We start from the raw sequence: 477,041 nt of genomic DNA, 5'->3' as shown, positions 1-477,041 counted from the left end.
TTTTTTACCAGTTAGACCTGAACCAAAGTATTTTGGTGATAGAGTTTGGTTTCAGCTTGGAAAATCTTATTTCGTGTTTATCTTGTTCAACTACAGAGATATCTATATAAAAAGTAGGCAAATATGCTTCCCAAATGTTACTGTTTGTCAGAAAGTTACGCACTTGTATTTCTTTTATCGCACTAAACACAAAGAAATAGCAGGAGAAGACAGTAAGATGCCCCGTGCAGTGCTTGGTGGTGGGATGCTGAAATGACGGCGCTTATGCCCAGCACACAGCCACCCTGTGCCGCTTGGCAGCCAGAAGGCCCCAGAGGCTGCAGACCCTCGTGGCTTTATGGCCCAGGGGCAAGGGCTGGCATAAAGATGCTTCTCAGGTATGCCAATTCATTTAAAATCTATTTTTGGTTTTGATTCTGAAATGATCAGCTAGGAATTTTTAATTTGCATGAATGTAGAAATTTGACTCCATTTGCTTCACTAAAACCTGGCATCCCCTGAGGGTTGTTTGTGTTGGGTTTTTTTCCACAGGTTTACAGCTTACATTGTCATAGCCATACATCATATTGTGAAGTGGTACAATCTATAGTGGAACTGACACTGTAGTTTGGAGATTAAGAAGTCTGACGTGTTTCATGTTTCCTAGGAAACCTTAGACAGCCTGGAATCACCAAACTGTATTACAGTCTGCAGGACAACATTGCTTTGGATGTACATTGGGGATCTGTCCTGGGATCTAGCCTAGGCCTTGGGTCACCTCTTGCCTGATAGATTCATAAAAATCTAGCTGACCCTAAAAGACAGATTCTGAAATACTTAACAACTTTTTCTATCTCATCCCAGTTAAGTGGCTGGGTTATTTGTGACACTTAAAACTTTACTACAGAAACAATTCAAGCCAAACAAATTCTCTATGTTGGACTTTGACATTGTCTGTACCAGGCTTTATGCACCGGAAAGCTTTTAAAGCTGAAACTTAAAGCTCCGTAAGAGGAAACTAATCCATAAACCCATGTTAGAATGAAGGACAGACACAATCAGTCAACATAAACAAGTTCTCCAAATGTCAGTTATTTAAGCCTCCTTATCTTTTGACTCATTTGAATAAAATACATTTTGTTTCTTTGAGAGAAAAGTTCTTTCTACAGAGGGATTGAGAAACTTCAGTGCAATCAACAGCACCACCAACAAATAAACACTTCTTTCTGGACTTCACTAAAGAAATCCAGTTTTATTGTTAACAGGAATTTCATATTTTTCATAGAATTGTCATGCAACAAAAATACAAAAAGTATAAAATTTCTTAATGTTCCCTAAGCAACAGTAAATTTGATCTTGAGCACACACGTGGTCAGTGTATCAGATAAAACAGCAAACTCAAACTATTATTTAAGCCTGTGAGAACACAGATGTGCTTGTACATGTAGGTGAAAAAACAGTTCTTAAAAATTATATAGCAAATTGTGTTAATTATGACTTCCAAAAACACAATGCACAGAATTTTTTACCAGACTTAAAGAATAATCTACTGTTATTATGAAACTTAAGCTTTCATCAAGAAGCACGGCATCTATTATTCTTTCTGCACAGAAACATTATTTTTTAAAAAATCGCAGCTATATGTTAATTCCTAATAGATAGGGAGGTTTTCTGACCGGTTTTCTCTATTTCCATGCCATTTCAGTACTTGTGAAGAACATAAAAAATAATTGAAGGAAATCTATTGATTGATTGAGTCACCATTTTACTGACTGACTGAATACCGAGCAAAAATGAACTCCAAATCAAATATAAGAATAAACGTAGTTTATTATATTACAATATAACAAAGGAAAATAGAATAGAGTATGGTAAAGGGAAACAGTACTAGTTATTACACACAATGTGATAGAAGACCAATAGGAGCAAAGCAACAAATCATTACTGCAAAGTGTTAGACTAAGAAAAGGATACATCACCAATTACCACCTCAACATCATCCAGGCCCACACTGTGGCTGGGAAGCCCCATAGCAGCTGGTGCCAGTCTCTTGGTACCTGGGAAATTCCTACACAGTGCGTCCACCTGTAGGCAAGGTTTCTGGCCCAGTCCTGGAGCTTCCCACTTTTATATTCGGTGAAAAACTTGTGAACTTTTAAGTTCATGCTAAGTGTAGGCGTGCACTCTCATGATTTATAAGACTCACACATGACAGGGATGCTGGCCAGACATCTGAGCGTGGTGGAGTTACCATCATGACACAGCTGCACATGGTTTACCATCTGGATGGTCCTGCTCATGTTTTGCTTGTTCATGGGGCTCAGGACAAACACCACTTGCTCATTAAAGTTGTCCTTGAGGTGACTGTCCAAGTTAAACAATTCCTAATTAAAGATAAAGACTTTTTCATAAGCACTGATCAATTTAATAAATTTTCACCACAGTCATCTTCTTGGGATTCTATAGAAGTTCCTCCCAGGTGTTAGCACCCTGGAATCCTTGGAAGGAGTTTATGTACAGAAAAAATTAATACAGACTCAGTACCACTCATTTCCCCGTGGTTTAGCTCCAACATAAGGACTATTTAACTGAATAGTGCACTAACATACTTTGTCAAATATCAAAGAAAACCACTTCTGATGATGTATAATAGATGATGTATAATAGAATTCATTTGTTAGTCTAATAATTTCAGAAGAAAGACTGTAAATTTTTGGAAGGATGAGAACACAATTGCTTTTAACTCTGTTTTGAACATAACAATCAAGACTATATGGGGTTTGGATGATGAGGTTTCTGGCTCTCCTCTCTTTGCAAAATGCGTTTTAATTAGTGGCAGTTTTATAAAGGGAATACAAGACAGGTATTGGCCACAGGGTGCCTTGGAAAAAATTCAAACTGTAAACTATAGACATCTAATTAGGGTTTAATAATAAAAATGCAGTCATACAGTACCTTCTATCAAAAGTGCTTTATAAATTCTAATTAAGCTATGTGATACAATTCTCTCATTTTACACAGGTTGTTTATTATTCTGAACTGTAACAGCAGCACCGACAACCTAAGCAACCTTCTCAAGAAGATACAAAAAGCGATGAAAAATAACCTCTCTGTCCCTTCTTTGCCAGTGTTTCCATTTGTACCAGAAAAACATTTTCAAAGGTCATCAGCCTTTTTTCCCCTTCATTCACTTGCAATTATAATTTTATGGAAGAGAAGGTCCATTCAAAGCAGTTTCAGTTCCAAGCCCCTATATCTTGGTACTACCATTACCCTTTTTGTCTGTAGATTTAACAGCTTATTTGTTGCTTAGGGAGTTAAAAGTTTCAAGTTAACAGCTTCACTGCAAATGTATTTTTAAAAAAGCGTCTTGTCCCGTGTTCAGACATTATTTGTTTAGATATCTGGGCAGTGTTTATATCCCAGTGCTTTGTTTGTTTCCTTGTGGTGTTAAACAGCACCACTCTTGAGATTTTACTTCCGAGTCAACTCGGGTATCATGAAGGATGCAGAGCCAAAACATCTTCCACAACAAACGCAGCTCAGCTCTCCACGCCGCCCCCTCAGCAACCTGGGCCGGCAACTCAGCCAGTGCCCAGGGCCAAGGAACAGACAACCCAGGCCGCAGCCCCGCCGCAGCCCCTCCTCGTCCCCAGCCCCACCTGAGCCCACGGAGCAGCCCGGCAGCGGCGGATGGCCAGGCCAAACCCGCCCAGCCCGGGGGGACGCCGTGCCAGCGACGGCGCTCCCCGTCGAGAGAGCCCCACAGCTCCCGGTGCCCAGCCCGCCCCTCCGCCGAGCCCAGCGCCGCCCCTCCGCCGCCGGGGAGCGGGGCCCGTTAAGGCCGTCTCTCTAACCGCCGCGCTGCGAGGACAGCCTGCCGCTGCAGGGCGGGAGCACGACAGCCTGCCCCCAGCGCGGCCCGCGACCCCAGCGCCGCAGGGAGGGCGGGATGGAGAAAGCGGGCGGGGGGAGGCCTGAAAAAAGAGCAGCGGCGCCCTCGCCCGCCGCGCCGCGTCCGCCACACCCCTCCGCACCGCCAGAGCCCCGCCTCCCCCGTGACGTCACCCGCGGTGCGCCACGCCAGCCCAATCAGGAGCCGGGGAGCTGGCGGCGCCAAAGCTGTAAAGGGCGGGGGTGTAGCCGCCAGCTCGGGGAGGGGAGTGGGCTGGGGGTTCCCTCTTGCCCCGCCCCCGGGGCTCCCCCGCCACGTGACAGGGGACGTGGCCGCCTGGTCAGGGGGCGATGCCCCGTAGGAAGGTACCTGCGCGCGCGCGGGAGGGGGGGGGGCCGCGCGGGCGGGCTGGGGGCTCCGGCGGGCCGGGCGCGGCGGGTGGCGGCCGCCCTGGCCTCCCCTCGGGGCCCTGCCGGCAGCGGCGCTCTGTGCTGCAGCCTCGCTGTGCGCCCCGGCCGCCCGCTGCGCCTTGCGGCCCCGGTGTGAGGGGCGGGCAGCGGCGGAGCAGTCCCGTCCTGTCCCCGTCCCCCCCCCCCGTCCTCATACCCGATCCCGCAGCTCGCGTTGCACGTCCTGGCCCGCCCGGGCCCGGGCCGGCGGCGTAAGGAAGGCAGCCAGCCAGTCGGGTGGCTCCGCGGGAAGGGGGTCTGGGCGGCGGGTCCTGTTCCCTGCGCCCTGGCCGGGCAGGCGGGGGCAGGGCCCGCCGAGGTCAGCCTGCGAGGACGCGGCTGCCGGGGGGGCGGCTCGGCGGAGGCCACGCTGGGCTCTGGCTGCGCCGCGGACCCCGCAGGAGGAGGGTTCGCTCCGGCTTGTTCCGAGGCACGACGCGTGTGCTGGCGGCCCGCCGCGCTGGGGCGGGGGGCGGGAGAGCGGGTCCGCCGCCCGCGCGGTGTGCTGGGTTGCGCAACGCTGACCATCGCCACGGAGTGGAAGCACAGCTGTACTGAGGGGAAAATGTGCAATACAGCCTGGTTTTTAGATGACCATCGGGGACAAAGTGCAGGGAAAGTAAAACTATGAGAGGAAAAGAGACTTGTCAACGTTGCCTGGCTTAATATTCTCTCGAGTAGCTTCGCTGCCTGGTGCACGAGTGGGAGTGGAGGGAGGAGAAGCGCCCGGCGCTTGCTGTGGGTCTCCTCACACTGGCGGTTCGCTTGGCAGCTGGCGGTATCTGCAGGACGGCGATTCGGGTGCTGCCTGTGACTAAGTGCTTGTGCTAATACTGAGATGCTGCTGAAGGGCAGACTGCAAGTGTCATTTGCGGCGTAAATACAAATCCAGTTCAGATGGATCGGGATTCTAAAACCTTTCGTTTTCTATTTAACGTACGAGTACAATGGTGTGAATACACCGATTTTAAAATAATCACACTTGAAATCGGTTTTCACGGAAGAAGATATCAAGTTTAAAACAACATCCTACATTTAATTTACCTTGTAGCACTGATGTGATACGTATTTTCTTCTAAAACTTAAAGTTTTTGACCAGTAAAAGAACTGCACGCTTCGACTGCCGAGGTTTAACCAGCTCTTGTTGCAATGTGATGGCAGCTTTTGATAATAGTACTTTCTTTTGCGGACGAAGATAATGTTCCTCATTACTATATCACTGGTCAAGTGAAAAGACAGCAGTCTTCTCCACTTGCTGACTATTAATTAAACCATTCAGAAAAACAAACCAACACAATACATAACAAAATAGCATGATACTGTTACAGTATCCTAAACATTTTTGATAACTTAATCTTGCAAAATTTTTTCTGGTTTAACCATTTTGATGGAGTGAAGATTTCAGTCTTAACTGCTTGCCACCAGTTATTGACACAAAATGCATTTCAATAGTATTCTTATTCCTTGAGGGTGTTTATTTTTTTCCTCAATGTAGGCTTATAGTAATTTATATTCTTGCTTAAATAAGCTTGTATAGGTTAAAAAAAATCCTGACATTCAAATGGTAATGTTAAATACATATATGTATCAGTCAATGAGAATAGCCTTTCATTGATTAGTAAACATCGTGAACACAAAGAAATGTTTTAAAACAGTGTTCTAAAAATATCAGTCTCCTATACCAATATCAATAAGAAAAGTATTTTGAGATTTTTTTTTTTCCTCTTTCCCACATGCATGCTGACAGCTTGGAGGGAGGGATGCCAGGTCATTGTGACTATGGTCATACAGTTTAGACTTTTTCATGAATGATTACAACTTAACGAGGTCCTTTCTCAGGTTCATATGTATTCTTGCAAATTGCCTTTGGAAAATATACATACTGGTTTTCATAGGAATAAAAAAAATAACCTTGGCTTGAAAAAAATATGACTGCAGTTTTAATTCTGTAACCTTTATTTGAATCCTCACTTGAGGGTTTCAAATGCAAGGATGTTTTAATATTAAATTAAAACTGCACTTTCTATCTAGGCAGGAAAAACAGTAATTATACTTTCAGGAGCTCAGTAGTGTGTTCAGCTGAGTTTTGCCGAAAATGAGATGCATGTTTTCAAACTGAGTTTTGTGCTATCTTAAAATTGTGCTTTTGAAGCCCAACACTTCTTCTAGTTTGAGTACTTTTATGTGAAGTCTCTTGAGGACGAAGGTGAAAGGTGCGGATGGTTATTGGTCAGTGTTTGGTATTTCTGTGTACTTTTATGCAATGGTTCCCTTTGTTTTTAAAAATATGAAAAGTCTCTGGAAACTAGAGCTGTGATTTTCAGCACTATTGTTTGTTCTGCTCTGTTTGGGAAGAATGAATAATTGTATCTGAATACTTCTGAGGTGCTTAAGTGACATGACTAACATGGATTTGCATGTCAGTAGCAGGAGGAGTTCATGTAGTAGAACATTTTATTATTATATTTGTCCTTCAGCTAATGTTGCTTTTAGTGTTAGAGAAGATGAACCGTCAAAGAAATGCCACTTGTATATGAAGTAGATAATATATTGGTTCATGTTTTCCTGCGGGTTCATTCTGTGGTTTTTGGAGCAGCCCCAAGAAAGTGGGATTGTCTGGGGTGTAAAGGGCTGTGATATAGTCCCAGTGATTTAATATAGGGTATTTCTGGGTAACAAGTATTTGGCATAGTTAGTGATATAGATCAGTTGAATGGAGGTGTTCTAGATAGGAACATCTATTTAAAAATCAGATCCAAATCCCTGGCCCCATATTTCTTGTATTCTGTTGCATAATCACTATGTATATTTCTTGAATTTTCAGAGAGTCTCTCCCTTTTCCTCATACCTGTACCCACGTAGGCTGACTTACCTTTATTCTCATCGGAAATAACTAAAGAAGTAATGGGAGAAGGATTGCTTGCCATGCTTTTTACGTGAAGGGCTTGATCCTAATTCCACTGACACCATCAGGAGTGACTTAATTTTATTTCACTTCTTTAGAAGGGGCTGCTCCAGTGACAAAATGCAGTGCTTCTGTGAACAGAGGTCTACAGACAATTTCAACATGAGGTAGCCATCCTAGCCTCCCCTTTTTTAACTCAGAACTTCAGAGGTCATATTTTGTCTTCAGATGCTTTACACAATTCACAAGATTATTTGCCTGACTCTTTGTTTTGTAATAAATCCTGATTTTTGCAGTACACCAGGTGTGTGTGCTCTAGCTCTTTTGAGCCCAATTCAGTGATACATATTTTTTTAATACCAATACCTTGTTTCTAGACACTTCATGCATAACATTAATAAGTTACACAAGATCTTTTTTGTGTGCCCTGTTTTTATGCCAGAGGAAGAAGATGAGGGTTAACCTTGTGACTCAAGATTAAGAGAACTCACTGTTGCTGCATTTCTTTGGGAACAGCACGGCCTTCAGATTAGCTTAATTATAAATATTTATTCCTGAGAAGCAAGTTACTTAAAATATTAGTTTCTCTGTTGCCTTGAAGCAGGCTGGAGTGGAAGCAAAGAGCCTTTAAAACTTTACATTTCTGCATGCCAGCTCATGCATTCCTGCAGAGAGGTCCTTGGACACCAGACCTCTGGGCCAGGGTGTCAGGGAGCAGCAGACGCTGCAGCTCTGCAGGGGAAGGGTGAGGGTGGTCTCCCCAGCAGAGGCACCATCCCACCACACCCAAAGGTGAAGAGCTGAACAGAGGCCCCGCAGAGCTGCCTCCAGATCACACGTACCCACTCCTGGGCCTCGCAGCTGGCCTCCCTGCTGCTGTACTGCATTAGTAATTTGAAGCACGGTGACACTAGCTGTATGTGGAAAGTATGGTCACCGTGTTTTGCTTCCGTTCTTTGCATTGTAACCTTCAGCCAGAGGGAACCCTCTGGTGTTGGTGGTGTCCTTGAGAATTTTTCTCCTGAATTGCATGTCTTGTAACCTCCTATCTATGTATATCTGTAACTGCTATTGCACACTGTTCATATTTTTAATAAAAATACATTTGTGTGCTTTACATTTGTATCTGCACATAAACATTATTTTACACATGTTGAAATGATATACTTTTGCATGGCATATTTTTCTTTTAAAAATATGCTTAGGGTGGGTGTGTATATATGTGCACCCATACATGTGCATGCATGCAGTGCTGCTTTGACAAACCTCCCCTTCAGTAACTGTGGGTTGAAGCTGTAGGTCCACTTTCCCAAGTTCACTTCAGTTATTTACATGGAGAGATTGAAATTGTCAAGGAGTTTGGGATGTGGGTAGCTGTCTTTAGGGTTTGTTTTTTCATTTTTTTTTTTTTAAGGTGGAGTAGGATGTGGGAAATGGTGGAAAGGTATCTGCATTAAAGGCATGGAGCTGTAAGTCACTACTGTCAATATCGACAATCCTAAGTCCTCTTTCTCTTCCCTCCAGATGGTGTCTGTCAGAAATTTGCAGTAGCTGAAGAACATCTCATGTAAAGGGTGTATTTCCTTACTTTGTTGTTCTGGAACTTCAGGAACTGTGTTTTTCTCAGTAACTATAGTGGCTATAAATTTCTGTGTGGTGGTAGCAGAAACTCTCAGATTTTCCTGTATCTGGGGAGAAGAAAGTGTGGTGAGATAAAGAGGTAATTATCCAGAGCTGCCAGCAGTACTGATGGTTATTCAGGTTGTAATTAAACTGCCATGGTGTCAAGCAGCTGCAGGAGTGGTCCCACTGGTCCTTGTATCCTTTCTTCTGCTGCTGTGCCAGCTGTAGGTAACTAGTGCTTCTTCCCAAAAAAGTTTTCTGGCTGTTTGGTTCCTTGTCACAGTGTCTGCGCGGTCTGGCAAGTGCCAGGTGCTCGGGGAGAGGGGACTCCAGTTACTTCTGATTTGCCATGAGACCACCTGCACAAAGACATCCCTGTAGTGCTGCTCTGAAGACCTGAGCAGCCCTGCCTGTATCCAAGCTAGCAAAGTGCAGGATTAAGTAACATTCTTCTTCATTAAGTCATTAACTATTAAAATTTGCTTTTTGCCTGTCACTGTCTAGTGCCTCTGAAGGAGTATTCCAGCTATTTGAAAGTCACTCCCAGTGCCACTTCACGTTGCACTCCTAATGATCTAAATGTAAGCGTAACTATCTACATCCTCTAAGCATAAAACCAGCTATTTATTCTACTCATATTAGTCTGGGGTTTTTTAATCTTGTCAACTGTAAGTATACCCTTCTTATATCCATCGTAACCCTTCTTACTTAGGGAGAGGCAGTTAACATATAGCTTTTATCCTGCCGACTTTTATATGGTATCCCCTTCCCGAATCTTGTCAGTTGTGCGCCACTGGCTGTACCTCAGCTGTCACGTGTGTTTTGTTTGTCCCCTGTGCCTTATGCTGTGCTCCTTCTTCACTCTGTTGGTATTGGACAGCATACAGAAATAGAGGGATTCTGTGTGTCCGGGGATTTAATGATTTTAAGAATAATGTGGATGAGAAACTTGAGAGAGTAGTTCTCTAGTGCTATGTTCATTAGGCTTTCTAACAGCAGAAATATATTACAAAGCCTGTTTCATGTAACTCTTTGTGCATGCATTTTTGTGGCTTTTTCACTTATTTTGCAATTGTTTCTGCTTTTAATTGACTATCAAAAGCAGTGTATTGTAAAGTTGCATGCAAGTTGTAGTGCTACTGTTGGCACAGATCAGCATTTTTCAGCACTGGATTGTCCTATTTAAGAAGCAAGCTTAGATAAACCATATTTTATACTGTAAAGTTTTGTCTGTGAAATGGATCTTGCAAAATCTTCCAGAAGCTATGAAAATCGACAAAAAACCCCCCTAAACTAGAGCCATGGCATGATTTTGAGCCTTGGTGCACCATTGGCTGTACAGTCAGCTCTGAGCCTGAGAGAAGTCATCCAGCCTGAGGGACATGCAGGTGAAACAAATGTCTCCAACTAAAGTGAGGTCTTGCTGTGACATGTTGCTGCAGAACCAAAAAAATGGGCCTTGATGTGTTTCAGTGGTTAATATTTGCCCTGTTCATGCTTTCTGCTGTGCAGAAGTACTTACCAAGAGCATAGCACAATGTAAAGGTTCATGTCTAAGCACTCTGGACATTGAGGCTTGGGCCAGCATCTTCACTGGGAGGAAGGCGAGGTTTAAATTCCCTTCATGTCATAATATTAACCTTTCTTGTTTAAACTGCTGTAGCCGCCTTACTTGATATCATGTCCCTATTAAAGCACTTTGGACACCTTATACCACATAATATTCAAGATTTTACTTTTCATTTATACTTCTGTGGGGGTTGTTACATGGACAAAGTTCACGTTACAAAGTTTGACTTTGGTGATAATGAGCTCTTGTAGTAGCTGCTTTGCAGTGTCAATACCCCCAGCAATTTTAGAAGAGGCTTTTAGCAAAGTCAATTACTGTCTGAGGAAACTGACATTTGTTTTACTGTCATCATTTGACAATAGGTCAGGCTGACTGAAGGGGTGAAGATGCTGTTCACTGCTCACTTTTGAAAAGTGCTTGTTTCATTCTTGTGAGCACTCAAAAGGTCTAGAGGAAACAAATATGCATTATCAGTTACAAAATGGATAAAAGTTGCCAAAGACCTTGGTGGGGGTTTTGGGCATATTTTTCTCAGTTCAAAGTATGTATGGTTGAGCAGCCTGGCTGAAAATATATGTGCTGATTAACATAACTTTGGAGTAGTTATTAAATATGGGTAGGAACTTTGTTACTTGAGAGAAAGTATATCAGAAGAAGAAAGATGTATTCAGGCAGATAATGTAGTCAACATATTGTAAGATAAGTTTCAGTAACATAGCGGGCTAAGATGTTTGTTGTGCTAAATATCAAATTATGTGTGTAAACTGGTGTAGAATCCACAAGATAACTTTGGATATAACAGGCAATTCTCTCATCTTCAGCTATTCTCAGGCGTGAAAATCTACTGCATGAAATTAGCACTGGAAGGCTAGTCAGCATCCTGTTTCATGACTTACTTAAGAGTCCAAATGACTTCCAGCATCCCACATAAGGGGAAGGCATCATTCATCTACTGTTTTTTGTGAAATGATTATAAAGCCAAATGTAATGGAGATAAACAGAAAGTAGTGTACTTCCAAAAAAATAAATTTAGCTATGGCATTGGTGGTGGTGTTATTATTTAGCGTTGCATAAAAAAATGGTTGCAAGTATTCAAAACTTTTTTTGCTCAGGTCATTAAAAATTGGTATTTAGGTTTGTAAGTATTCAGAAAATACTTAGGGGCAGTCTAGATTAAGTACAGTTAACCTGAAAAGAATTATGTGTACACACTGTTTTTAATGGATTTGTTTTCCTTTGTAGCGGAAGCGATTTTGGAATGCAGAATGTGCACGCTTCCCAGATGAGACACTGCTACAGCTGAAAAAATCAAATGTCAGGCCATCAGTGGCTGCTGCTTCGATTTCCAATGCATGGCTTAGGTGTGGGGATGGTTTTCAGAATACTTCAGTGCTGGAGGTAAAATGCTGGCTTAACGGTGTAAGAAAGAGATGCAAACTGACAGTTAAACCAATTTCCATGCTTGACTGAGTTATAAGATGTTGCCCTTTTTTTGTGTTGTTTCCCAATTAACAACATATTGTTATAACTGTCAAAGTAGACAAAAATGGAAATAAGGTTACATAAGAGCATTGTCTTAGCTTGTTAGTGTAATTTTCCAAGCTTACATTAACATATTATGTTCTAGATAACGTTTATCAGTTTGAAAATTTCAATAATGCACCGAAAGATGCAAAAGTAATTTCACATTTGGGATGGAGTACTGCATTTCCTAAAAAATATGGAACAAAAAGACTCAAGTTTGCTTCTGAAGATTTTTTTGCTAGATCTAAAGAGTATGTTTGCAATAATGAATTCACTGTAGAAAATCCTGCTTTTTGATGACCCATGCAGATGTGGATCTTGGTGCAGATGCTCTTTTAGATGATATATCTAATTATGCTTATTTTTTTGTGTTTGTGTTGGTCTTGTTGGTCATAAACAGAGATGTTCAGTCAGCTCTGAGTGAGAAGTGCTCGGTGCTGAAAATCTTCAACCAAGTTGCTCTCTATTTCTTCTGGTACTTAGCAGTCACAGTGTAGCATGGCTTGTGTGATTTAAGAAAATTAGAGACAGAGCCACTGAGCGCTTCTTTCTGTAACTTTGAATAGGGCACATGCTTTATCAAGCGTGCTCTTCTTCCCTGCTTTTGATTCTTAATGCTGAAAATACTGGCTCTTGTTCTTTGCAAGGTTAGATGTGATTCCTGTCATAGTTACAGTAAGTTTATGTTTCCCAAAACAATGAAAATTAAGCTTTTATGTTACTATTCTCATGCTTTATTACCTTATTCGTTATACTGCAGTCTAGTAGAAGATAGAAAAACTAAATTGAAATTGTGCTACTAAGTTGTGGTGTACTCAAAACAGTAGTTTTGAGTGTATTACTAAATGTTAAAACTGCCTTTAATGTCTTGGTGATTGAATCTGTCTTTTTTTAATATAGTCCTTGAGACCTACTGGTAAGAAATCCAGGATTAAGAAGCATCTTGGACCACTGTTAACATCTGCTGAAAGCGCAGCGGGTACGTTATAACTATTTCATGTTAGCATTGTCAGCAGATTGCCACTTTGTTTTGCCCTTTATCAAGGTAGAAGCTGGCTCAAAATACTGCTTGCTTTCTTCTGTTATTGTCATCAGAAGCTAATTTTGATAAGAGACACAGTTGTGATGCTATTGTGATTGGGCTCCTCTGTTCACCTAGAGTGCCACAAATAACATTCTGCAAAGCTTCAGCTATTGGTCTTGAACAGGTGAAAGAAGCATCACCAATGGTGTCTATAGTGTGTGTTCTAGCAGGAAGAGGATATTTAAATTGTCCACATATTTAAGAGGAGGGAATGTAAAGCAACTCTTAGATGCCTAGTTAGAGGGTAAAATTATTTACTCTAATGCTAGAGACAGACAAGCAGGCATGAGAGAAAATATGTATTTTCTAAGAGCAATAGATAGAAAAACAGAATTTTGCCAACATCCTGCTTTCACAGTCTTCTGTATGCACCTGAGTCTGTTTAATTTTGTGATTTTTAAAAAAGAACTCTAGGCATAATAAACAGGAGGAGGACTTACTGACTCATTCCAGTTCTTTCTCTTTTTGAGTCCAGAGGAAAGGAAAGAAAGAGGGGGCAGTAGTTTCTTCAGTCTTTGTATTTCTACTTGCTTCAGCAGTTGTGCTGCTTCTGTTGGGGTGAAGTAGGTGACCTGCTGGGCACCTTTTGAGTACCTTTTAGGGTTCAAAAATCACACCTTTCTAGATTTCTGAAAAAAACCAACCCTAAAACTCTGTGTTGCAGGAGGAGATGTGGTTATGTTTCTCTTCTGGGCCCTCCTGCCTAATTCCAAACCCCCAGTAATTGTCTGACTTCCCATTTACCTAATAAGCTTTAGATAGTGGTAGGAAATGGAAGTTCTGCCTTCCTATGGTTGCTAATTCTGTGTGCTCCATGTTAAGTATTAATCCTTTTCCTCTTGCTTTTGTTATGAAAAATTATGGAGAAAGGTATTTGGAATTTAAATGTCTCCCTTCAAAAACGCGCCAGCTGTTCTTTGTTACTCCTGAAAAGTTGAATTTTTTTTTCTCTTGGGATAAGACTGGAAAGTAATCTCTACTGATGGAATACTTTTATTTGTTTATTATTCATTGTATAAAGTCAAAGAAAGCCCAGTCCCAGAATTCTAAGGACAGTCTTTATTTAAACCACTTACCATTTTAAAAGAGCATGTGTGAGAGCATTAGGAGGGCTGTGTAGAGGGCTGTATGTCAGACAGCCATTACTTGTTCTTACTCGGCCAAAGGACAGAACGATAGCCTCCTTGTATAAAAAGAATTGTTAGCATTTATTGTGGAGAACCAAAATGAAAATAATGCATGCATGTATAAGAAATAGGTGTGAGTTAATACTCCAGTATTAAACTCTGAAGCCTGGTGACAGAATTGGTAATGTTTTTTCCAGTTAAAAAATAGTATAGTTTAATTTTTAAGAATTTAAAATTCAACAAAATTACATTTCTGTAACAATCTTAACACTTTACAATTCTTTTTAATAGGATCTGCTGCCGCTGAAAGCTCTAAGGAAGCTGAGGACATAATATGGACCTCTAGTGGCAGTGATTTTTCAGGTGATGAAAAGAAAACATTGATTCCAAGGTCACACAGCAAAAAAGGTCATGCTTCCAAAATAGATGAGTCACCTAGCAGACATGATTTATTGTTAGAGGACAGAAGTAGTGAAGGTAAGTTCAAATGCAAGCAGATTTGTCAAGAAACCTTCTCTCAGCTTCAAATGCTGTAATGAAAATACTCTGAGATCATTCTGACAAAATGACATGATCTAATCCTATTTTGGTTAAATCACTTCTTTCATCAGTTTCATCTGAGTGTAGAATAAGTTCTTCGTATAAATTATGTACAAAAATTTTAAACCTTGGCGTAAAGGAGTATAGTTTGGCAGTTTGTACAACACAGAGTAAAGGCGCGTCAGTTCATTTTAATATATTATAGTTTCTTTGTACCATTTCCTTCTCTGTGCTGTGATACAGACTGAGGTTGTGAACAGCTTTCTCTGCCCACCCTGTTCGACTGGTGATATCGCTATTTGCATCTACTGACTAATGTGGCCGACTTTGCAGCGGCAGATAGCATTACGCTGTGGCGTGAGTTTTTGTTTCTGTACACAGTATTCCTCATTTCCCCTTTTAGCTGTATTGTGTGAACAACCATGGGTTTTGTTTTTAGTTCTTGCTTGCTAATTGATGGAGCAGGGGATGACAGAGGGGAGAGAAATTGATTAAAAAGTGCAGCTGAAGACAGAAAAATCTTGACATATGTACTCTTATATAAGTATTAGTTAGGATATTGTTAGGACGTAATTTCAATGTGAAAAATAAATCAGGTTAGCTTTGTAATAGTTCGGCTATATCTGAAGTATTACAGCTAAACTTCACACCCTGATGTCTAGCAAAGTGTTCAGACACCACTGTGAGGAAATAGACTGACTGATTTACTTCTTGTTTTGGTTGCCACCCTGGTTAAACGTGCTCCATAGGTTTACAACAAAAATGCAAAATTTTCCTCATCTCATCCATATTTTTGTCATTGATTTAACGCTGTCATTGACATATCCGATAGTAATCTTTCGTAATTTCGAGTGATTTTCTTTCCTTCTTTTTGGAATGGAAGGACTGGCCATTTTCTAGATTGCAATCTAATGCTCACCAGGAATCTTTTAACCTGCCACTAATACTCTATTGCACTTGTCTCCTGCAAGTATATTCTGCAGGTTTTCATCTGTAATTATCTTTTTTTTTTTTGTAAAAAAAAAAAGAGAATATCCACAGACTTATTTCTACTCTTCTGAGACAGCAAAATTTGGTTGCTCTGTGCAAATGAAGAAACCCTGATGCATTATGTATCTGCTTGAAGTTACTGAGGGAGTCTAGTTATCTCCTGGTTTTCTTCTAAACCCAAAAATATATTGAAAGCAATAGGGAGTAAAAGAACTGTAATTTGCATGCTTTTTCAAGTAAACATCCTACACGCTAGTTATAGTATTGTGTATGTATATCTCTGTGTGTGCATATATAGGCACAATTGTAAGTGTGGCGACAATAGCCGAAAAAGTATTTTTAAGTGACATGGCCTTCCATGTGAAGTTCACCTTCAGAGGGCTGAGTGTTAGTACTTGAGGGTGACAAGATAAAACTTGATAGTCTTGTATGTTGTTAAGGAATTTATACTGCTGTCACAAGTTACGTGCAGCTTGTCACACAGCTTCAAGAGACCCATTACTTGGTTACCAATGTCTGTGTTTAAAATTTCCTATGAAGCTTTCTCATAGATAGACAGAAATACATTCATGTGTGTGAAAAAGCAGGCAACACCGGAGCTGTGTGTTTATTTCTCTGGGTGACTTCAGAGTTTAGAAGTTTGATGAAGAGAACTAGTGATTTGGACTACAGTAGCACTGCCAAGTCCGGAAGGTACTGCTACAGTTCCACAGATCTGTGTGGATGCCTAGCACGTTCTGGAGGTGCCTCCTTTCTCTGCTGCCTCTCCCCATACATGATTCTTTCAATGTCAGAAATTTGACATGTACAAAAGCAAAACAAAAAAAGCTTTCATCCCTCCTCCTCTAAACATGCTCATTTATACAAAATATGATGAGATTTTTCCTCTCAGTACCCTGTGGCACTTGGACCTGAAGGGTGGTGAGGCTGCTGTGGCAGCTCAGGCTTCCATTGCCTTCAGGAGATCCTTGGAGGTGTGAGTGGACTTCTGGAGTTGCATTAAATACCATCTGGTTATAAGGATGGTGGAAGAACAGTTCTGCATCTTGTTCAGCATCTCTTAATTTATTGTAATTTTTTTGTGGATTTTTTTGGAAAAAATTGTCTCTTTTTTGCCTGTTTCTATTAATTTATCCTAAACAATCCTCTGATGTGTTTAGAGGTTCGATTTGCAGACCTGTGTGTTTAGCCGTGGTGTTTTAGGAGGTGACCATTTTGACTAGCTTTTTCATTTCTCTGTGAGGGTTACCACTAATAGCAGATGTTAACTTACACCAAATTTTCAGCTGTTCCAGCTCACTGCGAGATATTTGCTTAGAGTAGTTAATTCTAAATGAGTACACTTGGAAAATCCAACACGACTGGGCAAAATAAACCCTACCTAACTAAACCCTAGGAAAAATAATAACAAAACTAGAAAATACTTACCTACCTAAACATTTAAATATATTGCCTTTTTCCAGGCAGTGCCTTTGAAATCTATTTTTTGTATGTAGTTTTTATATTTTCACAGATATTGTCTGCTAGTAGGATTTAGCTTTTGTGAGGGACAGGATTACAAAAGAGTTAAACATAAAGATCAGTTGAACATACATGAAAAATAACATTTTGGTTTTCCCAAATTTGGGATAACTGTACTATTACTCTGACTTCATGCTTATGAATAATACATGCTGATTATAATAACTCTTCTTACAAATATTTTGTTTTAGATGAATTGGAGTTAATTGATTGGGAGAAGGATAGTGATTCCACTGATTGGTGTGACGGATCAGAAAAAGATGATAGCTCGCTGGAGATATCAGACTCGGACTCTTGCACAAATTTTAATTCTCTGCTTGTCAAAGAGGAGAATGATGAACTCTGTAAGGTGAGAAACTGTTTCAAGTTTAAGGGGAGAAAAAAAGCTTCTACTATAATTATGGAGCATATTCATATTTGATTGCATTTAATTCAGAGAAATGTGAGCATTTTGCTTATCTCTTCAGAAGGAATTCTGTACATAAGAATTTTTCAAGGTGTTTTCTCTGACTGCCAAACCTCAAAACCAAGCAGTGCCCCACATGTATAGCTTGGTAGAGTTGTCACTGAATCATGGGATGACTGGAGTGGGAAGGCATCTCTGGACACTGTCTAGTCAAACCCTTCTGCTCAAAGCATGTTCATCTGGAACTGGTTGCTCAGGGCTGTGCCTGGTTGGGTTTTGAGTATCTCCAAGGATGGAGACTCAACAGTTTCTCTGGGCTACCTGTGTAGGTCCTTGGTCGCCCTTGCAGTAAACAAGCTTGTGCTTATGTTTAAATGGAATTTGTGATTCAATGTTTGTGCAGAAAGTGATCAAGTGGGTAGGTTTCTCACCAGAGATGTGATGATCTGGATTCTCTACAACCCCTGGATGCCTGTAGCAAGTTGATGTCAATCAAACAAATTTTCTGCAATGTGGTGGGTGAGGCTGTTAACCTATTTCTCTTCAGCACTTTGAGACCTTAGCTATATAAAATCCAGGTGTAGTGAATAGACCATGTTCTGAGAGCAGCTGTGAGGTAAGGGGATCATTACAGGGCTCCCTTTTCAGCGATGAGGATTGCAGAGCTCAGGAAAGAGACAGCAGTAAATGCTGAATCTGAACAGCCAAGATTTGGCACTTTTATTTTCTACAGAAAAAAAAAAAAAAGCTTTATTTCTAGAGATGGCGTGCTGTATCAAGTACAGAATACGTGGCAGAAATGTTGATCTTTGCTTAGTGTCTTACAGTGAAATGACTTGTATTAAGAGGCTCCAGATGTGGCAGGATCCTGGGCAAAGTTAACGTTTAACCCTGGTGCTGGAGGCTGGCTGCACCCGCAGGAGCCTCCCCCGCCACCCCGCGCCTGCAGCGCTGCCGGGGCCGGGGGGGCCGGGGCGGCACCCGCGGGTGGAGCGGGGGGGCCGGGGCCGCCTGGGCCGGAGGCGGCCTGGGAGGACTCTGACCCTTCTCGGAGGAGCCCAGCGAGGGGGCGTGGGGCAGCGGCCGGCGGGCAGCTGGGGAAAGTTCAGCTGGGCGCGGGGCTGGTGGCGGAGCGCTGGCAGGGGGCCGGGGCGCGGCGAGGCTTGGCTGCCGGCGCGGCCCGCTGGGGACACGCACCGCCTCCCGCCGCCGGGCCGCGCCGCACCGAGCCGTTCCGCTGGGCGGCGCTGGGCTTCCGGGGCTGCGGCCAGGCGTTCCCGCGGGCCGCCGGCAGGGGGCGCCGCAGGCCCGGTCTGCGCGGCCCCGGCCTCCCGTGCCGATCCGGCCCGGCCGCCGGGCGCTGGGAGGGCGGCGGGCACGGGCCCGGCCAGGCGCGCAGGCTGAAGCTGTGCCACCCCTGCGGGAGGGGGAGGGAAACGGGCCGGGCTTGGGCAGGGGAAAGCTGTTACCGAGCTGGATTAAAGCCTTACTAAAATTCATTTAAATTTAGGTATCGATTCTTTAGTAAAATTAGTGTGAGAGTATGGATGGAGTATGGCAGTGAGTTTTGCTCGCAAAGGAAGAGCAGCCTCCAGTTTCCCAGTGAATCGGCCCCGTAGCAGGGTCCTGCTGCCTTGCTGGGGCCGCAGCGTGAAGAAAGTGGGTCTGGACATCACGTGTGGCAGCATGCCGGCTGCTGTGGCACCGCGTGCCGCCCAGCTTTCGGCCACCTCACGTGGGTGTCAGTAGCAGTTTAACAGCCGTAGTTGAGAGTTCAGCAACGGTTACTCAAGTATTCTTCAAGTTTATGAAGAATTGCTTTAAAATGGCCCGAGTCCTGTGTGGCAGTGTCAGAAGAGACCATGCTGTGCATAAACCTGGGAAAACTAGTTGTCCACGGGCCAGCAGTGTGCCCTGGTGGCCAAGGAGGCCAACGGGATCCTGGGGTGCATCAGGAGAAGCATGGCCAGGATGGAGGGAGGTTGTCCTCCCCCTCTGCTCTGCCCAGGTGAGGCCCCATCTGGAGTGCTGTGTCCAGTTCTGGGCTCCCCAGTTCAGGAGAGACAGGGAACTACTGGAGAGGGCCCAGCAGAGGGTTACAAAGATGATGAGGGGTCTGGAGCATCTCCCTTGTGAGGAAAGGCTGAGGGAGCTGGGGCTGTTCAGCCTGGAGAAGAGGAGGCTAACAGGGGATCGTATCAATGCATACAAATATTTTAAGGGTGAGTGTCAAGAGGATGGGGCCAGGCTCTTTTCAGTGATGCCCAGCGACAGGACAAGGGGCAACAGGCACGAACTGCAGCACAGGCAGCTCCATCTGAGTATGAGGAAGAACTTCTTTACCTTGAGAGTGACAGAGCCCTGGCACAGGCTGCCCAGGGAGGCTGTGCAAGTCTCCTTCTCTGGACACATCGCCTGGAGGCAATCCTGTGCAACCTGCTGTAGGAGAACCTGCTTTAGCAGGGGCTGGCCTAGATGATCTCTAGAGGTCCCTTCCAACCCTGACCATTCTGTGATTCTGTAAAGCAAAACTGAGTTTTATGCAAGCAGTAAGTTGTTCTGCTTTTATTATAGCAGAATGACTTACCCCAGTGTAGATGGAGAGTTGGATAAACATTATGAGACACACTTTTATTAGTAAATGGTGCTCGTGAAAGGGCTTTTTTGATGCAACCATACTGTAATAAAAAGTTTTTAACCCTAACCAGAATAGTTACCAGAAAAGATGTGGGTATGTTTGGAATCTGAGGATGCTTTTTCAGATTTTCCCTTCCCTCTTCCCAGCTGGAGTGCCACGCTGTGGGAATTTTCATGGGTGGTCAGCCTCACCAGTAAACTTTCTTCTGAGAATCTGGTGCTTGCAGGAGGGTAAATCCCCAGTGATTGTGGTGTCTGTTACAGTCTTTGTTTTTCTTTACTTGGGATATGCTGTTTTCCTAGAAAAAAATTACAGGCAAGATGTTTGAGAAGTTTCTAAGAGAGAATAGAAAAGCAGTGTTCACTATAGGAGGTCATTTGCTGTGTGAGTGTACCTTAAAAAGGCCTGTTAATTTTGTGGCCTGTTTCATGGTGGGGGAAGGAAAAAAAGCCTAATGTTGATATATCATAATTTTTGTGGTATTTACTAAACCTCTGGAACCTAATAGAGTGTGTGGATAATCAAAAGACCATGAAGTTTATTTTACCCCACTTCAAAATATGCCAAATACCAAGAGGTTCTGGAGGCTTAGGATTGCTGCCAGAATATCTTTATGGTAGTATTTACCCATGATAGGAGTGTACTAAGTTTCTAATGGGAAATCTCAAAAGTTTAATAACTTCATGGCTTTTCTTCTCCCTTTATACACCAATACATCTAATTTGAAAATTACTTCTATTCATTGATAATTAACTATGCAGAAAGACTTTGTGTGTTGTTTTTGGTATAAAGATTAAACTCCTGCTTATCTGTAGGGTGTGAAGCTACAGTCCCGATTCAGTTCGTGTTCCAAGTCCTTGTGCTGTGTCTTTCCTATCAACTAGTCATCTCTGACATGTAAAGCTGCTTGATAGAGGATAATGAGGAAGGCAAGTTGAAGCTGGTCTTGTGGTGAGCAGCTGTTAGCTAGTTTTTGGGTTCGGTTCAATCCAGAATTTTTGAAGAAAACATGTGCAAGATATGACATAGTCATGCTTTCCTTTGTATATTTTTAGGGGATGGGAGAGTTATTTTTTTAATTAACTTTCCTTTGACCTATAACTGGTTGAATTTTTGCTTAAGGTGATGCAGGACAAAGATCTGGCAAGGTCTGATCCCAGATGGTTTTATTCTGAGAGTTCCTCTGCTTTCAGTTGCCTATGGTGGATACGTCGCTCTCCTTTTTCTTGGAGACTATGATGCTAAAACAAAGATTAACCATTAATGTTAATTTTTTTGGTATACATGTTTTCCAGAAGAGCACCATGTAATCACCTCAAAGTTGATCTAACATATTTTTATGCCTTGGTAATGACTGCTCTTTGCCAGACTTGTGCAGAGACCTTGTCTGGTGGGCTGAAGATCCATATTTTATAAGAATTCTTCATCTCTGAATTATTTTCAGCTTCTAAATGTTTTAATGCTAGGGATTAAATGAAACCTAGTGGTCTTGTAGGTGGATTTATGTCTCCTGCTGTATTACCTCATAAACTGGGGACTTTCTCTGGCCCTGCGCACCGAGTAGCATCATCTTCTGTACTCAGATCCCTCCTTAAAATATCTTCTGTAATTTAATCCCTTAAAGTAGGCCAGCATTTTTATGGAGTATATGATTTTGGTATCCTATAGAGTATGGTCTTTTCTTTTTGTCCTGTGTGTTAAATCTACTTAGCAGTTTCTGATGGGTAGCCAGATTTGCTTGCTTTATATGTAAGGCAAGTGAGATTTATCTTAGAGTGGTATGAGAAGTTTTTGCCCTTTATATTGCTAATGTGTAGGAATTAAGGTAGTGTTCTGTACTCGCTATGCAACATTAATAAAGCTTAACTGTTTATCACAGACACTTTTTATTGCAGAGCACACTAATAAGCTTGTCAGTTGATCTTAACTTCTAATTTGGCTGAATATTTATCAAAAATCCACATGGATAAGAGCTTGTTTCCTTTAAATACATATAGAATGGTAATATCCCTAAAGTATCTTGTTGTATGATGATAGACAACTGAAAAAGAGAATTGCCGTATTTTATGTTTCAAAACTTTGTTAAATGGATCACCACTGTGTTTTCAGTGCTTTGTTTTGTTACGGTCTGCGTGCCCTGACAGTGGGTGATCTGATGTGATGTTGTTGAGTCTTGTGCAAAAATTGTCATGTTGTACAAAAGGTTAATTTTTGGGTTTTCCCAGAGTAAAGAACATGCTATTTGAGAAGTTGTTCCTGTACGTGGATGTATGTAGGTGTATGTCTTTCACCTGAGGCCTTCTCATCTGTCAAAATAAGGTTCCCTCAATTGCTTGGTTCATGGATTTATTACTGCCTTAATTTTGCTTTTAAAAAAATCCCCACTCTGTCGTTCTGTGTATTACATTGAGGGGAATTTAACATACCTAATGAAATTCTGAAGAGATCACTTAGAAGATGAGTAAGCCAAGATTTTGCTGTTATTTCTGGGCCTGCTTTTATGTCCTTGTTCTCTTGATCCATTATGATAGTAATAATAACTATCATTGGCTTGGTGATGAGAATTGAGTCTAGAACTATAGTTGTGTAAGAGAATTTAAGAGGCTAGCTCAATGTAGGGAATCATTATTATGGCAAATGGGATTTGTGTCATCCTGTCAGCCTGATGACATTACACTGATAAAGGGCGATGATACAGCCATGTTACTGCAAGCACTTATTTTTGTCAGTCCATTACCGAAGGAAGTTTATTACAATATATACAAGAATACCTACAAACTTACTATTATTTCTAAATGTGTACTTCAGGGAATAATTCACATTGGAAGGGACTTCAAAATGTCTGCAGTTCAACATGCACAAAGGAGGCTGAGGTTCAAGGTCATTCAAGGTTGCTTAGTGCTTTATCTAGTTGGATCTTTGAAAACTCCAAGGATGGAGGCAGCATAACCGGTCTGGGCAACATCCTTCTTGCTCCCGTGCCTCTCTCCTCCCTGTCTCCCCCAAAAAAGGAACCTTACTTTTCTGTGTAGAACATGTCTCTTACAGCAGGGCTCTTCAGGCAGGCTTTTTAGGTCAGACCTATTAATCCTAAGACTGCAAGTCAGTAGCAGTACAGAAACAGATGCCTTTTGCATTCATGTCAGTCAGGTGGAATGATTTATACCTGAACTACAAGACAAAGCTGAATTTGTGTACCAGCTGCTTTCCGCTGCATCCCATTTGCAGGGACGTCTGCATCTTCTGATCCAGAAATGAAGCCTTGAAACTTTTGTCCATGGTCACAGACAATAGCTCCCCTCTCAGCTTTGTTTCCATGATTTGCTCAGATTATCAGAATAGCTTATCAGCATGTTTCTGGGTGAGCTGTGGCTATCTGTATTATAACTAGCTTCTCTTAAGCCTCCAGTTAAACAATGATGCCATGAATTTTAAATCAGGATTGCAGATACTAGTTCAGCCTTGCTTTGATAGTTTAAAGTACCCTGGGAAGATTTTTCTTTATAGTTCTGAGACAGGAGTTCAGATCTCCTAGGGTTAGCTGAATTGGCTCATTATCCTTCTCAAGACTGTTGTCAGTCATATGAGTGTCTTGACACTCATTAAGTGTCTTTTTGGTGGTGTAAAAATGTTGCAAGTGTGTGGTGCCCATTTTGAAGGTAGTGTCTTGGATCACAGTTGTCATACAGGTGCTTGCATGTATGAGAGTGTGCTCTTGTAGGGGATCCAGAGTGTCACTGAGGTCACTGTACTTCTTTGTGCCTAGTCTGTGAAATTCCTGGATGTCTTATTAACTACGTATAACAGACTCCTGTGTACCACACTCTGGGTGTACAAAATCTGATGGATTGCAGGAGCTCGCTCAGTGACATAAACAGACTTTAGATCTTGCTGCCTTGTGCTGTCATTCTCAGACTGTATCTTTACGTTGTTTGAAGCACCGGGTTGTTTGTGCATGCTAATCCAGCCCCTCTGCTTTGTTTAACTTAAAGCTTCATCTGAGCCCCATATTCTTTCTTGCACAGCTCTGGAGAGCAACATATTTAAGTGCAGCTGACAGCATTGCTATCTCAGCATCCATGTATCGAATGCCCCCCTCTTTGCTGTCTTCCCCTCCTCCTCCCCACATTTGCCTGGTGTTTTGAACAAGATTCAAGTGGCCTGTGTTAGTTCTCCTGCGGCTGCGTGAGGCATCTGCTTTTCCTCAGTCTGGCACTTCTCTGCAGTGTGGTGCTCTTCACAGCACCACGGAAGGTCTTCAGGGGTACTAGGGAGAAGCAAAGCAGTATGTTTGCCCTGTCAGGGCCCTGACCTCTGTCTCAAGAGCTGAAGCAAAGAAAGAGGGTGTCATCTGTCTCTTGTTGGTAGCCTGCCTGGTGCTACAACAACAGAGGCTACAGGAATGAGCAGAACGTGCAGTGCTGGGAGTGCAGTAGTCTCCTCTGAAAGGAGAGAAAGGATAAAACCAGAGGAATTAACATTAATAAGAAGTTGAAGGCTTTTGTCTTGTTTTCCTATGTGTGATGAGGTGCTCTGTCGTTCGCCATTATGAATAATTTGCTAATAGTTTTGTGTTCTCTGAAGAGCTGTGAGGACAGTGAAAAAGCTGCTGAGTTTTGATTTGTCTAACTTTATCCTCCAAACTGTCTCAGGACTCTTGAGGCCAAATTGGAGGAGAGATTGGTTTGAATTTGTTTGAAATTCTTCTTGAAGGAAATGGTGGAAGAGGAGTTTTAGTGGAATACATGGGACCAGTCTTAATCATTTCATGTTCTGTTAAATGTGATTTCCACAACCACAGTATTTAGGAGACCTGAACAGAGTAGATTGGCTAAAGGCTTGAATTCTCTCAAAGCCTTTGGTTCTGTCTTTCTCGTAGGTTGTCACTTTGTTTTAAAAATAATTTTATGATCTTTGTAGTGGCTGGTTCTGTCCCCCATCATGACAGTTCATTATGTCAGGTGAAGGCCTGAATATATGAGAGGAAGTAAAATGCTCTTTCACTACCAGGCATGTTTGTTGCATCCAGTGGTGAAAACATTTCTTGTCCTTTTAAGGTACCTAGTGTAGTTGCAGCTTGCACCTTTTCACAAGTGAACCTCACTGGTCTAGGGGTTTGTGGCAGCAAGACAAGACAGACATACACATGGCTAACTTGGAAAAAAACCAAATGTGTAATACTGCTTATAGAATGGCTATTAAGTGAAAATAAAATATTTAAATGTTCAAGGTCATCCAGTTCCTGGTGGAACAAATAAAGCATGAGATGTACCAAAATCATCCAACTATCCCTGTAGGGTTCATCATCTTAGGAGTTTCTGATCCCTCTTCACTGAAACAGAACTGTTCCTTTTGTGGTAAGGGTTCTTGTATACTGGGTCTTTGTAGAATCTACTGAACTGTGAAGATCTGGAAATAAATTTAGAATGCCTTAGAAAACAAGAGAAGACCAAAGTTTAGAAACTATTCTATACTAACCTTGGGGTTATTAAAACCCCCTGAGGTTTTTCCAGTGTGTTTCTCCCTGTCTTTAATGGATGAAGATCCTGTATATCTGTGCTTTTTGCATGGAAGAGGGCAGCTATGTGGGTTTTTTGTTTTGTGGGGTTTTTTTTAAGTCATGCCACTGTATTTTTCCTTAGAGAGAATGCAGTTTATTGGTATGGTATGGGGAACAGGACATTTATTCCTGGCTTCCATTGCAATGCAGAAGTGTGTTGGATAGGTAACAGAGGAGTAAATGGGGGCAGAACAAATGGAATAAAACTGAGAATGTTTATAGTAAAGCTTAAGAAATTTGGAGGTGGGAACTTTTGTTGGGCGAAGAGATTGGCTTTCTTGGGGACAATGAGATGGGACTGGGGTGGGGTAAAATATGTGTCTCATATCCAGTTTGGCAGGGTCTGTGTCATGTTTTGTTGGTATTGCTTTGTGATAAACAGTTTCTATACAAACCTCTGAATCATCTGTAGGTGATAACAAAAGATTTGTAAATCTGAATTATCAGGACACTTACATTCCAGACTAATAACCCTGGTGACTGATTAACCCTTTCTGTGGAGATGGTCTGTAACTCTAATTGTAACACGTTAAAGAGAATTTTGCCTGTTCTGCAGGAATCTGTTGGCATACTGTCACGTATATGCCAACTGCATACAACCCTGCTCCTATACTTATCCCTGCTCCCCCCACCCTCTCTATCCCTGTTTGCCTTCAGACCAGTGCAGCAGTCTTGACTACTGGATACTTTTGTCTTTGTCCTTGGTGTCTCTGGCAATATGCTCATCAGTTGTTACTCCATGTGATACCTCTCTTCCACTACTGACAACTTCAGCCCAGCTTTATTATTCCCACTTCCTGGACACATGCAGTAGCTGTTGCACCTGACTATTGATTCAGTGTTCAGTCCCAACACAGTGACATACTTTTTGACTCAGTCCCAGTCATTCTCCTCCCACACTGTCTCCTCTTGCCGGCATGGTCACTATTTCACTTGCTTGTCCCCATTCACCCTTACCTGGTTATTGCTTGGTCTCAGTTCACCAGCTCATGTTCGCTCTTGCCTAATATAACTACTTAGCTCTGTACCACCAAGTACTCTCATCTGGTTGCAACTCTTCAGAAATGGTGGCTGTGGCAGCTTCTCATGTAAGGTGTCTCGCCGGTGCAGTGCTGTTGTGGCAGCCTCCAGTGTTCTGCACACAACGACTCTTGTTTCTCTACCTGTATTCTTCTCATTGTTATGCCGTTGGAGGAAAGCCTTGTTCTCCCTTTGTTAGGGATCCTGGTGGGGCTGCTGGGAAGCCTGATGCTTCTGGGAAGAATGACTCATTGGTATTTTGTAGATGGCTTGACACCTTGCGCGTGGGAAAAGGATCATTGACGCTAAGTGAGAAAAGTAGGTTGGAACTGTCTTGCTTGTGAAGGCAAACATGATGGATGGGCAGAGCAGCTTCATCCTGACATAAAATAGTCATGGATGAGAAGGGCTGATGTTTTTGTTGGGATTTAAATACTCTCAAATGCTGCCAAACACACTGCAACTTTAAAAATCCATTAAGTTTGCGCATCAACTGTACTTAGGGATAGCAGTTTTGGTCCTCCCATTCACAAAAAATAATGTGGGATGAAATGAGAAAAGCTTCAGATCAAGTTGGTAAAAGTAGTCAGATACATGGGATGTTTTCTGCATGAGAAAACTTCTTTAGAATAGAAACCTTCAGCCTCAAAAAGAGGTTGCTGTGGAGAGGACATGAAAGAAACCCGTGAATCACAAATAGAAGTAGTAAACAAAATGACTAGATATTGTATAGAGCTAGGAGACATCAAGTGGAAGTAGCAGGTCTGTTCAACATTAAAAAGTAGTTTATTCATCGCACCATATGAGCTGCAGAGCTCCTTGCCACAGGATGATACGGATGCTGAAAGATGACATGGGTTCAAAACTAGTGGGACCAACTCACCGAAGACAAATCTGTTAAGGATTAGATGCAAAGATCTTGCCTCTAGTTGAAACCACAAACTGGAATCAGGGAGACTGTTCTGTGGCAGCATTGCCACATGCTTGTCCTGTTTTAAACTCTTCCCTGAACATCTGGCACTAATCATTATTGGAGACAAAAGTCAGGGTGCTAGAATGATCCTTGGTAGATTCCTCTACAGCTATACTCATGTTTGCGTGCTGTGGGCTTTTCAGTGTGTATGAATTCTGTCCTCTTTCCGTCACCACCCTCGGTGCTTTCTCTGCAGAGTAATTGACAAGTCACATACCAAAAAGTGACGTTGCAAATGGATGTCCACTTGGTGCAATGCAGGGGATACCCTTTGTAGCTCTAGTTCTCTGCCACCTGCTGCTCTGTGTGGCTTCTGCAGAGTGTTTTTTCATGTAGTCTACTTCATGCTTACCTCGTGTTTTTAATAAAGCTTTCTGAACAGGCATAGGGATGGAGAGGAGCCTTTGAGATGGCGCAGATTTTGTAGAGGATTGATGGCTGTAGCCAGACTTTTCTAGAGAAGCATTTAGTTTCCCTGAAGTGAGCTGGTGACAGGCTTCACAGGCTAAGTTTCTTTAACTTGCTTGATTGCATGAGGGAGAAGTGCAAAGCGAAGTTGGTTTTTGTTTGTTTTTTTATTTTTTTAATTGAAATCTTTCATTTTTATGACAAATTGAAAAGCACTATAGTTATCTTTTTTAAAAAAATAAGCATTTGTTGAAGTACATCTAAGCATTGTGAAATTAAAAAAAAAAAAATGGTGTTGCTGAGTTTCGTTGTGAATCTGGTATGTTCCAGTAATGAAGTGATTTGTCTGGGATATGAGGCACTTCTCCCATTCCAAAAGATTATGTATAACTAGCGGTATAAATAGTGTAAATCCATGATACTTACCCTGCTTACAGCAGAAAGAAAGTTAATTGCAGCTCCATTTCAGGGCATGTATGTGAATGCATGAGTGTATAATGGTGAGGGCTGAAACTGGAAATGGGTCCATAATGCTAAAGTAATAAAACAAAGTGTTATTCATAAACTGATGACGCAGAATTGTTATATAGAAGGTTTATCTAGCTCGGGTCCTGAATTACAATAGTGTAGGGGAGAAAAGTGTAAGACTGTTAAATGTTGTGCAGTAGAAGAAGGAGAATCTCTTGCAGTTTAGGTGTTTTCTGAGCCAGAAGTTATATTGAGATTATTAAGTCTGAGAGACTTAATTGTGAATTTTATCCTTCAGTAGCTAGCTCAGTCCCTTTCTGAACCAACTTATGTTCATGGTCTCCAGACGTTTGGCAAGGATGGATTCCCCAATCTAATAATGCATTATGTGTTTAAGACAAAAAGAAGACCTTTTAGTTGTGGCAGTTGTAGATAAAGCATCATATGTCTTTTGCTCTGTCCTTTGCAGGCATGTACAGGGAAAAGAATTGACAATATCACAGACAGTAATGTAACAGTTTTACAGAGCTGCTTGTAAAACCAGATTATATAGCTGTATACCAGGAAGCTTCACCAATGGTGAGCTTTGGCTAATGTGTTCATCCTGTGCAGGACTCAACAGGATCCTCCTTATAATGTGAGATACTTGTGGTGTGTTGGGAGGATATAAGGGGTTTTGTATGGTGTTTATTTACTGATTTAGAAAGGAAGGGTGAAGGCAGTCCTTGCACTAAGAGAATTTGTCATCAGCCTTAGCCTGTAGTTATTGGAGGAGGAGGTGAGGAAACAAAATGTTTTATTCTTTTACATAGTTTTGTGGTTTAACCAGCACACAGTTTGTGGAGAAAGTTTGGATTAAAAAATACCAGGTTATGTAGATTTTTCAAAGAGTATAACTTTAGGATGCGGAAATAAAATAGGAAATAATTGCCACTGTCATATGCCTAAAAAGCAATGAGCTGGACAGCAGAGAAGATTGTCAGTTTCAACAATAACGAAGTCAGTGTTTTTACAAGAAACAAGTAAAAAAAGCAGGAGGATTAATTATCCCCATCTACTTGCTAACCTTTAGATGCACTTGAGTCTCATTTTCCACATTTTTCCCCCCCCCATGCAAACAGTAGAGCTAGTTTCTTACATTATTTTTCACTTGTGGCTTGCGTTGCTTATAATTTAAAGAATCTGTGATTGCTTTTCTTTTCTATAAGAGCATTTAATTGTTAAAAACTTAGCACTAACCACAGGAGGGAGTTGTGAGAGAAAAAGTAGTTAAGTGGGCATCAGAACAGGGCAGAGAATGCTTTTACATGGCTTTACAATTTTAGGTAAATGGTTCACACACATATTGATGGATTGTTAAATCTAATTAGATCAGAGGAGAAACCAGGTCCAGGAGAATATCTGGTTCTTTCTTCAATGTTTAAAAAAAACCCCAACAACAACAACAAAAAAAACCCAGAAAGGTGAATGCATCATTTTTGTTAATAATGAAGATGCTGAGTTGATTAATCACTTTTGTATATGAGTCTAAGTGAAAAATGTTGCATATATCTCCTTGGTTCGCATTGTGGATGATGAGTGTAAAATATTTTGGTTAAACATCATCATAGTTCATTGTGTTGGAAGCTAAGTGGAAGAAAGAATTGGGGAAAAGATGGAAGGAAAAGTATAATGTGATTTTATATAGTATTGGAAGGCAATGTAACTTCTATGCCACACTTACGCAGTGCAAGTCACTTCTGGAAGACAAGAATGACATTGATATCGGGGGGGGTGGGCGGGAGCGCAGGGGAAGCTGTACTATGTTATTATAAAGTAGTCCACCTAATTTTTTGTTGTATGTATAACTTCACAGCTACCTCGAGCATACTCAGGTTGGCATTTCTGCATGTTTGATGCAGCAGTTGCTTGTTGGATCGTGACTTCAAAAATCTGGTTGTGAGGAAGCAAAACTTTTAAAATTCTCTGCATGTGAATTGCATGTTTTTTTAATGCTACTCAGCTATTTCTTAATTGCCATCAATTAATTTGTAAGCATTTTCGAAAGTGGTGGTGGAAGTTTTCTATTGGCCTTGTGTGCTCCAGACCCCCTGAACAGTCTAAAGTAGTAATATAGACAATCATTCAGCTTTGACTCAGTCATGATCTTTATCGTCATCGCAGCACCAGAAAAGTAAGACTACTGGTGATATAATGTGTAGTGGTTTATTTTCACATTTTAAGCAGGGAGGCATGATTTAAAGAGACCACTGAATGCTAATTTCTGTTGCTTTGTTACCATGCATATTTTAAATGGAAGAACAGCAAATGGTTTTAATTTTTGAGATCTGCAGCCAGTAGATTGTAAAAAATTTCCATCTGCTTGTTAGCAGCACTATGCTCCACTTTTAAGAAGAAAGTTGATAATGTAGCTTATGTATTCTTACGAACTAGAATGAATTGGAATGAATGAATGAAATGTTCTGATGGAGGTCTCCAAGTGTTGGTAGTATTGTAAGGTTTAACTGCAAGAACAGTATCTTTCAATGTATTTTTTTCCTCCAGCACTATGACTTTCTTAAAATGCGCTTCATTGCTCAGGCTCTTGAGCTGGCACAAAGTCATTGAACAGAGGTTGCGGCTTCCTTTTGCATTTCTTGGTACAGGTCTCAGCATAATACTCCTTAACTTTTCTGAGGTTTCTTTAGGTGTTGCACAAACCACGGCAGCTGGACTGGAAACCTATGGCTGGTGACCCACCTGTTGTCCCTTCTGATTACTTTCTTTGCTGACATTAAAAATACTGAGAAGTTCTAAATTACCAGACCTCTACAGGGTTTGGTTTAAAAGTGATTGGACAGGGTTTTTTTCTGGAGAAAATCCATCAAACTAATAAGTCAAATGCTGCTTACTTGGGAACTTTTGGAGTTGCAGATCACTTCAATGTGGAGGAGTATATCAGGGAAGAAGTATTCACTTGCTTTGTACTACTACTTTGCTTTATGGCTTTATGCATCTCATATAGGCTATGTACCAGAGAGAATGCTGAGTTCAACACGTCTCTGGCCTGACTTGTTCTTGCTGTTCTTACTCTTGTTTCCTTGATCTCCACAGTTTTTTTAATTGCTGTTTTATTGTGCATTTAAGTCCTCAGCTTCCAGTCTGGTTAGCATGTTATCTTATGTGGCATTATGCCAGTGTTTATGGGATATTAAAGCAAAAGGAAGTTCTGGTTTGCTGTCTACATCTAAAACGCAGAGTGAATCTGATAGGCTATTTCTATTTAGTGAAACTGAAACTTCATACCTGGTGCCTCAATCTGTCTGGTAGGCGTTAGTCCCTGTATGCTCGGTTTCTAAAATGAATAATGCTTTAATTTTTTCTAGATAAAGCTAGACTATTTGCGTGTTTAGAAATATAAACAATCAATGCTGGAAAAAGAAAGGAATTCTTTTGTTTGGTTTTATGAGCTTAACTATGTAATGTTCTAAAGAGAGGAAATTGTACTGTGGAAAATCAATACTTGATAAAAGTCTTTAAAAACACACAGAGGACATAATAGGGCAAACTAGTGCATAATGTAATGGAAGCATGAAACTGAAGAGAAGAAGGTAATAGTTACGGATATAAAGGAATTAACAAAAAGTGAGAATGAAATTAGGACTGAAGAAACCAACTTGAAATTTTATTAAAGTAACGTATGAGTACAAGTCTGTTTTAACATTGTAAAACTGTAGAATCCAGAAGCCTGATGGATTGTGTGACATTGTTACTGTGGTTAAAATGTGGTCAGTACAACAAGTGTGTGTGTTTGTTTTTAGAAAAATACATCAACCTGCACTGGCTTTTGAAAAAAGAAAAAAACCGCGCGCACACCACACCCCCCAGCCCTAAGCTGAATTGGTAAAAATAAAAACAAGTATCTAGAAGTATGTTGCCATACGCAGGTGGCAATTAACAGCATCTCCTTCACTGCAAACAGTAATAACTTACATTTAATAAATCGAAAGGTCTTGAGTTTTATTGCATAGTCAGATAGGTGCAGTTTGTCTGCCTCTCTGCATTTATTGTAACCACAGATCACGTAAATCCTGTTGTGTTGCTCCATAGGTAGCTAGACATTTTTTCCTTTCATCTGTTTTCTGTGCTTTTCATCTGGTAATAAAATTTCCAGACCAGAGTGTTATGAGGACCGATGGATCAGGTGTTATAAAACAGCAATAGAATTAAAATGCTTTGACTATGAATATTGCAGAAGCTCAAATGCAATGCTGACTTAATTCTGGCTTTATCCTGGTTTTAATCACCTATGGATGTGACTGTATCTCTCACTTGCTATTGCACTTCCTGCTCCTCAGAAGTCGTGTTTTTATGCAGCTTCTGTACTTACGACTTACTGTTGTTATGGATCTGTCCTAGATTCTTTTCTCTAACCCTCTAAGCAGATATTTTAACTATGTTTAAAACTGGGAGAGTAGAAAGTAGGCAAAATTGTTAGATTGTCAGGTTCTGCAGCATTACTGACGGTAAGTGCTCTTTGCTTTATTAGTAAATGACCCAGATCTCAAATGAATAACTTGACACATTAATGTAGCTTAGAAGGTATTGCTGTTCTTCAGTATATGTCTTGTTTACACTTGCTTTTAAGGAGGGTGACCCATCAGTTATAATCTTCCTTCTTTTAAATTGACAAACAGTGTTGTATTTAAGAAAATAAAAGTATTCCTCTCACCTAGATGTATTTTTCCCGCCACCTGGCAGGTACGTAACTAGCTATAGTTGTGTGCTGTCGTGGTTGCTTTCATATGTATATAGTTGGATGGTTAGAGACACATTCGTGGTTCAGGATTCAACCGTGCTTTGAAAATGGGGCTTTACCATGAAAATTATTGGTGGATTGGGGTTTTGTTTTGTATGTTGAATAAAAACATAATGTGCTTCAATTGAAAATTTAATTTAAACAGTATGTACTAAAGTCAGGGAATGTGTTACTCTGGGTTTGGACCTGGTGCAGCTAATTGCATCCAATCACCTGAGATTCCCTAAACCGCAAATGAAAATATTCCAGGGCTTAACAAACTGAAGTATTTCATGTTCCAGAGAGGTGAGGTGGTTTAGAAGAAGGGCAATGGAGCACAGGCCTTACAGGCTTTTGTGTTCAGCTACAAAAATATAAGGACTTCTTGCTTTATCTTTTAATTGTAAGAGACCCCAACTCTTTTTTTCTTTTTTTAACATCCCGTTCACAGTCTTGAAGGGTGTAAGAACGAACTACCTTACTGAATATTTTAACAATACAATAAAAAATTAATCTCACCCTGTATGAACTAATAGTCCTGTGCATTTGCTTAGAGGCTGTAAACCACCCTGTGTGTCAGGAAGACAAGTAGCCTGCATGACTGTGGTAAGTGTGTCACATCCTGCCCTCAACTTTGCCCTCCTTGGAGGCTCTGGCAGTCTCGCTGTGGTTTGCCCACTATCCAGCTGGGAGTGGCTCGAGAAAACTTCTCCAACCTGTGGATCTGGTTCTCAAGCAAACTTACAGACTTAACAGTATCTTGGTGCTCCTTGCCAAGCCCAATTAGGAGAGAGGCGAGGGTACTGGGGCAGGCTTTCAAAGTTGGGTGGAGAAGTCATCTGTAATGTTGTGACAAATTTGTGTGTATTCAAAGCATGTTGTGTGGAGATCACTGTGGATTTTTCTTTCCTTGACAACCCAGTCAGCTCCTTTATAAACATGGGACTACTGAAGAGCTTCCCTCTTCTGTGAAATCTTCCCCCCATCTCTGCTGCTTGAGTAGTGTTTCTGGCTGTGCTTGGAGGGGAATGGGCAGGTAACTGCTCTGACATTAGATGCATATGGTGTGAATGCCAGCATGTCTTCGTTAAAAACCCTACGGAAGGAGCAGATCATATTTATTTTAAAGATAACCTATCAAGTCAAGGCATGTCATTGGAAATTTACATGTCTTGATATGAATTCCCTGTCATCTGTGTCATCAGCAATCTGTGTATTTCTTATGTGAATTACATTTCTTATTTCTTTTTCTTCTTGAAGTTACTTAACTCTGAATTCACTTTCTCTCTGCTGATTTATAGGTAGCCTCTTTGGTCTGGAACCTGACCATAGAAATACAAGATTAGAAATTATCTCCATTGCTGTTTCTCTTGCTCTGTGGAAATTTTCACTTATATCAAATGTTGTGTCAAATGATTGTTAATTGTTTATAGAGAGCTTTTAAATTATTCAGTCTTCCAGTAGTCCCGTCCTCTACTTTGTCCTGATGAACAAAGTGGAGTTGTTTTCCATATGTGAATGTGTTCTTGATGTATCCCATAGAAAGGCAAAAGAAAGTGGTATAAGAATTGTATTTTTGATATCTCCTTAGATTATTTTTTTTTTACTTTAGGATGCAGTTACTCAGAAAATGGCATTTTGAGCATCAAAAAAAATAATACATATTTTATAAAACATCAGACACATGACTTCTTTCTCATTATTTTTTTTCCATCCTTGGCACGCAGACTTACTTTTCCCAGTGTTATAGTATTGGGGGTAATACTATTTTAATTTAAAAGGCATAAGCAGAGTTCTGGTTGGAAGAAAAGAAATTTTGAAATTATATTCTGTGATGCTAAACAGGGACTACTAAAAGGGCCTAATTGCTTCCTATATGAGTTTTATTGTCTCTTTGGTTAGCACGTAGTTTATTTCTGTAGTCATAATAGCAGCTTGCAGTATGTAAAAGTCGAGGTGAAAAATAATCAGTGCAACTTTCACATATAACACAGGTTTCCCATGTTGCAGAGACTGGGCAGAGCTGTGGATTATCTCCTAGATCCATGTGTTCCGTGTCTCATTAGAGAATCTGTAACTAGACAAAAGTGTTGTCATCTTTCAGCTGTTGAGTGAAGGGTGGTGGAATGCTGGGTTAGCTATTTGATGTGGCTTTTCAGGTTTGCACTGAAATGGTGGAAGCAGCTTCAGTGGGCTGTCCAGGTAGGGAGCATGTTTGCATTACTGTCTCCTGTATGTCCCTTTAACTGCAGGGACTGCGTGCTAGGCTGAGGATGTGTGTGCAGAAGGTAATGAGGATGAAACTGGATCCATCTTCCTGTTGCTGTGGCTGACAGTCTGGTTGGAAGGTTTTGCTGGAAGCTTGCAGGCGGCAGGTGTGGGCCCTGAATAGGTGACTGGAGAAAGCCGGTATCTGTGAGCTGGTTTTGAACCTGCACCTACAGGTGTCAAATGTCTTGATCAGTCACTGAAGAGGAGGACAGGACAATAGGGAGAGAAGAGTGGGAAAAGGGACTTGAGGCTAGGCTTTGGAGAGAAAGAAGGGGAGTCCCAGAGGGAGAAAATGCAGAAAAGGGAGACAATAGCCATACAGTATGTGGAGGAAGGACATCAAGTTCATGGTTCATTAGGTTTGTTTTGCTTGTCTTCCTCCTGCTTGTTTGCTTTTCATCTCACGACAGAGCGTTAACATAATCCATTTGTGAATGACATAACTCTATAACTGATCATTCCGTGTAGAAGTATTGCATGAGGTGCCCGCTGTGTCGCCTCCGTGCGAGGGCTCGGCACGGAAGTGAGTCAGGGGCAGCCCTGGCGCAGCGCCGCTGTCTGCCCTCATTGCCTGGCTGAGCACTGCACTGGAATTTTCCAGGTAGGACACAGATAGAGGTGAGAGGGAGAGCATGTGGGATTGGATTTGGATAGGGAAGGGCTTGTCCTGGGGAGAACTGCCTGTGCGCCGAGCTTCTGGTACACACGGGAGCACCAAACGATATGAATGGATCAGGGGAAGAATGCAGTGGATGCATTTAAAAATATCTAATGCTGCCTTTGTGTTTTATTACCTTTTCATTACCATTTTCCTTTTTTAATTTGAAACATACACTGACTTTTTTTCCTCTCTCTCTCCAGCGTGGATTTCAACACATTTTTGTGCAGGTGCCAGGAACACTGTGTTCTGTTAAGTCACAGGGTGACGTAGGGTGCTGGCTGGCTGCCAACCTGGGTCAAGTTCATTCAAATAAGTTTCGGTGGCGGCTCTTGCTGCTTGAGCCCTGTCAGTCCTGCCTTTGCATGGTAGGTGGCTCTGTTGTGTTAGTTTTCTGAAGAGCTTGGGTTTTCAAATTTTACAGGCTTTTGAATTTGATGTTTGCGGAAGGATTAAGAAAAAAAACCCAACCTGACCTTGCATGAATCTTGTGAGGAGAGAAATGGACATGGCCATGGATTTACGGAGCAGAACAAGGTCTGCAAGCTGTAGCATGTGTTCAAGTGTTTTCCTTTCTCTGCCCACTGATATTTTTTTTTTGATTCCTGTCCTTGTGACTGCTTTTAATCATAGTATATACTTTGTGTCTTTAAAGCAGGAATGACTTCTGAAGTTCCAGTGACAAAATCATGCTCGTGACAAAATAGATGAAATGGCACATAGCGCGTGAAAGTGGCAATGGCTCTGCTAGGTTAATCACTTCCCTTTCCTACAGGATTTTGTGTTTTGCTGTCTTAGCCCTGGAGCTTTGGACTGCTCTTAAAAATGTATTAAGATGCCTTATTTAGGGCAAGCTTCCCATGTACAGGATTGTCCCTGTCTTGGTGTTGAAAAGTCAGACCAGTTTTCTTGGTCTCTATATTGCAGCTTCCCTTTCAGGGGACTGTGTTGTTGCTACTTTGCATAGTAGCATACTTTTCCTTCCTGTAACCCTACCAGAAATCACACTAGATCCCCTCCCTTTCACTTCCAGTAACTGCTCTGTGAGCAATAATTTTGGAACTACTGGCAAAATAAGAGTCTTTGACATGCTCATAAAATCCTTACAACAGGATAGCAGTTACAATGCCAGAGACATCACTAAGTGGTCTCTAAGACAACTGTTGATATTTTAGTATTTGATGAGAAACCCATTCTTCCCGTTTGCTTCTGGGATATATATTTCTAATTAAGACTGAGATCTCTGGGAAAACTTGGTGTTTCCAGAGAGAGGCGATTAATTTTAAAGAGGATGGAGAAGTGAATTTACAGGTTGTGATTTAGATCTGTTTTAACTATCTCTTATTTGGACGGGTTAGCCATTTTATTTTTATTCTGTAGCTGTGCACCAAGCTTCGAGGTCTTGGCTCACTTGATGTTTGGCTCTTAAGGGAGAGAAACATAGTAGTGTCAGGTTCCCATGATTCAACACCTACTCCTGGGTTACCTGTCGGTGCTTGCTGGCTTATCTTCTCTGTGTGGGAGAGTGGAGGATGATCAGATTTGTATTCATCACTAGGTGTCACTCACTTGCAATTACTTAAAGAATGTTTCAGGGCAAAATTAAATGAAACAAAGCCCTCTCTTGCTTCCTACCTCACCCAAATTGGGTGGGGGTGATGGAAGGAAATGGTGTGAAATCTAGAAAATAATTTTTTCCCATTCTTCTTTCCCATAAAACTATTGTATGTGGTGTTTTGTAGTTTTATTGCTCTATAGCGTACCTTAATCTGTATTTTGTTGTTCTTGTGTAGTCCTGTTGATGCAAGATAAAATTTTCTTGTATATTTTCAATGATGTTTTCTTCCCTCTATTATCAAGTGTGCAAAAACTTAAAGAATAGTAGATAGCATTATGAAAGATATGGAAATCTAGCTCAAGGGAGGTGTAGCAATAGAACTATGGGATCACTTGGGAGAATACTTGGAAAAAAAAGTTGAGATGATAGGACTCATAAAATTGTTCTTGAGACTTGACCACTGCTGTGTTGGGCAAAGGATGGTGATTAAGAACTGTTCATGCCTAAAGATGATTTATATTTCTGTTATCTAACAAATTATATGGAATGTGGTGCCTTGGCTGGGTCCTGGTCAGCCTTCTTCCTCGGCAGGTGATTAAGCATGGGGAATGTATGTTCAGTTGCTGAACTACAGAATGTTTCAAAATTCTAACACCAATTCTGAAAAAATAAAAGTGGGGGAAGAGGAAGGTTAAGCAGTAAAACTCAATAGATTTATTCAGGGCTGTCAAACGCACACCAAATGCTCTAAATGTTTTGTCCAGAGGGAGAGTTTCCGGAGAATGTGCAAGTGTCCATGTGGATAACTGCAAATTTTATTGGCAAGGGTGACTATTTTCTTCTGTATGTCCCACCTTTCCCCTTTCTTTTCCCCTTGAAATGTGATGTGTCTTTTATCCAGCCTGGTTCTGTCTTTCCGTTTGGGGGCTGGCACTGCTGCGGATCAAGATGTTGCGTAGACGCTGCCTCTCCTCCTTTAGGTTCCAAGTGAACTAGGTCTGTGTTGTGTCTGTCTCCTCTGGGAACTGAACCTCCTGGAGGGTCTCCAAGCATCTCTTGCTGGGGAAGGTTCTCTAAATGGTTTCAGTGGTGTTAAAGGTGGCCTTTGAGCATCAGTAAAAAACTGGTGAAAGACTAAAGCTTGTCTATTGTGTGTTTTCTTTTTCACCCTCTCTTCTGTGTAACTAGAAGTGTTAGTTTAAAAGGTATGGCTATATACAGAAATTACCTTTCCTCATATTTTCTTATACATCAATAGTAGTGGCTATTTGAGATCAGCTACTTTTCTGTTAAAGCTGACTTCAGCCAAGGAAATGCCTTCTAGGCAAAACCTCATTATTCCTGTGGACCTGGAGTTATGACTTGCTGGAGGTAACAATGGAGCAAATCTGTTGCAGGGTTGAAAATACAGTGAGACGAGAATGAAAAGATTTCTGTTTTGTTTGTGCTGAGTAAGATTCTTAGCACCAGCCTACCCCTCTGTGCAACATATATGTGGATATCCATAAAAGTTATGCGCTAACTGTCCAAACAAGTAGATCTCTTAAGCTCTGTGTCAGACCTTATATTTGTAGTGTCTTTGCTCATATTTAAGCACTAAAACCAGCATGAGTTTCTTACGACAGCTGAGAAGAAAACACACAGCCTCCACTGATACCTGCACAGATATGACAGAACTCTTAATCATAAGATTTAGTTTCCCTTTGTGAAGATTATAGGTTAAAAGGATTCATCTCCTTGTTCTATCTTGGATTACTAAGTGTTTGTGGCTGTGTGTCACTGTATTTATCTAGTCCACATGTTGTATTTGAGTTTAACTGAGAGTGTGTTTGGATGAATAAAGTAGCATAATTTCCTTCCCTTCCCCTGAAGGAAAGGTGGGTTTTTCTTTTAAAGTATGGCAGCTATTATGACTAACTGTGTAATTACACCCTTAATCAGAGTGAAATATTTCAGATACGCAGTAGCCCCATTTGGCCCCTCAGTGTTGAATTGAAAACCCTCTAAAGATGCATAGTATGGCCTGTAGTCATCATCATCACCTTTAATCACTCAGCATATTAAAGCCACTGTGCAGGAGTGTACACGGTTGTGTGATTTGCTTTTGGAAGGGGTGGTGGTGAGGGCAGGGAAGAGAGGGGGACGTTACTGTAAATTCCTTTTTCTGCCTCTAAATTTGCAAAGGCACTACTGTTTGTCTCTTCTTATTGTCTCTGATCATCATTTTGTCAACGTTCAATGGGTTTCTTCTGCTGTTGCCTTGTGTTTGAAGGTAGATGGGGCGCTGAAGATGTGGGGAGTTTTTAGTCCATTTGGGCTACTGAAGCTTTTGAGAGGCTGATGGGTGTGGAAAGCACCTTGTTCAATGCATGGTTCAGTGGCATGGCCTCCAGAAAGGCACTCCAAACAATGGGCTAGGTGAAATGGTGCAAGCTAAATACGAGTCTCTAATTTTTGGTGAGTTGGTATTCATCCTCAAAATAAGAAAAATGTACTGCTGTAACTTATCAGTTTTGCAATTTACACACTCCACCCCTGGTATTAATCCTGTAATTTTAATAAAGCTAATAAGTGCAGTTTCTTACAGACCTTAAGTATGCTAGCAGCTATTTTTGAAAAATCTTTTGCTCCAGTTGAAATACAAGTACTTCCAATATTTACTTCTGCTCTGTTCATGGTTTGCCTGATATGTTTAATTTACATTTTTTTTTTTTTTTTGGGGGGGGGGGGGGGGTGGCGAAGAGGATGAGTAGAGGAGGAAAGAAAGGGGCAGATGTCACCTCACGAAGAAGGGACAACACCAGAATGGCAGTTCTGTCAAATAGAGCCAGATGCGCAGATTTCACAAGGTGGCACATATGGTTCATTTTTGTTATCTCTGAAACTGGTGTAGGCTAGCTTTGGGCTAAAAGGTTAAATGTTGTTGGGAGAAGAACTGAAAGTGGATGAGAATACTATTTGAGAAGGTTAGGAAGAGCTTAGGGCTGTGCTGTAGCCACACAGATCTCACACTGAAAGGCCTGGAGTTCAGAAGTGAGCAGATTTGTGGTTCTAAGACACATGTGCTTGACAAAGTTTTCAGGCTTAGTTATGCATGGTCTACTTTACTCCATCAGGAACGAAAAATTTTGAGCATCATGTTTGCAAAACGATCATGACAAGGCTAGTGTTTGTTGTTTGTTACTACATGTTTTCTCACAACTTACTGGGGATACAAACATTGCATAGGGATGTTGGTACAGCACTAAGATAAGGGCAGTAAATTAAAAAAACCATAAATGTGGAAGCCTTTGTAAAAATGTGCAGACAACTGCATTCAGCACAACTGTTGATGGCTTGGCCTTGAGCTCAGTTGGTGGAGCTGCTGCTGCCTGACTGCTAGGATAAATGTGCATGATGTAATCATGCCAAGCCCACACTATGATGGTGTTACAACAAAAGCTGTGGCTGTGAACTGGGCACATTCCCAGTTACATTCAGGTACAGTAACAAGGTAATTGGAAAGGTTTTGCCAGTACTGTATGTGTGTAGTTACATCTTGAAGTTGGTGTTTTGGGGCATGACACGTAAAGTCAAGTCTTTCTTGCTGGCTAGGTACCAGGGAGTATAGTCTTTGGTTGGTACCCTTTTTATTTAAATCTTGTATTAAATGACCCTACATCTGTATGCTTCTTCCCCAGCTGCCAAGCAACTTTTTCTGATACAACGTAAGAATGGCTATATAGGATAGACTAAAGATTTGTCAAGCCTATTGCTCTTTCTGAGCCTGTGGCCAGATGCCCACAATTTGGACACTGGATATAAACGTAGGTTAAGCTAAATGGATTAATTGGCCAAATCATAATACCGGTTGCTTTGCTGCTGGCTGAATGTGCATTAAAACAGTCTCTGGTCTTCAGCATGGACTAGATATTTGAATGCTAGAAAGTTGTGAGTGGTAGGGAAAGCCTCAACAAAATATAGCAAGTGTTCTGGTTTTAAATACATTTGTTATGTATTCCGTAACTAGGAAAGTGCATAATATTAGATGTCTTCGTATTAGCCAGTTTGAAGCATCTGCATCTAGCCTGTCCAATGGATAAATAAATAGGTCCAAATGTGACAACTGCAGGGATGTCCTTTCACAAATATGTGCAACTTAATGGGGACATTTTTATTTGTCTGTTTTGGGTTTTGGTTGTTTGGCTTTTTTTTTGTTGGAGTTATATTCTTAAGATATTTACTTAGTCCTAAACTGAGCTTGTTTATGTGGTTGTATGCAGTTTCTTCATGCAGCCTTCACAAACGCTTCCTGCTTTCTGAAGTTTTTGGAACAATTAGTTAATTCTAACTCTCCATCTTCTTCTGACTGAAATTTGCAATTTCCTTTCGAGAAACAAACTTCCTATTGAGTATTAACTTATCTGACTGCTTTGATGTATTTGGGGGGGGGGGGGGGGGGGGGAAGTCCTGAATGCATTGCAAAATCCAGTGTTGTCTTTATAGCTTGAATTTCTACACTGCCTGAATTGAGGAAGTATAGAAGTGGATAGGAACTCATCTAACTAACAAATGAAAATCCTATTAAATTGTGCTTGATCATGCCATGTCACTGTAAAAATTCCGAACTGCAGTAATTGAAATCTGGTTAGGCAGCTAAAGAAGACTGAATTATCACATATTTGCTGTGATCAGCATTCACTTTGGGAGATTTGCCTTTTGGGAGTTGTGCGGATTTCCAAAAAATGCTGTGGCATATTTGGAGGCAGATATAGAAATGGGCTTATTTCTGCGGTGCAGCTAATTGTCATGCCAGAACTACAGGAATCTAAGTCCTGGCCTGCAAAATAGCCATTAAACTTAGATTTAGATGCCTGTGTTTTGTATACAATGAACAGAAGAGCTGAAGTGCAAAATACCAGGTTTCCCAGCTACTGTCTTTCTTACCAAGGAACACTTAAGCTCCCTGGTGCTCCTGCATTTTATCTAATGCCTGTTTGATGTGGAGCAGGGACTGGAACTCGTAAAGACCCTTTGATTCTCATGTTTTTTTCCGCAGTGGCCCGGCCCTAGAGAGAGAGGTAGAAATGACCTCCTCATTGCTTTGTTTGGTACTTGAGTGCTTTCCTGAGAGGGAGTGATAAAAACTCCCTTAAGCCAAAGATTTTCTTGCTAGAATTTGGGTTTCTTGCTGCTTAGGCGGAAATGTCTGGCGTGTTACAGAGGAGTTATGTGTTTACTCTTGTGGATGTCCTTTTCAATGCAAGCAATGCATGCAGCATTCTGTGAGTGGAAATCTCTGCAGAGTATAGATCCACACCTACTGAATCAAGCCCCTGAACAGGCTTAGCGGCAGAAGTACCAACTCACAGGCTTAAATGCGATATAAACCATGAGCCTGCAGAGTTGCATTGCATCTGGGTATGTCCAGATGTGCTTTAAGAAACTCATGAAATACTAGGTACTGAAAAAGCTGGGTTCATCAGGAGACTTTGGGGACAGGAGCGGAAGATTTTGTGACTGACCCCTTAGACTTTGATGCCTAAATGCTATCAAAGTGCCTCTTCAAGTCTGAGTCTTAGCTTTTATAGCTGATGATAATGCATAGAACACTTTTAACAGTTTTTTTTTCTTTTGCAGTGTGCCTGAAGTCATCCAAGTGATCCATAGTCTCTTATTTTGAAGAGTTAAACAATTAAGTGAGGACTTTCAAAAGTCTTTAAATTTGAATGTCTGCTTATGCTAAATGCAAGTGTAGATGCTTTGCAGTTATGCTTCCCTTGCCCCTGGACGCTAAGCCTTAGTGGTTCGTGGTGCTTTTACATGGGAGTTGGTGTCTAGCACTTGTGCAAAATAAGCTTGAGAGCCAAGTTGCCAGATACAGTTGAGAGTCACTTGTGAAAATTTTGTGTCCCCAAACCACAGGAACTGATGTTAGATCCAGTCTTAAATGTCAAGCTTTTAGACTCAGTCCTGTGCTTACGCCACTAGGTGATATTTTTTTTGTGATCTATTACATTTTAAAGCAGATAATTGGGTTCCTGTTACAGCTATAGTTTCCTCTTCTGTATCTGAAACAGGGAATTCCCCAGATTTCTCCCAAGAGTATTTTTTTATTTATAAGTTCTTGGTTGTGCTCTCTTCCCTGGAAATCTTCTGGTTCAATTTTACTTCATCGATCACAAGCAAACTCTGTTGGTGGTGGTTGCTATCTACAGCAAATAGCATTCCTCTGCTTCCACCAAAGTGGTTTTATGTATTGTCTGTCAAACTACTTTAGACATCTTCTGTGCTTCTTTCTGCCAGGTTTTTATCCACAGAGAGGCCATGTTTGTACACCCAGTCTCTGCTGTCTTGACCATGATATGTGGTAATATGATAATATCTAGAAAACCCATGCACATAAATCCAGTGGTGTTGCTTTCATAGAAAACCTGATTTACATGATTTCTGCATCCTTACCCTACACTGTGCTTTTTAAATAATTGTCAAATGAAATAGAGGAGCTTTTCTGGTCTGCCACATTTTTTCCTGGACTTATATACAGGATGTGAATAAGGCATTGGTTTAATGTCATCGAAGTCCTAGTTTATCAGTATAGCATCACTGGAAACTATAGAACCTCTTGGTTTATTGGCCTTTGAGTATATGAAAGCATTACTGCTTTTGCTCCCTATTTTTGTGAGGTATGTTTCTGTAATCCTTCAAATGTAAAGTTAGCTGCCTGCAAATATTATTATTCTGTATTTGAAACCAGTTTCTAGAGTATGTATGCATGCGCAGTGGATTGTGGAGTGCAGTTTTGAGGCAAAGAGGAGTGGATGGGGAGGTACATGCATCTGCTTTCTACACATGCTGTTCTTCCTTTTCTATTTAGTAAAATGTATGTTGAATTATTACAGCTTTACATAGAAGTAGTTAGTGAAGGTAACTGGAGTTGCTATTCTGCAAAAAGCAGGAATTCAGGAACCTCTTATAGCCAGAGTTCTCACAGTTCAGGCAGAACAAGCTAACAGGTTAACATTATGTGTATAAAAATACAGAAAGACAAACCTGAAAGTGGGGAGAAGAGTATGTGACATTTCCTAAATGGAAAATGACAGGTTTGTTTAAACAAACAAATGTAAATGCTTGTGCTTAGAAGGTAGTGGGGTGTGTGCATATACACGTGCATTTTTTTCACTGTGGTGTTTGAGAGTGTGTGACTTGTTAAATTGAATTTTCAATTTCTTGACTGCCTTTTCCTTAAGAAGTGGTTGTCTCATCAGGTAGTGTAAATGTAATTGTACACTTCTGCTGTTTTGCATAGGGTAGGCTTTGCATTCCAGGAGTAATACTACTTATATTTGGCTGTAGTGATGCAATTTCCCAGGACTTCCCCCCCCCCCCCCCCCCCCCCCCCCCACATTTTACTATTAAGAAATCATTTGTTTGATGGTACTTTTGCAAAATGGCACAAATGATCCACTTTTGATCTAGAAACTCAACTCCTTCTCCCTGTAATTAATGAATGTAATTACTAAGCGACTAGTGTGTCACAGAATCTGTTCACTTGTAGCAATTTGAGGGGAAAATGCATTTAAAACGTCTAAGATTTCCAAGTGCAAATTTGGCTGTAGTAGATGTCAATAAGCATGTCAAAAGGATTTTTATCTTGAAGTCTTAGTAAGTGTTACTGTTACATTGATGTTCTGAATTGCAGTAGCTCCAGAGGAAATCTTAAGTCAGCATTTTGGAAACCAAGAGGGTTTAAATGGTGCACCTGTGAATGTATTTTTAACATTATTTTGACAGAGGAGTTTAAAACTGAGAAACATTTTTTTCTACAAGAATATTCAAATTCTTGCCTTAATGCTGAAGTTAGTCCCCTTTATGCCTAGACTAAGTCATCTTGCTCTGTTACATGACACAGCTGTATTTGCTTTTATTCTGTATTTTCTTAAGTATTTTTTTTGCTTTAATAACATTTGTAATTAGTGTGTAGTTTGCTTTTAATAAATTGATAACTTGAGGAAAAAAAACCACAATATGGTACCTACCATTCTGCCCTTGTTGAAAAACTTGCTCTAACTTTAGCTCTCCTTACTTGGGAAGAGTTATAATACGTTGATAGATCTGTGTAGTTACTGTCCTATGCACTGAACAGAAAAAATACTGTGTGAGTTGGAGCTTAAATCATTAAAACGACAATATAGGTAAAGTGATTGGGCTTTTGGCAAGTAGGAAACAACATCTTGCTCAGCTGCAGTTCTGCTCTATATCGTACCCTGAAAAATGATCTTTGAAGCATGTGAAAGTTTTTAGATTTTAAAAGACTGTTTTTTCTTTTCTTTTCTTTTTTTTTTTTTTTAATCAAACAGCCCCAAATGGCTCTGCTGCAATGTCTTGTCCATCTTTCTGACCAAAATGGAATTACCATTATTGTGAGCTGGGGAATACAGATCATCCAGACAGCAGTTTAGGTTACTATATGTGAAGTATGTCTTTGGTGATTTGGAGTGGGGAACAGAAGATGTAGCATTTTAAGTAGTTGTTTTAGACTCTGGGGGTCATTTATTGCTACTGAAGTAATATGACTGCATGCTACATTGCTGTCGAACCACTACGAAACGTTTCCGATTAAAGTAGTTGCCAGTAAGACAAGCAGAAAATTGATACAGTGGATGACAACGTTGGCACGTCTGCATATAAGCAATAAAGCCACCCAAAAATGGTGCAGCCAGAGGCCCAAAACTGCCTGAGCGCTTCCTTCAAAGCTGCTGTTACTGTCCCTCTCTTTTCTCAGTGTGGCTTTTTCCTCTCCTCGCACCCTAGCTTCTCAGTGCTGAGCACAGCTCCCAGAGTGAGACCTCCAGTTAGTGGTGTATGAGAGTTAACTGCTGTTTAATAAAAAATATTTTTCTAACACTCTAGAACAAACTTTGGGCCCAGGTTTGTGGCCCCAGACATTTCAGGAAATTGCAACTTGCACAGTATTTTCACTTGTTTCATGTGTAACGTGTAAGTTTTGTTACTGAATGCTAAATAGGTCACAAGTTCAAGAAAAAAATGTTACATGCTTTTAAAATCCTGCTAGCTGCAGAGTTCAGTATGAAGCGCAAATATCACATGAGTACTTTTACTTTGGGAAGAGAAAAATAAGCAGAGATTGTTTAATAGTGTCTTGAAGGGGACATTTTATTTTTAAATGCTCTTCCTAGAAGCTGAATTAACATGTATTATTTTAGCATTATCATGTCAACTTTGAGCTTCTCCTATATTCTTTTAAAAAAGGTGTAGGGGGAGGATGACACACTCTAGCCTTTGAATTTTGCAGAGATTGTATTTTCCATGTGTAAGTATGCATTGACATGTGCTAACCTAATTGAAAAGAAAATGACAGTTCTACATGGTTGCCCCCCCCCCCGCCTCAGCTTCCTGAAGTGAAGAGTAGAGTAAGCATTGATTTAAGCATGGAAGTGAAATTGAGCCATCACAATCTCTTGATCTGAATTGAGACAGTGGAGTCATGAAGCCAAAAGCTATTGGTGACTGCTGTGCAAACCAGTTAACTATAGCTTTTTGAAGTGTGTTAAAGCATGCAGACATGCATTGAGGCTCTCTTTTTCTCTTTGCCTGTAATTGAGAAGCGTTACCTTAATTCTTTTTTAATCTTCCTACTTCATGCAAGCTTTATAATGCTTATAAGGAATTGCTGAGCAGAAATTGCAAATGTTTGTATTTCAGGGCTCTTTTCTTTGCAAGATCTCTATGCCAGTTACTAGCCAGTTCTTACAGATTTGAAGTCCATTTAGTTTAATTGTTTAAAGATTGTATTTAATTACTGCCTTACTAGGACATTTCCAGTGTGTTTTTCCTGGTATGTTTATGTGGTCTGCTTATTTGCTAATAAAAGTTTTAAATATCTGTGATTTTCTCCATATGTCCTGTAATGTATGTCATACCCATTTTATGGCAATCATGTCACTGTATGCAATGTAACACATGTTACAGCACACACATGTTTTTATTCTAATCTGGATCTCTAAGGAGTTTTACTTGGTCTTCACTTTGAAATCTTTCCATGTACTGTGAACAATCAGCACAACTAAATTTGTCAAACTTAAGACAGTATTGCAGCAGTTAGCACCCCTGAATCTCTCTATAAAATGTGTATTTATAATAACGTTAACAATTTTCAGTTAAAATGTCTTACCAAATTGATTATTACTTTCTTTTCCTTCTGTTCCTCCGAAGTTTAGGCACGTGATCTGAAAGAAAACCTGTAGACTTAATTTTGGGCTCTTTTTTCTTTGTTCTTTCTCCAAACAGAATTAATTTTAGCAGAGTACACGTAATATATTTTTTTAGAAAACAGTTTTCTTACTTGTTGTTCTTTGGCTTACTTGGAAAAGCAATTAAATGGTCTTCTGTTCCTTCAGTCCGTGTATAGGTGCTCTCATCATTGTTAAAAATCAGTCTAGGTAAAGGCGGTGCTTTTGTGTGCATACACATGCTGTCATCGCTAACACAGTATTTCAGACGTGGTAAGACATTTCCTGCCCTGAAATGTTTGCTGTTTAAAATAGTTTTAACAGCGCAAAAAATGTGAAACTGATCTAGAAAAGGTAGGCTGTGGAAGGACTTCTGGAGAGGAGGGAAAGGGTCGGAAGAAGTTAGAAACGAAGAGGAGGGAAGAAATGAAGTGACTATTTTAGGCTTTGGGGGCAGTACCACAGGCGCTGTGAAGCAATAAATGGAGCAAAGGGGAGAACAGTCAAGTGAGAAGAATGTGGAGTGAGTGGGAGTAGAAGAAAATGAATGTAATGTGCTGCACTGCCTGGCAGCCTGGTGTCTCCTTAAGCTGCCAGTGCTGTAGCTGTGAACGCTGGCACAGCTGGAGCTGGAAGCGCAGAGTCTGAATTTCAAAATGTGTCTACGTACCTCTGTGGAAATTATCAACAAAAAAATTTCTGCTAAGTGCCAAGCACCATTGCAGAAATGATGCCTGTATTCCATTTGTGTGTTATACAACACTGTGCCAGTTACATTTCCTCTCTATCATTTTCTTCTTTTTTTTTTTTCCTTTTTTGACAAGTGCTTTTCTAAGGGGTTTCACAGGAAACAGCAGGCAGATCAAAGAAAGACAAGAAGTCAGCGTGCATAATTTGTACTTCACTGAATATCTGTGTGCAATCTCTCATTTAGTTAGTTATTCTGGAATTTCTTCCTTTCATCTCAAAAATAAGGTGCTTGCAGTTATCACCTACTTTTTGAAAGAGAATGCATAGTATAAAAGATGTTTTACAGTCTTTGACGGTTCCGTGTTCAATCTAAACAGTGACATGATTGTGAGAGGCATTTTCTCATGGTTTCTTTTTTAGAAAGATTTTTTTTTAAAAGCTTTCAGGGTTGTTATTCTTAACTGTATAGGCTAAACATACAAGAGAAGCAATTTTATAAGGGAAAATTTTATTTATTTAGACCAGATGACCTATTTGAAGTAAAAAAACTTGACAAACTTTTGGGACCTATAGAAGGGCTTAATGCTGAAAGCTCATCTGTTTTGCCACAGTTGTATCTGTTTGTCTGCCTATTAAAAGAGATTGCCTCGTTACAAGTATTTGTCCTTTCTGAAGGCTTAGAACAAAACAAAAGAATGGCTTGAACATGGGAATGTATTTCCTCCCTTAACAGTTCCTACTGAATCCTGCAGGTGTTTATAGTCTATGTGCTTTAAGATTTAACTCATAAATAATAATTTGACTTTTAATCATGCCTTTCAGTTGAATCCTTTTGTTACATCCAAGCTTTTAACCTGGATGATTACCATAGCATCACCTAAAATAGAGACAATAAAACTGAGGTTTCATGGCCTGAATCCACTAACTTTAATAAATGAAACAGAGTGCATGGCTGTAAACAGAGAATGTGAAAGTAGGTTATCAAACCATGTGATAACATCTGTTCCTTGGAAACATGAAAGTAACTATTTCTGTGTCAAGAACTAAACCCTGTTTAAGTGGTATTATAAGCTGACTACAATTTTCTTGTGTGCCCGAACTTCAATGCATGATGGTGAGGCTTCTGTGCGAAATGATGTAATTATCTGCATGCCCTATCAGAGTCAGGTATTTATATTTTAAAACCTGGGTCTCTATCATCTGGAGGATCCTTATCTAGATGAGAGCTCAACTGCGTGGGATAATACACAGTTGCATGAGAGGAGACCTGGTTCTGTCCTTGAATAGTTTGCAAGATGCAACATGTGAAGTGGCATCTCCCCCCTCCCCTCTTTTTGTAAAGAAGGAATGAAGAACAAAGGTTATGGTAATTCACTTGAATGTAACATTGGCTAACAGTGCGCATAAATTGGTCCAAATTGTCTTTAACAGGCAGGCAGCTTCCCTGGGCGAAAATGAAGATGTTCTTGTATGATAGACAAAAAATTAGAGTAGAAAAAGCACTTGTAGGTTGTCTGTATTGAAATTCTTCAGCATTGTTTATCTATTAGAAGCTGGCTTACTCTGATCACAGGCTGATGAAGATGTTCAGTGGTAACGCAGAATATTAGGAAGTGATAGATTGACTTAATGCTAAAGTTTAATGAAAACTACTAAAATTATGCTTATGGATATGCATAAAATTTGTGCCCATTTTGTACCTTAATTGCTTACTGTCCCCTACTATTCTTTCATGCCCTTGTGCCCAGCAGACAGACGTTTGTTCCACCTTACCTTCAGAATGCTATATAATTCTACATCTAAAGAGTATGCTTACAAGTAAATGCAGTGCTTCTTGCTTTACTGACTTATTTTGTATAAAAATGCACTTGGGCTGAGAAGACAGCCTCACCTGTTTCAGTTGGCTGATCCATGCCTTAGAACAACCTGTTCTGGGAGAGGCTGGCTGGAACAACTTGTGGATGTATCTCTAGAGGTATAGCCTGCTAAACCTGTTTGCCTTGTAAAAGCTGAGGTTTCTGTTCAGGATTAGAAGTTATGGCTTTGATTTCATCTTCCTTACCACTTGTGTATTCTTTATTTGGCTTAAAAAAAAAAAAGTTGGTAAAATACTATCTTTTCACTAGGTCTATAAAAAGTCTATTTTGTTGTAATTTTAATCGCTCCTCTCCCTAAGTTTTTCTTTCAAAGATCAGATATTCTTGTTGATCTTGTGTGTATGTGTGCGAAATCTTATTCTAATATTATTTTTTTCCCATTTTTTTTCTAAAGTGACTAGTATTGCATGCAGGATACTGCCTGCCAATGGTGTATGTGTACAGGATTATGTGCAAGAGAGCTCAAACCAAACACAAACATGCAGCTCTCCCTTTACAAAACAAAATGCACAGCCAAACATACTGCATGTAATCCTAATCATCACCTCATTTTCCACTTAAAGGCAGAATGATCTACACAAGATATGTGAGCAGATAAGTGGTAATACAAGTTACTTATTTTGTTAGTTATTTCATGTGTGATATAAAACACAATTTTGTGGGCTTGTGTACTGTACTTCAACTTCCTCGCTCTTTGAAGTGTAAGAGGGAGTTTTCCTGTCCATGTCACCCTCCACACCTTTTTTTTGCTTTCAGAAATCGTGCAGGAAGCCCAGCGTCAGAGGATAACTGGCAGTTATACTTGACAGCAGCCATATCGTTCTATTAATTTCTGCAGTTATGTCAAAGCCCTTTCAGCTCCTTCAGTCCGTTAAAGCATCTCTGAAACTGTCCCATTTGTTTTTCTTTTGATAACAGCTATTGGTATTTTTCCTTTGAATTTAATCATACCAGGGTAACCTTTTAAGACAGTAGCTAATGCAGCTATAATTTTTGAGAGAGCTTGCAGAATAAATGGGGTCAAACATGGGTAAGACCTCCCCAGGAACTCTCCAAAGGGAAGCCCAGCCATGTAAGCAGTGGTGTTTAAGGTTTAGTAGCTGGCCTCCTTTCTCCAGAGGTAATAGTGAATCAATTTCCTCTACTATAGGAAGCACTGGGCTGCTGGCTGCACTGAGTCCTTTTTAATTAGTCATAGAAGAGAAGACCTAACCACTTGTTTAAAGGTCTCTAAACACCATTAAGAGGAGATGAGGGTGCAGTCTGTGACCAGATTCTGCTTTGAATAATTACTGTGTTGCTGCCTACACTTCTCCATATTCCAGTAGATACAGCATTCTTCTTTGCTACTCGGCATAAATGATTTTGTGTGCTAATAACTACTGCATTCCAACCTAGGGGTGGTGCATCTAGGAGATAGCAAAAATTCATTCCTAAGCCTGTGTTAAAGGAAACGTTGCTGAAGTTTAGTGGTGGCCAAGCAGGGAAACAGAAGCAAACCCTTTGTCAGCTCAGTGGTAGTTGCTCTTGGAGAGTCGCAGAGAGATGCTCAAGGTGGCTGTTCTCACACCCTTGAAGAGTGTATATCTGTTTCCTGTAATGGCAGCCACAAAATGCTAATGTGTGTGGAGCAGGACATGTCATTTCCTAGTTCACTGAACCAACACCACTGATAAATATTTAGGACAGATCAGATGGTCTTGAGCGCATGTGCTGTGGAGGAATGCTGTACTTTGCTAAACAACTAGGCATTATCTGAGATCCATTTTAAATATATGCTGTCTCTGTAATAACACTGGGTGGTTGTTCCAGATACAAAATTTCAGTTAATCTGCTGTGTCAGTTTGGGCTTGCAAGTCCAAAAATATCTTACTAGTGTTTTATGTCTTTCATTGTTCGTTTATGTCATGCATTTATCTCTGCCCACGCACTGCTACCTAATCTTGTACATTTTGCGTGCTGTTCCTGTGGTTATTCCGTGAGAAGAAAGCTTGGTATCACCCACAGAACGGCACACGCCTAGCTCTGCACTTGAACATTAAGTTTCTTGTGAAGGTATATCTGAATTTTATCTCTCTGGAGTGAAAGTAGCTAGCTTACCAAAACCCAAATTATTTGTCAAGATACTAGGGAAATACCTGGCATAGACTTCAGTGCTTCAGTTAAAGCTTTAGAAAACACAAAGCTCTGAAGAGAACTTCAAGCTTTAAATCCTTTATATTTTTAATTATCTTTATAGAGCTGAATAATATCCTGTACTATCTTTGTGCACAATGCTTGAATTAATTTTGTGTTGATTAATTAAGTGGAAACTTACTTTCTTTTACCTTTACCCTACTACCTGTAATCCTGTAAACCAGCTTCTGGTGGAGTTAGCTTCAAGCATTCATTAGCATAGCCCGGGCCTTTGACATACTGCAGTGGTGATTTGTGCTTGTGAATATTCATTGTAGTAAATCCAGTGGCTTTTCTGCTCGCTCTGGTTTTTGGAGAGTGCAATGCAAGATATAAAATCTACTTGCAACCTGTAACTAAATCCCAGGGTAGAAGTTTGCTGCATTTGAATACTCTTGCACGATGACTAGCAGAATACCAGTAGTGTAAATGTAGCATTGCTTATCAGAAAGAAGAATGTATAAAAGGAGAGGTAGTAGGATAGTCACCTAAATTCACTCTGTGTGTGTTATTACCAGTCAGCTTCCATCCATCTTGAAAGCTGTCATGAGAAGGGAGTTCGGAGAAATATAAATTAATTCTGAAAAGAGTAAGGGAATTAGAAAAGAGAAAAAGGTAGCCCATGAGAGAACAGGCAGGGGGTAATAGAAAACACTTCCATAGTTAGAGGCAAAGATACGTGAAAGAACAAGTAGGAAAGGAAATGTCACAAGATTAATCTTCCTGTGTATGTACAGTGATCAAAATCTGAAACTCTCAAATACTTTTTCCATTTCTGACGTAACTTGGCTCTGTGACCTTGAGAAACCTTGGTTCCCTAAGGGTGCCGTCTGAGAAACCGTATTAGTTCTTCTGCCATTTGAGCTAAGCTGTGGTAAGATAATAGGAGGGAAGAAATTTATTATTTTTAGGGAAGGAAATGACAGACTACGTGACCTCCATCTGCAAAAAGTTATTTCAATGTATACAGAATTTGATAGCCATTTTTTTTTAATCAAGTGGAGATTTGGTTGTACTGCAGGAAGCTGAAGCTTCTTAGTTTCAGCTGATGAACTTATTCAGAATACCTGTGAGCTTTTATTGAGCAAAATATCTGCAAAGTATCTTCATACCAACTGGACAATATTTACAACATTGTCTGAATGTATGATGACTGAACAAGTGAAGGTGTTTAACCAGCACAAAAGCAGGGTGTATATACTGGCATTTTTCAGCAGAAAAGTTTCAATAAGTGATGTGTCTTGGGAGGAGAGCCAAGGGGGATGAGAAACTCTCCCAACTGCTCATGTCCTTGCCTCTAATTAGCAATCATTTTATGAGAGAGACTTTTTTTTTAAATAGATTTATTATTTTTTTAATAGGATTGACATGTTAGCTTTCTTCTTCTGCAGAAAGTTTTGCACAGTTCTATTTTCTCTGCTGAAGTTGGAAACTACAAATGGGAATTTAACACCTTGTATTAACTTACTGCTATTTTATTGATAAGAAATAACAGGTGCTTATTAAAGTGGTCAAATAAAGATATTTCTTGCTTCCATCATTATTGAAGTGAGAAGGTAATTTTTTCAGACCTTTCAGACAAATGCTGGGCAGATTGCAAAGGTACACACAAAGTGTTCAAGGCAAAGCAACAGGCAGCTGAAGCAAATCTCATGAGGATGAGGGAGGGAGTACTTGGTCACATAAGTAACAGCATGGTGTCTTCTGTGCTGCCTGCCTGCCTGCAAAATCTACATGCTTATGGCAAGCTCTCATCATTTCACTGAAGTCAAGAGTTTTGTCCTTGAACAATCTGGGCCAGAATTTTATCATTTCAGGGTGTGGGTTGGGGTTTTTATCATTTGGGGGAGGGAGGTTGGGGGTTGGTTGCTTGGTTTGTTTTTTGTTAATGCATTTAAAATTACACTGCTAATCATGTATTCTTCAGCAATTTTAACTGCTTAGTCAGGGGGGATATTTGCTGTTTCTCATTCTGGTTTGTATTTTACATTTGTAGCATCCTCTACATTAGCTAGTACTGGTGAGTGCTGTCAAAAATACATCATAAATTTATTAATCATGAAAGCTCTCTTTTGATGCATTTTCATTTAAACACACATGCCTATTATTGGGTAATCCCAAGCACAAATACAGGCTGGGTAGTGAATAGATTGAAAGCAGCCGTAAGGAGAAGGGCTTTGGGCTGTTGGTGGATGAGAAGCTCACCTTGACCCAGCAATGTACGCTTGCAGCCCAGAAAGCCAACCATATGCTGGGCTGCATCAAAAGAAGCATGGCCGGCAGGTCGAAGGAGGTCTACTCTACTCTGCTCCCATAAGACCTCACGTGGAGTACTGCATTCAGCTCTGAGGCCCCCAACATAAGAAGGGCATAGACCCGTTGGAGTGAGTCCAGAGGAGGGCCAGGAAGACTGAGAGGTGCTCCAGTCCCCTGACCTATGAAGACAGGTTGGGAGAATCACAGTTGTTCATCCTGGAGAAGAGAAGGCTCTGGGGACACCTTATGGCAGCCTTCCAGTGCCTAAAGGGGGCCTGCAAGGAAGCTGAGAGGGACTTTTTGACAAGGGCCTGTAGCGACAGGACAAGGGGGAATGGTTTTAAGCTGAAAGGTGATAGATTTAGATTAAATATTAGGAAGAAGTTCTTGACTGTGAGGGTGGCGAGACACTGGAACAGGTTGTCCAGAGAAGCTGTGGATGCCCCATCCCTGGAAGTGTTCAGGGCCAGGTTGGATGGGGCTTTGAGCAACCTGGTCTGGTGGAAGGTGTCCCTGCCCATGGCAGGGGGATTGGAATGAGGTGACCTTTAAGGTCCCTTCCAACCCAAACCATTCTGTGATTCATTCTATGATACTTAAAATATAGGGTCCTGGATGCTCAGTTGCTATACTCAATGATGTGTGTGTTTTCCTGTAGCCAAATCTTATCAGAAAATATAGCAGTATTTTGTGCATTTATACTAAAGTCATTTTTTCCTTAAAAGAGCAAGCCATAAAAGGGGAGCATTTAGAATCTTTCAAATGGAACCAGTCACAGAGCAAATCAATCTATTCTAAAAGTGAACAAAATGAGCCGTGTTTGTCATTTCAGTGACAGATAGATTGGGGTCAGCCCCTGCATATTTTTTTTCCACTCAGCCCTTGGACATGTAAAAGTGGTTAGCGTGATTTAAAAGAGGGTGTTGTCGCAAGGCCATCATTGGAAAAGATAGGTAAATCTTAGTGAACAGTCCAGTACCGAGTATTTGGAATGATTGGGATATATGGGGGACAGTCATGGAAAACTCCAGGATGAGGATGATTAGTTGGGCTCAGGGGTTGGAGGAGGGGATTGAGGTGGGGAAACAGCCTCCGTGTGTTGCGAAGCATTGCACCTTTAGCCACCATAACCAGAAATGACTGTATTTTGAAATAATAAGCAATATGGAAAAGTCAACTCCTTTAAATTTGACATTTCTCTGTGCTTAGCAATGATGCTCTTCAGAAACTCTTACTGATAGTACTGGGGATATTATTTTAAAAAAGACTAAAACAAAAATTCAGCTTTATGATGTTTAAAATATCAATAATTGCTGAACAATTTCTTCACTATTTATCAATGAGTATTTTAAAGTGAATCTAAAAAAATAATATTTGTTTTGCCAGCTGTCCACCACCATGATGTTGGTGGATACTTGAAATAGCATGTTTGTATGTTTTGAAGTTTTTTCCTCTTCAGACTGTGTTTCTGATGGGGACTACAGTTAAATAATGTACAGAATTGGAAGGCTGAGGTTTTGTTCTTTGTTTTTCTTCTTTGTATTTGTAGCTTCCTCTCTTAAAAAAAATTGCCAACTGACTGATTTAAAAAACCTCCACAACCTCTCACAAGCAAACAAAACCAAACCAAAAACCCTGAAGTATGGTTTCCTTGGGGAAGTTAAGTCTAAAGAAGTATACAATAATAAATATTAGCAGAAGAATTTAATGATTTATTAGACAGTGCTTACCTAAGAAAGCTTCTTAACTCAGAACAGTCAGTGGGATTAACACATGTGCTTAACTTGAAGCACATCCCAAGAGCTTTCCTCATTTGCATTTTACTTGCTCAAAGAACTTGAGGTTTGCATCCTTTTTTTAGGTTCAGTGGGTATTGTAGTATTCAAGCAAAATTAAAGCATTTCTAAAGCAAAAGAGTGCATTGGAATGGTGGTCTAAGAGTAAAGTGCTTGCTCATTGCTTTCGTACTGTTTGAAACCTTTTATTTCTGGCTCTTTTCCAAGATGGAAGGAGTTTGTTTTCAGAGAAATATTGTTGCCAAGGGATGAAATGTTGACCGTGTTGTTTTTAAAACAGGCTGATATTAATTACATTCTTTTAGCTGTTCTCTTTCTCTGGATAACTTTAAAAGTCCTTCCAATTTCCAGAATATTTAGGTAAGCTCTCAGAACGTGAACATAGTGTCTCATCATTTACGTGAAGAATGTATTAAAGAACTGGCAAGACCTGAACTCATTTTTGTGCACAGTTGAGAAATGTTGGTTTCAGATGATTACACTAATTAATAACATACAACAGCATCAGTGAATGCAGTGATTTTCCTCCCTTTCCTCTTTTATCTTTAAACTCTTTATCAGAGCCAGCTGTCAGACAACGTGTGAGGAGAGCTGCTTACTGCATTAGACTAGAGGAACAGGCTAATTTTTTTCAGGACCTCTTCTGTGATCGGGGCAGCAGATCTGGAGCAAAGTCCATCTTTCCAGTTCCCTTGATAATGTGAACCTAATGTTTTGCATTGGGTTTTGGTTCTTTCAAGGATCAGGTTGAGTTACTTAATTTGCCTCTTCTACAGAACAGTTTTGTGCAGGCCTCCTTGAGCTGAGCCAGTGCTGGTGGTCCTAGTAATGGGACTGTTCTTATGTTCACCCCACCAGAACTTGCATGGAGTGGGTTTTGTTTTTGTTTTGTTTTTTTTCCCAACCAGCTCCTGAAGACTGAGACCAGCTCATATTTCTTAGTCTTCTGCCTATTTCAGAGTCTTAGATCTTTTCATTCTTTACTAGGTAAAGTGCCACCTTCCAAGTAGTTTTGCTTAATACTCAGTACTTCAAGAACTACTGGGTCAAGAGAGCATAACATGCATTACAGCTGTGCAGAGCTCACCTTAGGGTGCCAACCCAGCTGCCTTGCCCTGCTTGTGCAGGAGCCCTAGAAGAGAGTAAAACAAGCTGAGCTGAAGCAAGTGAATTTTCCCTGCCAGCCCTCTCCTAAGCCTTCCATGTCCCTTTGCAGACTTGTTTTTGGGGCTTCTCAACCTCTCCTCTCATCCCTCCTTCAGTGGGATGAGTTCAGTGTGTCCTGGGAGTTTCTGGGAGAAGACCTCCAGCAAGGTTTTATGACTGTGAACTCCAGCCCCGCTTGCTCACGGCCCTGGCTGATGACCAGTGAGCAATCCTCCCTGGAGCTACCTGGATGCGGTCCGATAGCTTATGCTCCACTTCTGAAACCTTCTTGGGAAGCTGTTGGCCTGCTTGACATGGGGGAAGGCCAGCATTAGTGGCCAAAATCTGATTTTAACAAAAGGCTACATACTTTTTGCCAGCTACGAGTTCTCAATGGAGGCATGTGTTTCTTCCCTTTGTTTCCAGACTACAGAAACCAGCCTTCCTACTTACTTGAATCCCGATGTGAAAGCTTGCTTTCTCTCAGGGTTCCTGCCAGTCATGATCCCTGCCATTCATTAGCCCCTTTCTGTTTTTCTGAAAACTTGCTTTAATCCTGACACCTGTCTGGAAACTTTTCTTGATAGAGATAAGCATTGGCTTATTGTTTTGGTAAGTTCTGTAGATAAGTTGGTGGAAAAAATAACTGTTCCTCGTCCCAGTTGTCCCTCAAGAGATGGTCCTTATGTACAGGAGTTTACGTTGACTCACAAAAGGTTAATGTGCACTTACAGTGAAATTGTCCAAGTTATATTACTAAATTGCCATGAAATTTATGGATTACTAGGAAACATAAATAACTGCCTGTGTAAACCTGTACTGTCTCATTAGCATTCTGTTTTAAATAGCTTTACATTTTTATTTGTTTAGACAACTTCAGCAGAAATTTCTGAGTATTCATCTGATAATGACAGCATGGGAGAAGGAGAGATGAGCCTGGCGAAGACTATTCCAGGATCCATTGAGGAGTTACAGCTGAGGTCAGGAGGGGACACGGGGGATGTCACAGCACGACCAGCCGGCGAGTGGCTGAGGTCTGCGCAGGCCCTTCTCCGCACCCCCGGGAAGCAGGCGGGCAGGGCCCCCCGCGCCCCCGCCGAGTCTGCGAAGAAGAGGAAGCTGCTGAGGTAAACGCACTGTCCACCTTAAGGAAACTTTTTTTTTTCTTTTAATTGTAAGTAAAAGAATACTTACAGAAGAGTAGGGATGCATTTCAAGGATAAACATTTTAGAGAGGAAAATTCCAAAAGCTTAAAGAATGTCATTTATCTGTAAACAAGGCAAGAAAGAACTCAATTCACTTTTTAAATCTGTGGTGAAAGCTCTTGATCTTGAACTCCTGTATAAAAATCAACATTTTTGCATGTTTTTGCGCTTCTAATAATGCTTTACAGTGCCTTACAGACGTGTGAGTGGACATACTTCTGTTTTAGCATGTGATCATTTCATTGCTTTGTGCCTCTCTAGTCTGCAAAAATGCTGTACCTCTGATTTTTCTATTTTTAATTTTTTTTTTCCTCTGCAGATTTGTCAGGGCAAAATTATCCAAAATACTATAGGAGAGGAGTAGATGAGCAATACTGCTGAATAGCGTAGGACAGAGTGATATTTAGGCAAAGGTGGGATATATTTGTTAACCTGAAATTTAAATCTCTGTGACTAATCAAATACATCAAAAAAGATATCTAACTGCTGAAAGAAAACAGCCTGAGCAGTAGAAGCCTGATGTTCAAAATTCACTATTTCTCTAGCTAGTTACAGTGCAAAAATGGCCACTTCCTATACTGAATGAACGAATGTTGCTTTAACTTCAATGGTGTATGTGAGGGTGTGCCTCAAATGGAGACTGCAATTATGAACAGTGCTGTTATAGATATCTATTGTATTTTTAACAATGTGGTTCTTTCTTACTTTTTTTTACAGCAGATTCCATGTACAGTAATCAGTCAATTACTTAAAAAGTAAATCTTCACTTTGGTTAAATAGCCATACCTTATTTTTCTCTAAAAATGTTCTTGGCTATTTCAAAATGCTGACTGAGGGAACAGAGTTGAAAGTCCTTTTTACTGAGGATCTCTGTACTTAAAAGTGCTTTGCTTTATTTGTTGTTACTTTAAAAACGTAAAGACACAACTGTACTAGGTTAGTCCAAAGCTGTAAACCCCCAAAAACACCTGTTAGCGGCCAAAAGCAAGTACGTGTGTAGATAATAAGAACAGGACAAGCATACAGTTTTGCCCAGAAGCACTTACAGCCTTCAGCAGTTTGCTGCTCAGGAGCTGTTTGTTACATTCAGTGGGTTTGTGAGTTTGGCCAGTAGTTTTCTGAAGCCATGAAAACTTTTGGTTGCTGCAACAACATCCCAGAGCGAGGAGTTCTGTAGCTTAAACATGACTTGAATCTGTACCTACCAGCTTCATTGATAACTTCTATCAACAATCAGTGCAAAAATATATTTTACAGCAAAGATACACTGAAACAAGTGTTTAAGAGAATAAATAGCTTTAAAAACAAATGAATAAACAAAACCAAACCAACCACAATGATGAAGAATGTAATCTGTCTGGAGTGGCCAGAAGAGCAGAGCTCCTAGGGTTTTCCATTCTTCCATCCTGTGGTTCCACCTTGGGTTCCTTTGAGAACAGGGAAGCAGGCAGGAAATTCCTTAGTTATGAGTTTTGTGTATCTAGTTATTTTGCTTGTCCAGGTAATTGCCATCTTTTCACTCTTCCTGTTCAGGGCATTAATTCCACATGTGTCTGTTTCCCATCCTTCCCTTTACTGTTGATGGAAAACTTTTTCATTGGTGTGCTAACAGTGAATATAAGAGTCTGCATCCTCAGTGGGAAAGCTCAGGTTTTCAGTGCTGTGAATTGACAGCCAGTTCAGGGAAAGGTTTCTCAGCTTCTTGATCGATGAAGTGACAACCCCTTCTTTCTGGTTATATAGCTAGAAGTCACGTAGCAGTTGTTGGCTTGTCCTTTCTCCTTCCTTCCCACCTCTGCTGCAGGTTGAGGCCACAGCAGAAAAAGCAGCGAGCAGGAGAGATCATCCTGCAAGCTGGATCTGGCCCATGCATTCTCACTCGGACCATTTGGAACTGAACAGTAGGTGGAAGAGAGCTGAAAGCCTCTGCTTAGCTGGGCTGTCTTTTTCCCGGCTGGTGCCTAGGAAAGCATGGGTTGGGCAGAGATGATGCAAGTGGTAGAGCTCCTGTCTTCCTATGTGAATTCCTGTGCAAGAAGTTCAACTCCAAATCCATATTAATCATACTTACTTCATGGAAGAGTCCTGATGTAAGTAGAATAGGTCTCTGTGCAGGTAGAATAGGCCTCTTATGGTTTTGTTTTTACTTTTAGGAAAACAAAAATTATTTCTATTTTAATCTCTTTTTGTTGTTTGAGACAACTGAAGCTATCTTCAAGCAGAGATAATATTTTAGCTTATAATTTCTGAAAAAATATTATACCTCTTCCAAATTTTTTAGGCACACTGCAATCTGCATTTATATTTGCATTACCTGTTTGCAGCTGTACTCTTGTTACCTCAATTGATACATTTTTCTATGCAGCCTCAAAGAAAACCCCCTAACATTACTACATGCCTCGCAAACCCCAACCAAGACTAAACAAAAACCCCAAACAAGCCGTTAGTGTCTGTGGAAAACTTGAGATAACTGTAGATTCATAGAATGGTTTGGGTTGGAAGGGACCTTAAAGGTCATCTCATTCCAATCCCCCTGCCATGGGCAGGGACACCTTCCACCAGACCAGGTTGCTCAAAGCCCCATCCAACCTGGCCCTGAACACTTCCAGGGATGGGGCATCCACAGCTTCTCTGGACAACCTGTTCCAGTGTCTCGCCACCCTCACAGTCAAGAACTTCTTCCTAATATTTAATCTAAATCTATCACCTTTCAGCTTAAAACCATTCCCCCTTGTCCTGTCTCTACAGGCCCTTGTCAAAAAGTCCCTCTCAGCTTCCTTGCAGGCCCCCTTTAGGCACCGGAAGGCTGCCATAAGGTGTCCCCAGAGCCTTCTCTTCTCCAGGATGAACAACTGTGATTCTCCCAACCTGTCTTCATAGGTCAGGGGACTGGAGCACCTCTCAGTCTTCCTGGCCCTCCTCTGGACTCACTCCAACGGGTCTATGCCCTTCTTATGTTGGGGGCCTCAGAGATGAATGCAGTACTCCAGGTGAGGTCTTATGGGAGCAGAGTAGAGTAGACCTCCTTCGACCTGCCGGCCATGCTTCTTTTGATGCAGCCCAGCATATGGTTGGCTTTCTGGGCTGCAAGCGTACATTGCTGGGTCAAGGTGAGCTTCTCATCCACCAACAGCCCAAAGCCCTTCTCCTTACGGCTGCTTTCAATCTATTCACTACCCAGCCTGTTTTGATACTGGAAATTGTCCCAACCCACATGCAGGACATTGCACTTGGCCTTGTTGAACTTCATTGGGTTCGCACAGGCCCACCTCTCAAGCCTGTCAAGTTCCCTCTAAATGGCATCCCTTCCCACTGGTGTTTTGACTGCAGCACTCAGCTGGTGTCATTATCAAACTCTCTGAGGGTGCACCCAGTCCCAGTGTCCGTGTTGCTGAGGAAGATGAACAGCACTGGTTCCAGCATGGACTCCTGAGGAGCGCCACCATCACTGGTCTTCACGTGGACAATGAGCCGTTGACCACAACTCTTTTGAGTGTGACCATTACAACCGATTCCTTACCTACCAAGTCATCCATCCATCATATCCAAGTCTCTTCAGTTTAGAGACAAGGATGTTGTGCAGGGCAGTGTCAAATGCTTTACCCAAGTCCAGGTAGATGACATCATTGCTCTTCCCTCATCTACCAACACTCAACACCATTACAGAAGTTACTTTCTACTGTCCCCTCCTCTTGGAATCTTCCTGGTGCGAAAATGGAAATGGATAGTTGCTTGGATGGGAGGAAAGGTATTGTTTGTTTGATCCTATTACAGATGTTATTTTCATATGCTACAAAAATCAAGATGTAACCAAAACAGCAGAAAACCTTCTGAAGTAAGCTAATTATGGATGATAAAAATGAATTCCGCTCATCCTAGTGTTAAAAATTTGAGTGTAAATTCAACACCTTTATGTGGGAATAAAATGAGAAACCCATCTATGTCCCCAAAAGAACATGCACATTATACAACGTCACTTATGATGAGTGAAATTTGAAGGAACATGTTGCAGTCCTCCGGTTAGGAGTTAAGTGGGGTTTTGGAAAGTGATTAGCATCTGCAGGTGAGGAAGGCATGACAGAAGCTATTCCTCCCCCACCACGCCTACTGACTGGTCTATTCTGTGTCCTTTTGCCAAATTCTTATATCTCTTCATGTATCCCCTGTAATGTTAGGTTTTGGTTTTAGAATTGTTCTAAATAAAGATTGTTCTTTCTAACACAGTCCACAGGGGAGAGCAGGTATTCTGTGTAGTGGTGTTTGTCCTTCAGGGATGTTGGTGGTCCCAGGCAGGTTCTGAAGCAACCTGAAGGGCAGTGCTGTAGAAGGTGCTAGTTTCTCATGCTAGTAGCAAAGTATCATTCTTTCATTCACAGCCATCAATACCACTGCTCCTGGACGTCTTCACCTTAAACACTGGTTGTGTATACCATCTTGTGTAGCTACCTTCCTTTATTTAAACAAAATTGGTGACGGGTGGATGGAGTGGGAGTAGTGTAATTTTCCCAGGTACACTGAGAGATAAATGTCATTGTACTGTGCGCATGAGCTACTAAGAAAGTTGATAAGGAGGTGCTCCTAGTGGTATTTGATACTGAGGTGAATTGCCTTGGTGTCAAGAGGTCAAGAGCTGTTGGGTTTAGATGTTCCTGCCCTTTTATTCCACCACAAAGTTTCATTTTCTCAGCTTCAGTCAAAACTGCATGGGAAAATAACGCAAATGATTTGCAAACCTGAGGGGAGAGAGTATACGCTGCAAATAACAATTTTCAGGAAGCTCCTCTTCTTAGATTTGGAATTAATGTTAATGCTACAGGCTGAAATGTCTAAACTGCGCTAGTTGCAAGTCTCTCAAAGTTCCTTTGTGAAAGAAGGGACAAATAAAGAGTATTGAACATCTAAAAGTGTGTTATATAGGTTAAATAACAGCTCATTCAATATTTGTAAAGGAGAAAACTCAAAATGCATGCACTCAGCTTTTCTTGTCTACAAGTAAACAAGTAAACCTTTCCTAAAGGTTTTATGAGTTGTATGCTTTTTCTAGTAAGATTTTATTTCTATAAAAAAAAGTCTGGGTTTTAATGCAGGAAATATATATCTTAAATTATATAATGTTAACCCTACTTCCAAATCTGTCACATTGTAAGAGCTTTTATTTGTGACGAATAGATGCTTTAGCTTTTTGTTTGAATTTTTTTTATATATTTGAGTGACTGTTTTTAGTTTACTAGTAAAATAAGATCTTAGGAAATTCTGTTTCATTATCTTATATCTACTTGTATGTAGACCATTTGCAGATCTGATCTGCTAAAATTAACTTTTGTTATCGAAAGAGGAGAAAATTACAGAATGTCCTGTTACTATGTGCAGTAAAATGAAACCCAGTTGTCACATGAGGCCAACTGAGGTCCTGAAAATAAAGGAAATTGCCAAGGGAGGAGGAGCTGGCACAAATGAAGGAGGCTTTTACTTTAAAATTGGGTCTGTTCTTTCTTACATGCATCTACAAGTCGCGTGAGGGTGTAACAGCAACAGACTAGCCCTTTTGACAGTCATATTCTTACGCTTATTTTAACTATTGGATTAAGTTTTCCTTGCTAGTGAATTTCTTGTTGGTTTAGAAGACTATAACTGAAAAATATCACAGCTGTGCTACAGATGTATCACTTGTAATCACTGGCAATGTAGACAGGCAAATTATTTTGCACTTTCTGAAAGTCAAAATGCCTTATTTCTAGTAAGTGTTGATGGTTTCACTGGGCCAGATGCTTGGTGTTAAAAGGAAAAAAAAACACTTTTAGTAAAAAAAGTCCCAAACCACTTTCCTTAATATGGCAGATTTCTCCAGTTTCACATGTAATCTATTTTACTGATCAGAATGGTCTAGCAGGGTACAGTTGTTCCCTATCAGAGAGAAATAATTTTGGTGCCTTTGGTCTGTTTAACCATGGAGGTTGCTTTTCTATGCAAGGTCTCTGCTCAGAAAAGGCAAAACCTTCAGAACTGAAGCGAAGGCTCTTCCCTTATCTTGTGGGGCATGGCTGTTCGCACATGAGAACTGGTCCACACAGAGTCATCATCTAAATTTTGTTACTCTATTCTGCGAGATTGTGCATGTGAGTCTGGCACTTGATTTTTTAATTTTTTTTTATTTTTAGTATTAGCCAGAAAGGGGATAACTTATTTCTGGGAAGACTCTCCTTCTTGAATCATCTTACTTCTGCTGAGAGCTTCTTCTGTAAGAGAAGCAGGACAACCTGAAATACTTCTTTTCTAATAAGGAGTCTTAAGAGCCAGAGAGCTGTGGTAAACTTTTCAGCTGTGGTTTGGTGGGGTTTTTTTCAGTGGCTGTTAAGAAGAGGTGATCAATGTTTTGAAAACTATGAAAAGAGCAGGCCCCAAAAGCTTACCTATTTCCAAAGATGTTCCTAAATTATTTCAGGTGTTTTCTGTGAGATAACTTGGGTAAATACAGGCATGGGAAAATCAATCACCTATTTCCCTGGAGGCCATATGGGATGCAGAAACTGCTCACTCACCCTGTTCTCAGCAGCCACAATTGTAATCCCCCTTACATCTCTTCCTCTGTGCTGTCCAAGACAACTGGGACCTGGAAACCAAATTTCACAACACAAGAATGATGAAGTTTTGGTGTCTATGACAAAGAATTATTTTGGATTTGCAGGAGTAATTGTGTTATAGTGTCCAGACACAACTTGCAAAAATTTAATTGTTAAAGGTGTTATTAAGGATGTTTCTAGTACACGCTGGTTGGAATTTACAGCTGAAGACAAGGTAAATTCTCTAGATGGTTACTTTAGTCTAACGCAGTTGCTGAAAGATACCTTGCGCTATGGGGACTCACAAAAATGGTATCTTTGTTCCAAATACGTTTTATGGAGGTGACTTCCTTCGTGGTACATTAGAAAAAGAGTGGTGAGAGACTACATGGACTCAAGAAGATTTTGGCTTATTGAACTCTTTTAAGAGAGGCTCCAGATCCTTGAATCCTTAAGACTTTGGAAGAGGCTCTCTAAGCATGTCTGCCTTGTTGATTTGGCTAGTGTGAAAAAGACACAACACCTCTCTGGATGGGTACAACAGATCAGAGTATTGAAATGTGAGCAACTGCTGTGCAAGAAAATCCAGCGTCCAGTGCAGTTTACTAAATCACTGCACTGCCTGTCTACTCGGTATATTTTTGAAAAAAATATGGAGGGTCTTCTGTATTTTTGTGTTGGCAGATGCAGCTGGCCCTTGGTAGTTGTGTGTTAGAAATTATCAATTGTGTTAGAATACAGATCTTCCATTTTCCTTTCATTTTAGGTGTGTACCTCAGATGCTGTTCATTTGACATGGAAATTTTGGGTCAGGAGAAACACTTGATTCCTTTCCAAGGGAAAGACCCCAGAACTTGTAGCAGAGTGTAATTGCTTGACAAGTTTTATAGGGAATTACAGTTATCGCTGCCTACTTTAATCTTTGGTTGTTCTATCACATAGGGAAAGAAATTGTGTTATGCTTTGATTCCAGAGAAGTATCCCACATTCAACAAAGAGAATAATGCCAGCAATGATGGTAATAGTGGTTCATCCAACATGAAACTTTATAAATCTAGTTGTTGAGTCAGAGCTTGAGTGGGACTGATCTGTAAAGCTAAAATTACTCTTTCTGATCCCTTGTTACTTTATGAAGTCAACGGCTTCTCTTCTGCACTGGAGAGGAGGTAGGCCTCTGTAGAGGAGGCTTGCGCTTGCGAGGCCAACATTCTTCAATCATGTCTTTCACGTGTACCCATGCTCTTTAGTACCCTAAGGGAGCACTTGGTAGTGACTGTCAACATTCAGTGTTCCTTATTATTTTGCAGGTTGTAAACTAGCTGATAATAGCTTATGGGTTTGCAGGTTGACAAATTAAATGCCAGCATGCTTAGGAGTCCTTTTTAATTCATTAGCCAGTACACCGTGGGCTAGAAATATGGAGCGGAGCATTGCAAAAGTCAGTTACTTGACCAGTGAACTTGGAAATATGAGAGGAGTTCTGTCCTTGCTTTGAAAAGAGAGGAGGGAAATTGCTGAGTCCTGAGATGGGGATATACATTTGTGTAACTTAGGGTGTTTTGAAATACATGGTGTATATGAGGAGACATGTCAGTAATGAGATGCTTAAGTGTTCATTGTTCTTAAATTCAAATGAAGTCTGGAAAGGAGTAAACTTAGGTGAATGAGAGCTTATTTTTGGTAAGTGCCATGCCAAATGAAAGCCTTAATAAATGAACATAGATCTCGAGAAAGATCGAAGATGACTTCAAAACACAGCCTACTCACTAATGCTCTTTTCTTTTGTCCTGTCTGTCGGTCCCTCTCCCTCATTGGAATTGGAAGCTAGGGACCAGCAGCCTGAGAGTTACAGATCAGGCTCAGTGTTGCCTTTTGGTGATACTTGTTACATGGTGGCATAAAACTCTTCAGTCTTGCTGTTGAACTTTGTGGAAAGGGACAGTCACCAGAAAGTGAGCTTTTGTAGTACATGCTACACTTTCTTGTGGTCATCAAAGCTGTCTTTCATGTTGATATTGTTGGACATGGACAGTAATGGCAATGTGGTGTTTTAAATACGGTATTTCAACAAGCTTAGATTTAGTACAAAAATAGGACACGGATTTCTGCTTGTTAAATCTGTCCACCCTCAGGGGTTTAAAGGAACAAAATAGTTGTACTGAAAGTTTCGTGATTAAAAATAAAAAGGTTGTGGGCAGTGGAGATTGTATCTGAGCAGTTTGGCTTCCCTAACGGCCTTTGCTTTAACAATTTGCCAAGTGCATTCAGTTTGCTCATATTGAAACATTTTGGGGGCAAGTTTGAAGTGTTGGTCAGTAAAGTATGCATCTCAAATTACAGTTTTTGTTATTTAAATACAGTCTGTCAGTTTCCTTGATTACAGAAATTGTACATTACTAATTAAAATGTATTTGCCAATTATACACACATACACACACACACACACACAGAGATGTTGAGTTCGTCATGGAGGACAATTAAATGCATCATAAGGGCTAATCTCTGCAAAAGAGAGAACTGAATATCTTTTTCTAAAGTTATTTAAATGGTTAGATGCATAAATAAATACAGACTGCAGATTAACCAAGACTGGTACTGTAGAATCCAGTCTCCGCCCTTGATGGCAACAAACCTCTCCTATCTGGCAAAACCAAGCCAAACAGTTTCTGGAGCTTGAAAAGCCAGGAAAGCTAGGGGATATTCTAGCTAGTGAATATTACCCATTTCTACCTTGTAATACCAAAATAAGCAAAAAGTTTCTTCCCTATGATAGAATCCATAGCAAAAAAAAATTGCTGTTAGTCCCAGTAAACCTAGTTACTACCAAAGACTGAATTTAAAAGCTCATTCGGTATTTAACAGTCCACAGATGTGCAGTTGGGAATAAAATAATAGTAATTTTCACCCTGTAGCTTTTTTCAAAACATGGGGTTGGTTCTTACACTGAAGCTGGCAACTGGTTAATAGCATGCTCTGCTTTGAGTAAGCTCTGTGTAACTCCATTTTATCTTTCATCTGCACAGCCAGGAGTGACTGACTGTATAGTTCAGTGTCTCACAGCACAGAGAGAGGCATTTTTAAGTGTGGGCACCTGTGCTGTATGAGAAGGAACTGGTAGTTTTCAAATGCCGTTGTCATCAAATCTGTTAGAATACGTAACAGAAAGCATGTTTTTCTTTGTTTATGTGTTCAAGCTAAAAAGGGGATTAATCCTCCTAGGTTTTGGGTGGTGGTTAAATGCCTTTGTTTCTACCTTTTAAAGGAAACACACCATAAACTCTCTCTCTTGTCATAGAAATTCCTTTTGTCCATGGCATGTCCTTGAATTTTATTTTCAAATTTCACAATATGAAACAGACATTACAAAAAAAGCATTTCCAATGTCCAGCTGAGAACTTTTCATAAATGCATTCTTGGTTAAATTTTATATTCTGCAACCAAGCAGATGTGGAATATTTTATGATGTTTTCTGTTTAAACTATTTTTAACTGCATTTGGAATGCAAATGGAAGGATGATAATAAGTATCAATAAATTTTAATAGCCCAAAGGGCTGCTAAGGAAAGGCACCGTTTTACTTTTCATGGACCTTTGTGATAACTATTATCCTAATACAGATGACTAGCAAATTAGTAATGAAGTTATAAGAGCCAGTGAGACTCTCACTGGTAGGCGTATCAGGCCTGGAACGGGAATGGTGTATTCCTGTTGTGTGCAATAGCCACGAAACCAGGAACTTGAGTCCTTCATGCTACAGGCTGTTCCTGCCACAGGTGAAACGGTAGTGGGCTTACAGAAGAGTAGGAATTGTTTGACTGGACACAATTGTAGCCCTGATCAGGGAAAGGTGGGGGGAAATGAAGATGTGAACCAGTAATAGCTGCCCTCTTCTGCAGGTACCTTAAGATTTTCTAGCATTATTTGAACTATTTGAACTATTGTTTGAACTAATATTGAATAATATTGATGTATTTGAATATATCAACAGCATATATTGAAAAAAATAAATTTCTTTGACTGTTGTCTGTGGAAGGCGTGGAGTAGGGTTTTAGAACACTCCTGTTGAACAGTTTTCTTTCAGCAAAACAAGTTTTTGAGCTGCTAGCTGTATTGTGTATTGCTATAGTCCAACCACAGAGTTCAGCTGCAGGCTATACACGCAAGACTTAAGTAAGCAAGCTCAAAATGCATTTAACTGCTGCATTTCTAACCCTAGCTGAGCTGGCATCTACCTGTTCCATCATGGCTCATGTAGAGCACACAGCCAAGATGAATTACCAATGCATCTAAGAACAGTTTCCTGGCAAGAAGTCTTGCCCACAAGTGTTGTGGTGCTGTAATTGCTTGAGTGTTCAAGTTTGGGGGAAAACATGGATGAGCAGTGTTACTAGCGGAGTAAGTTATCCTGTATGAAGTTAGGTGCTTGACTGTGCTGCTTTTGGTACCAAAGCTTCCATTGCACTTCTCTGTATTAGTTGCCCCTGTGTCTAAAATGTCCATGTTGAAAGCAGGATTAAACAAGGCTGTTAAGCTTACCTGGAAGTTCACTGGAGCCCAGGACTTCCTAAATATTTGTTTGTTTTCCTCCTTAATATGGCAGGGTTTATATATAGTTTAAGTGTGTGTTCTCTGTTTTGGGCGTTTGGGGAATTTTTCCTCCTCTGAAGAGAGTCTGAGTTTCTCTCTTCCGTGCCTGAAAGGAAGAGAGAAACTCACACCAGCCATAGAAGAGATGCAGTTATGTAAACTACAGAAATTTTATGGATCATTCTGGGTCAAATGTGGCTCTTGTATTTCAGAGTGTTCATTCTGTGATCTTTACTACTAAGGTGCTTAACCATGCCATCTAATAATTCTTGGGATAGTTTGCAAGTATATGCTTGTCCATCAGAAATTCAGCTGAGACCGCTAATGACCTTTCATGTAACCTGTTGACTTGTCTGCAGGTGAAATTGCTTAGTAACTGCTAAAGAGATATTTTTTTTTACATCCTGCCTGAAGTGCTGCTTAGCCTTTTTAGCTCCTTCTTGGTTTCTACAGGTGTGAGTCCTCCCAGTTTCACATTTGTAACGTGAGCTTTACCAATCTATTTTGCTTTTTTTTTCTAAACCAAAATAATCTATTCACATGCGCAAGTAATCATGAGGTGGTTGTATCTTATCTCTGCTGATTCCTAAACCAGTTTAACCCAAGGACACATTTTACCATAGCAGAAGTCTTTATTGATATACTGGATAGTACTTGTTGTGGAAAAACGTACTCTATAAAGAAAGAACAAAGTAGGTTTTTATGCAAATAACTTCTTTGAAGCCAAAGAAAAATGCTCAAATATGCCCATAGTAGTCCAGAGTTCTTTGTAGTAGCCCAAAGACAGCTTCCAACACATTCGTCTTTTTGTTCTTAAAGTGAGAAATTATGTCTTCTGGCTTTGAATCCAGGTGTAGGAATTTCTTTAGTGTTACCTTAAATGTATTTGTACTAGATGCCACTCCTCTGCTCCTTACCTTGGGAATGCTAAATTAATTTCATCTTGGAGAGTGTTCAGACCACTGAAACTGCACACTTGACCCAGCTTGTGAAATGAATCATAGGGTCAAGTATGGGTAAAAGAATATTTTTGTGATCACTCCTTGCCAACAGACAAACAGATCTGTGAGGAAAAGAATCCCGACCTGTTATAACTGGTGGTTACATTGGTTTGTTTTGAATTCGCAATGGTCTGTAGTATCTATCAGGGTATATGTATAAATGCAATGAAAAGTTGGGAACCTTCCGGTACAGTCCTTGTGTTGGAGACAGGACTGAAAATATGAAGGTTTTGGACACCCAGAATATGTTTTATTGTATGTATTGACCCTAAGTGTATGTTCTATTGGGAGTACATCGATTCGAAAATCAAAATTAAGAGAACTACTCTGCAAAATTTAATTTTACCGTATGTTTCTGTCTCTAAGGGTCAAAACATACATATTCCATCTGTTCTATGGCTTGTCACTTGGCAAAACTGAATACCGATTCCTGGCAAAACTGAACATTCCTTTATCCTCTGCAGGGGTGGGCTAGCTGAGAGGTTATGTCGACTGCAGAACAGAGAAAGATCTGCCATTAGCTTTTGGAGGCATCAGTGTATTTCAGATGCTAAAATCCCCTCAGGTAAGAAACATTATACATACACTATTCTGTGAAAGTACATACTTACATGTGTGTATTTATGGCCCACATTGGGGTACAAATGAACTTTATATTATTTGTGGGTTTTGCCTGACTTGAGTTGAATGCTGTCTTGATTGTCTTCTGACCTAATATTGCATTTCAGTGAAATACGATGGTTTATAACATCTCAGTCATCAAAGTCTTTGAACGTTTAGGGGTAAAGGAATTGTTTTAAATAGCATCCATCTGGACTCTTCACAACTCCTTTATTTCCAGCATCACCTAGGGAAATGGTGTTGCCAGCAGGTTGTAGGACAACTCAAGGTTTAATTTATGAGTGTGCATATGGGTTTTTTTGTTCTTGTTTCTTTATAACCACCTTTTCCTCTTTCCATGTTCGTTTTTCTTTGGTTTGAAGTCATGGGTAAGTGCTGAAATTGTTAATGACAGCAAATATGGACAAACCGAATACAACCATGAAATGAGTGTGAAGCATGACTACAGTGGGCACTTAGAGAGAAACGGTGGGAGTTATGCACGTTAGTGACAAATGACTGATAGCACCTTCTTTCAGTAGTAGTTCTTGAGAGGTAATGGTTTCATAGAGCTTAAGTGTAAAGAAATGTTTAGGCTTTTTTGTCAGCTTGTGTGTGTGTGTAGGTTACAAAATTTCAAGCATTTATTCTGTATTAAGCTGACTACTTGTTTCTGAGCACATATTAACTTCCATTTATTTTTCAGTCCTCTGGTCTTAATTTGAAAACATGCAGATCAGGAAGTCTATCACTTGTCTTGAGAGTTTGTCCTTAATTCCACTCCCAAATTTTTAAAAATGAGTTCTCTTCCAAATCTGAGTTTGTCTGGCCTCAGTTCCCCTCTTTAATTTCTTGTAAAGCCTTTCTCCATTAGATTAAAGAACTCTTTAGTATGTGGCATTTTCCCTTTCTGGCACTTGCATTGCAAAATCATGCTGCCTCATAATTTTCATAAACTAAACAGACTGAACTCTTTAAGGCTTTCTAAAGCATTTTTGCCAGTTTTCAAGTGATTTTCATGGCTTTTTATTGCACCCTTTCAAACTTTTCAACATGGTCTTAAGAACAAGCACAGCTACTTTGTATTCCTCCAGTTTTAGTCTCGTCAAAACCATTGGCCAGGTCCAGTTCACTACTCAGCCTCCTGTATGTTCAAGGCCTCTAGTAAGTATATGAGTCTGGTCTGGCTTTGGTCACAGCATGATGCTGGGGACTTCACATTGAATTGATTGTCCGATATGGTTTCATAACATCTGTAGCTGTTTTCTGAGATCCCATTTCCCACCAACTACCATTTATGTTTTGTCTACCTAAACACAGGGAAGTATTTGTACTGTATCCAGGTCTGCTTCATTTGAGTATACCCAGCTAACACTGCAGTTCAGGTCATTGTGTATGTCACTCCTGTCCTCTTTTAGTCACAATTTTTCTTGAATTAATGGTATCCACACAGTTTCTTATATTATTTTTTTAACTTGTCTTTATGTCATTGATAAAACCATTTGATAGCATGAGTGTTTATTTTCAAATCCTGCTGGAACTGCTCTTTACTTGGTTGTGATTCTCCACTGATAAAAAGCTCTAACTGTAATTCACAAAGTTAGTTCTCTGAAATTTTTTTTTGTATTTTTTTTTTGCATTCCACTTAAAGGGTACGTTACTTATAGTGAAAAGGGTTGGTTTTTTGTAAGCAGGCTGTATGATTTTAAGTCATACCCAAACTATTGGCTAAAACTACTCCCACCGTTTCTCACTGGAGCTTTAGAGGGCTTATATTCTGTGGCAAATTGCATACTATGTGTTCAAAATGCCACCCATGCGGAATGGCACGTTATATTTCTGACCTTAATTCTTTACTTATTTTTCCAGTCACTTTGCCTAGATCTGATGTCAAGCTAGCTGATGTCCAGTTATTGTAGGTCACTTTGTTTGCCCTTCCTGAATTGTAGCACAATATCATCATCCTTTCAGTTTTCTGGAATTTCTCCAGTGTTTGAAGACTCACTAGAAAGTAACATCAGGGAACCAGGAATGTCTTTAGCCAACTCTTTTCAGAACTGCTGTGTTGAAAATTATACAGGCACGCTGACTTAAAAGCAGCCAAGCCTTCTGCATGTTTATCCTCCACCTGAGTTACTAATGGATAGGAGGTTACTTTATCACTCTTGTGTGGTATGAGGACATCCTCTAGCTTCTGAAATATGGAACAGAAATTGATATTGAATAGTTCTGTCTTTAAAAGAAAATTAAAATCTGTAGTGTTCTCTACAGTAATGGACTTGTAACATCGCTAATATGCTAATATTCTTTTTGTCCTAGCTTCACAGGTGTCATTACAAAACGCTGTGTTTGACTGCTCACCATTTTGTTAGATTTTAACTCCTAGGCTGAAATATTCCATGCTAAAGTCTGCCTCTGGCTGAATTCCTTTCTTTGATTATTCTTCTTTCAGAAAATGAGTCAGAATTTGTTAGCATTTTATGAGAAAAAGGCTATGGGAAAATACCTTGCTCTGTTAAGTACATTTTAAAAATTCTGATGAGTGTCTTCAAGATGATTTAGTTTTGGCAGAAGATGAACCATTTCTGGGATATCCCTTTTGTCATCGTAGTGAAAATCTACAAGAACTTGGGCAAGTTAGAAGTCTTTTAGACAAACTACTGTTTCATTTACCTTATGAGCATTTGCTAAAATTTCTGAAAGATGCTGAACATGCCATAATTTAGGAATACACTTCAACTTCACAGCCAAAATTTCACTTCCAATTCCCAAACCTTATTCCAAAGCATAAAGATGATAAAATAATCATTAAAATAGCTTTGATAATATTTGGGGGATATTTTTTTATCTGGGAAAGAATTTATTTTTGACAGTTTTGTTCTTTGAATGGCCATACCATTTCATGTCACTGAAACAAAACTGGTGTTTGGTTTGGAAAATGTCAGTTAGAATGGTTGAAATTCTAGTAATGTAACTAGATAACCTTCTAATTGCTTCTAGTCTAGAAATGTGAAGTGTCAGCACAGCAAATGCATACCACTTTAAGCTTTCATCTTTTAAGGTTCATACTAAGGGTGTCTAACTAATCTGAGGTACTTCTGTTTTGCCCCGTAATATTTCTAAACCACATTGTTTCCAGGATTGTTTCTGACTTTGGCTACAAAAGTAGAGGAAAGAACTTCTCAAATGACAAGCTTGAATGAGTTATCAAAGGAGCCTGAAGATTAATGCAGAGGATTGAAGTAACTTAGCTGCTGGGAGAGCTGTTACATCATTTTGGATATCCCATAGACATGCAGACCAGAATTTCATTGCTAAAGCAAAGGGGACCGATTTCAAATGAGATCAGTTTGAAGTCGTCCTTCCATTTGAGATTTAAGGAGAAATGTTTCCAGAAGTGCGGGCCCTTCCCCCCTCGTTAGGCACTTCATGTTACAGAATTTTATGCCTTTGTTTTGCTGTTGTTTACTTTTATGTTGTATCAATGTCCACATTGTCCAAACCCCCCTTGTTTTGGCTTTTTTTTTTTTTTTTTCCTAATTTCTTTCTGTTTGCTCCCCTGACCCCTTTCTGTAAGTAACCATTGTGGTTTGGCTGCCTCTTGGTCACTGGGATGAATCACTACCCCAGAAAAGAGCGCCGCCTTTCAGCACGCACTTTCTGGTTTTTATGCAGTGCGTGGGGGTCTCATTTTTGGCCGACTCATTCTGCAGGGCAGAATAAATCTTTTTGGGTCAAAATTGCATTTGGCAGCCGGTCCCTGTGTTTTACTAAGGATATGTGTTTTTGCAAGTGATTGGTCATTCCACTTCTGTAACCAAGCTAACCATATCAGACAGAGGCCTGAAAGGAGAGAAGACGAAAGCTTGCCCATGCTATGCAGTGTTTGTTGGATGCTTGCTGTGGTTAGTTCTAACGGAGATGGATGTTGGGCTCTTTGCCACAAATCCTGAATTTTTTTTTCTTGACAGGATGTAAGGGAGGCTGAGAGGTGTGCAGTCCCCATAACAGCAAGTCTCTGATCAGTCAAGCTGATGGTTTGAGAGTACTATGTGCAAGGGCTTTCAGACCATTTGCAAGGTTTTTTTCCTGCATGCAGTGCTGCAACTTCCCTGTGAAGTTTCCTGTTTGGGCAAAGAGGAGATCTGGACAGTTGAGAGAGGAAAAAAAACAATCAGCAAAACCCCAAACCTTTTTCCTGTCTACTTGTTATACGGGGATTGCATGATGCAGAAGTAAAAACAGTGCTTTTCTGAGTTACATTCAGGCAACATTCCTGTCTATAGGACAGGACACCAACAATATTTGAAGCAAACTCATATAAATTTCTTCTGTAACTTCAGATATTTTTCTTCCTATACTTTTTATTTTCTATTGGTTTTTTATTTTCCTTCCAGTTATTAAACAGTTTGTTACCTAAAATACATAAGCATATTATTCCTTAGCATTTGTAGTCTGATACAAGATATTTAGTATTTGTTGGCCTGAGATTGAGTTTTGGGATTGGACTAGAATTGAATTTCAGTAATAAACCCAAACTGTTGATGTTTCCTTCCACGCTGCTCCTTCCTCTCAGGGGGAAGTGACCTTCAAGGAGCAACAATTCTTCAGTTTGCTGAGGCAAGTGGAGCACCCACATGAAGGGAGTAGGATGAAGCCCTGGAGATGAGGACAGGGTTTCACACGTAACAACACATTTTCAGGAAGGCAGAAAGACTTGCAGAAGAGGACATAAACAATCACTCCCCCTGCTTTCAGTTTCAGTGACTATTAGGTGATAGGAAGAAAGGATTTTAACAGCTTGAATGCCATGAGACTTGCATAAAAATTTATCTCTATGGATGAAGAAAAGAAGAGTAGTCCTTAACGGTGTTTCTTCTTACCATGCAGAATTCTTCTGCAAGCATGAAAGTCTGAGCTTTGCTAGTTGTTACTTATTTACTTAGTTCTTGATAGATTTTTTTATAACTTAAGATTTAATACTATAAATTACAGACAAAATTTGGCAAGTGGTGAAATTTATGTTTAATTTTTTTTATTTTACTAGTCAACTGTCTGAACTTGTTACAGCATTGGGAAGGAAAAAATCAAATGTAAACTTGTCTTTTTCAAACAAGAATTCTTTGTATTGTTTTGGGTTTTTTTTTTATGAGAAACAATAATGGCATGCACAGTCATTTTAAGTAGCTTACATATGTTCTTATAAAGAATGTATACTGTTTAAAGCACAGCCAAATTCAGCAGCCTTTTTAAAATGCATATAGATGTGGCAAGAAGCCATCATGCCTGCAAGACTTGGTGTGTCTTTGAGAAAAATATTTTTGAATGGCTTCAGAAGTTACCAGCCCGGGAAGAATAACAACATGTATAGATCAGAATAGCAACCAGATGTTTTTGTACAGGCTGTGAAAACATTGGAATCTCTACCTGGTTTTCAACATTGACTTTGGATTGCAAGGGTCTGCTTGGTATCTACCTGCTTGCTGAATTTGTTAGTAACTGCACCTGCAATCTTTTACAGAAGGGAGGAGGAGGAATAATAATGGGATGCCAAGCAAAAGAATGTTTTACTTTTGATTTATGCCTGTATTTTGATATTTTTACTTTTTACACTTGAGATTGAAAGTAAAATTTTATGGCCTGAACTAGAAAATGCAGGCTTGGCTGTTCTTCCACTGCAGATAGTAAATGCTGTCCCAGGAGCATGTCCAGCAACTGCAGTTTTGGAACCCACATTAGACAATTAGAAGTTAAATGATGTTGGGATGAAATAATGCCTGGGAAAAAAATAACTGAGGGAGATAAATTTGGAAGTGTGTTGCTGGTTTGCTTTATTAAACAAGGCATAAATTGGGGTTTTCTTTACTTCATACTTCCATAAGGTGTATCTGATCCACCCATCCGAACCAAAAGAAGAAATTTACTTTCATTCTTAGTGCAATAGGTGCTATTCCCAACATTAATGGTCCATTGTACTTTCAGCGAGAAATAGTATTTTATAAAGGCTTTTAGCTAGGATTAGTAGAAATTTGACTTGGGTCAGACCTGGGTAACACCTGTATTTCTTGTAGTTCATATTTCTAAAGAACTTGCCAGTTAAGTATGATTTAACTTTTCAGCCATGTTGTTTAGAAAAGTCAACTATGTCTGGTACAGCACAAATTTGCTTCTAAACTGCAGTTTGTAGATATGATTTGTTTGATAGCTTTTTGACAAAAGTAATAGTAATTTGTTTTTCTTATAAGGGAGAAAGACAGATGCTTTTAATTCAGATATCATTAAGATCAAGAATTGTGCATTTTGACTGTTTAGCTGGCAAGAACAAATACAGGTTGTCCTGACTGCCTTTGCATGAAACAAGTATTTGTTAGCAGTTTTTCAAATATTAATGTGACTTCAAGCAGTCTCATCTTCTTCCCAATCCCTCGGGTTTTCTTGTTTGTCTTGTTTTTCAGAAAGCTCTACTTGCATGAGTATTGTTTTTTTTTAGCGATTTAAAAGGAAGGTGTTGAAGGACTGTTTCTTTTACCTTTTGCCCTGCTTGCTTGGTTTCTTTTATCCATGTGACTTATGGGGTAGGTCTTGTGGCTGAGAAGTTTCTCTGTTATTTTGTCATTCTTGCTTTGCATGATAGTGCACATGTATTTAGTGATAGGTAGGTGCCTGTCCTTTATTACTAGAGGCTTTTTACTATCACAATAATAATAATTTCTACTATTCTCTTCTTCATGCTAGCGTATGAAGGTTTTTTGTTTGTTTGTTTGTTTCTTTCTTTCTTTCTTTCCAGAATGGTCAGTGGGGCAGAGCTGTACACTGCTTAGCATTTTACTAAACTCCAGTTTTCTTCTGTGTTTGTAAGATCTGTTCTGTGTGTTTGTAGTTCACTGTTTTCTGCACTGTTACTGTGGCCTTTATGGAAATTTATTTCTACTGTGTGTCATGTATGATTGTTATATTCAGATGGGCACATCAAGTCCTTCAGCCCTGTGGGTGAGATGCATTCCCTCAACACTGCAAGATTTTTAAATCCTTATGGAAGAATGGAAGATTGAAAAATTCAGGAGTACCCACCATCACAGAGTCAGCCTGCGTTTGGCTTGCTCGTGTTGATGTGCTGGTGGTGTTACTGTTGTTACTTCTGCTGAGCTGATCTGCGTGGAGGTGCCCTGGCTGTCCCAGCTAACACATTCAAATCATGCAGAATGTGGTAAATTACCTTCTGTCCCAGCTTCCTCTGCAGGACCTGGGAGATGTTGCATACCCCAGGTTGTTGTCCTAAAGCACTTTTCCTCACCCTGTAGGTCTTGTAGGGCCTCCTTTGCTGCTAGAGTTCTATCAGCTGTCAAAAGAGAGTTTGTTCCCTTTGAGAGCTTTCCGTTCAAGGCTACAGGTGTTCTTCTGTATCATTTGAACAGTAACACTTCAGCAAAATTCACTCAAGTGAGGTGAAACTGCATGTAGTCTTACTGATGTTAACATCTGATGCAGTTCCCATACAGCAGGTCCTATGGATCCTCTCCCTGCCATGTGTTCAGCTTCCTGTGACAGTGTAGCAAGAAAAACATAAAATGTGCAGTCCCCAAAAGAGCATAATTTCTATGTTTTTCTCCTCATTTGTCTTCATTATTGGTAGTTATGGAGTTATTAAAATGAAGTTTAGACTTGTATGTCAGGCACTGAAGTCAGAATGTCTGAACTTTTTTTTTTTTTAATTCTCCTCCTCAATGTTTTTCCTTTTATTCTTTCCAAACTGCTTTTTGGTTGTTAAAGAGTCAAAGGAGAATGGCTTTCTTCTTAGACTCCCTCCTAGTCTGCCCTTGGCATGACCAGTGCATCATCATCTGTGACCATGTACATTTGGTGTTGATGTGGCTTAAATATATGCATCTGCTGTGAAGCCACTTTATTAGGTCTGAAGATTAAGGTCATTCCCTCTGCCAGAGATGTAGAGTCATGTTGAAGTTTTCCAAAGGCTCAAGATCTCAGGGTCCATGATCTCCAAAGGAACAGGGAATTATTTTTTTTTCTTATTTAACCCTCCTGGAATTCAGGGTAATGCAGAACATCTGCAAAGTACTGCATCAAAACATGTTTTGATGACATGGTATATGACTGAAGGGCAGCATCACCCTATGTACTGAAATAATAAACAGAAATGAAAGGAACTAACTGGGGAAACTGATGCATTCAGCATGAAATTTGTTTGTTCATCTCCACGCACTTGAAATATGTTCATGGATTAATTGAGCTACTTCACGTCTGGATTGCAAACTGGAGTGAGACACCAACATCCTAGAGGTCAATTGGAATTAAATAATTGACTATGGATGTAAGAACAGATCTCCTAGGTGATCAAACAAAAAATTACTCTAGCCTAAGATCCTGTTTCTGGCAGTGACAAGAGCTACCTAAATGCCTAGGAAAACCTGTAACAGGGCTAACACTTGATATTTCCCCAAAGTATTCTTCCGATGATCTCCTAAAGATCTCTAACTTAGGGACTTTCTGAACCAAAACTAACGTCTGTGGTTTTAGTAATTCTAAATAATTTTCTTTCTCCTACCATGAAGCTACTTGTTGCTTTTCTGAACCCATGTACATAACATAGACTTGTTTTGATCACACAATTGTGAAGCATCAGGCTTTTCTGGAAATTATTCCCAAGGTCTTTGCCAGGTTCATTCTGTTACTACTGTTGCCAAAAAGACCTTTCCCTGTGATTTCAAAGGTTCTCCTAACAGTAGCAATGAGAGGCTAATGTCCCACTTGCCTAGGTTTGGATCGGGATTTTTTCATCTGTGTCTGAGGAGCTTGAAGATGTGGCTCCAGCATGTGCTGGTGGGGTGGTGCTGAATCTGCCTGGCCGACCCCTCATGGCAGGGCTGCTGGATGGTTTTTGTTAGACCTTCTTGTTTCTTGGCTGGGAGGGAGGTTCTTGTCAATCATAGAGAAGCTTCACCAGAAATACTTCCCTGCTTAAATGGCTTCCTCCTCCCACCAGTCAGTTGCTCCTGCTGGTTTCACTCATTCTGGACCACTTGTGAGGTCTAGAGGAATTAATTTGTTTGATCACGGTCCATCTAGCAATGATTTCTGTCTGTTGCCTTCCAGTGGGCGGCACTTACTGCAGCAGTGTTCTGCAACGGGCTGATGTGACCTCTAAGGGTGGAAACTAACCCAGCTCATCAGTGGTACCTGATTTTCCTTGTACTCCAGCCCTTCTGTGGCCAACATTTTGAATCACTAGTAGCCAGCATGTTGCTGCGTGTCTTTGTGAAAGTTTTTTTTTTTTTTTCTTATGGAAAATTCTGTTAGAAGTGACGGAGCCTTACAGGCCCTGTTGGCTGATTTCCCCTCCTTTTAAATGGTGCTCTTTAAAGGAGGCACGTTGTACATTCCAAATACCTCTTCAAAATTCACACTCAACCAGATTTATCAGCGCCTTTCTATCTCTCTTTGTGGCACCTCAAGTGTTGCGTATCAGGGATTGAATTTATACTTCATGTCCCTGGGATGAATAAGCTCTCTGTTTATATTCATGGGGCCAGATCTTTCAAATGATCCTTGAGCCTGTGTCAGTGCATGTTTTCTCTGACTTCCCAGCTGACTGTGAAGGCTGCAGAGAGGTGCCAGAAGGGGCAGCTGTCTGTGCTAGGCTGTCTTCCAGGACTGCTGAGCTGCAGCAGCCCTCTTGTCACCAGGAGCTCACAGTGCCCAAGGCTTTCCTGAGAAATGCACCTATGTCTGATGCTGATCAGGCAGCAATTTGGGTTTCAATCTTTATCTCCCTCAAGCATTGCGCCGTTGCCAGAGTGCAACAGAGGCATCTGGCACCAAAGAGCTGCTTTCTTAAGCAGTCCTCAAATTGCTGCTTGAATGGAAGATTTCTAAACACATCCAGGCAGCTGTATGCTCACTCTCTGTGTGTGTATGTGGGCTTGTCTTTCAACGGGGGAAGAAAGGTTACCTTCAAGCAAACAAGCTGAAGCTTTTTTAAATGAGCATTCCATAGGTACCTGCAGTTCTTACTCTTTCTCAAGGTCCCTCCAATGTATAGCATTATGCCTACAGTTGGCAGTTGAAAGTTAACACTAGGTATGCTCTGACCTATGTTTTCATTGCTGTAGCATGTGTCTATCCATTGCGGACACTAAGGCTCAAAAAAGATGAGAGTCTGGCCAGGAGTTGCAGAACATGTGTATGCTTATGGAATCAAATGTGCCTGTGGACCACGCACCTTGAACAGCTGTATCTCTGTTCGGTAACCTCATCTTGCCTGTCCTTCCTGTGTGCTGAAGGAGCTTCTTAAAGACAGTCCAGCCTGAGCACCTTAAGGGAAAAAAGAAGTAACTAGATAGTGCTTGAAACTGGCTTAATCCAGCTTGGTTGGGCTGCTACTGAAAAGAACCATCATCTCTCAGTCCCTTCCTGCCCCACATGCCCCCTTTCCATTTACTTGATCCTTCCTCTCCCTAATACCTGCTCGTGTGCTTTGGTGGCTTTGCAATTAGCTGGATTAGCTCATTGATTTTGTTAAAAACTAATCCTGAAGAAAGAAATCCTTAAGTGCTTTAGACAGCAGAATGGGAAATGAAGGAATATGCAGTGTAGGAACGGGCAGGATTGCAGCACAGTTATTGCTTGCACCTTTTTGAATACATGTTATTTTAAGATATTCTTCCTTGGTTTAAGATTACTAGGTATTGCCAGGAAACCTGTGCATCTGTGAATTTTAATTTCTTGGGCTGTAATTTTGCTTTGCAAGTGAAATTACATGAATGAGGATTTCACCAAGGAAGTAAGAACTTCTGTGAATTATCCAAGGGTGAAAGAGAACACTGCAAAATGTTACAGTAAGCTTTTCATGCAGATGAACAAACAAGTAAAATTCTCTGGAAACTGTAGAAATTGCAGTGATCCAGCCTATCTCCTCGCCCACAAATTATCCCTTAAATGTGCAGCCACATATATTTGATTTATTTTTGATTGACTTAACAATACAAGAGCCAAATGAATTAAAAATGAAGCTACTTTCTGAACCTCAGTGTTTCATCACATGCCAGGAATCCAAAGTGCTTTGCCATGCTGTTTGAGAGAGCATTCTATCATCATCAGTAATAATTTCTGAGTAATTACATTAAACTATCTCTGTGCATCTAAATAAACAAATAGTCTGTGGTTCTGTAGAATGTGCATGTGTGCCAAGTGTGAGACTTGGCTAGCTGAAATTGTGATGCTTTTAACATAGAAACATTCGGCTCCATTTAGTATCAGCTCTCAGTGTTTGCACCAACTTTAAGACTGGCTTGCAAGAGACGCTGGTACTTGGTAGGGTTTTTTCCTCCAGTGCCTTTTAGAAGCTTTCATATAGGTATAGTTCTTGATTTACTTACTACTTATTAGTGTTTTAGAGGTATTTAAAAGAAGAATGTTATTAGGTTGTCACTCATTTTCTTCAACCTGCTTTATCAGCTGAGTAACATGTACGCTGTTGACCAGTAAGAATTGTCATAAAATTCTGTGTGTAAGAAATGTGTAGTTCAGAAGTGATGAACAGTCTCTCTCATAAGCTGTCTTAATACTTGGTTTTTATAGACTTTTATTGTTTTTTAAAATTGAAGCTGATTATTTTGTTACTTGGTTTTTAAAGTGGATGAAAATGCAAATTATGCAGTATGTCTAGAGGGGAGAGGTAAATGCTCACTTTGAAAGCTGAGAATTTTTGTGGTTAGGGGCATTTGTTTCTGTGTGCCAGATGACTTGGGGTTGACAGAGGACCACAACTGCAGCTAGTCAGGCAAAACACAATTCAAGTGTGAATATTCTAAGTCCTTGCCTTTAGGCATAGAAAACTAGTCTGCACTCACGCTTAGCAGAAGTTTGCACATAAGCAGACCTTAACACAGTGCAGTGAGTATTTAGAGTGGCACCATGATGTTGCAGCCTTCCCTCAGAAGGTGACAGCAGTGAGGAGTAATAGCAGTGGCAACCACTTCTTTTCATCAGCCAGTCTCACAGGACTTGGCAGAAAGCATCGATTCTCCTACTGCTGTTTCTCAGATCTGGAAAAGGAGGTTGAGCTGTAATGCCTTGAGCACCAATGTCTTGTGTACATCACATAGAGGACTTTCTGGTGGAACCCTTTATGCTGCTGAAAAATACCAGTTCATGGGAAACAGAACACTTTGCAGAAGTATGTTGCATGTGATGAAAATTTGATTCACATAAAAGTGGTTTTGAGAATATTTCAGTTTTATATTTCAAAATTACTTTATTTCAGTTTCAGCATAAAATGTAATAAAGACTGGGGAATACAAACAGGGAAAAAATATTTTAAAGTTTCTCATAAACCGTAACTAAGATATTTTCATTTATTTTCCAAAGGAAAGACATTCACAGTTGTGAAATGGGCCTTAAAATAAACAAACAAATAACTAGTACAGCTCTGCCATTAAGTTCCAGTATCATGTTCGTAGTTCCTCCCCTGCTTCTTTGCTGTGGGAAGACTATAATTTATTTCAGCTGTTTTTCTCAGGATGCTGTGTTTTTCCCAGTGCAGCTTGTGAATCAACATGGGTAGAATTAGGGTGCTGCTGCCCTGTCCTCTGGCACCATCTTTCTCCACTAACTGCTCGTAGCATTTGGCAGGTAGATAACAACAATTCTTTCCTCACTGACCAGCGTGCAAATCTGAGCAGGGCTAGGTGAGAAAGCGAATAAATTTTACATAATCTTACAGTGCGGACTCAGGTCTGTATGAGTAGCTGTTACCCTGTGCAGACTGCAAAGGGAGGTAGAAGTAATATCATTTCTGTTGTTTCTTGTTCAGCATATCAAAAGTGCTTAGAATTGAACTGTGGGGATGCTGGTATCTATTCTTGTTTCTTTAAAATGAGAGAGCCTTCTGTGTCCTGATAGCCTCCTGATAAAATGGATGATAAGTTTTGTGATAATTATTTTTAGGCAGTGAATATCTTACTCCCTCTTTCTCCACATTCATCCTAAATGTGAATCGTCAGCTTTTAGATGCTTTGTACCTAACAGAAACTCTTCTAACTTGGTCCCTGACAACTCTTGCTTTGAGAAAGGTCAAGGAGGGCAATCACAGCTTCACTTTTAACACAGTGTGATTATTCTTTTTTAAAATAAATTTATTTTATGCAGTATCTAAGAAAAAAAGACTGAATAAAGTGAATGAGTTGCAATATTAAAAAGTTCAGATGTGGTGGGAGAGGACTTGTTGTGAGGAGTTTGTGATTTCATTGGTGTTTAGAAGAAGTGCAGGTAGGCTTTCGTCTCCACGGTTAATAGTATTTATGAAGAAAAGAAAAATGGCCACAAAACTTCAACGTAAGTCTTTTGGTAGGGCAGTGTATTCTACTCACGTAGATTTTTCACACTCAGACAGATCTGCAGAGGGATGCACATCTTTATAATTTCTTTCTCCTCATCCAGATTTTGCATTTTTGTTTTTCATTTTAATTTACTTTCCAGATAAAACCGGTGTCTTAATTGTGAAGATCTTAGAAATGTTTGAAGAGTGTACAATACAAGTTGCCATCTGCCAGCAGCTGGAACAGTCTCCTGCTATGCTTTCATCCGATGATGCTGTCATCAGTGCAGGAGAACCAATACTCAAAGTCCTCTTTGCAAGAGAGACAGCAGCTCACCTGAAGAGCAAGCCACAGGATGTCATCCACATCTACCCTCCATGGTGAGTAGGGAGAACGGGCCACGCTTGCTGTAGCACTGCAGAACAAAGTGGGGTTGGTGGCATGCTGGCTGCACTCTTGTAGGAAAGACCTTCTGGAGTAAGGGGGGGGCAGGGCTTTCTTCTGGTCATCTGTCTCTGGCAGATGGAGAGACTTTGACAGATACCTTAAAGGTATCTCAGATAACAACTAAATGTGTATCATAATGCCTTTAGTGTTGCTCAGGGCTTCAGTTTTGTTTTTACTTAATATTTTTGAGTTTAGAGGAATGGAAAGGCCTGAGCAATGTCTTATCAATGATAAGGCCAATAAAGTGCATACTTTCTGGTAGCAAAGTAGTTCAGGAATGCTCATCTGTTGCTGTGAGTATGGGTATAATGTTTCAGTGGAAAAGCCTGTATTAACTGTACAGCATTCAGCAAAAACAACATGCAGCTAAAAAAGGGGGGGGGGGGAGGGGAGAAGAAATGAGAGTTTCATGTTGTTCTTAAGGAATCATTAGACACATTTTTAGTAGTTCCATGTTGCTGCTGCTGTCACTGCCTTCAGTTCCCCAAATTCCTCTCCGGTGCAACCCTTTCTGGAATTCTTCAAAATGTTTGGTCTACATTTGTGATTTTTTCTGAATTGGATTACTTTGCTGATTTCAAGGGGTAGCATAAAGCGATGCTTTTCTAGAAAAGCAGTTGGTTGATGGTGGCTGTAGGCTGGAATGTCTGCTCTTTATAAAACTTCAAGAGAACTTCAAAGTGGGAATATTACTTCTTCTTTTCACTCTTCTCCACCCAAAGTATAAAAGAGGAAGTATTTTTCTTCTTATGTATTTCAGCATTCATTACCAGAGTTTTAACCTCCAGCTGCAGCAGAATCCTGCCTCTAGTGTTTGTCAATATCCTTTTGCAAAATAGCTCTTCCTGTTTTGCAGAGGTTCGTACCTGGTTTTTATCTTTATTGATAGTTGCAAATCTTTTTTAGGTTCCCCAATTTGTAATCTTTCACTTCTAAAATGTTGGTTAGCTCTTTTTGGAGGTGATTCAAAAATTAATTACTTAATCTGTGGTTTATTATGGCTACAGATACAACTATTGATATTTTACATGTGAAAAGATCAGTAGCTAAGGGAAATACAGTTGAATAAATTAAGTCCTAGTCTAATATGAAATAAGTCACTGCTGCTTTGGTTTTTTTCTTCCTCCCACCCCAAAGGTACTAACGTTTGTTCTTTTTTACCTCTTCCTTCAACAAGTTTCCTTTCATGCTTTACATTTGCTTTTGTTTCCCCCTGTTTTCTTCTTGTTTCTCTCTTCTGCAAACTGCCGTCTTAGTTCTGTTTTCCTCTTTATAGACCTTAACCTACACAAAGATTTTTGTACCAGCAAAGCTGTTTTAGTTAGGGTGTGATTCAATCTCTTTTGTCCCCTCCTTTTTTCTTTCCCCAAATGGTTACTGTCAGTATGCTTAGCATGTTTAAGTCCCAGACTGCTCCAGCTTGTTCCGTGTCTGCTTTGGGGAGATGTAACAGATCCTTTCCAGACTACAAGCACCCATAACTGTACTAGTGTAGTCTTCTCATTTGTTTAAATTCTAAGATGTTCTGGACATAAAACTCATTCATATATATATGTGTATATATATATATATATATATATATATATATATATAAACTGAGATTTCCTGAGAAAACTTTATAGCTGACTATTGTTCCAGAAATACCACTTTTTATTTGCTTTTGTTTTTTATTTCAGTAGGATGCACTTTTCATGTAAGCAAAAGGTTACTTCATAAACCCAGAATGTTTTGGCAGGGGATATGTCTGTGTGGTCAGAGTTGCTGTCCTTACCAATGTGACTCTCAAGGCGTTTTATAAAGACATTAGTCAACAGTGGCAAAACTGCATTATCTCTAGTCCTATTTTCTATCGTTTTGGAATTATCTTAATGTCAGTCGTCTCTTTGTTTACTTGCCAGAAGTCCAAAGAAGTTGGGCTGGATACTGTTAAACTAAACCTACTGGAGGCGGGGAGGGGGGAGGGTGAGGAGTGGTTTTGTTTTAGATTATTATTTGGCACTTCTAGTTTACATTAATTGGAAATTGGACTTCTACACTTAATGGAAGTTTCCTCTATCGCATTTCCAAGCTTCTATTCTGTTAAACTCTTATGTGAGAGCTGTGCTGAAATGTAGTTTCTGTTACTCTGCGTTGAATTTTCTGTCGTTAAAAACAAATACTATTAGGGTTAAAATGCTTTCCTGTTGATTCAAATGTGTGACCAGTGTAAAAACGAATTAACTAACTCTAACCTTGACATAATGAAATAAGCATATTTATATATCTTACTGATAACACCAGTCAGAAGCAAAAGGGAACAAATAAAGAAGTAAATGCAAGGGGGGACAATCTTTAAATGATCTGTGTGCACTTGGACACACAGCACATTGTGCGTCGTTGTCCTGTATTTTGAGATATTTGTATGGTAAGGCAGAATGGGTTGACATGGGGTGGTTTATAAGTGGACTGCTTCTACTGCTGTAAAGTAACGTCCTGAGAGTAGAATTCTTTGCTTTTTGCTTTCTCACCAGGCAGCTGGGTAGGTTAAGATGCAGACACACAGGCTGCTGCTTCTCTATGTGACTATTTATAAGCAAAATTTGAATGTATAATTTTGGAACCTTTGTAAAATTACTTTGCTTTTTTAACTGTATTTGTATGTGTTGTGAACTCAGTGCACAGCTTGGTATGTGAAATGTCTCTGGCAGTAGACGCATAAATACTTTGGGAAGCAGTGTTTAGAGATGTGTTGATATATTTGTTGGTATTTGTTTGCATACAGAATCCCATGATACTTCAGCACTAGAATACAAGCCATTGAATTTAAAAAAAATAAAGTATTGACAGGAGTCTGGTTATAAGAATCTTACCAACCTGGACATCGCTCATGAAGAGTGGTCCCACCAGCTTTTAGAGGAGCTTTGTGTCAGAGTAAGAGTTTGCAGCACTGAGCCCTGATTTCTTTATAACTGGATATGGATTTCTTCAAGTTTAGTGTCTTAAGGTACCTATTTACAGTATTGAATGAAAGGGATTTCGTGTGAGAATTGTCACTTGCTACAGGGAAACCAACCCTGACAGGCTGATTAACATTTTCAAACCAGCGTGCCTGGTGGAGGAAGGAGCTCAGCTACAGTGCCTCTGAGCTGTCTGATGGAAGACTGCTCTGATCTTGGGGCTGTGTAGAAGTATTATTGCAGTGTTGTATCTAAATAAAGCCTATTAACTTGGACACATCACATGAAAATGGTTGAGTGTTTTGGGCTGGAGCTGGTTTGTGTCTGGCGAGCTGGGAACACAACAGGCAAAAGTGCTCAGCCCTGCCAGCCCCTGCCTGCGCAGGCTTGCCTTTGGTTGTCTTTGCAGCACCTGAGCAATTTCTTGGATTAAGATTTTAAATGAACACCTCATAATTTTTACAAACTGAATCTGAATCATTAAGTGGTTTTAACCACTGGAAAATAAAAAGCTTATTACTAAGTCTAATTAAATTGATTCCTAAGTCTTTATTCACTTTGTAGAAATACATATCCATCAAAAAGCAAAGACTGCTTGGTACTGCAAAGATGTGAGTGAATGGCAGCAAAGGCTTCCTGGTTCCACTGGTGGTGATTTTATGGCTTCAATTTATCTGAGGTTAATTTGTTTGTTTAATTGTAAAAATGATAGAAGTAATTTACCATACCTAACAGAAAGTGGTAAAAGTTGGCATTTTTTGAGACTTCAGGATTCATTTTTCTGTTGACAGCAGGGCTCGAGGACGGTTTCCTTCAGATACTTCTGCCTTCTGCTCATAGATATGCCTGCTGTTGAATATTCAAGATAAATTAACCTGAAGAAAATGGTGCAGATTAGAAGTCTTCCTTGCAATTAAATTTAATGACTCTGAAATGTTTTTCATGTGTTTCTGAAGTTAAACTACTAGAAGTGTGTTGATATTAATACAGCTGTTGGCAATAGCAATGTAAACCACAGACGAAGTTTGATTTGGACAGGCTCAGATATCGATCTGTACCTACTGAATGTGATGGCCTGGTATGAAACCACTAGTTCAGGAGGTTCACGTGCTGCTGGTAACTGGAGGGCTGGGACAGTATGAAGGAGACAGATCCACTTTGTGTTCTGTTCTTACATTGCCTGTAAACATTGGCAGTTATGCACTGGCAGCAGACAAGATCCTTGGCTGGATAGCTGCTCTTCCCTGTGCAACTTCTCTTCTCTGTGCTTAAAAAAAGGTGAAGAGGGGGAAAAAAAAAAGAAGAAAAAAAGTAAGTTTATTTTAGGAACTCAGTATGGTAAGTATATAAAACACTCTAACTCTGTGACATCAACAAGCAACTTCAGAGTTGTTCTTTAGTTTCTCATAACCTATGAAACCACAGGGAATCATAATTACTCAGCTTTGAAAGTGTTCCAGTGCCTGGTGAAAGTGTTTAATGTAGACTTCGCAATTCTACTTGCATTACACTAGATTCAGTTTCTCCTTAAAAGAGGTTTAGAAGAGTTTGAATTATTTACTGCCAAGAAGAGCTTGTACAAAACATTGCTGCAAATCAGTTGATACACAGCGAGGAAACCTTGCATCTCCATCCTTGAAGGTGGGCCAGTGATGGAAGTTGCAGTAGAAACATGCAGGCAAGCTGAACAAGTTTATGTACGGGAAGCGATCTACTTTTGTGGACTTACGTATTCTACTTTAGAATTATCCTGGAAATGCTGTAGTCTGTTTTGTTGGCTCAATAACAGGACTTAGGATAAGTGGATATGTTGCTGTGATTTGTCTGTTGTCTTAATACACTGTCTTACATTGCATACTCTTACATAATCCTGGTGAGCAATAACAGTACCAACACGGGGAGCTAACATGAAGTAGGTGCTTTGACCTAGCATGTGTGACTGGTGTTGAAGAGGGTTTGCCTTCCATTTGATGAAGATGGAGACTTTTTATCACTGTTGCTCTCACCCATCAAGGGAAGCATTTAAGAACATTGTTACAGAATACCTCCCTATCACAAGAAAGAACATGTGAAAGTAGGATCTTGGGCTTCATATATTAATGAAATGCAAAAATGACCTAATGCTGCTCTGTAAGAAAGAAAAGCATCTATATCCTTTGAAATTTTCTTTTTCCACAAAGGTAGAAAATGAATATGAATTAAAGACATGTATGGAACATCTTTTACACAAATTCAGCTTCTCTACTTACTCCACAAAGAGGCAGCTTCTTTGAATCTTGATTGGTCAGTTGGACAAAACTGATCAATGTTCACAATCTTCCTTTGATGAAATCTAAGCGTTTACAAATATATATATACACATACATATAAAAATATTCAAATGGATGGAAAAGAGGGGAAAAAAAGATCCCTCCCATCAGAAAGATGTCAGCTCTGCCTTTACATTCTTTCTTTGAAGATGTTACAATAGCAGAGTGGGAGGACCCTGATAAGAGGGACAAGGCTCACTCAAAAGATAAAATTCTACAAAACTTCAGAGCTGTAAAGCCAGTGTGGGCACTATTTCTAAAGTACATATGGGAATGGCCTTGGAGCCAAAGATCAGATCATATCTGCTTGGAATTGCTTCTCGGAGGTCATGCAGTTGTGAAAATAGAAGCTTCTTTCAGAAGAAGCTGAAGCAGCTGCAGGTTTCTTGCAAGTGTGTATATTTTTTTTTGTTAGGATATACCTTTCTTAGTGCAATCAATTCCAAAGAGATCAGTTCTCTTTTGAGAATAGGAATACAGATACTTTTTGTGAACAGAAAGTTGTCTCTAACAAGCTTTTAATATAATTTCTTCAATGCTTCTGTTGCTTTGTCCATTCTGACAGAGCAGGCCTTGGGGTTTTACTAATTTTTCTATTTTTAAAAATAAATTTGGTTTTTTTTTGTCCATCCCCTCATGTAAAGGGAGAAAGTTGTATCTGTAGAGCTGCTTAGGTATATCCTATTTTATGTCTCTAGAACTAAAGACATTAAACTATTAGTATTATTTGTGTTTATTCACCTTGCATGTAGAATATCAAAACACCACCCTTTCTTAGTAATCAGATCAATGAATAATTATGATCCTTCGTAGGTGGATGACATAATTGGGGGAAAAAAAAAGCATTATAAAGCTTTGATTCCAAGAGGAGAATAAATCATTTATGTCATTTCTATGATTTGTCACAATCGCCTGCAGCAACAGATACCTGGTATTTTGGATATGGGTTATGTCTAAGAAACATAGCAACATGGTTGCACTTTTACAGGGAGATAGATGTGCTTGTTTTTATAACATGGCATAGATAGATGTATTATATGGATGTCATACATAAAACATTAGTACCCTGAAAAACAAAGATGAAAGAACTGCTCTCTATGAAAGGGTTTTTCCATGGAGAAAAGAACAGAAGCATGTTTGGGGAAGATGGGAGCCTCAAGAAAATAGATTGAGAGTTCTGTAGAAGATTAAAACTGGATTTTTAAATAGGACTGTCTGTCTCTGGGTTCATAGCTGGTGGCATCTTGACACACTGAAAAAGGGGAATTTCCACTGTATTGTACCAGTGAAGCACTGGGTTTTGTTGATATGTTTGCTTTCGGCCAAATCAGAGGGGTCAAAAGCAAGTGGTGTGTTTGCGAAGCAGCAGCTTGGTTTTTAGGTCAAGGTTGAAATGCATTGTTGTCAGCACAGAAACCTCCTGCAGGGGTAGAATATGTCTGTGTGTCTGTCCAGATAGCTGTCTGAACTGGGTACGTGCAGCCAGCTGTTATGCTGCTGGCTCACACATGCAGCAAGGGCTATCCGGGTAGCCTGCACAGAGCTCGCCTACAAGGAGCATTGTGTTGTGCTCAGGAGGTAGTTCCATGGTCCAGAGGGAGCCTCCACCAGGACAACTTTCTTCAATATGGGCCATTTCACTTGTAAGAATAAAGAAGGAGGCAGTGGATGTAAATAGCCTGGTTTATGCTGGGGGGCTGGTTTTCCACGTTTGTGTCAAATATGAGAGATGGATCCAACATCGGTCCTACTAGAATGATTGTATTGTCCAGTTAATGAGAAAAATCTTAATCACCTTACCGTGGTGCTTACATGTTGAGGAATTAGCATACATTTGAGTCCATGTTTTTTTGGATCAGAAGAAGAAAATTATGGCTTTAAACATCCGTTCCTTATGGTCAGTGATGCTGTTTACATTTGATTTTTAGGTTACTGGAAAAAAATACTCGGTGAAAATGTCCTATCCTAATAATCACAAAATATTCTCATCCTGAAAGCTAATAATGTGTACTTTTTTTTTTTTTTAATGAAAGGTCTATACTTGAAACTTTCCAGCTTTTATAAGTGAGGAAATTCCAAGCATTTTGTAGTGACAGATACTGTTAGTGGGTAGTTGTCCACTGACGTCAAAAACAGAGGATGGCGAACAGCTTTGTTCAAGTCAACAAAAAATGTACCGTCTTGGATAAACTTTGTGTTAACAACGGAGCTATCAATGATATACGAGCAGCTTCACATGAGTTCCCATGTGCATTCAATCCAATGCTAAATTCCAGATCTTGTTTAATGAGCAACTGATGGAGCCAAGACCTGGCACTGCACAAAATCCTGCAGTCTGCTTTATCCAGTCATGAAGGAAAAACAAGCTAAATAAGTTCAGATGAACAAGTTCAGAATTACTGCAGGGTTATTAAAAAGTTGTGATTTGTATTCCTCTGCTAATGTTTATGACTAACACATTTGGGACGTGTAAAACAATACTTAATTTGTAAAAAGACTATGTGCCAAAATTCCTGCAGTAGTTTAACCACTAAAGAGCAAGTTTTGACTGTATGAATGGGTTTGTTTAAATGTTTAAGATTATTAGCAATCAGCTAATCTTTTTTTAAAAATTTACATTTTGAAAAATGATTATTTTTTCCTGTTGGATTGCTGTTCAGCACTTTCACTTTGTGAAATACAATGTATTTCCATAGCTTATCATGGAGAAGCAATTTTAAAGTCAAGTGCCATTCTCTTTAGCAGGTGTGGTTTGCTACTGTAATGGTAGGTGTGTAGTAAGATTTTTGCATGCAGTTGTGTATGCAGTTGTGTTGGGCTTTGAATATGCTGGATATTTTATACCACAGTGGGTTTTCATGCTAAGCATGCTGGTGCCCTTATTCAAATTTGTGTGGGCGAAGAGATGGATAAAGTGTGAGTTTACCAAATTGTCATGTCTGGTCATTCCCTTCCACATGAAGGTATACTTTCTCAGACTCCTCCTCCTGTATGTCATATTTAGCTAAGCAAAAGTTAATGACTATACTCCTAGCAGAAATAATCATTAAAACCCCAAGTATTACAAAAGGGGAATGTTGCTTTCAAGCATTTGAAAAATTTGGAATGTTGCTACCCATAATGCAGTATTTAAAACATCCCTGCTATCCTGGGGGGTGGGGGCATGGGGAGAAGGGGGAAGAACAAATTTCGCTGTTAATTCTACCAGGCAGATCGCTTTCCTTTCGGTAAAAGCTCGTGGAAAAAATGCCTGTGGTTTTATGTATTTTTGGCAGCAAGAACGTACTTTGGTATATAAAGCAGTTCAGCTGTGAAATATTCAGTGCAGCCTTTTGTGTGTTTCATGAAGCTTCTCTTCCTACCATTCTTCTGAGTCAACATTAACCATGCATATTGCAATGTATTACTTCTCCCTGAGTGGTAGGCTCCTTTGACAGCTTCCCGAGATGTCTTGGAAAAGTATTCCTCTTGTTACTGTCCCAGTATAGCCTTCTGGCAGACCAACTTTCTCCCAGCAGAAGTATCAGAACAGTATCCATGACATTAGAAGTGGTGTACAACCATTAATTTTACCTTTGAGGGATTCACTGTGTGTTTTGAAAGCGAAGCAACTGGTGTGGCTCCAAAAAAATCATACTTGGCAGTATGTGGGAAGGTTGGAGGGTTTTTTTGTGGGTGTGGTTTTTTGGGTTTGTTTTGGGGTTGGTTTTTTTTACCCCGTCTTTAACCTCTTTGGACTCTGAAATGATATCTCTTGGCTCTCTCCTTGATAAAAGAGTTAAGAAGCCTAGTGAACATTTCTGTGGCTATTTCTGGTTTTGATGGTTCTTTCTTTCCCCCTTTCTTAAGTCTTGGGTTTTTATTTTTTTTATTGTGTGGTGCATGCTTGTTGTAGAGCACATCATGATGATGGGCTTTGCACAGTCTTCCTGGGAATTGCTATCCTTAGTGTCCATGTTCCTTGGGTGGCATAAAAGAGAGGACTGCATGTCCATCTTGAAGCTTCTGCTGCTGTTCACAGCACAGCTGTTAGGCCAAACCCAGGTCTGTCAGCGTCTTCAGCTAATACCTTGTAATTTGAAGTGAGGCTGTGAAGAAATACCTACCCCCTTTTGCCACCTCTGAAGTATTGCTGGGACAGACATTATAGATCATAACGTAACTACTCTGGAAAAAAATGGCAGAATATCTACTAGAACGCTGTGTGCTACTGCACACTGAAAGCACTGAACTTGAGAACACCTTAGATTCAGTATAAAACCAGAAATTGCATTGATTGTATTTGTATTTTCATTTGTCTTCCTAGCATGGCACAGCATGTCTGCCTTTTGCATTTCCCAGAAACAAATCACTTCTCCAAGTTGAGGTTTGTTTTTGAGAAACATGGGCAATTCAGCTAAGTGAGACTTGTACATTGCATCTGTGCCTTAGCAAGTACTGCTTGTCTTCTGGTTCCCTGAGCTTGTCATAAATAGTAATTTAATAGGGCTGATACTATTTTATGCATTGTGAATGTCCAGATTGAGGAAGAGATAAATTTTATTGATATAGGCTGTTGCTGGAACTTACAGGGTTTCTAGGCTTAAGGGAGCCCAGATTTACAGTAAATGTATATTATAGTTGTTCTTCCAATTATTTGAAAACTTTTTATGTAGAATAGGATAGTTCGTTATTATCTTCCCTAATATTTCTTACCTTCCATCTCTCGGACAAAAATAAATAAGCTTCCCAGTATTTTCTTTGTCTTTTTGCAGACTCCTTTGTCCGACACTCATGGCGTGCCATTTGAGAAGTTGTGCATGAGGTGATTGTTTAATTTTGCTGGGAAGATATGTGACTCCAGGAGTTCACTTTCCAATCTTGCTGTACAGCCGGGAGCTATTTGCTAGCTATACTCAAAGCCAAGCCTTTTTTTTTTTTTTTTTTTTAAATAAAATCAACTTACCATGTTATCAGCTTTTAGAACAGTCCACCTAAACCTTGAGAATTGCCTTTGGTTGCTGGTAACTTCAGATATGGCTGTAATTTCCTGATTTTTGAGGATGGCCATGCAGGAAGGAATGGAATCCCATTAGGTTTACTGGTTACCCTGAAACAGCCCTTAGCACCAGCTGATCTTAGACAGGAAAATAAGGGGGGGAAGTTATTTCCACAGCCTAAATATAAATAAAACCTTTTGGGGTGGGGGGGAAGGCAACTCTTATATGTATTTATTTTTTAGATCAGACTATATATAAAAGTATTCTCTTCCTGTGTCTTCAGTTGTTAACTGGTCCAAATCCTTACCTGTGATCACAAATCTTGTTCTTACGCAAACCCTACACCTTCATGGAAGAGATCTAAGATTTGGAAATGAGTGTAATCTTACATGGAAAGCCCCTCTATGTCTCTTTAGATTAAACTCTCAACCAACATCTATTTTATAAATTAATATAGCTATTACTTGGTTGCAATGTTGGGTTTTGAAAGCCTTTATTGAAAAAAAATTTCCTATCCCACATTATCAGCTGTGTTGATGTACTGTGGCTATGTCTAGGAAGAGCGATTTCCATCCAGAATATGGACTAAATTTATTTAATATATCAAATTTATTATTAGATGTAGTTTGCTTATTTAACTGCTATCATAATGCTACGGCTTCGTTAACTACATTTATTGTGGACAGTTTGGAGGAGAATACTCCCTGCAAGCTAGCAAGACAAAATCCAGCCTTACTGTACAACCGCATCAGATGTTAAAACTTATACAAAATGCATATATTGATGTGTAAATTCTACATTATAAAAACACAGGAGCCAGGGTAGCATGCATGGTTTGTTATTGCTCTTGACTGAAACTGGGCATGATCATAATCAAATGTGTTAGGGCTGGAGTCTGGAATGAGAGGCCTTTGGGTCTGGGCATCAAAAGAGCAGAACTCTCCTCCCCTTCACTTCTGCTTTGGCTTTCCTCAGCTTCCTGAGCTATTTTGGAAGTGACACAAGCAGTCAGTCGCACTGGCGATGCATTCAATGCCACCTTCGTTGTACTCAGAGGTGAAGAACGCTTTTCCTCGGCTGTATTTCCCTTCTGTGTGCTGCACCCGTCCCTTGGCTGTACCAGACCAGTGGTTCTTGGGACTGCTGTATGCCGAATCAGTTAAATCATTTGCTTTGAACATGAAATATTTTAAGTTAGAGTTGTTGCGCAGTATGGCTCACGGTGTGGCCTTGCGGTGGCACCGAAGACCTGACTGAACAGGCACACGGCTGGGCACGGGCTGGGGCTGAGCCTCACAGGGCGGGCGCGCTTCGGGCAGCCTTGTGAACATTACATGAAAGCCACATCTTTCTCCTTGAGAAACTCCTGCCCACAGGAATCATTTTCACACAGCACTGTGGTGGGAAACCACTTTGCTAAATAGCGTTCCCAGGGTAATTCCCAGGGGCGGTGGCAGGCCGGCCGAGCCCCCGGCGCCGACAGCACCCGCTCCCCTTCCCTTCCCGCCGGCCGGCCTCGGGAGGTGGCGATGCTGTCAGCAGAAGCCCAGGTAAAACTGGTCTTGGTGACTGATCTCTCCCAGATAGCCTCGGTGCTTGTTTGCCCAGGACTTTTTCTGGCGTCCAAGTTTCATGTCCGTAAAGTGAAAGTCTGCAAAAGGGGGATTTGCTCAGGTTTGTGTGCTATTACTTTTGCCCAGCTTTTAATAAGTCTGTACATTATCTGTTCTAAATGTAGGGACGTCCATGAGACAGTCGCCGCACTGTTTACACAACCGTCTCCTCTGTAATGCTGAAGAAGGCCACATGCCATTTACTTGTAACAGGCTTAAAAACTTCACCAGACTGGTTGTCATTGGCCTTGAGTACTGACGAACCGTCCTCCACCTGGAGAGCAAAACTGATCGTGTTACCTGAGGTTTTATTTCTGCAAAACACTTGTAAATATTTCTGAAACTTAATTTTCTGCCCCCCTTCCATAAGATGTTTACGAACTTTGCTTTGCAGTGAGCTTCTCAGGGAGAAACTGAGACCTTTCCCTGCATGCCACGAGTTTTGTTAAGAGCTGTCTCCTAGCTATGACAGGCTTTTAACTTGTTGAAAGCCTAACATACACCTTTGTGGATTTGGTGGGGATATTTTCTTCTCTTTTCATATGTCAAATACTCCTACAATCTTTTTAACTGCTTCAGATGATCTTAAGACTTTTGTGTCTTGTGATCTTTAATGTTTTGTCTAATGCTGATTCTCCACCCTCGGGGGAAAGTACACAAGTTCTTGGTTTATGTTATCCCATTGCTTTCCTCTTCACGCTTTGTCTCCTGATTCTGCTGTGGTAAATCCATCATTGATTTTAAATTATCATGGAACTTTTCAACTTATTTAATTACTGGGTTCACCTCTCACTCTGTGTTGCTTACCAAGCCCCTCTGACAGATGTAATGGATTTCATCCATTAGAAGGTCAAATGGGGCAAAACATACAAATTCTTGGTGTATTTTACGGTAAGCAAAGAGCACATAGGATGACATTACCTTGTCATCCCCCACCTTCCTGTTGAACTTTATTTGCAACACAGATGCAAATCTATTTTTAGATTTCAAAGCTAAGATGAAATAACTTACCTAGCTATTTCTTGTTTTTCTCAAGGAAGGAAGGCAGAGTTTAGGTGCCTAATGCCGTACAATTTCTAGGAGGTTCAAATAATCAATCTGTAAGTGTCCGTCCTGTCTGCATGTGTGTCTGTGTGTGTGTCGCCGTCCTTGTTAAACAAAGATTGTTTGCTGGGTAGCAAACCTACCACCAGTCTTCTCTCTGTTGTGCAAATGGTCCAGCAGTGAACCCTGGAAAATGACTGGCTCCTTAGTATTACAACAGAGTAAAGATGGGCTTTCAGAAGCCCGCCTGGGGTTTTGAGCAGTTTGTCTGGCAGAATTTGCTGTATTCTGTCTCTCCAAATCAAATGGCAAGCCGGTGAAAGCTTTCTTCTGAGAAATCTGTTTTGCTGAGCTGTATGGGAGACTTTTTCAAAATTGAAACTGGAAAACCAATAATCTTAGACTCCAAAGAGGAAACAAGATATGGTGGGTTATTATCACCATAATTTCTGTCATTGTTTCTTTTTGTAGTCATTGCATTATCAGTCTTCTTATTGCTTGAACAATAAACTGAATATGAAGAAATATTTCACCTTGGGACTTTTATTTCTTTAAACACTGCTAAGTAATGCACTCTCATACTGTTGTGATAATAATAATATGGCTGCCCAAGCAGTAAAGCTTTGTGATCGTAAAATTTTCACATTAAAGGAAGTAGATGCTACGTGCAAATATAAAACATGAAAATAAACACATTTAGAATTTTTGTTTTCTCCTTCCAAACCAAAGGGAAAGAAGAGACTTTCCTGTGATTTCAGAGTATTGTTAACAAGCCCTCATAGCCAGTAGGCGCCTGGAATGGTAAACAGCTTAGTAACAACATATTTTGATGTTAGGTTTATTGATATAATTTACTCCCCAAATTTATGTATAGGTGGTTCTATTTTACATTACAAAAGAAGTTTTCTGAGGTCCATTTGCCTAAAACAAAGTTTTTCATGGAACAGTGTAGCAATTTGACCTCATATCTGTGTATCCTTTTTTTGAATGTAAATATGAATACAAAGGCAATTAACTGGGTAATTTACCCAGCTGGACTGGGTTTGAAGTTCTGTAGGTAGGTATTGCTTTAAGTGCAGTTGGCATGCTGTCTCCTGCACACTGATGGGCTTTTGCTCAAGCGTGTATGGGACCTCAAAGTGTCTTAGTGCTAGGGATAGTTCACCCTCGGGAAGTTTGGTTTAGATAAGTATCTCAATTTTTTTGGGTACCGAAACCTGGAATGCAACAGCGAAATCTGAGGAGCACAGCCTCTCAGATCTGAGTCAGCAATAGGGCTAGACCTGCTCCTGTTGTTCACCTCTTCCACTGTCAGGTCTAGCCAGCAGCAGCAGAGATGCATGAAAAGAAAAACCAGAGGGGAAAAGAAGGAGCATACTTGAAAACAGTATGGGCAGAATTCAAAACAGGGTTTGTGTCTAGGTTGTGCAAAAGTGAGGAGAAATTGCCACCTTCTCCCAGTATGGCTTTCCAAAACCTCAGGATGAGTTTAGTTCTCAGGGGCCTCTGCTTTTAGCCCTGCGTAAACAGGACTGTGCATCGTTAGCAGCTGGTGTCTGGTGTCACTTTAGAGACATAAACGTGAATCTATAAAATTAAAGCTATTTTTTTTCCTTGCTTCCGATCCTTTGCAGTTAAAGGTATTTCAGGTGTTACAGGGCACACTGCTATCAATTGAAATTGCAGTCTTGGAGAGTTATCCACTCAACAGCAGTGTAAGCAAGTGTGGAAAACTAACCACGAGAAGAGAGTCGATGTATTCTTCTTACTGATGTCTGGGTATTACTCAATTTTCTGATCTCTTTTTCTGTGCACCCGTTGTTTTCTAAACCTTGTTACTCATTAATGAAATCCCTTTTCTGTAGGTTCAAGAAAAGAAAGATGCTTCTCCCTCTAGAAATCAAGTGAACTGCTGTGGTTCTTCCAATTGGTAGTAAATGTATATCGTTCTGTGTTACTCTTTTGGTGAAAAACAGTATTTTTGTTAAAGTAGCTGTAGTCTTTGGAGGCTGAATTTCCAGTCTACCATCCACTTCATCTGTAGGTGAAGATCAAATCACTTTCCAGGTTTTGCCAGGAGAAAGTTGGTCGTGACTGAATGGCAGTGTGTGCTTGGTACAAGGCTTGTGAGTCACAGGTTCTTGAGGGGGAACTCCTGAAACACACCTGAAGCTTAATTCTGTGTGCCATGATAGAAGGAAGTTCTCACTGTGACTTCATTTACTTTTTTGGCATCCCAACATTATTGCTGGTGATAAAAGAATCGTGGAATGAATAAGTGGCTAAAACACGGGAGAGGAGAATGAGTTTAAGCTTTTGGGGAAGCTGAGAACACACCCCGGTTCTCATCACTTGTGTACGCTGTGCCCCTTCTAGTCCCCATTCAGACTTCAATACTAGGGATTAAAGACTCAAAAATTTTAAAATGTTTGTTTTTCAGAAATTCTAAAGTCTGCTTTTCAGAAGTGACCTATTATGATTTGCATGTATTTACATTTGGTAAGATGATGATTATTTTTTAAAAAAATCATTTCTGAAGAAAAAAGGGAGAACTTTTTAATCCTTAATATATAGCTGAAAAAGCTCTGGGCATATGTATCTCTGCATGTAGTATAAAACAAAAAATAGAAAACGGAGAAAAGATGTCAAGAACCAAAAAGTGTATTCTTCAATGACTCCAGGCCACCTTAGCTTGTGCTTAATTTTAGAAGGTACTTAAGGACATATTTCACTTTCTTTGTCTTTTAGTTTAGAAAATGGACCAGTTCTACAGAGCCACTGTTTCTGTTTAGGTAACAGAATATTTTCCTTTTATTTCCTCCTAGTTCTGTTTTTCAGTCATAGAAATTTCTTGCACTTTCTCTCATTTCATTGCAGAACATGAAAAAAGGTACTGTTTTTAAGTCATGTACACTGATCTGTTGCCATCAGTGAACTTCACTTAAATTTATATATGTATATAGAATGACAGATCAGCTGTTTTTTTCAGTAGCCACTGGCTGCAATGGCAGCAGGAAGCTGACTAGTGCTTTTCCAGCTCCCCATTAAATTTTATAAAATAAAATTAGTAAGTCTTCTTGATGTCACACTTTCCAACAATACCGATTTGTTTATATGATACATCATCTGAATATTAGTGATCTCAGGAGAAGAGGGAATAAAAGGTAGGTTTGGGTTTTCTGGCTGGTCAGATGCGGCCAGCAGGTGTAGCCAACGCTTGCGGGCAGGCTTCTTACCAGGAAAGCAATGTGTTTACTTACCATGCCGTTCTTCAGAGAGCAGGCTTCCTTTAAAGTTGTAGGTGGCATGAGGTTGGTCAGAGGGTAGACATTTGTTTGACCTTTTAGTTACAAGTGCCTACATTAGGAGAAACCCCAAATATATTCTATTTCTTAAATTGCCATGAGTGGAGTGAGAAGATGGGGAACGGAGACTGACAGACAACCTGCAGGTTTTGGAGCCATCTGGATCTTGATGCATAGCACTGTAGCTGAAGAGAGAGAATAACCCTAACAGCACATAGCTGATTAATTATGATTAATACTGAAAATTGTGCAGCAGTCTTCTAGTGTTTCCAGGTCTTTATTTTTTCATTGTGGTCAGTCAACATTGAGAAATTTATATTTGTTATCTAAATATTGGGGGGGGGCGGGGAGTGATATATGCGAACACTTTACTACCACCAGTCATACTTCTCAGCTGTTCGGGATGAGTTTTGGCTTCCTCTGTAGTCCCTGGAAAATAATGATTAAGCTAACATCCATACATTAGGGTTTTGTTGGTTTTGGAGTGATGAAATTACATATTTGAAACTTTTTATGAGATCAAAGACACATGAAATGGAAAAGTGTTTCTTGAAGAGCTCTTTCTTCACACCTTTTAGAAATGCAGGTTTTTTCATACTAACTTTTTTTCATATTCCCTAACCTACCTTCCTGCTCCCTTGGCACGGTGGAATTGGGGAACTATCCTTCATCTTCATGGATCTGGTAACAACTACTGTTTATTTTCACTTTTCACTGCCTTTTTTCCAGGCAGGACATTTTCTAGAATTTTAAAAATCAATGTCTGAAAAAAATCAGACCTACTGTAAACATACTGAAAGGAGTAAACTCACAGTGTGCAACGCAACCAAAAATGTCTCTTGTAGAATTTTGGCTAACTGTTAATTTAAGAGTAGAATAAAATAATGCCATATATTGTTAATGTGTTCTGAGAAGTGATATGCAGAGTTGAAATTCCACCATCTCGTGTTGTTACATGGTCAAAGGTAGGTGTTGTATGAGAAGAGGAAAAAAAGAAAAACCCAGCCGAGAAGGTCTGTGTTCCAGAGGCGCGTTTGATGGTGGCTGCCAGCCCCAGGTATCCTTATCACATCGTGATCTCTTGGGAATGTCTTGTAAGTGAAAAAACAAACCACCCCGCGGCAGCGCGTCACGGTTTTCCTTGGCACCCCTCTGCAGCGTGCCTTCGTGTGAAGAAATGAGAAGCAAAATGAAAGAATCGTACAAGTCCGTATCTAAGCTGAGTTAAACTTAGCAGGGACCTGAAGTTTATCCAAAGCAGAAACTCCTATTTAAGGGCCAGGAGGGGTATGCGGAGCGACTTGCGCCCACGTAAAGACGCCTGGCAGGGGCACTGTCGCCCCTTCCTAGGTTTATTTAAGCTCTGTTATGTGGGGAGAGCCAAGCGAACACCGGGAGCGATATGCCAGCTCTACAATCGACGCCGTTTTTGCGGGACCGACAAGTGGGTGGCTGCCGCCGCCTCTGGCTTTAGCGGCGGGGAGCCGGGGGGGGGGGGGGCGGTGGAGGAGGAGGAGGAGGAATGCTGCCGCCCTGACGTCAGGAGCTGCTCCTGGGAATGTTTTGCATTCCTCTTCCTGGCAGTGGTCAGGTGGCTTCCAGCAAGAAGGAAGGAACAGTCGCTTCCAAAAAGAAAAAAGAAAAAACCCTAAAATAAAAAAAAAGGGGGGGGGGGGGGGGGGGGAGTTCGCGAGGAGGAAAAGAACACTTTATAATAAAAGTATTGTGGGGGAGGCGCTTTTATTAAAAGCCAGATTGGGAATTGGAACCAGATGTTCTGCATTCGAAAGCTGCACGAATGTTAAATGCGTTTATTAATGACTGTGATGGCTGAGGTATTTGGCCATCTGCCTCACTTTAATCTCATTGCTCTGTATTTAAAAACAGTTCAAAAAACCATACCTTTTCTTTTCTTTTTTTTTTTTACCTGACTTTAGGCAGCTTCCTTTATACGAATGTTAATTTTTTAAAAAAGGGGACGCAATTTTTTTATGAGAGAATGGCCACATGTATGAAAGCAAGAAACTGCCAGTAAGTCAATGTTTGCCTTCTTCCTGTGTTAGTTTTAACATACGTTTTCTGCTGAAAATTAATGTCTTTAAATTCGGTTTCCTTCTTGATTTGTGGTTGTTGGATAATGCATATGATGTAAGCTGGAGAGGTCAGAACATGCAATTACTCTTGTTTCCAAAGTACTTCCTATTCCATTAACTCTCTCTTTAATGTCCTTGTCAAAGTGTGTGTTTCAAGCAAAACAAGAGTAGATGCTCAGTCTGAGGTTGGTAATGTAGGTACCGCGTTCACCATGGGCAGTACTTGTGAAATAACTGCTTAATATCTACAACCAGACCCGAGCACTTGTTACATCTCAGTTTCAAAAGCAGTGTTTCCACCTTGGTGGTTGTACACATTTGGGAGTATTGAGCACCCGGAGTTTTCCTGGGCATTTCTGGTTTGTGCATCAGTGGGGCGAGATCCCTGAGAGCACTGTAGCCTGTACAGACACAGGCAGGTTTGGGGTGTCTCCCAGGCAGGCATGCATCCTTCTCCCATTGCGAGGTTCCATTGCACGTGGGTTGTAAGATTTTCTGTGTAAAGCGAGGACTGCTACAGGGAGAGAGGAAGCTGCGGTCATGTCTGCCTTCAACTCAGAGGCATGGCAACGGCCAGACCCCATGGCTCCTTTGCCATCTTGAGAGGGGAGAGCAATCGCTTTCACTGTAGCCCACTGAAGAGCCCCCTCTTTACTTGGTGGGGCATGGCTCTGGTTTTTAAGAATTCAGACTTCCTCAGGCAGGGGACAGATCCTGCCCGGGGCTGATGGGGCAGCACTGCCTCTGGATTCGGGCTGGGAGAGCCCATACGATTTAAATTGCACCACGGAGACCTACCAGCATCCTCATCTGACTTGATTCTTTTTTTCAGTAATCTTGTATGTTCCTGCTCATCAGCTATGCGTGAAGTTGTATTTGTCTGCCAACCAAGGACTTAGCAGAGCTTATTCTTCAGGCAGTGTAGTCTGCAGGGAGTGGGGGAAGCTGGCGGGACAGGGAGCGTTTGGCGGTGTCAGTGTAGTTTTCTTGAGCTGTGTGCTTAGCTCAGGTGAGGCCCGTGACCACCCACCCCTTTCCTGGTACCAGCTGAAGTGGACAGGCGGCTTCCTGATACAGGGTGGATGCTCTACTGAGGAATTTCCAGAAATGCTGAGAAGTGCTGACTCACAGCTTACAGCCTGTCTGGGCTGAGGGGAGTTTTCAAGTCCTTGGCTGAAGCCAGCAAAAAATGTTGCTGTAATGTACTGTTTTATTTTTAGCAAGGGGGGAGGTTGTGTTGCTTAGGATGAAATGCTTGTGAGTGGTTTCAAAATGACAGACACTTTTAATTTTTTTTTTCTATTTTTAGAACTTGGAAAACAGGTTGTTTTGCTAAAATACAGACACTTCTCTGTTTCCCCAGTAAATGGGTTGTTGTAAAGGAGCCTTAAGGAGTTCATGCAGAAAGGCTTTTACCACCACTGCAGTTCAAAAAGTTCTTCAGGGTAGGAGATACTAAGGCATTTGAGACTGAAACTCAGTTGGCATCTGCTTCCATGTATTTCTCACTTCTGCTGAGGTGGGACTGCAGCTCCAATTGTTGGAGCTGAAATGTAGCCAGATATTTGATTGCTAGTATTACGAGCTCATTGTAAAAGCTTGGTGCTTGAGTTTCTTCCTCCCTTGTTTTTAGCAGACCCTTCACAAGTAACTGGCTGTGCATTTTCTTTTTTCTTTCTTTCTTTCTTTTTCTTTCTTTCTTTCTGAACAAAAATGCCCTATACTGTTTTCTGCTAATGTTAGCTAGGAACTAGCATGAGCTAGGAGTCATTTCAAGCTGTACCACCTCTCAAAATAAAATTTTGGTGATTAGGTTGTTGGGACAAAGTTAAATTTTTTTTGGTTGCATTCAATATGGTGGGTTTTTTTAATGTATTCTTGTGGGTACGTATTGTTTTTCTGTTCAACAAGCACTGAGTACTTTGGGGTGATCTCCAAATGTATGCGCTGTCCCACAGAGTATCATAAATGGAATACAAATTTGTAGAAACTCTTTTACACTTGCTTCTAATTTCTGAAATTTTATACTAGTTATTGTTCATTCACAGCTCTGTACCTCTGCATACAAAGTTGTTTGGAGCGCTTTTTTACATCTTGCCTAGTGCACTAGGTAACAATGAAAGATCTGCAGACTACTTCTAACCATAATGCCAATAATTTTTGAACCTGCAGCATAAACCAGCACATTTTTCACACACATGAAAAAAAAACAAACAACAAAATTAAACCCATGCCTCTTACAGCAATCTTACAGTGCCTGGCTTGAGAATAACTAATGCACAGCTTTGCTGAGGAAGAACATTTACCTTTTGTAGGTGGGTCATGTTTAACGGTTCTCCACGTTTTTTGCCCTGGGACTGAGTGATGTTACGTGTCCAGCAGGGTCCTTATCTGACAGTAACAAAGAGAAAAAGGATACTTCTGTGCAGGAAGTACAGGAGCATAGGACAAGGCTTTCTCCATGATATGCAGTGAGCTCATTTATTAGCTCAGCACTGTGAAAAAGTCCCAGTCTTAGTCATTTTCATGGAAATAACGTCCTTGCATGTGAGCTGCTGCTGATTTTTGTGGACAGAAGTAATTGTAGACTGCACATATGTCACAAAATTCTCAAATCAAGTCCACTTTTACTAATGACTCTAACCTTGCCAGCTACTCATCTCCAAGAGAAAGCTGTTCTACCTGTATCAGCCAGTTCCCTCCAAGATTTTAAAGCAGCTGCACAATCTCTTCTAAGAGTTGCATAAGCTTCTTTTCTTTGGTTGTGTCCTGGCATCCACCACTATACTGGGAAAAATAATACAGGTCTTACATTATTTCTAGCCACCTGTCAGTAAATTCAAGACAAGAGCCATGAACTAATAGTCTTACTTGTGCCCCCTTTAGATACGTAATCTGACCTGCATGGGCATGCTTCAGCTGGACTGCCTGACTCCAGATAACCCCTCCTGCAATCTGCTGCTGCCTGACCATGTTCTAGTTTGGAAGAGGGACAGAACATAACTTTTTACAAAGAGTCTGTCCCCAAACTTAAAAAAAAAAATAAAAATAAATCGTGCATGGATGTTGTCCAGCTTTCCAGGAAACATGCTGGTACGACGTGTATCAGTGTAGTAAGAACATCTACTCATTTTACGGTCAGCTTTTTGTAATTGAATCTGCCCTAGTAAAATCCAAGAGCCCTTTCTAGTAATATCATACTTCACAGTCTGGTTCCTATCTGTAATACAGACATGCCCTGCAAAGAGCATTCTGCTTGTGGCAGTGTAAGCTTGTGCCTTCTCGAATATCTTGGTCTTCTCGTGCTACCTGTTCTTGCATAGCTTTCTGATCTCTCCACTATTTGATACATTTTGCTGCTAGTTGCTCTACAGTCTTGGTAGCTGTGTGAAATCTCAGCAATTTGTGTCTATGCTTCAGTTGTCCTACTAATTTTTGTTATTGTGTCATTGTCTTAAATAATGTTCACTTTTGATCTTGAAAAATTTCCTATACCCTTCCTGTACCTTCACTTAGGGTCATAATGGCAACCTATTTCTTGTGATTATAGTGGGTGCCCAAAGAGAGCAAAAAAGCCAGATTAATGGTAAACCTTGTGTAGTCAGCTGCTTTATCATTATCACCACTTACATGATAAGTGATTAAGTCATTAACTGTCTTGTGCTCTGTCTGTAGTAGTCTCTGTTGATGTTCAGAACAACTCAGTTCAAAAACTGCATTGCATGTTACTTTACTGTTTACTGGGTAGGGTGGATCATACATTGATTTCTATGTAAAGATGAGATTATGGTGGTGAAAAATAAGACATTTTAAAAAATTGCTAGTCAGCATCTGAGTATTTTAAGTAGCACAATTAAGCCAATCCAATTGTTTTAGTAAGGATTAGAGGAACCCTTTGTGAGAAATTCTAAAGAATATGCACAGTAGACCCATATGTATGTGTGTCTGAATATATGAATGATAAATTTCAAGGATACAGACCAATACTTACAAGCAGTTTGAAGTAGTGAATAAAAATCAATCACATTTTGTTTGAACCAGTAAATAATCCAGAGAGACCGAGGATATACAATTGGACAGGTGGTTAAGGAAGAAATAGTTTACCATTATTTTGTGATGGTCTCCAGCTCTCTCAGCCTGATCTCAACTCATAATAAGCCTCTTCAGTCACCTTTTCAGTTCTCCTGGGTTTAAGTCATTGAGTTTTTATCTTTTTCCTTTATTTTCTTTTGATTACCATCATGACTCCGTGATGTAATCAAAATTAGAAGCTGGGTCACAAACTATCATTTAAAACTTAAATGAAGTCCAGGTTTTGCTTCTTCCAAGGTAGCAGTGAGTTGAATGTGATGTCAGTCTGCTTCGGGATTCCCATATGGCTGTTGCAGCCTCAGTAACCAAGATGTCAAAAAATGAATACATCTGCAGCTGTCAAGAAGACATTGCCAACATTGCTGGCTGTAGGCTGGCAAGGGCTTCATTATTAACACATATTCACATCAAGAGCCTTGTGGAGTATGGAGCCTCAGTGCACACCAAAATCCAACCATCTGTGTGCCTGACGCTGCTGGGTACCATGCACATCATAGTTTGGTGATTTCTTTCTTGTGCCATTGATTCCAGCATCCATTTCAAAACATCTGTGCTGCTGTATAGCTGGGAAGATTTGTCTGTGTCTGCCTTCCTGGACTTCCACAGTAATATGTCCTTCTGAAATAATCAAGCTATCAGAGGATGCAGGTGGGATGTGTGTATAGAAGACAAACTTGCTAAGGAACAGGAACCTGGTTTTGACAAAGATGTGATGTGGTAGGACACAAGTAGTGTGATGTGGTAGCAGCAGCTATGTGGAGTAATAGTTGGTGTGGGAAATTTGGTCCTGCTATGTGCATTGTGGGGTTTTACTCAGGATGGGTTGTAGGCTGGTCGTGGCGGACCAAATGCCTTTTAGCAGTTGGAGCACTTGTTCAGTTTTAGTTTCATCTAAAGAGAATCCATTTTTTTAGTTCAAATGACTGCTTCATAAGCCAAACCAAAGTACATGGAAGGCTGAGAGATTTGCCTCAAAAGCACACCACTGATCTGAACTGCAGGACTGCCGTGGATACTCCCGTGGATGACCAGATATCAGACCAGTCCATCTTTCTCTTGAGAAATCTTGCTCTGAGAATTCCCATTGTCATACATGTACACAGACACACAGTTGTAGACAGATAAAATCCAGGCAATAAGCTGTTTTGTTAACACTGAGAAGAAGAGAAAGAAAAAGTGGATGTTCAGCGCTTTGCCTTTTTTTTTTTTTTTTTTTTTTTTTTTAACCTGGATGTTGCTCAGTCTGGTGATGGTAACTGTGTAGCCATTGTTGCAACTGACGAAGTTCTGGACCTTGTCCTTCTGCATCCTTTCTCTTCTGGAGCCTCTAAGACTATGCTAAAATATTAACATTGTTCCCTTGTAGCTGGTATGTATTAACTTGAAAAGAGGCAAGTTTTCATTCCCTGGAAATCTCTGACAGCTTGTACCATACCATATACTTGATGGTATAGCAAACAGATACTTGGAATGACAAGTGGGGAAACCGGTCTCAAACACTGTAACTATAGAGTTACAAGTTCAGACCTTACTGCAACATGGACACCTAGAAGAAACTTGTATATGTTAGCTAAGGAATGTAAGATGCTGGTACTTTACCCTGTTAATGTAAATAAAGAATTTCTGGTTCTTTCAGGCTCCATTTTGGTGAAGTGATAGAATAGAGGAGTCACCTAGACAGAATGAGGTGCACATACCACAGCAATTGCAGACTCTTGATCTGCCCAGCATCCAGCTCGGATGCCGAGGTTTCCTTCCAGCAGAAGTAAGCAGGCTCATGTGGACTTTTACTTTGTTCCTCCACAGGGCCAGCTTATGGCTGGGAAGTATAAGGAGGTCACAGCAACGGGTCAGCCAAACCAAGGCAGGTTTGGGCATCTTTTTTAGCACTATTACAGCTTGCTCTTCTGAATAGAAGCTGCAAATGGCCAAGTTCCAAGTAGCAGGCTTTTACAAACATTTATTGTATACAAGTGAGAAACTGAGCTGTCAATAGTATGTGAATATACAGTTGCCTGGAGAAAAGTTTGCAGTAAGCTTAGGTAATAAAAACTGGGCTGAGAAAACAATTGGTGTACCGTACAGAACGGATGGTTGCTTTAGAAATTTTTCCTTTTCCTGTTTTCCTCTTTCCATAGAGAAACTACATTGCGTTGAGGACAGAGAAACAGAAAGTCTTGGCAACTTCTAGTATGCCAGAAACTTTGTTCTGCTCAGTGAGGAGGGGTGCATTTCCCAAGAAAGATGTCAAATACAGTAATTAATGTTCTTCCTTCATGCGATGGATACCATCTGTATTTAGAAACATGTGAGCTTGCGCTTGAATACAAGTCACGTAGCATTTTTATTGGTATAGTGAAGAACTTGAGTGTGTTTATTCATGATACTTGAGGCTTTGCTCCCAGACATAGTTCAGAAATGCGTGACATTCCTTTTACGTTTCAAAGTGAAAAGTGAGCCAGGGTGAGCAGGAAGGACATTCCGTAGCTCGGCGAATCTTTTAGCAGTTTTTCATTGTGTCATATTTGTTTTTATAGAAGCAACTTCAAACTAGGGCAATATGAGCAGCAAATAAGTTTTTGCCTCATATGAAAACAAACATGATCAGAATGTGCTCATCTGTGAGGGGGTATTCGTGGAGGCAGTTATTATCAGGATATACAACTTTCCTCTTTTGACAGCCTTCCTTCAGACTGGTCAAAATGTAGTGTCTTCAAAATAAACAATGTTTTCAGTTTTCCTTCCTTCTTAGCTTCCCCTGTTTCCCTAACAGTGAAATGCTAGTAACCTCATCTGAAATAATCTCAGTGTTTGTATCCATGTCTGTTACGGCTGGGATGTGGCTCCAGTAATTCTGCTATGTAGCAAGTTACTTCCTATCTTAGTCATGTAATACATTGTCTCATATTTTTATTGCCCTTTGTTTCGGAATATAAACATCAGCAAATATTACCTTCATTAATCCTCTCCCTGTCCTCCGTCTCCTCTTTCCCTCTACCTGTTTTGAGGAAGAATAATAAAATGCAAGTTTATCCTTTTACAGCCAAAGACTACTAGTTTCTGTGAGGAAGAATGTCCTCTTTGCCTTAAACATACTTCTTTTGTTTTGTTTTAACCTCTGCACGAAAATAATTGCTATCTGAATCAATACACCTTTTCTGTAACCCCTCTAAACTGCTAAGAAAGTTAGTGGCCTGGAACAAAGAGTTTGGGTGATAACCTCATATTTCTTAACAATATAACGTTGCAAATGGATAAATCCATGGTCTAGCAAATGTATGTAAAAAATTTTTAAGATACTGTAAGCCTGATCTGGGGGTCGAGAAGAGACATGCCAGCTAGCCCAGATACCTAACTGTGACAGCACAGGGCCAGAGTTTTCTCTTCAAACAAACCTAAATTTAAGACAGTGAATGTAACCTCAACTCTGCCAAAGCCCTCCTGGGTTCACAGTTTGTTCGAGGACAGAGGAGGATCGTATGCCGTGACCTCGTACACTGCCACCATGTCGTGGTAGTCCGTATCATACAGCTGGACATATGCCAGTCACGTGGTTCAGATCTCATCCCCTTCTCCGCTGGCTCTTGACCTGACACACACTTGAATGTCTTGTAATATAAGGAAGAAGCATAATCCAAGATTAGTAGACGAGGAAAAACAGACTTTGTATTCAAAATACTGTATCCATTCCTGATTTCATATAGCTTATGCTGCAAGCTCCCTGTAAAATCTCCAGCAAGTTATCTGTTGTGAGCCTTGATTTGGCATATAACAAATGAAAATAACGGTGCTTCTCAGTTTCGCTGGATTATTAGTAAAGAAAATTTATGTTAGTGAAACACTGTCCCTTGAGGGAAGGCCAGAAGAGGGGCCAGGGGGAAATCCCCTTTTCTTAGGGAGTTTGGATGAGCAATGTCAGAGTCTGCTGTACTTCCCAAGAGCAGCAACACAGCGAGAGAGACTTAAAGATGCTTTTGGCTGCTTCTTTATTGAGCTCTGAATCTTCTCCATGTCTCTGGAGGCATGTGCAGACTCAGCCTTAGGATGTATTTTCAAAAGGGATGTGAGAATATAGAATACATATAAATTTATTTACTGCCAATTGGCTGGAAAAATTCACTTTGGATGTGAGAGGAAAGAGGATAACTTCAGGTCAGACCAAGTTTATTTGTCTGTGTTGTAAGCAGCTAAAGAGACTAATTAAGGAAAGGCTAGGTGGAATATAAAGAAAATTGGAATTTAGTATGTGTCTGTGTCAAATGGGATAGATTTTAAAGCAGAAAATGAATACACTGTGAATGTGGAGACATCTTCATGTGTAAATATATGTTTTACTGGCTGCTTTAATTTTCTTTAATATTTTCTGAGTATGTACCCTTAACCATGTTTTTTGCCAAAATCTTCAATGTAAAAGCCAAATCTTTAAGACAACATGTAATGTTCAGAATATCACTGCATGAAATCATCGTAACAAACTAAAAAAATAGGTCTTAAGGAATTTTTGATGCTTCTTTACAGGAAAGCCTTTCCTGTGGGAGAATAGCTTTAATAGCCAGGTGTGAAAAGGGAATGAGGGGATAGCCCACCCCTGGTTTTGAGCTAGGTTTCCTGTTAAAGCGGTGGTGGAAAGTGTTCTTCCTGGAGGAGGATGTATGCAGTTCTGCTGTATTTGCCTGAAAAAGCTGAATCCAGTCATTGTGTCTGTGTTTTGGCTTCTTTCCCGCTGTGAAAGTACAGAGCAAACTCCTGCCTGCTACTCCCTGGGAGCTTGATATCCTCATTAAAGATCAGGGAAAAGAAAGGGGAAAACCCAGGGAGGTGAGTGAGTTCATCTATATACTGTGCCAGGGCCAGCACATGGCTCAACACGTGATAATTGCATCACGTGTTGAACCTTTTTGGTGAACTTGCGAAAGCCGTCGAGAGGCATTTTGTACTGCAGAGATCCAAGACAGAAATACCTTATTCACAAGCAAGAGTGAAAGTGCTTTGTAACTTAATTACATAACATAAATAACACATTTTGCATTTGGTAAAACAGACCTGTGATAATATTTGATGTTTGTTTTGTTCCTGTTATTGTTATTACTATTAATGCTTGAACTGTTTGGTACTTGTTATCAGTCCTGTCTTAAAGATCTGTGTTCTTGGGAGTCTTACGGACTAGCTGATGACTTAGCTAGAAGGAAGGGGCAATGGCAAGCACCTGAAATGAGTTACATTCAAGCAGGTGTCACAGCACAAGATGAACATGGACTCTTTTTTGGCTTTTGAAACTGGATTCTTTTAGGGTGCTGCTTAACTCCATTCCTGAGCAAAAAGCCCTGGCTGCTGCCTGGAGGTGGAGGATGTGTTTTTGCCATTTCACTGTGCTGTCTCCAGCACACATCGCTCCATTTGGGGAGCAGTTTCCATTCACTGGCTCTGCACCAGTGTTTTCCTGGGTTGGCGAACTGAACCAGCTCACAAAGTAGGGAGCAGGTCTGGGCCCTCTCCTTTTTAGGGTTAACCGGTCCTTAGGTACACTTAGCTGAATTATTAGCCTTATGCTTTTGTCTAGGAAGTTTTTTCTGAATGCAGAAAGGGTTTCAAGAAAACATTTTTATTTTCTCTTCTGAATTTACTTACATCCTTTTGAGTGAAAGTTGACTGTAACCTGTTACAACTGGTTGACACACAGGTGGAGTACTAACCTCTTAACATCAACCAAGCCAAAGAAGAGGGCCTTGTTATAAAAGATGTTGTTTAGTAGTACAGCAGACTTAGACTTGGGAAGACTGTAGCTTGTAGTACACCCTGTTTAAGAATAAATTGCATTGGAATAGTAACTACACTTATAGTAATATATCTATGTCTGTATAATGAAATACAACATTGTAACCAAACTGGTAAAGGCAAAGAAGTGCAAGTTCATGTTGACAGATAAGAGGTTGAAAGGCATGCACGAACACAGGCCCCTATACAAGTATATTGAGTCTCAATATAGATACAGCACTTGTTCATGCACTCAGATCTTAGAAGGTCTGTAGTGGGTTTGAGGGACTTCTGGAGAAAGAGGATACTTTTGTTTGGGCTGAGGGAAGATGGAGCTGAGAGGAAAAAACCAGCAGTGTGAGATACGGTGGGAAAAAGTTTCCATATGCAAATTTGGTGAAGTGAGGTATTTCCTAATTTTCTGTCTTCATAATTTTTTATGTTCAAGGATACCTTCAGAGGACATACATCACTGAGATGATTGTTTCTGGGTAAGAAATCTCCCTAGTTTCCTGAAGTAAAATTCCAGGTCTTGCATGGCTGCATGTAACTGGTGTACTTACTGCCTGGTCTCCTCAGATTGTTTTGCATCTTTTTGGTGGTTCTCCATATGCATGGTTAATTTTCAGTATCACTTCTTTTCTCATTTGGAGCATATATAAGAGGGGGGAAAGAGTGAAAATTCAAAGTAAATTAAGTCCCTTCTCTTCTTCATGTGTGTTTAGAACGTTAATTGATTTTATGTGTGCTTTAAGAAACTGCATCTTCTGAGACTTTTCAAAGAACTGTGAGCCTTCTCTCTGTTTGGACTCAACTGAAAATATGAGACGTGTTTATTATGATCTCAGTTGTTCCTTAAAGGTCAGAGCACCAGTTTAATTTATGACTCAGCACTCTAGTTACTAGAGTCTAGGTAAAATGGAGACTGTAAATAATTTTCACTACCATTTCTTTATTTGGAAGCAATGTGTTCTGTTTGCACAAAAAAAAGCTTGTTTTCTGTCAAAGTGTTAAAATTTCAGCAAAAAATTATAAATTTCTCCTCTGTCACAATTGAGTAAAGAAGAAAAGAATTCAATCACTGCTTGTTTTTCTTTGTGGCCATACACTTTTAAATAAGTGATTTAGGAGGTTGTATTCCAAAATCCAGACAGATTTTGTTTCTGGTTGTTGGAAAGCTGAATTTTTGTCCTGTGCTTGGGAAACTGTGTCTGAGTTTAAGTAGAAATAAAAGCTTATCGCAAAGATCAAGACCTAGAGGGAAAGGTTTAATCACAAAATAGTAAAATATATTTAAAAAAAAGGTCTGTGTAGGCTGATCACAGAATTTTGGACTTTTTGTTTGTTTTATGGTTACCATTAAAGCAAATCATCACCCTTTTTCTGGGAATCTTGCATGATCAAGGATTATAACACTGAGACCATGTTTATATTAATTTTTCATTGAAATGTTAAAAAGCAACTACTTATCTGCTATATAATTAAAGCCCCTGTTGCCTGCCACCAAGCACACACCTAGCAATTTTTGCTCTTGCTGAATTTTTCACCATTACCGTGAAGGGAGCTCCCTTCCTCATTATCATTGTTTTGAATGAAGTAGTTCAAAGCTGGTGGCTGGATGACAGTGAAATGAAGAAATAGCTTTAAACCATTGTAGTTGACCCAATTCCAAATAAAGATAAAACTTTCTGATTTACAAAGTGTCATTTTAACTTGATCTGCTCTCTCAGGGTTTTTTTCTGAAAAAATGGCACGTGAAGTATATGCTTAGCTTGGTTTTAATTAGAAAATCTCAGAAACAGCAGTTGTCAAAGCTCACTTTGGCTGTACATGATTTTGGCCTGGGCAAATCAGCTTTCTGCTGAGGGAAAAAAAAAAGAAACTGGAAGCCTTACCAGCTTTACCAAGCCCTAATACGAGGCTAATATGTGCCAACCTCAGCAGTGTCAAGGATGCTTGCTCAGAGGGAGGTGGGGGTTTGCCCAGGTTTGCTGCTTCTGGCTGACAGTTTTGGGAAACCAGGCTCTTAGTTTCCCTCTTGCAACACAGCACTTTCCTACTCTCCCTTGAAAACTTGGACAGTGTCATAGAGGTGTGCTGTGTTGCTTGTGAGGTATGCAATGCCATTGTTGATTCCTTCACCTCGAAGGCATCTTGAGAACAATCTGTCCTTGTATCTTTTCTCCAAGGCTTAAAGCGTCTTTACATTTAGTAAGTGCTTCCGCAAGGAAGCTGATGGAAAGTTTTGTGTAATGAACTGTCAGTAGCCCAAACTGAAATATTTGCGATATGAAGCTACTTGAACAATTTCACTGTTCTTTTTTTCCTCATACTAGTGAGGGAGGGATTTTTACTTTTTTCCTGACCATTTTGAAGTTTTTTCAGCACTTATTGAACACTTAGCCCCAAAAGTACACTAATCGCTACTAGAGGTTTAAGATCCATTGCAATGATAACTGTGTGGTCTCAGACCTTTAAAAAAATAAGGCATTTTTTAATGCAAATATTTTGTAGGTGTCTCACTGCCTGATACTGAAGCTCGAGGCGTCGTGTTATCATGAATTACTGTGTTAAACCTTTGAGTGAAAGCTTAGAAAGATAGATGACCATACCTGTATACGGAGTAATTATCTTAGTCAAAATATATGTGATCATTATATATGGACTTAATGACAACAATGTAAGTTATACTATTGCAACTTTGACTATAAAGCAGTGTTATTTGTCTTGCACCCTTTACTCCTTTGTTTCCACTGGAGTTGACTGCCTGCCTGCCCTTGATCTTTGGTTTGAGGAGCAGTCTGAAGCTTGCTTTGTTTTCCTTGCAACTTCTCCCTTGGGCTGCCACATCCCTTTGTGCTTCATTTATTGCCAACTTGTTTGATTAGATTGAAGAAGGATTAAGGGATACAGTACCCTTAACAAAAGGCAGCCCATCTTTTATAAATGTATAAACATAATGTAACTACTTCTTAATTCCTTGTGTTAAATAAAAAAGGGGATTCTTCAGCAGATAAACCCTGAGAAGTTTTTTGAAAATCAAATGAAGGCAATTTTCTGACTCAAAAGATGTGTATGCCAAAGATGAGTATCCCCTACAAAGCTCAGATTTTAGTTGATATGAAGAACTTCAGCTACTTTGATCCTCTTGCAATCCAGATAATACACCTTGTCAGTCTACATTGATTTCTAACCATTTCTGACTTCCCATAATGAAAGGAGGTTTCGTCTCCACTTGGACAAGTTAGAATTTACCATTAATTGGTAGTTCAGCTGTCTTTATATTATCAGTGGTAAAGGATACAGCTAAGAGAGATCCAGCTTTTATTCAAAAAACTAATGTTCAAAAGCCCTAGCACCCATTTTGCTTCTGTTTCTACCGTTAGCAGAGCTGTACTAGTGGTGACTCTGGGTAAAGAACCATCACAAAAGCTTAGCAAAAAAACCCAAACAAAACCCCAAACGTAAATGCCTACCTGTGAGCTCAGTTGCCCTCTTTGGATTTGGGGTTTTTTGGTTTCACAAATTAAAGTAAATAAACCTCCTTAAAACAAGAGTAAATGGGATTCTGTTACATGCTGGGGTAACATACAATGTGCATCTGTGTGCAGTTTGTTCCATAGATGATTTAAAGGAGCATTTCAATGATGACCATTTCTGTGAAAGTCCTGTCAGTTTTAATTTTATAATATTTTACTATTTGAAACTTAGCCTCTCAATTTCTAGGTTTCTTGTGAGCAATTTTTCCTGCCTCTCATGTGGAAGAGGAGTCGAGAAGCATTTCTCTAGACAGCACCATCCCCTTTACACTTTTGTAACGGACTAGCAGTAGAACGTTTCACCTACTTTATTCTTTTGTGGTTTGACGTGCATTATTTTTCTTCTTTCTCTGGCTTTGTTATCTATACTCCATATTGTAATTGGGACTGTTTATTTTTATCATACCTCACAGGTAACTGGCTAATTCTGAGCTGGCTACCTGCAAGAAGCTGGCTGTGATGATTAGAACAAACAGCAAGGCTTTGCTTACAGGTCTCTGCCAGACTGGTGTCAAAACACTGGTATCAGAAATAAGCCAATTCAGTGTCAAAGGTTTCTGTTGTCTTGGGTGGTTTTTTTTTTTTTTGTTTTTGTTTTGGTTTTTTTTTTTAACCAAAGACCCTGAACATGATCTGCTAAGAGGCCATTGAGCTCTTGTCATGAACACTCACATTTTACCATAGAATAAGTATCTGCAGCTTCTCTGCTGGCCACAAGACACTTGAAAGGAGTTGCTGAAAGGTTTGGAGCACTGCCTTGGTTGTAATCACTAGCTTCCTTATAACAAGCTCTGTTTTAAAGAGTGTGTAAATCCTTGCTGTAAGAAGACTGAAATTAACTCTGGATAAATTGTGAATGACTTGCACTAACGTGAGATTAGGCAGAACAGTTTGAGAGCAGTAGTCAGATTGTAGTTTTAATGTTTGTGCTACCTTACTTCTTTGACTTTCGCTAGCTTGGGATTAAGGGGGGCTTTTTTGGTGCTTCAGTTTTGACAGAGCTAGGGTTACATTAGAAGAACAATGATGGAAGCAGCTATTGCACGCACAGGCAGTTCCTGGCCATCTGCTGTGACTGCACAGGAACAACTCACAATTAGCATAAGCGTTGAAGAGCGTGTTTCTTTTGGAAGCTGGCTTTTGAATATACTTAGAGGTGTGGGGAGGGGGTTTAAAGCAGTTAAAGAGTATGAGGTAGAGGATGTTACATTAGAGTATTTCATGGTGGGCCAGGCACTCCCGGCACCCAAGGCCAAGACCCATGGTACACCCTTGCCTCAGCTGTTCCCGCATCCTCCTGACTGTTCCCGTTTGTTCCTGCCTCTGGACTACAGCACACCTCACTTCTGCCAGTGTAACGGTGATGGGGCTCTGCCATGACCTGGAAATGACCAAGAGGACTTCTCCAGCTATAAGATTCTTTTCTTTCCTTCCTTCCTTTCCTTCCTTTCCTTCCTTTCCTTCTTTCCTTCCTTTCCTTCCTTTCCTTCCTTTCCTTCCTTTCCTTCCTTTTCCTTCCTTTCCTTCCTTTCCTTCCTTTCCTTCCTTTCCTTCCTTTCCTTCCTTTCCTTCCTTTCTTCCTTCCTTCCTTTCCTTCCTTCCTTTCCCTTCCTTTCCTTCCTTTCCTTCCTTTCCTTCCCTTTCCTTCCTTTCCTTCCTTTCCTTCCTTTCCTTCCTTTACTTCCTTCCTTTATTTCCTTTCCTTCCTTTCCTTCCTTTCCTTCCTTTCCTTCCTTTCCTTCCTTTCCTTCCTTTCCTTCCTTTCCTTCCTTTCCTTCCTTTCCTTCCTTTCCTTCCTTTCCTTCCTTTCCTTCCTTTCCTTCCTTTCCTTTCCTTTCCTTCCTTTCCTTCCTTTCCTTCCTTTCCTTCCTTTCCTTCCTTTCCTTCCTTTCCTTCCTTTCCTTCCTTTCCTTTCCTTTCCTTCCTTTCCTTCCTTTCCTTCCTTTCCTTCCTTCCTTCCTTTCCTTCCTTTCCTTCCTTTCCTTCCTTTCCTTCCGGCAGGGGTTTTCATTTACTTTGTTTCTCAAGTTGTATGAGTTCTTGTTCTGGTTTGCAGCACAACCTGCAGACATCTCAGCCTAAATGAGGGTTGGGGGGTAGACCACAGGGTGAGGGTGTTGTGAAGCCAGAGATTCCTTTCTGTGTTGCTTTGGACAAGCTACCATTCTCTCTACCTTGTTTTCTTATTTCCTGAGGTAAAGGGAGAAATACTTTAATTAAAGCAGGAGTTAAAAAACACCTGCTTATTAAAACCATTGTGTGAGCTTTTTAAATTTTGTGCAATACTCTAAAATCTTCAAGGAAAAGGTACTGTTAAAGAACTAAGTACTGCTTTCAGCTGGCTTGCCACTTGCATCTTTAGATGTTGATGCAGTAGCAGTTTGAATTTATAAAATGCATTTTCAGTAGAGGAGACATTCTGCACTCTTAGACACAGGGCTGCCCGTGCTGGGTTTACAGTCGTCATGCCAGTAGCTCATTGCTGTTCTGAGGACTAAAGCTACGTGCTTAGAAAAATGTTCACTTGGCTCAGCAAATCTGCCTGTTTAGCAGAGATTCAGAGAATCTGATGTTCTCCTTTCTGTTTTGAATCTATGCTAATCATGACTGCCCTCTTAAAATCTGCAGGACTAGCTTAAAACAACTTGTTCCCCTGATTTTCTGTGGCATATCAGCTACAGTGGAGCACTAACACTGGTGAGCAAAAAAAATTATTGTTTAATATCATGAGATACAAGTTTTTTGTATAATGTATATTTTATTTTGTATGTTGTGTGTATATAAATAGTATATGTATTGTATATATAAAATATTATATATTTTATATATAAATACAAGGTTATTGCATTTTGGAAATGTGACTCCTGAGCTGCACTGCAGCATTTTTTATTACAGCGAGTTAAGTGAAAGCACTGGAACTAGTAAGTTTTCAGTCTTACATGTGAAAGTCTTTTTTCAGTTTAGCTTTACCTTAATTTCCTTATGCACTTTCTTTGTTTGATAGAGGTCAATACACCCACATAAGTCTACAAACAATCGACAAAGCGATGAACTGATGAAGGCACTTCTCTCGAAGGCTGGGAAGGGAGGGATTGGTAACGCCAAGACACACCGACACCAACAGGTTTATGAAGCCAGATAAATCTGTAATTAGTGAAACATGAAACTTTATGCTTAACAACTGTAGGGTTTTTTTAGTAGACTAGTAGACTTTTGTTGAAAATAAGTGGTTTAGATTTGTGTGCTTGGTTTCATTGGGGAGGGAAGAGTTGGCAGAGTGTCTGGGTGATTAAGACTTTTGCTGTGTGAATAATAGGTAGCAGAGGTAACAGCTTGATAAAGGTGGGGTTAAAATTTTCCTTAAGCTGTATACTGGCCTCTTAAATACTAAAATATTACTTACGTTGTACTCACGGTAAGCTTCCCTTTGATGTATCCGGCAGAAGACTTAGACTTAACCCTGTCTTTGTGACTTGCCGCCTCACTAAGTTGAGCGGGCTCACGACCGAACACTGCCGAGGGCTCGGGCAGGCCGTGAGAAAAACATCGTGTTTTGGTTTGTGCCTGCACGTCTGTCTCAACACTTCTTTCTGTAAAGCTGCAATTGCAAAAATAAGATTGTCTGAATAAATACTACCAATTGCTTTTCTTCTTTGTTGTGTTGTAATGACATGAACCTAAATAATTCCTTCTCCCTTCAAGAATCAGCCACCCTGATGTTGAAAAGTCAGTGAGAATCTGAAGCCAACCCCTAGGTGAAAAAGGGAGCGGTTATTTTCTTCACAACTTTAAGTTTCAGTCATACAAATGTAATAGGATCAAAAATCAAGAGAAATTGCAGAAACAGTCATAATGCAAATCCTGAACTTCTGATTTTTATCAAACAAAAAAGTAAAGAAATCTCTAGTTCTTAGTATTCATTAGCATTCCTGAAAGCAGACAAGGAAGGACCCTGTTCTAGATAATTAAATGAGAGCAAAAATGTAATAAACCAACAGTCTTCCATTTGCCATCAGCCAGCACAGGGCTTATCTGTGTTAAAAATTTGGGTTTAATTTTTACGTTGGAGCAACTAAACTCTGATGCAACCTCTCTGTTTGACTTCCCGTGGTTGTGAAAAAGACAGTGCAGTGGTGGAACCTCGGGCTGAATCAAGGCAAAGCACCCTTACTTGTTTTGTGTATAGCCGTACTAGTGTAAAAATCCCTAGGGATGGCTATGCCTCTAAGATTTTATTGCATTATATTAATTTTGTGCAGTAAAGTAGTAATTTCATGGGTGATTTACATTTTGATTATAAAGTAAAAATAAATTACTTGGGGTTTGTTTCTTAGGCATCAAATAACTCAAACCTGAATCTTGCCAGCATAACTGATTAACCTTGTAATAGCATCTTTGAGATATTAATGTACCCACTACCTTACCTTGTGCTTTATCTGACCTTTGTCTGTTGATTTTAGGATCATTTGTGGTTGCTAGTGACGTGTTTTTGTTGTAGACGGTGAGGGATTTTGGCTCCTGTTTATTTCTCTGGTTTATCCCCATTCACACTGTTCTGTCCTCTCAAAGAAATAACTGCATCAAGCAGAAAAAAACCAAAATGATAAACTATAGCCCAGAAGCAGGAGTCATGTCTGCTTGAAGCATTCAGAAAGCATGCTGCGAGCTGCACGTACAGTTACCACTCTAATGTGGATTGACAGTGAAGAAATGAATTGCTTATCCTGAACAAATGCAGAAGAATCTTTTTTTACCCCTTTCCAGCATAATTTACTTCTCTGTAACTTATGTATAGTATTTATATAGGGTAAAGTTTAGCCATTGCATATGCTTGCAGCATTGTATCATCTTGCAAGGCTTGGGTGCTCGTGATTCCTATCACTCAACCAGTAGAAAATTAATCCGAAAATAAATTAAAAAAAGATGTGAAGGGCAGAAGAGGATGACTTTGTTGTTCTACTGCATTAAATTGGCTCAGCAGGATCAAGCATATCCTAGAGTAGGAGAGGCAAAAGGCAGAAGGGAAGCGAGGCGGCTGCTGCAAGTCTCTGTGGTGTGGATCGTCGCTCGCCGCTGCCTGCTCTGCGGGTGGCAGACGCCCGCTCATGCCTGCCGTTTTGCTGGGGATCATTGCCCCACGCCAGCAGATAGTGGAGGTGAATGTGTGAAAGTCCTTTGTGTATGTTAGTGTGAAATCTGAGCGCTGAGCGGAGACTGATGATTGAAGGCAGTTGGTGCTAACCTGGCTGGCTTTGCACTGAAAGGATTAGAGCCCTGTGACAGGGGCGGTGAAGTCCTGGTGGTACCCAGGGCTGAGCGGCTGTGAGGGGCAGGTAGCCTGTTCAGCCACTGCAGCTGGGTCTGGAAGAGAATGAACTGCTTGCAGGACACCACATGCTCACGGATATATTACAGTTCTTGGCTGTATGGCCATGACTATAACCTCACTGTATCTGTTGTGCTGCTCACTTCTTCAGGGTCACTTGCGCTTTTTCTGCGTGGGGCTGTGCTGAGCACGTGTTATTCCCATTTGTGCAACCACTTGTCGGTTTAGCTCCCACAGTCTGGAGATACACAGGAGGATGTGGAGTGTAATTCTGCGTGATATCATGCTAGTTTCTTTGTGGGTGTTTTCCTTGATGCATGACATCTAATTTGGCTTTCAGGGACAGCAAAAGCCTATGTGGTTTCTCTATGAGTGATTTAGTTCAATTTTTGTGCAATTTTACTACAGTATTCTTAGGGTTGAATAGTAGAAGAAAGCAGAAATAGGAATAGAGATCTCTTCTCTTTAGCCATACCGCTCTATCCTCAAAAGTACATGATGAGAAAACCTCCCTCTTCCCAGCATCAAGGAGACAGAGATGTGGAAGATCCCCATCTTGGGCAAGAGGTATGTTTAATTACAGGAGGCAGGGAACAGCTTGCAGTAAGGTTTCATTATGATTATTCGCGACCCAGTGAAGCCTTCTGTGATGTGATGATGGGGCTTGCAACGCATGAGAACCTCTGCAGAACTCATCTCTCCTGCTTTGGCAAGGGGATTGCTGGGTTACAGGTTGCTTCTGTGCAGTGCTGGCCCTGCCTGAGCAGCGTGGCAGGCAGCATGCAACAAAAGGCACCTGTGGTATGGCTACGCAAGTATGGGCCCCTGATCATTCTGTAGGATGCAGGGAGAAGGAAACTGGCATTTCTGGAGTGTATCTCCTCTCCCCTTAAGGTCGTCCAATGAACCTCATTTTGAAGTTGTTTGTTTCTGCTCCTCAGCTGTAAAGAGAGTCTAGGGGACTGGTTGATAAAGTAAGCTAGATAAATCCCAGTCTTAAATGTCTGATAAATGTTTTAGGCTTGAAATGTTTCCAACTATTTACAGATATCTTGGTGTCTAATGTAATGCTTTACATTTCACTGCAGGCTATGCTGCTCCTACCCATCCATGTGACATAGTATATTTTAAATGTTTAATTTTATGGGTATACTGTAGCTGAAGTAAGCAGCAAATGTTTTTACCATGTACCTAATACATGTGCTGTATCTTATTTTAGATATAGAAATAATTCACTGGTTTTATAAGCAACCATTTTCTTTTGGCATGAATTACTTGGGCGAGCAAGGCATCTAGGATTGCATTTGGAAGGACTGCAGCTTTGTTTATACTACCTCTTTCTGTTTACAGATGTGCCTAGATTTAAGGTATTATAGCTATAGAGAAAGAAAGAGCTAATTGTAATCCCCCAAACCTGATAAGACAACTACCATCTTGTACTGCTGACTTGTAGTAGATATGCTGCAGATCGCTTCATTATGTCTATGTGAGGTTAGCAAATTCTCCTTAGCACCCAGCCTGAAGAGATGGCAAACTATAGAATAAACTTATTAACGTAAGCATTTTTTGTTTGGATGCAATGATTGTAATTTGCTCTCTTGAAGAATTACATTCATGTTACATCCTGCTCTTAGAAGAGCTCATGGCAGTTGCAATTTGTCAAAATTTGCCTTCTTTATGAACTTTGGTTTTGCTGACAAATTAAATTCAAAATTAAAACAAAAAATTGAGTTTACACTCCTTTGCTGCCAGGATCCTTCCCCAAAGATGGTTAGTCTAAGCATCAAGTTCTCAGGAGAGGCTTATATCCTCTTCTTTTATAGGAGGTGTTTTAATGAGCCACCTGAAGGCACAGAGTAAGCAAAATTACTTCCTTTTTTCCATCAGGATTATCACTTCGGGCAAGTGTTTTCAAGAAAACATTAGAACCCTCTTGCTATGTTTACAGTTTGGGAGGAGGGCATCTGCAGGTACTGTTTTTTCTATGTGTAACTTTTATATCCAGTTTCTGTGAAAAGAATAGGGATATTTCTGTGGCATAAAACAAATACATATGTATATGCCAGTAGATAGAATTGCTTTAATCAAATAATGTGTGCCCCATAGCAACCGTAATTTGGCAGCAAAGAGCACTGAAAGTAGAACTAGCTGAATTGATTTTCAAGATAAATAGCTGAGATTAAGGGACATAGCAAAGGAATTTATTTTATTTATTTGCTTACTGTAAATTATGGTGATTTAAATGGTAATAATTATTGAAAAGAACTATTTGAAGAACACACCAGCCTCTGCCTGGAGTATTTTCCGTATTGAGCATGAGATACCATGGCTATGCATACCTGTGGTCCTTGTCCTGCAGGTCTCCATCTGACCTGCATTTCTCATGCTAAGGTTCCCTGTGCATGTCTGGGGATAGAGCTGAATTATGTCCTTTGCCTGGGAAACCAGGCAGTGCTCATAGGTCTCAATGTCAAAACCCTTTTTGTCATCCAAGGGTGACTGTGTTCTGTTCTTTCTGGAAGTGCTATCCCTTTCCCTGGTGCAGAGGGGAAGAGTGTGAAGATGTCAGCGCTCGGGGGGATCCTGAGTGGGACCCTGAGCTCTCAGCCACAGAGTCTGGTTTTGTGGCTGCACCTGTTTACCTGACACTTAATAATAATACTGTTAATCATAACACTGCCTTTGAGATCCAGCACCACGGGGTGATGTTCGCTTGTTACAATACTGAGAGACAGCAAAACAGCTGGCAAGAATCTTTCTGTGAAGAAAGAAAAAAAGCAAGAACAAAACAAAAAAAGAAGGCAGCGTTCAATACCGAGTCTGTGTTAGATGAGTTTGGGTTGTTTGTTTTTTTAAATCTGCTCACCTGCGGTGTGCTCTGTATGCCTGAGTATGCCTGAGTGAAAAGGTGTAATTGCCCTTTCAGAAAGTGCAGCACGCTTGATACAGCCCAAGCCTAGGCGTGATGGAAGCATGGTAAAGGCTCAGCCTCAGAGAAGTTGATACAAGTAAGAGCAGAGGCAAAGTATTCACTTGAAATTTTACCAGCCGTTCATTCTGCTGCATGAATTACTAATTTTCAACATTCTTTTGCTATGTTTTCTGGTCTGGCATAGACTTTTTTTCTTGTCTATGCCTACTCAGATAGTTGCACATATTTTTGCCCTTCATGTGTCCTTGTTACCATTACAGTATTATTAAAATGCAACAGCAATCTCTATGTGGCCGTATTACCTAAATAGAAGTAAGCCAACCTTGCACATAAGCACATATTTTGTAATGGATGTGTAATTTTACCACAATTTTTAAATTGTTTGATGGCTGTTAGGCCTGGTTTTTGGTAATTTAAGAACTGGAAAATGTAGCTTGGAGTACAAATGACTGCTAAGTTGCCACAGTTGTGTTCAGTGTGTGTCCTTAAGCCAGATACCCTCTGACAGCACAGAGGAGAAACTCCCTGGATGACTTCAAGAGGCTTTCTAAACTAACATGTTCTCTCCTGATCACATGTAGCTAGATGTTCAGGGCACCCCGTAAAGGCCACCTACCTTCTGAAATGAAAGGGGGAGGGTTGGGGTTCGGAGGGTTTAGCTGTACCAAGAGCTATTGTGGGTGGTACGTATTTTGCTGCTCTCTGTTGGGCAGGCACACTTGGGTTTATTAGGGTCTTGAATTTTTTCAAAACTTTTTTTTTGTTAACCTTTACAGAGTAGACTTAAATAAAAATGGCAGTCCCAGAACAAGTTTAGAACAAAATAATGTGAAATCTGCTTGCATCTCAAGCCTTTCATGCATTCTGTGGTGAGTTTAAAAAATTAGGGATTTGTAGACTCTTATACATAGCCATGCAAATATACATTTGTTACTGTCATTACACAATCACTTGTGGTCATGGTCTGTGGCTGCCAAAGGTATTTTACTGAATGCTGTGATGACGGGATGAGCTTGAGACATACTGAAAATGCACATAATGCTTAACTGCTTTTCGCGATCTGCATTTCTGTTGGGCTCTGCCTTTATTGCCATGGAGGCAAAATACAGTGGGATGAACAGACCAGCCCTATCAGATGAGATAGCAGCTCTGCCTATCTGGGTACCCTATCTCCAGGAGCGCATGTTGGTGGGAGAATAGAAGGACTGGGCAAACGCAGACAGATTCTTCTGTGGATTAACCTGCCAGCCTTCAGCAAACTTCAGTTCAAGGACTTCCAAGCGCAGAGGTTGCACTTCTGCACTCAGCAACCTTTCTTTTAAAATGCACTTAAGCAAGTTTTTATGGGAAGGACAGTAAGTTAGATTCACTGCAAAATGAGTGCTGCTGTAGTTGAATCAGGCTTTGAAATGAGATTCTGTAATGCTGTTTGGCGCTATATAGGTGGTTGCCGAAACAGTATCTGAATGATGAAGCTGTGTTTAAATAAGATTCTTCATAAGATTTTCAGCCCACATGTGCATGTAACCACAATGTAGAAAGCAGATACGAATGTTTTGGCAGATACTTAAAGAGGGTGGTGGTGTAGGAATTTTGAGGACAACAATGATAAAGAAGTAATGGAAAGACAAGTGATCTGGAGGTAAGGTTCTCTAAGGAAAAAAACAGTATTCTCTCCCCAAATTTAGGACACCAGTGTTTTTGCTGTGTACGTCAGTATCAGGTGTAAGGCTGTGGAAGGCAAGCTTCCCATGCGTGCCATTTACCTTCTCAGCAATTAGCCGGAGGGACTGCTACCAGCCTTAGCCAAAGGCCGAGGGATCTGACCCTCTACTCTGAGACGGCAGCACTGTTCTCTGGCGGGCGTCCCAGGGGTGCTGGAGATCAACGCGGTCTGCACAATCTCTCTGCCTTTTGACCAGAGACAGTCAGGGTCACAGACGTGAATATTATCTTTGTGACGCTTCAAGCAAGCAAACAGATCTTTTTTTTTTACAGGAATGTTGCATGCAGTCAGTTGAACGTAAAAATGCCGTATCAGATCTTTCAAGAGCTGTTCCCTTGAGGGGATGTTGCGCCAGCTCACCCGCCCTGCCGGGGCAAGGCAAGGCAGGGAAGAGAAGGGAGCGCACACGCATGTGCATGCACTTTTGTGTGTATGTGCATGCACATACCAGAGTCATGGAATGGCCTCTTTTCCCTTGATGAGTCCCTTGTGTCTTCCCTCTGATGTAAACTAAGCCAGGGAACTCCTCGTTTTTCCTGTATTGTAGTCCGGGAATCGTGCCCTGGACATTTTTTCAGCTGAGCACATTTACATACAGGAAATCAGCTTCTTCAAACAGTATTTGTACTAGACTGGTTTCAGGTATGCTGCCTTTTTTTTTTTTTGTTAACTGATAAAGAGGAAAATACAGAACACAAGTAACTTAGCTTTAAAAACGGGTGTCAAAATATGTGTTAAAATAAAATATCCTAAATATATTTACTTGCACAATTTCAAGCAAGAATGCGCTAGTATTATTACATTTATCTATGGTTTTCCACATCCTGTTTAGTGATGCAGTTGAGTAAGAGAATCAGTTTTATTTAGGTCCATCTTGAATTGCACGTGAGTATGAGTGTGAACTCTCTCCTCCCTTGCAGAGTACCAGCTCCCGGAGGAGCCCTGCAGGCAGGGCCCAGCAGGGTGGCTGCGGACCAGGGTGCACTCCTTGGGAAGGGAAGCTAAGAAAAGCCAGCCCTTTGCCTGGCTAAACAAGAAGAGGACACTTTTAAATTAAAAAATCAAAAAAATAAGAAAGCAGGTAGGGTCCTGCCACTAGAAGGGGTTAAAAAAGGAGAATTTCAGCTTACACAGGGATGAGTATCAGCTGAAACAAACATATTTCTTTGGAGTTAGATTGTTTCTTGCCAATAGTACTTCACTAGCAGTGGGAGCACTCGGGAGGGAAGGCAGGTAGTTTTGCTGGAACCTGATTGTTTTCTCAAAGACTTTTTTTCTTCTGTTTTTGCCTGTGATGGCGTGTGACTCATCTCAAAAACAGGGACCAGTTTGATCCTGTGTATGTAGCGTAAAACCTGGCATATTGTAAAGTGATACTGTATTTGCTGTTATTTTAGTGAAGGTACCTATAATGCGAAAAGTATAGAAAATTAAAAAAAATGCACGATGATTCCTTTGTAAGAAGTCAGTCAGCAGTCCTCCTTTAGGTTCATATTTCTCAGGTTTTCAAATTTGGCAGCAAAATCCCTGCTTCTGAAACTTGGTGTGCAGCTTCCACACCTGAGAATAGGGATGCCATCCTTCGTTAAACAATACGGGATATATTTAAGCCCCTGATTAGCTTATGGTTGTTCGCTTGGGAAATGTGTAAAGGAGTGGTTTCACCCTGTATTGTATAAACACTTCTCTGTACTGGCTAATTTCACTATTGTTCTTGGAACGTCGTTCTCACTTCAAATTTAAGGGTTTTTTTGCTTTGCCAGGGCCAACTTCTCCATGATGGCACACCTTCTCCCTTCTGTTTCTCTCGTCAGTTTCCTCCAAAATCAGTATGTTTTCACAGGTGTTTTCCCATAACTTCAAATGCTTTGGTTCTGCTCCTTTCGGCAGGGGAGGGCTGGGTGCAATAGTGAGTGAGAGTACCCATACTCCAAAATGCTTCTTTCCCTTGGAAGTGGTTGCTTCTGCAGAGCTCTTTGGCTGAAGTGGGTTGTCTAAGAAGTGGCCCTTCATGTGTGACTGTATGTCACAACCTCACTGATGCCAGGACTTTTCCAAGTTTTTAAAGGTTATTGATGGCCCCCTGTTTTGGTGGGTATGTTTGTATCAGGCTTGTAGTTTTATTATATTTATGATAGTAGTTCAAGCAATGGCTCAGGTTGCAATACTGTTTTCTTAGGTCCTCTAGGAAAATACAGATCTCACTTTTGTTCTGAACAAGTTGGGTTTAGGTTTTATTTCTATAATGCTTTGTCGGGTATTTTCTCCCTTCTTTCAACTTGGCTGATAATCAGTTTCAAGGATCTGTATTCCTATGACTGCACAACACAGAATTACGGTGGGTAAACTGGACTTACTCAGTTGGTAGCTGTTGAAGTATTTTAAAGAAACTTAGGAGCAGAGCTGTGTGTACTTTTTTTTAAATAGTAAGGCTTTCATCTTTCCACTATACCTCTGTAATTTTCTTCCATTTGAAGCAGAAAAGAGAGTTTCCTTCTAGAAATAAATACCCTTTGAAACTGAAAAGTAAACCTAGAACATGGTGAAGCTGTTGAAACCTCTGAAGGCTAATGGGATCACAAAAAAAACAATTCAGGGGTTCATCCATCTCGTTGCATTATGGAGTCTGCTCTGCTGAGTCATCAGTCCTCTTAGATGAATCTGATAAAGAAACTTGTGTATGTAAGAATAGTGTGATACAGTATGAAAATTCTCCCAGATGTGATCTGGTGGCTAATTGTCATTGCAACTGTTCAGTGAAATAAAATAAACCAAAAGTGAAGCAATGACATGGAGACCATCAGTATAAGATTTCAATACTAGAATTAGAAGTTTTTGCTTGTTCTGTACAATTATGTCTTTAAAGTAATGCATAAATGTTAAGATTGTTCTTAGTTAAAAAAAAAAAAAAAAGACAACATTAAGGAGAGTGTTGAATTTAAATGTTGTTTCTCAGAGGGTTTTTTCCTTGTTCCAGCTGAGAGCAATGACATAGAATCCATCTACGGTGATTTAATTGAGAAGATATGTACTATTACATTAGAAGCAAAATGAAGCTCTGACAGTAATTCTTGTGAGTGATAACTTAAAAGTACAAACCCTATTGAGGGCTGTTTTACACCCTGAACAGAAAGGTGTTTTGTCTATCACAGAAGAGCAGTGTTTCTGTCGGAGGCTGAGCTACCAGGTTTCCCTTGCCCAGAAAGTTTCACTCAGGCTGCATCTACACCAGGATGTTTCATTAAAAATTTTAAGTTCCCACTGTGGCCTCTAGCATTGCCATCTTTTCACCAATGGCTGTGGTGAGTGGATTACTGCAGGCAGGTCTTTGCCTAGAACAGAGTTTTGTGGTACCTGTCTTGTCCATACCACCTTTACCTTTGTTACCCATTTATCAATGGTAGCTGCAAATACAGTGAAAAAATAGGTTTTCCTCAGCTCAGTAAGGCTGAAGTGGACCACAGTGCAATCAAACTTGGTCTGCAATGTGGCTAAGGACCTCTGGAGCTCTGCAGAGCAGCTCTGTGTGCTAGGGGTCCAGCCACTTCCATCTGCCTGGTGCTGTTCATTGAGACATCCAGGCTGCTGGCCACCTTCTTGCCAGTAGTTTGACCAGCTCAGAGGGAGTCCTCTGCTTTGCTGTTGCACTCTGTGGCACTGAGCAAGCTCTTGCTACCTTTTGTGATCCCTCTTGTGTTACCAGAGAACCCAGAACTGCTTCTCCTTTCAGCTACTCTCCCTGTACTAATGTGCTGATAGCACTGGATTTGCCTGTATAAGAAGTGACCTCACCAGGCCAGACCAGAATTTGGTTTTGCTCCGCGTCCTGGCTAAGAAAAAATAGGAAACGAACAATGTGTTTTAAAATGGAGTACATTTGTCAAAGTTTCTCTGAAACTTGCAGACCTGACTCACGCAACCAAGTACCCTGACTTGTACCTTGGTCAGAAATTCTGGGCTCAAGTTCTTTAACACATGGCCCTCAGCTGCTTGGGTGGATATTGCAGATCTGTTCTGGCCTGAGAAGCATCTTCTCCTGATACATCATGACTGGTGATGCTGTGTAATGGTGGTAGAGTGGCCGCACTCCTTACCTTTCCACCACAGGCAGAGTTGTTGGTGTAATCTGTTGCCTCCAATCTCCATTGTGTCATGGTGCCTACGAAGGAAATAGAGAACTGGACACCTTGTGTATAACAGAATATTATGCAGGTTTCCTTCCTCTTCAATGGCGCACTGTGGTCCTCACAATCCTATGGACAGGGGAGTATGTTCATCCTCCTATAGAGTGCTCTAGAACTAGGGCTGGAGGAAGGATTTGACCTCTCTTACTAGGAAATTGTAGGTAAATGCATAGTGCACATATAAAATGATGGACTCTGGATTGTTAGTATCTGTGAATGTGTTTTTAGTGTTCTGATAGGTTCATTAATGTATCAGCTGATTAGAAGACTGAATAATGATTAGAAGAATATATAGAATGGTAAGACTTAACAGAAATGGAGTCAGAAACATCATGATGTCACTGTAGAAATTAATGGTGTATTTTTATATTGGAATTTCAGTCTCTCAAATCAAAAATATGTAGCAGAAGTGGAAAAATATCAGAGTGACAAGGAGGGGTATGGAGCAGCTTCCCCATGAGAGATGACTAAGATGACTAGGGCTCCTCACCTTGAAAAAGCAGTGGCTGGGAGAGGATGTGATCAAGGTCTGTATTAGGAAGTGCATCAAGAGGGATGATTGTTCATTGCCTCTTAAAAGCAAGAAGTGGGGGGCAGCAATGTAACCACTAGGTGACAGATCAAAAGAAATAAAAGGAAGTGGTTTCTCACGTGCGTGTAATTAGACTGCAGAGGACTACAGATGCTGCAGGATGTTGTAGATGCTGTAAATGTACAGATGGTCAAAAAGCAGGCACCTAAGTTCCTGGAAGAAACGTCCAGGAACTTGTGTCTGCAAGGACTGTATCCACAAAGATATTATTTCTGCATTAGGAAGTCCTGAAGCTGAAAGTTTTTACGAGTTACTAGAGAGTGTTCTGGAGAGCTTTCACTAGATGCTTGCTTTTACTTTCATGGTCTTCAAACATTTGCTGTTTGCTGCTGTAAGCTAGAGTATGGGGTAGATGGGCCTCTGATCTCACACCAGTATGGCCATTTGTATCTCTAACATTCACCACAAGTTTTAATATGATGTCACTTTGCAGTTTGGTTGCTTCCTTTTTTTTGCCTTTCAGAATCCCTTCAACATATCCCTGGACTTTCTGGTAGCTCCAGCTATCCTCCCTCAGCCACCTCAAGCCCTACGTGCAGTTTAGCACTGGGAGCAGAGAGAAATCATCGTCTGAGTAATGAGCTCGTGGCTAGTCAGACTCAAGTTCATATATGGGGTAAACACACAGATTGGAATTCTTTCATAACATCTTGATTATGAAAAGATAACCATGATATTTATATCTCCCTAGTCACTTGTAACACCCTCATACTGTGTGTGGGGATGTTTTTGTTTTTAAAGCAACTTTCTCATTTAATGCTGTATTGTGTGCAGTTTTTTAAATAATAGAACTTTAAATCTTTTAACAATTATTTTGTGCCCAACTTACATGTTAGGTGTTAAAAAAATCTCAGCATCATAGCTGTACTAGATTTTCAGCAAATGCTCTCAAAAGCATTACCCAACAAGCTCAAGAGATTGTTTTCATGCCAGTTTGCACATAAGCACAGCCTGTGAGTGGAACTTTATGCTTGGCAGTGCCAAAGGTTAAGCTCTGTTGTGATAACTTGTGGTCCAGAATGCTAGAAATTTCAGGTGCTTTCTTCGTAGCTGAAGCATGTGGCTGGAGAGCTCTGAGAAATTTCCCTACTTTCCAGTCTTGGTGAAGCTAGGTATTGCAGTAATTTCCTGGAGGTGGATGAGATTTGCTTTGATATCCATCTGTGCTTTCCTACATCAGAAGACCTGTATATCCTCTTCACTTAGCACACGGTGCACCTCACTGCAGAGGTGAGGGCACTGGGTGTGTGATATAATAGTGCATAATGTTAACCACAAGCTTTTTATAGCAGAGCGCTTCTTAAATGTGAAAATTTCCATGCAACTTTTTTTTGTGCTACAAGGTGTCACATTTCAAAAGGCAGTACTATGGCAAGCCAGTGGTTAGTTTATATGATTCCTTTGAAATTAGTAAAATGATATGGTGATTAAAATGTTGGCTTTGTGTACCATAATTTCTTGCTGGAGTGATTTCTTGTGTTTACAAGTATTTTTGTTGAAAAGTACAATATTATTTTGCAGAAGGAACTTTTGCCTCAATAAAGAAGTGGGTTTTTTTATTACTTGTGTTGTTTTAGTAATTTCCTTAGAGTTTGCTTTTTACTTAAGGTTGAGTGACAAATGCTAACAGACTGGATTATAACAACATATACATTTAATAGCTACGTATTCTTTTTCTTTGTGTGTTGTATTCACGGAATGAGACCTCAGACAAAATATTTTTCCAGTAGAGGAACGAAACAAGTATCTTAACTATTCACAAATCAAATACATCATACTCAAAAAGCAGACATTTTAGATGTGGCTTGAGCAGCATTTTATTGTTACGTCTTCTGCAGAGGCGCTATTCTGATGTGTTACAGCTACATTTCTGTGGAAGCCTGACACAGCTGAGAATTGTGTATTTTACATTTATGACTGGACATTGGTCTCAACGGTTAATACTCTTTCTTCATGGAGAAAAGAGTGCAATCAGCCTTCAGAACTTGTCCCACGATAATCTGTTGCTTTGAATAAGATTATTTCAAAGAAAGTGATACTAGCTGATTCTTGGTTTTTTGAGGTGAGGGCAGGGGAAGAAGTTTTGCGTTATGAAAGTGTGAGCTTGCAAACACCGTGTTCATACAGATCATTCAAACAATGATAAATGATCCTGATGGAAGTTCACATGTGAGTAGTGAGATTACTCACTCATGGATGAAAATTCTGTGTTTGGGCAATCTCTAGGCATGGCAGAAGGTAAATCTCTTCCAAATGGCTTTTCAGTTTGGGCTACGTGTTGGGAAGATAGTTATCATGCTTGGGTGGTAGGTGGGCAGGGATCTGTCTGAACTCGTGAAATTTGGGTGTTGGTTTTTTTTTTTAATTATTATCATTATTTTGGTGCTTAGGCATTTATTAGACGTGTTACAATTTTTCACAGGTAAATCATTGCAAATGGCACTCAACCCCAAGCGAGAGGCAGCGTGAGCAATTTCTTCCACATTGGACAAAATAAGCAGTTCATAGGAAGTTAGGGATGGGCCCTGTAGGGTGTTCCTGTGGGGGATGACTCCTCACGCTTCTGGGCAGCAGTGTAAGGCTCTGGAATGCTCTTATCCTGCATGTACTACTGTTGTTCTACTTGGTGGGTGTTAAACCTTCTTTACACAGAAATCATTGTTCTGAGGTTTGAAATCAGCCTGTTTCATAATTACAGTGTATGTTGTAGGTCGGTGAAATGTTAAGAGTGTTCAGTTAATGCAATGTACTCTTAAAGAAAAAAATGCTCTAGGCACTTTACACTTTGTAAAAGAGAGGGGGGGGAAAGCACAATAAAATACCCGGGGAGAGCAAACAAAAAAAATATGTTCTCTAATTTAAAGTGATCCAGAGTTTTCTTGAGTTCATGAACCAGCACCACCGTTTGATGTCAGCAGAACTGAGCGGAAGCGTGTGGTTTGTGAGCTAGCTGCTGCCATAGAGTCACAGCTTCTGCTGCCTGAGCCCGTGGATGGGCTGCGCGGGGCAGACCGCAGTGCGAACCTGCTGATGGTTCAGCGGCAGGATTAAGCTCCTGCCTCAAGCTGAAACTTCAGCTGCTTTACACTGTGGCGTGCTGTAAATTTCTGCAGTGTTTTGTATCTCAAATGGTGATAGACTATGATTAACAGAGAAGTAGGCAAGGACATCTGCTTCTACTTTGCCAGATAGCCATTTCATCATAGGGGGGAGGAAGAGAAAAAGCAAGCTACATCCTTGGAGAGAGAAGCAAGCTGCTGCTGGAAAAGAAAAAAAATAACATTATTGCCTCATGTTTCTTTAGCATGTGACCAGTTACGGCAATTGCTGATTGTCTACATACCAGGAAAAAAAATGCCCTGTAGTATAAAAAGTTCAGGTCATTACAGACGACCTTTCCTCCAAAGGCAGTTATTAACGAAGTTGATTACTAATCCAACATTTCAGTATACTTTGCTGAGTGATAAGAAAATCAGAGAGTACAAGAGGTGGTGGTGGGTTTTTTAAGTTTATAGTGAACTTTATTTTCTTTCCATTGTCTCTGTGTGATTTGCTGAATGAAATGATGTCTCTCATTCTTTGAAAATAAGCTTTAAAATATAACGAAGCAGATAGAAGAAATTTAAGAGAGGTTACAGAAGACTTGAAATGCCCATTTAACACTTTATCTGTTAAGAGGATGCTACAGAGTGTACTTTCTATCCTCCAGAGTAGGGCTGCCTCTGGCTGTAAAGAATCTGCAGCTGTTCCAGCTGCAGAAGGTTGATGTGACCCATTACGGTGTCTTGGTCACAGGGCCAATACTGCAGGGATTGCTTGGGGAAGTGATTTTTTGTTTCCCCCTAACTGTTCCAGCTTGATAGGCTTTCTTTGTCCTCGTCTGTACCTTTCGAGCAGACAAAAAGAATTAAGGCGTATGTGTGTGTTTCTAACATGGTTGCCTTCGTCACAAAGAGAACAGTATGAGCAATGTACAATGGCAATGCAGAGTTTTCTGCCATGATGGTGATCAAAATTCCCATCCTGCAGAACTTGTTTGAGCTGAGCAATACTAGGAAGAACTCCTGGAACGGGTCAGAGGTTTCCATTCAATTAATTCATATTATATTAGTAATTCTTTTCTTCATATTGAAGACTATACATATAAAAACTTGGGAAGCATATATATAGATATAATACAATATAATTATTATATATTATATAGGGAGAGTATACATTGTTTTATGTATTATTTATATCTGTATATAAATGTAAAGTATTTCCAATCGTGAGTTTATTACAAACTTTTTTCTTATTTCTTTTATTTCAATTCATTGCTATTTCTATTTATTGCTGGTCCCTTTCATTTCTTGTTGGGAGGAATCTGTCCATTGAGAAATAGGGAAGATTTAAGTAGACTCCTATGATTATTCCTCTGACCTAGCTGAAGAGTTACTGCTAAGTCTGTGGACACCTATGCACATCTAAAACAAATGATTACTTAAGGAGAGTGGTTTTAGTGAACTCATTGCAGGTAAGAAATGGGAAGCTTCTCCTGAAAGTGTATACATGTCCCCTTTCTTGCTTGTGGAAATGCCAAGTAGCCATTAATTTATGCCTTACTTATGTAAAAATACGATGGAAACTGAGCTGAGAAAGCTCTTAGTAGTTATAAAAGTACTCGAGGCATGGAATACATAGGCATAGCAAAACCCTGGTACACGTAATTTGGGTATCAGTAAAACCTACCTGCCTCAAAAAAAATAAAATAGCTGATCACATATCTGCACAGGAAAATAAAAATAAAACCATAAACCTCAGAGTTCCTGCGAATGATTTGCTACTAACGTCAGTATTTTTTTAGAGAATGAGATGATTTAGATCAAGCAAACATTCTTCTGACATTAGTGACGTAACAGTCTCGTGTTCAGATAGATTTCCTGTTTACTTTGGGTCTGAACACAGACTTCTGAAAAAAGTAGGTGCTAAAATTTTCATTCCACATCTGCATATGAAGACAGCCCAAACTGTTCTGAGATCTGTAGCAAACTTTATATACGTTTTTGTTCTTTAGAAAAAAGGGGGTAGTGACAGTTTAAAAATCTCATAAGATCAGAGATGTCTTAATTTGTCTGACCAAACTAATTCCTTGGGTTTAATCCTGTAATGCAGAAAATTACCAGGCAATGTCAATTTGGCAGCCTAGTAAGCTACTGTCATGCTTCTCTTAACTGGGACCTTTGTTAGCAAATTCACCTGGAGTCAAGGGACTCAGTGTCCCATAGGGATGAACTACCTCTCACTTAGATCCAAAAAGCTCACAGATGGCACTAAGGCATCATGGTGAAGTTCAGTACTTAGTTTTATGTTGTAACTTTTCACAAATTTTTATTTCAAATCGTAATTGCTGCAGCTCTTCCTATGCTTTTGAAAATATGAATGCATTAATTTCTGTGTAGCTATCTACTCTCTAGGGAATGAAGGGGTCTGTTTTATAACAGACCATGGTCAAGGTCTTGTATGGACTGAGATCAGAAATAAGTATTTTGAATGGGCTTGTTTTGGTTTGGTTTGGTTTTTAACTTTCATTGGTTGCCTTTTGGCAGACAGTGTCATAGAGGTGAAAACTTGCTTCATCTCCGTAGTAGTTGAGCAGTCTCGAGACTGAAGTCCTGAGGTTACTTCTGAACTCAGGTCAGCTCAGCTTTGCTGCCAAGGCAGGAGGCCTTGTTTTACTCCCAAGCGATAAAATCTAATAGTAGAAAAACACAGCCTGTAATAAAGTCACTAAGTGAATTTTGTTTCTGTTTTGATGGTCTCTAGAAAATGAGATTGCTGATTGTTTTTGTTAGCTGACTTCATTGGGTTTGTATCCTGTGAGTATAAAAAGCATATTTCTAAGTGTATGACGGTGATACTAGCACATGAAAAAATCCCAACATCGAGACATGCTTTGACATTAAATTATTGCGTATTTAGAGGTTCTGTAACCATTACCTTAATCTGTTAGATTAAGCAAGAAATTGCTGCATATGAAGCTGTTTGGGAATTTACATTGGCACTAGAAACCAAAACTGGGTCTTGGAGAGCACTTTTATGGCAGCAGCAAACACACAGGCAAAATAATACACAGCATATCATAGGAAAAACATAAGATTTGGCTTTTAGAAAAAGAGACGAAAAAGAGCGGAAAGAACAGCGTGGTGCTGGCTGCAGTGAGAATGGCTTTGGGTTGGTGGGAAACGCTCACCAGATGTCCTGGTCTGCCAGGGCCAGGCTGGGTCCAGCAGGGCCAGTGTTCTGAATTAGCACAGAACAGGACTGATAACTTTCATCCATGGCTTTTACCTCAGTAGCTGTATGCAAGGGTTCCTGGTGCTCTTGGTTCTGTGCTGACAATGTGGAGACACCGAGAATCATTTGTGTGAAGCCAGATGGGGTTCAGGGGCTCATCAGCTCAGCCCCCTCCCAGGCGTCAGTTGTCCCTGCACACAGTGAAGTTCCACTCGCCCAGGGCTATGCCTGAGGTGGTAGGGCTGACCCAAGCTGAACATGTCCACGGGCAGGGTTGTTTGCAATTTGGGCAACACACCTTTGAGTGTTTTAGTGGTAACTATAGAAAAAATGGGAGAGAAATACAACACAACACACATTTTAAAATAGTGCTTATTGGTAGTTTTACCTTGTAATGGATCTGATGCCACTTAAATTATTTTTTTCCAGGCAAAAACTGCTGCTCAGAAATGCAGATGTTCCTGTTATCATGAATACGTATTTTAGTCAGAAGGTGCTACTTAGTGAACATTCAGAAACAAGAGAGAAGACAAGTGGTTTTACAAAGATGCTTATTAAGAAGAATATTATATCTTTGGCACAGAAGTTCAAACTAGATGACCTTGATGATGAGTTACACCAGGAATCTTCAGATCATCAGGTAAGGTCCATTTGGTTCACAGTTTAGCACGTAGCAAGAAGTCGGTGAGCAGATGTTTGGAAATTGTAACAGAAATTCTAGATTACTGACCTGTTCAGTTTCCCCTTTCATTTAGCCAAGGCTGAATAATATGCTGTGTTTATTTTAATAATATTTTCTTAACGGAGGCTTTTGGCCTATTCAAATGCTGAACTGCTGTGAGGTTATTGTGCTGCAGTCTCACTACTGTGCTAAATTGTATCTTGGTTTTTCATTGATTTTTCTCTTATTCTTTGTAGCTGAAGAGCTGAACATTATTTGAAGTAAAAATCTGTTTTCTGCTAACTCACTCAAGATATTATTTTAAATAAACATTCCCTTTTCCCACTCCTATTTTTTAACTCATTTCCTAATCAATCCTATAATTTCTTTCAAGCATCAATTGGTACCACCACCACCCTTTCCCACCCCTTCAATTTGTTTTCTTTCCTGTTTTGGCTTGGTTTATATTAAAATGACTACTAATTGTGCATGTCTAGCTGTGGGTGTACAAGCTGAGGTGTTTAGCTGAAGAGCTGAACATTATTTGAAGTAAAAATCTGTTTTCTGCTAACTTACTCAAGATATTATTTTAAATAAACATTCCCTTTTCCCACTCCTATTTTTTAACTCATTTCCTAATCAATCCTATAATTTCTTTCAAGCATCAATTGGTACCACCACCACCCTTTCCCACCCCTTCAATTTGTTTTCTTTCCTGTTTTGGCTTGGTTTATATTAAAATGACTACTAATTGTGCATGTCTAGCTGTGGGTGTACAAGCTGAGGTGTTTTAAGGGATCTGGTTTTCTGATAGTCTGTGCCAGCATTTTCTGAAAGCAAGGCTCTTGTAAAAGCTTTATATTGGCCAGCCAAAATAATTCTTAATATTTGAGAAGTTTGGCCCTACAAGTTTGATGAACAACACTGAGTGTCAGCATTTTGTATTTGCCTTATATACAATTCCCATTATAGGCCTGGGAATTAAAAAATTACATAACTCAAATCCTGATCTCCTTCCTCGCTTCAGTGCTACCTTGTAAGAAGCTTCTACTATGGCATTCAAAAACCAGAACAATTTACTTGTTCCCCTCATGGTTCCTAAGAAAAAAATTCACTTCATTTAAAACTCAGTAGACAATTTTTATTGGAACCGCTTTGTAGACAAAGGGTAGTGTCCTATCACGATTTTCTTTGAAATACTGCAAATTTTCCTTCTCTACTGGTGAATAATACTTATGGCACAGCCTGTAATACTCTGAAAACCTTTCTTGGCACCTAGCTTTTTATAAAAACAAGTTTCATTGTAGAAATAGAAATTTGATTCATGCTTGGAAAGAGCATGCATATATATATATAAATATATATATAATTTTAGTCTATACTTGCATGCATTTTCTACTAAGATATTTATTTAAAAAATAAAATAAATGAAATTACTTGTTTAGATTAAAGCAATATGTAGCATAATTTTATTCATAAAATTTATTTTGAAAGTTTGGAAGATTTTATTCTTAAAATATGTTTTGGAAGTAGTGGAAGAATAAATTAAGGTTTGTACTTTTGAAGTTTTATACTTTTCATTAATCATCTAATTCTTTTACATTGAAACATTTTACATTGAAATGTGTAAGTTGAGGACTAACTTTATTGTCCTATAAAAGTAGGCAACTGTTCATTTTCAACTTAATCTGAAAGTCCGTAAGCATTCAAGGTGGATTTAACCCCTTTTTTAGAAGAGGAAGGAACAGAACATCAAAGAACTAAAAAATGAAACTCAATTCAAAGGGAAGAATCATAAATACTAATATCAGTTCTGTTTTCCTGCTAGTGTCACCCTCATCGCTCATTAATTGATTTAGCTCAGTCCAGAGCACCAGTTAAATACAGGAGAGCACTCTTCTGAGTGTTCATTAAAAATCCACAATAAATGCTGGCCATTAGTCTGTAAGTTAGTTTACGTGCTGTAAGTATTTTGAAAGTGATTTTGCACTTCTTGCAGTCATTTTTTATGCTGAAGTTTTACTAACACTAAATAGTTTCAAGGTCCCCTGAAATGTTTCTGTTTATGGGATTTCCTTCACCAGGTTGCTTGCGCTCCACAAATCCCTAACAACTGTGATTCGAAACAGCATCCCTTAGCACAGAGTGCTGTTAATGATTCTCTGCTTGAAATGGTGGAAAGCCAGGGAGCAGTGGGATGGAGAGAAATGCAGGTGCGAGTCATTATCCAAAGGGTGTACTGTTTGCCTGCAAGAGAAGCTTACAGAAGCCACGTTCAGGGAAACAAGCCTCTTTGTGCAACACCCGTCATAAATTCAGATCCACCGAACGTTAGGTGAGTAATAAGATGCATGGGAATTTTCCTGTTGAGGCTGTGATATACGAGAAACCAAAGAGGAGGGAGTTTGGAAATGTCATTCTTGTCAGCTCACAGGGAATAAGCACTGTCAGCAAGGCCCAGGGCTCTGGATGGAAGTGGTGTGGTTTTTTAATAGGTATAGTGTGACACAGAAGCAGTCTTGCCCAGAGGAGGGGAAGGATCTGTCTGTAGTTCATGTCACCAACAGGCTTTTCTAAAATGAGGATTTTTGCACAGATGCCACTGGAGAAACATAGGTGTACACATGCAAACTTCCATTGTGAAGCCACTGGAGAAAGCTCTTGTTGACTTCTGGTAATCTGGAGGTCACAGCAGTTCAGCTTCTGTGCAGTAAAAAGTGATCTGGTTTCAAAACATTATCAGCAATGCAGAAATCTTATGTGCAAAACCCGTGGAGCATACAGCATTAGACAAAAGGTTTTACCCTCTGCATCCTAACAGTGGTCTGTTTTCAGTGTAGGGAATCAAGAATGGGACCTTGTTCTCATAAGTACAAAAGCTGTGCCAGACATTTTCCCTTCTGACCAGTACTGAACTGTTGGATCCTTTCCTTTTATGATCCTTGAAGTTTGAGACCAAAGACTGATTTCAAAGTCTTTCTCAGCAACTCTGGGTCTGAGATCACTGTGTCTATTATTGAATTTCCTTCCTCTGGTTTTGCACTAACTTTTGGTTCATGCTGGCTTAAAATTTTGGAAGGTAAGATACATTTGATTTTGTTTTCACTCAGGAAGCTTATTAATGTGAGTTGCAGTGGCAGAACTTATATAAAGCTGCTAAGTTCAGCCTTTCAGGACATGAGGAGATCTCTTTTCCTGCAGTTTAGGACCTGAATGGAGATATGCAATTAGTTTAAAAGGTCCCGTTGAGAACTCTCCAGGTGTGATTTGCAGTAGGCTTTGAAGGGATTCTTCAAAGGTTTGAAGAATTTGAGTTCCTCTAAGCCACCCTGCTGGTGGATAGTAGCATGCTCACGGGTCCTTCTTCCTGAGCTTTTGGAGTATCAGAATTCTCCCAGTTCTTGCTACCTTGTAAGCCACTGGATAGTTCACAGCGCTCATTGATCAATAAAATTACTCCAGGAGGAATTGAGGAAGATTGTTCTTTCCTAAAATGCAAGCTTGGTCATCACCCACAGGAAAGTGATTACCAACAGCCTTGTCCCCAACATTTTTTTTAAAATCCTTTGCATATAATAGTTATATTGACCTTAACATGCATTATTTTTTAAAAAAAGTAATTGATACATCTTGTTGTTTGAGCTCATTGCTTTATATTTAATTAATTCTTGCTAGATTATATATTTTTTTAAAAAGTGAGAGGAAAAGTACTTTAGCAGTCCCACATCAATACATGATTTTGAGGACAGCATAGATTTTCTTCCAGAGGGCTATGTTTGATCAGAAATCAGGTAGCTGATAGTCTGTTCTTCAAGCTCATTTTTAACAACATCAATTCTAGCAGAGTTCAAATGATAATACTGTCTCCATATTTCCTTCCCAACTTTTAACCAAAAGTATACTTAACTTTCAGTCACACAGTTTGAGGCAGTTAACCTGCCTGAGCCCACACCCTTCACAGGAATGGGGTGAAAGAAAACAGAAATCTCAGATTGCACGTCTTATGTCAAACTTGAGATAGAAATAAAATAAAAAGTGAGAGTCCATTGCCTCTGAGTACATGCTATAGTTGCGTATTCTCACATGCAGTTGTTAAACTGGCCTCTTGGGAGTTCAAGTGTTATAGATGTCCCTGCTCACAAAAGAGCTTGGTTGTTGTTGTTATTTGCAGCTATCAGACAGTCTTTTGGACCCTGAAGAGAAAAATCAACTTACTTTCTCTTTTGCAAAGAAGAAAACTAATGCTTCTTTTAAAGACAGGAATGGAAAACACCTCATACTGCTTTATCAGCTGCTATTTTCATGGCTGATAAGTATCCACATGGGACTTTTCTTCTCTATCAAAAATGTCTGTGTCTGTCACCTGATAATGAGCAAAAGGGTCCAATGCTCTTTGGCAGTTCTTTAAACCAACTGATGGCTCATTCTTTCGTAATGAAAAACTCTCTTTTTTTCTTTCTGAACTTCTTTTAGTAAAGTAAAATTGCTATGAAAGCAATGTTTGTGTTTTATCAGGCAAGATGTGTTAGACAACTCATTGTTTTGTAAACAACAGTTAATTGATTTGTATTTTAGACGGGCTGTTTTATTGTGTATCTTCTTTTGCAGCACTCCACAATAACCTACATGTTGCCACAGGGAAGCATTAAAAACCACAGTAAGCTGAAAAGAGGCAGGAAATTAAATGTGGAGCAAGGGAAGTGACACATTTTGTTCAAGGCATCCAGTTTCTAGAAAGAGTGGCAGACTGTGGAGAAACCTCTATTTTCATTGTAAGGAAATGGATTCATTTCATTGGTTAAAACGAACACCGGTAAAGCATAGAAATTAGAGTAATGCCTATATGCATCCGGGTTTATTATTCATAAATACAGATATACAGAATATGGCCTTTTGCTGACAGAAAAATGGATATGTCCGATGGGTTTAGATATGCTTAGCTGAAGTATCTGAAGTATTTTCCGAGGGCACTGAAAATTCAGTACAGAGACTGAGATTTTTTCCAGCTTCTGTTGTACGTAAATTGGACCCGTGTTCCCTGCATTACTGTCGAATCATTTGCCTTTCCCCCTGTAATCAATTGCTCTCTCAAATGGAATTTTCATGCTGAAGGAGTTTCATTGGGGGGAAAAAAAAAGAAGAAAATATGACTCGCCATGACTGTCTGCCCATTTCCAGCATTCCTGGCATACTTTTTGCCACTTTTTCCCCTCTGATGAGAGAGATACTTTTGCTAATAACACAACACATGTTTGTCTAAAGCCGATTATTTTGCCTTTGTTTTGAAAAATGCCTGGCTTACATGTGCAAGGACCCCAAAGAGACTCCTGTCAACCTGAGGAGCTCACTGGCACTGAGGTGTCTGACTCACTGCGTCGGCCTTGTACTTTGTGTTCCTGGGATAAAGCAGTGTATAATTTGGATTTTGCTCTTGCCAGTATCTGTTTGTTTTGAGCAGGCCACGTGAGTGCAGTAAAAAATAAAGTTGGTCAGTTTTATGCCTTAAAGGACAGGGCCGGTTGTGTGGTAGTGGGTGAAACTAAAATAGATGCATTTTTAGGACTATTAGGCTGTTAAACTGGTCAGAGCACTCAAAAGATTTGGGTGAGGAGGCTCGAGAGAGAAGAGTGTTTTCTATTAAGAAGCAAGAGCTAACCACTGCTAATACAAAACAATGCTAGCTATAACTGTGAAATCCACATTTTAAAATCTTTGTGAGTGACTACAGAAATTTTCCATTCGCTTCTCTTGGCTTATGTTTTGACCTCCTTCCTACCTGAACATTAGCACTCTAAGCCTACTACAACTCTTTATTCCAAGAACAAAAGAAAACCAGTACATTTACTTGAAAATATAATGTGATCTGCCTCTGTGCGCTGGTCAGCAATAGTTCTTTTGGTTTTGCTCTTGATTTTGTTTTGCATTTGCCAGATCTTAGAGCAGTGGAAAGGCCTGCTACCATGCAAGCAGGACCCTTGGGGAGCAAAATATTTAGAAGAGCCAAGGATTTGTTTGAGTGGCTGGAAGAAATAGAACTATGGGGAAAGTCGCATTTCTCTGTCTGAGCAGGCCCCAGAAACATGACAGTCAGTTGCTGGGATTCATTATGCTCTAGAAAGTTGTTGCAAGTTTCTGAGTAGTCTTTTCCTACGTAATTCGGTGTAAAACAGTTTTATTGGTAAGTGGTAATACTGCAAAACTAATTCATTTCAAAGTTGGATTTCCCTTTTATCCTCTTTTTTTTCATCTGATGATCTTTGCTGTTTATCTTAACATAAATCTAGTCAACGGGTTAACCTGTCTGGCAGCATACACAACTAAAAGTGGTGTGTCAGGTGCTGCAACTAGCATTCCAAGTAGGTGGACTAATATATTGAAAAGTCACCCTTATGGTATGGAAAACCTAGCTGAAATTTTATAAAGTGTATTGAAACAACAACAACAACAAAAAAGAACCCTGTAGATCTTCTTATTTGAAAAGATTCCAGATTGGAAAGGACTGTCATGAAAGATACATATTCACAGATGCTAACATCTGTCAGAATGTTTCTTGTGGCTGACTTAAATCTGTTTACAGCATTCCATTTGTTTTTTGTGCTTTTTCAACAAAACATTTTAAATTGAATGGTCATAAATGCAAGTTTTTTAAAATTACATTATATTTCTGGGATGTGATTTTTCAAGTGGGAAATAAACAGGAAATAGGTAACTGAAGTGCAGTAGAGAGTACTGTGTAAGCTAGAAGTTTGCTCTGATTTTCCCTTTTCAGATCCTTCTCAGAAGTGAAGATATGTGCTTTTAATATTCTTGCAAAGTAGTCTAATTGCTACTTGACAGACTTGTAATAATTCTAACAGCTGTGGTTCAAGATCTAGTAACCTGTTTCTGCTTTGAAGGAGTTTTTTTGTTTGGTTGGTTAGTTTTTTGTTATTCACAGTTAAGACTCCCTGGCACTTGGATTATTCCCTTTTGCCTCCACCCTGCTCTGTTTGTAGTTCTCAAACCGGAGCCACCAAAACAGAGAGGAAGGACAAAAGACTGTTGGAAAAACAGTTTGGGTATCACATTGTCTACTGAAATGTTAAATTATATATTTAACACTGTAGCTTTCTCATGCTGTTGCCCAGATAGCCCAGAAAGTGTTTTCCCTGCTGCTGCAGACGGATAGATAGAACTTGGGCTTCTTCCAGTGCCACTGTAGTACAACAATTTGTTAATTTGACATTACTGTTTATTTTTCAGTGCTAAATATTTACATGATCTTATTCTGTCCAAGGCCAAGGTGAAAGCACTGTTATCTGATATACTCTGTACAAATTAAAAAAAAAAAGGACCCTTCAACATACACTACTGTTTTTCAGCCCTGCGCTGGGAATAGACAATTAAACAATTTGCCATCGTTCTAAAGTATATCAAGGCAGTGGTAAAAGCTGCTGATGTAGAAAAGAGTCTCAGGAAGACAGTAGCCAGCATAGACCACCAGTGTGACAGGGATTCAGTCTCTTTGGAAAGCAAATGGGCAGGACACAACACTGTGTATGCAGGCTTCCGTATGTGTCTAGCAAAAAGGAGACACTGGTTGCTAGCTTGTATTTCCTCCATACTCAAGTGCTTAGACTGATCAGTAAAGTGCCCATATGTTCACAGAAGATAGTCGCCGCCCACCGAAGACTTCTGTTGGTCAAGAAGGAGCTCTGCTTACTATGTATTCCCCGTGACAGAGAAATTGCGGAGATATGTAAATAACAGAGAGACAGATAAATGGTATAGAAGCATCATTATGTGGAGCTGTGTATTCGCCACCACATACCTTGTAACCATACCTTTTCACACCTCCCACATCTGATGATTGCATACAGGGCTTTAGAAAGCTGGGGAAGCCTTATTGCACCTCGAGACCTCATTTCCCACTGCTGTTTTATGGCTGTATCCACCCAACTGATTGTTTTCAGGGGAATATGTAAATGGGAGGAATGGGAAGAACAATGTAGTCCCCTGTATGTTATCCTATAGTGAAGACCAGCCTAGGCAGTAGAAAGTAATTTGAAAAGGTGATTTTCCAGCCCTAGAGCAACAATCAAGGTATGTGCTGTTGTAGGTTGTGTGGTTTAAACAAGGAATAGTAATTTTCCAGCACCTGTTATTTGTCAAGAATTATTCTAAGATGACCTATGTAAAAGGTATGGAATCTTCCCCTTGATTTTGACCTTTCTTCCTTGTGAATTTTTGTATCTCTGAAAGTTATGTCGATGACACAACTGAAAGCAGAAATCCTCCGTGTGTGTTTTACACCTCTACCTTTCACTGACCACATGACTTCAGTCCTGACCTGAAGGAAGTGTTCAAGTCATGCTGGAGCTCTCAAAAACTTTTGTAAAAGCCAGAATCTGTCTCTGGGATTTGTTTTTCTGCCACTGTGTTACAGAAGGCAAGGACCATGAACACTGATAAATGTTACAAATGCCTAGATGGACACACACTGAGCTAGCAGTTGGGAGAGAAATGTAACTGCCCAAATACTGCCCATAATTTCTGTGCAACTTGGGCAGGTACACTCTCTTTGTGTGCATAGTCTTAACTATCTGCATAGATCAGTAGATGTGCAAAGAAACATCAGCATAGCTTTAATGCAACAGTGGGTTTCTGTAAAGGTAGATTCTTAGAAATAACTTTTTGTCATAAGCTTTGTAAAAGTTTCACTTTGGATATAACAAATCAATAGTCCTTGGAAAGGTGTTATACTCTTTTGGGAAGAAGGAGGTCTGTTATCACAAAGGCTACAGAGTCAAGAATATACAGTCCTATGTGGTTCTGAAATTATGGGCACACTGTAGTAATTAAGACAAGACAGACTTGGGAAGGGACAATATTGCTAGGACATAGCGCATTTGTATCTTAAGCTTTTATACACCTTCTTTTATAGAATACAAAAGATTAAAATACAGCAAACAAAACGAATAAAATAAAGCTCCTCAGAAAAGACAGTCTCAATTAGTTTTTTTCAGTAAGCATTGTGGTTGAAAATTGGTATGTAACTTATAAATGCACTTAAAAGTTATCTTATGCTCACATGTCAGTCCTGGGTGGCTGCAGTGCCTGCTGGTTTTGTTCCATTTCTTGCAGCCTAAAGCAGTCACCAACACCACGCTGGGTGGGGATCCGCTACGGGCTGTGCTGAAATCCTCAAACTCATTTCAGTTAATGCCTCAGCCCCTCTTTGGCTAAAGGGGGCTTCACTGGGTCTGGCAAAGAACACACTCCTCAAACAAGAAAAGTGGTGAGCAAAAGCCTGGGGTGAACTTACCGTGTATTGCACTTCACAGCGTAACGGCTCAAGTGGAGTGGTAGTTAAGAGAGATCTAGTTGGGTTTGTAATTTTTGTCCTGCAGTAAAAGGAAACTATTCACCTGATGCATACCGCCCCATATATGTTCAAAATGGTTTTGTAACTCACTGAATTTAGATACTTGTTTTGAGGCCTGTGTTTGGCTGCAGTGTGAGCTCCTCTGGACAGCATGCTTTGCAAGTGCTTAAGGCTAGGACTGAATGTGAAATATATTTCAGAGAGGTTTCACATGTAAATGGACCAGGAATGATGTCATGAAGTTGCAGAGTGTAATTTTTGGTGATGTTTGTAACGTGGGCTGTGTTTCATTCCATATCACATGATAACAGGATTTTATATGCATACTTTTAAAATTATTTCTCTGTATCAGTTGTTTCCCAGGTCTGGCACTCTTACTTTTCATGCTATGCCAGTCATTGAGAAGGATCTCACAGAAGCAGCTTCTGCCCTTCTGGAGGTGCTAATCTGAGCCATCAGGCAGTTACCACCAGCCAACTGTAAATATCTTTGTGCAGCTGCTTACTCCTACTCAGAGGCACTTACTGATCTGTGCAACCCGTGCAAGGGCTACATCTGAAAGCTGTCTTCATATGGCCACCTGGGAGTGGGGTGAGGGTACTGATCGCTCCCACCAGCCTTCCTTGTGTCTGTAGCAGTGGAAGGAAGGAGGCAGAGATGGAAGTGAAAGCAGCAGGTAGGCTCTCCCTGGCTTTGTGCTGGGTCCTCTGCTCGGGAGGTTTTTGTCCACTTTCACATACACACGAATGTGGATAGCAGGTAGGAGTGAAGGTGCAGTGAAGTCTCTCCAGTGTTTCCACCTTCCATGCGTTTGTACTGCTATTTGACACTTGGAACTTGTGCTGTCACTGCATCATCCTGTCTTGTCTTCTCCTGTCATCCTTACCTAGGAAGATGGCTTTAAGGAAATGATTATAAAAGTATAAAATTATTCCATATTTCTCAGTAGTTTCTCAACAATTCTTGACCAAGGGCAGCCACATACTTGGGAGTGCCTGCCTGGCAGGTGGGCTATAGTCCCTTCTACAGCTGTGCAGTCATGGTTCCTATTCAGCACGTGCTGCAGGAACTCCACCAGCAAGGAGACATTTGCTTCTCTTTCTGAGTGAGTGAACAGGGGAACTGCAAGGAGTGCATCATTAATGAGGTGGCATAAGAGATTGCACTGGAGTTCCAGCTTCACGGAGGTGGAAAGTGTAGTTGGGGTCATGGAAGTAGATTCCCAGGTGTGGGAGTGTGTGGTAGGTTGTGGGAGAAGGAAGCAATGTGTGGAGCTGAGGTCCTCATATAAGGGACATGAGAGTGGTCATAAGGCATTAAAATACCATTTTGTGTGAGTTACCTTTCTGTCTGCCCATTAGTTTCCCTTGAGCCCATGTAGTTCCTGCTATGGATATCCTCTCTGAGGCAGCAGCTTTCCCCACTATTGAACTCAAATATGGCCTAGTCATGACATCTACAGATGTTCTTGTCTTTGTCCTATAACGATGACATTATGCATTTTCCCCTGCCTCTGAACAAATGCCAAAATTTGTAAATTCTGTTTGACATGAGGAAAAATGTGCAAGGAAATCAATTTGATTGGAACAAGTTGTGTCACATCTTCAATACAGAGCTATGAATTGGCTGCCTATAGTGACATAATGTAAAAGGGAAGCGGAAGAGCTCGTTAGGAAAAACATTCAGTGCCTGATCTTTGCAGTGTTTTTAATGTCTTTATTTCTGTTTAATTGTAAGTGTGCATTTCCTTTGCAAGGGAGCTGAAAACTGCCAAAACTTTCCTGCTGCAGCCTGGGTTGTTTAGTTATGGTTAAAAATATCTGTGATAGTAGCTCATCTATACCTCAGTGCTTCTGTGTATCTGAGTCATCATCTGTATTTGGACTGCCAGGATTTGGGGGAGAATAGTAGGAATAACATCCTGAGAAAACAGGTATTTGAAGTGGATGCTTCAATAATCAGGAAAACTGGTGGCTCTCAGACTCTTTGCACTTCAACACTGTAAGTGGGGAAGGACTCTGCTATGGTTGTGGATTTGTAAGAAATGAGTTAGAAATCAGGTTATATACACCGTGGAGAAGGGGAGAACTCGAAGCAAAAAGAAGTCCCACCTCTGATTTAGAGGTTGTAACTTCAGCAAATCAACAATCTGCAACGAGATATTTATTTTTAAATGCTACAAAGGGTTGCATGATGTTGGATAACATCTGTATGTTAGATTTAGGAAACTCCTGCACAGGTGAATAGATTCTGTTGTCAACTTTGTTTGATCCCCATTAAATACATAGAATCTGGATTTGGGGGTGACCCATCTGGTTGCAGTTGCTGTTTGGGTAGTGCAAATCAGGAGAAATTAAAAAGTCATGCATTGAGCAAAAGTATGAGATTGAAGAATCGTGATATTTGGAAATAAGGTTTTTTTCTTATAGATGTATTTTTGTGAGTTTCTAAGATTTTTGAGTGAAGAACCCGAAATTTCCTCTTGATAAGCCTTATGTATAAATGTATTTCCTTTATAAAAGTGAAAAAGAAGAAAAGCTAGGTATGATTCTTACTTATTTGTTGGACTTCAGAAGCTGAGGTTTGAACATACACATCCAGTATTTTGAAATGGAAAAGAAATATAAAAACAGGCAGTACTGTTGCATCCTTTATGTGCTTCTAAAGGAAGCCTCCCTTTTTTCCTTTAAGGTGGACTAATATTCATACAACACTGTCTTGTGACAGTTCTTTGGAACCAGCAAACACGGGACTAGAAGGAATTGTGATTGGCTTAGCAGAGTGGATAGCAAGCCTGACCTCCCAGCAAAGACCTGAAGGGTTTGTCTCTGTCAGAGGTCACTGCTGAAATACATAGAAGCAGACAGTGACAAAGTAACTGTTTTCACGATAAAACCACCTATTTAAAAGTAGCAGATACACAGTCCAATAGTCAAAGAATAATGAAGAATGTGTGTGTGCACAGCATGGTTGAACAAAAATTGCTGAGTGTTGCAGCACTTCAATATATGTTACGTCTGTTTTAGTTAATAAGTTTTAGTCTGAATTTGCAACCCGGGAGTTGCATGCATCCTTTTTTCCCATTGAATAGAAATAGATGTGTTTTTCCTTTTCTGTATATGAACTGGATAAATCTGAGTCTCTTTCTTTTTTCTGCAATTTTGCTTTGTATTTGGCACAATAAAGATATAAATCCTGTAGTATGTTTTGAGAGTGCACAGAAATCTGAAGTATAAAGTGTCATTTCTCTGCGTGCATTATTTATTACAACTGAATTCATAACAACAGTACAGCAAAGCAATGTTACAGCAAAACGTGGTAATATATTGTGAGAATCGGGCTGTGTTCAGCTTCAGGGTGGACTAACGTGTTTATGCCTGTAGGTCAGTCCCTTGGTTAATATTTCCTTCCTTTATCCAAGGCATCACTGAAAGCCCAGGGCTTCAGGCTGCCAGGAGGATTTGCTGGGCGAGCTGAGTGGCCACGTGGTTTGTCTCTCCCCCTGCATCCCCCATGCTCAGTGTGTCTCTGCACACGCTGTTCGGTAAACAAACTTTGGAGAACCAGAGCAAGCTGGTTCAGAGCAGCCAGTTCATTCACACAGACCACTTGGAAAGTGATGCCTTTGCGCAGCCTTGACGTACGGGCTGAGGGAAGCAGAGAAGTTAGTATTTATGTTTTCATTAATGCTTTTTATAGCTGCGAGCCAGCTGTAGCTAGTTAACATTAGCCTAGGACATCTATTAGTGTGCAGACCTCTTACGCAGGATAAAGGGCTTCTGATGGAAACAGAGTTGTTACTCATGGTCCTCATGGCTGTGTGTTTACATGAAGGCTGTTTGTGCTGACATAGGATATATATTAGAACAGCATGCACCTTTTTAATGAACAGATTTTCCAGGATTCAAGAGGATTTTGTGTAAAAACTTCTAGTGTCAAAAATCTCAATGTTTTCATCTTTAAATGGCTTATTGCTTGTTTAAAAGCTATTATTTTGAAATAATGCTTTGTAGCTACACAGGTACAAGAAGTATTTTCTATTTAGTTTTTAGGATGAGTCGGGAATAAGCAGTATTGTTGCAAGTCTCGAACACACCAATTTGGACTGCTAAATTTTTTTGCTATGAATGATGTAAGTGGCTGGCAGTAGCACAGGATGGATTGGACCTAGGAGTTTGGCCCAGAGGAATTGATGGCTCAGCTATCCTTCTCTGGTTTCTCCCAGTTCTTGCTTTTTATTCCCGCTCCCCCCCCCCCTTCTTCTGGAAGATCGTTAGTCAGATGGGTATTTAAAAATAAATAACAAAAGCAACTGCAAAACAGAGAATGAGGAAGACACAAGAAGTGCTGTTTTTAGAGCTCCTATGACAAGCACCATGGTCTCTGGTATTTGCGTCAATACAACACTTTCCTTTCCTGGTCAGTCAGTGTTCCCCAAACAACTCTGACAGCTAAGCTTGTCCAGGCAATGGCAGAGGCATCTAAAGAAGTAGGAAATTTTGTCTATCCTCTGCTTTGCATTTCTGTAGAGGGTGTGGAATGAGCTTATTGCTTTCTCACAGCGAATTTAGTCATTTTAATAGTTAAAGCTTTGGAATAGAACATTTCAGGACTGGCTTCCCTCTCAAGTTTTCTTCTCCTGCAGAAGATAGATTGCACTGAAGACCATTGTTGCGACTCCTCTTCTTTCCAGGTCTTTTGCCTCTGCTTGCAGTGTGGTTTACAGAGACTAGAGAAGATTCCTGAGCCATTGTAAAACAGTCTCAGCATGAATTTCCATTCCTGTGATCCTTCTAACAGTCCCACCAATTCTCACTGATGAACTCTTCAAGTGGAGGGGAATTCAAAAAGTTCATTGTAAAAAGCTTTAGTTTGCCTTGTTAAGCCTTGCCACCTCTTGAAAACATTGATTACATCAGCCATCATCATGTCAGAATTATACCTTTATGGTTCACAAAGAGAGGCTTTATAATGCTATTCTTTTTCATCTGTGCATCAGTATCTGTATGTGGAATTGCTTAGTAGCCCCACATGCCAATGTCAACTCACATGGTTGAACTTCTGTCTTGCCAAGACAAAAAATCAAGATTATCTCCCAAAATTGAATCACTTCTAATCTCCTTTTCAGATAAATTTCCTCCACCCATCCATTTAGGTACACCACCCTTAGTGATCCACTTGAAAAGAATGTGACAAGCTCTTGAAAGCCCTGTGAGACTGTGGAAGCACAGCTGTTGAATTATGTGGGTTCATTGCCTACAGCTGTACCCTCAAAATACAGGGTGGGAAAACTTCCATCAGTAGTATCTAGGCTTCCCTACAGGGTGTATTCTGTGATTTGGCCTGGTATTACCTTTCTAAATGTGGGTCAAGGCTCAGTTCATTCCAATTTCGAAGTCAGCTAGTCTTTTGAGGGCCGTAATAATAATTTCTTACTGAGGCAATGTCAAGCTTTGATATGCTCACGTTCTTCCTTTTAATGCAAACCAGCAAAATTGTGCTGGAATGTTTTGCACCATTTGGTAGATCTGCTGGAGGCTTTTGTTCATTGTGATCTGATAGAAAACGTTTTTGTTCATATTTACTCTTCTCCTAAATGCTTCATAAGCATTCTTTATTATGTACATGGAAATGACCTATGTGGTGTCGTCATGTGCTGGCCCTTGGGCTTGTTTTGTATTGACTGTTCTGCTAGTCAGGGTCCTTTCTCATTTGTTCCTTGTGTTCTTGTGACTGAAACTAAAATCACTGTGCAAGAATTTAGCTGGAGGAATGTGGAGAATTGGGAAAAACAATTTTATCCAGCAGAGTTTTCCCACAAAGATGGCTGGGACAATCAGCATCATGCTGCTAGCTTTGGATATTGTGTATATCAATGCATCAGATACTGTATTACAGGACTGTGTAGCCTAAAAAGCAATGTCTTTCTCCTCCAAACATTCGGCAAAGGCGTTTTTAGTGTTTTCTCAAAGTCCATGCTTCTGTGACATCTAATTTAATACAGCCAAATTTATCATAACCAGATCCTGCCTAACCAATCCTTTCCCTGAGTCAGTTGCCTGTTCTCTTTAATTTATGGATCTTGCTAGTTTTTCCAGCACACAAAGAACGTGTGTTTGGAGGTAAGGAGGCATTTTTCCTTGGCAGGGCACCTGGTTACAGCATGGATTTTCCTATTCCTGAAATGCTGTGATAATGTAGAATAGTACACAATTATGTCCTGCAATCAAAATCTTTTTGACCAAATCTGGCAGGAGTTTTTGCCTGATTTTTCTGATGGATTTTTCTGATGGCTTGGGGATGGTCTTTTTCTTGTGTGTTCAGTCCATAGCATCCTAATGAGGCATATGATATGTGGGAGGCATGGATTGGAAAGAGATAAAGCTGCAGTTTCTGTCATCAGGCAGTACTGGGTTGACAGCTACTAATTTTATCTAATCTATTCGCCTTATATCTTACTCCTTATGCCAAGTAATTGCCACAAAACTCCCTCCTCTTGGCCCCTTTGCAAAATAGCTTAATGCATCTTTTTTTTTTTTTTAATCTATATATCATGTTACTGTATGTCAGATGTCAGAAATAACCATGTCGCCTGCTTAAAAAAAAGAAAAGGGGATGGTTGTCTTGGGGTGCAGATGTACAGATGAAATGGATGCTGGAGAAGAGGGAGCTTTAAGGTGATACTGGAATTGGAGACCTTGTTGGTGTGGTTGGGAAAGCCATCCGTACACACTAAAATATTAATAAAGATAAGAAACCGCAGAAAAAATTAACACTGATTTCTGTGGATTATTTACATGGCCTGTTGTTCTGCACACTTACACACACATATTTGTTTCATCCATCTGTTAAAATTTGCTAAAGCATGTGAGCAGTCTAGGCAAACTGCTGCGTATCTCATGCCTAGTCTGATGGGGCACGAACCTGATTAAGGTTTCTAGGTATTTCTGTGGTAATGGGCCTGTGTACCTTATGGCAGAACAGAGAAAAACACTGTCTGTTATTATTCATATGGTGCCACTTAACAATAACAGTTTTTCATTTCTATTTCTATTTGGAAATGCTGAGCTTCCAGACTAATCTGAATTGATGGTCTCTGCTAAAATGTAAATTACAGTATCTATGAACCAATTGCCACTTCATGTTAAGGACTGAAAACTATCAGATGGAAAAAGTTTTTCTATACCAGTGACTTTGACAGTCTCTTAATTATTCCTTTTTTCCCCTCAATTATCAGTGACGTTTAACTACATTTCCTCCACCAGTCAAGTCCCATTTTCTTAATCCCCCACATTTAAACTTTGAAAGCTCAGATGGTTTGTTCTCAGAAGTACCTCTTCTAGTGTATTTGAGCGTGTTCTTGCCATTAGTCAAACTCACAGGTTTTCTTCATCCTGTTGTGAAGAAAGTGTTGGCTGACCAGGCTTTTCTAAGTGGTGAAGGAGAAAGGAAGGTAAGAATGAAGGAGATCCCATACTGGACACTTTAGGTCAAGGATGAAAGTACAGAAAGGTATTGAAATCTTGGGAGAAGCTACAGGCAGTAAGTGAGAGTGATGGTCTTGTTGGTCAGCTTGCCATGGAAGTTGGCAGGATGATAATATGTGAGAGATATGCTGGGGTTAATTCTTTTAATGAGCAAGTGCTCAGTGACACTTCTAGTCCCAGCTCTTCTGGCTTGTGTCTGCTAAACTATCCAGTAAGGGAGTGGGCAAATAAAAAAGAAACCCAAAGCAAGCTCTTTTTATTATGAAATCATGACAATTTTGGTTTTCAACAGTAAAATTATTTTGTTATGCACATCTGAAGGAATTTTGTCTAGCTAAGGATTAGTGCCACAGAGTTGTCGAGTGATAGCTTGTCCAGTATTTTTCCCACTAAATGCTTTTTGAGTCACCTTCCATCTTCTGCTCTTGGTCAAGGGACTAAGGATTTTCTATTCATCTTCATAGCAGCAGCACTCAAATTGGGTATCACAGAGTTCCTGCCAACCCCGCCACTTCTGAGAGCAGGAGAGGGGGAAGACCACCGGCATGTGCTTGTGGAGGAGGCAGGGATGCCGATGCCACAGGGGAGTGGAATGGAGAGGATGGCAGCAGAGGCCAGGGCGGCCACAGGAACATGACCCTGTGGGAGACTGCTGCGCTCGTGGGGCTGGGTGTAGGCACAGGCAGAGAGCAGGAGGCCGGAAAACATGTGGCTCCTGCTGTTGCTGAATCTCATCCTGCCAAGTCTCCATGGAGGCCTCTAGTATGGGTTCAGTAGCTCCTGGCAGCCAAGGGCTCTCTACATTGCTCGTTTGTCCTCTGGCTAGAGCTTGCAAAGCCCAGCTCCATCAACAGCTTATCACGTGCTCTGCTCTTCTCCCTGAAGCTCTCCACTAGCACATGCCCTTTCTCCTTTCCCCTACTTTGTGCACTGCTTAACTTGTGAACTGCGATTTCAGAACACCCTACAGTTTGCTTGGCTTTTTACCATATGTCAGTGCACTCCCTTCCCAAAGAACTAAAAAAGCTATTATTTTTAAGACCTGACAATTAAGGTGATTATAAAATAGCTGGAAGGAGAATGAATTCAGGTTACATCACTGGGACCATGCAACATCTCAGCAAAGACTAGTTCGGCTCAAAACAAACTGTATTTGCAAGCATGTGTAGTGTTTGTGAGCTGGAAGCAACCCCTGCCTGTAGGTAGTCTGGTATTTTCCATTATGAAAAATTCTTGTGATCTTTTATTTGCAAAGCTGTTTCAACTCTATTGTTTGCTGTAGACTTTTGATGTTCAAAGGGGAATGCCCTCAAGGTGGGAAAATGCCTTGTTTCTTTTGGCAGCAGTGCAGCTGACTCTACCATGGAAACAGGTGGGATTGGAAAGGGAGAAGGGGGAGAGACATTAAGAGGTAGTTTCTCCTCCTCCAGCCCAAGAGGTTCATGCCACCCAAGGCAGGAATTATTTCAAGATGCGAGACAGAGAGCTGAGGCAAAGCTCTTTCCAAACCATCCTCCCAGTTAGGGCAACAGACCACACTGGTCCAGCTACCTCTGTAGGGGCATCACATGGTACTTTCCATATGTTTGAAGCAGCAGATTGGGTAGCACTTACCTACAGCCTTACCCAGGGCTGACAGCTTTCCTTTTACCCAGCAGTGGGACCTACGTGTCCCCTAATTCAAAGGCTAACAGACTGTTCAAGCTACAGACCCTGCTAATACCAACTTTCTTTACCTGTATGTTGAGAAGCACAGGTGAAGAATACTCAAAGGAGATGTAATGCCAGATTTCCTACAGTGCAGAATATATATACTAAAACCCAAATGTGTCATCTGTTGATTTCAGAGTACTTAACCTTACCAACTTCAGATTCCTAATGCAGGAAGTTTTAGTAAGTTTTGTTTATATTTGCCTCATGGATTAAAAGACCCAAAACAACAATGTAGAGTGTGGGGGGTTTATTTGTATATTTATATGTATGAATGATACGTATAAACTGTGTGTGTATTCTTTCTAGACCCTTGTTTTCTCCCAGAGCAGCACAGCCTGTTGCAGTTCTGATTTTTGGATCAGGCTGCTCTTTCCATTTTCTGCTGTTTTGTCATCTATGGATTTCTGCTCTCACAGCACAAACTTGAGATTTCTGTACCAGTCAGTTTGCAGTCAGTATGCTATTTATGAATGGACTTCAAAGTCTTATCTTTCTCTCTGTCCTCAGTTCAGTATTATACAATAGAAAGAGATGAATATTGCTAAATAGTTACTATTTGTTTGCAGAATTGATGTGGCATGTAAAACAAATAATTGCACATACAAATAGTACTAGTGCTCACAGCTATTTCTCTTGCATACGCAAATAAGGGATTTACACACTTGTAAGGTCATATTTTGCTTACATAAATGATCTTATCTTCTTGCACCTGGTGTAGCATGGTATTCCAAACATTGTGGTGAACATAAAAATGTCAGCACTATATACAAATTATTTTGGCTTATAGCATGCAATATATACCACTTGCAGAGCATGTGGAATAGGGCAGTACAGTGATGAGAATTTTATTCAGGAATTTGTAGTTCTTCTGATTGTTTCATGTTTAAAGCAGTTTGTTCATTCTGGATAAATAAAAGTTTTCTCTGAACAAATTATCTCAGCTGGGCTAAGGAGCTGCTTCTCTGAAAGCACGTGAGAGATTAAAAAGAACCTAAAAAAGTAGCATTGGAGGAACAAGGAGAATCCAGGGATGTTGGGCAACGTGGGACCACTTTTTGAGGAGTTCTGCTAAGAACAGAAACACTGCAGCAGTCATTGACACTCTTCCAACAGGCAAGAGCAGAATACATTGTGCAGAGGGTGGGCATGGGACCAGCATGTCCTATTTGCTCTGTGTCGAAAAGATGTAGAAGACTCTCTAGTTCTTGGATCTGGTGCAGGAAAATAAATCCCTGAATGTGTTAATCTGTGGGAGTAGAAAAAGGAGGAGGAGAAGGAGATGTGGGAAAAGAAGAGGAGGAGGTGAACATTCTTTTTTTATTATTATTGTAGTTTTAAAGGTGTGCCTAGGATTAATTAATGGGGATTGGGTTAAGTGGTAATTGAGTAACAATTTATTAATCGGATAAACATTAATTCTGACCAGATAATGAGGGAGAGTAGGAGAAACTATGTGTTTAAACAAGCGTGGTTTTGGTTGAGAGCTGTCTGTTACTTAGGCAGGCTGGAGGGAGGGGGCTGCTGGACATTGTGGTTTTGCTTTGTTTGTCAAGGAATCGTTCAGTCCCCAGTTTAGCCATTTTTCATGGTGGATTGACCCCGGATTTGACCTCGATTTCTTTTTGTCCCCTCATCTGCTCTCGCAGAGGTTGCTCATGTCTGTGGGTTGCTGGGATTTCCCCACTTTAAAAACACATCTGTCTGTGTTACTCTCTTAAGTTGATACAAAACCACTGGCCAAGAGTGAGTAATTCTTTCAGTTACTTTCTATGAGTAACTGAAGAAACCCTCTTTTGAGTAAAAGAACTTAAAGCTTATATTGGTGTGTTATGAGAGGAGGGAAAGGTGAAGTGACCCCTGTGTGAACATACTTTCCTCTTAATAGAAAAAAACAACAAACTCTTCATCATGTAGGGCTTTTTAAGTCTTGATTACATCATCAGGGTCTTTTTACTGTCTTCATCTTTCCACTTCTTGTAGTTCTGCTAATAATTCTTGAGGTTACTGATAGAGTGACAAAATATAAGAATTGAGATGATTGCATTAAGGATATACTAAAAAAACCACCTTATGATCCAGGTTTTCCTGTTGTAAAAATTTATAACTTGCTTTAAACCAGCATAATGATAGTAATATTAAACATTTCTGATGGTATTGAAAACTAGGAAATGTTTTAAATAGGTTAAGAAAAATTTCAGCTTGCCATTAGCTTGATGGTATAGTCTTAAGGTTGGCTATTTAATAGATTAGGTAAGAAACTGAGGAAAGATATTGCTGTTTGAAGGCTTGAAGTAATGATTCATTTGACGCTTTACATAAATAAGGAATTTTTAACTATGATACATTTATTTAGGTCTAGGTTATTATTTATGAGTTGCTTGACATTCCGAAAACCAGGGAACAAAAGACTCCTTATACATAATTTTAAAAGGTGTGGCAATCAGGTAGGATTATCTGTTTCACTGCGTCATAATATCTTGCTGTTTTGTTAGGGCATTTTAGCCTTTTATTGTTTCCTAGAAGAAATACAGTAAGCCACATACAAATAAGCTTTTCATTTTTTAAAAAAAGACTTAATTTTGGCTGTATTTTAGATATATTAGGCACCAGTTGACTGAGTTCTGAAATCTCCAATAAACTGAAGTGGAATGCAGTATTTTATCATTCATCAGTAAGACGCTGCAATTACTGCACCAACTTTTTTGAACAAATATGTTTAATGTTTGAAGACACATGACTAATAAATACGCCCAGTTTCCCTGAGAAACAGGCAACAGAAACAGGACTAGTGGAACAGTCAAGCAAGTATGGTGTGAGGCTTTATGGTATGGTACTTGAGGCTTTATGATACGGTACTCGAGGCTTTTTGAGAAGGATCAGTCATTTAGCATAGCTCAGTTCCCAGGAAAAGGTAGTTTATTTTCCTCCTGTCGGTTCTGGTTTTGAATTGTTTTGTGCACTCCTCAAAGGCCAAGCTGTATGACATCTTTACATATGGTTGTGGTGGCACACAGTGCTGTGAAACTAATTCTGCCATATATTTCTTGTCTGTTCTTTGGGAAAGTTACATCTTTGGCATATTGTTCCAGCGGACATCTGAGGAGCAAAATTTGCTTTATTGTTACAGACTTTTCTTTTTCAGGTAGGACACCATCATGGTGGTACCACAAAGAGAAATCTTCTAGATATTTGCCTAACATTTCAGGAAAACATATACCTAGGTTTTGCTATACTGATGGTGCCCCAGGATTATTTTTGAGCTACATTGGGGAGTTTATAGGAAATTGCATCAAATCATGGAAGTACTAATGAAACGTTGGTTCTGCCATAATCATGATAAAATTCAGAAAAGCTGCCTCGTCTTTGCAGCCTGACTGGAAGGAGCTACCAGGTTGCTTTCAGAGGTTTGCCCCTTTTGCGCAAACTCTTTTGACTTCAGTCTTGACAAGCAGAGAGGGATCAGGAGGGGAGCACCCTTCCTACAGTGGAGGAGAAGCCTTCTTGAGGAGCCAGAGAAGAGTAGCTTTGGAAATTACTTGCTGCTGGGGAAAGCAATGTACTCTCTGGTGTACCCTTGTGCTCCTATGTTCAGGAACTGCTCCTGGGTTAACTGCACGTTTGCAATAGGTCTGTTTCATGGGGGTCTTACCCTACGGTTGTGGATATCAGGAAGTGTAGATGATGCAGGTTTAATCCTGGAATAATAATGTGAAAGCCATTAATTTAGTGATAATGCAATCCATCTGCATGCTCAGGAAAGCAGGACATGGCATTCGGTCTGTCTTAGCTCAGGAGCCGTTTGGCATGCATAATTTTGTAGGTATAAGGAAGAGGAGGAGGTAAGCTTATATTTTCTTTAGTAATTAAAAAACACATAAGGTTTAAAGTGCAGAAGGGGTGGTGTGCATGTATTTGAATTTTCTATAAAGAAGGTTTGCATCTTTCTTTGGTCAGAGGAGGAAGAGAGCTTTGATATCCATGATCCACATACAGTCAGGCCAGTGTGTTCCTGCTTGTAGAGTTAAAGTAGGGTTCTGCTTTCTGTACACACTGATCAAAACACATCTGATGGATGTTCTTAGGTGTGTGTTCCTGTAGATTTCTCAAACTTAACTTAGACAGATGAGCTACAGTGCCGAGGGCTAAAGCCAGGAGAAAAACTTGTATTCTGCCTTTTGTTACAACAAAGGCCTCAGATCCATCTGCAGGATCACTTCTTTCACCAAGGTGAATAAACTGTGGGGTTTATTTGTTTAAAATTCTGAAATCTTCTGCAAGCAGAGCATGTTTCATATTTAGAGAGATAATCTGCAGATGGGCTTCATCTTTGGATTAAGAGCATTTAAAACATTGTGTCATAAACTGAATTGCAACAAACAGCTTTCAAAGGCTACTGGAGTTCAGTAAGAGGTTTGGGAAGTGACCAGTAGTTATGTATTACATCAGGTGTTGTAATAAGTATCGTTACCCTTGTAAGTATTTTCACTTCCTCTGTAATACTAAATCTAAGTGCAAGTGTACGTAGGACCCAAATAATTACTATTATCTCCATATGATGGAGCAGCCTATTTGGTATGCATATACACATATGGATAATGCTGCCCCTATCTGAAAATAAACATAGTATGAGTTTGTGAAGGATAAACGGTGGAAGGAAGATTAGTCTCCCAATAAGAAAAGTTCCAAGTGCCTGTCAGAAAGGAGTATAGATGCCTCATTTGCATTGCTGAATTTTGATAGTTAAAGACCAGCTTTAGCATTGTGTGCAGGGGTTGTTTTTGTTTTTATTTGCCTGCTACCTTTGTGAAAGGAAATATTTAATAATATTTTCCCATAAATGTTTACCCGTAGCTCTCCTGAATTAAGAATGTCTCACTCTACAGGAATGTGAACTAAAACCCAAATAAAGCTTGTAGGCTTCATAACACAGTCATTCGTGCCAATGCTCTGGCCTATGCTTAGTGATGACCTAGAGTCTGAAAATTTATATCCATTTAGTTCCCTAAAAACAGCAAACATGGTTTTTTTTCTTTTTTCCCTTTTTTAAATCAGCAAGAAAGATGTTGCAGGTTTTTTCACTACCTCCTGATTGTAAAATGCTCAAATAGGTAGTATTTTGCTTATTATGAAAAAACAAAAATTCAGCTGTCGGTAATTCTTGCAAGTATGAGGTGATAAACTAAAGGAAATGATGTTTGCAGTAGTCTCACTTACAGGCTGATCTGCTTCAGTCTGCGAAAAGGAAACACTGAAGTTAATATGTCCATTTGAACACAATAATTTTTCACCCTAGTATGTTTCAACAGTTGCAGATACCACTAGAGGATTTTTTTAAAACAACTTTTTAGTAAAATTGATTTATAAATAAAATAGAAGGTCCGTAAAGCAGACCATTAAATGGCATCCACATTTGAAGTTTTAGGTAAGTTGAACAAATTCAGTAAACTGTACAGAAGATACATCAGGAGAAATATGAGTCAGAAGAATAGTGGCTGGCACTTGCACACAAATTGAAACTTGAGTTCGAAAGCCTGAACTTCACTTTTGATGACTGTTTTAAATCTTAAGTGTTAGTGAGCTAATTCTGTTAGGGGAAATTAGGTTATGTGTTTGTGTGGTTTTGTAGTGTATGGCTGTAAATGCACGTTGACACACTGAAAAAACTGAATGGACTTTAAAACACATAAAAAAGTAAACTTTTCATAGGGTGTTTAACATGTTTTCCATTAAACTGACTTTCTGTGTTTTTGAGGTGTTTCTGCTGTTCCTTTTAAGTGGCTTACATTTTTAAATTGGTCTGTCTCTTCTGCAGTTATAAAATTAAACAGTGATATTGTGTCTAATGTTACGTTATACAGTATCATCTATGCAAATATTTTGTGTAAAAGTATTCCGTCAAGGTGGGGGGATTTCTCTCTCTCTCTCTCTCTCTCTCTCTCTCTGTTTAAAATCAGTCTGACTCCATGTCCATCTCTCCACCTCTCCTCACCCTGGTGAGCTGTCTTGTCACCACTACGTGCCAGGGTGCCCATTCAGTTGAGCTGGAACAGTTGTTTGTGGTGCTAATGCAGCAAACTGATGCAGAAGAAAAATAGAATCATAGACACATGGAGTGGTTTCAGTTGGAAGGGACCTTTAAAGGTCATCTAGTCCAACACCGCCCTGCCATGGGCAGGAACACCTTCCACTAGACCAGGTTGCTCAGAGCCCCATTCGACCTGACCTTAAATGTTTTCAGGGATGGGGCATCTACTGCCTCACTGGACAACCTCTTCCTCTTCCAGTGTTTCACCACCCTCATTGTAACAAATTTCTGCCTTGTATCTAGTCTGAATCTGCCCTCTTTTAGTTTAAAACCATTACCCTTTGTCCTATCACAACAGGCCCTATTAGAAAGTCTGTCCCCATCTTTCTTGTAAACCCCCTTTAAGTTTTGGAAGGCCATGACAAGGTCTTCCTGGAACCTTCTCTTTTCCAGGCTGAACAACCCCAACTCTCTCAGTCTGTCCTCACAGAGGAGGTGCTCCAGCCCTCTGATCATTCTTGTGGCCCTCCTCTGCACCTGCTCCAACAGTTCCATGTCTTTCCTGTACTGAGGACTCCAGAGCTGGATGTAATACTCCAGGTAAATTACTTTTGCATCTGAGGTTTGTTTGTTAAAGCCAGTTCCCTGATCTGATTTCTCATGCTGCCTCAACCTGTTTTGTCATCACAGTTAGGAAGGAGGAGTGGGGACAGTGTACTACAGCTTAGGAGCGGGGCATCAGTTGTGTAGGGCAGATACACTTTCATCTGGTGCCTCCACTGAATACTTCCTGACATGAAACTGGTTTTAGTTTGTGGATGTTAGATTTGTGGAATTTTTAGTTTGTGGATGCTAAATGTTTATGCCGCCTGACAAATAGTATTTTCAGTCTGCAGGTTTGATATGGAGATATATATGCATGGATGTGCATTTGTATCTATATTTGCATATGGAAAAAATGTTTAGTTTAAAATTCTGTTGTTCTTGCAGAGCATGAAAAATACAGAGTTTTATGATTTGGCAGAAAAATCCTTCAGTGGACATGATTTGAAGTCATAGTTAAGAAGATAATGCTATACAGATAACAAAAATGATCTTGAAATCTGCAGAGTGCTCAAATGCATGTCGTGAGAAGCTGGACAGTTTCCTAGCTGAATCTAGTCATTAAAAAGTTTAGTTTGTGGGGAAGTGTAGGTGGAGAAGTTAATATTTCTTTCATTACTCAACTAGAAATTTGAAAACAATGTAAGAAGTTTCCTGTGTCCTGAGATTGCCTTTGTTAAATTTCAGTCCAGAACGCCTTTTCATATGACAAATCTTATACAAAGCACGTTGAACATGGAAAGTAATTTTGTCTGTTTCTAGGCAGACCAAGTATTCTGACTCTGAGCATTGCAAATTCTAATTTCTGTTTTCTTTGAGCAGTTTTACTTAGATTAATACAGTCTTGTGTCATCAGAGATAGTAGATGTCTTTATTTCTTTTCACATGGCATTCTTCTGTGTCTTACCCACACCCTGCAGACTGGTCTGGGTCACAGATTATTGTATTTTGATTTGATTATACAGAGGTGTTGGAAAGGACTTGGAAAACAGTGGAAAGGCATTCCTTGCCTTCTCCTGCTGGCATGGTTGCATCTCAGTAAAACTTCTGACTAAAACCTGTTGATACACAAAGCTTGAATGGAAGTTTCTCACTGGACATTAAAATGCTGCTGCAGTGCTGAAATATAATATTCTTGCTGTCTGGGAGCATCACTTTGTAAGCAAGCACAGTAAGACTCTAAGTCATTTTTGTGCGGTAGGTGAATACGCGGTACTTTATCTCTGCCTAATGTAGGCTTCAGATAAATTATTTTGAAGTCTCCGTTTACGTGATGTAAGTTACATGAGCATTGGAACTGTAAGGGTTATTTCTGTAGTGGAATCATTTCTTTACCTGTATACCAACATACTAAGTAAGGAAAGCATGAAGCTTGCTGTGATGAATTCTGGAGAGATTGCTGATGCTCTGCTGGCAACGCACAGCTTTGTCGACTACCCAGTAACCATTCTTGTATAATTTTTATGAACCACAATTTACCATTTCTCACTTTTCCAGCTAGGTTGTACACTTGTAAAACTAAGTGATGAGATACTTTAAATATATGCCAAATGATTTCTAGCAGATTTTACTTTGGGTATTCAAAGTATCAAAGGAAATCTTCCATGTCTTCAGGGATTTTATGGCCACTGGAGGAGAAATAAATAGGTAAAGAACATATCTTAAGATTCTGATGTAAATACAGTCTATTTAAATATTAATTACTCCTCCAAAATTGTGTAGCCTGGTCCCTTTTTGCACAGTGAACAGGACAAATTAAGTATAGTCTATTGATGCTTCAGTTGTTTTCCAATTTAATGTTACTCAAGTCAACCTGCAGGTAAGATAACTAGAAAGGACATAAAATCCAGAGGATACATTGTCCCTGAGTCCACTGTGATACTGAAATCATGCAGCCCATTCCAAAACAGCAAATACCCAAAGTCTGAACCACTTCATAACTCAATGCAGTGGTCAGGCGTAGTCCATCTTCTCTGACAACTTTAATAAACTGAGTCAGTAGAACAAGAAGATCAGTGTGGTAATTATCATAATTTAACAGTTATAGCAGTAGTTTACATTTGTGTGTTTCTAAACCTGAATAAGTAACACCTTCTAAGCGTTGTTGAAGTAGATGAATTGTCTCTGTTGTTCTTCAGGTAAGCAAAAATACAGGTGGTGAGGACAGTGCTTTTCCCAAGTGTGTGTCCTTCCAGGCCAGCATCAGCACCCTCTATCTAGGTGTTGAAGTAGTTGTTTGGAAATGATGAACTGTTCCTATGACCTCATTTTGGAATAACTGCAGACAATGTTTCTTTCTGGCACCTGACAGCTGCTTGCTTTCTTGCCAAAGTCTATAAGCACTGACATCAAAGAAGTTAACCAGAGTCCAAAGACAAATCTGTATTGATGCCTTAAGATTTCTGTTACTCTGTTGCTGATTTGTGCATGTAAAACAGAAATAACTTCTGTTCATTTTTGGGTTCTTTTCCTATGCTGCTCACTGTTGTTCTTTTGTTAACTTGAGTGTTTTAGCTAGAAAACAATATTTCCCACTAGGGAAATATAACTGTCTTCCAGAAAATGTTGTTCTTGCCACTTCATCAATTGGATGTTGTTCATATAGCTGTATTTACAAAGTTGATTTTTCCCAGCTCCTACCACTTAATAACAATTTAATAATAATTTTAAAATAGAATATAAAATATACAGCATCGTTTATATAAGGGCTGTAATGCATTAGCATCCTACCTGTAGGATTAAAACAAGTGTCCACACAGTGAAATGAAAAAATGTTGAATACTGGGAATCTTTCGTTAGTACCTAATATTGAAATTTGGGGTCAGTATGTATACAAAGGTCTGTATATGGAACAGTGAAAAACACACGTAGTACGGCAGATTGGGGAAAATGGGGAAGTGGATGGGGCAAGACAGAGTTATGAATTCAAGTTAAACACCTGTAGGATGAAATCAGATGTTCTTTTGGTATCTCATCCCAAATCAGATGATATCACATTTATGTGCCTTACAAGAACATATTTTTTTATCTGTTTTTATAGTATGGAATATCCCTTTAGTCAGCTAGGGTAGCTGATCCCTCCAAACTTGTGCATCCCCACCCTACTTGCTGGTTGGTGGTGTGAGAAGCAGAAAAGGCCTTGACTCTATGTAACCACTGCACAGCAATGCCTGAATTATCAACACCGTTTCCAGCACAAATCCAAAACATAGCCCCACACTAGCTACTATGAAGAAAACTAACTGTATTCCAGCCAAAATCAGCACATTCTGCACTCCTTATTCCATACCATTTACATCATGCTCAAGTCCCGTGCTATCCAATACATCCTCATTAACCCCCACCCTCAGCCCCATCCTTTGATACGATACACAGATATAATTCCCTTAGTCTATGGACCACCCCTATAAAACGTCTTTAAAATGTCCACAAATGTCATCGAGTTCATTTAGTCCATGACTTTGGGCTCCATCTGTTATGGTGGTCACTGAGGACAGGAGAGGTGGTGTGGTGCATGGAGTTACTGGGGACCAAAGCCAGCTCAGGTCATGTCACTGCTGCATTTGCTCTGCTTCTTGTAAGGCTTGTCCTCCATTGGTTCAGGTTGTTCCTGCTACACTTACTTCTGTAACATGCAACTCAAATCTTGGGTTACAATAATTTAAAGGTATTTCCATTACAATCCTCAGCCCTGGTCGCTTTGGACCAGCCCATAGGGTTTAACATTTCAATGAACTCCTCCTCTTGCCCCTGATCCAGTTTGGACTTATCCACAGACTGCAGTCCCTTAGGGATGCATCTGCTCCAAGCGGAGCCTTATCTGTGAGCGACAGTCTCTCCAGGGCTGCGCCTGCTGCGGCATAGACTCATCCGCAGCCACAGTCGCTTTGAGGTGCACCTGTTCCAGCGTGGCCTTATCCATGGGCCGCAATGCCTTCAGAGGTACACCTGCTCCAGCGTGGCCTTCGCCACAGCCACAGTCCCTTCAGAAGTAAACTGGCTCCAACATGGCCTTACCCAAGGCTGCAGTCCCTCCAGGGCTGTACCTGCTCTGTCATGGGCTTATCCATGGCCACACGCTTTGAGGTGCTCCAGCATGACCTCAGGCACAGCCAGTGATGCTTCAAGGTGTACCTGCTGCAGCGTGAACTTATCCACAGATGCTCTGGGGTGTACTTTCTCCAGCATGGACTTATCCTTGGGCCACAGTCCTTTCAGAGGCATTCCTGCTGAGCAGAAACGTAACCACGGCCACAGACGCTTTGAGATGTACCTGCTCTGGCCTGGACTTATTCAAGGCCACAGATGCCTTGGGGTGTCCTGCTCCTACATAGACTCATCTGCAGGTGACAGTCCCTTTGACTGGAGTTCACACCGGCGTTCCAGCCTGTCCGGTACAGTGGCAGCAGCGATGCCCTGGCCACCTGCCGGCCCAGGCCCATCACCACGGCTGTTATCAAAGCGTTCCCAGGCACAGCAGAGTCAGGTGATAAGCAGGATGGCAGTACAGCAAGTAGTGAAACCAAAAAGCAGCTACTAACGAGCACTAGACTCTAAAATACAGTAAGGCAAGCAAGCCCCATGGCAAGCACAGGAGCCTGCCAATTAATAGCTAAACAGCAATTAACAGCTGATCTGTTATTCGATCTAGCACATTCCAATCAGATTTGTTGTTATCTTGAACCCTTTGAGCCCCATGTTGGGTGCCAAAAAGGACTGTCATGGTTTAAGCCCAGCTGGCAACTAAACCCCCCACAGCCGCTCGCTCACTCCCCCTTGGTGGGATGGGGAAGAGAATCGGAAGAGTAAATGTGAGAAAACTCGTGGGTTGAGATAAAGACAGTTTTAACAGCAAAAGCTGCACGCGCAAGCAAAGCAAACCAAGGAATTCATTCACCGCTTCCCACTGTCAGGCAGGTGCTCAGCCACCTCCAGGAAAGCCGGGCTCCATCCCGTGTAACCGTTACTTGGGAAGACAAACACTGTGATGCTGAACGTGTTCATTGTTCCCCACCACCCCCCCTTCATTCTTCCTCCCGCAGCTTTACATGCTGAGCATGGAGCTATATGGTCTGGGACATCCCTCTGGCCAGTTGGGGTCAGCTGTCCCGGCTGTGTCCCCTCCCAGCTCCTGGTGACCCCCCAGGCTGCTCGCTGGGGTGGGGTGAGAGGCAGCACAGGCCCTAATTGTGTAAGCACACATATGTTCAAATGCGTTTCTACAGCTGTTGTGAGAGGAGATGGGCATAAGTGTATCTATTGCATTTCCATCTCTCACTGTTCAGCACTGCTTCTACTTACAGGCATACTGGATAATTATTCTTCAGTATGCTGGATGTTTTGTCAAAACAAAACCTTGAAAATTAATGAATAGTTACTGCATTACCATTTTAAAAAGTATTTCTAGGAAAAATGGTTGGGAATTTTTCAAAGAAATAATTTTGTCAGATCATCTTGTAAAAAATGAAAACTTCTTACGAAAAGCTTGTAGAAGCAATTAAAAAATTGTGAAATTGCTGAAATGCTATGTTTTGAAACAATGCCATTTTCCTACTCTGAAACCGCTTGTTTAGAAATTCCATTTCAGTTATGATTTTTTAACTTCATTTTTTTAAATTGGTAAAACAAAATGCTTAGATTGATCCAAGTGGGATACACTTACTGGGTTTTCATTTATCGCATTTTTGTCTTGTTAATATGTTTTCACACTTCTTGCAGTGGTGGAAGTTAGGAAACGTGTTTGAGAAATGGCTGGTCAGAAAGCACATTTATTAAAAATGTAGGCATTTTGTCTCCTGTTCTTGAGAATATTGTTTGGAGCCTTTGTCTATTTTGTTTTAGCATATTCCCGTGTTTTAAATTTAGGCTGGTTTTATGCTTCACCTTAGGAGTACGTGAGTTACGTAGTACCGCATGATCCAAAATCAAGGGTGTCTGGCCCTACCTGGCAGTAAAGAGAATGCCATGAACAGTGTGTCCCATGTCAACAGACAGTGCATGAAAATGTGGCCTACATTTATGTAAAATATCATTTTTACATGCTGGTGGTTCTCTGTGTCATATAACACATGTCCAGTAGGAAAGAACCCCCTTAAAGCAACCTTCAAACTTCCTTCTGATGGATTCAAAATGCTTTGTTCTGGAGATGGGGTGAAGCCAGGCTGAAGGAGCAGCCTGGTTTGAGACCCCTCGATGGAAAGAGGTCCTGCTCAGTGGAGAGCCTGAGAGGGAAAAATGCAACTGTTACGATGCCGGCAGTACTCTGAAAATACAGGTACTAGTCCTGTTGCCTGTGGTTAAGAAGGATAAGGAAAGCAAGTGATGTTTAAACACCAAGGCTTTGATCTGGCTTTGTGACACTGATGCTCCCGTGAGGATCAGGGCTTGTATGGTATATCAGAATCTCTTACAGGCATATAGAAGAATTCCTTCCTGTCCTAATGTGTCCTCAGTGCAGTAAGCAAACTCTCAATTAGAGAAGGAATGTGTGACAGGAAAAAGAGGAGGAGACAACAAGTGTGACCATACAGAATACTATCAACAGGAAACTGCATGTTCTAAAGACAAAAGGTATCTTGTTATCTTGGCTGTGATGTTACATCTCCTGCTGGCTTGCAATGGGTGACAGCTCAGGAAAATCCAAACGTTTAGCTGTGCCTCTCCCTTCAAGTCTGTGCTGAATCACATCAGAGGCTGTAACACCAGTGTGGTGGTAGGAGAACAATGTGCTATTGTTGATATTCTTTTGGATAAGACACAAACCCAGAATCTTAACCACAGAATATTAAATCACCTCTTTTGGCATGAATAGATAGGTTTACTAAGGGCCCTAATCCAGTTCTAATTTACATTGTTATCTTTTGTCTCTCTAAACTCTTCCTGTTGTTTAGATTAGATTTGGTCCACTTTTTTTTCTTTCCATTGGAATATAAATAATGAGAACAGACTATGCTGCACTGATATTTGAACAAATTCATACTTTCAGGACTGTTTTCTCTTTATAGGGGAAGGGAAAATCAGAATCAAGTATAATACACGTGTGGTTTCTCAGTATTTGAGCAGGGTTGTTTTATGAAATCCAGTGTAATGACCGATTATGTCATTACAATAAAGTAGTATTCCACATGTATGAGATCTAAAATAAAGGCTGTCATCTGCACAGGGTAATTATGATTAAGGTGCTGTAGTAGAGATTTTCTTTCTTTTAGGACACTTCCTACTAGCACACATAATATTTGAAATCTTCTATATGCATCCAAAGGTGACCAAAGTGATGAAAGAAGTGAGAGATCCATGCATCTCTATGCATGTTTTAAAACTACCCAATTAAATGGGAAAAAAAAATCAGAATCTGGCAGATTTAAGATTCTTTTTTATGTTCTGTGTGCTATGTTCCAAGTTCTTATCCTGCTAAAAATGATTCCTTGAAACTATAGGAAACTGTAAGTGTGATATTTATAAAATTACTTCAGTGTTTCATCCTTGGTTGGTGTTCAGTTTAGATAGTTTTAAAAGCGAAACATGGAATTTGCATGAAGGATTGAATGAAATCAAGGTGGAGGAATGTTACTGATGCTGCCCAGGTATTTTCTCTGCCTGCTGTATGGCATGAAATGCAGCTCATTGAAATCAATGGAAAGATGTTAGTTTGAGTGAGGTCTGGGTAATGCCCCAAACCTACTGCTTATTTATAAAGCTTTGTTTGACCTGTAACAGAAAATAAGATTTCCTATTTTGAAAAGTTCAAATGGAAGCTTAAAAGGGTAGCAAAACTTCATTTTTTATTCTCGGATTGGAAAACTACTGTCATCTGCACTTTAACCGTTGCTTGTTGTGTCCATAATTCCTGATATAAAAAATCCAAATGTGTCTGGGGAAAGGGCTCCATCAGTAATGCTTGTAGGTCCTCCATGGGGTTATACCAGTGTTGCCACAGACCGGCATTTCCCCTGCTAATCTCAAACTACCAGAGATATGGAGAACAGCAAGGTGTAAGAAAGGAAGTGGAAAAGAGGTCGTATCGGAGAGCATTTCCTCCTGATCTTTGTTTTCTTCACCTTCCACATTTTTTTCCTGCTGTTGCTTCATCTCCTAATGGTCTCCAGTTGATTCACCTCTCATCTGCATTCCTCTCAGTAGATATATTCTCTCCTGAAGTAGGGCGTGATGGTGGCCAGCCACCACGGGCTCAAAACTTGGGGAGCCAAAGGGAATCCTCTTTTGCACATAGATTACAACTGCACCCTAACCAATTTAGGTTTATTGCTTTCTTCTCCTACTCCAGGAGTTCCTCCAACAAGCAAAGACCATAGCAGCACCACATTCTTCTCTGGCTTCCTGAGAGAGAGGTTTTACCGAGGTATATTGCTGCTTCCCTGCAATACTGCAGCTAATAACTGCTCTGCTCAGAGCTGCGGCACCTCGGCATAGGCTGGGTCCTTCACAGATAGTGCTGGGGGCTGTCCCTTAATCTGGGGACAAATTTGGCTGGCCAAACCCATGATCATAAGAGAGCAACCATGCTTTTCTGTGCAGGTGCAGCACTGGGAGGGGGTTAAATGACAGGGTGCGCCTTGGAGCAAGATGAAGTGTTCAACAGCGGTCCTGTCCTACCAATACCTGCTCTTCCAGTCTTGGCTGGAGGCCCCTGCGGACTAAGTGGTGGACAAGCGGAGCGGGCGGATAGTCCTGAGGCTGCTCCTCTGGGGTTCTGGCCCCTGCAGCTGATAGCTGCCTCCCCAGCCTGGCTTGTGCACTAGGAAATAACGCTGCTTTGTCGCATTAGAGTTCATCAGAGGGATGTCAATTCAGCAGCTGCTGCAAAAGATTTTTTAAAAAATGCAAAACAAAGTAAGATCTCAAGGAGGGGGGGGGAAGCAGAAACAATATAAAGGTTTTACGTGTAAAATACATAAAAATATAATATCTGAAAATCAGACTTTCACTTGCAGACCTGATTTTACATTTTTGCACTTGATGACATCGGTTGCACAGAAAGCCCTGAATCTTAAAGCCTGCAAAATGAGTAAAAATAAGACAGGGAAATATTTTCCTTCTCTTTCTGTCTTGCAAATCATGTATTTTTATGATTATAAATAGCTAAATCAACAAACTTTTACTGACTGGGGATGTTAAGCACACTTTTGTTGTTGACTTACAGGACTATTTAAACTCTTGAGTGCTAAAAATTAGAATTCCCTTTGGAAAAGCTTGTAGTTTTCAGTGGGCTGGGTTGGAGTCCTCAGTAAGAAGCAGTTAATAGGTAGACTGTGGTGACTCCAGCAAAACAAGATAATCAATTCCATCTGCTTTTCTAATTAATCACCCTTAATATTGGAAGTCAGGGACATCACAAATGTGCTCAGTAAGCATATATTTTGCAAAGGAGGATAACAGTTCCTTACCTCAGTGGCAGTCAATTTGTCTGACACCTCGCTTTTCACCTCTCAGAGAAATCCTGGGAACAGCCACCCCCTGCTCCCCATGGCTGAGCTGCACTGCCCCAGCCCCCTGTACTCTGACTGCAAGGGCACCATGCATCCTGATTTTTTGTTGTTGTTGTTGTTTTAACCAGTTTTGCTTGTTCTTCTCAGAAAAGGAATAGTTAAAAGGAATGAAGAGAACGCTCTGTTTGGGACTTCAGTTTTCCAAAATAAAATATGTGAGGGAAAGGTTTCATTCAATTTTGGCATCGCTTTGTTAGGTCAGTTTAAGCCAAGACAGACTGTTATTCCACACTGTTTGCTGATAGTAGAAAGTTTACATATCGAAGTGTATTTTTTTTCTTGAAGGAAGAGAAAATCGGCACGAATTTAGGGGACAGCTCTCTTACTTGCTTTGCAGGAGAGATTGTTCTGTTAACAACTCATCAAGAAAGAAAGGGGGAAAAAAAAAAAGATAAACAGGATTAACTGTTTACTTTAAGTGAGCCGAAGTCTGGTTGTTTTTCCGAAGAAGAACACAATGTACTGTTGTATCTGGTTTCCAGAGTGGTGTTTATCATAATTCCTCCTGCGGTGGTTGGTAGAGTGCTGGGAAGGCTCTCCGCCCACTCACAGCTCGCTCCCTTTCCCTCTCCCATTGAGGCCTCTGGCCAGGACTGTGAGATGGAGCGAGCTGTCCTGTGTGATCTTTACTGCCTGACATGAGCTGACATTGACCCAGAATAAAATAACAGGGGCCGTTTCCTAGAACTCTCGGTGGACTGCTGAGAATTGCTACCATAACTCTTGTAAACACGCGACACACACACACAAACACACTCCCTCTCCCTCATTTAGAAACACACCTAGGAAAGGCAGCCACGAAAGCAGAGTGAAGAAAAACAGCTGAGTGAAAAACAGAAACGGCAGACCCTGTGAGAAAGGGTGGAAAATTGCCTTTCTGCTGGGGAAGGAGCCCCAGCAAAATTTCACTTCTGCTTTTCTTCTTTACTCTTTCTTCTGCCCTTTATTTTGATGAATATTATATTTTTCTGCTGGTTCGGTGGGATGTTGTGGCATTGAAACAGGAGAATGTCTTACTGCATACAGGCACAGCTCTGTGAGAAGTCCTGCAGTGTTCCTGTATTTCATTTGCCTTTCACGTGCACTGGGGAGATACCTGTGCAGTGGTACACTACCAGGAATGTGTTTTAGGATGTTCTGTGCCTGCTGAAATGGGCAGGGTTTTTTTAATACTCACTTCATGTTGGTGTTGGTTTTGCTTTGGGTTTGTTTTTTTTTTTCTTTAATAAAATCTAGGATCCCGTTCATGGTCTGTGTGGTTTCAGAAGTAAATCTGGTGAGTCCAAATAACATGGTCTTGAAAGATAAGGGACCCCAGTACTGCTGCTACAGTGTTCTTGCTTCACTCCAGATACTGTAAAGCCCTCACTGTGGGTTTTGCAGGGGGAGCTGAGAGTTTTCTAAGCCCTGTAGCGTGGAAGGAATGGGTTGATACTGCAAGGAAGCCCTCTCTCGCTATATATACGCATACATACATATTGGGTCCTCCCCTAGCTCAAATGGGGTCTAACACACAGAATAGACTCTGTGGACCTGCCCTCCCAGATACAATCATATTATTCAGCTATTGCTTTCAGATCACCTGACAGGACTTCTATTGATTTGAAGACAGGACTTCTGATTTTTATGTATAAGGAACTGAGGCATGGAGGAAACACAGCACGGCAAAGATGATGTGAAATGTTGCCAGAACCAGCAACTGAATGCTGATTTTCTTGGAAAGGAGGGTGCTGAGCACCTTGCAAGAGAAGATCTTTTGGCAGCACCTCACCAACTGTTGGAATTCTTGGATGCCAAAACAATAATTACAAAGTCTTATGATTAAAAAAATAAACAAAGAACCCCTCCTCAGATTCATAGATAAGTACTTTAAATGACTGGGTGGTAATTACACGTTATATTTGGAACATGATTTTTCTACTGGAGATCATCCATAAGAAAGACTTGCAGTTTTCAGCTGAGCCTGTAAGTTTCTTAAGTGTACATTCTTACCCTCGATTCGTAAATCATGACATACAGGGAAATAATATTTTCTCGGAACTGTATACTGAAATAACCAAGAGATTGTAATAGGATTCCATACTGAAGGAATGGTACACTGAGGAACCTGAGGAGTGTGCATCTTGGGTTTTTTTTAACAACTACAATTAACAGTGAGTCCAAAACAAGCTGGGATGATCTGATGTACTTGCTTTTTTGTAACCACCCAAAATTGTTTTTGTTTACGTAACAAGCTGTATGGAATGGATCTTAGCAGAAGGACCATAAATTACATGCAGTGTAGTAGTGTGGAGATGCCTGGGGGATCTTACTGGTCTGTTGCAGCTGAACCTTCACACAAACTTTTAGGCAGTACTTAGGAAGTTATTTTTCCTTGACTTTCTGTGTCTTCCAAACCATCACTATGAACTTTTACTTACGTGGCAGAATTACTTTGGATTTAAAGTATTAATATATGAAAACTTAAATATGCTTTTATGAATCTGAGATAAGTGCAGCTATTGGGTGGGTGATACTGGAAGTATTTCTCAAGTGCAACTCTGTAACTGTTTGAAATTGTAGTTTAGGGACCATACTGCGTTTGAGAGGATGTCAGAAATGTCTTTTTATGGTTTAAAATGTTTTGTTTACTTTTGTGTTAAATTCTGTGTACAGATAAAATACATCAGCAGTTTATTTTGAAAGTGCACTTAGAGACAGTATCAGATGGGGAGTTTAAAAAGTTCATTTGGTGCTGCATGAAAACTTTGTAGACGAAAGGGTTTATGCTGAAAAATTGTCATGTGTGAAGAAGCCATGGTTGTCATGGCACATATGAAAAGCTGTCTGGTTTCTGTGCTACACCCGTTCCCAAGAAGTTGTATGTAGTTCCCACCAGGCAGGCAGTGTTCCATGTTTTGAGTGGGAACATTTACAGTGCTGTGGAGCTCCATGCTCTACATGCGTGTTCTGCATTAACAAGGTGGCCCTGCTGATAGAATTGGCTCATACAGGTCTCTTCCTACGCACAAAAGCCTTTTCCCACAAAAGTGCTGCTTCTTCAGGTCATAGACATAAAATAGTAAGTGGAAGGATTAACCTGAATGAAGAAATGGAAAAAGCAATCACCGGACGGGGTTTCACAAAAGACCTCATGGAAGTTGCATTTGATTTTCCAGTTTGTGTTGAAGTATGTGATGATTCAAGGAAGTGAATGAAAATAAGCAACCATTATTTTATAACCTCTCTTTTTTTTTTTTTAACGTATGAATAAAAATGTAAGGAAAACCAAGGAAAATCCAAAATGGTGGGCTTGATATAGTTACTGTAGTGAGCTATTTGCAAAGCGCGTTCTACAAATACTCTGTTGCACACATGCTAAGAAGTGCCTGCAAAAAAAGATTTCTTTCCTGAGACCAGGGAGGCCTCTGCTACATATTTTCTGTTTGTGATGCTGAGATAAGACTTGCTCATTTCCCTGGTGATAGTCCTGTCACATGTGCAGTTTCCACCAACAGTTCTGCAAGGACAACCTGTCTCTCGCTGGAAGGAACTGGAGTCTCTGGTGCTGACTGTGTGGGGTGTGCTGTGCCAGCTCTGCCAGGTCCAGCACTCCAGAACTGCCTCCTCCTTTCCTTCCTTCTGGGTCCTTCCACAATTACCGCATAAAAACATACACAATCACAAACTCCACTTTCCAGTAATTTTAAACCTCTGGTTTTCAAAGCAAAAGATTGATATTTCGGTCATCTCAGTGCTTCAAACGAGAGCACCAGCCTGGGTGCTCTTAGAAACGTCTGTACTTGGAGTGAGTTATGACCAGAATTCTTTGAGTTTGGCATTCCCCTTATAAACTGGAAGCAGCGGTGCTTGTGTTTTCCTCTGTATCTGTGTTCCTCTGGAGCGTATGCATAGAAGGGGCTATGTTAATAGTTACTAGTCTATAGTTAATAGTCATAATAGTTAATTTTTATCTGTATCGTTCAATCCATAGTTATGCCCTGTAGAGCTTCACTTACTATTTAGCGACAGCAAATGGCATGGATTTTAAGCAGAAAGCTCTGAATCTTGTGTCTCCCTAAAGAAGGCTCTAGCGGCTATGTGCTTTTCTAAAGGGAGCGCAAAGCAGTGCGTGTTCTGGTGAATACAGTGCTTTTAATTGGAAAATCTTGCTACTGTTACGAGGGGTTGGGGGACACGGATGGTTGTTCCTGTGTATTTAGACCTGTGCTCTGAGCTTTGATTTTTCAGAGGCGATACGGGTATGGTGAATGCAAGGAGTGCATAAGGTGGGGATAAATTAAATCCCAGTAGGGTGGTGTCCTGCAGGTTAGGATTTGAATCTGAGCCATATTAGCAGGAGTTAATCAGCTCCACCTTGAGACTTGACCAGACAAGTTACTGAATTGGAGTTGTGTAGGTAGTGTTGTGCCTCTGGTGATTAAGGAAGAGGGGGTTTTTGTTTATGTGTGTTTATGTACGTGTGCTTTATGCCTCTGCTAGGACCACACCTCAAAGAGATAAGAAGTCCTTCTGACAAACAAAGGAGCAGCAGCTGTCTCTCGGATGGCTAAGATAAAGAATGAGCAAATATCAGAGCTAATACAATTCAATTTTCAGGCATTTCCCCATTCCCCCCTTTCCATCCCTTCCAGAGAAAAAGTAACTAATGAAGTCCCTGCTGAGCACTGTGAAGGTGGTGGCATCTGCCTGTCTTGCTCCTCATGCTGTGCTGTGTAGCTTAGCTATGTATGGAGAAGAGCTGCTGTGGGCCACATGGTTGTCCTGTTACCCCAGGGTAAAATTTGTTAGTTAAGATCTGTTCATGACAAGTTTCTGTTGTTTGTTTTCACAAGATTCAGTAAAGGCAATCCCTGCATCATCAGTCAGTTCTGGCCTCTGTGGGCTCTCGTCTCCTCTGCAGGCAGATCTTTTTCTTATTCTTTCCCACTAGCCGCTGAGGAGGCTGGAGGTGACTGAAGCTGAAGAATGTTTTTGTTGCTTTACCTCTCCAGAAAGCCAGCTGCCCAGTACAAGGCAGCAGTATGGAGAAGTATTATTTGTCTTGCATGAAAAAGTAATAGTAAAAGAAGGCTTTGCACTTTACCCATAAGGAGTGACTGACTAGAAGGGCATGGCAGACTAATCCTGTAATCCTCTCCAGATTTCTACTAGGAGACATTTTGTCCTAAAGATCAGCAGAGTCATAGAAATAATGCAAAGTAATCAGTCTCATCTTCCCCCAGTCCCCATCGTTGCTCCTGGCTATTAGCAAATTAACAAAATTTTCCCAAGCTTTTGGATGAGACTTACTCTGTCATTACTTAAAAAAAAAAAAAGGGAGGGAAGAAGTAAAAAAACCAGACTAATCTGTGCCTCACTTCTTATCATTCCCTATCTTCTCCCCCTTTGTTATTACCAATGAGTCATACTTCACCTTTCCCTTAGTCTGCATCTCCCACATTCCCTGCCACCCCTCACTCCTGGAGTGAAGTCTCTGCTTCTTTGCATGAGAAATTTCAGTTTCCAAAACCATATTTTAAATTCAGGTCTCATTTTTGTCCCAAAGATAAAGATGGCCCTTATTTCCTCCCTACCTGAGCACTGCTGATAACAATGGAGATGTTGCCCTCCTTTTTAACAGTTCATTACTGACAAGGCATTGGTAAAGGTATATTTAAGCTGATTAACTGATTCAATACAAATGTCCCATTTTATGGAAGAAAAAGTATTTGTGACAGATGTGCACAAACCATAGATGCTGAATTCCTGGGGGCAGATACTCACTTTGGATTTGCAGTTTGTATCATAATTTAGATGTGGGTTTTCATCGTGGTAGTGAGCTTCAAAGTGGGGAAAAATTGTGGGACAAACTGTTGCTTTAATCACAGTTAGACTTGCTGCTAAAACTTAAATTGCAAGGACATTTGCTGCAATGTGAGAGCAACCCTGTAACATGGGAAAATAATACAAAAGCACTTTTCTGGGAATAAAGTGAAATCAAGGAAAAAACTAGTGCTGGTGAAGAAGTTAAGGCCATGAATCAACAGCCTCTGAAAGCAGCTGAACTACCATTAGTGATGCTAACAGTGTATGCAAAATATGTAAGAACAGAACCATTTTCAAAGAACGTGAGAGTATTTCTCAAAATGCATCGTTCAGCTGATTTCATGATAGTCATAAAGTAGGAAAATCAGTTGTCACTCATCATTAAATACCTATAGCAATACCTACTGAATTAGTGCAAAGCAGATCAAATGATGTTGAGAATATTTCAAGTTTTTGTCATTCATTCATTCATACTGTTTTAAAAGTGTGCTGAAGCAGGGAATGTGTTTGTGAAGTTCTCTTCATAGCTTTAGTTTGGGATAATCCTCATCTTTTAGTTTGAAATTGAGCATCTGAAGGTTATCTCTGAAAGTCTGTCTTTCATTTTAAATGCATATTGCAGAGAAATCTCGACTACCTTTTGGGAACTAAGAACAAGTGTAGTATAGTGGATGTCTGCTCACTTGTACAGTCCCAAGAGATCAGAAGTACTTGGAGTCTGATGCAATCAGTTCTGATACTCTGTGCGTCTTCATGATGCCAATAATCGTGAGCATGTTACTAGTGTGAATGGGAACATTAGTAGTATCAGCCTCAAGTTACACAGTTCTTCCTCTACTTTTGTATATCGAACTTGGTCGTAGGATGACCATTCTGCCATCATGTGATCTGGGATGCTGTGCTTCATACACTAGGCAGCTGGAGTGGGAGCTTCAGCCTCCAAATCCCGCCTGGAAAATATATCCTTGTCTAGAAGTAGTACTCCATGCAAATAGGACTTTACTTTTACTGAGTTAAGTTTCAAAGAGCTGATATGATGATGATGATGATTTGGCTACAGTATTTTTTTGGTCAGATCAGTTTCCTATCTTTGCCATTTATGCTGCCACCACAAAGGGATGGAAATAGGTGGCTCAGGGATGTGGGGAGCTGAATGTCCAATGTCTGACAGCAGCTGCCTCTTTGCTTGGCTTAAAAGGACTGGGAAAATGCACTTTTAGTGACTGATGTCTTCTGCACCAACCAAGCTACTTTTATTTGGGCAATTAACATGTCCCAGAGGACTTACTATGAGCCTGGTGCCAGCTAGTCTGAGAGTTACTTGCATTCAGTTGTATCTCACTGAAGATATGAGAAATTCCAGTGATCAGTTAAGAGACTGCTGAGCTGATCAGATCTGAGACACTAACTTGGTTGGCCCTTGCTTGCTCCAAGATACAGAGGCCTAATTTTTCACAATTAACAGTCAATGAATGTTTTGTTAACATAGGCAAAACTGTTTGCTTTGTTTTTCCTGTTCCCCTCAATCTGATTTTCAGGAATGTGCAGAGCATATTAGCTCTGTTTTTCCAAACAAAACAATAGCATGAAAAGTTTCACTCAAATCAGTTAAAACTTGTGAGAGTCCTTAACCAATTGCAAGGTCCTAACATGGAAAGTGGCAGGCATCTGTGGCTTTTCTGCTTCTGGGCTGTCATGTTCATCAGTCTTTGTTGAGTTGGAGGTGATATTGTGGTATGAATCCAGAAGGCATCTCGTGGATTATTTTACACGCAGAATGAAGAGTAATAGAGTTGTTGAAGACCCAGGTTTGTATTGTTAGGACAGTCATCCGCTTCCTAGGCTGGGAACACCACTTACCCCAGAGATGAGGGTATGTACCCTTCCAAACTACAAATCACAACGTTTGGTTTCCTCCTGTTTGTCATTCCTGAGGGTAGAAGCAGCCTTTTGTGGCTCTAATGGACTGCTTAACCTTGACAGGCTGTGGAGGAATTGTGGAGCATTATGGAGGAAAATGCCTAAGCTTTCTTTGCCTGGTGAAGACTCTGTTTGTGTGGGACCCTTGCAGCTAGAGATACGGGGAAAATGTGGGAGCCTCCATTTGTATTCAATACTACCACCCCCTGCTCCTCAAAAACATCACGAGAATCTGAAAAATGAGGACTCTCAGCTGGTGCTCGCACAGCTGCTGATGTCTGGAAGGCTTTGAGGTTATATCATATGTTGAATACAGCCCTCTTAAGGGTGTAAACCAAAGTTACACAGTTCCTAGTGAACAAGGAAATTGTGATTAATGGTCTTCCATGTGCTTAAGTTTCCCTGTGAAGAAAATACATGGATTTCTTCCAGAGAAATATAGGAGCTCATTTCATTTAAAATGGGTTTTATAAAGATATAATGGCTACTGTTGAACGCTTTCAGGATGCATAATATATGATCTGCTCCAAGAGCAGTTTGGAATCAGCTTGCTGTGAGCAATGGTGCTGCTCTCGAGAAGGTAGTTTTGGCACATACCTTTGAAATAAACTGAATTCCACTGCCTAGTGCAACCCTGAGTTTTATTTAGAAATAAAGATTTGTGTACTACCCTCACAGGTACTTTTTGTCTCCCTTTGAAAAGTTTCCATGCTTAACTGTCTCTTTCTGGGGCAGTTAAACCAATGCTGTAGACAGCAGCCTCCTCCTTCGAGCACTGCATGACTCATGCTATCGTGGCTGCTCATCTCAGGTGCAGAATCTTGTGAAATGCATTTTTGACTGTGTCAAAATTTGACATAAATGTATGACATCCACTGATTTTGCCTTACCTGCTATGACAGTAGTGTCTTCTTGAAATGCCAGCAGACTGGTTAAGCAATACTTCCCAGCCCTACAGCCCTACTTCCATAGATTACTTTAATCAAATTGTTTGTTTAGCAGGTTCTTTTATTACCTTCTTAAAATAGTTCCTCTGGCCTTCTTCATACCCAATATTGAATATACTAATCAGCAGTTTCATATTGTTTTGTTCTGGGTTTTTTTAAAGAAAAATTTACATTTAAAACTTTTTATGCATCCTCAGGACTCAAAAGTTATAGAAAATTTAATGCTTGCTTTGCCGGTTTCAGTGTTGGTGATTATTACTTGTGAAATATGTTGCTTTCTTTACTTCTAAATAGAATTTTTATAGTTATACACACACACCCCTACCTTTGCACCATTGCCCTGTCTGCATTGCAGAATTCACCTCAAGCAAGGCACAAACTCAACCTTCTTTCTTTTTAAGTAGACAAACCACATAGGGCATAGCAGTTAATGAAGCTAATCCCCAGTGCAAGCTCTTTATGCTTTTTTTCACTCATGCTTCTCTATTTCATGGCCCTGTTACCTCCTGAAAATGATACATGAGAAGACCTTTAATGATGGCTGGTTTTGTTTATTGATACATTATTTGGTAGTAATTCTACAGATATTGTAGAGAATAAACCCTGTACTGAAGCTTGTAATATAATTTTCAGAAATTTGCTAGCTGGTTTCTTACGAACAGAAGCCAGTGAGTAACAGACGAATGTTTTGCAGGTTATGCCTCCTTGTCCAGGACGCCTATGGAATGTTCAGTGAAGTGCAGTTGCAGTCCCTGAGTTCTGCAGATGACATTGAGCAGTATTGCAGGAGATGGGAAGGAAAATTCTGCTGCTTAGCTGGAATGAAAATTTTGCAAAGAACTACGAGAGGAAGGTGAGATCAATTAATGGGAGAATGTATTGTATGCTCTGGCAGGCAGAGGTGATCTGCCCTTTCATTTATTTCTGTGACCAATAGTCTTTGGAAAAACTGAATCAGGCTTTGTTCAGTTAAGTGTCCTCATTGCCATTTTTGGGGCATGCAATAGTACTTGGGCCGACCATACTCCAAAATGAGCATAAGCAAGCTATACAGAGTAGCAGAGAAAGGAATAGAGAAGAATTACCATATGCAGCATTTCATAAATATGAGTGTTTTCTTCCTCCTCAGTACAGTCAAAGACTTAAAAAACATTTGTTCGCCTCCCTTTAATTGCAGAACTGCTTACTACAGTATGTTTTTCTGCAGTGCTGCCCAGTCTGGGTTGAAGTTTCAAGCATAGACTTTCCGTCAGTATATGATAACTTAATTAAGTCTGTATGGTTTTGGAAGTGCAGTTTAAGTTTCTTTAAAAAAAAAATTTAAAATCTTGCAAATCATAAGAATGTCCACAAACAAATAAGAATGTCCACAGGTTTATAGAAGAAGTTCCCCCAGATAAGTAACAAATTGACTTATGGTACCACTCAGATTTTGCTTATTTTGTGACTCCTTTTACATTCTTTGAATAAAATAAAATATCTTTAATCAAGAAAAAAAGTATTAACTAGATCAAGTATCTTATGTAGTATCTTTCTAAGGAAAGTGGTACAGTGTTCACATGGGGACCTATGTAAACATAACTAGATTGGTTCAATTCTCAACATAATTTATTTGTACAAGCATCCAATCTAGATAAGCCTTTGCTGTTGGAATGGCTATGATATTTCTGCTGACGCTTTTTTTTTTCTGTTGAAAAATGCTGTTTCATCAAAACCAGAATGTTTCATGGAAACATTATCTATTTTGGAGACAATTTTGTTGGGAAGATTTTTTCAGGTCCAGAGGGAGTGAATATTCTCTCTCACATTCTCATTTCATGAAAACTTTCAGAAAGTCTCATTTTTGTTTCATATTGGAACAAAAACAATTTTCAAAGCCTTGAAACGTTTAGCAAAATGGAATTATTGTTTTCCAGCCAACCCTATTCAGTGTGCTTTTCTTTTTATGTACTCGCAGTGTTAATTTTCAGATCCTTTGGATTTCAAGCCTACTTGCATTTTTATGGATCTTTAATAACAAACACGTCTTCTTATTTAATTATTTTATTGGCCTTTTTTTCAAGTTACATTTTTTCCAAACAAATTAAATAATGGCTTTGGAATTCTGGATACAAATGAAGTTTTACAACTGGCTGCTGGTGTTTCCAGTCCTCTGCCCAGCTAATAAGAGACAGACTTTTTCTAATGTAAATTCTATTTCAAAGCAGCAGTAACTTACTTCTGGCTATTCTGAGGGCGATTAGAAGACACACTGCTGAAAATGCTGGTGGCTCAGCTGGAGCTGTGCTGGTGGTAACCCTGCTAGGAAACATTAAAAGAAAAAGGCTAGTGTAGCTTCAGGGACAGTGCAGTGGTTAAAACGTGATTTCATTGTACAAGATGGGTGGGTGGGGGAATTGTTCAGGGATTTATTTTTTTCTTAATTGTTTCAGCCTAAGTTCTGCTTTATAACTTGTTATTACTTTTAAGTGTTGGGACACGTTTTGTGTCATTCTAGGTGTGATGGAAACCACAGCAAAGCCGTAGTTGAAATGAATATAAGGGAGTACTTATTCACACAGAGCATAATTAGACTGTAGAACTCGTTGCCACTGGATAAATGGGTTTCCAGAGCCAGTGGTATGTCCAAGCATATGATGGGATATGCCTGTGAGTGCCCAACCTTGGCTTGCAACACATGTGAATAAGAACTATGTGGTCTGCCCTGCAAGAAAGACTGCTGTTTTTTGGGAGTTGTTTTTGTTTGGTTTTTTTTGAGAACGCCAATTCCTTTTTGGAAGGAGATGGCTTTTAAACTGTTTGTTTCCTGGAGTCTGACAGTGGCTTTTAAAACGGATAAAAGGGAATAAAATGTAGGAAATACGAGGGAAAAGTCATTACTTTTTTTTTGTGCCTTTGAAGCGCATGATGTGGAGAAAGCCAGGAATGGCTAATAAGATCCCATATGTGCATGTTGTCCCACAGTCACATGGACTGTAATCTCGCTTACACTGAGCGCTTCCTCAGTCCCACTGTGAGACAAAAGAGATTTTCCTTTAACAGATACAAGAGGTTCTCAAGTTTTTTGCATCAATGGACCACTGTTACTGTTCCAAAATTTTTCCAGGCCATCATCCATCCTCACCATCAAGTGTTTAATTTAAAGTACTATTTCACAACATTCCAGTAAATCAATTTTCAAAATCGCTATTTCATTTTGAATTTTAGGACTAAAAACCTAATATAGGATATTTTACATCCAGGCAAAACCCTGGCTGTAAACCTGACTTGATCTGTGGAATGAACCTGTACTGTAAGATGTGCCAAAGAAACTAAACTCATTTCTTCTTCTAATAAGAAAACACTGTGTTCCAAAAGAAAAGTAGGATAAGAACGTACACAACCATGGTCTGTCTTGACTAAGATTAACCCTGCAAAAAATTAGAATTACAGTAATCTTGCATTGAGAAGAACACTTAATGTTGAGCATCGGTTTTGAATACCCGTGAGCTTTATCAAGTACTAGGGTCTCGCACTAGGTCATTTGAAGGTCTTTCGTTGATTTGGGTGGTTTTCAGAGCAGGTCCCGTACCCTGCGTAAAGTGTACTCCCCAAAACCATTCCTGCAAGAGCTCCTCCCCTTTGCAGTCCAGCAGAGGAAGCGGTGTTCCCCTTTGCAGTCCAGTTTCTGGCCATCCTGTAATACAGATGGGCTTGTCTGAGCCATGGCAAAGTTGCCATGGCTTGTTCAGCATCTTACTTCCAGCAGTTCTTCTAGTCTGTTCATGAGGCTGTTGGATAAGGTAGGAACCAGTGTTGTAGCAGCTGAATTAACAGCAGGTATGTGGTTCAGTATTTGTTTCTTGATACCTCTTCCCTTCACCCCCTCATTCATACTTGTCTCTGAGCCTTTTCTACAACCGTTCCCTGAACTGCCTGCTTAGTATCAGCAAAAAAGAAAGATGTGGTTTAAAAAGAGAAAACTGAAAAATGTTCATTGATCTGCCACTGGTGGTGTTGGCTCCTTTGAGGTTCTCTCTCTCATCCTCCCACTACCTCATGTGTCAGTCTTATAAATTCAGCCCCTTGAGAAAGAGGAAGTGAGATTTTGACCATGGACCGCTAGAGGCAGGAATTTTCGTTAAGGGTCTGTGTGCAGTACAATTAACATGTACACCCCCCCCACCCACCCCCATTTTGATAGATCCCAGGCATGTTTCAGGTCTGTCCAGTATAACCAGTAACTAAATGGATGCAATTAGATGCAGGGACTGAGCACTCACTGAAATGTTTCAGGAGTAAATAACCTATAAATTGTCATAGTCTGCTGCTTCCTACCAGAAATTAATTTCAATGAGCTGGGATAAACTTTGTAGTTAGAGATTTGTCTTTCTCGACAAAAATAGTAGTTTTACTTTTTTAGCCCTCACTGGAGTTCCACACAGAATAATAATTTGGATTTTGTCTTTCCACCTGATTTGCCAAGCACTGAGTTGATTTACTGCTGAGTATGGGAGACCTACCTGCTGCTTCTCTTTATGCTTTCTTGTAAGGTAGAAGTATGAAGAGTTTCAATTCTGCGGAACAGAAAGATGACATGAATTTAGAAATGGAGGAGGGAGGAAGAAATGTTTTTAACTTAATCTGTAATTAATGCAGGGTGTCAGTATATATTTTGTCCCTAAATTGAAAAAATGCTTAACAAGTTTCAAAATAAGATGTTACTGTTGCATGGATAATGCTAAAATCCACACTTAAGCTGGATGGGGTGAACCACTTTGAGGATACATCAATTACTTACCAGCTTTGGCACGTGACCCAACCTTTAATTTGTGGCAGGTTGTCCTACCTGTTGCGTTTTCCTCTGAGGTAAGTAGACTGAATATTGAGTTCATCAACCAGTGTAATGTTTCTCTGAGAAATGTATGCATTTTCAAATGAAGTTGGCTTTTGTTGTTGGTCATTTTAAACTTTCAGATGGTAGACACTGAAACGTGAAATCTCCCCGTAGTGTTGGTCACTATTGTGCCTGAGGGTTTCCTTACTTTTTTTACTTTTTATTGAAGCCACATACTTTTCTGGTCTCTCTCTCTCTCCCTTTTCCTCCACTCTTCACCATACACTTCCTCTTCTTTTCGCTTTACATTCAGAAGAGGTGACCACCTCTAACTGCTGTACAAGAAAGTGTCTCAACTGCTGGACGTTGACAGGAAATGTAGTAGTAAGAACTCTCCGCAAAGCAAAGAAGTCATAACTTCCTTCCTTTGGTTTTCCCTCCTCCATAAAGACTGCCATGTAAAAGAACCACCCACATCTCTGAGGTTTTGAGGTCCTGAAACACTTCAGTAATAGCTGTGGTTAAAAGCTGGTTTCATTTAAAGCATAATTTCAGTAATCGTGCCAAAGTTTTGAATATTTGCATTACTTTTTAATTATTTTTGATGGCTGCTTATGTATCAGAAGTTAACTTTTTCCCCATAGTTTTCTCCTCTCTAACAAGCATGGGCTGTTGCTTCTACCTTCAGCGCTTCTGTCATTAATCTGTTTAGTAGCCAGCACTGGCGAATAACATAGGCATATCCATATTAAATCAAAAGTACTTTTATATTATAATTTCAGTGCTTTAATGTAGTATGTGTAATTTCTAATGTACTATAGAAAATTGAGTTATTGAAGTATGTAAATAAATTATGCAACAAAATAATTTCATATATCTAAACAAAACTTAGGGGAAAAAAGGCCAGCAACCCTTCCTCCCTGTTTGTATTTTGGCTGAGATGCTGGTTTAGTAGGCTCAGATTTTTACTATATGATTTTGTTGCTTTTACTAATCAAGTCTGAGAAAATACAGTGTTGCATAGCTTGTGCACTGCAAGATCTTACTAGGTCAATTAAAGGGAGAGCTAGCCTGCAGTATCAGCTTTATATTTTGATTGCTTGTCGTCTGATAGTTGAAGCTTATGCAGTCTAGGTGATCATTACCAAATTTCTTTTTAGTGTGGAGCAAGGCAATGTTTCACAGGCGGCTATGAAGTGCTTTCTGTTTTGAGTTCTTAATAATTGACTCTGATACTGCCAAAAGAAAACAGTTTCATTTTAGACTAAAATTGGGAGAGTAGAAGAGGAGGAAACAGAGAAGTGCCAGGTCCTGAGTCCCTGGAGCAAAGCTGTGGAAGGCATTGGAGGAGAATCCTAGCATCTTGCTTCCTGTCCCCTACTGTAAAACTTACGTAGTTTTTCTTCTTTTCCTAGTTATGGCCATAACTGCTTTCTTCTGCTTTCTTTGATGTTGCTGATATTTTCTCCATGGAGTAATTTTCAGCTGAACCTGTGGTATGATTATTAAAATTGAAAAATCTCCCAAACTATAAGCTGTAACATTAAAAGTTGAGTCAGGCATGTCACGCACAAACTTCTTGGACCAGAACTGTAGATGAAACTTCATGCTTGTGGGAGAAATAAATAAAATTTTCTTATCAAGTTATGAAACAAGTTGTCAAGTTAGAGTCAGTGAAATACAGTTTTGAAAAATGAAAATTTGAAGATTTTTTTATTTTTGTAGTATAGCTTGTAGTATGAAATGAAGGAAATTTCCACAGGATGAGAGTAGATGTGCTGATTTATCACTTTACTGGGTGTCTAAATGCAATTAAAACAGCGTTTCTTTTTATTTGTATGTTTTTATCAAAAAGCATAGAGCAAGCATGTACATCTATGGCTGTATGCCATTTGACTTTGCAGTGAAGGGCAAAACAGGCAAGGGAGGTTAGAAGCAGAAGGTGGTTTCTGTCTCCTGCTGAGCTGTGGAAACTGAGAAGGAAGGTGGTTAAATGAGCACATGAAAGCAGCTACTTCTGGACAGGGCAGCACAGTAATCATCTATGGCAAGCACTGTGGGGAGGAAAAAGGAAATGCTGTTTTATTAGTATCACTTGCTATCTTTCAGTAATTTTTCTATGGAGTAGTTTAAGACGATTTGTTAAATAGGTCAAGATTAATTTCTGGCTGTGTTGCACATATATTTTGCATTTTCTCAGCCATGTGTTTAGCCTGGCTTACTGTATTAAATCTTTAAAATTCTCTTGACTGCTGTCCGGGTACACAGCAGACAGTTTGCATTTATGGGTACAGGGGAAAGATGTACCAAATTTCTGCAAGGAAAGTTTAAGTTGAAAGGGATGCCTTTTGAGCACATTGGATAACAAAAATAACGAAGGACACTAGAAAGAATTATTTTGCGTATTATATGCATACACACAAATATAAAAGTATCATTATATATAAGCAAAGCTTGAAGATGTGGGTTTATAGAAGAGTACCTGTACATAGAGGACTGCCTGTGGCAAGTCCATACTTCTATGGTAGTCTGTACTGTAACACTCCATTGGAGTTACTGGTGATCGTACTGTGTTGGTGATAAACTAAATATAGTATGGGATGAAAAGATTTTTACCAAACATAGATTTCAGTCGTGCATGGGAAGTACAGAGTTGACTTAGAATCTGATAGATGATTTCTGTCCTTCTCCCGGTATGGATTCAGTCTTTTTTTCTTATTTCAAGGAAAAGTTATAGAAAACTGTAATAGAGTCCTTGTTTCTGAAGTAAAAAAAAAATGTTATTCAAATACTTTACATGTTCTTTTTTTTTTTAATCCTTGAGCCTGTTTCTTCTCACTTCTTACTCTACTTTTCCTTTTCTAGAAGTCTTTCCTTTCGTGACTTTTTAAGTGACTAGTAATAACACTTGCAGAGCAGAATTTTGTAGTTTTGATTTTGTCTTCCATAGCCAGAGAGGCTCTTTGTGCACATGGGAGCTAATCATATCCCTTCACTGTAGCGCAGAGCCAGCTGTTCATCTCTTGCCCTGACTCTATAGCTGAAGAAGGATACACATGTTGGATAAAATACACCCATTGTTCAAGTCAGATTGAAGTGGGATTTGAGTGTTGCTTGGCCAATAAAGAGAATGAATTTTATTCTTTCTGTGAGGATAGTGATTTTCTGTGGAGCAGGACACAATGTCTTGCCATTTCTCCACTGTCATTTCCCCGCTCCCCACTCCCCAATTCCCCTTCTGCTAAATCAAAGTCCTTAAGTGTAACAAGAGAGTTCCCTTTCTCGGAGGCATATAAATGGGAGGAAAAGGGGAGCTCCTCACCAGGGACACTGACTGATACAGTGACAGCTTCAGGAGAGAACATCCCCTGTGGTAGACAAGGTTCCTGGCAGGATGTTATTTGGAACTTGCAAATCCTTCAGGTGGCAAACGTCCCTGCCCTCTGCCTGCCTGGTGTCAAAGGAGAGGATGGGGCTGAGATATTCAGGAGACACTCTCCACTCAGTCCTGCTCCTCTGCCCTGTTTGTAAACAAATACTGTCATTTACTAATAATTAAGTGCTCCTAGTTCAAGCAGTAGATGACCTTCTCCAAAAGGACACAAGTAATAGAAGAAAATGTACTGTATTCATTAGATATTCTGGTATGGAGTAGCAAGCTGGAAGAGAGCTAAAGGGACAACTTCGTGTCCCTTGGGAAAACATAAAAATACAGATGAAGGATTAATGTAAGGTCTGTGTGAGATGTGATTATATCTTTACTGCAACAACATAGCTTAGTTGCTCCGAGTTGATAAATATGCAGTCTCTGTACACACCATACATGCGGTTTGTGGTACATTCGTATCTGTGCTTTGCCCTTGCCCTCAGTGCTGCGTGTGGTGTGAGGAAGGCCACTTGTGTAACTGCCCAAGTTGTACAGCAGGCTGTCCTCTCTTTTTGTAACCCTCCTTTTTCATGTCCCAGTTAGCAAGGCCAGTTTGTTCTTGTGGGCATTCGCCCTCCTGTGACTGTAGAGAGGGTATCTTTCTGCATGAGCCAGAAAAGCTACCTCGATCAGGGATTCGAGAAGTGGTCAATTGCTGTAAAGTCTCTTTAATACCCCAGAAGTGTTGCTTTCTATGTTGTAATGTTCTCATTGTTAAAAACAAAACGCACAAAAAAACCCCAAAACCCCAACCTCTGAGCTCAGCCTTCTCCTTTTACAGACTTGGCAATGATGCCGTGTAAGTCAGGGAGTTAATTTCTGTAAAAGAGCAGCACATTGGTGCTTCTGGTCTGTTCATTAGTGTGGACGACACAACTACAGGTAGCAACATCATTTTTTTAATCTGCCAGCCTGTTACCTGACTTGTGAACCACAAGCTTTATTCCTGAAGATCCACTCTGACATTTACATCCATAAAACTTCTTACAGTGCCAGTCCAAAGGCACCACTGTTAACACTGAATCATAGATGATATCCGGAGCTTTATGAACAAACACGTCAAGTTCACTGCCTATAGATACCCAAAGTCTAAGCACTTAAGGATCTGGAGGAGCAGTAGGGAAATACAGAAATAAGTGAGCTTAAGCAGAAGTCAGCTAAAAGCAGAACTTTAGAAGGACAGTTTCCGTGACCACTTGAAGAGAAGCAACGTATTGCAACGTGCTTCAGCCCTGTACCAGAGTATGCCATTTCCTTCTGAACAGTTGAGTTTGGAAGCTAACATTTTTTTTAGCAAGGCTTGGACTTAATTTTTTAGAGTTGTTTCAGAAATAGCGGCTTGTTTAATTGGAGGAACAGACAACTTGTTCTTGGAGGCAGCGTGGGGTTAAAATCCAGATCTCTGTGCTTCAACTACAAAGAACAGAGAATTAGGACAAGATAACTGGGAGCTCTAACTCAAAAATGCATGCCTCTTCAAGTTGATTATCTGTAGCTATTTCCCCTCCCTCGGCTGTTTTCTTGGTCTCTCCCTCCGATGTTCCTGCCTGTCCAGCAAGGATGCCATACCAACTGACAAGGCAGCCACTGAAGTGCTGCAAATTACGGCTTTGCTTGCTAAAGCTAAAGAGCCTGCAATGATTTACCTTAATATATGCTGGGCTGTTAATTTTATGTTTGTTTCTAAATTAAAAGTGGGAAACTTGCAAAATCAATACATAGAAATAGTAACTAAATGAGCAGCTGTGTAGGAACGAGACAGTCCTCTGCACATGTACTTAAGATAGCAAAATCTTGCCTGTTTCTCTGTGTCTGATATTTACAGACTTTCCTGAAAGCAGTTACACTCAGCTGTTAGAGAAAAGCAAGAAATGAAAATATTAGAAGCCTTTTTTTATAAATCTCTCAGTTTAAATAGCAAACAGTTATTTTGTAAAAGAAGTTGTACTGCTATTTGTGTCCTTCCCAAGCTAGACTTTACATTTACCCCAGTTTCCCTGAATTTTAACATGTAGCAGTCTGTTCATGGCAAAGGATTAAATACGACTTGCCTGTCATTGAATGTGATACATCCCTTCCCTCCCTCTCCACCCTGCAGCAGAAATGATGGAGATTTAATTAGACTAAATCAAAACCAGCTTCCAGAAAACAAATATGATTTAAAATTGTTTTCATAATCATGCAATGGTTTTTACTATATTTCTGAATGAATCTTTTTAATGTAATGTATAACACTGGAAAACATTTTAAACCTGATTTTATTGGTCTTTTTGAAGGGCATTAGGACTTTTTAGTCTGATAGACAGTCTGTGGCCTCCAGTAGTGCCTGTGAAAGTTCCTGGACAAAGTCAAGACTCTGAAATGGTAAGTCTTGTTATTATGGAAATGAACTTTTTCAACTCACAATTACTATTTTTGTTGGTAGTGTAATTGCATTTACTTTGGAAATCAGATCCTCTCCCTCTCTTTAGCTACTGAGTTTTGTTTTGCTGGTTCTAACAACCTCCTAGGCTAACCTGAAGCCCCCTGAATCAGCAGCATCTTTCAAAATGATTGAGTTAGCCCCTTATTAGTCCTCTAGAGCTGGAATGGTAGGACGTCCAGACAAATTATTCCTTTCCTCTCCTTGCAGGAGGAAAGACATACTAGGTAGCATGGAGCCAGCTGAGAAATCTATATACAAGGATATTCACTTATTCTTTTGAAGCAGTTTTCAGCCTTAGATTTGAAAGCACTTTTCTGAAGATTAAATTCTGTGAAAACAGACTGACAGCTGGAATCAGGTCTCTTACTAGTTAGGACGACTTTGACTGTCTCATGTGAAGACAGTCGAAGGATGAACACAAAAATAATCTACTAAAAAGTAATGAATGTTGCTGTAATATTAGAGGTTGAGGAGGTTTTAAGATAAATTTAAAGTATGTTACTGTATATTTGTAAACCTAAAATTGCGTCTTTGATTTTCCTTTAATTAGCTTTTGTATTTGAAAAGGAGTTCTGTCATACCAACTGTTATTTTGTTAATACAACATCACTTGAGAAGCTTCTGCGTAGGCAAGTGCTTTTGCTGCCTTGCAGTTCTTGTATAGGCTGTTCTTTGAGGGAGAATTTTGTGGTGTTAAAAATTTGTGTTAGAGCCTAGGGGAGACAATCAGGATGCAAGTTCTAGAAAAGAAGAAAAACCTGGACATAAACATGTTTCAAAAGCAGGGGACATTAAAGGTGGATATTACTAGTTATTTCTAAAGTCTGAGAATCCTTTCTCTGAAATGTAGAGTGTTCTTTGCATTGTGCAGGGGTTTATGTAGAAGAATAAAAGGTTCAGAATTTGCTTATATATAAAACCAAGACTGTTCTTTCCTTAACTCTCCCTTTCATCTAGACATTTTAGAAGTCTCAGAGGAATGGATTGTTTTTTGCATTAAAATACCTTGGACAACAGAATGGCAATATCCACGGATGGAGCAAAGCTCTTAAATGTTGTTTAGCATTGTTATGACTCTCATTTGATATTCATCTCTATTTTATTAGCAATCTAAAAATGTAGAAAATTTTCCATAATCATGGAATTTACATTTCTGTCATGGGTTTGAAATACTAACTCATTCCACAGATGATCATGGCTTGCATTCTACGCCTGCAGATTTTCAGCTGAGTGGAGTTTTTTTCAGTTGAGGTACATTTTTCTTGACACAAACAGTATAGTTTTATGCACAGCTTTATGGAAGCAGCTTTATACATAGGTATATAAATAATACCGCCAGCATACTGATAATGTTGTTGGGAAGAAATCTGTGGAACTGATTTCTTTTGAGCCATATGTATGTTTAGATATCTTCTTTAGTGCTGTCAGAGGCGAACAGAATTTGGGTATCACCTTCTTTTGCTTTTTTTTTTTTTGTCCTTATGCAGATTTTTTTTAAATGGGTGGGCAGCTGTCTTTAATAGATTCATATTTTTTTTATTAAATTAAATGCTTTATTAACAATAAACATCACTAGAAGAATATTTTACCATATCTGCAATTAAAATTATTTTCTAGCATTGCCTTTCTGGCTTGGGACCTCTTTAAGTGATGATTGATAAAGTTGTTACATCATGGTACTTTTTAAGGGGAAAGAAATATCTGGCATAACACAAAGAGAGCAGTTCTTGTAGCTGTTGCGTTCCTGTTCTTCATTATCTCCTTGTGCTGTCCTGGATTTAATTTGGCAGCTTTAAAAGTTCGCCAGCTGTTTACTATCACAAAAACCCACCCACATGCAAAAGTCCCCAAATCTCAGAAAAGTTACAGATGTTAAAAAAAAAAATATTATCAGGGCACTCCTACCAGATAATAAAAAAAAAATTATGCAAAAATACCAACAAGCACCTTGAAATAGTCGCTGTGTTTGCCAAGTGTGCCAAATCATGAGATGTTTTTGTTATGAGGATCAATGTCGATTATGGAAAGAATGATACACACAAGCTGATTTCACTTACAACTTGTGAATGTCTGTTTATTAACTCAGCTTCTACTTCAGAGAGTCATTGCTATTAACCATATAATTTTGTTTCCCCAGCCCTCTTAAAATGTAAATTGTGTGGTTCATTCGGTTATTGTTATAAAACCCGACTGGCCAAACTGAAGTGCCTTTTTTAAAATCACATTTCTTTTTTCTTACTTTTTTTATAGCTGACAACTAATCTTCCTCCTCCCAGCTTCTGTTATATTCTTACTGTTCGGTCTGGTGAAATACATGTGGAAGTGGATGAGGAAGAACAGATTTCTAATTTGTACCAGCCACCAGCTGTTCATGGTCTAAAGGAAATTCTTCAGGTACTCTGCTTTACAAGTCAGATAACAAATACTTTGTACCAGTGGATTTCTGGTATCATGTTTGTCTCATTCCCTGTTTTTGTACCCTTTTCAGATCGATGGTTGTAATGTACGATGTAGCTTTTGGGCACAAGTGCTGTATCTAAGGCTGCAGGTAATCTTTTCACTTCACAATGAATTCAACATAAAATCAACATGTTTATGTGAAGAAGCCAGCATTTATCTTGTTTAGGGGAAAACCCAATAAACCCTTCCTGGATTATCTCCAAGAGTTGTGTGCGCAGAATTATCAGCAGGTCTAAAATGCGCGTGAATGGGTAAAATGAACTGCATCTCCAGTTTCAGTATCATCCAGTCTAAAAATTGAATTATTTCTGAATAAATTGCCAGAGATAATATTGCACCCTGGTAAGGGAGCTTGCAGGATGTTAGTTGAGACTTGGTTTATAGCTAAATGCTACCCTTAGATATATAGCTAAAAGTTCCCAGTCAACTGAGTGACTGGGGATAGAATTTAACAGATGACGGTTATATAAAAATACAGTTTTGCTCTTTGCTTGCAAGTGTGTGGACTATTTTTGTTGACTTCAATAGAAACCCCTCAGGCAAATTTGGCTTTTATGGTCCAGTTAGTAGGAAGGAGGAACTCTTAGGTAAATACATCTGCCATCCATACTACATTGGAAAAGTTATGATTTATTTCTTTGTTTCTGAATAATGCTACAATTTTCTTTCAAAATGTTGCTAAGTTCCTCAGTAGTTAAAGGAATGTTTTGTTGCTGATTTATTTATTTTTTCCTGGCGACTGGATCCTCAGTACAGCCAGCACTGAATTCTGGTTGAGAATAATTTGCAATTGTCCATCAGCTCCACAAGAAATAAAGTGTGAATCAAAGCATATGAACCAAAGACAAAGAAATTCCAGAACAGCCAGTAAAATAGCTGGAGATGCTTCCCACCAGTGTGAGGCATAAATTTAATTTAGGTCTTGCCCTTTTGCTTCAAAAGCCAATGAGTTATGATTTGATTTTTAGGCAGGGAGTACTTTTAACTCCCAAGTTGAGGCATATCTCTTGTGTTTTCTCCATTGTAAGTGAGAATTTAAGAGAACATTTGCAAACATGAGCTAAGGGCTAGCTTGATGGGGTCTATAGAGTGCTAGTAGAAAGATGGACACATATTCTATTTCCAAGAAACCTGTTATTTTAAAAAATAAAATAAAATTACAGACTAGTGGTATTCTAGCCAAACATTTTTGTATTCAGGAGTGTCTGTATCTGAGATGCTGTGGGTCATCAGTATTCTTGCACTTCATCACTAAACTAGGGAAAAGATGAAGCGTGCAGGAACAGATGTGATTTTGAAGAATGGAAGCTTGTCTAGCAGAAGAAAAGGTCTATGATTTCTTCTTGCTTCTAGGAGGTTTATTAGCTGTTTTTGTAATGGCTATTCACATACTGAACTGTAAGCATTAAATTTTCATAAGTGCACAACATGAGTGCTCATAAATTTTTTGAAAGTAATGTTGGAAAAGTAATAGAAGATATTCTTCTTATGAATAACTTCTGGATAACTGCTGGATAGCACTTCTGGATAACTGCTTTAGGAATGTAAAGGTATTTACCTGCTGTTAGCATATTGCTTGCCTAGTTCTCCCAGAAGAAGGTCATGAACAGCAGCTTGTTTACTGCAGTTGCTTTTGCCAAGAGGACGTATCCTTCCCATAATAAGTGAGGAAGGGTCTATAGCTTAGTTTAGTTTGCAGATTTATTATTATTAGATAGTCTGCTATGTGAGCTAATTCAAATGTACTTTAAAAACTAACATTTATTCTACATAGCTCCAGCATTCTGAGATACTTCATTTGTGTGAAGGAGGAATGGAAATATGCTTTTATTATTACTCAGAATCTGTACTGTGGTACAGAAGGAATATGAGGAAATATATTCCATCTGTGGTTAAGGAGCTGTCCTTCCTTATAACTCAATCCTGCTGCTATTTGTCTGTTGTGTCCTCTCTGTTCAGAACAAATTGTCACACATAGCAAGATGATGATTTTATACTAACTTGTGATTTTTGCTGTTGTTATTATTTACTTTTTGGATGATTCTTCTGAAAGCCAGCTTTTAATGTGTTAGTAATTCTCATGGGACAGCTGTAAAAATTCTGTCTTTGAAGCTGACCTAATGCTATCTACACAGAGGAGGTACTCGAGTGTATGTAGTTACTAGGCAAAGAAACAATGTCAGTGCAATAGGCAGCATATATTGTATTAAGACATAATTGTAATATCCGAGTTATGAATTTTCCCAGTCATTATTTATAATTACTGCATTTCCCCTAATTACTGCTAGCATGAACAAAAAAGCTAATGTTAGTGTGGTTAACGGTTTCAAGGTCTGAATTCAACTGAAGACAAAACGTTGGGGTTGTCATTGCGTTACCTTATGCTGGAGACATGCAACTTTGAGAATAAAATACTTATGTGATACGTGTATCTCCAATCATTGTAGTATTTCATTTTCATTTAAATGTTTGAAGTATGATTTTTTTAAGCGGCAGGCTAATTAAAAATAGTAACAAAATCTTTTTAAATTAAAAAAGTAATTTAATCTTAGTTAAATTTTCTAAAATATTAGAATCTTAAAATATACAATTTATGCTTGAACTCTGGTAAATGTGTAATATGCTTTGTTATTAAACCCATTTTTTGTAAAGCATGGGAAAATTCACATACACACATATATTATAAAAGCTGTATTAGAAAAAAAAAGAAGAATCGCATGAATCATCACATGGTAACTCATCTGATTTTGTTAGATACCCTGGGATAAGCAGTGATGTGTATGTAATGTCTGCCTAGTCCATCTTGTTCATCATCCCAGTGTGAATAATTTAAATAACACTACTGATTTTGTGATAATTATTTTCAGATACAAAGGCTGAGATGAAATGCAGGTATTTTGGTTGTGACTTCAGTAGTTGTGAGATATCTTTATTTAGTCACACCATAATATTTTTATACTTGGGCAGAAAACTTACATTGTCATTGTGGATTCATCTGTCTCCTACTTACAAATTACCTACTTCCTTATTTCTATGCATCTTTCAAATGTTCAGCTGAAAGAAAAACCTCCAGCTTTGTAACTTGCAGTAGCTGTTGGTCAAGGACTGGACAGTAGCTATTAACCAGAGACTGGTGCTCTTGGGAATCAGATAACAGTACATGGAAAATCTGCTCACACAGCCATAATATTAGTAGTATATTTATATTTAGCCCTTTTTTTAAAGGCAAAAATCATGTAAGTCTGTGTTCATAAAAGCATCCAATTAGCTTTATATATATACATATATAAAATATGTATGATATAAATATGTAATATGTAGTATATATAGGTTTGGGGTTTTTTAATAAAATATGTTTTCAAATCCCGTGTACAGTCCAAGTGAGTTATGATAAAGTGTGATGGCTGATAGAGATGAAGTCAAGATTCCAGAGGGTCGACCTCGTAAAGTTAATTTAAGGTAGAAATGTTTGAATCTGCAGTAAGGAATAATGAAAAATTCCAATAAAGCTTTGATTCATTATCCTGTACAAGCCCTAAATGTAATAATTTCTGTCAGTTTTATTAGTTATTTAATTAGGAGGATGTTATTTTAGTCTTTTCTTCTAGTAAAAATTAGCAACTGCATTCCAATTTTGTATTTTCTTTTTCTTTTTTAAATCATAGACAAAACACAGTGTTCCTATAAATCAAAGAGAGATTTTGTTATTTGTGACTGACTCCACATTGCAAAATGTGGTTCACATGATTCCAAAAGTTGTTGCTGTGTCAGTTGCTGCATCGTGTGCTCTCAGTATGGAAGTCACAGAAGCCCTCAGCGTTGTCTCGCAACTTGTCTTCTTCAGGGATGCGCTGTGGGGAAATGGTAAGCTTTACACGTGCTTTTGAAGCAGTTGGAATGGAACTGAAATAGCATCCTAATCTCTGACACTGCAATATGTGACCTACAGAGACTTACGTTCTCAGATAAAGATGAGACGTTGCAAATTTGGGATGAGAAATTTGAAAGGGGTTGCAATTAGAGCTTTCATATAAGATTTTTTAAAATGTTTTTGGCTTGATCTAAAAAGCAAATGAGAAATTCAGTGATCTCGCCATATGTCCACCACTATTACTGTCAGTCTTCGCTGCTGACTGTTGAATCTAATGACCAGGGTCAATCAAGTTTGCTAGCTGACAGAAGACTCAAAAAATCTTAAGAAACTTGGTTTCATTTGTTTTGATATTCTTGCAGAAACTTGTTTTATTGACCTTTACCTCTAAAAGAAGCAAAAGAGACTTGTGTGTCCCTAGATACAGAAATTTTGCTGTACCATCTTAGCTGTGAGCCTTCACCACTACACAGTAATCGCTGTTTTTTTGCGGTTCAGGTATGATTCCCTAGGGTGCCTGCATAGGTAGTTTGCATCTCACACCTTCAGTCACTCCAAAATTTAAGTGCACTGGAAGCACCAAGCTGTGTAAACGGCTGTGTGTCCTGAAGCAAAAATCTCTGTTTTCAAGAATAAAGTATTGCACCTACCTACTCTTTGTAATATTTGAAACAAAGTAAGGCCAACTGAAAGGGGTGCCCAAGCTTATTACCAGGGAAGAGATGGTAACGTGTTTGCCGGGAGCGTGCTGCAACATAGTCTGGGTGGAATCAGACTCTCTTCTGCCATGTTTGAATTTTTGAAGCATTTTTTTCCCTGGGAGCTGCAAAGTGTAACGAGAGCGTGATGCATGTATCACTGAAGGCAAAATATTTTGTCATTGAGAAAACCTGATGGATTCTATTTATCTGTTTAGTAGCTGGCAGAGATTGTTGTCTTTATTGGCTGTGACAATTAACATGGTCACCTTTTTCCTTCTTACCGTACTGAGTTAAAATGTCTTTGTTGGCAGGTAGGATTATTTGTGTTGAACGTACTGTTCTCTTATTACAAAAGCCTCTTTTGTACTCGGCTGCTGGCGCTGACCTCAGTGAGCTGACTGGCCCTGTCAGACTCGATGAGCTGGATTCTACAACACAGGCCAACTCCATTTGTGCTGTAAAAGGTTTGTATGGCCTTTTCTGAAATGAATGCAGTTAATTATTTGTGCTCACTTTAATCTTTTATGTCTTCGTATTGATTTCTTGCATGAACAGCATGGAGGGATAAAAAAGCACAGTATTGCTGTGGGTCATTAGGGTATTTAAGTTTTTATACTTCTTTGTGGGCTCTGTTTGCCTTTTGCTGGCCAAGCTCTGCTCCCACACACTCATACCTCAGAATAAATGTTTGATGCACAGTCTGGTTTATTATATTCCTTCCTTTGCTGCCTTCTTTCAGGAGCCTTCTGTTCACACCAGCCTTGTTGATGTTGGCAACAATAAAGTATACCAGTATTTTTTAGGCAGATGGATAAGATATGTTAGCCAGATCCTGAATGGTAGGGGCTAGTGTCTGATTTCCCTAGAGCTTTGCTGCAGTGGGGCAATTTAATATTTCACCATAGTCATCTAGCTTAACTTGGCCAATATTTGCTCATCAGCCACTTTGGATCATAGTTTTGTCTAGTGTTTCAGTCCTACCACTAACCATGCAGAAACATTTCTTACAGTGTATTTTCTAACATTTCCTAATCATGCAGAAACATTTCCTACTGTGTATTTTCTAATACACAGTCCGAGCCAGCTTCTTAAACCTCCCAGTTGGAGAGTGCCTATAGGGAAAAGTCCTTAAAAGCCCAATAACTCTTGGCTTTTAAAGACAGTTTCCTCCTTTAATTTAACTCTTATGATTCTGGTAGCCCTTGTAGAAAATTCTTGATCCTGTTTTACATTTACACCTTCAAGTGATTCACTGGAGCATTTGAAATTAGTTTTAAAATAATAGCAAATAATGGTTACAAATCAACGCTTCCAGCTATAACGTGATGCACTGAAAAAGCAGTCTGAAGCCACACGAAGCTGTTACTAAACATACCTCCTCTTATGGTAGAGCCACAACTTAGCGTAAATGAGCACGTTGCAGTGACAAATCTCGAACTTTAACACTGCATGATGAAAAACAAGCACAACTAGAGGCACTTCACTCAGAGCCTTGGTTGTTATGTACATCTCGAATCAATATTGTGAGTTACTTGAAAAATATTTCTGTCACTGGGTGTGAAATATGTTTTAGGGTTTTTTTTTTAACCTCTCCAGTAGTTATGCTAAGAATTATCACTTCTCTGCTGTTAATTTTATAACTAAGTATGAGAAGTTCCTGTCTTCTTTTGTTCCTTTGACAGTGTGCGTAGCAGGATAAAGCAAACATTTCTCTGTTCTTTCTTTTTCCAGTAGAGCAAAGAAAATACACCTTTGTGATGTATTATGTAAACAAGTACTTACTTTACACACATGGGAGGTGTCACGCTTTCCTGTATTACAGATGGACGAATGACAAAAGGGGGAATTAATCCTACAACCTTGTCTTGCTTAATCTGAAATTTGTCCAGGGTAGCTGTTAACCAGTATGTTCCCACACCTTGGTACCAACATAGAATATAATGTATCTTCTTTGTACCTATGCTAGTGCTATATATTGATGATAACTATCACTTTATTTAATATTATTATTTAATAGCATTTAAGATACATATCTACTGTTTTGGATTTTGGTTAGTTATTGCCTACATCTGTCTTCTGAAGAAGGGAAACTAACGGCATTAAGCCTACTTTGTTGGTGGGAGAATATGTATTTGATGTAAGGAGTAACCCATGAAGGAAAATTTATCATCTCTAAAATTCACTTACTGCCTCTGTCTGTTAACTCAGAGAATTATTAGTCCGGCTTTCAATAAGAAGCAGTATTATCTCCTTCGTTGTTTTTCTCTGTGCCCTCCTTTCACTTCCTGTGTTTTTGGTCACCTACATATGCCATACGTAGGCATCCTCTCACCTAACACTTACAGAGGCTGCAAAGGCTTTACTCTACCCCTTCTTGAAGTAGTGCTCCTTTCTGTTCCTTACAGTCATGGCTGCTCCTCCTGGCTCTCAGGGATTTGGCAGGGTCAATCTCCCCAGAAGAACTTCTTTTTAACCAGCGAAAAATGCAGGTAGTCATTCAGGTTTCCTCAGATATGGTGATCGGTCACAGCATCAGAGCCTCCAGGAGTGCTGGGACTGGGGGGGCACAGGCCATGCTCCCTGCTGGATTCTAGGTAGATAGTCATTTTTTGGAAGATGTATAAATAAGATGAGTTAGGTTGGGAGGAACCTCTGAAGTTCCTCCAGTCCAAACTCCTCCTCAGAGCTGGGCCCTGGGCACCCTGGCACAAGTCTATAGCTGGCCCAGCTTTGAGCAGGAGTTTAGACTGGAGGAACATCTGAGTTTCCTTCCCCATCAAAAAAGGACAATGTTGCAGTCCAAGCAGATCCTCTGAGTTTGTCAGATATCCTTGTTTAAGGGAGGTCCTGTCATGCCAGCTCTGGGATGGAGTGTGTTGCTCTTCGACAGATGAGTGAAAACCTGTGGTTGCTTTCTACTGGAAAGTTTATTATTCTTTTAAAGATGAGTCTGTGGTTCTCACCTGTGAGCTTAGGGTTAATAGATTAATTTTCCTATCGCTATGCATTACAAAGTAATTTCTAACCTCTTTTTGCTGTATAGTAGCAATCAGGATGACTTAAATGTTGGCAGTTCATACTCCACAGAACTGTTTCTCCTCTTAACCATGCTTATGAGCAAATTCTAGTTAGTCCATACTACATATGTTATATGGGAATTTTACTTGACTAATGATATTTGCCTAGTATATGACTCACCATCAATGATTGAATTTTGACGCTGGATTTTTTCATATTTAAGCCCTGACTCAGGGGAGGGTTTTTTTCCAGTTTCCTTTTTCCCAGTGTGAACAAAATGGGGTCAATCAGCATACCTAACTCTCTCTTTTTGATTGAGCTTTTCCCTTTCCCATCCCATCAGGGTAACTGATAGGAAAAAAATAAATGCACATTCATTTTTTGAACATTTCAACCAGAGTGTTACTTTTAATCCTCAGGCCTTCTTTGCATTCCTCACCAGAGACCTGTTTTTCCAAGTGTTGTCCTATTATCAGTCTCTGCTTAATGCTGCCAGCCACAACCCATTAAAATAGACTAGAGGTAAAAATTGAATTTTGGCTGTGTGCATTTCCATTTAAAAGAAGGATCTTGGGAAAATATCCAAAAGGGTTGTGAATATTAAGCAAAATCTAGAGTCTTGACAAAGATGTGCAGCAGTTCAGCAGCTTAAACTTGAGAAAACACTTTGTATGCAGGATGCACAAGACTGTCACTGGTTCATTAGACCTGTTGCTGCTTTGAGTTGTTCCAATTTCAGTGATCTCTGGTGGTTTTCTGAAGGGAACTCTATGTTGTCATCAAAATAAACCTCTCCACTAGAGAGGTAATCTCATCAGTATGATCCTGATCCATTTTCTTCAAATGTACTTGCATTACTTGTGCACTGGCATCCTACAGTTGCAATATGGCACAAAACTAGGGGGGAGTTAAAAGGCTTAGCAAGAAACAGATCTGTCAGAAAAGGGGATTTTCTTTTTTTTTTTTAGTTATTTTTTAACAAAGAAGGAAACATCAGATAACTAGTTGGTAGCTTTTCTTTTCCAGGAACAAGGATCATAGAATCATTCAGGTTGGAAAAGACCTTTAAGACTGAGTCCCAACTGTTAACCTAGCACTGCCAAGTCCACCACTAAACCATGGCCCTTAGCACCGTCTCAACATGTCTTTTAAGTACCGCCCAAGGAGGTTACCCGCCGGGGATGGTGACTCCGTGGGCAGCCTGTTCTGATGCTTGACAACCCTTTCAGTGAAGAAATTTTTCCTGATACCCAATTTAAACCTCCCCTGGTGCAACTTGAGGCTGTTTCCTCGTGCTTTGTCGCTTGTTCTGTGGGAGAAGAGACCGACCCCCACCCGGCTACAACCTCCTGTCAGGGAGCTGCAGAGAGCAATGGGGTCTCCCTCAGCCTCCTCCTCTCCAGGCTAAACAGCCCCAGTTCCCTCAGCTGCTCCTCATAAGCCTTGTGCTCCAGCCCCTTCACCAGCCCCGCTGCCCTTCCCTGGACACGCTCCAGCCCCTCAGTGTCCCCCTCGCAGTGAGGGGCCCAAACCTGAACACAGTGTTCGAGGTGCGGCCTCACCAGTGCCCAGTGCAGGGGGACGGTCACTGCCCCAGTCCTGCTGCCCACACTGGTTCTGACACAAGCCAGGATGCTGTTGGCCTTCTTGGCCCCTGGGCACACTGCTGGCTCACATTCAGCTGTCTGTCCACCAGCACCCCCAGGCCCTTTCCCACCAGGCACTTCCCAGCCGCTCTGCCCCAGCCTGTAGCGCTGCGTGGGGCTGGTGTGACCCAAGGGCAGGGCCCAGCACTGAGCCTGGTTGAACCTCGTACAACTGGCCTCGGCCCATGGATCCAGCCTGCCCAGATCCCTCTGCAGGGCCTTCCCACCCTCCAGCAGATCAACACTCCCCCTCGGCTTGGTGTCATCTGCAAACTGGCTGAGGGTGCACTCAATCCCCTCGTCCAGATCGTTGATAACGATATTAACCAGCACTGGCCCCAGTACTGAGCCCTAGGGAGCACCACTTGTGACAGCTGGATGTGACTGCGTTCACTCCAGAGAAACACACCCGTGCTGTGGCAGACAGCATCCTACCTTGTAGTAGCAAGTACTGATGGAAACTTCCAGTTTATCACAAAAACTGAAGAATCAAAATTATTCCTGTAACAGTCCAAAGAGTTAAATACACAGAATTACTTACTCTGTCAGTGAAATCCGTATTGTTTTGTTCTATGCATAGAAATTGGGTCATAAAAGTTGTACTTGAGAAGTACCTTTCCTGATGTTCAGACTTGCTGTCCTTTGAATTCCCAAAGGAAATTAAGGGTTTGTTGTTTTTGTGTATCTCCCTTCTTTCTGTCAGTCCTTGCCCCAGGAGAGCTAGGAAAGCAAGGGATTAACACTCTGCCTCACAGGCCAGACGGTGTAAATGCTCCCTAGTCTCCAAGGGTTTCTTTTATTGACTGCAGTGTGAAACTGTGAGATTCTTGCTCAATAGGAGGGGAATTTTTAGTCTGTACTTCTGTTGTACCATTGAGCATTTATTTTAGTGCAATTTCATTCTCACAGGTGATCCACTTTGTACATTTCAAAACACTTAGATGTATTTTCTCCATAAATAGTGCTCATAATTTCAGCATATCGTTACCATAAAACATCATACACTCTTTATTGACTTCTCATAAAATTCTGAATATATTTTTTTCTTGCCAGAGCTAGCAAAAGCCTTTTATATAGTCCAAAGTATCTTTGGCATTCCCTTCTTAGGCACACACTTATGTCTGTGAGCCAGATCTAATCTCTGTCAAGTCAGTATAAATGAAGAATAACTCCATTGTTAATGGAATTTAACCTGCATCGTTTTCAAAAGGGACTGGGTCATCTCATTGGTTTGTGTTTCCTAAACAACGATATCAAGCTATCTGACCTGATGATTCTTATATCTGTTTATTGCCAAGGAAACATCAGAGGACCAGAAAGAAAACAAACAAACAAAAACAAATCAGAAAAGCAATAAAACCCAAACAAAAAGAACTGAACCTGTTTGGAAAGTTAATTATTAATTATCTACCTTCTGATATTTTTAGAATGTAACATGCTCTGCCATGCTGCAATCCCTTGTTGGAGGGATGAAAGAGAAAGGGAAAGAGAAAAACTCTTGACAGGTTTGGAGCTGAGTCAGAAGGCATCAAACCTGCTGTGAAGCCAGGAGTGACTGTGTTTGCTAGCTTAACATTAGTATTTTGTAAGAATTTCATGTTCTGCAGGTACTGTTGTTGGAGTTAATGAGAGCACTGCTTTCTCCTGGCCTACCTGCGACAGATGTGGGAATGGAAAGTTGGAACTGTGTCCCCAGGACAGGTGAGAGTCAGCATGCTCCAGAGCACTCCAGGTGTTTTGCAGATGTAGCCATACCAGCAGTAGGTGATGCAATGATTCCTGCAGGCACAGGCTGCACTTTGTTCCTTCCTAGAACTAAGCCGTAGTATTTTTATTGCTGATGAACTGATAAAACCTGCAAGGTTAGATTAATTTATTAAGAAAGATAGAAGTAGATAAGAAATGGTTTGCATTTGCAGTTATCACTTTTTTTTTCCCAAACTAATCTTAAAGTATTGCTTATAAAGATTTCATAGCATTGTAAGTTTTAATAAACATCCACATAAATCACAGGTCTGATTTTAAGCTTCTTTAAAAGTAGCTTCTTGTGTTTGTCTACCCTGCCTTGTTATATGTGCCTCCAGTTCACCTCATTTTTATATTGAACTGTGATCTTTGCTGTAGTTCACGTAAGTGTGAAAGAGTTGTGTTCCAGACCTTTTAAATTTATAATGTTTCTAAAAAGGATGCTGAATAATTCTGGGAGTACAACTGCCCCAAATGTGAAGACTGATCCTGCAGGACCTGTTACTACCTGAAATGCTAAACCTGCGTCACACTGGCATGCTTTTGGAAAACCTCCCCTTCAGCTGTGTAGCCAGCTTGCTCTTGCAGAGTCTGAGATACCTGATGGAATAAAACCATGAGACAATAAGAGAGTAGTCAGTGTAAAAAGAAGGAAAGGGGGGTTCTTTCTACTGGAAAAGCTTAAAAAAAGCATAAGGAAAAGTTGGATGGGTTTGATCTCATTGAAATGGATAACATTTTCCTAAATATGAGAAGTTTCACTGCTTATGCTTTGTGATGTATAGCCTCCAGGGAAAAAAGGCTGAAAATTTTTAAACAAAACAGTTGTCCTATATTATACTATCATGCAAAAGATAAGGATGTCTGTATGTTCACAAAGTAATGTAGTTCAATAGAAGAAAATAAATCTCTACTGTGAAGGATATTTTTGCTTCATTTGGAGAACTATGTAGCATCAATATTTGTTTAGGAAGTTATTCCAACAAGTTCATGTAGCTGAGCTTAATTTTATGCATATGACTTAAGTGTGTGCTGAAAATGTTGAATGTTTGCTGAACGACAGCCTAAATCAATAAGTCACTTGGGCCAAATCTGCACTACAAATTTTCTTTTGTCATAACTTTTAGAAGGTTATGAGATTAATTTTTGCTTAAGTGGGGTGACTATAAATATTGACTTCCCCCCATGTTGCCAAAATTTGTAAAAGGAAGATCCTTTTGCTAGAAGAGTTTAGGTCCTCCAAGAGAGTTACTTTACCAACAGAAGAGCTCTACTTGCTATTATCAACTGAATCCCTACTAGGGCTTTCCTACTAAAAGTCTACTAGCAAATTTAAGAGAATAAGATAGCTGAGGTTTTGTGTTTTGATTTACAACTGACAGCTTTTCCATTTCTTTATGTTTTTCCATCATTATTTGCATGTTTCAGAGGAGTGCTATTTTGCAACCAGTGCTCTGAAGTTGTCATTTCACCGGTTTTGAAAATGCAGCTGGAAGTCTTCTTGAGTTGTCCATCCCGATCTCAAAGTACAGTAAAAGTAAAGGTATGGCACAAAATGAGCTTCGGTGCTTTGAGTGTAGTGAGGCCAGATATGTAGACACATAGGTACTATAAGCCGCACTTTTGTAGACAGCTCTGTCAGAAGAAAAAGTAAAAGATGTAAGAGTATCCCATAATTTAACCTGATAGTAAACTTCCGTTTCATTCAACTAAGGACCTAGTTCCCAGATCTTACTCATATAATACGGTCGTTGAGTTCACCCTGAGGTTTGCAAACTGTTTTATCGTGCAGCTGAAGGGCTTGGCTTTGGGAAACCTCAGCCTCCACAGCCTAGAAGGAATGTGTATTTTTGGAGTCCCATTCTGAAAGTCTTTTGTGTCACCTCTCTTCTGCTTTCTTGGCGAGAGAAACAAAACCATTCTATATTAAAATGATAAATCCTTGATCAATGTGACTGTTTTAACCTGTGAACAGAACATCTTTGCATTCATAAGATTTTTGTCATGAACAAAACCTGTTAATTTTCTCATTCCAGCTGTTACAAAGGACGATCTCTTCTCTCCTGATGCCCTGTGCCACTGAGGATGGGGTAGGTATAATGAATGTTGGTGAAAGAAAGTTGAACTACATAACTTACTGTAGAGGTAGAGTACAGGGGACGTGAATCAGGTGGGAAGATACTTGAATCATAGAAATGAAAGAGATTCCTGGAGGTCGTCTGACCTACCACTCACACTGGGCTAGTGCCAGTGCGCAGGTCAGCTCTGACTCTGGCTGGCAGGGTCCTGAAAACCTCCAAGAACGTAGATTCTGCCTTTCCAGGCAGCTCATTTCAGAGCTGCACTAGGAGCAGTAGGAGATTTCACTGGAAATAATGATTTTTTTTCTCATGTCCAGCCTGGGATTTGAGTGGGCTGGACCCTTTGGTACTCACACCTTCCACCTGCTGATGCCCTGCTATTGCATGACTGTCATCAGGCCGACACCCTCCTTTTCCGAAGTGGGATGCCACAGATGCAATGTGTAGACAGCTTTAGCTCAGCTGCTGATCTGCAGAGCTATCTGCAAATGGCACTATGTCCAGACATTCAGAGCTGTGACGGGCAGGGATGGGCTTTGCTCACATTTCTGGCTGTGGATCCAAAGGTGGCAAAGATACAGTCCAAGCAGCCCACCTTTTGGGGCTGGTCTTCTAAACCCTGTAAACCATAACTACCATCTAACAGCACAACCATGAAACTACTGGCAGGCGGTAATGGTAGTGAAATTTGCAAAACGCATGCAAGGTAATACTTTGTATGAATGAAACGCACGTAAGCCACGGGGATCCGTGGGCTAAAGTACAGTTTATGTAATCGTGAAGTAGTTATTCCTTTAATCTGAGATAATAGAAGAACCCTGACATTTGGCACAGTGACCCAGATTTATCACAGGTGAGGGAGGCACTGGGTAGGTGCCTGGCTGGCATTGGCTGCTGGATGGTCAGCAGCGAAGCAGGCACCTTCTGAGGGTAATTAAGTCTGGTTAGGATCCTGAGATCCCCTCCTCTCCATTGCACATGGAAGGGAGCAAAGGTCAGCTCATTGTCTTTTTTATCATTCCTGTTAAATATCTTCAGTTAGGTGACACGTATTCGGGTCATTTTGCTTTCTCTGTCTTATATAGTCTTCTAGCATTTTGCTATTATGTGCCTCACAGTTTTAGTGGGATTTATGGATAACATTTGAAGTGGAATGTTGCTCTGAAATTGTAAATTATTTTTCTTATGCTGGAGAGTGTGTATTTCATTTAAGCAAAGAGATACAAGAAAGTTTCCAAATATTTTGCTCTTTTAATAGCAGTTAAGTCTTGCTAAGTTTACAGGATGTCTGGTGTGGTTACAGACTGACAAAACCTAGTTCTTTTTCAAGTTACTAGAATCAAACAACCTCTTTTTAAATTTTTGATTTTTATAATGCTAGTATTTAGAAGTCTGTCAACTGAAAAAAATTATGTTTTTCCCTAGCTGAAATGCAGGAATAATTTTTTTTCCCATAAGCATTTCCATCTCTGAACTGCTGCATTTTAAAAAGCAGCACATCTCAAAGAGTAATCACAAGCAATACCACCTGAGGTAGCATTTTTTTGCCAGTGCTGCTGAAGTTTCTAAGGCTGTAGCTTTTCTTTTTGCAGGGAGGCTGGTTGTGGCCATCACTGGCCCTGGCCACTCGTTCCTTACCTTGTGGGAGCCCTTCTGTTACACCAGTATAGCTGTTTGTGCAGCTGCATGGTGAATTGGATGGCAGTCCTGGTCTGGGGTAAAAATAATGTAGGGGGGAAAAAAAGGGGCGTTCTTTATACCTTGAACCAGGCAATAGATGTGGGTATCACATACCTGTACAAATGCACAACCCAGGTGAAAGCAGGGCGGTGGTCAGAGGGTGGTCATAGGCCAGTCCCATCGAGGAAAGAAATGGATGTAAATCTGCCATCTGAGGTAGATACCCTCTCAAGCAAGGTATCAGTTACCAGTGTTACCAGTTCTTCTGTTAACGTGCTCTCTCCTTTTGGAGAAATCATCCCAGCCACGCATCCCTTCCTCCACGCAGAATGCAGTCTACAAATTCACTCAGGCACAACTCATGGGTAAACCGCCAGTTGGATCATTAAACAGAAAAGACTGGTGATCATAAAGGATGCTTGATACAACACAAATTTAAAAGGAGGGTGTAAAAAGAGGTACAACATATTTTTTCCTGCAGTGGATCTGTTAGCTAAGGTGATTGATATATTGTATGTTTCACAATTCACAAATTGCTAGCGCATGTGAAATCTCCAAGTGTCAGAAAGCTAGATAAAGGGAACACATACAGGTTATGCTTCAGCAAAATTGAGCTCAAAGTCACAGTGGCTTTTTTTGTTTTTTTGTTTTTTTTAAACAGCTCATTTTTAAAAGCCTGGTAGGGAAGCAGTGCATTAAGCAGGAGATCTGATTATTGAAAATCTAATGCATTCATTCCTTCCACCAGTTCTAATGCACCTTTCTTTTTGAGTCCTTAAAAAAAGTTGTCTGTTGGAAGAGGACCTTACACCCCGCATCTTCCCAGCTGAATGCTGCTTAGAACAGAATGTCCAGGACTGTTTGTTTTAATCAACATGCTTTTATCGCTGCAGAGTTATGAGGTGCAGAGCGTGCTGGGAAAGGAGGTGGGGTTATTGAACTGCTACGTCCACTCCGTAACCAGCCACCCCAACTGTGTTGCACTGGAGGAAATTGTTCTTCTGGAAGCAGCAGCAAGACACCAAGTTGAACCTTAGTCAGCTACTATAGTATCTGTGGACTTTGTAATGTGGTTATCTGTTAACTAGTGCCGCAGATAATGTATAATGCAAGCGTGATAAGCATTAAGATAGTTTATTAAAACTGTGATTTGCAAAGCACATTGTGCTAATGCTGAAAAAAAATCTGTATAAAAATCCTGTTCGACTTTCTGAGCTCTTTTTTGGATCAGTTTAGAATTTAAGTGTGCAGTTCTTTACCGTCTTTTCTGTTTATGCATGTAAAACAACTTGTTCTGGAAGTTTTGAATGGTTATTAATTTTTTGTATAATAGTGTATTTATTATGTGTCCATGGAAAATATTTTACTAGTATTTCTGAAATAAATACCTTGCTATAGGCAGTGACCACTGCCCTGTGTGCGAGTTCGGAGTTGTAACGTGTTATTGCCTTGCAATAAATGTTACAAAGACAGAGATTTGAACAAAGCTTCTGTTTGGAAGCGTTAATGTTTTACAGCTAATTGGTCTCTCAGCATAGAAGCACTGTGTTATCTGTAGCTTCCCACGAAGTGGGTAAGAGCAAACTGCTTTGTAGGCCACGTTAACTGTTCTCACCCTGACTGTACAGAGACATGGATTACAGATCTGATAAATAATATCAGAATCTTCCTGTGTGCGCATTGTTTGAGATGCAAGAATTAACGTAATAGCTCAGTCAGAGATTAGATTTTTTTTTTTCCCCTTCCCCTTTCATGGTATTCAAGAAACCCTTACAGGTTAGAGGAAGAGGAATTAATGGTTTCACACAGGTCCAGTATGTGGCTACCCAGCCATAAAGGAACAGCAAACTTGTTGCTACACTGATTGCTCCCACAGCTGAGGCAGATAGTGGAAGGTCTTAGATACTTCACAATTACGAAAGGAATGACCCAGCTTTTGAATCCCCCCGATTTCCCCCCTCCTCCTGAAGTGTTTCAAGTCCCTTACCTGCCTCTCTGTAAGGACAAAGGGGACGTCAGCCCATTCCTGCGCAGAGGGTACTGCCCTGTGTGTGACCAGGGTGGCCCCTTTGAAACCAGCAAGGTGCCTCTCTCTTGGAAAGTGCTGGCTGTTGGATGTGCTCACCATGCCACACCATGGTGTCACACCATTTTCCCACCAGTGCCCTACAGGTGCCATCATCTTTGGGCGCGCACAAAATCTGGACAAGTTGCTTAACCTTCCATAACACATTCACCCAGGCAGTGATCAGGGCGGTTGCCTGCTCTCGCTTTCACTAGCCGCGATCAGTGGAAGTGGCCAGCTCCTGCACCCCGTTAGCCTGCAGCGGGCTGCACTGCATGGCTGCAAGAGCATCTCCAACGGGACTACGGCTGGTTCAGGCTGTGGAGCCCGTTGCCAGTGTAGGTGCAGTTTTGCATTGGCTGGAATGGAAACCACTTCCAGGGCGGTTTTCTTTTTTAACAGGAATTTTAACTAACGGCTTTTGTGTCCATGTATACTTACAAGGTTTCTGGAAGGTCCCGGCCGACGAGCAGCCCCTCTTGCCGTGCAGCCGCTGCCCGGCGCCAGCAGCGAGCTCAGCGGCGACAACTGACTCAGCGTTTCGGCGCAGCAGCTCCGCGGAGCGCAGACTGTCTTGCAACGACCACGTGCGAGAGTCTGAGTTATTCCCTCATCGCCCTTAGGCTGCTTCAGGAAAAAAAACCCCAACCGAACCGCAGCGCCGCTCGCCGCCGGCCTGTCCGCAGCGCCGAGCCCCCCCGCCCCCGCGGCCCGGGCTGGCGGCGCCTGCGGGAGCCGCGACGGCCCCGCCGCCTTCCAGAGACAGAGCAAACGAGAGCAGGGTTGATTTAAAATGCTGGGGGTTTTTATTCTTAGAAATGCTGTAAAAATTGATATAAAAGGTCGAGCATGCTCAGTCTTGGGTTTTTTTTTTTTTTCATCCTATAGGCTGTCTAAAATACATGGGGGTTTGAATCATTTTAACAGATGTACCATAGCTGCGTCGGTAGGAGTAAAATGTAGAAAAGACGAAAACTACCATTACAAAAATAATTTAAGGGGAGAGAAGAAAAAAATAATATTTAGCTTTTTCTTTTTTTTTTTTTTTTTTTGCAAGTTTCGTGGTGAAAGACCCAGGCATCGCCCCACGCCGCTACAACGCTCAGCGAGCGCCGGCAGGTCCCGCCGCGGCTCCGCGCCTCCTCCCCCGCGCCCGGCCCGGCCCGGGGCGCCGCGGCCCGTCCCGGCCACGGCTCGTCAGGGCTCGGCCCGGCCACGGCTCGGCCCTCTGAGGTATTTATCCACGGTCTCCCGGAGTCCGTCTCTCCGTCCCGCTCCCCCCCGGTTACCGGCAGTCGGTGCCCGAGCCGGGCTGCAGGAAGGAGGCGCTGGGCAGCTGCTTGAAGAAGTGCCGGAGGCTGGTCAAGTCTCGGGTGAGTTGCTCGATCTTCTTGTGCAGCTTCTCGTTCTCGGCCGAGAGCTCCAGCAGCTTCTGCTGCATCTCCTGGTTGCGCCGCTTCGCCTTGTCGCGGCTCTTGCGCACCGCGATGTTGTTGCGCTCCCGGCGCTGCCGGTACTCGGGGCTAAACCTGTCCACGCACTTCTTGCCGCCGCGCTCCTTCCCGCCGGCGGCCGGCGGTGGCGGGGCGCCCTGCGCCGAGCCGGGGCCGGCGGGGCCCGGGGAGCGGGTGCTGCAGCTGGAGGGGGAGCTGCTGCCCGGCGGCTCGGGGGAGGTGGGCGGCGTGGGCTGCCCGCTCAGGTTCATGATGGTCTGCGCGCAGGTGGCGATCTGCGAGGGCAGCAGCGAGGAGGAGAGGTCGCTGTCGCTCCAGTCCGGCTCCTGCTTCAGGGCGCCGCGGGAGGAGGAGGAGGAGGAGGAAGAGGAGGAGGAGGAGGAGGAGGAGGAGGCGGTGCGGGGCTCGGCGCCCAGCAGGGTGGTCATGGCAGCGCCGAGGTCCTTGGCGGGGTCGCGGCCGGCGCCGCCGCCCGGCGGCAAGTACTCGCCGTAGTCCCCGCCCCGCTCGGGCTTGTGGTTGCTGTTGAAGAGGTCGGCGAAGAGCTCGTCGTTGCAGAGCTCCAGGTTGGGCACGGCCGACATGGAGTCAATGTAGGAGCTGAAGTCGATGGCGCTCTCGTCCTCGTACATGGCCGGGGCGGCGGCGCTCAGCTCCGCCAGGTTGGTGCCGCTGCCCCCCAGGCCGCCCCCCGCCTCCTCGCCGCTCATCCCGCAGCCGCCGCGGCCCCCCGGCTTGCAGGCGGGACCCGGCCCGCCGCCGCTGCCCACCTTGGCGTCGTAGAAGTTGGCGGGCTCCAGGCACCAGCTCTTATAACATGCCGGGGACTCCAGGCTGTAGAGAGTGGCGGCGCTCATCGGCGAGCGGGACGCGGCGCCGCACGGCCGCGGCGCAGGGGCTCCGGGCCGCGGGCACCAGCCGCCGCTCCGCGGCGATCGCAGCTCCAGCCTCCGCCGCGGGCAGGTGGGGAGCGGAGCCGCTGCCGCTGCCGGGGCCGCTGCTACTGCGCTGCCGCTGCTGCCGGCGGTGGGACTGGCGGTACCGGTGCTCCCGCTGCCGTCCCGCCGCCTCGCCTCGCCGAGGGGGCCGATCCGGGCTCGGGTCACGCCGCGCTCGGCGGTGGGAGGCGGGGATGGGACAAGGCGTCTCTGGACCTGGGAGCGAAACGCCCGCTCGGTCCCTTCTTATACGGCGCCGGCCCCGCCTCCTGCCCCAATGACGGGGAACGAGTGTTCCCGGCACCCCCGGGGACCCGGGGGCGGGAGCGGGTGGGGTGCGCGGCCGCGGAGGCAGGGCTCCCGCCGCGGAGAGCTGCCGCCTCCCGGCGGAGGGTGGCCGCGGCCGGCCCGGGGGGGACGGGACGGGACGGGACCGTGCGGGCTGCTGCGGCGCCGGTCCCGGCCCCCCCCACTGCCCCAGCGACACTCCGGCTGAGCGTTAATTTCCCCTTTCCCTGGCTTATTTCCACAGGGGCCAGCGGAAAATCTTGCGGAAAAGGCTTATTTTACACACGCACCCCACACCCCACTCCGCCCCACGCTGCATCCCCCCCCCACCCCGCTTCCCCAGCGGCGCCTTGGATGGAGCGATACGGAAAAGATGCTGCCTGCCCCACGCGTGTCTGTGTATCGCCCTAGCGCCCTCGCGAGGCCTCGCGCCTGCCGCTGGAGCACAGGCAGCTGCACCCCAGTGGGCTGCGCATCCCCCCACCCCACCCCCCAGTGACAAGGGTGGCCGCTTGGACTTCTTGGGGGACACTCTGGTGGGAAAGGGGTTTCTAAGGCATCTTTAGCTGCCTCACGCTCTCTGCGTGAAGTTAAGCCTCTTTAAAAATTTACGGTAAGTACATTCCCCCCAACCCCCCACATCCAATCCAATAAACTACTACTATCAACATGGCAAGTACCAGAGAAATGAAAATATTTTAATTTCAAATATGTGACATGCATAAGTTTTCTAGTTACGTAAGAGTTTTTAAACCCCTGGCTTCATCCCCCAGGTGCTCCATTAACTGAATTATGAAAGCAGCAAAAAAAAAAAACCACCCAGAAACCAACCTTAAAAAATTATATTTTAAGATTTATTTACTTTTCTTCCAGCGGACCCAGCTGGATTTATGACGCTTCGGTAGGACTAGCCCAGCCACTGCCTTTTCAGCCCCGCACTCAGCTGACACTGCTGGCGTGGAGCTGTGCCCTGGCTGCCGTGCTGCTCCTGCTGCTCGGAGGTGGCTTTCTGGGGACCCTGGGTACGTGCCGGTCATGCCGGGCCCGCCGCCTCTCCCCGGGCAGGGCTCCATCTGCCGCTACCGCAGCTGTTGCAGTAACGCAGCTGTTTGTCAAAGGGCTGTGTATCTTAACAGAAATAGTTGGGACAGGACTGGTACATGCTCTCCCTTCGGCCGTAAGCTCCTCCTGGGAAGGCTTGTGGGATCAGGGTAAGTGCAGGTGAGGTTTTGCATCTGGCAGGTAAGGTTTGCATGGAGAGGCTTGGCTTCGCTTTTAACTCCAGTGCTGCAGTTAACCCCCGTGAGACATCATGTTTAAATAAACTCGATTTGCTTTGCTCGTGAGGCGTTGGACCACACCACCTCTATCTTCATGTGCATGAAGCGCTGAACTTGACAATGACACAAGAAGTTGTTGCTTTTTTTTTGTTCTTCAGTGCAAATAATTTCCCTTTTCCACATTGTCAAAAAATAAGAAACCCAAACCCAGTTTTGCATGTTATTTTCTGCCCTCTAGCACTGGGGTATATTCACATTGTACGACTGTGCCACCTGCCCTAGGCCCGGCTGTCTGGCAGAGAACTGAGGCCATCACGTGGTGCTCCTGGGCTTTCTCTCCGCATAAAATACAGAGAGGTGGGTGCATGAAGCATGGGAAGGTAGTTCAGAAGTGCAGGGTGGTCTGACATCAGCTCTTTCTCCCCCTTGCTCTGCAACAGGGTCCGCTGGTTGCTGGAAGGCGATACATCATCTCACCTGTCATAGTGATAAAGTCACGATTTGTCTTGGAAAGCATCTCATTTAACCGTTTGTGCGTGGAACTGTGTTACACTTTCAGGTCACTGAAGTCCTTATCCCCAAAGGACAGCTGGTCATCAGACAGTGTTGGCGTGCAACTGTGCCAGCCTTAACAGTCTCATTTAATGCCCATCATGTGTTACTCCAAAAAAGAGCGGCAATTCCCAGCCAGACCACCTGGCCCCCACTGGGCACCCTGCCGTGTGGCAATTAGATTCACAAAATCCCTGAGTAAATGGCCACCTGCTGGGCATGGAAACCCTGTGTAAGCCTCGATGTCTGCCACCCGTGTCACACCTAAGCCTCATCACAGAGGGTGCAGCTTTGCTTGCTGTGTCTTCAGGACCTGGAGGCGTGTTCAGAGCTCGTGGTCAGACCTGTCAACACCTGTCCCTGCCAAAACCAAGCGGAGAGAGCCATCCCCTGGAAGGTGAGTTGGCTGGGTTTGTGGCTGAGCCCGAGATGTTTGATTTCAGGAGCACATTTCAGGGGGTTTCCCCATGTGCTATACAGGGTGTGAAGCCCAACGGTGGTACTACACCAGCAATGAAGCGTCCAGGAGCATGTAAGTGATACTTGTTGCTTACCAAAGCACTGGGCTGAAGGCAGGATGATATCCATGCTCTACTCTCCTGGGGTGGATTTGTCTGACATCTCGGCAGCTGAATCTGTTCCCATCTGCATGAATAATTTCATGAACAGTGAAGCAGAGACACGCCCTTGATTCCCTTCGTGTCCTGCCGAGTACCTGACCCTGTACAGAATCATGGCTTCTCTCTGGGATCCAGTAAGTTTAAAGAGCAGTAAGAAACATTTTGAGCATCTGAATTTCAGAATAATTTCTTTAAAACCTGTTTGAGGTTCCTGCTCCAAATCTAACGGAGGAGCATTTAAACCTGGCGAGAAAGGACAAGAAACCTTTCTCTAAGAAACCTTCATAGAGTAAAGACAAAATTTTAAATTGCTCCGGAGTGCCAGCTGTCAATCCCAGAGAAGCACCAGGACCCTGAGCCCTTCAGGGACAGGACTTACTCACACTGTAGTACTGGCTAGTTTTTCCTCGTAAATAGGGGACAGGCCACTCAGCGAAGGTGAGGAAAGGGGACAATGCCACAGCCTGGCTTTAATCCTCCCCGTCCTCCTCCTGGCATGCTCATCTCTGGCAACCCAGCCAGAGGCGCGGGAGTTTTTGGGACAGCGGGGCTGGGAGCCCAGCGAAGCTGGTCTGGTCTTGCAGAGCCTACAGAGCCCTCCTCTGCCCTCGGGGTGCTATGGGGCTGCGGCAGTGCCAGCACGATGCTGGCTCCTGGGAGATTCCTGGACTGGGATAAGGCAGCTGTGGAGCAGGGCTGCGGGGGGACACACCTGTCCAGGTGCTTCCGCACCTCACGGCACCGGGTTTCACAGGGAAAGGCAAAGGGGGAAAAAGTTGAAGGGGTGATTTACCTGGTTTTCTCCTCCGCCCAAGAAGATGCAGGAGTGCACCGATATTTTCATTCAACGCCTAGGAACAACACTTGGGGGCTGACTGGGGAATGGGACATGCAGATGAGGAGATGCAAGTTTGGAGAGAGTCAAAAAAACCTGCCAACACGCTCCTAGGGAGAGACATCGGCTCTTGTAAGCCAGCGCTGTGGCTGCTGGACAGGCCCTGCCTGCCCCGTGTCCCGCCTGTGCCCGGGCTCGTGCCTCTCCCTGGTCCTGGATCCCTGTAGCAGTACTTTGCTCATCACTGCACTCACCTGGGGCAGTCCATTGCACTGATTCAGTCTGTGGCCACCCTGCTCTTAGCGGCTGAAGAACTTGCTGGTAAGTGAAAGGATTTTTCTTTTTAGCTTTGTTAAACTCTGTGCTCTGACTTGCTGTGGGCATTTGAGCGCCGGCGGTACCAGCCTGGGCTGGTTTTTTTCAGCTGCACCTGTGGCTGCTGAACTGCTTAATTAAACCTTCCACGTACCCGGGCTGCCAAAAGGCCAAGTGCTGCAGCCGCAAAACGGCTCAGGTTCTGCACTCCTCCTTTTCTCAAGCCCTTTGGTGGATGCTCTAAACTTTCTCCCAATACAGGTTCCAGCAGGGATGAGATTCATGAGATCAAATTCACAGCTACAACTCCTGCCTAACCAAATGAAATCTTGCGCAGTATCATTTCCTGTGAGTTTAACGGACAGGTGAAATGAGTGTTACCTTCTCCTGTCCCATCAAAAAGGAAAAAAAAACCCCAACAACAACCAAAACCAAGCAAACAAAACCCCCTGTAAATAATGTGGAAACTGTAACCCAACCTTTTCCAGCCCCTTACAGCCATGCCTTCTCAAAACGTTTTGCAACAAAAAAACCCTAAATACCTTATTCTGGACATTGTTGGTTTAACGCAGGATGCAGCTCTTTGGCAGCTTTGCTACAAGACCAGTGACACCACTGGCTGTGGGTGGCTGCCAGGGTGCAGGTGCAACCTTTCTGTGTCGGTGCCATTTCTTACAAGCAGCATAGCTCAAGAAGGAAATTTTAAATATACAGGTCATTTCCAAATGAGGCACATGGCATTAATAAAGTAACTTGGCAGACCCTCATCCTCTGTAGTTGTGAGGGCAGAAAGAAGTTTTAAAGCAGTGGTAATAAATCTTTAACTGATTTCCAAAAAAGTGAAGTTTGGGAAGAAGTGTCTCTAAATGTAGACACTTACTTACCTGACTCGAGGAAGCAGCTGGCCAAACCCTTCAGCATGAGGCCAGAAGAGCTGTGGGAAACTCCTTCCACGGCTGAAGGAGCCTCATTCACTGTGCTTGTGGAGAGCTGGTAGGCTCCTTCCTGTGCCCAAACGCGGGCTGCTGCTGCGCCACGTCTCAGCCGCAGACACCTCAAGATAGCATTTAAATTGGGGAATGCTAGTAGGGACAAACAGAAAATCCCGAGCACGACAAGCACCATGCAGGGCCCTCCTTATCAGCTGGGAAAGGAGACTGCAGGCTGCAGAGCTTTCCTCTGTGTTCTGCAGTATTATTTTTAGTTAGAGAAAAATTGTAAGATTGACAGGAATGGCAAGGACTAGCTTAAATTTTAGTATTATTCTATACACTAAGAAAAACCTACTGAGAATATACACTAATGCTTTACATAGCTTTTTGGATGCAACTAAAGAATTTCCAGATATAGTGCACATCTGGTTACTTAATCTGAGAAGGAAATATTCTGCTGTATTTGTGGATAGTTACTAAGTTTTGTTTTGCATCATGAGACCTGATACAGTCTCCATCTCTGAGCCGCACATCATCATCTTTTCTGGAGGCTGAACAAACCCGCCCTGTAAACCACTGAGCCCAGCGACTTGAGGTTTTCATCGCATCAGTACTTTCCTTGCCACTTCATGGGCTGGCTTCAGCCTTTTCACTTAACTGTTGTATTTTATTGAGCAGCACTTTTCAGTCAGGATCAGGGACAGCAGCTGCGATTTACATACATTGCAGGTTATTTTCAGGCTCGCTCAGCTGTGCAAGGAAGGCTCTGTCAGGGCAATTCCACTTGCTTCGCATAGGATGCGTTTCTGCTCATGAAAACCCAGCAGGGTCGCACTTTGCTCCTTAGCACTTGAGCTTTGCAAATACAGAACTGATTGCAGCTGAGGCTTCCAATTATAGCACTTACTTTTGGGCCCAAACTGAGCTTTTCACTATTTTGAGTGTCACAGACACCCATCTCAAAGGCTTTCACCCCCAGCCTGGGTGCCTTCTGCTACAGAGTAAAGGGTGAGGAGGGCATGGGGCAGGGTACACCGCGCTCTCCTTCCCCTGGAAGGGCCGGGCTGTGCTCTGGCTCCAGCCCCTTTTGGAAAAGGCCAAGGAAGCCTGGGTTGGCACTGGCAGGAGGCATGCTGCTCACAAACATCTATCGTGGCTGAAGGTATCAAAAGTCCTATGAGAAGAGTCTTGTTAAACTATAAACCTAAACTTTGTCCTCCACAGTACAGGTCAAAGTACCTAGTACATATCTGAGGTATGTGCCAAAAGCGCAATTAAACACCTTGTACAACCAGCCACTTCATTTCCACATCTCCTCTCACCTTTTCATGGAGCTTTTTATTGTGCTTTAAACTTGCTTACATTTGTAGCGTCAACGTGAAAGCCAGGGTGCCTCACCTAACCAGGCTTCAGTCATAATGCTGCCATATTAATTGATACCAGACATTAAAAGAACAAAATACATGAAGACATCTTACATGTGTACAGACTACATCGCATGCTTATGAAAAAAACCTGTCCATTAATTATTATCTCCATAAATGGGTAGATGTAGATGTTTTCTGTTACTAAAATGCCCTAAATTAACTTTTGAAATGAGGTATACATCAGAAATTTTATTTTTAAATAGATGTTTCCTCTACAAAAATACAGCCTAACAATATTTTTCATTAATAAAATCTGATAAAAAGATTCAGAATTTCTTGATTTATAACACTATTGACATAAGCAATTCAGCATATTTATTAAGAAGGCAAGGCAGGTAACAAATCGTAACTGTCACTGGAAAGTGTTTGAAACAAAAAAGCTCCTTTCCTATCCATTAGACCTCAGCAAGCAATCTTCCCCATCCCAAGAGGTTCCATTCCTCTGCTCTCCAGCTGAAAGATTCATTGGAGACTGGTGCCAGCACCAGCCGTGGGCCTCGGTGAGTCAGGACTGCCCCACTGCCACCGAGGCAGGAGGGAAAGCCTGCAGGCAGTGGAAGGGCAAAGACTCATTTTTATTGCACCTTTTATGATAATTATTATAAGCCTCAATGGAAACTGTCTCCTACAATGAATTCTTGGTAATAAACAACAGTAACATTTGAGAGAGCTCTCTTTTCCTTTGCCATCCGTGCTGCGCTGCACTTGCCACCAAGGTTACCTGATGTCATGGTTTAAGCCCAGCCAGCACCTCAGCCCCCACCACCGCTCGCTCACTCCCCCAGTGGGATGGGGGACAAGAGTCGGAAGAGGAAACGTGAGAAAACTCGTGGGTTGAGATAAAGGCAGTTTAACAGGTGAAGCAAAAGGCACACAAGCAAAGCAAACCAAGGAATTCATTCACCGCTTCCCACTGTCAGGCAGGTGCTCAGCCACCTCCAGGAAAGCCGGGCTCCATCCCGTGTAACCGTTACTTGGGAAGACAAACACTGTGATGCTGAACGTGTTCATTGTTCCCCACCACCACCCCCTTCATTCTTCTTCCCTCAGCTTTATACGCTGAGCATGGCACCATATGGTCTGGGACATCCCTCCGGCCAGTTGGGGTCAGCTGTCCCGGCTGTGTCCCCTCCCAGCTCCTGGTGCCCCCCCCAGGCTGCTCGCTGGGGTGGGGTGAGAGGCAGCACAGGCCCTGGCGCTGTGCCAGCTGCTCAGCAGTAACTAAAGCACCCCTGTGTTATCAACGCGGTTTCCAGCACAAATCCAGAACATCGCCCTGTACTAGCTACTATGAATAAAACTAACGCTATCCAGCCAGAACCAGCACCTGAAGACAGGCTGCCAGCAAGGAAGAGCCACATCTGGCACAACTTCCACACCGGCAAAGCAAAGACCAAAGTGCAGGAGCCATTCCCGTGCTGTGGGGCAGCTACGGCAAGAAGCTTCCAGTGCCCTGCTGCATCGGCAGTGGCTACTTTTGGCGTTGGCCAAATGAATAATTTGGCATTAACACAACACGAGGAGTGCAGACTTCTAAAGGATAGAGATAACAGAGTATAACCTCTAATTGCTACAAAACGATCTGCTGGAATGGTCTTATCATTACTATCTTATTATCCAGTAATGAAATAACCATTCAGATACTTTAGGTGTTATCTAGAACTAAACGCCATTTTCCATTTAATTTTACCATGTGCCTCACTTACTATTGATACGAAAAATCTTCTAGCTTTAATTACAAATAATACATGTCTGCGGAATGGTTTCAGTCGATTGTCATCAAGGTCTCCATAAAAAGACAAATGCAGACTTGCACTACAAGGATGCCTACAAGTTTGCAGGGTATGAATTTTTGCTTTCCTCTGAGTTGACCTCAGTGCCTTTCAAGTAAGCCTTTAAGCTCTACAGTCTCTCCAGTTCTTTCTACATTGACTTTAACAAAGACAATAAGGCTGCTTTGTTCCAGAACCACATATAAGAAAAATAATTAACTTTTAAAAAAATATCACTGTTTGAATACAGCTTTAATACAAAAAAAATGATATTCTATATTAATCAAGTTTACCGATGATGATACAAGAGGTTAAGAGAGTGTTTCCTGTTTGGCTGTAAAATTCTGATCTGGTTGCAGCTGTTAGGGTATGGGTCCCTTGGCAGACCGGGCTTTAGAGAGCAGTCCCTCACATCCAGGGTTCCCATCCTTCCCAGACTCTGCCAAGAATATTGGGGTCTGTCGCTTGATCGATCAGGCATCTCACTTGGGTCTCCTCTGAAAGTCCATCCTCTGGCTCTTTAGCTCTGATATTATGATCAGCATTACCACGAGCCACAGCTGCAAAATCATTATAAGCGAGTGATTTCTCGTGGCCCAGGCGTAGCTCATCACTAAAATTGAGAACACAAAAATAAGCTCTTATTAAAAGAAACAAGCAAAAAAATCTCAGATGGATTTTTAAATACGAAACAGTACTTGAACATGATTCACGCAGCTTTATTTTTCAAGATGTGGAGACTGTTCAATAACTGCAGAAGTCTTGGCCAGTGAAGACTGGTGATTTCAGGTGATTTCCTTTACTATGAAATATTCACACTAAATATTCCCATCTTGTCAAAGGTCTCTAACTGAAAGAAGGATGCAGCAGTTCACATCCAAGCTGTTATCTCCTTACCTGCCCTGCTGATTTTGTGTATGCAAGAAGTATTTTGCTGCCTCTTCCCATTCAGCCTTGACCACAAAAGGGGCTCCTCCCAAGTTCTGCACTTTTCAGGATTTGTATGGTTTTAAAACAGGCTTGCTTTTTTTGCCTTTTTTTTTTTTCCTTGATTAATCCAAAAGGTCTTTTTAAAAGAGGATGGAAGGGATTAATTGTACTTTAACTGAACTTTAAAGACATTCCAACTTGAGCCAGACTTGACTAGGCTGACACAAACAACCTGAAAATGCCATCAGATTTGATTTTAATGCTTTTGGGAAGCAGCTTACCTCTGTGCCTCCCGCAGAGCTAGTTCAGGTTCCATTTCAAGCAACCGTCCAGCAGAAGCATATTGATTTAAATACTACCCCTAGCCTAAAAGCTGTGGAGGCGCAAATACGGAACAGCAGTCTGAGGAGTGAGAAGCAGGCTTACAGGGTGAGGATGAGTGCATTGCCAGGAACAGTACAACTGCTCAGGAGGTCTGAGCTGGAGCAAGAACACTCACAGGGAGATACCTGGTGTTTTGGCCTACAGGGTGATTCAGATTGCTTGTCTGTGGACCAAAACAATTCTGACAGGAGGTTTGTTGAAATTTTGCCCCATCTGCCTCTTCTCTTTTCCTAGCTGCCATTCTACCTGAAGTGATCAAAACCTGACACAGGAGACTGCCAAGGCTCTTGGTGGAGCAATTTAAAACAGAAGCAGACCATCTTACCAAGTGATTGTTGCTGGATTGGCACCCGTAAGCTTTCTTTTGACGTAGTTGACTTTTTGCAAAGGGTACCAGTTTACTTCAGATGTATTTATTTCCCTGATCCATGTGCCTCCTTTTTTCAGCTGTCTTTGCTCAAAGTTCTAAAGAGAAAATAAATTTGACCTAAATCATATACTTAAAAAGACCTTTAAGCCACCAGATCATAGCAAGTCAAGCCAGTAACTCGTAAATGGAGGGCAAAGTAGTGAGACAATATCTAGCTTGCCCGTGACTTAAAATTTAATTTACAACTGGAGTTACTGAAGTGCAACTAGTTTCAGATTTTTCTCTCTGTAATTATTAGTTTGATGTATACAGTGTTGTTATGTACATTTAAGAGGCTCAAGGCAAAAAGCTGAAAATCTTTATGCTACTGTCCTAAGTGACATAACGGGATCAAGAGATATGAGAGATAATGCATATTTTTAGGATTATCATGCAGATAACGAACAGTCCACTGATAGCACACATACATGCCACTATTCTTCATCCATCAGTATAATATTCTGTCATTTTAAAGCCTTTAAGTTCAGTTTCTCTGAGAACCCAATGAAACAAAGAAAGATAAAAGAAGCACTGAAAGTAAGCATCCAGAAATACTTCCTTTTTTATCTGTTTTATCCTTATTACATTTTAACAGTTTTCACACAAAGAAAAAGGGAAGAGAAAAAATCCCACCTTCCAGTCCAAAGAAGGCTCTTTTACAAATACATCCATTGTGCTGATGATGAGATCCGGATTCGAACGATAAGCTCTCAGGGCATGCACCATCACACTGTAAATGAGACCCCACTCTTTCACTGGCATCATCAGATTAACAAACTGGCGAGTCAGACGAAAAGGCATCAACTCTGGCACATTCAAAAACTAGCAAAGGGGAAGGACGGTTGAAAGAAAACAAGATAAGCAGTCTTGGAATAGAAGGATTAGAAATAAATATATTTATTTTTTTAAGCTTTGAAACCTTCTTTGCCACTTAACTGAAAATAACATGCAACACAGGACAGGACCAAGTTCTGACATCAAGTTCTAGGCATGAATATTTAGTGATAGTGGTTGAAAGCCTGGCTGAACTACACAAAACAAAACCATATAGACTCCGTGAAACTCTATAGCTCTCTGCTTGTCTGAGAACATCTGGAAACAGAGATTTTCTTCTATTAACTAGAAGTTGTCAAGATTATTTTGCATTAGAACAATGACAAATGAAGAACATCAAATTTAGTACTGACAATACACATGTAATTACACATAATAAATGCAAAAGCTGTAACAAATTAATTAGAAAACAAATACCTGTGTAGCTGAACCAAACGCATGTCCAAAGTCTATTCCCACCATGCCACCTGTCTCCTTGTTAATCATAAAGTTGAGCAGATGCCTGTCTCCAATACCAAGTATCCAGTGGCTGATGCACATCAGTGCGTGAGAGCTGGCAAAATGGGACCGTAGAGACAGGAAGGCTTCAGGAGACGTACTCATTTTCACAAAGGCACGCCTTAACGAAACAGAAGTCACTTGTTGCATACAGGTAAAACACCAACATTCATTTAACAATGTGCAGTCATTAACAGTACACTTACCGCAGCAGATCTTCTGGAACACTGTTTTCCCTGCTTTTGAAAGACATAACTGTTTCTCTACGGCTAGCATTTCTGCAAATTAATGAAGGAATAGTATTAGCTATGGAAGTAACAGCCCACTGGATGTTAAAAGTTGTGTACACGACTGCATTAGCACGTTTTGCTTACCCCAGCAGACAGTACAGCAAGCCACACAGAGAGTTTGCTGAGAAATTTTTATCTGATATTAAAAATACTCCCCCTCCTGTCTTTTTCTGCCAACAGTTATTTCCAAGACTGACATTTCTGAATACAAAACAGTATGTAGTTTTGTCTAGTTTCCCCAAAAGTAAGGAGATGGGTTAAGTTTTAATGCAGCAATACAACTGTGTTCTTTCTGGCTGGATAGTCTCTTCCAAGCAGAGAAACTAAGGCCTAGATTAGATCTCTCAGCAGCACGCAGAGGCTATATTGACACTAGAGAGTAGTGCAGCACAAGGCGAGTATAGCTGGTGCTGAGGACATCCATGCTGTACACATTTGGGGAGGGTGGATGAGTGCTCTGGCCTAGCCTGGTCCTGGGAACTGAAGGCTCCTAGCAGCTGGAATGCACAAAGTGCTCTCCTGCCGGCCTAGTTTCATCTGAAAGGAGCAGAGCGGCGTACCAGGGGACAGCTCTGTGATGCAAAGCAATGTGAGGTGAGTGGGGGTGACAGGGAATTTACTTCAAAAGCACATTCCAGATCTAAATACAAGTCTTAACATTGACCCACTCAGTTAAAGAAGTCAAAGGTTTCCTTTAAAAAGCAAGATGCTTGCTTAAGCATGTTATGAGCTCATCAGAAACACTCCGCTGGAAACTTCACTTCCCTCCACTACAGTGCTAGATCTAGGCAGGTGTGGAAACTCCTCCGAGAGGATCCTCAAGTCAGGACCCAAACCGAATCATCAAATATTCTTAAATTCTCAGTGAATCACAGTGATTTTCTCTTTCCAGCTTCAGCAGGTGCTCTGGCTCTGAGGCAGCCTACCTAATTGCATAATCAGGACCAAGACACCTAGAAGATAAAGTTGAAGAGGAGCATCTGCTTCTAGACACTTTCTTAGGGAAGTGAGCAACCTTCTGGAAGCACTCCTGTCCTCTGGTGGGATTTTGGCAGTACTAAACTCCCCCTGCAGAGCATCTCCAGTAAGATGAAGCAGTAAAATGAGCAAAAATCAGATCTAGCCAGCATTATTATAAGGCAGATCATATTTTTCCTGGAACTTCTACAACTTCGTGTGTGTGCACACTCTAGCTTCTACATTTTATGTGCAGTTCTCTTTCAAAACCTACCTGTACATAATATGGTATCGAGAGCTGCCTTGTGCTTTCCCACTCATCTGGGACAGCCACTTAGAATAGGTAGCCCGAGGTCCTTTTTCGCTAAGGAGAAAAAAAGAAAAAAAAAAAAGCGCGTTGATGATTTCCCTATATTACCTTTCCACTCTGTACTCAAATATCCGCAGGCTGTGTGCTACCATGACCCATGAGATTTTTATGCACGGGAGGCGTCAGGAAGCTACAGCCTACATTAATTGTAGCCTTGCTATGGAAATGAAGTTTATGCGGTCAGTGCATATGCTGATTCATACATCTCCTTCCCCCCAGCTTTGAATGAACTTCATTCATATTTGACAGAGGACTAGACATCTCAAAGGTGTTAATTTGTCAGTAGGTACTGTGAAAATTAGATGCTGACTTGAGAAGACAGACCCAAAATAATTTCTTCAGGGAGGGAAAGATATTTTTAACAGTCTCACATCCATTTGAGAGGCATTATGTAGCCTACCACAGCATGTGCTGTCATTTGTCCATCCAAACAGGTGGGGAATGCAGGAAGGCAGTCCATTATCTCCTTAGTGTGTACAAGAGGGAAGGAATGGGGGCTTGGACTTAAGAAGACAGTCTTCATTAGTTGCACTGCTTATATAATAATTTGATATTTTTCTCCCATCTTATATATACTATAAATATACTAGACATTATTCTCTTCCAGAGAGGCAGCAACTTAGCAGAGCACCCGAGATCCTTTCCATTTAAGAAGTATTTATCATTTATAGACTGCACAGCCCATCACTGTGGGATAAAGAAAAAGATTTCAAAACTTCAAAAAGTTATTTCCCCTACCCCAACCAGAATATTGCCAGCAAGGATTTGATCAGAATTTTCCTTTGCGAGTGCTGTCATTCAACCATAGTTCAACATAAAGTGTCTTAATTGACTTGATTGAAGAACATATGGGAAAATTAATTTAAAGTCAATACACAACAATAAAATAAAGCTATGTGTTGGGGTAAATCATTAATTGTTTTTGGAAAGACACTGATAATGTACATTTAACATATTAGAAATCTCCCCCCGAGGTGGTTCCATGTGAGTTCTCCTTCATTTTCCCAGTGAACTGAGGCCAACATAACACTGCTGCTGTTCACAAAAGTGAACCAGACAGTGCTAATGCAGGAACAATAGCAGTTCCTAAACTGCTCAAAAATAAAATACCTGTAGAAATAAAGACTTTTTGGAGTCCAACCTCCATGCTGGAGGTTCCTCCAACCTGCCCCATAAGCATGAAAACCAGTAAAAATAAGTGCTGACAACACTTCGACAAACCCAGATAGAGACTATGTATTGAGAACAACACTGGCAAATAAAACCATATTTCTAAATTCCAGGATAGAAACAGACTGAAATGCCAGAATTAAATAAATTTTACAAATATTCATCCTCCAGTTACAATCCAGAGAAAGCAAGCTAATTTATTCAAACCAGCATTTGTATGAAGTCAGAGATAGTGTTCTTTTACAGCCGTGTTTTGTGCATCTGCTGCCAGTTTCCCCCACCACTGACTCACTGCCGAACCCAGGTTCTGAAAAGCGCTCTTCTGCTCTCCTCTCCTCTGCTCCCCCCTTTTCTGACCTAGGTCCATTTCCTGCCTGATCAAATCAAAAGATCAAAATCCTTTACTTGCAAAGTCAATCTGCTGATAAGGAAATGGTGATGATAATGACGTCACACATCATTATAATTACAAGCCTCTTGTTTAAACAAGCTGGGTGGAGTATATTACAGGTACAATGGTACTCATTAAACAAACAGTTGCCAATTACTAATTTGGGTCAGGAAGTACAAACTGCCTCCTTGCTTATAGGTGCCTTTTATTTCATTCTTTCAAAAAAAGAAATGCTGCCACAAGATTGACCGTATCAAAACCCCATTAGTAGTGGTCTCTATTAGAGCAGACAGTTAAACCAAGCATCACCTGTTATAGTTGAAGTCTTCCTCTTCAGACATACTATTCTTAAGGAATTCCCTTAAAGTGCAAGTATTTTCCAGCCACTTGATGAGTCCCAGTCTGGAACAAAGAAGCCAGAGATGTGAAGAAGTTGCTCAGCTGAACTTTAGAGGAACACCACAAATAGCAAGCAACACATTCTAGTGCCTCCTAAAAAAAGGCTGAAAGCTACCAATATAAATATACTCTGAAAAACAGTTTCCAGACAAAGCAATTTCTATGTTGTTTAAAAGGAAAAGAAAAAAAATTAAGCCAAGACCCAAAACACTCTGAACCAGAATGTGGCACACAAATCTCACGTTCCAACATCCCAACAGTAACAGATGTTAACATAAGGATTTCTGCTCCTTCAAGATAAATGCCTACCTTGTTGTCATGGGGATGACCTGATAAGTTTTTAACTGCATATTCCTTTGGCTACATGTAGCATCTTGGGAAAGGATAATGTTCATTACATCAAACAGCTGCTCAATACGCTGGTCTTGTCGCAAGTCTTCACCACCTTTGACAAGGAAAGGATACTCCTGCTCATCACTGCCTCGGATTGTTATACGTTTTGGCTTCCTCAAGGATTCCATTACCTTTATCTTGTAAAAAGATAGGAAAACCCAAAATATTTGTGACAGAAGACTTGGCCTTACAGAATCATCCCTGAAATTAAACATATCTGTCATTCCTAGATGGCATAATCAAGTTGCTCAATTAGTACTAGAAAAACAAATGCCCATTTGCAGACCCTCCTTTATGTGCTGCAAGATGCGTACACAAGCAACAAGCTTTGCTATTGTCAAACTCTTCAAATGGAACACAGACACAAATTTGTAACACACAGGATTTTGACTCACACTTAACATACCCGTTCATCAAATCCAGAGATTTTTGCATGGTACTCTGGCAGTGGTTTCCCTTTTCCATCATACTGACCTGAAGTGGTAATGGAAAAAAATAAAAGAAAAAAGTTATATAGACTGACCTTAATTATTATTATTTTTTAATTTCAAGTGTTTAAGAATAGAACACACTTCCAAATATTTAGTCAAATTGGTAGAATGGTAGTGAAGAAAATATTTTAAAATGCATAAAAATCCAACATATACATCATATAATTTTATCTGTGAATTACTAATATTCTTTCCTTATAAAGCTGTTAGAATTGCAGCTCTTAATGGTTTCAGAGGACACGTCCTTTTTGAACTAGATTTGAACATAGACTTATATGTCAGATTTTGTGGAGTCAGGCCTTTAAAAAAACCACAGAAATTCTTAGGCAAGATACAATTTTAGACAGAATTTTAAAAATATCAGGACTACAGCTTAAGATCAGATTTAAGTGACGAAGAATGAACAGAGCTATTTCAGATGAAATCTACTTCTGCATAAGGCCAGAAAGAAGGGTCATATAGCCAACATAAAAAGAAGAGCTCAAGAGCAGCAACTTCCTTGTAAGGGACAGTTCACCATTGACACTGAAGAGGAACTTACCAGGAACCTCTAGTTCATTCCTCAAGAACTCAGCTTTGAATTCACTCATCCATGGCGAACATTCTTTCAGGTTTCCAGGTTCTTTATGTTTTTTGTTCATTTCTGAGAGGAGAGAAGTTGCAATCTCACCAAAGTCATTAGCCTTCATGTTCAACAGTTCTGAACCTCCTTTTCCAAAATGACGGTCAAAGTCTTTCCCAAAAGCCTGAGGTTCATTTACAGAAAGGAATCCTGTTAACACAGTGCTAGGAACGTCCCAAGAACACCAAAACAGTACTTTCCTATCTACACACACAGCTTCATCTGAGCTCCTAAAATACATCAGTCATCCTTCCACTTAATTTTTTTTTTTTTCTCCATTACTTCTAGTCTGTCAGAACCTTCTCGCTTCCTGTTTGGTAGACTCACCAGCTGTCCTCAACAGAAATATCTACATTTTACCAACTCAGTGACATCAAAGTTCTATAGAATGAGATCAAAAACCTTTTTGCCATGTCAAAACCAGAAGCTTGGCCCTTTTACCTTCTCCAGGTGCAGCTGGATTCTGGGTGAGCATATCAATAATGCTGCTCATTAGACTTAATACACATACCTCATCTGCTCACAAAAATTTAAGAACAGCTAGTGAAACAGTAATATAAATAAAAGTTTTCAATTTTGCACCTGTTAAAAAATACAAATTCCATCATGAATCTAAATATAGGATTATTCTCAGGACATTTAATTGATGCCCCGGTCTTTAGATCTAGTTATCACACTTTTGAACTGCTGCAACAAAACCCCCAAAACCCTCAACTGTTTGATTTACAAATGGTAAAAAAATACAGATGGATAAGTTCATTAATGTTTTTTCCCCTCTCAAATATGAATACTCTGTGCATTATGGAAGGTGTGGGGTTTTGGGTTTGGGGTTTTTTCTCTCTTTTTTTTTTTTTTTTTTTTTTTTAAACTAGCAGCAGCCATACTCAACCATACTACATAGTAAGCAAATACATCCTAGTTAATTTCACATATACCTTTTTTGCTAACCAAAAGATATATGTATACATAAGGCATGTCATAAAGCTTCATGTATTAATTTTTTGTATCACCTTAGAAAATACCAACATACATGTTTTACTTACTATCACATTTATTATTCATGATTTATTTTGAGATAATTTAGATGTACAGTGTATAAACCCATATTTTTTAGAGTGTATTAAATAGCCTGTTAAAGTGCAACAACATTTCACACTGATCCATTTTAATAAACAAAGTGAGTTTTATCTGCAAGTAGTTAACTGAGTTGACTTCATCTGTCCATAATTCAAGGTTCTAGAAAAACGAGATGTCCCCTCTCAGACCTCATTGGTATTAACACTTTGGAAAGACATGTAAGCTCACTTCTTTTTTTAATGCCTGATTGTTTTTCTCCCAAGCTATGGAGGACACAACTATTTCACTGAAGTAAATGAAAATACAGAAAATATCCTTCTGAAGAAGAGACTGCTACAGTCAACATCTTTATCACTTTAAATCTATTTCCAGATGATCATTGAATTGCTTTCTCTCTTCTGTTCTTTGACTTCTTTTAAAATTCAAGGCAGCAAATATTTAAGAGCCTTAACACTGCATTTTAATTAATACAATCCGTCAACAGTGTTTAATTTATGTATTACTGCATATTACTATTTCAGATCTGTCAGTTTTGTAAAGTCCTTTCTGTAATTTTTCATAGTTGTAACTCTTCTGAATAACCTACCCTAAATAACTTAGTATCAGCGTCAAATTTGAGTAGCAAAATATAGCAAACCACCCTAAGGTGCTCATATACCCTTGGCAGCAGGAAAAAAAACAAGACCAGATTCTTGTGCAGGTTCATGGATGGTCAGAGGCCAAGGCCCTGAGAACCTGGCAACGTGCAGGACAGGGGAGGCAGAAGGTGAGTAAGAGGGAAGATTCAGTCCTGCTTCTAGCAAAGAAATCCCAGTCCTGTATTCCTGACTTGATCCCTTGTCTCATCAAGTCCTGCAGCACCTGTAAAAGCTGTGATCTTGTCCCCTCTTTTGACTTCCTAGTGCCTTCTACAAGCATACAATGCCAACACTACTTGGCAATCACACATACCTGAATAAACCTTTTCCTCAGCAATCCAAGGCCAGGAGCCTCTAAAGTTCCCAAATTCTTGTACATTCCTTCATACATTTCCTTAAGCTTATTTTTATTTCTCTGAGCTTTTGCCAACTCGTTTCTGACATCCTCAACCCAATCCTGCAAAAAGAAGGGAACAGATGAGTACTGAGAAAAAGTTGCTTCAGGGGAAGCAAGACCCCTGAAAGACTCTTGCTGTTCAGTGATCCACGCAGATTACTTCTGGGTGACCATATTTACTAGTAGTTAATTAATGTGTCTTTTGACAACTAAAAGAGCAATCAAAAGGCTATGGATATATTTCCCTTTCATTCTGTGTCTCGATAAAATGTTTCTACTTCATTAAGATAATCACGTTCACTACCACAGTGTCTAGTGCAAACCAAGAAAGCCTCTATGGTGCCAGGAGTGGTACCAAACACATGAATGAGAATCCTTTAGACAACAGGGTCAGAATGTAGACAGGGAAGCCCAGCAGAGAGCAGGGAAAGGGCATAAGAACACAAGCAGTCGGTAAGAAATTACAGAGATGGCCCACAAATGATAATTCTGTAATGGTTTCAGAACAATTGAGGAAGACTGACTATGGGGCAGGGCAGAGACCTTGAAGGAGAAAGCTGAAAAGGGCTACTACAAAACAGCTAGCTGGCACAAGGGAGGAAGACCATCACCAGTGAAAGCTGCTGACAGCACCCCAGCATCATCACCAGTTGATTCTGGGTTGAACCGCTTCCTGCGGCTGTGGTGTCAACCAAACTGTGACAGGCTCCACCCGGCACACTCTTTCCTAAACACAGGGTGAGCAATGATGGGGGCAGGATGTGTATGCATAAATAATAATAAAAACAAAATAAAAAACCAACCAAACAAAAAAAACCACCAAAAAAACCCCCACCAAAAAACCCCACCAAAAAACCCCCACAACACTTTACCTTAAAAAGCATTACGGGATTAGAGAGCTGTTCCAGGGAGCAAACAAAATCTTGAACTACTCCTCCTCTGTCCAACTTATTCTTGATCCTTTAAAAGGAAAAAAAGCGCATCATAATGCAACAGGAACTACCATCACCACCTAGCCTGCAGATAAGCAATGATTCAGGTTGTCTGCTATATTCAAGCATCTGGTAAAATAATTCTAAGGGTGGGCAGGTAGGACCCCCTCAGAATTCTCTCTTGGACTGCATGACTTAAGGTATTGACTGCTCTCACCACACAGCTGCCATTTTTTTTAATTAAGTGTGCCACTACGAAAATAGGAGCTTGGTGGGCGAGTGGAAACAATATTGCAACAGAAATGGGCATTAACCAGACCACATATTCTGTCACTACAGTTATTCAACGGCCATACAATTTGTGAAGCACAAGACTTTATCTTCTTATTTTAAGCAAAGGCATTCAGCAAATGTATCAAGAGATTTGAAAAAATGGCAAAAAGACACCTAAAATTGTATTAGTGGTTCTACAGCGTTGTGTGATAGAAGTTGACTTTTGCCTGGGGATTTACTCAGGTTTTATTGCATGGCAAACAGGGAAGGGAGGGCTTTTAGAGGAAGGTGTATGTGCACACTGAATAAGCAAGAGAATGCAACCAAGAGATGTCAGTCCCCAAGATAACGTGCATCTGTTTCACTAGCCCTCTCCAAAGCCTGGTAGGAGCATGTATTCTATTTAAACACGTCTGCTTTCTCTTGGCATTAGAAAGATTGTAAGTGTCCAAGCAAGCTTCATCTTCATCTCCGATGGGTCCTAACTTTGACTGCTGTTAAGTCTACTACAGTAAGAGCCTAAACATGCACCAGATCCCCCTTCTACCTCCACAGAATGGGAGAAGGAAGATGAAACTTCAACAACCACAGAATTACAAGGAGAAAGCAGTTGCCTCTCTGTGCTCTTTCTGTTTTATCTTGGAAAAATTCTAACATCCCACAGCCTGGGGACTATATGCACTCACCACTTCAGAAAGTATTCAGGCCACTAACCTGAGTATGTCTAATACTAAGACACTAAGACACTTTATGTATTGATTTTCCCTGGGCCTTTAAATGAAAATACAGTGTGCGTCAGACTACTCTCTAATATTTCTCATGCCCCCTAAAGAAAAGAGTTTGTTTAGGAAAAATAAACAAACCTCTACACTCCTGAATAAAAAAACATGCAAAAGAGCTACTCCAATAGCAAATTCACCTTTCTACAAACTCCTTGTTCTTACAACCAGTTGCAGTATCTTTGAAACAGTAACTTTCACTGCTGATCATGAAAGGGTAGATGATTGCCTGGGGATAGGTATTTGTGATCTCTTCAACAGTATGTTGCACAGCTACTGCTTCATCCTTGTCAAGTAGTGCCATCATCTGGCTAATCCAACCAATGAACTGCCAACAGGGAACCGAAGCAAGCTGCAAAAGACAGACACTGCTTTCAACTTTGGTCCTCCTCGAAAATATCAAACACAGCAAACAAACAAAACTGTTCTGTGGCCTAGCCTGACAGACAGAAACACACAAAAAGGAAACTGTCAACTAGGTTGCACAAAACATTCCCCAGTGAAACAGAGATTTTCATTACTATTGTTACTTACTACCACCCCCACCACTGCTGCTGCTTAACAGGTTTTCCATTATAAAGATTTGCAGTTTATTGATTCAGATGAGGCTTTATACTCAAACTTGTGGATTTTCTGTTTGGATGCAATACAATAATTTTTGATCACCACATACAAAAACCTCAAAAATGTGAAGACAGTTCAAACACCATTGGGTTGAAGTCTTGATGCGAGTAAAAAAAGAGCCAGGAAGGGGAACACTAGAACTCCTACCACAATTTTGCCCTTTCTTCAACTTTAAACAGGTTTGGGTTTGCTGACACATACTGATTTCAGTAAAGCACTCCCCCAATACACTTCATGCTCACTTCTTTTTCAAAAGTGATACAAGTTTTGAAAGGAGTACTATAATACATTTTCTGGTGATAACCAGAGGCCAAACTCCGACTCCTTTCCTCCTGTATCATCCCTTCCTACCTTTCTAGTGGAGTCTGAGATCAGATTGCCAGTATTTATCTCACAGAACGACAGAGGAGAGGATGAAGAACTGCCTGGTGAACTCCTCTTCTGGGTGAGATTTGTCAGCTGGGCCAGCTGTCAGGTTCTGTCTGAACCATCAGTTTCACTGTGGCCACATCTTGTGCACCTCAGCTGGTTTTCTACTTTCTCAGTTTCTTGGGAAAACTAAACTGTGTTTCTGTCTCTCTTGAATTGTTCCTTTGAAAGGGCCTGGTGCTCTGCTCTGTGAGCGCCAGCACAATGGCGCGGGCTTGAAAAGGTGGCCAGGCTAAGGCAGAAACTGGCATGAGTCACAGAGGAGCTCTCAGCTTATCTGTCCCACGGCAGCAGGGGAGGCAGCGGGGACACTGTATCTTGCCATGGAACAGCAACAGAGGGACAGGCTGTGAAAGGGAGGAAGCGGGAAAGGAGGAAGAAGCTGTAGTAACCTCTGAAGTGAAGCATGATAGGGAGAGGTGGGACATGAGGAAAATGAGTCTGGAAAAGCTGCTGGCTTCCTGCATATGGGAAACGCAGCCTACAGAAATAAAATACATTCCTCACCTTAATACTAACTACCTTTATCAGCCCACTTAGGTTGTTCTGAAGAAAAAAAACCCAAACAACCCACTACACAGTTCCCCTCCAGCAGCTCTCAAACTAACATTTGGAATCAGAGTAATGATAAGAAGTTAAACTTTTAAAAACAAAGTTTCTGTCTGTATGAATTAGGCTCAGCAAGTTAGAGAAAAGACAAGGAACAATGACAGGATAAAATTTATCTGATTTACCTGAAGCAAAACTTACCAGTCTAACCTCTATACGTCCAGCCTCCACCCCCACCTTTTAAATTCGATTTACAGAAACATTTGCTGCTAGGAAAATGGAAGCAACTAACCTCTCGTGTCACTAGACCCAATGTCTCTGCTGGATATCTTTCAATTATTTGCAGCAGTCTAGGAAACCTCAGTCTGGCTTCTCTGGAGTTCAGTTTTAAAGCTTTTATCATTCTCTTCACCACAATAGCTGGGAATAGCTGCAGATCTGCAGGGTTAATTTCTGCCAAGAGACATTAAACAAGAATTATCAGAAACACCATCACTTGTTCCATGTCTTTGATCATCTGGAACATTCATCTTTACAATTCAGGTTGTCGGGTTTTTTTCCCAGTGTATTCTGTATTTTTACTTTGTTCTTCTTCCCATCTGTTTGAACTGCACACATCTGCAACACATGTACTTGGGGATTGTAAGGATTAGCTTTATCAGGAAGCTGCATCACTGCTGGTATCTTGCCTGCTTTAAATACAGCACTGCTGTGGTCTGGGAAGGAACAAGGGAAGCACACACTGGATATGATGTATTTCTCACAAGCGAGAGGGAGACTACGAGTGATTCACTAGTATCAAAGCTAGCAGTAATAGTGGGGGGAAGGAATATAAATACTGTTGAACTGAAGGACAAACTGTTCCATTTAAATCCAAGCTGCACTGCTCAGGGAGATCTGCTGGGTATCACAAAAGCTCACGTATCACAGATAAATCCACCTCACACGCTTAGGAGAAATCCTGACTAACCAAGCAAGCCTTCTTCTTCCCTACGCAGATGCTGGTCACAGAAACCGACCAAAGTCATATACGCATCGATAATTCCCGCTACATCTACATGTTCCATGGAGTGGGAATGCTCTTCCTCTTCGGACTTCCTCACGGCACTGCTGAAACACTGAAAAGCCTTCTTGTTCAGACTTGCCAATACCTGAAATTCAAACACAAGAGAAAAAAAAGATATGTTAGCAAATAGCATTCAACAATTCTTTCTGAAACTGAAGCTTGGTTGCATGTCTTGAGTAGATAAAACTTTAATTGTAGTAGATGTTTTGAGCAGCTGACAAAGGAAAAAATTGGGACATTATTTCAGTATTTCTAGTATTCAAGTATTCCACAATTTTCAATTAAAAAATATAAAACACACTTTAGTCTTTGGACATGTTACGTGGAATTTTTATAACTGCAAAAAAGTTAATTTTACTAGAGTTTTTGCAAACAGTTAACAGGAAACATAAAAAATGCTGGTTTTTTTCCTATTAAGACATATCTGCAACATCTGCATAGCAACTAAGAATCTGTGTTAAAAAAAGCATGCGTCAAACTATTAAAAATCTGGTATCTTTTTCCCTATGACAAACACAGTCATATTGATTATACATTTCTAATGCAGCTTGTGCAATGAAGGACTCTACAAGATCCTTTACTACTGAATTTTTATATATCAAGTACATATGTTCTATTGTCAGCAAGCTTACCAACCTCAGACATTGTAGCTATTACAATCATTAAACAATATACAAAATTGCTGCAGAACAAGTTGGAACAACGCTGTAACTGAAATTAAACAGTTTGAATTTCAGGTAGGTGGAGGGAAACTACCAGGGTCAGAGTACTGCTTAATAAGCTAAAATAAGGCTAAGCTCCTTAATCTTATAAGATTATACCTGGTATCCCAATCTGACTCACTTGACACAGAAGAGCTTTTATGCTCAACTTTTAGATTTCCTTAAGAAGAATGCTCTTCAAAATTAGCTAATAAATGAAGCTTAAGCTTTCACTCAAGTTTCTACGTACCTGAAAATTTAGAATCTTTTTTGCAGGAATCTCTTAATCTGCCTTCTTTTTTTTTTTGTTTTAACAACCATAAAAACACAAATTAAGACCAATTTACTGCTGTTTTATATTGATATGGTTTGTATCTAAGGGTCTTCATGGTGGCTTTAGGAATTAACAGAAATAAGTCACAGCGGTACTTCAAATTCTTCATCAATGTGACAGACAAGAAGTCAGTGCCACAGCATCTGGGACAATGGACAACACATGATTTCAGATGCAGCAGTCTGTCACTGTATTATTCAAGTGCACACCTTCCCAAAACAGGCAAAGTTGACCTGCATATGCTCTGTCTTAAAAAGACCTCTCCTCTCTATCACTAAAATTATTTAGATGAAATAACTGTATCAGTAGCATTATCAGTATTATAAAGAACTCTACGAAATAAGATAGTCTGACAGCATGAAGCAGCTCAGAAATGCCCAGCTAAAATGAAGGTATTCTTTGAGGATCATGTTCCCAAGCCTTGTCTTGCCACAGTGCACACAGATGCTATGATTGTCTTCCCCCTTCACACAAAATCCAGGAACAGAGAATTGCAAGAACACTCCAAACTGAAAACGCTACAGTGGTGCAGAACTCCAGGAGAGCAAAAAAGCAGACAAAACAGCAGCCAGAGCTTCCCCCATCCCAGGGATTTTTCCTGGACAAATCACTGCTAGTAGCAGATGGGTTTCACATTCCCTGTATCTATCCACATCCATCACTACCTATTGTACCTGTTGGAGCAGCGATCACAATACTGAAATACCTAAAAGCTTTTCTCCTCTCATTTACCTTTTCAGGACTCGCAAGACTTTCTCCTGATAGTACTGATATTTTTCCAGCCTTTTCTTCCTCGATTTGCTCAAGGCATCTTGGATCCTGCCTAAGAGCATTGGCCATGATGTGGTACGTAGTACCCAGAAGAAGATTCTGGTTTCGGAAGGCCACTATGTTCTTGCTAAGATAGTCAGATTTGGTATCTTCTGTGGAATTCAAAACCAAAGTTGGTAATTTGACAACAAAGCAGCTTTGTATAATAAACAATGTGAAGCAAAGAGAAAGCTGTTACCAAGCAGGGAGATGGTTTTTAACACTGAGAGCACACGTTCAGGACAACTCTGGTTCCGGCTGCAGCTATGTGTAAAGCGGCAATAGGTGTGATTCCACCTCACCAGCCAGTCTTCCCTCATTTTGGCTTCTTTGAATAGGTTTTTCAGAAGCTTCTTGGCCACTGAGAAGCTGTTCTGTATTCAGATTAGACAGAATTTTCAGATAATATATCTGAAGAGCAAATAAAACTGTTCTGCAACTAAATGAAGGGATGAGAATATTTAGGTAACAGAAGTAAAGCTGTAATAACATGGAGAGGTCCATTACTAGTTGGGTCTCATATTCAAAAACATATTTACGCTAATGGAAAAATGCACAAAAAAAACCCCCACAAAACCCAGAGATTTAACAGTCTGACAAAATGAAAGTAATTCTATCTGCATGACTAAACAAGCATTAACTGTTCTGCAGTACACTGGCAATGTAACTTGGTTTATAATACCATAAGCAAATCACTTATATTTGTGTTTTGATGAAAAGTTTCACATTAACTAACATTAAGGGAAATCTTACTTTTCATTTACTCTAAGTGTATAGTCAACACAGCTCTAACCTTGTATTTGGTTATTACAGTACTTAAAGTCTTGTCACCGACTGCAGATTTCTGCAGCATCTTAGAAGATGGGGGAGACCTCAACTTAAATAATATTCATTTTGTCTCAGGCTTGAAACACCAAAGGTCCATCAAAGAAGGCTGTTACAGTCATTTTAACAGCCAGATCCAAACCAAAAAACTTCGCTTTAGTTCTTTATGTGTTAACCTAACAGCATTAATGAAAACCATAAAAATATATATATATCTCATAAAATGTTTCACTATTGCTGACTAAAGCTATATTGATTCAATCTGAACTTGATTTGTTTCCTTGTACAGAAGAGATTGTTTGTAAATGAGAAAACAAAGTGGTTGCAAGCATCCCATCCATTAAAGACTGAAGCATTTCAGATACTTTATTTATCTGCCCTTTAAAATGCCAGAAACCACCTGTGGATCAAAAGGGGCCTTCAGGCACATTTCCAGTAATGACAAATTGTCATCAAGTTTGTAATTAACATTTATCCATTTGTTTTCTCTCACTTGGAACTGACTTTCTTGAGCTTTCAAAATGTCCGGGACAGCAGGCCCTGACAAAAAGGTACCCAAGACCACCTAAAATGCTTTTTCAGCTGTAGTTTCTATGCATTTTCTCTCAAAATTGGAAGCTATCAGACAGTACAGTCACCTGTTTCCTGGCACTTTCTACCATCTTCATCTTCATGTTAAATTTACAGCTTCTAATCATTGAGTACATGTCTTCACCCTGTTGATCTACTTCCATTTGGTCACCAGCACTGTATTCTTCATCCACCTCCATACTATCATTGGCCTGATCACAGAGAAGTTTCTCCTGCAGTTTGTCAAGAAAGAAACACCTGCACAACAACAACAGGAATACAAATCGCTCCAGCATGCATCTGAGGGCAGGAACATTTAAGTGTTGATCTACCTGACAGTAGACACTGCAAGTAGTCAAGCTACCAACAAGATACAGCGATCACCTTTAGCAAGGGCTAAATATAGTCCTTGGAATCTGGAAAGTCGTAACTGGGGACATACTGACGCTGACAGCATTCTAGGATCTTGGATTGATGTGATTAGGTATTAGAAATGTCCATAACAGAGTGGGATTTCAAAGCTACAACCTCTAAGTTCACCAAGCCATGACTTGCGTTCCAACTTGATGGAAGTGCTGATAAACAGGAGTCTCAGTTATATAGTGTAAGGGCCAGGCTGTTTTTTATGTCAATCTGAAATTCAAATGTATATCACACCACACATGTAAACATTGAAATTTGTGTTGCAGAAAAGACAAGTGACTATAATCAGCTTTTGAAAGGGAAATGCTACATTCTGTTCAATCTACAACTAGTCCTATCTTACTTAATACCACCTCTCATCATGTAGACTGTTATTCAATGCAGAGGCTAGCACTGCAGTCTGGAATGGGGTTTTGCACATCCTTTGTCACTAATTTGAGATAAAGGTTTTCTAAAAGCACTTAAAAGTGTTTAAGACACTGGTAACCCTTCAATTCATAAATATTTTGAGACTTTGTAAAGGATTAAGCCATACCATATATGCTGCCTAATATTTACCTGCAATAAGCTCTTCTGTAGCCATTTTTTCCTGATACCAAGAGATAATAAAATAAATTACAGAGTACAGTGGGTATCAGCAGAGCTGTTGAAGAAGTTGTCCACCAGCAAAAGAAAGAATCTAGATTTGCACTGGAAGCGTGGTTGGGATGAAGATAGATACCACCGGGAGGACAGAAAACTTTCAGCTTTGGAAAAGCATTCCAGCTTCTTTGAAGCTAATCCAAAAGAATCTCTGGAGAGCCTTTGTTCTTTCTAGCAACAGTTGCACTGCAGAAGTCTCTAATTACAGCACTAGTCATAGACTTTCCTATAAACATGTGAAACACTGATAGCGACAGGGCTGGGCTTATTTTGTACACACCCTAACTCTGGAACTGCCTGCAAAGTAGGTAAGCCTTTTTATTCACAACAGACTGGCCTTTTGGGTGGTGTTTCATTGAGCTGAATGCAGCTGATCTACTCAATTACAAGGGGATGTGTTTAAGGGCTGCTGAAGTGGGCTAGCTTGCACAGCACATGCAGTCACTGATGCAAGAGAACGCCTGAACTAGCAGTTACATTTCCCTATCAAAATACAGTTTATTCCCTGGCCATTTCTCAACCTCCTTTTGCTTCTCACCACAAGTTAGTCACACAAAACCCTGTTGTACTGATAAAGCTATTACAACAGTTAAAAAAAATAAAAAAAAAAAAAAGAGCATACACTATATCACCCCTGCAGTCCCATGGAAACAAGCAACATTAGAAAAAGCACCTCTCAGAACTCAACAGGCAGACAGAACTAAAGCTAACCCAAGAATGCAATTTTACCGATTTGTAATGATATCATCCCAGATGTTCATAGGATCCATTTTAGCATCTGGATATCTGCTTGTCCAAATTCTGAGAAGTCTCTTAAGGGAAGCCTGTGAAGCTAGGTTACCTAGAAATCAATTAAGAATACTGTCAATGCATCTAAATCCAAACAGTATGAAAAAGGCCTACACCAAACATAGTCTAACATTCAAAAATTTAGTTCAGTTCAGAAAACTGCAATAAAAGAACCAACTTGCATTTCTGGGCTTGCATTAAATACACTGCTTGGCGATCATATTGCTTCTGTTTATTGCTGAAGCATAGGAGATTCAATAAAGACATGGTATCAACTGTCACTGGGAATCACCACTGCGTAGATACCTTTCCATACAGGAATATGCTGGAATATAGTTAACTAAATTTTTTATAAAATTTCGTTTATGTGCCTAAATTTGTATTTCATGCCTACCTCAGTAGCTATAAATTAAACACCACATCCATCTTATCTCTGCTAAGCATTATTTGCTACCAAAAGTGATCCAAACAAAAATCTTAGTTTAAAACTATTACTTACACTTCCAAAAGAGGTATTTAACTCTTACACAACAGCTAGGCTAATAAAACTTTGCAATATAACACAGAACTATCTTCAAGCTTATCTTACACAACTGTCAAGAAGACAGTAAGAAGTAATTCCAGACCTATGCTCGTTCAAACAGGAGTTCAGTCCTCTAAGTGAGGAAATAGAAATTCAAAGTTCAGGAAACCATGCTTATTTAACACAAAGAAAGGAAAATCACTTAAGAAAAAAATATCTTTACTTCTTTTGGTCATAAAATTGATGAAATCCTGTATTTCTGTCAAAGCTTGTACAGACTGCAGTTTGGTCATTCGACTTTGAGGTAACAAAGTATCAATACTGGAATAGCTCTGGAAAGAAATTGAAAGAATGGGAGATTTCACTTACAGAATTTACAACATGGTTCTACGCAGTGCTCTACAAACTAGTGACCCGATGCTGGTATATAGTATGCTCTACAACCCAACCTTTTAAAAGTAATTTAATAGCCTGTAAGCTAAGAACAACTCTGCTTTTGACAAGCATAGAGGCATACTCTAGCTGTAATTCCTATCCTACATTTTAGGATAGTCCTACAGTCTAATCAAAACTTGGTAATGGATGGAATTTGTAACTTCTCAATATGATACTCTTTTCAAGTTTGTTCTGGGCACAGAAGGCTTCTAAAAAGGTGAATGACATAAAACTGCTATTAATCAGCACAAACAGTTACGCCGAAAAACTTCTAATAGATGAAATCAGCAAAACAAAACAAATTAAAATGAGAGGATGCTCCACTGGCTGGTTCCCCTCTCATCACTGCAAGCAGCAAATTCAAAGGAAGTTCTGTCATATGATGGGGAAGCACCTAGATTTTGTTGTATTTGGGCAAGTGTTTCTCTCCAGAGTATAATCCAGCAGCAGTAATAGCAACAATAGTTTCATTGTTCCATGAGTTTACATATAAAAATCGTATCAGTGACAGCAGAGATTGTTACCTGCATGAAGATCTGCATGCCATTGCTAATGTAATATCTGGCTCTGTCAAAATCATCTTGCAGGATGTAAAGTAGACTAAGCTCTTGGCTGTAATGCATTTCTATAATGTCTTTCTTCTGTTCTGTCTTCATTGCCTCATCAATAAAAGTTAGCAAAGTCTGGTCATTTTCCCCACTGAGCAGTAACTTCAACTTGCTGCGTATTATATAGGGCAGATATGTCTCCTACAAGGTGAAAATATAGTCTTTATTTCTAGGAACGGAACATTACGTGATCAGTTTTGTTATCAGTGGCAGATAAAATAAATATATTCTGAACTGTTTTCTTACATGTTTTCTCTTTAGACAAATACCAATTTGCTAAAAAATCACAGCAGTCTTTTCTGATAGGTTCAAGAAGTTAGCAAATTTTACCAGTTTCAAAACCAGCAGTTTGGTAACTTGTAAAACACGGATCAAATAAAACTTGTGATAAAAGCAACAACAACAACAACAACAACAACAGATGATGATCACCCATAGACTCAAGGTAAAAATTAAACTATGGAAAAGCAGCTAAAGTAATTGCTTCAATTATATTTTATATATTGGAATCTCTGCTAATTTCCATAATAAAGTAACCCAAATAATGCAACTGATTTCCACCCACAATCACAGTACTGTAGGGCATGCCTGCAGAGATAAAAACAGTACAGTATCAATAAAGAGATATCTAGAAACCTGCAAAAATGGATCATTCCACATTTTGCTTAGGTCTGGAGGTTTTCCACTGTCAATATTAACGGTAGCACAATACTCCAGAGACTTCCAGTCTGTGAGGTGGTCATAGCATTCCAGAGATGCAAACTCCCAGAAGTCCTTCTCCGCTTCTGTTGGCTCTCCATCTTGCCAGTCTTCTTTACAGAGTGCCTAGGGAATTAATTTGAGGGGCAGGAAGGTTCTCAGCTAGAATCTGACATGTTTCAGCTCTAAATAACCAGGAACTTAACAATAATTTATTGTCTCACCAGAATTTAACAGCAACATTAAATGCAGAAAATTCAAGCTTGTCAGTATTTATATATAAATTTATTTCAGGCAGCCATCTTTAGTAAACCTGCATTTTTAAAGTGAAGACTTTAAAACAAGATTAAAGAGATCCTTCTTAATTTTTACCCACTATAACTCAGATCTTCTTTGCCATGAACACATGCAGCTTGCTTTCTTGGGGTGGGCAGCACGCCCATTGTATTTTACTTGTCTGCCTAGGCATCTCACATATGAAACTTTGTAACAAACAGTAAAAAGTATCACACTGCTCTATTGTGACTGTTCATCTGTTCCCGTGTCTTTACAGACTGAATCATCAATCAAACGAAACACAAGGACTTTTTAAACAATATGCTACTTCTCAAAATGTTTAATTTTGGCTTATTAGTTTTAAGTCACGAGATATTTATGAAATAAAAAAATATTCTTGTCATTTTACCTCATCGTAATATTTAGCTGCTTCAGCATAATCACTCCTTGCTTCTGCCAACAATGCTTTCTGTGTAATTTCCTTAGTTCCAATCTTGCCACTGAAAATGCCACGAAGGACATCATAATCCCCAAGAGATCGGTACAGCCTAGTAAAATTGAAAAGGGAAATATTTTAATTAGTTGAACAAATGTATATTAATGCAAACATCAGCTATTAAAAATACTAATTCAATAAACACTAATACTACTGGCTTGTAATAATACTTTTTTAGATCATAAGTATAAATTGAACCAGATAAACTTCATCTTGTAGGATACCTGAACTGTGGAAATTCTTGTAGTTGAAAAGCTATCAATAACATGTTTTTCAGCAGTCTGATAGCATCATCAGGGTGCCCAGCTGTTAAATCTAATTGCTCTAAGTGAAAGATAGTAATTAACTGACAAGAAATTGAAAGCATATGTAAGTCTAAAAGAGGGAAAGACTAAAGAAGAAATCTCATAAGCCATAAAGGCAGAGTTCTTCACAAGGTAAACCTAAATGGGAGTAAATGGTCTCAAACAAGAATTTACTTAGCAAGTTCAATCCATCTGATCACATCTGGGGGAAGCTCTGTCCTCCCACGCATCCGCTTGGATGGGGGCTCCTCTTCAGGGGACAGAGCCATCAGCGTGTGCTCCAGAAGAAGGATGCCCACTGGTTGCTGTAAACTTGCAAGGCAGCTTGTGCTCACATTAGCTGAATCCAGTTCCAGTAGCTCTCTGTGCTGGTAACTCATTTCCTGTAAAATAAAACAAAACAACAGGCGTCTACTTGGTCTAAAACTATATGGATCACCTTTTAGAGATCACCTATTTGGCATTCCTTTCCTTACAGTGTAAGCTTTGGAAGTAAGCCATTAAATCTCCAGAACTCTACCGAACTCTGAGAAAACTGGGATCTTTTCCCCTGTCTGTTGCTCTTTGGACAGAGAACAGTAGAGAATAACCCCTCTACTTCGTCTGTCTCCAGGGCACAGGACAACCCTCTCAACAAACACAGGGGAAACCGGGACAGGTAAATGGACCATTCACAGCCTCCATCTTTTCACTTGTTGGCAGCATGGTGCCTGCTACACAACAGCTGCATTTCACTTAACCTACTGAGTGGTGCATTCCTGCCGTAAATTAAAGGCATGATTAACCACGATGTCTTCTCTGAGCTGGAGGCTTACATACCCAGTTTTGGCATACCACAGCTTCCTGGCAGACTCATTTAGTACTGTACTCAACTAGTTCTGCCCCATTTCAAAACATGACAGTATTTCTAGCAGGTCTTTACTGTATTTAACATTAGTCCAACTACAGAATAAACTCTTTTCCAGGAAAAATATTCTTGTTTACATGAAGGGCTTTTTAAATACTTAAATCATTAACCCAAATATCAAGAAAGAGGCAGAAAAGTTTATTAAAGCCAGGGTTTGGTTTTTTTTCATTTAAGAACCTAAACAAAAGTTGCACTAATATCTTAACCAAACAGGAAGAAAAAAAAAAAATCTACAGCATGGAAAAGGGGTAACATAACTTTCATTACAAGAAACAGCATTGAGTTTTAGGACAAAAATTAAAGTTTGACTTTTGCAACACAGTATGTTCCAGAACACCAAGTGAAAAAAGAATTGCTATTTGAAATTGCAACAACAGACTGTGAGAACAACCAAGCTACACTTCTTCGATAAATGGCAACCACCAACCACCACAAAAACTGCAGAACAGGCACCTGGCATAAGCAAACTCATTACACAATTTGTATACTTGAGATTCTCACACCAATAAATTTGTACTCAGTAAAAAGAGAACAGTTTCTTGTAGCTTCCCGAGTTACAAACCAGGTAAATCCCTGGCTTAGCATATGCTTCACCTGCTAATTCAGGCAATTTCAGCTAGCGGTTTCTCTCAAAGCTGCACATGTGCCCCAGACACTGCTATGTACAAGGCACACACTCCTTGACTGCCAGCTTTCAGGGGTTATGTCAGGGACGCAGTGTCCACTGCACAATCTAAAAGCTTAAGAACAGCTTTGCTAAGGTAAGACCAAAAACCCCTTCTCAGGGATTCCCAGAAAAAAAGTGTAAGAACTGTGCAAATATAACTGTACATCCAGAGAATGAATACTCTCCCAAACTCAAAATTCAGAGACAGTGTCCCACATCAAAGCAGATGTCTCTCTATTTAGTGCATGTTGGTGACTATTTGATCACTTCTGAAAGCAAAGGGAATGATCCTTGCTCCATATGTAATGCGTTCTGTCTTGCACCACATGTTCAAAGATTAGGACAAATGGTATCTGAGCTGGCCTGACAGCTGAAATATTTATAAGGCAATTTATGTTCTTCAGAGACCGGGTATCACTATGGAGTCTATGTAAACTTTTGTCATGGGGTTAACTTTTCTCTTAGTATTTCAGCTGGTTTTTAATCTGTCCTGAAAGCCAATCCCAGAGCCTCATAGTCAGTTTTAAGATTATACCTATAGATGAGAACAGCTTTTTTCATCACCAAGTTACTCTCCTGATGGGACTTAAGCCTGCAGAAAACCACAGTCAAACCACCAGAAGGAAATGGCAGTGAAAGAGGAAGCCTCAGAAGAAACAAGCTAGTATTTATTATAGTGTTGGTATATAGGAAACAGAAGCTGTATTTCCAAATGGCCAGTGATCAGGACACCCTTTGTGAGCTAAATGATAGCCTCAGCACTGTGTGCTCTCACCCTCTCCCAACTCTCTCTCCTGATCAATATGAACTCTGTTCCCTGTTGGGGAAAAGCCTTCCTCTGACTGTTATGCAGGATGCTCAAAGACACAGGCTGAGGCTTTGTGCTGTTATTCTTTTGTTATTGAGTGGGGATGGCAATGAGATGCTCTTACGCTCTTACAAAGTCCGTATTTTTGACTGATTTTAACTTACCTGTTTTTTTGAGTCTTCATTTTACGTCTACTCAGAAAAAAAAGTAGTCTAACAACAGTGTTATTAATACAGTCTAACAGACAGCATAGTTCAATACAAATAATAATATCAAGACTGAAAACCAACAACTGCAATGTCAAGAGGGAATACTAACAGACAGCTATTGTGAGATGCTGGCTCAAAAAATACCAAGACAGCCCAGAAAAATCCCCATAGCATTTGACCTTTTATGCAGCTGCACAGAAAAAAGTAAACAAGAAGTTATATTTTTTCAGATGTGCAAATACGAGTACTAAGAAGCAAAATCTGTCACTGTTTAAAAAGCTAGTCCAAACTAGACATTTTTCCTGTATTGCAAATGACATCTACTGTCACAGATACTTTGAATTTCCATAACAGAAAGAAGCCATCACCTGCTACCCAAAGAAAGATTATTTTGAGAGCCACAAATCAGATACAACATTAAGATCAACACAGTTGACAAGAAACTTTAGATACAGTGACAATGAGCATGGAGCAGGTGCTTGAACAATTTTTTTTTTCTCCCTGAAAACTGAGGTAGAAGATGAAGTTCACAATCCATTCCAAGTCAGTATACACTCATAGTAGAAAGGCTTGTGCTTCCTTTCCACTGAAATGGCTGTGGTGCACCAACTCACCTTCTGGTGGGAGTGGAGTCCTCCCCTCATTACTGAAAATCCCAATTACTTCAGGGGGACTAATTTCCAAAAAAACGAATGAGAGAGGCTAACAACAAATAGTCTGACAGCTACTGATATCCTCAAGATATTGAAGTATTCCTCAATAGGAAATTCCCAGAAACAGGAAGATAAGCACATGACACCCACGTAAACCCCTTTCAATTGTTCTCGTAAACCCCTTTCAATTGTTCTCATGGCTTTCATTTAAAATCAAGTCTCTTCTTGTTACTGATGCAATTAAAGCATTAAAAGGTGACTCAAACTCTACAGGTCAGAAATTGCAGAAATCTTGAAAAAATCAGTTCAGAGGCATGAAATACCTTGTTCAACTCAACACAGTTGCTTGAAATATCCACTTTGTTAACAAATTCTCTTTCCAACTCTGTCTAAATTTCAGTAATAGAATTTAACCTTCACTACCAGTGGGTTTATCACACGTTCAAAGACATTATTTATATTCAGTTACTTTCATGCCATATAGCAAGATTTACCTGGATGCATGCAATGAATGGTGGAAAGTAAGACAGGCTTATACTCAGGAAATTATTGAAGTTGTTCAGCAGCTTCTGGATGATGGCGTTTTTCTCAGAAGGAGTTTTAGATTTTTGTACCTCATGAAAAATTCCAGCAAACAAACTGCTGAAAAGTTGCTTGGCAAATGTTGGATCTTTCTGTAAATCACAACAACAGCAGTAAGGCCACTGAATTTTGCAGCGACACAATAAACTAATAAATAAAGATATACGACCCACCCTGTACCTAATCCCTATATGTGGACACTCTTTGGGAGTGGAATAATTAGTCTGGCATACATCACACCTATGCCATGAATTACTGTACTACCCATTCAAATCCCATCTTAATTATTCTACATAAAGAAACTCCAAGACAATACAGGTTTCACCAGGCCAGAGCGTTGGGAGAACATGGAATTTATGATTTTCACATATTCACAATTCCCACTATGGAACCAAACACCCAATATCATCTTATGGACACCACTGTCAGCGAAGAAGGTTTCAGGAAAAAAACAGAAGACATCAAAGCATGAGGAGACCTGGACCTAACACTGAGGCAGCTAACACAGAGAGACAGACTGTGTGTACAGACAGTTCTATCCAAGATTTAAAGGCATTCTTTCAACCCAGAAACACATTTGTATGTGCAACAATCCTATGCATCCTGGTCTATCATAGGACTGGAGTTTGGTCTACTCTTGATCTAATGCTATTCAGGTAACTCCTGAGCATGCTACTTCCTCCCTTCACACAGAGATAAGGGACCACCAAAAGAAATTAAATACAAAGGTAACCAGGAACACTCTGACTTCCCAAACACTGTAAAATGCCATAGGTTCAGCCTACAATTCCTACCACTCTCAGGTAGAAAATGGAATACTGGATCAGCTTTACTGGGTAGTCAGAGTCCAATCTTAGCCACAGTAACTTCATTTGTATTTTTACACCTCCACTATAGCCATGTGAAGGAATAAAAATGGCTGGTTTGTTGCTGTACAGTGAGTGAATGTCCTTTGCAATAATTTCTGTAAAGACCACTGCCATCTGTTTCTCAGGCAGAGGAACCCAGAGGCAATGGACAACAGCTGATGTTCAGGTCCTCAGTGTTCAAATCAATTGCTCAGGTGAGGCAAGCTACAAGGCAGCTTCTCTCATCACTGCACCAGCCCAGGGGATGGGAGAAACACTCCCTCAAAACAGACTCTAAATGAGTATCACAGAGGTTGACCACAAAACAATAGATCAATGTTTTAAACAGTTGCCCAACTACACGTCATTTTCTGTACAAGAACAGGAAGCTTCACAAACAGCCTCTGAAAAGCAGACAGACCTGGGCAAGGCCCTGCAGAGGAGCAATGAGACTGCAGTATTCAATCTGGATGTCAGGAAGGTCTCCTACTCGGTAACTTCTGTACAAAATAACCTGAGCATCATACTTCATCTTCAGCTCCGATTTCATCTCCTGAAATGCATTGCTCATGTTAAAAAAACAATAATCATATTACTTAGAGCTGTATCTAGATAAGACAAAAGAAGCAAGAGAATTTCCAAAGTGTTTTATAAACTCTTTCCAAGCTTATTAAAAAAAAATACATTTTCTATAAAGCTGTAATATAGTTAGACTCCAAATTATCTTAGTCAATTAAAAACTCCAAAGTCTTGATCATAGACTTACTTCAGCCACTAACTTGTAATATCAATGCCTTGTAGCTCCTGCTTCCATACAGGCAGCATAGAACTCACTTTTTAAAAGAATGATTATGACAGACAGCTAGTGAGCTGCTATGGTTTAGTAAGTTACTGCCTGCCAGCTGAGCCACAACAGTCCAGAATACGACGGTTATGAGCCTGGCCCAGATGCAAAGTAAAATGAGGTTCCTAAAGCTATTTCACACAGGAGGGTGGGGAGGGGAAGGAAGAAGGATGAGCCTGGTAGAACTGATTCCTAGTAAAACTTAAAGCAAACTGTAATGAAACTGCTGTAAACTGCAGTTGTTAAACAGCTGCCCTGCCTTTTGCTGAGGCTTAAAGAAATACATTTAAATTGAACAAGAGCTACTACCAGATATAGACAAAACCTACCTCTTCTTCTGCCTTTCTTCCTTTTCATAGCACTGATATGCTATAAGGAAATCAGCAGTAAGTTTAGAGGGTGGGATTTTATTTTTAACTACTGCCATTACCAGTTAAACCAGCAGACAATGGGTGAATATATTGGTAGAACTGAAGAGGGAAACAGAAGAGAAGAATTTTATGTCCTCTGTAAACTTTTTAGAATTTTGCTGTTTCAGCCCATTTTTCTCCTACGTAACTTCAAAGGGATGATTTTCAAAAAACTTTCAAGAGAAATATGCTTGGAGAAATTAGGACTTTGCTAAAACTATTCGCAAATAATGTCTTGGTCAGGACCCACTTTTTCCTGTTTTGCCCCATCAGGTAAAGTACTAATGCAAGCCACCAAGCTACATGTGTGTTTACACGTAACAAATCTCTTGAAGAGTTTAAGGGGTCCTGACAGCATTCAGTCTCCTCTGGTCTTTCATTGTGGAATATCACAGAGGGTTTTACCGGTTGTATTTTGGACTGTCACAGAGAACACTTTTACAGATTCTCTCTTGCAGGGTGGGAGGAAATGGTAGCTTTAGCCTGCAAGTGAATATAAATTGGCTAAAATAGGTGTTTGTGTGGTTCTTCCAGACATAAGTTCTGTTTACAGAGTCGTCTGCAGCTGCAAAGAATTACAAGGGTGTCTCAAACTGGTAGGTCTCAATCCTAGGTTCCTTTGCTCTTAGTCTAACTGCTAACATCATTTTTGGATGATAATATATGTTACTTTTAGTAACATGAACCTCTGAAAAACTGTTACAGAGCTTAAAAATACGTAAGTTTATTTTAAGTACATAACGCAACAAGAAAACTCATGTAATACTAAGTTTCTGGCCTTGATAAACACTCAGGAAATTATCATTACTGACAACCCTTCAGGTTAAAAGTATGCAACAGTTCTGGTTAGTCCATCAGCTGTATCACATTTTTGAGTTCACCTGCAGACACTGGATAATGTTCTCCAACTATTTCTGCACTGTACTGCAGCTTCAAGGCTCCTACTTTCCAGGATGACAACCATAAAGAGCTTCCCATAGCTGTTAGGGACACTACCAAGTAAAATCACTTCATACACATTAAGCGGTAGATGGGAAGTGTTACCACCCAGCTCTGTTCTCACTCATGCTAAGTAACTTCATTTAGCTTTAAACACATCAGCATGATTTCCAAATAAAACCTTCTAAAGCTCTTGAAGTAGCAACCAGTGTCTTAAACCTATTCTTTCTTTACAAAGTTACTTCTGGAGATGAAGTACAAGACTGCAAATGGCATTGGGACTTAAGGTTTCAAACTTATTTGGATTGACAAACCTTTTCTCTTTTCTGTTCAGCGACACCTTTTCTAGCATAAATTAGACTGAGTTTCTCTTGGTCCTTCAAGAAACGTCTCCGCAGTCTTAGAATTTCTGCTCGTTCTTCTATACCTAGGGAACACGGGATCATGTCCACAGCTTTTTCTTTCTCAAACAAACTCCAGATTTAAGGCAAGAGCATTATATAATAACAAACATCATCTTTGTATTTACTAGCTTACCAGCTAGTCTCCCAAGTTTCATATCCAACAACTCACGGCAAGGCTTTTCAACAAGAGAGCAAATTAAAACAAATTAAGTTGTTCTTAGGAAAAGAGGTAGTAAGCATTTAAATAAAAACTTCAAGCACATAGATGAGGTCTAAGGGCCAAACTAGTACTAGGAAAGGCACTAAAATTCATGGACAAATTTGTCCCATATGACAGATTTATTTTAAGCTCTCAAAGGCAAGCATGGTATTTGCACCGTAATCCATAAAGTATACAGCTCCCTACGTAAAAGAGGTGCTAAATATATTTTAAGATTGGGTAATAATAATACAGTACTATATTTTTTAAGTTACTATTACAGAACTGTCACTGGATCAACTGCTGCTCAGGACACTCATGGAGAAAGGCCACTTTACACACTGTTCACTTCAGTCCATTTCCTAGGAAAGAAGAGTGAGCAAACAGAAATGTACCACTGTAACTGGTATTTTCCTGGTAGAAGATCAGGAACTGACTGGAAGGTAGGCTGACCTCTCCGTTTCCATAGTTCAGCATGGTCCATTCAAAATTGCCTTGAAATGCCTCTCAGGTATCAAAAAGGTCAACCTTTATAGCTCCCTGCTGGAACTCCTATTCTCATCTTTTCAGTCAAAATTTTAACAACAAGGTAGGCAAGGGTGTAATGGGGCGGAAATGGGGAGAAGGAGTCTAAGCTATTCCAGAATAGTACTGATAGTTTTCAGTTACCTACTGGGTGGATGAAGGAGCATTCTCAGAAAACAGCAGGTAATTCTAATGACAGAATGCAATATGTTGTAGATTGTGTCAGCACAGCTGAAATGGTTTGGAAAAAATATGTTTAAAGAGATAAGCAGTTAAATTTAAAACAGAAGGGACAGAACTGTCTGAAATTCATGCTATGATTGTCTTAGGGAGAGGTAGGAATGTAAAGATCACACCAGCTGGTTTCTTATCCAGTCAGTTCTTTCATCTAGCAACATATAGTTTTGCAATTCCTAGCAGAATTCTAGTTTTTTGCCACAAGTTCCATATCACCACACACTCCTGGAAACAAAATCTCTGAAGTTGAACCTCAATTAGAATGTCTAAAAGACAATGGACTGCCAGCCAAATAACTGACAAAAATGGTCTATAAAAACATAATATTTATATACAAATGGCATCATAAGGCTTACAGACCTTTAGTTTTGCTGTCCACCTCATCTCCTGGCAAACTCAACCTTTTTTTCCCAAAATCTCGCCCCACTGGTTTAAAGGTGGCTTGTTTAAATTTTTCACTCCGTTTGTTAACCAACAGCATGGATGAAGACAAGGATTCAGAGGATGAAGGAACTGTATACTCTGCCAATGTGTCAACGCTACTTCCAGTTAGCCAATTAAAAGAACTTCTACCACCTGTAAAAAAAAAAATTCCAAAAAAGCTGTAACATCTCCACAAATAAATGAAAACATCTATGAAGCAGGTAATTTCCCCCCCCCCCCCCCATATAATTCCCAGTGTTTATGGGCAGAACAGATTTCAAGTTGTTAGGTAAGAAACAAACTTCTTTTACATTAGACAGAACCTAAATACATAGGAGACTAATAAATATTTTTTCTTCATAAGAGACAATGTTTTTTCTTCATAACACAAAAAAAAGCCCTTGAAAGCAAAATATTAAATGCATTTACACTTTTACGTTAAAAATTCATATGCACCAGTAATGAAATCATTCCTATTGCAAACAAAAAAATTTCAGTAGACACTGGTCTGGACTTACTGACATGCTGTGTAGGTGTAAATTCATATTGCTGTTGGGTAGCCCTCACTCGACCACCAACTGGCCCAGAAGCAGAAAGGGATCTTTCTTGTGATAAATTCCTGTGGATACTCTGAGAAACTTGAGTCCCCACAAACATAGGTGTGAGCACGGTACTTCGATAACGCCAGCTGGAATCAATTACAAAGTCCTATGAACACAAAAAGATTCTAGTAAGAACAGTAAGAATGGAGGCTTTTTGTCTTCCTTCCTTGAGACACGATAGCAGAAATTAAAATACAGAACTTAAAGCATCATTCCAGGTACAGGGGCAGAACTTGACTACAAAAAAACCCCAAAATCAAACACACAGAAGTTCCCCACAGCTCAGCAAAAAAGCTCACTAATTTGGACTGGTCAGCTGAGGACTGATCTACAGCTCTTGCACCAGTATTCCTGTTTCTTCACAACTTTTCTTCAGCTTATGGTGCTTCTCTTTTTTAGGTATTTCAGTACTCTACACATCAGGTATACTTCGTACATATAACTAGTTTAATTAAATCTTTCAGTTTTTGAAAAGAAAACAAAATTATTGCCCCCCCAAAATCGTCAAACTTCTGATACTGTGCATAACCCATAACAGCTGTTCACTATGGAGCACAAAACACACTTTCAAAAACCTCCTTCACTATGCCATTCTTGTCCAAGTGGTAACTACATGAAGGAATAGAATTTGTTACATGGTTGCACACAGGATAACATATTACAATTCACCTGAAATTTGCATTCAGACAGTGGATGCTCAAATATTTTTCTGGAATAATCCGGGCTCTTGCTAGTCATTTCAAGCAGAAAATTTGTAATGAGACTCAAGTACTGTGTTTCAATCTTGGTGGAATAGAAAGAATTTAATAAGGACAGCATGCGATCAAGAGTATTTGTGGGTAACCTTGTCTCATCACTCCAAAAATTCCTAACAATTAATCTGTAAAGGCAAGAAATAAAGTTATTCTTTATCTGCAAACAGAAAACACAACACTATCAAAAGAGTAAAGTTTAAAAAAATAAAAACACAATAAGATTATAAAACCTTCAACTAACCCTTTCATGCCATGGATCTTCCATTGAATTATAACCCATTCCTCATTCACCTACCATGCTTGTTGCCATTCAACTGATATTAAAGGTTAACTCTAAAAAATTTATTTCTGTTGAGCTGTTTTCCTCTTGAGAAGTGCTATGGGTAAATAAGCAGAAATCTTTTGCTTCACCAAAAAACTAAAAAACAACAACCAACCTCAAACATTTAATCATCTACTTCTGTGTGTTTGTGTATAGTGAGGGCTTTCTTGTTCAAAAACTCTAGAACATTAATGCAGAATTAACTTTAATATACTGAAATAATTTCTCCATGGCTTGGAAGTTTGTTCAAAAGCTCTGTGCTTCACTTAAATTTGCTGTAAAACTATGGGACACAATTTTATAAATTAACTTATTGGAAGAAAAGGGAATAATGTTATCTCACTGTTTCTCTTTTGCATTAAAATAGTAAAAAAACCCTCCAAGGATCAACTCTTCTGCTATAAATAAGGGAAGAGTAATTTAGGGATTTGTTACTTCAGTCATCACAACACCATTTACTCACTGCAGTTCAGCATTCTCATCAATTAATCCTTGAAGCAGCATTTCTTTTGCCAGTTTGAGTATTTCCTGAGAATCACCATCTGCTTGGCTTTCTGGATCACTGACAGTAGGAGAAAAATGTCTCTCAATAACTTCTCTCAAACAACCCATAGTAAAATAAGAGGATGAGGACAGTGGGAGAAAAGGAAGGACATGCCCTTCTCATAAAAATCTCAACTTGGCATGACAACACTGCATTTTTTTGATAATATGATGTCTTCATTGCCAAAAATGTCTGCTGTTTCCACAACTCAGAAAAAAAAATCAGAAAGCTAAGTAATACATATCAGGTAGTTATTATGAAGGCTACACAAAAGTAACTCTGAGCTTTCAAGGTTAAAACTGAGAAAAAAAGACAGAGAATTAAGTTTCTCTCAAGTGACACTGGACTAGAAATTGACTTTACTTTTTCCTCTCAATAATCATTCAAATAGTTAAGTCATCTTGGGAAAAAAACTCTTAATAGCACCCAACTATGTTAAGACAATTCGACAGCAACTCATCAAACTGAATATAGGCCTGTTCCCTACTCTAAGGGGTCAAACACAAACCCCATCTTTTTACTGATTGAAGCATTTTGAAGGGCTCCAGATCATGCCAAAGTGCCTTAATATACCTGCTACCTACAAGCAAACTTCTTAAATGTACAATTCCTGTTAGTTACAAATTCCAGCAACAAGAAAAAAAGTGGGCGCATCAGAGCTAAGACCTCTTATGCCATCATGCGGTGGTGATGCAACACCCCAGTTCTGAACTAAAGTTCAGGTCTAAGTCTTTGTCCCTTAGTGGAAGTGATAAAATTGCCACCAAACGGCAAAGTTACTTAGGCAAACCAGAAGATCTATTCTTCTGAGAAGTGGAAAAATCCCACACTGAGGGACAAGAAGTTGGAAGATGCTGTTACAAGCACTTTCACTCTGCCTGTGACAAACCACTGAAAGACAACACCTGCAGTGAATACACACCTGTAATTATCATAAATCCACATCAGAATATCATACATGCGCTGCCGACATACAACAGAAGGGAGAGAGATGAACCCTGTCACCCCAGGAAGAAGTTCTTTAAGTTCTAGTGGTTTTAGTTTAGGCAGCATCTTGTACACTATATCCAAACAAACCCTTTGCCTTTCATCATCCCTGAAGAGAGAGGGGGAAAAAAAGAATAGTTACATTGCTTTTCACTGCTACATGCAGAACCAGAAGATCAGTTCAGGTTTCAGCAATAATATTTGCTTTTGTATAAAGGGCTTTAGGGAAATACTTTTGAGTTCAATCTAAGAATATAACTAAAGTAATACATACTACAGAAATTCACATCCCAGTGGTGTTACAGCTTACTGCTGTTAAGGGGCTTTTTTGTTTGTTTTTCACAGTGAGCTAACCATATCAATACTTAACTCCCAGATTCCATTAGCTAAAATTATGAAAGCAGTGACCAAAAAGTGAACCTGAATTATAAATGCTTCTGAATGTAAAAATATTGCGGCCAGCACAGAAAAAGTTATCAAGAAATTTAGACTGTGCATCCACATTTGTAATTACATAACCACTCACCTATGCTTCATGATCTGGATAAAGTCTTTGCCCTTTAATTGCAAGTGGAGATCAGGTACTTCTTCCGCCCGGCACATTATTACTTCCAGACAGTAGGTTTTCATCACACCATGAAGTTTGGGTATCAAAAAGAATACTGCGTTCATAAACCTTAACATAACCAGAAGCCCACAAAAAAACCCAAGTTATTTTCTATTATTCCTCTAGATCTACAATGAACTTACCATGTAAATCTTGACATACCTGTCAGCAAGAGGTGGAAAATTCTTAACAACTTTATTCAAGCATTGAATAAACTTATCCTGTTGGGTGTTCTGATGATGTTTTAATTGTCTTATGACACAGTCATAAACCGGATCTTCAAGTACCTGAAAAGGAGAAAGTAAGATAAAGATAGCCACAAAACTCATAATGACCTCAATGACACATGGTTCTGCTGCTGTACTGTTTGAATCTAGTGCATTTCACTAGGTAAGACCCACCTGCCTCATCTTGACATTTACAGTGCTTCATGGCTGCTATTCAGCTGTGCCTGGCTGAAACACGATTGACTGCATAAACAATACATTTGTGAGCTCCCTCTGATCGGTTTGGAACCAATGCCTTAATTTTGAAATACAAGTTTCTTAGTATGCTTAAATAAATAACAAGTAGCTTCTCATTCAGTATGGCAAATTTCCAATTAACAAATGTAAAAAAATAAGACATTTTTAGTGAAAAGGTGGAAAATAATCAGTAACTTTTATTTTATGTAAAGGAAATAAGCCTTTTATAGATAAAATATTTGCACCATCTTTGCTCATTTATTCTAAGTACTGCTTATAGTAGAATTTGGAAGACTGAAAGACTGCAGGAATTCAATTTACGAAATGTACTCTACAAACTGAAAGAACAACCAGAATGCAATTGAGTGGGGAAAAGTATTAAGAATAGTAGGGAGAGAAGTAAGAATAACCTACAAGGTCAGACTACCAATCCACCTAGCCAACACCTTGGTGTGTTTGTCTCCAATGGCAGCTGCAGAATGATATTTAGGGGGAGCATGAGCCTGGCTGCATTTTGTCTTCCTCTTCTCTCATACAACCCAACATGCATTCATCATTACATTAGGGATCTTAGAATGTACATTGTTTATCGCTGTTAGAACCTGTTCATGGATTATCTTTTTGGTGCATGAATTCGCCTAATTTCTCCTTGAAGCTGTTGTTGCTACTTACCCCTAGAACCTCTTCTGGCAACACATCCCAGAAGTTCACTAACTGTTCTGTAAAGAAGTACTTCTAGCACCTGTCTCAAATTGATTTCTGTGATTTTCAAGCACTGCCCCCTAGTTCTAGTACTGTAGGACTTGGTGAATAACAGTTTTGCATACACCTTATCCACTAACTAGAAATTAACCGGATTCAGAATTAAATACAATACCTTTAACTTTTACATCAAAACTTGCAAATTATTAAACATTCTCAGATACAGATATTCAGAAGGTAGTCCCAAACCTCCCAGCTCGCAATTTTTTTTTTTTTCTTAAAAAAAACCCCAACAAACCCAACTTTAAGTGTACCATGCCAGTGTTGCTGGCTGGCAAAAGCTGAACAAAGCCTCAGAAAGGGACCATTCGCTGTCAGCCCCATAAGAGCAGGGCAAAAACTCTGCACTTAGCTTGCCCTCAAATTCTTTTCCTCTTGAGTCAACAGTGTAAACCTTTAACTCGATCTGTTGGACAAAGACTGTTGGGTTTCAAATACATTCATTTTTGGAGATGAATTGAGTAGTTGTATAAAAGATGTACAAAGAATTAAGACAGGAATGGTCAAACACACAATACAGTTCACTTACATTTTCTCTCTCAGAAATATATTGAAGAGCAAGTCCCAACACTTCTGCTGCTGCTGCATAAACTTCTTTATACTTTAATAAGCCCATGTTGCTGGTCAAAGCCTGAAAATACCTAACACAAAAGGTAGATCTGCTGTAAGCCACTACTCCAGCATCCAGTTTTAAACTGAAACAAAAAACTCACCTGAGCTACCTAGGGGAACAGTGACTGCTTTTAGAAGAGCTGAATACAGCAAAACATGGATTTTTCCACCTGCAGTGTCTCAAATCCCTGCTTTGGCAATTCCTGACTCTGATAATTCCCATGAAACTTCAACTGTGGGGCCCGCTGTAAAAAAGCTTACATCCTTCTAGATATTTTCCAAAATAAGTATGTAATGCTTTTCTAGCTGCCAAATGCAGACCACCTAACAGACAATAGCAAAGGGATGACAGGATAAACAATCCAGCCCCCATACTTCATGCTGACAACTTAGACTTGCTCTCTTAAGCTTTTATCAAAATAATTCATCAAAAAGCGCATTTCTCACCTGACACGATCTATTTCACACTTTGGGTCAAAAGGAGGTAAATTGTTAGCAAGAACAATCCCCAGCAGCTGAATTCCCACTGAATTGTCCTTTGTATCAGGGTCTCCACCAGAAAACTTTTCAAATATTAAACTGTTGGAGAAAAGCATAAAAGTGATGATAAACATGAAAACCCCAAAATATACATACCATAAATCACTTACTCTCTGTGTATATACATACATACAACTCCACCAAAACCAGCAGAAAGTATGTATACATGCATATATACTCCCACCAAAACCAATAGACAGCATATATTCAGAAGGTATTTAGCATCAAAGAACAAACCAAACCAAACAACAACAAAAGACATTGTAAGCCTACACAAGTTCTCTGCAACAAGTTCAGGAGCATAGCAGATCGCAGAAGTCTTAGCAAGAGTGCACCAATATTCAGTGATAATACCCAAAATTTCAAATAAAATGTACATCTTTGCAGAAATTACTGCTGCTTTTGCTGTTTCAATCTTCTGCATGTTTTTTCTGTCTCCTTGTTTCACAAATTTAGGTTTTTGAGAGAGTTCAGTTCTGAAGTTCTACTTCAGACAGAAGGGTTTACAAAAGGGACAAAAAGTTTACTATCGCAGCTGAATTTGCCTTTTCATCTCCTTTGACAACGTTCACTTATATTCCTGAAATATTGATAAAAGAAAGCAATTGTCCAAATGCTTACCTGTAAGGTATAGAGAGACAGTTCTTCCAACACTCTATAACTGTCTTTATGATTTCCAGATTGTGTCTGAACACAGCTCTTTTTTGGTGAAAGGCATTCTTCATCAAGAATTCAAGCAATCTGTTAGCTAAAATCTCATCCTTAATACTCCCCTACAATCAATAGGAACAAAAATAAACAGTGACTCCAATGTGAAGATATACACTGTTTTATGAAAGCAAGCAAGTAAATAAGCTATTTTTGAAGTTAATACCTAAAAAAAAAAAAAAAAAAAAAAAAAAAGAGTGGACTGATGTAGAAAACTATTTTAAGTGCATAGTAACAAACTCACTCATTCCTTACCAAATACTCACAATAATAAAACAAATGCATTTCACATTTTCTTACTTTGGGAGTGGCTACCGTGGTCCAGGAAAGTATAGTAACTACTGTTTCCACTACCATGTAATGAATCCCTTCACCTCCATTATTTCCAGAAACAACAAGCTGCAGCAATGGACCAAGCCACTGCTTTGCATAAGGTCGGAAAACCTATGAAAAACAGCAGAATCAGTGATCAAGCACAAATTATCCCAACTATTCAATAACCTGTTCTTCAATAATAATTACAGGTAAGACTTCTAAATCAATCTCTTATCACTTTCTTAACCTCTGAAGCAACAACCACAACAATCTTAAAATAACTTTAAAATAAAAAGTATCCATAACTACATTCCTCACTTCTACTTAGAAACTTTTAACCAAGTATTCACATAAAGTTAACTATTTCACTAGGGCCCACATAATATGGCTCTCATGCAGAAAATCTGTCCCTAAAGGATTTGGAAGAGTATGCCACCCTTCTACCCTTCCATTTCAGACAGCTTTACTAAGAAGGTAGCATTAAGCGGGTGTAAAGTTTCTTCAATTAATTCTGGTATTCAGCGGGTTTGTATTTGGAGTATTTTGGACAGAAACATTATACTCTAAAATCACTGCATAAAATAGGATGAAAACACTTGACTGAAGGATGAGAGTTAGAAAACGTTTCTTCTCAGGCAAAGATCCATTATGCTATCTTAGGTATCTTTCTGCAACTAGAACTTGATTTAAATCAAAGGTTTTCCATAAGTTATCTGTGACCATTCGAAAAAAACATTACATTTGCTCCTCCCAAAAGGCAAATATAATCAACCATGCCTCTTACCCTGTATCAATGAATCAATTACTTATAGTTTACAGAAGACTCACATTGTGGACACCCTCTACTTACAGAAGTAGAGTTTGGGAGAAGAGGTAATAATATTACATTCAAAATACTGGCACTATCTGGAATTTTGGGCCATGAATGCGCTCCCTTTTATCATGACAAACTACTCAATCTGAATGCCCCAAAAGCCTCAGTTGATGGAGTATTTTACCCTGCAAGAGTTACATAGCTGATATTATAATATAACCTGTTAACATACACAGAAAAAAGATAACCAAAAAACTTACTCACATCCTCAGTATTAACAATAAGTTTTGCTATGAAGAGGCGAATATTTAGGGGTACTGATGGGTTTCCTAATTTGCCATGCAGAAATTTCATCCAAAGAGGAAGATCTACTGGAACTGTCCCCTGAAATTTAAAAGAGATGAGCAAAAATCAACTCACTTTTTGGATCAAACAGGCTTACCAAGCCAAAAAGCCCTAAGCTTGAGCCACACAGGTCTCATTATAATATAGCCAAGAAAATTAATAAATGAAGGGATTCAATCATGACTCCCTTTTTGTGGTATAATTAGTGAAAAAATGCCAATGTTTTGGTTAATACTGGCCTCCTCCACTTTGGGTGTGATCTGGTTCCTCTGCATATGTTTAATCAGAGTGGTCATAGAAGTCATACATTCATGTTGGTTGAATTCGTCCATTTCCAGTTCCACCTCATCATTTAAAACCATGTATTCTGTGGGCTCCTGAAAAAAAGTGTTACTATGATTAATAACAACACTGTATTTTCTTTTAAATCATGACAATGTCACGAGTCATTCTGATCTTATCTGTGTTTACAGATTTTACTATATGCTTAGTATGTGCAACAGGGAATACATCAGACACGTTGTTCAGACACCTCCCAAATATATGTACCAGCTGTATACATCTTTTATTTTCTGTGCCAACAGATCTCACTCTGACTGTGCCAACTTCACTACCTGCCGCGCCAGATGTGGCAGCTGTTGGAAGCAGGAAGGATTAGCTGAACTTTACAGAAATTATTTCATTTCATAGTTGAAAGAATGCATTAACACCTTCCACAGGGGGAAAGACCTATTTTTATGTTGTTTCACACCAACTAGTGACCACAGCTACACAGAGTGCATCAGGAAATTGTTTATAGTTAGAAATTACAACATTACTACACCAAGCAGATAGAAAGTACGTTTCTGATTAACTTCACTGCAGCTATAACACCTCCTTGCTCCAAAACATGGAAACAGTGTATCTTTACCAATGTTAAGTTATTACGACAGATTTTATCTTTGGTGTCTTTAACACTTTAACAAGCTTTTTTTGTTGTTTCATAACAAATACCTATACTATCAGTACTACTTTTGATAAGACACCTCTTGATTGCAGAAGGAACACAATTTTAAGTCTTGGAAGATACTAAATGCTGTTCTTCCAAGAGCAACAGTTAAAATACAAGGTGCCACAACAGAGTGGCATAAAGTGTTTGATGACTTATTCCACGATTTGATACAGCCAGCTTGGTCAAGTGCCTTCAAAGACTAAAAGAAGAGGGAAACGAGGAAACTAGGGGCCTAACAGCAAAACACAACCACCACAGGATACTCCTGAGTGCACACAAAGTTACAAGCCACCTTTTTACAACTCAGGTTGTACTTCCCTCACATTACTCATCTTTAGAAACCCAAGGTAGGGCACTGATTTTCTCCAGCTGTAGACAGTAGAGAGAGGGAAGAAGAAAAACACTCAACAGAACACAGCTGAAGTCCTCTCATCTTCTGGAGGAGCCTATTCTCAATCAAGTAGAACAAATACAGGAGACCAGAAATTTCTCTTTCTCAACCCCAATAAACATATGCAATTGCTAGAAAATATAAAACTTTTCTTCTTCACAGCACTAAATTACCTTTCTCCTGAAAAGAGCACTGCTAGCTGTAACTTCTTGGGAGCTATGAGAGAAACCTTGGACTCCAGTAGAAAAATCAAACTGACTCATTTCCTCACTCAAACTGCTATCCATCATGTATGAGGCAGAAGCCAAATACTTGGGTTCATCTAAATAGGAGAAAGAATAGACCATTAATCAAGGTAATTACAAGAAACAAGCCTTTACTGGCAACTTAAACTTGAGTGGGGTGGGAATTGTTTGTTAGATGAAGTACACTGAACGTTTTTATTTGTTCTGCTACTGCAGAAGCCAATTAGCAACACATCAATGAACACTGTATGGAAGGTAAGAAGTTGGGTTTTTTTCAGTCATAAATTACTTGCATACCCTGACTGCTGTTCCCTGCATCCCTGGCCTCCTTTCTAATAGCAATGTATCGCTTCTTCCTTTCCAAAGGCACCTGAACAGCAAGAAAGAGAAGTTTAAAAATTAATCAAATCTTATATTTACAGTTTATTTACAATTATTTATTTACAGAATTGCCAAATCATCATCAAAACTGTTTAATATAAAGAGAAATCCTATGTCGTAAATTATTATAATAAATGCTACAGAACAGCAGCTAAATTACTTGCTCTTACAGCTGTTTATTACCAGAGTAAAGTGTGCTAAAAAAGTGTATTAAAGTTATGTGCACTGCAGGTATGTTCTAGATTTCAAGTCTGGATTTCCCTTACAAAAATGTATTTTAAAACATTAAGAGTACTCCAGTTTTTATTCATCACAGAATCCTCTTTCTCTGTATGTGAGAACTGACCCGGTCTACAGTGACTCCGCTGTCCAAGTCATATTCATTTTTCACTTAGGAACACTGAAGTCCAGAAATTCCACTCACCTCAATTTCTACAGGAAATGTATACTGACGGTTCAGGTCTATCAGATTCTCAAAAATCAGCAAGTTCTGCAAAATTAAGCACACAATAACAATTGCTCTGAACTCATTTTATTTCTTCTAAAAAACAACAGATCGACGTACAATATAGAAGAGAAAACATGCCATATTTTCTAGATCAATACTTTCAAGAAAAAAATTGCTATTCAGCTACTCAGGAATTCACAGTACAGACAACGGGCTTGGTAAAGTATGTATCCCTTATTGAAGTATATTCTGGAGAACTTATATTGAAGTATAAGCACTGGAGAACTTAAATAATAGGTAGATTTTTTTTCTCCTATTTTAGAAAATTGATTGAGAGTGGAAGGAAAACAGGGTAAATGTATCATTACTTCACCCATTCCCAAAGAGACAGTAAAACCTTCATCAGCAACTCAAATTGCATGAAGGATGCAAGAAAGTTAGCTATGTGTGACACCTACTGTCTCATTGGGTTTTTTGTTAATATAATTGCATGTCATTCAGGCTTGATTCTTTGATTTATTGCAATCAGGTAAAATCACTTTGTGTCTCATGCTCTGAAAGCTTTCTAAAAGCAACAACACCTCACCTTTTCCGATTTTTCTGTAAAAAGAAAGCCTTGATAAAATTTACTTTCCGTGAAGACACAACTGATAACAGCAATAGCACAATTATATGCTGCACAGTGATACTGTCTCCTCTTCTCCAACAGCTGACTCTCTCCTGCCATGTTTTCTGTAAATGCATCATAGCACGACCTTAAAATACAAACAGCCAAGAAAACACCATCAGAATATTCTTTTCTTTTTTAAGCAGCACAGGAAAGGCCCCAGTCAGAGACCAGTGAATCAACAGAATTTCCAGAAATCTTTACTTTTTAGAGCAGTATCAGATTAAACCATTTCAGACTTCTTCAAGTTCTCTGCAGGCACACTGTGCTGAAATGGAACCATTCTGCAATGACAAAGCCAGCTTCCCCAACCATTTACACACCATTCCTTAATGTCAAAAATACAATGACAGGCCATTTTCAGATAAGACAGAGATATGTTTCAATGCATGCATAAATCTCTCTCATGGTACTTTCCAAGAAAATAAGAAAATATGAATGGACATATATGCTAAGCTATGCTATAGATTAGCCAGAGAAAACCAGTTTAGATGCAATTTTTTTAAGTCTTTTGCCCATAGTAAAAGATCTGCAAAAAAAAGATTTACAGATCTTCTGCAAATCATAGCCAAGAAATTCTTTAAAAGTCTTCACAGGACATAACAGTATTGTAAAAAAAAAAAAAAAGAAAAAAAAAGAGCATTTCAGGCATCTTATATTTTTTCAGAATATTAAATAAATTAAATTACATTAATTAGCCTATGTATTCAGTATTAATCTTCTGTTCCTCTCTGCAGTGGTGATTAAACCAAATTATACCTACTGGGTGTGCTGCTGTATAATGAAATATAAATGAAAATCCACCCCATCATCTCATCAATCACATAAGATACCTACCTTACAACACAGAACCATACTTTACATAAAAGCAGGGGTCCTCAAACTTTTTAACCAGGGGGCTGGCGCACGGATGAAGTGGCAGGCAGTCACCTGCGGCTGCTTGGTTTCCCCCCCCAACCCCCGGCGAGGGCGGGGGGGGGGGGGGGGGGGGGGGGCAGGGGGGTCTGTAAATACCAGGGGCCGGATTGAGGACCCTGGGGGCCCGTATCCAGCCCGCGGGCCGTAGTTTGAGGACCCCTGCATAAAAGTGTAAGTATACTGAAATCAAAATCATAAAAACACAAGTTAAACGCCAAGAACCATACTGAAAAGCAAAAATAAAAGCACAAGCTTAAGAAACAGGAAAAAAAAGAGGCAAAAACTGGAGGCAAAAGTTATTCTGACATAGGATTGTAGTCTATGCTAGAAATCATCCTGTCAATGCAAATTCAATATTGTGCAAATTCCTTTTTTATTTAAAACCAAAAGCTACATTCAGATTACATTTATCCTTGAACAAATTAATCTTCTGCTTTAGATAGCATACTTAAAAAGTGTATTTGCCCAAAACCTAATTAGAAGTTAAAAAGGAGTAAAACAAATAATAGTCTTACTTTATTAGTGTCTTGGTAAGTTCATTTCCTTCTACGCTTATGGAGCCACAGTAAGCTTGGTTAATTTTAGAGTCCTTGGAGTAAACTTCCTCTTTCGAAAGTCGTGCATACATCACTTCTAGCAGCTTGTAATACCCCATTTTCTTGGTAACTTGTGTATCAAAAGTATATTCATTGAACTGGAAACAAAAAAGCAACATCTCAGAAAGATTTCCTGGATCCTGCCTTTCCTAAGTAGCTCCACAGTTACTCTAGTTTCTAATAAACAACCTTCAGCTTACTTCTATCTTCTAAACCAGAGAAATAATAAAAGACTAACAGATACTGAGTTCCTGTGTAATGCAGTTATTAAAACAATGTTGACCCGCTCTTTATTAGGTGAGCTGTCTTAACTACAATTGGCCTAAATCATTATAGTGATATTGGAGTAAAATAAGCAAAACACGAAGTAATGGCTCAGACTCATGACACCTCTACCTGTCACCATGCCGGGTATCATTCATGAGTTTCTTCATGCACCTCACTTTGGTGCCAACATTTCAGCAGCAGAAACATGGTGGGGGTGACTCTATGTAAGTCTTCATTTTAGCATTTTATTTCAAATAACTATCACTACACTTGGATCATTTCAGCATCTTGTTCGTCCTGCTGCCTTTAAACAGCTGCATCAACAAAACCATGGGAATAAAGAACTACGGCAAGAGCAAAGACCTTCTCTGACAACAAAATCATTGCATGTAACTATACTCTAAATTGGAGGATAGCCTATAAATAGAGAAAGGAAGATCTGTCCTCCTAATCCCTTGCTGAGGGATCTTTGCAATGATTAGAAGATTTATTTCTTTCTATAAAGGTAAGGCACCCAAATTTAAAAGCTTTCATTAGGAAGGCTGATTATCTCTCCCCTACAACGCAGTAACAGGCTACAATTTTATACAGCTTTCATATTTCAAAGTTAGAATGGGGGATTGCTTTTGACAAAACTTCAGATCCCTTTATATATATATATGTATAGGTAACATTCCAGCTCCCATCTTTATACACAGTAGATACGCAAACATATGTTAACTTCAAAAGAAGTGCTGGGGAATAAAGAAAAGTTTCCCAGTAATAAGCTATATAATTGGCACAAACTTCTGCTCCAAGATACAGAAACTGGAAAGCAAATGGTTTCAATTAGTGTTTCCCTCAGAGTTAAGCAAAATGTATATACCAACACCAATTTTATTAGGCCTTCCCCAACCCTAAAACAAACAAACAAACAAACAAAAGTAATTCATACCTTTATAAACCTGGAATTAAGTGTATCCATAGCCTGTACTATAATCTTGCCAAAGAATTCTCTCAGTGCATCCAAGCTGCAGTGCCACAAAAGAGTGAGAAGGGAGCGATCCAGAAATGCTTGACGAGTAGTATTTGAACTAAGTTCTTCACTCCGGAACATTTTGTGAACAGTGTCCAACAGTATCACTTGTTTGTCAGTGGTGCTCCTAAAAAACCCAGAAATCTGAAGATGAAAACTGTTTTACCAGACTCCAATGATGTCTCAGACCCCTGTGACATTTAAAATTTTTATTGTCTGTATCCATACCCTCTTGGGCTATCATCCTACACAACATGCAAGATCCGGTTGAACTGCCACTTACTGTGGAGGTCTCCAAAGAAAATCTCAGTTTCTTACTCTGCAACAGATGGTAAACTTGTTTGTGTATCTTTGTTAGTTTAATCCAAAAGCAATCATTAGCTTTCTCAGTTCCTTTTCACTGACCAATCAAAACCAAAAAAATAACATTTATGTGGTACACATGAAGGATGGAGGCAAAGAGGAAGGAACAAAAGGAGACTTCACAGTTATTAGGTCTTTCTGTGGCTTATCAAGTGTTCCACTAGTACACGAACTAATATTCTAAATAATTTTATAGAAGTTAGAATTTCAAAAAAAGGATTTGGGCATAAGGTAAATGACTTTGTCCAGGGAACTACATGCTCCAGAACAGTTACTACTTAATAGCCCATCATGAATTGGACTGTTTGGTTTGGAAGAGACTGAAGACTCCTGTGGACAAGAGCACGTCTGCACCTATGATTTACTACCCTTGAAATATTCAAATATATAAACATGCTGTTCTATTTTCAAAGAGGTTGAACAAAGTAATTCACTGTCAGTTTAAGTGCTATCAACTTAAGTGATCATATGGTTATACAGGTATAGCAAATATAGATATCACAAACAATTACTATCTTCAACTGAAATCTGCCAGAACAAGCTAATTTACAGAAGAATTTACAAAATTTGCCCAGGCATTGGAAGTGTTATCTGGAAATTGGTGCCACTTGTTCATACCTCAGAAACATTTTAGAAATGTGAAGACAAAACCGAAATCTGAATTAAAACCATGATGTAAAACTTTATAATGTAAATCATCATTATTACAAGGACAACATAATAAAGGAAGCAAATTATTTAATGAGAACAGGTACAAAATCCAATAGACTAAACTCACCTTCTGGCAATTCTTTTGAAGCTGGATTGAAATAAGCCCTCCATGAAATGTCTGTGGTCCCTACAAAGAAGTTCTGTCATCAACTGCAACAACACTGGACTCTGAGACAATTCTAATGCATCTAAAAACTGAAAAAGAAGTAATGCATAACTAAGGAGCCACATGGGATCAAATAAATCTAATTATGTAACTATTTTTCAATACTGATCAGAAGCAGATGCATGTGTTCAAATGTGTATCTCTGCATTAAACTTCTGGATAAAGACATAACTCACAAACAGAAAAGGTGATTTCCTCATGTGAACTCGGGGTCTCTCTTTAATTCCAGACCTTGTGAAACACTGTTTATAGACATAGTTCACTTAGGCTTCTATTTACATGTTTTTTAAAAACACTGACCTTCTTAGTGCAGTCTACATAGTTACTGTGTCTCAAGGTTCCTTTGGGAAACTCATCAGACCTCATGGGAAAATTGAAAGCTACGAGTTGATCAAGAGCATTCTTAAGGTCATCAAGTTTTTCTCCAGTCAAATTAGTGAAGAACGGGAGTATTATCACTGCTTGGCCCTGGAGGAAAAAAAAAATAATAATGCAGTTTCACACTAAAAAACACCTGATTACTCTCTTAAATATGAAGCAAGCTGAATAGGACCACAAAATAGCAGCAGTGGCTGTGCTTACTGATTCAATAGCTCAGTGCACTGATAAAGGTAAGTTATGTAGCAGCTCATCTTTCAGGTGCTAGTTCAGAAAACACCTTTGGTCACTGCTGAATGAAAGTTAAAAGCTAATTAATATCTCATGGCTGACATGGCTATGAATAAGACCTCATTGCTCTTCTAAGCAAGCATCCATTCTCACACAAGTCGATGATTTAATGTAATGTGTGGCAGCTAAAGTAAGATCCTAAACTTTATTTATTTTGAATGCACAGGAAAGTACAAAGCACTGTCTAGCAAAAGAGAGGCTGGCAGAGCAGCAACTGTGCAAAGCTGTTTCATAAGTACAAAATTTTTAATCTTCTATTCAAACGTTATGCTCCAGCATCTTCCAGTTTTAGTATGCAGTACATTATCTCTTGCTCCTGGCCAAGCCACACACAGCAGTTAATCCATTAATACCGGTCGTGTACTTGCAGACATGGACATTAAACTCATGGCCCATGTTTGCAATTTGATCCGTAGGAAATGCCACTCCTTGCTAAAAGCCTGATTAGCTGTCATTTCTCAAATGAACACTTTAGAATTCTAAACAATTTGCAACTGACAGTAATTTTTTTTGCCTTTCATCTGGTCAGGAAGAAAAAGAACACCTAAAACCAAAACATGACATCTGTGGCACTGCCTTCTGTCTGAAGAACAAAAAAGGATGATTTACAATTTTTAGGATGTTGAACAGGAGATTAAAAACCAGAAGTGGTCCATGTTATGTGCATATTAATGTAAAATTTAATCCAAATAACAGAATTTCATGAACAACTAACATTCTAATCTGGGGACAGCAGGGAAGCCACTGAAGTGAACAATTTACCTTAAGATTTAAGCCTAAATTCTGATCAGTAAGTAGACTAATATAGGTATTAAAAACAGCTGTAAATGCTTCATGATTGGTATTGAAAGAAACTGAAGAGTCAATCTGGAATGACAGAAGAAATAAAAACATTAAGAATTTTTTTTTCAAAGTATAAAGAGATCATTGTATTAATGAACAATTAAAAAAACCCGTAAGTTATAGAATTGTTTATTTCCAAAACCTCACTGAATTAACAGAAAGCACATACAGTGATTTTGGTTTTAAAAAGACTATCAAAAAGAATTCTAAAAGCTCCTACACAGTACAAGCAAAATCATAATGTTGAATATTTTTCAGTTTAAAAAAAAAAAAAAAAAATTAAGCTCCCTCTCAAAGCCAGATTTCCTACTAGTCACTTCACTGCCAGCTAATACAGCAATACAGCTCCCATTCTGTGTCCTAACACATACCTTTAAAACAATTCAAGTTTAAAATAATTATTTATAAAAAAACCCCAACCTCTCAATAAGTGATCTTTGTGTGTATTTGTGTACAGGTACTTTTACAAGTTCCTAAAAAATCCCAATAGGATAAAGGAGATATATCATGTTTTCAAAATGGAGAAAGAAAAAAGACCAAAACCCCAATGCAAGAGAAATTAAAGGTCTATAAAATAAAAATATTTCTGCAGTATGTTGATATGGGTAGAACTCCTCAATTATGACTTTCTGGATGCCTACATAAAAGAATGTTATCAAAGGCTGCTCTGTTTCAAGGTTTACTGTCTGCACTTGTAGCAATTCTCTAAACAGAGAGGAGGCAGCTAAAACATGACAAAAGTTAAAAAAAAAATACCCAAAAAACAAAACAAAGGAGGGGGGAGTGCGGGGGGAAGAAAAGAGCAAAATCTAGTAATTTCTGCCCATCCAAATATTTTTTGTACTTTGCAAATAAAAACAAAATCAGATTCTGATATTCTCCAAATTTCTTCTCCCCCCCTCCCGCCCTGAAACATCAAACATTAGAATGAAATAGCATTTAAAACAAGATAAAAGTCCTACAGAATTAGAAGAGTTACCTGGATTTTATGAAGCAATGCATACCTGCAGAACTTTTGCCAGCAGAGTCAAGACTGCCATCTTGCTCTCGGGAGCCGAATCTTTGGCCCACCAGCTGTCAAGTTTCTCCCAGTTTCTTAGTACAGCTGTGACCAGTTTCATCCCTTGCTGCTTACGTACAGCACGATCCCTAAAACTCTGATCTAACATGCCATTCAAAATGCTACCAACCTGGAAGAAAAAGCAACAGGTAGATTCTTGCATTCCAAATGAAAGTAGGATAGTATCTCTTCATAAAAAAGCATCACATAGCAATGCTAGATTTAAATCTCAAAAAGATAGAGAGGAAATCTTTCTGCAGAAATTAAAAGCACACACTTTTCAAAAAAAAAAGAGACTTCCACCCAATTTACCTGTTTCATTCAGAGTACAACACAGCAATTCCTTCCCATACCTTTTGTGTGAATATGGAGAAATAAATGACAATCCAGAACACTTGAAAATTTTAGTGTAAAGCTGAGAAACAGGAGAAATAGCACATAAGCTAACTTATCTGCATGCATTTCAAAAACAAAAATAAACCACAGCATACTAGATATGAATTAAGTATGCTTCAGTCTCCTTTCTTCAAAAACCAATGGTCACTGACTTCCAAACCTGAATTCTGCATTCTCCTTTTGAATAGTTGGCAACCACCTAACAAACTGGATTAATGTTATCAACCTTGTGATTTCACCAGATATGGATGGGTACAGTAAAATAAACATTTTTTCTTCCTGTACATCACAAATGCATAAAACTACAGAAGAGATATCTTATCAAATGTCATCCATAATGTATTGTTCGAAAAAAAAGTCAGGCAAAGAACTGCCGACAATAGGAAACGGTCCGCAAGTATGACTGATTTTCCTATTTACCTTAATTAAATTCATGAAGTGAAAACTTTTAACACTATTGCCAGATGTAGCCAGTGTAAATTAGTAGCCTATCATTTATCAGAGACACTTTTTTAAAAGTATATCTATTGTGGCATCCTCTGTATGGGAAACACTACAAAGTCATCACAAGAACCAGCTGTTTGAAAGAAGTATACATCCTTCTACAATTAAATTAATTTCTGGAATCACAAAAAATTATGCTTCCAGTTATAAAAATGTTACTTAGAAGCAACACCTTTAAGCATAACATCTTGGATTAAAGAAGGTCCAAATATTTTTAAAAGGATGATCACTTTTCCTGAACATCTTTTTAAACAAAAGGGGAAGTGGACTTTTGATCTGTCTTTCTGACCCTCCTGTTTGTCAGGAGCACCGAAAGAAGTCTTCTCAGTTATCACACATTTCTTCTGTGGAACTGACAGTGAGCTCTACATTAGTAAGTAGTGTGGACCAACAGGAGAAAATCTGTTAAGCAAAACAAGTGGTGTTGAGACTGACCCCATGACAACTACCCTGTATTTATTTCACATGGAAGGTTGTGTGTGCATATGTGTATGCAATTCTTTTTAATACTTTGATGTAGCTCTGCTCTAGTCCTGTGAACTAAACACCCATTAGTGGTTGGAGTTCATTTTCCAGTTTACTTTTACCTCAAAAAAAATCCAGTCCACATGCTCTGAAACCACTCTGCAATGAAAATCAATGCACAGTAAATGGGAACAACCAGACTTGCTTTGAAAGGGCACACTTGATCTGAAGTACTATGCAAAAGAAGTCTGAAATTCATAGATTTCAGAGGTAAGCACTTCCCGTTCAGTTTAACATGAGATGACAGATAACAAAAGTTATGTCAGGTTGCCAGAGACCATGAAGGTAGCACCAGTAGGCCATGAAAAATAAAATAAAATTTAAAAAAAAGTATTTATCAATGCAATGCTGTCCCCAAAGTGCAACCAAGCACACTTTTCCCCCACTACATACTACATCCACCTACAATAACAACAACAAAATCGTTACTTCTAACATTTCCATTTGACTTTGTCCTTTTAAAAAAAGTCATCCAATACCATTTGGGGATTGCTGACAGATGATTCCATAAGTGGGACTATGATGACATCCAGGTTTTTCAGCAGCTGTTGATTGATGGTTTCTGAGAACAGACTGTAGAAATACTGTCCATGAGAGAAACTGATCAGGTTCTCCTGGGATGCTCCCAATAGTGGCACAGATAACACTACTGTGTTCAACAGCAGACTTACTAGCTCCTCACACTGTGAAAATTAAGGTATAGACACAAAATTATTTCAAGCACATTCAATTTCCTTCATTTCTTAGAAAACAACATGAATTTTTTGAAGTCCCATCCCAAAGTGTTTTATGTTACCAGAAAGCACAAAAATAAAGCACAAACGGAACAGTGAAATGCTTATTATCTACAGTTGTCACTCAAGCCAGAGAATCACTACAGCTCCTCTGCAGGAATACGAATGAAACATCAGCCCCTTCTACCCAAAATATGGGTAGAAGACTATTGCTGATGCGTATTAAATGATTGAGTATTAAAACTGGAGAACCATATCCTACCTGGTCATCAATAGCAAAGGCTAGCTGCAGGAGTCCATCAGCTAATTGCTTACTGCTGATGTCTAACGATGGAACAGATATCCTTTCAACCCTAGGTGCAATGCCTTTATAAACAACTGAGAGAAGCTTAGAGCCAACTGAGAAATGAGACTCTTTATCCTATGGAAATAAACAAACAAACAAGTGACAATTAATATAAGCTGAAAAAAATAACATAAAGACCCTTCCAATCCACCTGGATAGCTAATGAAAACACTTTAACTCCAGGTCATTTTCATATAAAGCTATGCAAATATACCATGCCAAGACACCTTTCCAACTGAGGAACCAGATTTTTAAGGAGACAACCCTGTTGTATACAAAGTTCAGAAAACGAATAGTAATTTGAAAATCTTCAAAAGGTTCTGATCATCTCTCAAATTTTTTTTTTCAGGTAACACCATTATTACAGCAATAAAAGGAACCGTTTGGTCAAAACAGGTGGACCGCAAAAGGTAAACCATGCGGCTCCTTGAATATCACCATCCTACAATCACAGCTCTAGTTTTTGTTTAGACATAGAAGATGGATGCCAAACGCCACAGAAATGAAATATTTTGTTACTTCTTAAATATAGCTTTGTTCACCAGTAGGCAAATTCTCTCAGTCCTTGTGGCTGTTGCATAGCCTGCTTTCCTTCAATTGCCCAAAGTAAAATAGAGATTTACTACAATCAGAAACTTAGTAGAAAGAATTTGAATAATATAACCTAGATCCCCACCCCCCAACTGCTCTCTGTTCTGTTGTCCTGCAACTCATACCCACTATATTGCTTCTGATCAGCCAGAAGGTATTCCTTTTGTAGTTTCCCTTTCCCTCATCACTTTGCATGTTCTCTGTTTAAAGATTGTTGAAAAATGCCTCCCTTTATAGGATAGTAAAAACTTATTTTTTGAGCTTTCAGTCTTGTGAAGCTCACTAAAAGGAAGTTTTAGGTAGATTCTGGTTGCTTCCAGGCCCTGGAAATTGGAAAGACAGACATAATTATGAAGAATGCTCAAATCTCAAGACTGTGCTACTCATGTTTGTGGAATAAACATAAAGCATTTATTTCTGATCCCTCTCAACATCAGCTCTTCACTGTTGATTTTACACAACTTCATCTGATCTGTTCTGATTTCATACTGGCCTTTTACACAGGAAAAGCCCTTTATTGTATATAAATATTCACCACTATCTTCTGGATAAACAATTACCTGATTGTGAAGAACAGAATGAAGCAGGCCAGATTTCTGGAGTTGCTTGCAGGCAGAAAGGACAGCAGTAAACCTAACTCGATCAAAACGTGCGTCTGAATTAAACAGATCAACAGAACAAAGGTCCTCAAGGCTAATGAGAAAAGAGAAGCAATAACATCACATTGGTGGGGAGCAACATGTGCAACCATACACAACATTATTTTCTTCCCATTTTTCATGGTGACTGGCATTTGTTCTGGATTCATGCTTACCAGAAAGCCCTTACCTCTGTGGTGTGATTGTTCTTTTTATGCACAGTTTCAAAGATTCCTTAAAGGGAGATTTCATCAAAGCTTTCATGAGTCTTACTGAGATATCTGGGAGATTTTTCATGACTTGCGCATCAGCTGTGTTAAAGCCTACATGTGATGGATCACATACTGTCATCACCACAAGCTCTACAAGGCTTGCATTAAGCAGTTCCTTCTCAAGTAGCTAGAAAGAATAAAATATTAAATAAAAGCTTTATTAAAAAATTAAATTTAGATATCTCTATTTTATTCTTTATAACTTATCATTAGCCCTTCTATCTAAAATGAAACCAAACATGGAACACTAATTATTCTTCACTACGTAACATTCTCCTTCTCTATGAAATGTCATGACTGTCAATCAATCGTGCTAATACAAAGAAATTAAGTATCTATAAAAATATACATAGGACATACGCAACCTCAAACTGCACATAAGATCTTTTAAGTCCACACAGGCCTGCTTCAGTCTTATACACCTGTAACTACCTTGAAATACAGATGTGCACCTCTGTGCACGCTATTAGAGACTTACTGAGAACAGGAGAAAATTACAGTCTGAGAACTAAAGTTGGCACTGCAAATTTCTTAAGAGACTCATAAGTACTACACTTTATATAGTTAAATAGTTTATCTTGCATCAAAGCTAAGCAAATGGAGATACCTGAATATCTATACTGAATTCAAGAAAGAATTGCCATAATCTTTCAAGCAGCTATCACCTCTACACATTTAAGGCCATCAGGAATCATATAGGAAATACTCACTACAAGCCCTCCACACAAAACAACACAGTCAACATACAGGAATCTCACAATCAATGTACAACTGGATTATACAAGAAATAATTCCTCTGACCAAAACTAGATCACACACTAAAATTCAACTGTGCAATACAATTCTTTTCATTTACATGTGAAGACTAACAGTTTGCGATGCTTAGTCATCAACTTAAATTAAAACATCACTAAAGATGATGTTCTACAGTGAACTAACCTCACAATGAAAACACAAATCTGTAAGTGTAAAATCTGTACCTTTTATCTGTTACAGATTTCAGTGCCTACCTTCCAGAAATCCTGCTGGCACGTTTCCAGGATCATGGTGACAAACTCCATGATTCGGACTATAACGGTACACTTGCTGTAATTATACATGTCCCTCTCTTGTGGGCTGAACATGCTGCCTTTTGAACTGCAACCAAAGCACTGCTCTGCTGCGTAGATATCATGCAAAGCAATTGTTTCAAGGAAGAACTGCATAGCTTCCAAGAACGAGGATCTTTCATTTACACCTAAGAAGAATCATACTAAGTTGAAAGGATAAGGCAGCTCTCAACTTTTAAATATATTATTTTCTGTTTGGAAGAACACAGTCTAACCGAGATAACAATCAGAAAGCCACCATGTCACATCAGTGTTTTCCTAAAAGTCCTATGCCAGTTCCAAATATTAACATTCTGTGCAGTGAAGGGCAGCTTTCTACTTACTTGATCATTACAAGCACTTATTAATGATGATGATGACTTAGGCTCATATAAGAAAATTTTAAAATCCTAGTTTTGAATAATTACGCCCTATGCTAACTGCATCCAACAATGATCTTACAGTATTGTTTTAAACCAAGACAGAGATGACACTGACAGACATTACCTGGAACTTGTACAAGACTTCTTATATGAAGTAACTATGCAACTGTACTATCAGTAATAAAAAGCATTTTATTTAGACCCGCATGAAGAATTAAAAGAAATTGAGACATCCAATGGCTACACAAGGTATTACTATGCACCTGATCAAAATTCAAATACAAGGCTTGTGGACCTGATGCAGCTGAAGCATCAGGCACAGAAGAAAGGTAACATGTATAAGGTTTGAAGTCAAAAGGTGACTTCTTCAGTTGCAAAAAAGAAAAACCCCAAACAAAAACTATCACTCTCCTCAGCAGAAATACATTGTCTGTACAGTGTAATTTTTGAAGATGAGATAGAGTAAAAGAGTTGCAGGTAAGTGGTGGATGACAGACAGGAATGTAAAGGTGTATTTCCAGGACTAAAAGGATACATTTTAAAATACACTATTAACAAAGTATTTCTTTATCAAAACAACATCCCATTGCAAAACTATCACTGAAACCTTTGGAAGAGTTTGAAAAATTTATCAATTCTACATTTAAGAAAAAGGTTTAAAGTCCAAGTAAGGAACTCATCTTGGATGGGCTTTGCATAACAGGCATGTATGAACATAATTCATCAGTTAATCACTCACCCAGGATTTCATGAGGTTTGATCATTCGCAGCTCAAAGAATGTATTGTAGCAGTCCAGTGCTGCCAAGAACATATCCATCCACCGCATGACAATTTGTAAACTGAAGGGTTCCTGCATACCACGGAGAGTTGGCTGATAAAGGATACCAGATGGGCTTTTGCCATCGCTGCCACCTCCTTCAAATTTGTTAATGAGGAAAGAAACATCTTTATTTTTTAGAACATCAGCCAGCCAAGAAGATGGAGACTTGTTTCCTGATAGAAACAAAAGAAGAATATAAATTCTCTAGGAAAAACACCTTTCAAACTAGCAAGGTATTAAAGGCAATGGACGGACACAGCCAAACTTTGTGTTTTAAACTGGATCTTCTAGTGGAGGAGCTACTGGTTCTGGTCTAGCCTTTGTCATACTACTTAAATTACCCAACAAGGAAAAGGCCAATTTGTGAGACACTCCCACTACCTTCCAGCCAGCAGTATTCATAGCTGGATACAACAGCAGTTCTGGGGCTGAAAGTTTTCCTTCCTGGCTAGCTGGAAGTTTGCAATAAAACCCTCTTCTATGCCCACAAACCCTGAGATTCTCAGAGTATTTGACTTCCAATATGAGCAATTACTCAGTTCCTGTTCAACAGCACTGAGTGAACATTTACCTCAAAAATAATTTTTCCTTTGATTAATACTTTGCACAGAAAACAGAGAGAAGGCATGCACAGTATGTAGAAAGCAGCAAAGAAAATAGCGCATGGTAACTTAAAATACCTGGTAACAGAGGTACAAATTCATAGAAGAGCTCCATGGCTTTATGTCGACACTCTGTCTGAGGTCGTCCACACTGCACTAAGAGCCACATGACAACATCCAGAAGACACACTGACTTAGTAGCTGGAAATCCTCTGCACAAAAATATGAGGGATTAACAATTATCTTAAGTCTTGCAGTTGAAAAAAAAAAACCAACCCAAAACATTCCACGAGTATTATGAATGTCCTTTTATCTATCTAACCACAACCCATCTGCACTACAAGGAAGAGCCGTTCTACAAGCACATCTTGCACTGCTTTTCCTTCTCCTCACTCTACTTTGGATCCTCAGAGCATAGCCTTGTGGTAACAACTTAAAAATCAGGATCAAGTCTCTTCCCTTCTCTTTGTAACACTCAAGAGACAAAAATGGAGATTAAAGCTTAAGTAAGCCTGCACAGTTTTTCCCCCATCCCTAATTATCTAGTCTCCCAACTTACCAAATGCTGCATCAGTGAGCTAATTGAGACTCCACTTGTCCGTTTCTTTATGATCACAAGATAATTCAGGAGGTCTCTAGCTCAACCTCCTGCTCACTATGTGACCAGGTTACTCAGAGCTTCATCCAACCTGATACTGAATCCATTGTCTCTTCTCCCACCTTTTTCACTACCCCTCTTTAACTGCTGATCATCATACTGCAACTTGTCCTACTTCTGCTAATGTTAACAGCAGTAAGACAGGCTTTGGAGGAGTTTCCTCCAAGTGCTTTGCAGCACCCAGTGCTAACATTATGACAAACACTGCTGCAAGGGAAATACACTTTTCTTTTCTGCCTATCCTTGCTAAACTAAAGCAAGCTCACCATGTTGGAAAAAGAATGACCATCATGATCCTCTAGTATCATGTTCAGCATTTCCTTACAGTGGTTCAACAGACATATGAGGAGATCTGCATCAGCAAGTCACAGGATGAATGACTCATTCAGAATCCCAAGTGTCTAATGGAACTACATATGTCATTAAATAAACTGCAATATTTAAAAAAAAAGCAAAAAAATGGCAAATTGCTGACCGTGGTACTCGCCGTTTTCCTTCCTTGTTCAGAGAAGGTGCTTTATGCTTGATTATGCGCTTCAGGTGATTAATAGTATCACAACATTGTTGAGTGGTACCTGTTAGAAAGAGAGTTGACATTATAAATAAATGCTAGTAACTTGGCTAAATTAATTGAGGTATTAGCATTACAGAAACGGTGCCAGAAACTTACACACTGGATAATGTCTACCAGCTCCACTACTCTGGGCTTCTACAGTAAATTTTTCAAGGCCACAGAACAAAAATCATAAAATAGGTGGGTTTTTTTAACTCGAGATTCAACAGAATGGCTTTTTTCTTAATTCCATAGTTAATTAATTATAGCTCACCTACTGATTTCTCATCTGTATGGGTTAAGGCCAGACTTTCCAGAAATACAACCAATGCTTCAAATACAAACTGCTCCACCAGAGTGTTTTCTTCCCTTTAAACATCAGGAATAAATTTTATGAGAAACATGAGTAGAAGAAGCACTAAGTGTGAAATTCTAATTAAAAAACAAGTTAAAATACCAGAGAGATAAACCACAGGTTTGCATAGAAAAAAGTACATCTAAACCACTCTAATAAATAGCAATGGAATTTGCTGACTGCATTTAAAATGCAGAAGTAACTTCCCATAAACTTGTGATATATAAATTTAAATTTATATGCACCTCACTTGCTGAAAGCCCAAACTACAGAATTATAATTAAAAATGAATAAGCTGAGTAACCCAATTTTTCAGTTATCATATACATTAATAGAATTAGTGTCAGTGGATGACTATTTGAATTCTACACTTAATTCTTTTTATCACCTTGAACCTTTAGTCCAAGCTAGTTGTTATTTCAAGCTGTTTTCTCACCTAAATTCTCTGTAGACGCTGTTAAAAGCAAGTGCTGCCCCCAGTCTCTTGAAAGCACTGGGATGAAGAGCAAGACTATACAAACGCTTAAAAAGAGATTTGGTGTTTGCTGGGCTCTTCTCCTGCTGTCTTGGTGTTGTCTGCTTAATAGACCATTTCAAAAATTCTCGTACACACTGACCACAGAAATCTCTCAACGTGCTGTCAACTGGATCCACTATGCCACTCTGAAATTACACAAGATTATTTCATTACAAGAATGAAAAAAACCTGCCATTGTCTCAGTGCAGTATTAGGGCAGCCTATTTACACAGTATTATTTGTAAGTTAAAAACCTGTGCTCACAGTTTCCCAGAAATAACAAAACCTCAGAATTATTGCTGTCCAAAGGTAGGGCAGCATTTTCATCCCTCACAGCACTGGATTAGGCCTCAAAGATCTGGAATTCTATTCCTGTATCAGCTACTAGTTCAGGAGTTTTGTTTAAGCCACTTCATCTTTTGATGGACCAGTTCCCTCTGCTTTAGAAGTGGTGTGACAACACTGACTTTCATTTACAAAAAGTACTGCAGAACCTCCTGACCTACCTTGCCTCCAACCACTTCAGCTCAGTGCAAAAGCCAGTTTTAAATGTAAAGCTTTTGCACCTGGTGAAAGCAAAGAAACAGAGAAAAATCAAGCACACATCAAATGCAGCTTTCGGAGAGAGGTGTGAATGCATTTCGGTAGTCCCTTGTATACACTGAAGATAAAGAGTGTGTTTCATTAATTCTATGAAGACTCTAAATATCCTACACCTACATTTTGAGAATGCCAAAGAAATAGAGAAAATCATCTTCAAAATCTTGATTAAGAAACATTAAGTGGTCATGAAAAAAGAAATAAAAATTGATGCATTCTTTTCCTTCTTTCAGACAAATATAGAACCATTTTATCTTTTCATGAGTTCCTGGTTCTTTCAGTAGTAAAATGATGCTAGTTAAACATAGTCACGTGGCACAGGAAAAAAAAAAAAAAAAATAAATAAAATAGGAGAATGCTTACCAAGATAGCTTCCAGGAATGCCACTGTATCTTGACTCTCAAATTTTTTGTTGTTGGTAAACCAGTGAATGAGTTGCATGACTAAAGGCTCATACAACTGTCTTGTTACCTGAAAAGAGTAAAGAATAAATAAATTTCTAGTTTCTGTATCTCTGTGCTATTTTGCTATTCAAAATATATAAGAATAAAAGACAGTACTTCATTGAAAAAGGGTCTATAAAATGAATAATCAGCTTCATATTACATTTCCATATCAAGGATTAGAAAAAAATAATAAATCTGGTTAGCTACTTTCTATTCAACTAGTCTCAAAAGATCTCTAAGCTTACCTTCAATAAGATCCTCTGAGAAAAAGAACATCACATGCCACAGGCCGACACACCAATATATAGCCAAGGAAGCAGGGAAGTTTGTTTTTAAGCTGTATTTTGTTCTAGAATCTCAATCTTTACCATACACGTTATTCTAACTTTCTGGATTTCAACAATTCCACCTGTAAGTCAACCTGACTGAATGCCATCGCACTATAACATGAAGGGAAGAACTATTACATACACTTAGATAGGCATCACACATGCTTATAATGCAGTGTCATGTCTATGCCTGTGTACATTGGATGGACCAATTCAGACATTATTTAGTTATGGTTTATGTTCAGCCATATGTCAGCAAAAGGGGTTTCACCGAAATTGGCAACACAGCTTCCTGCATATTTTACCAGGACACAAAGTACCTTTGGTCTAAAAAGAGAAGCTGGATGCCAGGGTCCAAACAGTAGTCTGAAAAGGCACAAGACCTATAATTTCAAGTGTAGCTGAACCTATGTGTCTATTCTGTTTTGTGTAAAGGAGAAGAAATAGCAAATTCAGATGTTTGAATTAAATAGATCATCCTTAGCTATCAATGAGGCAGCTAGAAATTCTCTCTCAAATGTTTTTTTTGCGGATTGTAGCTTTGCACTCATTCAATATTGAACTAATCAACTTCACCTCAAATTAACTTATTACAGAAAAAGAAAAACATAGAAATTAAATACAAAGATAAAGAGCAGCTACCACCAGAAACACTTTGAATGAACCTTGACACCTGAATCTTGAAACTCTCATTTATTGGTAAACTCCTCTGAGTTACTCTGAATTACACGCCATTATTCCTAAAAAACTATCCCTAAAATAGAATTTCAGCTTACAAAATACAATACATTTAGGAAAAAAAAAAAAAAAAGGCAACATGTCAGGATAACTTCTAACAGGATAACTTCTAAATAAAATTATGAATCAACTCCCAACATTTAGAAGTATTTTAAACAAGCTAAAATACTTATAAATTAATTTGATTACCTGGTCTACGTCACAAGCAAGACGAAGCAGTACTGGAAATATTCGCTTATTTAACTGATACATGGGTGGGGGACCCTGACGTCCTTCTGGCATCTGAGATGCTTTCCCCAACATATATGTGACTATGCTATGTAGCAGCTCACATGCTGCAATCTGAAATTAAAAAATCCCTTTGGTTATGCATCCATTACTTTCAGAGAGAAGAGAAAATTGTGGACAGGATAGAATGAGTCACAAGAAAGGGTACACTTGAGAAATCACTCCAATCTATGCTAAATCAGTGTTCCAGGAACAGATGATGTCCATGGAAAAAATTTAAGCCCATTATAACTGGCCCTTCTCCTAACGTTTCAGTCTCTATCACGGGCACTTTTCAGCTGAAGAAAATTGATCACTGTAAATCACCCATCATCATGTTTTCAAGGATACCGCCATTCTGGACTGTCTTTGGATATCAACATCCCAATCAAGCAAATATTTTGCTGCTTTGCTGAAGTGCTCTGCTGGACTGGGCCCACAAGTTCATAGGCTAAGCATGAGATTGTGGCCAAACAACACTGAAGATCAACTACTTTAAAATATTCATTTTTTGTGAAGTCTAACTCTCAAAGCACAATGCTGTCTGATAGAGCTTACAGCAACTTCTGCTCATTAGTTTTTACACACTCAGAATAATGTCAACATGAAAGAGCACCAGAGAAGCACAGGAATTAAAACAGGTCTTTCTCAATAAGGAAGGCATTATTTTACACAGTATTTATCAGCTAGCATAAAAAAAGATGCAGAAAAAAAAAATCAATACTTTTGTTTGTCTGTCACTTGCAGAGAGAGCCAGTTCAGTCACACGAGGCAAGAACAAATCCAAGTAGATAACAGGCTTCATATCTGCAAATGGTACAGCAAAGCTCAGACGCTTCTCAGTGTCCCAGGATACACATTTCTTCATCATCTCTTCTGCAGAGGTAGCTAATGCATTTGAAAAAGATGAAAACAAAAAGTATTGCCACAGCTCAGTTAAAAAATCTGTAACCTTCCAACTTCAGTTAGACTGCCATAGAATGTTCATGCTTTATAAATTACTGGATGTTACAAGTACAAGAAGTATGTTAGAAGGTTGGTTTTATTTGTACATTCAGACAGATGTTTAGCCACCATGTGGAAAAACATAATCGCAGCCAACATTTCAGGAGACAGTCACAGAACCCTCCCATTTTGATACAAGTAAATTTGGAGGCAATTATAAACCCAGAAGACATTAAATCACACTTCATTTAAAATACTTCTTTAAGGCATCCAATATAGTACTTTTGTCTTCTACTGTTGTAAAAAATTCTCGAAGATCTCATCATACAAGAAGATCCAACACACAGACTCCTGTGGTTGCACAGAAAATGACTACATTTACAGCTATGTCCTCCAAGGAAAACTGCCATATTTACTCCCTTCTCTCCCTATATTACCATATTTGTTAACTTTTTTAACAAAGTCTGACCTCACTATGTATTTAATTTCCACGGAATAATGTTACTTTCTCACAATACTTCTGAATAAGCAACAGAGAAAGTACTTAGCAGAAAGAACACTGATTGTAAAGGCAGCAAAAACAAACGTAGGCATGAAAGTAAAGAAACAAAACTTCTATACAACTACATTAGGTTTTAGACTGACTAAATTTTACACTGAATTTATTCCTTAAATCTCATCATCAGGTACTTAAACTATGCTTTTCCATTTTTTTAAAAATAGATTTTATGATATTTAATAATTAAATTATAAAGCTTACTCAAAACTGAACAAAGACTAGCAGAAAACTTTTTTTTTGGAGGAGGCACCCAAATGGAGCTCTACTACCTGCACATACTAAAGGCATGGTGCACCTTAATCTCACAAGTGAAGAAGTAAGCTTGCCAAGACTTACACAATTCACAGGCTGCAGTTCTGAAAAATTGGATTAAGTGAGAACCATAGCAAAAAGGTGGAAACAAGTACTAAAGAGTTACGAATGGGGCCAAAGTTTTAAAATGGCTTTGCAGCCAGAGGGTGAACGTGATGAGTAAATAAAACCATATACTCAGATGCATACAATTTTTTGCCTTTAACTGAAGCTTTCTACACATTTTCTGCATTCCATAGTAAGTTAGTGAATACTTTGCTCTTCTAAACTCCAGAACTAAATAAAACCAATTTTATTTAAACAAGAGTGACAAAAAATAGTTTTCCTTGAAAAGCTCATGCATTCTCACAAAGTGATGTTGAGACCTCGTTGAAATCTACTTTCAAGAGAGACAGCAGAGGCATGTAAATATTTTTATTGACACTGACAGGACACTCACCTGTAATTAAGTTGTGGTTGATCTGCCCTCCCAAAGATCCCAGAAGGCGTGCCACTCTAGTCCTCACCGCTTCCAAGGAGGAACTGTCATCCTAAATAATCAACAGATTTATATTAGTGACAGAAGAGTTACCTCTAGAAAGAAGTTAACTTGGTTTACATAGCAAATGAGGGTTTTATGGCTTTTATTAACATATGGATGAAGAAGGTAAAATGAAGAACCTGTGGGAGGAACCACATCAAACAAGAGAACAGGAAGAGTGCACAACTGGAAAGCATTTTCATCACATTTTGTGGGCTTTCAATTGACAGTTCTCAAGTAAAGGTTAAAATTTTATCATCACAGATAACACCTACAGGATGACATAATACTCAAAAAGTGGAAGAAATCTGAAGTAAAAATTACTCTTCTCATTTACTTTGATCCTAGAGCTTAAAGTTCAGATCCTGCATCAATATGTAAGCAGCCAATCAATTTTCAATAGCAGCTTATAGGGAATGTGAAGTTTACTCATTTTGTTGGAAGACCACTAAGCTGGAAAGTTATACATGTATATATATATATATATATATATATTTATATATATGAGTAACTATTAGTTTCATGCCTAAAAAAGGTTCATCACAAGTTAGTTTCTGCACTGGAACATACAAATAAAACTACATTTATTTTGAGCTATCGAGAAGCCACTGGTCAAAATAATATGTATGTTTGACTTCTACGACTATAAACCTACCTACAAGAAAGTTTTAAAAAAATAAAAACCACAAAAAAAGTTACACATTCACAAAATGGTATTTGCACACTGCACCACTGCTAACCCGAGACCTGATTTTAGGTGTGCAAGTTAAATTTTTGTTTCCGTAATGTATCAGTCTAGCAGTGATGCTGACTTATAAGCTCCAGTTCCCTTTCACCAATTCATTGCCACTCTCACCTTAAAATATGACATCTTTCCACCTACGCTGATGTAACAGCCTTTTGAGCCGTGCTGTAGAATGGGCTTCATTGAACTGATCTAAGGTACAAATAACCCTCAAAAAAAAGCATGCATGCAAGAAAGGAAGAGAAATAGTGGGAAATTATTAACTCGCATTTAACTCTAAAGAGAAACAGCATTCTTACCAATGAAAGGGTCTTTGCTTTTCTTAAACGCTGTATCACAACTTTATTAAATCCCTTCTGGGCTGCTCGAGAAAGTTTCCTTACTTCCCAGTTATTTTGGGATTCGACTGATGAACAAAAAAACCAGCATATTAATATCAGTTTATTGTACCAGCACCTCATGCACTTACTCATAGCTTCTTTAAAAACCCCACCCTGGTTTTGCCCATTTTTATTTTTAAGATGCAACAATAATTATTTAAAGTCTTTATTAAGGAAAGTAAGTCTCTATTAGTAAAAACTAAGCTGATTTAAGGATACAAAGGACAAATCACAGAGAAGTGACATATAAAATGGCTACAATTAATGACTGTTTGGCATCAGCAAATAAATACTAGTTAAGAAAAAGATAAATTTTGGGGTGCAAAAGAAGTTATATTGCTCCAACCACACGAAGTGCACAATTTAGACAAAAATTATGTCACATCCATATATTTAGGCATAACTATGAAAACATTATTTTCTTCTCCCTCAAGACTAACAATTTTTTGCCTGTATGTACCTGTAGATGCAGAGTTTTTCAAATAACCATCCAGAAGAGGTAGAATGTCCTTGTAGTGAGGTTGCATTATATGTCTGGGGATGTGAGCTGACCAGTCTTCCAAAGCATCCAGTCCCAAATCAGCCATTGGGGTACAGCTAAGGCCCAGCTTAAATGCATTCTACGTGCCAAATGTAAAACTATCAGTCTTTCATTTTCATTTACTACTATTTAAAGGTAAAAAAACATACTTGAAAGCATTTAGCAGGCAATACATCTTCCTTCCTAATAACTTCTGTCTGCTTAACATCTCACTCAAGATCAGCACAGGAGACATTATATTGCAACACATGCACTAACAGAGTCAGCTTAGGGCAAAGGAAAATTCTGACAATTTGTTTGTCCAAAAAGTCAAATAATTTGTATCCTATCTCACTGAAGACAGTATGAAGCTTAATAGTTATCTTAATTGCTCAACAGGATACCAACTTTGCTCCAGAATTTTTGTACGAGTTTTGGAAAAAAAGTGTTAGCAGGACATCACTTAGGCCTACCTGCAGTGCGGGAATATATGCTTTGATATCAAGCATGATGATGTCATGTGGTAAAGACAGCAAAAAATTCAGACAGGACGCCAACAACTCATCCTTGTACTGTTTCATTTTTGCTGCAACCTAAAATTCAGATAAATAGATCAAGAACAATCATAAACTGTTTAAGATCTTGATTTAACTATATCAATATCCATGTAAAGTAAACATCTCAAAACCAACACTGAAATCTCAGTCACCTGCAAACAGTTACCAGAAAGTATTTCATGTACAATTATACAGCTATCTCTCACTTGAACTTCAACAGGTGACCAATACACCTCTTCTGACATTAAGTAAAAAACAGGAAAAGATCTCAAACCCTGACTATGATGCATAATTCAAAGAGCCAGAATACTTCCATTATATATGCAAGTTTTCTCAGATATTATGATTTTGATAGACTCATCATGTTTATGTTCAGACCAAGAAAGTTAGCCAGCAAGATCACTTACCTCTTTCCCAAACTTTACAAACAGTGCAAAGCAAGACCTCTTTTCTGGGTCTTCAGGACATTTTCTGAGATTCCTTGGACTGACACCCTACCAAACAGAAACCACAAATCAACCGTATTAAGTAGTACGTAGTACAAATATGAAGCACAAGTTCAACTCTGAATACATACATCACTGTCCAATATGAAACTGGCATCAGTGAAAACTTGCAATGTATGTTTGTTCTCTCAAATCTTGCATACTAGCATTAATACATTGCACTGAGGGTCAACTTTTTGGAACACACAAAATATTACCCAAATAAGCAAGATATATATGACTGAAAAGTAACTTTTCAGTGACTTAATTTTCAACTTGTCCATCCACCTAAGAAACCATAAAAGAAAAAAACCCACATCCCTAACAGTGGATGTCCAGGTGGCAAGAATGCTGGTAGAATAAGAAAAGGGCAATTCACAACCACAACAGCATCTACAGTACAAGGATCTATACCAATGAGTTCCCAAATTTGTTTTACTTGGTGCCATGACCAGCAGTGGCAGGGACAGTTCTGGGCTCTGTGGTGGCTAAACACATAATGGGATGAACCACTGCCACTTCACAATAGTTTCTATACTGCAAATGGTGCATCCACTATTACAGCATCATATTTCCTATGGAAACTGGTGAATAAAATACAAGTATACCCCAGAACTTGAGTACTTAACCTGTATGGGCCTCTGCTGTTCTGGCTAGATAGCTTGGAGATCAGAAATAATCTCCTGTACTGCCTGCATTGCAAGAGTATTTCCCATCCCTCTGTTCACCCAGCTCAAGATTTCAGAAGGACACATGGATGGTGCCTAAATCTTGACTTTTTATGTGTTTGTAACTATAGAGGCATAGGATGCTATAAACATTTGAAACAACCAGATAACAGTTTCAATGCATTATTTTCCATAGAGCATAAAAGACTATATATAAAGAACCACACCATCAACATATTACTGCACGTTACTGCAACACACGTTACCCCTCTGTTGGGAAAAAAGAGATCTCACCTCAAAGTATTTTATTTTCTTGGCAATTTTCATTGTAACAGAAAGAAGCTTATAGAATCCGCTAATAAGAGGTAGTCTCGTTGAATGTATAATAAGCTCATAACCAAAGGAATACACCCAAGGGTTAAAGTATTCAACATGCTTCTCTGGAAGTATCTCTCTAGAACAGATGCACAGAAACATATTGGGGGGGTGGGGGGAAGAAACAGAACAAAATATTTGTTTGTTTGTTTTTCAAATTTTCAAGTCGGTACAAGAAAGAGAAGTATTGTTATAGCAGAGCAGCTCCAAAGACAGTGAAGGAATAATTACATGCTGCCTTCTGAGGCAAGTATAGGAAGCTATTTATTTTGCTTTACCGTGTAAAGCCATTTCTTCCTCATTATATGTTGTTATTGAATTTATACACATGAACATACTCACATATCACATTTCATCGCCAAGACTGCAGTATCCCTAGGGAAAATAGACTAGACCACCACAGGGAAACAATGCTGTACCTTTCACTTAATGTCCAATACTACTCTACAAAGACTGTATTCCTGGTCTCTGAAGTATTTAGGATTTATGGTCAGTACAATACTATCTACTGAAAAACAGTTACACTCAAATAATGGAAGTGAATGACTTGTCTCCTGTACTCTTTAAAAAAACCTAAGCTGATAAACTAGCAGTTTTTACTATGACCCAGATATCGAAAACACCTACTATGCCCCTGCTAATCACCTTGTGCACTTTGAAATATGGCATATCATCGTAAGTCAGAAACTGGCACCTTAAATCTCAATTCAGATTTCTCCCAAGCACTCTGTAACTTCTAAATTATATAAAAACATATCAATACCTGCAGAATTCCACTAGATTTATAAAGACGATAAAGTCTGTCAGCTTCCTTGGCTGAAGGTTTGAAGCAGGGTCAGAAGTAGGCCCAACCAAAGCACTGTCAGTTTCATTTTCATCCTAAAAACAAATATTGAAGCAAAACCACTGGATCTGTGACAATACAGAAAGCACACACACCTTTTTTTCCAAATAAACAGTCCTTCTCTTTTTTTCCAAGCTGCTACTAGCTAATCTGACACAAACAAAAGACTAATAATTGACACATCAATAATTCAAAGAAATTATAAGGAACACTGGCTTCTAAGGAGAAAGCAAGTAGAAAAATGAAAAGCACTATATGCAAGAATAGGGAGTCTAAAATAAGAGAGTCTGTGAACTTCTACCAATCCCAATGCTTCCCTCTCCTAACACTGCAATGCAAAATTCATAAAAGTAAAACATTTTGTCTAGTACAAATACTGCTTCAAGGACAGTATGAAGTGCTATCTAAGCATAATGAAAGCAAAACAGGGAATGTGATTTCGGGTCCCCTACAACAGCAGAAGTTAATGGACGAGTCATTAGGTCTCACCTGTTCATTAACATCCAGTTTCTGAACAGTCAGGTCCAATTTCTCAATAATCTTCAAAACAGATTTTATAAATTCATCATATATCAAGCGATTCAGGGACTGCAGTGTTGAATTTTCAGTAAGAAAGTTTTCATCCTCAAAACCACATTCCTTTGTAGGAGGAAAAAAGTTCATGTTTCAATAGACCAATGAAAATTATTTTTTTCAATTTACAAGCCAGGATTTGAACAATCCAGAGAATACAGCTTTAGATGTTTCTCAGCTATGGAAGCCTAAAATTCACCCCTATTTAATTCATTTACCAGCCACAAAATCCAATTAAAGCCAGGAAACAGTTCTTCTACAGCATGACATTTGGAAAAAGTCTAGGGTTAGAAAAGCAGTGTCAAAAATCAGGATCATGTTTCCTTTTGTATTTCCATGTTAACTACGCTTTTACCTTCATTGTGTCACAGTTCAGTAGACTTCTAAAGAGATACAGATAGTCTTTATATGTTGATTCTTTCCATCTCCCTGTCCCAGCCTCTCCAGCTTCACGGGGTTCTTCTGATCCAGAAGTTTCTTTTGCAAAAAAGTCCTGAAAGTACACACTATTTTTCAGAAACACTGTTGTGGTGAGTTGACCTTGGCTGGACACCAGGTGCCCACCAAGCCACTGTATTACTCTTCGCCTCAGCAGGATGGGAGGAAAAAAAAATATAGAAAAAAAATGTGGGTCATGATAAAGGCAGTTTAATAAAGCAAAGGCTGTGTGCAGAAATAAAGGAAAGCAAAAGATTTATTTGCTACTTCCTATCAACAGGTGATGTTGAGCCGCTTCCCGTGAAGTAGGGCTTCAGTATGCACAGCAGTTGCTCCAGAAGACAAACATAGCAACAAATGCCCCCCTTTCTCTTAACTTTTATTACTGAGCAGACATCATATGGTGTGGAATAGCCCTTTGGTCACTTTGGGTCAGCTGTCCTGGCTATGTCGCCTCCCAAGATCTTGCCCACCCCCAGCCTGCTGGTAAGGATGGGGGGAAGGTTGGGCAGACAGCCTTGAAGCTGTGCGAGCGCTGCTCAGCAGTAGCCAAGACACTGGTGCGTTATCACCACCTTTCTAGCTACAAATGCAAGCACAACCGCATGAGAGCTGCTATGGGGAAAATTAACTCCATCTCAGTCAGACCCAGTACAACTGCATATGTAACTACCTGACCCAAGCTAAAACACAATGTAAAATTACTTCTGCAGGTAGAAACATGAAATGTTTAGCTTTCTCACTTAACCAATCTGAAAGAGCACAAAAAATCCCAGCTCTGAATCTTTTTCCCTTCTAGTCGTCAGTTATTTGAGAAACTCTGCAGTTACCCTGCTGCACAGGACTAAAAAGCTTTAAAATCCTCCTTTACACAAACATTCAGTAAAACTTTTAAATTGTCCAAAATTTGTTACCCTGGAAGAAAGCTGGATGACTTTAATTACAACCTACTTTGTTACAGACAACCTGAGCAAACAAGAACTGCAGAGAACAATTCAGTACAAGAGGTACACCCTCATTATGCTGAGATGTAAGGACCAGAGTTTAATAACAACTGAGCCACAATTCACAACAGACACTACTATTTTTGCTTCTGTAAAACAGGCCTTCCCCTATTTACTGGGCTAGATCTTCCAAGAACTGGAATGTATACTCTAGGAATCTAGATGAAATAGATGTGTTTGTAAACAGTTATTTTACCTTTGAAAATATGATTGGCTTGGAGAAGATTCTGATTAATCCCTGATGCACTGAAATAAACAAACAAAAATTGTCTGAATGGAATTAAAAAGACCCAGCATCCTTATCACTATGTTAGCAATGAATTAAATCAGTCTTCTACTTCCTATATTCTGTCAGGATGAAGGAGAGGCTAAAGAACACAGATTTTTCTTTAAGGACAAATATAGCCAAAACTAGATCTGAAACTCTAGGTTGTTTCACAGGAAACAGATTTTGAACTTGCTTCTTGCTTTTTCTCAATATTGCTTTGATTTTTTCCTGACTCTGAATGCAGTGATGACCAAGGCACTGCTCACATCAAAAAAGGCAACAACTCATAATGACTCTCACAGACATGGATTTAGGATCTCCATTCTGCCACAGTGCTTGGATGCACCACATCCCAAATCAAGAATGTGGAAAACAATGAAAATGTCACAGCAATAGAGAAAAGCCACCATAAATAATTCAACAAAATTAAAAATAATTTCTGAAAATCATTATAATTAAATGTCAGCATGCTGAGGGCTACTTGAAATGCCAGCTACCATTGCTGACGCATTCATTACATTTGCAGTACTGCACCTGACTAACAGCACATTTGGAAATTTTTACTATGTACGAGGTTCAGAGCATAAGAAGATTGCATTTCTAATAAAGACGACACTCACTCTACTTTCTGTGGTATTTTGTACGGGTAACTGAAAGGGTAAGAATAGATTTTTGTACATTTTTCTGTGAAATCCCTTTCCTCCCATAATCCTTCAAAGCAGGAACATAAGTCTTATGTTTAAACAGATTATCACAAAAATATATTCTCCTGCCCTTCATGATAGCTGCTCTGTCATCCAAAACAATTGTTAAATGCATTCCTTAAGTGATTTAATAATGGATATTGAAAAATAACACCATAAGAACCCTAACCCTCCACTATTAGAGGACGGGAAAAGCTTCATTTTTGACCCCAAATAGCTATTCCACAGTTCTCTCAGAGGTGGTTAAATCAATTTAGGGGAGGAAAAAAAAAAACCCAAAGAAAAAAAGACAATCCCTCCCCCAAACACAACGAAGTTAATATCAGACTCACCCACAGTGCTAAGAAAACTCCAGAGAACAGGACCTTTTCCTGAGAGGGCTAGAAATACCTTTATTATAGATCTGCAACAGAGTAACTGCATTTTTTCACTGTATTGTGGAAAGCTGTTGATTTGCAGCACAACTAGATGTTCAAGAACTGGAGTGTATACTTCAGGAATCTAGAAGAAATAAAAACAGTACACACGTCATACAAAGAGGATGATTATAATTCAGTATCAATGTGAAGAACTATGCTAAATTTCAGGAAGATACTTTGTTACAAGAGTTTAGATCATGACCTGCTCTGAGAACAGTAACAGACTTGGCAAGTTAATTCATCTTAGACATAAAAAACAAAACAAAACAAACAAACAAACAAAACAACCAGAAAGTTTCCTTGAACACATTATGGAAAGTAGCTCCTGAATAGATTAGTGCTTTGATGGAATGAGTCTTAAGCTTATTACAAAAGTACCTTTTTAATTAACCAATAACAACACAGTGGTATAATCTGTTCATCCTTAACAATCTGAATACAGAATGCATGTGAAAGTCTCCTCTCTGCCACCTTACTTGCCAGCTTCAGCTAGGATCCTGAAAGCCCTCATAAGGACAAAGACAACACAGCATCAGAAGAAAATTGAAGTATCAATCTCAGAGAACATGCTAAGTATCAGTACCAAAAGAAAAAGCAGCAATAGAGTGGTATAAACAAAGAAAAAGATGAGGTTAGTCCAAATAATTAGCTTCACCTAAAATAAATAAAAACCTATTCACATTTGGCTATCATGGTGTTCATTACAATGCTGTAGCACTTTAGTATACTCCGTGCACTGTCTTTATTCAAATAAAATCCAATAAAGTATTCTCCTGATATTCTTCCCATCCCCTAGGAGCTAAATGTCATCATATTTCAGATAAATACCTCCTGTCATAGGTAAATTCACAGCTACTACCTCCTTATACATCTGGAGGTGCATAAAAGAAAATTGACTGGTTCTTTAAATACTCCACTTACTGTATCTATATGGAATATCACACTTGCAATGGACTGGAGGAAACTCGGTAGCTGATACAGATGATCATCTATTGTTTCTGCTTCTGTGAGGTACATTTGCTTACAGCGCTGAAGAAGCTCAACATACATGTTGTCAACATCCTTAGAATGTATAGCTTTACAGGGCTTAGAGAGAAAATAAAATACTGATTTAGCAACTTTGTACAGCCAAGCAAGTGTATGCTGTAGGACTAAAACTCAACCAAGTCTTCACTGAACCATAAGAATAATCTTCTAATCTTTTCCAGAAACTCGATATATCTGAATAAACGAACTTCAAGTATTCTGCCTGCTACATCTTTGAGAAACATCATACCTGAAATGAACTAAAATAATAATTCACTGATGCAATGTAAGTTACCGTAAGAGTACTTGAACTTTCAAATGTAACTGCCCTCCACATACATATGTAAGTATGGTTTGGGTGGTTTTTTTTTTAAATTTGCAGTTGTTTCACAAATGACCTCCTAGTGCCCTGCAGTCAGCAGAGCATTTTGGCTTTTCTGATTGTGATTCCTGTTCTGTAGGAAACATATCTGAACTGATTCCAGAGCAGAGATGGCCGATTCTACCATCTAAATGCAGGACAGAGCTAAGGAGGTACTGTCTGGACCTAAATGATTAAGCACATCCTTAACTTCTGTAACAGCTGTATGTGAAGCCCCTCATCTTCCACTTCAGGACCAGTCCACAAGCAGCAGTAACTACAACCCTCAATGCTGCAAGCACTCCCACTACATTCAGTATGCATTTCATAATTTTCAACCACAATGTATTTTACAGTTTAGCTAATTAAGTTCAACACTTAATCCAGAAACAGGAGCATTCCCTACACAACAAGCTGTGTAAAATTGTAAAATTAATGGTATATGAATCCTAGCTTTAAATCCATTCAGTACACTCCTTTATCAGGATAAGTTTCCTGCACATACTGCTGCAAAAAGCCCATATCCGCGAATGGCAATGGACAACTCTCTGTTGCTCGAATCCATTCTTCTGATGATTCCATAGAACTGCTCCATGAAGAACTGTAACTTGCTCTTGTGTAGCTCTGCATCCTTAGCTACCATTAAAGAAATCTGGAAAGCAAATACAAAAAGATTGCAATACTTCCAGAAACATGAAATAAGCCACAAAAAAAATACAGCAAGTCTTAAAAGATGCTTAGCTCGTAACACAAAGCACTTCAAACAAAGTAATTAAAACAGATTCACTGAACTTCCAAGCATCAAACATTCCCACTATTTCAAGAAACTTGACTTTGCTTTAGTCTCAGAGATCCCAGCGAAGTTACAATACCTGCTTGAGGAATGAATCTAGTGCAGAATGACTGGTTTTCTTCAGCTCCTGATTTGTGTGACCACACCATTTACACATTACTTCAAAGAGGGAGACATAGTTGTCCAGGAGCAAGGGACCAAACTGAGCAGCATGCCAACTAAACAACTGTAAACCAGCTGCAATTTAAAAACAACTTTTATTGAAACCCAGACTTATATTCCACTTTCCAAAAAACAGACTAGACTACAAAGTCCACATGTGGACTTTAGGTAGGTGTATCTACCATGACTGGAGGGTGTAAAATGTATTTGTCTAGCTATTACAGCATCAGTATCCAAACATTAAGAACTTAAGCATAAAAGCAACCCTCCAAAATCCTCTTTTTTAATGTACACCATTATGGAAAGCACAGCTATGTTCTGAAGTAATGTACATTAACAGTGAAAAAGAAAAGGGGTCTACTGGTTACGAATAGTAACACTTGATCACACAATTCACAAGGATACGGTTTTTGTGGTCAGGACATTTGCTCAAGTCCCCTCCTCCACCAAACTGTGGTGCCAAGAAAATAAAGAATTCAGAATACAGGTAATCTCACAATCCCAAATATTACCATAAATGAAATTTCAAGATCCCTAATGAATTAATTTTCACAGGGGTGGGTGGGGGTGGAAGACTATTTTTAAATAGGGTTTTACCCTTCATTTCTGCCATGGGCTTCGTACCCAAACCTTGCATTTTTTGCAATTCTTGCATAAGCACTTCACAGGCAAATTTCTCATTTTCTTCATAAACTTCATTTGTTCACAATTGCCCTCTTCCAGTGAAATTCTCCTTCTCTTCCTATTATTTTTTTCCTTTAACCCAATCCACCATCTTCTCTTTTCTCCTAATTTGCTACTTTCCTCTTATTTCTACTCATACCATGATTTCCTTCTCATACCAGGGTTTTGCACTACTCCAGAGGGGCAAATGTCATCAAGTGTAATGCTGTTAATAAGCTGATTAGACCTTGCCTAGTTTAACCAAATACAATCTCTTTAGATTCCAACTTCAAGTATACCAGCTTTGCTCCCCGCTCAGCTTAGAAGACTGAAGACTAGACCCATCTGAAAACAGCCAGTGGAGAATAAACAATTCCAGACAGAAGACACCGTTGCATGCACAGCATCCACCTCAGCATGAATTGACATAACTTACAAACTTACCTAAATGTACTGCGTATCGCTTCTGATCAACCTGTAATATCAGAAAAGGTTCGTCATATAAAATTAATTCTTCATCAGAGCTAATTCATTTATGCAGAACAATTAACATGTGGTAGATTTACCTGTGGGTTGATTGCCTTCATTGCAAAATCAAATATCTCCTTTGCAGTCTGAGGGTCTGTGAAACAATCCATTAATGAGTATTTCACTATTAACACACAAGAGGTAGAGTGAAGACAAGGATATTTTTATCCAAAGCTTGGTACGAAGAAGCAATATTGGAAAGCCTTACATATCTCATTTTAAGAGGCAGAGATGCTTCTTCCTGAAACACTCTTAAATTTTAAAAAAATAGTAGATCTATATTTATTGATTTTTTTTTCCTCAATAACCATGTTTTAATAGACATGTCCCTTCTAAAGGAAACACATCTCTGTATAAGCCGCATTCCAGGGCAATATGGCGCTCTCAGCTGCCCACTCTCTGGGTAGAAAACAGCATGTCAAATATTTGTGTACAGAAACACACTGATGAAGCCACTCCACACAAAGACAGACTATGAGGACCATGTAGCTGGAAAGGCCTTGCTTTTGTACAAACCATCTATCAGTGGGGAAACTTTCATTGTAAGCCCACAGCAAGAAATTGTGCTGCTTGCTGGCTGTATAATGATTACAATATATCAAATTGTATAACTAAGTATCTTTCACATCAAAAAAGAACTCACCTTCTTCCACAGATTTGGTAAAGTTGTACATAAGTGCAACCAGTCCCCTCAGACATCCTGCTACAACAGTTAGCTTGGGTCCCCTTGTAGCTGACGTCATCTAAAAAAAGTGGGAATTGAAAAAAACATTATCCTCAAGCTAAGGCACATTTACACAAAGGCTTTCCAGTTCCTAGAAGTGCAGATAAAATAACATATTCCAACTTCATACAGTTACGTCAGCATCAACCTCTATCAGACAAGTCCATGAAAACATCTCCTCAGAAATTCCATATCATCTGCGAGGGGTTTTAACTACAGAAGCACAATAAATCCTTTGAAAACCATGAAATATGTTCCAAGACCAATCATAGCAAAGCTTAGATAGCAGACACTAATGTCTTCAAAGTGCAAAATATAGGAAAGTAAAGTTCAGCAGAACTGTGATACCTACCTGAAGTGCAACGATTTTGCAGCTAGTAGAGACCAAAATAAAAACTACCAGTGCATGGCAATATAACTTTTCTTGGGTGCTACTGCAACAATGATCACGTGCCATCTCTTCTCATAGTTAACTGGTTAATTCACTGTCACGGATGGCCTTGAATTTTTATTTTCAAAGCTTCACAGAACCAGAAAACACAAACTTTAAGTCCTTAAGGAAGCATTTACAAATGCTCAGTTAGATCCCCACAAATTGTACTAGCTACAATAGTATTCCAACATACAGCACTACACACATCAAAGCAAAGAAACCAAGGAAGTGCAAGAGTCTGAAAACAAATTCCAATCATACCTGTGTTTTAAGCTCTCCCAAATAAGCTCGGAATAGTTTTTCAGAGTTGTTAATCATGTCACTAGGCTGGACCTCTCCCAAAACTCCCAAAAGTTCATAAATCTTCTCCAGTACTAGAAAGTAATTTAATATTATTAAGTATTAATTACTGAAATCATTACGTTGACATTTCCATTGCACTTCTTATGTAACTTGCAACCATGAGAAAACCATGCCTGATGGTTTAATTTTAATTGGCAATTAGCATGCAGGAAAGATGGCTCTATGATGTACATACATATATATTTACATATTATGACGAGAGATGCATCCTCTGCTCCATTAATAAGTGAAACACATTTACTCTTTTTAAATGTGGCTTAGAAAAGCAATTAATAAAGGCCACGTCCACTGAGGAAGCATTTACCACTAACCCAAGTTTGTTGCTGGCTTTGAGACTATGCTGGGTCTCAGAGTATCGTACCATCAGGGTTAAGGCCAACAGCTAGCAGAAGTTTCTAGGCTTGAGTTTAGACTAAAGGGCTCTTCAGAGGCACAACCAGTTGTTTGAGGACTAGACCTGTCAATCCCAAGATTTCAGCTGTAACTACCCAAGATGCTCAAACTAGAGCCCATATTAGTATGTTTAACATCATAAAGAACACTAAGTACACAAGGCAGGAACTGATAAGCTCTTAGGGTGACCAGTGCAGGAGCTATCACACTAAAGCTGCAGCTGTGAGAACAAAACTGGCTGCAGCTGGAATAAGGTTACAAAGAGCTTTAGAACCATAGAATCATTTAGGTTGGAAAAGACCTTTAAGATCATCAAATCCAACCATTAACATGGCACTGCCAAGTCCACCACTAAACCACGTCCCTAAGCACCACATGTACACGTCTTTTAAATACCTCCAGGGACAGTGACTCAACCACTTCCCTGGGCAGCCTGTTCCAATCCTTGGCAACACTTTCAATGAAGAAATTCTTCCTGACATCCAATCTAAACCTCCCCTGGTGCAACTTGAGGCCATTTCCTCTTTCCTATCACTTGTTACCTGGGAGAAGAGACCAACACCCACCTGGCTACAGCCTCCTTTCAGGCAATTGTAGAGAGTGATAAAGTCTCCCCCGAGTCTCCGCCTCTCCAGGCTGAACAACCCCAGTTCCCTCATCTGCTCCTCATAAGCCTTGTGCTCCAGCCCCTTCACCAGCCCCGCTGCCCTTCCCTGGACACGCTCCAGCCCCTCAGTGTCCCCCTCGCAGTGAGGGGCCCAAACCTGAACACAGTGTTCGAGGTGCGGCCTCACCAGTGCCCAGTGCAGGGGGACGGTCACTGCCCCAGTCCTGCTGGCCACACTGGTTCAGATACAAGCCAGGATGCTGCTGGCCTTCTCAGCCACCTGGGCACACTGCTGGCTCATACTCAGCCAGCCATCGACCAATACCCCAAGCAATTGAACTGGAGTTCACAGGGATGGGCAGCCTCTGCTTTTGACAAAGAGCACTCACTGGAGGTATCGGAACTACTCTTAAGGCTCAAAGTTACAGGGGTATGTCTGCGTACAGTTATAAAACAGGTATAAGAGTAACTTCAAAGGTTCAGCTACACCCAGTTAGCACTGAATCTGGAAAAAAAAAAGTCTAAAAGCCTAGCAAAGTTAGGTTGGTTAATGACAGGAAAGCTGGAATTACTTTCAGGATTTAGGCATTCAGAGACTAACAATAACAGATTAGACATACAAATACTCTTTTTATGTCAGGAATCCTAAACCAGACCTATGCTTAAATTCAGTATGAACTGCTGCCACTAAATGCAATTACATGATTTCTTCTGTGTGTCAGCTCACACATCTATACATGTCTGCTAAGAAGCAGCTAACGTATGATTGTGATCAGAAGACCTAAACAAGTTTTACTAGTGCTAAAAGATGACAGCTATCATTTTAAACACACTTGTCATGGGAATAACAATTATAAATTTCCATGGATATAATCCAACAAAAAACGAGTGTAAACAAAACAAAGGACTTTGACAGAAAAACTAAAGCTTACCTGTATCAGAAATTCTACTTTTTACAGCAAGTTCCCCATAAAATTTATTAAATATCTCCCCAACTTTCATTTCTTCCATCAGATAGGAACGTTGTAAACTTCGAAGCAACTAAGACAGATTAAAAAAAATGGGAATTTAGGAAAACCATTAGTCTCACTACCACAGTCCTACTTGGTCTAAATAAAACACAGTTCATATGTGTAACTTCAGCTTAAGTACGCTATTGAATGAAAGAGATTTAAGGTGACTGGCCCAGGAAAGAGTATTAGCATAAAAACTTTAACGACAAAATACTTTCCTACATAGATATATAAATGTAAGAATTAGAGTTTATAACTCATATTAAATATATATAATTTACATGAAAATTATGTACAGTGTAATTTTGTATGAATTATTATATAAAAACCCCACAAAAGCACAGGCTTAGCAATTCTGCAGTAGCTTTTATCATATTATATTTCTCTCCCTGCTGTTATAAAGCCAATCCAGTTCACAGGACTGACTCAGAATAACTCAGAAGCAAGTTTTGTTTCTCATAAACAAAACTAAGTAGGTGCAAAAGTGTTCACAAAACAAGTCTAATGCATTCTAAGAAAGCACATTACGAAATTACTGTGTCATACAGTAATAAAACTACTGAATAAAGCCCATGTCCACATCTTTCACATACAGTGTCTAACATATTATATTATAGCATTATGTAGTAATACAACCAAACTGCAAAATTTCTCCTTGAAGCACCATAATAAACCAGGAGAGAGAAGATCGGCAACTGCCCCTAAAACAATTGTGTCTTGCTCTACTAGATCAAGGAATGACATGCTCACATCTAAGCAGCCTATTGAAGGAATATCAAAGACAATCAGTTGCTATGACATCTCTTACTAACATCTAAATATTACACTATTCTCTTGCTGCTGCAGGCTACAGATTTTCTGCATGATAAAGCGCAACTATAGTAATACAACAGATTTTCTACTTTTTCTAGAAAAAAACAGATTTATAAAATGCATTTTACCTTAATCAGAAGTTCCAGAGCTGGGATTTTACATTTTGCTGCTTTCTCTTTTGTATAAACACTAACACAAGTTTGCTTGATAGGGAAGAAAATGGAAATTATAATACTCATAAGTAGAGATGGGAATTCAGACATAACAATGTATTCATCTACCTCTTTAAAGTATCTGTTCCAAAAAAGTTTTAAGGTTTTTTAAAAAATAGAACAAAACCATAAAAATATTCAGTCCTGAAAGCGGCTTCACTGACAACACTTCAGCACTGTCTGACATAATAACAAATCCCAGCTCAAGCAAAGAAAGTGTAGTTTCTGGAATAAAGGGCACACACTGTGTGTCTTCTGCCTCTGTACTATCATTCCTTACAATATGAAGCTACTAATTTGAGATCAGAAAGTGCAGCGGTGCAGTCAGGCATTTCTATGCAAACCAGCATTATTCAGCAATCTAGACTCAAGGAATCTTACTTTCAGAGGTACTGGTAGCTTCCACCAATTTCTGTATATATTGCAAAAATAACTTTTCAGGACAAACTTTTAAAAGTCAGTATTTAAAACTAACCATCACCTACAGAAACATTTAACATACTACACTTAAACTATAAATTTAGTTGTAACTTTTTAATAAACTCTTTCAGTTTGTAGAAGTTGTAACTTTTAATTCACACAGACTATTATTTTCAATATCAATAACTTCTTTTCAAAACCAATACCTGTTATGCTCTATAAAGAGAAGTTAATAAAATTAAGTCTACAGTTGAAGAAGCAATTCCACACTCCTCTTTTGTATGAATTACACTTCATGCCAATCAAGTTATTTCATCTCTAACAAGACTGCTAGAGATGGGTAAGGCAGACTGGGGAGGGGGTGAAGGATAGTTACACATCTGTTATGGCATGAGACCCACCAGAATTATTTCAACCATTTGGCAAAGACCTTTAGGAAATATTTTTCCGTTACCCACCTTAATATTACAAGCATAAGGATGAACCTTGTCACCAACTTTTTCCATAAAGGCACAAAGAAACTTCAGTGCTTCTTCCCTGCAATCTCGAAACTGAACAGTTAAAAAAAGATTTAGTTTTAATGTGCGTAATACAACAATACAGCACCATCCCAACACTTCTTTAAAAATTAAAGTTTACTAACTTACCTCCTCGATGCCGAGGGATCTGTAGATAAAGACAAGCAAGCCATGCTCTTGGGAAAACACCAGGGAGAGGTGCAGCGCTGCAGGGACACAAACCAGCCGTGAGGCGGCTGCTGCCCTGCCCCGCCAGGCAGGCGGCCCTCACCCCGGCCACAAGGGCGCCTGAACGCCAGGGACAGGTCCTGCCCACGGGCCATGACAAGCACGGGTCCCATGGGTTTTTTCTGGTGACAAGCATTGGTTCCATGCTTGTCACCAGAAAAAACTCAACCTGATGCTCGTCACCAGACAACGGGACACACACACGGCGGGCGCTCCCGGCGTCCCATGGACTCGGGCCCAGGCCTACCCCTGCCCCGGGCCGAGGGAAGGCCAAATGCGGCCGGCAGGCGGACAGGGGCGGGCCCCACGGGCGTTTACCCCGTGAATGGTTTATCTGGAGCAAGAGCCCCGTCTCTCCCCCGAAATCAACCTGTCATCTCACGCCAGCAGCCCTCAAGTGTCGTGCTGAGTGAAGAACTGAGGGAGGGAGAGCAGAGCCGCCCCACAAGCCCTCCCCAAGCTGATCAGTTGCTGTTTTAAAGCCACCAACGAGGCCACGGCCGCCCCAGAGCCACGCTCAGAGCCCCTGAGACGCCCCGTGCCCGTCCCCATCCCCCGCGGCCGGGCCGGGCCCGAAGGCGCACCCTGCGCGTCGCTCGCCAGGCTGGTGAGGCAGGTCTCCCCCAGGCTGCGGAGCAGGCTGTAGCCGTGCAGGGCTGCGCCAGCTGCATCGCCGGGCTGCAGGCAGCGGTGCAGCTGGTGCAGGTACTCCTGCACGCCGGCCATGCCGCCCCGGACAGACCGCGCAAACACCCGCGCGGGGGGGCGGGGGGGGGGGGGGGGGAGGGGGGCAGGCGGAAGCGGGCGCAAAGGACCCGCCCCCGGCCGGATCCAACACAGCCAGCGGGGGGGGGGGGGGGGGGGGGCGCGGGACACACAGACAGAGAGACATAGACAGACACGCGCTACAGCGTCAGGACTGGTGAACTCGGACGGAGGGGAAACGCGGGTAGACAGCGGCCAGACCATTCCGAGCGGAGGGAGGCGCCACGGGCGGTAGCAGGGAAAAGGGTTCGGGGTCATCTTCACGTTTTCGCCGCAGGGTCAGCTCAGGACCCGCACATACAGTAGTAGTCCCGACACCCCCTCCTCGCGCGGAGAATGGGCTGCTCCGACCTCCTCCCGCCTCCCAGCCACACCGCAGGACACTTTTTGCCGCGAAATTCGGTCGGATGCGAGCGGTTCCATTTTCGGCTGGGGGGTGCGGTGATGTGCCATTGCTGAGAACAGGCTCCGTCTCGTAGCACAAGGAGTACCCTGCAGTATACTCCTGTCCCTACTGTGACAGGTCGAGCAAGCTGCGACCCTCGCTTCGGCGGCCTGGAGGGTTCATCTTATTTCTCCGTTCCGCATCCCCCCCCTTCAGCTTCCATTGGGCACTCCCACTGCGATCGCGCCTACCCATTGGTCAGAAAGCCCGCGAGAGCGCGCGCAGGCGGCTGGCTTGGCGCGGAGTTGGTTGGGGTCGTTGGGGTAGGTGCGCGCTCACGTGCGTGAGGCGAGGGCAGGAAACCCGCCGGTGTGGGCCCGGGGCTCGGCCGGTGGCGGGGCGCCCGCAGCCCGCCTTCCTCTCACCGACCCCCGGAGGTAGGATCGCCGCGGGAGCCGGAGCAGCACTATGTCGTCGCCCGCCTCCACCCCCAGCCGCCGCCGCGGGAAGCGCGGCCGGGGCAGCAACCCCCCGACTCGTAAGTGCTGCGGTGGGAAGGGGCCGGCCTGGGGGCGGGCGGCCGGAGCCCGAGTCGGAGCCGGAGCTAGCCTGCGGCTCACTGGCAGCGGGGGGGGATGTGCGGGCTGCCCGGTGGGCTCAGCTGCGCCGTCTCTGCCCTGGGGCCGTTCTCTGGCCGCCGCTCCCTCGGCCCGCCCCGGGCGGCGGCGGACGGTTCGAACGCCGGCTCTGCTTGTGTCTTGCAGCGCAAGATGCTCGGTCTCCTCCTTCGCAGAAGCGCAGGACAGAGGACTCGACCTCCACTGGAGAGCTGCAGCCCCTGCCCACCTCCCCGGCTGCCGACGCGCGGAGCCCCGGCGCCGCCGAGGCTCTCTTCTCCAGCCCCCCGCAGTTCCGCCATTCCGGTACGTGCGGGCTGGGCCGCCGGCCGGCGGGGGGGCGCCCGGCTGGGGAGCGCTGAAGGGCCAGAAATGAGCCTTGCCCCGAGTTTCTCATTCGAATTGCGCATAGTGAGCAGCATGGGAGCGTGGTCGGCGTCAGGGTGCAGGTCTGCTGGCGAAACTTCATGTTATCGGGGGAGTATTGTCGGGGGCTGTACCTGACCCTTTTGTGTGTATCTGGGAAGAATACAGTAAGTCATAAAACTATTAACGCAGGAAGAATTATTAGATTGCCATAAAAAGCCTTAGTTGTTTCTGTAGGTAGGACTGGTTTTACTTACAGTAGATGGTCATTGTTGTGTTACTCGTTTTACAGCCCCAGAAAGACTGAAAAATGTGTCTCGTCGGTAATGCTGCATGTTCACCTTTTATGCCAGAACACCAGCGTAGTTTTAAAATGCAGTGTTGCTTTAAGGTTTTATAATGAAGCTTTACTAGAACTTGGGATCTTTCAGTAGAGATGTTAACGCAAAAAAGAAGTTGCAGGTAGACTTGCAGCATCTTTATTGGTTTTGTTTTGTTTTAACAAAACAGTGGAATTTGATGGATGCTATTCTTTTTATGATGGTAGAGTTGAAAGAATGATGAGACAAACACAGAGGCCGAATTTTAGACTGCTCTAGATGTAAAATGTTTTGGTAATCCTAATAAACCTTCTTGGTTTTTTTTAAATAGCTATTCCTCTTGACTTTGACATCAGTTCACCTCTGACATATGGCACACCCAGCTCCCGGGTGGAGAGTACGCCACGAAGTGGTGTACAAGGAACTCCAGTTAGGCAGAGGCCAGATCTCGGCTCTGCCCGTAAAGCCAGACAAGTTGATTTACACTCAGATGGGGTAGGTGGATGTCTCTGATCTTGTATCTGACAACTTCTTTTAAAATAATTATGCATATTTACATGTTTAATTTGTTTCCGCACAGCCAGCTGAGGATATGGTAGCAACTGACAGATCTCTTGGACAAAAGCTTGTTATTTGGGGAACAGATGTTAATGTAGCCACATGCAAAGAAAAATTCCAGGTAGGTTAACAACTACATTTTTTCCTTTTTATTTTTTAATTGAAAAGTTAGTTTGATTTAAACAAATATTAGTTGAATCTGATACAAAGTACGTGTTCCTACCATTAAATTCTGCTCATCTTTCCCATCTGTCTCCCTGTACCTCTAATATTCAGAGATTTCTTCAGCTGTTTATTGATCCACTGGCTAAAGAGGATGAAGACATTGGCTTGGATCTTAACAAGCCACGCTATATGCAACGACTTGAAGAGGTACTTGTAACACAGCGAAATCTAACTTTTTTCTTTTTGTCTTACATGCTGTTGAAAGCTAAAGATGTCCTTTGAAATATCTTGCAGATTAATGTGGTTGGGGAACCATTCCTGAATGTAAACTGTGACCACCTCAGATCATTTGATGAAAATCTTTACAGGCAACTGATTTGCTATCCTCAGGTGAAGTACTGCTGCACTTGTTTTCTGGCTTTTAAGGGGCCCTTTCATATTTCTGTCTTTTAATGTGTTTGTTGAAATGCAGTGCGTACTTTGTATGTTTCTGTAAATTTGTGTTCAGTGTAATCTCTGTGACTTCTTTGTTTTACTTAATATAAAATGTGTTGTTTCATAGTAGTTGATAAGAGATATTACAGTGGGTACCTCATGCATGCAGAATAAGCTGGTAAACTGCAGTGTTTGGAGTCTTGCGCTTTTTTTTTCTTTGCCATACTCAAATGAATAAATCTGATCTAAACAGCAAGTTTTCTGTTATGTAGGAAGAAGCTCAGCTGACATAACTTTTAGTCATTCCTGGCTGATCAGCAGCACATCAAATGCTTTATGCCAAAATATTTCATTCTGTGATTTTTTAATTAATTTATTTATTATTTGTAGGCTGAACTGTTTCTAATTACTTTATACAGGAAGTTATTCCAACATTTGACATGGCTGCCAATGAGATCTTTTTTGATCGTTACCCTGATTCGATATTAGAACATCAAATTCAAGTAAGGCCATATAATGCACTGAAGACTAGGAATATGAGAAGTCTAAACCCAGAAGGTAAATTTTGATTACCATGTTATAAATCCTTAAGATTATTTTCTATAAACTTAATGTTAACATAGAATTACACGAAGACTGTATAAAACTGTACTTATGGTCTATCCAGACCAATGTGTTTCATTTGTGTAAGTCTGTTTCAGAAGGCAATGCTTTAGAGCCCAAATGCAGAATAATTTATCCATAAAATAAATCTTTCTTGGCATCAGCTACTCATGTTCTTAGTTCTGCGAGTGTGAAGGATTTTTTTTTTTTTTGCAGAAATACTCCCATAAACTAGAGTATCTGTACTATGCATTTATGATTCTTTGCTTTGTCATAGACAAAATACTAGTACCTGACTGAATGTCTACCTCCCACCTAAAAGCTAATGTAATACGAAGTTTTGAAGGCTATTTTAAAACTTACGAGTATGAAGTCATAACATGAGTCTCTACGTTTTTTAGATATTGATCAGCTTATCACCATCAGTGGTATGGTCATCAGAAGCTCCCAGTTAATTCCTGAGATGCAGGAAGCATTCTTTAAATGCCAGGTTTGCGCTTTCACCACCAGAGTAGAAATTGATCGTGGCAGGATTGCTGAACCATCAGTATGCAAGAATTGTAACACAATGCACAGTATGGCGCTGATTCACAATCGATCTATGTTCTCTGACAAACAGATGGTATGTTGTGCTTAGTTGGTGGTTAAAATTAATCAGTTCCTAGTTTTTGCTGCACCATGCCCCTAATATCAACAGCATTGATGTATGTGTCTTGATACTGAATGCTTTCAAAAGGGGAAAGTGAAAATGGATGAAACAACTTAGCAAAAGCGTAAGTCTACTTTAGAGAAGAAATGCATTAAAAGGGTGAAATGAAGTATGTATGCATTTTAATGTTTCCGTATGGAAGCCCCTTTATATATAGTATGTCCACTTCTCTCTGGGTTAGATGAGTCTTGGCTGTAACAGCATTTTAGCCATATCAGTAGCAACCAGCAGAATTCTCATTTTCATTATATCTTTTTGTTAGTAATCATTTTGCTGTTTGGGTGGGGGTATTGTGTTATTGAGCAGTGCTCCCCGATTCAAAATTATTCTGAAGACCATGCTAATACAGGATTCTGTTGTATGTTCTGTGGAAAAGCTTTGCTTTTTTGAAACTAAAACTTAGATGTTTTTGCTAGATCAAACTGCAGGAGTCTCCTGAAGATATGCCAGCTGGACAGACGCCACATACAGTTGCGCTGTTTGCTCACAATGACCTTGTTGATAAAGTCCAGCCAGGTGATAGAGTTAATGTCACAGGTAAAATTTAGTCGTGAGTATTTGCATCCTCCTTTTTCACAGATCGTAACTGTCTATAAAGGGACCTGATGGGATGCACCTGCAAATGCTGAGGGAGCTGGCCACTGTCTTTGCAAGCCCACTTGGTTATCTTTGAAAGGTCACGGTGACTGGCAAAGATACTGTTAAGAAAGCCAAAGTCACTCCTAGGGCAAGGAGGAGACTTGGGAAACTACAGGCCAGTCAACCCCATCATGACCTCTGGGAAGGTGATAGAGCCAATAATCCTGGAAACCATTTTTAAGTCTGTGAAGGACAAGAAGAAGGTGATTGGGCATAGTCAGCATGGATTTAGTGGGTAACAATCTTGTACTAATGAGATGACTGGAACAGTGGATGTTCTTTATCTTGACTTCAGCAAGGCTTTCATCACTGTTTCCCATAACATCCTCATAAGACAAACTGGTGATGTATGGCTTACATAAGTGGTCAGTGAGATGGATTTAAAACTGGCAGAACTGCTGGGCTCAAAGCATTATAGTCGGTAGCACAAAGTCCATCTGGAGGCCAGTCAGCATTGGTGTACCCCAGGGGTCAATACTGGGCCAGATACTGTTGTGGATATCCTCACTAATGGCCTGGATGGTGCGACAGAAGGCGCCCTCAGCAGACTTGCAGACCAAAGCAGAACGGGAAGGACGAAGTGCTTGGTAAGACCATGTGAGCGTGGTGCCAACAGCTTCCTGGGCTGCATTATGCTGCCAGCAGGTCAAGGGAGGTGATCCTTCTCTATTCGGCAGTAGTGAGGCCACATCTGGAGTACTGTGTCCAGCTCTGGGTTCTCCCGGTACAAGGGAGATGTGAACATGCTGGAGTGAATTCAGCAAAGGGTCATCATGATAAATGGAGTCAGTCATATACAGAAAGTTTGAGGAAGCTGTGACTGCTCAGCCTGGAGAAGAGATGGCTCAGGGGATTCTTACAAATGTGTTTATAAATACCCAGTTTGGTGGTTGGTGTGGTGGTGGTGTGAAGAAAACGGCCAGACACTTCTCAGTCGTGCCTGTTGGCAGGCAGTAGGCACAAGTTGAAATGCAGGCAATTAAACATAAGAACTTTTTTACTATTTGGGTGGTCAAGCCCCAGCACAGGCCGCCTAGAGAGGCTGTGTGGAGTGTCCATCCTTAGAGACGTTAAACACCTGACTGGACACAGCCTTTAGCAACCTGTTCTGGTTGATTCCACTTTGAGCCCATGGTTGGACTAGACAACATCCAGATCATCTGACCTTGATGATTCAGTCATTCTGAGAATGTATGTGTGGAAGAGGCAATATCTTAAATATGCTGTGAGGAGAGTGTTAACGTAAAAGTTAGATCTGTGATACTGCAACCACGTGTTATAAACCACTTTGCTTTTAAAACAACTGCTGTACTGCTAGCTGTTAGTAATGCATTAGAACTGATCTGTTAAACTTGGCATTTTTAAAAGGGGAAAATGTTGACTTTAGACATCAGAGCAGGACTTTCAAAAGCATTAAGCCTTAATTATTTTCAAAAATGCTTAAGCGTTTTCCTTGTTGAGAACACTTGTGACAGAATGTTAAACATGTACATAGCTGCAAAAATAAGGTCTAGATTGACTTCTATGTAACTTGTACTGGGAAACCAAGTGACTAAAGTATTTTTAAAAACTTTGCTTTTAAAGGGAACATGTAAAATTTTCAGGTTTTCAAATTACTATGTTTCTTAATATCTAATGCTGTGATTAAAAATTGGATTTAGGTATCTACAGGGCAGTCCCAATTCGAGTTAATCCAAGGGTCAGCAATGTAAAATCCGTCTACAAGACCCACATTGATGTCATACACTATCGCAAGACAGATTCAAAACGCTTGCACGGTGTTGATGAGGAAACAGAGCAAAAAATCTTCACAGAAGAACGTGTGGAACTTCTGAAAGAGCTTTCTAAAAAAAAAGACATATATGAGAGACTTTCTTCAGCATTGGCCCCAAGTATCTATGAGCATGAAGATATCAAAAAGGTGAGAAAAAGTGTGTATTTCTCTTGTAAGACAAGTATTTATATGCAAGTAGCTTTGTATTTATTGTTATAAAAATGACCTGAGGCTTCAGAATTCAAAAAACTGTATCCTGAGCAGCCTTAAAACGCCATGGTCTTGTCAGGATGCAGTTGGTTGTAAGTGTATCCTAATTCTTTTCACAGCATTAAGGAGTGCTAATTAAGAGGAAGGAGATTGGTAAGGTAGGAAAGCAGCAGAACCGAGAAGACTTAATTGCAGGATGCATCTTGGACATTTCTCAAATGTTCAGATTAGTGGTGATCCAAGAATAGTAAATAGCTATACCATAGGAAGTAATTGATTGAAAAGAGGCATCCACAAGAGAACAGTAGCTTTAAAATGGCATTCGGTCGGCTCTCACTTGTGGGATGTCAAAACAATTACTTACATGTATCCGAGAAGGGACTGTTCCAACAAAATGTTGACCTGAGGTACTACCACTTCATTGTTGCAGAAACTACAGTCAGTAGTGGATCTCAAGGTGATGTCAGACACCAAACAATCCTCTTCAAGTATACTCCTTTTGTTTTTAATTTATGTATTATCATAGTTGACAGGTTTCTGAAATGGCTAGAAGTTGAATTCAAAGCCACACAATGATTTCCCACTGAAATGGAAATATGGTAATGACTGTTTCCTTTATTGTTACCTCCTCACCACACTAACAAGGCACATGATGTCTAGTGAGGAGCTAAAGCAAGCTAGGGACCTTTCATCAAAGGAGGTTGCTCAGGTTCTGACCAAAATCTGTTTCCAACATAAAAAAAGTTTCTATCTTTAATACTTGAAAGTGCTTGAAACCCATGTGCATTGGAGCGCCAATACTCTATATTTGGGACCTCGAGGAAAATAAAATGGGGCAGGTCATAATACTTGTAACTACAGAACAGGTTTTACTGATCTCTGCAAGTTTTTCCAAGTGAAAAGAGAACAGAACTAATACAAAATAGCTCACCCCATGCCTCTGCAATGTTTTTGTGCTGTAAGAAATTGTGCAGAGGCTTTACATGAAGTAGTGTACAGTTTTCCTTGCTGTTTTCAGCTGTCATTGTCACTGACTGTCACTTCTTTTCATTTACTTTCTAGCATATATATGCTGCTAGAGGAAAAAAATATAAAAAGAATACTGGGAAATGGTGAATTTTTAATTTAGCAAATTTGAAAATGAAAAAATCCTCCTTGATAATTCTGGCTGATAAAATTACAAGCATGTATTTATACTAATTATTCCAGTACTTTCAACATACCGGAATTTAGTTACTTTTATTTCTGTACTACCACTGCAAGCATAGGCTTTAATTAGGAAATATGGAGGCGAAAGTGTTGGTAAAGTCTGATGAAATAAGAGACCTTAAACTTCCTCTTTATGGGCAAGTAAAGAACTTATTTAAGTAATGCTGTGAATCCAGTAAAGCAGTTTTCTTGAAAAGAAAATTACACTTGATTGGTCTTGACTACAAAGCTGATAAAAATGGCACTTTTCTAATGATACAAAAGAGGTAATAGTAGAACTTTGGGCCTAGATTAAACATAGCCTTAGAGGAAACAGTAGTCTATTTTGGCTTTCCTATTGTCAGCAGAATTTGTTATCAAAAGTTTGATTACGTAGGTTTTGGAATAGATTTGGAATTAATCTAATTACAGACTTTTAATTGGAACCTAAGTTTGTAGGATCTAGCAGTTTAACTCTGTGAACCCTTTTACACCTTAGAAAAAGTTTCAAGTGTTTTCTTTCATGTCTGAGTTCTATTAATTTTAGCAGTGTTTCTGTTCAACAGCTGGATTTTCTCTGTTAGTTATACAAGAGGTGATGTTTTGATTTCTAAATAGAATTATTTTCGTAGGGTATTCTGCTTCAGCTTTTTGGGGGATCAAGAAAGGATTTTACTCACACAGGAAGAGGCAATTTTCGTGCCGAGATCAACATTCTCCTCTGCGGAGATCCTGGTACTAGTAAATCACAGCTGCTCCAGTATGTGTATAACCTGGTTCCTCGAGGCCAGTATACATCTGGCAAAGGCTCAAGTGCAGTTGGTCTTACTGCATACGTGATGAAGGATCCAGAAACACGACAACTGGTTCTTCAGACAGGGGCTCTAGTACTTAGTGACAACGGCATTTGCTGCATTGACGAGTTTGATAAAATGAATGAGAGCACAAGATCGGTACTACATGAAGTAATGGAACAACAGACTCTCTCCATTGCAAAGGTAGGCATCTGTTTAACACCATGGTCTTTCCACTAAGCGTGACACATGCTAGGCAGCTGAAACCAAAAAGTTACCAGAACAAACGATGACACTTACCTGTTCTGGTCAGTGGATCTGTCCTAGATTATGTAAAAACTCATTTACAAAAGAATACAGCTTTTGTAGCAAACTAGTATTTCCAGATGCTTTTGTTCTTGCTTTAAAAGGCTTTTGCAATGCAGGTTTTTTATTACAGACCCCATTTAATAACACTGGTGATCTCATAACACTGGGGGAAAAAAGATTTGGTGGCACATAGTTGCAGCTGGTTTCAGAAGTGTTTTTCATTTGTATAGGCTGGAATTATTTGCCAATTGAACGCTCGTACATCTATCCTAGCAGCAGCTAACCCTATAGAATCACAGTGGAATCCAAAAAAGACTACCATTGAAAACATTCAGCTTCCTCATACGCTCTTGTCAAGGTACTGAACTGTTGCTTGCATGTCTCATTTTTATGAGATGTTGTACTTCTTTTTGTGAAAATGGTTATAGTAGAACGGAACAATTGTGTTCTTTGTAGCATAATGGAAAACTTCTATAGCATTTTAAATGCTGTTCCTACAGTTTCTATGTGAGCGGATAACTGCCTTTTAGTATTTACACGCTGATCTTAAAAAGAAAATGTGATGAGATCTGTATAATCTATTTACTTCTATATTGTTGTTTTTTCTGTTGTTTCACAATAATCTCTTAGAAAAGAGTTGTTCTGAAATTTCTACTATGGGTACTGGTAACTTCAGCAAAAACTCAGGATGTTTTTCTTAGCTCTGTAAAACTTTTGAAGTGAAATATTGATGATCAAGGAATTTGCAGAAGCGGTGGTAGAATCTGAAGATGGGTGCCAGCTTCATGTTGTTCTGTAAAGTTCAGCTGTGGAGGTGGCAATGCGAGCCCTTTGGGCAACAGCTATTAGAGCAACGTTTGGTGTCTGCTGATAGTTTAATTTTCTGTGTCCTGCAGTTGCATTTTGTTAGGAGTTCTCACAACTGTAAATTTGAAGTACGCTAGTGGTATACTGGATATTCTGAGAACGCTTACAGCTTAGATTTTAATTAAGAGCTGCTTAATTTAGCCACTTAGTGACAAACAGTACCTTAGTACAGGTCTACAGAATGAAACTAGGCTTGAGCAGCATCTCAATTCCACCATTTATTGCATTATGAAAATACAGGATTGGCTGACTAAAAATGTATTATTCATATCTGCCTACAGTTGAGTGTAGTTTAATATATTGTTTGTAAAATTATAAACCAGTTCCTTCAGGATTAAATTGCAAGTGGGTTTTTTTTATGTATTTATACATAGATTTATTTACTCTATGGTTTTTATATGCATAAAATAACTATATAGGTATGTACCCTGTTTGCTGCTGCCTTTCAGGGCAGTTTCTTTAGCAGCAAGTTTGTTCTGTGTATTTGGTATGGTGCAGTCGTGTGGGGTGGGTGGCGTTCTTTGGGGTTCACTTGTCCTGTCTCCCACCTTGTCCCTGCCCCAAAAAGCAAAAACTGTCAGTCTTCAACATGGGATCTGATTTTCGCAGAATGTTATCTCTTTCAGTTTAAAGTCCATAGAATTAAAGCAAATCCACTTTGCTGTTTTGTACTTTGCAAATTCTAGAAGAATTATCTTTTGAGTTTAATAAAGCAACTCCTTCTTACAGTAGGAATTAACCAGAGGAGTTATTTGACTATTACTTGTTAAGTCAAAACGCCTAAAGCAAACTACTTTCAATGGCAAAAAAGTATACACACTAATACCAGATTCTTACCCTATTCAGATTTGACTTGATCTTTTTGATGTTGGATCCACGTGATGAAGCTTATGACAGACGTCTCGCTCGCCATTTGGTTTCACTGTACTACCAAAGTGAAGAAAAGATGGAGGAGGAATACATGGATATGGCAGTATTGAGGGATTACATTGCGTATGCTCGTGGTTATGTAAATCCCAGGTTAAGTGAAGAAGCAAGCCAAGCCCTTATTGAGGTAAAGGAATTGCTGTTAAGAATGTTCAGAGTTCAGAATCCTTCCTGACTTGTCAAAAATGGCAAAATCCCCTAGTATGTATGCTTTCTATCTACATACAATTTTCTGTAACATCCTTCCTAAAAATTGCCAGCATTTAAAAGGAAAGAGGGATCAGTATAGAAGTCATTCCACATTCTCTAATCTTTAGTTTTCAGATGTGTTCGTTTGGTTCCATCACATAAAGAGCGTAAAATTCTACTGAAACAAAAGCAAACGTATTATCACAGACACGAGCCCTATTATGTAAGACTAGTCCTAAGTTTTTGAAGCGATTCAAAACTTCATTCATTATCATGGCTTAATTACTTTATAACTCAAAGAAGTATATGTGATGTAGTTATCCTTCATTGCAGAAGAATTGTGAAGGAATGCGAGCAGAAATACAGTATTTGGAATGGCTTGCCAGAATTGCTCATATTCTGAAATGAGAGGTGAGGGATGAAGGGGACTCTGAAAACAGTGAATATAACAGTATTTACTGAAATACTTAATGACACTCCTTTTCAGGCATACGTGGACATGAGAAAGATTGGTAGTGGCAGGGGAATGGTTTCTGCATATCCTCGACAACTTGAGTCTCTGATCCGTCTGGCAGAAGCACATGCTAAAGTACGCTTTTCTGAGAAAGTTGAAACAGTCGATGTAGAAGAAGCAAAACGCCTCCATCGGGAAGCACTGAAACAATCTGCTACTGATCCAAGGACCGGAATTGTGGACATATCCATTCTCACTACAGGTTTGTGGTTTTGTAGCGTTAAAAGTTCAGATGCTATTGAGTTTTTGGAATTTTTAAATGTAACTTAGAACCTGTCCTCCTTATTGATTTCTAAAAGGTATTTTCTTTCCTTTTAAAAGGAATGAGTGCAACAGCTCGTAAGCGGAAAGAAGAGCTGGCTCAAGCCTTAAGGAAGCTTATCCAGTCGAAGGTTAAATCACCAGCTTTGAAGTACCAACAGCTTTTTGATGATCTGCGAGCACAGTCTGATACAGTAAGTTTCCTGCTTTGTTTTTACATTTTAATTAATTTTTAAAAGCATGGTGTTTTTCCAAAGGAGTATTTCTGTCCTCCAATCACATTATGGAGGGAAAGGGAGACATTAACTTTTTCAGATGCTGTGACCAGAAAGTCAGTTCTACAACAGATAAACGAGCTGAATCTTTACTGTACTTTAGATTATTCTAGCTTCTGAAATAGCAAGCTCACCTTCAGGGTTCCAGGCCACATTTCAGATTGCCAAAAGAACAAACTAAAACTTAAAAAACCTGTTAAGAAAATTGGTAGGAGGTAAGGAATTTTTACTGCTTTTCAGGTGTTCCTCCCCCAATCTTTACTTGATTTACTTCTCTTTAAGGCTATCACGAAGGAAATGTTTGAAGAAGCACTTCGTGCTTTGGCTGATGATGACTTCTTAACTGTGACTGGAAAAACTGTTAGACTGCTGTAAGTTAGCTTTTCCTTGCAAGCCAAACTTTTACTTTGCTTTACTAAGAGATAGCATCAGTCTGCAAGATCTTTCATATTTTGGACTATTGTTTCTGTGACAAGTGTAGCCTTTCCTTGCCAACCAACTGTCATGGCTTTACTTTGCCTTACAATATTGCTAGTTTGCCAGATTTTCAAGATTTGGGGCTATCATTTGCTATCATAATTGTAGCATCGATTAAATGGCGCTCCTGTCAGCACAAGATATTATGCTGGACCTAAAAATCCTCAGTTGAGTAATGCTATTTACATTGTAGCTAAATGTAATTACTCCTATGTCAAGTGTTGTGTTTTTATGAGTTTTTGTAGGACACGTTAACAATGTTTTATGCTTTTCAAATTGAATTGTAAAAATTCATCTTAAAATACTTTTTAGGAAATGCAATTTTAGTAGTAGTATTATTGTAATCTGAAATAAAGTTATTTGACTTAAAAAGGCTTTTTAGCATTCATTTCAAGGAAAAATAAGCGTATTCTGTGCTGAGCACTTCTCAATATAGAATTCTGTGCTTTTTAGGAAGTTCTTTGTGAGAGCATGAAAGGAGCCTTGGGGATTTTATTTTTTTTTCTTTAATGTGAGTGTACTTTGGTAGTATCCTTAATTTAAGAAAGGCAGCTAAATTTGGTTTTAAGCAGAATCTCTTACTGCAATTTTAAGCACGACTGGATAAATCAAGATACCCACCACCTTCGGTATAATGTCATATAATCTGTCCTGAAAGAACAAGGTCTAGTAGTGCATGACTAGAGAATCTTCCCACGTTTTAGCCAGGGTAGATGCTGTCAGCCATTGCATGTCAATAGCTGCTCTTGTTTTCACAGCTGAGCTAGCAGAAGAGTTGCCCAGTTAACTTTGGTACAGACAGCAGCAGGCTGATCTCAATGGCTCACATAGCCCTTTTAAGCTGAATTAAGTGCTTCTATATTCTGTGCCACTGCTTCCAACAGAAGGGAAACAAATTTCCCCCATGTGAAAAGGAGCCAACTTAAAACCTAGTTTTTCTTGCTACTGGTTCATTATATGAGCAAGATACTGCTTAACTGTAGTTGTACTTCTTTGGTCTATGCTAAAGTTAAAAATACAGTGTATGTTGGAAGGATCAGTTAAGCCACAGCCATCTCTCCCCAGGTTTATTAGTTAACAAGTCACTGTTGCCTCATCTTCTTGGCTTCTTGGACTGGAAAGATGTAGTTCATGTGCTTTTCTGTAGAGGCAGTCGAGGTTCCATGACTCAAGGTTTGAAAGTTAGATACAGGTAAGCTGAGATGTCAGGAGCTTGGCACTTCTCCTTTTTCAAAAGAAGTCTGCAAAATAAAATTCCAAACTCCCTTAAATACTGGTATCATAGATTCTGTAGTGGCACTTGTCTTACAGGATCTTATTTTCCTCTCTGCCATGTTATTTAGTTACATATTTTGTTTAGAAAACAACCGTCTCATGACCTCTTCTTTCCTTCCCCACCGTAACATACCTTTATTTCATAGTTACTGTCTGCCTTTTATATGAGACTGATACAGTTCTAAGCTTTTTACTTTTTGAAGTATCACTTGCATACTTTTCCCATTTACACTGCTTGGTCCTTAAGGTACTACCTCAGTTCACAAACCTTTCTCTCTGCTGTTTTTCTGCTCTCATAGCTATAACAAGACTACCCTTCCTAACTACTTGGTACCTCCTCTTGTCAGACAAAACAGCACCAAGAAAGTTTCTTAATTATGTTTTTAAGAAAGTTGATTTGGTGTTTTAAAAAAAGACATTCAAATAGTGACACATCTGGCTACAGCAGCAAAATTCCTCAAATTAAAACTGGCTGTCCGTATGGAAACTATTAATGTAAAACAGAAATTGGGCTGTTCATCTACTTGCAAATTCTAAATGCATATTGAATTGCATAGCCACAAAATCAAGTGTTCTAGGAAGTGGAAGAAAGTTTTGTGTGTAAAACTGATTTCAGCTCCATTTTGATTTAAGGTAACTCTTAATTCACCATCTTCTAGTTCTTTGGGGGTTTTTTTTGTTCATGTTTTTTTTTTTTGAAGTAAAATGCTTATTAGGAATTACTTGTTTTTACAGGGTTACTTGCAGAATAATCCCACTAGGTGGCTCTTAAAGCCTGTATGTAGTAGTTGATTGAGATTATTTGTTTTTAGTCTGTAGTGGGTTTTTTGTTTTTTAAATAAGCAAGGACTGCAAATGCCACTCTGCAATTAGGCAGATAGAGTGGAGATGCTTATAAACTGTGTTTTGGTTTAAAAAAGCACCACCTGATTAAACCATTTTAACCATCCGTATGATAATTTGAAATGCATACAAAGCAAAAGAAGTAATCTACTTGAATTGAGGCTATTTTTCCTTACTCTGCAATAGCCTCAAACTCTGTATCATAATTTACTGCTCTATTTACTCGATGCTGTTAGTAGTTATAATTAAGCTTATTGTAAAAACTCAGTTTAAGGACTGAAATATGCAACCAAGGAAAAGCACTCCTGCCAGAAACTTGACATTCTTCTATTCTTTGAAAGTCTCATATATATTCTACAAAATGCATTAAAAAAAATAGTTACAAGCCTATTGGCAGAAATTATATTTCTAGTAAGTCACTTCGAGAGACCATAGTTGAAATGATCTGCTATCTTGTCTAATGCTATAAAGAAAAGTTGTTGGTCAAGTGAAATAGAATGGTACCCTTCTATTTTCCAGCATAGAATGCAATCAATGGTTACTTGAGGTAGGTGGGGAAGTTATACAAGATAAATGGGAAAAACTTCGTTTGTTACTGGTTTCAAAGCTGGCACTCATCTGCAAACACAGATTTGATAGGAAGGAAAGTGTCTTGATCCTAGTCATCCCTGGTTTTGTTAGGTGCTTCAGTAGGAACAGATGTAAACTCCTAAGTGAGAAACATCTGTCAAGTTTATCCCATGCCCATCATAACTGAGATAATGTACTCAAGACTATGTTCTAGTCAACCTCATCAAACTTAAGTCTTATGTTTGGTAGTCACTCTGGAATTACAGTTCTATCTTCCTAGAATGCCCTAGGACTTCAGGATTATCTCAGGAAAGAAGAAAGTGCACTGAAGACTGCATATCAAATAGCTGGTCAGGGAAGTGATTCTATCTCACTTTTGCACTGTATTTATCTAATTTCATAATGAGAGTTGCTACGTAACTTGCCATCTGGATACAGCAATATGGACTGAAGATAGTAAGCATTTTGCATTTTTATTCTGAGTCTGCAAGACCACACGTAGTGTAAAAATACATGCATAGTTGACTTTAAAAGCATGGAATTAATCATTTGTGAGGTAAACTGGCAGTCAGTATGGAGGCTGTCATCCAATTCTCAGTTTGCATTGCCACCTTACAAGAACGTTTACAGACAGTCTTGCATCAGCTGGAATTATTTAATGCTCAAAACCAAAATGCTAGTTAGTTGTGGGTTGTAAGGTTATGAGAGTACAGTTTGTCTGTGCAAGCACAACCAGACTTCCCTTCTGATTGGCATCTTTGGACTCCAAACTGATAAGGAAAACGAAAGCATTGTATTTGCTACTATGAGAAATAGTAGTTCACAAAATCTGAGCAGAAGACCTAATTATATTTATATAATTACTTGTAAATCCCAAAAGCATTCTCTCTGCGCCCTACATTTTGATAGCAGAGGAGACATTGATTTGGTTGGTTCAATGACTCCTTATCACGTCCCACCTCTCTACTAGCTAGGGTAAGAAGAGGTTTGGATTGCTTTTCTTTGCATCTTTGGATTTGCATTAGAAAAGTGGAACCACTTTCTTAATTAAGTAAAAAGTTTCCAATTTGAACACCTCAGAAACACACACACAAAAAAAAGCTGATGAAGTGGCTGTTCTTACAATTGCTTTTTCTTGTCATAGTCTTTTATGCTGCCTAGTGCTGTAGTACTGAAGTGTCATTTCCTTCCCGTCCCAAAAGTAGTAACCACAACAGACCCCTCAGAGTTCGCATTTCTCACCCAATGAGGAAAAGGTTGGCTCAAGCTTACTGAATTGGGAGCCAGGGAAGATTTCCTTCCTGGTTCTAGTTCTTCATCAGGAGCACTTTCCAGTTGCCAATCTTTTCCAGCAGCACCAGATCCAGACTTCAACCTGGAGAATGCAAATACGATTTCAGGACATAACTGAACATTACTACATCTACAATTTAAAGCCAGAAAGAACTGAACCTATCTATTCAGGCACAAAATGTCCATTGAGTGAGCTGAGCTTTCAACCTCCAACAATATATTAAGGCTAGGGGGGTACCTGCACTGGTATTTATGACTTTATTTCAGTTTTAGGCCTGTAGTATGTTACCTCTGCTCAGTACATGTACATGTGGGTGGGAAGGTGAAGAAAGGGGAGGCACCTCCATCATCCAGCTAGTTCTTAGCCTATATTTTGGCATGCAAAGAACAGCCATTAGGCTCTTAAGCTGATACTCAGTAACAATGAAGCTAAAGGACATTATATAGGCAGAATTTTTTTCATTAGTTGGGCCTTTCATTGCAGTATCTTTTTAAACAGTCTTGGCAACATCTGCTTGGTTGCCAGTTCCATCGCTGTGTAACACTTACGTACCCAGATCACATGGTTCCTGTCACTTTTAAAAAATAATTGCCTCTCTGACCCTTATTAGTAGTCTCTCACAGAATCTGCATGATGGATAAACACTCCTACCAAACTGAAATCAATATAAACAAATACAAAGTAAACATCGTTATGGGCCTGATTCAGGTTCTAAGCAATACAGGGGCTAGCTGTAGAAATCCATCTAAATATTTCCTTATTGATCTCAGCTTCCTCTCAATTATTGAAAAAAGCACTCCCAGGATCAGGAAGCTAAAGCAGACTTAACGCTGTTTTAACTGTACATGTGAGAATGACCCCAACAGGTAAGCTATTTCCTGTGGAATAAGCAATAATGTTCCCAAGTGTCTGGTACTGGTTATTTTTTAATAGAAAAATACAATGCTGTGTAGATCTCCCTTAGCTGTACAAAGCAGCACAACTGCTTTATGTACTCCATTCTAAAGTGCAACAAGCAGGTTAGAATCCTTGCATAGCCCTTTTGGCAAACTTGAAGATGGATGTTACTGAGAGATATTCCAAACTATGTACTCCGCCCTCACTTCATGAAGAGTAAGAGGGAAAAACAATAAATCAATCTATTCTCTTAATGGAAGAGATCTTGGAATACTCAGTGGTCATCCTAAAAGAAGGAAAGGTATTCCTTCTCTGAAAAGGTTTATCATTAGATATTCCTGAGATATGGGTGCACAAGTTATCTTCGTCCACGCTTCTTACAACCGTTGATAAGAAATGGCGTATCAAAGATAATGATCAGAAATCATTTTATACAAGGCAGGTTTACTAAAGGATGTTGGTAGGACAAGAACCCAGTGTCAACACGATGTGCGCTGAGAACAACCCTGCTGAAAATAAGCCTGTACACTGTAGCTATGAGTGTGTCCCAGACCGTTGCCAGAATGATGGCATTTCGTATGATCATTCTAGGCATCTTCTGTCTACTAATCATACTGAAAATAGTCACCAGACTGGTACTGCTTTTTTAGGTGTGCCCAAGAGTTCAAGGGGAAGGTTAAGTTTTCAGCCTCCAAAGTATAAGGGAGACATGCCAAAAACTGGAATAATAACAGTCTTTTGCTAGTTCCATGCACGTTGTCTTCATCAGCCATGAACAGACAGGAGATGTAAGGAAATAAGTAGGCCTTTTTGCACACTGTAAAGTGCTTAGTTAACACTCAGAACAGATTTAGCAGCACTGGTCACTAAGACCTAAAAAGCTGCACTTGCTGTGCAGCTTGCAGTTGCTTCTAGAAGGGTCAGGGGCAAGTGCACTATGAAGAAACACACAACATCTGGAGAAGGATCAGAAGAAAACAGTAAGGTGTTAGGGGAAGTCAGTGAATCAGTTAGATGGTCGAGGTTATCTCTGAAGTTCTAACACAAGTATGGCAAACATTAGCCTCTTAAAAGCAGCTCTGTGAAAGTGGAAGCAAGAAGGCTAAAGAGCACAATTATAACCTGCACACAGGTCATTGCTAAAAGATGCATTTGCTGTAGTGTGCTTTCTAGGAGACGGACCTGGGGGGAAAAGAGGTGACAACTTTTACCCTTACACTTGAATTGACCAATCCAGATCATACTACAGCTTCACAAAGACTGTAAATGGAAAGAAAATCCTGTATATCTGGACAGGGACTACAAGGAGTAGCTAGGGAAGAGCAAGCATTCCTAAACTGCTGTTTTCCACTGTCTGATCCAAAAGACACGCTGATTCAGGTATCTAACTATCATTCATCCATTATTTTTCATAAAGCGTGGGAAAACATTGTATGACAGAATTCTGTTTCTGAGAAATTTGGCTTAAACTGGCCAGGAAGAGTCAACAGTTACGACAGAGGACTGATATATGTGGTTATGTAAGCCTGATTTTAGTAGTACAGCAAGCAGAGGAAGGAAGGGAAGAAGGAAAAAAATACCGGTTTTACCCCAATTAAAACAAAACTGACAGTTTACCAGAATAATTACGTATTTTGTTTCGGTAGTTTTTACTTCTCAGTATAACAACCGCTGTTGAAGAAAATACTGGAGAATGCGGGCATCGATCCCGCTACCTCTCGCATGCTAAGCGAGCGCTCTACCATTTGAGCTAATTCCCCTTGGTGGTCAATGTTAGTAGGAAACATAAAACTGTGATCTTCAGGGTGTATTTAAAGTTGCAGTTCTATGCATGTAATAAAGAGTTTTCTCTCTTGCTCTGGTTTCTCTAGTCACAGATGAAAATTCCACTTTGATTTCAAAACAGGTGACAATTTTTTAGAATTTCATTTAGCATTTCCAAATGAAGCAGTAAGAAACAAGACAATCCAGAAAAGACGTGTTTTCCAGGTGTATAAAATAATTTTTTAAAAGTTTATTACTTGCAATTCATGAGAGGAAGCACATTCTGGCATTTGGGTTTCTCCCCATAAAAGTAATTTTCTATTTATTTTTATTCTAAATACAAGTTAATTATTCTAATTTATTCTAGTCAAACATATCGCAGCGTTTAAGAAATAAACCATGTACATCTAAAAAATAAGAGCTTATTTTACTTCAAAATTCCAATTCAATACATGAAAACATCTTTGTGGTTAACTTGTTTTTCTCCCACCACAAAACACAAAGTTGGAGAATGCAGGCATCATTCCCACTACCTGTCACATGCAAAGCAAGTACTGTACCGTTTGAGCTAATTCCTCCCACAGTACACTGGTTTATCCCATAACCATAGATTTTACTAACCACAAATGCAAACTCCTTCCCTTTACCGACTGCTCCCTTATCATGGGTAGTAACCACAGGGCAAGTGTTCAGAGCACTCATGACCATTTGACCTTGAACTTGTATATTTTTTTGTCCAAGATGACAAAGTCCCCAAGTAATGTGGTAAGATGCTTCATGCTAATTTGCATGACAAACTCACAACCTGCAGCCTTTCAGTGCCACCCAACTCACCTTCTTTGAAGAGAGCGGTTGCTTCTTCTGTGTTGAGGAAAGTCACATCACAGAGAAACACAGTGGAGCAGCTTGAAGATAATACAAAACTCGCATCTTCCCTGACATCTCCTAAGAAGACCATGTAGAAAGTAAAAGTCAAACCTCATTAAGTTTGCTCGCATCAGTTTACATTAGTGTTGTCAAAGAGATGCATCAAAGTGATCTGTGTTAAATGAAACTATGCAGACACAAAAGCCTTCACAGCTGAAATAACCTTGAGAAAGCTAAAAATGGGACTAAGAAGGTCAAGTTATTTTCAGCCATGCAGGTAAGGGAGTTCTCTCAACCAACTGGAAAAATTAAAGTTTTACTCATCATCTTAGAAAAAAAATTAGCAATCTCAACAAATTCAAGATCACAAAATAATGGGTTGTCAATTATATGAAATACATATTTTAATCACTGAAAATAGTACTATTGCAGAGGTCTTTCCTTACCCTTATCTAACTTTGGCATCAAATAAACTGTTTTTCCGTGAGCTGACCTGTCCAAGCCTTAGGCCTTTTCAAGGGCAGCAGAGTGCGATTTGGGCATGAAAACCAGGGAGAAGTAAACCGCCATTTTCATACTGAATCAGACTGCACAGAGTAGATAAAGAAACTGTACATAGAGCTGAACCTTGTGAAACATGATATGGGAGAGATCCCAGCTGCAGATGTGCATTGCGCCATCATTAAGCCTGAGATATGTGCCTGTGAGAAGGACTGAAAACACTTTTGCATATGTTTTCCCCCTCAAGTTTACTCCAGTGAGGCAGATAAAGTCAATTACAATATCGTGCAAGAAATGGCAAGAACAACTTTTTATTTATTGTTGTGCAGAGATTGAGGTAAGGCAGGAGACTATTTACATTCTAGAACATTTGCAGTGATACTGTGGTTTTAGTTCCACATCTTGGCCTGAATCTGGATTGTGATAGATTTAAAGTACTACCTTACTTTAGACAAGTTGTAACTATCTGATGCTTAATTTCATAATTTATTTTCTTTTGACTGTATGCTGTGATCCAGGAAGCTAAATCCATTAGGGAACACCGCTAGCACATGTATTGTGTGTGTGTGCTGCACAGTTTACTTTGCTAGCAGAACTTACTTTTCTGCATTTAAACAGCAAGTGAGAAATCTTTTTATTACATAATTTTCATTGCCTTTGTTGTGTATAGTGTATCAGTGTGACCATGCTCACTGTAAACTCCATTTTCTTTCTTCAAATCCAGAAAGCATTCCTTGATTTAATAACCTGGGAATTGATTCTTACTGCAAAGTCAGTATGACTACACTTGTATTTTTTAATTTCTGAAATATTTTTAGTAACCCCATATATTTAAGATGCAGTACTATTTTAACTGAAACAACAAAGTCAATACAAAAAAGTAGAAATACCTAGAATATAATTTGGTAGGATATAAATGAATACTTTCCACAAACTATGATAAACATGAACTGCTAAACCATTGTATTTATAATTTATATAAAGGTAATTAGAAAATAAAGCTGGAAAAGAAAATAAAAAGACTTGACAAACAAGGAAAAGTAAAATCTCATTACCCTTCAATGACTTCTGGCAGTATACTTTCTAGATTTACAAGTCTTTTGGTACACACATTGTAACAGAGGTAAAAAAAATAGCTCTCTCCCCCTCCTGAATAAACAGCAGAGGAAGGAAGGTATTATCAGAGTCACACAGCAGAAAATGCATCAGTATGCTTCTCATATGTCAACTGAGTATTCTGATTTTTAAGCTACCAGGCTTTCCAAATAAATGCCACGATGATTCGGTCTTGCTAAATAGGCAGACAGACTCAAAAATAATTCTAAAGCAGCCAAGCTATGATTCAGCAGAAGTAAGTCCGCCCCTGGCGCTCCTAAGCAAGGGGAATTAGCTCAAATGGTAGAGCGCTCGCTTAGCATGCGAGAGGTAGCGGGATCGATGCCCGCATTCTCCAGTGTTTTGAGAGACTGAGTACCTATGGTAGGACAACATTTTCATACTGGTTTGTGAAAGAAAAAGCGTAGCTACTAACACATACCATTTCTTACAGCAAATAAAACAGGAAAACAGTCTCCGTTAGCAGACTCCGAAATACTTATGAACTCTCTGAAAAACAGTTCCTTCACAAAAGCATTCGGTAATACAGGAAATAAAATATGCTTCTGTTCCTTACAAGTGCGTTCACTTTTGGTGTGAGCATGGTTTCTCATTATATGAAAAGTTAGTGAAATTGTCTGTAAGAAAACGTAGAAGCATGTGGCTGTCTACATAATCATCAGCTTACCACAGAATTAGTCTCTTCAGCTACCTTTGCACCTGTTGTAGCTAGGATGGGCACAACACGCTTGTTCCTAATCTGAGCTGCAAGTGACACTCAGTCTCTCACAATTTCACTCAATTTCTTCCTCAACCCATTATAAGAAAATAAGCAGCACTTAAAAAAAAGCACAAACTCATCTTTGATCAACATTAACAACTTAAATCATGCATATTGTGCACGTGCTTCTTAAAATTCATTTTAGAGACATTTTTCTGTAGCAGTTTTGTAAAGATTAAAATTAAAATAGCCCCACAATATAAGGTAGTGTAAACAGGGAACTAAATCTGTATCACAGCCAAAATCCAGAAGAAATGGCAGCATCTGTCAATTACCCATTAACAGGAACAAAAGCCATTAAGAGGTATTTATTTCTTTTTGGTGCACACAGTTACCCTAATTTTAGACAAAATAGAAATTTACAAGTCTCTCTTTTTCAAAACAGGAAAAAAATTACAACTGGTAACTGAAAAAAAGTATTGCTTACCGTAGTGATAAAAAGCAACTTTGGCAAGTAACAAATGGAGAATGCGGGCATCGATCCCGCTACCTCTCGCATGCTAAGCGAGCGCTCTACCATTTGAGCTAATTCCCCTTGCCCTGGCGCCCAGTTCTGTTTACCTACCTTCCTACTTTCATGTTGCTCACTGACAGACACTTCTACAACATTGGGTTTCAATTTCATCTGCTGTTTCCAGTATAAACAAAATTTCCCCCCCACCACCCCCGGACAAAAACACAGTAGCTGGATAGTTAGAGCCCACCGATTGAGTTCTAATCCCCTGTTGAAGTTACTGGTAGTCAATAACAGAACACAATTCCCAGTGAAATGCAGAAACAATTAGGTCTTTCTTAAAACACTGCTTTTGACAGCTTTAGTGGGTATCTTGCATAACACGAAATCTGGAGCGTTGGTGTCCTACACGTCTTTTATTCAGCAGAGCTACATCTGGATAACAGAAGGTCTGTGTTTCCAAGCAACTGCATTTTTACGTTCACACCAAACAATTATGACTGTTTATAGGAATATGGATATATTTAGGGATTGTCTTTTTCTAAAACAGATTTTTCCTATTTGTAATCCCTAGGTGGAAAAGAATCAGCTAAATGACTTTACCCATTTCCACATTTTACATTATAATAGGTGTGACAGAATAGGTAGAGTTCTTCCAGCTCTTTCTTTTGTGGCAACCAAGTCTGTGCCCAAGTTACAAGACTGGGAAAAAGAAAAGCACCCAGGCAAATGGAACGCTGGGAAACAAAGTAATAGTTCACATTATTTATTTACATCTCTCAGGAATTTTTAAGGTGTGACTGTATTACCAGATAGGCATACACAATCACAGATACATATTAAAAAAATCAAGAATACATAATTAAACTGTAAAAACCCCATGGCTGTAGTGGAACAGCAGTGGAAACGCTGCTCAGTGGTTTAGTTTCAGCTCTGCTAGATCAGAGTCATAAACCACAAAAAAAAGTAGGGTCACCAATGTTCCCTGTTATTTGAAGTTATGTTTTCTCCTTTTGAAAGTGGCATGTAGAGAGAAACAGGGTGGGGGGGTGGGGGGAGCAACTCTTTATGATCTCACACTACCTTAAAACAGAAATAAAGCAGGCAAAATAGATCTACTTTGCCAGAACTGGAACATGCAGATTTGTCAACCTAATGTGACTGAGGTATCGCAACAATCACATATCTACACACTTCACGTGTTTTCAGCTTCTTACTTCCTCAGCCTCTATATACTGTCATTTAATATACAGATTTGCACAAATCCCTGCTGATTGAGAGTGGTGGAAATAATCATAGCTTGTGTATGTTAATAATCAGTGGTCAGCTGTTCATTAGTGAGGAAATAATACTGAAATGGTTAAAAAAAACAAATAGCAGGCAGTAATGGAAAGACATCCAACTGACTTTGTTAAAACCCTAAGAAAAGGAACCTTTGGAAATTATGTTTCTTTTCCCTATAAAAAGAGGAAGGGGAATTTGAGTGAACCCTTCAGAAATTTTGTAATAGTCTGAGCCTTTCTTTTGCTTTGGTTCTAAAAAAAGGTGGTGAGAGAGAATTGTGAACTTCTATTTAATATTATAAATGTAGTACATCTTTGCCTTTCTGGAAAAATTACTATCTGAAATTAAATTTATTAAATAACTCTAGAAACAACTCTTTTACAGTTTCTTTCTTGATTGACCCAAGATCCTTTAAGACACATGAATCACACTGATATAAAAAAGATCTTTCAATTCTTTCCACTCCAAGGACTCAAGTGATTTCAGAACATACAATCACCAAACTCCAGCCTTTGCAGGACATCCAAGTTAATACCTGAATAATACGTATTTGATTTTTTAATCACTGGGATTATATTTGTGCCCATAAAATAAATCAGTCTCAAATTTTAGAAAATTTTGCTGAGACAAATATTTAAAGAATACATCTTAAGTCATCCTCTGCACATACAGCTCGTGCCATGCCATATATAATTCAACAATGTCTCCAGAAGTTCTCTGGAGTCAGCAACTCAGTACTTAGCCATAACCAAAAGTTACAGATTCAGAGACAACTGAATTTTATGAGAGTATCAAATCCCTCCAAGTCAACCTATATGTAATCATGCTTTAAAAATATTTCACCATCCTGACTTTAACACAGAAACAACTACTTCTACGGCATTTCCTCCAGACTCTCACCGGTTCAACTCTGACAATTAAGCTCCTAGCCATTGTGCTCTTCCAACTTAGATCTGACTTCCAAATGCATTACCCAAACTTTGTTTTCTTTTTTTGGCTCCAGAAGATCCCAGAGAACATGGTACTGTGGCATTAGGACTAGAAGAATCTCAAAAAGGGTGGAAAGAAAGGTGCTAGCAGAAAAACATTTAAAGGAAAACATCTCAAGTTTACATTTGTACATATATGAGTGGTTTTACTCTTAAGAAAGTTTTTACTGTGGAAAGGATGGGGATGCTCTGTGAAGATACTTCTGGCTTTCTAATGCAACACTATTCTCTCGTTAGTTTTCTTGCAAGTTCCATTCACCACAAGACAAATTCTGAATGACAGGGTTTTTTTCTGAACCTTTGGCTTTCTTGTTCAAGCAACCCAGATCATTCTTTAGCAATACAAGTACCTTCCTTCTTCTTTTTCCTTTGCTCATCATGGCATCAGTAATTTTTGAATACCATACACATTGAACTCTTAAAACACTGACAACAGATTTTAGAAACTTCACATCACCAGATGGCTCAGAATTTGCAGTGCTTCTAAAGACAGCACAGAAAATGTGCTCAACTAAGGGAAGCCCAGGTAGATCTGCAGTTTGCAAATTGACTTTCAAGCTAGAATAACAGCAGCAGTTGAAGACAAACACGGAGCTTTTTTTATTCAAAGGTATTCTGGGAACATTATTATTTTAGGAATAGTAAACCAATTATCATAACAAAAGGAATAGAAAGCAGAATTTGCTAGAGAAGGCAGAATGAGACAGGTGAAGGAGCAACAGCAAGACGCTAATTATCACTGACCAGAGAAAGAAATAGAATTCACAAGCTAGCAATCTCATTAATTACAAATCACTAATGCTAACCTCACTTTCTGAAATTATCAAATACTGCTGCAGCGTCCAAGATGTCAGTTCCACTACTACCTGATGAGGCCCACTGGTCTAACCCCAAATCCATGTACCTGAAGTCCTGTACGCACTCTTCCATTAACAAACCTCAGCATCTTGTTACCTTCTCCCTCACTCTTAACTGAAACAGCCAGCTTTGGGGAAAAAAAATATTTCTCCCTCTCCTATTAAAACCTAATCAATGCAGAAAGAAGCATCTGAAATTAATTTGTAGAAGGTAATTTAAGTTCTTACAGCCGGAATTACTCTGCAGATACTACAGATATTTAAGCAACTGGTGACTGAAAGCCCCACTACTCCATATTTCTGGCAAAGCAAGCAAGCTTTCTGCTACTTATGCTCTGGGATGTTTTCACGTGACCCGTCGTATTTTTGAACCCAGAGCTCTGAAATGTCCAGAAGTTCCTTTGCTTAGTAATACAGTAATGTGAAACACAGCACTTGGTTATAATGAAAACATTCCAGAGTACGAGTGACTAAATCCTACTTTCAGAAGTGACTCAGAGTTATGCCACAGTTGTGACACTATACATTTCAGTACACTACAGATAAAAACTATCTTTAAATAAGTTGTCCTGATTACTAAAAATTCCACTCAGTATTTTACTTTGTTTTTGCCATAAGGCCTTCTGTTCTCTGTACGACTGACAAAAATAGGTGACCTAAAAAAAAAAACAAACAAACCAAAAAACCAAAACCAAACAACTGTAATCCTTACAGTTTTTCACTTCTGTTTGGTTTCTCTGAAATTTTCCTTAGTATTCCTTCTGAATAAAAGATCACCTAAGTCTTAAAAACACCTATGTTGTAAAACAAACAAAAAACCAGACCCCTTCTAATTGTGTTTATATTAGGCTTGTATGAACACAGCCCAGGCAGAACAGGGTTTCATCACACCGGTTTTTGAATGGTAAAGCACATCTACATCTCTTAATTAAGGAGAACCCCAAGCAGGCTTACATCTGCACACAAACTGGCAAGTTCTGCTGTCTATGAAACTTCTTAATTTGTTACCAAGCACTGGTAGTCCTAAGCCTTTAACACAGCAAGTAGGGGAAAACTTACTTAAACTCAAAACAAAATCCAGAACTAACTATAAATCGAGCAGTGGCAAAACAACCTAAGTACAGCTAGAGTACATTCAATTCATTCTTTTAAATAGCCTAACCTTCAAGTTGGTAGATTTAGCATTAAAATGAAACAAATAAATATGTCTCCAGTTCTGTATCCAAATTTGTATTTAAAGCATTGAAGAAAATGTTTTCTGGAGCTCTGAAATAATTTTACTGAAAAGCAGTATACAAATACGGATTTCGGCAAAAAAATCAACACCCTCCTCTAGAGAAAAAAAAATAAACCAAACCCAAAACAACAGGCACACCCCCCACAAAATGTACTGTAAATCACATAAGAAGCCATACAGCAGATACGAGTCAGAAGAAACTTCTTCCCAGAATCCCAGGACTCTTTCTGTTCTTAAGGGCCACAAGAGGAATAGAACTTGATTTGTTGATGCAGATTTTACTGTTTGCTCCCAAAGTTTTGCCTCCATTTTACCATCACTCATCATTTCATACCCAAACCACAGGACAAAAACCTGTTAAAAAACCCCAAACCCAGAATAACTAACCAAACAAAAAAATGCTAAAGATTTGCGACTATTAGTAATACATACCTTGTTTGAGGAAAATCAGTGCAGTCCATCCGGGATGTAATATATTGGTATAAAATTCTGTAACATTGATCAAAGAATCAATGTTAGAAACAGCTTAGCCAGGCATCCTGCATAACCTCTTCATCAGCAGCCACAACAGCAATTTGCAAGAGCCCAAATAATTCATATTAAATATGCTGCTTTTGTGAGAACTACAAATCACAACATTCTTTGTGAGTATTTACCAGATTGGCATTTAAGTTAATGTCATGCTCTCTGTGCACTGAGACAGTGAGCTCGGAGATCAACTCAGAGTGAGATCAATCTAGCATTTCATGCTACTCTCTGTGATCTCCCTCTGGACCACACAAAATCACCATTATGATTTCAAATTGTAACGTCTCAGACTTCAGAGGGAAGTTGAAGTACTGAGCAAGACATCTGAGTTACCGTTCCCTTTCTTTAAAAGCACCCATGAGTTTTAATTTTCCGTCCAAATTATCATAAGGATTGCATATTCACAAAGATTTCATTCTGTTTTCAGATGGGGAAATAGTAAGTCATATATTAATATGATTATGCATTTAGGTTTCTCTTCTAGGAAAATGGCTAGACTCAACTTACACGTCACAAATTACTTCCATTTTTCTGGAACACCTGACATCTCTACAAACCTAACGGGGGTTTCAAAAAAGTTTCAACATCATAGGACTCATGTACAATGCCCTCCTTGAACTAAGATGACAGTACAGAAAAAATGTATTATTAATTTTACATACTATCCAGCTTCAGCTACTCCTTCCAAACAGTTTAATAATAATAATAAATTGTTACAGAAGCTGTAAGATTGACTACACCTGAATTCCAATGGATCTGCAACCTTTCTTCTAAATCACCACTGTAACAATTCCAATTTTCTCTACATCCCCTACAATTCCGCAAAGGAGACAATGTGTGCTGGTTACATTTGGCTAATCAGCTATCCCTTAACAGCACATACAGTACGCTCCTCATGTTGCTTTAGTGGCTCTTCTGAGCCATGGATTTCCACAAAACACAGGACAATTTCTTTATCTTTTGGATTTTTATCTGTCTTTCACTTTTGGTGCAAAAGTTAACAGGGAGGAAAGTGATGAAGATTTTCCTAATTTAGAAGATTTAAGAAGATTAAGATTCCTGTATCCTGTGGATTTACTAAAGCTATCCACTCACTAAATGAGAATTTCTCCAGAATAATAAAAGCAGCTTTAAGAACAATAACCTCATGCAAACAAACAAACAAAACAACCAGTAAAAAACCCCAAGGAATTGGTTATATAGAATGATCTGAAAAATATACTTGGATGCAGTGTTCAAGGACCAGCGGCTTAAGGTACACAGAACTCACTAAAGTTCAGTGTATGTTTAGCATCTGATTGCTTAGGTCCATATGAAAATTCAGGAGTTGTGGGTTTTTCCGTACTTATACACCACCATACTGTACAGTCATTTTAGAACTAGAACAGATGTGCCACTAGAAGAGATGTGTTCACTGATAAAGCCACCTGCTTACAGTGTACTCTGAACACAGGTATGGCACAAAAACGTCACAACCAAGCTGGATTAAAACCACACTAAGTTTAAATCAGCACCCACTTCAGCAAGTTCTTCAGCCCATTTTATCCTCTGATTCAATTCTTCCACTTTTCTCTTGGGCTTAACAGTACACCCTGAGCGAACTCTTGGCTGAACCGTATCAGAAGTGAAAGAAAACATAATTTATGATATTTTTACTAATACAATGTAGAATTGGTGTTGTGGCACATGTTGAGAGTGATTGAAGCAGAGCTGGCGCCTGAGTCCTGGCAGCACAGCACAGCAGTAGGACATGCCCCAGAAAAACCTACAAAGTCACTCGCTCCCCTGACGAGCAGTAGCACCACTCCCTGCATCTCCTCCTTCAAGCAAGCACCCCCGCGCCTGTAAAACCAGATTTCGCGAGGCCCAGTAAAGCCAACCGCAACGACTCGATAAACCCCTGAGTAAAATGCCGCAACCAAACCTCCACCGCCGACTTCGTCTTTTGACGGTCTCAGCCCTGACAAACCCCACACGGCGCCGCCGCCCCTCAGGTTCCCGCCCTGCCACCCGCCCGCGGCCGCTCGCCCCGCTTTTTTCCTTCAGGTACAGATGGCGCGGCGGACAGGTTGCGCTGGAAGACTTGTCGTGGGATGAACAGGGAAGTGCTGTAGCTGGGTCTCCTAGTCCTTGAAGCTGTGGCTGGGATGGCGGGTCAGTCTTCAGAAGCAAAGCCTGGCCCGTGCGGTGAGCCGGGCGGCCGCCTTGGGTGTGCCCTGCGGAGCTGCCCGGTGCCAGCCTTGTCTTCCGTATCGTCGAGGGGAGAAGGTGGTATTGGGAAAAGCTGGTGTTGTCCTAGATTTCCCCACGTGATGGCTGTAAGCTATGTGCGTAACAGCTGAGTGCGTATGCCTTTAAATGAACCTTGGTGTTTTTTCAGAATGTAAATTCATAATTGGGTTTATGCTTGTGTGTCTTTTTAGGCTTTGCTTTGAGGGTGGTGGTTGGAAGAAAATTTAAAAATACATATATTGATCTGTGTTTAAGGAGAACAGAATTCTTATCTTACAACCAAATTCCTGGTAGTTTCTAGCACTTGAGGGTATGACCTTTAAATATCTTGGATATGTATATTTCTCTGTCACTCCATATTATTTTTTTTTTCCTTAAAGAGACTACAGAACTTCAGGCTCATTTGCAACTATACAAGCTTCTCTTGTCTTACAAAAAAAATCTTAGCCTCTGAACCTTTGACACAAAACATCAGGTTAACTGCTGGCAGGTTTTATTACAAGATGGGAAAACCACCTTTGATTTTTCCTGCTAGCAGGCTTGGTGAAATCGTGTAAGCTAAGCCGCTCCAGCATGCGCCTTTATTCCTCAGCTCCTTAGGGTCTGTGAAGTCTTGACAATAACACATCTACTGTACATTTATAACCTTTGCATATTGCTAGATCTTTTTCCTAAAAAAAAAAACCAAACCACAACTTAAGGAAAAACGGGCATTCAAGAATTTCTTTCAGCAAGAGCTGAGATACTTTTCTGATGGTAAAAGCATTTCTGTAGCTCATGAGTGCTCCCTTTGCTAAATGTCTTTAGTAAAATTAAAGCTACTTCAACACTTCTCAAATCAATAAAAGGTTATGAAAAAAATACTAATGCAATAGACAACCTGAAATAAAATCAGTTAAGACTTTGAATTGTTTACCAGTCGTTTTTAGATTATAGCAGCACTTGAATTGATAGTAGCTATCTCTAAACACCTTTCTGTGAGGAAAGCTTTATCTTTTCTGAAGATAAAAACTAAAAGTGTAGGGTTTTTTTTAAATCCCTTTTATTTTAGAATAACAATACCCAACCATGAAGTTATTCAGGAATGCCTGGTCTAAATACGCTCTTTGTTATCACTGCTAAAAATAATTGTCCTTTGCTATGGAATAGTTAGTTGGCTAGCTACCTCACTCTTAAATTCCTATAGATGATCAAGTAAGCAGGTGCTATCAGGCCCAGATCAGAGTCCAAAGGTGGTTGATTCTGCATAAATGAGATCACATGGAAAAAAAGTTACTTCAGATGGATTTTGTATCAACAGTATCTATTACAAATGAAATGCTTGTGATAAGAAGGCTTCCCCAAGTGAGAAATAGGGTTGTGGCTTTTGTATCTTTCCTCATAACCACCCAAAGACTTCACTTCTGGGTTGAATTTTTTCATGCAAGTCTGATTTGATGGTTATGTGCAGTTGATGATGCCTTCCAAGAGTCTCCTTAAGTTTTATTACCAGTAGTTGATCAATTGTTTTAGATCAAAACTTTCAGAAAGGACAAGGAGGTTTTGAGACACAGAAAACTGTAATGTTTTCCACCTGCCGTTTTCAACACAGAAAACCTGCTGAAGTGTCTGTGCATGTTCTAGCAGCTGCCATAGAAAATTTAATTATTTATATGTCAAAGATACCACCTTACATCTCAGGTGATACAAAGACATCAATTTCATGCTGGTTTTAACCTTTAAAACATTCTACAGACATAAAAACCCCTATACACAGTTGTTCATTTCTTGTCAAAAAAGTCTTGGTTTGAACTCTGGCAGGACTAGCTTTAATAAAAAAAAAAAGAAGCATCTAACGTAGCTTAAACTTACAGATGGCCATAAATCCACAGCAGCTTTATTTCAAATTACTACTCTCACTTCTACCATTCATGCTCTTAGAGCTGACAACTATGTTTTTCTTATGTGCACCATTTTTCTTTCTTCTCCTTCCTATTTTTCTTGTGGCTGGCACCATCAAGAAACCTGTAGCGCATCAGTGCTGAAGCTTGTCAAGCACTGAGTGAATACGGCCACACAGAGGAAACACAGTGGGTTACTTGCAGTTATTCCTGCTATGTGTTGTCACCTGCCAAAGAATCCAGCTCCAGGAACAAACAAATGTGCATGCAGAGTAGCTCCAAGCCATCCGTCACGTGTTAGGGCTAATGTGCATCAACCAGCAGACTGAGCGTCACCAGAAGCCAGTAAGATGATGTGAAAACATGCCAGGCCAGTTAGAAACCGGTTCAGGTGGCAATGCCTCCACTCACACTCTGGTTTGAGTATTTCCTCTTAGCCTGACTTAGACTTGATGGGTGAGTAACACCTCCTGTTCTGCTGTGGAGTGAGGAATGGGGCCTAACTTCTAGCAGAGTCGTTGTCCACTGTAGTGCTGGCACACCACAAGAGCAATCTAACCTGTAAATGAAGATGTTTAAGCAGCAGTCAGAATGTCACCATGTGGTAGACTATGAGCTATGTAATTTGGTTGTATGTGCAAGAGTACATGGAGCTTACGGAGAAGGGTAAGTGCGTGCTGCTGGGTCTGATCAGGCAGAGTTTGTAGGGGTCGGAGGAGTTTAGAGAAGCATAGTCCCTGCTCCTCTTGCTGGCTGCATCACTATACACGGTAGCAAGCTTATGTTTCCAGGAGATGCTGGAGAGACTTCTGTTGTTATAGTAGTAAGTAGGGGGAAGATGTAAACTGGAACTCAGCCTGGGTTTGGTTGAGCTTGAAAAACCTGGGTTGATGAACTGCGTGCACGTGCAAACTCCAGCAGCTCCAGTTTGAGGCTGTGCTGAGAGCTCTCCGGCCCCTCTCCGGACTCCTTGGTCACCCCCCCCTTTCACCTGTGCTTCGGGTTGTGTGCTGGGTTCGGGGAAGGGAGCAGCAGCCGGAGCTGGGGGGGGGAAGGGATGGAAGAGGGTGGGGGGCGGGTGGCAGGGGGAGTCGGGAATACCGAGGGCGAGAGTTTGTGGAACGGGAGGGTCGTTCTGAGGGACCGGAGAAGCAAATGCAGGCGTAGAGCGGCAGACGACGAGGCCGTGGGCCAGGTCCGTGAGGGGGCACAGCCGCAGGAGGGATGCCCGAGGCCCGGCGGCGGGCGGGGGGCCGTAGCGGGGCGGGGGCCCGCCCGGACCGGCGGGGAGCGGAGCTGGCCGGCCTCCCCTGGCTGCCCCCTGGCGGCGCGGCAGGGGCTCTGCTGCCGCGGGGGCAGCGCCGCTTGCCGGGGCGAGCGCTTGTGCCAGCGCTGCTCCCGTAGCGGTGCGTACCCGGTGTGGCGGGCCGGGGCGGGCCGGGGCGCCGATGGGGCTAGTGGTTAGGGTGGGTGGGAAGGAGGACTTGTGCAATCGAAAGCTTTTACCAAGTGTATCAATTGAGCTAGCAGTAGTAATAGATAACTCTCTCTCTAGATCTACGTTTTGAGTTAATTACTTGCCGTCGGCAAGTAAAGATGAAAATTAAAATGTGAAAGGTCTGTTGCCATGCATCATTATGTTCCCTGTCTACGATATAGGCTTTATGCTCTGTGTCAAGTCATGCAAGCATTTGTCATGCCTGGATGTGTTCATTTTTCAGAAAGTCAGTATTTTAAGGCTGTTAAAAGTAATTATTAATTACTGGGAAGTGCATTTGGTGAGGTAATAAATCAGAAAAATAAGGTACTAAATAAGGAAACTACAGATATGTTTTAATTTCACTTGACTGTCACCCCAGATACCTTCCAAAAGGATGTGTGTGTGTATATCTATATACACACGCATATATATATATAAGATTTGATTAGAAAACTGTTTCAATGAAGAACATAGTATTTTCCTCTCATTAAACATTTCCCAAAGCAGTTTTTTTGTGTGTATGCCTTGAAAATCAGAAAGAACATGGGTTTCCTTCTTGAGTTTGGAACAGTTGTTCCATAAAAGTTGGGGCTTTTTTCAATAACAAATCCAGTTTCATGTAAATAACTCGGTCTTTTGGAGAGCCTCTTGTATGAAAACAGCTAAACAACAAAGACTTGTGTTATAAAAGAGACGAATAAGATTATTCTGGTAGTGTATGTGATAAAAGATGTATCGCATGATTCCAGCTGTGAGTTGCAGTCAGTTGTTGGCAAGTAGCAAGAATGACTCAGCAAGAGACAATATCAACACACGTAATTGCGTTATAATTCTCGATAAGTGTAGCATGTATAACTACAAGTTTCAAAGCACTTTTTTTCAGGTGGGGAATTAGCTCAAATGGTAGAGCGCTCGCTTAGCATGCGAGAGGTAGCGGGATCGATGCCCGCATTCTCCAGTGTATGTTTTCAACATTTAATTACTTATAAAATAATCCGCAGCTTTTAAAAATATTTACTCTTGATTTTTCTTGTATGATGGGGTAAAGAAACCTTAAATAATTGTATTCTAAAAATGTTAAGGTATTAAATATTTCATTTTTTTTTTCCAAATCATGTTTGATCTTTTGCATACAGGGAGAAAAAAATACCATCTTTGCATGACGTAACAAAACTTACTAGCATTTCAATACAATAATAAATGAGATGAACAAATTATAGAGAAAAATAAGTGATGGATTTTGGAAATATGCCCTTAAATCTTTGGTTTATGGTTTGATTCATTAGTTAAATTTGTGTTTGATATTATAGTTTGGTGTACAATGAACAAAATTTTGTATTTCTGCTGTAATGTTTGTTATTTTTGTTATATTTTGGTTGTTTAGGCTATTTATTAGAAACAGTGGGCTAGAATATAACTGCTACTTCTGGTAGCATGGTTGTGTCCTTTGCTCATAAGTTTTCGCATCTGTGAAATGTCATGGAAGTTTCCTCTTCTATGTAAATCTGTGCTTGCGCATTTTAAGTCTTATGAGATTTTTTAAAAATTCTAATTTGATTTTCTTGCTTGCTCACTCAGGTATTTGCTTGTACTTCCAGGTTGAGGCAGCATGAGGAAACAAGTACGGTGTACTTCCTATAAATACAGTGAATTCATGCAATCAGGATCTTGGGTGTACCCATATGAAACAGAAATCGGGAAACAAAACCTGTGAATTGGGTTTCAGGTTAAGGAAGGAGGAGATACTGTGCTGCATAGGTGTGCAGATAGCACCTGTGGAGAAAGTAGGGGAGCTTGGAGAATCTGCCATGCCATGACAAGAAAGATATTAACCTCTGGATGGATGGGATAGAAACTGAATTTGCTTATTTCTTTTGTATTCACCACATATTGGAGAGAAAAGAGTTACTGAGACTTTGACTGCTAGATGCTTGTTAAAATGAAGCCTATTGGAGAGAAAAATGTTATGGTCCTCAGTTCTCTCTGGGCTTAGGTAAAGATTTACATATCCATTTGCTTGGAATGAGACTCTTACCGTAGTTTTCAATGTGAATTATTATTGCTTCTATGTTTCTATTATTGCTCAATACCTGACATTTTCTGTCCTTCAAAGAGGATGAGTAATGTTGCTCTTTGTCAGCTAATCAGATGCAAGTTGTGCACTGATGAAATGAGAGAATTCAGTGGGGCTGTGTACAGAGGCACTCTGCAATGACCCTCAGAGCTATGGCTTCTGGCTGTAAGCTGTCTAGACTAATGACTGTTACATTTATGCCCAGCTTCCTACAGTGGAGCTCGTCTGTCTCTTGGGGCTTGTAAACGCACCATGATATGAATAGAAGGAAAAGCTTTTTCTCATTCCATGTGATGGTTTTATGTCCTTACTTTTTAGGTTAAACTATCTTGTGTAGAATTTACTGGATTGAGAGGAGCAAGGGTCCTAGACCCCAAAAGCACTACCTGTGGGAGGAAATTACCTGATGATGTCTATACAGCTTCCAGAGCCTTGTGTCAAAGGAGTGACTACTCTGATTCTGTCTGCACTTTCTGAGTCATAAGTTGCATAGAGACACTCTTTGTAAAGAACTATGTGGGAATTTGATTGATTTGAAGCTTTGATTGATTTTTGTTGCTATTGCCATTCACACAGACTATGTCCTCTGTAATATTGTGCTTCAATGAGTTATACAAGTTAGTTACTCATTCTGTGAAAAAGCATTTGTTTGTACTAAACTTGCTGGAAGATACTGTTATCCTCTGTGTTTGTTGTGTTCTGAGAAAGGGGAATAATTTCTCCTTACTTGTATCAATACTTTGTTCCAAGTATTACTTAGAAAATCTTTCTGGGTGGGGGTGGAGTTCGGGGACCATCATCTGGCAACTTCAGAGTCAGACAGTGTTTTACAGCAAGAGACCATTTGTAGAACCTGCACTCAAAAACCTCAGTTCCGTGAAACGCTCCTTTTAAATAAAGATTGTAGTACATTGGTTTTCTAAGCTAAGCACACTTCATTTCTAAGCTTTCTTATAAGGGGTGCTATATGATACTTTACAACGAAGTTTGTAAAAGGCTTTTGCTGTAGTGATTACCATTACCCTATTTTGACCAAGTTATATTTACTTGGTCAAAGGAGAAAGAACTCTTGAAGAGAGTGAGAGGTGACTTCGTTACTGGGTGTAAGCACTCGACTGTTTGGAAGAGAAGGAAATTGCACCTTTGAATGTGTTCAGCTTCTAGTTGTCATGTATTTTTCCTCTCAAGTCCAGTGTTGTAAACCACCACCACCACCTCAAGTAAAGTGCCATATATATAATAATAAATAATATATATAATAATATGATAAATAAAAATTAATAATATTTTATTATTAATTAAATATTTTATATTTTTATAGTTTTATAATTTATATTAAATTAAAAATATTTGTATATTTTTATATTATTATTTTTATATATTATATATAATAACATATAAAATAAAATAAAAATTTAAATAAACATAATAAAAATATAAAAAATTAAACATATAAATAAAGTAGCAGCAGAAGAGCGAAAGAAAATAGCTGTTCAGCACAGGGGGTTCCTCACCTAGGCCGGTGACCTGATACTTTTTTTACCTTTTGGCCCCTGTTTTGTCTTTATTTCCTGTGGTTGCAGTTACTATTGAAATAACTTGTTCCTGCTAAACATAAGCAAGTTCTACAGTCGGTAGATGAGTGTAGGCATGGATGGACTGTGGAGTCTGCTGTGTGCTTTCACAGACTCAAGGAATGCAAGTTGGCTTTTGTTTGGTAAGCCCACAACTACATTTTTGTCGTGTCTCAGAAGATATGCAGGTTTATTATTCATTGTTAGCATAGGATCATCCAAAAAAGAAGGATGAATCTTGAAGAAATGAGGACCTGGGCACTGGGTGGCTGTAGTGCCCCTTTCTGGCCTTGGAGACAGGCAGGTTCTAGTGTTACTGCAAGTATAAGCACCAGCTGGGGAAATAAATATATTTTGCTTCTCCTGACTACATTCAGGATTACCACTGTGGTGGTAATTACACCAGGCTTGTGTAGCAGTCTCTGATACCCCTTTTGCACTTGCTCTTGATAATCACAAAGAATAGGAAAAAAGGGACAACTCACAGCTTTTCTTTTTCTGTTCAAGTCCACAATATTTTCTACAGTTATGTTATAGTAGCAGAGAAAAATCTTCAAATATTGTGACTTTCTTGTCGGTATCCCAGCTGTTTTCACTAAAAGAAAGACTGAAATAGGCCACAGAAGGGAATCCCTGCAGTCAGCTTGTGACAGCAGAAAGCTCCACAGAGCATTAAAATGCAGCTTCAGAAACAGTTTCACTAAATACTTGGAAAGCTTACTTCTAATTCTGTTGGTGTAAATATTGAAACTCCTGTTTTATTTGTTACAGAAATCTAGTCAAAGCCAGTAACTTTATAAAGGGAAATGGAAATCAATGGCAGAGTTAAAAGCTATAGTAGATTTTTCATTTTTATGTACGCACAGACAGCAACCACGCCATTTGATCCGTAAGAAACTAACAAAGGAAAAATGAAGGGAGGCAGACTTGTTTGTGCAAGGGTGGTAGTGACTCCTCGTTGGTGGAGGTGTTTCAGGTTAGCCGGAGGGAAAAATATTTTGCAACCTTGCTTGTCGATCCCTACCAGAAGAATCTGTAAATGATTTTTAAGGCTCTCTTTGTATAAACTGTAAAGCAAATAATGAAGTCTATTCATAAAATACGATGTTAAGAACAGCCTACGGGTGTCGTCGCTCGTTAGTGAGGTGTGTGGGGGACAGTCGTTTCTGTGAGAAGCTGCTGCTAGCGGCAGCCCAGTGCTCAGGCTGAGTCCTCGCTGCAACGTCACGGAGCCTGCGGCGGCTGCTCCCACTCGGTGGCTGCCGGCGCTGGCTCTGTGCCAGGCGCCCGCCAGCTGCCCCGGGCGCCCGCTGCCCCCACGGGCCCGGCCCGCCGCTTCCCGCACGGGAGGTGCCGGTTGGCAGCTGCCGGCGAGACCCGGGCGCGGTGCCGGCCTGCAGGGATGGTTCCCGGGTAGGGGGGGGGGAAGCTCGGCGTTGACTCCCGGGAGCCACCGAAATCGGAAATAAGAAAACTCCTTAATGGCAGTGTAGCATTAAGAAGCAGGCGTTCCTTTACTGCAGCGCTGGATGCGCGGGGGATCGCCCCACCTAACGCGCATGCCGTAGGTTTCGTTCAACCGAAATGATATAGTCCACACGTATGTTTCCGCGTTACGTTTCCCGGAAAAATCATACATATTCATTTACTAGGCGGTACTATGTTAATGAAGCGTCGCGCATGCTCCTTGCAGGTATCACAGTCTTCTAAGGGGTCTCAAACAATAGTCGACCCTATAGTCACAGCTGACCGATCACTCAAGCTTAATTTGCTTCCCTTGTATGGAGAGTCCCAGGAGGATCCAGGTTTGTTTCACTAGCTACCTACACGGGGGTCTCCTCAGCGACCCTAAGTTGTAAACGACTCTTTCCCTCTTGGCATAAAACGACACAGCCAGGGCTGTTCAGCGATCTCGCCGTGGTGACTGCACTGACACAGACCACGCAGTTGCAAAGCTAAGCCCGGCTGCCTTACACGGTGACACGGGAGCGGCCAGACCGCCGCGGGGCGGCTCGGGGGCCCAAGGCTTGGCGGGACAGCGCCGCTGGGCGGCCGCGCAGGAGGCTGGCGGTTGGGCCCGCCCCATCGGCCTCTCTAGCTCCGCCCCCTCGCCTTGGTCCCGCCCCCGACGCTCGTGCGCTCTCCCGCCCCGTCCCTTTCCCGCGCGCGCTTCCGCGCTCCGGAGCTGCGGTTGCCCTGTGGGAAGTGACGGGGTGCGTCAAGCGGAAGTGACGCGCATCGCGTGCAGGCCCGGACCGGTGCGGGGGGGTTTGGACAAGATGGCTGGATCCACAGGTCTGTGAGGGGGGCCCGGTGGGCCTGGGGCGGGAGAGCGGAGCGTTGGGCTCGTGCTCGGGAGGTGGCCCGGCAAGGGCCGGGGGGGGGTCTCCTTTCTCGGGGGGTGGGGGGCGAGCTGCCTCTGAGGGGAGCGACCGGAGCGGGTAGGAGTTATCTTCTGACAGGGGCAGAAGGGGAGCTGCGGGGGAGCCGGGCCAGGGTGCGCTCTAGACGCGGGCCCTCCCGTCTGTAGGGCAGCGACAGCCCAGTGAGAGCCTGGCCCGAGGCGTGAATGGTGAGAGAAAGGGCTCTGGTTCTGTAATGAAAGTGGTGGGGTGCTGGAAGAGAAGACTGTCTGCTGAGAGGCAGGATTGAGTCGATGCGTGTGCATACAGGGAAGGGAGGAGATGTTGCTAGCCTGGTAAAAGTGATGGAGGAAAAAGATTTGTACCAAAGATTTGTCCCAGTGTACCATCTGGTAAGTATACGAGTTGTGGGGCAGCAGTGTCTAAAATAAAGATTGGCTATTTCCCATGTTGATGCAGGGGAAAAGGAGTCGGGCCTGTGTTGTGTTTTGGAGCAAAGGTACTTCAGTTTGGTGGTTACTGCAGCATGGTGGGGAAGAGCGATGAAGCATCTTGCTGTGTCTTGCTAGACAGTCATTGGAGCCAAAGGGTCTCTCTTATAGGCAAACGGAAAGGCAAAGAGCTGTAAGTCGTACCAGGATTCCCATATCAGTAACCAGTAAAGCCCGTGTTGAGCATTTGCATGGCAGAATATTGTTGAAGGTGGTGGCAAAGAAAGGGACAAGAATATTGCTTCAGGTACTAAATGCAGAAGTTTAAGAAGCACAATTATACTGCCTCAGTTTCATGAGGGGCTTGAAATATAAAAAGACCTTTCCCCATACAAAAAGCTGAAGTCTTCAGGGCCTTTTTTCCCCTTCTTTTACCCCTGAAACTTTGTAAGTGGGATTGACAGAGTTCAGCACAGAGGAATGAAATTACCTCAGTGGTCAGTCTAGGCTGAATGTGGACCACTGATTTATTTCTGCTCCCAATCCACTGGATCATGGAGGGATTGAGATTATAGCAAAACAGAAGAAACTTCTTTGTATTGAAGCTGATTGTGGTACCTTACTGCTGATTCTGTAAGGAGAACTTGGGCAGATTTTTTTGGGGTGGGAGAGTCCTCTGCACTTGGTAACATAACTTTGGGGGTGTGGGATTTAGAGAGTGGAATTTGGTAAGGTTACAACAAACTTTGGGGCATAGAGCAGCTCTTGCAACTCTGAAAGAGCAGTCCAGAAAGATACGTTATTGCCTATGATAAACTGAACTAGAATGGATATGTTGGAGAAACTGAAGTTTCTCATGTGGAGAAAGTACTGATGGCTTTTTATGGCTATATGCACAGACGTGTGTGTGTATGTGTCTGTTTGGTTTGTTCTTTCCACATAGTATGCAGGAATTCAGATTTTTAAGACTTCGCCAAGAAGAACTGCTCTTGCCAGGAAGCTGTGTTACAGTATTTTGTGGAGGAGGGAAGGGAATGATTTGCTATAGACATAACATTTAACTCTACCTAGCTCTATGAATGTAATCTGCTCTTGCTATAGTTCAACTTGATCCTTGTTTATTTCAGAAAAAAAGAATGTTTTGGTTACATGAAGGCCAGGAATGAAATGCTAGCCCTGAGGAAGTCAACAGCAAAACTTTTACTAAGGTCAACTGTCTCAGTTTCATCCCAGAAATTCCTTTCCTGGGCTCACTAGTTCTTTGAAAAATCATGTAAAAAAATACGTGCCTTTAACAACAAATAATTTAGTTTGAAAGTAGCTGTTTTTTAATGTGTGCTAAAGAAACTGTGTATGTCAGTGTTGTATTATTGTTGAATAAGTATCTTACCTGCTTTCTAAAATCTCCTATATTGTCTAATTTTACATGTAAATATGTATGTCCTGGAAATGGGACATTTGTAAGCTGCAGTTTGATTCATCTTCCAATATTGCAACTCCATCTGCTTGAAGCTGGACCTAGGTTGTTTGTGTAGCTACTGCTGGAGCTCTGGGGAGAAACAAGTAAATTTTTTTAAAGAAGAGAAACAGCTATTTTTGATATAATTAGCTGATTTTTATATTGGTTACCTGGAGATTCATTGTGTTAATCTCTTTTGAGAATACAGAGCAGAAGATGTAATTAAGCATAGTTTCAGGTTAAAAGAAATTTTACCAAAGCATGCCATTTTAAATCTCTTGTGTAACTTGAGAGACAGATCAGTAACATCATTAAAAGGAGTTAATTCAGAAGTTAATTTCTGCATTTCCATAATTTGGGTTTTACTTAAAATTACCGTATGTGTATAGGATATAGATATACCTATCTAAAATACTAATGTCTTCTAAAATTCAGTGATCGTGTCACTAAGCAGTTAGAACTTATGTGTGAAAAGATGAGAATTAAGGCAGCAGTGTCTAATACTTTCCTCTAACTATGGGCTGCTAAAGCTTTTATCTCCTTCCCTGTCAACTGAGGGCTTCAAGAGCTTAGGGGAGGGTGAATAGGGCTAAATTAAGGCAAACTCCCCTCCGTTTGCTGAAACTGTGTACTTGAGGGGGGGTGGGGGTGGAAATCAACTGACCTACAGTCAGCTTGTAGTCACAAGCAACCTTTTTTGAAAGTGCTTTTACTGTCTTTAAAGGAGTGCAGTTAGATCCCAAACAAGTATTTTTTTTCTGTAAAATCCATACTTCTCGTTTCCAGCTATTCTGTTCTCTAAGGGTGAATTGGCTTCTTCGTGTGACTTTCGTTGCCCATGAAAAAGATCTTTTCCTTTGAATTTATATAGGATTCATTCTTTGAATAGAAATGGCACAGTGCTCTATGTCAGTGCCTTGTTTTCTTAACTTTGATTTTCACTTCTGTTTGCAAACATTTAGTGGTGGTAAAAGCGGTTCTGAGTGTGCATGAATGCAGCTGTAAAGAGGCTGATATTAAAAATGAGGGGCTAGAAATGGCCTTGAGTGTGTTCAGCCTAACTCCCTGAGTTATGAAGCAAGGACTAACTGTATTTTTCCTGGGGATTGGGGTTTTTCTTCTTGTTTGGTTTGAAAGCTCCCCCCACCCCCCCACCCCAAATCCTCCATTCAAAAAGATTCTGTAATGTGAGATAAGGTTTTGTAATACTTGCCCCTAAATCCTTAGCAACTCTTCTCCATTCCAAATCAAGCTGATGTCTGTCTGTTCTGTGCTTAGTGGGATAGGGATTGATGGATCACCATAACCTGTGTGGAAACTCCTAGATATTAAGAGCCATTCAGAGGAGTAATAAAGGAATTTATTCATAAGTAGAATGTATAAGTAATGTTTTAAAGACTGTTTTTTCCATATAGGAGTTGGTATAACTTAAGGTTTGTATCTAGAAAACTTGTGTGTTAAACTGCACAGGTAGGCTTCTCTTCACCTCTGACCTGTTGGATGCCTGTTTCCTCACTTGTGAGGTGGTTGGTTTGTTTTTTTTTTAACATGTGGAGGAAAATTGTCTGTTTTTTATCTAGTATAGTTTACCTTCAGGACTGTATTACTTCTCCCCTTTTCTCTATTATGCTTCTGTCACATTGTTCACTTATCCAGAACCTGTCCAATAAGTCAGTTTAAAAGCTGTTAGGATTTTACACTCCTTCAAGTTTGTTCCGTGTATTTATAAAGTTAGCTCTGTAAGCACAGGCTTCTTGAAGCTGCAAGTAATCAGACAAAACAAAAGAAGTAAAATACTGTATTCTGTGAGGCAGCAAGCACTCTGTGTGGGGCATTTTTCCATCCTGTCCTATGCACAAGGAATTGCTACTGTGATTGTTCTGCCTGCTTAAAAACATCTTGGCAAACCACAAATAATTTAGATGTGCTTCAGCTGGGTTGAGAACAATCTGGCTTCTAAATGACTTTTAAACTACCTATAGACCATCAGTTCTTTGCAATAGGCAGGATACTCTTGTTTCTTCTCCGAGCTTTACCTGTACCATTTTCCTGTCTTTGTTGCTGGTATTTTACAACTCTGTCTCTAAATACAAGCCCCAACTTAGGTCTTTCTGCCACACAGGCTAAACACCTTCCTTCTGAGATAAAAAAGTGGCCTACTTTGTAATCTTCTATTTGTTTTAAGAGCTTGTTTGAAATTCAAGGATGTTATCAAGCATAAGCCCATTATCTAAACTATTTTGTACATACTTGGAAAATTTTAGCCTGAATATAGATAAAACACACACAGTTTCAGCAGTTGGAGGTAGATGGACCATAAATCTAAGCATGGACGAGAAGGCTTCTCATGTGAGAGAGCTGGATTTCCAGGTCTTTTGAGTAGTTGGTGGAGTTGAAGTACATGCGTATTTGTTAAGTGTTTGTGTTTTGCCTTATGGAAAACTTTCTTAAAGGCAGTGTTAAGTACGTGCTGTGAAAGTGTTCAGCTTCATTTTATTGACAGACCTTTCCTCCCCTGTCTCCCTGCTCTTACGTGTTTTTTCATAAGACTGTAGCTTGTATTTCATCCTGACCAAAACTTTATGAAAAGTCCTAGATCAGCTTCAGCTACTCATGTCACTTAGGTTTTGTTGCCTTGCTGTCTCAATTAGCTTGTGAAAGCCTCAGCACAGATTGTGGAGAGACAAGAAGGTGCTGTGGGGAAAGCATTCAAAATGGTCTTGATTTAAGCTGTACTCAGAAGGGTTTTGCTACATGCTATCCTGCCCGAAAGAGTGTTTTTCTTTGTATTTGTCATTTGGAAGACACTGATGAGATATAATTCAAATACTACTTTGAATAAAATCAGTACAAAACCCTATGACTGTGAAGCTGTCAAACTGGTTCTGAATAACATGAGCTTCTGTTTTACAGCCTTTTTGAAAATCTGTGGTGCTTTAAGTATGTAACTAAATCATTTCTAGTTAGCATTTTGGAACAAATGGAACCTTCAACACTTAGAATTCTAAGCTCTAAATTAATTCTTTTATTTCAGAAGGATGGGAAGCTTAAACTAGGTTTTTTAAAAAAAGATGTCTAACATCTAGATAGACTCAGTATCTCCTTTTTTTTAAAAAATGTTGCATTAGACATTTAAACTGCACAAAGAAAAATCACCTCCTTTCCGTGCATTTGTGACTATTCGTAACTGGATAGTTGTGTGTTTGCAGTTTGCTTGAGTAAATCAAAAACATTTTTCCAATACATGTAAAAATAGTGAGTGTCCTTTACTCAGGATACCAACACAGTCTTAGTAAAATGTCCAGTTTTATTCATATAACTTACAATTTCTTCCTTGAAAAACTTCTAAGATTTTTCTTCTTACTGAAGTAGAATATATGTTTGTGTAAATATTAAGTAATTTGAACTTTTGAGTACCACAGCATATAGAGGATAGCAAGCTAAAATATGACTGTCATAAAAATAATGTGGGAAAATAACTTAATGGCAGTTCTTTTTACTAAATACATGGTGATTGGTAAAATTGCTGATGTACATACGCTTATGGGTATAACTGAAAGAATAACAATGGATCGTGTTAGTTATTTGATATAGATAAAGAATCTCTGTTTTGGCCTGTGGGTGGGTGCATGCTGAGTCATGTTGGAAAGGACCTTCATGCAAATATTAGAACAACTGTTTGCTAATCAATGACATAACCCGTTTTAGACAGCTTTACAGCTTTGCTAAACTAAGTCCTTGATGCTACTCTTGTTATCTGGGTCACACATTACATTCTTACTGTTAAAGCAGACCCAGTGAAAGCCATTTCATGACTAGATATTGCCCTCTGCTGGGTTCCTCTAGTCTCCCATTGCTGTCCCTTTATCTGAAAAAAAAATATATCTTACGTCATCATACTTTAAAAGATAGCTTAAAAACTATGTATTTGAAATCCTTTTTCCTCTCTGCCAACACAATCTCAGGTTTAAAATAAAACTTTCAGAGATTGAGCCTATGTGCTTACACCTTTACTTTAGCTTTTTTAGCTTTATATAGCTTTTATGTTTTTACTAGTGGGGTTAATTTGTACTGGACAAGTTTGGTGTTTTGTATTTTTTTAAGCTTCTGACAAGAGAAATTGGAAAGATTTGCCTGATAAAATCTTGATTCCTTAGACTATTAAATCACAATTAATATTCCTGGTGGTTTCTGAAATGATGGATATATTTTCTAAACCCTCTTTACTGGTTTCCTGCTTCAATTGTTTTGTACAAAATTGAAATAGTAATAAAATTCTCAGTTTTTTTGCTAATTATCACAATTCATAATCTAGCATTTCATATGCTAAAGCATATGGGAAGACAGTTGAACCATTTAATATCTCATTTATGTTTCATTCACATATAAAGGTTGCCTATAAGGAGTTAACTTTTAAACCGAAGTCAGCCTGTGCATTTCCACCCTTCACCAAAACTGCTTGGATGTCATTTGAGGAGCTGTTTAACTGTTTAATTCCTGTATGGTTTTTCTTATGGTTAGGCACAACTGGACATGCGGTGTCTGATATAACTAAACTCTTGAGTTAGCAATGGTCTTGTTTGTAACAATGAAATTATCCTTAGATATAGTATAGACTAGTGAATTTATGCCCTTAATATTGGTGCAAATTTCTGAAATGAATTTTAAGCAATTTACACAAACTTTCTTTTGGAACTGCAGTGTGGTTTAGTGAGTGGGTTTATAGTATAGTTTTGTGTTGGTGTGATAACTATTTTTTGAGGATCTTTTCGGTGGAGGTATTTTAATTACTTAAAACTTGTTCTGTGGGAGCTTTTTTTGTGGATTTTTTTTGGGTTGTTTGGTAGGTTTTTTTACTGAACTTGCTTATGCCTTCACTGTTCCATAGTCTAACAACATTTGTGTCTGTAGTGGAGCAAGCTTCTTCATTAGTGCAATTTTTATGACCATTAATTAGTAATTCCATGCCTGCAACTGTACTCAAGATGATCTTATTTGCATGAAAATGCAGAGGCAGAGTGAAACAAACTAAGTGTTGCATCTTTGCTTGCAAAGTTATTCCAATTGGAATCTCTCTCAGATTTGGACTATATTCTATGTGTGCATGTATCCAGTCTTAACTACTCTATGTGCTAATGCTTACTGACATACACGTTTTGGCTCTTACACTTCATTACTGGTGTACCTTATACAACTTTAGAATGTTTAGGGTATTGCTGCATAAAAAATCAGAAGAGTGAAGAGGTCATTTGGAAGTTGGACTGCAGGAGATGAGGAATGGAGGTTTTCAGTGAGGCATGAACTTTGGTAATGAGAGATAGCACAGAATCAGAAAAACATGCTAGTTTTGTATTTGTGAGAAAGAGCTTCTCCGTGGATGCTGGTCAACGGGTGGAACAGCTCTGATGAGTCAGATAGTTAATGGCAGCTGCATTTCCCTCTGCTGCTTTTCTGAGAAGGGTAAGACAAAAGAGGTGACAGTGGGGAGCAGGGAAGGAGGTGAGAGAGGAGTGGCCATGAGCGTGGTTAGAAGTGAGTAAAAACTAAACAGATCCTGGAGGCTGTTGACCATCACAGGAAGAGTCCTGTCTAAAAGGCTGCCTTCAGTAAATAATCTGATGCATTATGGAACAGAATTGGTAGAACTCAAAATTACTAGGAGCAATTAGTTCACTTCCTTCTGGTTATCCAAGAGGCAGGATAAAGGAAGGGGAGGACTTAGGTGAGGATGCCTTGATAATAGAGCTATTTGTTCTGTTAGTAATGTCTCACATTTACAAATATAATTAATAAAACCTAGAATTGCAGTTATTTGAAGTTATGAAGTTATACACTTGGAATGCTCACTCTGCTGGAGAGTCAAATTTGAGGTCTTGGCATCCTTAGTGTGGAAACAACAGCAACTGAAACACATTGAATTAACTGATGTCACTTTTGCAGTTTTGTTATGCTGAGATCTTTTATTCCTGCATCAAGATTTGTGGTTTAAGCCATTTTAATGTGTTAGTAAATCAGATGCATGTTCATGACATCCCAACTACTAATGCCTAAATCTATAAAAATTACTTCCCACCCCTCAAACTATATAAACTTTAATATTGTTCATATATTAAAAGCTTTATTATGATTTGCTGGTGTCTTAAGTACACTTCTTTCTTTTTGTTTTGAATTAAATGTAGGTTGGGGCCTTGTAAGGCAAAGTGGTATTATTACCTCTCCTTCCTTATGAAGCTGGCCACCTCTGTTTTGTGAATGCCCCTGGTAGGATGTATGTGAAAGGTAGAGGACTGGATAGCACCATGTGCTTCTGAGGTGGGCTCAGCCTCAAAAGTGGGAGCTGATGGGTAGTGGGCCGTACATGTGCTTATGGCCTTTCCTTTCTGAGTTGGTAGTCTGCCTGCCCCCTAAACATGCAAGTATAAAGTAAGCTCTTTTCCTTTGAGGACCTGTTGTGCTGTATTTGGCAGCTGAACTCAAAAGTATGACATGAAGCAGCTTAAGTTGTATTGAACGCAAATTTTAACACAGGGCAACTAGAACTACTACCAAAAAACCAGGTCAACATGCAACTGTCATTCTATTTAGAATTCATAATTTTCAAGTATTACTGCTGGTACATAACTGACAATGTCTTCATGTTATGAATATGCATAATGAATTTGAAAGTAAAAGTAAAAATACCTGCTTCTGTAAATCTGAGTTCCGTCTTCGGTGAAATTACTGCTTTTTTTTAAACACTAGTCTTTGTGCCCTACCCTAAAGATATAAATACCCCTTCAGCCCTCTGGACCTTTTTCCCTCTGCCAAAATGTGCATGCTAGATTGCAATAAATGACTGAAGCTTCTGCTGTATTAACATAGTTTCTCATAAGCTATATATAGAATGTTTATGGCTGTGACTAGATTAAAATATAAAGGAAATCCCTATCAAAGTTGTTTTCATGCAGCCTAACTTTAGTTCAGAACTGTGTCTGTTGGACTAACAAATGTATAATTTCACTTATGTGAAATAAATAGAGATTACCACCAATGTAATTCTGTAAAGGAATATTACTTTAGTTATATGTATATAGCTTTAACTAAAAGGTAAGTATTAAGATGAAAGTTTGTAACTTCCACACTGCTATGACTGTTTCTTGGCTCCTGCCAAGAAATGTTCCTCAGCAAGTGGTATGTCTTCATAAGAAAAAAACCCAAAACTGATGAAATGCAAACTTTACCTTCAGTGTGCTTCCTAGAATTGCACCACCTCCGTGAAGTCTTCCAACGTGTGCTTTATTTTTCTTTAATTTTTAAATATTGTAAAAGGCAAAAGAAGTTAACCAGTTACATAATCAAATTTATCATGTTATATATGTGTAAAAACGTAAGTCCTGAAAAGAAGCAGAATAGCCCATTCACTTCTTAGAAGCTCTGCTGAGTACAGGCAATTTCTTTAATTCATGCAAGATGATAATTTTCTAACATTTAGGATTATAGCAAAACTGGCTCCAAATTAATAATTATTATGATAGTAATAATATAATCCAAATTATGATAAACATTGAACACATTGAATAAATTTGTTCTATATGTGTTCATTGATGTACAGCTGTTTACTTGAGCTGTGAAAATTTACTGCTACTCATCTCTTTTCTTACTAATTCCTATAGTTAGTTGTCTTGTTTTGTTTCTTTTGGGATAAATAATGGAAATGGATTTTTACATGATTATGTCAGACCTGTTTTTGTTGAACTTCTATTCCTAGAAATTTTCCACAGGTAATCTTAGGTTAGTCCTCATGAGCCTGCAAACCTGTATTGCTGTTGCCTACAGCTTTGCCAGTTGTGGACAGTAGTAATAAGATGCTATTCAATTGATCTGACACAATGCATACTTCAGCAAAATGGGGCAGAAAGCATTCAAGATCACTGTTGTTTTTGAGGGGTTGTGCGTGATTAATTTTGGAAGCACAGAGTGCTCTGGGGTCTCTGTTTTCTGTTTTCTTCTGGTATCATCTGTCTGTACTGAGTAGCTTTAATAAAGTCCTGTATTCTTTTATCACTGATAGAGATGCATCTACTTGGTTTTATGTGACTAAATCAGTGATGACTAGAATGATTCTGTGGAAAATACTATACTTGCATTATATGGCTGTTTCATCCATACATGCTAGAATTGCTTAGTACCTTATTCGCCATCCTGATCAATGTGTATGGGCCATGTAGAAAAAATAGCGTATAGTAAATGTAGCTTTATGAATACTACTGATATATAGAATTATGGATTTGAGTTTTACTGAAGTACATTGAAACTTGGTTGGAAAACAGTTCAAAGAAGTGGAACGTACCTGTAATTCTAAGAGAGCAGAAGTTTCAATTAACAGAAATATCAAGATGTATCAAACCCTTTTAAAGAAGGTACGGTTTTCTCAGTGTGGGCTCACTGTACATTCGGTAGTGCATGGTTGAGGAGATTGAGTTCCACAGCAGCAGCTGAATGCTTTTGTAGTTACTGGAAGAACACGTATTGCTTTTCACTGAAAATGTCTATTTGCCTTGAAGAATCATGTTTTTATCATTATTGGAAACTGTGCTTTTACTATGTGTGTAGTAACGTTTCTGATTTAAAACAAAAAAAGTGTGGTTTACTATTGAATTGCTGCATTCCACTACTAACGGTAGTGATGGAGTTCTTTTGTAGGCAAAATTCCTGTGTCCAACTTCATTAATAGGCAGGTTACTAGAAATACTTCTGTTTTTTGGAGCCAGGTTACTGTGATCAACCTCAGGTAATTACCATATAATTACAGTAAACCTGGTAATACTTATTGACAGTAGGTTCCCAATAGTAAGTCACCCATTTTTTGTATGCATATTCACAGAGTATTTTGCTAGGCAAAAGAGTATGTGATATCAGCAGGGTAACTGGCAAACAAAAGTATAGATGATGTTTTTTAAAAAGTAGTTTTTTTCAGAGAACAATGTCTTCCAAAAACTTAATTCCACAGGAATATCTTTTTAGAATATGTTAGCATTTCACATGCCCTTGCTGTCTTCCCTCTCTCTTTTGTGTATTGCCCATTTCAGGGCCTGTTTAAGGTTTTGGTTGTTTTATGCTCTTTTTGTGGGTGTATGGTGTGTTTTTGTTGTTAGTACAGTATTTCAGTTTCTTGCTTTCTTTTGTCAAGGGCAAGATGCCTTCTGAATTGTTCAGGCTGAAAGGAACCTTTTATTTTCTGTGTTTCTCTTTGGATTTTTTTATTTCTTCCTTTCCTTGCCCCAGGAGAAATTGTGTTGTGGCTTTGAATTTGCAAGGCTGACATCCCTCTTCCTTTCCCTGTCATTAAAAAACACTAATTTTTCTGCCAGCCTGAAGCTGTTAAATGGGATTTGAGAGCTTTTCTTTTTGTTACCATGCTATACATATCTTTTTTTCAGTTTCTGTTAGCTGAACGTCAGTGAGCAAAAGGTAACTCATTCATTCAAAATCGTTTCTGCTACAGACTTTTCCTGACATAGCTCTTTTAACGAAGAAGAACAGTATCCCTGACAGTATCCTAGCTTGTTAATGTGTAATTTATTGATATAATTGTTCTTGGGTCTGTATTAAAGTTTGTTTTTATGGTGGTTTTGGGGAGTGTGCTGGTAGTATGGGGTATGCTGGTGTAACTATGGTAAAAGGCTCCTGGTACGGGTGTAACTTCCAGGAGTGATTGAAGCCAAGAGGTAAGGGAGTTTTTAAGAGAAACTGAATGTTGGTATTGATACTATACGTCCTGGTTTCAGCTGGGATGGAGTTAATTATCTTCTTAAGGAGCTAGTATGGTACTTTGTTTTGGCTTTGATGTGAGACTTTTCAGTTCCTCAGGCCTTGCTAGCAAAGAGGCTGGAGAGGCACAAGGAGGGGGGAGGGGACACAGCCAGGACAGCTGACCTGACCTAGCCAAGGCGGCATTCCATACCATGGGACGCCCTGCCTGGTGTATATACCCGGGGGCTGGCCGGGGCAAGCAGGTCGTTGCTCGGGCACTGGCTGGGCATCAGTCAGCGGGTGGTGAGCAGCTGCATTGTGCACCACGTGTTCCTTCTTCCTTTCCCTCTGGATTTTATTCTTTCCCTTCCCTTTTTCATTATAACTGTTATTGTCATAACTGTTATTATTGTTCTTTCGTTTTCATTCTATTTCAACTATTAAATTGTTACCTCAGCCCTCAAGTTTTACTTTCCTTTCCAACTCTCCTCCCCTTCCCTCTGGGTGAGGGGGGAGTGAGCGAGCGGCTGCGTGGTACTTAATTACCAGCTGGGGTTAAACAATGATGCTGTAATAGACAATTATTATAAAAAATAGTTTGGGATGTAACAGAAAACCTCACACTTCAGGTTGTGAGCCAATCTATGAAAAATCAGGTTTATGGCTCCCTCTTACAAGCAGCAGGGAGAAGAGCAGAGTGTAGGTTATCCCACTCTTGCCTATTACACAGTAAAGAATCGTTTGATGTGCAGGTAGCTTGGACTCCCAGCTGTATTTGAAGGAGTATGTCCATGTGAACTGTTTAAAAATGTGATTTATTATAGCCAGTGTGCTCTGTCAAATTTGACATAAGTGCGGTTGTGTGTTCTGTCTTGATGCTGATTAAATCTCTGTACTAGTGGGTGATCTGGCATTGCCAGCTGTGGAACTGTGTCTTGACATAGTAGCAAAAGCAGGTCCATCACTGGAGCAATAAAGGGGAGTTGGCTGGAAAGTTGTTTGTGCTACTAAAGGATACTGAAGATTTCCTCCTCCCCCCCCCCCCCCCCCCCTTTTTTTTTTTCCTCTCTCTGCTCCCCCCCCACCCCGGTGTTTTTTCAGGTTATAGATATTCTGGATGAAAGTGTAGCTGAAACTTCTAATGTGTGCTGTGGGATAGTGTACTGCTTGCTGCTTGCTTCTATTAATAGTTTAGAATGTGATGTCTGAAGTAGCTGCATATGTATGAAAGTAGACTCTCCTGCTTAATTTATTTACTAATTCTGACTTTATTCTTCTCTCATTGTTCCAAGGTATTAAATTCACTGTTAATTTAATGAATATCTAATAGCTACCAGTTTCTGTAGTCCAGTTTCATGCTTAAACTTCTAAATTAAAGCCCATTGGTATATGTAAGCATGACTGGGTGTTGTTTGTTTTAGGTGAAATACGTTTACTTCAACTCTTTGTGAAAACTTGGTAGATAGTGTTTGACAGTTCCTGTGTATGGTTCTGGGGGGTTGGGAGGTATTCTTGAGTAAAATCCATAGTGAGGTAAGCTTTCCAGAGAAACTGAAAAGAGGTTGGGGGTGAGGTTGCTTTTATTTTGTTTTTTAATCTTTATGAACCCAGCTATATTTTCACTTGGAGACCCTTAGTCTATCATTGCAAACAGCTGTGCTGGATGCAATGCTGTACCTAGTGGTTAGTCACAGCCTACTGAGTGGAGTTTACCAGTCCTACAGCTCAGCCAGTGATAAAAACTCCTGACTGCTTTAATCCCCTTCACTTGGAACTGAGAGGTTTTAGCTGATGGATGCCTGTTACAGGGAACTAAAACAACCTGTCTGCACTTGTCTGAAGCTGGTTAGTGGTCCCATCAGGAAGTGGAACTGGGGAGAACAGTATTTGGCAGGCCCATGGTGGTAAAAGGCTAGATGCATTTCTCTCAATTGCCAGTTTGTTCCAGAAGGTACACCTGAGGTCTGGTAGTCCGCTGAAGAATGGGGGTAGTTTCTGTGATTTCCTATTTCTGAAGAGCTGCAAACTAGAACAGAAAGATGTTGTTTCATTGTCCAAGTTCTGTAAATGAAATATTCAGATTCCATGAAGGAGTATTTCAAAGTTTTTTTAGCAAATATTTTATGTATTGCCTCAATTAGAGACAACTGCAAGTGTATGCACCATTAACATACAACTTAGGTTGTGCCTTCTAGAATATTTGAAGTGGTGGGAAGAACAAGAATTTTTTACTTTATACTTGCAACCTTAATTTCCAAAAGATCCAGACTGTCATTACCTGATAGGTAGAAGTTCTTGCAGTTGTTTTAGTGGAAAGAAAGCCCAATCTTACACGCTTGTTTTGTTCTTCAAGCTAGGTAGATTTGTATTGTGTGAAGGTTATATAGCATGACCAAGGCAAAAGTGCATGAGGGAATGCTCAGAACGGCATTAGTATTTATGTCATTTTGCTGGTAGTTTCTAGGACTGTAATTATAAAGGTAAGGGTTGTTTTTTTTATCCACTGTGTTAATTTTTAAAGTATTCCATGTCACCAGAAATTTTATCAACAGTGGTTTTCCAATAAAGCATTCAGTAGTGACTTCAATTGAAGTATTGAGGATAAAATGTTAATCATGTATGCCAGGGCAATAGAAGCAGTTTAGTGGGGTCTTTTTGGTGTGTTTTTGTTTGGTGGTTTGTTTTTTTTTGGGTTTTTTTTGTTTTTTTTCCAAGCTAGGAAATAGTGATCTGGTAATCCTTTGTTGCAAAAAGCTCTAGTAGATGTTTATAGTTAAGATGTGCACAGCTTGTTGTTCTGCCCCTCTGACGTCTGTTGACTGATCAGGGTATCTGGGAGAGGTGGTCCAAATTTTAAATACAGAATTGCATTAAAGAAAGTGTGTTGGGTCTGGCTGAGGACCATAGCACCCTCCTAGTGCTGCGCTTGTGTTGGTAGCTGGAAAGGTGGTGATAACGCACCAGTGTCTTGGCTACTGCTGAGCAGCGCTCGCACAGCATCAGGGTTGTCTGCCCAACCTTCCCCCCATCCTCACCAGCAGGCTGGGGGTGGGCAAGATCTCAGGAGGGGACATAGCCAGGACAGCTGACCCAAAGTGACCAAAGGGCTATTCCACACCATATGATGTCTGCTCAGACATAAAGTTAAGAGAAAGGAGGAGGAAGGGGGGGCATTCATTATTTACAATGTTTGTCTTCCAGAGCAACCGCTATGTGTACTAAAGTCCGCCTTCCCGGGCATCCCCATGCCTGCTGATGGGAAGTAGAGAATAACATCTTTTGTTTTCCTTTTCTTCCACGCATGCAACCTTTGCTAGTGCTGCATTAAACTGTGTTTGTCTTGACCCACAAGGTTGTGGTTTTTTTCCCATTTTCTCCACCTGCCCCTGTTCTGCTGAGGAGGGGAGTGACACAGTAGCTTGGTGGGCACCTGGCATCCAGCCAAGGTCAACCCACCACAGAAAGATCTTGCACATTTCTTAGGAACTCATAAATAAAGGAATAGAATATGTTTGCAGAAGTGAACTAAGTACCTTAAATATAGAAGTACTCTTACAAAATGGTAGTTTTATCTTGATTTATACAATCATTTCTGGTCACCCCAACTCAAATGTTGTAGGATTGTGTAACTTTCTGAAAGGGAACCTGTTTGAACATAACTTTCATGCAGTTTTGAAAACTAACATTTATTTTTTTCTGGGAGTGTTTTTAATGGGTTGGAATCTCAGTAGGGTGGTGTGGTGTGGGTTTTGTGGGCTTTTTTTTTTTTTTTAAACACCAGGTGTGTTGACTCTTAAATACAGAGTAGCGTTTTGCTACATAGTTCTAGCACTGATAGGAATGTTAGTGTGAGGAGCATGGCATTTGCTGTCAGATAGTTTTGTCTCTTTTTAGAGCAGATCAGAAACCTTTAGAAAATAATTTAGAAGCCCTTCACTGCTCCCCTTGGGCAGTTAGGGGATCTAGTGAGCACAGACAATGCAGTGGAAAAAATGTGATGAACACAAGACAGTCATGAAGGGTTGTTATTTTCTAACAGCTGTCATCTCCTATAGTTCAGTGTGTTGTGTACAATTTTATGATAGAACTGAGCCAGTCCAATGGCTTTTTGCTACATAAAGCTCCCTTATCCGCATCCATGGTTTTGCAAAGGAAGGCACTGAAAGACACAGCAGTCAGCTCTGGCATTTGTTGATCTTGCTTTCTGAGTAAATTTGATTAACTGGTTGGATTTCACTTTTGCCTGAAGAAAAAAGACGTCTTTTTGCTAAATTAGTGTGCCAAAGTGGGTAATAGAGGAGCCTGTTAAGTGCAAGAGCAACATAGTTTTGGGAGAAGGCATAGAATGTCTTCTCCCCCGGCTGTGAGCAGTTGGGTTGTCTCAGCTGCACTGCAAGGTAGTAATGATCAGAAACAAACTTAAAGCCTGTTTGCTACTGTCTTTATGTGCTTTTTAAAGAGGTGAATTCTAAATCAGAAGTTCTGCAGTCAGAGCAAGCATTCTGAGAAATGGTGGAATTTAGAATCCAATCATTATCTTCTCCTGGGGCTTAAGTACATGGGGTTTGTGGGTGGGGGTTGTTTGTGGGGGTTTTGTGTTTGAGGCTCCATGTACCAGTCAGAAACTATTCAGTCATGTGATGCAAACCATGAAGTTTAGTAGAAGTTTATTCTGCTGGTTTACTTATTTTATAAAAAAAGATGAGCATTAGTCTTTTACTGCCAGATTTGATTCCAGAGAATGTATGAATATGGAGCAAAAATAAATGTCTTGTGCTCTATAATGTGACAGAAGCATGATTGTCAGTTCTCATCCCTAGCCTGAACTGGATATGTAAATGTACAGATCTAATGGTAATAACAAGTCAGGATGGGACCAGAAGAATGGGCAAATGAATTTCAACAAAGCTTTTTAAAAGGAAGTATGCCAGCTGATCTGCTCCTTGATGTACTGTGCTAGTGCTTTCAGGTAATCTTATGTGAACTCTTATCTGTGAAAATAAGCTTCCAGAGTAGTTTGACTCCATTAAAACATATTTTTACATTGAGGTTATCTGAGTTTTTGCTGCCATGGCTGCACTTTCATGCTAGTTCTTAGATCTCTCTGTGAGCTGGGCTGGTTTGTTAAGCTGTCAGGAGACTAACCAAAATGTATAATCTTCTGCTCAGTTAGCAAGCTGAAGTAGCTCATTATGGCTCAGATGAGTGGCAATACCAAAGTTGGAAGGAAGGTGAGGCCATACATGAGTGATTTAATTTCCTTGTGCTATCTTGATAACTATACTCTTCATGCTTTTCCCTGGGGATTTGGAAAACTTGGAAGCAATAACTTCTGCAATTTTTAGGAGCCTCTCTCTTGTCAGCATTATTTAAAAAAAAAAAATGTTTTAAACACAGTTTGAGAGAAACTGCAGTTGTGAGATAAGCTGTTTGAACAGTTTTGGAAGGGTGTTTTATCTATTTACCTATACTGGCCCATATGCATATATATTGACTAAATAATCATATTGTGTCCTATTGGTCTTAATTTTTTTTCTCAGAGACCACTTGTAATACAGGATAGGGTAATATAAAACCTGAAATCCCAGCGACTGAATAACTGATATGAAAAACTGTTTTCTTTGATCCCCATCTTTTTCAAATTTGCATAGTATGTATTCCTTGCTAAGAACTTTGTGTGTACCCAGTCTTAGAGTTTTAGTTTTATAGAGTACCTGGATTCTTCTGGTACAAGAAAGGTTTTGTAGTAAAAAACATGGAAAACACAATAGCTGTAAGTAGCTATGAGAAAAAATATATAGCTATAAGCAGCTATAAGAAAACTGAAGGTTGATTGTATTGTAATATTGGTACTACATAATTGTGTATATTTTATATGAAAATAAAAGCATACTATGATTGAATGCACAAGTGTTAATTAGCTTTGTTCCCTACATCAGTGCTGAAATACCATTTTAGCTTCTGTGATGTCAAGCAATTAAGCATCCACTTGTTTAATACCAATCAATATCTGTCTATTTTCATGTATTACAGTCATAATTCAGTAATTATAGTTCAGTAAGTGAGTATTCCTCGGCTCTCTTTAGGGGAAGTACATCTTCATGTTCTGTTGCGAATATGTCATTATCACTCTTCAACAACTTAATCAGTTTTCAGATAGTAGTGTTTTTTAAATCAAATGAAATCAAGATGTTTCAAGATTTCTCTTAAAGTTTGCATTTATTAAGGTCATTTGTGTTAAATGTTGCATTCTTTAATTATTTCTGGAGGGAATTTGCCACATGAATTTTATGTGGATTCTAGTTGATTAAATCTTTGATAGACAGGAAATTGGTTTTGAAATGTACTGACTCTGAACAGTACTGTTCTTGGGAAAGAGCATCTGAATTAAACCATCTCAAACGAAAGAGGCCTTTCTTATTTTCTCTTTTATAATTTGTATTGCTGTCACTTGGTAGTAACTAGCTTCCAGTGGTTACTTGCTTCAACACAATTTGAGTGCTAAATAAATTCACGCAGGAAATCCCTGTTTGGCTTTGAAAGTATATTCAGCAGTTGCTAGTACATAGCATATAAAAGCAATAAAATAGTTTACCTTTTCCTTGATGTGAGCAGTATTAATTATTTTCTCCTTTTATCTAGTTAAAGTACCTCGTAATTTTCGCTTGTTGGAAGAACTTGAAGAAGGGCAGAAAGGAGTAGGTGATGGTACAGTAAGCTGGGGCCTTGAAGATGATGAAGATATGACACTCACCAGATGGACAGGAATGATTATTGGGCCACCAAGGGTAAGTGTCATGAATTAAAATATCTTTTTTAAGTTTTTAGGCAATGCCAAATGCAAAAAAAAAACCCCAACAAACCAACCCCAAACCATTATTTTTCTACAGTGTAAAGGATTAGTTAAAATTCAGTGTATGAAGTTGTAGAAACACTGTGTTTGTATTAGAATTCATCACTTCCTGGCATGTTAGTAAGTGTTTTCAGTTGTGATTTGAGACTTACTACCGAGTTTGGAATATATTTAGTCTGTATTTCCACCATTACTGCACGTAAGTATACAGTGATAGTACAGTAAACAGGATAACTGTCTTTCCACAGTTTATCGTATCTGCCTAGTAATTTCAGTTATGTAGTAAACTGGCAGTATATTTTCAACTTTCACAAGTTTTATCAAATAGTCTTTCAGTATAGCAGTTTATGCATTTCAGTTGAATCTTGCCTAAAGACCAAGCAGTTTTTCATTACTTCTATTAAGATAAAGTACATACACAAAGTTCAAAACCTTCTGACCTTCTAAGTTCTGTAGGATGTCATCTAGACTGATAAAACCTGCAAGAGATGTAACCATCTCCTGTGTCTGAGTATCGTTCCCGTCAGATATGAATGGACACATCTCTACTTGACTTTTGTGCATGCTTTTTCATGAGCTACCATATGATGCAAAAGATCACTGTGTAAATGAGAACTTCAAATGAGTATACATCAGGTAGCTGTAAGTTAGCATATATTTTTCACTGCTAACATGAGGTTACTGCCATGTGTGTCCTTCAGTACTGCAGGACTTACTGGAAGAACTATCCAAAACAAGAACTGAGATCAGAACTTGGCCTCAGTGAAGATGCCTTCCACAGTAAGAGTTCCATAGACGCAGTGTAATTCAAGTTCCTTGTGGAAGTCAGAGTTAGTTGCAACTTGCACAGACTGTTTTGAACATCTGCATAATTGTGCTGAGCTTCTAAGATTTGGGTGCATTTGAGGAAGAACCAATCTGAAATACAAGCGTAATGATGGTACACTTTGGATGGTAGCTTGTGTGGAATCACAGTGTTTAAATACATTTTGAAGAAAATTTGTAGTCTTATGGGTTTTGAAAAGAACTTGCAAATATGAGCTAAGTAGTGCCTCCCTGACTCTCCAAATAGCCTTCAGAACTGCCTGTGACTGCTTTCTGGTTCAATGTAAGGTAGATGCCCAGCACATCTTTGAAGGGAGCGATTATTATGTAGGACCTAATATGTTTTAAAAAATAAATAAAAAAAGAAACCAACCTGGGAGTTACTTTTAATTCTGGTCAATTTATATTGCTGTCATTTTACTTTCTTTATGAAACAGTGCACGCAAGTAATATTTTGGGCAAGTAATACATTTTGGAGATATGTAGTCTTGCTGATAGAATGACTTGCAGTATGTGGTGATTGTAGGAAGTGAAAGCCACCGGCTCCCAAGCCAGTGGTGGCACCTTTAGTTGAATTGCATATTCGATTTCAGGATTTGTAGAAGATGGATGTTTTTGGAATTGCTTGAGTTCTGTAGACAGCATGCAGTTAGTCGGAACACAGAGAAGGTTGCTAATAATGTCCATGTTATTATATATATATTATATAATAGATAATACATACAATACATGTCTTCACATATATGGCTTCTCTAGAGCTGTGCAAAAATTGCTTATCAGTTTTTTTTTTTTTCTTGATTCATTTGAAACGTGAACCAGCATGGAGGGAGGAGGGGAAGATTTCGTTTAGATTAAAGGAAACATTTTTCTGACTCCCAAAAATGAGGTTTTAGGCTTTTTGAGGAGCGGGCCAGGGATGCTTGGCTTGCAGGAAAGCAGTGACTTGAAAAACTGAGCAAAATTGAGAAGCCACCTGGTTAGGAATAAAGGAATGAGAATGAGTGCTGTTCTTAGGATTTTTCAGAGTTGTGAGTAGCGTATATACATTTTTGCCTCTTTCCACTGTAACGGACTGCATCCCTCTCGAAGGAAGTAAATTGTTTTATCTGAGAGAATAACGAGAATTTCTGTTGCTGTGTTTTCTTGCAGTAGGGGCAGCTATGTTACCTGTAGCAGGACAAGATTACTTTCATTGGGCCTTTAGCTTTTAATGTGAAAGAATAATAGAAAAACCTTTTTTCTAACAAAGGATGTCCTGCTTTGCCTTGTTTCTTTCTGACCTACATGCTGCTTGGTCTCTGTGGCTCCTTGAAATTATAGGACATGGTTAGGGTACTTCAGTACTCCAGTTCCCACTCTGCCTTGACCACAAAATGGACTGTCATTTGATAGCTTGACTGCATGATTGATACTTCTACTCTGAGAGAATGACAGCTGGCTGATACAGAACAGCTGAAAGATGGTGCTTCTGGAAAGTTCAGAGGCATGTTACTGCTCTTCATGTTAGCTGTTACGTGTTGTGCCACTGGAAAGACAGGTATAGAAAATGGGTTTATCTTCCTTTTGGAACACAGAGGTATGTGCATCCGTGACCAGCAAAGCCACTGATACTTTTAGTTGTGCATGGCCTACTTGACAAGATTAAAAAAATGATAGGACTGTATTCATTTATAATTGGACTTTCAATGAAATAATTTGCACTTACAATGATCAGTTCCATGGTCACTTTGTAGTGATGTCTCTGCAAACAAGCTGTCACTTTACTGTCCAAAGTTCCTAAATCCTCTAGTAAACCAAACAGTCTTCAGCTGTGAAGTCTTAGATATCTGTTGGAATGTTAATTACCTCCAGAATATGTTTTTTGCAAATACTGTTTTTGTCTTGTACTTGGTTGTGTCTTAACTGCTGGGTTATTGGCATCTTTGTCTTTCTCCATTTCTATTTTTTTTTTCAGATAGGTTTTTTTTTTAACAGGGGAAAGCGGTAATTTTCCTAAAATTATTGATTTTTCTTTTAGCCCCCTACTGTGCCAAAGTTGTTTTAGGAATGCAGGTGGGTAGGAAGGATAAGGGTAAATGTGAATTAAAAAGGATTTTATTATCTTAAAACTTCTGTATGGTATAGTCAATAAGTAGTGTAATTTATACATATTTATCAAGTAATCAATGTAACTAAAACAGTGGAATATCAGTCAGTAATCCAAGACCATCAATTGGACATAATAACAGATTTATAATTATTTCATATTTCTTAATCTTTATTCTTCTTGCCTTTGCTTTTTTTTAATGATTTATTAATATCAGCTTTCAGTAAGATGCATTAGTCTGTCTTTTTGCTTTCTAGACAAACTATGAAAACAGAATATACAGTCTGAAAGTAGAGTGTGGACCTAAATATCCAGAAGCACCTCCTACAGTTAGATTTGTAACTAAAATTAATATGAATGGAATAAATAATTCCAATGGAATGGTAAGTTGAAATGGTAAGATCAACCATGTTGTTAATCTGTACTATAAATTATTTCTGTGAAAAACACAGGTGAGGAATATGCTTGTTGGACATAGCTTTCATATTTAAATTTTCCAATATAAGTACTAGTTTAAGTCAAATTTTGGTTGCCTACTACTACACATCTTCAGGTATTTACAGTATGTTAGTGGTTCTTGGTGGCTTATCAATGAGATGAACACTATCTATAGTATTGAAACAGTTGTTTCTTTTAAATGAAGCTGGATATTTTAGTTTTGAACAGAAAAGTGTTCAAGCTGTGTGTAGGTATCTCCCTTGTAATACTCTTGTAAAAGGGGATTAGATTCATATTGTAACAGGAGTATTACAAACTTTTTCTGATGTTTCCATTAATAAAAAATGGAGGTTATTCCTGATGAGTCTCTGGAGGTAGCAACTCATCTGTAATGAACTGATATATTTAAACTCTTACTTTCTTTGTAGTGGGTTTATTCAAATCTAGGGTGATTGTGAGCTTCAGTCTTAAGATCTTTTGAAATAGATAGTCTTAACTTTCATTTCAAAGATCAATTTGCAATAAGATACTTTCACTGATCCAGCCCTTAGGGTGGGATGAGTGATGATAGCACCTCAAGCAAGTTTGTTACTCCATTATTTACTAGCACTTTAATGCTGTGAGTAAGGCTGACATACCTCATTGCTCAGTGGAAAAAGGTGTGAACTGTCTTGTATTTACAGTGATATATGTGTATATTGGCAGGAAATGCAATAATATATCACACTCATCTGTTTGTTTGTCTTTAGCGAATGCAGAGTAATTGGGTTAAGGTAATAGTTAACATGGAGTCAGAGAGCGTGTTTGGATTTTAAATAATATGTAAGATTTAAAAGAAAGATGGACTTGCATTTGTGTGATTAACAGTACTGAAATGTGAAGCTTAAGTATCTCCATGACTGTAGGTGGAGGGTGAGGCTCTCAGGGGTTCACTTCAGCTGCTGTAGGGTGGTGAGCAGCTGGTCATCCAAAGCCAGTGCACTAACACTTCAGACAATCTAAAATTAATTTGAAAGGACTTTTTGTGTATAATTTTACTCTAACTGAAGATTTTATTAAAACTGCTATCTACAAACCAGCTCTTGTTCTTCATCACAACTATGGCTCATTGCCTAAGTATATGTGTTTATTAAGAAGTTGTGACTAGCAAAAGCTGGCAATCTGGAATGCAGCAGAGCTTTTAGTATGTTTATCATACTTTTTTCATACCTCTCCCTAGTAACATCTATTATTCTTAATCAGCAAAGAAATGTGGTCTCATTGCTTCATCTGTGCATGCCTGAGAGTAGAGGTGTTGGTTCCTGGAAGCAGAATCCCAAACTTGTGCCTGAAGGCTCATATTTACTGAGCCAGTTGACTTGAGCTTTTGTTTGGAGAAGTCTATTATGCTTGCTCAGCTTGCTGAGGAATAGTGAGTATTGTGACAGGAAATTCACCTGGTTGTTTTAAAAGTACTGTTAAAATCCAGTCATTGCTGCAGGTGTGTTTGATTTTAATAAGTTTGTAAGCTTATACAAAACCTTCATTCAGTTTTTCCCCAACTAGTGTGTCTTACGAAGTGTTTGCTATGCAAATGCATACCTTATTTTTTTAGTAGACTTAAATAGATTTGACTAGATAGTATTTTTAATGAAAACAGTTTCGTAACTAATGAATTTTAAACACAGGTACTATGCAATTTTTAAGGTGCCCATTGTCCTGGTGTGTTGCATTTTAGCTTATTTGACTGTTGTGCTTGCTAGAATCTGTCAGATAAACTGGGGGCACATTTAGCATCCTGGAACAGTTCACGTTGCTGCTTCCTGTTTTAGTTCCTTCTTGTTTCTTCCAAGCTGCTCTCCCACTGTATGATTAATTGTCATTTGATGGATCATTAAGTGGTTTTCTGCATTCTTTGAAGGAATGATAGGGTTGAGTTTTCAGACAACCTCTACTATCCATGTTTCTGCATGCATCCTGTTTTTTTTATGCGTGGTCAGCTTTTGATTACATTCCTTATAGATGTCATGAAAAAGTTGGTGACTTGCAGAAAAGAGACCCGAGATAAACAGTAACCAAAATGGCATGTTGTAGCAGGATTGCCATGCTATTCAAAACATTTGTAACATTAAGGTATGCTTTACAGGAGACCTGTGCCATATAACACCTGAAGAGAAGTAGGGCCCCCAGCATGAGTTTAGAGGGGGATAATTTCTGTGGAGTTCGAGAGTGAGTGGTGGAGGGGGGTAGATGGATATGTGCTAGAGGTACTGGGATATAAGGAAGCTAGTCTCCTTGCCTTGTTGGCAGCAGTTCTCAGCCTTTTTGGCTTACAAGTAAGTCCCTTTACACTTTGCATGAAAAGTGCATTGTGTGTAATGAATTTATCAATGCTGACAGCTACAAGCTTATTGACTTTTTTGGTTGATTTTCCAGAGAGAGGAGTTTTGCTAGTAACTTCCACCAGCATATCTTCAGGGATCCCTGAGACTGCCGTTTGATAAATTTAACGCGGGAAAGGAGAGGGTTGCTTCAGAAGTATTTTGTCTCAAAAGACTAAACTTAGGTGCTCTGAATCGCCCTGTTAAATTGCTTTCCTTATCTGCAGGTTAGTTTTTGAGGTTATCTGCTTTTCAGTTTACCTCTGGAACTACTGCTGTTGTATACAGAATTAGGGTACCAAGTTCAAAAAAGCTAGTCCATGTACTTATGTAGGGCCAGACAAAATGTCTTTATATGCTAATGGCATCACTGTTGTAAAACTGCATTTAAATTGTCATTCTTAATGCTGTGGGGTCTCTTCTCTTGGAGACTTGTGCATCTAGTACTAATAAAACACAGGTTGCATTCTGACATGCTGTTTATTTTCCCATGGTCTTTTGAGAATGTCTGATTTTTGCATCTGTGAGAGTGCTCTTCAGCAGTCTGTTTTGCAGGATTTGCAATCACTTCTGTTCATTTAAATGTTATTTACAGCTGGAAAGAATTGTTTCCTTTAAACTCACTTGAGACTGTCAGCTATAAACCTGTAAACTATTGTCCAGTTATTGCTTTGCATATGTTTATTGTAGACTAAAGCAGTTTGCTACTTCTTGAAGTTAAGATACTGGGAAGATTATAAACACTGAATATATATTGTATAAAAATATTTGTAATAATTTCAGTTGAAAATTAAATGTCAGAAAAAATTATGCATTATACATATTGCTTCTTGTGCTGCTGTTTAAGGATTTACAGTGGTGTACCCCCAGAAGAAAATAGGCTTCAGGTTGCAGTTTTCAGTTTTATTTGCTTTTACATGACCTTGAAATTTCTCCTTCTGTGTCCCAGGATGTGTACTTTCATATTACTTAATGCTTTTTGTGTGATTTGAACATAGTTTGTTTCATTCTTCCAAATATCTTATTATTGTTCTTCATAAAGGGAATTTATTGTGCCCTAACTCAGAAATAAATTCTGCAACACACAGAAAATGGAACCTGAGCCAAAATCTTTACTGCTGCAAGATGTCAAGAAAAAAGTTGGTGACTTGCAGAAAAGAGACTTGAGATAAACAGCAACAAAAATGTCATGTTGCAGTAGTCTTAACTCGGAAAACATTCATAACATTGTTAAAGCAGAGTTTACAGTCTGTGAGTATGTTGTTACAAATTCCTAGCCAAGAAAGAAAAGCTGGAGGAGCTTACTTTTAAGTGATCAGGTTTCATATTCCAGTACATCCAGTGTATATAGAATTGCATTGTCTGAACAGCACTGGTGACAGACTGCTGTGTGCTGTAATTGAGACAGATCTCCAGACTTGAGAGAGCCTACAAAGGAAGAGCTGAGAAGTGAGCAGAAGGAAGACAGCATAAAAGCTGAACTGCCAGGCTGAAGACAAGATAATCATTTGGGGGAGTCCCAGAGCAACTGCATTTCCAGCCATTTTTTGCTTACCCAGTCTTTATCTAAGTATTTAATTATATTGGTTTCCTTCCTCAAACCTACTGAAATCTAAACATACCTTTTTCTTATTATCCATGTTGCTTTACCAGTGATTTTCTAAAACAGTTTATTATCATGTGGGCTTTCACCCCCAAGTGCACATCTTTGCTGGTTGGAAATCTTTTGTGGCAACCATTACCTGGTTCTTGACAGTGGTTTTCTGTGGCTGTTTTCTCCCCGGTTTTCTCAGGGAAAGTATTGATTTTTTTTTTTTTTTTTTTTTTAAATTATTGGCAGGTCAGTGACATGTACTGTGATCTCTCCTCAGCTACTTTAGTAGAAAGTATTGTGATTGAGACTAACATGGAAATTTATTAAACTACTGATCTGCCAAAGAACCTGTACCAAAGCATTCAGGGAGTACTCTCACATTTTGTTCCATTTTGCTAAATTGAAGAGGATGTCAGGTTAGCTGCAGAGAAGTATTAACAAATGTTAATGAGTGTGTCTGTATCTGAGAGGGGGAGAAATAAGCTAGAGAAAACATCTGCAGCTATATGCAAACTGAACATGAGATCTGAACCCCTGTTTCTTCTGTTACTATGATACTTAACCACAATGAAGTTTTTCTTCTTTCTGTAGGACCCCATGAGGAAAAATGGTGGTCTCATACATTTCTCATGGCATTTTCTATATGGAGAACAATATTGAGTAGAGTGATTATTTACCGTTCTGACTTGTGAAATGAATTAATGTTGTTCCCTACCTGTTGGGTCAGACTCATTGGATAGAAACTCTGGAGCACCTTTCTTTAATTTTATCTGGAAATATTGGAGAGGAAGAGATCTGTAAGAGCTTGGTGCCTTAAAACAAAGATTCGGTCTAAATGATGCCTTACTCTTAAGCTGCTACTTGATAACACAGGTGATCTCTTGTCAGAATTTCCTTTTTATTCACTGGTGGGTTTATCTAATAGTCTGCTCTTTAAGAAAAGGGAACCTGTTCTCCAGTTGCAAAAATTATTCTGCTGTGATACTGCCTCTTATCTACCACATTAAACCAAATACCCCTTTAAAAAAGAAGTAATTGTAGCCCAGGAATTACAGTGATGGTCTGACTAAAGTGCTTTCAAAACCTTTCTATATTAGCTCATACACTCGTGTATTTTAAATTGGCATGATCTTGCTGCATAATGGAGCTTTCCTTTTGATGCTCTTTTTCTGCTTAATTTATTAACGTTTACAACAGTTATTAAGTAATCTGACTGCCTTTTATACTGTGGTTTGATGATGTTGCTGTCTTTGGCAGCTTTGCTGAGTTTAAGGGGTTCCTGACTCCGTGCAGAACATTATTTGTGTGAAGAGAAACACTTAGAGTCGTGAGCTGTGAATTGGATCAAGGAATCCTGCTTAGGGACTTCTTTCTAAGGTGTTTTTTTAACTGGATGTGTTCTATCAGTTCAGGTCAGAAAGTTGCTCCCCATAAGTTTCATGGTTCACCTGAGGTGATAGGCAGTAGCACTGTTAAAGGAACAAGTGCCTGGTGAGAGGGAGCAAAGTTTCTTGGGTTAGTATTGCTGCCCAAGCCAGCATGTTGTTAAACCTTAGCCTTAGTTTCACCCTACAAAAAGGTTTAGTCTCATCTGGTGTTCTGAAAATAGCTAGCTTCACTTCAAACAATCTAGAAATAAAATACCTGTGTTAATGTTCTTTTTTCTGATTCCAATGTTGTTTTTTTCTTTCAGTTTGCCCTAATTAAGATGGGATAAGAAACTTCTTGATTTTTTAAGCTAAGTCATAAACCAGTGGTTTCCAGCACTTTTATAGCCATGTGGGCTGCCTGTGCTACTCTGCCAATGGAATTCAGTAGCATGCAATAGCCATGTTCCTGCCCACGGCCCTGCTTTGCAGTTGCACAGCTGTAGACCCCTCTGTCTTAAGTTCCTCCTTGCAGGGGCTGGGTAGTCAGGACTTACCCGCTGCCAAAAGAATTTCCAAGCTGACTTTCAATTGCTGACTTTTCCTATGGAAACCTCCCTGTTATAATATAATTGTGTAAATTGTCCCACAGGTTTTATAAACGCATAGGAGAAGTCCCATGTCCTTTCCTTTCAGTTCATATTCAAATTGGTAAGTGATGTACAGTAATCTTCACGGCTCCATAAGATGACTTGCTCTAAGAAGGATGCAAAGAGCTAAGAAATGTCCAAACGTTATGGATCAGTTATTTCAATATTTCAAGCCGTTTCTTATGTGTAGTGACTTGTGGTATCAGAAGCATCATGTAATATTGATGTGAGAGGAATCAATACTTGTAGCAAGGGAAAAAACAAGGGGAATTTTTCCTTTAGAAAGGTATTCTGTGGACTCTTGCATGGCAGGTTCTTTTGAAGAACCAAGGAAAATCCAAGTGTATTTTGGCATAATGAAGGTGACTTTTCTTTTTTTGGGTAACTTGAAACAAATTAACAAATTTTACAAGATAAGGCTCCAGTTTTGTAGTGAACAGTTCGCTGATGTCTTCCTCTCCTCCCTTTCCTGTCCACTAATGTTAGTATCAGCGCAGATGGAAGGGTCCACCTGCATGAATTTTATTGCAGAATCTGATCTGAGTGTAAGTATATGGTGGTTTTCCTTAAAATATTTCTTGAACACAGGAACATTATGCCACAGAGAAAGTGTCAGGGAATGCTTAGACCTGCTCTTAGAAGAATTAGGTCAATAGAATTTGTTTATGTAGAGATGTTCTATTTCATCATTAACTTTAGAACTCTTTCTTCTTTTTCCAGGTGGATGCACGGAGCATACCAGTGTTAGCAAAATGGCAAAATTCTTATAGCATTAAAGTTGTACTTCAAGAGCTAAGACGTCTAATGATGTCCAAAGAAAATATGAAGCTTCCACAACCTCCAGAGGGACAAACTTACAACAATTAATTTTAGCTGATTCTCAAACTTCTGTCTTAAAACAACAACCTTCTACTCATGTTAATGTCTTGATTAAATCTCACAATGCAAACACCCACACATTAAAAGAATTTCAGCTGGTATACATGACCTGGACATTTGTAAGAATATATATAATATATGTATGCCCAATATGTTTTCAGGCACTATGGGAGAAAAAGGCAGCACAATTTTTTTTTCTCTTATCGAGGCACTGTCATTTAAGCATAAGCCTGAAATAGCCTAAAATAGGAATTCAGGTTTTACAAGATGAAAGCATGACAGAAAGTGTCAGATTGCTGTGGAATAATATATGTTTCCAAAAATAATCTCTTGAGAAGGCAAAATATAAATGGCATGCTTTATCCATCTTGCTTAGTAAAAGAGCTGCAGTTAGATTTGTTTTAAAGTAGCAGGTACAGTGATACCATTGCTCATCTTGTTTAATTTTGCAAGGGTGTGGGTGCCGACTACTAGTAGTGTCACAAAGTATGTTCAGGATTGTTTTGATACCTGTATTTATAAAATGGGGGGATTAATTTCTGTTAAGCAGCTCCTGTGTGTTACATGTATCGGACATGGCAAATATTTGTTTACAGTCTTTGTTCTAATAAACCATGCATTTAAGTTTTAGTGAAACAAAGGAAATGTATGGATATGTGATTGAGATTAAAGTTAGTCTTAAAATGTAAATAAAATGTGGAAAGTGTCTGAGGTTGTGCCATTTCTATAATAGTGATGTAACATATGTACAGTAACTTGCAGAAGTAGTGGAAAGCCAGACATAATATTGCTGCTGGTTTTACGTGCACCTTTTATTCTTACCACTTTTATATGCTTAGTTTACTTGAGAGGTCAAAGTATTCTGTTTGTTGCAGGGGAGTAAGTTCTGTCACCTGTAGTACCATTCTTTAGACAAGCTTGCACTGTGCAGATAAGTATGTTTAAAAAGAAAATCCAACCCCCAAAACCAACTCCAAAATAAAAACAAAAAAACCTTGCCTACCCACCTCCCTTTGCCCTCCCCTCCCCTCCAGATTCTTTTGAGAAATGAGCATAACTTTCACTTCACTTACTTGACCTCTAAGCAGTTGTCAGACCACATTGCTGAAGTCCGCCCCTACTTCTCAGTCCTTTGTTTTGCTTTTGCAGTTCCTGCCTTGATTCTTGCTTTTTTGCACCTTTTCTTCTTCTGTGTTTCTTGTCTTTTTCTGTTCCACTTTTGCCTTTTCTGAAACACACAAAAAGGAAGCTTTAATAAAAATTATTCCAGTGGTACAGATCTTCATATTTCCATCTGCATTCCATGTATCGTATCCCATTACACGACTGTCTTTGTAGCTAGAATGCTTTCTGCCTCTCCTGCAGTTGTTCTGTTTTTTTCAATGTATTCTGTCTGGTGGGAACACTGGTTTTAGTTCTGTTACTGATTTCTCATAAGAAAGTAGCCAATGCTATCCTTTCGGAAATTATACCTTCTTTCCTTTCCCACTTTTCCCCCTTGGAGAATGCAAGCCTTTGTTCATTTTGGTAAGAACATGTAACATTGGGAGTGACTTGCCTGTCTGCATTCAAAATTTTATTTGGTGGTTCTTTTGAAAAAGTGAATATAATCAAAAGCCATCAATAGCCAGGTAGCTTTCTTTGATATGCCTTTGCCTATTTCTGATGTAAAGAACAAACCTTTAAAAGCAATAAACTAGGTGGTTTGTTTTTTTTTTTTAAATTGAAAGGTTTAATTAGTATTTGTCAGTTTATGCTTTTTAGACAAATTGGACACTTCAGAATTGGTGAATTTGTAGCTGCCAGCTACCTCCTGTCTGTATTTATATAACGTATCATTTGTGATGGTTTGGCTGAAGTGCATTGCAACAGTTTCTTACTTGATATAATTTGAATGATTTTTATGCCATTAAATCTTTTTTTTCTTACACTGGCACTGCTAATTTATATTTAATCAATTAAAATAATGGAACTGTACAGTTCTAAGAGGTGAATTTTTGGGAAAATTTCAGCATAAACTATTGAGAGAATGAGAAATACTCGTGGACTGTTACATGGTTGGTAACAATTTTAGAGACTGACTTATTCACAGAGCATGAAAAAGGCTGGTTGTTCCCTTGGTTGTATGTGGTGCAGGTTGATTCCGCAGGAGTGATTCCTCCTTGTCTGTAACCGTTTATATCTGTGAAAATTTGCTTATCTAGCTGCCAGCACATAGGTTTTGCAGAAGAAAAATCAAGTGGTGGAGGGAACTGACCTTTTCTCTGACACCAGAGTATGTAATATAAAAGATGGCTATAAAAATATGCCTGCAGTGATTTTTAAGTGTGGTGTTTTTCCATTTTGCTCCCACTGAAATAGTTTCAGTGTAATTAATTATGAAATTTTAAAGTGTCTTTCACTGCTGCATAAAGTTGAGAGCCTCCTCAAAACTCTTACTACCTGAAGATTTTGAAGCACTGCTGCTTACTGTCCTCCACAAAGTTTACGTTGTTTTATAGGTATCCATGTCAGATCAATGCTTACTTAATAATCTGTTTTCTCATGTTCTTGTGGTTTCTCTTGGGTAACCTACTTCGATGCCAGAATTTTATTCTTCCTCTTACAACTATTTAATTTGTGTTATGTTCTTTTGGCAAGATTTTAATTTGCTGTTGTTAGCAAATGTGTGGGTTTTTTCTTCTCAAACCTCTGTACCTCTTGCAAAGTAGAGCACCATTTTAAGCCGTTTTTGTGAGAGACAAAGTGAAAAGGTCTAAATACAAGATTTTTTCAAATTGGATTTGGAAATCTGTATCATGGTGGTGATCACCTGGGCTTTGTGCTCTAAAGCATTACCAAAGGTGTTGTGTTTTGGTTGTTTGAGGGAGGGGTAAGCGTACTGTGAAGCAAAGAAAAAACCCAAAGACCGTATGATTCATGCTTCGCAAACCTTAGGGTACAATGAGCAAGCCTATGGAAATATCCATATTACAAATAACGTGCCTTACTCATTGATAATAAAGTACATAAAATGTTGCAAGGTGTGTACCTACCAGCTGCCTTGATTGCGCTCATCTTCCTGAAAGCAGGTTGAAAATACTTGACGACCAGCAAGAGAAAGTCAGGAATGAAGCCCTCAAACTATCATGAAATAAATGCATAATGCACATTCCTCCTAAATGTTTGGGGATGCCTAAAGGAAAATTTTAGTGCATTCTATGGCAATTGATCAACTATAATAATAGTAATAATAAACTGTCTAATTTAGACAAGTATTAGTGGTTTACATGGCTACTTGCATGGTGAGTTTGTGGAAATGTATTTCCTGTTTAGCTTTTGGGACAGTAATTCAGGGCCTAAAAATATTTATTACACTTCTCTTGCTATCTTTTGATGCAGAAAGCTCGTTTAAGCAGGCGGCTTGGTAATTGTACTGTGACAGAGGCAGGGTGTCTGACTGCTACTTGTTTTTATTCTGACCTCTAGTTTTTGAAAACTGGTATGGCTAGTCTTCACTGCTAGAGAAGAAGGAATAAACTGGTCTAATAAGCAAGTCTGAATCTGTGTTACTGTAACAAAAAAGGATGACTTAAAACTATAGTTGGTCTTCTGTGCAAGTAAAATTCCAGAGAGAAGTGAAGCGGTGGGACAGAATGCTTCTCATACGTTTTTCTAAATAATGTGTACAGAACTCTTGTGAAGCCTAGGAAGATTTCTGAGGTGAGGAGGTATTGGAGGGACATGATGAATGCCTGTGGTCTTTAATAATAATAAATTAAAACCCCAAACCAAACAAAACCCCACCAAACTTGTTAATGCATCTGTGTTAACTCTGCATAATGGAACAATTGTGCGAGAGGGTTTTCTTCTTTTACCTGTTATATGATTGTGTTATTTCCTGAAACAGTGTATTAAATCTTTTCTGTTGCAGACCCTGCTGATCATGGGCTAAAATGATATGAAGGGTATATTGTCTGTAATGCTGGAAGTGTGAATATAACTTATGCTGCTTTAGAAAAACGTAAAAGATCGCTAGCTGATCTCAGCTTCTGTAGGAATGAGTACTCCATTCAATGGGTAAAATACCAGCTTTCTTACCTTAATGCAGTTTATAATGTATTTTTCTTTTTTACTAAATGGACGTGTACCTTCAGCTCAATTGATAAACGGTTGTAAATTAATGTACAGTGAATTCCATTCTATAAACTGTCATATGCCAACTCTCAAGTAGCATTCGCATATTCAAACAATTCCATGATGTTTTTCAGTCTTAACCATTTTAAAATAGTGATACATTTTTAAGGCCTTTTATTATTTATACAAGTGCCAAACTATATAAATTAATAACTTAATGGATTATGTTGAGATAGTGCACAAATAACCAGTGCTTGGGATCTCCTGATATAATGCATGTTTTCTATACTGATTTATGACTTTGCATCATTTCTTAACAGAAGCATCACAACTTTCTGCTTTTAATGTATGCAGTGTGGATGAACTGTAGACATGGTTTTATAATGTATAAACTATGCAGTTGGGGTTTAAAAAACCCTGTATATTTAACTCAGAAATACTGAAGGAATGGCTATGCAGACATAAACAAGGAAGGTTTTCATCAGCTGCTTTGTGCTGCTTCCCACTCTGCTCCCTGATGATGATCATAGATGTGTAGGTATGCTGATTTAACACATTGGCTGTTTTCATTTGAAATTATTATTATATTTTTAAGCATGCAGGAATGAGAAAGGGAAGGCAGAAGGGTTTGATTTCCCTCTGCAATTTCTACTGATAAAAGTTACCAAGAAAACAAGAAACTTGGTAGAGGTAAATGCATTTGTTACTTGACTTGAGAATAGACCATGAAAAAATGGCTGTTTTCCCAGTTGTCACAGGAATAAAAGCTGTTACAAATTGTATGAAAGCAGCTCAAAGAGTAGAGGTGTGAAGTTATCATGGAGATGTAGAGGCGTGTTTCTAGCAGATCTTTCCAGTGTCATGAAAATTGGATTAATACGAGGGTTGAGCCTTGCAGAATGATTTTGGGAGATAAACTAGCACTTGGAACTCCTGAAGTTCAGTTCAGCCTGACAGGACTTAACCTAGTTCTACTGATCTTGTTCACATTTTTTGAGATAGAGCTTAAAATTGTTAAACACTGTGATGAAGTACAGCAGGTTGAGATGACTCGCATTTGTTTTAGGTTTTGATATGCAAAGCTTGCCACCGCCAGGAGCAGTGTAAACCAAAACCATGGCAGCTGTGATGCTGGCAGCTGGCCCTTTTGTTCCCAGGTTAATCGAAGTGATTGGTGATCGGCAGCTTAAAGTTTAAATGTATGCATGCGGTTAATAGTGTCAATACCATTAATGACAAGAGTCTATGCTAAAAGCTCTTTGCTTTTGTCATGGTATCAAGCAAACTGCCAGCAAGCTTGACCCCTGCCTTTTCTGGCCAACAGTTTCTTCCACAGTTTGTTTGCTGGGCTCTCATTTCAGGAAAGCACGTTATTTCTCATCTCTGGGTGGTGTGTTGCACTTTGAACTATGGAACTGTCTGCTTGTGAGAAATTTCTAAAATAACTCCTTGCCACAATGTCAGGATTTGTGGAGACAGCGATAGTCATCTTGGTTTCTGCTTTCTGAAACCGTTTCCTGTCATATGTACAGTTTTTTTCTGTATGAAGATACACAGATTAAAGTTACGATCTTGTATGGTACTACTAGCCTGTAACAATATATTAGATTTGTTACAGCCTTATCAGAAAACGTTTGAAATGTCTGTGTCCTTACAGTCAGCATCAAATGTAAGAGTCATTGCATTTATAGCAAAATTCTCATGCTAAGTTAGTAGTCTTTCATACCTTAAATGCTGTAACTTTGAAGTACTGAAATAATGTGAAATGAATTATAGCCATGATGTTTCCAGGTAGTGATTTTTTTGTATCGCTATTCAATCACTATGGATCGTTATTTTCTTCCTTGAGCTGAAATTCAGATTGTGCATTAAACTCATTATCTAAAATCTTTTGAGTGTCACCTCAATTAGTAGTATAATGGTTTTGATCTTCAGAGTGGGATGCTGTGAATAGAGCACTGCTTCGGAAGCTCTTCATTCTGCCACGCTGCTTTCAATCTGTTAAATAAACTCTGAACCACTCACGTTCCTTAGAGTAGTAACTGTTTTTTCTGGCATTTCAAATACTCTTCACTTTACCTTCGGATTGATTTGGAATTGTTGTGTTACTCAGTGTAAAACTGTTAACTCTCAGTCTCTAATGGTTGACTGTATTTTTGTGATTCTATAATAGCTGTATGATACTTCATATTAAAACAGAAGCCAGCAAAAATGATGCACTGTTTTACTTGACAGATGCACAAATTGCCTACGCTGCAGTAATGAGCTTGTAGCTGAAGACAAGGGGGCAGTGGAGAGAGAAGGAATTCATATAACTTAAGTATATACACCTCCTGACACCATTCAAAAAGTACTTTGTTCTCTGTTTGCATAAAACTGGGGTGCCAAGTAAGTATTTGCTTGGGTTTTTACAGGCTTGCTACTACACAGCTGAAATTATGTTATATAGCCATCTGGATACACAGGTTATTGGTAATTGGTGTCCAGGTAGGAATGATTTAGTACAACCGTAGCAAGAATTGGAGTTCTGGTGTAGGTGCATTTATGTGTAATAGCTGGATTCTAATTTATGTCTGTACTATTCAAAGACAAGTGGATTCAAAGACCAAGTGTTCTGGAATTAAACTCATGCTGTATTGCTAATGCTGTTTGGTGGGTAGTTCTTACTTGCTAATTTAGCAATGTATGCACATACTCTCACACTTAAAAAACATTTAGGCAAATAAAACTGTTGCTCCTTCCCACTTGCTTGGAAGAGGAGTTAGATGGGGTAGCTTAAAACTGTGTGTTGGAATGGCCAGCTAGTGATAGTCATGTGGTAGCTGCCTTTCTTCTGTTTGCCTCCCCTCACCTGTAACCCACCAAGATTGCCAAGTAGCAGTGGTCCAGTCCTTTGCTGATCTTTCCGATTTCAAGGGAGTCCTTTCCAGTCCTGGCTGGAGGCAGCCTAGCTCAGTGTGCTTACGTGACCGAGGAGGAGAGCGCCGCGCTGGTGCCTGCCTACCCTCCGCACTCTGCCCTCGCCCTTGCGCGAGGAGGCCCATGGTCTGCATGGAAGCTGCTTGGGAGTAGAACAAGGAGCTCTATGGCTCCCTAATTGGGGTCTTGGCAACTTGAAAGCATGCTTTTTCCCCACATTGGTATTTCATAACTCTCCCCCAACTAAGTCAAATTGAATTTATAACTTCAGTCCTTAAAGCACATGCTGAAGTTAAGTGTGTAGCTACTAGCTTTGTGGTGACGAACACAGAATATAGCCGCCTCCTTGCCTCCAAAGCAGCAGTTCCCAGTTAGACTGTGATCCCTCTGACATAAGAAAACTTGCAAGTAAGGTAGCAAGCCTTGCAAAAGCAGGTATAGAGCCTTGTAGGTGCAGGTATCAAAGTCAGAAATGAGTGGAAAACCTGGGAGCTGCTCACAGCCTGACTTAAACGCTCTCCTCGGGGTAGGGGTAGGGGTGGGAATTTAATACTTTCTCAGTGCTGGAAGATACTTTAATCATTGCCTCTGGTTGCCTTTGTCTATGGCAAAGTTGGAATTAAAAAACTGTTGGATAAGTGGACACATCCTTGTGTGATGTTTGGAGATGAGGATTCACTGCAGAAAGCAGGACAATCCTTAATGCAGACTTTACAGAACTGGTAATACACTCTCCAAAATACTTTCAGAAGAAAGATGAAAGCTCATGTTCAGCACTGGGAGGTCTGTGTGTATGTCTGTGTGGGAGCAGATTTAACAATGACAGCCAAAATGCAGAGTTTTTGGGTCAAGTTCTGACAGGGCAGTTTAGTATGTACTTCTAGCAGCGGAATTTCTGGTACAGAACACTTTCACAACCCCGATCTGCATTTGCTTTCTTCATTTAAGTATTCTGAAAATAACTTTTTCTGTTAAGGAGGGAAAATGTCATCAGGTTTCATTGTAAAATAATGAATGAATGCCCTGTGTTTGTACATATTTTGTAAGGCTGGGTCTGTCCTCTGTAGATTTGTCTCAACTCCTGCATCTCTGGGATGCAGCTGTGCCCCCCTTGCAATCTCAAATGTCTCTGCTTTTTGCCTTCTCACTTTTGGACCCTGACCATGTGTGCACTGCTTCACAGAGGCTCATGAAGTGTGTTTCAGATAAGTGAGTGTACTGGTGGGTTTAAATTAACTATAGAGGAGTCTGTGGGGAAAAAAAAATTAGGGGTCAAAGTTTGAAATACCATTTTCATTCTTTTTTTTTCTTTTTCTTTTTTTTTTTCATTAACACTTTGAATGCATGAGTGGGTGCCTGTGAGAATCTGCAGTATAGCCGAGCCACTGCTGCAGAGACTGGGTTGAATGCGTGCCTCACGGAAGAGGAGGGGTCAGCTTCAGTTTTTCTGGCAACTGGGGACAGCAAAGACAAATGTTCAGGTATGCTGTTAGGGATGGTAATGGTGTTCCTGTCTGAGGGAAAACTGCCGTCCTGTTTATATAAAAAACCACCATAACATGGAATGAGGTGTATCTGTGTTGTCAGTGAGCAGAATGACTTAGCCTCATCCCTTGCCCCTAGAAAGGTAGCTTTAGTTTCGGGGGCTGGTGGATGGTGCCCCCTTCTGTGTTCATCAGTGGATTTTGTATTTCTGTTCACACTGCAATCCCAGATCTATTTGCCTATACTAGTTTGATCTAACACAAGTAGAAAAATGGCATCATACAAATCCCCATGTTGCAGAAATAAAGAAATGTGCTAAATAGACACCTTGTGGTAGCCAGGCTGGGCACCCCTGCATGAAGCAGTGTGTGTATGTGGGGGCGGTCCTAGCCAGGAGCTCTCTCAGGTGCCTGCTTTTCTCATCTGGGCTCTGTTTTCCTTTGCTCTGTTTTAAACTTGGAATATGATTAGTTAAACCCAGCTTTTGTACAAACGCTGATTAGCTTGTACAATATGTTTTTGTGCTTAAACCCAAAACTAAGGTCTGAGCTAGTCTAATAAAGTGCTTGCCACTTTTTAGATAACAAGTCAAAATCAGAGTGAGGACTTGGCTATTCCTCCTCAGTTCACCTTTGACTTGAGTGATTTAATTGATTACACAATGTGTGTTTATTGTCAGATAACTTCTCTGTGGATGTATTTGGTGGCAAAGATAAATTTATTTCCCTACACCTGTAAGGAAAGTAACATTAACTTTTCTGATGCATTTACTGTTGCTTGTAGCCATTCACATAGTTTCCAGGAAAAACTTCTGAAGTCTTTGGTTTCTATGTAGATCATGTCTCCAATTTTTTTTTTTTATTTTTTTTTTTTCTCCTTAGGCTGAGAGTTGCCAGGTCTTGAATTTGCATAGTACTTTTGAAATGCCTAGAACAAAATGCCTGACTGAGCTGGCAAACCCCACAGTCATGGTATAAGAAGTTGGACTTGGGCTATTGCTATATTCCTGATGTGGAGGTGCCCCCTGCCCTGGGCAGTATTGCCTTGACAATATGTTTCATTACATTTGAAAAGTGTGGGTCACAAGGAAACTTTCAGCATTGCAAAATCATAGGTCAAAAGCCTTGGCTTCAGATAATTTGCATGTGGCTTTTGTTCTCTCTTGCCATTTAGTTACTCACTACCTGACAACGGAGGAACTATGTATGTTTCCTCATTATCTGAGATGAGACCTTTCCAAATTGGTCCACACGCTAGTAAGTGGAAAGCAGCAGCAATCTTCTCTACTCTGTCTTTGGTAACAAAAACACGCCTTGGAGGTGGCAAACGTGCGTCATGTTACTGATTTGTCTTTACAGTAAATATTTGCTATGCATCAAGTCTTTTTCTGCTTTGACTGAACTGTCAGCTTGCAAGCTACCTTGGGTAAAGTAGCCAAGCTGTAGTGAGTTTGGTAGTCCAGCAAATGAGTTTTACCTTTCTAAAAAGAAAATTGACATGTAAATTCGAAGGCAATTGTGTTAGAGAATAAGCATTTTTAGGGTGCTTATATAATACTGAGAATTTGGGGTCTAACTGAATGTTACTGCAACCTAGATTTTAATTTATTTAAATTGTGTGATTAGATAGTGGATCAAGATCTTTGGACAACTCAAAGCACAGCAAGTGATCGTATTTTAAAACAGACAAAGCCCCTATGGCTTAAGTGTTCCTGTCCTCTGAACAGCCTGCAAGGATCTGGTGCAATAATCTTGTTACAGTGGTCAGTCTGTTCTTGGAGTGACTTCTTCACCAGAGAGCTCCAGCTCAGACAACTTTTCATTGCTTTGACTGTGACAGCTAACCAAGGCCAAACACAAACCAGCCAATCTCTGTGCCACAGCTACTCCATCCTTGGGTGGCTTTCCATTCATCTCAGTCTCAAGGAGACTGTTCTTGGGCTCACATGGTCTTGTTGGCTTCCCAAAGATTCTTGGAGGCCACTGTAATGCCATCACTTTTTTCCCATAGGACACATGTGGAAAATGGTGAAGAGGAGATGTTAATGGCAGAAGATCATGGGCCTGATCTGATTCATTCTCAGGATCTTAGGAGGCAATGCAGCATCAGGAGAAGCAGTTTTGCATATTATCACTGCAAGGAGGGGGAGAGAGAACACCTGATAGCCCATGAGAGTTTGGATTATTTGCCTTTACACAGTAAAGTTTGTAAGAAGTGGCTACAAGAGAAAACGAACAGGTAGACTTACCTTAAATACTCTTAAGGTGCCTGTAAGCTATGGGTAGTTCGGACAATCCAGGGAGATGCCTGATAGCAGAAGGAATTAAGAAAACTTTATTTATTGTTTCTACTGAGGAAGACGCTTCAATAGTATGTAGAAGGGAGCCAAGTGGCAAGCAAATTTGATGAAGAGCATTTTTTGAAAGTGCTTATGCCTTTGCTCTTGACAAATTCTTGACTATGCAAAAAATATGTTATTAACTACTCAATTTATAAAACATAAAAGGATGAGACTTCGCAGAGGTTTGGGGGAATGTTGTCTTACTGAGACTTTTCTTGAAATTCACTGCCTCTTAGTGTAATGTCCAGGAAACATGCTGTTTGAATTTCAGTAGGGGTGCTGTAGTCCTAAATGATACTGGAAATAAATCAGTAATTACTATTGGTTCACATTTATTATTTGAAGTGTAAATTTAGTAAAAACATAAGCTAGAGGTAAAGGTTTGCACACTTATATGATTGGTACTCTGCATTAGTTGCAATAGAAGAAAACAGGAATTACTTTGAAATGAGTTCCAAGTGCTCTACTGAATGCTTAATTACTGAGTCACATAATTGAATTTTGAAATGGCAACAAACAATTAGCATCTGAAAGCAGATTGCACTGCTACTTATATATTTAAAAAAAACAAAACCAAAAAACCCTGTGTTCCTTACTCAAATGGAAATGGCTTTCACCTGAAGGTAGAGTTTTGTTGAGTCTACACTTTTTAAGGGGATGTTGGCAAAAGCAGTCACGGTTAATATCAAAGTGCTCTAAAAACGGAACTTGCATGTTTGTGAGAGGAAGCATGGGAAATAGACCTGTGCTGTAGGCTGGGAGGTAACTGTGTTCTCCTATTTCTAGAAAAGAGTGGGATCAATGGCTGCTAATTGGGCTAATTGGAACAGCAGTTGGGACACTGGGGGTTTTGATTCATCAGATAATTGAGTCTCATCAAATTGAAATGGGACCTGGTGGAAAATTACCTGCAGGTGAGCAAGAGTGACCTCTTCTATGTTTGTTTATTAGAAAACACACATCATGAAGTTTTAACTGACTAGAGGTTCTGTCTCTCTAGGTGGGTGTGGACACTAAATATCCTGTGGTGCTTTGTGTAGGTATGCTTTGATATACTGTGCAAGAACTTAACCTATAGTACAGTATAATGTTTGATGATGTTCTTGTCATGAGATTGATGAAGGCAGTCTTTAAAATATTCCTCTTTCTCTTCCCCCTTGTACCTAAGGGGCATGTGCTGCTTTAGGTATGGTTGATGTCCAAGGGAAGGGATTAAGTTTCTCTTAAGGTGCTCAGTGAATGTGGACCCAGTGTCAGATATGTTGTTTATTTGTGTGTCTGGGGCACCTATCTTTTGCTAATGCTGTAATAGATTATTGTTGAATGATTAATTTGTCCTTGATGGGTATCATCATGTCTGTGATAATTGGGATGGTGGTGGTAAAAATCACTGAGTGGCTAAAACCAATATAAATGTTAAGGCATCTCTGACCCTGACTGGTTTTTCCTCTTACCTGTGGAGAGAACCAAGTGGTAAAATTTTTGCCTGGTTTGTGGTATCTATGGTAGATAGTATGAATAACAAAGAGCTTCTTGTAAGAAAGGGGCTTTGAGCTTTTATTCCCACTGAACCCTGACCAGGGGGAGCTGGGCACCCTGTCAGCTGGTGCTGGGGGCAGCCTGTGTAACCATCATCCATGGCATGCAGCCAGCAGATGCAGCACTTTATGCAGAGGGGGGGCCAGGGTCTGGGCTGACAGTGCTTTTGGGCTCAGCAACAGTAGCAAGGAGCTGCCAGAGCTGGTCTCCAGAACCTGGGGCAGAAATTACCGCTGAATTAGCAGAGGCTACAACCTCTGAAGTGACCTCTGGAGATCATCTAGTCCAACTCCCTGCTAGAGCAGGTTCACCTACAGCAGGTTGCACAGAGCCTCATCCAGGCGGGTTTTGAATGTCTCCAGAGAAGGAGACTCCACAGCCTCTCTGGGCAGCCTGTGCCAGGGCTCTGTCACCCTCAAGGTAAAGATGTTTTTCCTCACATTCAGAAGGAATGTCCTGTGCTGCCGTTTGTGCCTGTTGCCCCCTGTCCTGTCGCCGGGCACCACTGAAAACAGCCTGGCCCCGTCCTCTTGACACTCGCCCTTAAGATATTTGCAGACATTGATAAGGCCCCCTCTCAGTCTTCTCTTCTCCAGGCTGAACAGGCCCAGCTCCCTCAGCCGTGGGCCTTTCTCAGGCTTAACCTAGAGCAAGCTCCCCAGGGAGGGTGCAGCTCTCTGTGGCTGTGGGCAGTGCCTGTGACCTCTCGCTGAGGCTGGAGCACAGCAGATGGGCTCCTGGTCTGCACAGATATGGTGGGATAGCTGATGCTGCTGGAGTGCTGCAGCAGCTCTTTAGGAAGGGCAGACTGGGACGGTTAGGAGTGGCAGTTGCTCTGTTTTGTGGGAAAGCAGTGGGAATGCATGGAGCTCTGCCTTAGTACAGGTGAGAGTAAGCTGTGAGCTTGCAGATCAGGGTTGGAGGGCACACTAATATGTGTGATGTTGCGGGTGTCTGCTATAGACTGCTGGCTCATGAAGAATTAGACAAGGCTGTCTTCAGGCAATTGAAAGAAGTCTCATGGTCCCTGGCCCAGATCCTTGTGGGATTCTTTAGCCAATCATCCCAATATCTGCTGGAAGGGGAACACAGCAGGGCACAAGCAATCCATTAAGTTTCTGGAGTGCATTGATAACAGCTTCCTGATAGATGATCAAGAAGCCAATGAGGTGACATGCTCTGCTGGACCTTGTACTTACTGACAAGGAAAGACTGGCCAGTGATGTGAAGGTTGGTGGCAGCAGTGACCATGAGATGGTGACATGTGGGATCCTGAGATGAGGGGGAAAAAGCAAAAAGCAGGACCACAATTCTGGACATCATGAGAACACTTTAGTCTACTCAGGGATCTGTTGGAAGAATCCCAAGGATCCCAAGGGAGACCATCCTGGAGAGAATAGGGACCAAGAGAGCTGGTTGGTTTTCAGGGATTATCTCCTCCATAGTGAAGAACAATCCATTCCAATGAACTGGATATCAAGCAAAAGGTGGCAGGAAGCTCCTCACAAAACTCAAACATAGAAAGGAAGCACACAAGGGGTGGAGGCAGGGACAGGTGACCCTGGAGGAATACAGAGACACTGTCTGAGTGTGCAGGGATGGGGTTAGGAAAGCCAAAGTGTACCTGGAATTGAATATGATCAGGGATGTTGAAGGGCAACAGGAAAGGAAGGTGGTATTTACCGGTACATCAGCAGTAAAAGGAAGACTAGGAAAAACATGGGCTGGTTGTTGAACTGGGTAAGGAACTTGGTGACAAAGGACTTGGAAAAGGCCAAGGTACTCTATGCCTTCTCTGAGGGAGGTGGTTGATGTCATTGTGAGGCCACGCCCAATTATCTTTGAAAGGTCATGGAAACTGAGGAGAGAATCCTGAGGACTGGAGGAAGCCAGTGTCATTCCTGTCTTCAAGAAGGATCCAGAGAACTACAGGCTAGTCAACCTCATCATGACCCCAGGAAGATGACACAGCAAATAACCCTGGAAACCATTTGTAAGTGTATGAAGGACAAGAAGGTGATTGGGCATAGTCAGTATGAATTTAGTGGGTAACAATCTTGTACTAATGAGATGACTGGAACAGTGGATGTTCTTTATCTTGACTTCAGCAAGGCTTTCATCACTGTTTCCCGTAACATCCTCATAAGACAAACTGGTGATGTATGGCTTACATAAGTGGTCAGTGAGATGGATTTAAAACTGGCAGAACTGCTGGGCTCAAAGCATTATAGTCGGTAGCACAAAGTCCATCTGGAGGCCAGTCAGCATTGGTGTACCCCAGGGGTCAATACTGGGCCAGATACTGTTGTGGATATCCTCACTAATGGCCTCGATGGTGCGTGTGCTGGGCCAGGTGCTCACCAAAGCCACTTTATCACCTTCCTCCTCAGCCAGACAGGGAAGAGAAAGCACGACAAAAAGCTCGTGGGTCGAGGTAAGGGCAGGGAGCAATCAACTCAGCAATTACTGTCACAGGCAAAACACTCAACTTAGGGAAATTTATTACCAATCAAATCAGAGTAGGGTAATAAGAAATAAACCCAAAACTTAAAACACGTTCCCCACACCCCTTCCTTTGCTTCCCAGGCCTAACTTCACTCCCAAATTCTCTCCCTCCTCCTCCCCAGCGGTGCAGGGGGATGGGGAATGGGGCTGGGGTCAGTCCATCACACGCTGCCTCTGTCGCTCCTTCCCCCTCAGGGGAGGCTCCTCACACTCCACCCCTCCCCGTGGGAGACAGCTCTCCATGAATTTCTCCAGTGTCAGACCTTCCCGTGGGCTGCAGCTCTGGGTCCCCAATGGGGTCACAAGTACTGCCAGCAAACCTGCTCCAGCCTGGGCTCCTCTGTCTACAGGTCCTGCCAGGAGCCTGCTCCAGTGTGGGCTTCTCACAGGGTCACAGCCTGCTTTGGGCATCCACCGGCTCTGGCATGGGATCCTCCATGGGCTGAGGGGCACAGCCTGCCTCACCATGGTCTTCACCACGGGCTGCAGGGGAATCTGCTCCGGCACCTGGAGCCCCTCCTGCCTCCCTCTGCGCTGGCCTGGGGCTCTGCAGGGCTGTTGCTCTCACAGTCTCACTCCTCTCTGGCTGCAGGTTGCTGCTCAGTTCATCCCCCCCTTGCTAAATACGCTGTCCCAGAGGCGCTACCGCCGTCACTGATGGGCTCGGCCTTGGCCAGCGGCGGGTCCATCTTGGGGCCGGCTGGCGCTGGCTCTGTCAGACATAGGGTAAGTTTTTATATGCTTTCCTCGTGGAAAACCTATAGTACTTGGAATATTATTTCCTTGGGGTTTCTTATATATAAACTATGTCTATGTTTATAAAATATATAAACAGTGGATGAATACACATGCATACATGTGTATACACATGCATTTGTATGCATATACATGCATGTGTGTATATACACACTAAAGTATAAATAAGGAATATACAGAAAGAAACCACAGTTTGATTCCAGGGTACCACAACAACCATTACACATGCTGTTGGTCCTGTCATAATATAAAATTTGTCCTGTTGTATTAAACTCATACAAAGAGACACAGGAGGTAAGCTCTCACAGGCTCTGATATCAGTACAAACATGTAATTCCTGCCCTGGAAGGCCTTCCCATCTAAATACCACCTTCAGCTGCAGATGAGCAAAATTCATTTTCGCGCACTTTGCTGTTTGGGTGTGCGGCATGATGTGCTTGCAAAAGCCTGTATGGGACAGGCTGCCGGGAAGGCTGCGGTGGCTGGCTGTGACGCTGCGACCTCAGGAGTGGAAGGGCTGTGCTTGACCTGCACACACAGTGAATCACTGCTGGGCGCTGGAGAAGGTGGCAAAGTGTGTGGGAGCTGAGGAGTCGTGGAGAACTGCAGTCAGAACAAGCACAGAGAAACAAACTGAAAACCCAGGGAGACTGAAACGTGTTTTTTAAATGTGAGAAGGCCTAGTATGAGAAATGTCCTTTTGGTTAAAATAAAGCGGGAAAGAGCTTGCTCACATATATTCTGTCTACTAGTAACAGCTGGAAATTCATGAAGGTAAGTACTGATTTAAGACTTTGAAGCCTTCATTCAGGCAAAATGTCTCCTGAAGACACCATATAGAGACACCATTTAGTGTTTTCTTGTGCATGTTCTTAAGGTCCTTTACCTCTGCTTCTGACCTGAAAAGGGCCTTGATGAGTAACAACGGGTCCTTTATAGTGTTTTTAAAGATGGGCAAGAAGTCCTGGAAAAAAGCCATGACTTGAATCTGAAAGTCATCGTTCACCTTACTGTTACTCATTCCCATCCTTCTAAAGAGCCTGCACTGCTTGCCTGTTTTGGTTTTTCCCTGTGGTACGCTTTCTGCCTACAGAAATCTGTGGGGCAAAAGATGATGGAAAAGCAGGACGTGGTCTGTGGGTGCCAATGCAGTAATCTGTTTGCCAGCCGGGCAGGATGGCGACATTCACGTGAGCTGGCTGTGTGCGCTTGAGTCAGGGCTGGCCATGGTGGTTCTGTGGTCAGCCTCAGTGCTGGTAAGTGCTAAGTGTCCTACACAGCAAGCCTGTAACGCTGTGATAAACCAGATCTCTTGCCCTTCCAAATACTGGTTAATTCAGTATTTCATTTAAAAACTCCCCTCTATTATACAACCCCATTGGAGCGGTCTGTCTTGGCCTTCGGCCTACGGCTGGATTCCACTGCCCGTAACTTGTATAAAAGTGTCTGGGGTGAAATCAGTGGTGGTGGCGATGCAATTTACACTTAGCATGTGGTGTTTATAAAATAAATACAAGTGGCAGCTGGTATAACTTGTGAAAACTCAGTGTTTGGAAGGGGCCTAAGCCAAAGACCATCAGTCCATATAAAAGTTACTGTTGGTTTTAGATTGATCTTTTAGCTGTGCTATGTGGGTATCCCTTGTAGCCCAGATCAGTACTTTTACAAGGCAGCAGGGCTAAAACATTGAGTGTTTCTGTCATTTACTGTCCTGCTGTGTTCAACTTAATTATAGACAGGCAATTAACAGCATAGGTGAGAGAAAAAGTGAATGTTTTACTGAACTTACCCTGAAATCCAGCAACAGTAGAAAAAGGGAGTTTGCTGTTATGTGAGTAATAACTGATTGGTTTTAAGCTATCTAAAGTCTGAACTGACAAACCACACAGGTTCACGTGTACACCCTGCCCCGCAGACAGCCTGTGCAAAGGCAAGAGGCTGGTTGCCTTCAGGCATCGGCAGGCATGGCAGGGTGCTGGGGCAGGGGCCCTCATCAGCTGTTTTCTTCTCTCATTACCCCCAGTACACATATAGCAATGCTGTTGGGAGCTTGAATTTTTGTGTCTAGCCAGAAGTTATATGTGTATCTACATCATCTGTTAATTCTGGGACAGTTTGTTTGTGGACAGAGCAAGGTGAGGGCTGGATTTAAAAACTCTGACTCATCTAACATCAGCATCTAATGATTGTTGATTCTGTTTCTCTCTCTCTCTCTTCCCCCCAAGTTCTTTTGCCCAGCAGGGTCACCATTGGGCTTGCCAGAAATCATCGGGTATTTGAATGGGACTTCTATTCAACATTTTTGTAACATCAAGACCTTTTCAGGGACATTTGTCTCATGTGTGCTGGCTGTAGCCTCTGGGCTGTTCTACGGGCCAAAAGGTCCCATGATCCATTTGGGGTATGAAATAGCAGACAAAAGTTAAAGCTATCAGGCTGATGGTGTGGGTTTGCAATGTATGTCTTGGTGGCAACACTGGCTTAAAAAATACCCTGCGCTGGGAGTGCTTTTCACCTCTGCTGTCCCTTCCTTTGCATTAGCACAACTATTCATGCCATGCAGTGAAGAAAAACATTTTTCACTGTGTGTTTTAAATACTGGCTTGGTTCCCTAGTACGATTCCCTGTTGAGACTCAGCAAGTAGTTATCTGGACAACTGCAGTCCATTTTGTTTCTGAAAAGCAACCCATCCCACAGCTATGGCCTGCCAGCTCCTTTGCATCTCGTACAACTGCTTTTACTTACACCAAGTCTGTATAAAAATAAAGCCAGTCTCAAGTGGCTGTGCACAAAAGGGGCAACAATTTTACAGCCACCTTGCAGAAGTGCTGAAGTGGCTGTGTAAGGCACGCAGTGATGGACAGCCAGGCCCTTGGGACCCATGTTTCCAGCTTACGAACACGGCAGCCACAGATGTCAGCTAAGGGCGACCGCAGAAACCAGGCACTGCTTCGCAAAGCTCTGCAGATGGCAAATTGCAGGTCAGGTTGGATCTGCTTGTTGTTCATGCAGTAGTGTAATACAATGTTTTCTAGGTAGGGAAAAGCAGACTTTATAGTCCGTTTGAAGGATAATGACTTTATCCCCAGCCCTTGCTATACACAAAGAAAGAGAATCCCCATCATGCTGTAGAAAGAAGGGGAAAGGACGGTTGCCCAGTCCTGCTCTGTAGGTCAGAGCAATTCTTAAAATTTGCTCTGTTGCAATACAGCCAAATTTAGTAACTGCAGGCCAGGTTTTGGGCTTTGCTGTTTTGGTAAGTGAGATAGTTTCCTGTATTCACCATTTGGAGGATAATCCTGCTGCACTTGATTACCACCATCATTAAACTGTATCTTGAGCTGAGATGGCAAAATTAGTCCTTCCTAATATGATACAGATTGTTTGTTGGCCGGTTTGCTGTTTTATTTCTGATCTTTTTTGGGTTTGGAAAGTATTCATCCCTGAGGTTTGTTCTCTTCCTCTTCACCACCCTGACCAAACCTACCCTCCTCCCCAACACCCTTTCACATTTGCTGTTACTCTATGGGTTTATATTTATTTATTCATTTGGACGGAGGTGCAGCAACCTAGGGGATGACTCAGATGTTCAAAAATAGGAGTGCATGGTTAGTCAGAGGCAGCCACAAACCTTCCAGACAATGATTACCAAGGTTTAGCTCTCCCTTTAGGTATCTTTTGTTTTCTTTGCTTTCAGACATTTGTCTCCAGGAGCTCAGAGACTGCAGCTGTAATTTTTTTCCCCCTTTGTGCTGGGTTGGTAACAGTGATGCATGAGCCAAAGGATTGAATCATATTTCCATGAAGAAAGTCAGCATGGTATTAACATGATGCCTTTTTAAAATGTAGGAATTAAGAGCTAGTTTAATTTAATTTATCTGGAACCATCCACCATTTTTATTAAACATAAACACACGTAAGTTGCTAAAAGCCTCTGAGACATTCATTAAGGCTCCTAATTTAAGTCTTGTAGAAAAGTCTTCCAAGACTATACAATGAATAGTTTTTTCTTTTCACTAAGGGTTTGGATTCCCTCCCCGCCCGCCCCCCCCCCCCCCCCTTTAAATGTAGTTTGAAGTGCTGCCTGGGAACACACTGTAATAATTTAAATCATTACACATATTCTGTTAGAAGCAGAGCTGTTCTGGCTGCCATGGTTGTTAACCTGGGAACAGATGACTGAAATGACGGACTGTAGTCTGATGTGTCACCACACTTGGGCAGACATTAACATGCAGTTCTTCAAAAGGCATTTCATGGTCTATCATCACAACACTTCTCTCAAAAGAGACATTTAAGTCTCTGAGTCAAGAATCTGAAAGTCTTTAGTAGCCTCCTCCTTTATGTCAACAGGACTTTGCATATTTGAAAGATGTGTTCATGTTTTCCATGTTTAAATCTGTTGAAACCAATCTAGGTTTGCTGCTGCACGCCAGCTAGGGCTCTGCCCTCCTCTGCCTTTAATCGTGGCTGATTTATGAATAATTTACTGAAGAGTGCTCTCAATTATACAACATCACTTTTAGTGCTCTCCTGGGTTGCGGCCTGAGCCAGCTGCAGTCAGACACCCTTGGCGTCCACCTCCCGATCTTCACCACATCTTGGAATTCAGCTGATAAGTGATGGGCAGAGCTGTGGGGCCCTGGGGGGGCTGCCCCACCACCCACCCTTGGTGCCCCGGGGGTGTGCGGCAAGTCACTGTTGAGCCCTTTGCATCTGGAAGGGGAATACAGATACCGCTCCAGCAATCTTTCAGCCTTCCTGCTGTTTGTCACTTTGGAATGGGGAAAAAGCCACCGGCTCTAATTGAAAATAAGTTGTTTAATTAAACAAAGGTCTTTAGTCAAAACAAAGTTCACAAGTTGCTTTATTGAATGCCTGTGAAATAATATGTTAATACTGAAGACCTTCTCCCATTGCCTTCTGGGTTGTAAAAGGAGGGAGAAAGATGCAGGACTTTTACACATGGCCTTTATCCTCAAATCAGTGATGCTGTCCCAGGAAAAAAAAAGAGATGATGGAGATTGCACAATGTGCCCGGGGGGCCCTTGCTGTATTTTTCTAGTTTTGAAAAAGTAAATTTTTTGTGACACACTTTTAATACGGCTCTTCTCTGCTCATGTGTGTCTGAGATAACTCTGGTAAGCTCTCTTTTGTGAAATTAATGAGATTAGTTTCCAGACGAAGAAATTACAAACCAGTTTGTGTCTTCTGGATGGTATTTATTGTCATCTTGACATACAAACTTCTATACGATACCATTTTTTTCCTAAAGCAAGGAAAAAATGAAAGACCCCCATGTGTTAATTTCCCAAAGAAATACAAGGAATTCAAATGAACAGTCACTGTGAACTATCTGTAGCTTAAAAGAAAATCAAAGGGAAGATATGGAATCTCTTTTGCCTTTAGCCTTTTAAGATCGGTCATTTAAATAAATCTGAGACGTGCTGGTTAAGCAAAATGTTAGTCATGGAAGAAATCGGCAATTGCAGTAAGAGAAGCAGCGAGAACTTTTGTTTTTCTCTGCAGCATCCAGTTATAGTATAATTAGAAAGAAGTGCTAGCTTGCAGTTGGGAGCCATCCTGGGAGAGACAAATTCTGTGGGAGTCCCCTTCACAGAGGGAGTTGCTGGTGAGCAGCAGAGACAAATTTCAGTCCGAGTGAGACCTTGCTTCTTTACAAAGACCAGGACAAAAGACTTCCACTCTCCTGGTATCTTTTGGAGTTAAGTAAGCTCAAGAGATGTACCCTCTCGGAGTACAGTCACAGGCAGAGGTATAACTCAGCAAGCGTTAGGATACTGAAGGATCTTAAGGCATCCCTCCATCGGGCAGCTGTAATGGATGTGTAGGAGGGGTCCAATTTCATTGTTGATACTATTGGTGGGATACATAGCATGTACAACTGATAGGAGAAAGAGGTTGAAGACATCCAAGCAAAGCTTGCCCAGCTTTTACTGTGGCGTGCAGTACCTTTTGAGTTCCCTGCTGCTGGAAACAATGTCACTGTGAAGATACGATATGATATGTCAGTAAAAATCCATACACAAGGGTATCTTAACTCAGCGTTTGTGAGTTGGGAAATACCAGACATAAAGTTGCCTGTGTAGCTTTACTGGAGGGCTTTGTTAAGGGCTTTGACACATGAACTCTCTAATCTTTTCCCTTATTTTCTGTCCATTACTCTCATTGCCACCCATCTTTGCACTGATAACATTTGTGGACACCACAGAGAACACAAAAAAGGGCCCTCTGATGTTTTAGAGATTACTCTGGTCTGTTTGAGGTTTTTTGCTAAGAACTTGGCATTTCTTAATCTTAAAAATACTCAAGCATTTTGTATGCTTGTTGACTTCAGCTAGTACTTGAATGCTCAGCATTTCTGCAAATTATCCCTGAGGTCTCAGGTAGCACATCCAGAGGATGCAAGGCTTTATAAGCTGGTGAGCGCTAGTGATTAGTGCATTATATGTATCAGCATCACCCAGTATCCCCCCAAAGCCTGGATTTGAATCTATTTTCCAAGGCAGAATTAAAGTATAATTTTATTCCCTCTTTCTATATTTTTCCCTCTGTTTTGCATACTGTGGCCTTCCTTAAAAATGTAACTTTTGTCTGATGCAAGATGTTGTTTTCATATAATGAACTGGGTGCTTTGGAAAGAAAATGCTGTGGTGTGTGGGAAAATAAATAATAATAAGAGTATAAAGGAAGTCTGTCCTTTAATGCCTTTCTTTTATGATTAATTTTCTTTTTTCTTCCTTTTTCTTTTTTTTTTTTTTTTTTTCTTTTTCCTTCACTGGAACTGGCTTACAGTGCAGATCTTTGCCATTTGAGCTCCTAGTGCAGCTTACAGCAACAGAAGTTTGTTGCTCTTCAGGGTGTATGTGAGCTCCACGCCTTCACAGGGAGGGAAACAAGGCATGCATGCTCCCTGTGGATTTCTCACACATTTGCAAACTGAGGCAACGTGTTGAGCCTGCAGGCTCTGGGGCTGTACTCTCATTCTGTAGTGAATCCCAAGCTTTCTTACCTTTTTCCCTGCAGTATTTCACCCTTGTGACTGCACTGCTTCCCAGGTGTGAAGTGGCATGTCTGCCCGGCCTCAGTCAGGCTGGTTCAGCAGCTGGCTGGTATGGCGTGGTGGTCCCTGCATGATGTTACAGAATTGAGGGTTTTGTCAAGGCTGGAGGTGAAGACAGATGGATCTCAACTCAAATCCTAGAGATGCAAGGCACTATGATAACCCCAAAATAAACCAACAAGTCTTTAAATTCAGCCCCATAAAACCAGCTTTGACAGGAAACGGTGTTTATGGAGGTATTTCATTTCTGTTCTTTTCCCCATTACCTGGATTTTGCCTCTTCTACTTGTTGTAGGTGCAGTTTCATTACGGCTGGGGCGGGAGCACGCGTAGCTTCAGTATTTTGTGCCCCCATTGGCAGCGGGGTCTTGTTCACGTTAGAAGTGTCTTCATTCTGGGACATCAGACTGGCCTGGCAAACCTTCTTCTACTGCTTGATGGCTATGTTGACCACAGATTTATGGTCCTCTTCCCTCTATGGGTTTGTTTACAGAGGTAATTTTGGATTTTTTGAAGCAGAGAAAATAATTATATTTTGGGTATGTACCGTGTGGGTGTGGGAGGAAAGAGGTGCAACGTTTTAGGTTTGTCTCTTTCAGCATTGTTGCTGGGGGAGTAGCGGGGAAGGGGGGCTGAGAAGGGGAAAGGATGGTATATGTACAATTATTAGATCAGTGGATACAGAAGCCTTCATACTTGGCATCTTTTAATCACTTAGATACAATACAGAGTTGTTTTGTTCTAAACTGAAGTGAACAAAGCATCTACTGTTTGCTTATTAGCTGATCATGTAAGTTGTTAAGATAACTTTCTGTATTGGTGCTGGATAGGAGAGGGCTACTTTAAAGTAAAAGAAGAAGCAGATAAGCTCTTAAATAGGGTGTCCTCTTCTCCTGTAGTTGGCTTGAGCTCCTTGTTGTTGCTGCAGGCATTGCTGTACTGTGCTTGCAGATTAAACATTTGAAAATATGTAATCACTGTTTGTTCCTGGTTGCACAACAGAGGTGACCTTCAATCTCAGCTACGTTTACTTGAGTCCTTCCAGCATGACACAACCTTGATCTTTGAATTTTATCTTGTGTCTGCCTAAAAGTAGTTGTTTTTGTTATGTCTTTCGCTCATTTTTATTGCAAGGTGATTCAATAGTGACGTGCAAGTATCATGATCTTCACTTCTTGCCTAAATATTCTTCTTTGTATTTGACTTGAAGATCAATTAGAGAACTAGAGATAAAAACCTGACCTTCTGAATCCCAGTCCACTTTTTGCTACTAATTCAATTTTTCCTAAGGTAATTCCCTGATCACTTTAATTGCTCACTGAATCTCTTCTGACTTGTATCTCTCTAGCAATGCAGAAACCAGAGATTATGGTATTTTCCACAGGTAGGCATAGCTTGGCTGGGAAAATGGGCAACTTTTTGTGTGTGCATGCTGCCTGATACAATGATTTTCCATATGCTGTGCAAAAAATATTTGGGGTATATTTCCTTTACCACAAGTTTAGCTGGGGCAAGTGGAGAAGACATTGGTTTTCAACCCAGATTCTTTGTGTCGACCAGCTCATATTGCAGCCCCCCAAAAAGTTGCAGTGACACAACCAAGAAGATAAAAATCTGTGGTGGAAAGGTGAGACTACACGGACAGGGAAAAGGTCAGGCTTTCTGAAGGCTTTCAGATTCATTGCTGAAGCCAATGTATTGTGTAATGAACAGCTGTGTGCACAGGGAGAGTGGATTCACCTCAACTGCTATTTTAGAATAAGCGTTGCTCTTTCAACACTCCTTTCAGGTTGTTTTCTGAAAAGAGAAGTGGATTCTGTCTCCTTCTTTTCTCTCTTAGTGTCATTAGAGGAAAAAGATAGCTAAAATTATTATCACCATGACTTCTGGCAGGGTTCAATAGTTCTTGGCTCTCAATGCAATGCAGATAACCAGAGATATTTTTGTTTCACCAAACACAGGGCTCAGGGGAAATTTTACTTCTTTCATGTTTTGTGGCATTAACCAACACAGTTTACAGTGGATAAACTCCGAGTTGAAAGGTTGTGGTTATGTCTCTCAAGAAAACTATTTGTTTGCTTTAGTTTCGTACTACCTAGCATAATGTTACAAGGGGGGTTTATTGTACTCCAGAGCATGAGATTTGCAGGAAGCTTCACTTTATTTTTACATAGACCATTGGATTAGTTGTAGAAGTGAAACTTGCTCTGTAGGTAGCAGATTTTTCTTGATGACTGGCCAAAGCCTGTGGCTGCTACTACAACAAAAACAAACAATACACTGTGCAACCTTTCATTCCCAGTGCATGGAGCACTCACATGTACATGCACAGTACTTTAAAACAAATATCCCAGTATATCTTTCCCTTAGGAAAAATGGAGGCAGGGAGAGAAAACAATAAAACCTTGTATGTCCATTTTTAGTTTTAGTGCAAGTTTGGAATTAAGTAGAATATAATGCAAGACACCTGGGTCCTGCAGTAAATAAACCAGATTTTTTCTATTTTAAATTAAGCTACTTCTCACTGAATTTCAACATGTTAAATATTAGAGCTCTTTAAATCCTTTGGAAAAGGATGGATTTTGTTGCAGCTATTGGTAAAAATAGCATTATTAGTTTTGCTTAGTACTTAGAGTACCGACATATGTGATGGTTGTAGTCCTGATTATAAGGCACAATATGCCTTACATCTCTCCCTACTCCCTGAGAGTGTATCCTGCAGGTGTTGGGCTGCTTCTGCCTGGGAATAGCTGCTGGGATTCTTCCTCTTCCAGACCCAGTTTCTCAGTCCATAGCACCCAATGGACCAACTCTTCAAGCTTGGCTGGATGGAAGGCTGAGAGTTTCTCCATCTGCTACCCCCAAGATTATACCAGTTTAGGACTTTTTTTTCAGACAACCCTTTTTACCAGGAGTTTTTTTGAGCATTTTATAATCTCTTACTCTGTCCAGATCCTAATCTTGACAAAAAGCTGTATAAGTCCAAGTCTGGGCTAGGGAAATAATATCCTCACAGCTTGTAATAGATTGCCACCAATCTGTTGACCCCTCTTTGCTGGCTGGAAGATAAAATTAAAACATGCTATTGCTCTCATCCTTAGTGCCTGTTGAGCAATCAAGCAGAAAATTCAATAACTATTCCAGCTGCCAGTTTATATTCTATATGTTGTGATTTGTTTTTCTGTGAGTTGTTCCAGATCAGCATCAATTTTCACAGTTTTACTTAAATAAATTTACTTCTAAATTATCTCAATGCACATGGATGCAGGTTGACACAATATATGAACAGTGAGCAAAGCTCTGGTTCAGCAGAGTCTTTTGAAGTGTTCGTTAAGGCCATTATATCATGTGTACTTGGATGTAACCTGAAATGCTGAGTGCTTGTGGTAACTGCAGTGCATCACAGAGGTTCCTGCTATGTGTGCCAACACCAGTGTCTACCTGCTGGTTCCACTCCTGTGAGATGTACACCATCTCTCATGAGATCAGCTTTAAGTTAATTAGCTGAGCTCCCTAAACCACAAGGAAAGATTTATTTCCTGTATGGGAATCACTTTGTGGTATCGGGTTTTGTAAGAGAGGGTGCAATATGTCATGTTACTGGCAGGATGCTCAGAACATTTTTTTCGCTTTGATTCAGGTTAAGAACTTGCTGGACATGAATGTCTTGGCCTTCGTTCCAACCGTCTTCCTTGGAATGCTTGGAGGTCTTCTGGGAGCTCTTTGTTTCCCTAAATGTAAAGATTAATGAATTAGGTATGCGGTTCTTTAATTCAATTCCAAAAGTATCCCTTAGAAAAACAAGCAAGCTGTTGGAAACTGTGCTCATTCTTGTAAGTAAATAATATGGTTCTCTTCATTATATAATATTTACAGTGTCTAATGAGGGCAGGTCATAAATTGGATGTATGGAAAAGTGGGTCTGACCTGCTGGTACTTGATAACATGCAACACATTACAGCAAACATACGGATTTCCAAAGTACATATAGGTATTTGATGTTGGTGGGTATATAAGAAATGGAGAAGAGATTTTTTTTTTTTTTTTTTTATGCTTGAAGTATTTTTCCTGTAGAGTTGCTCTTACACTGCTGCTCTACTGTGATGGTACTACACCATCTTAGTGACACGTGGCAGTTATGTTGGTGTGCTTTTGCATTTATTTACAATCTACAGGGGGCTGTCACAAGTAGATTTCATCAATTTTTCTCCATTTTTCCTTGCTAGTGATTGATCCTCTCATTACCCCACACAGCTTGCTGGTGTAGCAGAACCAGGTGGGCATCCTCCTCCACACCTCCCCACCTGGGCACTGTTTCAGCTGTTATGTTGGAAAGAACAATTAAGACACTATGACCATAACTATGTGTATTTTTGCCTCAAGACAAAACACGAGATTTCTGCCTGGTTTAACAAGAATGCACGCATGAAGAATAAATGGTTTAAAAGAGGGTTTAAAAGTTATGGATAGGTACACAAAACTTTCTGGAGCTAACTGTGTATCTGGAGTCAGTTATCCCTAGTGGTTACTGATGGAGGTCAGCCTGGAGTCTCAGATTTCCTGGGGAGGCATGATGGGCCCATTTTACTACTAAGCTTTGGAGTTTCCATTTGGCATTTATGGCTTTGGGGAGGATCATGCCACTGGAATGAAAAGGGTATAGACAAAAGGTTCCCATATTTTGAACATTTTCATAATTTTCAATTCTGTGCTTTGGTTTTAACTAAGTATGTTATTAAATGTGGAGGAAGGAAGCTTTCGGAGCTTTTCTGCTGCACTTTTAGTAAATAGTGCAAATTTGGGGTTCTCTGCTAGTTTCTCTAGTGAACACCTGCTTGTCATAATTTTCCTGGTTTTCCACCATTTTTGAGTAAGTGTTTCTGAGGAGTTTTCAGACCTTTTTAGGTGTTGAGATGACCTTGGGAAATTGGTGCACACTGAAGCCCCTTTCTTCTGCACTCTCTTAGGCAGACTTGCCAGTATGTTTTATGTAGGCGATGTATGGTTTTTTTATATTGTTTACTTTTTTTCCCTCTCTTGTGGAGAGAGGGTTGCTCTACTGTAGACCAGTGGGCTGGCCATATAGGTGCTCTCCTCCCATCAGCCCAGACATGCCTTCAGTGGCCCCTGCTCTGAGCCAACAAAAAGACATACGCTTCAGGGAAGAGCAATAATGTTGGTGTGCATCAGTGACCTGGATGATACTGGGAGGAAAACAACTGGTATTTTAAATACGAGAGGAGAAACTTTTGGATCCAAAAGTGTGAATAACAGTAGATTGAGGCACATGGTCTCTGCAAGCTCGCCACAGACTGGTACAGGGCTGCATACGTTTCCCATCGGTTGCACTATTTTTCGTCTCGTTACGGTCTGAAAGAGTGGATTTCATTCAGTCCTGGAAAGCTCTGGGTGCTGCGGCACTGCAGCTCCTCTTCCTCTGCCTGGTCCTGCCTGTTGCGACGAGGGTCAACCTGCTCGTTGGGTTCCCTCGTAGGCACATCGGAGGTGAATCGTGACCTGCGGCAGGAGGAGGAGGCGGGAAGGAGGCGGGATGCCCGGGAAGGGGCGGTGCGGGAGCAGGTCCATGCCATCGAGACCAGAGGCGTTTAGCTCCTCTCAGCGGCAGGATGCCGGCGTGTCAGTCTGCAGCCGCGGCTGCTCGACATCTCGCCGAGCGGTGACACCTTGAGGAAGCTCACTCGAAGCTTTTTGCTTCCACGTTCGGAGGACTGGGTAAAGGGAGGCAGGGAAAAGGGGTTTTCTCAGCTCTAGGGAGATTCTTTCCACTGCCCAGCCTTCTTTCGTTGTGCTACAAATTTGTGCCCAGGTCTTGCAAAGGATTCGGCGCTTTGTGCTGTTGAGCGCTGCAGTGGGACATCCTAACAAAAATCCAGTTTTCAAACCAGCAGGATGAGGAATAGAGTCCCATCTGTGATTCCCATTAGCCCTGTGTAGATGCCACGGTTTCCAAAGGATCTCTGTGTGTGAGGGGTCAGGTTTGTAACAATTACTATTTTCACAATTTGGAGCTGGAGCTGTGTGTTTGATAGCTGCGTCTCCTACTATTGGGAAGGGTTTGGCTTTCTCATAGTACATTACGAAACCCATGCATAAACTACATAAACACATAAAACCCACACAGTTCCTTGTTACTTTTTGGAAAAAAAACCACCAAACCCAAACCTAAACAAACCACAACATAAGCCAATGAGACTCAGTATCTTAGAAGATACTATAGGACTAAACATCAGCTAGCGAAGATTTAGTGTCAGGCAAAGAAAATGCCTCCTAAGAGTTATTGTATATTGTTTATGAGTAGTGCCTTACTGACTCCAACAGTTCATGCAGTGGTTAGCACCTTGCCAGATCATACCTGAAACTGGGAGAACAGCATGTGTTTTGTAGGGCTGTAGTGCTTACCAGAGCTTTTCTGTTTGTATACTTTTTCTTCATCCTGTAAATGTTTTTTTAAAAATACTGATTTTTTACATTAACTTTGTAGCACAAACTCTTATTCAGACTGTTTTTGCTTTTTATTAGCTCTAGAAGGTCCTGCTCAGGTCACAGTCCTTATTTTATTATAACTTGGCAAAAAACTTCAGGAAAAAAACTGTTTGATCTGAGAGAGAAGCATAGATTATTTTTTTTTTAATAAACTAACATAATCAGGCAACTGAGAGAAACTGTGTCACAGTGACTTTAACCAAAAATAATCTTGTATAAACCAGTTTGCCTTTAAACTTGGAAAGAACCCATCACAGTGTCTTCCACACCCACAACATAACCCGAAGTGCCATTCCTTTGACTGGAATTGAATATCTAATCTTCAGCCCATAGATTAGGCAAAGCCGTCTTCCTAAGTGCCCTTCTGCCCCTTGGCCTGTGTTTGCTTCTCCTCAATTCATCACCTTTCTCTCTGTGAGGAAATCACAACGTAGATAATGTTTTGCCAAGAATCTGGCAGAGCTATCTTTCTATTTTTTTAATCAAGTTGACTAATGCTTCTGTTCCAAAAGCTCAGTGTTTCCATGGGCAGGGTGGACAATTTAAGGATATATGCATATATACTTACATATTAAGCTGTCAAAACTTTAAAAGGTTACTTGAGAAGATTAATTTTTTTTTTTGTCTACCTAGCTGTGAAGATAGGCTACTATTTTAAATATGTAGCCACTGGCTCCAGGCTAGCTGTCCTTCTAGCTCCCTTTGGACTTTGAGGCTTTGGCAAAAAATTGACCTGGGTTTGAACTGTCCCAGAGTTAAGTTTTCAGAAACAAAACCTGACCTGAGCTTTGCGAAGACTCAACTGCTCCCAGTTTCATCTATCTCTTGTAGATGTGCTCTGCACATAAGCTTATAATCTTTGAGATACAGGGAAACAAAGGCTTGAGATACGATTGTCTGACAAATCATTACAACTGCACACAGCTGAATCTCAGCTTGAGGGTGTCTATAAATGTGCTATCTGAGCTCTTTTAAAAAAATCCACAGAGTGCATGAAATATGGTTGTGTGTTCCAGTAGTTTTTCTCCCGATGTCTACTGACGTTTTTTAAAAATATTTTTTCTTTTTTTTTTTGGATGTATCTTCATTTATTTAGAAATGTGAATTAATCTCAGCTAAGATAAAAACCTTAACATTAGTTTTGAATGAAATATAGCTTTGTTATATTGAACTATGCTGTATTGAAAAATATGCGTAACTGAAATAGTCATCTCATGTAAAAAACACTTTTGCTCTTGATGTATGCAAAGCAGCCAGTGAAAACACCTTCTGCTGTGCTCTGTTTCAAACACTTTTGGTTTCATTCATGTTTACTTCAGAATGGGTATACGGAAAGCTAGTAGAAAGACCTGTTAAAGTCCCTTCGTCCATTTGGATTGCAATGCCTGTGTGTCTACTGTGTAGTATGTAATCTGCTTTAGGCATTAGAGCTGTCAAGTATTGCTAGGATGTCTAGGAGCTTCCTTCTGTCGATTGACTGAATGTTAGTCCTTTCAAAATGTTCTCCTTATAAGAGAATGGAAGCAATAAGTTTGCAAGTTAGGAACAAGTCTTTAGCTGTTCATTCTAACAAGGGACTTTAAATTTGCATAAATCAGGAAGCAATTTAAATTGAAGCAGTGATTGTTTTTGACATACAGCAGAATTTGAAGTACCAGCCAGAAAACTAGGTCCTTAATGAAAGACACACAGATCCTGGATCCGTGCTGTGTACAAGTTGCAGTCTCAGGCCAGTAGCCTGCAAGGAGTTGGAGACCCAACTCTGGCTGGGTCTCCACTGGCTGCCGTGGCGCCTGGTGGGGAGGCTGGGCATGCATAGAGCGTACCACATGCTGCAAGTCTTTCTGCAGGTAGCGGTGGTCTCTGGTAGCTACAGAACTGGTGGCCAGTTGCCTAGTTGCAAGTCCAGTCTCTGAAGTTAGAAAGGATGAATCTGGGCCTTAACTATTGCTTATGAGCAAATGCTGATCTTCTGGGATATGTGGGCAATACAAAAGGACAATTTCCTTGTGGTAGCTGCTGCCATTAGTGCTTTTAGACACTTTTCTTTCTGTTTTTGTCTGTTTCTACATCTCACAATAGTCTGTTTACTTATTTTAATGCCTGCAGGTATGTACGACAACTGTTACAATATATTTACCGTATTTCTTTCCTTGCACTCCAGTCATGAGCATAAGAAGCAACCAGCTAAGAAACAATGCAGAAATGTAAGTGGGGAGAATCACCAGGAACATATCTATGTAAATATTATCTATGAACCATTTCTCCTAGTTAGTTGTTACAAGGATTTGGGATGGAAAAATTCAAAGGTGCATCAGAGCCGAATGTTTAAAATGAATTCCTGTAGAGACAAGAATCACACTTAATCTTTTAATCACTGAAATTTAATCACACTTAAACCTTTCCAGTGAGAGACATTTGCCATCATGTCAAATTAAAGAAAAAAAAAAAGCCGGGGGGGAAGTAAGAAACAAAAGTGAGTTAAATGAAAAGAGCCTGAAACATGGCTGTATGTATCACACAAGCTCTTTTTCAATTTAGAATCCTAATTTTGCTTTTAAAGGTGTATAGACTTTACAGATAGGTATATAAGCTTATAGGAGACAGATGGTGCTTTAGTTGGAAATCTGAAACTGGAAACTGGTGAAAAACTTTTGTTATCCTCAGCTTCAGTGAGGATATTGGCTGAGGGACATGGTTTGATCTCTATACAAGAACGCTGACAGGTAAAAACACCAGAGCACATGCCACTACAGCAGAAACTGTAATCCAGACACTTAAAATGACAAACGTTTTGTTAATAAACAAGCAGGGAATAGGTGGCTGAATGGCTAAGGATTTTGTGGGTGATGCAGTTGAAGAGATCCTTGAATCTGATACAGGTTTTGCAGTCCATGTTCCTTTCTTGAGAAATACCTATAAGGAATCCAGAGGAAGTAGAAAAAGAATTGCTCAGATTAAGGTTAAATGACAGCTTGATTTCACAGTTACTGCAAAAAGTCACTACCAACTTCTAGTTTTACAAATTCATAAATTTGCAAAAATTATGAATTCCTCCTTCCAGGTGGGCAGCGTCACATATATTGCATAAGAACTGTAAATACTGAATAACTTGCCATTGCTGAGTGGACCCTGAATAGTTTATTAAGTATATAGAAAGCAGACATACTTTTCTATTCTTGCTCAATTCTGGACTGTCACTTGACTTGCAATACCTTGTTCAGTATTGTTTGCTATAAAATGTATTTACATATTCTTTATAAAAGCAAACTTTGCACTTAGCACCAGGATTTGGTGACTATGGCTCTTTGGATTGGTACAGGAAAAGCCCTTTTCCTCACCCTGACAGCCTTTTTTATTTTAAGGACTAAAGGCTTGCAAAATGTTATTTTTCAAAACAAAACTATTTTTGCTCTAAAGGAAAAACATCTGAAACCATGATAATTTAATTGCTTTTTTTTGACTGTCTCTGAATCAAAAATAGTCAGGCTGATCCAACCTAGAGGCTAAATGGTCTTAGTGCCAATTTTTCATTTGGTGTGGCTACAAGTTATAAAGAGTACATGCTGTTGAAAATGGATAGATCTGAAGGAAATTAAACACCAAATCGTTCTGGACTTTGCAGGGTCATGCGTGTGCTGAAGGTAGGGATAATGTTTCTAGGAAGCTTGTAATAAAGTACAAGACTAAACCTGAAAAAGAACTTTCTTCACTGTTCTCCTGTTCTTAGACATTTAAAAAGGTAATTATGTTTGCAGTTAGGACCATGTAGATTTGGCTTATCTTGGTGCGATCTGAGGTTCTTAGTCAGTTCTCCAGAGATAGGTAAGTATCATTAACCTTTGGAGATCCAACAGGTTAGTAATAGGCACCCTTGCTGCTTTAAGATTTCTAATAAGAACTATGTAATGAAAAAATTGTAAAATGTTTTTGTCTTTTGTGCTGATCCAACTCAGTGAAGTGTAAGGTTTTTTTTCATTTAAAACATGACAGTATAAGAGCTACAGCTCCAGATGAGGCTGTATGCGGCTATGTCAGTAGGACAGTGCTTCCTTCTAGCATAACATCCTCATAAATTTATGCTGGAGCGGTGCTTTTAGTAGCATGTTGTAGTGCTTCCAGCAGGCCTTGATATTCCTACGAGGAGGAATAGGAGGTCATAGGGAGGCAGGAGAAGGAGGTAAAGGAGCAATGGGCTTCTTCTGTTAGCAGGTCTGGGTACAACACATGTATTCCTGCAGCATGCAGTATGGCAGTGCAGTCCTCCTGTTGGCACCAGGGAGAAATCTGTCTTAACTAACTGTACTGATTTCAAGTGGAAAGAGAGTTAGTGGTACAAAACCCTGCGTGTAAACAAGTACTATGTCTCCACCCTCTATGCTTTGTTCTTCTTGCTCAACCATGTATTTTAATTGTAAAAAAATTTTCTTTTGTTGTTTCTCTCTCTGTTACTTTGGCATTGCTGCAACCTTCAAATTGCCTCTCGGATGTGTGGGTTTTTGTGTGCGCACTTCTTTAATGGTAATAGACATTTATATAGAACTTGAGCCTTTGCTATAAGTGGGTTACACAACCATATGACTTCTAAAGCAGGACGGAGTAGTAAGTTTTTTTATTTTTTATTGACGGTTATGAATTTGGAATATATTCTTGTTGGAGTCGTTGGATTAATGTAAAAAGCAAATACAGGATTGGGAAGTATCTTGTGTTCCTCTGGTTGCCAATCTGGGGTCTGGAATAAATTTTCTTGTACTAGATGTTGGCAGCATTTTAAGTTTTCCTTGTAGTTCTGAGCAGGGAACTGAGTTCAGGTGGGTCAAATACCACAGATCTCCTGCTCTTTGTTCCAGAAACAGAGTTCATAGTGTTACTGTTTAGGTTGTGGTGATGTCCAAAACATGCTGGATGCTTTCCAGACTGGAAGAAGAAAGTCGTACCTGCTTGAAGAGTGCAGTTGCACCAGATGACAGAGATTGAGAAGGTGGCTGGTCATGGTCAGCATGATAACCGGCAGTCTAGGTTGCAAGATGTTGAAATAACTAGTGCCAGTATTTACTGAAGAAGGGCTTTAAGAACGTGTTGGACAAATATCTTTTAGGTGCGGTTTGGGTATAGCCTATGCTGCTGTGCAAGAGGAAACCTCCAAGTTCTTCCAGTTCTCCATGTGCTCTCCTGTGCAAAGCTTTCTAACTGCAAATGCATCTGTCAGCTTGGGACACTGTACGTACCCACTGAAGGTGTTCATCAGGAATGATAAATTTTTGGTCTGCTAATCCTGTTTTATAGTGTTACAATGATATGTGATGGATAAGGAGACCAAGGCCTGGCTGGGAATTTTCATCAGATTTTTTCCCTCTGTTTTCCGGTTTTAGGCAGTCTAATGTGATTCCTGGTTTTGGAAATTTTGGGTTTCTTCAGCAGGAGGCTTGTTTATGTAGAGGAATATGAGCTCTGCTAAACCAGATTTATTAGTTTAGTAGAATAATTAATAAACTGATCTGGTACACTAGATTTATTAGTTAATAAAACAGCTTGAGAGATGTAAGGGAAAGTAGGGTTTTGTGTAAAATTTATATCTAATAGACATGTTCTGTACAGGCACTAAGGTGATTTATTCATCCATTTATTTTTTTTTTTTTGTCTTTAAGCATAAATCAGTTTAAGATGGAAATTTCAGAATATAGCTGTTCATCAAGCACATGGATTGGTGCAGATGGAGTCAGATATTCTAATCAAACCTTCAGTCAAGGTAACGGGAACTAAATGAATGGTACCTGGGAACAAACTGCATTTATGTAATTTGAGGTGATATCCAAGTATATTTACTCATAATGTTGGTTTTCTTCAAAGTAACGTAGTGCTCCCTTTTGAGGGATACATCAGAATTAAATTCCATATTTGAGCCAAGTATGCTGGGAAGTTCCTGACTTACTACCCTGAAAAGAATAGGCAAAGAGCCCTGCTGAAGTAGTATAGTTGCCTTTCTGGCTTAAATGGCTGCAGTTTCTCCTTGTTTTGATCAAGATTAACGTCACTCAGACCAGACTGGAAAGAACAAATATTCTTTGTTTTCCTGAAAGTGCCCCAGATGCTCAGGCTGTCATGTAAACTCCAATTAACTGTCTATGCACTTTGCTGATTTTTTTAAATCAGGTTTAGGCAAATGAACACTATTATTCTATTTTTGTAAAGGATCCTCTTAATGTTTTGTATCTCTCCACATCTCTTCCTCTGTGTTGCAGCTGTTGCTTTTCTTGTTGAAAATGGGAAGCGAGGGATCACATATCTTTTAAAATGTGGGACTCATGAAGAATTTGGATATGCTTCCCTCTGCACTGCTTTAGCATTTTATTTCATCCTCAGCTGTTGGACAGCAGGTTCTGCTGTTGCCAGTGGCCTGGTTATTCCTATGCTGTAAGCTTCACCTGTCTTGGTTTGAGCCTCCTGTACAAAAGGCCTGTGTTGAGTAGCAACAGTCTGAATTGTAAGCTGAAAGCTTGGCAATAGCAAAGCTATAACTGCTTGGAGGAGGTTATATAGGTGGAACATGATGGCTTGCTTGGAAAGAGATGCTAAAATTGTGGAAGAGAATGAAGAAAAATCATCTGAGAATAGCTGTGGAAGGACTATAGCCAAAACTATGTGCTTTCCAAGTATAGATCATTTGAGTCCTTTAGGGACCTGGAGAGTCTTGGCTGCTGGCTCTGTCTCTGTAACTGTAAAATATGGGTTCAGATCCAGGCTTTTCATCTGTTTCTTGTGCACCTAATAGCTTGAATCTTAATCTTGGACATCAACACCCTAGACTTTGGAGAAAACTGCAATTAGGCCTATTGTTTTACATTTTAGAAAGCTGTGGCAGGCTTGAGCAAAGTTCTTACACTAATTTTGAGAGGTTTAATGTTCAGCAATCAGGGAGCCATGGCTGGAGACTGGGTACCCAGCATAATGCAGTTCAAATACTGAAACAATTCTAAAAAGAGATAGTTGAGTGTACAACCTTCTGCCTTTGCCCTACCCCATAGTATTTGCCTCCTATGTTCCCCAAACTGTTATCTAAATAAATTTTTAATATGCCGTGTTTGCTGAAACATGGCATACTTGGCTGAATAGATACAGATAGTCTGTCAGCAAGCACCCGTGTTTCTGACCCAATAACTTCATTTTTATAACAATTCTAGAAATATTAGAATTGCATCCTTCAAATAAAATGAATCAATTGCATGAGTAAGTGGGAAAAAGTTGTGTAATGATACAAGACGATGCTCCTCAAATCAAATAATCTATATCATATAGATGGCTTTTGTATAATAATAATAATTCACCATTTCTGGAAGGTGAATGTCTGTACAAATCCAGTTCATTGGCTGATGCTTGAATCTGTGTATTTAATTCCTTGCATATGGAATGAAATGCTGTGTATCATGCCAGCAATTACCTGCCCAACTGTGCTCAGTTTTGGTTTTGCTCTTCAGTGTAGCATATGGTTGGTTTGAGGACTCCAGGGTTCTCTTCACAGCTTCATTCCTGGTTAGCTTTGAGCAGGTCATTAGTACCGGTTACTCTATTTTGCCCATTTTTTATATGGCTGTATTATTTTACTTGCCAGGTTTATGGGACACAGGTAGACTTAATTTTAAGAAATTATATAAGGCCTGAGCTCTAGAAGTGTAGGCTTTTTATCTGAAATATCCCAGTGTGTGCATCTGTGATCTATACTTTTGACTGGATTCTAGTAAGGTTCATTTTTATCTGACTTTGAAGGACGTCAAGACAGACGTGCCGATAGTCCTTTTTCTTCAAAATATGGTAGATCTGGCAGTTTCATGCTAGTGATCAACACTAAGTAAATGGTTATACGAAGGAAGGGTGCTAGAGCTTTTCTTGGGAGAGGGGTCACTACAGAAGTTGACAAAATTAATCCAAGATCAGCAGAATATTAGAAGCATTTGTAGAAAACACTATCATTGGCAAGAGGATTGCTTTGTTTCTTCTTGCATACAGGTACACAGGAGCTTTGTATGGTAGGATAATCGATTTGATCCTTGTTTCTGTTTTTGGTGTTCAAACTAATGAATATGGAGCATGGATTGATCCAGGTCTCTTTGCTGCCATTGGAGCTGCCTCATTTTCAGTGGTGTGTCAAGACTAACCCATCTCCCTCACTGTGATAATGGTATGTATGTTCAGTTTTTAAGTATTTGTGTGGCCAAGGTTGAGTTGAGCTTTTGCTGCTGCAGCTAAATGAACCACAGGTGTTCCATGCACATTGAATCACAGAGAAATAAATTATTGGCCTGGCTATTTCTAGCTTGCCTGAAGAGTTTTGGGTTTTTTGGTTTGTTTGTTTTTTTCTTTTTCTTCTTTTTTTCTGGGACCTTTTATTTGTGAAGTGTAAGTTTGGAAATAACACTTTGAGAAATCTGATTATCTGTTTTCCAATGTTGAAATTTTTTGGGGGGTTGCAGAAATTATAATGGCATCTGAGATTTACAAACAAGAACACAGAATATACTAACTTTGGTTTCTTCTGGTTTACAAAAAAAATGGTAGATCACACTGTTTGGCTTGTGAATTGACTTCTATGGGGGCTGGGGGCCTTGTGCAATGCATCTTTTTACATTGGGGCTGAATATGGCCTTCAGGGTGGAGTAAGGGAAGGATTTACAGTAGTATGGCCAAGTGATGCAATGGGACGCCTCCTAGATCTCTCTGGTAAATTTATGCCTTATAAAATTCAAAAGTTTGAGATTCTCTTGGAACAACGTTTCATACTTATCTTTCCTACCCCCCCCCCCCCCCCCTTTTATAGCAGAAGATTTTGACTCTGCGCTACAATACTTTACAGGCAAACCTTCGAAAGCTAAAGGATTTGCGAATAATACTCTTATAATTAGAGAGGATGTTCTTTGCTCCCCCCAGCTGCAACACCTGGCGATGGTGAGTTGTAAGGCACAGCTGAAATTCAGCTTAGTCAACAGAGTAGTGGTGTGGAGGACACAAGGGGGAAGCTTTCACCCTTCCACAGCAGGACATTCAAGTCCTGTGAGTGTTACTGTGTGTGGAAATTTCACCCATGACTAAACTCAGTCTTGGCTGCCGGGCTGACTTTGCCCAAAAGGATCTCATTAAAATCTTTGCAGATGTCAGGATTTACCTGGAGTGACCAAGCCAGGATTTTCCCTCCTAATACGCTCTTGCGCAGTGTTTGATAAAGCAGCTGTTTATTGGCACTTGCTCTGAACTGGGTTCATTTTAGTGATAGGTTGTGTAAATTGTGTAGGGAGCATTTTTTTAATGTTTAGCTTGAAAGGTGTTGTATGTGCATAAAAAATTCTCTATTGTGAAATAATAATTAGATTGATTATGGAAACACTCCTCCCTTGGTGTTCTCTTGGTACTTTAGCACTTACTTATCCGATAAGTATGAACACACTCTGGTATTTTTGCTTCTTTTATTGCTGTTAGGCATCTTTCAGAAGTTACTGCATGATATGTTGGCCAGCTACTATGTCTGTAATACTTGAAGGGGGAAATGTTGGTGCATGAACACTAGGTGTAAGTTTTTTGACAGCCCCAATTACCACTAAATGTAACGTCCTTTCCAAGGTAGACCTGTTGGATGGGGCTTTAAGCAACCTCGTCTAGTGGAAGGTGTCCCTACTTATGGCAGGGAGGTTGGAACTAGATGATCTTTAAGGTCCCTTCCAACCTCAAACCATTCTATGATTCTATGAATTTAGGTATCATTTGTAAACCATTACTTTATGGTCTTGCTGAAGATACAAGTCCTTAGTGGCAAAAGCATCTTCCTTAGCTTTGTGCTTATGAGGTTGTGCTTCATCACAGGGAAGTGAGAGGTGATTACGTGCCAGAACACTTGCTGGTCTTAGATGACAGAACGGTGTTTTATTCGGCTCCAGTAGAGAGAAAAAGCCTGCATTTTACTTGCTTCTGTTTCTCCCTGCCTTTCCCATTACCTGCACTTACTCTTTTTTTTTTTTTTTTTTTTTTTTTTCTTTTCCAAGTGCCTCTGTGAGCTTGCATGTACGGCATATGCAAAACAATAGCTGGAAACTGTTAAGAGAACTGTAGGAAACTCAGTTGAAAAGGCACTAGAAAAATGATGAGGATTGCATTGCAATGCGTTCTGAATTCCCCTAGGTGTCATGTTATAACTCTGCTGCGCCACTCTTGCAGCGGCAGATTGTGTTTCAATTCATGTTCATCCAAGATAAATAGCTGCATTGCTTGAGGAAATATTAATTTTTGAGGAGAAAAAAGGTCTTGGACATGACAATGCAAACACATAATTAAAAGGTTGTGCCCTCAAACCATAAAATGCACATATTTTTCCTATATTGTCTGATGGGTTCAAAAAGAATTGAGAATGTTTGCTTTGGCTTTTCACACAGCCTTCCATTTGGAAACAGTTATGAATGTGGGATTTGTAGTGAACAGGTTTGTAAGATGCGCTTTTTTTTTTTTTTTTTTTTTTTTTTTTTTTCTCTCTTTTCCTTTCATGGCAGACCCCACAGGCATCTGCCCACCTCTTCTCTCTTGGCTGCCTCTTTCTACCCCCCATGCTGCCACTTGACCCTCATCCTCAGCTCTTTGCAGCAAATGGTAGATGTGGTGACATTTTCCTTGGCAAGTATAAGGACCAGCCTTATGACTTGCCTTCCCACAGCCTTCTGTCTCCCACGTCCTTTTAAGTGTAACGCGTCCTGAGCTTGCTGGTCTCAGGGTGCTCTAGATGTGGGAAGAGGAATAGCATCTTCCTACAGTGTGTCTTGTCTGTGGGTCATTCTGTATTTTTATCATTCCTTTTGTATTTTTACCTCTCAATAACAAGGTTTAAAGATGAAAGGTGGCACTGGGCTAGCCTACGATTAGTGTTCTTGTCCAGTACTGCTGATGCCCCTGTGTGCAAGCTGAGAGAAGCTTTATTTTGATCCTTTGTCACCCAGGTTGCCTTCATTTCTGTTACACACAACAGAAAACAGCCATGCCTCTCTTACCTTTCTTGACTGTTCTGTTCAAACAGAATTAAAGCAGTGTATCAGTTTATTGGTCTAATTTATTTCTCCAAGAAATCTCTTCTGATGAATATGGGGAATGCAATTAATTCTGAAAAGGTTAAAGCTCAGAATCCTCCTCTGAGTGTGAAACATGGAAGTATCAGTCTTTTGACAGATGTAGACTAAAGGAGAAAATAGAGTATTCCTTAGGATTTGGAAGGGGAAATGCCATGTCATTACATAAACCAAAGGGAAAACTCCGTAGGGGATTAAACCACCTAAGGTCTGTCCTTGAGTCTTTTGCTAATGGTGGGTATGGCTGCTGTGAATGAGTGCCTTGTGCTTATGGGCATAGTGTTGGTACTGAAATAAAATGACCATCTGATGGGTGTTCAGAGCTCTATCAGAAGTTGCTTGTTGATGTCTGTCTGCATCTGCAATATGGCAGAAATAAGCAGCTGTATGTAAAATCATCTGGTTCATAAGACAGTATTGAAGACTCAGAGATGAGGTTTGCTTGTGCTTTCTACTTTCTGATGCCTACATCCAGACAGGAACACTGGCAGAGCACTGTATTTAATAAACTACACTGCTGTAAGTGACCACTGTCCTATAGTTAAGAAATTTGGCATCTTTGTTATATACATTCCATTAAGAAATGAAAATGAACATTTATTTTTTGCGTAATTTGGATACCTCAGTTGTAATACATACTCCTGACATGCTTCACAGCAGTCTTATGCGTTGTCTTGAATAAGAGCAATAAAATAAACTGTATCAGCAGTTAGTAACAATCAAACCCTAACTTCCCCCCTCTCTCTGTAATTCTTCAGTACATCTAATTTAGGTAAAATGTGCTTACCTCAAATTATAGGCAGGACCTAATGCTGCACATTTTGTGGCTAATCTTCTCACTTCCTCTGAGAGAGTAACTCAAGAAGCTGAAGTCATTGCACAAGAAATTTAAGTAGAGCATCAGCTGTGGGCACTTACCGTATATATGACAGACGCGTCTTGTTTTACATATGCAACGTGAAGATACAGCATAGACCCAATCCAACTAATGAGAAGGAAGTTTTAAGAAAAGCAGAATGGTGATATGTTAGAAAAATAAGCTCAAGACTTCTAAAACAGCTGTGTTGCTCAATGGTTGTAGGACACAAGATGCTGCATTTTGAACGGTTTACAGTCATGATGATGCCAGCAGGAAGGATGGTTTTGAAAATGCTAAACCAATAATAAATTCTGAATCTTTCCTTGTTGGGTGGAGGTGTCAGATAAAATGACATAGCTGGTGCTTGAAGACCAAACAGTGAAAACAATCCTAGCTGCTCATGGCATTCCTTGTCTGTGTTGCAACATACAGTTGTCTTTAGACAACATAGAGTTGATTTAAATTAAATTTCTTCTGAATGAGGCCTGATCTAATGGATGACAGTTCTATTCTACAGGCAAGGATGGGTAAACTGTATGTTAACTGGGCAACAAAATTGTGATATGTATTACTTTTGGATTAAATGTAAATTTTAACAGATATAAATTCTAGGATTTCTTCTTGCCTAATGGGATGCCAGAAAAAGTCTGAATGGGTGTGCCTTTCAACGTGCTGGGAGTGGTTGGACTGGTTCCACTTCAGCTTCCTCCTCTGTGGTGCTGGGGAGCCATGGACTGGATTGCCAGTAGCGGTGTTTGGGTCTTGGTTGGTACCCGGTTATACCTTGTAGCATTTCTGTGAATTTCCCCTGCTCGCCTCTGCAAATTATTTATATTGTGCTGTTCTGAGTGATTTTTGGGGGCATCTAATTAACTTACATGCAGAGAAGCAGAGAGAGAGTTTTAGCAGAAATGCTGGGTTGCCCATTGAATTGCTTTCCCTGTGATGTTCTGCACACCTGTCAGAACACGAATGATGTTTCTTCAGTTTTCAGTTCCAGCCTGCCTGCTGCCCCCTTGTTACCTGTTGCTATTATTACTTGGCTGCTGGCAGGGCAAGATCTCCCTGAGAAGGGAGGGAGGATGGCTCTGGTGGTGCACGTGCTGCTCGTTATACAAACCAGCAGCGCCCATTTGTCCTGGGCAGCCTCCACATCCATTTGGGTGGGGGCTGTTTCTGCCACCCAGACCTCCTGCTTTTCCCTCTTCCCTTCTGCTCCTTGAGCTGGGAAGTAAGGAAGGAAGCAGCTCATGGTACGAAATGGTTGTCTTGTCTGGCCATTCTCTGGGGCTTGACCCCTCTGGCTTATGAGTACCCGGGACTGTTGTGTAACCAACAGGGAGAGCCTGAGAAGGGAGCTGGATGTTACTCAAGGAGCTGTTTCTGCAGAGTTGGCAGAACTTAATGGTGCAAAGGGTCTTCAGTGCAAACTGTGCCTCATGTGAGGCTTGTTCATGTAGTTGCAATCTTCTTGGATCTTGATCTAGTATGGGAAGGGAACAATAAAAATACCCTTTAAACATCTGACTAAAACACCAACTACAGTGCAGGTGCCTTTCTGTAAGGCACAGTTTCCACCCAGTTTGCCTTACTTTTATTTGGTAAATTATTAAGTGTACAAAATGAGTGCTGGCACGAAGCTGGCCTTGTGTACCAGTGCCCTTATGTTCTTCCCAAAGTGAGGACCAGCTGACCCTGAAGCGGTGGGACTTGAGTTGTGGCACTGTCATGCTGTGGGCTTCAGAAAACGGAGGCTATTTGATCTTGGTCCATGAAGAGCTCTTCAGGGCAGGTCTTATGGCATGAGTAACTACAGGAAGCAGGATATTTTGCAAGATATCAAATTGAATTATTTAATCGATCCTTCTGGTCTTAAAAGAAACCAGTCTTGGTTTTGGCATATAAAATGTGGTGTAACATCTGATTAGTTGAAGAGAAGGAAGTTCCCATCCAAACTTGTAATACCATCCAAAGAGTGATCCTTTCCTTGATAAGGTTCATAGTTTGCTGAGGTGTCAGGAGAAAACTTCTCTGAGTGCTGAGTACTCTTTTGGCGTACCATCAAGCAGGAGAACAGGCAGATTTGAAATACATTAATTTCTTGTTCACATGAAAAAATCTTATGGTCAAATAAGATTAGTATGATCTTATGGTCAAATACAGCAAAATGTTCTTCAGTGCCTAGTTTTGTGGTGTGAGTGACTGTAAACATGGAAGTCTGCAACAGCTCATTTTTTCAGCACCACCCTTGTTAGAATGATTTTAAAAAATGCCCTCTACTCTATTTTTGACTGAAAATTAGGCCTTCAGATTTGTTTTTACAAACACCTTTGACATTTCATCAAAAAGCTGAACATCTGAAAAATGGAAATAAAGAAAAAGTATTTAAAATATCTTGCTGTAAGCTTTGTTGTTTCATGTTAGCATTTTTCTGTATGGAATGAAATATTTCCCATGAAACACCAAAGAGACTTTCTTGGTATGTTTGAGGAAGGAGGCAGCAACCACGGTGCATCGTGGGAGATGTAGTTTAATCTGAGAGGCCAAGGTGAATCCAAGTTTAAAATTCTCAAGAGATGCCAAAATACTCTAAATGAAAGCTTTTTGGGTTTTAACCTAAAAAATACTGCTCAATAGGGATGATAAACCATTTGTCAAGCCACTGGAACATTCCATTAAAAAAGTATGTAGGGAAAAATGAAAGAAAACCTTTTTTCTTTCTGGATGGTAGCCTTGTGAGCCCAGCCCAAGAAAGTCAGAAGAAGTCCCCTCCAATTCATTCATTCATCATCTGTAAAGAACTGCAACTAGGGAACAATGGGTTAGTCTGTAGGTAATTCACAAATTAGAAGAGAATCCAGCTTTATCTTTAAAATAGCTGTTTCAGCTTTGGCACCAGGTTTTTATCAGTAAAATAAACAGACATGACTGAATTGTACATGGATTCAATTGGCATTGAACTTTTAGAAAGTTCAGTTGTGCATCTGAGATACTGAAATTGAGACTGCATCAATGTTTTAAATACACACATTGGAAACGAAGTTGTAATGCAAGAAGATAACATTTTTATATAGTCATTTTTCTGGCTCTGTCTTTCAGTAGCCTTAAAGGTATTTTATAAATAAGGCGATCTAGTGTATTACAACATACAATTGTACATTTGGGACATGTAATACAAACCTTAATGAAAGTTCATGAGAATTTAATGTGCAAAAGTTATTTTTAATTCACAGTATCTTATCTGTTTTTAATTTTTTTCAAATTACAAAATCAAATTGGGCTGTCTTATGTACTAATTCTTTGGCAAATTTAATTTGTTTCCAAGTTAAAGACATTTTTCAGTTACATTGTCAGGAAAAGCATCTGAAACCATTAAGTTTTGTTATATTTTTAACTTTAAAGCCTTCAGAACATTGCCAATAGTGTTTTTCTCCAAATTTTGAGGAAATGCTTTATCTCTGGGACAAAAGCTACCATAATAAGCATATCTCTTTTTTTCCAGCCTGAGGGGTTTGTTATCATCTTGAATTAAAACCCCCATGTAATTGGGTGCTCTACTGAATGGGGGGTCAGGGCCAGAAATTCCTGTTTGATTATTGGACCCAGCTGAAACAGGAGCAAAGTGGTTACACGGCACAGCAGCTGCTGGGATGGACGTGCTCTGTCAGGGGGAAGAAGGCTCCTACTGTAGGTCCTGAGAGAGGCAAATCCCTAAGGAGGAGCGTGGCCTTCCCCCTCTGCTAAAGACAGGAGAACAACACATTTTGTTGCAGTTTCAACATTTTTCCTGCTTTTGGGAAAAGGAATAAGACTGGGTCCAGGACACACATGGTGGTGGCGGTGAATGCTGGTGAAAGGCGTGCTGCTGTTGTGAGCAAGACTGAATGGAAGCAGGCACCAAGGGGAAGCTGTGAAAGCATGTGGAAAAGTAGAAGCATTGCAGAAAAGAGGAGCTTAAATGGTGGGACTTGTCCTAATGGCGGCTTTTCGGTCATCTTGAAACATTGAAGAGTGATGATGGAAGAACACTTGAATGCCTAATGGCTGTGCCTCAGGCAAGATTGCAGAGCCAGACCTGAGCTGCTTTCTTGCACCTCTAAAAAAACCCCAACACACTAACACCCTGAACGGGCAGTGGCCACCCAGGCAGTTGTCCACTGGTGGGTTATGCAGCAGCAGGTGACTTTGCTGCAGTTGCTGGTGCAACTTGTGAAACAGCGGTGCCTGGCTTTAGAAAGGATGAAGTTGCACAGCTGTGGAGATGGCTGGAGTGGAGATGTCTGGTGCTTCAGATCACATAGCATGAAGACTCAGGTTACTGTGGTTATACTGCTCCCATCTCATGCTCTTCTTCAGCCTGGCCGTTGTTCAAAGAAAAGAGAATGTATTTGGGAGGCTTGCGTCCTACTTTTCCCTTTCTCCTGCTTGTTTAGCAGCGTGTATGCAATGCTTGAGACAAGGGAAAGAACGGACTGAAAAAAATGAATACATCCTCACAGCACACTTTGGCAGCATAGACCTTGGGAGATCTCTGATCGTGCCTTCCTCTGACTTGCTTAAGATGGAGGGGTGTGAAAGGGACATTAGGCTCCTCAGGCAAACATAGGCCAGTGCTCTGGAGAAAAAATGATAAGGAGCACACAGCTGCCTTTCAGGAGAGCCTTTCCGGTGTGAGAAAGTAATGGAGCCTCATGACAGGTCATGTCAGCATTTGTTGGGATTTTGACCCTCACTTTAGAATGAATACACGTGTACGTGCTCTGGATCAGGAAGCATTTTTTGCACTGCTGATTAATAAGGCACATACTATGGAGTCCTCACCAGAAACGCAGGAAGGTGTATGTGCCTACTCAGTGGTCAGGTTCCAATTCTTCTCTTCTTAAGTGCTTAAAAATAGTTCAGAACAGTTGCTGAAGCAGGGTTAATCAATACTGAATTTAGCTGTGGTCAGGTTTCTCCCCATGGCTACAGTCTTCATTTTAACTCCCCAGGAGAGAGTTTTCCACCTGATTTTGGTGGAGAAAGGAAAATTTTTTTGCAGAAGCTGGGAAAAACATGTAGTATTCAAGATTTTTCACGTCATGTTTCCTTCAAAAGCAGACAGAGGAAGTGCTTAATTATTTGGAAACTCATTTGGCAGGTTCTTCCCAATGCTAGGCTGTTTAATGCATCAGCCCGTCACACTTAAATACTTTAGGGCTCACTTAATGTTTTTGATTACACCTGTGATGGTTCACAGAAGTTGTTTTGACAGGGTCTAATTTTCTGTTAGTAAGCTTCCTGATTTTTTTCTAATGAAGTGTTTAAACCCTAGTCAAAACAATTTTTCAAAATCTCCAAGCCTACAGTTATTCCTAACTGGGTACACGTTCGCTATGCTTACACTGCCTGTCAGGAGGAGCCCTGTGTGTTTGAATGGTATATTTAATGTTATTTCAGAACCTGATTGCAAGTGATGTCACCTTTCTACAAAGAAGGGGAGGTGCAGAGTAATGCTGTACTGATCCTAGTCTTACTCAAATTGATCCCAAAACAATTGGAATAGCAATGCATAATCAGCAAACTGGTAAATACATCAAGTCCTACTATTTTCTGTTGAATTTGCTCCAACTAGGGGAAGAGCACTGTGTGTTTTTTGGCAGTAGCTTGTCTGGAAAACGAAATAAGTGAAACTGTACTCTCATGGAGAAGGGTATGGGGAATGGTTTTTAGGACCTCAGATTTCATAATGCATTTATTTAAGAAACTGGAGGCTCAGTGAATGGATACCTAAGCTCATTTTGTGAACAAGCTTTTGTAAGTTTTCTGTTCTGGTATTTAAAGCCTAAACTCCTACTGAATTTAAATCTGAAATGAAGCCTGTAGCCCATGGTGTAGAGCGTTTATCAAATAGCCTTGCTAAATCCACTGTCCACTCTGCAGCTGTCTGTAGTCACTGGGCTCTTCTCTTCATGGCATTCTGGAGATGTTTGGTTTAGCATCACTTAAATATGACAGAGATTCATTGCAGTTGTCTATCTTATTTTAAAAAACGCTCATGAATGCTAATTTTAAGAATTCTGTGATACTGTGGGTTAAAAAAGTACAAGGTTGCTTAGCTGGGTTATTATACTGTACAGTGCTTGTTTTGAAAAGATTTAATGTGTGAGCCTGCTGAATGTTTAGGTGTATTCAGCAGTGCACATACACAATGCTGCTGTTTTTATTAATAGAAGGTTCACTTGGCACAACATGAACCAGTGTAACCTTCCTGAGACACAGGTTTTAGACAGCTTTAAAACCTCCTTTCAGGGTTTGGTGTCTGCTATGTATGTAAGATAAAAGAGCCAGATTGCAAAAAAATCACTGATAAATATCTTTCCAGGGGATCTTGGCAAGAGTTGCTGCTGTCACCTTTACTGTTTCCGCTATCACTTGCATCCATTGCCACAACCTGTCAAAACAGGTGTATTTATAGACCTTGAGGGACTGAAACAAGAAATCAAACATTTGCATAGCATCTTCCATTCAAGTTCCCAAGGACTGAGGCTTAAAGGATTTTGATATGTTTCCAGGGATTACTTAGCTGTGCTGAGTATTTCTACATTTTCTTTAGCAATCTGCTGCTGCTGTGCTTGGTCTTGGAACTAGAAAAAGTTGTTCTCTCTTTTAACAAGGAAATCATCAACAAAATGCTGGTTGGCTTCAGAAAAACTCCCACAAATATTTAAACCTACATCAGAGAAAAACGGGACAAGATCTCACTGAACATTATGAATTAAGGTAAATTAAGAAGCAGTGCATGAGTGTGAATTATAAGAACTACTTTGCTTGAAGAGAAAAACTAAGCGCCCTGCACTAAGACATTTTTTTGCACTCTGTCTTGGTAGTAATTAAGCTCTAGGGTGCTAGAGGCTGTCTACTTCTTGTAATGGCCTGGAATAGTTAATGGAGTTGAGCTCTGGAAGAGGAAGAATCCCACTAATTGTGTAATCCTCCTGGCACTGGGGTTTGGCAGGATGTCCTCAGAGTGAACCTACGCTGGGTGTGCCGCCCTTTGTAGAGCGTGATGCACAGCTTCGTGTGCCTGAGGCTGCAAGAAATAATCATTTTCAGCAGTGTGAGGGAACATGAATGCATAACTTTTTGGGGCTAGCACGACAATCATGTCTTTTTAGGAGATTTATGTTTACTGTATTGCAGCATCCCACTTTTCCAAAAATTTCCAGCAGTGATAGTGATGAGTGATAAGGAGATAAAGTGAATTGAATTAATGGATGTAGTCGTAGGACTGTAAAAGATTTCTTTAAAGGTAAAGTGCACAAGAAAGGAATATTTTTCACTTAGTAAGAGAGAGATTAATGGAAATGCAGGGAGGGAGTATTCAGCTGGATCGATATGTGAAGAAGGTGCCTCTTTTGGAGTAATCCCAGATGAAAACAGCAGATCATGATAACAGCATTTCAGTTCATAGTTTGTCTGGACATTATTAAGTGGGAAGTAAAGTGACTCAAGCGTTCAACGTACAGGTTGCTAAGGGCCAGCAGGTCATAATTGAGAGATTAAAGAAACTGAAATGAAGATCTACATTGTTTATGAAAGGGCTGTGATGATACAAATATCTAATCATGGGAGACATTATTACCGTAAACTCCTGCTCTCAAGAAAGCTGCACGAACAGCTCTTTTAGTGCTGTGAATAGAGAATTGTTCTCTCCTTCCCTTCTTTATGTCAAGCAATCAGCTTGCAACCTTGTTGGCATTTGCTCCATGAAAAAAACAATCAAAGGTTTTCTGTTGGGTACAAGCCCTCCACCCTTTGGTAATGTTCTGTTGACTGTGAATGATTTTATTCTTGGTGTCTTTAATCAATACTAGCAAAAATTTCAAATGAGAGAAGTTCTGGTTGTATGTGAGAGAAACAAAAGTTGCTTTCCTGGGGGAATGTGTACTCCTCCACAAAATCTGGTGGCATGGAGACCAGGAAACTGTGCCTAGAGCTGGTGTTTTGTGCCAGCTGCAACCTCAGCTCCCAAACAACTGGATGTGGCTGATAGTACCAAGACTTCCCACTCACTCTCTTTTTAAACTTGCTTTCAGACATATTGTCTTGTACCTTTGTCCAGCAGTCGCTTGTTTTTTTCCAAATATTTTTCAAATTCCAGACTTTGCAGTTAAGTGTTTGTGACCTGATGAAGAACATAAAAAGTATTTCTTTTGGAGAGTTTGCTTCTACCAAGTACGATGGTCTTTATATCATGGGAAGGGAGAAGATTCTGTCTTTTGTTTGTTCAGTTTGCCAGACAGCTCTCCTATTTGAACAAATCTTGAAAAATGAATTAGGCTACAAAATATATTTTTTTAATTTTATTTTTTTATAAGCCTTCTCTCCTGCATTTGTCGTTGTAAGCTGCAAGTAGCAAGAGAGCGCTCTTGCTAAGTGGGTTTCCAGTAGAAGAAAGAAAATCGATTTGCACTGTGTAGCTGGCTTATGATCTTTTTTTTGACATTATTGAAGTATGAAGGGTTCAGGGAATATTCACTGTATCAGCAGCCTTGCGCCTAATGAGGTTGTTTGGACTCTGTTCTCTGAGCTGGAGTAAAACCTTTGAAACATGTTAACCACAATTTGATTGAAAAGTGGGGGAGGGTTTTAACAGTGAGCTTTAAGTAAACTGCATCTTTTGAATTTCCTGAGCAGCTGCCTTTCTCCCTTTGATGTACTGTGCCTGGTGATGTTGTTAATGAAATGCATAATTATGTGTTATATAATAAAACAGAGCTGACATGAAGGTGCCTAATAGATTATAATGATGTGGAGGCCTGAGAAACTCAGGACCATGGGGGTTGTTGAAAAGTGCCTCCAGTGACAAAGAAGATATTTAAATAGGTTTGAGTAACTGTGCTAATAAACTAATTGTGGTCTCTGTGTGTAAATGACATTTTTCAAGATTTTGTATATAGAGAGAATATTGAAAAAAATAGGTGCAATTTACTAGGCTGCTGATGTATGAAGTGTCAGCGTCGAGTGCTTCCAGCGCCTATTAGCGCTGCTGGCTTTACATAGACGACTGCCCTAGGCAAAGACGTTTTTGGCACAGCCTGCCGCACCCGTAGGATCAAAAGGAAAAAAAAAATATCTGGCAACATACACCGAGAGTAAATTGCATCCTAAATAGCAGCCCCTAAAATGCAGGCTCGGAATGAATATCAATAAACAAAACATCACATTTAATGGCCAAGGAGTTCGTATTTGGTGGCTGCCCCCAACTTACTCCCTTCCTTTCTCTGCTTTTGTCACCTTTATTTTATCTCTCCCTCTGTAATACACTGCATAATTTGTTCTTTTCTTAGATTCTTTAGGGACTGGTTTGAACAGATAGGTATTTTTAAAGGAGAGGCAGCATAAACTTCCAGCCCCGGACCACATGGGCTTTTAATGGTGTTGGGCTGCGGCTGGGCTTGCTTGGCTGCTGTTCGGGGCTTACAAGGGTCCGTGTGTGGGGAGAATTAGTATGCAGGGAGCTCCAGTGTGAATTTACAGCCTGCTAGTTACTTGGCACTAATTCCCTGGGTGGATGCTTCTAGTACCTACTAAGAGTGCTTTTGTGCAGGCTGACTTTGAGTGCTTTTGCGTGAGTTAGGCGGGCTCCTTTTTGAAGGTAAAGTATGTTGTTTTTCACTTCCCAAGCACCAAGGGTACCCAGGGCAGTTAGTGCAAAGTAGCTAATACACAGTAAATTCACACCCAAGATCACCCAGCACTAACGTCCTCATGCAGCCAGTCCCGAGGCTCTGCACTTTGTCTCTCTCAGCAGGGAGCAGACGGCCATTCTCTAAACTGGGAATACTAATGAAGCCTTATGAAGAGCACATTATATTGTGTGCGTGTGTAAGTCTGTGTGTGTCCATTTATTTATGTCAGATGACTTGAATCTATCACAGTTCTTGGATTAACTTGTGCTTCCTTGATTTTTATCAAGATACCCTAAGGAGAACTTTGCTGCTGCATTGCTGTCTTCCCTGTCATTAATGGACTTAGGCTGTAGGTCCAGGTTTTGATGAATTCTTCCTTTTTCTCCGGTGCTAAGAGTGGCATACTTTTTCTTGTATGAGTGACTGCATCTTTTGTGTGTGAATCTTTCTTTGTTGTGATTTCCTTCCCCAGCATTTCTCATTTGATCTCTGGAGTTTATTCTTGTATTTGATATGTTTTTTGTAGCTAATAAATATTCTCTCACAACTTGAGAGTCCCTAGTAAGCAGGAAATAAGGTTTTCTCTGGCTCTCCAAATACTTGGATGTGAAATCAAGTAATTTTTTAATAGAATTTTTGCTTTAGGCTGGGCTTCATAAATAACTTGATCTATAATTAGTGTATACCTTCACCTTATCTTAAGGTCACATAATGAGTAAAACTTTCACGCAAAGTTTTCTTGAAATTTTATGAACAATTTTATCTGTTTTTCATGCTCATGCCTCATAAGATATAATTGATTTCTATGTCATCTGCAGATTGGCTTCATGGTTTTGCTTTAGTATTGCCTATTTCCAAGTGAATTTCATATCACTAAAATTGCCTCTCTAGTTTCCATGTGCTGTGAGAGTTCAGGACAACTCTATCAGCTCTATTTTGGCCGAAGTTTAAACTTACTTACATACAAAAGATATTGCTCAAAATGCTTTTATAACATGTCTTTCTTTAATGACCTCAACCATACTAGCCTGCCAAAGATAAACAGCATTACTGCTCTGCAGGCATTAACTCTTGGAGGAACTGAAGTCTGATGCTGAACCCAGAGGCACTTGCTGTGTTTGATGCACTTCTGTAAAGAGGAGCCATCCCCTCCCAGATCCCAGCACTCAGGAGGGTTGCAGGGCTGGGGAAAATCAGCACAAGCCTCAGAGTTTCTCAATAGCAGATGTAAAATGCTGCTGGATGTTTGTGACAATAAAGGATGAGGGCCTGGGCCAGGCGAGCTTGACTGCTAGAGGGTGGGAGGGTAGGAGGAAGGGATAAAATGGGATGAAAAACAAGGAGGGGAGTTGAAAAGCCAGTTCCTGCTGGCTCTTGCTGTTCTGGAGATACTCTGTATAGGTTAAAGCAATCACTTGAGAGTGTTTTTTAGAGTTTGAGTTTCAAGAGCTTTTAAATTTAGCGTTTTAGAGTGGTTTTATATTAATTTTTAATGCTGGTTTTATTCTAGAAGAGTTCCCCATAGCAAGATACTTTTAAATAAAACCTTTAAAGGAATCCACAACAAAGGAGTCTCCATCTGTGTGAATCAGTTGCTGCAGATATGATGAAGCAATTCTTAGAATCCCACAGTTGCTGTTTTCCTTTCAACTGACATGTTCCTGGTGTTTTTAAATAAAACAGTTCAATACTAGGTTTAAAGAGACATTCAAAGAATGCTGTGGTGTTATTAGAAAGCTCCGGCTGTGTCCAAGCAGAAAGGACAGTTGCATGACCCTGTTGTATGTGGCTGACCATACCCTATGCGTCCCTTGTTGGGATGTACTGTAAATCATCCTGGATGTTATCTTTCCAAACCCAGAACAGAGACAGAAGGAGGATGAAAGTATAAGCCTGGGTAAATTTGCTACAGTTTATCAGACAGAAATGTGTTCATTGGCATTCTTTGAATGTAGATGCTTGGAGTACTTAACAATCTCTAGCTAATGAGGTCTATTAAACAGCAATGTGCTGCAATTCACTTTGGCTGAATTAGAAGTTTCTGAGCAAAAGCCTCTTAGTGTTATGAGAAAAGTTTGCATATTTAATCCCGAGATAATTGCTAATGAATATCCCTTTTTAATATGATGCAGTAGTAGGGGAAATAGTGGAACTGAAAGGAGATAGAGTCAAGTCTTACAAAAAAGTCTTATTAAGGTAGAGTAAAGAGAATGTTTCTGTGCGGTCATTTTCACCATGAAAAATATTTGACTTTATTGTGAGTTGGGCATGAGCAGTATTATGTGCATTCACATTACTCTGTGTGTACGAGAATTTGCTCTGAATCCTTTATTCAAAGGCAGTTGTACTGGTGTGGTTTGTTAAGTCACCGCCACCACAGCTGTTAGACGTTCACAGTAGCAGGGCAAGTGAACTCAGCCTACCTTTGCGCTGCAGTGAGCTCAGCCCACAGAGCTGTTACGGTGGCTGTGTCCAACCGCTGAGGCAAAACCAAATAGTTGGAGGGGGATAGAGTATTAACCCATATAACATACTTTGCTGCTTATCTGACCATACCCTCACCACATAGGGAGAAAGTGCAAGTATACTTAGGAAAGATGTTTTAGGTGAGATACCATAATTTGTGCATATGTTTCTCTGCAAACAGTGCTGCAGTGCCACGTTCATGGATTTGTGATCATGGGGACAGGGATGCCTGCACCATGCCTCATGTTGCTGAATGTTGTTCAGCATGGTAACTGCATGATGTTCCTGCTGTTGACCTCCTGAGCTGGACTTCTGTTGAAAGCTTCTTGTTCCCTTTTCTGGCATCCTTCAAGACAATGTTTGTAGAAGGAGCTTGTTCTGTCAGGAAGCAGCAGTATGGGAAAACAATTTTATATCTCCTGAGCTCAGCAAGAAAGAAAAAATATTTGGATTTGTTTGCATTTTTTAATATTTGTCACAATGCCAAGCTATTTTAAGCAATCTGGCTACTCCATCTCTACTTACCCTCCTCTGATACTTCAAAATTATTACAAGCCATGTGAAATATGGGAATCAGATGTAAGTCTTAATGTAAGTGTAATGCTTCAAGCTGATAGGAACGGGAGGGGGAGCTGTCACTGCATCAGCCAAGACTGGTGGAAGAGTTGATTGATTACCTATCCCTGGGAAAGGAGGGAGGAGTGCCCTTCCACTTTTAGCAGACTGAATTGCTCCTTGTTCCCTTGTGAAAGAAGTAGGCAGTCCTGTGCAACCATTGCCATTGTCTCCAGGTATATGAAAAAAATGGAAAATCCTTTGCTCTGTTTCCTCCTTAGGTAGAGATCACAAATGATGTTCAGTCCTTGCTACTGGTAACGCTGGCTGTCATGGTGGCCAGGATGATCGGTGACTTGTTTAGTGCATCCCTGTACAGTTCCCTCCTGAAGCTAAAATGCATTCCCTACTTGGATATGGAACCTTTTGTTCATCACAGGAGAAAATGGTGAGGTCTCTTACATTGCTGATCTGTAAGTTTTCTATGCCATGTTCTGCACAGAGACTGTTTGGGATCTCTGCGAGCCGGAGCTTGGAGGGACAAAGGAGTAAAAGGAGACCCTGACCCTGAACAGTGTCCCCACAGTTTGATGTGCTGTACAAATAAAACAAGAGGCTCCTTTTCTCTTCAAGTTTATGGTATGATCTGAATTACCACTGTCGCCAGAGTCCTGAGAGCAGTAAGTGCTCTATAATGCCCTGTTAGATGCTGTTTATTAGTGGTTCAATTGGTCCAACGGGAATTCTAGTAGAGGTTTTCACAGAGAGTTGTGACTGTTTCTTGTGAACAGGTGCCATAGAGCAGAAAAACAACGGGGTATGTAGAGTCCCTGATGGTGGAGTTTGCCTTACCCGACTTCTGGATGACTAGTCTGGGCTTCCCGTGTGTTTGGTACTGTAAGATGTACATTTTCAGCAGCAATTCCTGCCATCCAAGCATAGAATTTTAATGCAGGTAGGATGAATTGTCTTCTGGAAGTGCCTCCACTGACTATAGTCTAAATTAATAGCTTAGAAAAAAAGTTACATTTTTTATTTTTTAATTTATGCTAATCCAACCAGTGTTGTGTATCTTCCAGTGTGTGAACCAGTATCCAAAACTTTGGTCTGTTCATGGGTGCTTTTAACCAGTAATAAGAATAGTTTTCTTTCCTAAATGTAGGTGCTGAGTCTACATTTATCTGTAAGTGGTGAGAACTCTGTACTGTTGTCTTCTATAAAATAATTAGCAGAATTGCTGATTTTTTAAGATATTCTCTATGAATGAATTAGGTAATGTGGTGAAGAAATAGAAGGAAAAATCAATTAATTTATTTACTATAGAAAGGCTTTTTGTTTTGCTTAAGGCATGTTTGGGCAGTATATCTCCACAGCCAAAGCTGTTTGCAGGATACTTTAGCTGTCATTTCTCCCAGTATTGAGGTCTTTTGGACGATATCTTAGTTTTAAATGACCCTTTAGAAGAATACAATATTGATGACTCACACTGTCCACACTTTATAACTTCCAAATGCAGCCATATCTGAAAGTTTTTAGCAGGCACACTAAGTGCTGGGTATAATCTAACTGTATTTGACACAAGAGGAAAAAGAGCCAGCAATGTGGTAGGAGGAAATAAAAACAATCTGTGACATTATGGATGACTTCTATATGTACCATGGCAGATAAAACAGAGGGGAAGAAGCCATAAAATTTCCCATAGTAATCCAGTTAAATGACTAGTCCATGGAAAGAATTATAGCTGCTTTCCTGGTTCAGAGTGAGGTCCTATTCACTTGTAGGACAAATGTGTATATACAAATATGTATAAAATTGCATTTCCCTCCCACTCCTTTCCCTTTCCTCTCCAGGAACATTACAGAAAGTTTCTGGATTACGCGGTCACAGGATATACTGATACTCTGAAGCGAAATACATAGTATCACAATTTGGTAAAGATTTTATAGCTAGATACTTTACAGGCTGCCAAGTTTCAGTCTAAATCCTCTCAGACATAGTCTGACTAGGCTGATAAACATCTGAACTAGTGAAAAGTCTTGGCAGTCAGGTGAAATCCTCAGCGACTGGAAAAAGGGAACCACCATACCCATTTTTAAAAAGGATAAAAAGGAGGACCCCGGGAAGTACCAACTGGTCAACCTCACCTTTGTGTCAAGTAAGATCATGGAACAGATCATGGAAACATTTGGAAGACGGGAGGTGATCCAAGACAGCCAATATGGCTTCACAAAGGGCAAGTCATGCCTGACTAATCTAGTGGTCTTCTGTGACAGAGTGAATGCATCAGTGAACAAAGGAAGACTTATGGATGTCATCTACTTGGACTTCTGTAAGACCTTTGATACAGTCCCGTACAATATCATTTTAGCTACATTGGCGAGATATGGATTTGATGGATGGAACATTCAGTGGATAAGGAATCAGCTGGTTGGCTGCATCCAAAGAGTTGCAGTCAATGGCTTAACGTCCAAATGGAGATCAGTAACAAGTGGCGTGCCTCTCAGGAGTCCATATTGGGACTGGTACTGTTCACTATCTTTATTAATGATACAGATAGAAGGATTTTACCCTCAGCAAGTTTGCGGGTGATACAAAGCTGAGTAGTGCGGTTGATATGGTTGAGGGAAAGGATGCCATCCAGAGGGACCTTGACAGACTTGAGGAGTGGGCCGTTGTGAACCTCCTGACCTTTTTAAGTAGATCCAGAGGAGGGCCACAAAAATGATCAGTGGGCTGTAACAACTCTTCTGTAAAGAAAGACTGAGAGAGTTAAAGAGAAGGCTCTGGGGACTCCTTATTGCAGCATTTCAATACCTAAAGGGGGCTTATGGAGAGAGGCTTTTTACCAGGGCCTGTAGGCCAAGGGGCAACAATTTTAAACTAAAAGGGGATAGGTTTAAATCGGACATAAGGAAGACATTTATAATGATGAGGGTGGTGAGACACTGGAACAAGTTGCCCTGAGAAGTTGTTGGTGCCCCATCCCTGGATGTGTTCAAGGTCAAATTGGATGGGGCTTTGAGCAACCTGGTCTAGTGAAAGAAGTTCCTGCCTGTGGCAGGGGAATGTTCATTAAAGTTTCCTTCTAACCCAAACTGTTCCATGGTTTTGTGATTCTATGGCACCGGCCCATTTCTTGGTCTCTCCAGCACACTTCTTGGATGCTGTATACTACCTTGTCATCCCCTCAAACAAATGCAGCTTCACCATTAAGCCACCTTAGACCTCCAGGATGTGGACTGCTCCCTAGAGCTGTCTTATAGCTTAGGCATCCCAAACCTTGAATATTGACTCAAGGGAACTCTGGATCTACAATCTGCCTCTTAAAGCAAAATATGTCATAACTGAAACAAACTATGAAGCCTAACATGCAGTCTTTGTAAGAATTTGAAAACCAAGATCCTGTTACTTTACCTAGCATGAGAAATACACGGATTAAGACAAGGCACTTAAAAAAGAAATTAGTCCCTGTACATGTTTCCTTATCTCTGTTTCCTCATCACTTCTGAGCATGCTTGAAACTTGAGTCAAAACTCCACAGAAAGGTGCCTGGCCATGACTTTTCTTTCCATTTCTTTTCCCTGCAGACCAAGATTTCTCATTTGTTTTCTTTCTGACTAGTCCTGCAGCTATCCAGATGCTGTGGGAGCCTGCCTATCTGTTTCTTTAGTCTTTTATCTCAGAGTGACCACACAGAGTATGTGAGGCTCTGCTGTTTTTAAGTTCTAATTACTTGCTACACTTTGGGATCATTTTTATCTTCAGATGCCTACACCCAGGTGTAATTTTGCACAGGCTATCCTCTTTCTCTGGTTGTGTCAGACTGGCTGAGGGTTTGCAACCACATTATTGCTGCTCTGGGAAAGTGTCAGTGACACAATTACGTGTGTGGCAGGGTCTACATCCTCTTTGTTCAGTCTTGGTTATTCTCTAAGATCACAAAATGTATACACTGTGCATTGCTGGATTCCCCAAATCATAACAGGGATGGGGGTTAACTGTGTAGGAACTGGTAGCTAGCATATCTTAATAATCAGGTGATAAATTGTATTTGTGTATGCAGCCTGAAGGATTTGGATAACTAGCAGCTTGCTGAAATGCCACATAAATTGGGATCCTTCTTCAACTGAAACTGAAAAGCCTTTGGAAAACAGTGCCTTGCTGGTAGCAGGGAGGAAAAATGAGAAACCCAAGAGAATGCATGTTTTTACATTCTCAGCACTTACACTGTTAGAAAGTGTGGATCTTATCTTCCCTAGTTTTTCATCGGTGTTAAGGATGAAAAGACTTTATGTATTTGATAATTTGTTGATTCCTTTTAGAGGGCTGGATAACATCACCAGGCAGAAGATGTGCTAGACACTGAACTGAGAAGCGAAAATAGCCTTTACATGAACAAGGTGGGGGGTGGCATTAAGGTCCAGATCCACAGAAGAATTTAACTCCTAACTGCTATGGAAATCAGTGGGTACATTAAGAACCTAAATTATGTACATGATTACTATAAAGACACCTCTGTAAATACAATTATAAATGAAGCTAATGGAAGCGAGACCTAGATCCTCAGTGGTATTTCATTACCTAATGTGTATTTAGGCATTGGCATCTCTAGATACTTTTCTACGGAGCAGAGAGGCTTGAGATTTCTTTTCTTAATAGACATTATTGTTTTGGAACGTCATTGATCACCCTGCCTGTTGTATTCTGTGCCCTGGGTGACAAGGCTCAAACACAGCTGTATCTAGTACAGGGTTGCTACAGTGTACTGTGATTTCCAGCTACATTGCACACCACTGTAAACACCCCCCCTTATAAAATCTGGTTCACTGGAGCACTCAAAGCTTCTGGCTGCCAGGGAATGTTCTTTAATGAGGGTAAGGAGTACTTGAACACATCTATGACTTGGCAACTCTTCCTGCTTTTTATAAGCTACTATACACTTCAGAGAGAAAATATCTTAGAGGCTACTTTTTAATGGGACAAGTTTACTTAAGAGCTGAGTGCAGCTGGTGCCAGTACTTCTGTTTTGTTCTAGCTTAATATTAGCCTTGTCAAAGTTCTTATAGCGTCTCCTGGGTGTTTCTGTATTGCATGCCATATAAAGATGGTTTTGGGAGCCAAGAATTTTGGCTGGAATATATATTATAGTGGTCTCATTATATTTTTTTAGAGTGTATCAGAGGTGGCCCTATATTAAAGATCCATGGAGCAGGGCTGATTTTTTTTTTCTTTCTCCCTTCTAGTTTTGCCTTAGCCCACACCGCAGACATTGGATCCAGAATGTGAGCCAACCCAAGTTTGAGGGCTATTTGGGATCCAAGGTCCTGGTTTGGCCTGTTATAAAATTTGGGGTAATTAGTGAACTTCTTAGATGAGGCTTTGGATTTAGAAAATCACCGGACTTTGTGGGGGCAGGGGGGTGCTTTTGGTTTGGGCCTAGACTAGCAACTGCTAAACCAAAAGATTCCTCACCCGTCTTGCTGACACAAGTGTTCATTCAAAGACAACTCACCAAGATGCATGTGGTGCATCCCATCTTGCCTCTTTGAGAAGCCAGGGTGTGTCACGGCTGCTTGACACTTCCATCCTGAGAGGCATCATCAGGAGGTGGGCTTGGCAATGGTTTCGTATCAGAGGGCATCCAGCCCATCTTTTGTAGTGTTTGCGGTAGAAGCTGGATCCTGTTCTGGCTGCACAAAAGAAAAAGGGAGCTCCTGTAACAAGGCTACACTTTGTCTGGGGAGAACCCTGACTGCTACAGAAAAGATGGAGGGAAGGTGGTGAGATGTGGGTGAGGTTTGTTAAAATGACATTTGGGCTTTAAGTTGCCTCTACGTCACACTTAAGCAAACATGGCAAAGAACCATTTTTAATCCCAAGCAAACATGGCAAAGAACCATTTTTAATCCCAAGCAAACATGGCAAAGAACCATTTTTAATCCCCTTTTTTTGCCTATTCTCCTGTGCTGGGTTTTGAGTTTAGTGTGATTCCATTACCTGAGAAGCAACTGTATAAGCCATGAACAGCAATACTGACCCCCTGACAAAAATACTACGGCAGAGCCAGATGTTGCTTTGTGTGCGTGGAAGAACAACAGCACAGCCTTGCCTTGTTTTCAGTGTGGGGTTGGTGGTGCCCATGTGGGATGGGTGAAAGGACTTATTGCTCCCTCCTGACCCTGAACCAGCTCCCGCACATCTCTGTGGGTAAACCCAGCCTGTCTCCCTTCGCAATCCCTTTAATCTGGCAAGAGACTGATACTAGCTCGCTTCGCTGTGCTTGAGCCTTCAGGCTGTGCTTGGCTCCAAATTATCTAGAACTGCTCTAAAGGAAAAGGTGAAGACTTGGTGCACCTGAATCTGTGTGACGATGGCCGTCTTAATCTGAACATGAATGGAAGGTGAAATTCCAGCTGGGCAGAGTTACTGCTGTATATTAACCCCAATACTTATGTTATTGATGCACTTTTTTTGCTCTGTGATAGGTGGTGATACACAAGGCTACTTAGCTCTGCAGTTTTCAGGAGATCTGGTTATCTCTCTTTATAGGATTTTGGGGAAAAACAAGTGACACTGGGTGATCTACAAAATGAGCTAATGGGCCTTTTCAGCCTTAATCCTCAATGACCAGAGATGCTGTTTTCTTGGAATTTTTTACTGTTAAATTTCACCCCAAATTTCAAATTTATCTTGAAATTATTTGTGTCCAAATTTGAATAATGTCTTTTAGGAAAAAAAGTCACGTGCAAACAGTGTAATCATATTAATATGAATATTCAGACGAGACAGGAAGAGGAAGACTACAGAGGGAAGCAGGAGACCAAGGAGGAGTGACTGTTCTTTTTTTGGGTCTGCCCCACTTCCTTATGTTGCTTTGGGCAAACCAATTTATTTTTCAATCTTCTCAATTATAGAAGGGAAATTAGTTCACGTGACTTCCAGCATCTGTTGTCTTTACCAATTATTGTCAAGTTTTTAAACAAAAGGTCTTATATAAAGGCAAAATTTTGTGTGAACTCTAGAAGATGATTTTTGACCTGCTCTAGTTTTGACTATTTAATGAAGTTACTACCTAAAGGTATTATGTGAATCACAATGACTTTATTTATTTAGATTGGTAAAACTGTATAAAGGTGCCCAAGATTCTGGTTGCATTACTGTTTATTTTTAGAGTGGAGTCTGAAAAAATAAAACAAGTTACTCTTCCTATGCTACAGTAAATACCAGCAGATATAACCCTTCCTCCAACCTAAAATAAACCTTTCCCACCCTTAGCTGTTCACTTTCCTAAAGTGTCCAGGATCAGAGGAGGAGCTGGTGCTGTGCCCTCAAGGTTAGGAGCTGCAGGCCTACACAGGGCAGTGGAGCTTGTCAAAAGGAGGGCTCATGGAGTCCTGGGCAGCAGCACCCTTCTTTGATGGAAAAGGCTGGAGGCTGAGTAACAGCTCACAGCTGATCTGGTGCATTTGGAAGTCTATTGGTAGCTACTGCAGTTCTCATAACTAAGTATATAAGATAGAAGCATGAGTACAGAAAAATATGATGACAAGGATAGTGAAGATGAGCCAACAGCCTGTCTGATTGAAATCCTTGGAGGACCTTATAAATACTTCACTGTTTACATGGGGCAAAATTACCTTTCCATTAGCCTAAAATGTTTTACACTGGAATGTTTTCAGGCTCTAAGAAATTACGTTTTCTGATATGTCTAAAAACTGCAGGCTCAGCTTCTTTATTGATGCATTTTTTTCATGAACAATTAAAGCTGGATTCTCCCCTGCCCCTGAATATGCAGAAAGGAAATGGCAGTTTCTACCAAGATTATGTACTGATTGTGCTCACAGTGTGCTAAGAAGAAAGCATTTTGAATTGACAGGTGAATGTTGTACTGTGAATTATCAGATAGATGCAGCTACATGATCTGCTTGTATTATAATTCAGAAGTGGTGAGAAAAATGGCTTTCGTGTGGTGAGATTTTTAAAAGAAACAAACTTATAAGGAGTTTGAAAGACTGGTTTGGTGCAGTTGGTCAAAACCTTAGTGAGGAAGATTGGAGGCATAAACAGGCAGATCAAGTACATTGAGTTTTGAAGCAGCTATCCTGCTCCTTTGGATTCTGTCACAAGGCACTCCTCTTAACTGTCCGAAGCAAGGTCCCTGTCAGAGTGTGAATGGGACTGTCATGGGGCTGGCAAACCTGCTGCAAGTATTGGGTATGCTGTGACAACAGGCATGAACTTAATATGAGGTTCTGGTTCTTGCTATGAGATGAATCAGCTGTAAGGTCCATAGTGAGTGTAACACAGACCTCTTCACCTCGTGGAGACGTCTTTCCACAGATGTCTTGGTTGCTGCTGCAGCCTGTCTGATGTTGAGGGAGGGATAACAAATCCATACTGGCTTTTGGTGTGTTTTCAATTTCTGGGGAGTTCTGTGAAACTGAAAGAAGCGACTTCTGCACACTTTCTGCAGAAGGAAAGGCACCGAAGCAGCATCTGGAACTAATCACCTGTGTTTCACAGCTCACTGGTGGGCAGCGAGCGAGCTGCTTCGGCTCCTACGGGCCTTTACGTAAAACATGCACGCAGCAACTTTCAGCTGTGGGAAACTTGAGCCGGCTTCTGCTGGCCCAGTGAGGAGGAGATGGCCTCCCTTCTGGCTCACCTGGGAGGGCAGGCTGCCTGTACGGGTACCAGCGCAGCCTTCAGATGTGGTAGCACGCAGGTGGAGCGTGCACATACGCACACGGAGAAATCGCATCCAGCCATCGGATGGAGTATTCCACTAATTGGAAAGTCTGCTCCAGTGTCTGGCCCCCATTTGGCAGATACCAACAGTTTCCAGTTAAAGCCAGCCAACCTCACCAGCAAGCCAGCTGTGCTGGCAGAGCAGCTGATCTCATGAAGATGTCATTGAACAACTGTTTGAACTCATTCAAGAAATGGTGGGTCTGACTCGCAGTGGGCTGAAATCCCCTGGGGGTCTTTGCTGGATAAGGGAATATCTTACAGACATCTGTTTATGTAAGAGTTACATGTAAGGATATCATCTTCATTCTGGCACTGGGGACTGCTTCCAAGTTCACCTTAAGCTGAAATGGGTTCTCTTTGCTGTTCACATATACGTCACTTTTTCTGTTCCTGTGAGTGTTGCTACATCCTCATGAATATTAGTAGCTTGTCGTAGCAGTTGCCATGATGGAAAGAGTTATTTATTTACAAAGAGGAAACAGATGGCACAAAATACTTTAATGAATTTCAACATGTTTGAGAAATGAAATACCCTTTTTAGAAATAGTATCAGTTTTGCGAAGCCGTTAAATGCTATTTCACACAATCACAAAGGAGGCTTGTTCTTCAGTACACTGGGTGTATACAGAGCCACCGCAGAAGTAAGGCAAAAAAAAAAAAAAAAAAAAGGCATAGAAAGCAGTAGTTTTATGAAAAGCCATAAAGCCATGAGCATAGTTTTATGAGCTGCTGCCATTCAATACGTTGTGACAGTAGGTGAGTGGGAGATGAAAGCGACAGAAGACGGAAAAAGCCTGAAGAAGCTGAGTCCTGGTGTTGGGGGTAAGGAAGGAAAGAGAGAAAGCAAGTCAGATACACAGAATTTGCTCCCAGAATGTCAGGTGCAGAGAGATCACCACTCATTTTCTGAAAACCAGATAAGTAATACCAGCATTCATGATGTTATTTTTTAACTGGGAGGCAGGTACACATCATATATTCTCCATTTGTTGTGGTGGGTCCTTGCCATAAGTCATAACTGATGAAAAAACGCGTGGTGCACATGAATAGTGCATAAGAGCAGAGGGGTTAGTTAAAGAAAAAAAAAATTAGATGATGAATATATGTAGAAAGTTGTAGCTTACAGTATTTTTATGAAAAGTTAATTATGGTTTCCAGTGTGCTTGTGGTGTAAGAAGTGGGCTAGATTTGTTTTAGAAATGAGAATGCTGAAGTTTGAGGGGTTAAGCGCCTTTTCCAAGGAAGCTGATTGTACAGCTGGAAGGAGAAGTGCTTTTGCTTGAAATCCTGGTTACAGGTGTCAAAACCCTCTACTTACTGGACTGGGAACAGGGTATTATCTGTATCTCCAGATACCCAACGTTATGTTTTAATAACCTGACTACACTTTTCTACTAGAAAGTGCCTGATTCTTGGAAGGACTGAGCAATTTGACATCTTTTTCATATTTTTTTCTCCCAACTGTATTACTTTAGTTTACTCATTTTGTATTCTGTTAGACCTAAATCTCTGTACCTCTTTTGATGACTGAAAGGTCATCTAATAGTCTGTGTCTGATTATTAAAACATATCTTGCTGTCACTGTCCATTTCCAAACATTTTAAAGCCAGTATTTTTAATATGCTAGTCAGTGCTTTCTTGGACCAGGCAGAATGGAAAAGCTAAGGTGGCTGGTACAGTACATGAGGGTGGAGGCCCTGAATTAAGCTTTTATAAAAACTGTCTTATAGGAGCTTTCCTCTCTTCTTTCCAGTTTGGATTAGGTTTTTTTGGCATACATTTGCAAGAAACTCATTATGTCATTGCATTCAGACTGCAAGGGGCAGCTTAGTATTTTGCAAATTTCCCTTGGAAATTGCTGTGCGGTGACCTATCCAGAGAACACCTATTTATTTCCCTGTTTGGTTATAAGCAAGATCACGAGGTATTTATTTTAGTGCTTAATTTACTTGCTTCTCTCACCTTATTCCTGTGGAAGTTTGTTTGAAACACTTCTTTGAATATATATAGCTTGTGCTGGTGTCATTTTGAGAAATAAATTACTTTGCCTCTGGTTGGTTATAATGCCAGGGCAGATGGATTTAACACAAGCTTAACACTTTTTTTTTTTTTTTTTAAAAGATTCCTACTGGCTTAGATAATAATTTGGAAAATACAGGGATAGCTAAATCATTCTCATTCTGAATACAGTAATAATAAGTACTATGTCCGCCAGGGTTAACCCATGAGACATCAAGATAGCTAATTGGTTTTGGGTCTTTCTTTCTGTGTACATTTGTGTACATTCATATTTGTTCTCTCTAGAGATGACTGGGTGTTGCTTGCAGATGTCCTCCTTTCCTGAGCATTTAGCTGAGCAGCCTCTGTGGGAGGGTGTTTGCTGCAGGTTCCCTGAGAGCCTGAGTGCTGCAGTATCCCCCATGCCTTGGAGCTCCCAGGTGAGGGTTTGGATGCCCCATGGCTGAGGTGAGAACCCATTTTTGATCTCTCACATTTCCACCAAATGTAGTCTTCTACAGGTCTTATCTGTTGGATGCCACACTTCAATGACCATGGTGCAGAGCTTTGTGTTGGGCTTGCAGTGCTGCTGCTGTATGTGTAAGGGCTGGGAGCAGGTGCATGCCAGAGAGCTGCTTGTTCTAAGACATTTCCACACTCACTACTAATCATGTGGGGAAATGCACTGAATAGAAACACCAAGTGAGTTTAGATGCCTTCAGGTTTGGGTGGAAGCAGTGAGCAGGCACTGTCAATAGCTTTGAATGTTCAAATGCCTGTACTCCCCTTAATGCTGACATGGCTAAAGTAGGCTGGTAGTTACAATTTGTACATTTGTTTTTGAACTCGCACTGTGAAAACAAAGTCAAGAGCTATGACATGTTTTTACCTACAGTTTTGCATGGGGTGCGCTGAGGCCATGGTGTTTAAGCTGCTGTTTGAGCAATTCCAGCATGTGGATCCACTCACATGATCCTTTACTGCTTATCCCAAGGTCTCATGCACAACCTAATTAATTTTTTTTTAAAGCTGAATGTCCTTGTATAAACAGCTACATCTATGCAAAGTGGGAAGGAGCCGCTATTCTTCTAACTCAGTAGTATTTTATACTGACAGTGCTCATGGGAAAAACTTAGTAAGGGATAAAGGAACAGAAAAGCAAACTCTTGGCAGAAAACCCCCAAACATTCAACGTTCTCCCCCCACTCCCCAATCCATCTCTTTTCCAAAACACAAAGGCTTTCTTATCTGTTTCCTTTGTTTCTTTTTTGTTCTGCAATTTTTCAAGCATGAGAGAGAGACAGTTTCCCAGCTGATTATGAGACCTTGTGGAAATCCATTTGTCTTTAGTATACAGTAGTAGCTAAACATACGTAACTTTCAAATCCTCTCTGGGAAATAAGTGACAGAGACATTCAGCTAACCCAAACAACACATTTCACAATAAGTGCTGTACTATCAGAAGGCCTTTAGACTGTATAGCTAAATGTCCACTCATTTAAGGACATGGAGGGACCCAGGATGAGGGGGTGCTGGGAAGCCTGTCATCTTACAGTCAGTGTAAATATTTGTAGATATACTGAATGGAGACTGAACTCTGCCAAACTTTTGGCTCCTGATATAATGAGAAGAATTTCCCACTCAGTTTAGTGTTCAGCTAAAACAGAGACAGCAAGCAGTTGTAGGCCTTGTCTGCCATGCAAAGTTCCACTGAAAACTGTTTTTATATAGATCTAATTAAACAAAAGCCCATCACTAGCATGCATACACTTACATCAATGCACATGGTGATTTTATTGGTGTAATTTAACTTTGAATCAGTTTAAATGTGTCTATTTCAGGGGTTAACACTGAGCACAGCAAATCAATTTTAAAATTAATTTCATTTAAGTGGTGTCCTTTTCCAGCATAAGGGGGTTTTATAGAGCTTTTTGTTTCCCTTTATTCATCTCAGGGTATTCTGTGAACATATTTGAAGAACGATTTTTTCACAGAATTCACTTGCAAAACTACTGAATTCAGTCATCTGCACATGATTAACATTTCTGTGGTACATATATACTATTCTGTTATATAGTGAGATCAATATTGGCATGTAACTTTTGGATAAGCTTTTTCATAGTCTGTTTTTACCAAATGTCTTGTTGAGAAGAAAATTGGTGGGCCTGTGACAAGTATGTAGAAATCTTTTTTTATAACATTTTAAGAAAAAAAATAATTGCATTTAGATGTAAGCAATTTCCTGCGGTGTTGTGGGTTTATTCACAATGGGGTTTCTTTAAAGATGATAAAACAAAAGAAAGCTAATATAAACAAACTGTATTTATATTTAGTAGCAGCTACAGGTATTCATAGCAGTGTAGATGGTTCTGTACTAGAATGATAATTATGAAATAAACCTGTTCAGTTTTTCTGGCCAAATGAAGTGTATTTTTTAAAAAAAAAAGCATGCCTTAGTCTCAGAAAATGCATGAATAGTAGAAACTAGAACTGAATAACTCTAATACTTGCTGAAGTTTAAAACATGGGTAAGTAATTTTAACAACCTCCAACCTAATGATGTTCCTCTAAACTAACCAGCCCACCCTCTCAATTGTTCAGAGTCCTGACTATGCTCAGACTAAAAATCACCACAAGCATTAAGCAACCCCCGAAACAACCTCCTGAGAATTATTTATACAAGATGCGGTGGTCACTCAGGGCAATAAAACAATGGTTTACAAGAAGCCCAAATAAAACCTAGGGCTGTCCTGAGCAGGATGGCCAGTGGTGAGTCAATGGGTAAACACTGTCTGTGCAGAAAGAGCACAGGAGCGCCAGCTGAAAAAGATGAGGGCAAATCTGTGAATAAATCCAAGCAAGCAGCACTGCCTGTGCTCTCATGTGCTGTGGTCCTTGGAGTGTGTTTGAGTTAGGATTATGCTTCTCTCCCACCCCTCTTAAAGTCCTTTTAATAATTTCAAACTTGCATAAAATACAGAGTAAATCCTATCTGAAGAAAAGTTCTCTTGTACTGCGTGTCGTCTAAGGAAACCTCCCTGTTATGATTAGATCTGTTACGGTTAGATCCTTAACAATTTATTTCAGTGGGAAAACTTCCATTGGATTTAATAGCAACAGGGCCTGAACTACATTTCCACGAATCATTTCAAGACAGTTTACCATTCAGGGATATTGGCTTCTTACCAAATGGCATTCTTCTTTAGGTCATAAGGCAGATTGTCTTTGTTCAATGTTATATCCAGTCTCCTGGATGTGCACTTGAAAGGAACCTGAAACTTGGATATCAGAACTTTGGTGAAATAGCCTTAATACTTTAACACATTACGTTACTATAGTGAATTACATTTTGGGAGAAAATGTTCTCACATGTCCTATAAAAGAAAAATTTACACTAGACCTGTTTTAGCAGTGTGGCTACAACTCTGTATCTCTCCTTGAGGTAAGTCTAATTATGTAAGAAAGACCTACTTGATAAAATCCACGTGTAAGTACCTCTTGTTATTCCATACAAAAAGGCATTTTTAACATGGTAAATGAAATGCCCTTGCTTGAAATGACATTGTTGCATAAACACAAGTGTGCAGCAGCAGTGACACTCACCAGCTAATCAAAGCACCCTTGGATGGCATTTGGGCAGGCTCGTGGCTGTGCAGGAGAAGGGACCCACGGACCGGGGGGCACTCTGTGCAGGCGCTGATGCCTGGGCACAGTGTGCAATTGCCGTCTAACTGGCCTGTGGGCAGCACTACTATCTTGAGGGCTGTGAGCACAGCCTGGGCAGCTGGCATGGCTGTTGGCAGGCTAGTGTAGGTGCCTGGGATGGTTTTTAGGTCCTGTCCACTGTACTCTCCTGGCTCTTCTGTGGCTTTCTTTTGCCATGTTTGGATCTTGGCGGCTGCTGGGAAGGCTGATCCTCGTAAAGGTGTGTTAAGCACCCGTTTAATGACAGCCTGAACCCCCAGCTACATGGAAGGAGGGGCACCAGGAGATCATGGTATGTTGTGGGTGCCAAATGGAGACTGCCATGGTGGGGAAAGCTGGAGACCTGTGACTCCTGGCAGTAAGAAAATGGTACCTTCTCCACTTTCGGGTCTGACTGCAGAATAGGTTTAGTGCTCTGGAAGCAGATGGAGGAGGACACATGATTTAGTGACAGCAGCCATAGGCAAGACACTCAATGCCTTGTTTGCTTCACTGTCTTACCGACAAGGACTCCTAGGTCTCTGAATTTAGTGTAAGGATTCAAGAACTACCAGCAGTAATTAAGGACCAAGTGAGTGATTACTTGTGAAAACTTGAGCCATGTCTATGAGACCAGATAGGCTGCATCTAAGGACGCTGAGAGAGCTAGCTGATGTCTTTGCAAGGCTGCTGTCGTTCATCTTTGAAAGGTTGTGGAGACTGGGGGAGATCCTCAGTGATGGCAGAATGGTAAGTATTGAGCCTGTGTTTAAAAAAGACAAAAAAAGGTCAGCCTAGAAAACTACAGGTCAGTCTGCCTCACTTCAGTCACTGAGAAAATCATGAAGGGAGTCATCTCGGAACAGATTTCTGGGCATATGAAGGAGAAGGCAAACCACGCCTGACTGACTTGATTGCTCTCTATGCAGAAATGAGTGGTTTGTGGATAAGAGGAGAGCAGTGGATGTCAGTGACCTTGATTTTAGCAAGGCTTTTGACACTGTCTTGCATCATGTTCTTGTATCCAAGATAAGATGTTACAGTTTAGAGGCTGAAAAACTAGGATGGTGTGGAATAACTGGTTGGATGATTGTCCTTACAGGGTGGGGGTTAGTGGATCATAAACTGCCTGGAGGCCTAACAAATGGAGCACTGCAGGGTCTATCCCTGGACCTGGCCTGTTTAGCATTTTCATAAATGACATGGAGGAGAAATGGACTGTACTTTCAAGAGAATTATGGGTGTTGCCCAACTGGGATGCTCAGGTCTGGACCACTTGCACTGTGAGGCTGCAGGACTGGGGCTTGTTCATCGTGGAGATGAGGAGGCTTTGGAGGCATCTAATAGTCCCGTGTTGTCATCTGTCCGTTGTTCCCCCCTACCTCCCACCACGCTTCTCCATAACTATTGGAGATCGCTGAGCAGATGGAGCCATGGTCTTCACAATGGTGTGTGGTGGACAAGAAACAACAGGCACAAGCTGAAACAAGAGATATTCATACTGGATATGAAGAAATACCTTTCCACCATGATGACAGTGGGGTAGTGGTACAGGCTGCCCAAAGTGGTTGTGCAGTCTGCATCCTTGGAGGTTTTTAAGACCTGACTGGAGAAAGGCCCAAGCACATGGTTTGAGCTCATGGCTGAGTCTACTTTCAGCAGGAGGCTGGACTAAAGAACTGCTGAGGTTCCTTCTGACTTGAATGATCCTTCATTCTTATGATCTTATCAATACAACTACAGTTTGGCTTGATGTTTTGCTGAGAAGCAATATATTGGTGAAGGCTTTCTTTAGCCAATTCTATTTAAAGATGCCTTGGCCTTGAAGAGTCTTTCATAAAACAACTCTTTTGCTTGCTTGTCTCCTCCACTCCCAAAGTCAGGTTATTCTTTACAGCAACAGACAGAAGACTCATTGAAAGAAAAGTCACTGACAATGAGCAGTGAATCAGTGCCAGTCCTTAGTGTGTTCTTAGACCTGGAAAAGCTGACTGATGACAATACGAGGTGTATAGTTGACGTAGAGAATGCAGACACCTTATGATCCCAGACAAAACCAATATCACAGAACTGTGTAACAAGCTATCCCTTGCTTTTATACAAATGTCTGATTTGACAAAACCTAAGGACGTTTCATGGGCTTTTGCAATAATGTGGAACATTTGCTTTCCAATGCAACGGAGCAAAACTGTGAAGTTGTGGAGTCAGAAAACCTACATGCTGCTAAGAAATACTCTAGAAACTGCTGGAATGTAACAGTATTCACACTCCTCTTATTTAAATATCATTTGGGGTTTGCACATGTAATTCAGGAATTAGTTATTATCATTAATCATGTATTCACATTGTGTCCTCTGCTAGGTACAGTACTTTTAATAGTAATGCAATGTGTAGTACTTTTAGACAAAGCTTAAGGCAGGCAAATAGAGATTTCTATCTGGCCTATGGACATGGAAAAGAGGCAGAGGATGAACAGGAATCTAGTCATTTAGAAGAAATAAAATTCCTTTTATGGAGCCACAGCAGCACAGTTCTGACAGCAACTCATCCTGAGCAGCATCCGTGGTTTCCACTCAGTTCCATCACTTGTACTGCATCAACTGGTAGCACTCAGTGAGATTAAGAATGAAAAAAAATCCATCTCTCTGGGATTTTTAGGTTTTGTTTTCACTAGCTGATACTAAATTCTGCACTCAGCCATTTTGATTTCCAAGGTAAAAATCTGCTCATTCTAACTCACAAGCAAAATGCGGTTCAGAAAGGTTAATTTTTCCATAAGTTGGTGTTCTGGTCCCTTGAAAGGTGGGTCTGTAATGGTGTTCCAAATCTTCATTGCCTGCAGTCTGTTTCATATAACTGGGGATGGGTATGATGTGATTTGATGCATATAAGACTTTTTTTTTTTTCAGGATTCATTTAAATCCAACCCAGTTTAGAAGAAGAAACTTGTTTCACAGCTGTGTAGGTGCCATGTATGAAGTGCATTGTCTCCTCAGTTCTGTTACTCTTAGGCAGGTGATCACATACAAACCATCAGAGTAACTGGCTTGAAAAAATAAGCTTGTGTCTCTCAGGAGGGAGGACAATAATTAACAGCATATGGAAAGAGCTGCTTTTACCACAGGGATGAAAGGTACGTTGGTAAAACAGGATGTGGGCAAATTTATGCTCCAGTTGACTCTGGCTGTGGTTTGTGTCAGCCTGTGTCTGAACAGGAGATTCTGGCTTATGGTGTGTCCAGATGATAGTCAGAATAATTAATGTAATTTTTTGAAAATAGAAAATATAAACCAAGCTAAAACTAGAGCAGTTCATTGACTTCTGTTGTAAGAATCTGGCCTACTGTAATTCCATAGAAATTACTCCTGAATTTTGCAGTATGTTATTTTTCATTTCACCCTACTGTCAGAGAATGGGTACACATGTTTTTCAGTTTTGTATGTTCATAGTTCCTGAAACTTTGCCTAAAACCTGAAAAGTTTTAGAAAATACTGGAAAATCTGTATATGATTTGTAAGCTATCTTTGAAGGAGCTATCTTTCTAGCTGCTACCGCTGCAAAAAACCCTTATGCAATGATAAGCATAAGCCTGAATTTTTCCAAAGTGCTTAGCTTTAAACTATTTGATATCAGCCAGAATTCCAGAGGATTTCAGCTCAGATTAAAAATCTTTTTTTAAATGTGAAAAGTCATGCAAATTGATAAGTGAAAAGTCATGCAAATTGATAAATGGGTCTTACAATATCCTGTCTAGGATGACCATGTCATGCATATGGTTGAATTTATCATGTATCTCACACAAAGAAAAGCAATGCTTGATAAGCAGTTTTATTGGGTAATTACTTTTTTTTTTTTTTACATTTGCAAATAAAGCAGATTGATTTCCATCTTGAAGTAATTTACTAACACATTATAAACTTGTCAAATGCTAACGTGGTACAGTATGCCTCGTTTCCTGTTTACTAAATAATGCTTTGGCTGTCTGCTTTCTGTCTTTCAGGTTGAACCTGGAATTGTTCTCTGCCAAGGATGTCATGAAGCCTGGCATCAGGGTCCTTCACCTGAAGGAAAACATTGCCTCCTTGGCTCAGCTTCTTGCAAGTACAAGCCATAGCGGATTCCCAGTGGTTTGCAGGCTCAAGCCAGAAGATGCAGAGGTGTTCCAGGGAACTATTAGAAGGTAAAAATGCTATCAAATTGATGTCATGTGATGTTTCTGGCCATTCATCAGACTTTTTTCCTTTAAGCATCTGTTTGTGAAGATTATTTGGGATGGATATGAAACTTGTTCCTACTTTCTTTAGCATGAACAGCAGGTGTCCTTTAAAGAAAGACCTAACATTTTTATACAAGGTTATCTATTTCATCAGGGATTTATTGAAACAGCATCAATGAAACGACCTTATGGGAACTGTAGAAAAGGGGACAATTGCCCTTCAGAATCTTAAAGGTTCACTGAAACAGTAATTTAAAAGGATTTGAATCTAGTTACTCATGAAATGTCCCATGCCAATTCAAAGCTGGCCTGCTATTTCTTCATAATTTTTTCATTTTATTAGTGTATGCTTTTACAGGAAATGAGTGAACATAAATCATATCACAGATGAGGTAAGCAACAAAATCAGTGGAAGTAACCTGCTAGGGTAAACAAGAATTAGACTGAAGGAATCCTTGCCATATGGAGGACTCTCAAAAGGCGTAATAAAATCTCCTGATAAATTAAGTATTTATGGTACTGTATTTCATGTGACTACAAGAGTGATTTCATTCTTTCAGGAGTATCTTAAGACTGTCCTTTGAGTGGGGGGTGGGTCATGAGTGGGAGATGCAATGACTTTATTTCTACCTTAAGTATCCTAGAGGAAAGAAGATGAATATGCAACTCCTACTGCATAGGAGTTCACACAGCAAAGCTCTATGAATTATGCTTCCAACAGCGGTAATACAAACACGTGGCCAGTTTTGTACTGTAATACCATGCTTTTTCACAATTTGCATGGTGTCTTTTGTCCTGAAAGACTGTAGTATTCTACACCTTTTCTTGTAGATTTACTTTTTTATCCACTTCTGGTTTAATGCCTTGACTGCGTGGCAGTTGGGAGCTATCAGTGAGCGAACAAGGATAAAAACATTTTCTTTTGTTGATCTGGATGGGGAAAAATGCTATCCGTGCATCATCAGTGGAAATTTGGTTAGGACTTGTCTGCTTGCCTGCTTTATAACAAATTTTGAAGGATGAACCGCTGGCAGCTGGATCACATGAACTTACCTCATAGCAATGTGGTCAGTTGCCCTTTTGGAGCATGAAGATGGGAATATTTAATAAAAATTGTGAACTTGCTTCATTGACAAGTGAAACAGTTTGTATGAACCTTTTAGGAAGAGAAATTTCTGCTTGCAATGAGAATTGTACAGGGGAATCATTTGGGTCGCAGTGGCCTGCAGAAGTAATGACATCAATAAATGCAGTATCATATACTTGTATATGATATGTATACTTGTTCTCTCATGGTGATGCTATCATAAACATTATTAATAAGAAATGTGCTAAGGCACTAAAACCTAAATTTCTGAGTGATAGTCTGCAGTGTGCACCAATCTGAAGATATTATGTAGCAAAAAATAGTGTGCTTTTTTTAGTTCTCAGCTGTCCACAGCAATAAATCTAGAAAGCACTCTAACAACTGATACAGCCAAAGTTCCTTTTAAATTCAATTTATAGTCTCATAATTTCCTTATTAATTCACCAAATCACCTTGAAGTGAGCATCCCAGGCTGCTGAGGACTCTGCTGAGTTTATGCAAATACCACTGTGCTTTGTGATGGAGAGCACACTAGTGTGGAAGCAAGCAAAAAGGGGGGGGTGGAAGGCTGGTCACTAGCACATCCCAAAAAGAGGTGCCTTCAGAGCAAAGCTGATGATACCTGACAGTCCTGGTAGGCTTGTCATTTGCTTAATCCCCACAGGGCTCTTTTATGCTGCCTTCTCTTACAGCCTTTTAACAGGGATGAATGAAAAAGTTTCCCTGTCACTTTCAGCATAAATTAACTGTTGTTAGACTGTTTCGAGTAAAACCAAGACAACATTTGAAATGGTTGACAAAGAAGCAGGAAATGGCTTTTTTAGTTAGTTGGTGGCTCACTCCAGTGAAACTCATGCAGAGATTATGTCTGGGAGCAAGCACTGCATCCTGAGGTGCTCTGACACCCCTTTTTGCCTCAGTGCATGCCCTGCAGCCTGAGCACTTGCGTGATGAGTTCTGGGTGTCTTGTCCCCAGCGAGGACCACAGAAGACTTTACTGTTCTGCTGTTCTCACCAACACCATGAAGGGAATGCTCTGCAGCCGTCCTCTGAAACAAGCCTCCAAAAATGTGATGTGTCATGGAATTACTATATTCATAACCATAAGCAGTTAGGATTCAGGTTTTCCATCTTACTCATAAAATTACAGCTCTTGCAGCACGTAACTGTTAAGAGCAAGATGACAAATGCTGTGAACTCCTTAAAGGGGAAGGGTGCTGTTCAACCTCTTACCCTAGGAGATCCAGTGCAATCCCATGTGGAGGTGATGTGACCACAGTCAGAAAAATGACAAGTTATTTTTCCGTCTTGTACATCAGTAGTGTTGAAGTGGAGGAAATGTGGCTTGTCTGGCATATTTTAAAAAAGGTGGCATAAGTATGATGGAAAAAATAACTGCCATGATGTTTTTCTTGAGGATTGCCTTGGGCATTATTATTGATTCTCAAATATGCTTGGATTTTTTTTCTAGTAAAAAAATATTGTTATTAGGTTAAAAAGAAGGAGGCAACAAGCTAATGAAGGGAAAGAAGCAAACAATTTGCTAAGCTTGCATGAAGGTAGCAGCAGCTCATAGTTTTTCAATACTGTTTCTCATTTATGTGTTTTCCTGTACCATTTCTTCTCATAAAATAAGCATGGATGAAACCCTGTAAATTTGGACCAAATGTAAAAGTTATTCAGTACCAGCCCACACTTGAAACTGTAGTGATGAGAGTTGTTGTACAAGGACAAAGTGTTGTTATGTTTTGTAATACATATGAATGATTCTGACCCTTTGAAAAGGTCAGTGTCAGTTCTTACAAAAGCAAGGACTGTGGCCAAGCAATGTTGGCTGGAACTTGCATGGGCCTACAAATGCACCTCAGTGCTGGCCTGCAGCAAACACCCAGATATTCCAATTTTATAAAAAAAAACCCTCCAAACAAACAAAGCCCCCCAGATCTTCCAAATCTGCTTAGTGGGGATAGATTTTTCTCCTGTTCTTTGTGATCTCAAAGGTTACCCATGGGGGATGAAGATGAGATCACCAAACACATTTTTATATGGGTGACCCAAATCTGAAGCGGTTATCTTCCCCAGTTGAGTGAGCAGCAGAGATAAAAAACAAAAGCAACTACTAAAGAAAACTCCTTGGCTTTAAAATTGTTAAAGAGGAAGCAAACTGTAGCTAAGAAGCAAGTTTCCAAAACAAAGATCTCCTTAGAGTAATACTTTTGACACTTTGCCATAGGCAGAGCTCTATGCATGCCTGGGAAACCCTTGCAGAATTCAGTTTGAGGAACGTGTGGCTGGTGAACTTGATGCATGGTATTGATGGGGATGATAGACTTATTGTGTGCAACACAGAGGGTTGGGGGACTGGCTTCCCCCCTTCATTTCTCGCGCGGTAACGATGATACTTGCACATCAGAATAAAGCAAGCTATTCTTCTGCGCTGCAGCTGAAATGCCTCCCCCATCTTCCCTCAGTGACTGCAGGAAGGGAGCTGGGCTGTTATGAATGTGTTAGCCCAGAGTCTGCTGAGAGCTATAAATGTCATGCCCTAGATGGCATGCCCTCCTGGCTAGGTGGAATTCATTCTTCAGAGAGACCTGAGGATAGGACCACTGCCTTCCTTCCCAGGAAGTTTCTGCCAGAGACACTGAGTGAAGCTGTAAATGCATATTGAGGAGTTGCTGGGAGGTCCCCTGGCTCTCTCTTGCCTTGGCTGCTCTAGTCTGTGGCTCCAGATCTTCCTCCAGTGGGAAAGACAGAGTTGTGCTTCTGCCTAATTTCTGTGAGACCAAAACTGAAAAAAGCGCCATTTTTTCACTTCCACATATGTTATAATGTACTAGTGTAGGGCCATTGTGGGGCAATGAAGTGGTTCTTTGACATGATGAAGAGATTAGACACATCATCACTTGTGTTTTGCTGCTCCATCATCTTTGCCAGAGGTTACTTTATAATGTAAACCACATTAAAAACAGAAGACATGGAGGATTTGAGGAGTGAAGCTGTAGGTAACAAATTTCTTTCCCCCACACTGTGGACAGGGCTGGGATATAACATGGAGGATGATGTTACGTCATCAGCAGTGTCTTTGCTGCCATGCTCTGCATCCTCCCATGTGTGATCACTTCCCTCCACACGTGTGACACTCGTGTACTCTCTGATTTCTTCCACCAAAATGGGTGACAATGTGCTTTCTGCCTAGGTGCCTTTTTCCGGAGATGCTGTTTATCCCTTATTATGTGTAGATTTACTGCATATTTGTGACTCATACCATGTTAATCTCAGGGACTGCTCTGATGGGGTGGCTTTTCTTGCCTTTACCTCACTTTTGTCAAGTCAAATGAAGGAGCAGGGTTTCCATACTGCAGTGAAATCCTGCTGGTATTCACTGAGGAAAAGCAAGTGGATGCTGGTCTGTCCCACCGTTTCCTTTGAGGAGAAGTGGTGCAGAGAGGCAGAAGCTGGAGTAGTGCCCGGCAATCTTAATTTCTGCCCTGAACACAGCTATGAGACAATTTTCCTGGAGAAACTACTGGGCTGACAAATACCACTGAGTAACCTGTTCGGGAATTTTACCCTAACAGATAAGCCATTTTGTTCGTGTCTGAACTGCTCAGATCTGTACCATACATAGCTCTCCTGTGGTAAGGCTGAAGGCTGGATTCCTTGGTTTTGCCTTTGCACTCTTACCTACACAGCTGTTAGCTGTTACTTGGCATTTTGTTTGTCCTTTAGCTGAAGGAAATTTAATTTGATTGGGAGAAAGTAGTTATGCAGAAACCACAGTATCTTTGACTGCAAGCAGACTGTATGGAATATATCCGTCTAAGCAGAAATGGGTAAAACTTGGTCTTCTGCTCCTTCTGTACAGGATGTGACATTTCTGGCATTGTGCCTGCATTTTTGCGTGTATTTTTTCACCTAGGAAAACCCATCTCTTCCCACCCATTAAGTTTACTGAAACTTCAGCATTTGTGGTTGATGGGAATTGTTATTTTTGTGCCAAAAAGACATTTCCATAAAAATATTGAAGGTAAAGTTGTCAAAAATCCTTGTAGCTTACCATGTTTGAACCGTTCTAGTACACATTTTGATATGCTATATGGGAGTGTGTTGACTACGTAACTGCCAAATTCAAACGAAGTTTGTTTGATACAAATGAAGCGTTCAGAGTACCTAATTTCTGTTTTTGTAACAAAGCTGGGAATCTAAGATTCTTTCAAAAAATAGAACTTTGTGCTCTAAACCACAAAAAGAAATACATTCAAAAGCTGAGGTCTTAATGTAGTTGAAAAGTTACCAAAGCTTAGTGACTGAAAGTATGGCTTCCCATCCAAAGACATTTCAAAAGGTCTAATGTCCTGGAAAACGGATTTTATCCATCTTGAAATAAAGCCTAATTGCTCCTGAAGGTTTTGTTCTGAAAGGGGAGTTAGAGCCTGCTCTTCTGTGTGATCACGCAAATAGCTCTAAGTTTTGTGAGCTTTCCTTAAAAATGTCCAGCTGGCCTGAGCCAAGTGGCAGGGCCCTGCAGAGCTCGGCATCGCCGCCGTGATGCTCCTGGCGGGGCGTCACTCACACAGAGCTGGATGTGGAAACTTACATCAGTGAGGCAAGGAGCGCTGGCAAGGCGGCTGAGGGTTACATCTTTCCACTTCAGAAACTCGGGGGAGATATTAAACATCTGCTTAATCATCAGCAAACTCGCGGCTCTAATTCTCGCTCAAAGGGTGTCGAGTCGAATGGAACCGAGCTGCCAGAGCGCTGCACCTGAGGGGAGGACTTCTGCCCCAGGTTAGCCCCCGGTCCAGAGCCAGAAGAACTGTCTGTGGAGGGAGCCAACTACATTTATATTTGCAACACTTATTTTGCTGCGGCTGTGGCTGCGCTGCACTTTCTGCTTCCTCTGTGGCAGGAGGAAGCCAGGTACCGAACAGTGCGTACTCATAAACCTCCTGCTCGACGGTCCTGCTTTAAATTTCCTGCTTGTAAACTGGGATGGGAAGGGAGACACTCTGCTTTCCACGATCAGAAGACATGGTAGAGCAGCTGTTCCCAGTAACAATAATGACACTACTGCTGATACAAACATTTTCACGATGATGCATGGGAACACTAAATCCAAACCACATTGTTTAGCTAATGCATGCTTTCATTCCGCTAAGGGGGAATGTCACATAACTGAAAGTAAATTGAAGAGATCAGAGTTTAGAAAATATGACAAAGTTGAAAACTTAAAGCTGTATTACACAGTAACATCCTTTAGCAGAGAAACCATTGATCCAAAGCGGTATCCGTATGTGTATTTTATGGCAGTTTATTAGCTATGACTCGCCTCTCGTCAGTCCAGTGAACAGAAACCATTGTGAGTCAGGAATGCTTTCTGCCAAGCAGAGCATATTGATATGTGCTGTGGGAAAGGCGATCTAGCATTGCAACATATCATAGATATGTCAGGCTGTAGGTATGGTTTCTGGTATTTTTCTTTAATCTGCCCTCCCAGTTGGGACTAATGAAACACTGCTCTCAAGGCGTGTGCATGTGCACGTGTACAGAGAGTCCACACACTTGTTTAATAAGGCAAGACCTTTATTTTTCTTAGCAAGAGAAGTACTTGCCTTCAGTAAGCAATGCAGTGCAACAGCTCAGGGACAAATGGAAAGTTAAAGATGAATTGAGACCTGAAACATTTAATTCATAAATTAATTACTGAGCTTAATGATGTCTACCTTAATATTGCGACAGCCTTGCTGCTGGCACACTTGAAATAACTGATATGGATTTGAAAGCTTCTTGGAGAGCTTCTTCTGGCACTGTTGTGGAAAGGTTGCTAAGTTTAGATCACAGGAATGCAAAGTTACTCAATCAAACGCAGAAGTCTGCAAAGTTCATGCAGTAAATGGAGATAAAAATGAGGTTTTGTTTCTTACTAGAAGATCATGAACAGCTTCCCCCCTTCCTTGTCCCTGTGACTTTGCTGTAAGTTCTGAGAAATGGTGTTTCTACCAAGTCTGATATAAGCTAGAAACACCATTAGCAGTGGTTTGGAGGCTGCGTCTGAACTCAGCCAGCAAAGAAGAAAAAAATGGGAGGGAGAGCACGTTAGGGACTTGAAAACTATTTTTAGGTGTGCAGACTAGGGAGCTGACGGCAATACCAAAGTGCTTTTGTGATTACTTGGTTTTCATGTTAGAGAGTAAAGTCTGTCAGCACATTGTTTGTTTTCACTGTCTGGACTCCTGCTTTTGAAAAGCTGATCCAATTAATTTCAATGATACACTATACAGTAATCTTGCCTATTAAAATAAATGGAATCCAGCACTTTCAACTAAAGCCCTTGCCATTATGATCTTCCCATGTATTGTCAGGGTCCTGGAGCACTGCAGCTCGTGAATAACACAGATGGAGGAAGGTTTATAGAGTATGTGGCAGTGGTTTCATTTCATATCTGAAGTGTGAAAATTTTCTTCCAAAGAACAACATCATATGATACTTTTAAAATTAGTAGGCCTGTTTGGCCATACAAATAATTGTTCAGGTGCTGTAGGACTTGTGATGGAGCCCTTTGGAGGGAAAACTGGAGTGCTGCAGAGGCTGTGCGCTAAGTCAAAAAGCCAAATTAAAAACGTATGCAGCCTCACTGCAGCATGTGGGTGGCTTTTAGGCAAGTGCAGAGTGTTGTTAAATGTTGAAATCAAATATAGGCATGGGGAAACCTGGTGTGTGAATGGAAAGACTGATTGCATACTTGCCCTGTCATTTAAATGTGTGGTAGGTTCCTCTGATATTGAAAATCTGCCTGGTAACAAGTCAGCTTGTAGAGAAATACAAATGTGATCCTAAGCCTTCATCCTTTCCTAAAATCTAGCCTTTCTGTAGGGTTGAATTTACAGTTTATTAACAGCTGCCTTTGCATTTTCATGTTGAAGCTGTGAACTTACTGTCTGCTCATTCACCCCGCTGATGGTGCCCATAAAAGCAGACAGCTGGCAACTTAAGTAATGAATATTAACCTCAAAACACAGCACTGAGGTGGAAGAAATCCCTGTTTTGTAGATCTGAAAACTGAGGCACAAAGATTAAATATTTATTCAGCATCCTTTGAAAGGCTGTGGCATGGACAGGATTTGAGGAAAACCTCAGTCCACTACTTGATAATGACCTTTTTATCATCTTGTAGGTAAATGCCAAAAATTCATGCAAAGCTCCTTCTTGGTTTGAAGAACAAAACATTAAGTAAACAGTAATTATTTAGGCTGCCTAACCTGAAACAACCCTGTAACCCTGAGATTTTTCTGTGTAAGACATGGATTCAGTGGATTTTAAAACAGTTCCTGGTATGTGATGATCTAGTTCTTACCTACTGTCTAGCTCACCGTATACAGGATACTCTTTTTCACCAGTTAAAAAAAGGCACAATGCTATTTGAAGTCAAGAAAAATGCATTTTGTATACTAGCGGCTATCTTACCAAGAACATAAAGTAACAACTGTTCTTAAATAGAATTCACATTTTACAGTCCATGTAAAAAGCTTCTCTCATCAGGCCCTTTTGGAAGAGTTGCATGCTTCCGCTAGAACTTCTGCTGAGGGCAGAGCAGTGATCAGATCCTACAAAATCCTCTAAGCACTCCTTTCGTTTCTACTGCTATGGAAGTTGAAGGTGCAAGACACTAAGTCTTAGCTGCATCAAGTTTTCAGAGACTTGTTGATATTGTGAAATAATTTATACCAGCCAGGTATCAGGATGAGGAAGGACCGTGAAGAGTCCCAGGGTGCCATATTCAGTTATTTTAGTGATTTATTGTTTTTAGTTAGTGATTTATTGTATTTAGTTAGTGATTTATTGTTACTTGTTACTGTTCTTTTGTCATTGTTTTCTCAAAATGACTGACAGAAATCCAAATTTAGTAACTGATGCTGCTGGATTTTAAACATGTCTGAGAGAAACTCTGAGACAGTAGATTTTTAATACATGGAAGGATATTTGTTTTATTCTGGTCAGAATATGTTAATCACTGGCCCCCACTGAGTTGAATATTGGCCAAAAAATACGCTATAATCAGAATCACAGAATGGTCAGGGTTGGAAGGCACCTCTGGAGATCATCTAGTCCAACTCCCTGCTAGAGCAGGTTCACCTACAGCAGGTTGCACAGAGCCTCATCCAGGCGGGTTCCCACAGCCTCTCTGGGCAGCCTGTGCCAGGGCTCTGTCACCCTCAAAGTAAGAAGTTTTTCCTCATATTCAGATGGAAGTTCCTATGCTGCTGTTTGTGCCTGTTGCCCCTTGTCCTGTCACTGGGCACCACTGAAAAGAGCCTGGCCCCATCCTTTTGACACTCGCCCTTAAGATATTTGCAGACATCGATAAGGCCCCCTCTCAGTCTTCTCTTCTCCAGGCTGAACAGCCCCAGCTCCCTCAGCCTTTCCTCACAAGGGAGATGCTCCAGCCCCCTCATCATCTTTGCAGCCCCCTGCTGGGCCCTCTCCAGCAGTTCCCTGTCTCTCCTGAACTGGGGAGCCCAGAACTGGACACAGCACTCCAGATGGGGCCTCACCAGGGCAGAGCAGAGGGGGAGGACAACCTCCCTTGACCTGCTGGCCACACTCCTCCTGATGCACCCCAGGATCCCATTGACCTCCTTGGCTATCAGGGCATGCTGCTGGCTCATGGCCAGCGTGCTGTCCACCAGGACTCCCAGGTCCTTCTCCACAGAGCTGCCTCCCAGCAGGTCACCCCCAGCCTGTACTGGTGCATGGGGTTGTTCCTCCCCGGGTGCAGGACCTCACACTTGCCTTTGCTGAGCTTCATTGGGCTCCTCTCCACCCAACTCTCCGGCGTGTCCAGGCCTCGCTGAATGGTAGCACAGCTTTCTAGTGTGTCAGCCACTCCTCCCAGTTTTGTATCAGCAAACTTGCTGAGGACACACTGTGTCCCTTCATCCAGGTCACTGATGAATAAGCTGAACAGGACTGGACCCAGTGCTGACCCCTGGGGAACACCACGAGCTACAGGCCTTCAGCAAGACTGTGCCACTGATCACAGCCCTCTGAGCTCTGCCATTCAGCCAGTTCTCAACCCACCTCACTGTACACCCATCTAAACCACACTGCCTGAGTTCACCTATGAGGATGTTATGGGAGAAGGTGTCAAAAGCCTTGCTGAGGTGAAGGTAGACAACATCCATCTCCCTTCCCTCATCTACCCAGCCAGCCATTCCATCACAGAAGGCTGTTAGGTTGGTCAGGCATGATTTCCCCCTTGGTGAATCCATGTTGACTACTCCTGACAACCTTCTTTTCCTAGTCATGCTTAGAGGTGACCACCGGGATGAGCTGTTCCATGACCTTTCCAGGGATGGAGGTGAGGCTGACCAGCCTGTAGTGTCCTGGGTCATCCTTCTTGCCCTTTTTGAAGACTTGAGTGATATTGGCTTTCCTCCATTTCTCAGGCACCTCTCCTGTTCTCCATGACCTTTCAAAGTTGATGGAGAGTGGCTTGGCAGTAACATCTGCCAGCTCCCTCAGCTGGTACTCAGCACTTGGAGGTGCATTCCATTAAGGCTCACGGATTGGTGTGCGTCAGGTTTGCTTAAGTGATCTCTAATGTGATCCTCCTTGATCAAGTGATAGTCTTTCTTTCTCCAGACTTCCTCTCTTGTCTCCAGGGTCTGGGAAACTGGAGGGCTGGCCTTGGCAGTAAAGACTGAGGCAAAGAAGGCATTCGGTAACTCCGCCTTCTCTGTGTCCTTTGTCACAAGGGCACCCACCTCATTTAGCAGTCAGCCCACACTTTCCCTAGCCATCCTTTTCCTGCTGATGTACTTGATGAAGCCCTTCTTGTTGTCCCTGACCTCCTCCACCAGATTTAGTTCCAAACAGGCCTTACCCTTCCTAATTGCTTCCCTGCATGTTCTGACATCCCTGTATTCCTCCCAAGTGGCCTGTCCTTTTTCCCACATCCACACAAACTTGCTGCTTCTGTTTTTGCCAGAAGCTCCTTGCTCATCCATGCAGGCCTCCTGCCCCTTTGCTCAAAAATAAACCAGTGAATAATCAGCTCAAGAATAAAAACCATGCAGGTACCTTTGGTGGATTAATGCAGGAGAAATAACCCTAAAACTTTCTGAAGCAAGCTAAAAATGATGCTTCAGGTTCTCTAATCCTCCCTCCTCTCCCCGCCCCACTGTGTATTTTATCCATTCACTTTGGGAGAGTTCTGCCCTGAATGCTTTTGCCAGTGACATCACCTTTTAATCTTCCTTCTGTTCATTTGCAGCTACTTTGGAGCTGCAGTTCCTTTTATGTCACTCCCCCAATATTTAGAATTTGTAGTTTCCTCAGATAATTGGCCATCTTGACAAGAAGAGTGACACAATCAGCTGTCAGATACTTTTCATTCCTGACTTCTATGCCAAATCTGACATGTGGATATTGGGATAATAATGTGTTATCTTAATTAGGTGTATCTTCATGATGCATGCTTTATAACAGATAGAGCATATGAAACTACTGCGATGCTTTGCCAGAGTATCTTTGAAATGAGATTCCCTACTCCAGGGTTTTCTTCCTTCTTAAATAAATAAAGAGTAAATGAACAATTGCAGACTCCAAGTCTAAATCCTAGCACTTCCTGTTAAACCTCACAAAATAGTGCAAGAAACATGTTTGGTCTGCTTTTTAAGGCTTGATGATGTGATAGGAAGGATGTTGTATGTAACATCAAAGAGTGATGTTGTTATACCTCTGAAGCATGACTTCTGGAAGTCTGAGTGAAATAATGTATGTTCATTTTTCTCCTGAATATGGCACTTTTTAATAGGCTTGGATTCTTATCAGAAATGTTCCAGCAGTTTCCTTCATTGTGTTTGTGTGTGCTTTTTTTTTTTGACTAGCCAAATTTCTCTCACACTTCCCAAGGCCCTGTTAAGTGACTCCTTGCTGGGTTTAGTTAAGAGCGGTGCCGAGCAAATTGCAAGCTGCCAAAACCAGCCAACAAACCACTGGTGATAAGCAAATGTTTCTGCTCTTTCAGCTCATGGTGAATGTTGCTGTTTTTTTAATTCCAGCCCATGATGTTCAAGTGGAAAATGGCGGTCTGGACTACGGACAGACCTGAACAGTGTTTTGGACCTCAGCTTACAGAGTCTGGGAAAGGATCAGGGTGGATCATAACTTTCGCACTTGACATCTATATATACATGTTAGGATTAAAGTCTTGAGAGTATTCCTGGCCCAGTGATCATCCTTGTAAGTGACTTCTTGGAGGTGTATGTGATGGTCTTGGAGGAGAATTTAGATCTGTGTATTTATATCTCACTAAGAACGATTACAGACCTGTTTGTGAAAGACCATAAAATGTGAATCTTTACAGAGCCCTGCAGAACAAAGTGTGTCATGCACCAAAGGTAATTCATAGGGCATGACTGCATTGATTTCTTCTCTATGTCCCCTACTGTAGTGAATACGTTATGAGTATATTGTGTTTTTCTCCATTTGCTCCTCCAAACGTAGCCTGAAGGGAGTAGATCTTGCCTGTTGGAGCATGCCTATACTCTTCTTTTTAGTGTGTTCTCATCATTGTCCTCAAACCCAAGTCCATTAATTGTCTATGCAACATGTCCATATGCTGGCATGCGCATGGCAAGAGGCTTAGGGCATGCCAGTGACTTTCCCAGGAGGAGAGATGTGAGCCCAGGGCAAAGTATTTCCTCAGTGCAGTTTTCTCAGCAGTTAGCTCTGCTGCAGTGTTGCACTTTCCTTTGTCATCTGAAACAGATTTTATGAAAGCCAAAGCTGGCCAGTTATTAAATTCAGACAAATAAAGTTTCTGTAGTTATGAAGGATAGTGAATTCCTTGTTTGTCCTGTGAATGGGATGTGCTTTAAAGGTGGGAGCAGGTGACAGACTCCTAGTATTCCTGGCTGTGCCACTGATTTGCTTCAGAACTGATGTCTTTCCACAAGTTGTATTCACATTCAGGTCTTCACCTGTAAAAGGATGGTACCTATATCCCAGCCACAGGCATGCTTATTTATAAATCCCATTGAGAACCTTAGATGAGAGACCAATGTCTACGTTAACAAAATGCAGATTTCAAGACTGGCTCTACAGAGTGAAACAGCTGGCTGTCTCAGGAGAAAGGTGACTGCTTCACAATTCTAACCAGCCTATGGGAGATGGAGGTAATAGGATAGTTTCATTCAAGTGTGTGTTCCAGATCTGAACTAAAATGCGGAGGTAGATGCTCCCAGAGTATTTTGTTTTTATGTTGGACAAAAGGTAGACTACATAAAAGACCCAAAACAAGCGAAACGGCAGTTAATTTTAATACAGTGGAAACTAGTTTAATGTCGCCTCTTCATGTGTGAGAGCTCAATAGTATCTCATAGTAAGTTTGCTGTTTTCTTTGTGTTCTTTACAGTTTTGATCCAGCTTCATCAAATGCAGGACAAAGAAGTATTGAATAGTGAAGGGAAGACTGTTTGGAAAGAAAATAATAGAACAGCAAACAGCCTGCTGGTCAGAGCAGCCAGTGGGAACGGGGGGGGGGGGGCTGGTTGTACAGATCCCTGTTTATTCAGCATGGAACCCCTCCAACAGGAGAAATTAAGACTGCTATACATAGCCACTAATGTGCTTGTTATGAAGGAGACCATGGAGAAAGGACCTGAACCTAGTTCTTCCATATCCTGCCCCTAGGGAGGGTACTAACCACCAGCTTTTGGATCTGGCAGGCACGTTGTCTTAGTGCAAGTCCTCTGCTGTGGAGTGCTAATCCCACCTTGCAGCAGACCGTTCTTTCCCAGGAGACATTGTGTTAAAACTAATGAATTCCTATAACAAATTTTGGTTTGAACAAAGCAGTATTTTTGGATACAGAAATATTTATTTGAAAAATTCCCAGCTTATGCTTGGTGTTCCGGTCACAAAAGCCACTTTGTACCTCATTTGTATTTCTCGGGGGCCCTAATGAAGATTGTGTGTCTCCTTTCCTCTGGGTCCCTCAAGCACATAATTTAGCAGTGTGTTGCACATCTTAGTACTACTGTAGTAACTCCTCGTTGTAATCACAGACCAGGGCTAACGTGATGTTACATACGTTGCAAAACAAAAAGCTTTGTGGTGGTCCCCAAGGTGTTTGTTATCTAAACATAAGTTAAAAGGCTGGAAGTGGACGGTGTGGGTAGAGTGTGTGTGTGTGTAGCAAGGAATATAAATGATATAAAGATGCTAAGATATAAGTGATAATTTTAAATATATTTTTTGGCAAGGCCTTATATGTGTAGTGCAGAAGGGAAGAATGCTAAAGAAAGGTTTGAAATGATATAATTATTGATAAAGATATCCATTTTCACATGACTAAATCAGCAAGAATATTAAATGTCTTAATGAACTCTGGAGTGCAGTACTGTGAGAGAAGGTTTCACTGATGATTTAAAATATGACATGATTTTTTTGCAGATATTGTGTTTTAATGTAGGTGTTACTTAAGAAGGATGTGGGAAGGACAACAGTCTGTCTACTTATATTCAGATAATCGTATTTGTTTATTATTGGTATTGTCTTGCTGGGTGCAAACTAGACAGTGTATGAGCTGGTCCTGCCAAGCAGATTGATCGAGGTCAAGAAGAACATGTAGGATAGACGATGTCCTTTAATCTAATTAGACAAACGTAAACCAGAAAATACCTTGTGTGATGCTGCTATTGCTGATGGAAATTTGGGAAAGTGAAATATATGGTCAGGCCATCATACTCTAGAATCATAGACTATCTCAAGTTGGAGGGGACCTATATATATATCATGAGTCCAACTCCTTGTTCCTCACATGATTGACTAAAACTAAACCATATGACTAAGAGCATCATCCAGATGCTCCTTGAACTCTGACAGGCTTGGTGCCTTGAGCTTCCCTGGGGAGCCTGTTCCAGTGAGTGACCACCCTCTCAGTGAAGAACCTTTTCCTAATATCCAATCCAAACTTCCCCTGATGTATCTTCATTTCTATCGCTGATCACCAGAGAGAGATCAGCACCTGCTCCCCCTGAGGAAGGTGTAGGCTGCGATGAGGTCACCCCTCAGTCTTCTCTTCAAGCTGAACAAACAGCGGCTTCTTGTAAGTCTTGCCCTCAAGGCCTTTCACCATCTTGGTTGCCTTTCTGTGGATACACTTTAATAATCTGATGTCCTTATATTGAGGTGCCCAAAACTGCACACAGTACTTAAGGTACCATCATATAGCTGCTGCTAAAGCAATGTGTGCTTGCTTTTTAAAATTTGCCCCTTATAATGAATGTAGTCCTCTTCTCTAACCTTAGGTTAGAACTGTGCATGCTTTTGGAGAATGAGCGCATCTCTGAACCAGAGACAAATGATGAGTCTTTCTCCTCCTCTCATCCTCTCTGCTATGAGAAGCTAACCTCTTTTCTTTCAGTTCTTTCCTTTAATCAGCATGTATACGGGTGATTTAGGATGAGTTCTCCATGAAGGATGAAATGATGTAATGTATGTGGTTGAGATAAAGAAGTATTCAGGTGCAATTTAAATTAAAGGATGGCCAGAGACCTTCCAGGGACAGCTGTCATAAACTATAATGCCACTTGGAGTCTGGATGTTGTGGAAGACTGCTGGCAAAGAATTTCCTTGCTCAGATAAGCTGGTCCAATCTTCTCTCTCTCAACTTCTCTATGGGTAGCAGAATTATTATAATATTTAATTCTGTATGGGATAGCACCTCTCTGAATGATGAGTGTTTATAAAAGCTTTCAAACTTGAAAAGCATGTAGCATTCTTCCCTTTGATAAATGACTAAAGGATTTTTAGGAATAGTAAACATTAAGCGTGGTAGAAGAAAATAGTTTATTACCAAGACAAGACTGGTAACATAGTTTTGAGCAATTTATACAGGCACAGCTGGAAAGTCATCATATATTATTGAAGCTTGGTTTGCAAATGGGAATCTGGCTGGCAAAACAATGTTGAGAAGGAGCGGGGCAATTATGTATAGGATGAGGTGCCAGGATACAAATAGCTTCTCCTTTGGAAGAGGGCTGAAGCTCAGCTGATGGCTGATACCAGTTTTGTTGCATTTTTCTGCACTATGCTATCATGTAATTACCACTTAGTGTGTGAATTTTCACAGCGTGAAAAACCTCACCCCTAAGTCAACAGAATTTACGTTGTCTTAATAGAGATACAGTTACACTAAGTAAAGTGTTTTATTTTAAATTGCTTATTTAAGCCTTATTGGCAAAAGAATTTGTAAAGTTTGGACAAGCTTTGCCAGTGTAGCTCTGCTAGAAAACTTTTTCTTAAGAGTCAGACTGGGAAGCTTTTGAACCTTGGGTTCTAATGTGCAGCACAGAAAGAAAGAGAAATGGATTCTTGCCTATTCCAGATAACAGTGAAGAAGCTGCCCAATCTGTCGCACCTAACCATGCTGCTGAATCGCTAAGCTACAGATCCCCGGTATCAGCAACTCTTCATCAATCTGGTAAGACTGAAGCCAGCTCTAAAAACAAACATTTCCTCCATGAACAATGTGTTTGTTATATTTTCTCATTTGTTTATGATGGCTGTGTCAGCCGCACTGATTTACATAAACACTGCCAATCCTGGGACGTTACATTCTCAACAAAAGTAGCTGAGTACAAACAGCATTCCGAAGTTTTAATTCATATTGTATAAACATAACAGATGTTGATAAAATGAGCCAAAAAGAAAATACAACAAAAGAGACCATTTCAAGGGGGCTTTTGATTAAAATACATTCCAGATTGACAAAATGATACAATGTTAATGGAATAGATCATTTAAATGTCATTATTTGGCTCTTGTAGTCCTATAAAGCAAATACAACGCAATACTTTTGAGGTTTTAGGCTCCATTACGGTACAGTGCCTATATATCAACTTATAAATAAAGCTATATTTCTTTCCCCTTTTATTTTTTTTTTAATCCCTGCTATGACATTGCCACATTTATTTCCTAAATACTATACTAAAATACTGGGTCCAAAAGCAATAATGCGTTTGGTATACTGAATAAAGCCTAAAATAAACCTGTTATAAACAAATGTAGTTTCTGCCTTGGTGACTTCCAGTCTGCAGCATTGAAACTGAGGCGGGGAGGACCCTAGGAAATCCAGGCCAGAGAGCCTAATTCAGATGGGTTTTATTTAAGAAGATATAAAATCTGCTTCTGTTTACTTAGGTGTAACGAAGATGAGACTGAGTTTTAGATTCATCTAGTCTGAATCCCTTGCTTTGAGAATAGCTAGAAGCAGAGAAAAGTTATAAAACCCACAACAATCCTAATATCCATTATCTAGTTTGGTTTAAGAGTTTCCTTTTAACAGATGGGGAAACTGAGGTGGAGAGAGGGTGCATGGCTTTTCAAAGCTCAAGATGAGGTTATACATGGCAGTAGAAGCCAGCTCAGCCGAGACTCAGTCCAGTGCCTGCACCATTGGGCCACACAAGTTACTTGTTATGGGAAACCTATTGCACTCAATTAGGTTTCACATTGATACCTAACCTTTTAGTGCCTGATGTGATTCCTGAAGCACAAACTTTAGTATCCCTTCCTACAACTTGTTATGATCACTCGTGAAAGCTCTGTTTCTGATATCCACAGAAATAACCACTGTGAAGTCTTTGGGCATAATGATTTCCTGTGGCAGTGAGTTCCACAGCAAAATGATGTGTGGTATAGAAAGAAGAAACCATTTTGCCTTTAATTTTTTTCCTCTTTGAATGTCTTGTCAGTCCTGTAAATGAAAGAGGGAGAAGAGACGTGTCCCTCTATCTGTGCATTGATTTATATTATTTTATCATGTCTTTGTTTCATTTTCCTGCTGTCTGGGGAAGCATACACCTGGGAAGCATAATACACCTTCTCTGGCAGAACAGGCCAAGTCATAAGAAGGATGCTGTAGAATTAAATGAAAAGTAAAAACCTAGTGAATACCTATATAAGCTATAAAGACCAGCTTGGTTAACAATAAAGCGGTCTTTAGCTCTGTTTCTATCAAGAAACAGTTATAGCCCTCATAGTTTTCAGTGACCAGTTTAGTACTTGCAGACCTTCTTCTTAGAGCCATATGATTGTTTTCTTTGTCCTCTTTCCTGCAGTCTATGTGAATTGACTTTTATAAGCATTGACTGCAAAATATTACAGGATGTCATAAATGGTTGTGTAATGAGATAGCAGCTATAAAAAAACTTAAGACTTAATAAATATTAAGGTCACTGACTATTTCCAAGTAAAAACTCAGACCATATCAATGGAGCTCAACTTAGCTTTTCTAGCCTGTGAGATTTGGGTACATTCCAGTCATAATAGTTTATTTAGAGTGAACCTGATGGTTTACCAAAAAAAGAAAGTGTCTTTTTACTATGGTATTTCCTGGTGTTTTAGGTATAATTGGGGATGGGGAACAGGGAGAGAAGAACTAATGTTCTTATTGGCTCCTGTCCCTCAGCTCTGCTACCCCTCTCCCCAGCCTCCTTCTTCTGCCTCTCCTTCCCACCCCTGTGGCAGGGGTGCGCTCATGCTTTTGTGTTCTCCCTATGTCTTCTCTCTTTGCCTCACAGGACCCGTACATAAACAAATCTGCAATGTCAGTCCAAGCTCATTTCTCACTGCAACACACCTACATCATCTTCCACACCCTGAGGCTGTGCCACCTTACTGTTGTTGACCCACAGAACTGAGTGGTTGGGGTGATCACTAGGAAGGACCTGCTGCCTTTCCCACTAAAGGAGAAGCTCAGGCTCCAGCTGGCACCACAGAGCCCTGATGCAGGTGAACAGCCCCTGAATTCATGGCCATGGATACGTTCTTAGGCTTTGCCACTTCTTTTTGAGGCCATGTTCTTCCTTGGGAAAAAAAAAATCAGAGCTTTTCCACTTGATCCCTTCTGGAGAAGAGATGCTTAAAAGCTGTTGTATCTAGACATGTAGGAATGGAGCCCAGAGCTATGTCTCTTCAGCTGTTTGATGATTGTGAAATCCATTAATTTAAATGCTTGTGAGACAAAATAAGAGTTCGTGTGTTTAGGGAAGATGTACATAAAATTGGATGTGAAGGGATGGATGTCAAGAATGCTTTTGTCACACCGTCTATGCCTCCCAATGAAAAAATATCATGACCATTGGCAGTGGTTACGTTGGCAAAGTGTTTCAGTGAAGACTAAATCTTCAGCCTCTGAGTATCTGCCTGTTAAAAAGGAGAATGTTTCCATATCAGTGTTTTTATGTTGGAATATGTATGATTAACTGAGAGGAAATACTGCCTTGAGAGAGGTGGGCAACCAAAAGGAACAAGGGCTTGGCCTTTCTGATTGGCCTACATGCATTAGAAATTGAAAGGGGGAATTGTGCATGACAGAAAGGTATTGACTGTGGGGCACCTTCCAAATTCCCATCACACTTCTCAGCAAGAGAAACTTAACATGGTTTTCTGTTGCCTACATTTCTTTCAATTTCTGCAGCTCCTGGAATAGGCTCTCTTTCTCTCCTTCCATCTGGCATGATAACATTTTTAGTTATGTTCATGTGCAGTGAGGTATGGGGCAAATTTTAATAATGGGGAAGCAACATGATAAATTGTGGGAGTAGTTTTTGTGTATATAGCAGCATATTTACAAACTGAGTGCAAATTAATTAATTCTTCATGATTTTTGAGTCATACAATGTTTGAAAACTTGGAAAGTGTTGTTTGTTAATAAATTGATGTGAACAATTTTTTGGATAAAGACACTTTTAGATTTCCTTCTGTGACTTCGTAATTGATGTTTAATTTTGTTCTGTTAAATACCAGAGGGATTCCCACAGATTGGGATATTAAAATCAAACATGTATGAAGGAATCCACCACTATTAATGTTGTTAGAATAAATACCAAGGAAAACTAGTAACAACTTACTGGTTATAAAAAACTTGACAAAATTCCTGAAAGTGAATTTCTGGTATTTGAATCATGCAGCTTTGAGTCTCCTACGGATCAAAGATTTGCTGGATTTTCTCCTGTTTTCCCTGCTGGATCCTGTCCTTATTATCAATAATCTTGCTTTTGTAGCACCACAGAGAACGCACAGCACTTTAAAACTTAAGTGTCCAGTCAACTCAAAGAGGTGGCAGCCCAGAAACTTGTAAAGGTATGTGAGAAGGGCGCTTTAAATGGTCAGTTAAAATGTCATATGTGGGGTGAGAAATGCTTTGCAAATCACCCATCCAAGAGAAATGAAGGTGGATGTTTATTTAGCTCCTGTTAAATTAGTAATCTTTTGTTCACTGGTACACTAGTAAGGTCATTGTCACTATTGATCTATGCCTCACCTACCTGAAAAATGCAAAGTTGAAGGAATTAGGGTTTGTGTGCTAGCAGAACAAGAGATCTAATCTAAAACCCCCTAGTGATTTCCCCTTAAGGATGTGAGAATCTCTTCTTCTCCTCTTGATAATCAAATCTGAATAACCTTGCCATGAATTTGCATTTTTGGTTCAAAGCCCATTGCTGATTTCCTTTTCCTTTATTTACTGAGTACACAAAGTATCACCCTTCTAAGACCTGAGTAATCTAATTTGTTTTTGCTTATAGTATCTGTGGCTAAATGACTCAGTACAAACTGTAGCTGGGGTGTACTTTGCAGAGTATGAGGGCTGCGGACAGCCAGGATATCTGTAACTCATTACCCAACTTTGAACTGGTCACTTAAATGCTTGGCATACCGTTTGCTCTTCCTTTACAGTTGGAACAGTGATACAGATCCACCATAGTTACTGTGAAAAGAACATGTGTGAAAGATATTATAGGAATATAAACTACTCTATAATAATATTTTGTGCAGGCCAGTTGCAAAAAGCAGTGTGGGATGGAATTCCCCCGCCATCAGTAACAAGTGTAATTTCTGAAGAAAAGTTCACAAAATTTACATGGAACTTCTCTTAACTGTGTTGTGAGCTGGGTGGGGGACAGCATGTTGCATTTTTCCATACATTATTAACTAGTTCCATTGCTAGATAAGTTTTTTTTGTGTTTTGAATACACACAAACCAGAATTCCTCCCAGGACTTCCTGAAACAAGTGGCTCCCTTATATTCTGGACTCCAGGGACAATTCCATCTCATCACAAACCCTCATAGTGTAATACATATATGAAAGTGAAAACATGAAATTTGTAGGAATTGGTAGGAAAATACGCAGTTCTCATGATTCTTATATAGAACAAGACTCTAAGGAACGGCAGTAACAAGTAGTCATATCATTTGACTGTTTGGCACAAGGTACTTTGGGTTTTCTTCTTGTCTGCTTATAGTGAATGGTGTATGTTCTGCTATTTCCTCATATGATTTGAACTAAAAAATAGATAGTTACAGAAAAGGTGCTATTTTTATATGAAATACAGTTTGTTTATGAATTTTCACAATTTCTAAACACAAATCTCTGTGACAGAGATAAAGGACTTCACAACAAAATTCAAGTAATTGGCATTATTTTTGGTTTATACTATGCATCTGTACCTCTTTCATCTCACCCTCCTTTATGATTCTGTTGTTCTAACACTTCTTTCTCTCTTAAACTAAAATATGGCTTAAAACACAGACAGACTGAACTTTAGATCTAGGTTTGAAGTACAGCCATGCAAAATTCCCCCCATTCAATTAGAAAAAATGCTTTCACATTAGAAACGTAAAACCATCTGTGCATTACATATGAGCATAAACTATTGTGAGAAGGCTTTTGTGGTATGCAGCTTTAATGCATGGTTTTACAGGTATCCTGTAATGTCTACATGCTTATGTTAATGTATGTAACATTGGAGGTGTTTTTCCTGTCATGTGATACTGACATACTTTAGAGTTAATTGCCTAGTGTTTTTAAACTGCCTGGTTTATCACGCTGTAGAACCTTTTAACATTTTCTTGTTTTCCAGTTAATTATTCCTTGCATTTTTAAATGGGACATTGTCCTGTAATTGTACACATTTATTTGCTGACCATGAACAGAAAAGCCTAAAGGAGGGAGGACAGATGAAGAAATTCTTACTGTCTATATAAAAATGATGACTTTAAAGATGCAGGGACCAACACTGCTGAAGGTACTAGTAATAGGATATAGTCTATCTTACCTCAAGCCTGAGATAGCCTTGAGCCAAAAAGCTAAAGGGGAATGAAAATGTAACCAGCTGTACTCTGCAAGAGTAGCGCCTGGAAAATCACTGATGAGGAAGTGCTGCAAAATGTCGGTGTTGTCTCTGCTGCCCCTTTCCACATAGCTTCAGCTAACAGAGCTGTCAGTGTACCTCTGGTGATCGTGAAATCACTTAATGAAATGAAGTGTAACCAGCTCTCTGCTAAACTAGTGGTTAATTAAGTGTGACCATCAAGTGATGGGAACCATAGTAGTATACAAGGGAACACTTGTTCAATCCTGAAAGGCCTATTAAAGTAAGAGGAAATATGTGATCAGCACAGTTGTCTGAATGTCTAACACGGTACGGCGTGGGAATGCCAGCATCAGAGTTCAAACACATGAGGAGTTACTGCTGCTTGCTTGAGGTACTGAACAAACCAGAATAACTTACACTATGTGATTGTAATCAATGCCTAGCACACTTCTTAGGGGCCAAAGCAATGAAATGGTTGACTAACTTGCGGTATCTCATTAAACTGGCAAATCTTGCTTGTCTGAGATCATAGACTGTGTACAAAGAGTCAGCATTCTGCCACTGTGGCCACTTCTTACTCCGTGCCAGCAGAGAAACTGTGAGGAAGTACCAGTTTCTGCATATTTTATTTTGAAGGGGTTACAGACAAGAATTTGTATTTTTGTGCAGTTTATATTTGCAAAGAGCTCTGTAGACTTAAGTCCCAGGGCTTCTGCTGTGATGTTGCTATAATCACCCCTCTTATATACGGAGGAGCTGAAATATGCATGTGAAGTACCTCCTGAGGATCAGAAAGTGAGTCTGTGGCAAAGCCAAAGGAGAACTTCAGACTCCTGACTTCTTTTCTTCTCAATACTAATCTCTTACTTGTAAAGTAGACCCAAAAGCTAGCATTAAGGGAAGGCATGGCAAGTTGTGTGACTCACATTTTTGTCGGCTTTGATGTACAAGAAGGAAGTGTTTCTAGTGTGACAGGGCTGTCCCCGGTATACAGAGCAAAGCCACCTGTGCAGCAGGGAGGGCTGTGAGGACTGCACCTGTGCAGGAGGCACTGTAGTCCTGTATGAGTGCTCTCGATGTGAATGCAGCCTGAAAGCCTTCCTGAGATACACTGGGTACAGCTGGTCAGCACAGCAAAGGATAGGACCGCTGCTGAGTCACTGCATTGCAAATGCAGAAAGTATGGGTTTCTGTGAAAGCATGAGATGGAAAACAATAAATGCACAAGACTTGATATGTCTGGTATGTGTGTATACAAACAGATGCGAACATCTATGTGGGTGTGTGCACACATATGCAGGTAAGGAACCTCGTTGTTTTGTAACTATCATTTGTAGTTTAGAAGACAGGTTAAGCACTGGATGAGGATGTACATTTCCTTTTAGGAAAAAAAAGGGGAAATAAGCTATGTATATCTTGAGCTTTACTACCCTACAATCATACAGACCACTACCTGTAGAAACTTTTCCAGTCCTCAGGGGGTAAACAATAGGACAGGGATTAGTGTTGATGCGAGTTATGGGTTGAGAGCAGGGCACAGAGGTCAAACAGACAGAAGGGATTTAAAGTAGCTTGGTGAATCAAGTGCCCAAGATAGCAGAGTCTTGCAGGACATACAAATAAAAAGGAGTGATATTTATCTGAAATGCCAGCAACAGTACAAAACATAAACGTTAATCACAAAAACGCCACGGCATTTCTTTAATCGGCCTGGTTTGATTGGATCTCTGTCAGAGATCTGTCTTGCACCTTGTCTTTAAGGTGAAGAACATCTAAAAACATCAGCTCTTTGAACTTATAAGGTGAGTTTTACAGAGTCACAGAAGAATTTAGGTTGGAAGGGTCCTCTGGAGGTCATCTAGTCCAACCCCCTGCTCAGACGAGGTCTGACTAGATCAGGTAGCTCAGGGCCATGCCCAGTCAAGCCCTTGACACCTCCAAAGATAGAAAGCCCACATCTTCTGTTCCAGCTTCATGGTAAAAGATTTTTCTTATATTCAATTAGGATTTTCCGTGCTCCAACTTTTGTCCATTGCCTATCATTGTGCACCTACAAGCAGAGTCTGGCTCTGTCTTCTTTGTACCCTGAGGCCAGGTAGTTTCAGCAGTCATGTCTCCTTTAAGCCTCCTCTTCTCCAAGCTGATGGGCTCATCTCTCTAAGCCTCTCCTCATATGCCCGTGCTCCAGCCCCCTGGCCAGTCTGGTGGCCTGCTGCTGGACTGGCTCCGGTGTGTCAATATTTTTCCTGTACTGTGGAGCTTTCCCATCACCCCAAACCAGCTTGTACTGGTGCCATGCTAATCTTCTCTGTATCATTCGAATTTTAGTATATAGGCTGCCAAAGAGAACATGATTTCATTAGAAGATAAGCTAGAACTATGAATTTTCTAAAAAGAAGAAACTTTGAGACAATGGAAATTAAAGGCTTTTAACCCATTTCTGCCTTCTCTCTCATTACCCTTATGTTCTGGTCTTTTTCTCAGCCACAAATTTCAGTGGCTTCATGCACTGTAAGGAAGTCTTCACAATCCTCTCTCAGCATCCTGGGAGAAGTATTTACATCAGCTTGGGCCCTTGGTTGTGTATGTCTCCTCCGCCTGTCTCAGAGCTCTGCTGTCTCTGTGCTCCAGGCTCCTCCTCTCTGTGCATTTCTCCATTCTCTCTGACTTGCTCTGTGCTCCAGAAACTTTTTCCCTGAAAAGTTGCTCAATTGCTCTTGGAAAAGCACAACTTCCTTCTCCTTCCAGACGATGCCCCCTGACTGAGTGCAGCCGCATTGTTCTCTGCTGCCTTTTGAACGGAACATAATGCATATTAGGACAGGGTCACTCCAAATGAAGAAATTAAAATTATACACTCAACTTGTTAACAGAAACATCCACAATATTGTTTTGAAAAATTATTCATTAGGGTCTGGCCCTGATTTTGGAAATTACTCAGGGTGGTTTTATAACAGTCAAAAATCGTAAGGTGCTGTGTGTGAGGCTTTGGGGTTTGGACACATTTTTCCACAACTCTCTACATTTGTCAGCGAGAACATACAGCTCTTTTGACAGTAGGACTTGGGTGGGCTGATGGTTGCTGGATGCTGTAATAGGAGGTTGGCGGGACACAATGATAAACTTACTTGTCAACAGCTTCTCTGGCTTTCTCGGGACAGGCTGAGCTTTGTACCTCTGCATCTTGTTTCCCATATAGTCCTCGGGAATTTCTCTGGTATGAGTTAATTGATTCTGTATTTGTTTGCTGCTGTTGTTTTTGCATCTACCCAACATGAAGCCCTTCTCACCCACAGATGCTCATTTTGTATCTATTACTCCTACTTTGTTACGTTGCTTCCTTCAGCCAGAAAGAATTCTCCTTAAATTGTTTGCATGTTGGTGGCAACGGAGATGGAAGACCAAAGAAAATAAAGAAGAGATCCACAGTAAATATTGAAAATGGGGTCCTTCCAGCGTGTGGGATGGAAAATCAGGCTGCAAGCACCATGAGGGAGATCTGCAGTGGGGTGACCTCAGCAATGAGAGCCACAAGAAGAGTTTAGCGAGTACCTCAAGAGGAAGTAGACCTATGGCTGCATCTGCACACAGTAAGGCACTTTCCCTGGAAAGCAAGCTAGATGGAGGCCAGGTCAAAAGGCTCTGTGGGGCCCTTTTGGCCTCTGTGCCTGTATGTCCTTCCTGCAAGACCAAATTATTGTGTAGGCTTGGTGCCCAATTAAGGTTTCCTATGGCCATGGAGTTAGGATATTGTTAAGACACGTGCACGGGCCAGGGACCTAAAACTACATTTGGATATTGCAGGCCAGACACCTTAATGCCCCATCAGTTCATGTTCATTTGTGGTCACTTTCTTTTCGAAATTTTGACCATTTGCTGTTTCTCTGTCATGCAGCATCTTTTTATTTCCTATTAGTTATCTAAGTTGCAATGCAGTTGTACTACCAGCATTTTTCCACGCTGAATTTCACTGTTATTTTGTCCCCAGATTTCTGCTTTCTTTACTTTCTTTTATAGCTTATTGGGCATTATATCTTCATCCTTGCTACTGATTGCCTCTTCCTCATTGCTTTTCATGAGAAATCTTTTGTTTGCAGTAATTCAGGAAAATTCACTTGCTTTGCTTCAGAGCCTGGATATTGGCATAGAGAATGAATCAGTTTTGATCTCCTTGCTTTTCCTTGTGTCAAAGTAATTTTCCAGACTTGTGCCAGGCTTCCAGCACTCCTGTTTTTCCTTTTAAAACAGAGGGCTCTGAATTTCCATTGCCTGGTACTGCAGGTGTGCTCAGAATGGCTGCCTTCCCTGCCCATTCGCTTTCTAATTACTTTGCAGGTCCAGCTCAAGTGGGCTCAGAATATAACCTCCTTAAGGCTACCCAAGGCAAGCTGACAGCCCCACGGGTGAGATGCCACCAAAGTGAATTTCACCTATTTCATTAGAGTTTTGTACACTTGAGTGAACTTGGGTAAAGCTGTGTGAAAGATCTCTGCAGAAATAAACACAGCAGATCAGGGGCTACATGCAGTTTTCCCTAGTGATTTATATATTTTAAGATTAGAGCTAGCAAAGCTAGCACTTTGCAAAAACGCTGTTTGATGTTAATTAGGTTTGCCTGAACAGACTAAACCAGACATAGTTAGCTGGTTAAAATTGTACCCAAAAAATTGTGACCTCTCGCTGTGAAATGTCTCAGTATATGCTGTTGTTTAGGCCTGCTCTTCCATTTTTTTTGGAGGCGGCAGATAAAGCATGCACTATATCGCTGATACAGAGAGGAATTTTTTTTTTATCATTTGGGAGTAGCATCTCTGTCTCATACCTACTGTTGTTAACAGGAGGGGTTTTTTTTACTAAATACTTCTGCGTTCATTCTACTTGTATTTTTGACAGGAGGAGCACTGTCAAGTGAGTTTTCAGCTTTTTATGAATAAAACCTAATAGGAAGCCTTTCAACAGCATCAGAGCATCCACAGGTACAAAATAACTTAACCAGCTCTCACAATCCATGTAGTTACTGGCAAACCTGATTCATTTTATGAATAATTTTACTTGGATCTGGGTGAGAAAAATGTTCACATGAACAGTATGAGCAACAAATTTCCAGACAAAAACATGGAGGAGGGAGAGTATGTATAGACATAGTCTGGGGGGGCCTGTGACTTCATTGCACTTCACACGATAAGAGGGTTCACTTCAGGAGCTGGTAACGGGCCGGGCCGGAGACTTGAAAGGCCGGGCTACAGGAAGCGGGGCTGGTGAGTCAGGAAATGGCAGCATTCCCTCCCAGTCATCCTTGAACCGCTGCCCTGGTGTGCTCATAGTGGGAACTGGATTAGTAGAGATGCTGTTCCTTCAGAGGAGATTTCAAACTTGGGCCGTGACCATTTGATGTTGTTAAGCGTTACGTGCTGTTTCTTCTCGAGAGCATGGATTTCAGATCTTGCATCTGGCCTGGTCTCCAGCCTGGTTGCGTGTGTTTTGCAACCACCCGTCTCCGCAGGATGTGCGGAGGTGCGTGTCTCCTTTCTGGCCTGGCTTTCCATCCCGGCGCCACCAGTCCTGCTCTTGGCCAAGCCACGTGGCTTTCTTGACCCAGGAGTCTCTTGCGCGTGGCTGCTGTGTAGCTGTAACTCCCTGCTACATGCACGTTGTTCTCTGTAACATTTGCTCGGTTTACCGGTGGCGGTACCTGTCAGGGGGTTACAGCGTTATTTGGCGGCTGCAGGGGGGCTTATGAGGAGGCTACGGGGAGCGAGGGGGCAGGCTGGCAGCGGGCTCGGAAAGGCACCTTGGGCAGCGCCGCCTCCCCACACTGCCGCCCGCCATTAACAGGCCACGGTTACGCTCCGCGCTGCATCGCGACCCGAGCGGCGGCACAGCGCGCCCGGGGCGGCGGCAGAGACCACCGAGCAAGGCCGCCGGCGGGGCGGCAAGGCGCCACCAGCTCCCCCGCCCCGGCAGCCCGCCCGCCGCGCCGCCCGCCGCCCGGCGCCTCGGCCCCGTCCCCCGCCGCGGCTCGGACCTGCCGCCTGGCCGCCCGCGGCGGCGCCGGGCGGGCCCCCCGCCTGCGGGAGCGGCGGCGCCGGCAGCGGCCGCTAGATGCCGCCCTGCCCAACGGCTTGGAGGCGGCGGCGGCGGGCGCGGCGGCCGGGCGGCGGCGCGGCGGCGGCTCGGCGGGGCCGCGGCGGCACCTCCGGTCCCTGCGCGGCCGCCCGGGGAGCGCGATCCCCGCCGCCTGTGCCGAGCCTGGCGCTGGCGGTGCCGCCTTTCCGCCCCCGAGAACAGCGCGGGGGGCTGCGCTGCCTCGTGGCGTTTTCCGGAGGAGGCGGCTTGTCAGGTCTCGCTCCTCCGGAGCGGGTCTGGGCCAGCGGCCGGGCCGGGGGGCCGGGGCCAGGCACAGCCCCGCGGTGGCCAGGCCGGGGACCGGCTGGGCCACTGGCCGCAAGGCTGGCGGTGGGGCCGTGCCGCGGCGGGGCGGGGGCCGTGGCAGGGGCTAACGGCCCCGCGCTGTGGGGAAATGGGCCCGGGGCCCCGGGCGGGGTTGGGAGCGGCTCCGGTGGGGCCTGGCACGGTCACTAAGTTCAGGCCCTGGGGACCCTGGCACTGACCGCGACCCGTCAGGCCTCTGCAGGGAGCACGGAGCTGCCAGCACAGGGGTCACCTCGTGGTGACAGGGGTAGGTGCCAGAGACTGAAACCGAGTGCACTGTTCGTCAGAGGGGCTCTCAAGTGATCTTTAAGACAAACAGCAAGCAGCCCTCAAATGGATCAGAGCAAGTAGTTTGGATGCTGAATTTCGGTAGCAATTGCCCTTTTGAACCTTGCGTGTTTCAGTTTTCCCTCATTGAATATTCTCCCTAAAAGAACGGATGCATTGACTGCATGCATGGGTTTGGGGAACAGAACCATGTGAAGAACACAGCCCCATGCTGTAACTGCACGCTGGCTGCGTGCATTCATCAGGGAAAACATCAAGAGCGGTTTCTCCACACTTCAAGACTGACTCTCAAGGAGGCCAAGGCCACTGAGATTTTGGGATTATTCATATTTCAAAGTCAGTTCACAGTATGAAGTTGTTTAGGGGCTAAAGGAATATAAGCCATTTTCACATGTAGTTGTTCGGGTTTTTTTGAAGAGAGGTTTGTGTTACTTAAAAATGCTTACAAATGCTAATTTAGCATCTGTGTGAAATGCTGTATTGTCTGGACTTCTGTATTTGCAAACGGAGCAGATAGCGGAATTATAAGCACTTCCTGCGTGGCTTCTTGGCTGCAACCTGGACTGACCCCATGAACAGCAAGTGGCGGCGAGCAGCATCAGACTTGGATGCCGCCTTCTGTTACTGCTGGTGGGTTAGCCTAGTAAAACTGCTTGGCTTCCCTGCTGAACTTGCCATGTAGTTCCATCTATAATGTAAACATCTGTTTACCAACTGCAGTGAAACCACTCTTTCTTTTTGTGTAGGCTACCAAACAGCTGTCAAATGGGAACAACTTTGGTTATCACATTTTTTAACCAATGTCCTGGATAGAAGAGGTTCTGAATGCCTTTATCCATGTTTGACTTTCCTGGTTTTGGACTGGATCCTTCTCAGCTACATGTTTTCAGTCTCTCACTGGGCTTTTAAATAACCCCCAGGAGTGTGCTGGATGTCATCCTCCTACAGAGCTCAAGTAGATTAGATGGGAGCATTGAGTTCGTTGGATCGCTGTGGATCTGTGCAGTTCTTCTAGGCATCTTCTATCCATTAGCGTCCCATTCTAAGAGACTTTGTGGTGTTTGTTTTGACAGGATGCATTATGCTTTACAAGGTTATGTCTTAAAATCATAAAACTATGAAAAGAGGATTCCCAAGACAGTATTGGAAGCAATTGTAGTGGCAGATGAGCTGAGAGCTGAGATCGCAGAGAATTTTTTTTTGTCAGCGTGGGCATGCATGTGGCATTCAAGGTGATAGTAGTCATAAGTGAGCATACCTGTGCAGCAGAATATACCATAGACTTGGAAATGTTTGGTTTGGAAAAAAGAATGCTCTTCACATATGTTAGTATGCATTTAGCAAACAAAAGCTGTGTTGAGCACTCACCAGACTTTTTGAAGTCAAATGCAGAGCAGGGTGTCCATGCATGTGAAGAAGCCTTGTAATGCTCTTTCTGAAGTTAGAGAAACAGCCTCATTGAGGAGATGCTCATACAGATGGCTAGGCTTCCAGACTTTTGAAATTTGGGATTTATTTGGCTGAATACCCCAGAAGTCATCTTTACGTTCTCTGTGACTCATCCAGGCTGTCTGAACTTCTCAGGCTGGAGACAGGAAGCGATGAGCAGGTTCACTTATGACAGGGCTTCCTGTTTTGCCTTGAACAGAAGCTGTTTAGATAGACTGTTTTCTTGATGTTCTGCTGATCCCAGTTGAGTTCAGTGATGAGGCAAAAACAGGAGAGAAAATGCTGGTTGTGGGATGCCATTCTTGCCAAACCTTTTCAGCCTCCAAAGAAGGCTTATTTTGGCAGAATGTTAAGTGATGCTTTTTAGGTTGCTTTTCATTTGGGGAGGCTGATGGGAAAGATCCTCCTCCCCAGACACTGAGCTATAAATAGTTTTATACAACCAAAATGTCTCTGAGTAGACACGGAATAAGTGACGAAAAATGAGCTTTTACCAAACCTGTGGAATTCATTTGAACTTTGCCAGGTGTTTGGCTGTAAGACTGTGAGGTCCCATATTTAACAGCTCATATACTTTACCAATAATATGTGAAGTGTTTCATTATCTTATACACTGTAGTTGGCACACATCAGTTTGCAGACAAAGAGCAATGGTTTATGATATTTGTGGAATCCATGTGCTGTTGTATCCATGAAATGATGTGTGGTGTATGATAAGACAAATATATAAGAATGAAAGAGCTTATATAGCAAATGTAAGATACTTTCAAGTCTATGATAACTGAAACCATAAATTGTTAAGTAACATCAGTATTTTGGGTTTTGTCTCCCCTTACAAATGCCAGGAGTGAAAAGCAAATAAGAGGCTTGCCTTCAGCTCACCAAGGCGCTAAAGGAATACTTGGGACAGAGGAAGAGCTAATTTATTTTGAGGCTGCAAAATGACTAGGGCTTTTTAGGGTATTCATCCTAAAGGCCAAATTAAAACTAAATTTGGGTGAACAAGCTTACCAGACCAACTGTGTACTCACACAAGTTCCCAATATTCAGTGAAGTATCAGGACTGAAATAATTATTGCAAGATTCTCATTGGATGAAAAGGTCTTTGTGTGTATTTTTGTGGATTCTTTACCCCCCTGTTTTCTCTGTGTTTTCTGTTTCTGCATTTTAATATCTCCAGAAAAAAATAAAATGCTTAAAACTTCAACCTACTTCTAAGTAAATCTCTGATTGAACAA

The 477,041-nt window shown here is 40.3% G+C and overlaps 6 protein-coding genes, 2 long non-coding RNA genes and 5 other non-coding genes across 20 annotated transcripts; 6 read left to right on the top strand and 7 right to left on the bottom strand.

The window, feature by feature from the left end:
- The first annotated feature begins 4,131 nt into the window (after nt 1-4,131).
- Nucleotides 4,132-213,369, top strand: SPIDR (scaffold protein involved in DNA repair). Of its 4 annotated transcripts, none has more exons than XM_056330863.1 (20): nt 4,132-4,239; nt 11,664-11,819; nt 12,846-12,924; nt 14,448-14,633; nt 17,399-17,556; nt 58,987-59,243; nt 71,934-72,034; nt 85,564-85,783; nt 138,977-139,187; nt 141,293-141,543; nt 183,276-183,434; nt 193,101-193,188; nt 195,500-195,643; nt 195,738-195,797; nt 199,375-199,573; nt 200,593-200,745; nt 206,553-206,646; nt 208,120-208,234; nt 208,728-208,781; nt 212,962-213,369. In XM_056330863.1, exons 1-20 carry the CDS (start codon nt 4,225-4,227, stop codon nt 213,307-213,309), a joined length of 3,048 nt encoding a protein of 1,015 aa, XP_056186838.1. In that variant the 5' UTR covers nt 4,132-4,224; the 3' UTR covers nt 213,310-213,369. The 4 variants fall into 4 exon arrangements, with proteins under 4 accessions (XP_056186838.1, XP_056186839.1, XP_056186840.1 ...); XM_056330865.1 differs by lacking the exon at nt 212,962-213,369 and adding an exon at nt 211,346-211,875 and having other exon boundaries at nt 4,133-4,239; XM_056330866.1 differs by lacking the exon at nt 212,962-213,369 and adding an exon at nt 211,201-211,488 and having other exon boundaries at nt 4,133-4,239.
- Nucleotides 199,478-212,955, bottom strand: LOC130145678 (uncharacterized). 2 transcript variants are annotated; one of them, XR_008820640.1, is made up of 4 exons: nt 212,440-212,955; nt 206,599-207,291; nt 205,381-205,446; nt 199,478-199,560 (listed from the first exon to the last, which is right to left on the bottom strand). It is a non-coding gene; the product is annotated as an uncharacterized LOC130145678 (long non-coding RNA). The 2 variants fall into 2 exon arrangements; XR_008820641.1 differs by lacking the exon at nt 212,440-212,955 and adding an exon at nt 210,567-211,194.
- On the bottom strand, nt 213,301-215,147 carry CEBPD (CCAAT enhancer binding protein delta). Its single transcript, XM_056330869.1, has one exon. It carries the CDS (start codon nt 214,826-214,828, stop codon nt 213,803-213,805), a length of 1,026 nt encoding a protein of 341 aa, XP_056186844.1. The 5' UTR covers nt 214,829-215,147; the 3' UTR covers nt 213,301-213,802.
- An 8,016-nt stretch (nt 215,148-223,163) lies between these two features.
- On the bottom strand, nt 223,164-304,724 carry PRKDC (protein kinase, DNA-activated, catalytic subunit). Of its 2 annotated transcripts, none has more exons than XM_056330861.1 (86): nt 304,552-304,724; nt 303,869-303,945; nt 303,680-303,772; nt 302,718-302,792; nt 301,696-301,804; nt 299,662-299,774; nt 298,887-298,986; nt 298,282-298,337; nt 298,160-298,190; nt 296,970-297,127; nt 296,603-296,749; nt 295,632-295,796; nt 294,624-294,792; nt 293,516-293,565; nt 292,233-292,370; nt 291,794-291,943; nt 291,224-291,339; nt 290,380-290,539; nt 289,340-289,426; nt 288,849-288,968; nt 288,316-288,475; nt 287,775-287,881; nt 286,650-286,740; nt 285,119-285,282; nt 284,317-284,469; nt 282,978-283,085; nt 281,934-282,160; nt 281,417-281,511; nt 281,065-281,164; nt 280,010-280,143; nt 279,248-279,502; nt 278,048-278,274; nt 276,956-277,164; nt 276,688-276,820; nt 275,453-275,611; nt 274,936-275,139; nt 272,976-273,161; nt 271,891-271,995; nt 270,760-270,927; nt 270,361-270,488; nt 269,139-269,346; nt 267,857-268,035; nt 266,343-266,511; nt 265,733-265,798; nt 265,225-265,297; nt 264,856-265,004; nt 263,540-263,677; nt 263,220-263,339; nt 262,127-262,270; nt 261,740-261,891; nt 261,026-261,157; nt 260,496-260,607; nt 258,903-259,027; nt 258,660-258,809; nt 258,069-258,242; nt 257,066-257,164; nt 256,195-256,405; nt 255,442-255,631; nt 254,861-255,076; nt 253,450-253,562; nt 251,364-251,495; nt 250,007-250,186; nt 246,443-246,651; nt 245,877-246,015; nt 245,129-245,317; nt 244,409-244,633; nt 243,673-243,781; nt 242,867-242,978; nt 241,141-241,330; nt 239,877-240,051; nt 239,600-239,790; nt 237,737-237,917; nt 237,059-237,219; nt 235,305-235,516; nt 234,053-234,140; nt 233,097-233,240; nt 230,988-231,192; nt 230,362-230,429; nt 229,872-230,092; nt 229,473-229,565; nt 227,507-227,596; nt 226,192-226,263; nt 225,905-226,106; nt 225,287-225,475; nt 224,570-224,709; nt 223,164-223,543 (listed from the first exon to the last, which is right to left on the bottom strand). In XM_056330861.1, exons 1-86 carry the CDS (start codon nt 304,691-304,693, stop codon nt 223,339-223,341), a joined length of 12,411 nt encoding a protein of 4,136 aa, XP_056186836.1. In that variant the 5' UTR covers nt 304,694-304,724; the 3' UTR covers nt 223,164-223,338. The 2 variants fall into 2 exon arrangements, with proteins under 2 accessions (XP_056186836.1, XP_056186837.1); XM_056330862.1 differs by having other exon boundaries at nt 239,600-239,787.
- A 700-nt stretch (nt 304,725-305,424) lies between these two features.
- MCM4 (minichromosome maintenance complex component 4) lies at nt 305,425-317,379 on the top strand. Its single transcript, XM_056330868.1, has 16 exons — nt 305,425-305,655; nt 305,882-306,040; nt 306,752-306,915; nt 307,001-307,099; nt 307,255-307,350; nt 307,438-307,533; nt 307,998-308,136; nt 308,583-308,803; nt 309,307-309,427; nt 311,191-311,450; nt 313,334-313,699; nt 314,035-314,162; nt 315,518-315,725; nt 316,275-316,503; nt 316,623-316,756; nt 317,120-317,379. Exons 1-16 carry the CDS (start codon nt 305,586-305,588, stop codon nt 317,210-317,212), a joined length of 2,583 nt encoding a protein of 860 aa, XP_056186843.1. The 5' UTR covers nt 305,425-305,585; the 3' UTR covers nt 317,213-317,379.
- Nucleotides 317,380-317,802: 423 nt separating this feature from the next.
- Nucleotides 317,803-325,393, bottom strand: LOC130145679 (uncharacterized). Its single transcript, XR_008820642.1, has 4 exons — nt 325,271-325,393; nt 324,792-324,902; nt 321,275-321,377; nt 317,803-318,555 (listed from the first exon to the last, which is right to left on the bottom strand). It is a non-coding gene; the product is annotated as an uncharacterized LOC130145679 (long non-coding RNA).
- On the bottom strand, nt 323,881-323,953 carry TRNAA-AGC (transfer RNA alanine (anticodon AGC)). The gene has a single exon. It is a non-coding gene; the product is annotated as a tRNA-Ala (tRNA).
- A 1,312-nt stretch (nt 325,394-326,705) lies between the features above and the next one.
- On the top strand, nt 326,706-326,778 carry TRNAA-AGC (transfer RNA alanine (anticodon AGC)). The gene has a single exon. It is a non-coding gene; the product is annotated as a tRNA-Ala (tRNA).
- Nucleotides 326,779-327,663: 885 nt separating this feature from the next.
- On the bottom strand, nt 327,664-327,736 carry TRNAA-AGC (transfer RNA alanine (anticodon AGC)). Its single transcript has one exon. It is a non-coding gene; the product is annotated as a tRNA-Ala (tRNA).
- Nucleotides 327,737-339,027: 11,291 nt separating this feature from the next.
- TRNAA-AGC (transfer RNA alanine (anticodon AGC)) lies at nt 339,028-339,100 on the top strand. The gene has a single exon. It is a non-coding gene; the product is annotated as a tRNA-Ala (tRNA).
- Nucleotides 339,101-343,926: 4,826 nt separating this feature from the next.
- Nucleotides 343,927-373,535, top strand: UBE2V2 (ubiquitin conjugating enzyme E2 V2). Of its 3 annotated transcripts, none has more exons than XM_056330870.1 (4): nt 343,927-344,085; nt 362,418-362,563; nt 365,797-365,922; nt 372,669-373,535. In XM_056330870.1, exons 1-4 carry the CDS (start codon nt 344,070-344,072, stop codon nt 372,813-372,815), a joined length of 435 nt encoding a protein of 144 aa, XP_056186845.1. In that variant the 5' UTR covers nt 343,927-344,069; the 3' UTR covers nt 372,816-373,535. The 3 variants fall into 3 exon arrangements, with proteins under 3 accessions (XP_056186845.1, XP_056186847.1, XP_056186846.1); XM_056330872.1 differs by having other exon boundaries at nt 365,797-365,935; nt 372,669-372,806; XM_056330871.1 differs by lacking the exon at nt 365,797-365,922.
- A 9,703-nt stretch (nt 373,536-383,238) lies between these two features.
- Nucleotides 383,239-464,309, top strand: LOC130145927 (chloride channel protein C-like). The gene is given in 18 exon segments (XM_056331492.1): nt 383,239-383,585; nt 384,475-384,555; nt 384,557-384,602; nt 389,664-389,744; nt 390,714-390,889; nt 393,016-393,108; nt 395,869-396,112; nt 399,214-399,290; nt 399,292-399,406; nt 404,187-404,284; nt 407,726-407,826; nt 408,320-408,491; nt 410,082-410,253; nt 427,009-427,175; nt 445,161-445,340; nt 460,782-460,896; nt 461,861-461,956; nt 464,058-464,309. Coding segments are annotated over 18 exon segments (2,559 nt in total). The 5' UTR covers nt 383,239-383,292.
- A 5,571-nt stretch (nt 464,310-469,880) lies between these two features.
- LOC130147116 (U6 spliceosomal RNA) lies at nt 469,881-469,986 on the bottom strand. The gene has a single exon (XR_008821137.1). It is a non-coding gene; the product is annotated as a U6 spliceosomal RNA (small nuclear RNA).
- Between the last annotated feature and the right edge of the window lie 7,055 nt (nt 469,987-477,041).

The sequence above is a fragment of the Falco biarmicus genome, chromosome 3, assembly GCF_023638135.1.
Source record: "Falco biarmicus isolate bFalBia1 chromosome 3, bFalBia1.pri, whole genome shotgun sequence".
Taxonomy (NCBI): domain Eukaryota; kingdom Metazoa; phylum Chordata; class Aves; order Falconiformes; family Falconidae; genus Falco; species Falco biarmicus.
Note: the sequence above shows the minus strand (reverse complement) of the source record. Positions and strands in the feature narration are given on the sequence as shown.

What these genes read in the sequence shown, in the direction of transcription:
- SPIDR (XM_056330863.1), top strand. An exon ending in AGGAATCTTCAGATCATCAG is followed by an intron (nt 139,188 to 141,292) that starts GTAAGGTCCATT and finishes TTCCTTCACCAG; the next exon opens with GTTGCTTGCGCTCCACAAAT. An exon ending in TGCTGTATCTAAGGCTGCAG is followed by an intron (nt 195,798 to 199,374) that starts GTAATCTTTTCA and finishes TTTAAATCATAG; the next exon opens with ACAAAACACAGTGTTCCTAT.
- CEBPD (XM_056330869.1), bottom strand. Translation starts at nt 214,828, where the DNA reads ATGAGCGCCGCCACTCTCTACAGCCTGGAGTCCCCGGCATGTTATAAG.
- PRKDC (XM_056330861.1), bottom strand. Translation starts at nt 304,693, where the DNA reads ATGGCCGGCGTGCAGGAGTACCTGCACCAGCTGCACCGCTGCCTGCAG. An exon ending in CAAACCTCATGAAATCCTGG is followed by an intron (nt 278,275 to 279,247) that starts GTGAGTGATTAA and finishes GATTCTTCTTAG; the next exon opens with GTGTAAATGAAAGATCCTCG. An exon ending in GGAAGAAGAAGGCTTGCTTG is followed by an intron (nt 237,220 to 237,736) that starts GTTAGTCAGGAT and finishes GTCTCTTGGCAG; the next exon opens with AAATTAACCCTGCAGATCTG.
- MCM4 (XM_056330868.1), top strand. Translation starts at nt 305,586, where the DNA reads ATGTCGTCGCCCGCCTCCACCCCCAGCCGCCGCCGCGGGAAGCGCGGC. An exon ending in ATATGCAACGACTTGAAGAG is followed by an intron (nt 307,351 to 307,437) that starts GTACTTGTAACA and finishes AATATCTTGCAG; the next exon opens with ATTAATGTGGTTGGGGAACC. An exon ending in CATATCCATTCTCACTACAG is followed by an intron (nt 316,504 to 316,622) that starts GTTTGTGGTTTT and finishes TCCTTTTAAAAG; the next exon opens with GAATGAGTGCAACAGCTCGT.
- UBE2V2 (XM_056330870.1), top strand. An exon ending in TGATTATTGGGCCACCAAGG is followed by an intron (nt 362,564 to 365,796) that starts GTAAGTGTCATG and finishes TTTGCTTTCTAG; the next exon opens with ACAAACTATGAAAACAGAAT. An exon ending in TAAATAATTCCAATGGAATG is followed by an intron (nt 365,923 to 372,668) that starts GTAAGTTGAAAT and finishes TTCTTTTTCCAG; the next exon opens with GTGGATGCACGGAGCATACC.